At 44.5% G+C, this 576,716-nt stretch overlaps 1 protein-coding gene across 1 annotated transcript; it reads right to left on the bottom strand.

Annotated features, from left to right (window-relative positions):
• Positions 1-206,081: 206,081 nt before the first annotated feature.
• Positions 206,082-472,581, bottom strand: RAB2A (RAB2A, member RAS oncogene family). The gene is made up of 8 exons (XM_069220232.1): positions 472,298-472,581; positions 444,915-444,986; positions 394,107-394,174; positions 331,278-331,360; positions 300,971-301,063; positions 277,106-277,217; positions 238,461-238,529; positions 206,082-207,421 (listed from the first exon to the last, which is right to left on the bottom strand). Exons 1-8 carry the CDS (start codon positions 472,341-472,343, stop codon positions 207,329-207,331), a joined length of 636 nt encoding a protein of 211 aa, XP_069076333.1. The 5' UTR covers positions 472,344-472,581; the 3' UTR covers positions 206,082-207,328.
• Positions 472,582-576,716: the final 104,135 nt, after the last annotated feature.

Here is a 576,716-nt window from a genome sequence, read left to right as displayed (position 1 = left end):
GGAGGACATCGCCTGGTGTTAAATCTAAAAGACTTCAATTCTTGGATAGTGTACAGACACTTCAAGATGGAAGGAATTCACATGTTGAGGGATATCCTTTTAGAGGGAGACTGGATGGTACGTCTAGATCTAAAGGATGCGTATCTCTCCATTCCAATTTTTGCTCCTCACAGGAGATTTCTCCAATTTCAATGGAAGGGTCATTGTTTGGAGTTCGCAGCTCTACCGTTCGGCCTATCCTCGGCCCCCTGGTGCTTCACGAAACTGTTGAGACCAGTGGTAGAATGGCTGAGAACCAAGGGAGTTCGACTAATAATTTACTTGGATGACATCTTATTGATGGCGCAGGAACCTCAGATCTTGTTGACGCATTTGAACTGGGCAATCAGTCTATTACAGGATTTAGGTTTCCTTATCAATGCACAGAAGCCATTGTTGAAACCAACTCAGATGATTTTGCAACATCAAGAGGGATTTGAGATCGGAGTTATCCAGCCCGACTATTTCCCTGCGGAACATTGCCCGATTGGTGGGTCTTTTGGCCTCATCCAGTCAGGCAATTTTTCCTGCCCCCCTGCATTACCGAGCTCTACAGAGGCTGAAGATTCAGTACTTGAGACAGGGCCTGAGTTACTCTGCTTTGATCCCCTTGTCATCAGAAGTCAAGGAGGAGATTCAGTGGTGGCTTCATCACATGGAGGCATGGAATGGCAGAGCCATATTCGGTTCTCACCCAGAGATTGTCATAGAATCAGATGCCAGTCAATGGGGATGGGGAGCCCACTGCGGCTCTGTAGTGACAGGAGGCCGTTGGTCACAGACGGAGCAAGATCTCCATATCAACTGTCTAGAGCTTCTAGCGGGATCATTTGCAATAAAGAGCTTGTCACAAGACAGATTGCTGCATTCTTCCACGAATGGACAACGTCTGAGTAGTGCGTTATGTCAACAAACTGGGAGGAACGAAGTCCAGAGTTCTAGCGGAGATAGCCAAGGAGTTTTGGCATTATTGCTTGAGTCACAGATTAGTGGTCCTGGCAGAGTACCTTCCGGGAGTTCAGAACACCATAGCAGATTGGAACTCCAGATATCTGCCGGATTCCAGCGATTGGAGACTGGATCCAATGATTTTCCAACAGATAGTACAGGAATGGGGGCCTTGCGAGGTAGACCTCTTCGCCTCTCGCCATAATGCTCAGGTCCCGAAGTTCTTCAGTTGGAGACCGGATCCTCTGGCTTTAGCGACAGATGCCTTTTTACAGAATTCGTACCCTTTTCAGGTTTATGCGTTTCCTCCGTTTCTATTGATTCCCAGGGTCCTATCTCAAGTTCGGAGACAGAAATCAGACCTGGTCCTGGTGACCCCGTTGTGGAGGTCTCAGCCCCGGTTCCCTATTGCACTCCAGTTAGCTTGTGCTCCTCCTTGGCTCATCCCTCCTCGCCAGAATCTGTTATTGAGTTCGGAGGGCCTTCAACATCCATTGATTGCATCAGGGAACTTAACACTGATGTCTTGGATGGTTTCAGGTCTAGATGGAAAACCCCAGGCATTTCGCAACAGGCTGAGGACTATATCAAGCAAGCCTGGGCCTCTAGCACTCACAAGAGATATACATCTGCATGGCGCAGATGGGTTAGTTAGTGCAATGGAAGGGGTGTCAATCCCATGGAGTCAAGTATTGAGTTAATAATACATTTTTTAGCTGAATTAGATTCTTCAGGTCTAGCTTATAGGACGGTTAATAATTTTAGATCAGCTTTATCTTCTGGTCATAAACACATTGATGGTAAACCTGTAGGGGAACATCCACTCGTTTGCAAACTTTTGAGAGGAATTTGTTTTTCTAACCCTCCTCAGGCCAAATATTCCGTCTTATGGGATGTTAACATTGTGTTGAAATTCATAAATGCTTGGCCCAGTAACAAATATTTATCCCGCAAACAACTGTCTGCTAAATTAGCCATGTTCTTATGTTTAGTTTCCTGCAAGAGGGTTTCGGATGTCAGAGCCTTAGACTTGTCTGGGAGGATTTACTCCCCCGAGGGTGTTACGTTCAACATTTCTAGAAGAATTAAAACTAATTGCAGGTCAGTATCTTGCCCTTGGTTTCCAGATAATTGAAAGTTGTGTGTTGTACAATGTTTAAAGGATTATGAACTGGCTACCGAAGAATTCAGACAAAACATGAATGGTCAAGTACTAATTTCTTTGCAGAAGCCTTTTAAACCGGTTTCCTCAGCCACTTTGGCAAGATGGATAAGATGGTTAATGAGTGAAGCGGGTATTAATACCAGTCAATTTGGAGCTCATTCTGTTAGAGGGGCTATGGCATCAAAATCATATGCTTTGGGTTCTAGTCCTGAGGAGATTATGAAGACAGCAGACTGGTCTTCTGAAAGTACTTTTCGTAAATTTTATTTTAAACCTCTGATGGATGTAGCCTCTGTTATTGTTAGTCAGCTTTGAACTAGATTAATCTGAGCCACCGGTCCTATTATAGAATAAAAACAATTCTAGCTTACGCGTCAAGAATTTTCAATTCTATTAAGGACACGGAGGCGAGGATTATCCGTCCCTCAAATGAAAAAAGAAATACTGTTAATGTATAGATGTATATAACTTTTCTTCATTTATACCCTCCCTGTATTATGTTGGAGTTTGACTTTGGAAAATAAATGTTGTTGGTTTTGTCTACTGTTTAGTGGTATTACCTGTGTTATTTATTACTTATCCCAGGTTCGGATCAGAAGAATTCCTGAGAAATTTATCCTGATGTCTAGAGGTTGGACTTTTTCTGCCTTAAGAAGTTAGAAGTTTCTTCACGATCCAAGCTGGATGGTTTATTGATAGATGTTGATGCAGATAAGAGGAGTTTTCGAATCTACGGATACAGAAGAAGTTTTTCGTTGGGAAAAGTTAAAAAGTTATTGGTTTGGACAAAGAAAGAGGATGTGACGTCACTGTCGGTGATTGGTACATGTGATGCCTGGTTCTGGGCATCGTGAGAAATGTTGTTTTTTGTTTACTGTATTTTAATTGGCTGCTGTGAGATTCAGTAAAGAAAGAGACAGCATAATCCTCGCCTCCGTGTCCTTAATAGAATTGAAAATTCTTGACGCTTAAGCTAGAATTTATTTTATTGAGAAGTATACAAATGAGTGACAAGGAAAGTCAACCAATGGTAACCAATAGGCAGGCTCTAGCCCCTCTATGTTCTTTGCAAGCCACAATACGCCTCGCAACAGTCAACACATGTATTTTCTAGTAGGCTCAACCTAAAAATGATATGTCCTGTGTAGAAATACCCACACACAGAAGGTTGAAAAAATATCTATGCAAAGATGTTGTGTGCGCCCTGAAGATTTCTGTTTGCTATAATGAATAGTGTAACTACAGCAAAAAGACTGTTGTTTGCTATCCACAATATAGTAGATGTTTGTTGTTTTATTATTTTTACAGGGCTATAGATATAGCAGAAGGACTGTTATCTGCTATATACAGGATAAAGTATCCCCTGCCTACATTAAACGGATATTGCAAGTTACAGAGGAGTTCAGTGACCATATAGAGGATTAATGTGGAAGGCTGAGTTCCTTTATAAAGTCATGGATCACTCGGGTAACTTGCAATGTCCTTTTAATGTACAGCATAGGGTATTTTATTGCTTATAATACCTGGTCTTATCATCATCCTTCCCAGGAACTGCTTAAATCCTTGGTTTTGCTATAGTTATTACATTGGGGGAACTACTTCATTTTGTTATTACCGGTGACTAGAGATATCACAAGTCGTCTTTCAAACAAAATTAGAGGCCACATAATTGACTAGCGTGCGCTATACAAAAAATGCAAACATAATATATCATGTACACAAATCTTTGGTGAAAGGACCGTTATCTGCTATTTTGCAGTGTAGCAGATGCTGTCTTTTCACTATGCCTACAGCCTTCTTCTGGGATGGGGGCAGACAGCTAAAGGATAGTGGTGCTTTTTAAAGAAAATAATATATTTTTTTTAAACAACTTTATTAGCATTCCATTAAAGGGATTTATCTAGATCAGGAGACAATGACAGTAACTGGGAATGGCAGTAGTGACATATGAAATTGAGGAAATTGGCATTGTTACCCAATGGTCTTCACACCAAGAGCTTACCATGTACAATGCTCTTTTCAAATCATAGTGTCTGAGTCCTATTTTGTGACATCTTATTAAGAAGTGATATCAAAATAATCCATGTACTGCCCCCAAATCTTTATGTGGACAATCGCCATCAAAATATATGAGTACCTCAATTTGCATGCATCTATCCATGCACAGGATCTGCTCCCAATCCTGGTGCCTGTTTGTTTCTCCAGTTCTCTGTTATGTCTCTTTTATCCAAGAGCGACCTGAGGTGTATTAAAGATTTCACTCCTCTGACAAGATCCAACTGTTCAAGAATGAAAAGATTGCCACCTTCGAGGTGAGTATGAGTTGCCAACCCAACACAGTTGTGAGTATGTGGACTTGTGCTTTTGAAAAGCACTGGATAGAATTACACCCGAATCGCATATGTTAACATTTGTACTTATGTTCCTAAGGTAATCTGGAGAGTGTTGCATCTTACAAAGCTTCTAAGGAGTATAGTACAGTCTGTAGAGACAGATAAATTGAATTCATCTTAATTTGGCTGATATTACTACTTATCTTGAGGCCACTTTGGCGTGCCACCACTTTTCCTCTATCCATGCTCCTAGCTCCGACTTCCATAATTTTTTCAAATGACCAAAGAGGTCTGGAATATTAAATATTACCATCTTATGTACCTGCGAGAATTGCCTGTCAACTAACTGGTCAGTTTTGAGACTGTCAAGGCATCGTTATATCCTCTGACAAATAGTGGTTACATATTCCTGTTCCAGACTGAGAAGGGTACTTTCCAGTGTTACATTTTACTCTTGCTTATCCTTGTCTTGACACTTAAAGTTTGCCGTAGCTTTACCCCTAATCACTTTTTGATGGTTCCCTTCTAAGTTCTACTGCCCTTCCTTAAGTTGAAAATATATCTAGCCTCTTTCTTGAGAAGCTCAACAAATCAGTCATCAGTCACTCCTAGAGATATTTTGATATTCAGATATACCATAATAACACTGATTTATTTGATGACAATCTAACGCATGCCACGGCAGCTCTACTAAACCAGATAACATTCTGGAAGAGACTGCCACTGACAGTGATGGGAAGGATGACCCTTGTTAAAATGATAATTCTACCTCGCCTGTTGTATTATTTTGTGAATTTGCCACTATATATCCCAGCCCCCTTTTATGCTCCCTGGAGTGAGATATACGCAGCTTCATCTGGAATACTTCCCGCTGTAGAGTGGCCCTTTCTAAAATATATTGCCCAATGAACCTAGGTGGGTTATCGCTGCCGAACCTAGAGCACTATTACTTAGCTGCACAGTTGCTATCATAGGTATTGTTGCCTCACTAGGAACATTATCCCTTATGCACCGGCCATACCACTATTGGGAACACCACGAGGCACAAGTGTTACATCAACTGTAGATTTGGCTCCCTGGCGCGAAGTGGGGATACACACTCTAGGGTCCCTCTATGCCGATGGCGTGCTGTGCACTCATGACACACTGATGGAGAACACTGATCTGCCCCCGGGAACATTTCTGTTATATAACTCCCTTAAGCATGCACTGCAGCATGGATGGGCTGACCCGACAAGGGAGCCCCAGATACATCAGCTTCTGCTGCCCTCCCGGGGTCCTCTGGCTGCTGCTACCTCTGCCTTTACTGGGAACAAACCGAGAGCCTGCCTGACTCTCAGTTCGAGCTCCTCCTCTACCCACAGCCTCCTGCCTGCACCACATCCCTGGTGGTCTAGTGACCATCAATAGTATCTCTCTTTCTCTCTCCTTTACTCTTGCTTCTTTACTTCTGCCTTTTCTTTCACTCATTTTTACTTTTTGGTTTCTTCCCTCTTTTTCTGTCCTTTCCCTGACATTCTCCCTCCCGCACCTCTCCTGTGCCCCCCCCCCTGTGAAGCGCCTTTCCCGCCCTCCCAGCTCCCAGATGACCCACCCCCTCCCCTTCTTAATGGCGGCCGCAGAGCGGTGAGAGGGCAACTACACTGACCTCCTGGTAAGCTTCTGCTGCACTCCACAGCTCATCTGGCTGCTGCTGCCTCTGGCTTGCCTGGGAATGAACTGAGAGCCTGCCTGACTCTCGGTTCGAGGCCCTCCTCCACCCGCAGGCTTCTGCCTGCGCCTCATCCCTGGTGATCCAGTGGCCATCACAAGTAAGTATCTCCCTCTCTCTTTTACTCCTGCTTCTTTACTTCTGCCTTTTTCTTTCACTTGTTTTACTTTTTGGTTTCTTCCCTCTTTTTCTATCCTTTTCCCCCACCCTTGCCCTCCCGCACTGCTCCAGCCCCTGCATCCCTGTCCCCCTCCCCTGTGAAGCACCTTTCCCACCCTCCCGCCTCCCACCTGACCCAACCCCCTTCCCCCTTCCCTTTAATATTGGTGGCCGCACCCATCAGCGCCCGGACCGCACCCAGTGCCAGGAATCCTGGCCAGCATCCATTATGACACTGTGACCCTCCACCGCCTTAACATCGGACGTCTAAGTGACTGCTGCACCACATCCTCCAAGGACACCCACTGACCTTTTTTATGCAGGAGCTGCAACTTCAGTGCCGGCCACAACAAGCAGAAGGCACTCTCCACACCCGGACACTCCAGAGCACCTGGCCGCCGGCCAGCATTCAGCGACGACATTGTAGACATCGCCACCCCCCAGGTCCTGGAATCCGATGACTACCTCCTCCTCAGCAACCTGAACTTCCACCCCGAGGACCGCAACAATCCAAACACCACCGCTCTACTTGACAGCCTCGCCACCCTCGGCCTCAAACAGCTGATCACCGCACCCACGCACATCGTAGGACACACACTGGAACCCATCTTCACCTCCAGCAACTGGATTACCATCAAGACCATCTCCACCCCTGACTGGACCGACCACTGCTGCCTACACTTCACCATCACCGCACCCAGTAGCCGCATCCGGGCCCCCAGGATGCCCCACAGGAAATGGAATCAAATAACCAGCAAGCAACTCACCACAACTCTCGCCAAATCCCTCCGCCAACACCACAGCGCGCAATCTCAATGCGTGGATCACCGAATATGCCGACACTCTAGCCCCCCTCTGTCTGACATCGGCCAAGCGCATACCAAAGAAAGCCAGCTGGTTCACCACCAAACTCCAAGAATCCTGCAGGCGCCTAGAGAAAGAATGGAGGAATAGCCAAACCATTGAAGACCTCGCCTCCTTCAGAGCCGCAACCACCAACCACCACTGACACATCAAGAACGCAAGAAAGAACGCACTCTGGGAATGCATCAACTCCTCCACACACAACACAAAGGAACTTTTCTCAGTCATCAACGAGTTCACAAATCCCGCCTCTGAAGCCATCAGTATCCATCTGTCACAAGACCTCTGCGACTATCTCACCACCACTCTTCCACCGCAAGATCCAAGACATCTACGACAGCTTCCTCCCGGAAAGTCAACCCAGCACCAGAACCTACGACCGACCAACCCCCCCAGAATCCATCCAGACCATCCACAGCTGGTCCACGCTCACCACGGAGCAAAGAGAAAGCATGATGAACAGCACCCACTCTGGAGCCCCCACAGACCAGTTCCTGCACCACTGCTTCAGAGCCAGCAGATCCATCGCCCCGAGCTTCGGAACATTATAAACCGCTCCATCAACACTGGCACCTTCCCCAAGGACTGGAAACACGCCAAAGTACACCCCCTCCTGAAAAAACCCTTGTCCGACCCATCAGAACCAAAGAACTTCCGGCCCATCTCGCTGCTACCCTACCTGGCCAAAGTAATGGAGAAAAGTCTTCAACACACAAATACTAAATTTCATTGACGTCAACAACTCTCTGGACAGCTCCCAGTCCGGTTCCGCAGTAATCACAGCACGGAGACAGCTCTTCTTGCAGCCATCGATGACATCCGATCACTTCTAGACCGCAGCACTCATACTCCTCGACCTCTCAGCGGCCTTCAACACGGTCTTCTACAGCACACTGTGCACCAGACTCCACAACGTAGGACTCTGCGGAACATCCCCGAAATGGATCCACTCCTTCCTCTCCGGAAGGACTCAGAGGGTCAGCCTCCCTCCCTACATATCTAAACTCACAGGAGTCCGCTCCGGAGAACCCCAAGGATCCTCTCTGAGTCCAACTCTTTTCAACATATACCTGACCCACTCACAGCCGTCGTCAGAAGCCAGGGAATGAACATCATTTCATACGCAGATGACATACAACTCATCATTTCTCTCACCGAAGACCCGGACACGGACAAAAAGAATTCCCACTCGGGAATGGAAGTCGTCGCACCTAGATGAGAGAAAGCTGCCTCAAGCTCAACTCTAACAAGACAGAGCTCATCATCTTCATCGGACGACACCTGGTGGCCCACATCTCTCAGCACCCCGCCTTCACTGACTGAGCACGCCCGCAATCTAGGCATCATCCTCAACTCCTCCCTATCTATGATGCAACAGGTAAACTCAGTCACCTCCTCCTGCTGGCACACCGTCCGCCAACTCTGGAAAATGTGCAAATGGATCCCAGTAGACTGCCTCAGGACAGTCACCCACGCCTTAGTCACAAGCAATCTTGACTACAGCAACCGTCATTACACCGGCGCCACGACGAGCAACATCAAAAAGCTGCAACTCATCCAGAACACCACTGCCAGACTTGTCCATAACCTCCCATGCCAAGAGCATATCTCCCAGCAACTGAGGACCCTCCACTGGCTCCCAATAGAAAAACGAATCACCTTCAAGCTACTCACCCACACGTACAAAGCCATACACAGCGTCGGACCGGCATACCTGAACCACTGTGTCTCCTTCCAAACCCCCCGGCAGATCCCTCCGCTCCGCTCAACTTGCTCTGGCCGTTATCCCTCGCATTAAAAAAATCACCGCCGGAGGAGAATCATTCACCTACATCGCTGCAAAGAGCTGGAACAACCTGCCCCTAGACCTCAGACAAAGCCCACTGCTCACCATCTTCAGGAAGAACCTCACGGCATAGCTCTTTAGATGAGGCTCCACCACCCTTCCCCCATTCTTCCTTCCCTCAGTGCCTTGAGACCCTCACAGGTGAGTAGCCGCGCTTTACAAAAACTGATTGATTGATCGGTTGATCTTACCTTGCAATACCTACATGTGTTTGGGGAGGGAAGACACAAGGTGCGCTGGATAGCAGACTCTTTGCAACTCCTCTCGTCGAGTCCACTTTCAGCTCTACGTGGGTGCTGTGAGGACGACAAAAAGGGCCCTTTACTGATAAGGAATGGGCGACTGTATTAGAGACTCCCATACATGTTCAAAGCAATATGCAATTCCGCCTCTTACAATATTATGTTACACAGAGGGCCTATCTCACCCCTGATAAGATTAACAGATACTTTAGTAGCGTTGACGATGCGTGCCCACGCTGCCAGGAGGTGGGAGAGGACCTACTACACATGTTGTGGTTGTGCTCAAACCTGCATGGCTATTGGATTGCAATCCTGAAACCTTTGACCCACTGTGTGAGCCCGCCTATACCACAGACATGGGAAGTTTGCATTTTGGAGTTGTTTCCTAGGGACAAAAAACTAAATGTCACATCCTGTTTTCTGGACTTGTGCTTATTACTGGCTAAATGCCTCAAAGCTATTAAGCATGGGTGCGGTCGCTAACTGTCTGGGCAAGAGCGGAGGACACAGCTCTTTGTCATGAAGGAACACTAGGCCTATGCAAATACCCACTTGCATCTCAATGCTAACAGACATTTGCACTCCACCAATCACTGCACTGCCAGTCCTGACACTCCACTGCAGGTAGTGGCTGCCTGCGATGTAGCGTTTTTCACATAGCAGGGCGCAACTCTATCTGAGCAGGGACACTAAACGGGCAGTATCACCGTCTGCATACTAACTCACCAGTGATAGACCATGCTGAACTTACCTCAACAATTGTCTAGCTGCATTTATTGTGTAATGTCATTGATATGCTTTGCCTACAATCCCTCCCCCCCTTATTTTTGAAATTGTACGTTGGTGCAAACTTTCATGTTACAAGATAACTTTACGCATTTCTACATAAATGTAATAAAAACAAATTTAAACAAAAATCAGTCACCTGCTAGAGGTTTAACACTGGACCATCGTTTGTGCTCCTCTCTAATGACCTACTCTCAGTTCCACCGACTTTTGGCTAAAATGTGTCCACATGACAACCAATGCATAACTGTGACCAGCATTAAAAAAAAATAGAGCAGCACACTGAGAAGTGAGCAGACACAGTCATGTGGGTGCCAGGTACACCAGACAATGTGGAACCATGTCATATTTGGCAAATCAAATAGTACGGTGCCTCTTGGTGGAGCCCAGGCCAGCTGCCTTTCACATTCCAGATCCCTTCCATGATAGCATCGAAGTTACCTCTGATTATTCTTCCAGTTACAGGCATATCGGTCACCATGCCCTTGGTTTACTGATTCTAATGAATAATTCCTACCTCCAATGCCAATCTACCAGCTTTGGGGGCCTGGAATAGTCTAACTTGTCAGACATGTAGGAGTGTAAAGGTTAGTAGTTGTGTTGGTATTGTCATTGGCAGCACTGGCAGGGCCAATAGGTGGTGCAAGCCGCAATGGCCTGCTGACGAGGGCCCTGGCAGTTTATTTCTTTCACAAATTAAGCACTGGTTGTTTTGCATGTATTTACATTTGTTTGCTTATTTTTTGTGCAGTGGGTATTGTTTTGTAGTGCATAAATGTATCTTTTCATTGTAGGGGGCTATCTAGAGCAGTGTTAGGAATGCATCCTGATTCTTCCCAAGTCCTCCCCGTCAGGTGTGGTGGTCTTTGGTGATCTGCATACGTTCTGGCAGGATATTGCTCAAAAAAACAAATGCTCACAGATCGTGGGAAGGGTTTTCAGCAAGGTATGGACCAAAATCAGGCAAATGAGAAACTATAACCATGTAAAACAGTTATTATATACAGATCTATGCAAAGTTGCATATCCTAGTGACTGGCAAGTCTGCATAATTTGTTGTCTTGTTACTCATGCTTAAAAAGAACGGGCACTAAGACTGTGGGTAAACTGGTGTAGCTTGGTGTAGCTTTGCATCCATTCATTCATAACCTGCTGAGAGCACCCCCTCCCACCCCTCAGCCAACAAATTCTGATTAGCCACCCTGAAACCGCCGAAGTATTACCTAGTCAATTGTCCCTTTCACTTGAATGTGATCTGGCCTAGCTCTGGCTTGTTGGCATCTTGACCATTCATGTCCCACTCCTTACACTGACCCAGCTGGCATCTCAGAACATTCCAGTGTTCATTGAAGGGTTCGGCTTCTACATCTCTTTTTCCTGCTGCAGGATTCCCTGTCCAGAGGCATCATGGAGCAGGAAATAGATTTGCGAGGCTGTGAATGCTTAAACATCAAAAGTTGAAAATCTGTGGCTACTACTCACTGGCTGGAATTTTCTGACTTTTCCCAAGTGCTAATACAAGGTTTTCTTGCATACCTTAATTTTTACGGGGCAGCGCCACGTTTCCCTGGTGTCCACTGGCCTTCTATGCATTGCCTATTGACAAGGAGAGTTGAATGGCCCATGTGTCGCTCCCTCTTTGCCAAGGGCAGGTGGGGTAATTTTTTATGTTGTCTTATTCTCCTTCCCCTGCACACGATCTGGGAAGGTGGGTTAGCCTCCCCTTTCCTTGCCCAAGGGTCGGGCTGATGATTTCTGCTTGTATTTTACTCTCCTTTTTGCTAAGTGCCATTCTGTGTTTGTGCTTTGCGTCACCCCCACCTTTCAAAAGGCAGAGGGGAAATTGCCTTTTAGTAGGAAATAAAACTGTCCCCTTTCCCCACCCCCTCACTCGAGCGCGTGGGGAACTAATCTGGAGTATCCTGTTTACAATTATTATCAGTCATCTTCCTCAGTCCTTTTTCTCCCTCATCCTTTTTCAAACAAAAGGATGATTGGTCTAGATGGGGTCGGTGTCCCCGTTCACGTTTGCCAGCCTGGTACAGAGGTACCTGCCCCCGCTCCTCCTTTACTTTCATTTTTCTGATAGCATTGATGGTGACTTTGTAGTTACATATTTTTTTTACTTAAAACAAACAAAGTTTACAGGAACGTTATAGTTAGGCTCGCATTTTAAACGTACCAAATTATAGTCATTCACCTGTTATCATTAGAGTTATCTCAAGTAACTATAACTCGTGCCGTAAGATAACTATTACTCGTACCCCTGCCTGGAGCCGAGTCCCAAGATGGCTGCCAACACTTCCTTGTTGAAGTTGAATATGTCAGTCACAACACTGACATTTCTAACTAAATAAAACACAGAAATCTACTCGTTATAGTTAGCAGCACTAACAGTAACATGCACCCCCACCATGCACTGTTGATGACCTCACATATTACATTACTCATGACATGTTCTGTGCCATTATTTATGACATCAGTGATGATGCCTCAAATGACATAATTGATGACATCACTAATGATATCATCCAAAGACTCTGAGTGTGTTTTATAAGTTACATAGTGGCTGGTAACTGCCATAGTACATATCTTCCTAATATTGTACAGCCTGTGTCCAGCTAATGGGCATAAGTGTTTACAAAATGTATGTGCTCCTAATGCATCAGAGGTGTGTAGAGGTATTGAACACATTATAAATCTTTATATTGAAGAGTAACTCTTTGTGCAGGGGACAGTTGAAAGTTTCCAAGAGGGCAATGATTCTAAGTACTGTAATTAGCCTGGAGTTATTAGACAGAATCGTCTCAACATTCATAATGCAGAAGACTGTATGCATCAGGCACTAACCTATGTACATCCGCTTGTTTTGCTTCAGAAGATGGGTTATCTGTGAAGTTTTTACCATATCAATGCTGCAGGTAGTATGATCTTTAGCACCTTCAGACCCTGGTTATATAAAGTGAGAAGTCTCTTTATGGACAAGTTTTGCATAGAGTTTACACTGTTCTTAGAAGATACTTTTCAATACTCTGGTGTATTTCTCATGAGAGTTTCACTGTCTGAAAACAATGTGGTACAGAGTAAACACTGTTTACAGTGCCCACTTTTCTACGCATATGCACTTCATTTCTCACGTAGGTTCAGTGACTGTGAAGTGTTTGATACAGGTTGCAACTGTCCTTAGTAGAGCATTAGTTATGTAACAGGGCTTCAGTGTCTGGAGGAACTTGGTTGTATACAGATTGAATTCTGTGTGCAGTACAGGTTACCCTTTTATCAGTGGTTGATAGTCAACATAAACTCGGCCACCCATGAAGAGTATGGTATAAGGTCAATGTTGCACATTATATAAGCTCGCTTCATTTATGGGGGTTGTATGCATGATAGCAGTAATGATGCTTCATATTATTCTGAGCTTTTTGGCACTTACTTTCATAGCTCTAATGCCATACTCGTTTATAGAGCAATGTGTACAAAACAAGCTTGGACAATGTCACAGATGATATCATCAATGATGTAATTTGAGTGGTCATCAGTGATGTTTAAATAATGTCACAGATGTCATGAGTTATGTAATATCTGAGGTCATAAGCAGTGCATGCAGTGGCTCAAGTTATAGTTAGTGAATTTCTGTGTTTTTTTTAGCTCAAAATGTTAATGTTGTTACTTACTTACTCACCTAACAATAAATTTACTTTAACCTTTGGTTTTTCAATGAATTTCTAAGTTTAAAAAAAAAACAAAAGCAAAGCTTTTTATCACACTTAACTATAATGTTACTCTAACCTTTGGTTTCAGTGAATTTCTTTATTTTTCTTAACTTACAGTAATATTTTATTGCCATAATTGAAGCCAAACTCCTGCTGTGCACGGCTTTTGGCCTTGCACAGCAGGGGTCTGGCCATAGGACCTGGTTTGCATTCAGGGCCTAAATCAACCCCCCCACAGGCAGCCAACTCCACAGAGCGCACGGCCTTCAACCCTGCGCAGTGGGAAGTTGGCCACAGGGCATGCCTGGCATCCAGGACCTATAGCTAAACCCCCAGCAGGCTGCCAACCCCATGTTCCATGCAGCCTTTGACTGTGCACAGTGGGTGGCTGACCACAGGCCTTGGCCAGCCACCAGGCCATGTGTCCAAACCCCCAGCAGACTTCCAACACCACGACGTGCACAGCCTTTGGCATGCATAGCATAGGTTGGCTTTTGGGTCCCAGGACCCCATCCCTAAGGCCAAAACATTTATGCTATGTGGAGGAAGGCATGCAGCCACACTACCTGGGCCTTAATTGGCCTTTGGGACCCTATCCCCCAGGACCAATTCCCATAAAAAAGAGAGGGGAGCGTGGCCCCCTTCCCAAGCCTTAAGCTGCCCTGGGGACTCCATATCCCGGGCCATATACAATTAAAGGTGGTCATGCAGCACCCCCTCACTGAGCCTTCTTGGGCCCAGGGAATCCCATCCCGGTGCCAAACTCTAAGAAGAGGGGGCTTGCAGCCCCCTTGCCTAAGCCTTAAAAGGACCATGGAACCCCATCACCCAAGGAAAAATACAATTAAAAAGGGAAGTGGGGTTCACCCCCCAGGCCTTTTTGGGCCCTAGGGACCCAAGAAGGATTCTGTGAAAATGCCAAAGGTTAAACCTTTGTTATAGGTAGGAAAACTATACAAACCAAACTTAAGCTGCACAGACATTAAACATACTAAAGATATTCCTTAAATGTAAAATTTTTGCACTACCTTTAAGTTAGTATAACTTTACTTATTCTTTCTATGCAAACAAAATTTAAACTACACAAAATTTAGAAATTCTAAAGTTCTTATACCTTTATTTTATAATTTCCACAAAACCTTCTACCGAGTTGTATACACTGTGTATGAAGGTGTGTGAGCTATAATAATTTGAAGTTTTTTTGTAAATTATAAATAAAGGTATAAGTATAATGTTAGAATTTTTTAAGTATGTGTGGATTAAGTTTCTTTCTGGAAAGTTTAGAGGAGATACGTCAAGCACGGGCCGAAAAAAAAAAGAAAAAGGGAGAGGGGTCTCAAATCTCATTTTTCCCTATTCATTTTTCCATTGGAAAATTTAGACACAGCTACATGCCAAAACGGCTGAACAGAATTATACTAAATTTAGCAGACAGCTAGATCATGGTCCACAGAGCATGCTTTTTATGACTTGGTGTAAAACCTTTCAGTAGTTTTGGAGAAATTAAGGGGCATATTTCCCAATGTGGCACTTTTTTTGCATCCACCTTACCCCCTAAAGACACCATGGTTGCGCCGTATTTACCAGGGCCATCGTTACCACAACAGCATAAAATTTTGGACGCTTTTGTAGTGCTTTGCTGCACTAGGGCTAGTGCAGAAAAACACAGGGAGGCCCGTTGGTTATCAAGGGTGTGTCACTTTAATGCCGGCCCTGAGCAGGTGTTAAAAATGAGTGAAGAATCTTGTAAATTTTACTGCGCCACTTTTTAGGTCCTCTCTGCGTGGGAACGCTCCCTCTCCCGCTTGCATACATTATGCCTGGCACAGGCATAATGTGGCGCAAGGGGTTGCAAAGTGCCACTTTGTAAATATGGGGTGGGGGAATAGCCACCTTAACACCACCATTAGCGTCATAAAAACTACGCTAAGGCAGCGTTAAGGCAGAGCAAAGGGCTGGTAAATCTGCCACTAAGGGTCAAAATATTTGTATATAAGGCGGTGGAGGATCCACAAATTCAACATATCAAAATATTTGATGGGATTGGCTGACACCGCATCCACAAAGATGTGGCAGCATCTATCTTAGGACTCAAGCAGGACGTCAAGCAGCACCCACGTTATTTGTGAAACGCTTTAAATGGGCAAGTCCAGTTCTGAGTACCTGCACTGCTTTCATTTGAAACAGGGAGTACCTCCACTTTTCATCTCTGCTGCAATACATATAATGAAAGAGTACTAGCACTTCTCAACAGCAAATACGCACTCCTTATAGAGTACCAAAATTACTGTGTAAATGTTTGCATGGTAACGTCCAACATCTTATTCCAACTTGTCAGTATTCTTCTCTGCTTTTGTAAATGGAAAACATATCTTCCAGATATGGCTCTTGTTATATTTTGTGGTTTGCAGGTTGGGCCCTGGGTACATGGCTAGATGTTAATAGTAGATAGTAGTTCATAGCAGGTGCTGACATTTGCATTGCCAGGGGGTTATGTTTTGCCCACTCCATCCTGTGTGATGTGGCCCAGATTAATGCTTGTTGTATTCTGTTATATCCTGCATCAATCAATCAATCAACCAGAAGGTAGAGTATGTTTCTGTAGTCGAGACAGCTGGAGATGAGGGCCTGGGTGACTGTCTTCCTGGTAGAGATTGGAATCCAGCAAAAGATCTTGCGGAGCATGCAGAGAGAGTGGAAAATGCTGTGTCCAGGATAATTCTGAGGTTGCATGCGTGGCTGGTTGTGGTGGATGAGGGGCTGAGTGCTGAGGTCAAACAGGTGTCGTTCCAGTGGGAGAGTTTATCACCGAAGATGAGGACCTCTGTTTTGTCTGAGTTGAGTTTACAGCAGTTGATCCTCGTCTAGGTGGTGATGTCAGTCATCGTGCTTTTGGAGTTGGCCTTGGTGGCAACAGCATCAACTGTGAGGGACAGACCGAGCTGAGCGTCGTCGACATAGGAAATTATGTTGTGTCCATGGGTGCGAGCGATGTCTGCTAGTGGTGTCATGTAGGTGTTGAAGAGGGTGGGGCTGAGGGAGGAGCCGTCAGGGGCCTTGCAGATGATGTCCTTGGGAACAGAAGCGTAGGGTGGAAGGTAGATTCTTTTTGTTTGGCCTGAGAGGAAGGAGGAGATCCAATTAAGTGTGTTGCCTTGGATGCCCTTTGTGGTGGAGTCTGGTGACAAGAGTGTGGTGGGAGACCGTGTTGAAGGCAGCCAATAGGCTGAATAGGATCAGAGCAGCTGTTCCTCCTAGTTCGAGGAGGCGTCTGATGTCCTGTGTTGTTATAATCAGGGTGGTCTCGGTGCTGTGATTCAGTCGGAAGTAGTATTGGGAGGGGTCGAGCAGGTTGTTTACTTTGAGATTGTCAGTGAGCTGGCGGTTGATGGCTTTCTCCAAGACTTTGGCAGGGAGGAGGAGGAGGAGGAGGAGGAGTGAGATAGGGTGGTAGTTTTTGGGTTTGTTGGGGTTTGCTGAGGGTTTCTTCAGGAGGTGCTTAACTTCGGCGTGCCTCCATGCATTGGGGACAGTGGCTGTGGTGATGGAGGTATTGAGGATGTTTGTGAGGGAGCTTGCGATTAGTTCTTTTCCTAGGTTGTAGTTGTGGTGTTAGCAGGGGTCCCTGGGGGAGCCAAAGTGGATGGAGCTCATGATGGAGATAGTGTCTTTGGAAGAGAGCAGCTTCCAGTCAGTGATCTGGTGGGGGCTGTTGGTTTGGGTATGGAAGTGGTTGAGGTTGGTGGTTGAAGGTGCTGTAGATATCTGAGATCTTGTGGTGAAAGTAATCTGCTTGAATATCACAGAGGGCTTGGGAGAGACGGATCAGATTCTCTGTGGCAGATGGACAGGCGAATTCTCAGTGATGTTGAACAATTCCTTGGTGTGGTTGGCGCTCACCATATGTGGGAAGTGAGGACTTTTTACTTGGTCTTTCTAACATGGTGGTGGTAGCTGTTGAGGGAAGATCTGTAGACATTGAGGTTGGCAAGGGTTTTTCAGAGCGCCAGTGTCTCAAGTTTCTTGCAGTGGCGTTTGAGTGTCAGGAGCTCTGGGGTGAACCAACTGGCATGCTTGGTGGGTTTGCTGGTGGTGGTGCTTTTCAGGGCAGCAATGCTGTCTGTGGCTGAGAAGATCTAGTTGGCGAAGTTGTGTTTGCTGTTTTCAAGAGTATCTGAGGGGATGGGGTAGCTTCTTTGAGGGCAGTGATCCAGCTGGTTTCCGTGACCTTGCTGTAATTACGGTGAGGGTGGGGGTTGCTGCTTGGCCTTCTGGTTCGCCGTCGATTGTGAAGTGGATGATGCAGTGGTCTGTACAGATCAGCTTGGTTGTGTGTGAGAATATGACTCTGTTGTTAGTGGAACAAATTGGGTCAAGGGTGTGTCCTGTGCTGTGAGTGGGCAGTGACCAGTTGTGCGAGGTCAATGATCCTCAAGTTTTCCAGAAGCGTACTGGAGTTAGTGTCATTATGGTGTTCTAGGTGGAAGTTCAGGTCTCCTAGGAAGATGTAGTGGTTGGGGTCGACTGCCAGGGGTGCGATGAAGTTAGGGATGGAGTTGCAGAAACTGTGGCGGGGGCCCAGGAGTCTGTAGGCGAGGGTTCCTCTGATGTTGGTTTTGGCATCAGGTTTGATCTGATGTTAAGGTGTTCCATGATTGGTGTTCTGTTGTCTTCTGAGGTGGCGCAGCTGGGAGAGTCCTTGTGGATGATAGCAATGTCTCCGCCCTGTCTGTCGGTACGGTCTTGGTGGATCATCTTGTATCCGGGAGTGTTGCTGTGGCAATGTCGGGTGCAGATGCAGGGGTGAGCCAAGGATAATGCCTGTACTATAGTACCATGCAGGCCCCATTCGGTATTGGACCTAATGCAATGTAAGATGAGTGTGATAGCTAACAGCAGAATTTGAATGCTTGGATGTGAATACTGTTTGGTGTGGATGCCAGGTCCTCTGATGTTTCAATTTTGTGTCTCCTTTGGCATTGACAATCTCTGTGGTTCTATTCCTCCAGTGGTGCGACTGGTTCTGTGTCTTTGGTTTACATACTTGTGACCTATTGTACTTGCAAACGTCAGTGTGTTTCATGCTTTCTGAGTGTTCACAAGATCTTCATGTACCAAAGCTTTTGTAAGTTGGGTACAGCAGCTGAGCTGTTTCGATTGACAGTTGACATCCGTACAGCCACTAGCTGTTGTGTCATTTCTAAGGTAGAGGAGTAGGTGAAGGGTGCAGGATGATACTCTAGCACTAAGGTATACTGGGGTCAGTTTTTCTATTCATTGTTTTCTATTCTGTAAAATCACATAGGAGGTAGTGTTTTGTTGTGAACTCTTCCCAATTACAGGTTTGCCATGATAGTGGAAAATAACTAGGAAGTGTATATTGTAAAATATTATTTCATCATGTTTGAATACTTAAAGTCAATTTGTATTTCTCAGCATGAATTAAGTCACATAGTCCTGATAAACACACATAAAGGAACAGACTCAGCTTTCTTAATTTTCTTTCTCACACATCGCCTCTAACTTATCTTTAACACCACTTTAAGTAATTCCCAAAATATGCATTGTGAGCAATTCAAAATGACTCCAAGTGGAAGTTCAAATATTGTTGAATTAATTGAAAAGGGCAATTGTGTTAATTTGATTATCCCTGGTGTAGCGCCAGAGTCACATTTAAGAAAAGACACTTTGGCAAAACCAATAGGTGTCATTTTGAAGACTGGAGTTATTGGTGGTGCCAATACTTTTTGCCAATTGCACAAATGTGCATGCATCGAGATGCATGTGCAACCATGACTGGCAATCTTAGAATACATTTTCTACTATAGAAATCCCTATTCCAAGATGGGCACAGATGTGTCAGGACGTGCGCAGGCATGTTTAGTGATGGATGCATGGACATAAGTGATGACACAGGTGACAATTTTTATTTAGTGTAATAAAGTAGCGGTTGACCATGGTAGAACAGTATATTAAAACATTTAGAAAAGTTGTGTTGGGATGGGCAAGTCCTCTACATTGCTGAAGAAGTGTAACCCTGCCCTGAGTGCCCTACTGTACTGTTGTCTAGATCCCTAATGCAGATTGTTGTGTCAGAGGTAAACACGGATCACATGTGTGTGCCATTTCATAGGCCCCTCTCCCAGATTGCGGCCGTGTTGGACCTGGAGGGACAACCAAATCACTACTTTCCTAGTTGTGGAAGACTACCACCTTCACCAACAGTTAAGTAACATGAACTTGGTGATGGCAGCATACCGTGTAGTGATCAGTAGAAGTGAACAGATCCTTTTAACCCCATGTCACTGGAGTGAGGCCTACAGACTCACTCACCTTTTTAAATGTTCCCCTGCTGTGTGCATAACTCACCCTTGGCCTACATCAGGAAGATAGTGAGTGCTACACAGCTCAGGAGTAGTCACTGTGTGCTGAATGTATATGTGCCTTATAAGGATACAGTACAGGGTAGAACAGTACTGTGCAGCATATGTGTAGTTAGAGCATGAACTCGGTGTATGTATACCAGTGAGGAATACAGTACATGAGAAATGCAGTGCTGTGAAGTGCATGGGCAATGAAAGCATGTGCTTAGGTCTATGTGTGCTTGTACACTACATGATGATGATGATGATGAAGAATGGGATTTGTAGTGTGCACAGATGCTCCAAAGACTGTCTCTGAGCTAGTCTTCACAGCAAAGCACTGAGCAAAAAGCAATTTTTTAAGCTTCTTCTTGAAGATATCTTCTGATTCTGCAAGACAAAGTTCCAAGGGAAGTTTATTCCAGGTAGAGGGACCCGGAAATGAAAAAGAGCGACCACCTGTCCTTGAACAATAGATCTGTGGAATCATAGCCAAAGCCGTATTAGAGGATCAGAGCTTCCTAGCAGGAAGGCAGATGTGAATTGTGGTGGTCAAATATCTAGTGCAAGTCTGCCATAATGCGGCTCTATAAGTAAGAATTAAAGTCTTAAACAAAATAAGTTCCTCAATGGGAGCCAGTGCAAAGAGTGGAGATGGGGTAGTCAAAGAAAGATCGAGAAGCAGCCGTGCCGCTGCATTCTGAACCACCTGCAGACTTTGGTTTGCATAGTGTATCAGGCTAAGGTACAAAGCATTTGTGTAGTCCAAACTAGATGTAATAAGGGCCTGAATCACTGTTTTCCTTGCTGGTACAGAAAGAAAATGCAAAAACGTTTTCAATATGTAGAGGAGCAATTATGAAGGGTGAATTGCTGTCCTGAGTGTATATGTGGGCAGTATGTTTGTAAATAGCTTACCCTGGTACAATAGAGACAAGCTACAGTACAGAGAAGTTCACGCAGACTGTATTGTTTGTGCTGAATGCATGTGTGTCTATAGTGGCAGAATGCATGAAGGACATACTGGAGAGTAAATGAGCTATGAATGTACACTGATTGCAACTGTACCTACAATGGTATATTACATGGAAGACCCTGGGTTCCATTTTGGGAAGCCCAGAGCTGCCTGGTGAAGACATGAGGAGGAGAGGAAAACCCCTAAGACAGATTTGTGTATTGCTGCATTCCTGTGAGCTGGGTGGGACACACAGTAGAGGGAGGGAAGAGGGGACACATCCTTTACACTTAATAGGTTTAATATCTGATTCAGTGTTGGATCACAAGAAAGGGGCCTGGAGACATCTCAGGAAGGAGATGGGGCTGATGAGGGAATCCTAAAAAGTAGGGCTGGTAGCCTGATATTACCCTTTTTGATGCACATATCACTGTGGCTAACATCCAGGTGTGAACTCTCTGTCACTCCTGTGAATTGTGTTGTGGGTCAATCAGCTTTGGAGTCTTGCCTGCTGTGACAGTCATCCTTTCAAGGGGAAAGAAGAAGTGAAGTGAACATTTCGAAAGAAGCAGAAAGAACCCCAACATAAAATCTCAAAGACTCACATCCTAAATTTTATTTTGGTGTCTGGAAATGGACTATAAGAAGGGGAGGTTGAGACCCCAAACTTTGTCAGGGCCACCAGTAAAATTGCTACTGTGGGGGTGCTGAGACTTGTAGTGACAATGGTGGAGGTGTTTGCACTAGAGGAGTCTGCGCCCCCATGCTGTAAAGTACCGTGGCAACCCCATATCCTAGGAGGGGCCACCACTATCAACATTGTAAGAGGTTTTAGGCCGCCATCCAAGAAAAAGATTGAGGCTGCATTTGGCGGGTCAAGCCGCACAATTAATTACCTGCCCCTCATGGTCTCAGAAGGACCGCTGAGGATGCTGTGGACAGTCGCACACTAGCTGGGTTCCTGTCAGGCACTGAAGAAAGGATTTTCCCCTCCCACCGGGGAAGTTCCCCATACAACATTTTCGCGAGCTGGTGTGGACCCTGGGGGCTACGAAGAGCAATGAAAATAAGTGCATGCATGGTGATAAAGGAAATGAGGGGAAAGACTGAGACTACATTCGGTGGATCGAGCCTGCACAGCGAAAGAACTGCCTCTGAGGACTGCAGAGGACGCCACGGATGTAGTTGCACCCTTGCTGGGCTCCAGTGAGGAGCTGAAGAAAGGCTGAAAATAAGTGCATGAAGTGTGATAAAGGAAATGAGGGGAACAACTAATGCTGTGTTTGGCGAGTCAAGCCTGCACAGTGAGTGAACTGCCCCTGATGGACCCCTAAGGATTGAGATGACTGGTAGTACGTGCAGTTGCCAGGCTGTTGTAAAAGATATAAATCAAGTAACACAAAAGTGAACAGGTACATCAAGATGGGTAGGAAGTTACGGAGCACAAGGAAAGGGTATTTGAAAAGATAAAGAAGGGTAAAGATGAAAAAGAGAAAGGGAGGAAAGTAACACATGTACTCCAATGGAGCGCCAGATAGTACATAAAGAGCCCCCTCATGTATTCATTGGAGGGATGGAACTAATCCAATCAGAAAAATGTGAGGCGAAAAAGCTCATTGGTGGAACAAACACAAGAACAGGGAGGAAAGCCATTGAATCAGGAGCAGACACCTGAATTAGAAAACAAAGTGATGGACTGATGAGCAAGTGGCTGACCCAAAGTCCACTATGAGAATAAGTTATGCATTGGAAACAATAGGTATTGCCTTCAGACAGCAAAAGCTCTTTGCAGCTGAGTCCTAATGGATGGAGTTGATTGGCAATATGATTTCACCCCTCTTTGCTATTGTTAAGACCATTTCTTCTTTTTCAGAGACTGAAGTTGCTGATGTTGAGCTTATAACATGTCAGATGTTAAAGTTTGGCTCCTGTTTGTGAATCAGTGCCTCCACGAGGAACAAGACACCTGTAATTATTTGAAAAACGCAACTGTGCAGACATCCTTGGTTTATGAGAACGAAAGTGTGAAGAGGTTGATATTTCACTTGTGAAGGTTGGCAATAAAACTTGATCTGAAGTGTAAAATGAAATCAAAGAAAAACACAACCTACCTGGACAGCTGTGGCAACCAAAACACTAGTCAAGGTATGAGAAGTAACCTACTGCGCTGTGAAACAGAGGAATGTGTCATCCCTGAAGATTAGATAGCTAGCTACAAGAGCATATGTCAGGGGTGGAAGGAAAGTGAGCTCTCAGCTGACGAGCCGCTATTTCATAAACACAGATGTCCGTAGTACGTGTTTATGATGTGCACGGAGTATGTGAGGAATGTATCTGTAAAACAATGGACAGTTAAAGAATCATGCGGTCAGTCGTCATTTGTTAGTCATTGATATCCAGGAGTAAGCGCGAGCGTGGGAAACACTCGTGGGACAAGAGATGGAGCACAGATGGCCGGAAATATGACTTCTGCCGATCCAGAACCTTCTCAAAAGGCCACTGTCAGAATGTTGAAGAAATAGACACAGTTGTTTGTTCATTTGCTGATAATTTGTGGTGTCATTCCAGTTTTAGAGAAAAAGCCTCCAGCGCTCATTGGTGCACTCACACACAGAGCTAATTTATTTCATTCACGTATTTTCAAGATTATTACACAAGCAGGATAGAAAACACGGCCAAACCGACCACATCGTTTTTGTTGTCAGTTTAAAGCAGTACAAATAGTTCAATAATAATACAGAGGTAAGAGAACAACGAATGTTATTAAAACGTACTTCAAGACACACAGGTCGGCGCCTTGCTTCCTAAAAGGGAAGAGAAGATTTCAATTTTGCAGCAAGAGAGGGATTGTTCTAAATTGATAGGACAGCTCGAGGATATCAATGTAAAATTGGAGTTTTAAAATTACTGCGTTCACCACCAAAAACTAGGTGCCCAGTTTACCAAACTTTGCAACTAATTAATTTGTTGTTGGAAATTCTAAATCCTAATCTAACAAATGAGGACTGGTGGATTTTTCACACCCCAAATTCAATTCACGAATGAGGCAATTCTACTACTATGGCATATTTGCCACAGTTGTATGTTGTGCCTGAAAGCGAGGCATCAGGAGTGTTTAAGGACGTGTGACCATGTAAACTTCTGGAACACCCACAATGTCACAAACATTTTGCATAGCTAATCCCAGTCCAAAAACACACACATAAACCTACTCCTAAAGTTAAATGTTTCTTATCATGGTTAGCACCTCACCTAACCACTACTAAATGAATGGTCCATCTGAATGCCCGACATATTATGGAATCATATTCACAGTAGTCACAAGAATGCAGTTGGGAAAGATACACGTTTATAGATGATGCACCACTGTTTTTGCACCCCCCCTACTGACACCTAGCAACACCATGGATGCGCTGCATTTACAATACTTCACACCATGGCGGTCGTTAGCATAATAGCATCAAACTTTTCAACATTCTTGTAGCGCTTTGGTACACTAGTGTCAAAAATTTCTCGTGGTTCAAAACACTTTCTTAGGCATTCTTAAGCCCAAAAGATATAACCCTAAACAGTTACAAACATTTTGGTGTTGAGAATACGGTTTTCTCCTTGGCACTAAGTACTATTGCGATCTGGCAATAACCATTGGTGAGATCAAAGGTACTCAAGTAGGGAGCATCACTTAGCTGGTCCATTAGCTTCTCAGCAGTAGGAATCAAGTGTGGATCGGTCTTGGTTACCTCATTGATAACCCAGTAGTCCAACAAAAGCGTGTCTGTGGTTATTGCATGGGCACCAGTACCACAGGACTGGCCCAGTGACTACGGGAAAGCTCAGTTACACCCAAGTCCTACATCTTGGCAGCCTGTACCTGGATGCATTTTTCTACTCGTCAGCTATTCTGTACACCTTGCTTTTCACTGGCAAGGTATCTCCTATATATATTTCATGTACAAAGATAGGTGTCTTAACATTATATGTGCTAGATGTAAAATAATCCTCCTCCTCTCTACACTCTCTGTGCTACTCAGGCATTAGGTCAATGGCAGGTTGTACCCCATCCACAATGCTATCCTTCACAGTACTGTGCAGCAGATCAGGATGTGAGTCACTGCCTTCCTCCATCTTCCCTGTCATTGCCATGATGTTTGCTGTGAAGTCTTTCTAGATGTATGGCTGAAGGCGGTTCACATGCAACTCCTTCTTTGTTGTAGTTGTGTCCATTATGTAGGAACCTTCTGTACTACACCACCTTCTGAACTTCCTGGAACCCAGTCAGTATCATCTTCTGGTCATACCATTGCTTCATCAGCTTGCAGCTTGCCTGAAGATTTTCTTTGCTAGACTCTTGTATTTCCCCATCAACATTCTGAGAACATTCACATGATTAACCACATCTTTTTGAGGTGACCTTGAAGTTCCTTCCCATCATTCTCTGACTAAGGTGTATGGACTACATACTGGGTGTTCAAGTAGAATTCTCTGGGAATTCGTTTGGAGTTGTGATCCTAAGGCACACCACCTCTGAATACCTAGTGGCATGATCCACCAAAATACTCTTGTTTCCTGATGGTGAAGGGGAAGGCTAAACAGCCATGTAATGCTGACACTCATCCACTCAGAGGGCACATCTTCTACTGGCAGTGGCCTTAAATGAACTTTGGTCTTACATCATTACTTATCACTTAAATGGCAAGTAGGACAGTGTCTACAGAACTTGTTTGTGTCTCAACACATCCCTCTCCAGTAGTGCAAAGAGTCCAACCTTTTTTTAATAACCAAGCATCCTGCTAAGGGGGTAAGTGACAATAGGATGTTGCCCTGCCCTGTGAGAACCACCAGCTCTTTCTTTCAACCCGTCTCTTGTTGTCCCCTTCTTGGACTTCCTTTAGCAAGTGTAGGGCACTCAACTTGTGCTGGTGAAATTCCTCCTGGATAGGTCCTCAAGCAGCTAAAAACCCTCCAGCTCTGGCAGTGCCGACGACTTCAAACATCTGGTTTCTCATTCTCCTCTCCTGTCTGGAGTAAAAGCAGAAGCACAGTTGCCTAAGCCTTCTCATAGCCTGCCCCAATCCATGCACCACCCTCCTTTTGTCCTTTCAAATATGTGATAGTCTGTTCCTGTGACAGAGCCTGAGCTCTAGTCAGCACAGTTGAGAAGGTGCAAAGCATAAAAGCTTCTGCCACCGCTACTAAATCAGGTACAATTAAAGCATTGCCTAAAACAGATCTAGCACCTTGTTTCTCTCTTACCCCTATATCAATCATAATTGCCTTGTCATTGACTTCTTCCCCAGCCTGGCAAGAAAATACTCCATGTGGTCTCAAATGGCTGCCTGTCCTGGTCCATTGGGGTAAGGGGGAATATTTATAGGTTTGAAATCCTTCCTCAACCAGTCTTGTAAGCACCTGTATCTCTAAGGGTAGGAACCTTACTCCCATTGACACTCGCTTTCAACACAGGCCCCTTTCCCATATGCTCATATCCACTAAGTTGAGTGCCACAGGGCTCTCTCAGGTACTCTCTCCCACACACAACATATTTCCTATAATGGGTGCAGCTGTTACAGGGTCTTTCAACTGACAGTCTCTTTTATAATGCCCTCCTCGTGGCACCTATAACAAGTAACTGCTTTGGACACAGAGGAATCATTCCTTTCCTTATTTGTCCTTATGTTCTTGCCTAGGAACCCAATTTATTATATACATATGTCCAACTCTGGTCCCTTGAAATTTGCCCAGGCCCTTATTTTTCAGTATGGAGCCAGTCTGTTGAGAGCCCCTCTTTCCCATTGGCTTAGAGCTATGCTGTTCCATCCCTTTGTTAACCCTTTGTAACACTGCAGGTTTGTCTGGATTCTTCCCTGTTAAGTTAGGGCATCTAAGCCTGGTATAGATGCAGATACACAGAGAACGTGAAAGATCTGGGTGTCAGCTTTCTTCTTTGATGAACAGTTGTGTTGTTTGTAGTATAATCTTTTAGCATTGTCTCATTTTTTATGACAACTGAAGACAATTGGAATTAATAAAATATGATGACGATTTTCGTGTCAAGCTGTGTAGCTGTGATTTTGATTTATCTTATCTGGAAGGCTAAATGAGTAGTATCAGCTGACTGTTTGTGTTAGAACTGATTTTGGTTATGAATGTACCAAATTGTAGTTATATGGATCTCATTGTTGGAGTGGCGAGCCTATATCTTACCACAGAGAGTTTTCCGGGCTATTGGCTGTGGATGGAAAGGTAGGTTCAATTTGCTATGTGCTAAACCTGGCATTTTATCCAAGAGCTGCGGCATTGGCATTGTCAAACAGATGGCATGCCTTGGATCTGCATTTGTTCTTTGTGAGCTTGGCTGGTCATGAAGATCCATATGATTCAGTGATCTGTTTGTATCTCAATGATGAGGCTATTATATTAGTGGACATAGCACTGTGCCACTGATGTGTGCTATAATGAATGGGAATCTGGAAAACCTCTTACATAGAGTATTATTCAACTTTATTTTGACATGGCTGCCTATGGACTGTAAGGTATACTCTAGAGCAGGGTAAAATTCTAGACTTGCAGGGGGGACAGTGGTTGAAATGAAATAAATAAACCCTTCATTGTGTAAGTTTCTAAAAAACAAATACAGTAAAAATAAACAGGTAAAAACATTGTTTGATGGAAATGACAAGAGACCGTGTTGTATAATAAGCAGACTGATTTTACCACTACAGATCCATTGTGGTTTTACTTTCCCACAACAAATTGTCAGTTTTAAATAGCTTATAATACATCCAACATGGTTTTGGATAGCACCCATAAAACAAAATAGCGTTGCCTCAGAATTATTTGTATTCCCCCAGTCTTATAAATCGGTTTTAAGTATTTCCTATGATGCTCCAGCTGCACTGGACGTAGACAGAGGACATGTCTCAGAGATTCCTGTCCAAAGTTACAAATCCGATACAAGTTGGGGATTTCAATGTGCCGTCAAATTGTCTAAAAGGTAAATATAACAGTCTAAAACTGTAAAAATATTTTTTGGTTTTAGGAGTCATGTTAACCCGTTTAGTGCGGGCGTCGGCCAGTCCACACTACCTCCCTGGTGCGGGTCACGACCAGTGGCCGACACCAGGGAGAGAGTTAAAAAAGGCTCTCCCTTTCACACAAGGCCTTCCTGAACATGTTTCCTGGCCCTCGATCGATTTTTTTTTTTTTTTTTTTTTGTTCCCCCCCCAAGGGCTACATTTTCTTTCTTTTTTTAAATAAAGAAATTGACAGGGGGTCGCTCGGGGGCAGGGCCATTTTGGCCCCCAAGGAAACCTTGCAACTAGTAAAAAAATATAGATCAATCTATAGATATATCTATCTACATAGATCTATATATATATAGATATATATATATATATATAGATCTATCTATAGATATATCTATGTAGATAGATATATCTATCTATATAGATAGATATATCTATATAGAGATAGATCTATATATATATATAATAATTACTTTGTCAATGCATGTGTGGTTTCCCTGGGGGCTGCGATCGGCCCCCAGGAAAACCAGACCCACATATAAAAGTTATATCTCTCTCTATATATATATGTATATATATATATATATATTTGCCACCAGTTGTCTTGCAGTTGCTGCTTGCGTCTTCAAAGCAATTCACATACTTCAACTGATGCGTTTCAACAGTAGCTTTTAGGCACTAATAAAAAAGTCAAGTAAGTCTTGTGATTATGTTTCTGCTACAAAAGGATCAGAGCAGTTTTAGTTCCATAAAGAAGCGCAGAAGGTTTATATACCTACTGCAAAGAGCAAATCTGTATTTTATGTAAATAGCTGAGTACATTAGTAAAGTCAGCCATTACCTGCACTATAATACAAGTGAAATGTATTTGCGGGGGTGGGGGGCGGCTATGGAGAGACAAAGGGCTCTTTTGCTGGGTGGTAATAAGGGAATCCGAGGAGGAAGACATGGGAGTGGGAGCACCAATAATGATTGTTGGACTGGGCACAGGAGGTGCTAAAGACTGTGGGTTAGCCCAACCCAGAGGGCAGATGAATGCGGCGGCAAGCACAGAAAGAGAGTGCTCTCTTGGGAGCTCCCCAATTTAGTTCAGCCCCAAATTCCACTGCCCAAGTCGTATTGTGGAGACATCTAAATTATCTATCACAAAACAATCTGCATTTCTGACACACAAACTACAGGAATGTGCTGGGATCCACAAAATTCTTACCACCCAATGATTCCTCACCTGTCCTGATAAAAACACTACCCCACTTGAGTGCCTGTACCTAGTGCCTGCGTCAGGAATGGATCACCCCAGGGTCAACAGTTGCCTCATGTAAGGACCAACATTGACCGTTGTGTGAGATCTATTCCTGTCGCGGGCACTAGGCCTACCCACACAAGTGAGGTACGATTTTTATCGGGAGACTTGGGGGAATGCTGGGTGGAAGGAAATTTGTGGCTCCTCTCAGATTCCAGAGCTTTCTATCACAAAAATGTGAGGAAAAGGTGTTTTTTTTTTTTGGTCAAATTCTGAGGTTTGCAAAGGATTCTGGGTAACAGAACCTGGTGAGAGCCCCACAAGTCAGCCCATCCTGGATTCCCCTAGGTGTCTAGTTTTAAAAAATGTGCAGGTTTGATAGGTTTCCCTAGGTGCCGGCTGAGCTAGAGGCCAAAATCCACAGCTAGGCACTTTGCAAAAAACACTCTGTTTTCTTTGGGAAAATGTGATGTGTCTGCATTTTGATTTGTGGCATTTCCTGTTGCAGGCACTAGGCCTACCCACACAAGTGAGGTACCATTTTTATCGGGAGACTTGGGGGAACGCTGGGTGGAAGGAAATGTGTGGCTCCTCTCAGATTCAAGAACTTTCTGTCACCGAAATGAGAGGAAAAAGTGTTTTTTTTGCCAAATTTTGAGGTTTGCAAAGGATTCTGGGTAACAGAAGCTGGTTAGAGCCCCACAAGTCACCCCATCTTGGATTCCTCTTGGTTTCTAGTTTTCAAAAATGCGCTGGTTTGCTAGGTTTCCCCAGGTGCCGGTTGAGCTAGAGGCCAAAATCTACAGCTAGGCACTTTGCAAAAAACACGTCCGATTTCAATGATTTGTCCATGTTGCCTTTCCTGTCGCGAGCATTAGGCCTACCCACGCAAGTGAGGTACCATTTGTATCGGGAGAAGTGGGGGAACACAGAATAGCACAAGTGTTATTGCCCCTTGCCTGCCTCTACATTTTTTCCTTCCAAATGTAAGACAGTGTGTAAAAAAAGACGTCTATTTGAGAAATGGCCTGTAATTCACATGCTAGTATGGGCACCCCGAGATTCATAGATGTGCAAATAACCACAGCTTCTCAACACCTTAACTTATGCTCATTTTGGAAATACAAAGGTTTTCTTGATACCTATTTTTCACTCTTTAAATGTCACCAAATGAATTGCTGTGTACCCGGTATAGAATGAAAGCCTATTGCAAGATGCAGCTCAGTTATTGGCTCTGGGTACCTAGGGATCTTGATGGACTTCCAAGCCCTAAATATTCCAGCAACCAGAAGAGTCCAGCAAACGTAACGGTATATTGCTTTAAAAAATCTGACATTGCAGGAAAAAGTTACAGAGTAAAACGTGGAGAAAAATGTCTGTTTTTTAGCTCAATTTCAATATTTTGTTATTTCAGCTGTAATTTTCTGTAGAAAAACCTTGTAGGATCTACAGAAATGACCCCTTGCTGAATTCAGAAGTTTGTATACTTTTCATAAATGCTTAGCTTTCTAGGATCCAGTATTGGTTTCACACCCATTCCTGTCACTAACTGGAAGGAGGCCGAAAGCACCAAAAATAGTAAAAATGGGGTATGTCCCAGTAAAATGCCAAAATCGTGTTGAAAAATTTGGTTTTCTGATTCAAGTCTGCCTGTTCCTGAAAGCTGGGAAGATGGTGATTTTAGCACCGCAAACCCTTTGTTTATGCTATTTTCAGGGAAAAAACCCCAAGCCTTCTTCGGCAGCCCTTTTTCCCATTTTTAAAAAAAGAAACAAAGTTTTAGCTGTATTTGGCTAATTTCTTGTCCTCCTCCAGGGGAACCCACAAACTCTGGGTACCTTTAGAATCCCTAGGATGTTGGGAAAAAAGGACGCAAATTTGGCGTGGATAGCTTATGTGGACAAAATGTTATGAAGGCCTAAGCTCGAACTACCCCAAATAGCCAAAAAAGGGCTCAGCACTGAGCTGAGGGGGAAAAGGCCCAGCAGCTAAGAGGTTAAAATCTAAGGGGCATATTTATACTTTGCTTGCGCCGTTTTAGCGTCAATACCTTTCACGCTAAAACGGAGCTGAGCTAACGCCATATTTATATTTTGACATTACACCCTTTTAGCGTCGAAATATTGGGGTTAGTGTCATGTTATGGATGCTGCAAACTATCTTGTGCTAATTAGATGTAAGGTAGGCGTTCCCGTCCACAATATGACGCTAACCCCCTACCGCCTTTTTTTAGCTGTGGTGCAGAAACGAGGAGGACCCGAATAATGGCACTAACCCTATTTAGCGCCATTATTTAAAGTCTGGGTCAGACCAGGCGTTAGGGTACCTGTGGACCCATTTCCATGGCCAAACACTATGGAATGGGCCCACAGATGCCCGCCCCAGCAACACCCCCACCCACACCAGAGGGATACCATAGGATGGGGACCCCATCCTGGGTAATCATAGGTAAGTATATATATATATTTTAATGTGCCATTGGGTGCCTCTTACATGGAGCCCCCTGCCTTGCCCTGTGTCTTATGGCCTTGCCCAGGGGACACTGGTCCCCTGTGGTGGCCATTGGGGTGGTGGGCATGACTCCTGTCTTTAGAAAAACAGGAGTCATTTTTGGGTGCAAGTGCATCAGAAATGACGTTAGGCTGGTTAGCGGCATATGAATTGCTACTACCCAGCCTAGCATCATTTTTGTCCCCCTAGCACCTTTTTCCCTTCTCCCATCCCCCCCGCTAGCATATTTTTCTTAGACGCTAGCCATTCCTTAGCGCCTGTGTGCTCCATTCCATAGATGTGGTGTCCAGCTGTCACTATAGAATGGCGCTAGCAGGCGCTAAGGATTCTGACGCAAAACTGCGTTAACCCAGTTTTGCGTCAAAAAACATAAATATGCATCTGTGTGGTTGACTATGCTGTATGTGATATTTTTATATTTTGTTGATAGCTCAGTGTTGTTTTTGTTTCTTTTTTTAATAACAGTTTCAGAAAATAATTGGTGATTTTAAGCAGTTCATTAATAGCTGACAGTTTATATTTGACCAAAAACGTGAAGGTTTGTCAATTCTTTTCTAATATAACATTTTAGAGGGTTTTTCATCGGCCAGGTGACATTCAATCAAAAAGTTAATTTGATTAATAGTAGCCAAGGCATTGAAAGACGTAAGGCCTGATTCCAGTCTTAGTCCACTTTGCGGCGTTGTGCTCCTTAAATTGAGTAGTTTCCTAAAATAGTTCAGGAACATTGATTCAAAGATAGCTATTATGTTCAGATACTAACACAGTGACCGTGTTGATTTGGGCTACATTTAACGTAGGGCCAATAGCGCCTATGCCATGTTTTGGAGCAATTCTCTTGATTGATCCGGTAATATTATCAGCTTTAAATTGCAGGTGTATTATGTGATGGCTTCAGTTTGGGTTATCTATTTTAACCCCTAGGTATTTTTAGTTTAGAACATACTCCATTTTATTCAGGTCTGTACGCCAGACGATTTTGGGGTTTCAGCATTTAAAGGACAGAACCTTGGTTCTGAGTATGTTAATCTGCAATTTATTGTCGGTAATGTAAGCATGCACTTTAGTCAGTAGGCGCTGGAGACCCATTTGGGAAGTAGACAGAACGACAAGATCATCAGCATATGCCAAGGATTGCACTTTGATATTTGCTAAATTTGGTGCATCCCCGATGCTTTGTTGAAACCTATCGATTGAATAATACTGGGGCCAAGATTTAGCCTTCTTTTAGGCCATTAAGCCTGATAATTTTGCACCAGGCCTTTGCCAACTGTCAGCTTCACCCTTACCCAGTGTGGCTATATAAATCGATTAGTATATTTAGGAGGCCTTTGTCTATGCCTCGTGTGTCCTGTTTGCTTCACAGTTTGGCTCAGGTAACTTTGTCAAATGCATGGAAAAATCAATAAAGCATACAGTGAGTTTACTGGTCTTAGACAGGCGCGATTTCTGTGCAGACATGGTTAGTGCTATGGTGTTATCTGTTGTGTAGCAGTTTGGGAGAAAAGCAGTCCATGAAATAAGACTACTTTATGTGCCCATCTTTACAGATGGTACAACACTTGTTTGGCAAAGGTTTTCTCATCTGCATCTAACAATGCAGTCACCCAATAGCTGTTTGGGGTGTCTCTTGGGCCGTTTTTGTAACAAGACTGGATAATGAACCTCTTTGAAGATGTTAATACTCAGTCTGAATTGATCACTGAGCTGATTATTAGTTATTAGAGTGCACCATTTTGATGAATTCTCCTTCATAAGTGCCAATGGGAGGCCATTCTGGCCCAGAGAATGGGAGTTATTCGATTGTTTAATAAGGAAATACCTTATGAGACCACACTCATTTTCCTTCTGGGATGTATGAGTTATGGAGGGGCCCCTTAAAATAACTTTTCTAGATATTCTTTCCACCTCCCATAGGGGATTTGATAATCTCCCCTGTCTTGTTATATTTTATATGAACTAGCTCCAGTACCCACCATGGTCCATAACTTTGTTACCTTTTTGTAAGAATTACCAACTGAAAATCCATCCATATCTGGTCTCAATATCTGGATATATTCCAGGTAATTTCTTTTTTAAGGCCCGTTTTAAGGTTCTGTGTGATCCGGGCTGTAGCTGAGGTAAAATTTGTCTTAGGGAGTTGTCTAAACCTTTTTCAGAAAGTTCTTCTCGCCATAAACATTTTGAGATGATTGGGCATAGAGGTTTTTGAACATCTCTTTTCCTTGAATGTATGGTAGCCAAAGAGTTAAATATTTCCAACACAAGTTTTTTACAAGTAGGGATGTCCAGAACTACTTTTGCCAACATTTCATTAGGGTCTTTCAAAGTTTTTTGTAGGAAGTTTTGATCCCTGATGTTTTGGAGTTTATTGCTAAGCATAGAGTTCCAGATGATCTTCTTCCCTCTTTTTACAAATGTTTTGTCACCAAAGGGGCTTTATCAGTTATCGTCATCACTTTTTTTTGGTTTAAGATAATATGCTGTGGATTATGATCACTTTCGGATATCAGAGTGATTCAATATAACTTTATTATTTTGAAGTCCTTGAAAAGAATACAAGTTTAGTCAATTATCTATTTCTTACCCTTGATGATGAAGTCGCATGAGAAAGGTGATCATTCATATATCTTCTCATCAAGTGTTGAAAACCAAGGTAAAAAAGTAGAGCTAATTTGTCTTCTTGAACAGGTGGACTTTATGTGAGGAAATACTACACTGGGAACAGAGTAGTCTGCTCAGCTGTGTCCTCATGTTCTTCAGCAGATTATAGCAGTATACTGTTCATGTCCACAGGTGACTTTTTATTCAACTCAATTGCATGTTCTGTTTTATTATTAGTTCTTTTGCCAAAGTGGGAGCAATGCACTTTTTAATTAAGTGGATATGAAACTTAGTACCAAACTTGACTCCTACTGGAATAATATTTTCTTGGCTAGTACATTAATGCTAACTTTAGTGCTAAGTATGTTTTTGAAGTGCTATGACAGTGGTTCAACATAATGGCCAACGTACTTAGAGAGGAAGGTGTAATGTTCTTCCTTAAGGAAAGAATGATGATATATAATGTGAACATGGGTGACGTGTGAGGTTACAAATTAGTCTGGTCAGTGCTTGCACTGATGGCCACTGAGCAGGACCAGAGAGGCTGAGAAGAATGGCTTAAAAATCCTTCATAGCAACAATAGGAGTGATCCAGAAACTTCATGGGCTTGTCTTGGGGGAGTGTCCAAGGAGAGTGAATTCAAATGGGCAGGTGAATAAAGAAACATGTGTGAGTCAATGGTATGTGTTTTTTTTAAACTGCAGCACTCAGCATGTGCTCTTGGGCCCTGAGAAGCCTCTGGGCTGAGGCTGGCTCCATAGGTGTTGAGGCAGGAATGCCCCTTGCATAGTGAATGGATATGATCCTCTACCCTGTTTGCCTGAACGTATCTGAAGCTGGTATCACAACTTTCTATTCTCCCTGACATGACAATAATCTATTGTGTGTGTGCAGAGGTCTACTTTTTACCTGGTAATGTGAGATCCAGAACCCAATCTGTCTAATGTGACAATCAATTTCTGTTGTTCAAGGTGGAAAAGTTTCCAGAGTTCTCAATCTTCACTGTGCCTTTTTTGGATTTTCCTGCCTGGAGCCAGCCCTTATACTGCCTGCTGTGATTCCCATCACTGTGCACAAAGGCGGTGTCTGAGGAGTAGCAAGTAAATTACATTTGAAAAAGAACCGCCCCAAACATGTTCTTAAACATTAGACAATGGATCCACATCCCTGTTTGGAAAATTAGCATAAAAGTGAGATCCAGTCCACCCTATGTTGTTACGGTTCCTGATTCTTGATGACCAAGGACGAGAGTGCTTTGGAATGTTTGTTCATACCATGCATCTTTTTTGTTTAAACCTGCCATGTGTTAGACACAAGCTGCTCCAATATAAAGAGGAAAACGGCATACGATTTTATTCCTTTTGTAAACGATTGTTACTGAAAACAAGAAATACAGAAGTAATCCAAGTAGCACCTGGCGCTTCACAGATGTCTAAGCAGATCGGATATTGTTGTGCTCTATGTCCTACATGATTGCAACCAGAGTTGCTTCTCTGGAAAGTTACATTGGTCCCTCTTGTTCACTCTTTGTAGTGCTCATTAATAATGTAAAGAGTGCCCAAATCAATACAACACTGGTCTCCAGACTATCAATTGCTTCACAGCGGAGACGTCCGAGCTTGAGTTTATTGCATGCCCTAAGGAGCTCCAGATTCTTGAAAAGGAGTACACGTATAAAGTGGGAAAGAAGAAGGGAAAAGTTGAAAGTAGAAAGGGAAAAAGCAGGGTTGAGGGAGGGATAAAGGGAGCAGTCATGTAGCCGAGAGATCATGATATTCTCATTTGGCAATCCTCTGTAACCCAAGGGGGAGAGAGGAGGGAAGGCCAGACAAGTGAAGGTTAGAACCCTGCAAAGCTTTAACTCGCAATTAATAGGTTGACATAGGACCATTTAAACATGCTGCAACCCCCATGACCTGTGTCAATCAAAGTAGGTCCACATATGAAATATCTTTACTGCTCAACCACAGAGGTGCCATCAGAGAAGGTCTAAGAAGAGGAGGCTATGTCCTTCCACAGTATTGCCCAGAAAAGTGCAAGCATCAATTAAGCTCCAGAAGAGGTATTATTTACTGCCCTTTACCATGCTGAATTGTGCTGGATATAGTATCCATGCCTGAGCAGCTTTGAACTCAAACTCGTTTTAAACAGCAAAAATGGTCTCCTCCTTCTCTGAGTTATGGAGAAAGTGTCTCAGAAAATGCAGCTGGAATTACCCTTCAAAGGTATCTTTACCCTTATTCATGCAATCTCTTGACTATAGTCTCATAGTCTTTCTGTAGAAATGTAGACAGGGACGGGTACGTCTGAAAAAAGATTTATTGTAAAAAGTAGAGACTGCTTCTCTGCAGCCTTCTCAGGTAACAGCTTTGTGAAACCTGTTCTAATTCAGCTCAACCTCTCAACCTCTACATTCCCCACTAGAACACAATTGTAGAACTTACTGACATGACTTAGAATACTACATTACTTTTTCCTTCAGCAAATATTTAACACTTAAACAATGTAATAAACTTGCATTATGTACAAAACAAATATAGAGCATTCTTAACTGTCATCTTGATAAATAAAAAGCACAAGCCAACTACAAATACCAAAACACAAATGTGATATTAAACAAAACGAATATCCACAAAGATGTCAGAAAAAATAAATAATGAAACATATCAGCAGACAGATTTTTTTTTAAATATGCTTATTAACATTTTCCGTAACACTGCAAACATTTAGATCAGGTCATTCTGTAAAATACTCTCAACCACCCTGCCTTCCTGGGAGTGGCATCTTACAAGGAAAATAAATCAAGCACCAATTACACACATCTCAAACTGGTTCACATCACAGTATATATACAAGGAGGCTTCGCTCCCCTACTCATCAACGCATCTCAGAATCCTACTAGGGGGAGCCATCAAATGTGCAGTGTAGACAGGATAAAGGGAATAGAAACAATAGAACCATTAACGCAACAGTAAGTACAAACAGTGGGTTCCAGGTGAGAGAACGGCCAAAGATCGGAACAGTAGGATATATATATAGGGGGCAATATGGGATGTGGGGATGTGGGGAGGGGGGAGAGGTGAGGGCTGGCCCACGCCTATCCAGTCTAGGGAACCAACAGATACGGAGTGGAGTCCCACAACACAGCCTTATTAGGATACTCTGGGTGTGGCCACTTGGGTCGGCTGGACCCAGCAGCACTGCACACAAAACACCAGTGCGCTATCACCCTCTCGCATCTACAGCTATAACCTCAAGTACAGTCCAAGGAATTCATTTCACTCACATTCCCGGCCTCTGACCCCTCCGAAGATGTATGGACATGTTCCATGGGGTTTTCAAATGCATCCAGCACGTCTGACCACAGTGGAGCTATCGGCTGTCCCCCATGCCTCCTCCTTACGGAGCGTGGAATCCTCTGCTCGTGCCAAAACCCTAACAGTTGATTTCCATCTAGCTAGCACTGGACCAACCGTCGTAGGAAACGGTTGCTCACCTTCTTGGATATAAGGCAGGAGAATAAACCAAATAGGGACACGTCTGAGGTCCATGGCAATAGCTTGGCCCAACGTCTCACTCATCCTCTGCATCACTGCAGTCCAGAACACCTGCACAGAAGCACAGGACCAAGTCATGTGGCAGAAATCCACGTCTACAAATGCACAGTAGGGACAGCGCTCAGGTTCTCCCCCATATATCACTGTCAATTTCTTTGGGGTGAGGTAAGTCATGTGAAGGTAGTTACATTGAAGTGCCTTAAACCGGGTATTCCGGGACACTTTCTGTGGGTAAGCCAGCATTTTCATCCATGCCTAATCTGTCACTTCCCTGCCCGCAGCGTGGTGCATTGTTTTGCCGCAGAGGACTCAGGTGCTTTGTACCATCCCATTAAGTGCACCATAAAGCCATTTAACCAGATGACTCCCAATCCCCAGGGCTAGCAGCAGGTGAAGGACCCCATACATCTGGGTCAAGTCTCTAAAAGCTCCTCAGAGAGCCGCAAACATTTGGGTCAATGCCTCATGAGTGAGGATTTGTCCAGAAGGTAAGCTATGGTTGTCCACAAGGGCCTCCAGGTTTATCAGCATGGACTCTTCACAACAATCGCCTACCATCACCAAACCCACCTTGTTCCATGCTACAGCTGCGGCTCCATGAAGAAAGTTGGGGTTTTCCATGTGGGAGCCCCACCAGGGTCAGTGAGGGAGTGTATAATGAGCATCCCCTTATCTACCAGATGCAGCATCTCCAGCATCAGAGCACTGTCTCCTAGAACACTCCTCTTCCCCGTTCTAGGTATACGCTTCAGCAATCCGACCAGTGGTGCTCCCTGATTGGGCACGATGCCCAGACAACTTATCTCTGCCAGGTTTGCGCTATCCAGCCAGAGCATAATTCATTGCCGCTGGGCAGCCAGGTAGTGGAGTTCAAAATCTGGTACCCCATCCCTTCTTCTAGGATAGGCCACCAAATTGCGTCACCCCCGTCCCAAATAAGATCTTGTACCAGACAGTCTAGATGTTTGAACCACGAGGCAGTGAGCCAAGCCGGAAGTTATTAAAATAATAAAGCAGCCAGAGTAGCATAATCATCTTAGCTAGGGCTATATGCACTAGGGAGACCGAGTGAACGCCAGAAGGCCACACACCCCTTCAAGGAATGTAAATGTATTCCCACGTTAATGTCCTGTATGTCCTCCGAGGAATCATTAATTTGGATACCCAGATACCGGAACATGGAGGAAGCCCAATTAAGATCCAATGTAAGGACTCCGGACGGACTGTCTCGGCTATTTATGTAAAGATGCAGGTCTTTGCAAAATTCTCCTGTAATGTAGGAACATCGGCTGCCATGTCGGACACATACAGCAGTAAGTTGTCGACATATAACTATATCATGTGTTCAACACCTTCCACCCGTATACCGTATCCCCACCCCACTGCCTGCACAATTCTGCTGGTGCTCGATGGCAAGGGCAAACTGGAGTGGGGACAGTGGGCACCCCTGTCTGGTGCCTCTACATACATCATAAGAATCTGAAACAACCTGACTCGATCAGACACAAGTAGTAGGATAAGTACAGGAGAGACAGACCCACGCCACCTGTGGAGCCCCCATCTGCATTCGGTGCATGACTGCATCCAGGAAGGCCTAGCTGAAGGTGTCCAAACACTTTTCCAGGTCCACTACCAATAGGCCTGTAGAGGAAATATGAATATCATAAAATATATACAATCTATCTACATGTCAAAACATTAATATAAATACCTAGGAAAACCAGTAACACCAACAAACGTTATATAGGATTTGCGAAACTTGATGGACATCACTAGGCTTTGCAGAACTTGATGGGAAAATAACCTTCTGCAAATGCTTCTTCTGGAAAATACATCATCTTCTCTAGCATCCCCCTTTCCTTAGTGCCAATAAAAAATTGATTAACCTTCTTCTCACATAATTTCCTTACTTCATCATTAATTTTCATGACCTTCAAAATCTTCTTAACATTCCACCAATTTTGCCCATTGGCTCTGACTGCATTCCCACACACTTTATAAATAATCATAGGTTCAATAAATGTAATTCCACCTTTCCTTCTGTAAACAAGAACCTTGAGCTGTACATTTCCCACAACAAAATGATGAGAACATACTCTTTTCCTTAGATCAAAAGATACTTTGTTTTAGTCTGTACTTCACTCACATTCCTTCTGACTACATTGACAATATCATACACTAGTCTCTGCTGATCCCACTTGGTCCTTTATCCTGGACAGATTTTAGCAAAAAGGTTTGCATCTCTTCAGTAACTCAAAAGGTGAAACCTTGGTTAAGAATTGAGGAGGTGTGTGATACCACTATAAAACAGAACACACAGCATGATTTACCACACACGTTTAGCTATAGCCCTCTAAACACACTGAACCAATACATGATTCATCCGTTCAACCAACCCATTGGTTTGTGGGTAATAAGGCAAACTTTTGAGATGTTTGATGTCACCTACCTCCAAAAACATTTGGAACTCCTCACTCACAAACTGGACACCAGTGTGTGTTAGCCAAATATGCATAAGAAAGCTTATAACTTGTGAGAGCAATAAATCTTTGATTGGTTCTTCTCTCTCTATTCATTCTCACTAATTACACACATTTTCTAAATTAACAACAACAATGAAAACAACTTTCGTGGTCTTCAACTTCAACAATGTCCAAATCTACTTCATCAGAAATACACCTTAACAAGTAATCAGCTCTAACGTTCTTCTTCCCATGTAAATAAATGTCAAAATCAAACAGCAACAATTTTGTAGAAATGTGAGCAATGTGAAGTATGTGGTCTTTAATATTTTCACCTGATAGAATTGAGACTAATGGATTGTGATCTGTCTTTATCATAAATGTGTTCCCCCAAATATACAGGTGGAATTTACTTGTAGCCCACCATCATGCTACCAAGTGCTTCTCAATACCTGAAAAATGAATCTCAGCACCCCTCAAAATATGGAAGACACAACCTAATGTGTTCTCAACTCCATCCTTGACTTGTGTCAAAACTGCACCAAGACCTAAATTACTTGGGTCCAGTGTGATTGTGCATGGTAAACGTGGATCAAAAGGCTTACGAATTCTTGACCCTACCAACTGTGACTTAATCCACTCAAATGCTCCTTGACATGATTTGTCCCAAACAAAAACAACATTTGTCCTTAGTAACATAAGTAGCATAATAAGCCACAAACCTTAAATAAAACTCATAAAATCAAATGAACGATTTGAGCTCTGTTTATCAGAGAGCAGCATTGCATCAATAAAAGCCTTGGTTAATCTAGGTCTAGGTTCTACACCATGTTCAGAAACCACATGTCCTAGATATTCAACCTTATCCCTTAAGAACTGACACTCTGCTACTTTCAAAATAACACCCTTCTCCTGCATAATGCTCAATGCTTTCCTCTGAATTCTATCATGTTCCTTCCTGGTAGCAGCATATATCAGGACATTATCCTGGAACATTGCCACTCCCGTGATACCTCTGAACATGTGTAGTATGATCTGGAAAACTATGGCTGCTGATGCTACCCTAACGGCATACTGCAGTATTGAAACATACTGATTGGAGATATAAAAGCCATAATGTGTCTAGATATGGGTGTGAGAACCACTTGATGGTAGGCAGCAGCCAATCCAATTTAGAAAAGCACTTTGACCCACCTATCATGGTCAAAATATCTGTAGTCTCTGGAAAAGAATATGAATCAACGCAGTGTTCTTACTCAAACATCAGAGATCCACAGATACCTTATTTCGCCATTATTCTTGCATGCTACTGCCAGAAGTGACTACCACAAAGAAGATTCTGTGGGTTCAACGATTCCCTTTTCACTGATGCTGATGAGTTATTTTTCCAAATCTTCTCTCACACTAAATGGTACATCCCTCAACTTGTGCTTAACTGGTAATGAACCTTCCATTTCTCTGATCTTATGGGTGAAGCCTTCCTTGGTCCTAAATCTGTGGAGAACACTGATGGATACTGGCTGACTTGGTCCTCCATAGAATTGCTACAGTGAACCACCATAACACGGTCCTTGGTGCCTGGTCTCAATACCATTTGAAATAATCCTTGGTGGAACCACCCGAGAATAAATAGTCCTTTTATAGCAACATATACTTTTCCAAAAATGTTCTTGCCCCTGAATTCTAATATGTCTTGAGAATGCCCAGCCAATTACATTTTTTGCCCTTCATATGGAACAGGCGATCTGCCAGGTTATTCAAGAGGCCTGTCATTCCACATGTCTTTCAACAATTCCTTAATGATCATGGTAACCCTAGCCCCAGAATCAACTGGTAATCTAAGCATTTTTATCTCCTACCTCAATATCAATGTATGGATCATCACACTCTGAAGGATCTTTCCTTACAATGTCACCCTCAGTAACTACAATGACCATATCTTTAAATCACCTTTGATTTTGTCTAGTTACCTTCAATACAGTCAGACTCAGATACATTAGCTATACCCACACCACTTCAGGTTAGACAACCCCTACTATGTTTCCCACATTGGCAGACTTATGTGAAATGGCCAATCTTGTTACTCAATCTGCACATATCACTTTTAGCAGGACAATACCTGTTGCATCTGGCATGTGTTTTGTTGCCAGATCTGAAATACCCATTGGCTTGCTTAAAAACTTTTTACTATCACTATGTGCTGGCATTCCTGTTTTGACTTAACTACACCAATGGTTGCTGAAGACTTCTCTTGAAGTTCTTTTACTGACACTTTAGATGTTTTGATACTTTTCGCAGTCCTCATGGTGTCCTCAAGAGACAAATTATCCATGAAGGGCAGCTTCTGTTGTATTGGCTTATGAGTGCACTTACAAAGAAATTGTTACCTAACTAACTGATCAGGAAATGCTTCAAATTCAGCTGTTAACCTTCTCAAAGCCAAAATATAGTTGTCAACATCTTTGTTCTCTTTTAAGAAAATGGGTTGAACATTACATCTTGGCACACGTTTTTGTACAGTCTCTATGAATTCATCTACTTCTTCACCATCATTCACAACCAGAGGTGGTAATACAGCTTTTCCTACAAACCCAAAGAATGAAGGCAGTGACATTTCTTCCTCTGTGGACGAAACTGTGACCAACCAGTGGTACCTAAGTACATTTCTAAAGCATCAAACCAGTTCTTCCATTGACTATAAGGATTGCCTGGTGTTTCCAGAAAAGGTGGAAGAGGAGTAATCAGCTTCATTTAGCAATCAGACCCAAATTTTTCTTAAACTTTACTTGGAAGTGAAGATAAATATTAAAAAAACACTTTTATTCGAATATCTAGTAAGAAAAAATATAAAGTCATCAATCATTATTCTTCTGTTCCTACGCTAAGGTAATTTCATTCCTCAAAAAGATGTGTCACTGATTTAAAGCAAAATCACGATCCTTGGTGTGCACATCACACAACACTCTTGCAATAGTTAAATACTCAGAGAGTGCTTCACTGTGACTTTTACTTCAGAAATTGTGTACATCACTGAGTAAATAGAAGATTAGTTACCCATTCGTGTCTGTATCACCACAATGTACTTGAATTAGATAAAAAGAAAGTGTGTGCATCATTGGTACTCAGAAATAATATAATTCTATACAGGTGCAGGTGTGTCGCATTACACAACATGCTTTAAATTTAGCTAGAAAAGTATTGTAAATAAATGTTGATAAAATCTCAGCTCCTTCAGTAGAGTGTATGTTTCAAAATGGCACCCCAAAAGCGTGCTGAAACATAGATTTCTTCCCAAAAAAGTACTACCAATATGGTGGCACACATGTGCGTAATCACGCGTTAATACCATATGTTTCAGCTTCCTGATGACATGGGCCTGCAAATACTTCCAAGGTGGGGGTATGCACACATGTTCAAACTCCTGTACCCTTTGGGCATTGCAGCTTCACCGTGACGTAGGGACACTCAGCTGTCCTTACAAAATAAATGAGAAAGACCTTTGCTTCACCTCAAAAACTGCTTGTATATTGCAGGAATCCTTTGAGTGACAGGATTCCTCCATGTAGCTATATTCTGCCAAGGACACTTTAAGTTCTGTGGCCACTGGCAACAAAGGAACAACAACAGCAAGGGATGTGGGTTTTTCTTACTATCAGCGTCCAAGAACTTGCTGCCAAATAATTTGTAGAAATTTTGTCAAGAACCAATAAGTCTGAAGAAAGATTTATTGCAAAAGGTAGAGACCACTTCTCAGTCCAGCCTTCTCAGGTAACAGCTTTGTGTCAACTGACTGTTCTACTTAACCTTAACCTCTACATTCCACACTAAAACACAATGGTAGAACCTACTTGCATCACTTATAATACTACACTTTCCTTCTTTGGTTAAAGCATTATTTTTAAGCATGCTCACCTTTCTACTGATGCCACCACAGACCCAAGTCTGAGTAATTACTCTGCCATGCAAGTGCATAAATAGGCAGGAGTACCCTCCTTGCCCTCCAGGATCCCCCAGATCCACTGTCCTGACAGGGTTCTCCAGCAATTTTAGGTGCATATCCATTACACTGGCACTTTGTGTTGCCCCTAGGCCTTCCTGTAGCCCTTTGATATTTCTGTGTCTTTTCCAAAGATTAGGTAAGGTCTGGATGGATTTTTTTCAGTCGTGCAATTGGAACACTTTGCCCTGCCAGTGCTTGTACAGTGCCCTACAGGGCACTGAATGTAGCATTCAGGGATGTGGTGTTTTCTTTCCTTTGATATATCTCAGCCCATTTTAGAGCTAGGGGCTCAATGACCATTATCTTGTAAGGTGCCACTGTGGTCAAGAATTAGCATTCCCATTCATATTCATTAGGTCTACTGGAGGGACTTTATGGTGGAAATAATGTATTTTCTCCTTCTCGTGCTTCTACAGAAGGTTAGGCATGTTACTTTGTGTTTCAGAAGTGCACCTGAGGCCCCCAGAAGGGATCACCAGTACCACTCTAAGACGGCTGCTGCTTCGCAGGCTCTTTCCAATACTCTCTGGTGCATACCAAAGTAGAGCAGGTATTATGCTGAACGTGTTTCCTACTTCTGGAAGAAATTACGTAAAAACAGTAGTGAGAGTGGCACTGTCGTTAGTCAGCATCCCTCGATGAAGGTACCTATAAAGCCCTAGCCGACTTGCCCATCTCAGCTACGAGAAGCCATTGTTAATTGGCCACCATATTGGTTGCCAAATAAGCAAGTATTTGTTTAATTGAAACCTTTGAAACTCGAGTAGTAGTCTTCAAATGAAGACCACTGTAACCATACAGAAACAGCTATACCTATTGGCATGGTTCAAGTGGTCCTCCTTCCCCCTCAAAGAAGGGATGGTGTCTATAGTACCCAGCCTGATTTAGCTCTGTGTCACTGGCCTACAGATTGGAGGAAATAATTCAGTGGGACCTGGTAGGCTGAATGGGGAATTGTAAAGAGAAGGAGACCTAACAAAAAGGGGGCACAAGTGGCATGCTGAAGAAAGTAGGAAAGGCGCAAAGTGGTGGCCTGTGCCTCTAATGGAAAGGATGACAGAAGAAGGCGGTGAAAAAGATGGAGATGTGTGGATGGGCGATGGGGTGTTTCGGTGGTGGGTGTACAGCCATGTATTACTCCTCTAGTCTTTCGAATTATAAATCATAGTTGCCCTTTAAGATCTATCGATTATCTCTAATTCAATAAGTATTTGCACATCTAATTGAACTTCATAGTGTGGTGTTGCATGCGATGAGAAGAGTCTCTAGCATGAGTGTAAACAATATAGGTTAGGTCAGATCATTTCAATCATAAGCATATTCCTGCGGCCCTCTTATAGTTGCTCAGTTTGAAAAAGAGTTGTGCAAGCCCTAATGTTTGGAAGGCACCACAGTGTCACTCCTCAAGCTGTCACATGCTGACGTTTACTTCAGGGTGTTCCCCGCAGGATTTCCTGTACTTCCAGTAGTGTATTCCTCAGGCTGCTTCACTGCTGGACTTCGCTGGGTCACCAAAAAATCATCCTCTTCGTAGGTCAGCATCCATTGCCTCTGGTCATAAGTGACGTCTCTGGACAGTGCCCCTCAATCATACCTTCTTTGCTCTGCAATTCCAGCAAGTGTTTCATTTGAAACATCAGAACTTTTAATTGTAGGAGCCATTTGGATGATACTAGCCTCAGTACAGTTCATAAGGCTGAAGAAATGGCCCAAATTTGCTTACAGCATCTTATCAGGCCCTGATGATTTGCCTTACAGATCTTAAGGTTTACTAATGTCCCCAGGGGCCAATAACACTCAACATCAGATAAGCAGTGATTATGGCCCCAAATCCCTCATTCGCAAATGCCTATGACTTTCTGGATCTTTAGAAATTGTCCTGGGTCACAGCTCAGGCCTCGAACACAAGTACTGCAGATATAACTTGATTTGCTCAGCTTCATGAAATTCTATCACATTCAGAAAGGGTGATTGCTGCCAAGTCATACTCAGTGTGCAGGTTAGGGCTGAGTCCACCCATCATACCCAATGCACAGTGTCCCACTACTGGGCTTGGAAAGTTGTGCAGGATTCCACCTCTATATATCAGGATTTAACCTACCTTCCTCTAGATATGGTGTAAAATGCACATGAACAACACAAAATCACCCCGAGGTAATTAGTATGGTCCGTAAAGATTTGTTATCAATACCACTCCTGTATTTAAGTAACTAACTATAAATATATCACAATTTAATATTTCAAATTCAAGTAAGTTGAGATAGGTTACATATACGTAAAGATGACAAAACAGTAGAAATATACAATATAAACTCTGAATGTTAAAATCATTGTTTGGCTTTTTAGCACATGCCTTAAAAATGTGCACTAGGAAAATGCATAGTTAGAGTCCAATCCATGACAAAGGGCCAACGTTTCTGTACCATTTGCAAATTATCGGGACCATCATTAGGACTTTCGTGGAAACAATTATAATGCAAAAAATATTGCCAAAACATATGCTCCACACATCAGTCATATGTTTTGAAAACCGAATTCAAACAATTTGTTAACATATACATAGCACAGTGATCAAATAATACAATAACAACATATCTACTATCAAATTATAATCAAGAAATGACAGAATAGCAAACCATTTAACCGATTAATAAACCACTAACATATGAAGTCAACATGTCATTGTAGTCTAGCTTATGTGGCTTCCTGGGCGCTCCACCAGCATAGCCTCCATTTCTAGTGTTTGTGAATGAAGGGAGGCAACGGCCTGTGTTGTTTTTATAGATCCACACAAATATAATTTGCGTGTTATATAAATTATAAAGATCCCTTGGGATGAACTACAACTAGTGTGGGCAATGTTGCTCATCCTGTTACTGTATGCAGGGATGGGCACACAGAAACAGAACACAAAGAAATGGTCTCCATCTTGTAAGAAGAGAAATGGCCGTTATAGTGTTATAATCACAATTGTAAACACAAGTAAGCAAAAACAAATACCATAGCCCCATATCTCCAAAACGACATCAGTTTACATTATCAAACAACCACCTTCACAGACCATTTAAGTTCACTCAAGTTCAATAGGCTTGTGATACTGATTATAATGAAGAATGACAAATACAGGCTTGCCCTGATATGGTATGCAACACATAGAAAAGAGGGACACAGGCAGTTGCCAACCTTGCAAGGATGGCCGTCACCATGTAGATCACATTAAAAACTCAATGAAATGGTCCTGTAGTAGAGACGTGCATCAAATTCCTCAACTAAATTTACCACCACAAATGAAAGGGAGAATAAAAATCGGCTAAGGATTCATAAAACTGAAAAAGCTGCCTGAGAAAGAAAAGAAAAATACCAGTGGTGAAAAATGCCATATCACAAAAATGCAGAATATGACTCATCAAATTATAACAAACATAGGGCTTGATTTAGAGTTTGGTTTGATGCAGTTACTCTGTAACAAAAATTATGGATATCCTGTTTGCCGCATTACAATTCCATTATGTCCTATGGGCATTGTAATACAGCAGACGGGACATCAGTCATCTTTATGATGGAGAAACCCGTCCACTAAAACTCAAAAGCAGGCCCATTGTCGCCATCTTATGAGATCATAGTCGACCAGGAGCAAAACACTGGCCACAATATTATTTTGACCATAACCAAAACGAATGTGTTTGAACAATCCACTAGGTTACAAGGTTGGCTCAACATTGCAATAGGAACCCAGTCCTCAACTTCAAAACGTAAAGGGGGCAGGGTGTTGTGGTCACCCTAAATCATCTAGTAGTAAAGGTCAAAACCTGTGATATACACACTCTAGCTCATGGTCCACCCATCCAGCAGTATATCATTGTAAGACTGCCAATGAATACCATTCTACTGCTATATGAACCCATATGCAACAGTATTCAATTTTCAAACCCACTTACTCTCCATTAAAGAGAATACCTTTCCTATGTTTGTTCATCTCTTTGATGAACACACCGCGTCAGTTACAAACCAAAACATTTTGGTTTCTTTTTTTAGTTTTTCAACAAAGTGTTCTACTAATGGTGCATTAATACCCTTGCATCATTTATGGGACTGATGTTGTAAAATCTGAGTCCTCACTCCCTGTGTTATTTTCACCTCATGCCACAATTCACACAGACATTTAACACAGTGAGCTGCATTTAGGATAGCATCATGATTCTCTTGGAATAGTTCATTTTCTATTATTGCCATAAAGTGTTTTAAATTACCAGATGTGCACTCTGGGATGCATCTGATTTTAATGATCAACACCAATAATACCAAACCCAAAAAATCCAAAACAGTAACCACAATCGCATTTGTATCAATTGATCAAAAACCCTTGCAACCTTGATGAGTTGCACATTGAGCTCCAGGACACATCTCAGTTTACCATAATTACCTACTTCCTGTGGTGGGTTCATATCCACATAAACAACACAGAATTACTCCTGAGGGAATCACTATGGTCTGTAAAGATTTTTAATTAATATCACTCATATACATAGAACCAATCACAGTAGGTGTGGTCAGATTTTATAAATATATCAATTTATTATTTCAAATTCAAGCATGTTGTGACGAACTACACATACATGATGACACAACAATACAAATACTCATTATAAGCTCGTAATGTTAAAAATCATTGTTGGGCTTTGTGTTTGCAATAAGCAGTTTCATATTTATAGTCCGAATGAGGGTCGACCCTCAGGGTTTGGCCCTGTTAGCAAATTATCAGAAAAATCGTCAGGACTTTTAAGTTACCCTGAAAACAGTTCATGTCTCACTGGTGAAAGATGATTTTTGCAAAATCATTACAAAATCACTATATTGCACTACCACCAAATTCAATTAAATTACAATAAATATTGCCAAAACATATACATCAGTCATATGTTTTAAAAATCAGATTCAATTTGTATATTTACATAGCACAGTGATCAAAGATTAAACAACAACAACATTGCTACCGTCATATTATAATCAAGAAATGAAAGAATAGCAAAACATTTAAGACATTAATAACTCGGATCTATAGAATTAATTACAATGGACATGCCAGTAATCAATCTACTGGTTCCCACAAAATCCTAATGTTTAAGATATAGGTCCAAATAATTTACACCACAGTTACTTAGGATATGATTCTCACCATCTCATTGTAAAACAGAAAAAAAACATATGTAGACATACATGAGGGCAAAATTCATGAGTGATTCACTAAATGCATTCATAATTATGAAGAAAAGTTCTAAAACCTTACTTGCAAAACAGAGTGGAAGGAATACAAACGAACTCACTGGAATCAGTTGAGAAAGGGGGACCTCTCCAAACTGTATAAAATAAACAGTGTACAACTCCTAACTTTGGGTGTTCTACTTATCATAATATAATTTTCCAGGTAACTAGTTTCTGATCAATCTCACGTTGCCTGTTCTCAAAGTTCCAGTTGTGAGTCCATAACCATTATACAACGTGGCCCCAATCGTGCTAGAAGAAATAGAGGCATGAGTTTGCGAGTGGGCCTACAAACCTTACTCTAATTTTTTTAAACGTTTTTAATTCAGCATTTTACAATACAGTAAGTAAATAGCTTATAGACAGTAGATGGTAACAAAAGCAGTGTTAACGCGTTCCAATCTAGTTATTTTACTCTCTCTGGGACTCGTTTTAGGCCAATGAATCTTTTGACCCTGTTTGAAGACACCTTAGGACGAGATAACTAATCAACATGTCAATCAACAAGTCAATAACGTCATCAATAAGACTCAGAAACCACCATGACCTTTCAGTCATGAATAACCACACGAGTTTAGTACGATTTTATGATGTTTATTCCCTATTGATTACAATTCTACTAGCAAGTTTATTAGTCTCCAAACCATGAAACACATTAGCATTGTCATAATATGGCATCTCGAATAAGATTTAATCAAAGCAAAAATCACAAACATTAGAACATAGCACGACGTCAACATAGGTTATCCTTAGCAAAGTATCATTAGAGCATTATTCAACAAAGCATTGAACCAGTCATTTATTTATTTGCGTCTGTTTTAGTGAACCCCTTAACTAACCTCGAATTAGCATTGGCATGTTGGGCTTCATGCAAAACAATTTGGTAACATGAATTTAGAAAACATCTAACTATAGTCTCTGTCAAAAGAAGCAGTTGGTACCTAGAAAGGAAAGGCAATCAGACAATTACAATTTCATCATCATATAGTTACCCTCCGTAATTGGTCAGCATACAGATTCAGTCTTCATCCTCAGGACATCAGTTGATTTCGCCATCAGCCAGGGAAACACAGCAAGCCGGGTGAGAAGGGACACTTCCCTCATAAGGAGGAAAAGTGTATAACGGGCAAGGCAAGGCAAGGATGGTTTGAAGAACCAAACAGCAAAGTCTCTATGCAGAGTGACAAAGTGTCTGGGTCATAACAAGTTCGCAATGGTATCTCTCCTAATGGTTCCTCGTGTCAAAGGTTTTTATCCCTTTTGTGTTGTACAGTCCCCTAATTCTTGATTGGTCAGGGTTGGCACCCCACAATCTCCATCGAATAGGTTTTCAATGATTTCATCAAAATTGTCACCCCATAACAGTTCTCACGTAGTTAATTGGTTCTTAGGATTGACGTCTCCAGTGGGCAGAATGTCCGGTATGATTTCATACTCTCGTGGTCCTCTCGCATCTTCAGTCAGTAGGTCCATTGTCTGTACCGGTTCAGGGGACCTTGTACCTGTTACTAGTCTACAGTGTTGCATTTAGCAAAAATGTTTCTTCTAGCAAGTCGAATTTCATGAGAACGGCTCTAGTACGGTTACACTCATTCTTTAGCTTTGGAAAAGTACGAGTACATGTCCTTCAGCAAGTCAGCACACTGCACGTTAGAAAAATACATTGAGGCCCATATTTATACTTTTTTAGCGCCTCATTTGTGGCACTTTTTCACGCAAAAGCGGCGCAAACTTACAAAATACGCTTGTATTTTGTAAGTTTGCTCCGCTTTTGCGTCAAAAAGAGGCGCAAATGTGGCGCTAAAAAAGTATAAATGTGGGCCTTAATATGAAAACCGGGCAGCTAGGCCTCGACTCATGCTAACTAAAGCCTAATGATTTATTAGCAAAATCTTAACATATAACTCTTAATATTAGTGTAAAATCATACATTAAACATCTCATTTTCATTATTATTAGTCAATTTCATTAGTCTTTGTATACAATGGTGGCCACTCCCCGTGGGCACATTTCAAGCGCGTTTTTAGCAAAAGCACATTTATACATTTTCTATGCGGCATTATTACGCATTAGTTCATAAACATTTCATGTTAATTATGAGTATAAATGCTACACTCTCTCAGCAGCATAGTTGGGGGCGTGGCCTGAGGCTGATGGAGCAGCACGCGTAAAGCGGAGCTCCTGGCGGCCTCCAACCATCACACATAAATCATGTCTCCCTGGCCCTTACCAGGAAAGACCCGAATCATGCGGCAGAACCCCTGGGGCCCAAACTGAATCGAGCCACAAAGAGCTCGGCCAGCTCTGAACGGGAGGACAGCCCGGACAACGAGGTGGGACCGTCAGCCAAAATGGTGGCGCCGAAGAGACATAGCGGCTGAGACCGGGACACAGGCCGAAGGTGCGGGGATCGCCCGGCTGCCGTGCCTGCAAAGATTTGCTGGTGTATAGGAGGGGCCACCGGGTGCCTACATCCGGTTCTGTGGCGACCCGATGTACAGATGGTGAGGTGCAAGACAGGTGCGCACCTTCTGCGGATGTAGAACGCCGCGCCCGCGACACGTCACTGGGTCTGCGGCGGGACAGAGGGGCCCGGAGGTTCTCCCCCCTGTCTCCTGCCCCACGAGGGGCGGAGAAAAAGAAACTGTCCGGTCCCGAGCTGAGGGAGCAGCGGAGGTCATCGGTCCTGCAGGCGGTGCTGGGGCCCGGGCGCGACGCTCAGGAGAAGTCCGGGGGGCGGTAGCCCCCCTCCCCACCTGAGGCCTGGTGAGGACGACATTGCATCGGAGGGGCGGCCGGGGGCCCGCAGGTGCGGGACATGGACATGGACTGAGCCCCCCTACGAGGAATCCGGATCTGTGGCCTGGGGCCCAGGCCTCAAAACGTGAGGCGGGGCCCGCGGGAGCAGCCCAGCATCGCATTGGTGAAGGTTGGACACTGAGATGCTCCTAGATGACTCCTACGCGAAGATCTGAAGTAAGAGGGGTCCCAATTGCAACAAACTAACCTGATAAGACGAGAGACAGTACAGGCTAGCTCCTAACTGGAGGAAAAGGGGAGTCGGGCCTGATAGAGCAACCGGGGCGGAAGTGGGGTGGATTCTAGCCCTGAATAGAAAGTGCAGCTGCCAAAAATGGGCAAACCCAAAAAGCGAGAAGGCCCAGGAGATGACAATGGTTTCCAGAGAGAGTGGGGAGCTGGCGAATCCAATAAGGGAACCACGCTGGACACCTTGCTACAGGCAATACAGGCATCCAGAGATGCACTAGAACTTAAAATAGACTCTTTATCTGACACTCCTCAGAGACGACCACAGACGATTAACTGCCAGAGTGGTTGCCAACGAAAGGTCATTAGAACAACTCACCCCGGAATGCCTGAAGATCACCAAAACCATGACCTCATTGACGTCGCGGATTAAAACATATGAAACACGAGCGGAAGACGCCGAAGATAGGGCACAGAGAAGTAATTTACGCCAGGTAGGTTTCCCGGAGAAGTCGGAACAAGAGGTGCCAGATATGGAAACCTATTTGGAGCAGTGGATATGCAGAGAAGTGGCTCTGGACGGTCTGTCGCAGTATTTTGTAATAGAACAAGCTCACAGAGTGCCGGTGAGGTCTCCCCCTCCTGGTGCTTGGCCACACCTGATTGTAGCGAAGCTGTTACATTTTAAAGATCGAGACTTCATCCTATCACAAGCAAGGAAAAAAAGGGAGATTATGATGGGCGGCCAGCGAATAATGATCTTCCTGGACTTCACTAGAGACACCCAGAAACAGAGAGCCACATTCATGAAGATCAAGCGGCGACTCAGGGAGCTCGATATCCGATGTGCCATGCTGTTCTTGGCCAAACTAAAGATCATCACAAACAATGATATGCTCTTCTTCACAACGCCGCAACAAGCGCGGGAATGGCTAGACGCGTTGGGGCCGACCGAGAGAGAGAACAAGGACGGCGCTGCCAAGCCGTGTAAGGAACCCCTCCGGCAGAAGGGGAGACGCCTGATGGGCGCAGCCCCACCACGCAACCAGGCACTACAAGAGAGGTGAGACGCGGTGAAGGCTGTGGCGTCCCTCGGACACCCGTCCGAGACTCATTTAGATCAGGAATCAGCACCCAAGGATATCTCCTGCTCATCACAGGATACAACTGACAACCTACCAAGAAATACCCTAGGGACATCCGACAAGATCATTTGAAAGACAGCAGAGTTTCGCTCACACCCAGAAGAAATAAATGAAGAGACATGGTTCAAATGAGTGACATAGTTGGAGGTCTGTGTTGCCAAGGAATTGCAGATCAAGCAGGGCCAAGAAATCGCCCGTGCACAATGACACTGGAGCACATTTTATACGGCCCTGAAATTTCGCTGCCACTCAACCACCGCAAGTAACACTGGGGAGCCAGGGAGAAAGGCACGAAATTAAGCGAATTTGCGTTGGGAGGGGGCTCACGGGTTAAGCACACAGTTTTTGCCTCGCCCCCACACACAATGTTTACTGAGTTCGGGAAGGTTTGGACGGGAAACGTAACACTAACGGTCCTGGGGAGAGGGAGTTTGGACTATAGGAGAATCGTTAAGTTGGTAGTTAATAGGTTTCAAGTAGGGGATTCAGCTCCAAGTCATATGTTTAACTGTCCGAGCTCCTGGTCATTGTCACACACGGAATGGGTGTAGGAGGGCAACGGTCCACACATACACACAGACCATGGATAGCTCACTAGATTACAAGCTCCTCACTTGGAATGTCAGGGGATTGAACAGTTTAAATAAGCGTTATAAAGTTTACAACCAGCTCCAAAGGCGTGGAGTGCAAATAGCAATTTTACAAGAAACACACCTTACAGGAAAGGAGGTTGCAGCGCTGACGAAGAGATGGAGGGGTCAGATATACGCCACAGAATTTTCAGCGTATGCACAAGGGGTTCTGATATGGGTACGACCAGGGGTCCCCTTTCAAAAAATGGAAACATATATAGACAAGGACGGATGCTACGTCTTGGTGAAAGGCCGACTGGGGGGACAGGAGGTCACGCTGGGAGGTATTTATGCACCTAATCAGGACCTGAATTCCTTCCTAAACGCAATCTCCCACAAATGGGGACCACATCTAACCCAAGCAACAGTGGTGGGGGGTGACTTTAACTGTATCGCGAACACCGAGTTAGATAGATCCCACCCACCCCTTGAGTCCTCCCCTGCATTCAGGACAGCCAAAAGTTTCACTGACTGGCAAAGGGACTGGGGACTGATAGACTCCTGGAGGCACCTCCATCCGCGAGAAAGGGACTACTCTTTCTACTCACCCATGCATGATTTACACATCCGAATGGATGTTTTCCTGACCTCCCCTGACGTGAATTGCACGGTACGCAGTGCAGAACACCTCTGCCGCACAATATCTGACCACAATCCGCTACTGCTCACATTGGACTGGCGAAGAGAACGCCCCCTGATACCAGACTGGCGACTTAATGTAGAATCATTAGAAGACAGTACTTTCCGGCAAACCATTCGAGACGCTATTAAAGAATTTTTTACACACAATACGGGCTCTACATCCTCTCGAGCTCAGGAGTGGGAGGCGTTCAAGGTGACTGTCAGGGGCCAATGTATGGCTGGAATAATGGGGGTTAGGAAATCCATTGAGGGAGAACTTGATAATCACGAGATGACATTGAGGACCCTGGAACGCAATGGACCAGACGACCCAGACTTGGCCCCTAGTATATCCAAGACTAAGAATAAAATAGCAGTGGCCCTGGAAAAACTCAGATGTTTTGACTATTAAAAAAAACATTGTTAGACAGCATGCGAAAGGAGACAGAGCGGGGGCCTTATTAGCTTGGCTTGCAGCTCCACCGAGAACAGTCGCTTGTGATGGAGATAGTGGACACGGAGGGAAGGAGAATATACAGTCATGGTGAGATCAATACTAGCTTTGCCGAATACTGTTCAGCACTCTACGCCCGCCCTGCAGTGCCCCTAGAGCCCGGACAGTTGAGATGCCTGGAAAGTATCCGACCCCAGGCCCTAGGAGGGGATGGTCAACAGACACTGGGGGAGGTGATAACCCCTCGGGAGGTGACCGTGGCGGTGGAGACAATGGCCAGAGGGAAGGTACCGGGGCAGATGGTCTGCCTGCAGAATATTTCAATACATACTTAGATATTTTGGCGCCACGAATGAGCGACCTATATAAAGAGGCCCTTGAGACTGGCAGCCTACCCCATTCCACAAGTGAAGCCATTGTAGTCCCACTGCCAAAACAGGGCCGCCCGTCCACAGATGTACGTTCATACCGCCCTTTATCCATGCTTAACATGGATTATAAAATATTAAGTTGCATCCTCGCCATGAGATTTTTGCCCCACATGGAAAAATTGATCCACCCCGATCAGACAGGTTTCATTCCAAACTGCAGTACCGCCATTAACATTAGGAGACTGATTAGGATAATGCAATCAGGCTTCCCAAATCTCAGTACAGCTGCAATTATAGTGGTAGATATAGAAAAAGCATTCAACAGCTTTAGATGGGCTTACCTGAAGGCAGTGATGAAACAGATGGGTTTGAGTTCAGAATTCCTTAGATGGTCAAAGTTGTTATATTCATCCCCCACAGCACGAGTTCGCACAGGCCGAACAATATCGAGTTCATACAGAATTGGAAGGGACACAAGACAAGGATGCACTCTGTCACCATTACTGTTTGCCATTGCAATGGAGCCACTGGCACAGATGGCCAGAACTGGGAGCACTACGAAGGACTAACCATAGGAGATAAGGCACACCAGATCACACTCTACGCGGATGACATGATAATATTCCTGAGAGATCCGAACAAGGATCTACCTGTAGCCATGACCCTGTTGGAGCGGTTTGGTGATATGTCTGGGCTCCACATCAACTGGCAGAAATCCCTCCTCTTCCCATTACAGAAAGGGACCCCCCCAGATCACAAACAACCGAGGTCTGGGATGGTCCTCAACTACCTTTCGCTGTCTGGGTGTCAAGATATACCATGATCGGAGGGACCTTTTAGAGGGCAATGTGAATAGTGCGATACGGAAACTGAGAGCAGATGCCCAATTCTGGAAGACACTGCCGTCATCGGTGATCGGTCGAGTAGCCCTGGTGAAGATGGTAGCTCTGCCGAGACTGCTGTACGGCTTCTCCACCTTGCCCGTACTGGTCCCCCGCTCAACCTTCAAGGAGATTGACTCCATCCTTACCAGCCTTATTTGGGGAGCGGGGCGTCACAGACTGGCCCTGCACAAACTCCATCGACCCACAGCAAAAGGGGGATTGGCAGCCCCAGATATGGAATGGCTAAAGAATGGCATGTGGCGGCCTCAGGGGCACCAGGGGAACCTCCGGAGGAATACCCGGTCACAACCCTTGCAGGGATACTCCTCGCCCCTAAGGGAAAAGGGAGACGAGTTTGCTCGACCTTCAGCGTAGCCGACAGCGCACACAAACCACATCCCCATATTCACCGAATCTCCCATTGGCGTGCCTGACTCTGCTTCCTGGGGGCAACTCCATAGAGGGGATCACAAAGCTAGGGACATATGGCATCACCATGTTGGGGGATCTCTTCAGAGACGGAGAGCTAATGACATATACAGACATGATGACACACTATGGAATGCCATCAGGGATGTTCCTCATGCATAGGTCATTAATAGCACTAATACAGCAACATTGGATGCAAAGGATTGAGGGAACCCCCCACACACGCTGGATGCCTAGTCATCTGCACAATAGAGGGGGACAAGAAGGTGGTATCCACAATTTACAAAACACTACAAAAAGACACACTATCCCCTCTTGAAAAACTAAAGACCCTTTGGCAAGCGGACATTGAGGAACATATAGATGATGCACACTGGGGAAAAATCAAAACCCATGTTTACAAAGTATCTAGAAATGCCCATTTTAAACTGATTAATTTATATATATATATATATATATATATATATATATATATATCACAGAGCATACCTCAGCCCTGCAAAACTTGCATCAATATATAATAACACGAACACTGTATGCCCTAGGTGCGCAGAGCAAGAGGCGGACCTGATACATATGCTATGGAAGTGTAGAGCATTAAAACAATACTGGGACGAGGTCTTACACGACATTACAACAGTCACAAATAGGACGCTCAGGACTACCCCAATGGTGGCATTATTGGGGGGTTTTCCCAGACTTCACCTGAAGAAAATCACAACTAAATATATAGACCTAGCATTGATCCTGGCAAAAAGGGAGATCACAATGCACTGGAAGGATCCCAGAGGCCCACAAGCACCTAGATGGTGGGACACACTAATCAAATGGGCCGAAGCAGAGGGAAACGTACTACACCAGGAAATGGTAAGAGGGGCCGGGAGCGTAGAAGGGGTGCAGCAGTGGGACCGCCTGCTCGATCACTTAAAGGACCCAAAAGCTGACTCTCGGGAACAGAGCGCATCCTCGGAGGAGTCAGATGCAGCTGAGGAACAGTATCACTAATCCATACAGAGACTAGTGCCGAGCCAGGCAATCCCTGGTTGTGACCCGGGATGACAATGTCCAGAAGAGAAGGAGCACTAGGAACAGAACTGACACAGGGGAAAGGTGCTGAGGGACAAGCTGTTTATTGATTGTTTGTTGATAAAATGATAATACAAATATATAATTAAAAAAAGCAGCATAGTTGCAGTGAGGCAGCCATTAAGAGTAACGGTAATACATGGTAGTATTGCAGGCCTCTGCAGTTTTTTGTAAAAATCCTAAACATGTTTAAACATTAATAACTATGGAACTAACAGAACATGAACAGTAGAGGTGGCATGTGAACAACACAAGTGGGATAATGTAGCAAATGCTGAAAGATGGCTGGTCTAAAATTTGCTGCTGTAGGAGGAGTTCCACGAACATGACACCATTCCTGTGTAGCATGTCCAAAGTGGCGTTAAAAGGATACTGGACAAAACCCATACCGTTTTGGACAGCTCCCTACATAGTTACAATGCTGTGGTGTAAGGAAATGCCTCCTTGGCATGGTTACCCCCTGACTTTTTGCCTTTGCTGATGCTATGTTTTGAATTGAAAGTGTGCTGAGGCCTGCTAACCAGGCCCCAGCACCAGTGTTCTTTCCCTAACCTGTACTTTTGATTCCACAATTGGCACACCCTGGCATCCAGATAAGTCCCTTGTAACTGGTACCTCTGGTACCAAGGGCCCTGATGCCAGGGAAGGTCTCTAAGGGCTGCAGCATGTATTATGCCACCCTAGAGACCCCTCACTCAGCACAGACACACTGCTTACCAGCTTGTGTGTGCTAGTGAGAACAAAATGAGTAAGTCGACATGGCACTCCCCTCAGGGTGCCATGCCAGCCTCTCACTGCCTATGCAGTATAGGTAAGACACCCCTCTAGCAGGCCTTACAGCCCTAAGGCAGGGTGCACTATACCATAGGTGAGGGTACCAGTGCATGAGCACTGTGCCCCTACAGTGTCTAAGCAAAACCTTAGACATTGTAAGTGCAGGGTAGCCATAAGAGTATATGGTCTGGGAGTCTGTTTTACACGAACTCCACAGCACCATAATGGCTACACTGAAAACTGGGAAGTTTGGTATCAAACTTCTCAGCACAATAAATGCACACTGATGCCAGTGTACATTTTATTGTAAAATACACCACAGAGGGCACCTTAGAGGTGCCCCCTGAAACTTAACCGACTATCTGTGTAGGCTGACTGGTTCCAGCAGCCTGCCACACTAGAGACATGTTGCTGGCCCCATGGGGAGAGTGACTTTGTCACTCTGAGGCCAGTAACAAAGCCTGCACTGGGTGGAGATGCTAACACCTCCCCCAGGCAGGAGCTGTAACACCTGGCGGTGAGCCTCAAAGGCTCACCCCTTTGTCACAGCACCGCAGGACACTCCAGCTAGTGGAGTTGCCCGCCCCCTCTGGCCCCGGCCCCCACTTTTGGCGGCAAGGCCGGAGAAAATAATGAGAATAACAAGGAGGAGTCACTGGCCAGTCAGGACAGCCCCTAAGGTGTCCTGAGCTGAGGTGACTCTAACTTTTAGAAATCCTCCATCTTGCAGATGGAGGATTCCCCCAATAGGATTAGGGATGTGACCCCCTCCCCTTGGGAGGAGGCACAAAGAGGGTGTACCCACCCTCAGGGCTAGTAGCCATTGGCTACTAACCCCCCAGACCTAAACACGCCCTTAAATTTAGTATTTAAGGGCTTCCCTGAACCTAAAGATTTAGATTCCTGCAACTACAAGAAGAAGGACTGCCGAGCTGACAAACCCCTGCAGAGGAAGAACAGAAGACACCAACTGCCTTGGCCCCAGACTTACCGGCCTGTCTCCTGCCTTCCAAAGAACCTGCTCCAGCTACGCTTTCCAAGGGACCAGCGACCTCTGAATCCTCTGAGGACTGCCCTGCTTCGAAAAAGACAAGAAACTCCCGAGGACAGCGGCCCTGCTCCAAAAGAACTGCAACTTTGTTACAAGGAGCAGATTTAAAGACCCCTGCAACTCCCCGCAAGAAGCGTGAGACTTGCAACACTGCACCCGGCGACCCCGACTCGACTGGTGGAGAACAGCCAACTCAGGGAGGACCCTCCGGCGACTCTACGACTGTGAGTAACCAAAGTTGTCCCCCCTGACCCCCCACAGCGACGCCTGCAGAGGGAATCCCCAGGCTCTCCCTGACCGCGACTGTCCGAACTCCATTTCCCGACGGCTGGAAAAGACCCTGCACCCGCAGCCCCCAGCCCCTAAAGAAACGGAACTTCTGTGCAGGAGTGACCCCCAGGAGGCCCTCTCCCTTGCCCAGGTGGTGGCTACCCCGAGGAGCCCCCCCCTTGCCTGCCTGCATCGCTGAAGAGACCCCTTGGTCTCCCATTGAAACCTGAAGGAAACCCGACGCGTGTTTGCACATTGCACCCGGCCGCCCCCGCGCTGCTGAGGGTGTACTTTCTGTGCTACTTTGTGTCCCCCCCGGTGCCCTACAAAACCCCCCTGGTCTGCCCTCCGAAGACGCAGGTACTTACCTGCTGGCAGACTGGAACCGGGGCACCCCCTTCTCTCCATTATAGCCTATGTGTTTTGGGCACCTCTTTGACCTTTGCACCTGACCGGCCCTGAGCTGCTGGTGTGATAACTTTGGGGTTGCTCTGAACCCCCAACAGGTGGGCTACCTTGGACCAAAAACTCAAACCTGTAAGTGACTTACTTACCTGTGAAAACTAACAATAACTTACCTCCCCCAGGAACCGTGAAAATTGCAGTGTGTCCACTTTTAAAACAGCTTATTGTGTTTTATGTAAAAAGTATACATGCTAAAGTAATGATTCAAAGTTCCTAGAGTACTTACCTGCAATACCTTTCAAATGAGCTATTACATGTAAAATTTTAACCTGTGGTTCTTAAAATAAACTAAGAAAAGATATTTTCCTATAACAAAACCTATTGGCTGGATTTGTCTCTGAGTGTGTGTACCTCATTTATTGTCTATGTGTATGTACAACAAATGCTTAACACTACTCCTTGGATAAGCCTACTGCTCGACCACACTACCACAAAATAGAGCATTAGTACTATCTCTTTTTACCACTATTTTACCTCTAAGGGGAACCCTTGGACTCTGTGCATGCTATTCCTTACTTTGAAATAGCACATACAGAGCCAACTTCCTACATGTGGGCTTTGTTCTCACTGAACTAGATAGTGCAGGTAGGACCAGCTACCTGGCTGATAAAGTTATTTGGTGTGTCCCACGCATGGTCCATTTACCAGACGCAGCGTTCAGCTTCTGGGCTCTGCAATTTAACCCCACTTAACTGTGATTAGAGATAACTCGCATCTGCCAGCAGTCATCCAGGACTTACAGCTCTGGCTGCTGGTTTGACTATTGTGCAGTGGAGCATCCTGCAACCGATGTTTAGAGGCAGGAAAAGGGTCATAGAGAAGAACGAGAGAGCAAGGGGGAATGAAGACATGTCAGACCCTGATCAGTCGTTACTAACACACTGTTCCCTATATTAACCTTGCAGCATGCAAGACTGTCAGGGTAAAAGACTGTGCCTATAGTAGAACTGCAAACTCATGTTCATTACTATTCACCCCAGTAAAAGTACAGCACGCAGAATTAAAATACAAGACCTGTTCTGTATAAAACAAACATTTCCAAAACGGCAAACCTTTCGTGTAAGAATAACTAAAAGATCTGTGCACCTGTTCATGTCTGGTCATCTAAAGGAATGAGGATGAGTGTGGCATTTGAACACGATAATACAATAATATTGCTGTACGCACTAGCAATATGCTACTGGCAACTTGCCATCTGTACTTTTTTACTTAAAAATAGAATTTCACAGCTGTGTCGCTTTGTCCTTGCGAAAACTATACTTCTCCCCTAATCACTTTTTTCTGTAGGACCACCAGGTCATTCTTACATTTTCACCCTCAGGTTTCCTGGTCCTTCCATCTCCCTCTTGTCCCTGTTTTCCCAGCTTTTCCACCCTGAACTCTTTGAAGAGTTTTAGGGTGCTATAATCGTTAAGCAGACAAACTTGATTTAAAACTAGGATACTGACATATAGGCTAACCCTAACCGTGAGGGAGATTTTGGATCACTGTCACTGAAGACCTGACACTGGAATAGTAGCATGGGGCAGTCAAACAGACATGGGGTCCTACTGGCATGGCAACACCGATACAGTGACATTGGGACAGTGCTGCAGTGACAACAGCATTGGCACTCTGTCACTGAGACATTAGCATTAACATGGGGCCACTGGGGCACTGACACAAAACGCTTTGCGTACGTCCTTGGTGTCTCTCTGCAAAATTTACACATGTTCAATCATCCACAAAGGCTTGAAGATCCAGGTTTTCAGAATTAGGAATGACCTAAATTCAGGATAGCACATGTGACTGAAGAGCTCTCTATCCTACTTGGTGAGAAGTACACAGGACCAAACCATTATGCCCAGTACTGTAACCAGGGTGTACCATAGAAAACATACAATGGTTCTATGGGTCTCTTTACACATGCCACCATCAAGTTGGCCGCCTAGTTAGTCTGCAACTCTGAAACAATTTAAGAGCTGCAAACGCTTTAGGCGGTGGCACTTCCTGGATGTACTTAGATTAGGTCGGGACCCAATACTTTTAAGTAAAGCTCCGATTGAGAATCCTTCTATAGGGGCATCATGACGAGATACACCCCAGCATGTGAAGGAGATAAATAGATTGGAAGTTTGTGCCAGATGGCATGTATATGTCCAGAGGAGACCCACATAAACTTGGGGGTGAGTTGAAACATCGACATTGTAATAGTAATTCCCCAATGTACTTGAAAGAGTAATCAGAATACATATTGAACTATGGATCTACATACATTTTGTATGCATCATTTTTAATATTTCATAATTCTGTATCTATGAGCACTGCATCGTCTGCACCACTAAAAATTGTATGTTATATAAAACACCTCTTTGTTGAATAAATACACAGATTCATTGAAGATGTTGAGAGAGAATTTATTTTAGGATTTCTTCATGGTGGTATGTAGAAAAAGACTCACTGAACCATTGTATTGTTTCTATTGTACTTGGTGGGCATTATCAGCTAGGGATAGGCTTGATGATGCTAGGCGCAGGCAACCAAGAAGCTAGGTACCAGGATGGGAGGTTGTGGGCTTTTGCCAGTCATGATGAAGTTCAGGAGCTTTGGGCTCCAGCTCACCCTACAATCACTCCCCACTGCTTGTAGAACATGCCTTAGTAATTTCTATGGAACAGAGGGCTGAGACTCCTTGTCTCCATCATTGGGTAAATAACCCCAAGACTCTAAAGTCTCTGTTATATAGTGTGTTTATCTTAGTTTTGGTTCAGGACTTACTATAGTGGTGTTCCTGCTATTAGCAGGAAGGGTGCATTCTCAGCTGAGATAAATCTTTGATTTGGGACTTGCCTAGTTATCAATGTCTAGACTTCTGGTCATGTGCTTATTCCAGCTTCTGTGTTCTGTGCGTCTTTGTCTCACTTATTTCGCCACAGGTGATTCCCCTCTTGCTGTTTCTCTACCCTAGAGGATTCTCTGTGTCTTTTGACATCAACTCATGGGCTGAGGGTTTATGTCTGCCCAACCCCTGGTGAGGCTCAGCTATCTATCACTTGCATTTGTTCAGTCAGCAACATCACCAGCTCAGCTGCAACAAAGCAGAGACATTCCTTACCTCAACTAACAGTATCTCTGATGAAGTATATCAGGCCCATCTGACAGCGGTAGAAGTAGTCCGTGTCAGTGAGGTCCTGGAGGCCTTGCTATTACCTGGGACCTCTGTAATAGACCCTAGTTCATTGTCACCTTTCTGTGTTTCCTCACGTGTCTTCTATTGCCAGCGATCTGAGAAAACCTGAGACTTCTGTTAGATGCAGACCACTCCCTACAACTGAAAACTTCTTGAAACTGTCCTACATTATGCGTGATTTCTCTTCTGTGCACAAGATCAGATTTTTTAGATGAAATGTAACCTCTTCACATAGGAAAACATTTTCACTAACAACCTCGAAATTCTACCCCAAAAATATCTAGCATTATTTAAAATGCTGACATGAGGCAGGCAGGGATGCTGAACTGAATGTGCAGTACCTTGTATGTCAGGTAAGGTAACTCCATATATAAAGTATAAGGCTATAGCAAATGACAGAGGGGTTCTATGGCCATCTGTATTGAAAATAGGTAGGTTTAACCACTGACTTTGTTTTTGACCACTGCGCATATTAGTTGTTCAGTGTTCACCAGTTGCAGATTACATTTTGTATTCAGTTTAGCTGCCCATTGGCTTTATCGTGGCAATAGACATTGCAAATGAGCTGTGTTTTTCCACATGGTAAACTAAGCTTGTTTCTTCGTATTTCTCTCACCGAACATGAACAGTTCATGATAAGAGAGCAAATTTTTTGTTTTTCTTCAGTGCAGGGAACAGTTCGGCTTTGGAAGGGGAGCCTTGAAAGGTTGGCCAATTTTCAACATTTTAATTTTAACTTTGACCTACAGTAGCTAGCATGTTTGAATATTTCCATCTGAGAGGGGAGGCCTTTCAGAAGGCTCTTTCCATGACTGTTTAAGCTATAAAAGAGGCGGCCCTGCTCAGTAGCGAGTGAATTTCAGAGACCTCGGTCAGGATTGGACATCAAATGCCTGACATTTTCCCGTGAGGGTGAGGATCTCTTTCTTGCAGTTGAACAGGGGTCGTCTTCTTGCTGGCATGAGAAAGATGAAGAGCTTGGCAGGCCCTACGGTGATGAATTTTTACTTTATCCTTTGCTTTGCAATTAAGCTATAATATAATCACATATATTTTCTGTGTACATTGCAGTTGAGAATCATTTTGATATATTTTCCTTTCATTGCTGTGACTATTTTTAAACGTGTGCCTTCAACCTACTAATCTCCTTCATTTATTTTTTAGCAACCTCGTGGTGAAGTAATAATAAATGTCTTCTTTAAACTAAGAAGTACATTCCAGAGATTTTTGTCAGCTCGGTCATTAGTGAAAGCAAATCACCATCTTGTTTTAGTGACCCTAGCTCTAAATACTAGGGCCCTCATTTGCAAGGAGTTTGAGCCCTTGCAGTGTCATTTTTTTTTTGATGCAGCAGCGGCGCAATCAGTGCTCCACACTGCTCCATATTTACAAACCGACGCAATGGGCCCAATGTGTCAGTTTGTAAAGGACTGCGTCACATTATACCTGTGCCAGATATAATGTATGCAGGGTAGGCGTTCCCACGTTAAAAGACATGCAGAGCTTGCAAATGTTTGCTGCATCACTTTACAACATGACTGTGTCACAATTCCTACGCCTTCTCAAACCAGGTGTAAGGATTGACGCAGGGCTTTTAACATAGGACTCGCCTCTGTGTTCTGACGAATTGCTGGAGTTGCATCAGTCTTATGATCAACTCCAACAATGTGTTACTTTAGTGCCAACAGATGCATCAGAATTTCTGATGCATCCGTGCAGTCCTTGCACCATGGAGCCCTGTATTGTAAATAGAGTGCGTCCATGGCGTCGTAAGGGCACTTGCGGCAGGCGCAAGTAATCTGACTCATCGATGCTGATACAGCAGTTCTTGTAAAAGAGGTCCTAGGTTTTATCATACTTTTAAACTTCATATCTGCCTCTTCCTTTTTTCTCCATTTTCTTTCTAAATTAATTTTTTGCCAGTGTTCCTCTTGTCTATGTTGCTTCTTCCAAATATTAGTTTTAACAGTGGCGTGTCCCACCCTCTTTCGTATACCTGGGTGTGCGTTCCTTCCTCTCTTGTTTTTTTGTCACCATATGTTTGTTGTTCCTTCAACTGTGCCTTTTATCCCCCATGGCAATCCCAAATGAACCTCTCTGCTTGCTCTTTATAAATGTGCTTTGGACAGCGATGTTAATTTTTCTTCAGAGCTGAGCACCTATCTTTCCTCAAACATTGGGAAGGAACATACTGTACAGTGTCGTCTATGCAGGTGGGCATATACAGGCCTTTCTGAGGCCTACCAACACATGGGCATTGAGTCACTAACACAAACTCACAGGTGGTGGTGTGTAATAATTACAAGCGGCTAAGGCACCTTTATGCCTTCGTGTTGCGTCCATCCCTCAGGATGCATGCAATATACAATGTATAGTAGTAGCAGGGTGGCTCACTACATCTCTTATAATCTTTCAGAAACACAAACACAAAATAAAACAAGATGGAGTTTGTGTCCAAAAGATCAAACACACTTAGGTAGGCCATTGTTCAAATGGTCTCAGAAATTAGTGCTCAGCAAACAAAGTCTCTGAGTCTCTGACTGGGCCAGGGATTGGCTCTCAGTTGGTACGAGTGGCCATGTATCATTTTCTGTGCAGTGGATTTGCTGGCTATCTTCCTTAGGTAGAGCCACAGGTGATGGGTTGCGCTCAGTCTCAGACTTCCTAGCCTCTGCGTCCTCTGGAGCATGGTTGGCGGCAGTTGTATCCTGCCAATATGTTGGATCTTCTTCAGTGGCATCAGATCTCCTGTACAGAATCCTTCTGAACCAGGATATGTTCCTCGAGATCTCCACATTTCCTTTCCTTGCTGTCACCATGGTCCCCTGTACTTTCACAATCTCCCATGCTTCTTTCTCAAAAGGGGTACGAAATGTCCACCTGGGATGGCGATCTTTGACAACCACTTTGTTTCCCACTCAAAGGTTTGATTCCACAGCTCTGCTATTTTGGCTTGCCTTTTTGTTGTTGGTTATCCTTTTTTTCTGAGCTACTTGTACAACAAGCATAGCTGGCGTTTAGTGAGGCCCTGCTAGCAGTAGATCTCCTCATGAAGCAATTGCTCTGGGCACACTTTGTGGTACTATGTGGAGTTTGCCGATAGGCCCTCAATAATTGAGGCAAACAACACTTCACATCTTCCCCCTTCTCTACTCCTATTGGGAGTGCTCTGTTGAGTGTCCTCATTAATCCTTCCACTTCCCCAATTGCCTGAGGCCATTGGGGAGTTATTTGTTAATGCCAGATTTTAAGTTTGTGCAGGTATTCTTGAAACTCCCGGCCTTGAAAGGGTGGACTGTTATCCGTTTTAATTTCCTCAGGTAGTCCTAACAAAGCAAAAATCTTCTCCTATTCCGGCCCTACACACTCAAATGCTGTAGACTTTACCAGTTCAACTGTAGTAAATTTGGTATAACTCTCTATGACGACCAGCGTGAGCCTGTTATCTAGAAAACTATCTAAGTCCATACTCACGGATGACCAGGACTTGATGCTGGCAGCTTCAGTGATCGCAGGAGCCACAGGTGGATCACCACCCATGATGATGCAGGATTGGCAGTTTTTTACTTTCTCCTCCACCAAACAGTCCATTCCTGAAAAAAACATCTTGCTCCTTAAACGTGCTTTTGTTTTGGCAATGCCCTGATGTCTTTGGTGCACTAGCTTTACCGTTCAGGCCCACAGACCACATGGGATGACAATATGATGACCACGAAGGATGAGCCCTTCCTAGCTCTCACTGAGTTCAGCCTGGCATCTCCACAGCTGTGTCAGCATTTCCTGCTCATCCTTCTTTAAACCGCTAGCCCCATCCAAGAAATTCCACCAGTGATGTCCTTGTAACACTTCTGTTGCTCAACTCAGACAAGCATCTGCCTTGTTTGCTTCAGCAATTTTTTGTAGGGCCAGTGCTTTGGGGCACCCCATCTCCGTGATCAGTCTCACAAATTCCTGGACTCCAGAGTAATCTTCCCGTTGAGTACTCGAATCAGCCATTAGAGGGTAGTGCGACAAATAATCGGCTGGATTGTTTACCCCTGGCAGGTGAACCACTTCGAAAGAGTACTGCTGGAGCTGCATGGCCCACCTCTCAACACTTGGTGGGATGTTTCTAGCAGGGCCTGCAAATAATGGTACAAGTGGTTTGTGATCAGTCACTACGTGAGATCTTTGCCCGAAAATATAGAAGAGAAAATGATTACAGGCCCATTGGCTTGCCAATGCTTCCCATTCCATCTGTGCATATTGAGTCCCTATGGCAGTGAGGGCTCTGCTTGCATACACGATGGGGACCTACTTGCCTTCACCTTTCATTTGCAGCAGCACTGCACCTAGCCCTATGGGGGTGGCATGTAGAAGGGCTTTCTTTGTGTCCTTCAACACCTGAGCAGCTTTACTGTCTCATTCCCAGGGGAAGTCCTTCCTGTTCAGCGCCCACAGTGGGTCTGAAAGTGTGGTTAAGTTGGGAATAAACCTGTTGCAGTAATTAGCCATCCCCAAAAAACTGCAAACTTCAGAGGGACTCAGAGGCATTGCCGCTGTCTGATGGCTTCAACTTTTTTAGTGTCCACTTGCAGGCCATCATTGGGGAATCTGTACACAAAAACATCTACTGCGTTGGGATAGAATAGGATCAGGCCGCACTCCACCAGCCGTTGCAAAGTAGCTCTCAACCTGGCTTGATGTTCTTCAAGAGTGCTTGAGAAGATCAGGATGTCATCACTCACATTGAGTACTCCAACCAGGCCAGATAATGCTTTCTGTATGGCATCTTGAAAGATCTCTGCCGCTGACTATACTATAAAACTGAGATGTTTGAAACCTTGCAATCCTACATGCGTAGAAAAAGTTCTTATACATTTATTGGACTCCTTCAATGTCAGTTGATAATATTCTGAATTCAAGTCGAGTTTTGAAAACTATTTTGCACCATTTAAATCAGCCACTATTTCATCTATGATTGGTTTGATTTGCCTCTCCCTGCAAATGGCCTTGTTTAGAAGTCTCATATAAATGCATTGTCATATTGCACCAGGCTTTGTGGGCTTTGTGGGAAGACTCAAGGCAGTGGGCTCGTCACTTTTTCTATGACACCGGTCTGCTCCAACTACTCCAACTCTTTCTCGACCAGTGGGAGAGGATAGAAGGGCCCCCATCTGTGGTGCAAAGCTACTGGTCGTACAGTGACGTTGTGGAGCTTCACTTGGATGCGTTTCAAACACTCCAACCTCTTGAATAGTTCAGAGAAGTCATTCAGAATTTTGCCAGCATGGGACTGATAAATCTGCCTTGCAAAGAAAACCAAGCCTAAGTCCTCAGCCGTGTGGCAGCCCAGTAGAGTTCTGGTACTTTCCTTAGTCATGTAACACTTGGCTTATGTTTTTGTGTCGCCATTGGCTACTACTACTTTGATGACATCTCCTAACGAAATGGCATTCTTTCCTCCATATGTGTAAATATGGGTTTTTGTTCGAAAGATCTGTGGCTTGGGGTTCTGCTTAAGAAGTTGTGCTGAGTAACATTTACAGAGGCTCCAGTATAGATAAGGGTGATGATTTCCCATCTCCTATATCTATTTGGCACATGGGGAAAGTCCAGTGAAAGATACAGTGAACACTTCCTCATCGTCGTCGTCTTTCCGTTCGCCTACTTCAGCATCATTCATCAGTGTCTGGCCCTCCTCTCCATCTTCCAGTGTTAATTGATGAACGTTCATTCTCCTCTTCCCCTTTGTGTTTGGGTTGAACCTGGCGCTGGAGCTACAACAGACTTTCTCAAAGTGGTCCTGACGGCCACATTTCAGGCATGTTTTTCCTTCTGCTGGGCATCCTCTTGGTGGGTGTCGGGCCATCCCACAGTTTCCACTCACCTTATCACTTGGTCTTGCAATGGCAGCCTCTTGTGAACTTACTGAATGCCATTGTATGACCTCCACCTGCTCCTCTTTGACTTCAACCAAGCTAGATGTCTTTGAAATGGTTGAACTGTGGGCTAGCTAGATTCCATTTGTCTTGCCTGACTGTTTGCTAGTTCATATGACCTGGCTAAAATTAAGATGTCGTCCAGCATGATACCGGGCTGTAGCATGATCAGTTTCCAAAGGTTGGATGATCGGCGCCGTTGAATTAATTTCACTCTGATTTTGTCTTGCTTGTCTAGCCCACTGCATGTGCTTGTCAACTTGCATAGCCTTTCAGAGAATGTGTCTATGGAGTTTCCTTCCGCCTGACGCACGTGTTGAAGTTTAAATCTCTCATAATCCAGGTTTAATTGGGGAGCAAAATACATATTCAGAGCAGCAACAGCCTCATCAAAATCATCATCAGCTCTGGTGTTGAGTATATTGTCAAATAATTTGTACTTTTCATCACCTCCCATGTGTAGCATCATAGAGTGTTTAACAGCTCCATCCATTTCGCATGTAGCAAGGAAGTAATGCTGCAACCGCCCAACACACTGGCGTCATCGCGGTGCCACAGTTAAAGCTGTGACTGGGGCGTGTGAGCAGTGCTGTTGCGCTGGAGGTACGGCTCCCTGATTTGGTGCTGACATGGCACTTCAGTGTATGTATGCATGTGCATGTTTCTCTTTTCTTCCCTTTTTTTTTTAACTTGCAGCTTTCTCACTTCCCTGGTCAGTATGATTTTTTTCCCTCTGAATACTACTTTGTATGTCTTAGTATTAATCTTTTTTCCTTCTATTTTTTTCAGCTTTCCTTCCTCGATGTGTGGCCTTCTCCCCCTATGTGCTGCCTCTCTCCATGTGCACTCAGCAAGGGGGGGTTCAGCAATCACACCACACGCTGCTGATCTGACGAGAGCAGACCACATGTCTTTTCTGTAGAGGAGCCTCGCAACATAACGCCTCTTCACTGCTGTTGTGCTCAGAACTCAGGACTCTTTGTAATCCAGAGTAGTTACTCTCTTGTGCTGAAACTCAACCTCAGTGTGTTAGAAGGCAATGTGTAAAGTATTTGTGCAATAAATCATACTGCAACATGATGAAAACACCACAAAAATACAACACACAGGTTTAGAAAAATATATGATATTTATCTCATTAAATTAAGGTCAAAACGATAAAGATTCAATAAGCACAAGTTGAGGTATCACTTTTGCAAGATTAAAAAGAGTCTTAAATCTAGGAAATCAACAATTGTCTCTTGGTTTCACAAAGTACCTGGTTTGTGTCAGAAATACACACACAGAGACCGCAGAGGAGGAGATGCATGGAAAAATAAGGTGTGCGTCGGAATTTCAGGCGCAGCACAAACATTGCGTCATTTCATTCCAGGCTGCAAGGGGCTTTGCTTTGATTTCTGGTGCAACGTCTTTTCCTCACTGCGATGCAGGGATCTTTTTGACACCGAGGGACAATGTGTGGAAATCCTGATCCTGCAGGACAAAGTCACAGGCGTTGCAATAGGCAATGTGTTAAATTTTCTGCTGCACGGCAGGCACTGAGATGATTCTTCCCATGGGAAGTCAGGCTGCGGCATTCCCGTTCAGCTGTGCATGGATTCGGTAGGCTGTACATTGAATTTCCGGCCTCAAGGCAGGTGCTGTGTCGATTCTTCACTCGGGAAGTTGGGCTGCGTTGTTCCGGTTCAGCTGTGTGGCGATTTTCTCATCGTAAAGCAGGCTGTGCTCGTTTCCGGCAGGCTGTGCATCGGTTTTCAGCGCACAAGGACTTCCTTGAAGAGATGAAGTCTTTTTGGCCCTGAGATTTCAGAGGACTGGAGGCAAGCTCAATCCAAGCCCTTGGAGAGCACTTCTCAGTCAGAGGGCAGCAGGGCAACAGCAGGGCAGCAGTTCTTCTCAGCAAAGCAGTCCAGATGAGTCATTTAGGCAGCCAGGCAGTTCCTCTTGACAGATTGCAGGTTCAGGTCCAGAAGTGTCTGGTTTGGTGGGATCAGGGACCCAATTTATATACCCAAAAATGCCTTTGAAGTGGGAAGACCTCAAAGAGTGGTTTTGAGGTGCACAGGGTCCATTTTCAGTACAGGTCTGTCTGCCAGGGTCCCAGTACGGGGTTTGGCAGTCCATTGTGTGAGGGTAGGCCACTAGCCTTTAAAATGTGTCAGACCCTCCACCCTCCCAGCCCAGGAAAACCCATTCAGTATGCAGATGAGTGCAGGTGTGATTGAGTTTCCTGTGTTTGTGTTTGTCTGGGTGAAATGCACAAGTGAGCTATCAAACAGCCCATCCCAGACGTGGATTGGAGACATGTTGTAAGGTACAGATGGATTTTAATTGCAGAGAAATCTTCACTTTCGAAAAGTGGCATTTCTAAAATAATAATATACAATCCAACCGCACCAATATGCAGGATTTTGTATTACCATTCTGGCCGGACCAAATATGATCTGGTTACCCCTTTCTGATCAGAATCTACCACTCACACAGTATATGAGGGTAGCCCTATTGTTATCCTTTGAAAGGAGCAGGCCTCACAGTAGTGGAAAACCAGTTTAGGAGTTTTTCACTATCAGGACATATAAACCACACATGTACATGTCCTGCCTTTCAACTAAATAGCACCCTGCCCTATGGTTACCTAGGTCCTACCTTAGGGGTGACATATATGTAGAAAAAGGAGAGTTTAGGGCTTTGCAAGTACTTTTAAATGCTAAGTCGACGTGGCAGTGAAGCTGGACGCACAGGCCTTGCAATGGCAGGCCTGAGACATGGTTAAGGGGCTACTTATGTGCGTGGCACAATCAGTGCAGGTGGCCCGCTAGTAGCTTTCAATCTACAGGCCCTGGGCACATGTAGTGCACTTTATCAGGGACTTACAAGTAAATCAAATATGCCAATTGGATATGAACCAATGTTACTATGTTTAAGGGAGAGAGCATATGCACTTTAGCACTGGTTAGCAGTGGTAAAGTGCGCAGAGTCCTAAAACCAGCAAAAACAGTGTCAGAAAAGTGGAGGGAGGCAGGCAAAAAGTTGGGGGATGACCACCCTAAGGCTGTCAGATCTAACACAGGGTGGCTCACTACATCTAGATCCTTGGACACTATCTCTGTTCACCAGAAGTGTGGTGCTGAAAAAAATGGGCATTGCAGCACTATGTGAAATTAGGCAATGCGGCGTTGCAAATAGTGAAGAAAAAAAAAAATGCTGCGTTAATACAATGATAAGCAGCAAACGCAAATGAGTTTGAGCGGAGTGGTGCCTGCAATTTTTACCTGATACACTCCCTTAAGTAAAAATTGAATTGGCCAGACAACAATCCAAGGGTAACACACATAAACTGTACTTCTGCTAAACGTATATATGTTAGACATTATAAATGTTCTACTTGCCCATTGTTTGTGCCTGGTTTCGTTTGCTGCTAGAATTCCACGCAAACCTATGTGGCACTAGTTATCAAATAGAGCTTCAATTGAAATCCGAGGGCTGTTTCAACTGTTGTCACCTGCTACATCCTACTTATATAGATTAGCAGAGGTTTGGAACTTTTGGCAAAAAATGTCATATTGCATATGAAAGTTAATCTACATTGCAATGCATGCTTCTAAGCGCAGCATACTGTTGTGCAAATGCCAACGATAGTCAACAGCAGATATGGACCAGGCGCAATCATTCCTACCAGTTTGCGAGAGAATTTCACTAACTGCTTAGCGCAGTGCTTCCCAAACTTTATAGAACCACAAACCAATTTTTAAGACAACAATATTCTGCAACCCACCTAGCTTTATTGAATATGAGGCAGGCGACTTTTTAATGTTGCTAAAGTATCATGTATTAGAGCACTCTCATTTACAGACTGCACATAAAAATGGCCACTATATTTGCACAGACATAGCTTTCCCTTTAATGTCTATTTTGCACACAAGCAATAATGTGTGAAAATCGGGCTTCACTGAATATTGATCATTTGTGCATCACCAAGTGTCTTGATTTGCTTTGATCCTATTAAAATCTTTATTGTTCTAATCACCCTTCAGAATTACCAAAAGGTGCTTAATTTTCACTTTCTTAATTACTGAATGTATATAGGTCATTCACAGGTATTTATATTTTGTCGTGCGTTAAAAAAAATGATAGCCCTGTACCCCAGAAGGATTGTCACATTATTCACTTTACTTTCCATTCTTTGACTGCAAAATGAGAGTTTGTAAACATCAATTCTCAAGTTAAAAAACGAGTGCACCAATTTGTGAGAAGCTGTCGCCTGACGTTTGATTGCTGTCTATGAAGCACATCAAATGTGACAAGATAAATACAGAATTTAAAGACATCTTTATTGCTTGGACATTTGCGACCCACCAACCAACCAGTGGGTCCCGACTCACAGCTTGGGAATCACTGGTTTAGCACAACAGCACAGAAAGATGCCGAGGTCACAGTCACTTTGTTACTCAACTATAATGAATTGTGAGGCGATTTTCCTATTGTGGGCATAATCTAAGGTCAGAACAGTAACACTATTATATGGGAAAATGTATAATCTACCTTACATGATAAGATATCGGAAGGGACAGAGGAGTTTGTGCTCATGTAGATGCCACAGAAGTCCAAGGTGACTTGCGTTATTCTCGCAACATAAGATGGAGTATCACATAATTCGATTCCTATTTTCTTGTAATGGTTTCCAGCAAAGCATTAAATAAACATAGTGCATTAAATGTTGCCAGTACTAAATTTCAGGGGGAAATATCTCAAAATCTAAAAAGCTAGTTGGACTGCAATCAGAAAATTAGAGGCAGATTTTATACATTTATTAAACGCATACAGATATTCATCTGCTCTGCCATTCCGATTGCAACATTCAACACCTACATACCATATCATCACATTTATAAAATTGCTCAATATTCCTAGAAATAGCCCGTATATCCTCGTTTTCATTTTACGTCAGGTGTTCAATTGTACATAATGTAACAGGTTATGTTGCACTGAGACAAACACATCTTAGCAATGACTGGGATAGTTCTCAAATGATTTTTCTACTGTATTTCACGTTTTCCCATCTGGACAAAAATGTACTCACGTGAGTCATTGTGGTGTTAATGGAAGTGAGGGGCTGACATGATAGGCCCTTCAGAGGCAGCGCGATGGTTTCCCACACGGCACTGATAATACCTCTTGATCTTAACTTGCAACAGCATCCGCGCTATTTCTGTCTTTGACCTTTCTTACTCTAGCAGACTTCCAATCAGGCGGGACCACGTCTGCCAGGAACCAGGATCGCGGCAGCTTTCTCGAGTTCACTTCCGTAGTAAGATATTCCTTTTACAATGTTAAAATTACATCATGTAGGGCAGTTCGTACTTAATACAAAATAATGCAAGCGGTGGAATATATCAGAATATGTCACGAGGCTCTGCTTTCCAGTCTTGAGCAAGAAGTAAAATACATTTTTAGTTTTTGTAAACATTTTTCGCACATTCTCTGGAAAATACATAAATAATTAGGTAATAAATATTACAGTTACCGCAACCAGACCTGCCATTCTTAAAAAAAAATCACCTTGTAAGTGTAGAGAACCAGGAGGGGCAGGGCCTGGGCGGTGGGCTTGACCTTGAGCCTGTTACCTCCCCAACCATATAAGTGCTTTGGAGAGGCGTGGCTTTGTTCAGGTCACTGCCCGTAAGCCACTGTAACTCCCCTGAAAACAAGCATTGGCAAAGCCAGTAGGTGTCGGTAATGGCGGAGCGCCGTGCTTTTGGCGCTGTCAATGTGAATGATTCTTAGCCGTATGTTTGTGAGGGTGCGGGTGTCTTGTGTGCCTGTGTTCAAATATGTGTTTAAATACTTTTGAGGGGGTGCTTGTGTGTTATGTGTGGCAAGGCCAATAGGTCTTGCCTATGCAAGAGCTATTGGCTTTGCCAATATGTTTTAGCCATGTGTAGAGAAGATTTGAGTGGCGTGGCATAGACTGGCCTTGTGTTGAATGGTGTGGCGTGGAGCTGTGTTGCGTGGAGTGGCATCACCTCACCAGTCATAGTATTGCTTCGGATGGGTGAGGCTTTGTTCAGGTCATTGCCCGTAAGCCACTGTAACTCCCCTGAAAACAAGCATTGGCAAAGCCAGTAGGTGTCCGCAATTGCAGTGCTCCATGCTTTTGGCGTTGTCAATGTGAATGTTTTCTAGCCATATGTTTGTGAGGGTGCGGGTGTCCCATATGTGCCTATGTTCAAATCTGTGTTTTATTACTTTTGAGCGAGTGGCTGTGGCTGTGTGCTATGTGTCAATAGGTCTCAGCTATGCAAGAGTTATTGGCCTTGACAATATGTTTTAGCCGTGCGTAGAGTAGAGTGGATTGACGTGACATAGGGAGGCCTTGTGTGGAGTGGTGTGGTGTGGCGTGGAGCGGTGTTGCACGGAGTGGCGTTACCTCACCAATCATAGTATTGCCTTGGAGGGGCGTGGCTTTGTTCAGGTCATTGCCCGTAAGCCACTGTAACTCCCATGAAAAAAAGAATTGGCAAAGCCAATAGGTGTTGGCAATGGCAGAGCTCCACGCCTTTCGCGTTGTCAATGTGAATGTTTTCTAGTTGTATGTTTGTGAGGTTGTGGATGTGTCATGTGTGCCTGTGTTCAAATGTGTGTGTTATTACTTTTGAGGGGGTGCCTGTGTGTTATTTGTGGCAAAACCAAAAGGTTGCACTTTGCTAATATGTTTTAGCCATGCGCAGAATGGAGTGGCATGGCATAGAGTGGCCTTGCGTGGAGTGGTGTGGCATGGAGCGGTGTTGTGCGGAGTGACAAAAAGTGGTGTGGTGTGGCGTAGACTGGAGTACAGAATTGTGGAGTGGTGTTGCATTGTGCAAGCTGGAGGGATGTTGCGTAGAGAGGAGTGGCATTGCTTAGAGTGGAGTGCTGTTGCAGAGTGGAGTGGCCTTGCGTGGAGTGCTGTTGCATAGAGTGGAGTGGCATTGATTAGAGTGGAGTGCATTTGGATGGAGTGGCGTAGCATTGTGTAAAGTGGAGTGGTGTTGCGTAGAGTGGAGTGACATTGTGTAGATGGAGTGGCGTTGCGTGAATCACAGTGGCATTGCATAGAGTTGAATGGCTTAGAGTGGATTGGTATGGCAGAGAGTGGAGTGGCATCGCATAGAGTGGAGTGGCATTGCGTAGAGTGGTGTGGCATTGCGTGGGGTGGCGGTGCGTAGAGTGGAGTGACGTAAAGTCTAGTGACAGAGCAGAGTGACATGGTGTCGAGTGGAGTGGCATACAGTGGATTGCAACTGCATGGAGTGGCATTGCATAGAGTGGAGTGGCATTGCATGAAGTGGTATAGAGTGGAGTGCAGTTGTGTGGAGTGGCATTGCAGAGAGTGGAGTGGCTTTGCGTAGAGTAGAGTGGCATTGCGTAGAGTGGTGTGGCATTGCATGGAGTGATGATGCATAGAGTGGAATGGCATGGCATGGTGTAGAATGGAGTGGTGTGGCATTACTTGGATGGGTGAAGATTGGAGTTCAGTTGCGTGGAGTGGCATTGCATGGCTTAGCATTGCATAGAGTGGTGTGGCATAGAGTGGTATTGCATGAAATGGAGTGACATGGCATGGGGTGGCATAGAGTGGAGTGGCGTGGCATAGAGTGGAGTGCAGTTGCATGGAGTGGCATTGCATTGTGTAAAGTGGAGTGGCACTGCATAGAACGGAGTGTCATTCTGTCGTGTGGAGTGGCATTATGTTTAGCGGAGTGGCGTTGCATAGAGTGGTGTTGCATTGAGTGGAGTGGCATTGCATGATGTTGCATGGAGTGGCATGGCATAGAGGGGCATGGCGTAGAGTGGAGTGCAGTTGCGTGGAATGGCGTGGTGTTGTGGAAAGTGGAGTGGCATTGCATGGAGTGGCATGGCATTGTGCGGAGCAGAGTGGTGTTGTGTAGAGTGCAGTGGTATTGCATAGAGTGTAGTGGCATAGAATGTAGTGGCATAGATTGGAGACGCCGTCGTGTAGAGTGATGTGACGTTGCCTGGAGTGGCAATGCGTAGAGTGGAATGGCATGGTGCAGAATGGAGTGGCATAAAGTGGAGTGCAGTTGCATGGAGTGGCATGCATGGAGTGGCATTGCATAGAGTGGTGTTGCTTGGAGTGGCGTAGACTGGAGTGCAATTGCATAGAGGGCATTGCTTAGAAAGGAGTGGTGTTGAGTAGAGTGCAGTGGCACTGCATAGAGTGGAGTGGCATTGCATAGAGTAGGGCTGCATAGAGTGGAGTGGCATTGTGTAGAGTGGAGTTGCATTGCATGGAGTGGAGTGGCATTGCTTGGAGTGGCATTGTGTAGAGTGGCTTGGTGTAGAGTGGTGTGGCGTGGCGTGGCATACAGTGGAGTGGCGTTGTGTGGAATGGAATGGCGTTGCATAAAGTGGAGTTCAGTTGCGTAGAGTGGAGTGCAGTTGTGTGGAGTGGCATTGTGTAGAGTGGTGAGACAGAGTGGCACTGCATGAAATGGTGTTGTGTGGAGTGGAGTGGAGTGCAGTTGCGTGGAGTGGTGTTGCATTGTGTAGAGTGGAGTGGCGTTGCGTGGAGCAGAGTGGCATTGTGTAGAATGGAGTAGTGTTGTGTACAGTGGAGTGGCATTGCATGGAGTGGTGTTGTGTAAAGTGGAGTGGCATTGCATAGAGTGTCATAGAGTGGTGCAGCATAGAGTTGAGTGCAGTTGAATGGAATGGCGTGGTGTTGTGTAAAGTGGAGTGGCATTGCATAGAGCGAAGTGGCATTGCATGGAGCGTAGTGGTACTGCGTAGAGCACTGTGATGTTGCACAGAGTGGAGTGGCATAGACAGGAGTAGCATGGCGTAGAGTGGAGTGGCATCATGCGGAGTGGAGTGGCATTGCATGATGTTGCATGGCATAGAGGGGCATGGCGTAGAGTGGAGTGCAGTTGCGTGGAATGGCGTGGTGTTGTGGAAAGTGGAGTGGCACTGCATGGAGTGGCATGGCATTGTGCGGAGCAGAGTGGTGTTGTGTAGAGTGCAGTGGTATTGCATAGAGTGGAGTGGCATAGAATGTAGTGGCATAGATTGGAGACGCCGTCGTGTAGAGTGATGTGACGTTGCCTGGAGTGGCAATGCGTAGAGTGGAATGGCATGGTGCAGAATGGAGTGGCATAAAGTGGAGTGCAGTTGCATGGAGTGGCATGCATGGAGTGGCATTGCATAGAGTGGTGTTGCTTGGAGTGGCGTAGACTGGAGTGCAATTGCATAGAGGGCATTGCTTAGAAAGGAGTGGTGTTGAGTAGAGTGCAGTGGCACTGCATAGAGTGGAGTGGCATTGCATAGAGTAGGGCTGCATAGAGTGGAGTGGCATTGTGTAGAGTGGAGTTGCATTGCATGGAGTGGAGTGGCATTGCTTGGAGTGGCATTGTGTAGAGTGGCATGGTATAGAGTGGTGTGGCATGGAGTGGCGTGGCATACAGTGGAGTGGCGTTGTGTGGAATGGAATGGCGTTGCATAAAGTGGAGTTCAGTTGCGTAGAGTGGAGTGCAGTTGTGTGGAGTGGCATTGTGTAGAGTGGTGAGACAGAGTGGCACTGCATGAAATGGTGTTGTGTGGAGTGGAGTGGAGTGGAGTGCAGTTGCGTGGAGTGGTGTTGCATTGTGTAGAGTGGAGTGGCGTTGTGTGGAGCAGAGTGGCATTGTGTAGAATGGAGTAGTGTTGTGTACAGTGGAGTGGCATTGCATGGAGTGGTTTTGTGTAAAGTGGAGTGGCATTGCATAGAGTGTCATAGAGTGGTGCAGCATAGAGTTGAGTGCAGTTGAATGGAATGGCGTGGTGTTGTGTAAAGTGGAGTGGCATTACATAGAGCGAAGTGGCATTGCATGGAGCGCAGTGGTACTGCGTGGAGCACTGTGATGTTGCACAGAGTGGAGTGGCATAGACAGGAGTAGCATGGCGTAGAGTGGAGTGGCATCATGCGGAGTGGAGTGGTGTTGCATAGAGTGGTGTGGCATTGCGTGGAGTGGCGATGCGTAGCATGGAAAAGCGCGGCATAAAGTGGAGTGCAGTTGCGTGGAGTTGTGTTATGTAGAGTGGAGTACAGTTGCTTGGAGTGGCATTGCATGGAGAGGAGTGGAGTTGCATATTTTGGAGTGGTTTTGCGCAGAGTGGAGTTGTGTTTCATAGAGTGGAGTGGCATTGTGTTGTGTGGAGCGGCATTGCACGGAATGAAGTGGCACTGCATAGGGTGGAGTGGCATTACATGGAGTGGCGTTGCATAGAGTGGAGTGGCATTGCACAGTGTAGAGTGGCGTTGTGTGGAGTGGTGTTGGCGTGGAGTGGTGTCTTTAGCACGTATTGTCCTGTACCCCGTATTAGTTGTCATTAGCTCATATTGTCCCATGTCATGTATTTGCTGTCACTGGCTGGGATGGTTCCTGCAGTTCATTTAAATGTTGCTGTGCACCGGAAACAAAACTCTCCATCTTTGATTGCACAGCAAATGTGACCTTACAGAAAGCAACAGACACTGAGGTAACTTTAGGAGAAAGAGGAGGAGGGTTGGTTTCAGTAACAAGACAAGAACAAACATGCAGACTGCTGCTGGGGTTATTGTGGGAATGTAAATGGGCGTGATTAGCACAGAGCCAATAGCCATATATTTTGAACGCATGAGGAAACAAGTGAGGGCGAGGGCCGAGACCAGTGTCCGGGGAGCTGCTGAGCATTCGCTGTGGACATGAGTCTGCTATATTCGTCTCAAAATGTGATATTATCAGGCAGAAAGTGACAGAGGTAACTGCTGTGAGCAAGATTGAATGACTGCCACTTTGAAATGCCTGTAAAACACACACTTCAAAATAGTTTTAGAATGCAAAATTAAAATGTGTCTTTCTAAAAAGGCATAGAAAGTAGACCAATGGATGTTTGATGTTTATGTTAAGCATTGCATGTTGATTAAATGAATGTTTTGTGTTCTTTAGGAACAGCTGGAAAGAACCAGATTATCCCAAACAAAACAAGAAACACCAGGGCATTAAGTTAAAAGGCATCCTTGGGAAAGCAGTGTCTGACATTTGATCTCAGTCTTTGATTGCACAGCAAATGTGACGAGATAAGAACAAGATTTACAGGCCTGCTTACAGAAAGGGAGCGGAACTAGGAGGGAGTGAAAATAGACCAATCATGTAGCTTGCTTTTCAAAAAATAAAAAAGTAGTCTCTGAAACAGAAGCCAAAATGGTGACCAATGCATGGACATAGTACTTAGTCCCCTGCTCTCGGGACAGCTAAACACAGCAAGAGACATGCCAAATGCATGCCATGGATAAATGGGGAGAAAGAATATGGGAGCCACGATGGAGCCAGCAAATGGGAAGGCTATTTCTAGGAGTATAAGAGCAAGCGCTGTCTAGCCAAGTCCTAAACGAGGCTGCAGCTGATGTCCTGGGAGTTTGCAAACCAACGGTGGACATCAGCTGTGCTCAGCCTACACACAATGTGTGTTGAAAGCTCTCTCTATAGAGGTTTCCAACTCTCATTGTCTGTCACTGTGTGATATTGGCTCCTCATCCTAGATCAACACAATTTAGGTTCCACACCATTAAGTCATGATTCATATTTGACATTATACTCATTGTATGGCTTACTTTACCTAACATCTGTGAAGCATTTAAATGTATTAATGAAATATAAACATTGTAGAGGCTCGAGATTTATACACAAATACACTAATGTTTGGATAAACATGTAATCATGACGTTTTATATTTATGTTTGCATTTATTTTGAATTTATGCTTGTGTATGTATAATCATGTACTTCAATTCATGTTCAATGCTTATCTCGCTTAACCTGACAGTAGGCCTCATTTTTACATGAATTTAGGCATGTCAAAGTTTTCTTTATTTCTTTTTCAGGAGCATTATCATGATTCTTGTTAGCTGAAGAAAGGAGTATTGTTTGTATTAGATTGCTGACAGTAAGGCATGAATAGAAGAGCTTGTGAATGAGCGCAGAGACTAAATGGCGAGAAGAAGCCTTCTGTTCATCATGTACCAGGACCGTGGGATGTTCAAGGTTGCAGTTACAATCTCGGTTTTATTGCAAAAAGAAATCTAAGGAATGTCGCAAATGCTCTTCTCGAGTAATGAATTGATTAGTTCTTGGTGGTGTGAAAAAAAGGTAGTATTTTACTGAAACCCTGGTGTTTTAACTGGTGATCACATAGTTTGTTCAAGAGATTCACTTTAGACTTTGAGAGATACAAATCTCTCTGCTTTTCATTATTCTGGGAAGTGTAAAGCTTTATGCCAAACACTTATTCCCTTTTCCAAAGACTTCTACAGATGTCTTTATTATGCTGACACTTTCCTAACTTCCTAAGTAGAAGCCTGATTTGATGATCTTATGGTCACCCTATGTTTAGGAGAGAGAAGGGAAGTTTCTTTATGGAACACTTGTTTACTATACTTTGTTTATATATTGCTGTGGCAGTCACTATTCTGTATCTCATCTTATTATGCCTAGCTCTAAGGAGATATTTCAGCTTGCCAGCTGTACCGCTGTGTCTTCTGAATGTAATGCTACTATGCTTGTATAATGGATGGATTAATATCCTCTTATACACCCCTTTTAATCACAGTTATTGATCCCTGGCTTTCACTGTGCAGTCATATTGTGTTCAGAAGTCTGAAATGTATTGTTAATGCCTAGTTTCTTACAGCGCTTCACGTCAACCAACAAAGGTCCATATGATCAATGGGGAAAAATCTTTGACAACTCTACTAATAGGTTGTGGTGTAAGTCCCTGAACGCTCTCAACCCTATGACCATGTGAAAGGAACTGATATCTTGTGAAACACAATGGCACTGTATGATTTGGTAGGTCTAATCTCTACTGAAAAATTAGATACCAAGTAACCTTATTTTTGTTTTTTAGCAATAGGAGGTGGGTGATAGGGTGTAGGAGTTGCTGTAAAAGAATTGAGACTGAGCACTATGACAGTAGAGTTTTAGGTTTAGAGATTTGCCAGATGACGCAAGGGCATAAAGGAGTGCCACTAGTACCCTATCTTATCCTGGCCAAGTGAAAGGCCTTTTTTAGAGTTTGGCTAATGGGACACTCCATTCCAAATGCAAATGGGGCACTCTATCCTAAACGTGGCAGATATTCCACTCCTGAATTACAGTGCATTATAGCCTATGACACTTATGATATGGCTAACGTTATTTCCTCCACATTCTGACAAAGTATCCCATCTGCCAAACACTAAATAAGGCTCTTTGTTCATGAGGTAAAGAGGAGAAAAGAGATGGTTCGAGGTTCAGTGGGAGGAGTGGGCTTGTGAGAGAAATTCAGGAGCGCTGTATTTGTCATTGGCTATATTTGTCAAGATGCCTATGTGACAGGGGAATAGCCATGATGACCCTGGAGACAGAGTGGGACATTTTGGCTAACATAGTACTAATCCTGTGGGCACATCAGCAAGACTTCTCTGGGGCGATGGTACCAGTAATGCTTTGCTTCTCTTTTAATTTCATCAGGTTGTTGCACCTACTACCTGGTAAACTGAAAGGTAAACAAGACGTCACTTTGTTGAGCTGGTGGCTGTTTTCCCTTACCGTTTTTCAGCAGGGGTTCTTCTCTTCTCCTGTATTCTCTGTCAGATGAAAGGTTAGTTGTCTTGAAAATAGAGCTGTGATGCCATTGTGGTGGACAGTGAGGTTAGCCCTCTGAGCAGGGCCATAACACAAGTCTCCACAGGGCACTGCTGTGTGGGAGTGGGGACCAGTTTCTCCTGTCATGATGGGGTTCCTTTTGCCACATGGCAAACATATATGTATGAAAGAGCTTTCTACAGTCTGCTGCATGAGCTGCACTCTGGCCTACAAAAATGTAACTAGAACATCACAGACCAAGCTCACCATGAGGAAGTGTGGAGGAGTGCAGTTCACTTGACGGAAATCATAATCATAAAATTCTGATCTCCCAAGTGTTGAGAAAAAGTCCATGAGCTACAACTGTCTACAGATCCCCTCTCTGTTTGGCAATGGCATAACAAAACCACAGCCGCCTTCCACAAGGTAAACAGATGGTAATCCCTACTTTGAGGTTATCCCTTTTCTTTAGTTGCTAGTACATCAATTTGATGCTTTGTCACAAGCTGTTGAAGGCATACAAATGAGATTAAAATCGCCAGAGCATAGAGTAAACCAGTTACAAAGTTGAACTTCTCCACCACCTTCTCGTTCTCAGGCTAATCCCTCTGGTATGGTTGTACCACCACAGCCTGGCTCAGTGCACCTTTATAGATCTACTTACTGCTCACCCCCCACAATTTGCATCATCCTTAATACTGCCAGGTAAATACACTGACGATCAAATTCTTTTATCTCTATTGTGGTACAATGCCAATTATATTTTATGGTCTAAGCCACAATACGTCCAAGGTCTCCATCATATAGACTCATTTCACTAAGAACTCTCTCACCTGGGCAACTCTCTTGATGCTACATAATGACCCCTGCCTGCAGTCTTATGTTACTTTTTGTAGCTCAGTTTCATTCTATTCTTTTTAGAGGGAACATACCTTACAACACACACGTAAGATGAATCATGATTTATTCCAATATATATCACACTTTCAGAGATTGTGCTCAGAGACCACATGAGGCAGCTGCTGCCTTTTATCAAGGAATATGTGAAAAGCTGAACGATTCAGTATCTTTGGTAGTATATAGACCAGCCACAATTAAACCATTAATTGATGTAGAACTACAAATTGAGCAGTACCATACCAAGCAGGAAAAGAAAAAGAATGATAAGAAGCATGGAGAATAAAATATCCTCCATAATTCATGCAGAAACCTTGTTAGTAGCTACTTCTGTTGAAGTAGCAATGAAGATACATAGGCGGTCATTCCAACCGCTGCGGGCGGCAGTAGCCGCCCACCTGGCGGGAACCGCCGAATAACCGCACCGCGGTCAAAAGACCACGGCGGCCATTCTGGCTTTCCTGCTGGGCCGGCGGGCAACCGCCAAAAGGCCGCCCGCCGGCCCAGCGGGAAAGACCCAGCAACGATGAAGCCGGCTCCGAATGGAGCCGGCGGAGTTGCTGGGATGCGACGGGTGCAGTGGCACCCGTCGTGATTTTCAGTGTCTGCAGAGCAGACACTGAAAATCATTATGGGGCCCTGTTAGGGGGCCCCTGCACTGCCCATGCCCAGGCCAGGGGCCCCACGGCACCCGTTCCTGCCATCCTGTTCCTGGCGGTAAAAACCGCCAGGACCAGGATGGCGGGAAGGGGGTCGGAATACCCATGGCGGCACTGCAAGCAGCGCCGCCATGGAGAATTCCCTGGGCCAGGGGTAAACCGGCGGGAAACCGCCGGTTCCCCTTTTCTGACCGCGGCTTTACCGCCGCGGTCAGAATGGCCCAGGAAGCACCGCCAGCCTGTTGGCGGTGCTTCCGCGGTCATTGGCCCTGGCGGTCGGTGACCGCCAGGGTCAGAATGACCCCCATAGTGCCAGAAAGAGGTTGATATCTGGCAATAGAGAACATCAGCACAGATAAAACATATGCATTTATTATGGAGGTGCTGGTCATTTTCTCAAGCAATATTCTCATATGGAAGAAAAACACCCACAATCATCCTGAGCAGTAGGTAGGTGCAGAGCACAAAATGTTATGAGCCTATGTTAGACTTTGCCTTTCTTTCATACCCATGTTGTAATCTTTGCCTAGAGGGCCTATGCATACATGTGATTTACTGGATTCCAGAGCCTTGGATACTCTCATGGATGCCTGGTATTGCTCAGACTTGTGGGGTGTCCTTGTCCTTTAAGAAGACAGCAGAATCTATCAGTACTGTGGATCATACTTTCCTAACAGGAGGGGATGTTATGCAAGAGTTGTGCCTGCTTACTCCTTCAACATTCTCCGGTCATGTGTGGTCATTGGTTTGCAACATCATTGATGCGCCTGCTTTTTCAATTCCTTTAGCCACCACATAGCTCCAGCATTATAATTACCATCTCCATCTAGATTGGGCGAACAGTACTATTGCTTTTACTTCTTCTTATTGCCAAGCAATAAGCTTTGTCATATATGCCTTGAAGAACATGTAAGCATTATGTCGTAAAATGACAGCTCCTGTACAGTTCCACCATAATATCACAATTATCTGGATACATTAGAAGAAAAAGGAGCTAATAACTTACCACCCCACAGACCTTATGATTGTTCCATTGATTTGATCCCCTGAAGCTTTCATTGCTCATGACCAAAAACATGCCCACACCATATGTGAAAAAGAAGAGCTGAAGAAGTATGTTAGAGATTATTTGACTAAAAGATTAATTCAGCATGCCACATCCCCTGCTGGGGCACTTATCTTCTTGGTCCCTAAACCTTAGGGAGGATGAAGAACTTACATAGACCATTGTGAATTTAATGCCATCACCAATCTCAATTGGCATCCACAACATCAGGCTTCTATCTTATTTGTTCAACTACAGCAATGAAAATGGTTCACAAAACCTGATCTTCTGGGAATATACAGTTTGGGACTGGTAAAGTTGCTGGGTGAATAGAAAACTGCTTTTACATCAAATATTGCTACTATGAATAGCTCATAATCTCATTTGACTTTGCTGGCACACCAGCAGCATTTCATTATCTAGTGGCATTCCTGGAAGATATTGTGATCAACTCTTGTACACTGACAGAACTGTGAGCACATGTTTGAAATCACACTTTATATGATTAGATGGAGAAATGTGTGTTTTAAGCTCAAACTGTAACATTCTTGGGGCATGTTATCACCCAGGCTGGTACTGAAATGAATCCTGTCAAAGTACAACTGATACAACAATGGCCCATTTCAGCCACCATTAAACCAGTGCAACGATTCTTAGGATTATTGTAAATTTACACAGGATTCTTCTACAGTGATGTCATCTATAGTATGACTTACCTGAAAAGGTGCCCTTCTTTTTGAGGGGTGCAACACAACAAGTAGTCTTTGACTCTGCCTTTACAGTAGCCCTAATTCTGAGACATCAATTTCTTTCTTCACCATTCATTGTAGAGATAGATGTCTCTGCTGGAGTCAATGGAGCCCTACTACTGCAACAAAATGTTCAAAGTCAGCAGCTACATATCACTGTTTATTATTTGCAAACTGTGTTCACAATTGAATAGCATTATACCCTGTAGAACCAAGAATCACTCACCATCAAAACCTCATTTCCACATTAGGGTGATAAGGTTGAAGGGACTCTTCATCAAGTGATTCTATGGCTTGACCATGAGAATTTAGGATTATTACAATCCCTGGGATGTTATGGGATTTGTATTTAAATGTACACTGCATAAGTATAAAACAAATCTCCCGGTAGAATGTTATTTGATGTTATATGGAACCTGTGCCATTAGATGGAATAATTACTCCAGGGGCCTTCTTCTTGCCAGTTGCACATCTGTATCTGAATAAAGAAGTTCAACTTTGCACACCGTCATACACTTAGAATACTTTTCTTTTCATGCTTCAATTTTGCCATTTGTTACCACCTTGGAAATCCTCATGAAAAGGCAGATGCCTTATTTAGTTCTGGAGAAAGACCAGAAACAGAACATCTGACTCCTCTATTATTTCTATAACTGCTCTGCTAAAACATATCTTTCTAGAGTTAGTCAAAATAAACAAACGATCAGTAGTCTCATATGGATATAAGAGCATTGCTCCATGAAAATAGACTATGGGCCTGATCACGACTTTGGCAGAGGGGATTACGCCCGCCGTATTACGAGTTTCATAGGATATAATAGACTCGTAATTCGGCGGGTGGGATATCCATTGCATTTGGGACAGAGTAATACCCTCTGCCGAAGTCGTAATCAGGCCCTATGTCTGCCTAGGAAATCATATAAAAAATTCTCTTTCATTGATATGTCAGGTCATTCTGGAATCAAATAGACCAAAGATCTTGATGCCTGTTTTGCATGGTGGCCTCAGATATGTACACGTCTGTACAATTTGTCAAGCCCATTCACACAAAGCCTGCTGGTCTTTTCCTATCCCGCTTCCTACCTGCCCTCTACCATGGTTGTTTCCTTTAATGCCCTTCATAGTGGACTTACCCAAACGAAATGGGAAATCTGCCATCTTGCTGGTGATAGACTATTTTACTAGCTTGAGTCACTTTATACTTTTGCCTACCCTACTCACTGCTTATCAATTTGCTAGTGTCTTTTCAAAACCGATTGTAAGACTACATGGGCTGCCCTCTGTTATTGTTACAGATAAAAGATCTCCATTTTCCTCTCAATTTTGGTCTTCTCTCCTTATCAGCTTTGGAGTTCTGGGCAACAAGCTCACCAGTTATCATCCTCAATCAGAGGACCAAGTGACTGTGTTAAACAGACATTGGAGAAACCTTTCCACTGTTTTTAACCGAAGATCCTCAGGACTGGGTGGGGCTGGCTCCCTATTCCAGAATGTATGTACAACATTTCTCTATACAGGTCTTTTAACTCTTTTCTCTTTTACTTCTCTTAAGGTTTTCATCCACACAAACTTCCTAAAGATATTGCCACTTCATCTCTATCATCTGTTTCACTTCCCACTTTCTCTCTTCAGTCTATACATAAGGATCTGGCTTCACACTTTATGGATACCAAGGCTATATACAAACACTTTGTAGACGATCAACAAATTCCCGCACCTATCTACTCAGTTGAAGATTCTTTGTGGCTGCCTAAACATTATCTTTAAATTCCCGGGGTTCATATAAAGTTTCACTCATGCTTTGTGGGTTGTTTCCTTGTCTCTGATTTAATCAATGATGTGGTTACCACTGCTGTCTCATTGGTATTTACAGCCTTTCCTTGCCCTGTCTTTAATCTCACATGCCATTACGTGTTGTCTCATCTCTGCTCCTGTACTGGTTGATGATTCACCAGATTATGAGGATTGTGCTATTCTTGACTCCTGTATGTATTGTGGTGAGCTCAATTACCTCATTTATTGTAATGGTTATGGTCCACCTGATCACTCCTGTGAAGTTGCTTCTTTTGTACATTCGGGCCAGCTAGTTTATGCCTTTTGTTGGACATTCCGTTCCAAACTGGGGGAGGTGAGGAAGCCTGGACAGGGGTTTACTGCCAGAACTTGGCAGGGGTTTCTGGGGACTCCAAGGTTGACAGAACGTTTTAGCCTACTTCTCCATCTTCTCTAGAGGTGTTAGGGGTCCCCTTCGCTAGTTTTTGGAGAATAGTGTCTATGGTCATGAGGAAAGCAATGGATATTGCTATCTCATCATGCTCTCTGCTTTGTGCATGGTTAAGGGTTTCCTAAATAAATATAGTTGTCGCCTTTTTACTTTTTATAGTTTGTTCTTCATTAGTGGCTGATTTCACAACCCAAGATGGCCATCAGTCACTTTCAAGTTCATGATTCTTTACCTCCAGGTTAAAAGGGACTCAGAAAGTATCTAAACCAAAGCTTCTTTCTACTCTGTGGTTGGAAATGTCAGTAGTTGGCGGGGACTTCTGCTGCTGACAAGGTTGCTCAACCAGCCCATTACCTTTGTGTGCACATTTATGTGTTTTCAGGTCTCTCTTTGGGGTTTTGTATAACTGCTCTCTACTTAACTCTCTCCAGTTATTCCAGTAGCCTACCAGTAGAGCCAGTTTCCTCAAGTTGCACTCATGTCTTATGGTGATTAGTGTGTCTGATTGTGGGTTACTTTGAATACTGTTAAGTGTTATTGTGATATTAATTAACTTTTTCCTTTACCTCAAATGGTGTGTTCCTGTCTGAACTGCTGGACCAGTGTTGTTTTTTCTGCCTACCCTATCCTGTGTCTTCTGATCCTACTTCCCAATCTTCTGCAGTATAAACAGAGTTGAGGGCATTAGGACATTCTGGCTGATAATCTCCATATTCTTGTACTCGAATCATAGCATGTGTCTGGGAACAATGTGGCAAATACATTCTCACAAAAATGCTATGTTTCTCAAGGTGAGATGCATGACCTGCTATATTAGTAAAAGAGTATATTGGGACCATGCCTGAAGATAAATAGTGCATCATTAATATTTTGCTACAGAGGGAATGTTGCTCCATGAAATGAAAACCGACCCTAGAGGTCCCACTGTTGAGGCCTCAAATCTACTCAATTTTTGGCCCATATCAATCTTTCTAATCACATGGAATGGAGCCTAAAGTGAACGATCAGCTCCAAATCCACCTGGAAAATACTTCTTACTTTTAGACCCGGTCAAATAGCTGTCCTCTAATAGAGGCAGAGAATAGCATTATTGGTATTAGAAAACAAGCTTTGACTTGAGGGACTGTTGTAGGCTGATGACTTCATTTTTGTCATCTTCATTTTACAGCGTGGACTCCTATTTTTCTCCTTGATCTCCTGGACAAGTTAATGGGCTGTTCCCCAGGATTATGTCCTCTTCTGTGTTTTTCAATATTTGTATGCTGCCGTTGGCTTCGGAAATAGACTTGCATGGCCTAAGGTTTTAGATGTATGTTGAGGAAACTCAGATATTGCTGCAAGTGTATGGTAACTGAAATGAGGAGATCTGAAGAGCAACCAATCTGAAAGCAATACATTTCATGTATCTCCATAATCAGAATTCAGTTTCAACCTTAGGTATTCACTAAGGTTCCCAAGGAACTCATGGAAACCCGGAGGAGTCTCAGGTTTCCATGAGAACTTCTGACATTTTTCATTCAAGCTAGCTGGCTGATGAGGGGTGATACTCCGAAACTAGTCCCTGGATGCTTGTTTCCATTTCAGGGAGGACCTGGCTTAGCAGTTTGGCTTGATTGTTCCCATTGGGTGCAGGGTCAAGACTGATTTGCATATTGCTGGGTCCAGACGGGGGTGACGTGGCAAGCAAAATAAGGCTGGATTAAACTCGGATCTGTGTCTGGGGGTTAGTGTTTGAAAAGTTTCAACACTCCATCCATCATTTTATTATGTAGTGTTGCTATGTGCATCTGAAGGGGCTCGGGTATGCCTAGAACAGGGTCCCTTGCTCGCTGCAACACTGGATTCAAGCGAGCCTGGCTGATGAGGGGTGATACCCCGCAACTGGTCCCAGGATGCTTGTTTCTGGTCCAGAGAGGACCTGGCTGATCTGTGACTGGGGGTGAGTGTTTGAAAAGGTTCAACACTCCGTTCATCATTTTATTTTGTGATTTGTTTTTTAATGCCCTTCCTCATGAGCATGTATACAAGTTTATATTTGCTTATGCAAAAATCACCAAGCAAGTACAAATGCACTTGCTATTTTTGTCTACATAGAAAATCTTGTTCCTTCAGGAGAAATGCCTTCATCTAGACCCCAAAAGGTTAGGGGTGTTGTGGGTTCATTTTAGAGCCTTGCTTGGGCACACATATTTGAGCTTAGTCCTGTGCCCTTTTACCTAGTTATATGTTTCATTTAATTTATTCATTTTAAATTCATTTTAGCATAACTGGCTTTTTAGCTGGAATGTTTTATTTTTCTAATCAGCTGCTATTCTGCAAAGGTGTTGTTATTGCTTTCCTTGCACAACATTTCATTGTGTGCCTCTGCCCAAGGCTGCTCAAGGCCGTACATGATAATCTATCTTTTATTGCCGCGACCAGAGTGGGCAGCCAGCCTCAGCACTTAGACACATGATCATGTCAGGCCTGTTTCTCAGAACACAACACGTTTTGTAATAAAAACATTACAGAGGCCAAAGGAGGTTAGAGAGGTCATTCCAACCAGAGGATCCATTTTATGCTGTATGCCATTCAATTATCACGTTGCTGATCTCAGCCCTGTCTCTACAGCCAACCTAGGAGATGGTGGGAAGACCTCTGTTTTTTAGGTATGGGGGCGGGTGTTCCTTCCAATGACTGAGTAAAGGTAGAGAAAGGACTGCTATGCTCTCATTTAGATGATAGAAAGTGTAAGTGGGAAGTTTTAGGGACAGGTTTATTCCGATTTGCTGGGATTGTTTATTTGCTTTCCACTCACTGTAACAATTCTAACTGTGTTTTGTTTCATCTTCCTAATAATTGCAGCTCATATATTTTCTCATAGATTGCAGTCTTTTCAAAAAGTGCATTGAAATCTGTCTTGCACCTATGTGTGCATGAGATGTGTGCTAACGAGGGAAAGGGGCAGGATCTGCCAACCACAACTTCCATGTTGAGTCAGAGAGTGTCATGCATCAGGCTGTCACAAATCACCTTTACTTCTAGGTTTGGGTGAGGTGCTGCTAGTTAGCTGAAAGGGTTAGGCTGACAGCTAGCAGACAATGTGGGATTGACTCAGTCCCCTACATGCGGTGGTGCTGCCAACCAAAACCAGCATTCTTGTCTCCATGACAGGTGTCCTATGACAGGGGGTGTCCCCTTCATTTTCCCTCTCTGGAAAAAGATTAATTTTTCCAGTCACAAGGATAATCCTCAGAGCATTTCCAGAGTTAGAATCAGGAAAAATGTTTGTGATAACCACAAACAGGCACCTTGTTGCTGAGCCCAAACCTTTAGCTCATTCCCATTCACAAACACCACCCCCCTGATTTACTGACTCTTGGAGCACCATCAGCAATTCGAGCTTTGCTCTTGTATCTTTTATGTCAAAAATAACCCCATTATTGATAATTATCCTTCCAGAATTCTCTATATTACGGAGAGCCACTCAGTGCAGCCAGGTCCGAAAGTGCTCAGAACCTCTTTCATCATGCATATGCTAAACTGGCCATCACACAGAAATAGTAAGATAACAATATCACAGCAGAGAGCCAAGGTTATGAAGATATGCATGCATGGTTGTGAAACGAATGGTGGATTTGCGTTCATCAATATGCAGGTGATTTAACACTACTGTAAGCGTTTAAATTTTCACTTTAGGCCAGCACAAAGCAAAAGCTGCAAAAGTTGGAAACATAAAGGAGACGGCCAAATGGAGTTGAGGGCAAATAAAAAAGTGTAATGGTTTTTACACATCAATTCTGTTGTACCACTGTAGTTTTCTGTTTTAATCTTACATACTCTAACCTACTGCTACTCCTCAACATTCCTTTATTCACGCCTGGATTCATACACATGCCTTTTTATCTCCCTGCTCTCTTTTTAATGAACTTGCTTTCCTTTCTCCTTTACTCGTAATTTTGACACCAGTGTGGTTTCTTCCATATCCCCTGACATATTTCCCCCTTCTTCTTTCTATCTCAGTCGCTAGTCGCCATTTTTTGTTTACAACAGTGAGGGAACATAAAAAAAACAACCTCTCCTAGGTTACATTTTGGGCACCATGTTATAATATCACTCAATCGCTCGGTTTTCATAATTTTAATTGATATTAATTACTTTGTGGCATGATTGACAACAAAAATAAAATTGCTTATATATATATATATATATATATATATATATATATATATATATATATATATATATATATATCTTCACTACTGACGAGTGACATTATACATAGTTATTACCACATTAGTCTGCCCCAGTGGGCCCAACTATTTACGTTTACCAATCCATTCTAATCATTCTCCAAATTACAGCCCCAATTGACTTCTTGAGTCCAAGATTCAAACCACCAAGGCAGTAATTCTGAAAAAAATTACTTACAAACTGAAAAAATGTCTGTAGCATTATTATTTTGCCAGCTACTATCTTACACTTTTTTACAAATACATACATTTCCTTATCTACATTGAGACAGCAGAGATTGGCAGACTCAAGGGGTCTGTCTCTGGAGGCACAAGTAAACCGTCACAGACTCAAGGGGCTGAGCTGCGGAGGGACTAGTACTGCCCACCTGATACACCACCACTGAATGCAAGCTTAATGGGTACGCCAGCTCAAAGGCATGGTATAATATGGTACCACTAAGCTATCTCCCATGCTTCAAACCAACTCCGGGGCAAGCTTCACCATCTGGCTGTGCAGAACCCTGCACCTGGTGTTCTGTGTACTGTTGAAGGCGATGAACAGTGGAGATCGGACACCGGTGGGGGTCCAAGGACTGACAGGGTACCAGGTGCTGCAGCTCACCTCTGGACATGGCCGAAGGATGTCTGGAATAGAGGGGTCAAACGGACACAAAAAGTGGACCATGCAGTGCACAAATGTGGGACAATTGGTCTCATCTTCTTTGCAGACAATCAAAAGGTCATCCACTGGGAATGTTAAATAGAGGATGGGCTGCAGGGGCTAGCTAGAGGTCAGACCCTGCACCACACCCTTCTCTGCGCACAAAGGCCGCCTTTTGACATTGGTGCTCAGGGTCTGGCCTGTGAGACCCTGCTGCCAACCCTTTCTGGGTGCAGTTGATGGAAATTCACAGTCCAGATTAGCTGTTGGTGTATGTCTTGGCACCTAAGACCAGCTCATGTGGCCCACAAACTGTGCAGCAGGGTTTACTTCCTGAGCCCAAACCTTTCTGGGTAGCCAATTCCTGTAGTGTATTGTTTTTGCTGCGCACAACTGGAGTTGCTTTACTAGACTAGTTTATGTCCCATCCATGCACTAGTCTCTGAGTAGACAGTAATCTTATAGTGTATATGAACATAGGAACTTTATTATTATTTTCTTTTCTAAAACGTTGTTAGGGTTTGTAGAGTAATGTGAACAGCAGTAGCACTGATGATGTCATCAATTATGTCATGAATGCTGTTATTTAACATGTAACGAGCGATGTAATATGTGAGTTCATAAGTAGTGCATGATGTGATGCAAGTTATATTTAATTTACTGAAACAAAAGTGGTCAAATTCAGTGTTTTTAAGGTTTCATTTTGTAACCGTAACTGCACTTTAACTGTTTTTTTGCGAATGTGTGTGTGCCCCCTATATTATTTTTGATTGCACGGTCCTCTAGTGCCCATGTTTGCGTTATTTAAAACTGCAAAAATACGTACATAATAAATATGAGGAGCTTAATTTACTTGATGCAGGTTTTTGGAAAGTACCCTTAGATGCCATATTTCTGTTGAAAACGGTATTTGACGTTGTCATTCTTTAGTGTAGACAAAATAATAAATAATGTGTCTAAAATAAAGCTGATATTCTTTCCCCCGTTCACATTTTTTGGAATACAGCAGACAAGCCTTTTAAAATGCATTGCCTTCAGTACTGTCTAGCAGGTGCTGGATAAAACTGCAGCTGCTGTCAGTGTAATAGCAGTATTGATCTAGCCCTGGGACCCTTGGGATCCACAGCTTCATGGCCAATTTGTATTGCTAGGTAACATCATTTTATGGTGAATTACATCAAATTGTGTTTATGACAATTTGCGGATGCCTACAATCCTGATGCAGCAGAAATCCAAGAGGGGTTTAGCGGGAAGGGAATTGTGCTGTATCACTTGAGCGTAAGGGGAAGGAGCTCTCCACAAACATCACGTGACTTTCAAAGCTGACACGCACTGATGAGTGCCACTGGGAGAATTGAATTCATTTCAAGATGTTAAAAAGAAGTGGATGTTGTGTGTATAAGAATATTAAAGGTTTGCTATAAGGGTGGCAGAAAAAAAAGCAGGCGCAAAGGCTCTTCATCTTTAGGGTTTTACTGGACTTTATCAGCTTCTATATTCAGGTTAGGCCAGATTCGTAAAAGCCACCTTGAAAAACTCGGAAATCTCCTGTTTCCTCTTCCTGTGCATGTAGTAGATGCCTGAGCTCTTACAGAATCACAGAGAATCAGAAGTATTTCTGGAAACCTAAGACATCTCTGCTTCCGAAGGGAAATAAATATTGGAGTGATGGGCTGCTTGTGAGTAGCAACGAGATGCAGGAGAGAGGGGTGTCAGGATTCAGAGCAACAGCGCTGCAGGGGGTGAGGGTCTTCAGGCCGGAGGACTTCAGCACGGAAGGAAAGAGGTTTTGCAGAGGGAAGGGATTACAGAAGAAAGGGAGGCTTGCCGCTGTAAGACAGAAGAATGAATGACTGAGGCGGCTGGACGAGCGAATGAAGTTAGAAGTGATGAAGCAGGGTGCTGCAAGATGGGGTGACGCTTGAAGTGATAAAACAAATGGGGTCTGCAAGCGCTGACCTAAAATGGCAGATCTGTGTATCCATAAGGATGCCCTTGCAGGTCGAGGCAAGATGGGGTAACGCCTGAAGTGATAAACCAAATGGAGTCTGCGGGCATATTTATACTCTGTCTGCGCCGCATGTGCGTAAAATATTTGACGCACAATCGGCGCAAACCTTGCCCCATATTTAAACTTTGACGCCCACGGACGTCAAAATCCTACCGTGTGCGTCATTTTCTGGATGCGGGAAACCGCCTTGCGTTAATCATATGCAAGGTAGGCGTTCCCGTCCAAAAAATGACTTAAACGCCCTTGCATCGTATTTATGCTTCCGGGCAAAAATCCTGCACGGCCGGGAGGAGGAGGCGGAAAATGACGCACAGCCCGATTTGCGTAAAAAATTAACGCCTGGGTCAGGGCAGGCGTTAAAATGGGGCAAACACACCTGTATTTAATCAGAACACACAGAAGCAACAGCAGACCAGCAAAAGGGAGACATGGAGGTGCTTCTCATCCAGCGTGCACGCAGACGCAGAGCACAGCAACAACAACAGCAGCTACCACAACACCAGCAGGGACCCCAAAGGCAACGCAGAAGGCAGGAGAGGATATTCCGCACCAGGACAACCCTTCATGGCCTCAGGGAACATGACATCCTCCAGAGGTACAGGTTGAACTGGCAAGCCATTCAGCAGCTGCTGCGCAACATTGAGCCACAGTTGGCACCCAGCTTGTTGACACCCCGCACCATCCCAACAGAAACCAAGCTGCTAGCTGTACTACACATGTTGGCAAGTGGCTCCTTTCAAACCACTGGCGCCCTGGTTGCTGGGATATCACAGCCATCATTCTCCGCCTTCTTGCCCAAAGTACTGGATGCCATCATTGGACTCACACCCGCCACATCTGCTTCCCAAACACACAGCAGGAGACAAAACAGGGGGTTTACCTCATTAATGGATTCCCACACGCCCTTGGTGCCATTGACTGCACACATGTACGCCTTGTGCCACCTGCTGCAACTGAACACCTATACCACAACAGGAAGCACACACACTCCATCAATGTGCAGGCCATTGTGGATCACCAAGGATTGATCACCAACATCGTGGCAAAGTATCCTGGGAGTGTCCATGACTCATTTATCTTCCGTCACTGTACCATCAATCAACACTTCCAGGATGGACGATATGGCAATGGACTACTTGTTGGTAAGTACAGAAACCTACTTATATACACACTGCACAGCAACCCTCTAGGACAAATAACACATACATCACGACATCGACATGTGGACAGGAACACACTGAGGTTGTGACACCGCTAGGCATCTTTGATAGGTCTGCAGTGAACGTGTCACACATCTGAAATTAGTGTACAGTCTAATGTCAAGACGTCAATGATCACAACGTATGGAGAGGTTTGGCTCATTGTCACCTTGCAAAATGTAAGCATCTCGCTGATGTTAAAATTAATCCATTGCATATGTATAAAGGTATGGGATGACCAGGGTACATAGATGCTAACGTGTTACCACCACTGTCAAATTGAATCTGTGTATGGAACTATCATCTCACCCCCAGTGAAGACACAGGAACATCTGTATCACAAGTCACAATGCTAGGGAGTGCACACTGTACTGCAAATCCCAAAACATACTGCTGACAACCGGTCAGCAGGCAAACACTCGTCCAGCCAAGGAAACAACCCAATGTTGATGGTACATCCTAGAAGCCTAGGAATCAACACAATAACACAAAAGAGCCACAGACAACACAAGACAACTACTGCCATGAAAGGTGATATGAATGGGGCAAGATACGTCAACATGATCCCAATCATTTTCTCTTTCATCTGATCAGGGGTATGGGATCCAGCCATGGATTATGACACCATTTGGCAACCCATGCACTGCAGCAGAGCGTGCCTACAATGAGGCACATAGGAGGACATGCACCATAGTCGAGAGGACCTTTGGCATCCTCAAGTCGAGATTCAGGTGCCTTGACCTCACTGGTGGCAGCCTCCTATATACACCAGAAATGGTCTGCAAGATCATTTTAACATGTGCCATCCTGCACAACATTTGTGTATGAAGGAACATTCCCCCATTAGAACCAGAGCCACAAATGCCTGAAGAGGAGGAACACAGCTGCTGGATTGCGTAGGCGCCAACATATTGTGAACAATTTCTTTTGAAACAACTCACCATCACCATTGTAGCAACATATGTAAATAAACACCAATAATAATCACCATATCATGGTCTAGCTAATCATTTTTGCTCACCTTTATCTCTAACTATCAGAATAAGAGTGTAGCCTCATGGAGCATTGCTGACATACCGATCAGGACACAGAAAATTCCAAAGCAATTATGATGCGTATTAAACAACAGTCACATACACACACACTGTGAATGACATATATCCTGTACATTTCACCTTTGAAGGGCAATAGCAGAGGACCACACCTATTTCACACATACATGTTGGCAACATGGTTCATCGCAGCATATGGCACACAACTAAGACACCATCAGTCAATAAGGGAAAAAAATGCCTCAAACATGAGGCAGTAGATGTGCTATTGCATTGGTAACAGGAATGTATGACCAGACCCTTGACAGCAGTTATTCTTACTGCACCTATCTTTGCAAGGACTATCTGTGACTAGAGTTCCTTATAAGCAGAAGACAGACAGCAAAAGTGCCACACCTATGACAAGCATTGCGCACATGACATTCCATGTACATGTCAGCCCATGTCCTAACTCCTGACACACCCATGCTCCTGGTCTCACCCCACCTGTCTTAAGAGGTCCCTGGAATGGTAATATGTGTACCCAGATATTCCCTCCTCTACACACACACAGACTAACAATAGTAATCCAGTGTGCTTCACCCTTTCGTATGGTATGCCATAGTCATTGTACATCTGTCTGCATGGACGTCGGGTCAAATAATGCACTGGCTTGTAGTTTCGAAGCCCTGTTATCAGCTGTAGCTTGCTTCCCATGTGAAAGGTACTGTTGGCCATTTGAACTCAAATCTCACCTACAGGACTTGTGAGAAACTGATGCAGCACACACCTGTGAGCACCTCCATGCAGACCACCCATTTGAACATGCACTGCCCTTGCAGATGCTGGGAACAGCATAGAAGCTGCCATTTTGTCAATTACACTGTTATGCATTGCTAGAAAAATAAGCCGTGTAACACAGCCCTTGGGTTTATGTGTCACCTTCCAAAACACAGGACAAACACAGTTTTCCATGTCAACTGTCTTGTTCTTCATCTGACCAGTCTTAGTCAGACCACTGAGTATGTGCCTTGTGAAATTGCTGGATCCTGATTGACCCTGCATCCTGTCAGCCTGACTGGCACCTCTTTGTGCGTTACCCTAAAGGTTCCTTGTGGCTACATATGTAGCATACTTGCTTTCCCAACCCTCACATTCCTCTGGGGGTATTTTGTCAGGTGCTTCCTCAATGCATACTCAAAAACATTGTATTGAATAATCTGCTTTTTTATTGTAGCATAATTGTGAACTTGTCTCCAAATACCCAAATCATGACCTATCCCTTGTCTGGGTCTCATGTATGCATGAGCGACAAAGTGTGACAGTGTACCAGCGCCGTATGCAGGGATTGGGTATGATGCCTCCAGCAGAACCAGCAACCTCTGATAATGTGCATGAAAATTCCACACATGTTAGGACCCTGACAGTTCACATGTGGAATCAGATTGCTCACAACATATTAATGGCCTGTGCGTGCTGAATAGCTGCAAGATTAATCAACACAGAGGCTATGATGTTCCCAGATGCAGTGGGAACTTTACAGGCCAACCTGTGTACAAATGTTGTAATGACACCTGCCGGAACATGACTCCTGAGATGTGATCTCACTCAGCACACCAAGGTTGCCCTGTTGACAGTCTCGTAACACGTCTGCAGTGACAGGGTGGGACCATCCCCATGTAGGTTCTCATGTCCTCATTGGCTTTACTTCCATTGATCTCCGAAGGATACCCAGTAGATACAGTAATAGCCGTCACTGACTCATGATGAGACCTGGACGTAACTGTGACAACATAGACCCCTAAAAATATACAGGATCAACATTGGAGCACACACATGAACCAGACACCTCTGTGCAATTGATCACTGGAAATATGTGGCCACGTGCTGCCTCGTCTGCTGGTCCACCACTGCCATAGGAGAGTTGTGGCTCAGTCATATGACCACAACTGTGGCATGATCATACATTTGTGGGTCACCTTTGGCTTTCCGTGTCAATAACATGGTACCCACTTAGTCTGTACATTAGCCTGACTCACAGTGGGTTCACCAAAAAGTGCCTAGGAAGCAGTATCCAAATTACCAGGACATGTGATGGGCAACTTTTGGACCATTGACATGAACAAGCGTCTGCCATCTATCTGGTGCATGCTTTGTCATTTGTGGTGTCTATGTTACCCAAAAAGTGGAAGTGCACACAACAGATGTTGCTACATGTATGACTAACACATGTCCTCTCTCATTTCCACACTGACTTGCATCTGAGGTTTGGAAACATTGACTGCATACAAGCATATTTTCAATAATGCATCTTGTGATGCACACACACTGGGTCAACAACTACATTAGTAGCCAATGCACACACATTGAGCCATAGGCATTGAGGTATTGTACTTATGTGCGTCACATTGCTATCCTCTCCGGACGCCAAACATGCCCAATTTGTGCAATACATATATGGAGGCCATCTAGTGCGTCAGCCAAGAGTGAAAATCCTGTTAATGAAGTAGCGGATCATGGTCCGCAGTAGTATGATGTCTCACATGTGCCCATACACCGTCAAGACCGAAGTGGGTGCAATCAGCCTATCTCAGTTGTGTCACAAATGTTACTTAACATTAAAATGGTAAAATGACCCAAACCCAGTTAATGCCCTGAAATTTTGACGGTTACGGGTCAAAAAATGATGCTTATGCCCGAAAAACGACACATAATGCCCTGAAAACACCATTGACTCTTCCACACTGTACCTCAGAAAATTGGTTAAGTGTTAGACTATTTCCAAATATATGGTTGCGGGCTCATTTCTACTCCTGTGCGTCAAAAAAAATGACACCCAGACTGTATGCGTCAAAACATTTTGACGCATAACGATTAAAACGGCCGCCATTTTAGGCAGGAAGTGATGTAATAGGATATCCTGTTTACAGATTATGTACAGTGGGTTGACTTTCACTTTCACTTTGCAGTCTGTGATTCTTCTAGACTGTGTGGCTGTGTTGAGAGTTTTGTCTGGTTAAATTGTGCTTTTGTCTCCTGTGTGGTCCATTTCTTGTCATTTTGTGAATAACATATTGTTGTTGTATCCTGTCTGAGTGTTTATTGTGTACAATTGTGTTGTATAGTATTGTCTTCGTTGTTTTTGGGAGTCTGTTGCGGGTAGTGATAGTTTGGGTCTAGTTGGGCTATTTTAGTTGTTTAGTTTAAATTTTTCATATTCTACTTTCCCCCTACTCTCCTTTGTTCCCCTTTATCCCCTATTTATCTTTTGCTGCTAAGATGTTGAGTACACCTCGTCTTGGCAAGATGGATGAAGAGGATATTGGTGGTCTCATATGGCTGGTGTGCCATTTCCTCCCCCTTATGATTGAGGCAGGTGGGCGGGCGATACAGGGGTATCACATTGAGGCACGGAGGCTCCGGTGGGGAAAAGTCTTGCATTACCTGCAACGCATTTATCGGACACCAAGGAATGACCACCAGCTGAAGCACCGCTGGGCTGACCTCATCTCCAGGGAGCAAGATATGCTGGACCACCTGGGCATTGTGATTGGTGGCCCTGTTGGTGAGTACAAATCATGTAAATGTGCACGATTAAATGCTCTGTAGTGACATCAGATGATTTGTACAATATCTGCCGGCAATGTTGTTGAGTGTGTGGAATGCTTTGGAAACATACAGGGTCATTTATGTACTATGTTAAGGACCACAATTGCTAGCTGTTAGGAAGCAAGTGCTCTGCAAACTTACTGGATACTTTTGCTTAATGTAAGTTGGTGCCGCCTTTGTGTCAAACAGCAACACAAATCAGGAGCCAATTATGGATAGATATAGGTCACATTTGACTATGAGGTATAGAAATTTCCAAATCATTACCAACATTTGTTGACGCAACAGCTAGACTGACTTTTGAAACACTACATGAGGCTGAAAATGACTGCAGGCTTCACGTCAATTGATGATAGCAATGTGGCCCAAACATATGCCTCATGTGTGTCTGGTGAGTGTGTAAGGAAAGCGATCACGGAAAATCAAAAAATCTTAGGGATTATTGTGGCCCTTCATTATTTCGGATACATGTCAGATCTGGATTTGGAGACATAGGGAACAAGTTCAAGCTGCCCTCAGCTAACATCTTAGACTGGTATTTGGTGTTTGTTGTTCCACATTTCGTTTAGAGATGGCTGGCCAAAGGTATGCACGTGGGCTCATATCTCTATGGTTGGTGCAACTCATCATAGCTGGGCCACATCAAATGTAGAAACTGTAACAACATGAGGGCTTACAACTGTCCCTGCCCCTCTGTACATTGCACCAGTGTGTCATAAATTTGTCATGGGCACAATGGCTGGTTGACTGGTAATGCACTCCTCAAGGAAAGTGGCTTTGGATGTCTCTCTTGGATACACATGATGAGACAAATACACTCCATTATTATGTCTGCTCACTAATGAAGGAGCATGTTTGCCATCACATAATAGTTAGGGCCACTGCATGTGTGCAGATATGTGTGTAAAACTCACGGGAGACCCATGGTATGTACATGTTAGCCGTGCTATATCGGATGCAGTATCATCCTGTCTGAGTGGCTTTACTTATGTAATCTTACACATAGTATTTGTCTTTGGAATTGTTGGACAGTGCACAGAATTTGAGCACATTTCTCCCTTCCATGCCTTACAGGTGGACCCGCACCCTCCCCTGTTGGCGAGGTGGCTACATTCGAGGACCCAGACAACTCCAGTAAGTGTTGATATGTCTGTTATGTGTTGTGTTGGCTGGTGATGTGTGATGGACTCCTGTGTGTTTAACACATAGCAAGGTGTGATGCGCTGGCCAATCATTTGTTTTGTTCCATGAGTGGGATTTCATTTTATCACCATCTTTGAGTTGGCCAATCCTTATCCTATTGTCTTATTTAGGGATTCTAGGTCAGTCCTGTAGGCCCCGCAATGTGAATGGGGATGAGTCATGTGGATAACACTTGTATCAGCAAGAGTTGCACTGGACCTAATCTGTGATTTTGTCAGCCTGTGAGACCCACATTCTCCCAGAATGGGGCTGCTAAATGCTTACCCACAGACTTCTGCTTCCCAATTCACTAATGTACTTATTAAACTGTAGGTTGAACTTCCTAGCAGCATGTAGCTCCACGTGTAGTGGTACGAGTATGTGGCACTTGAGTGCCATGGCCTAGGTGTGCATGCAACTCATGGCCAGGGGTGTTGCATCTCTGTGTTTGTTGTAAGTCATGGCTTACTGGAAGTATATGATGTGGACAAAGGTCTGCATTTCCAGACATGTGTGCCGCTGGGATTGGTCAAGGATTTGCTGTCACCTATTTGTAGATACTCCTTACCTGTGGTGTGTGTGTTGAGCCAAACACATGTCCAGCTTTCCTAAGCTTCCTGGGTGTCCATGTTGTTTGAAATTGTTAGTTGTTAGTCCACCCCCCCCCTCAAGCACAGGCATGGGTTTGTGAATAGTGTACCTAGGACTGATGATACAAGTTTGGTACACAGACATGTAAATCAGTGAATCTTTTGTCTGAACCTAGTATACACACTCATTTTTCCCACATGAGTACTATACTAGCAAGTCCATTGACAATTTGCAGATCATGTGGCCCTAGATTTCCATCCCGTACAATGACCTTTGTAGCCCTGGCATTGGCGGAGGATGTGCTGCATGATTGTTAGCTGACAACTGGCAGAACTATGATGCCAAAATCATGCCAGTTGTTACCCATCTTGTAGGGTTTGGATGTGCTATGTGTGATAGAACCTTTGTAGGCTGGCCTGCCATGTACTTCCTCAGGGACAATCAATGATCTGTATGATGATATGAGCTGTTACAAGTACAATAGATGTATTGTCTGATTTACTTCTTGTGCCATTTCACACAATGCAGTGTAGGATGTTGGGGTTCTTGTGTGTTAAAAATAAATAAATATATATATATACATTTTAAAAAATAAATAAATATTTTTTTTGTATAGGATAGTATGTGTTTAGGTTAGTGTCTGTTGTCCTCCATGTGTCCCGTCTCATAAGGGGGTTAGGGGGTTGATGTTTAGAATGTTTCGTTAAATGTGATAAGTAAGTTTAGCTTAGGTTAGTTAGGGACAGTTGTGGGTAATGAGTAGTTAGAGTAGATTAGGGTAGGTAAGGCTTTTCCCTGAGTTTTCACTTCTGTTTTTACAGTTTAATAAATATGTAGTAAACCCTTTCCAGTATGTGTGACATGCTTGTAGATCAGAGCCTTGGCCTGAGTGTACAGTATTTCTTTTGTATTACATTTTGTGTCCTATGCTGCAAACAAATCCCAACTGAGCTGTAACATTGGCAGCTACCCCAAAGCTACATTGCAAAGATTAGACCATTCATTGCAACCACCAATCACAGTTACTATGGAGCCCAACGTGTTTTTTTTCATTAAGTATGTTTTCAGTGTCACATACAGGCCCATATTTATACTTTTTGACGCAAAACTGCGCCAACGCAGTTTTGCGTCAAAAAAATTAGCGCCGGCTAACGCCATTCTGAAGCGTCATGCGGGCGCCGTATTTATTGAATGACGTTAGCCGGCGTTAGCCGCCGGCGCTGTCTGGTGTGCGTTAAAAAAAACGACGTACACCAGGCAGCGCCGGCGTAGGGGAAAATGGTGTATGGGCGTCCAGAAATGGTGCAAGTCAGGCTGAGGCAAAAAAATCGCCTCAACCCGATTTGCGCCATTTTTTTACGACGCCCATCCCCCATTGAAATGACTCCTGTCTTAGCAAAGACAGGAGTCATGCCCCCTTGCCCAATGGCCATGCCCAGGGGACCTCTGTCCCCTGGGCATGGTCAGTGGGCATAGTGGCATGTAGGGGGGCACAAATCAGGCCCCCCTATGCCACAAACAAAAAATAAAAAATACCTACCTGGACTTACCTTAATGTCCCTGGGGTGGGTCCCTCCAGCCTTGGGTGTCCTCCTGGGATGGGCAAGGGTGGCAGGGGGTGTCCCTGGGGGCAGGGGAGGGCACCTCTGGGCTCATTCTGAGCCCACAGGTCCCTTAACGCCTGCCCTGACCCAGGCGCAAAAATCCGGCGCAAATGCGGGTTTTTTAGACCCGCCCACTCCCGGGCGTCATTTTTGCCCGGGAGTATAAATCCGACGCAATAGCATCTGAGTCATTTTTTAAGACGGGAACGCCTACCTTGCATATCATTAACGCAAGGAAGGTGTTCACGCAAAAAAATGACCCTAACTCCATGAACTTTGGCGCTAGACGCGTCTAACGCCAAAGTATAAATATGGAGTTAGTTTTGCGTCGAATTTGCGTCGAAAAAAACGGCGCAAATTCGGCGCAAACGGAGTATAAATATGCCCCACAGTGCTTCCAGATTTATGATTGGGGACACTGTGGTATGTCTGACTGCAGTCTGATGTCCAAGGAAACCCTTATAAGGTGAGTGGTAGTAAGCTCTCTTGTAGTATAGTGTACATGACTCACATAGATCATTTGTTACACTGTTCAGCATGATTACTTATTTGGATGTAAACTCATACACCTCCATTCATGCAGTTTGGTGACTGTTTGCTTAGATTTGTGGGCAATGTTACATGTGTTAGTTTTGCATGGAGGCAACATTTTGAAGGCACTATTTTATGGTTTAGATATCCCTTGAGGAAGCATTATTCTGTCCAACACAGCATTATGGTGTATAGTTTCTCTTTTCATCAGATATTACCCTCAGGAAGGGCAGAGTATGGTAGAATCCAGGCCACTGTGCATAGTTATCAGACTACATTATTTCAGGACAGTTGTATTGACAAACTATGTAATTTGACAGGAGGCAAAATTTAGTGGTCTACTTCATGGTTGATGTGTCACATTACACAGAGACAAAGTGGTTGTGTAAGTGCTATTTATTGAAAAGTGCTGTAGTGCCAAATGTACATTGTCCATGACTGTGAGACCATTATAGTGACATATTCCATTGTGATCCTACACAAGTGCTAAAGGACAATTCATTGGACATACTGGGGTGATGTGTTAGACAGTGTAGAGGGACAGGATTTGCCAATGAGTTAGTGAGAGACAATCACAAGGCAGGCTGACAAGATAGACAGTGGTTTGCAGAACAGTACTTGAGTACAGTTGTTGCAAGATTGGCATGTTACGAAGCGCAGGACCTTGGTAATAGGTGGCCATGTGGCAGGGACTAGTGCTTCCGGGTACTTTTACGTGTGAAGGTGATCTGTTCCATGTCTTCATCTTCTGATGTGTGTGTTGCCTCCTCTGTCCTTGGTGGTGGTGGTTGTGAAGGGGCAACACACACCTCAGTGTGTGTAGACGTGGAGTCTGACATCCCGGTAGCTGCTACCTGTGGGGGTCTTAAGGGCAGTACTGCTGCAAGGAGGATCTGCTGGTTCTTAAGAATAGCAGCCACATCACGATGGTAGGCAGCCAGGTCGGCCTTGAGGAGGTCATGATTGCATTCGTGCATGCAGTGGAAGGTTTGGGGTGCGAGGTGTTGTGGCAACTCCCTTACTGCAGTGGTGAATTCCTTTACAGTTTGTTGCAGTCCTTGCAGGATGGATGTTAGCGCTCGCAGGGCTGCTGCCTGATCTGCAGATGACATCATGCACGAACGCATCCCCTCAAGGCTGGCTGCCATATTTTGCATCCCCACCCACACCTCCTTGGTAGGTCTTACAATTGGGGTGGTGGGTGGGTCCTCTGTGATGGCTGCTTGTTCTGTGCTCCTCCTTGTGACTGAAGGTGGGGTCTGGAGGGTTCCAAGGACATCTTGGAGGGTCTGGTGGCTGATGTTTGTCAGCTCGTCATCCATGTCATCAGGGTAGTCCTGGACAGGTATATCCGCAGGAGATCCATCGTCCTCTGCCATGAAATTGGGTACAATTAGTGTGTCTGTGTTGTGGCATTTGTGATGTGACATGCCTGCCTTGTGATGATTTCGCATTGAGATCTTGGTTCCTGTTCATTGTTCCTGTCTTTCATATTAGCATTCTCCCAGGCCCATGCCCCACCTGCATGTCACATGTATTGTGGTCAGTTATCAGACGTGTCGGCATCATCTCCTCTAGGTGTTGCTTTTGGTCAAATAGTGCATTGCCACCTTCTTGTCCTACTCAACCCTCCATCTACTTCCATTCTCATGGTGAGACCTTTCACTGGCTGTGGGTGCTCTGATGGCACTAGCAGCACACTTAACAATCTGGAACTGCCCCAGTCTCTGATCTTTCACATCTACCTATATGTAGTTGAAATGTAGCGTATACAATGTATCGCATTGTTATGGCACGATATGGATGTCAGCATTGGTAATGTGTACAGCTGATGTTGGGGAATGTGTGGTACATTGGATTGCCCTGATAGTCGTAGCAGTGTCCTATTTCCTCCTCTGACTGTGCAGGTGTATTTCAGTGACCAGTTACATGTGTCCTCCCCCTCAATGCTGTTGTCTGAGCAGTATGACATTTGGGATGTTGCATTGTGACCCAGGCACAGGGTGGACCCTGACATATGCAGCATGGGTTGTCTCCTGGTAGTCTGCACTGTCCTGTCCTTGAATCCCTGTAACGATCTCCTCAGGGATGACGGCTGCGACCATCTCCTCCATTTGGTCCAGGGGCTCCTGGTGTGCTGGACTCCCACCTCCAGTCTGCAGTGCTGCCTTCCTGTTCCTGGCCATCTTTTCCTTGGTCCTTCGCTTGCAGTCATGCCATCGTTTCTTGCACTCGATGACTGTTCTGCGTACTTCTGCCACACTGTTAATCTTGTCAACAATTTGTTGCCATATTGCCTCTCTCCTACTGATTGGCAACTTTGAGGTGACAAACAGTTGGTGTTGGTGTTCCGTCACCTCTTTTACCAGAATTTCCTGCTCCTCTGCACTGAAGCGACACTTCCTTTTCTTCTTCTCCCTGGTTCTTGTGTGGGTCCTCCTGGCTGGGTCCTGGTCTGTTGTCATCTTCCTGGGGTGTCTGTACAGGCATCTGGAATCCATTTTGGCTCTCCTCTGCTGAAATGGCTGTGTTTGCGGGGAATTTTGACTCTATTGCGTCAAAAAACACTGCATATCCGGTTTGCGGTGTCGTAAACCGGCTCACAGTCATTACCGCCGCGTTAATGTCGTTTTCCTTTACGAAGACTTACACCTGTGGTTTGCGCCGCCGTGCGGCAAAGTATAAATTTGACGCCCGCAAGGCGCACAGTAATGGCGTTAGCCGGTGGTAATAGTTTTTATGCAAAACTGCGTCAGCGCAGTTTTGCGTCAAAAAGTATAAATATGGCCCTGCATGCGCTGACCTAAAATGGCAGATATGTGTATCCATGGGGATGCCCTTGCAGGTCGAGGCCTAATACCGTGTAAAAGTTTGTGCCGCCTTTTAAAGGCATCAGCTGGCCCATATTTAATAATCTTTTACGCTGGGTTTGTATCACAACAGTAAAGCAAACTGGCACAAAGTGATGAATTGGGATTTCCTTTCCAGCGCAAAGATTGTTTTGCATGGGAAAGTACACTAAAGTAACGGAAACTCACACTATGCTTTTACTTGGACTTCTTTGCTTCAGGCGGTCAGTGTTTGCGTGGTACATGGCATTCCCATGCAACCACCCATGGTTCTTGACAAAGTTCTATCTACTAAAAAAAGGTAGACGGGCTTTGCATCAAAAATCTATATGTAACTTTGGAGGACAGTTTTATTTTCTCAAAACGTTCCCAACTTTGCATGTGTGTTGCACTTTATATCATAATACAAACTTAGGGAAGTTGTAAACTATGTCTAAGGATAGTATTTTGTGCTTGAAGTGTACCCTTCCAGTACAAAACCTATGCTTGAACTCATGCAGACATGGTATGTGGTGGGGTTATTGTACATAGAGCAAACAATAATCACCTCTGCAATACATGAGAAAGATGTAAGCACACAATACAGTAATAATAAGTTAGGAATATGTAGAGTTATATAAAACAGCTAGACACAATTGTGAGAAAGTAGCCTCTTCCTGGCATGGTTACCCCAATTTGTGGCCTGTTTGTCAGTGTGTTGTTACTGTCTCACTGGGATCCTGCTAGCCAGGACCTCAGTGCTCATAGTTTAAAACCTATTTGTCAGTGTGTTTTGCCTATCTCACTGGGATCCTGCTAGGACCCCGATGCTCATAGTTAGTGGCCTATGTGTATTGTCAGTAAGCTTAACTGTGTCACTGAAGTTCTGCTAACCAGAACTCCAGTGCTTATGCTCTCTCTACTTACCAAATTTGTCACTATAGTTTAGTGACTCCAGATTTCAATTCTGATTTGCACACTAGACCCCCCTTATAGGTCCCTAGAATATGGTACCTAGGAACCCAGGGCATTGGGGTTCCAGGAGATCCTTATGGCCTTCAACATTTCTTTTGCCACCCATATGGAGCTCATACAAACCTTTCTTCAGGACTGCCACTGCAGCCTGAGTGAAATAGTGCACACACTATTTCACAGCCATTTCACACTGCACTACGTAACTTATAAGTCACCTATATATCTAACCTTCATTTACTGAAGGCTAGGTGCAAAGTTACTGTGTGTGAGGGCAACCTTGTACTAGCAAAGGTGCCCCCACGTTGTCCAGGGCCAATTCCCCGGACTTCATGAGTGCGGGGACACCAATATAAGTGTGCACTATATATATGTCAATACATATATGTAGCTTCACAATGGTAACTCAGAATATGGCCATGTGAGGTGTCTAAGGACATGGAATTGACCCCCAAATCTAAATCTGGTATTGGCTATGCACCCTGGGAGCTCCACCATGGACCCCCAGTATTGACAAACCAGCTCTCTGTGGTTTCCACTGCAGCTCCAGCTGCTGCCACCTCACAGACAGGTTTCTGCCCGCCTGGGGATTGAGCAGATCAATCCCAGGAAGGCAGAACAATGCATTTCCTTTAGGAGAGGGGTGTCACACCCTTTCCCATTGGAAATAGGTGATACAGGCATGGGAGGGGTAGCCTCCCAGAGCCACTAGAAATGCTTTGAAGGGCACAAACAGTGCCCTCCTTGCATAATCCAGTCTATGCCGGCTCAGGGACCCCAATCCCTGCTCTGGCGTGAAACTGGACAAAGGAAAGGGGAGTGACCACTCCCCTGTCCATCACCACCCCAGGGGTGGTGCCCAGAGCTCCTCCAGAGTGTTCCTGGAGTTAGCCATCTTGGATTCCAAGGTGTGGAGATCCTCTGGAGACCTCTGAGTGGCCAGTGCCAGCAGGTGACGTCAGAGACCCCTCCAGATAAGTGCATACCTAGGTAGGTAACCAATCCCCCTCTCAGGGCTATTTCGGGTCTCTCCTCTGGGTGTTTCCTCAGATTCGGTTTGCAAGATTCCTCCAGGACTCCTCTGGATCCTCTGCTTCAGCTTCTGAATGTCGGATCAACCACAGACTGCTCCAGGACCTGCTGTAACTGCAACAAAGTATCCAGGACAACTCCTGTGACCTGCAACTTCAGCTCCAGCATTTGCAACAGTTTCAAGGTGTGCACGCTCAAAGGACTGCCTGTCTTCACACTGCATCAGAAGAACCAAAGGAATCTCCTGTGGAGTGATGGAGTCACTTTCCTGCTTCTGCAGGCACCCTTCTGTGACGACAACCAGTACTCTGGGACTCCTCTCCTGGCGATGAGCGTGCTCCCTTGAACACTGGTGGGGGACTGAAGTGACCCAGACTGTCCAAAGGTCCTGCTGTCCAAATTTGGTGGAGGTAAGAGCTTGCCTCCCTGTGCGACAGTACCTCTGTGCACTGTCTTCTGCAGATCCTTGGGCTTCTGTGCACTTCTTCCAAGAGTTCTTTGTACACAGCGTAGCCCAGGTCCCCAGCACTCCATCCTGCGACGCACAGCTTTCTGAGTTGTTCTCCAGCGGTGTGGGACCCTCCAGTGTAGTGCTGCGACCACCGCACTTTACATCTTCTTTGTCCCCGTGTTCTGGGACTCTAGTGGGTGCTGCCTGGTCTTCTGAGGGCTCTCTGGAGTGCTGAAAGTCCCCTCTATCTTCTCAATCTGAGTTGGGACCCCCAGGTCCCTCCTGGGTCCAGGCAGCTCCTCTTTGATGCAAACCGCGTACTTACTTGAACCAAGGCTTGTTGCCAGAATCCAACGACAAAAACAGCCTGCATCCAACAACTTGACGTGGGACATGTCCTGCACCAAGCAGGAACCCACAGCCATCTTCTTTGGTGCACTTCCCTACGTTTCTTCTGACTGGAGAATCCACTTTTGCACCTTCTTCTAGGTTGGCAGGGGCTTCTGTCCTTCCCGGACTCTTCTTTGACTTCTGGACTTAGGGGGTCATTCCGACCCTGGCGGTCGGAAGCACCGCCAACAGGCTAGCGGTGCTTCCAGGGCCATTCTGACCGCGGCGGTAAAGCCGCAGTCAGAAAAGGGGATCCGGCGGTTTCCCGCCGGTTTTCCCCTGGCCCAGGGAATCCTCCATGGGGATTCCGACCCCCTTCCCGCCAGCCTGTTTCTGGCGGTTTACACCGCCAGAAACAGGATGGCGGGAACGGGTGTCGTGGGGCCCCTGGGGGCCCCTGCACTGCCCATGCCACTGGTGGAAAACAAGTTGAGGCATTTGGACCGTGCCCACTTCAGATTAGGCTAGGAATCAGGCTGGGGAACAGTTTCCCTCCTCAGAGAGAAGGCTGGGAAAGTCTTATGCAAAAAATGCAGTGCAGTGTGTTCTCTGCCTATGTGCAGAAGGCCATCAAAACATTCAAGGAGGCTGATTTGGTGGGAAAGCTTGTGTATTCCTCCCCCTGAAAGTGATGGGAACAAACAAAAACAGGGAAAGAAAAGTGGTAGTTGCAGTGTTTTCTGTTGATAGCAGCCAACCTCCATCTTGCAACTGGCATTCTTGCAAAAGTTATTAAGTGCAAAAAAATGTTCTTAAACAGCTATGGGTAACCATGAGGAAAGCTGTATCTGTAGTGCTCATGGAACATTCATCATGTAGATATGTTCCATCTCAATCAATGTTGCAGAAATTTGTGAACGTTCCAAACATGTAAAGCCAAATTGCAAAAAGTCACCAGATGTATTTAACAAATTGAAGCCAGTCTGAAGCTTGTGCACCCAAAAAACTAGAATAAACTACAGCTGCCTGGGAAACGTGCAGAGGGAGCTCAAAGGTGGGTATTCCTCTCAGACTAGAGGGTGAGGAAATAAATGCAGGGTTTTCGATTTCAAAGTGCGTCGAAACAGTACCTGACAAGCACCAACTTGCTATTTGAGGGAATCCCTCAAAATCAAGGGGTCCACAAATGATCAGCAGAGCATGCTTATGTTAATATTTCTCTGTGTTTATAGGGTGGATTTTGGTAGTTTGTGTGACAGTGCCATTGATTTATCCAAGCTACGCCAATCATACGGCTATGGATCTTGTGTACTTGATGCTGAGGGAGTGCTGTGCAGTGTGCACTGTTTCACTATGACCACGTGTAGATGGGATTGAAAAGATGATGTGTGATGCTGTGGTTGGCTATAGAGTGCTGTCCGATCTACAATTAAAGACTTTTGTGAGGCAACTCCGGTGCAAAGCATTAGTGAATCTGGTCCTCAGTTTTACCCTGGCTTCCCTCAGTCTCTTGTTACGGTACCTGAGAAGTTGTCCAAGCCGTTAATCATAACCTAAATCACTAATCGATTTCCCATCCAATGTCTGACAGTCTCATCTCTCAGTTGGGAAAAAGGGTGGTCAGTGCTGACCCTGTGAAGGCCCAAACAACCCCTTAGTGGGCTCTCCAAGTGTTTGTGTTTGTTCATTTTTAACAACTGGTGACTGAATAGGTTCAGTAGGGGTCTCGACCTGCAAGTCATGCAAGCAATGGGTTAGTGCTTTGTATCTCTAGAAGCGGAAGTTTGCGAGCCATATTCTGATTGTAGGTAGGCCAACATTTAAAATGTCCATTTGTGAGCATATTATCAATACTCCAGATGTTACCCTCTTTCCAACTGGACTAGAATATGAAAGAGCTGTCAATTAGTATGTCCACATTATTCCATGGTTGGGCCTTAACATGCTAGTTGCAATACTCCCACGTCTGGTGTGAACTATACTCCGAGTATAAAGCAGTACAGAACAGGATTTAGACATTCTCTGGCTTGTGGGACATTGGTATACAAAGGGTCACGTTTATCTCCAAAAACGCAACCGTTTCCATGCTGTTGCAGCCTAGCATTTCTCTACATGAGATGGGGCGAAGCATGAAGTTGACCTGTGATAAATGATGAGATTGCCAGTCTGATTCCAAATTTGGTAGGTAGAAGTTTCCTGATTCTTTTGAGGCATGAAGACCTCTCGTCTTCAATCTCAGTCCAGATCTTCCCCAATTCAAAGCCTTGATTTTTTTCCAGCAAACTCAAGAGTTCTAATGGGGACACGAACAGCACTATTGCAAGGATACAATTAAATCTGGGTGCAACATTCATTTTAACTGTCTGTACCCTATCCCAAGGAAGTCATGCCATCATAAACCATACAAGAAGATCTGTTTGTCCAGAAACAGAGACAGGTGTTCCAAACCTCAGTTAAGCAATATGTCTGAGTATTCAGCCAATAGGTATTTCTTTTAAAGAGGGCAGAGCCCAGGGAAGCCTTGCCCACATGTCTAGTTGCTGGTAATGCCTCTCAGTAGTCCCAATTAATCCTGTAGCCTGAGATCTCAAAAAGGAAGAGATGTGTGAAATAAGAGCATTGATAGACATGCTATGGTTCAATAGAGTCTCCATTATGTCATCCACATACAGCAGAATATTTTCACCTGCAATAGTACAGTTGCAGCTGGGATTATACAATGGATATTTTTAATCTGTCGGCTAGATCTAGCCAGGAGTTCTAATGCTAATAAAAATAAAATGTGAGAAAGTTGACAGAAAGCAGGGAACCTCATCTGGTTTCCTTTGGGACAGGAAATCACTGCAGTTACCTCTGCCGAGACTGTTTATTCAACCACTTCAGCGTGTTCATAAAATCGAGTCCCAATCCCATTTTCTCCATTGTGTTAAACAGATACCTCCATTCCACGCAATCAAAGGCCTTTCTGGTGTTGAGAGAAAGGGCCACTTTTTTGTCATGATCATCCTTTACCTGCCAGAAAACCTGGGCACAAGTCCTCAAAGGTTTTGGACAAACTCTACCCGAGGTGTGTGAGCCAAGAAGAGAATGATGGGTTTTAGCCTATTTCCCAATACATCTGTTAATAGTTCATATCTGTGGGCAACAGTGAAATAGACTGTAGTTGATACAGTCTAAAGGCTCTTTGCCAGGCTTTGCCAGATACATATCCAAGCCTTGATGTACTTTGGGGGGAAGCCCACCCTTCTCAACTGCTTAAATGAACACATCAGAGAGCATGGGAACCATCTAAGGTTAGTTAATTTTGGAAAACTGTCTGAGAAGGGCATCTACCCTAGAGGCCTTTTTCTACTGGCATGTCATCTATGCCTTTAGTTATCGCCTCCTTTGTAGTTTGGTCCTCATGGGTCTGTCTTTGTTCAGCTGATAGTCCATGAATGTTCTGGGAAGAAAGAAATGCTGTTAGCTTGTTAGACCTGTCCCTGCTTTCAGAGGGGCACAGGGTGCTGTAAAATAAGGAAAACTCACGGTGATGATAGCTAAATTGGTCAGCAATTGGTCAGCTCTGCTTTTACTCACTAGGACAGTGCACCTCAAATCTGTCTGCATGAACTTTGGGCCTCTTTTAGTGATTCCTCCAACACACCATCAGCATCAGTTTAAAGGCTCGTGGAAAACAGGTATCTCTGGTCATAAACATACACAAACATTGATAAAGTAGAAGAGCACCTAATCTGGCCATGTGTCAAATATCTTGGTGACATAAACAATCTCTTAAATAATATACTTGATGCATTCAATGTTAATATTGGGGGTTTGCACATAAAACAAATGAAGGCAGCCCAGAACATTCAAAGGAGTAATGTTTTTAGACAGCTTAAATGGACCAAGGTGAAAGCTCTTCCTAGCACTTAAAGAATTTCATGCTCAGACTCACTGCCACCAGAACTATATCCAGAATAGGGGCAGACTTTGGGAAGAAATCAACATGGGAACTCAACCCCTGTAGGAATGAGGTGCAAGTTTAGTCCCTGTCAGTTGGGTGAAGCAGTCTGTATCCGTGAAATGGTTAGCCATGATATTCAAAAGAATGTGTCTGTCACTGCCATGCATTGGTCAAAGTGTTCTTGACTTGTCTAGTATAGGGTTTGACACCAAATTCCAATTTTTGCACACCACATTCCTGGTCTTCCACACCTCAAGCAGAGTTTTGGATACTGCATCTAGATAGCCTCCACTGTTGTCCGTAAGGAGACGCACTAAACCAACCACCAGCATAACATTCTACACCTTTAGCATAATGAACTCAAAGCGGCTGTCGGTGCCCATCTAAGTCTTAATGATGTGTAGGAATTCCCTACTAAATCGCCATTCCTCCTTTCCTGTGTGCCACTTGCGCAAAGTGTTCAGGGTCTACTATTCACATATTGTACTCTTCCCACACAGTCACGCTCATGTTTGCCACCTTTCTTTGGTGAAAGTTCAGGGGCATATTTACTAAGCTTTCACGAAACACAGGGCAGCAAGCAAAGTTGCTGCATTGCATTGCTTTTAAGGTAAAGGGCAAAAATGCTCCATATTTACAAAGACATGGGGGATTTCTGCTCTCTCCTTGTGTTGCCTCACTTCAGACAGCCTAGCGCCAATGCAGACACTCTTGCACCAGTGTGCAAGGGTTCCTACATTGCAAGGAGAATTGTTTTTGTGCAGGAAGGCATATCTTCCTGCACAAAAACAACCTCTCAAGGCATTTTGCTCTTTCTATGTGTGGTGCAAATTGCAGCACACATAGAAAGAGGAAATAACGAGGAGAATCTTTTTTTATCCTTGTTACGCCATCCTCTGGGAGGCGTAGCGATTTCACACAATCCCAGGTTTACAAACCTTTGTAAATATTGAGTTGCATGAAATTCATGGGGAGTTGCTTGAGAACACCTATGTTCCACCCATGGAACACCTCCCAGAATGAAATGTAAAGCAATGCAGCACAAGTCGCTGCATTGCGTTACATTTAGCTTTTTACAAAGCCATGCAAGGTGGCCCAAATCGCCCCTTGAATGGCTTTGTAAATAGTGACTAGCATTTTGTGTCATGGATGTGCCACAAAAGTGGTGCATCCATGACACAACATGTTAGTGATTATGGCACTTAGTTTCTTGAAACAGAGCTATAAAATGAAGAGCAGTGAAGATTTGTTTAAACTTATTTATGCAATTTCCTTAGCCATTTACATTTAGTGAAAACAAGAAAATTGCCTTTTTATTTGCTGAAGACATTGACTAACCATGGCTAGTAAGTATACATAGTGATGAGATGTCAATGCGTTGCGATGCAGTAGGAACAGTACCTAGTGATAGAAGCGGATGCAAACTCGAACACATAGGTATGAAACGCTGAGGTATGGTAGGAACCCAGTGCCAATCAGACAAGCTAGTTTACAGAAGAAGGGAGGAACACGATTGGATTCTGATGGATACTGTAAGTTGCATATTGATGGAACTCCATAGATCAGGAAGAAAACGTGGGTTAGTACAGTGTCGGGATGGAGAATGAATGAAGCCAAAATAAAAACAGAACAAAATAATAGCTTGATGTGATTAGTCGACCAAAAGCAATTTAGGCCAGCTATACATGGAGGAGCAAGGCCAGCAAATCCGCCCCGTATCTCTAGGCATTTTCTAACGTTATTCTTTGGGGAAAGTCAAGCCACTCAGTGGGCCCACATAGGATATTGTCATGGTATCCTCAAAATTAAGCATTCAGTTCGCTTGAACCACGCACAAGAGGAAAGCAAATAAATCATCCTTTTCCAACCTCATCAGGACCCCGAAAAACATGTTATCTCCCCAATTTCTGTCCTCCAATTCAATCAGCTTGTGTATGTCCCAAAAGTCCTGCTCCCCGTCAATTGATTCTACCAATTTCTTTTCAATAGCCAGCCTGCCAGCAGATGCTAGAAAGTGAATGTTAAGTGTGGCTATATCACTTCTATGAGGTAGCAGCTCATTAGTTGTCATCCCAATATTTTTTTCAACCCATCTGACAGATTTATGGACATTATTTTATGCATGTTTGTCTCTAATGTGGTTTCTGGCATCATGGAAAGCGATGGTTCTTTGGTCAGCTTCTGCTGCATACCTGCAGCTGCGTCAGCAAATTTGAGCTACTTATCTGCTTTTGAAGTACTGCTGTGCAAGGCTAAGTTCAAACAGTTTAGCAATCCAGTATACATATCTTTTTGTGTAGCAGCTGCTTCAGGGTACGGCCAACGTTCACCAGCCCCATCACTTCTACAGATGTGCAGTTTAAGGTTCAGCAGTTTGCTTCAAAGTGTATTTGGCTGTACTGTTCTGGACCTAAGAGGAGACAAGACCTGGTACCCACTGCACCTGGAAGCAGAAGCACTAATGTTTCCTCTTCCCCCGCTGGTTCAGCTGCCAGTTTCATACAGTGGGTATCATCCGCTCTGTTGATATTCCAGTATTGGATGCAGATGACATGCTTGCAAATCTCACCTCTGCTCTGTTCTCTTGTAGTTCAACACTCCTTGCTTTGTCTGTACTTTCACAGGCTCCAGGATCCATAATCCAGTGCAAACTTACATATGTTTCTCTCTTCTGTCACAGCCAAAGACAATGGTCACTTCCCAGCTGCAAGCCAGTACTCTAAATCGCCTCATATACCCATTATTGTATGCAGAACGTAGCCAATGCATAGGGTTAGTTGGAGCCCTATCATGACATCACCATCTTCTGTGGGGCCCAGCTCAGCCATAAAATAATATTTTATGGTTGCTTATCGTGTGTAATTTCACTTTGTTGGGATCCTTCACTACTGCTGTGGAGCAGCAGGAATCCAGGTGAGAACATAAAATAGGCAACCCCCACTATATTTACAACTCAGTCCATAGGCAGGTCATCCAAGGATGGATTTTAGCTAAGGGAGATAATCAGGTGGTAGGAAGCCAGGCCTCTAGTTTGCCAGTGTTTCACAGTCTGAGCCTGTCAACTTCACATGTATTACCCAATAGTCAGGAGTGATAGAGAGGACCTTAAGGATTTGCACAGGTTTATACCACAGAACCTTAGCACTGGTTCAGATGCCTTTAGGATGGACTTTACCTTGGTTGGGTTTTTTAATGTGCGGTTCCACAATTCCCTAAGATTCAGACATTACCACAAAATATGTGTTATATCACCTGTATTACTTGTCATGCATCAAGCAGTATTTTGCAAGCTTGTGTGGAATATATCTAGCCCATTATGTCCCCAATTCTTTTCTGATGGAGCCTGATAGTCAGTTTCACTGTGTTTCCATAATGTAAGGTGTACCCTTGTCTCATATTTGTTTCTGAATGGCCAGGGTACGGATCAAGGAAACCGTTTCAGTGTCATGTCTCTATAAAAGGAAGAAACTTCTCTTCTTTATTTATCTCTTTCCACAAAAAAGACACACTTGAAGTACGCTGGAGCTTTTTCCCCTCATCCTTCCCAGTGTTCAAAAAATGATTCCTTTCCCTCAGGTCAGGGACATACGTTCTCCCCACTACTAACCAAATCAGAACAAGCATGTGTGGGAGTGGGAACGCATGCAGGCAAAAGTAAAAAAAAAAAGCCAAAAATTCTTTGAAAAACATCTGTCTGGGGCTAAATTAAACTAACTAAAAAAAAAATAAAGGACTTGTTTCAGCATGCTAACTCTACTCAAGCAAGCAGGTCAGGGAAAAATAACATTTGGATTAAAATATACCTTTCTTAGGTTCAGCATTCAATTCAGTTTTGTCAGCAAAGCATGTAGATCATCAGCAAAATCCTTTAGAAGCACCATCAGGGTGAAAGTCCAGAACAAGGGCTGCACATGAAAATCAGGAAACATTCAAGGGGACAAGTTAACAGAACAATATTCAAGAGGGGACTGTAACTGAAACTTACAAGTCCTTCCCTGATTAGAAATACTCAAAATATTTTGATTGGTCCATTCATTGAGTCGACATTAAGCAAACAGAGTACTATCTAATCAGTTCCCCTTGGCAAAAATCAAGTTTGTAACATCACAGCAGTTTCAAATGTTTGTTCTGGTGCCATCTCCTGTTTCCGTGTGACTCCAGTAAATTTAACAATTTGTACATCACTTGTTGCAATTCATGTTCCTTCCCATAGCACAAGACAATTTTCTCCTTTTTCATGGAAACAGTTCTCTTAAACAATGATATTACTGTCCTTTCTGTCGTCATGTTCTAATATTGAAACAACCAAGGTTACTGCGATGTAAAACTTACATGTAATACAATAGGACTCTTTACTAATCGGGTGAAACAACCTAATGGAAAAATTAATGTTAGAAAGAAAGAAATGATTCAGCCTTTCACTGCTGCTGCAAAATAAGAAAACTTCAGGCCTAGTTATGCTAACACAAGAAATACAATGCATTAATGTTGTCATTAATAAAAGCACATACTGTGCAAACTTATGACTTCAGCATTAATAATATATCATCAAAATATACAAAATCATTTTATAAATAATGACAATCTTTTTTAAACATCACATTAAGTAGGACAGAGAGGTGCATTTATTTTTCTGCATACATATAACTTTAAACGAATGAATCATAAATCATTATAAATCATTTTCATTTCTACTCATAATAATTAATTCTAATGATTAAAATATAAATCAACATTGTTAAGTCATGTTAGCACTTTGTCAGTTCTGGTAGGCATATCGTCTGCCATGTTAGGCACTACAGGGAGTGCAGAATTATTAGGCAAGTTGTATTTTTGAGGATTAATTTTATTATTGAACAACAACCATGTTCTCAATGAACCCAAAAAACTCATTAATATCAAAGCTGAATATTTTTGGAAGTAGTTTTTAGTTTGTTTTTCGTTTTAGCCATGTTAGGGGGATATCTGTGTGTGCAGGTGACTATCACTGTGCATAATTATTAGGCAACTTAACAAAAAAATATATATACCCATTTCAATTATTTATTATTACCAGTGAAACCAATATAACATCTCAACATTCACAAATATACATTTCTGACATTCAAAAACAAAACAAAAACAAATCAGTGACCAATATAGCCACCTTTCTTTGCAAGGACACTCAAAAGCCTGCCATCCATGGATTCTGTCAGTGTTTTGATCTGTTCACCATCAACATTGCGTGCAGCAGCAACCACAGCCTCCCAGACACTGTTCAGAGAGGTGTACTGTTTTCCCTCCTTGTAAATCTCACATTTGATGATGGACCACAGGTTCTCAATGGGGTTCAGATCAGGTGAACAAGGAGGCCATGTCATTAGATTTCCTTCTTTTATACCCTTTCTTGCCAGCCACGCTGTGGAGTACTTGGACGCGTGTGATGGAGCATTGTCCTGCATGAAAATCATGTTTTTCTTGAAGGATGCAGACTTCTTCCTGTACCACTGCTTGAAGAAGGTGTCTTCCAGGAACTGGCAGTAGGACTGGGAGTTGAGCTTGACTCCATCCTCAACCCGAAAAGGCCCCACAAGCTCATCTTTGATGATACCAGCCCAAACCAGTACTCCACCTCCACCTTGCTGGCGTCTGAGTCGGACTGGAGCTCTCTGCCCTTTACCAATCCAGCCACGGGCCCATCCATCTGGCCCATCAAGACTCACTCTCATTTCATCAGTCCATAAAACCTTAGAAAAATCAGTCTTGAGATATTTCTTGGCCCAGTCTTGACGTTTCAGCTTGTGTGTCTTGTTCAGTGGTGGTCGTCTTTCAGCCTTTCTTACCTTGGCCATGTCTCTGAGTATTGCACACCTTGTGCTTTTGGGCACTCCAGTGATGTTGCAGCTCTGAAATATGGCCAAACTGGTGGCAAGTGGCATCGTGGCAGCGTGGCAGCTGCACGCTTGACTTTTCTCAGTTCATGGGCAGTTATTTTGCGCCTTGGTTTTTCCACACGCTTCTTGCGACCCTGTTGACTATTTTGAATGAAACGCTTGATTGTTCGATGATCACGCTTCAGAAGCTTTGCAATTTTAAGAGCGCTGCATCCCTCTGCAAGATATCTCACTATTTTTGACTTTTCTGAGCCTGTCAAGTCCTTCTTTTGACCCATTTTGCCAAAGGAAAGGAAGTTGCCTAATAATTATGCACACCTGATATAGGGTGTTGATGTCATTAGACCACACCCCTTCTCATTACAGAGATGCACATCACCTAATATGCTTAATTGGTAGTAGGCTTTCGAGCCTATACAGCTTGGAGTAAGACAACATGCATAAAGAGGATGATGTGGTCAAAATACTCATTTGCCTAATAATTCTGCACTCCCTGTATGTCCCCCCTAAAACTATAAACGTGAACACAATTAAAATACGCATCAGTGCAGCTCTCTAGGTTAGGCTTTTAAGATGTGAGTCAAATGCTGACTTCTAGTGCACTAAAAGCTTTACTAAATTGTATGTTCCAACAAGTACTACACTTTTGCTTCCATTTCAGATGAATGTATCTGAAACACTGTCATGTACAAAGAATGAACGCTACAATAGATATTCAAAATATGAGTAAATTTCCCTTTCACATCAAGTTTCCTATGGTGACAATTCCTTTACAGATCCCATACTCTGACATTGTGGCCACTTAAAAGAGTGCCCATTAATTTGCAATTTCTTATTTGTGGAGTTATCTAAAATGAGAAGTAGTACTTTTTAACATTTGGCAATATTAAGCACCCAAACATTATGGACCAGTTTACAGAGACTACTCCCTAGGTCTACCATGTTTACATCAACATGTAGAGCCCACCTCCACAAGCCAGCTGCCAAAAAGTCTGTGAAACAATAACAAACCTTCACTGGGAGGCACCGTTAACAAACATAATCAATTGGACTCAAACATTCCTTGTATAAAAAAAAAGTCTTTTATTCATTGCATTGCTTTTCCAAAACAGAAATTGTTTGTTTAGGGGCATATTTATGAGAGGCTTGCACCAGCGTTGGGTCATGAATTGTGATGCAACGGTTGCTCAAGCCCAAATTCATATTAAAACAACGCATTTGCAAAAATGAGTCATTTTTTGTGGAGCAAAAGCTATGCCAAATGCAGCTGGGTCAGTCAATATTTAATATAGCTAATGTAAGCTATTCCAAAATAGCTTACATTTGTTCCAAAACAAATGTAACACAGTGGTACTTTGGGGTTTGCCTCTGCTTCACCCACATATGTGAAGTGCAATGCAAAGCCTGAAATGTACCAGAATTGCTGTACATCGGCAAACAAGGCATAGGAAGTGGCGCAGTGGCTCTGGGATAAAAACCTGAACATCACAAAACACTTTGACAAGCTCAACTATGCCATGAAGGTCAACATTGTGTGACTAGAAGTAGTGAGGAGACCACCACCACCATGTAAACAGCAGAGGAAGAGGGAGCTTATGTTCTGGCAGCACATATCTTTCATTGACCTCAGGCAGGACGAGGTCATAAGAGTCTACAGACTCAGTAGGGAGTTTATCATTAAATTGCTGCAGAAGATTGGGTCAACTGCAAGGCACAATAACATTTCCCCACATGTGAAACCTATGGCTGTGCTCCACATGCTGGCATTCAGTTCCTTCCAGATCACAACAGAAAGGCTGGTAGGAAGTTCACAGGGAGCATTTTCTGTGCTCATCCCCTTTGTCTTAGATGTCATCATCCAACTCACAAACCAGTATCTTCTCTTCCCCAAAATTAAAAACCAACAGGACACTAAGCAAGAATTCTATGCCACAGCTGGATTCCAACATGTCCTTGGTGCAATGGATTGCACCCATGTCCAACTGGTGTCCTAGCTGAAACATTCCACCTCTTCTGTAACTGGAAGCACACATATTCAGTCAATGTCCAGGCCATAGTGGATGATCAGAAGATGTTTATCAATGTGCTGTCCAAGTATCCAGGGATTGCACATGATGCCTTTATCTTCTGCCACATGCAAAAGGAACAGATGATGGATGGAATGCTGAACAATACAAACATTCACCCCCAGTCACAAAGATTTGGGTTTAATCCATCTATTTTTGCCCAGTTTGGACCCAGCCATATGCAGATCTGTCTTGATCCTGCTCCCCATGGGAACAGTCTAGCCTGAACTGCCAGGCCAGGTCCTCCCTGGATCAAAAATAAGCATCCAGGAGCCAGTTTCAGGGTATCACCCCTCATCAGCCAGGCTACCTTGAATCCAGTGGCGCAGTGAGCACAGGATCCATGTCTGGGCATATCCTTACCACTTATGGTGACAAAAGCAAAAAGAACAGATAATGGACAGAATGCTGAAAAATGCAAAAATTCACCCCAAGTCACAAATTCTGGATTTAATCCATCTTTTTTTGCCCACCACACCACCCTAGTCTAGACCCAGCCATATGTAAATCAGTCTTGACCCTGCTTCCCATGGGAACAGTCCAGCCTGAACTGCCAGGCCAGGTCATTCCTGGACTGGAAACAAGCATCCTGGGACCGGTTTCAGGGTATTACCCCTCATCTTCCAGGGTAGCTTGCATCTAGTGGCGCAGTGAGCACGGGACCCATGTCTGGGTATACCCTTACGACTTAGAGTGACAAAAGCAAAAAGAACAGATGATGGACGGAATGCTGAACAATGCAAGCATTCACCCTCAGTCACAGAGATCTGGTTTAATCCATCATTTTGTTTTACCACCATGCCACGCCAGTTTGGACCCAGTCATATGAAAATCTGTCTTGTACCTGTTCCCATGGGAACAAGGTCAGGTCCTCCCTGGACGGGAAACAAACATTCTAGGACCAGTTTCAGGGTATCGCCCCTCATCAGCTAAGCTAGTTTGAATCTAGTAGCATAATGAGCATAGGACCCACGTCTGTGCATACCCTTCCCACTTACGGTGACAAAAGCAGTGGCGCAGTGAGCACGGGACCCATGTCTGGGTATACCCTTACCACTTAGAGTGACAAAAGCAAAAAGAACAGATGATGGACGGAATGCTGAACAATGCAAGCATTCACCCTCAGTCACAAAGATCTGGATTTAATCCATCATTTTTTTGACCGCCACCCCAGTTTGGACCCAGACACATGCAAAACAGTCTTGAACCTGCTCCCCATGGGAACAGTCCAGCCCGAACTGCCAGGCCAGGTTCTCCCTGGACTGGAAGCAAGCATTCTAAGACCAGTTTCAGGGCATCACCCCTCATCAGCCAGGCTAGCGTGAATCCCCTGGCGCAGTGAGCACGGGACCCATGACTGGGCATACCCTTCCCACTTAGGGTGACAAAAGCAAATAGAACAGTGGGAAGTACTGTTGTATTTTTGTACTTTCAGCTGACCAAGGATATGAGTTGCAGCCATGGGTCGTGACCCCATTCACCCAACCCCAGATGGAGGCTGAAAAATGCTAAAACATGGTACACTGTAAGACCAGGAATATTGTGGAGATGACTTTTGGAGATCTAAAGTCCAGTTTCAGATGCCAGGCTATGTCTGGGGAAGACTGTTGTACTATGTACTAAGCTATATTGCAAAATATCTGTGTTGAAACTAATGCCCTGTGGAACTATGAACCAATAGAGACATCCAGCACACATTGGCCAGGCAGCAGAGACGTGACCAGATTGTGGCCCTTTCTTTAGCTAAACAAATCACCTGATGGTAAAATACAGAAATTATGTCAACTTATCAACATATAAATAAATCTTTGAGCTCACATCATTGTGTTGTCTGTATGTGAAAGGCAATGTAAAAAATCAAGTTACTTCTAAATTAGATGCAGACCTCAACATATAACAAGCTGTTGATCAGCATGGGGCCATAACACAGAAAACATGAATCAATCAATGCAGCAGGCCTATGTGATGCAGTGTACTGCATAAAAGGGACAGGGCAGGATTGCCAGATATCTACTAATCTAGTAATAGTCCATTGCTGTCCTCACGCAATTAAGCAGTGCAGTGAAGAACAGCTAGCAGTCATGCTGTGTTCGGCATCAGGAAAGTGTGTTTCATATGGTGCTCTATGATTGATGGAACACAAGTTCCCAAAATGTCAGTACCTGAGGCAAACCTCTCATTGTAGTTCGTCTCACCAATGGAGTAGCAAGCAGAATATCAGCACTTTGCAGGAGCTAATGTCGTCGCAGATACCATCAGAGATCATGAGTGACAGTTCTCATGAAAAATAAGACCTACTTCCAGATGTCAATGTTAAAATATCATATGCAAAGGAGGCATACATTTAGGGTTGAAGATCCACTAATCACTACACACGACACCCTTCCGGAGCAGCTTGATGTCAATACCATATCTTGCCACTGTTGTCAAAATACACATTTACCATGCTTTGCACAGCAATGCAAGCAGCTTCCAAGGCCTCAAACAGAACACAATAACCAGATAAAGTAGCTTCTTCTGGCATTAACTAGAAAAATAAGACAAGGGAGATATTTGGCTAACAATACCTGATGAATAGAAGGATGGCAAATGTGTGAAGTGTCCATGTCAAAAGTCAATCACAAATGTATGTATACATGCACAATCTCACTGAATATGGTGCAATTGAGACCTACGGAATGAAATTACCCCTACATATTGAGGGCCATATTTATACTTTTTGACGCACAACTGCGCCAACGCAGTTGTGCGTCAAAAACTTTAACGCCGGCTAACGCCATTCCAAAGCGCCATGCGGGCGCCTTATTTATTGAATGACGTTAGCCGGCGCAGCTGACTGGTGTGCGTAAAAAAAAATGACACACACTAGGCAGCACCGGCGTAGGGGAAAATGGAGCTTGGGTGTCAAAAAATGGGGCAAGTCAGGTCTGAGGCAAAATATTGGCCTCAACCCGATTTGCGCCATTGTTTTTGACTCCCAACCCCCATTGAAATGACTCCTGTCTTAGCACAGACAGGAGTCATGCCCCCTTGCCCAATGGCCATGCCCAGGGGACTTATGTCCCCTGGGCATGGCCATTGGGCATAGTGGCATGTAGGGGGGCACAAATCAGGCCCCCCTATGCCACAAAAACAAAACAAAAAAATACTTACCTGAACTTACATTAAGTTCCCTGGGATGGGTCCCTCCATCCTTGGGCGTCCTCCTGGGGTGGGCAAGGGTGGCAGGGGGTGTCTCTGGGGGCATGGGAGGGCACCTCTGGGCTCCTTCCGAGCCCACAGGTCCCTTAACGCCTGCCCTGACCAGGCGTTAAAAAATGACGCAAAAGCGGCTGGACGTCATTTTTTAAGGCCTGCCCACTCCAGTGCGTCATTTTTGCATGGGAGTTTAAATAAGGCACACATGCCTTGGAGTCATTTTTTAGAAGGGAACGCCTACCTTGCATATCATTAACGCAAGGTAGGTGTCCACGCTAAAAAATGACGCAAACTCCAAGATCTTTGGCGCTAGACGGGTCTAACGCCAAAGTATAAATATGGAGTTAGCTTTGCGTCGGATTTGCGTAAAAAAAAACGACGCAAATCTAACGCAAACAGAGTATAAATATGCCCCTGAGTATTTTACCCTGCCCTCAAGAGAATAGCTAAATCATTAAAATCCCCCCCACCTGTGAACCAAAGCTCCTATGGCACCAAGCAAAACAAGCATTTGCAATGCAACGGGTCTCGCATTTCTCCAAGTTAGAGCTATTAGCAGTTGTAAACGCCCAACCAGACTTTTCTTGCCACATTCAATGGAGAAAAAAAAGAGCGCAATTGCGCTGCTACAGTTCACTCGTAATGAATCCTATCGGCAAAAGTGCAATTGTCTACGTAACCAACAAAAGTGCAATTAACTATGTATCAGGGTCGATGTTATGCAAAGTGATCGACTTCTGCCAAGCGAGATCATGCTGCGAACAAAGATAAAAAGTAGTCCACAAACCGGACGGAAAACAGCAAGCCTCGTATGTTTTCAGTACTTGGTTGCTGCGCTCGGGGAGGGCTAACCACCAGAAAAGGCATGGCATATTCATGCCTTCCACTAATGAAAGTAAGCAGATTTTAACAGGCAAGCCCACGAACCAATGACAGACACTGAAGTAACATGGACGGGGCTCTGAGCCCTTTTCTAACTCCTAAAGCGTCTCGCAAGCGAAACGCATACGCAAGCACATGCGACGCAGGCTCGACCCTAAAAAGCAAGTCATCACAATCCTCCCCCTTGTCACTTCCATCCAGGTATCTATCCCTTCAAACTATCATACTTCCATCTACCTGCTGATATCCACAATTTCACCTTTAAATTTTGCCATTCATTTATTCTTTCATCTCCTATTTAATCTTTCACTATTCATTCACCCATTCACTCACACATCCATCTATCCATCCTTTCACTCACTCACCCACCCTTTCATGTTACTTATGAGTCTTTGATGAGTTGCAGAAAGACCAGGTCCATCAAGCACTCCACCCCTGCTGTAGCTGCTAAAGCAGCGGGTTGACAACGCCCCAGCCTGCCCTTAAGTTAGTATTGCATAGTTGTGTTGCTTACCAACTCTGGTATATACCCAAAGGGGAACAGTGAATTTGCATGTGTGCCATGACAATAGACCTCTTTTAAGGATTGCAGTCAGATTAGCTCAGGATGGCCACAAAAAACCCTGCCCTCATAATGGATGTACGCTACTGTCTTTACCAGGATTAAGACAAAGTTAAAGTGCCACATACAATAGTAGTGTAAATTAGCATTTAACCCTGGTTTACTGCAGTGAGTCCTGTTGGATCACACTCCTCTTCAAAAGGTTGGGTGCTTTGTTATATTCACCCCTCCACAACAGTAGGGTGCAAAGGAAATGTGAGCATGACATAAAATGTGCAGAATGCATGGGCAAGACATTCATAACACATAGTTTGAACTATAAAACAGTGTGCACATGGGTAATGTGTGTCTGCTGGTACTTTGTGTTCAACATGGCACCTCTACAACAGTGCAAAGCTGTTGTAGAATTAAACAGGGGTGTTAAATAATAAGCATTGCCATGCAGTGCTGCAAGTCACCTTGCTGTGCTGCACTGTGTGACAGAGAAATGGCAGGAATAGTCTATATACAAAATATTATTGTTTTATATAATACTATTATGTCCCCCTGCGCTGGTGCCATCATGGCTGCCTAGTGCCAACTCAAAAAGGTGCTTGTTTTGCATGCAGGAATGCTTTTTGTGCATGAGGGGCCACCTTGAAGAAAATATGGAATCCTAGTGTATTCCTTGAGCTACATGTGCAGCTGAATGCAGCACACATTGAAAAAGAAAGTAACAAGGATATTTACATGTATTACTCCTTCTTACGCCTCTCTAGGAAAAGAGTATCTTTCTTGCGCATTCCCAAATCTACCTGTTCTGGGTAATCTGGGAATGTGTCTAAAACCATGGGAGTTGTGTAGGTATACCCATGCAACACCCATAGAACTCCTTCCCAGGGCAGAGTCAGAGAGTACTGTGGTTTGTGCTGTGTTGTTTTACTCCTGATTTATGTTGCTACTCAGGGCCATGCAAAGTGACCTTATGTGCCTTCATAAATCTCTCTTGCGTTGAAATTGCACCACCATGCATGGTGCAAGAGCAATGCTAAGTCACTTAGAAATATGCCTCTAAGTGTCACAGACACAAAAGAAAAGCAAACCACCCGACTTTGGCACCTGTACACTGACCTCTGTAACTACGACCTGCCAAGTGGGGCCAACCCAGTCCAGGAACTATTAAAGTGGTCCGCAGGTGTATGATCCAGCAGAAGCCATGCTTTTACTGTAGATCAGGCGCCGTCTCCCTGTTGCGCGACTCCCAGCCCACACATCACCCCTGGTACGCAGCTCCAAACCCACGTATCGCCCATCTAGCACAGGTCTGAACCCAAGCATTGCCCCTGTTGCGCAGCTCCAAACCTGCGCATCGCCACCATTGTGTGTACATAACTGTACTGCAGAAATGCTACTGCACAGTGTATCCATCAAGGAATGTCCATTTGCATAGCAATGTGACAGAAATATTGACGCATGTCGGAAACGTGCAGGACACAGCCAGGAAATGATGGAATGAGTGTGGCTGGCTGCATACTAGGAAGTGTGCAAGTTAGCTTCACTTTATTTTACAGTCTGTTAGTTTGTGCTGGGTGTTGGCACTGTTTTGGAGAATGTCTGTTGTTCTGAATGATTTTTGGTCTTATTGATGTCCGATCTAGCTCTGTTTTGTGTGATTTTTATGGCTTTTGTATCTTTTGATATTTTATTGTATAAATATTCGGTTTTGTATTGATAGGTGTAAATCTTATTAGGGGTTTTATAAAAATGGTGTTGGTGTAGTTTTAAGGAGTGTTTTGGGGGGTTTTGTATGCCAGGGAGGGATAGGAGCACGTCGGTAAAGGGTTGAGGGAAGAATGTTTCAGAGAGAGAGTTGGGTGGGCCCTTATGGCTCATCATTCATTATCTGTCTAGGATGTTGGCTCTGGGGGTAGGGTCAGCAAGGGGTACCCACCCAAAGACAAGAAGGATAGGTAGGAGCGTGTGTGCTGCCACTTCAACAAACACTGTGGCCCGGATGGGACCGTTGTCTAAATAAAACATTGTTGGGCTCGTTGGGCTGCTATGGTGGCACGGGAGGCTAATCTTGTGAATTTGCTTGGACAAGATATCGATGGGCCAGCAAGTATGAATGTATGTACCATGTGCATGCAGTAATGTAGCTATTGCAGTCATGTAAAGCATAAACATTTAAGGGACATTATGTGAATTGTTGTATTTTCACATTGCATCATGCAACCTGCAACATGTGCATGAACTTTGTGTGCCTCAGAGTGGCTAGATTAAGCCAACATGAAGCAACGCAATGGCAATAGCTGTGTTGCCACACCCTGGCACAAGAGGCTGATCAATGGGTTATGAGTGGATGTGGAAAATGGAAATGCATGGAATTTTGAGCATTCCTTTACTTAACATACATGGATGACCAGGGAATGCTTCCAAAATGCCAGAGCTCCACCGTTGATGCTATGAAGGAAATATATGTTTAATCTCCATTAATGCTAAACGTTCCATGTGTGCTGCATTGTGCTGCCCACGTACACAGATTAATATGCCTCAGACAAATATGAATGTGCAGAAATGTGGGCCGTACAGGACATTACAAAAAACCTGCTTCCCAGGCATGCATCCTTGCACAAAGTTGCAAGGTACCAAGATTTTCTGCTAATCAGCACTCTGTGCATCAGTGGCATCAAGACTCTGATATGGCTTTTACAATGTCACATATGGTGCCATCACAGCACTACTTTGTGTCACAGTACAATGGGCCCTGATATGATGGTGACCAGCATTACTATAAACATCACATTACCTGAGGTATGCTTCAGGCATGTGATGATAGATACCTCTGACATCATCATCATCCAGCCAGCTCAGTCCTGCAAGCTGACTAGCTGCATCCCATATTAATACAATGCATATATATAGGTGTCAAGAGTGTTGGATATAGCTGAAATACTGGGTTGACATAGTTTTTAACACAGAATGTTGACAATGTGTAACTGCACTACTTACAATCCAATGTTCAATCCTGACAGCTTCAGGGACCCAATGCTACCTGTAAGTGTAATAAGTACATGCTTGTAGCTTTTTGATGTCTGTATGTGAATGGTAACATTGTGATTTGTTTTGGGAGGTATCAATCACGTATAACCAATTTACAGCCATTGTGCCAACACAACAGAACTTGGCCACAGAATCATTTGGAATGAACAAGGAAGTGTGTCATTGGGAATACAGGGTCTATGTACAGGCCCACAGGATATAAACATCTCCACATCTGTGGTGGTTAGCATATCTATAGTCTTGATGCTTTTGGCACAGGAAACATCATCTGGTGCATACTCTGCAGGTGTTCAACACAAACAAATTTGGTTGTACCACAAATGTCATGAACCTAAGAAATCATGTGTCAATATATGTAGCAGCAAAGTCAATTGAATGTTGATAAGCTTGTCTGGGCAGGCTTATGTTGCATATTTCCAAAATTGTGTATGACACGTGCTAATGAGGTATAATAATAATACACAGATGTACCAAGCGTGACTCAGAAGGTATCACACAGAGTAATAAAAAATGTGTGTCAATATGGCACATATAGCCCTTCATCATGCAGCATACTATGCGCATACAAGCTGCATTTCATTTTGCTCTCAGGCAACATAATTTCAGTGTGACTGACCATAGGTGTGGCTAAAGATATCAGGTATGGAACACTGAAAATGTTTGTAGACCCATACCTGTCCCTGTAGATTTGTGTCAAATCAAAATCCTAATTTAAAATCATGTAGGACAGTGTCGGGTAGGGAGCCATCAGCCTCTACTCATTTGGACTATGATAGATGCTGTAAATGCAGGAGTGTCGCCCCACTGGCTAAAAGCCAGCAGCTAAAAAATAAAACAGTATTTCATTTATTTTTTCAGGTGCTGGCTCAGCTGGGCCATGGGAGGTTGAAAGGGGGAGAAAGAGTGGCGTGAGTGCACTAAGTGTGCATGTCAGTTTTGCCGGCAAACTGACATGCGCTTAGTTTTCTCCAACCCAGCTGTGTTGCACAGACTCCAGTGTACTGTCTGAGTGGCAGACCAAGCCCATCAGACCAATCCTAATGCTCTCATGCTAAGGAAAGCATGAGAGCAGCACCAGGATTTCAAGGGGAGCCTGTCCTGTTATCCCAAGGGCTGCTGGGACACCATCAGAAGAGGAGCGCGAGGTGTGCGACGGCATCAGGACAGGTATGTTTATTTTTTTAACAGTATTAATATTCATTTTTTAAATTTTTGTTTATTCTCCCCCATCACCCACTCCCCGTCCGCCCCTCCCCTTGAGATTTGCTGCGGCCGCCACTGTTTTAATGTTCTTCTGATAGGACTACATTTTTAAATCAAGGAATTGACCCTTGGCAGAAAATAAAAAACATGCCAATATATTTCTGTAAGGGTGTTAGTACATTATCCTACGGACCTTAAAAAAATCAAATTCTCAAACTCACCTGTGGTAATCCAGCCTCAATGGTACTTGAGCCTCCCCTAGAGTAGGCCATATAATCACTATGTGAAATGGTTTGACAAAAGGAACATTTACACAGATGCCCTGGAGGCTGTAAGGATAGAGGCCTGCTACTGTAGGTGACCCTGGTGTTGTCTAAATCATTACCAGAATGACTGACTGATGCACATTGTGAGTGTGGATGTACACATGGCAGGGCTTTGGTCATATTGTTTTGTGGTCGTAACTGTATGCACCTTTCAGAGCTTTGTGCATGGTGTATTTGTAAGCACATTCTGCTTTTGCAATTGCTGTAAAACCTATGGAGTGTCAGTAGGCCTCAATGCATTGATTCAGTCAAATTGACATTGTGTAGCCAGCTGGACAAACCTACTAGTCTACACATGGAATGGTATTAAATGCCACACTCATGCCCTAAATATGCCTTATGTCTCAATTCTTGGAGGGATTCATCCAATGCAAGGTATTTGGTAATGCTGCTACACTGTGTAAAAAGTTCACATGTAAGAATTCACAGACTGGCGGGTTACGTTAGACTGGCTAGCACCAACGTAGTCAAACTGCATCACGGTGCAAGGTTCCCTGCATTATGTGCCACAAAGTTCTTGTACAGATGAGTTCTCCAGCATATATATATATATATTCATTTTCTTTTTTTTTTCTCTCTCTCTCTTTTTTTTTCATTTAAAATGTGCACAGATGTATGTGGCACTGGAAGAATGAGGGTACTGAAATATGTATAAGTAAAAGTTAACATGTTTTTGGTACAAGTGTATACCAGAAGCTATATGTCAGATTTTAGTACATTTGCCTGAGGCTAAATTGGTAAAATGTATGCCAGTGATATTTTGTAGGATATAAACCACAAACCCCTATACATGTTTTGGCTTACCAACAAAGAGTAAGGGAAGTCGGCAATGTGTCCAGCCTTGTGTGACTCATGATGAATTATGAAATGAAGAGGCAAAATACCTGGACTGTCTTACCTTGTCAACTTTCACATGTATAGGTGAGCAAATTTCAACCCACTTGCATGATGAAATATCAACATCCAAAGTTTCAATGTGTGTGCCATGTGTCCAATTTCAAATAAGGAAATCATCATGAGAGTGACTCATTGGTCTGAATGATACAATTGTAATAATATTGTGACTATATTTCCATATTGTGCATCTACACTGACTGCACTTGACTTAGTTTGTCTTGCTCAAGTAGGAGATGTCTTTGTAATGAAGATATAGGGGCTCATTATAACATTGGTAGTAAATACCGCCTACGACCACAGCGAGGACCTCCAAAAGACCATTGCCATGGCTATCTATCGTCCACCGTAATATGACTGCAGCCGGAATTCCACCTGAAGGCTGGCGGAATTCCGGCTACAGTCATGGCGGCGGACGGCGGTAAGGTGTCGCTACTGCCAGCAGCAGCGCCACGCCAGTAGAATGCCGCCGACCATATCATGACACCTGATACGGCCTGGTGGTGTTCTGCTGGTGGACGCTGCTGCTGGCAGCAGCGCCGCGTCCCGTCTCCTGCCGGAGGACCCCCTGCAAGCAGGTAAGTCGGGTTCTCCAACAGGGGAGGAGGGTGGAGAGTGGGGTGTGTGTGTGATTGTTTTTGTATGCGTGCATACAGGTGTGAGGCGTGTGTGCATGAATGGGTGTGAGTACATGTATCTTGTGTCGTGTGAATGCGTGTGTGCTTTTATGTATGTTAGTGTTATGTGTGTATGAATGTATGCATGCGTGGGTGGATGTGGGTATGCGTGTGTGTATATGTATGCACGTATAGGTGTGTATGTCGGGGGTCGGGAGAGGGAGGTGGAGGGAGGAATCTGGGGAGAGGGAGCGGGGCGGGGGAGACCCCTATCAGTGCCAGGGGTGGAATTCCCTGGCACTGATAGTGCTTACCGCCATGGTTTGTGTGGCAGTAAAAAAGCCACGGAAACCATGGCGGTGGGCAGGGTCATGTTACCGTGGGCGGCCTAGTAGTTACCGCCAGGCTGTTGGCGGCACTACCGCCACTATAGCACTGACCGCCAAGGTCCTAATGAAGGCCATAGTCTCCATATTTCTCTCATCATTTCCAGTTGGTCTGGACAGACATATGATTGTATAACGTCAGCCTATTTTCACAGACATCATGTACATTTACAGATTGATCTAAACATTTCTTTTAATTTACCTTCCTAGATAATATGACAGCTGACCAGGCGAAAACTTTAGAAATTTATAAGGATCACTACTGCCACATTTCCAAGGCCTTCTGGAAGATGGACAAACTGTATGAGAGAGCCAAGGCTGTGGGGTTCTGGAAGTATGACAGCCAAAGCCAACCTGCAGCACTCAGTGTTTTCCACATTAGTTCAGGTTTGTAGCAGCAGCCACCAGCCCAACCACAGGCCACACAAGGGACATCTGCTGCCTCCCAGCCACCAGCTACACAGCCCAGGAAACTATAAAGTGCCCAAGGATCTGTGTTGTAGTATTTCATACTCAGGGAACTCTGTAAAATAAATAGGAGGATGGATGAGATACAACATTAGATGACCAGCCTGCGAGAACTTATACTCAGCATTCAAGATGTCACGGTGTGGGTTGCTGAACTTGTTTGAACTCTCCCTCTGGACATTACTGTTGCCTTTTTTATTCTTTTTTTTTTAAACCAGATTTTATTAAGTTTTTCAAGTAATCATTTTATACATCCACATTGTAAATCACTATAGGGCTATCCTCAATAACATCTTAATAAGGAGACGTATGCTTGTCAAATATTCTGGTGTACAAATGACTAAATAATCACTTAACATTTCCCCCCTCCCAGTCCCACCCCAAACCCCCCCTCTAGAGAACCCTTGTTCAAATGTTAATAGTGTTCGTGGAGTAACCCATGTCATGTTTATGTGTAGTTTAACAGCTTGGCTAGTTGTGTCCTGTTTCTTTTCGTTTTAGATACCCAAATCCGAGTTCCGGGCTCAGGTTGGGGGCCCAATAGCTATGGGTTCTTGCGCCATGTATGCCTCTCAAATCGAGTGATCATCCGTTGAGAACTCAGGACAGGGTGTTGCCTCTAAGCGTGTCTATTATCACCTCCCAGCCCTCTGCCACTTCGGGAGGTTTAATCCCTCTTTTGGCTTCACGCTGGAGGATTGTCCCTTCAGCGTTTGCCCACTTAAGTAATTCACTTTTCCAATGAGGCGTTCTAGGTCCCCTAGGGTTTTTCCAATTAGATGCGATCTCTCTTTTAGCCAGTGATAAGGCCAAGTCTTGGAATCTATCTGTGACTTTGTGTTTGGCCGAATGAGTAAAACTGTTCAAGAGGCAGTGGGCCATGGAGCAGGGCACATCCCTACTCAGAAGGCGCACCAGAATCTGGCACACCTCTGACCAGAAAGGCTCCAGGAGGGGGCACCCCCAGAACATGTGACTGAACTCCGTGCCAATCAACCCACATCTCGGGCAGCACTCTGTTACCTTCACAAAGTATTTGTTAATGCGTGCTGGAGTCAGGTAAGCTTGGTGCAGCACGTATAAATTTATGAGCTTAAATCTGGCATTTCGAGTCGCCTTGGGGAGGCTCCTCAGAATGCGCCCCATTCTTCCTCTGAGATATCTCCGTTTAGATCCTTCTCCCAAGTTTGTTTAAGGGAGGCTAGGGGCATTATTCTGTCCGCTTGTATCAGTCCATATAGGGTTGAGACTACTTTAGATTTATTGTTTGCGGAAGACAAATAAGTGCAAACCGCCTGAGTGGAAGGCTCCGTCCCTTTCCCCCGCCAGTGCCTACGAATACGGGCCGTTAATGCCCCATATATTAAAAAGTGGCCCGCTGGTAGGCCAAATTCCGTCCTAAGGGTCTCAAAGGACATCAATTTGCTATCCCTAAATAGGGTGCCCACCGTGTTGATCCCAGCCTCCACCCAGTCCCCAAGCTCAACCCGAATGCCCCCATATGGTAGGGCCTGTAAAGACAAGAGGGGTAGCTCCGACGAATAAGGTGTCTCCACCTTGATCCTACGTAGAAAGGTCTTCCAACACTGAGTCAGGATCTTTAATTCAGGAGGATCCTGTTTCCCGTCCCCTGGGGTTCTCAATATTATATCAAACAGTCTACTTTCCTGTGGGGTGAACGCCCTCATGTTCATTCTTGCATTTAATCTATCTGATAACCAATGCGCCATACCTCCATCTGTGGACTGTCGTTGGAGTTTAGCCAGAGCCACACCTCCTCCGTCCCTCCCCCCATATGAATGATATTACCATGGTGTCTAATTCTTTAAAGATGGCCTTAGGAATCCAAATTGGTAGTATTGTGAAATGGTACAGTAGTCTCGGCAGTACAATCATTTTGAGGATAGCTATCCGCCCAGCCACCGATAGCGGCAGTGTCTACCAGAATGCCAGGCAGGCTTTTATTGAGTGCATGGAACTTCCAATGTTACCCTCAAGGATATCTTGGGAATCATGATAAATTTTCATGATAGGGGAGTCCATTCGGCACCCACCTGACCAAACCCAAGTTCGGCGGTGGCGCCCAATGTCCCCCCAATGGGAACAGGCCAGTTTTGTCCCAATTCACTTTTAAGTCCGAATGCCCCTCAAACCTGGAAAGCATCTGCTGTACTCAGGGTAAATCTCTCTGGATATCTTCTAGGAATATTAAAAGATCATCTGCATAGAGGTCTATACGATGTCTCCCACCTCCTGCTAGTATACCCGGACTCTCCTTTCCTGCCCTAGCTGGAGCAGCTAATGGTTCCATTGCTAAGGCAAATCGGAGAGGAGACAATGGGCAACCTTGCCTCGTTCCGCGCTCAACCTTATAGCTATTGGATATTGTGTGTCCTGTGCGCACTCTGGCCATGGGTTTAGTGTATAGTAATTTTACCCATGAGATGTAATCAAATCCAAGTCCGAGTTTGGCCATTACTGTGTATAAAAATTCCCAGTCCCGGCTATCAAAAGCTTTCTCTATGTCTACTGCCAGGACTCCCGAAATTGTAGCAGTAGAGGCCTGGTCTCTCATGATGGCTATTAGTGTACGGATGTTCCCAGCTGTGTTTCGCCCAGGTATGAAACCTGCCTGATCTGGATGTATTAAGGAGGGCATAAGCAGGAGGAGTCTGGTAGCCAGGATCTTACTGAGGATTTTGTAATCTAGGTTCAGCATGGATAAAGGTCTGTAAGCCCCCACCTCTGTTGGGTCTTTGCCAGGTTTGAGAAGAGGGACTATGACCGCCTCGTGGGTGGATTCCAGTAATGTGCCCCGTTCCCTGGAGATTTTATGTAGATTTTCCAAACTTGGGGAAAGTATATCTGTGTAGGTGGTGTAAAATTCAATGGGGAGTCCATCTGTTCCCGGGGATTTCCCCCTAGCTAGACCCCTCATGGCCTCCCCAATTTCAGCTAGTGTGATGCGCCCCTCTAGTTGCTCTGTGAGCTCAGGCAACAGTGGTTTTAGATGTAGTTCAGTTAAGTAGACTTCAGTGGATTCTCCAACGTAATTGGGTCTTTTCTTGTATAAACCTTCGTAGAAGGACATGAAATGAGAGTTAATCTGCTCTTGTTCATATAAATGGTTCCCTTGGTCAGTGGTTAAGTCCATAATAAGAGGTGACCTGATGGATTGAGATACCACCCAAGCGAGTAGACGGCCTGCTTTGTCCCTCTCTCCATGTACCCAGGTGAGGTAATTTTTATAATCAAAGCATTGAAGGCATTCAATGCAGTGGGCCACCTCTGTCCTAAGCTCCTGCACCGTATTCTGTAATTGTGGATTCCCAGGTCTGTTTTTCTCAGCCTCCCGCAGCCTGTCCTCAGCCCATTCCGGGTCTCCTAGCAGGGTCTTACGCACACCCACCGTCCCCGCTATACATCTCGCCCCGCACCACCACCTTAAAGGCGTCCCATTCAACCAAGGGGCTAGTGGTGGAAGCTTCATTATCCTCAAAGTACTGAACAACGCTTTGTCGCAGCTCAGTTCGGAAGAATGCATCCTCAAGAATTTCAGGTTTGAGCCTCCAGGTGGGAACGCGAGGAACAGTGGACCCCATCTTAAGGTCAGCAAAAGAGAATTGTGGTCTGAAATTGTGAGGGACAAATATTCTGCGTCGGGTATTTGTGAGTATACATCTGCCGAGCAGAGGAATGCGTCTAATCTAACATGTAATTCATGTAGGTGGGAGAAGAAAGAGTGATCCCTCATGGCGGGGTGCAATCTACGCCAGGCATCAACTAGTCCCCAATTTGTTTGCCAGGCAGAGAATTGTCGAGCCACTCTCACCAAGGGAGAGTTATGTAGCGGTGGATGCGATCTGTCCATACTGGGATCCCCCACACAATTGAACTCCCCTCCCAGTACCACTGAAAATTGTAGGTAAGGGGCCAGTAAATTGGTTATTCGTGTAAAAAACTCTCCCTGGTCGGTGTTGGGTGCATAGATATTAATCAGTGTTAAGTCTCTGCCCTCTAATCTGCCCCGGACTGCCACAAACCGACCCTCAGGATCAATAAGGTTATCCACCATCTGGAAAGGAACTCCAGCTCGGATCCATATCAGGGCGCCCTTGAGTAGGCGGAATAAGAAGTGTAATATGCCTGGCCTCTCCATCTTTTTTGAAGAGCCCTACCCTCCGCCTGTGTTAAATGGGTTTCTTGGAGCTTAGCTATCTGAATTCCCCTTCGCTATAGGTATGAAAAAAACTTATATCTTTTAATCATCGAGTGCATGCCCCTGATGTTCCACGTGCGGAACTTATAGGATTTTAGCATTGCCATGTTCGAGATTTTCCCCCCAGTTTGGGCAAGCCCCGGAAGGTAGAAGCTCTCACATCTTCCCGCCATGTTAGTAGTTTCAAGGGGTAACACCTTTTTCTCTATAAGGGTTCTTAAGGGCTCAACTAATCCCATATCAATTACCCAACCTGTAATTCCCAAACTCCCCATCCCCAGGACAAAAGTAGGAACGTCTCTCGCCCAAACTAGAACTTTTTTTTAACCAGTCTATCAATATAGGGTGTGCTCTGAGGTCGATCCGAGAGCATATCGTGGCACCATCTTCCCGCCTCTCGGGAAAACATAACACAGGGATTTCGGAGTCCCAGATCTGACATACGCTCAGCCGGATTCAAGATGCTGGGTTAGGTGGCGGTCCTGTCTCCGATCGTTAATGTAACTGTGGTCTCGGCAGATCTCCTTTCCCGGGTTCCCGTGATCCCCATGAGTGTGTCCGTATGATGTTCCATCAGATGATACTGTCCGAGGTACCCGGTGTCACATCAGGTCCTTGTTTGTCGGATGAGTGTGAAAACTCAGGCCCATATTTATACTTTTTGACGCAAAACTGCGCTAACGCAGTTTTGCGTAAAAAAATTTTGTGCCGTCTAACGCCATTTGGATGCGCCGTGCGGGCGTCAAATTTATACTTTGACGTACGGCGGCGCAACCAACAGGTGGGCGTCAGGATATTGTGACGCACACAGCGGCGTCAAGTCGTAAGGAAAAACCACGTAAAGGCGACGCACATCACCGTGGGCCGATTTACGACAGCGCAATCGTGAAAGCGCTGGTTTTTCTCACGCAATTGCGTCAAATTCTAGCGCGAAAACTGCAGTGTTACCAGAGAGCCAACATGGATCCCAGTGGACACAACAGAGCCCAGGATGATGACAGCAGACCAGGAACCAGCCAAGAGGTCCCACAAACAAACCAGGATAACCAAAAAAAGAAAAGAAAGTGTCGCTTCAGTGAAGAGGAGCAGGAAATCCTGGTGAGAGAGGTGACGGAACACCAGCACCAACTTTTCATTACATCCAAATTGCCACTCAGTAGGAGAGAGGCCATATGGAAGCAAATAGTGGACAAGATCAACAGTGTGGCTGAAGAACGCCGCACAGTCACTGAGTGTAAGAAACGCTGGCATGACTGTAAACGCAGGACCAAAGAGAAAATGGCCAGGAACAGGAAGGCAGCAATGCAGACTGGAGGTGGGAGTCCAGCACAACAGGAGGCCCTGGACCACATGGAGGAGATGGTTGCAGCCGCCATCCCCGAGGAGATCGTCACAGGGATTCAAGGGCAGGACAGTGCAGACTACCAAGACACAATGCACATGCAGGGTAAGTCGCATGGGGAATTATAATGCACTAATGTTAACTGCAACCAGGGGGGGAATACCTACTACACAATGCATGTAAGTCAGCATATACATAGAGTGGCATGGGTAAAGGAGCACAGTAGGGGGGCATGCCTAGCACACACTGAAGCTGGGGCACCACCAAACACAGCAACAAGTACAGCCCCATGGGGACATCCTGTAAGTACAACAATAGAGCCAAGGGAAAGCAGCGACAGGTAGGAAGGCCACTACAGCAAACTCACATCCAGGCACTTGTTTTGTAAAATCTATCCTACAGCAACTAGGTCCCTATCAGTAACCCAGTAGGCAAAGCAACAACTGCAATGTAACTGCCACAACACCTTACAATAACGCCTCTCATCTCTGTGCAGCTACAGTACCAAATGGCAGCAACCTCCCCATGGAATATACATACACAAATTAGGGGGTGACATTGACATCCGCAACAAGTCAGTGTAAAAATACAAACGCACCAGTACACTCAAATGCCCAATGTCCATACCTGACACATACATAAGCCAAAGTAAACAGCAATAGGACCCACACAGCACCAACCACACACACATGCTGCATACGTCAGGGTCCCTCACATGCCTGGATAACAAGGCTACATCACTAATGTCATACTGCTCAGACAACACCTGAGGAGGAGACATAGGCAACTGGTCACTCAAACACACCTGCAAAGTCTGACAAACAAATCGGACCTTCATACGATAAACAGGCTTATACAATCAAACACACATGACCCACCTTCATCTTCAAACATCAACAATGTTTACATCCACACCACATCCAAACATGAACATGCATAGGAAATGGCACGGAACATGTACACTGCATGCAATGTGAATCAAAAGTGAATGGGGCAGGTCCTGAGAGGCAAGTGTGTTGGCAGGGCACTCACAACACCCACAGTCAGTCAATGTGTATTCTGGCAAGTGTAATGTATACTTTGCGCATTAGCCTCAGGCTGTAGGCCTTTCTGCACCTTACCCTGAATGTACTCTTACGCATATGCTCACATCTAAGAGCCTCTGAGCACTTTGCACTACATGCTTCTCATTGGCCTTCCTATCAGGAAATATACCAAATAGCCAGTCCTAGGGTGTTGTTAATAAGTCCAATCACACTGTTTTGCCTACATCTGCACTGGAGTGTGCCAGAACAGATACACTCTGTGCCCCAGTCAAGGATACAGTCTGGTACTTTGCGGATAGATGGGGTAGGGGTTCTGATTTGCCATTCCTGCGTAGGGAAACTATCTCATCACCATGACTTATGACTTATAAAATCACTTCCTTGTCCCAAGACACACAAGAGGGAGTCTCCAAACAGAGAAACACCAGACGCTGCCTGCCTTGCTGCAGATGCAAAACCAGATCACAGGCCATTGCTCAGATATGACGGATGAAGTCTCCCCAGTGATTCAGACAGGCAGGCTAGAAGCTTAACATGCTGTGCTATAAATAGAACAAGCAGAGGGAGAGTACAAACTGTTAGGCACCATGATAGCTTTCGACCAATGTCTTACTCTCCTGCTGACTATTTCAAGTCTACCATGTTGAAGTATTTGGGTTATTGTGGCTCACACCTAAATATAGACAAGTCAGTTGTTCAAAGAGATCATCATATGAAACAAATACTGTCTTTGACTTTTGTGTATGAGTTCATACTGGAAAAGAGTGAAGATGTTGGGATCTGAGTGACCACAACTTCCCTGAAAAGTTCCAAAGATGTCATGCGCTCGGATGTATAATCATTCCTTTGCTGTGGGAGACATGAGCCAATGCTAGTTAGCTAGAGCAAAATGAAAGAATCAGGGTGACAGAGTCAATTAAAAGTGGGTCAGACTCAGTCCATCACACCATTAGCTATCCTGCTGCCTCGTAAGCAAGTCAGCTCAGGTCGGATAATGAGAACACACCCTCGAAAATGTCTCTACATAAGAATAGTTAATCACGGAGGGACTAGTAGGACACAAAGATGCCTATTCACAAAATGTTACAAAGCAACACCTAGCGGCAATTAGGCAGACAAGTCTGGTAGCTCCACATCACACATGTGACACACAGGTGGGCCATAGGCCTACAACAATGCCCATATGAAGGACAGCAGATACCCAGAAAAAAACAGACACCAAAGATAAGGCATCCAAACGCCTGTAACTGTTTGCAAACTTGTTACAACACAGACACACTAATTGTACCCTGTTTCATTGCAGAGGAACATGGATCTCCTGCCGATATGCCTGACCCTGATTTCCCTGATGACATCGATGACGACCACATCAACCTCTCCCCACAAACCCTCAACATGGTCTTAGGAAGCCTCCAAACCCCACCTTCAGTCCCAAGGAGGAGCCCAGAAGAAGCAGCCACCCCAGTAGACCCACCTGCCACCCCAAATGTAATACCTGCCAGCTCCAACACAGCTGAGGACTCCGACAACACTGGAACCAGCTTTGAAAGAACCGTCATTGGGGTCCAGCGGGAGCTGGCCAAGGAGGTGCGGGTGGGGATGCAAACTATGGCAGCCAGCCTTGAGGGGGTGCGTTCGTGCATGATCCCTCCTGCTGATCAGACAGCTGTGATGCAAGCACTAACATCGCACATGCAGGAACTTGTAGAAACACAAAAGCAAATCGCCACAGCTGTCATCCAGTTGACGGAACAACTAAGAATGCAAGCCAGTCAACGGGTGCACGAATGCAACATCGAACCCCTCAGGGCTGACCTGGCTGCCTACCATCGGGATGTGGCTGCCATTCTGAGAAACCAGCAGGCCCTCCTTGCTGCAGTATTGCCCTTCCTAAGTCCACAGGGACTAGCCCCCGGGATGTCTGCCTCCATGTCTTCTAACACTGAGGTGTGTGTTGCCCCTTCACAACCAACAACAACAAGGACAGAGGAGGCAACACACACATCAGAAGAAGAAGATGTGGAACAGATAACCTTCACACGGAGGAGTACCCGGAAGCCCTAGTCCCTGCACCATGGCCTACTCTGACCAAGGTCCTGCGTTTAGTCAAAGCCCAGTTTCTGAACACCTACACTCAATGACTGTTTGGCAATCCACTGTTTGACTTGTCCACATTGCCAGTGAATGTCTCTCTCCTACAATTTGGTAATCCTGTCCCTCTGCACTGACACCTTCTATAGGCTCACCAAGAAATGATGCCCCAGAACGGACTCAGCCAAAATGTTGAATGGACAATTTGCACTACAACACCTGTAAATAAATCGCACTTGCTCACCTATTGTGTCTCTGTGTCATTTCACACTTCAACTGTGCAGTACCTAACTCCAAAGTGGCTGTGTGGCAACCCTGTTGAATCTCTATACTACTGTCCTGATGTCATATATTCAGATCCATCTGTGCATTGGCCAGGATTGCATCATAGCCCTACCATACTGAGGGAAATAACTGAGGAAGGAACTAAGCACACACAATCATGCTGTGTTGGTCAGAATGATGCACCATCTATCGCTATTCCAGAGAGCAAATGGTGGCTGGGAAATGTAGGCTCCATGCAAGACTTAAATAAGAATGGATGCCGCTTAATGTAATGAATCGTGTACAAATCACACTGCATTAACTTCCCTTACAGAGTAGGCTTCCATGAAGGAAATTCATGCTGCTTCAGTACACACATGATGTAGCTCAGCAATGAAAGCAGCAATACATGAGTGTGAACAACTCCTCATCTACAAAGATCTCCCTGAGCTTCACACTGCTGTCCGACCTAACAATTAACCCACATTGACATGTAATGAAGCACTCTTTGTGAAGTTGGACACATATCATAACAAAAGCTTGGTGTACAATGCACACTACCAATGGGGAGTCTCCCAATTTGAGGATACTTAACAAGTGAGCACACGGGTAGATGGGATGTTAAACATCCATTCCCAGGGGATGCTGAGCATAGGACACAAATGTCACACTAAATCATTCTGCAACATGGATGTCAAGGCCATGATAAAGTAGCACCTAACGCATCAAGTAAAGGGTTAACAAAATATTTATTTATATCTAGTACTACAAGAGGCAACTAAGGGAAAGGTACACCTACACTAATCTAACCTGACTACTAATAACCCACAACTGTCCCTATCTAACCTAAGCTAAACTTACTCTACACATGTAACGAAACGATCTAAACATCAACCCCCCACCCACCATTATGAGACAGGACACATGCAGGACAAAACATACTAACCTACACACATACTACACTATCCTAAACAAGCAGATATTTTTTTTTAAAAAAAATTTTTGTTTTTTGTTTTGTTTTATTAAACATGAATCCCAACATTGCCTAACACACACCCACCCACACACAAATATTTGAGAAAAATAACAAGGACCCCCCACCCTCTTCCCTAACACTAACTAAGCTACATACCTATCCTAATCCTAATACTAATCCCCAAAGCCCAACTAACAGGAGAAAAAAAGGAAAGAGGTGAGAGGGGAGGGATAAAAGTTTAAGAGGGCAAACGAACTAGACGTTTGCACTCCTTAGTGTGCGCCTGATGTCGCGGACCCGGGTCTTTACATAGTTCATGTCATCAGTCAGGTTGTCCACCTTCCTCAAAAGTTTGTCCACTTTCTGGGACAATGCCTGGAAGGCTGCAGGGTCCACGGGAGGGTCTGTGGGGAGGGTTTGTGTGCCAGCAGAGGTCGAGCTAGTGGCAGCTGTTGGTGGGACATGTGACTGTCCTGCTGCCAGCACACGGCTGGGTCCAGGTCGTGCTGCATGCGGCGGGTCCATGGCAGCCGAAGTAGATGGGACCACTGGGCCAGACCTGGTGGCTGTGTCGTTGGTGGCTGTAGGTGGCACACTTGTTGGAGGCTGTGGTGTGGCCCACCACGCCCCGGAGGCCCTTTCGGAGTGATACCTGCGGCCCATCCACCGATACCCAGACTGCACCTGCAGGATGTGCCTGTAACGGATGGCACGCCGCTCAAAATGGATGCGATCGGCCGCCCTCATGTTAGCAGCTGTGAAGAGAAAAGGCAGATATTTACCTTTGGCTTTGCATTGGGTGGGATAGCACAATGGGTTATTTGTACATTACTAGAAATGTATAGGTTGCAGCAATTGTCACAACATAGTTCACAGAAGGGCTCAGAGGAAGTACATGTGAAGCATGCATACATAAGGGCATATCACACCTAGAATATCCAGGTCTCTACATGATGGATGACATCACCCTACACTACTCATCCTAATCATCCCTACGGTTTTGTACATCATGGCTGCACCTCTTCCGCATACTTACTTCACTACATATGTCACTATATGTGATAACTATCACACTCCTCACTCTAAGCCATCTGGAATTGGTTGTGTGCTAAGATTGAACCAATGGGCTATAACCCAATGTCTACACTAGGGACCAGATGTAGGAAGATGGGAAATGGGACGAACAATCTGCAATGCAGAATGGGGTATCTGACACCGTCTGTGAGTTGCTATGGGGTTGCTAAGAGCCACCTCATTTACATCAATGATGTGGGTTGCAAGTTGCTCCACCTTTGCAACTATGGGCACTCACGGGGATGGAGGCCTGCTGGGAACAGCAGACCTCCATGTCCGTGACCGCTTGGAAATAACGCAGAACATGTTCCCCAAGTGTAGGCCGTTTACCTCAACGGGAAATGAGCAGCACTTAGAAATAAATTACGACAATTTCAATATTGAATAATTTAAGGCACTTAGGCCCGTATTTATATTTGTTGTTGCGCCGCATTTGCGTCACTTGTTGACGCAAAAGCCGCGCAAACTTGCAAATTCTAATTGTAATTTGTAAGTTTGCGCCGTTTTGGCGTCAAAAAGCTGGGCAAATGTGGTGCAAAAAAATTATAAATACGGGCCGCAGTGGTCCCAAGGACCACTGCCTGTTTTGTACAGGATTATTTTGGTACACTCGGAAAGGTGATGGGTTACAATGGGGACCCCTTACAGCTAGCAAGTGGGTTACCATCCACTTAAAGTGGATGATAACTGCGACTCACTTAGCAACCACAAACTCCATTGCAAATGGACTTGCATACCACTGTCAGTTGCAAATAGGACTGGAAAAAGCCTTCATATTTAGGATTAGGAATAAAATCTCCCATATATTTTCATGATCACCTAATACATTTCGGAATAGGAAACAGATGTTTGCAACTCACACACAATAATTATGAGTTTATCAACTTGTACACAGTTTGGCACATCTGGCCCTAGGTTCTGACTCACGACACAAAAGGTGTCAAGTAAGTGTGAGATACTGGTTGCTACAGTCCAAGGTAGCGTGTTTCACATTAACATCCCAGTCGTTGAGGGTGGTGTGGGAAGAACAACCACCAATCCCATGTGAAATGCACACCCAGGAGTGTATTGAACGTTCACCAAGTATGTGCCTTCACACACAAGACCTATGAATGGCTAGCAACACGTTGGACTTAGGCAAACATTGTGACATCCATGGACCACACATGTCACAATGATATGACTTTTGCCAACATGACATACTATCAGTGAGGCATGTTTTACTACACACACAGAGGAGGTGGAACACCCATTCTCATGATTCAACAGAACACATAGGCCATTGCACTCAAGTCACACACACTCCTAGTTCAGCTTGTGTAAGTACATGCCCCCGGAAGATCCAACCTACAGTGTGCACAGTCCATCCTCAACTAGGAAGATGCACTTTTCATCACAGCCATGTGCCTAAGCTATATGGGAGAATGTCAGTCTGATATGCAGACTCAGTTCATGTCAAGTCCCCGACCAAGTCTTACTTTGACCAGTGTATTCTAAGTAACTCATCCCATTCCCCATTGCGGCCCAACTGTAATGTCCTACAGCCCCTCAATCTCAGAGATGGCTAGGTGTTGCTTAACAGAAACATAAGTCCAATTTGATATCACACTAACACGACAATGGCAATGAACGGCCAGCGCATCACATCATGATTTCTCTTGAACACACAGTCGTCCATTTTGCGTCATTGGCAAATAAATATATCAAATAGCACTCAGGCAACACTCACTGTAGGTATCGGGGTCGTCGAAGTGTGCCACCTCTCCCACGGTGTAAGGCTCTGGTCCACCTGTAAAGCATGACAGGAAGAATGTACTCAGACTGGGTGGACTGACAAAATAATTCTGTTACAATGACACTGTGAGAATATGACATGGTAATGATACACTTTCACACATGCTCATACTGCATGGATGAGTTTGTATTCAACATTAACATTGGATGATTCTCCTGCTACAGTTACACACCCTACTACACACATGCAGTGGCCAGGACAGTCAGGTGTCGTCCAAGTTTACTCACAATAATTATGCCCCGACAATATTGTTATCCAAACATCTCAGCATGTGCATTCCAGAGAGACATCCAGACACTTGTTCCATGAGGACTGCATGACCACTCACAGTCAAACAGCCTATGTGGACATGTTCAACACACAGCAACCACACACACATGTGACATATCTGTGGAAAACATATCTGACTTCATGTGACGTGTATAAAACACACATGTATATCATCATCATGGGATTCAAATCAGATTTCGAGCGATGGGGTCTACATATGTAGGTATGTTGTTTCGACATGACTTACTCATTGCCCATTATGACATGTAGAGTACAAATAGAGCCATTAACGTGTTGCTTGTCTGACACAAATGCTACACTACATTTCATACAGCTACAGCCATTTGGTATGTGTAGAACAACTGAGCCATCTGACTGCTAGCATAGGTCTTCATACACATTGTGCAACACGTACACATTAGGGCACATATGTAAACATTAGTAAGGCAGCATTTGCATCATTGCATCACGCAGAGATGGGCCACACCTGCCAAATACAGATATATGTATTAAGTTTCTGCTGTTTGAGGGAGAAAAAGTGTAGCCAATTTGGGGATATCAATATATATTGACAAGGGCCTAGGTTTCCCTAGCATTACACATAGGCAGCTCCTTATCTAGCAGATTGGGTAACATTCATCACATGTTCACACACAGATTACTATCATGTCCATGTAATTGATTGCTACTCACCAACAGGGCCACCAATCCTGACTCCCAGGTGGTCCAGCAGGTCCTGTTCCCTCGTGATCAGATCGGCCCAGCGGTGTTTCAACTGATGGACATTCCGCATGGTCCCATGGACCCGGACCATGTGATGGCGCACCTTCTCCCAGCGAATTTTCCGGGCCTCCGTGTGATACCCCTGTATCACACAGCCCCCAGCCTCCAGCATCAGCGGGAGGAAATGGCACACTAGCCAGATAAATCCCCCCAATTCATCTTCGCCCATCCTGGACAGGCGAGGCCTCCCTGACATTATGACTGATGACTAACAGAAAAAATAAAGTAGGAAATGGGGAAAGGTAGAGGTGTGAAGTTAAGAAAAGGAGAAAATAGCCCAACTAACCCCAATAACTACCCTAGCCACAACAGACTCCCACAGACAATACAAACAAATACAGGAATGGACAAAACTAGACTTAACAGACTGAGACAATGATACACAACAATATTAGACTGAACAAAGTACAAAAGACAAGCTACACAGGACAACAAAGCAGTAATTCACAGGACAACACTCTTCACTGAACCACACAGTCTAGAAAAATCTGAGACTGAAAAGTGAAAGTGAAAGTCAACTTCCAATACAGATTTGGCAAACAGGATATCCTATTACATCACTTCCTGCATAAAATGGCCGCCGTTTTTTAATCGCGGTTTGCGTCGTATTTTCACGCATACATAATTTCGCGTCATTTTTTATGACGCATAATATTGCACATGCTGCTGAGTGTAAAAATATGATATGAATATTAATATTTATTTACTGTACGAGATGTCCAAAAATATGTGCATGTTGCGTCATTTTTTCCGACGCATACATGATGGGCGTCATATTTTATCCACCTACAGGAGTGCTAATGCTGCTGAGTGAAAAAATATGATAAGAATATTAATATTCATTTACTGTACGAGATGTCCGAAAATATGTGCATGTTGCGTCATTTTTTCCGACGCATACATGATGGGCGTCATATTTTATCCACCTACAGGAGTGCTAATGCTGCTGAGTGAAAAAATATGATATGAATATTAAGAATCATTTACTGTACGAGATGTACGAAAATATGTGCATGTTGCGTCATTTTTTCCGACGCATACATGATGGGCGTCATATTTTTGAAACGTACAGGAATGCACATGCTGCTGAGTCAAATCTGAAATATGATGTAACTTATATTTTGCTGTCTAAATCTGTGAAATTTTTGTATACATTCAGATTTGACTCTGCATTCTGTGCACTCATGTACGTGACCAAAATATGACACCCATGCTGTATGCGTAGAATTATGATCAAATCTTTTTGTTACGTCTTCATGTTTTTAACTTGGGGAAGGTGATTTGTCAGGGTCAAACGGGGCAATGTGATACACATTTGTGTTTGGATATGCCACATGTCCATTGTTGTATGTATGGCAGGCATTCACACAGTAATGGTGTGGATACGTTACATAATGTCTTTTCCATATTTGTCAACATATTTGTGGCAATTGCTGATGGCTGTTTGGAAATGATGGATGGGATACCATGATGTATTCCTTCTCCAAATTTGGTCCACACTTATGATGGTGATGCTTTTATCTGGAGTCCTAACAGGGAGTGCAATGGTCACTTACAGTTATTATGGGGCTAACCATGTCCTAGCCTCATTTTGTGTTTGTGCTTTGTGTTCTACTCTTGACATGTAGGCCACACATGTACCTTATGCATGTGTTTGGCTCACAAGTACAGGATTTGTGTATGTTTGTGGGACCGTAGAAGTGGACTTAGGCCCCCAGCACCCTAGGATTTGACCATCCTGATTAGTTACAGTATCCATGGCTTGGCTTAATATTTTATGGGAAACCTGCAGCAGCAGGCTAATGTAAGGCCATATGGTATGTATGACTGTTGACCATTCATTCATCTCATTAGCCCATTAGAAGTTTGCAGTAATGATGATTTTGAGCTGACATGCCTACCATTTCCCAATGACTATGTTTGGAAGACTCTGAGCGTTCCTGATGTTCTGGGGAATATTCTTTAGTGGGTGTCTGTGTCCCTTTCTGCATTAACTGGTTAAGTGGCATGTCACATTCTTCCTGCTAGGTTCAAACTGGGACCCGACTGTGATGGTCTACTTTCAATAATTTGGTTGATTGTATGACATATGTGTACATGTGTGTTGGTATGTGGATCCACTATCACCTGTCTGGGTGTATGTTGTCACTGTGACATCCAGGTCTCCTCCTGAGTTAGTGGCAGCTAATGTTGTCCCAATTGTGTTTTGCTCATATCACCCACTGGAGAGAAGCCATTGATGACATGGTGACGTACACATGGATGGTCCCACCCTGTCTCTGACCACATGTGATGTGACTTTCACATGATCTACTTTTTTTGTCTGGGTGCAAGACTGTCTCAGGTGTTTTGATGTAGCATGTGGATTTGCCACATTTGTACTCATGTGGGCCTCTGTGTATGGCAATGTATCATGTCACATCCTACCCTCTGTGCATACAATTGAAATGTTCTTTTTTGTTGTGATGATTGTTATGGCATTGTTGGTCAAGGAGACCACATTCTTCGTCAGCATTTTATAAGTAAAGGTGCTCAGTAATGCATGGACCAAAGCATGATGTGGTGTTTGATATCTGGGTTTATTTACAATAGTGTAATACAGGTGATTATTATACATTAAGCAAAAAAATTATTTACAAGCTGCTGGCGCCTACGCTGTCCTGCTGCCGTGTTGGGTTGTCCCCCCTCCTGTTGCGGCCCAGCATCCTCCTCTTCGTCATCCTCAGGCATGCCTGGGTCCAGTTCAAGGAGGGGAATGTTCCTCTGGACACATATATTGTGCAATATGGCACAAGTGAGGATGATTTTGCACACCATCTCTGGGGAATAGAGTAGGCTCCCGCCAGTGATGTCAAGGCAGCGGAACCTAGACTTTAGGATCCCAAAGGTCCTCTCCACAATGCTGCGGGTCCTCTTGTGGGCGTCATTGTATGCCCGCTCTGCAGCAGTGATTGGGTTCCCGAATGGTGTCATCACCCAAGGCTGGATGCCATACCCCTGATCAGCTGAAAGAGAAAGAGAATGGATTGAATTAGATGTAGGAGGCAGTGTTGTACGGATCTTTGATGGCTGTAGTTGTCTTGTGTTGTCTGTGACTCTTTTGTGTACTAATGTTCCAACCTATGGTTGTTATTGAAAACTTTGCTTTGATATATTTTCCCTTGGCTGAGCAAGTGTTTGTTGGCTAACCGTTTGTCAGAAGGACTGTTTTTGTTGTTGCAGTAGAGTGTTCCCTCCCTAGCATTGTGACTAGTGATACAGTTGTCTGTGTGTCCTCACTGGGGGTGTGATGTTAGTTCCATGCCGAGTTAAAACGTGAAAGTGTATTTGACACCTTCATGTGTATGAGCCCAGGCCATCCCATACCTTTTGACTTATGCATTGTATTAGTGTACAGGTTATTTTGAGACTTCCAATCTGTAAAGTGACATTTGGCCAACCACACTCATTGATGTCTTCACATTAGGCTGTGGATTAAATTCCAATGTGTGACAGGTTAAATGTTGACTTCTGACACATGGCTAGTGATGTGAGTACCTCAGTGTGTTCCTGGCTAGGTGTTGCTATTGTGGTGTATGTGTTGTTTGTCCTAGAGGGTTTGTGTGCGGTGTGTGTATGGGTTTGTTTTTTGTCCTTACCAACAAGTAGTCCATTGCCATAGCGTCCATCCTGGAAGTGTTGGTTGATGGTGGAGTGACGGAAGATGAATGCGTCATGTACACTCCCAGGATATTTGGCCACGATGTTGGTGATCAGTCCTTGGTGATCGACTATGGCCTGCACGTTGATTGAATGTGTGTGCTTCCTGTTGCGGTAGAGGTGTTCTGAATCAGCAGGTGGCACAAGGCGTACGTGTGTGCAGTCGATTGCACCAAGGACGTGCGGGAAGCCACTGATGGCGTAGAACCCCTGTTTAATTTCCTGCTGCTTCTGCAGTGTGTTAGGGAAGCAGATGTGGCGGGGTGTCAGGCGAATGATGGCATCCAGGACTTTAGGCAGGAATGCAGAGAATGATGGTTGGGATATTCCACCAACCAGGGCACCAGTTGTCTGAAAGGAGCCACTTGCCAGCAGGTGTAGTACGGCAAGCAGCTTTGTTTCAGTTGGGATAGTGCGGGGTGTCACTAAAGTGGGGGCCAACTGTTGTTCGATATTTGCCAGCAGCTGCTGAATGGCCTGCCAGTTCAACCGGTACCTCTGGATGATGTCCCGTTCCCTGAGGCCATGCAGGGTTGTTCTTGGGCGGAATATCCTGTCCTGCCTTCTGCGCTGTCTTTGGGGTCCCTGCTGTTGTTGTTGTAGCTGCTGTTGTTGCTGCAGGGCTCTGCGTCTACGTGCACGTTGAAGAAAAAGCACCTCCATAGCTCCCTGTTGCTGCTCTGTTGTTTGTTCTGTGTGTTCTGCTTAAGTACAGGTGTGTTTGCCCCATTTTAACGCCTGCCCTGACCCAGGCGTTAAAATTTAACGCTATTCGTGCTTTGCATCATTTTTTTGCGCCGCCTACGGCCCGGGAGACATTTTTGCCCGGAAGCATAAATACGACGCACCGCTGTATGCGTGGGTTTTTGGACGGGAACGCCTACCCTGCATGTCATTAACGCAGGGCGGGGTGCCGCTTCCAAAAACTCACGCACATAGCGCCATTCCCCTTGTGCGCCGCATCGGGCGTCAGGGTATAAATATGGGGCATCGTTTGCGCTGAATGTGCGTCAAAATTTTTGACGCACATTCGGCGCAACCGGAGTATAAATATGGCCCTCAGATTCTTGTTCTGACTCTGAATGTTCTAGTTCTTCTTGGGATTGTTTAGCGGAACCATGATCCGAGCCGCTCAGGGAGGCAGCCGCCTCCATTACTTTTTGTCACTCTTTAAAAATTTCCAGCGGAGACGGACTACCCACTCTACTGGCTTTGTTGTGTCTGTTTTTTCCCTTTCGATCTGGGTGAAGATTCTCAGGTCTGTGTTCTCTGTCCTCTGTTGTCTGCGTATCGATCCATCGCCAGGTCTCCTCTGCGGTGCCGAAGAAATGTGTGTCAGATTTGGTCACTACTCTCAACCTGGCCGGGAATATCATCCCGTATTGGACCCCCATCTTGCGAAGTTTTTGTTTGGCATCTCTAAAGGATGCTCTCTGCTTCTGCACTTCTTTAGAGAAGTCGGGAAAGATACGGATCACGTGGTTATCAAGCATGCAGTCTCCTTTCTTCCTGCTTTGGCTTAGTAGGTAGTCCCTGTCTCTATAATGAAGCAGCCTGGCTATTACTGGTCTGGGGGGAGCTCCTGGTGGGGGGGGAATGAGCCGGGACCCTGTGGGCTCTTTCAATAGCAAAGAAAGGGGACAGGCCGTCATCCGCTACGTTCGCTCTTAGCCAGCTCTCAAGAAATTCCGCCAGGTTGGCTCTTTCAGTTCGTTCTGGTAGGCCTATCACGCGGATATTATTTTGCTGCAATCTATTTTCGGCGTCTTCAGCTCGTAGTTCTAGTTCTCTGATCCGCTTTTCCATTTGGTGTGTCAGCTTAGTATTGTCTTTTATTTCAGGCCGCAGTTCCTCTAATTGTTTGTCCGTGGTGGTCACTTTTTCCGCTAGCCGACGGTGGTCGTCCCTAAGCACCGTAAAGTCAGTAGCCAGTGCATCTATTTTCCCTTCCAGGGCTATTCGGGAAGCTGTTATAGCTAGCAGCACATCTTGGAGGGTAGGATCTTCTTTCCCCCCCTCTTGGGTGGAACTCGTGGTGTCCCCCTGTTCGGCCATCTCTTTGGTGGGGGGACCAGTGCTGTGGTTTGGTCACGACGTCGGCCCGTTTTGCCCATTTTGTGGAATTTTAAGTGTGTCTATTATAAGCGACTTCTCTTCAGTTCACTGTGATCTGCTCAGGCAATGGGTTGAGATGGAGAGCTACATTCACAGCTCACAATCCGAAGTTGTGTTCTCAGAGCTGGGGAGGTCACACCAAAGTTCTCAGGCACTCCCGCATCAGCCTTGGTTCCCAGGTCTTGGTGCAAGTTCTTGGCTATGGTCCCTGCAGGGACTGGGTCAGACTCATCTCCCCTTGCGGCTTCCCAGGACCGGGGGTGTATATTTATTGCCGCGGGGCCTCTCACCTTAGTGCTGCAGCGAATCAGGCGCTCCTACAGCTGCCTCCAGAGGCCCTTTCTCCACACTCTAGGCAGAGGTCCCCAGGTCTGATCCTCAAGGGTCCCAAGTCGCGAGGCCCCACCAATTCTGCCCCCAGCCACTGGACAGAAGTTGCTGGCGTTCTGATTTCTCACCCCGCAGTCTCAGGGCCAGATGCGAGTGCGGCTCACCTCAGTGCGGTGAGTTCGATTGAGCCGGGTCTCCAACGGCGATTTGGCTGTACCGCGGGCTCCACAGCACCCGGGCGCCGGTATCTGGAGGCACACCGGGCACCCAGCACCGCACGAGCCTGGAAGGCGTTCCCACCTGTCTCTAGGTTCTGAAGATAAGATGGCGGCCGCCATCTTAGGACCTTCCGCAGGTCAGCGTCGCTCCGATTCGGTGCCCTAGGAGAGGGCCAAGGGACTCCAGGTCGCCTGCCGTCGTGATCGGAAGGGTCCACACACCTTCCGCTCCTCAGCCACTTATTTTTGGGGCTATAGTGACGCAGCAAGCCCGAGGATGGGGAGACTAGGGTGGGAGCCTCACGGAGAGGCTGCAACCGCCATGGCGTCCTGCCACGCCCCCGTTGCATTTTTTATTCTGTTGTTTTTATTGTATAGTTGGTTAGGCATAATGTTAGTTAAGGTTTAATATAGGTATAGTGTAGTAGTTTTTAGATATTTTAGTGGGTAGTTTTTTAAATATCTGTTTTAACAGTTTTAGATTTTTAAGTGTGTGGAAGGTTGATGTTTGGTGTATGAAAAAAAAATATATAAAACAAAAATACCCAAAAAATATATATTTGTTTAGCTTTACATGTATAGTTAGTATATGTTTAGGGGTATCTGTTGTTTGTTTTGTAACAATCTATGTGTATTAAGGGGGTGGGGTGTTGATGTTTAACTTGACATTTGTGTATAGTGCTTAAGATAGTCTAGTGTTAAGGTTAGTTAGTGTAGGATAGGTTAGTGTAGATTTTTTAACATACGTTAAGATAGTGTACGGTAGTGTTAAGGTTAGTTAGTATAGGCTAGGTAGTTTCTATATTGTTTAGATACATTTTATAGTATTACATTTATTTCTACTTTCACAAGTTTTTCATCATTTTATAGTTGAGTTCTTATCACTAATTAAGACTGAGTTGAGTACATGATGTAGCTATTGACCCGCAGTCTTTGAAGGTATATATTGCTTTGTCAGAGGCCTATGGACAACTGTTAGTCTACGTCACATTTTAAACAAGTATGGACCTTTTTATCATTCTTTAGGTACTGTTAGTGGTCCTCTTTGGGTGATTTTACAGACAGCACAACACAGATAGTCACTTACTGTGGCACTCTGTGTGAAAGAGATAGGGCAGGTATAATTGGGATAGTTTTCTCACTATAGATTCCTGGCTGCGCTGGGACACATTCTGGAGCCTGCCACTACTGCGCACACTCTTGCACCATTGTGCAAGTGGGTCATAGTTGTAGGCTGGGGGAAAACCTATGAATATATCCACACCTGCCTGGAAAACCTCCATCATCACTGGCATTGACTACTTGCAAAGTGTGGCAATTCATGCAGCTCACTTTGGTTTACTACTTTCAAAGTTTCTTGCCCAGTCTCCCATGTCCTCTTCCCCTTGGGAGATGTTGCAAAAATATGTGCTTGCAATAGATGTAATGTGTGTTTGCACTCACACTCAACACATATGAGAACTCTCAGCATCAGGGAGACACATTTACCCTACTTACGCTAGTGTAGCATTATTCGCCATTTATCATTTGACACTAGGCCTGACAAGAAGCCCTTCGATTTTTAACTTACTGACATTCAAGGTACTGGATTGTCCCTGTGCAGTGGATGTACTTTTTGGAGGTGCGTTTCCAAAGACAGCATGTGCAAGAGACTTAAGCTCACTCTTCTTGAGTTGCAAAGAAGTGGGTTATGACAATAAACTTCCACCATGTAATATGCAGCTCTCTCAGTAAAACACATACAAATATTATTATACAAGATTGTAGGTCCCACACATTGTTTATTGGGAGTATAAATGTTTTTTTGGAGTAAACACCAACACTGAAAGCTTAGATGACCGGACAGAGTCCATTTGAAAGACATGTCATGCAACATGTTGAGGTGAGGAGTATATCAGTGAGGAGGTAAAAATTGCTATTCGGAAAGGTAGGGTTGTTAGAAAGTCCACAACTGAATAAGATAAATATGTGCACAAACAAACAGCACTGTGTGACAAAGGAGGTGGCATGATGTTTAACACAGGAGCACTGGGAAACTGGCCAGGAGGCACAGACAAATGTTATCTGGCAGTTCGCCAAAGGAAACAGGGGAACTGAACATCTTCCTTTTCTGATGGGAGTTGTGCCTCTCCTGCAGTTAGTGGTGTTTGTATGAGGCACACACACATCAGAGGCAGAAGATGTTAAACTATCATACACAGCAGTGCCTGGCTATTACTCAGCCTACCTTGCAGCACACACATCACCCCTCGCCTCCTTGAGATATGTCTCCACATTCAGAGACACTGCCTGTTCAATCTGTGCCGCCACACCTACAAGACATTACCCTACCTGGGCCCCACCTAGATCACATATCATCTATGCTTCCAAAGGACAATCATGGAACTCTGATATGCATCACTTGCATGAACCCCCACCCAAAGATCCGTCTGAGCAAAACATGAGGTAAGGTGGTATCTTACATGGCAGCCAACACCTGTAAAAACTTCACCCAGCACAACAGGACAGCTCTGTGCAAAATGGTTTGTACACCTGGCTCTCATAGTGATGCTACTTGATGAGCCGGCACAAACTTAGTACCTGCATACCCTCTTGAATGAGAAGTTAGCACTCTGGTAAAGAACATTTGTTTACATTCCACTTTTGGCTGCATAGCTCCAAGACAAGCACACTTGCTTCATGGTGCAAGGGAGCCGGCAATGACACTGACATATCTGCATAGTTTCCAAAATCCATGCATGATGTGGTGCTCCAGTCACAGTTTTTTGCTTTGTATTGTGAGACTTGTAGTACACGTTTATCATGTTGTAGATTAGACTACAGGTCCCAAGATTAATTGGACAACCTGGACTGGTCCAACACATCATGCATAGATCAGAGAAACTTGGCAGGGCTGGAGATAAACGTGTGACAGGGCAATTCATTCACATTTATGTGATGTATGAGTTAATATGTGAGTCATTCCAGCCCTTTTACATGCACAAAGCGAAGTGCAGCAAAGTGTCTTGCTGCACTGCATGACAGTTTCAGCCATATGTTCTTGTGTTTTCACTTACCCTTGAGTTCTTCCTGATCCTCAAATGCAGTACTATGCTGTCCAGCAACTCCTGCCACCAACTCTGTTGGGATGAGTGATGCTACTTGCTTCTCCAATGGGTCCAACTCCTCCTGGACATCAGGTGTTCCCCCCCCGTCCTCAAGGCTACCCTAAGGTTCCTGGCCAATTTCTCTTTGGTCCTGCGTTTATAGTCATTATACCTGTTCTTCAACTCCAGCACTATCCTTTTTGTTTGCCCGACACTGATGAATGTATCCAGTATGGCTTGCCAAATGGCTTCCTTCTTCCCTAATGACAATTTGGAGGTGACAAAGATTAAGAATTAATATTTGGTTCTTTTCACTAAAATTGGTCTTCCTCTTCTTCCTTCCCTGGCCTGCTGTTCGGTCACCTTGGCTATGGTTGGGGTTGTAGCCCTCCTGACATTTGAATGGTGCTCCCTCCATTTTTAAAGTTATGTTTGGTCTGCTGTTCTATTTATTTAAATGCATGATTTTTGTTTTAACACTTTTCACCACACAACGCACTCCTAAGTGATGCAGTGCTGATTTGCGGCACTGACAAGTGCTTTACGACACACAAATCAGTTTTGCGCCACATAGGGGCCAGTTGTCCTACGACACATTGCTTAATTTTTTCAAAGATGTGTCAAAGTTTTTGACGCATCTTCGGACCTTGCAACATTGTGCACTGTTCCATAAATCTGGCGCATCCATGTCACAAGTAAATGGTGCTACACAGCACAAGTTTTTTTAATGCAACGTTGCCTCAGTTTTCAGAAATATGGCCCTTAGTTTCTTCATAAACACCTGATTTTCATAAAAGCATCCTTTATTCCATATTCTGTTACTCCTGACGGAACTTCTTCAGGGCTGAAGACCAAAATAGTACATAATTACAACCTTAAAATCATGTGAAAATGTCCAAATTAGAAAAACCTATGTTCATTTAATGAAGGGTTACAATTTGTCATAGTTTATGGCAACCAGGAATAGTGTGTCAGCACAATGTTGTTTCATCTATTTTGTGTTTGTTTTGTTCAATATAGTAAATATATTATTAAAAGGATTGTGTCCACTTGTCTGCTGTCTTAACAGTTTGCAAATTGGAAGCCTGTTTTATGTTGTTTCAATGATTGAAAATAGAGGGAATCATTTACCAAATGCAATTTTTGTCCTAACTCTCTTCCATACATCAAAAAGAGTCAAAGTTGTGAGCATCTTACAATATTAAGATTAGAAGTATACTGAAGATATGAAAACAGTACTTCAATGGCTAACTGTTGTGAATCATCTACATCATTTCTGTACACTAAGTAGTGAAAATCATCAAGTCAACTATACCACACAAAACAGAAACAATAAAATAAACATTAAAAGAGGTCTGCCTAATTTTAGCAGTATTGCTTATTTAATCAGGCACATATCGGCACAGTAGATGTAACATGGTGCCAATTTCTATCATCCATAATAGAGTGTCTATATTATCTACTGCTCATCATACCTATATTCGGAGACAAGTAGCTGTTAAACTTTTCATCCTTGGTGTGGTCGCCCTTAACTTTTTGCTTCTGTTTCCCATGTTGTTAATGTATGCTGGACTCTGATTTTGCTGTGTTTTTCTACTCTGAGCACTTTACCACTGCTAAGCAGTGCAAACCAGTGCTAAAGTGCAAGCGCTCCTTTACAAAATGTATATGTAATTGGCTTATCCATGATTGGCATATTTGATTTATTAGTAGGTCCCTAGTACAGGGCACCAGAGGTGCCCCGGGCCTGTAACTCAAATGCTACTAGTGGGCCTGCAGCACTGGTTGTGCCACCCACATAATTAACTCTGTAATCATGACTCAGACCTGCCACTGAAGTGTCTGAGTGTGCAGTTTTAACTGTAAATTCGACTTGGCAAGTGTACCCACTTGCCAGGCCTAAACATTCCCTTTTCTTACAATTAAGACACCCCTAAAGTAGGCCCTAGGTAGCCCCAAGGGCAGGGTGCAGTGTATGGTTAAGGTAGGACATATAGTAATGTGTTTTATATATGCTAATAATGAAATATTGCTAAATTAATTTTTCACTTTTGCAAGGCGGGCCCCTCTCATAGGTTAACATGGGGGCTACCTTTAAATCTGATTAAAGTGTAGATTCCCTATGGGAGCAGATGGACATCTGGAGTTTGGGGTCTCTGAGCTCACAATTTAAAAATACATCTTTTAGTAAAGTCGATTTTAAGATTGTGTGTTTGAAAATGCCACTTTTAGAAAGTGAGCATTTTCTTGCTTATACCATTTCTGTGACTCTGCCTGTTTGTGGATTCCCTGTCTGGGTCAGTTTGACAGTTGGGCTGGTTGCACCTCACACTAGACAGTGTCACAAAGGGAGCTGGGGTGTAGCCTGCATATCCTGATGAGCCATCTGTGCTAGAAGGGAGAGGAGGAATGGTCACTCACACCTGAAAGAGCTGTGCCTGCCCTCACACAATGCAGTCTTCAACCCCCTGGTGAGTGTCTGGGGCCTGGCCTGGGCAAGGCAGGATCTCACATTCAAGAGAGACTTTGCTTTGAAGTAGGCCTACTTCAATGGAGAAAATGGGTACAAGAAGGGCACCCAAAACCACAGACTTTAGAACATGTCTAGAAACCAAGAGGAACCTCTGCCCGGAGAAGAGCTGAGGAACTGTGGAAGAAGAGCTGCCCTGCCTGTGACTGTGCGATGTGGAGCTATCCTGCAGTTGCTGCTTGTGCCAGAGTAAGAGGGCATAGACTGAACTTTGTGTGCCTTCTATCTTGTGAAGATCTCCAAGGGCTTGATTTAGAGCTTGCCTACTCTTGTTTGAAGTCTCAGGGACAGCAAAGACCTCTCTCTGACAGCACCACCTGGAGTCTCTGGAGAGACTCCTACTCTGCCCTGTGGTGCCCATCCAGTTCCTGGGACCCTGAAAGGAGAAGCTGGCAGCCTAGGAGGAAGAAATCCATACAAGAAGGCTGTGCAGGGAAAAGATCGACGCAACTCTGATCTGAGTCTGGGAAATCGATGCGCCGCAGGCTTCGCGGCTGAAAAATCGATGCTCGCCTGTAACACGACAGAAGAATCACCGCACGGAGCTGGAGAAACGGCACGCAGCATCGCTGACGGAAGCTGGTGAGATCGCAACCCGCGCTGCGTGGTTTTCAGATCATCGTGCGGCTGGATTTCCAACACAAACTCGCTGGGTGTGTAAAAACAATGCAAGGCCTGCCTGCACCCGAGAGTGCTGTCCGGATCGACGCATCGCTCTCCTGCAGAGAGGAGAAATGGCGTGCCCGACCCCACGATAGGAGAAACGATGCAAGGTCTCGCCCGTGAGTGAAACTGACGCATTGCCAGTCCTTTTTGGCGTACACTCGCCCGTGCTGGGTTATTTTTTGACGCACCCAAGGTACATTTTCACGATAACAGTGTTAGTGTGTGTTTAAAACTACATGACGACTCTTTTCGCTTTTCAATTCATAACTTGACTTGTGTATTGTGGATTTTTGTCGTTTTGGTCTTGTTTTGTTTAGATAAATATTCTCTATTTTTCTAAACCTGTGTTGTGTCATTTTGTAGTGTTTTCTTTAAGTTACTGTGTGTGTTCGTACAAATACTTTACACCTAGCATGCTGAAGTTAAGCCTACTGCTCGTGCCAAGCTACCAAGGGGGGTAAGCAGGGGTTAGCTGAGGGTGATTCTCTTTTACCCTGACTAGAGTGAGGGTGCTTGCTTGGACAGGGGGTAACCTGACTGCCAACCAAAGAACCCATTTCTAAAAGTAGCTATATGAGGAAATATTTCCTATGCTTGTTGAAGTCTTGTAGTGACATATTCAGTGTTCACTTTCTTTTTCCTTAGAGTAAATTAGTTCTAATGGGCACATAGTGTCTATGGGGACATTCTGTAAGAGTAGGCCAATGAAAAGAAAAAGTGAACGCAAAGCGACATTAATGTTGATATTGATCAAATGTTTAGTTTAGTTTTAGTTTTATAGATTTATAGAGCGCTAACAACAACATGAACTACGTGAGGGAAGAGAAGGAGTGAATTAGTTGCAGAAAATAATGTTTTTTTGTTTTTTTCTGAAAAGTCGCTCTGAGGATTCATGGCAGAGCTCAGAGGGAAGAGCATTCCAGAGACGGGCGGCCTTGCTGGAGAAGGAATTACTTCCCCAGGCTCTCTTGCGCCGGGAAATATGAACATTCCGAAGAGAAGATGACCGCAAACTTCTAGATGGAGTATAGAAAAAAATCAGTTTTCTGAAAATGATTGGACCCCTACCATGTAGGGCCCTGTGAACAATGCAGAGTGCTTTAAAGTGGATCTGCTCCTTAATAGGGAGCCAATGAAGAGTCGAGATAGCCGGCTTCGCAGAAGAATGTTTCGGTAAATGAATGAGAAGCCTGGCTGCTGCATTTTGCACTCTCTGCAGCTTCTTTATTACATAAAGCGGGGAGCTAAGAAACAGAGTTCCCGTAGTCAAGCCGGGAGAGAATTAAGGTTTGAATAAGAATTCTTCTGGCCATAAAGGGTAGAAGATTAAGAATCTTCCTTAGAGCTCTTAGGAGACCAAAGCAAACAGAGGAGACTTTGTTAGCTTGAAAATCCATAGTAAGTCGAGGATCCAGCCAAAAGACAAGACTTTTAACATGTGCTTTAGGAGGGGGAAGATTGTTAAATGTTTCTGAGAATGACGAAAGGGGAAGAGCAGGGGGGCCATTGCCTAAGACCATGACTTCCCACTTCCCATCGTTGAATTTAAGTTTGGATTTAATCATCCAGTCGCCAATATCCTTCATGCAACAGGAGAGATTAGCAGCAGATGACTCTCCAAGGCTGGAGAGGGACACCACTAATTGAGTGTCGTCAGCATAAGTGACCAATGAGAGGTTGTGGGGAGCAATCACTTTGGCTAACGGGGACAGATAGACATTAAAAAGAGTTGGGCTGAGAGAAGAGCCCTGGGGAACTCCACAGGTCAGTGGGAGAATTTTAGAGAAAAAGGTACGATCCAGAACTTGAAAGGATTTACCTTTAAGAAAAGAAGAGAGCCAGGACAGGGCAGAGCCTCTTATCCCTATTTCTGAGAGTCTGCAGCAGAGAAGATCGTGATCGACCGTGTCGAAGGCTGCGCTCAAGTCGAGTAAAATAATAGCCACATGAGTCCCTTGATCCAAAAGCTGACGAGCCGACTCAGTTACTGTGAGAAGCGCCGACTCGGTGCTATGTTGGCTAAACATCTAAAGCCCATTTGGGTGGGATGTAGGAACTCATGGCTCTCGAGATAGCAGGTTAGTTGAGAATTAACGTGCTTCTCCAGGATCTTAGCTGCAATGGGGAGGAGGGCAATGGGTCTATAGTTTTCTAATAGAGTAGGGTTTAGTTTAGGCTTTTATAGAAGAGGCTTAATAACAGCATGTTTAAAAGACTGAGGGAGGGAGCCAGAGGATAGAGTGTGATTCCAAATTTTAGTAAGCGGAGGGACAATAATATCCGATACCCGTAGGAGAACAGATGGAGGGGCAGGGTCCAAGGGAGAGCCAGATTTAATTTTAGACAGAAAATCGGCAGTTATCGCATCAGTAAGAGGAGTAAAAGTGGTTAGTGAGATCCCTTCAAAGAGGGGATCCAGGACCTGACAGTTTGGGAGCACCTGCGACGAAATGGGGAACCCAGAGTATATACTGGTGATTTTATCCTGAAAATGTAGTGCCAGTAAATTACTGTGATTGATAGAGGCCTCAATCGTAGAGGCAGACGTGGGAGGTGTTGTGAGTTCTTTAAAAATTTGAAAAATTTATTTCTGGGGACAAGAAGAGTTCTCTATTTTAGCACCATAATAAATGGAACGGGCAATTTTAATATTGTGGTGGTATACTCTGATAGATTGTCTATAAATATCTCTAGCAGAGAGACTGTAGTTTTTCCACCACAGCCTTTCTAACTTTTTGCAATTTTTCCTAAGTTCAAGAAGGGAAGGGGAAAACCAGGGTTTAGGTTTATGAGAAGATTTTTTTGCTCTAAATTTGACAGGCAGAATGGCATCCAGGTAGGACGAAACCCATTTGTCAAATGAGTCTGCAGATTCTGGAACAAGAGGATTGTTTGTCGTACGGAGGACCCAGAGGGCATTACGCCACTCATCCGGGAGCACTGGGTAAAAGCCATGTAAGAATTAAAACTCTGAAAGTGACTATGTATTTCATAAAAAAGGATAGTGCAAACTCCTGCTATAGATATGTGACCTAAATACATCCCAAGACCGACAGGTATAATGTTGGCACCACCATTTTCATCTGGACTCCTAAACATCTGATAGAAGCATATGATGACAATGTCAATAATTAGTGGAATCTTAAAATATCAGAGGCATGAAGGGTCCAACTTAGTATTATTGGTAGTTTTATTGAAAGTATGTTGTTAGAGGCATAAAGGGGCCAACTTGGTATTGTTGAAATGATGATATAGGTGAATTTAGCGAAGGCACCCATGCCCTTTTTACATTATTGAATAGAGCTGGACGTAAAGCAAAATAGTTGATGGATTTATACAAAGACCAGCTGCACATTAATCTGAATAATAAATACAAAACATGAACATGTGTGTACAGTTAAGCCATATAATAGTGGTTATAAATGATGACTAACTGTACATGACAAAAAAGACATGGAACTAGCCATAGTTGCCAAGTCTAATCTGTAAAATATGTCCTGTTTAATTTGTATAGGAAAGAAAGTGAACAAAGTAATCTGAGACTCTAAATGTCAGTGCGAAATAATGTGCACTTCTATAGTCTAAACACTTCCTATGTGCCTAATTCCATTGAACAAGTCAAAGTGCCTAATTCCCATTAGAATGTATTAGGACCTCCCAATAGGAAAATAAAAGGGAGGATAACTTGTTGAGACATGCAACCACTAGGAATAATGCAAAATGATGGCGTAGCATCGTGCTTAACCTGCAGCATCTTTTTGTAACTAATTTAGATCCTGTACTAACAGAAGTATATAATTAAAACAAATTGAAAAACATATGGAAAAAAGCAAAAGCTATAAAGTAAAACGTGGTATCGATGTTGGTGGTATAAAATTAGCAGGTGCCCAATTAACTGAAAACAACTACTCTCTTGCATACAGCAGCATTGGTAAACAGGGTGCTAACAACCACCAATTTTAAATTGTAAAGACGCATCATGAATAGGTACGAAAAAACATTACCATCCAAAACAAATCAATGAAAACATATCTTTAACCCAAAAAAGCAAACTAATTTTTGTGCATATTACTTACCCTCAATGTAAGTTAAAGGTGGTGTGAAATAGAGATGCCTTTTAAATGAAAAATTACTATCATACTTGAAATACTGGAAGTGCCCTCAGATGTTAATAAGCAATGTAAGTTAATGCTCATAAGTGTCATTTTGGAATGATGGTGAGGTTTGGTCTTTAAAGAAAAGTTAAAGTATACAAATTCTATCAGGATATAGATTGACAATAATAAGTCAGAAATATGTATTTTATGATACTCTGAATCCAAAAGTAAGTAGGACTAAACAACCTGATAGCAAACACGCTTGGATACACAACTTGCTTGATTTGCTAGTGCTATGGGGCTTATAGATGAAGGGAGAATGAAACATCGCACTGACATTATTTTCTTCTCCGGAGTACACAAGACCCTCTTCAAGCCTAGATTAGGTCTTTATCCCTCTGGCAGAAACCTCACCAGTACAGAAATTGGAATATTTGGTGCGAGGTATTTCTTGTCATTCCTGCCTACTAGCAACACTGGGAAACAGTAGTGGAAAAGCAATACATACATGGGCCTATTCAAAAAAGTATATGCTACCTCTTGGACAAGAAGCAACCACCTGAGGGCTTGCGTGCTCATTGCACCATAGCAACTGCTGCTCCCACTGTGTTAGCATGCAGAGTTCCTGTCCTGGATATCTGCCAGGCAGCTACGTGGGTGTCCCTGCACATGTTTGCTAAACACTACTGTCTGGACAGTCAGGTCCATCGGGACGGATACTTTGGTCGTTCGGTCCTGCAGGACTTTCTAGTATGATCTTGGTTCTCAGCCCACCACCGAGGATGGCATTGCTTGGGTATCTATTCTAAGATAAGGGATCTGCAACTAGAAGTCTCTATCAGATATACAAGTTACTTACCTTCAGTTACAAAATATCTGGTACAGACATTCTAGTTGCAGATTCCTCACCGACCCACCCATCCTCCCCGCTGGCGAACTGATTTCTAGGGACATGGATTCCCCCCTTCAGGTCCTTAGCTCTAACACACCAATATCAGTGTTCTTAGCGGCTCTGAGCTTTGGCATGGAAAGTCGTTAAAAAAAAAAACTGATGTCACTGTGCTGAGGCAGCGTCTATGTACTACTCCTGACATAATCACGGTGACTACGACGCCTGCGTACTCGACTGATGCCACCTAATGACGCGCAAGGGTATTGCTCGAAGAAAAATCTCTAGAACCAGTCTGACGCCTGGGGGAAATTCTAAGGTAAGGAATCTGCAACTAGAAATCTATATCAGATTGTATACTTACATGGGCGGAGACTCCACACTGGGCAGAAATCTCTGCACAGAAAAGATAGGAGAGGTAGGTTTGTGAGTAGCATTTTGCAGTACTACAAAATGCAGTTTGGGAACCCCCATATGAAGGTTAAATGCCTGGTAATTGAAGGACCCCAAGGTAATGAGGTAAATCCAAGCAGACTCCGAGCTATACTTTGAAGAGAATGAAACCTGTTCAATAGTATTACGTGAAGCTTACAAGGCACTATTAAGAGACAAAGCACAAAATATATTGCACAGAAAAAAATACGTAAAGTAAAGAAAATTTTGAACTAGAAACTAGGGGCCAGATGTATTAAAGGGTTTTACCCATTCTGTGTCTATGGGAAAATGTGTTTGTACATATGGCCCTAAAATTCTTAAGAGGAGAGAAGAACTTAATTAAAAATTATAGCTCTGAGAGGGCAAGAAATCTGGAAATAGTGAAAAGAGAAAAGCAAGAAAAGATGCAAGATGCTGAACGTCTGTACTGCAAAGCAACACAGCAAACGCTGTATGAAACGTGATAAAACAGGACATCTTTTGGCCTGGTTGTGTAAATATGAAGAGTTCGCCAAACAGGTTAGCGGAATTGAAAGATAAGTGTAAGAAAAGTATATCTGATCAAGAGATAACTACAGTTTTCACTATAACAACCTCTTATGGGGCCAGGCAATTCAAGACCGATGATGGCATTAAGAGTTTCCTAGCTGAGATAGATACACGGGCTGTAGGTGAAAAAGATAGAAAAATGCTAGATAGCGATATCACTTGTGAAATATCATAAGCAATCGCATGAAGAATGGGACTACCCCACAGTCTAACGGCATGCCAGTAGAATTATGTAAAAGTCTGTCCTCAATGTTAGCTCCATTTATTGCAAATGCTCAAAGAAGCCTAAAAGCACGGGACCCTCCCACACGATTTGAGATACGCCACAATTGCACTAATTCAAACAGGGGAAACCCAAGAATAAATGTGCCTCATAAATGCTAAAATCTCTGTTGAATATTAAGAATAAAATTCTTGCAATAATATAAGCCACAAGATTGTTGAGAGTAATCATTTTCCTAAACCACTGGGATAAATTGGGTTTTATACCCAAGTAAAACCCTCAGTTGAAATCTCAGAGAGCTAAACAAGTTGAGCTGACATGATTAAAAGCTTCAAGGTACCCTGGCTTAGCCATAACACCTTTAGATGCCAGAAATGCCTTTGATACAGTACCCTGGCCTTATTTATTTGAGGTAATTTGGCTTGTGATCACATTTGTGTAGGTGGCTAACTCAAGTTTATGATTCAACAGCAAGAGTTAAATATTGTGATGTGTCTTGTGAGTTTATATTAGAAAAAAGCGCAGAATAAAGCGGTCTCCTGTCGCTTATCATCTTCACCTTATGTATACAGCCCCTGGCATGCCGGATTAGGGAGAGGCAGGATAATAAAAGAGTTGATATGGGGGATGTAGGAGGTGAGGAGGGGATAATTCTTTAAGCAGATTTGTTACTCCTGTATGTGGCACAACCCAATGGAAATGTCCTGGGTATTTTCTCTACTTTTGAAGAATTGGGAACATATACAGGATACAAAATGAATTGGGTAAAATGAACGTTGTATAAAAATGAAAGGGTGGAACATGGGACTCTGCCTGATGGTATCAGAATCTCTGAAAAGGTGTTCAAATATCTGGGGATTATGGTCACATCCCAGGCAGATATGTTTACTGTTAATAACCTTGAGAGGGTGACTGCTGAATTCCATGCAGAAGCTGATCAGTGGCTATCACTTCCACTGATGTTGATGGGTACGACCACGATTTTTTAAATGATTACACTCCCCAAACTATTGTACATACTACGAAACACACCATTTCCGATACGAGAAACAATTTTCCTTAAAATCGACAAAGAGCTCCTTACCGTACTATGGAATGGAGATGCCACGCACTACACTGAAAATACTATGTAGAACAGTGTATAATGGTGGGATAGCACTGCCATATGTTAAAGCTTATTAATGGGCCACCAGATCCAACTTATAAATGACTGGTACTTTAAGAAAACTGAGGAACCCTCAGTGAGATTGGAAAAACACATTATGGGGTGTCCACAATGAATTACTACGGAATCACTACTAACCACAACACAGTCCTACCACCAAGTGTGGGATAAGGCATCATAAGAGCTTGGGTACAGGGGTAGAATCACAAAGGAGACATCCTTATGGAAGCAAACTATGTTGAAGGATAAATGGAAACTTGATGTATTCAGCCCCTGAGATATGATTGGGTTATTCAAAGTAGATCATCTTCTGGATAGGAGTAAAATTAAATCTTTTGCTCATTTAGGAGAAGAACATGAGCTGTCATCAATGTAGGCCAATAATTATTCACACCTTAGACATGCTGTGGGAGCAGATGAGGTTGAATGGTCAAATGCAGCGTAATATGCTTGGGTGTAAAGGAGGGTGTTGATGGAAGAATTGGACAGAAACATTCTCAGCTATCTACAAGACTATTATCAACAATAAACCATAAATTCATCTCAGCCAATGGCAATAGTTCGGGCCGCATCCCAATACATTGTTTCATGCCAACCATGCCATCTCAGTTTGAACCTAGCCATTTGCAAACCAGCCTTGACCATGCCAAGCCACGTCCTCCCTAAACTGGAACACAAGCACCTCAGGACCAGTTTTGCACTAGTTATGGGCTCATCAGCCGGGTACAGCTTGGTTCCAGTGACACTGGTGCATGGGACCCATGTCTGGAAATACCAGTCACACTTAGGGAGACACAATAAGTATACAAAACCGTGATGGATGCAATGCTTGAATTAATGTCAGCCACTGGTAAGCACTAGGGCAGCAACTGCCAGTGGCCGAGATTAATTCAAGCATCCATCACCTTATTCCATGTGCTGCTTTGAGTGTGCCGGGTATGCCCAGACAGGAGTCTCAGGTTCATTTTGCCACTGGAACCTAAAACAGCTTCTTTTCTTCAATAAACAGGAAATTCTTGTCCAAATGTAGCTCTTTTATTCAGTACGATGTACATACAGCCAGCCCAGAGATCAGTCCATAGCAACTGTCCCTTCGTTTCTCTTCATTCCACTCTTTCATTCTAATTGTCATGGTAACCTTTCATATAACAACATACATTAACAATATGAAATATACAGCAGAACCAAGCCAAACTCGGCTGACGAGCCCATAGCAAGGGCGAAACTGGTCCTAGTTTGCTTGTGTTCCGATTCAGAGAGTGACATTTTGGTCTGGGCAGTTCTGCATATTGCAGGGTCCAAACTGAGGTTGTTGAAGTAAGCCTCAGCAAGGCCTACTAGTGCAAGGGGTTCACCTTTCTCTGCACGAAGTCCTCAGACCATGTAGGAAGAAGTTGGCACAGAAACTGAAATAAAAGACAAAGTTTATTAACCTCATGAGGTGGTACTACAGTTCAAACAGCACCCTTCGGTAATGTTTGAAGTAGCACACTGAACTGAGAGACCATGGTCCTTTCATACCCACGCAGGGGCTAAAAGGAGGTGGTACAATTATAGAAGCAAGACTTGCATACATGTAAGGTCATGTGCAAATGCACAGTCGACAGGTAGGAGGAGCTGACAGTTTTCAAGGACTAACAGCTGCAGACCTTACTGAGCATGTGCGAAAGTGGGAGATGCTAAATATAACTTGTCACTAGGCAGATGTTCAAGAGTAGTTAACAGAAAGGTAGGACAGAGCACATGGTGAGCACATGGCAGCATGTGGCAAATAAAATGGCTGCCATGAATACAAAATGGATTCCGCGAAATGTTCACAATAGTTACTAAATACAAGATGTCTTCTGCTAATGCTTAATCTAATCGCTGCTAAACTACAACAGACGACCCTTTCAGCATTAGCTGAAGACATTCGTCTTTCTAGGATAATCTAAATATTCATCTTGTATATTTATGCTCATCATTTCAGCTATTTCCTTATCTGACATGTTGTGCTTTCATTTCTGTAATATTTCTTTTGGTAGGCAATCAAGCAGTAATACACATGGAGCAGAACATTGGACCACACTGAATACAGATACAGCATGTGAAAAATAGTACAATCATTACACACAGGATAGTCAGTAGTTTCCAGCCCCAGGTGGAAACAAGAGCCCAAAATCATCCAGAAAAAGTCCAAGTACCAGTCTCTGTGTGGATTTCTGCAGCAATTTTATGCAATTTAGATATTGCATCATATACTGAAGGTGAGTGATCGGGAATGAAAACACAGCAACTACTACCGATGATGCGACATGCACCACCTCGGTCAGCTAATATCACATCTAATACCATACGATTTTGGAGCGCTACAATCCTCGCAATTTGGAGCTCCTCAGTAATATTCCCAAGTGCCAGAGCTGCCTGATTGGTAACAGCTTCCACAACCCTAGTCAATCGTCCCACTTTCCAACTGTTTAACGCAGCACCCACAAAGGGAAACAACCCTAAATTAAAATCAACATATTGTTGCAGGCTAGTATCCGTTTGGTCTACCTCATTTGTACTTATTGCCCTTTTATATCTAATGTTAATGATGTCATTGAACAGTTTAAAATCTCGGTGATATGATGCAGGGGCCAAAAACACAGGGGGTAATAGAAAAGATACATAACACACACCTGACCACCTAACAGGTAGTTGGTAATATCCATAGTTACCACAAACAAAATATGTATTATGTGAAGCTGTAAAACTACTATTATTCACACCCTCAATAGTTAAAATCAAGGTACAATCGCTTATCCCTACTGGAATTCGTCCAATGCTTTGTATACATAAATCTGCTTTAGTTTTTGTAACAGAAATCACAAATTGCTCTTTCTTGTCAGAGTCTCTTATATTTGTGAAGACATATTGTATTGAAACATTGTCCGGTTGATACTCTTCCCATTCCCATTTAGTTCCTTTGGCTTGGGGATACCCATCTTTGTCTTGGTATCATACTTTATTAAGGCGAAAAAGAAGTCCGCCCTCTGTACGTTTTCCAGATGCAAACAAAAACGTGTACCAAGCTTGACAAGAACCATTGTGTGAAAAAGGAAGAGGAATGAACGGTGTTCCTCCTTTCTTTTGATGCGCAGGTATCATTCCACATACCCAACAGTTAGTAGTATTTGTAGCATTAGGAGTATGATGCAACATCTGAATGAAAGTATTATTGAAGTACGATTGATGGTGCTTCTGCTCCTGATAGGGAAGCGTAAAGTAATAGTGATCCTCTGGTACTGGAGTAGTGGCAACAAAAAACTCACGAGCAGGAGCCTTCTTTTCAACAAACCAAGTGATTATTGTTATAATCACCAAAACAACAACAAACCCCATAGTACTAATGATCGGTTTGTTATTCATTTTAGCAACAGTGATAATCGACCCTTTCAGAAATGAATTAAAAACAATCGTTGGAGCTCTTATCCCTGGGCAGCCGCTGATTTCTTCACCACGGGCCAAGACGGGTGTCACTACTCTAATGTAGGGCTGATCCCCCCCCCTTGCCACATTGGCTCTCCGTTTCACTAACCCAGGGCGGTAGCTCAACCAGTTTTTTTCAAAACATTTTCAGATTCTTTCCTCAGTCTCAAATTCTCCAGAAGTCGTATGGTCCGGGAAGACCTCTGCAGATTCGTCAGGTGATATAGCACGGCCTTTCTCCATAGTCAAAATCTCTCGATCAGTCAGCACAGCAGGTTCCACCAAGGTAGGTAGCACTCTCTTGCAGTGAGTACTATGGACCCAATTCTTTCGGTTCGTCACTCGAACTGCTGTCCTTGTCGCAAGGAGCACATGTTCTGGGCCTCGCCACCTTGGTTCCAAGCTGCTTGATCTTTCAAAGGACTTAATCATCACCTGGTCACCAGGTCGGAGTTCATGGCCTTCACCTGTAGATCTGTCAGGAAGTGCTTCTCGAACCTGTTGATGAATAGAAACCAAATTGTCGGTTAACTGTGCCAAATAATCATTCATCACGACACAAGGTACATCATATACAGATTTTGGTTTAGGAACTCCCCAAATGTTAATTGGCCTCCCGAAAACCACTTCGTATGGGCTAAGGCTGAGTCGAGAGTGTGGCACTGACCTAATAGACAATAATGCCAACGGTAATGCATCCGGCCAAGTTATGGATGTGGAAGCCTGTATCTTCGCTAACTTCAGCTTCAAAGTAGCATTATACCTTTCCACCAACCCTGCTGATTGTGGGTGGAAAACTGCATGGAACTTCTGTTTGATCCCTAAGCCTTTCAGGACATACTTAATAACTTCCCCAACAAAATGAGGTCCGTTATCACTCCATAAAAGTCTGCAAACACCAAACCTAGGGAAAAATTATTTCAAAAGCACCTTCGCGGTGGTAATGGCAGTATTATCCTTTGTGGGGTACGCCTCTATCCATTTACTGAAGGCACATACCACCACCAACACATGTTTTAAATTGTTGCAGCGTTCAAGCTGAATATAATCCATTTGTAGAACTTCAAAAGGTGCAGTTGGTGTAGCAAACCCTCCCGCAGGAGTACGTATCCCTTTTCCACGATTGTATTGTAAACAGATCAAACAAGACTGTACTACTCTCTTAGCTGTACTGGAAATTTCTGGATGCTCCCAAACTTGTGTAAGCAACTTCGTTATTGTTGAAGCTCCAACATGTGCCAGCCCATGTGCCATCTGAACCATAGGTTGTACAAAAGCTATAGGCAATTTCCATTTAACCATCTGCTTATTCCGCCAACGGCCCTCATCATCCAATTCTCCATCTTCAGACCATTGCTCACGTTCTTTCACAGAAGCAGATTTCTGTATATCTAATACGTCTTGTCTAGCATTATGCCAACGTTCAGCTTGTGACTTCACTGCATACATAGAAGTAGTACTTCGCTGCATCGCAGTCTCACGTGCTACGCGGTCCGCAAGAGCATTACCTTGCCCTATCTTATCGGTCACTTTCTTATGTGCACTACATTTCACAATAGCTCGTTTCTTTGGATATGTCAATGCAGTCAAGAGGTTATGCACTAATTCTCCGTGCATTATCTGTATCCCGTGGGATGTGAGAAAGCCTCTCTCTTTCCAAAGCAAACCAAAATCATGAGCCACTCCAAAAGCATAGCGGCTGTCTGTATAAATGTTCACACATAAGTCAGTACTAAGCTCACATGCTCGTGTCAAAGCTATTAGTTCAGCTGCTTGAGCTGACTTCTGTGGTATACGAGCTGTCTCACTACCATGTGTATTGTGGTGATTGCATATGCAGCTGAGGTCGTACCATCTGGCAACTTCGAACAAGACCCATCAACCCACAATTCCCCGTCTACATCTGGAAGGGGCGTATCTTGTAAATCAATACGACCCTTTGTCTGTTCTTCGGTAAGGAATATACAATCATGTGTTTCTTGTGACTGAGGCTGAGTCACCGGATATGGCAACAAAGTGGCTAGATTTAGTGTTGCACATCTCTTCAGTGTAATGTGAGGAGCCAGCAATGTCAACTCATATCCTGTTATACGAGCACTAGTTAAATGTTGTGTCTTTGTTTGATTTGAAAGAGCATCAACCGCATGGGGGTACTAACACCAACAGCTTATGTGACAAAACTATCCCTTCACTCTGACGTATTGACACAGCTGTTGCGGCAACTGAACGAAAACACCCAGGCAACGCTCGAGTGACAGGATCAAGTACTGCTGAAAAATATGCACAGGGACGCTGCTTATCGCCATGTGTCTGTACTAAAACTGACAATGCACATCCATCTTTCTCATGTACGTAAAGTGCATAAGGCTTCATGTAATCTGGAGTACCTAACACTGGTGCTGAACAAAGGGCTTGTCGCAGCTGCCTGAAAGCAGTCTCACATTCATCTGTCCATGGGAGGGGCATTGGAGTATCTTTAGTCAAAAGTGCTAGCAAAGGTTTGACAATGTGTGAAAACCCTAATATCTAATGCCTACAAAAAGAAGACAGACCAAGGAATGCACAAACATCTTTCTGAGTAGAGGGTACTGGTGTGTCTAAAATTGCTTGAATACGATCTGATGTGAGTGCACGGCCCTCCTTAGACAAAAGGTGACCTAAATAGGTTACCTTTGGTCTACAATATTGCAATTTCTTTCGTGACACTTTATGATGGTGTGAAGCAAGAAAAAAAAGTAAGGACAAAGTGCACTTTTCACATTGCTCAGAGGTATCAGCCGCCAACAAAATATCATCAACATATTGTATGAGAGCCACACCTTCAGGTAAAACAAAATAATCAAGTTGTCGTTTTAACGCTTGACTATAAATACTTGGACTCTCCGTATAGCCTTGAGGAACTCTGCAAAATCTATATGATCGTTTATTCAAAGTAAAACCAAACAAATATCGGCTGTCAGGATGAATAGGGATCGAAAAGAAAGCATTCTTCAAGTCTATCACAGAGAACGTAGTTGCTGTCGGGGGAACCAAAGTAAGAAGTGTTGTGATGTTAGATACCACAGGATATTGTGGTATCACAATCTTATTGACTTCTCGTAAATCAATAATGAATCGGTAAATCCTGGTATCAGTATCCTTTTTCAGAATAGGAAGAATTGGACTGTTACAAACATTATACAGAACTTCCTCAACAACTCCAACTGCAATAAGATCATGCACAATTCGTGTGAGTGCTTCTTCGCCCTCCTGTGAAATTTTGTATTGAGGCAAATGTGGCAATACAGCTCCCTCCTTGACACTAATATGTACCGGTGGAATAATCATTTGTCCCACATCAGTATCTGAAGTAGCCCACAAAGTACTAGGGAGTGAAGCTAATGCAATATCCTCTTTAACAAGACAAACTCTTTCCATCACAGGATGATTATCATTTAAAATAACACGCACCCCTTCAGGAGAGCATCGTATTGTAGCCCTGAAATACTTGAGCATATCAAGACCCACAATATTGTCTGGTGTATTTGGAGAAAGCAAAAATGGACATGGAGTAGTAAATTTATCAACATGGAATGCAAGTGGTTGTGACAATGGGCTAGGGGAAGGTGTTCCATTGAAACCTATCGATGTAATGGTTAAGCCAGACAGGGGAGCCCTTGGAATCAATTGTTTAGACAAGGCGCTACGAGTAGCTCCTGTATCAACCAGAAACTGATCAGTAGAACCCAAAACGTGCTGTAACACAGGGACCCCTCTGATCTACTGGAACTTCAACTGATTCCTTACCCCATCCTAGGCAATCCTATGCATAAGCAGAATCTTGGAAATCAGGCTGCACATGGTTAGACATCTGGTATTGGTTCCGTCTATCAAAAGTGTTAAACCCATCCTGCCCTCGTACATTAGCATCAACCCTAGCATGATCATTCGTGCTTCTGCTAGGTCCTGAATATCCTGAGCGATTTCTCATTTGTCCCCGACCACGTGAACACTGCTGAACACGTAGTGCTGGACAATCGGCAGCCCAATGCCCAAATTTCTTACAATACGCACACTGATCAACAGACAAATTTGAACGAGTGTAAGAAGAACCATAAGATCCACGTCCATCTCTATCACTACCTCTAAAAGGCGGACCATAAGCTTGAGCCAACATAACCTTCGTCTTTAATTCTTTAATCTTTTTATCGTCGCTACCTTTTGCTTCTAATTCCTGACGTTCATAATACTGAGCCATAGTCAAAAGAGAAACCGGAGTAGAGGTAGTCCATGAACTTTCACTAGCTTTTAGACGACTAGCTATTCCTGGTAACAGATTTGCGACATATTTATCGACAAACAAATGTCTGCCCGTATCATCTGACAATAACTGGCCGCTAAAATCATGGAATGCTTCTTCAAAGCGTGTAAAGAAATCAGAGACCGATTCATCTGCCTTTTGCTTACAAGACGCTAAAACAGTCCAATCTATCTTTTTAGGTGGAATAATCGTTTTTAACTTAACCAATATGGCTGCAGGAAGATCTAGAATCAACTGATATGGCTTTTTCACAGGTTCCCTATCCCCATCCATCTGTTCTAATTCTTTCCATGACGCCCCAAAAACTGCACGATCATCAATTTTACGAACAGTTCTCCACATATCTGGCGGTAATATCAATCCGAAAAATAAATCAATGTCAGCCAAAGTCATAGTACAAGAACTAATTGCTCCCTCAACTTCCTCATAAAAGGCGGCTGGATTTTTCCGCGGGTCAGGTAATGCTGTTTTAAATGCCATTACATCTGCCCTATTCCAAGGAGTATACACCCAATTATAAATAAAATAACCCTTAGCATCAACAGAAGTTTTATCATCACTTGTACCCACTCATTTAGGAGGAACATACAACGGTGCGGCCTCCCGCATTGGTTTCGCATGAACTATCATAGTCTTATCTGTTCCGAAGATGGAAGCTTGCACCCCACCGGTCTGAGATGTCCGTGCAACTACGTTCACAGCCCTTTTCTCCTCTTGCAAACGAACGCTACGAATTGTTTTACGCGCAATAGATCTAAGCTCAGACGCACGGTCAGCAGGCAACATAGAGCGACTGTCTCGCATCTTCTGTTGCTCCGAACTGGAGGCCTTAACTAACTCATGAGGGGCAGAAGGAACAACATACGGAGGTGGAGGGCGATCTAGTAACAAAAAATGTTCATGTGGTTTATTAAGGATAGGATAAAGAGGTTGCCTAACAGTGTATTGGCCAGTTACATGTAATTTACGTTCTTTCTCTTCTAGCTCCTTTAAGTCATTTATTTCTTTCTTTCTCATTTCCAATGCTTTCACATATACATTCTTCCGCTGCTCTTTCTCAAGCAAGGCTTGCTCACGCTTCACTCGTCCACGCACTTCTTTCTCCCACATTCGTACACAGTCAAACATATCTTGCCTAGACATTCGCTTACACATACATTGTTCCACATACTCAATCTTTCGCAAATCAAATGACCCATGCATAGGCCAACGTAACTCAGGATCCGCACGAGTGTATTTATTCCATAATGTGCTGTACATTATAGAAGAAAGACCATGTTTAACATACATATCTCTATTGGGCGTCCCCTCTGGGGGTGCCGGTTGCGATTCTTCCAGTCTCAAATTGGTACCATTACAAAAGCAACACATCCTACGAAGTGCGCTAAAAACAGGCATGCCAAAAATAGTGCAGAATATGCAATATTATAATCAAAGTAGCACTTAAGGTGCCGTTCAAATCAAATTTAAATTGGAGAAAATTCTCCTCATTACCTGCCTATATAAATTGCAATTTATATATCAATTCAAAGGACACAAATTGACTAGTCACCCAAAACACGAGAGCCACAGTAAGTAGTGCTAAACTACATTACCAAACAAAGGCATCAAAACCCAAAGCAAGTGCCGTAAAACGGCTCTTACCAATCACAGGGTGTCCAGGTTCCAACTGCCAAGTTCTAAAATCAACCAAATGGTCACTGCATGACGAATTAAGAAAAAGGATCTCAGTCGAGGACCGGCGCCACCTGGATGGTCAAATCAGAAAGAAGGGAAAAACGCCGTGGTTGCCAAGACTCGAGTCTCCTCAGGCATTGATCGTCCGCAGCGAGATCCCAATCCTTCGTTGCGACCAATCCGTTGGGCATCCGAGTCGCCGATGAGCCCCTGTTCGGGCGCCAATTTGTTGAAGTAAGCCTCAGCAAGGCCTACTAGTGCAAGGGGTTCACCTTTCTCTGCACAAAGTCCTCAGACCATGTAGGAAGAAGTTGGCACAGAAACTGAAATAAAAGATAAAGTTTATTAACCTCATGAGGTGGTACTACAGTTCAAACAGCACCCTTCGGTAATGTTTGAAGTAGCACACTGAACTGAGAGAGCATGGTACTTTTATACCCACGCAGGGGCTAAAAGGAGGTGGTACAATTATAGAAGCAAGACTTGCATACATGTAAGGTCATGTGGAAATGCAGTCGACAGGTAGGAGGAGCTGACAGTTTTCAAGGACTAACAGCTGCAGACCTTACTGAGCATGTGCGAAAGTGGGAGATGCTAAATATAACTTGTCACTAGGCAGATTTTCAAGAGTAGTTAACAGAAAGGTAGGACAGAGCACATGGTGAGCACATGGCAGCATGTGGCAAAGAAAATGGCTGCCATGAATACAAAATGGATTCCGCGAAATGTTCACAATAGTTACTAAATACAAGGGCCCATATTTATACTTTTTGACGCTAAACTGCGCTAACGCAGTTTAGCGTCAAAAAGTTTTGCGCCGGCTAACGCCATTCTGAAGCGCCATGCGGGCGCCGTATTTATTGAATGGCGTTAGCCGGCGCAAGCAGACCGGCGCTGCCTGGTGTGCGCGAGAAAAACCACGTACACCAGGCAGCGCCGGCGTAGGGGGAAAATGGCGCATGGGCGTCTTAAAATGGGGCAAGTCAGGTTACGTCGAAAAAATCGTCGTAACCCGACTTGCGCCATTTATTTTCGACGCCCATCCCCCATCAACATGACTCCTATCATTGTAAAGATAGGAGTCATGCCCCCTTGCCCAATGGCCATGCCCAGGGGACTTCTGTCCCCTGGGCATGGTCATTGGGCATAGTGGCATGTAGGGGGGCACAAATCAGGCCCCCCTATGCCAAAAAAAATTATTAAAAAAAAATAAAAAAATACTTACCTGAATGTCCCTGGGGTGGGTCCCTCCAGCCTTGGGTGTCCTCCTGGGGTGGGCAAGGGTGGCAGGGGGGGTCCCTGGGGGCAGGGGAGGGCACTCTGGGCTCATTTTGAGCCCACTTGTCCCTTAACGCCATGCCTGACCCAGGCGTTAAAAAGCGGCGCAAATGCGCCGTTTTTAGCCACGCCCACTCCCGGGCGTCTCTTTTGCCCGGGAGTATAAATACCACGTAAAGGCCTGGGAGTCATTTTTTAGACGGGAACGCCTCCCTTGCATATCATTAACGCAAGGAAGGGGTTCACGCTAAAAAATGACGCACATTCCGGGAACTTTGGCGCTATTCGCCTCTAACGCCATAGTATAAATATGGCGTTAGTTGGCGTTAGTTTAGCGTCGAATTTGCGTCGAAAAAAACGACGCAAATTCGGCGCAAACGGAGTATAAATACGGCCCAAGATGTCTTCTGATAATGCTTAATCTAATCGGTGCTAAACTACAACAAGGTGGCATGGTGGACGAAAACCATGGATTGGGAAGCAGCCCGAGCAATTTACAGTGGATGAGATTATTTCAAGCATGCCATTCATCACCTTATTGTTTTTGCATCTGATGCCCTAAATTAACCGGATATGCCCAGACATGTGTCCAAGTCTCGCTGAGCCTCTGGTTTATTTAGTAGATTTGTTCAGTCATAAATAGTAATCTTTATAAGTGAGGTAGTATGAACTGTCCAACTATGCATACATGAAGAGAAATAGTAGACTTGATGAATTTTACCACTGAATGGACAGAACACTATGAGATAATATTCACAACTGCTACACACAAACATTTTCATATCTTCATTATACTACTTGCAACTTTGATTCGTTTTATTGAATGCTAAAGACTTAATGATGCAGTTGACAATGAGCAGGTTTCCTTGAAACTCCAAATAAAATTTGAAGATGATAGTGGGCAGGATGAGCCCTTGGAAAGTCCACGAGGAGATGTTCTGGGAGCATCAGGACACATAGGTGGTGGTTGTCGAGGGAGAAGGTGGACTAATACAGTAAAGTATCAGAGAAGACCATGCATATTCCCAGGATGTGGGTCAATGCTTTGCCATCTCCTGTACAGAATGCTGTGGAGAGGTCAGGTAGGCCCCGGAGGCAGGTGTCTCTGCTGTCCATGATTAGAAGGGTAATGCTGATTAAATGAAGGGAGGAGGTCTCATTGCAGCAGTATAGAATGACATTGGATTTGTAGTCCTGTAAGAGGTTGTTCTTGTTCATATGAATTTTCTGTTGAATGGCAGCTGCTTTTCCAATTAATTTCTGATCCAATATGGGTGGGTGAAAGGTAGTTGATGAGATTTGTTCAAGTTGGGCTTTTTTAGCAGTGGGGAATCTGTCCTCTAATGAGCTTATTTGGGCAGCTCCTTTGTTGAGGATGGTATTGATGATTTTGAGTAGGGAAGTGAGAGCACCTCCTGTGCGGGATTTCATTACAGATTATGATAAAATGTTACCTTTATAGATGATGGTCTTGAGGACGTCTGTGAATTCAGTTTGTGAGAGGATGTCAAAGCCTGTGTATGTGGGGGTGGAACAGTGGGGAACAAGAACAAAAGAACAAGTTTGGTAACGCTTTTTCTGGTGGATATAATAGCTACCTGTGGATTCCTCACCTTATGAATTCGTCCTTGCGCCACCATCCAACGGAAAGTCTTCTTCCCAGCTCTCCACGTCGACGAAGACGTCACAATTGCACGGCTCCATGTGACTCCGTCTGATGTTACCATGCCAATAAGAGGTCCTCGCCGGCGTGCTGTCAGTTTCACCCATTTTTACGTGCCTTTGAGGTGGACAGGTGAGAACCGACCCACAATAACACCAATAGATGTATACATACAAAAAACCTTGAGGATGCCACATAGTCAAACGCATCATTAACAAATACGAGAAAAACATCAAAATATACATATATATAACATTTATATATACAAATACCACATATCGTAGTGCAATCAGGCAGGCAACGGGGAGGAGGGTGGATCTGTGAGGAATCCACAGGTAGCTATTGTATCCACCAGAAAAAGCGTTACCGAAGGTAAGTAACTTGTTCTTCTGATACAACTACCTATGGATTCCTCACCTTATGAATAGAGTCCCAAAGCAGTACCGCACTCGGAGGAGGATGCCTTCCCGATTACACTAAGAAATCCTGTAATACAGAACGCGCAAAATGGCCGTCCCTCCTAACATCCGAATCCAAACAGTAATGTTTTGCGAAGGTATGGAGGGACGCCCAAGTTGCCACTTTACAAATGTCCACCACAGGAACACCCCTTGCCAGGGCTGAAGTGGTTGACTTAGGCCTGGTGGAATGGGCTCGGATACCCTCTCGGGGAACTTTCTTTGCCAACGAGTAGCAAGCCTTGATACAAAGAATGACCCACCTGGAGATTGTTCTTTTATGGACTGCTCTGCCCTTTCGCTGTCCAACATATCCCACAAACAGCTGATCCTCCAGGTGAAAGTCTTTCGTCCACTCAATATAAAAACTGAGAGCCATTCTGGGGTCCAATCGATGGAGTATCTCTTCCTCCTTTGAGGAGTGTGGAGGGGTGTAGAAAGATGGAAGGGTAATTGTTTGGCCCATATGAAAAGAAGTGACAACTTTTGGCAGGAAAGCCGCCCTGGTTTTCAGAACCACTATCAGGGAAAAACAAGGTAAAGGGGGGGTTCACAGAAAGAGCTGGAAGCTCTCCTACCCGCCTAGCTGAGGTTATTGCAACTAGAAAAACAACCTTAACGAACAAGAGTGCATGGGCTCGAAAGGCAAACCCGTCAAGTAAGTTAAAACGAGATTTAGATCCCACTGAGGCATATGAAAAGGCGTGGGTGGAAACATATTAAGCAAACCCTTTAGAAACCTAATTACAGTAGGTGACTTAAACAGATAGGGCTGATCCGGGAGGAAAAGAAAAGCTGATACGGCAGACAAATAACCCTTAACTGTAGCCACTGTACAACCATTCTTTGCTAGTTTTAAAGCGAATAATAAAACATCAGAAAGGTGGGCCTTCATGGGATCAATCTGTCTCTCTCCACACCAAACCACAAATTTCACCCACCTACCGGCATAAATGGTCTTAGTGGAGTGTCACCTGGCAGATAAAATAACATCCACTACATCCGGTGGGAGAGAAAAGGAACTCAGGTTGCCCCGTTCAATCTCCAGGCATGAAGGTGCAGGCTCTGGAGGTGAGGGTGTAGAACCTGCCCCTGCGACTGCGAGAGGAGGTCTGCCCTGTGAGGGAGACGGAGCAGTGGGCACAGTGAGAGTTGGAGAAGGCCTGTGTACCACACCCTTCTTGGCCAATCCGGAGCTATTAAGATGACTTGGCCCCAGTCTTGGCGAATCTACCTCAGAACCCGAGGAATCAAGGGTATGGGGGGAAACGCGTAAAGCAACTGACCGTACCAGGATATCTGAAACGCGTCCCCCAACGCTCCTTGCACCGGATACTGGAGGCTGAAGAATGTCGGGCAGTGCACGTTCTCCTGAGTGGCAAACAGATCTACCTGAGGAGATCCCCACATCTGAAAGATGTAAAGGACCAGGTCTGGATGGAGACGCCACTCGTGATCGGCCGAGAAGTGCCGACTGAGACTGTCCGCACATACATCCGACTCCGGCCAAATGATTTGCCATCAAGTAAATCTGATGGCCCTGAGCCCAGGACCAGAGCCGCAGAGCCTCTCTGCAGAGAAGGTATGACCCTACTCCTCCGTGCTTGTTGATGTACCACATCGCGGTAGTGTTGTCCGTCAGGACTTGAACTGATCGACCGCGAAGGGAAGGGAGGAAGGCCTTGAGAGCCAGACGTATCGCCCGCAATTCTAACAGATTGATGTAAAACATCTGTTCCGCTGGAGACCAATGAACTTTGATCTCCAGGTCCCCCAGATGAGCTCCCCACCCTAGAGTGGAAGCATCTGTTATAACCGTTGTCACCGGTGGTGGTAGCGAAAACGGCCTTCCTCGAGAAAGATTGCTGTCCACAGCCCACCATTGGAGATCCGCTGCAGCATCCCTGGAGATCTTTACCGATCCCTCGAGATCTCCTCTGTGATGAGACCACTGCCAGCGGAGGCACCACTGAAGAGCCCTCATATGCCAGCGCGCATGAGTGACCAACAGAATGCAAGAAGCAAACAGACCGAGCAGGCGTAATACCTTGAGGACCGGAACAACCGCTCCATTTCAAAACATTGGAATCAACGCCCGAATGTCCTGAATCCGCTGAGGCGGAGGATAGGCTTGATTCAGTGTTGTGTCCAGGTGATGCAGCACGAGCTCTGGAGACTTGGCTTTGATCAACCAATCGTCCAGGTAAGGAAATACCGCTCTTCCCTTCCTCCTGAGACTTGCTGCAACTGCCGCCATCACCTTCGTGAAGACTCGAGGTGCAGAAGTAAGCCCAAACGGAAAGACCGCAAATTGGTAGTGTTGCGATCCCACCACAAACCGGAGATACTTCCTGTGCGACTTGAGTATAGGGATATGAAAGTACGCATCTTGCAAGTCGACAGACACCATCCAATCCTTTTCGCCCAACGCCAGAAACACCTGCGCTAGAGTCAGCATTTTTGAATTTCTCCTGCTTGAGGAACCAATTCAAAATCCTCAGGTCCAGGAATGGTCTCAAACAACAACATCCTTCTTGGGGATCAGGAAATACCTGGAATAACAGCCCTGACCCCTTTCCTGCTCTGGAACCAGCTCCACCACACCTTTTGACAATGGGGTCTGAACCTCCTGTTGCAACAACAGGAGATGGTCTTCTGAACAAAACGAGGGATGGGAGGAGGAAACTCCTGAAAAGGGAGAGCATATCCCTTTCTCACAATATTCAGTACCCATGAGTCAGATGTAATCGACTCCCACATGTGAAGAAAAAGACGTAGCCTTCACCCTACAGGAGAGATTTGGTTGATAAAGTGTGGGAAACTAGGACTGCTTCCCTTGCTATTGTCCTCTAGAGGAAGCGGTTGAGAAAGGGTGCTGCTGGGCGGCCCCTCAAGCTCTTGCCCTCCCTCACCCTATAAGGGATCGATATGGAGGTTTGGCAGGCTGCTGGACTGGAGACTGGGGCCTTCGAAAAGCTGCCTCACGACCGAACCCCCTAAACCTGCGAAAGGATCTAAAAGGGGTAGAAGTGGCTTGTAACCCTAAGGACTTCACCGTGGCCCGGCTGTCCTTAAAACGTTCCAGGGCAGAATCTGCTTTCTCGCCAAACAGCCTTTCTCCATCGAAGGGCAGGTCTAATAATGTGTTCTGAACATCAGCTGAGAAACCCGAAGACCTTAGCCAAACGTGCCGTCTGGTAGCAATAGATGTTCCCATTGCCCTGGGCACAGAGTCTGTGGAGTCCAAACCAGACTGAATAATCTGCTTTGCCGCAGCCTGTGCATCAGAAAGGAGCGCCCCAAATGGTTTTGAACCTCCTGAGGCAGATCTACAACTATAGCCTTTGCCGAATCCATGAGGGCGTGGACATACCTGCCCAGCACACAGGTAGCGTTTGCAGCCTTAAGAACCATGCGGCAAGACGAAAAGGTCTTTTTCGCATATTGCTCATCCGCTTGGATTCCCTGTCAGATGGGTTCACAGGGAAAGACCCAGGAGCAGACTTTGTGGAGCAAGAGGCCTGACCTACCAGACTCTCCGGGGTTGGATGGCTTGACAAAAGCCCTGGATCACCAGGTGCTCCTCTATGCCTCCTAACCACAGCCCTATTAACCGCTGGAGATGAAACCAGCTTTCTCCACAGTTCTAATATGGGTTCTGTTAACGCCTCATTGAAAGGCAGCAAAGGGTCAGCAGAAGTTGTAGAGGGATGCAGCACTTCCGTTAACAAGCTGGTCTTGATCTCTGCTGCAGCCAAAGGCAGTTACAAGACGTCAGCAGCCTTTCTAATCACAGAGTGAAATGTTGACGCCTCTTCTGTGAACTCCCCTGGCGAAGATAAGTCCCATTCCATGGAAGTATCCAGCCCACCGGCCGACTCCAAGCCCTCATACTCTCCCAAGGGCTCAACAAGTTCACCTTCCTCCAGCTGTCTCCAGTATTCCTCCTCTTCAAGGAGACGCAAGGCCCTCCTGCGAGATCTCAAATACGACTCCAACCTCGGCATCGACATTGAATTTGCTGACGCCGAAGACACCACCTTCAAATTCCGACAAGGCACTGGAGAAGAAGGTCAACTCCGAGACCCATCACTCAGACCAGGCGTCGGCACGGACTCCAACGGTGCCTCCACCGGAGCCGGCTGGCAAAGAGATGTCATCGGCACCGGCCGACGCGGCGATGGTAAGGGCCCAGTTGGCGACGCCATAGGCAAAGCACCCCAAGGTGAAATCATCGGTGTTGGCCCGGTACCTTCAGCCGGGCAAAACTGCATAAACGGCACCGTCTTGTACGAAGCTGGGGAGCTCAAACCAAACGCCAATGGCCCCTTGGGACCAGCCGGTGCACCACCACCAGGGGCCATTGTCTGAAAGACCGCATCCATGGCATTTAAAAATGCCGCCGGATCCGCTCCCGGCGCCGGGAAGGCAGGATACCGCTGGTCTTGCTTCTGTCGCTGTCCATTTGACTCCTGTGGAGCCGGAGAGAATAGAGGACTATGAAGAGCCACCTCATAGACGGACGGCGCCGGAGAAGCCTCCGGACTCTGGGGCTCCGGAGTCACTGTCGTGCTCACTTCCCACTTATCATGGCGCTGACAAGATGGGGATCTTGACCTCGAACAAATGGCGCCGAGAGTCGTGATGGCGCTGCATCTTATGCTTCTTCTAAGAAGCGTTGGAAGATGATCTCTTATGGCCTCTATGATTCTTTTTAGCTTTTGTCAAAAAGAGCTTGGCCTCCCTCTCCTTCAATGCCTTAGGGTTCTTGCTCTGGCACGACGCACATGCTCAGAGCTAAGACACCAAAGACAATCTTCATGTGGGTCTGTGACCGACATCCGACCACTGCTCGCTCTGCGTGGCTTAAACCCATATTTCCTCGGGGGAGAGATTGTAACCACAAGAGCTACAGTAGATACATCAACCGAAGCTAGCCAGGAAAAAAAAAGCGTCGAAGGCACGGAAAAAGGAAACTGACGTCAGCACGCCGGCGAGGACCTCTTATTGGCAGGGTGACGTCAGACGGAGTCACGTGGAGCCGCACAATTGTGACGTCCTCGTCGACGTGGAGAGCTGGGAAGAAGACTTTCCATCAGATGCTGGCGCAAGGACTAATTCATAAGGTGAGGAATCCACAGGTAGTTGAATCCATCAGAAATGCAGTTAGTTGGCGTTGTTGATGTAGGTTCTGGTTTTATTCAGTTTCCTCCATAAAGACGTGATTGGCATTGTTCTTGTCCACCGATTCTGAATGGGTGAATCAGGGAGGAGACTGAGACACAATTGTGCATGGCCTTGAGAAGTGCTTTGCTTCCAATGACTGCTTTGTTAATGGTTGTCTAATAAAAGCTGGTTTTGGCTGCAATGGCTAGTCTTTGCACTGCACAGAGTTTTCTGAGTTGGGTGAGAGTGTCTATTGCTTTGCTGTCTCAAAAAACAAATGTTCTCTGGAGCACTGTTACAAAGTGGCATTTGTGGACCCCTTAGGTGGTTAGTGACAGTTAAGACCCTGAGAGAGTTAAGGTGAAAAAGGGTCCAGGTTCTTAGGGTGCAGAGTCCTTTTCTACCCTGCGGTGGCATGCTTGATCGTCACTCATGCTCTAGGCACAGATGTGCTCCAGCTCCAAAATGAGGGTGAACTCATGAAAAGAGTGGTAAACGCAGTGTTTGACGCTACCGCAGACTACAACCTAATTATTGTAAGGGTTTGAGGGAAAAATAACAAAAATTATCGAGAGGTAGGCATGAGTCTTTTATTGTGGGTCCCTCATGGTAAGGGTAAAATTATTTAAAACAAAGGTAACGTTTTTTTCCTATCCTGACATGCCAAGTCAACATGCATCAGCCATAGAATCTGTCCTAATAAAAGATCGGGCTTTCGTCAGGACCAAGGAAATCTCTCTTCTGTTTAATAGGACAATAGTGGCCAAGAGTGCATAGTCCCTATTTGTTGTCAGTGCATAGGCGATGAAAAACATATTGAACCAGAAAAGCACATGGGAGGAAATTTCATTCTTTCATTGTGCAGGTCAGAGCACCAATTTTCACCTCTGTTAGGTAATGGAGCGCAAACTGTTCTAATATGGTGGAACAGAATTTTCATTTAGATTAATATGTTCCAAGTAGACTCTTCTTGTCCATGCAAAGTAATGGAACCACTACTTAGGCAAAAAAACGTATGTGCGATGCATCCAGCTACTCTGCCATACAGCCCATTTATTGAAATATTCTACTTCAACAGTTAGAGTGGCGCAATAATGTCAAAATAGACAGTACGTCATGTCATTTTTTTTTTTTTTTTTTTTTTTTAACTCTAGAGAGACAAATGCAACGACCTAAATGACGAGTTAGAGATTACGTGCAATTGCATCCTAGGCGTTCTTGACTGTCTTCTTGCAAAGCAGAGATTAGTTAAAGGGAAAACCTTTGGAAGGGTTTCCCTAAATACTCAAAAAAGGCCAATTGCTAGGTTGCGGCCTAGCAGGTCTGATGGTGTAACGTTTACATCCTTTTTTGTTAAATGATAATGTTGAGAGCATTCAGACTGCTTTAACAGAGCCTCTAGTCAAGACCCATGCAGTATTAAGCAGGAGTGTGCGCTGACGCTGTGAAAAGGTGACAAAGCCTTGTGTTGGAAGTCAAGAAGGAGACTGCTGAAGCAGAAGGGATACTCTCCAATTACCCCCCTCATTCAAAGTGCTGTAATAGGAAGTTGGTTGTCGAGCAATGTCAAGTTAGAGTTTGTGTTCAGTGACTGACATTATATATTTGCACACCAAGCAATTCACCATGAACGTAGAGCTCAACCATCCTCACAACTAAACCGCACTCAACCCCATTTAACATTTCCTTGTACAAAATGCCCAAATCCAGAATCAATTGAGGGTTAGAGTAAATCACTTTGAGAGCATCTGACTAAGCAGCGCAGCTACGCTTTAGGATATTACAGTGTATGCCCTTCAAGGAGACAACCAGTTCTGTATACAAAGCTCCTAGCTCAGTACTCACTACAACCTTCCAACATTTTGTATTGTTTTATATTGTGTCTGCATTAATATCTTCCGTACATGTGAATTTCTGCACTTGCCAACACTCTGGCACACAGCAGGCATTTAACAATTGCAAGTGAATTCAGGCCTACGGTGCATCTCAGTTTTGGACATTATCTGTAATGACACCTGGTAAGGATGAACTACATTTTACAGAGCTCATGAGATGGTTGTGCTAGGTGTTGTGTATGGCAAGGATTTCATAGTGTATTTCGTACCAGATGCAACACAGGCCTGATTGCACGTAGTGTGTGCTAGGTTAACTTTGACTCTGCAGTTAGAAGCTGTGCGTGCAAAGAGCAAGTGAAAGGCCTGTAAAATGAAAATCTGGACAACTTGTTTTATACTTGTAGCAAATGAGAATGCTTGGATTGCAATATTGCTTTCCAACTCATGGTAACAAGATCAGAGGGAAAAAAACTGTCATCCTATGGTGCATACTTGTTTGTGACTGTGGAAGCCAAACAGATAGCTATGAAGGATAAGACCTTGTGTTTTCCATCCCGCAGTAAAAGAAAGGAATGTAGCAGTAGCTTTCCACGTATAATTTACGCAACAAGCACTGTTCAAATATTAGTTTCAATATCCTGTAAAAGGTACAGGGGTTGAGCATGAGCTGCACCCCCACTTCACTGAATACTATGCCCAGAGACGTTATATATTGGTGAAGGGTAAGGTACACATACAGGTGCTGGAAGGAGAAATGAACCATTGAGTTTTGCCTTCCAGTATGAAATCTCTATTAAGTAGGCAGGGTGACCTTACGTTATCTGGCATATAGGTATAATAAAATCTTAGATTATAATTCAAAGTAACCACAACCATGCCTTTGGAGTAATGATTAAACCAATTTAGATTAAAAGTAGTAAGGTAGGGATGTTATTGTAATGCTATGCGTATTTAACCACTAACTCCAACTTGACCGCTGACTTCATTTTGTGCTGTGCTTAGCTTCAGGTGCTTGCCGGCACATCAGTGGCACAGGAGTTGTCCACACCAAGCTTGTTTTCCACATAGGACATGTTTGTGCTTCTTCCCACCAGCACTGGGTTGCACTGTGCAGGAACATAACATGAGGGATGTGAACAGTAGACGTGATGCACAAGTTACTTACCTTCAGTAATGAATTATCTGGTAGAGACATATTCTAGTTGCAGATTCCTTACCTTAGAAGTTCCTCCAGGCGTCAGACTGGATCTGGAGAATTTTCTTTGAGCAATACCCTTGCGCATCGGTAGGTGGTGTCGGTCGACTGCACGGGTGTCGTCACCGTGATGATGTCAGGACTAGTACATAGACGCCGCCTTCACTCAGTGACGTCATTTTCTTTTAATGACTTTCCATGCCAAAGCGCAGAGCCGCTAAGAACACGGAGATTGGTGCGCCAGAGCTAAGGACGTGAAGGGCGAATCCCTGTCCCTAGAAATCAGTTTGCAAGCGGGGAGAATAGGTGGGCGGTAAGGCATCTGCAACTAGAATATGTCTCGACCAGATATTTTGTTACCAAAGGTAAGTAACTTGTACATCTGATAGAGACTTCTAGTTGCAGATTCCTTACCTTAGAATAGCTACCCAAGCAATGATATCCTTGGAAGTGGTCTGCAAACCAAGATCATAGTAGGAAGTCCTGCAGGACCGAATGACCAAAGTAGCCGTCCCGACAGACCTGACTGTCCAGGCAGTAGTGTTTAGCAAACGTGTGGAGGGACGCCCACGTAGCTGCCTGTCAGATATCCAGGACAGGAAGTCTGCGTGCTAACGCAGCAGAAGCAGCAGTTGCAATGGTGGAATGAGCACGCAAGCCTTCAGGGGGTTGCTTCTTGGCCAAAGCGTAGCACATTTTGATGCAAAGAAGTACCCATCGAGAGACAGTACGTTTTTGCACCGCCTTCCCTTTTTTCGCACCCACATACCCGACAAAGAGTTGATCGTCCACCCGGAAATCTTTAGAACGATTAACATAGAACGCCAATGCTCTTTTGGGGTCCAGACGGTGGAGTCTCTCCTCCTCATGAGAAGGATGTGGGGGTGAGTAGTAATTAGGCAGGGTGATGGATTGGCTTACATGAAAAGGCGTAACCACCTCTAGAAGGAAGGAAGCTTTAGTGCACAACACCACTCTGTCAGGGTGCACAGACAAGTATGGAGGTTTAGACGAAAGGGCTTGAAGCTCACTGACCCTGCCAGCAGAGGTGATTGCAACAAGTGACGGTTTTGAACGTGAGAAGCCATAAGGGACAATTGTGCATCGGCTCAAAGGGAGTACATATTAAATAATTAAGGTAAAGATTGACGTCCCACTGAGGCATGATAAATGGAGTGGGAGGAAATAAATGGGTGAGGTCTTTTAGGCATCTAATCACAATAGGAGATTTAAAAAGTGAGGGTGGATTAGGTAACCAAAGGAAAGCCGAAATGGCAGATAAATACCCTTTAAGGGTGCCCAAAGCAGAGCCCTGCTGGGCCAAAGAAAGAATGAACAAGAGCACCTCAGACAGAGGGGAAGAGAGGGGACCAATAGATTTGTTGGTGCACCATGCCACATATTTATTCCAATGGCAAGCGTATACAGTTTTGGTGGAGCGACGCCTGGCTGTCAAGATAACATCGCAGACTTCAGGTGGAAGATCAAAAGTCGTCAACAGTCGCTTCTCAATCTCCATGCATGAAGGCGGAAGTTGGACAGATTCGGGTGAAGAACCGTCCCTGTTGCTGCAAAAGAAGATCTGCCCAAAGAGGCGGTCTGAGTGGAGGATCGATGGACATGCTCAATAGCTCTGGATACCAGACTCTCCATGCCCAGTCCGAAGCCACCAAGATGACTTGGGCCTGGTCGTTCCTGATCTTCTTGAGAACTCTGGGCAGAAGTGGTATAGGTGGAAACTAGTAAAGGAGGCCAGAGTTCCACTCGAGATGAAAAGCGTCTCCGAGCGAGTGCCGTCTTGGAAACTAAAACGCACAAAACAGCTGACATTCCGCCTTCTCTGCGGAGACGAACAGATCTAACCAAGGCTCTCCCCACTGATTAAAGAGAACTTGCGCCACCTCCGGATGGAGAAGCTATTCGTGATTGGCTGTGCATCGACATCTGAATTTGTCCGTTCTAGCGTTGAGAACCCACCAGATGTTGAACCACCAGGGTAATGGCCTGATGCTCAAGCCATGTCCAGCGACTAAGTGCCTCCTGACAAAGGGTCCAGGACCCTACTCCGCCCTGTTTGTTGCAGTACCACGTCAGTAGTATTGTCCATGAACACCTGCACTACTTTCCCTTTGATAGAGGGAATAAATGCTTTCAATGCAAGCCTGATCGCCCGGAGCTCCAGAAGATTGATATGGAGCCCAGACTCCGCTGGAAACCAGAGGCCTCTGATCTACGCCTCTCCCATGTGGCCGCCCCAACCCGGAAGTGAAGCATCTGTCACTATAGATAGATCTGGTTGGGGAAGGGAGAGCGATCTGCCATGGACTCAATGCAGATTCGAAAGCCACCACTGCAGATCTTTCGCAGTCCCCTCCGAGATCTGGACCATGTTGGAGAGACTCCCCTGATGTTGCGCCCACTGGAACTTCAAGCCCCACTGCATAGCCTGCATATGCCATCTGGCACGTGTCACTAGCAGGATGCAGGAGGCCATGAGGTCCAGCAGCCTCAGAGTCAGTCTCACTGAAACCCAAGATAGAGACTGAAAAATCGGAATCATAGCCTGAGCATCTTGGACTCGATTTTCGGGAGGATAAGCCTGAAACTGCAATGTGTCCATAATAGCTCCGATGAAGGGGAGCAGCTGAGAGGGAGTCAGCTGTGACTTTGGCATGTTTATAGTGAACCCCAGTGTATGCAGGAGGTTCGCCGTAGTCTGAAGGTGGGAGACTACTTTCTGGGGGGAGTCTGCCTTCAACAGCCAGTTGTCGAGGTAGGGGAAGACTGATACCCCTAACCTGCGCAGATGAGCTGCAACCACCGCCATCACTTTCGTGAACACTCAAGGGGCGCTGGTAAGGCCGAAGGGGAGCATGGTAAGCTGAAAGTGCTCGTGACCTACCACGAATCATAGGTAACGTCTGTGGGCAGGCAGGATGGGAAGATGGAAATAACCGTCCTGCAAGTCCAACGCTACCATCCAGTCTCCAGGCAGACAGAACCTGAGCCAGGGTGAGCATCTTGCATTTCTCCTTCTTGAGGAAGTAGTTTAGGTCCTGAAGGTCTAGGATAGGACGTAAGCCCTTGTCCTTTTTGAGCACCAGAAAGTAGCGGGAATCAATCAATCAATCATTTTTAAAGCACGCTACTCACCCGCTAGGGTCTCCAGCACTGGTTGGGGGTGGCGGGGGTTTGCTACTGCTCGAATACCCAGGTCTTGAAGGGTTTCCTGAAGGTCAGGAAGTCCTGGGTCTGTTGTAGGTGGACGGGGAGGGAGTTCCAGGTCTTGGCGGCAAGGTGAGAGAAGGATCTGCCGCCGGCTGTAGTACGATGCATGCGCGGAACGGTGGCGAGGCTGGCGGAGCGGAGTTGGCGGATGGGAGTGTGGAAGGTGAGTCGCTCGTTGAGGTAGGCAGGGCCAGCGCTGTGGAGAGCTTTGTGGGCGTGGATGAGGAGTCTGAAGGTGATCCTCTTGTTGACAGGAAGCCAGTGTAGGTCTCGGAGGTGGGCTGAGATGTGGTTGCAGCTTGGGATGTTGAGGATGAGGCATGCAGAGACATTCTGTATACGTTGCAGTTTCTTCTGGAACTTGGCTGTGGTTCCCACGTAGAGCGCGTTGCCGTAGTCCAGTCTGCTGCTGACAAGGGCGTGGGTGACCGTCCTTCTGGTTTCGGTGGGGATCCATCTGAAGATCTTGCGAAGCACGCAGAGGGTGTTGAAGCAGGAAGATGAGACTGCGTTGACTTGCAGGGTCATGGTGAGCGATGAGTCTAGGATGAAACCTAGATTGCGCGCGTGGTTGGTGGGTGTTGGTGCGGTTGGGAGATGTCCAGCGTGTTATCCTCCAGGAAGCGGGTCAGTTGGCCGTTGACTATTTTCTCGATGACCTTTGCCGGGAAGGGAAGGAGGGAGAAGGGTCGGTAGTTCTGGAGGTCTCCGGGGTAACAACCACGACCTACTTCGGGCACAGGGACCTTCTCTATAGCTCCGTTGGCCAAGAGAACTGTGACTTTATGGCAGAGAAGCGCCAAATGATCCTCTGGGAGGTGGCTGGGGGAATAGCAGTATGGCTGGTGGAGCAGATTCGAAAGGGAGGGAGTAGCCCTTTCGAACGATCTGCAAAATCCACCTGTTCGTAGTGATGGATTTCCAGTGGGGCAGGTGATGGCAAATCTTGCTGCTAACTGGATGGGAGTGAGGGGACAGAGTAGGAGGGTTTGGAGGCTACAGCAGGGGCAGAGGTGGACTGGGCAGACCTCTGGTTCCCTGTCCCACACCCATGTGGGATTCCACATGCCTGGCTATGCAGCGGCTGGACAGCATGGGTGGCACGGTGGCTGGACAGAGGACGCAACAGGGGGCCCCTTTCGTGGCCATGAAAGGGGCAAAAAGTGGATTGCGGTGGGGAGGGGCAGAGAAAAGACCAAGGGACCGAACCGTAGCCCAGGAATCCTTGAATCTCTCCAAGGCAGAGTCCGCTTTGTCTCCAAAGAGACGGGAGCCATCAAAGGGCATGTCCATGAGGGACTGTTGGACATCCCCAGAAAAACCAGAAGTACGCAACCAGGCGTGGCATCTCAAGGCCACCGTCGTAGCAACCGATCTGCCCAGACAGTCGGTCGTGTCCAGCCCACAACAGATTGTGAACTTCGCTGCATCTCTCCCATCGTTGACAGCTTGGGAGACGATAGCACGGGCCTCCTCCAATATCTGCGGCAGGACTTGCACAACCGTATCCCACAAAGAGTGGTTATAGCGGCCCAAAAGTTATGCATGTTCACAGACCGCAGCGAGAGACTGGAGGAAGAAAACAACTTCTTACCAAATTGTTCCAGCCTTTTTGATTTCCTATCCGAGGGTGCAGAAGGGAATGCGCCTGAAGAAGAGGAAGCCTGGATGACAAGACTCTCAGTCGTGGGGTGATGGGACAGGAATTTAGGGTCATTCGGAGCGGGCCGATGGCGGCGTGCAATAGTCCTATTCACAGGAGCCCCTGTGTTGGGTTTGGACCAAGTACCCAAAAGGACATCAGTGAGGGCTTCATTGAACGGCAAAAGGGGTTCAGATGTGGAAGCCCCTGCCTGAAGCACCTCAGTCTGGAGACTGGTCCTGACCTCTACAGTAGGAAGCCCAAGGCCCTCAGCTGCCCTACTGACCAGCATACCATAAGTTGCTCCCTCCGCTCTAGCCACGGTAGGAAGAAACACTATGCCAGCGTCTGGAGAAGTGTCCAGCCCACTGGCCTTGCCCAATTCATGTGCCCAGTCCAAAGATGGGTCATCCTGGTATTCATAAGGGTCCAGGGACCCCTCCAATCCTTCCCTGAACTCGTACCATTGAAAAAAGGGTTTAAATCTGACCTGGGGTGAATAGGCCCTATCGAAGACAAAGGTGGCGTCGGCCGATGCTGCTCCGAATCGTCAGGGATAAGGACTGGGTCAACATCGATAGTGGGCACTACCGACGTCGGGAGCGTCGACAATCGACCTGGTGCCAGGGAAGGTCTCAATGGTGCAACCGGTGCGGACCCGGAAGGGACCTTGGGGGCTGGAACCAAAGCCGACGGCGTGTAACCCGAAGGCCTCTCAACCAAACCCTTTCCCTTTGGGCCCGAAGGCACCGTATTGGGGTCGGTCCACCCAAAGATAAGGCGCATGGCCACATTGATTTCTTTAAGTTGGGCGTGAGCTGCTCCGGAAAACTCAGAAGCGTGGAGCAGACCCAGATGCAGGCTCCGAGAACAGAGGCCTTGAGCCTCAACGCTCCTCCCGCAGTGCGTCAGCCGAGCGATGGGGCGAAGTCGGAGAACGATGGGACCTCTTCGACAACTTCTTTTTCTTACCTGCACCCAAAGATTTTGAAGACGAGGAATGGTGATGGCTCCGCAAACGGTCTCAAGACTTTCCTCTTGACCGAGACTTATGCGGAGTAGAGTGCCAGGCCGCCATGAGTTTGAGGGACTGCTCCCTCAAGGCCTTAGGGTGCATGTTCTGCACTCGGAGCACGAATTTGGGTCCTGGTCACGATCGAGACACCACAAACAAACCTGATGCGGATCCGTCACAGACATCATGCGGTGACAGTCCTCGCACGACTTGAAACCGGTCTTCGGGGACATCCTCGACGTACCAAATATCTCACTAGAAAACTCAACAAAACAGACGATGTCGGTCAAAACAAGACCAGGGTAGCTCTCCCCAGATCAGCACATGGCGCAGAAAGAAAAGAACTGACGTCACTGCGCGAAGGCGGCGTCTATGTACTACTCCTGACGTCATTGAGGCGATTAAGACACCAACTACGCCACATAACGACGTGCAAGGGTACAGCTTGAAGAAAAATCTCCGGATCCAGTCTGACGCCTGGGTGAAATTTTAAGGTAAGGAATCTGCAACTATCTGCAACTAGAAGTCTCTACCAGATAAGACAGTCTCAGCTTGGGAATGTTTTCATTAAGGAAAAGCACTGCTCCTCAGTCTCTGGAATGTGCATTGGGGCAGGGCCCGTTAATTTGCGTGTTTTCGACGCAGACCGAGCACAGCCAGCGTTTGAATTTCATAACTTACACGAAGGAGGGAGGAGGAGGCTGCCAAAACCTTCCTCTTAGGTTTGCTAAAGGTATATAAGGTGGGGAAGCTTGGCACTGAGGCAAAGGGAACTCATTTTTGGGGTGGACGAACTGCCCAAAACAAAATCCCATTGTGGAAGGTTTCTCCTGTCTCAGCTGTCCTGGGTTCCTCAGAGTGACGCTGGCAAGGATGATGTTAGATTCGATCCTCATGATGATGCATGTTTATTCTTAATTCTCGCTGTGCCCACATATAGAAAATGTCACTTACCCAGTGTACATCTGTTTGTGGCATGTAGTGCTGCAGATTCACATGCTGTGCATTATCTCACCATCTAGAGTTGAGCTTGGAGGGTTACAAGTTGTTTTTCTTTGAAGAAGTCTTTTATCGAGTCACAGGAATGTAGTGATAGTGCGCATGTGCATTGACTCCTTTGCTAGATATTTTTTTACCGCAGAAGGGTACAGGAAGGAGTAATAGAGTTAAAGAATGTAAATGTACAACTATATGTAATAATTAAATAAGATGTCCATGCAAATATAAATATATACATACATACAAATAAGTACTGCAACGACTACAGGCTTCCGGGGAGGGCACATGTGAATCTGCAGCACTACATGCCACAAACAGATGTACACTGGGTAAGTGACATTTTCCGTTCGGTGGCATGTGTAGCTACAGATACACATGCTGTGCATAGATTAAAAAGCAGTCCTCTCAATAAAGTGGTGGCTAGCCTGTAGGGGTTAAAGTGGTTTGAAATAGTGTTTTTAGCACTGCTTGTCCAACATTGGCTTGTTTTGATAACACATCCACACAGTAATGCTTTGAGAATGTATGTGGTGTGGACCATGTGGCAGCATTGCATATGTCTGCCATTGGTATGTTCCCTAAAAATGCCATAGAAGCACCTTTTTTCTATTGGAATGTGCTTTAGGAGTTATCAAAAGTTGCCTTTTTGCTTTAATGTAACATGTTTGAATACATCTCACAATCCATCTAGCTAATCCTTGTTTTGAAATGGGATTACCTTTATGTGGTTGTTGGAAAGCAACAAAAATCTGTTTAGTTTTCCTAAAATCTTTTGTTCTGTCAACGTAGTACATTAGAGCTCTTAAGGTCAAGAGTGTGTAGAGCTCTTTCAGCAGTTGAGTCTGGCTGTGGAAAGAAGACTGGCAATTCCACTGACTGATTAATGTGAAAAGGGGAAACTACTTTTGGCAAAAATGTTTGATTTGTCCTAAGTACAACTTTATGTTTGTGTACTTGGAAAAATGGTTCCTCTAGAGTAAATGCTTGTATTTCACTCACTCTTCTTCATTAAGTAATTGCTACTAAGAAAGCGACTTTCCATGTGAGAAATTGAATATCACATGAATGCACGGGCTCGAATGGTGGTCCCATTAGTCTTGAGTACAATATTGAGATTCCATGCAGGAACTGGTGGAGTTCTGGGTGCACCATAAAGGCTTTTATGACAGGAACTCTAAAGAAAGAAGTATGTTGTATGATTTGTAGGTATGCTGATATAGCTGTGAGATTAATTTTAATAGGGGAAAAAGCTAATTTTGCTTTTTGTAAATAAAGCAAGTAACACACAATATCTTGTATTGATGCTTTAAGTGGATCTATATTTTTAGGTTGGCAGTAGTAAACAAACAGTTTCCACTTGTTTGCATAGCATTGTCTGGTTGTTGGTTTGCGTGCTTGTTTTATCACTTCCATATATTCTAATGGAAGGTGTAAATATCCAAACTCTATGACTTCAGGAGCCAATTCGCTAAGTTGAGTACACTGGGACTGGGATGCCTGATTTGACCTTTGTTCTGTGTTAAAAGATCTGGTCTGTTTGGAAGTTTGTGATGGGGCACTACTGACAGCTCCAGAAGTGTTGTGTACCAGTGTTGGCGTGCCCGTGTGGGAGCTATGAGTATCATGGTGAGAGAGGTGTGACGCATTTTGTTGACCAGAAATGGAATTAACGGGAGAGGGGGGAAAATTGTAAGCAAACATCCCTGACCAGTTGATCCATAGAGCATTGCCCTTGGACAGAGGGTGTGGGTGACTGGATGTGAAGTTTTGGCATTTGTCATTGTTTAACTGCTGTGAGTATTTTGGCATTTACACGTGTTTTACTGCATTCAAGTTAAATGCATTTATTTGACATCTGGGAAGTGCCTTAACAAATTAATTACTCAAACTAGGAGTGCTATGTTCCTTGGCACCGTTTTCTTCTTAGTTTGAAGCAGAACACTAATAAATGTAAAATTTCTTAGCTAACGTGAAGGAAAGTTTCAATTCTATTAAGGACACGGAGGCGAGGATTATGCAGATCTTTCTTCACTTTATTATACAGTAAGTTCAAAGTACAGTAACAAAAAACAAACTACAAGTCCCATGAATCCATAGTCATGGCAACCAAGAGCCAATGAACAACCATAGTGTCGACAGTTTAAATGCCTTCAAATAACGTCATCCTCCCTCGACTTCACTGCGAAGGGACATCAGAACATCAAGTAGCCGCCGTCTCAGAACCTAAGAGTGAATGTAAAACAGCATCAGCCAATCCGACAGGCACTTGCAATAACTAGCTAAAAACCAGAAGCAGCATAAGGTATACGATGTAACAAAGCATATAAACCAATCAACTGGTATTCATACCAAAGTCACATCCCCCTTAAGCAATGACTAACATGTAAACAGAAGCCATTAGAAACGGAAACATCCCTCCGAATTAAAACAAGTATACCACCTTGCACTTGAACCAACTGTCCATTCCGGGCGGGAAGGAACTTGTGACGGGTGGGATAATCCTCGCCTCCGTGTCCTTAATAGAATTGAAACTTTCCTTCACGTTAGCTAGGCAATTTTACATTGTATAGCAGGACCGGAGGCGAGGATTATGCAAGTTCAAAGCTTACTCACCACTAACGAGGCCGCCTCATGGATCGGTTTAAAATAAAATCTCTTGAAAACCGACTCAGAGGACCAATCAGCCGCATTCATGATGTCCTCCAGCCTACCGCCAACTTGGACTGCTTTAGAGGCCATAGCACCTCTAGTCGAGTGAGCGCCAAAAACCTGAATGTCCACCCCCGCTTCAGCTAAGATCCACCTTATCCACCTAGCAATAGTAGGCGACGAAATCGCCTTGAACGGTTTCTTCAAGGAAATCAATAGTTGGTTCTCCCCCGGAGGGCGAAGGGAGGCCGTTACTTCTTCGTACGCCTTCAGACAGTGAACCACACATAATTTCGGGGCAAAAGGAAACGCCGGATAAGACACTGATCTAGTATGACACTTCGTCCTCTCTGGGGAAAAAAACTGAGACGATACATCAAGAGCTCGCACATCTGAGACTCTCTTGCAAGATATGAGGCACAACAACATCGCCAATATTGCCGATAACTCTTTCCTCGAGAGGGAAGTATTATCCTGCCAAGAGGACAGTAAACGCAAAACCAGATTAACATCCCACAGCTCAGTGTATCTGGGCTGAGGAGGGCGGGACAGGGGAACACCCTTGAGTAGCCTACACAACCACGGATGGTTCCCCACTGGGTAGCCCTCCAGCGGGGAATGTCCGGCCGAAATAGCGGAACAAAAGGAATTTATTGTGCAATAAGATAAACCTGATGAAGCCAATTCCGCCAGGAAATTTAGAACATCTGTAACGTGGGCCCCCAAGGGATCTGTATGTCTGTCCAGACACCAGCGAGACCATCTAGACCAAGCTGACTTGTATCTTTTGCCAGTCCCTGGAGGCCAGGCGTGAGAAATGAAGGTTTGAGCCTCCTGTGAAAGTCGGCAATCGTGCCAGCGGCTCCGGAAATCTTCCAGGTTACCAGTTGCAGGTGACCCTGGAGCACTAACGGATGGCACTGTCCAGAGGAGTCCTGAAGGATTGATGGGTAAGATGGGAGGCGGAGAGGGAAGTCACACAACAGTTCCAAGAGGGTTGGAAACCACTCCTGAGAGCGCCACCGAGGAGTCACCAGGATAATCGTGGCTTGCTGACGACGGACTAGAGACAGTACCCTCTGAATCATCATAAATGGGGGAAAGGCATAACCCAGGAATGGGCTCCAGGTCTGTTGGAACGCATCCACCGCCTCCGCTCCCGGGTCGCCAACTGAAATAGCGGGGAAGATGCGCATTCCATCGTGAGGCAAACAGGTCCACAGAGCAAGGACCCCAATGGACTGTGATCGCCCGAAAAATCGCCGGATCCAGCTGCCAGTTGCTGGAATCCGTCAGAAACCTGGAATTCCAATCCGCTGTGGCATTCTGGCTGCCCGGTAGATATTCCGCTGTGACCGATATCTGGTGCGCCAGACAGAAATGCCCAAAATCCTTCGTCAGTTCGGCTAATGTTCTGGACCGGGTGCTCCCCAGGCGGTTGATATACTGAACCGCCGATATATTGTCCATCCGAAGAAGGACCACACAAGAGACCCTGTCCCGAGTCATGGACTTGATCGCAAACGAACCCGCCAGGAGTTCTAGACAATTGATATGAAGGTAGAGTTCCTGGGTCGTCCAACGACCCCCGAAGGAGAGGTCTCCGCAACGGGCTCCCCAACCGTGTCTGCTGGCATCAGACTCTATGATTAGATCGGGAGAAGAACCGAAAATGGCCCTCCCGTTCCACGCCTCCATGTGGTCCAACCACCAGAACAACTCCGTCCTGGCCTCCGAGTTGAGAGAAATCCGTTCGGAATAAGTCAGCCCCCGGCGTAAGTGATGTGCTTTGAGGCGTTGGAGAGCCCTGTAGTGAAGAGGGCCTGGAAAAATAGCCTGAATCGACGAGGATAGTAAGCCCACCACTCTGGCTAACTGGCGAAGCGAGATCTTGTCCCGTCTCAGTACGATCCTTAGCTCCTTCTTGATTTTCGCAATCTTCTGAAGCGGAAGACTCGGAGAAGCCGATTGTGAGTCTATCAGGAAACCTCAAAAAGTCATTGATTGCGATGGGGTCAGATCGGACTTCTGGAAGTTGATCACAAACCCCAGGTCCTGCAACAGCACAATAGTCGTGTTCACATGGGAAAGAAGAAGGGTTCTGGACTGATCCATCAAGAGAATATCGTCCAGGCAAATAATGAGACAAATTCCTCTCGAGCGGAGGAATTCCACTACCGGCTTTAGGAGCTTGGTGAAGCACCAAGGGGCTGACGAAAGGCCGAAGGGGAGAGAGGTGAACTCGAACACCTGTTGCCGCCACTGAAATTGCAGAAACCTGCGATGTAGAGGGAAAATGGGGACTGTGAGGTACGCATCTTTGAGGTCTAGATGGACCATCCAATCCCCTTGGAGTAAGATGTCCCTCAGGAGGTGGAGCCCCTCCATCTTGAAGTGGCGATAAACCACCCAATCGTTGAAGGCCTGTAGGTTGATTACCGGGCGAAAACCCTTGTCCTTCTCGACAAGGAAAAGGTTGCTGACAAAACCTCTTGGATGAAGCGACGTGGGACAAATAGCGCCTTTGCGCATTAACTCCTGCACCTCTGCATCTATGAGGCGGGAGTCCACGTCCGAAAAAATCATGGGTTTGGGAACCGAATCCTGAATTGGGGTCCCCCAGAACTCTATGTGAAAACCTGACACTGTCTGTAGAACCCATGCGTCTGAAGTGAGGAGTTCCCAGTTGTGTCTTAACAAACGGAGACGCCCTCCCAAATTTTGAGGGAAAGAAGGGATAATCCTTACCCGAGGGTCCTCCTGGGGCATTGGCTGCACCATAGGCTCCTCTACCCGCTCTTCTACGACCTTTCGCCCTGTTGGGGAAGAACGTTCCCTGGCGACCGTCTTGCCAGCCGAACTGTCGGGAAGCACCAGGGCCTTGCTGGAATTGGCGGCCGGAAGAGCGACCCCTTCCTCGTCCGGCCCCTCCAAAAACCTTCCCAGGAAAAATCTTCTTTATGGAAGACTGTGCCTTTTCTAAGGCCGAAAAAGTGGCCACGAACTTCCCAAGTTCTTTGACGAAGGGGTCACCAAACAGGTTCCCCTGCGCCACCGCCCCTGCTTCCGAAGCTGACAATTCTCCCAGCTTGGGATCGATCTTGATTAGCAAGGAACGGCGCCTCTCCGCTGAAATAGCGCAGTTGGCATTCCCAAGGAGGTATAAAGCCCTCTGGGCCCAACCCGCAATGACTTCAGTCTGAAGCGGTGTACCTGATAATTTGGCCCGCTCGGCCAATTGGATAATTTGTGTGAGTGGTCCAACCACATCCAGGAGCTTATCCTGGCACGCTCGCCAAGACCTATCGATCCCCTTCTTAGGAAACTTAACATACTTTCCGAAGAAAGTACAAAGTTTCGGGTCCAGTTCCGGGGTGGTGGCCACTCTATCCGGGAGAGTGGGACAGGGGCATTCGGCCCTGAGCCGCGCTCGCACGTCCTTATCTAAAGGCTGGCGAAGTTTACCCGCCACGTAGTCCGCCACATTAGGATCCGGGTGCCACTCAGAGGAGCGGGGTGGTATATGCCCTCCGGCTCAAACATGTCAGAATCCGACTCCCCCGGATCCTGGGCTTCCGGACGCCACGGACGACCCGTTTCCGCATCCTCCACTGAGGAGGAATCTCCCTCAGAGTCGTCAACCATGCCCAATGAAGATCCCAAGATGAGATCTGATTTGGGGTGACCCTTGTCACCAATAACTTCGGGTGCAGAACCCTCCCGGGAGGGTAAACGCTGTTGCGTGTGCGCACCCCTATCGGAGAGAGAAGGGAAAACCTCTGACTCCCCGAGGTGCCCCACATCACGCTTGCGTGGTTTCCTGGGAGAAGCCCCATGGGCAACCCCCGTCACCCCCGGTCCCCTGGATACCTGCGCGGCCAATTGCGCCATACTCTCCTTAAAAGGAGCGAGAGCCTGCGCAATGGCCTGCGACAAAACCACCTCCACCCCAGAGGGAAGGGCGCTGAGGGAAGGGGCCTCAGGGGACGTAAGGGGAAAAGAATCCTGTTCCTGGGCAGGTTGCATAGCGCTCAAGGGAAAACAAGAAAGGAGACAATGCCAAATTGCGCCCCAAAGACCTTGTGGGGAAGCCCTTCTTACCCTTGTCCAGTCAAAATGCTATAGGAAACAGTTATCAGCCGAGCACCACGCTCGCCGCGGAACAACCAAATGGTGTTACAGGAGGGGTACAGCACAGGGCAGAAAAAACAGCCCTAACGCGTTAATATAAGCAACACCGCGCGTTAAAAAACACGCGCGTTGCAACGCGGGTGGAAAAATCTTGACGCGTGCCCTCTAGAGGGCCCGACGCCTCACCGCAGTCAGAACGCGCTCGGGCTCAAACGCCTACCGCGCGCGTGTAGTAACAGCGTTGCTACAACAAAGAAACCCTGCAAAGGAAAAGAGAAAATGCTCCGCTTGATGCGCGCGAGCCAAATGAATCAATACACGCCTAGACCAGTCAAAAAACTAGCGTAGAGGCAGAAAGGCACTTATCTGTCACCGCGAGCAGTGAAGAAAGAGGGAGGATGACGTTATTTGAAGGCATTTATACTGTCGACACTATGGTTGTTCATTGGCTCTTGGTTGCCATGACTACAGATTCATGGGACTTGTAGTTTATGTTTTTTGTTACTGTACTTTGAACTTGCTGTATAATAAAAAGTGAAGAAAGATGTGCATAATCCTCGCCTCCGGTCCTGCTATAGAATGGATTGGGCCATAGTTATAAAATGTCCCTAGTGTGCATAATTGTTGTTTAGAATGTCTGCAATCATACTAATGCATATGATTTATAGAGAAATAATGTGTAATGAATAAATAAAATAAATAAAACATGTTGTGTGTATTAATTTTCAGAGGTGCAAGGCTCCATATACACCACTTACTGATGAGAGATTACCTGGCAGATTTGTCTCACTCAACTTGAAGCGAGTTTAGATATGCCTACCAGTTCTCTTTTTTTCCAAAAAAAAGGGTGTCTTCACTTTTTGGGACTTAGAGGATCTACTGGGTGTGACCCCCCCAAGCTGGTCTGATGGTGGAACTACCAGGAGAGGTGGTGTCCAACCGCTGATAGTGGGCTGAACAATGTAATGACACCAGCAAGATAAAAGTGCTTACTACCCGAGAACACTTAGAGCTCATTATAGTCGACATTAGTGCAGCGCAACTTTCCTTTTTGTGATAGTTTATTCTGGTACTGTCTTTGCAGTAACGGCATTTGGTAATTTGAGGGAGTAAAATACCTCTTACATAAATGAAGTCGTTTTACAACTCCCACAATTTCACTTGCTTGTAACCTTTTCTGGATATTACTACTGTAGTGCCCTGTAGAGGCTGCCTGTTTTCTGTGGTGGTGCTTTTAAATGATTTTGTGCTGTGGCAACTACTGCCTTGCTTACTCCTTCTACATGCAGCAAACATGTCCTTTCACTGTCCGAATCTTCTCATCTCCTACAAATTGACTCTCAGCTGAATGTCAATATACTGTTTTTCAGCTGATGTAGTATACGTGGCCCACTTATCACCTACTTCTGGCTCACCTCTAACCCCGCAGTTTGCTCGACTGTCCATATCTCATTGACTATTTAATTCTACATGTCTACAGACATTCTGTAATCTAATGCAGAAGTCAATTAGTCATTCCATGGTGAGGGAAGGCATAAATGCCATGTGTCATCTCAGAGCATGGACTCAACTGGTTTGCAGAGTCAACAAATATGCTGAAAAAGTTATTATATGCAATAGGAAATGGTTCAATTTTCAAATTTCTAAGAAGTTTCACACTAGTTCTCAATGCCCGTTGCTCAAATACTATTTCTTAACTGGGCCACAAAATTACATTTACAGGATCTATTGAATATCTTAAATAAAAGTCACATGGGTTATAAGAATGGTCCCTGGATGGATAACATGTACATTGTGTCTGTACATTTATTTATACCATTTTTGAGACGTGCCTCACTGTAACAAAAACTGATGCATAGTTTTAGAAAGAAATATCTGCAAAACAACCATGTAGGTGAGGGGAGTACATTAAAAATTGAGCTATAGCTTTGTCGCTCCTTTAAAGCCACAAAAATCAAACACAAAAATGTATTTCTAGATGAAGATCTGCACAACTTGTCTTTCAATGGAGGACAAGATGTTAAAGTGTCCTAGTCCTCTCGCTCTACCAAGTGTGTAATAACAGAATGACGTGCACTCAGTCCTTGAGACACCTCGTGCTCTGATGAATCCTGCAAAGATTGTGTGCCAAAAAAAAACACTGTTTAGGTGAAAGGGGAATAAATAAATCAACTGAACTTTATTTTCAACCTTTTAAGTAACCTTACTGATTCATCCAATTTTGCTGGTCTTTTTCAACGCTACCTAATTTACATTTATGGTAATAGGCACAAACTTAAATGGTAAAAAGTATGAAGACACAATCCCAAGTCATTCAGCTTCTAGCGGTTGGTACTAAACAACAAAGGTCAACAGAAGTGTCTGGTTTGTGGTTCTGCGTCGACACACTACCCACAACAAGCACTGCCACTATGTAAGTGCCAGTAACAATAACAAAGGTCCTGCACGTGCGTCATAATCTGCACGCTCATTTCCAAATTCATCACTCGCTCGAGTCATGCGCCTGCAGGATCAGTGCTTCCTGCAACACGTCCCCTTAAAAGTTTTGGAGAACAACAAATAATGAGTGTATACAATATTGTTTTATTGTCCATAGGTTTGTATCGTAATATAGGCTTTGAGTGATTGCACATTATTATAAGGACAGATAAAAAGAACGTTAAACACTGGATTTTATTTCCACTGCTGTCACCATTTCATTGTAAAGCAAAAAAACTAAATAAAATTAAGAATGCACAAGTAAAGTGGCTGTAATAAAGCAGTTCAAGTTTTTTCCTCCACTGGGACATTCGCTCTGACTGTTCCATTAATATGCCACCTTAACATCAAAAGGGCTTACCATACATAGAAAAATTACAAGTATGCCACTAAAAGAAAACCCTTACTTACACTGTCACTGTACATCTAGGTTCAAAAACGGTCCTGCATGAAACATACAGTAGGTACAAAGTAAATGGGCAATACAACAATGCTACCTGATCTGGTGACGAGATTCTTCCATAGTGTGCCATGGTAAACGGATAGTAACCCCCTCATATCTTACTGTGACTAGGTACAGTATTTATTAAGGCAAGCTGCTATTCCATACGTGAACAGGTGCTGTGGAAACCACGGGTGAGGAGCAACATTTGGCATTAAATACATAACACATACTAGCCTCTAGTAATGTACATTAAGCATTTCTTGGAGTGGAAGGGGAAATTAGGGGGAGAATATAAACATGCCAAAAGCTTTAAAATTCAGCATCCAAGCAACTCGTAACAGGTTGATTTTTCAGATCTAAGCATTACAGAAATTGTGGGATTTGTTTTAATATTTGAGCTTGGTAGTTGCCCTCCAAGCATACTAAAGGATATATACAGAAAGTGATAAATACAGAATTAAAAGAGTCCTTCTGTTTTCTTGTTAATAGCCTGGCATTTTTCAGGACAGTTCGACAATATTAAGCATTAGGTAACCACAGAAGCTGGGAAACCTCACAAACTGATAAAAATACTCTGATGACTTTGTAGTGTTTAATACAATTCAGTTTGTAGTCAAGGGCACAAGACAAAACATTTAACAAAAATAATCACAACCGACTTTGAAATCAAATGCAAATAGATATGAATACAATCTCCAAAAATGTCTTTATGTGAACATTAACCATTTATTCAAAGTTATACAAGAATTTGAAGGATAAAGTCTTCTTCAGTAACCCGAAGCCACTTTGCAATGGCTTCGTGTCTCAGTCTCAATTCCGCTGGGGTGTAAGTGGGAGGGCAAGGAACAAAGTAGCAGGCCCCAGTTAGCTAGAAAGTAGAACCAGGTTCAACAGCAGCCTCCGCCAGGCTGCCCTCCTCCGTGTCCTCCGAGAGCCGCATTGGTCGTAGCATGTTGGGGTCCAATCTTAATACCATTTGCCTGAAATAAAGAGGCAGTACGTCACAGATCGCTGGGAAAACGCCATATGCATCAGAAAAGCAAACAGATAATCTCATCTCAACGGCGTCCATCGTGGCCCGTTTTCAGGACAATTACAGACTAAATGATTTCCATTTAATTTCACTGCAAATTAACCTCATGTGGATAGCTAGAAAATATGGCGGGAATCCGGCCCTCCTTGATTGACGTTAAAAAAAATATTTAAAAAACTATTAACGGAAGGTGAATGAACCCATGTTTCTGCTCCTTTAAGAGCAGCCAACCGTACACACAAACCCCAGAACGTTATGGAGGCATACCCTGGGTATCTTACAAGACCTCAAAGGCCAAAAGCTCACACTTGTTGCAGAAGATGCATTTGTGTACCTAGTTCTGTAAGACTCAATCACGTTGGAAGAGGAGTGGTATTTCAATTAATTATATTATGTTTATCAAATGTAGTTTGTTTGCTTTGAGTACGATATAATTGGTGAAGATGGTTATTCCACTCACTGCATGTGTGATCTGATTTAGAAAGAGGGTTAGTGCACTTCCTAAAAGTGTAATACGATTGGTAAAATGGGGTAGGACACTTGTAAGGAGTGTCTTCTAATTGCTGAACAGTAAGGGCATTGGCAAGCAAGTGTGATATGAATAAAAAGGAGTATTGCACAGGGGATGATCCTACTGGTGCGGAGCGGTAGGTAGTGCTATTATGTGTGTGATTTTGCTAGTTCAAAAAGATTTTGTTGGGGACGAGGGGTTGTGCATTCGATTTGAAAGTGCACTTTTTAGTCACACTTAGTTGAAGAGAAGCAGATCACCTTCGGTCAGTGTGGTCCTGTTATGTAAAAGCACAGTTCCTTTGCTGTGAGTGTCACATGGCTGGTGAAAAGGGGTAGTGTACTTGCAGTGAGTGTGATTTGATTGGTGAAGAGGGCTAGTGCACGTTTGAGTCAGGAGAAGGGTAGACTGCTTGCTATGAGAGTGATCGAGTTGGTGAAGACAGGTACTGAACTTGCTACGAGTGTGAATTTAATGGTGAAGAGGGTTGTACACAGGCTAGGAGCATTCTTTTGTTGGCGATGATCACTGAACTGGCTAGGAGTGAAGAACTATGGACCAGATGTACAAAGCTTTTTGTGTCTGCTAAAGGTCAGATTTGTAGATTTGGGCCCTCTGCAACCACAAAAGGCTTTTTGGGATGTAACAAACAGAAATTGTAATTTGGTAACATGTTTGCGACTACATTCCGAATTGGTATTTGAAAGGGACGCGTTTAGGGTGTCCCTTTCAAATACCGATTCAGAATGGGATGTACTCGTGTTTTATGATTGAAATATGGTTACAAAGCATTAATGCTTTACGGACTACTAAAAGGTAGGGGTAACTCATTCACAAACGGGAAGAGGTCACCAAGAGACTTTGTAAATGCTGAAAAAAAAAAATGTTTTAAGAGTAGTCAGAGGTTCTACACACCACTGTCCACTCAATAAACGTTCAACTTTTTTTCCTTCTGTAAACGCATCTAGTTATCTTTTAAGGAAAAACTGGCTGCATTAGAAAAATATGATTGTTTTTTTAAAGCAAGAGTCCACTACCCCCGTGACGACTGAGATTCGTAGTGGGTTGAAATTTATGACCTACTGCATTATTATTTATAAGGTACGTCGAACTGCGACCCACTACGAATTGTGAACCAACCTAATAATACATATGTCAGTTTGCAAAAACAGAATGGATTCGGTGAAAGTCAGTGCACAATTTGCAACCACTTTCACTGAATCAATTCTTAGAATATATGACCCTATGGCTGAGCAAATAAAAACCAATTACATTTAAAATATATTTTTCAAAGACAAGAATTTCACCCCATTTCCCAACTTTACTGCTCCATAAAAGTTAAAAGGCGATGGGTCACAGCTTGTCTATGTTTTCAGATGTTAGTCCTACTTCGAATTTATTAGCACAACTTATTTTCCAGCTTTAAAAACCCATGTCAACTTACAAAGTATTTAATTTTAGAAAAAAAACTTGCATCAACTGGAGAGAGTTAGAGGGCTTAGAGAAGGAAACTTTGCTGTGACAGCTTTTTTTGTATTGCGATCAAAACTGTAAGGCTGAAGTGTCTAAACACTGTAAATAACATGTTACAACTACTCACTTTAATGGTACTAAATTTACCAACCTTGGAAGGATAGAAGGCTAAGTTGACTTCTCGAAATTCGAACTTGTGTCCTGCAGATCTCAAAAACAAGCCATTAAGTCGCTGAACCAGCCTTACCAGTGCGAGATGTAGCATGAAACAGTACAGTTTCCATTTGTAGATATTTCAGCACCTAATTGTTTTTTTTAAGGTAGTACTGCAGCCAGCGCACACAGTAACAATACGACAGGAGCAGGAAAATCTGTATGTCTAGAGTCAGGTGGCACGACTGCTGTCATTCTGTGTCTGTAGCTGGGGACGAATTATAATTAGGGTGTATGGTCTCGGGTTGGGCCGCAGTACACCTTTAATGAGGCGTGCAGTGCACAAACAGGGACAGTGCAACTCATTACATATAAAGCACTGCCCCCAGGGTAGGCGCAAATGCAGCACATTATTGAAAGGCAGAGTGGGTATTTGAAACAGCTGCTCTGTCAAGCTGCAGTTGATACCCGACCTGCACTTTAAAAGGGAGAGATGGGGACACCGATCCTCCTGTAGGAGGGTGCAGTGAGTGCCTGCACCCTCCTGCAGGGGAATGTCTTGGGAGGTCGGGTCGTCCATAGAACCCCTTTCTCCACTTTCACATAGCGCCATCACAGTCAGTGCACCTCCTGACAGCCTCTTTGCCTCATCCATAATATGGCGTCGATGCAGAGGCTGTTTCTGAATCATTTACTTGATGTTAAGTCGCTACGCAAATGACAAAATGACCACTCAAGATAATACCTATGCCATTTGTAGTAGAAGGGGCAGAACAAGAGTCCATGTCCCCTACTGTAATACTGCAGTGCCTTAGGAGCACAGGAAACAGGTGCACACACCTGTTGCACCCCAAGGGTACAGCGTGGTACACAGCCCCAGCTGTGCTAACAGTATGACTGCCTTCATGGGGCGTGCGTACCTTGTACAGGCAGTACTGCTGCCTTCACTCTACATACCTGGCACAGGCAGGCGTTTCGTTTTCAGCAACAAATATATAACCGTCTTCTGCCAAACCCAAAAGTGAGCTGCTTGAACTATTTTATTCTGATCAGTGTTGGTAACGTGGTAAGGCAGAAACATGTTTGTCGATTTGAGGGAAACACTTCTCCTCAAGAAGTGTCCAGGAATTCTTTTTAAGTCAACACTAAGGCTGGCAGCCGCAATGTATAACTAAAATAAGTTGTAAATAACAACGACTAATGTTTCATACCTCTGCACTGTTTAATGACTCAGACCTGCTTCCATCTGAAACCGCGATAACACCGTTCGTAAAAGATTCCTTACTTGCCCTCTCTGTCACAGGCACCAGTGAACAGGCTCAGTCAACCCCATTCAATTCTAGAGCTGCCTTAATTGACGTGTGGAGGCATTAGTAAACTAATAATCACAAAAGAGGAAATTGGATCACACAGCTGGACACCTTTTTAATAAAACTCAAAATTCCAAAAGTGGAAAGTGTAGTCTCAATCTACACTTCAGCATTCGTGAATGTAACTGAACATGTACGACCTTTTCTATTGCTCCTCCCGCTCGCCGTGAATGGCCCCGAGCCACGTTCTGCTAACTGGGAACTGCTGCACATTCAGCAGAATCTGCCAAGCCACAGGCTGGGCCCAGTTCTATGTTTTGACAGGCTTCAAAATAGCTACTGAAAAAAAGCAAAAACGAAAAAGAAATTCTCCGTTTCCTCATTAGCCAATACAAATCTTCGGCTCTCCAGACATATATTTTCCTTGTTGGATCAGCTGCACAGGCCAGACGACGTACAAGTACTCCGTGTCATCCATAATTTCTGTGATCCACAAAGACATGGCAACTTGCCAAAAGCCCACATGCAACATAGTGTAATTCATTCATCAAACTCACTTAAATCTTAAAGCTCACTCCCTCGTGTAGATTTCACCTAGAAATACAGCACTTTGAGAAAAGTAATACAGTAGCTTCAAAAATTAAGCTCTTAAGGAAGCTTTGTGTCACAATAAATCTCAGATTTATAATGCTTGGCAGTTGTTCTGCAACAGTAGCAGCCTTAGGGTTTCTGGCAATGGGTCGGTATTGACAACAGCCGATGTGGTTTCTTTTCATTCTTTGACTGCTTTTTAATAAAAACATGTCCTATGGCTCATTGGGTTTGCCCCCTCTGGACTACTAGCTGCTTCTTAAAGAATCAAGTAGCCAGACTTGGAAGAATGCCAAGCAAGTGGCAAGTCTGCTGGCTCTTAAAAGCGCATGAGAAACGTTCCAGAAGGCACAGTAAGCTCCTCTATGCAACTATGAAACTAGACAGAAACAAGGAAATCACTGTTTAAGTAGAAGCACCAATTACTTACAAATTTATACAACATTGGGCTCGCTGCCATCTGGAATTATCTTTCATCCAGCACACCCTAGTGTTACGACAAGTTTTTTTATTTTTTATGAACGGGAACATTCTCTGAGCAAGGGAATAAATAGACTTTTCATTAGAATCCTCAAAATCTTTACAAATACACGTGCGTTATAAATAGGGTGTGTCAGCCCAGGTTATGCTTTTTGTTTCCTACCCTCTTGGAGTCAAAAGGTGAATAGGCAAGTAAATAACTCCTCCCTTCAACATCAGCCTCTAAACCTCACTTTCAGTTTCTCTAACGTACCCAGACCAATCCTCCTAACAGCCCCGAATTTTCCTCTTATGTGAAATTTCCTCACACAGAACCCTGTTCCCCAGTGCACCACGCACAACCACAAACTAGAGGAACACGGACGACACAGATAGCTGGGATTCCTCATGCATGTCTCCCACACTTTCATGTGAATTCTTAGGGGAGAAGGGCTTGTTATGTAGTACATCCTACTCACCAGACTTGGCAAAATGGCAGTTTACCAGGGAGCAGTTACCAACAATATCGACTTTTTAATATCAATTTGCAACAATACAGACTTCAAGCTACTGGCATGCACTACGCCATCAAAGTATCTTAACGTGGTACGTGGAGTTAGAGAATAAGATACTCATCTTCAGTTTAGCTTTTCCTGTTGGCTACTCTGACCGTAGATCCACTTCCAAGTGAATCTCCTCAGACACAAGACTGGATCTAGAAACTCCTGTAATAGCTTCCAGACATGACAAAACTGCGGGTCTAATTATCAGTTACATCTTACTCTTTTCCAAGGCTTCAGACAGAAAGAGTTTCTACCAAGACTGAGTGTGTATTGGCAGTGTGCAAAAACCAATGTGGGATCTTATTTTTATTTTTGGAAGTCAACTACAAAGAATGGCAAAGTGGGAGGGCAGTGAGTAACCTGCAAATAGAGTACCCACCAGGAAGAGCATCAACAAGAGAGATACTTATTCTTCTGATGGACACTTCCAACTACAGAATCCACACCTTGTAAATCAATAACAAAGCAATACCCCCTTCAAGGAGGTTGATCTGTAGAGTGGACGTTATAGAATGGAGAAAGCAAAATGATCCTCCCTACAGACATAATCTGTGAAGTAGTGTTTGATAAAAGTATGGTTTGATTCCCACGTGGCAGCCTGGCAGATTCCACAGAACAGAACACCCAGAGTTAGGGTCGCTGTGGCAGCTTTCACCTTGGTGGAATGAGCCCTAAGGCCCTCAGGAGGATTCTTTCTTCATGTCCATGGAATAACACAGATTTCTGGGGAGGGCAATCCATCATGGCAAGGTCTGTCTTTGGATCACCTTTCTTTTCCTCACACAAGCAAACCCAACAATCAGTTGATCATCAATATAACACACCTTAGTCCAATCACTGTAAAGATTAAGGGCACACGTGGGTCCAACTGGTTCTGCCTGTTCTTGTTTTCAGATGGATGGAGTGAAAAAAAAATAATGCAGGGAGCATGATGGACTGCCCATGTGAAAAGGTGATGCTACAGTAGGAAAAAAGGATGCACGAGACCTAGATACTAGTTTGTCAATTAGAGTCTAGGATTAGGAGGCTGGACTAACAAGGTCTGCAGCTTGCTGACATGATGCACAGATGTGAGTGTATTGAGAAACAACGTTTTAAAGGTTAGAAGCCTTAAGCCACAGCTCTGAGAGGCTTTGAGGGAGCACACATCAACAACAGTGAAACCTAAGTAAGGTCACACAAAGTTATAATGAATGGAAAAGGGGGAAATATGTGAAAGCCCTTTTGAAAGTGTATCACTATCAGCGAGTTGAATAATGAGGATTCATCAAAGCAAGGAAGAAAGTCTGAAAGGGCCAATGAATAACTTAACTGTTCCCACAGCAAAACTTTGATAGGTCAAAGATAACAAACAATAAAACACCAGAAAGGTTTGCCTTAAGGCTTGGGCATGCTTCTCTTTACATAAGGCAACACATTTAGAAAAATTGCAGAATATTGGCGGTGAGTAGCCCACATGACATCCACTGCATCTGACAGAAGATCAAAACTTCAGCTGGTTCCATTCAATCTCTATGCATGATGGTGTACATTGTAGGTTTAGTGTAAAACTCAGCCTGTGCTGGGACAGCAAATCCTCCTGAAAAGGGAATCAAAGTGGAGGGAATATGCTCAGAGAACAAGAGACAGAAGTAACAAAATCTCTTAAGAGATCTTTAAGAGGGAAACATTAGAATGCAAAAGTTAGGCACTGAGAGTTTTCGTAAGTGGGAAAAAGAAATCTACCAAGCGACTGTCCTACTGTGGGTAGATGTCCTGCAAAAGCTCCAGAAGCAGATGCACTTGTGGTTGGCAAGTTGATACCTGCAATGTTTGTCCGCCCTTAAGTGGAGGGATCCCATCAGATTATACAGATTTAAGAGGAAACCTGTGAATTGCCAGACAATGCCCGAGACAGAAGGCCCATGAACCCAAAGCCGCCTTTGCTTGTTGCAATACCATATTGATAGAAGGTAGAAAGGCCATGAGAGCCATGCAGAAGATGCACAGCTCCAGCAAATGTATGTTGTGGCGCTGCTCCACCAGAGGCCATTGGCCTCTGATCTCCAAATGGTTTAAACGGTCTTCCCAACTGTGGGGTAATACATCCGTTATCACAGTGACTTCCTGAGGGGATAAGGAAAATGACCTACCCCAATTCAGGCGGACATCAGTCATCCACCACTGGAGAGCCTGACCCACCTCGCTGGTGACATTTTCCCAATGCTGGCCTCACTGTAGGGGCAGTGGTTCTATTAAAGGGCCCACATATGTCCCAAGTGTGAGTCATCAGCAGGATCCAATACATTAAAAGGCTCATATGACTTAGAACAATCAGGGCTGAAACAGTAGATCTCACATAAAACATCAGGATCATAGCTTGGATGCTCCAGGCTTTCTGTAGAGATGGAAAGACCTTCAAGGCGAGCTTGTCCAGGATGGCCCTGATAAAGGGCAGCCTCTGTCAAGTTTGAAGATGAGACTTGTACTCGTTGATTGAAAATCCCAGGGTAGAAAACAACAGCGTCCTTCTGTAGGTGATTTGAGACCAGCTGACCTGAACCTACTTTCAATAACCAGTTGTTGAGGTACTGGAATACATGTAGCCCAGATAAGCAAATATGGGTCATGACCACTGACATAACTTTGTAAAGCTCAGAGGAGCAAACCAAAGGTCAAAATGCAGGGTGGTGACCAGCAAATGGTATGACCCCATCATGAAGCAGAGATATTTCAAGTGGGACTGCATGAATGGTACATAAAAAGTATGCATCCTGCAGGTCCAGCGACACCATACAATCCCCGTGGTCCAAAGCTAGAGGAACTTGTGCACGGGTCATCATTTTGACCTCTGCTTCTTGCAAAACATGTTTATTAATCAGAGGTTTAAGATCTGTATCAAGCCTGCATCCCTCATAGGGATTAGAAAGTAGCACTAGTAATAACCCAATCCACCTTAAGTACAAGTTTGACAGTCTCTTTGGAAAGCAACATCAACTGATCTTTGTAAAAGACACTGACATGATCCAACGTGGCCTTGAGTGTGAACAAGTGCATGTAAGGAGTGGTGTCTAGAAAGGAGAGGTCATAACTAACTTGGAATAGATACTCTGGAGAGCACATAGTGACTCAAAGTGATGAAGTGCCCAAAGTGATAAAGTGCCAGTAGGGTAGGCACCAGCACACTTGTTCCCCTTCCGGCCCCAGATGCCTGTTTTAAGGGAAAGAAAAGGGGTTTGGAAGTAACGGCCTGGAAATGAGGAGGAACTGAATTGATGCTGCAGCTGGTGTTCCTGACCTTTGGTACTGCCTCTGTCTCTAGTGCCACAAAAGTCTATGTTGCTTGAGGGCACACAGGTATTGCATAACGGAGGTAGGGTTTCCCCATTTTTTAACTTAGGAGCAAAGTGCACTGGTGGATTGTTCGCAGTAAGGCAAATAGGAACTGCTGAAAATCTGGATAGGTTTGCCACTGGGAATTTGTTAACTCATTGGAAGGAGACACTCCTATTCACCGGCTAGTGCCATCCATAAATGAGGCACCCCAAGGTACCCTCCTCACACCACCTTTGGACGTGTGGAAGAGCAGAAGACGTAATGCACCTGCTGGTTCAGACCTGTTAGGAGACCTGCATGGCTGGCCTTACTCCCAATTGTACTCAGGACAAAGACGCCAACTCCATGGGCCAATTAGCTGACCTCCTGTGTGGCTCCGGGGGACACAGCAAGCTGCAAGAGGCCTTTTTCTTGAAGTGCCCACCTGACGATCTGCAACTGGACCTGGAATGTACCCTGAAGGTAGTCTTAGAGTGAGTGCTGAACGTTAAATCGTATCTCTGAGGTCCCGGGAGTCTTGGCTGTGTCTAACTGGACGTCTCCTATAATCTCTGCATAGCTGTGGAACTTAGAAAAAGTCTGACTAACAGAAGATGGAGGACCGGGAGCAAACAATCCCTCCCCTTCCCCACATCCCTCTTTTACCAATGAGCCAATCCAGCAAAGGAGCGACATTGCTGGGTTGAAGAATCAGATCTCTCTCACTTGGAGCTTCCCCGTAGCAGCAAATTAGCTTTAATGGGCATTCAGCAGGAAGATATTCGGCCTTGTGAACCTCATCGTCAGATATTGCCTGCATCCTTGCCCTGCTGGAGGATTCAGAGCTCTGAATTAGAGACTAAGTCCACGTATAGAGATCTTGACTGGGCGAAGGCACAAAATGTTTCTGTCTGACAGCCTGAGAGTGACATTTTCAACTTTTACTGCTCTGAACTTTCCCAGCCAAAACAAAGGGCTTTAGTGAGACCTTGTCCAACAGCTATTCACTTCAAGACAATGTCCTTGGATACAGCCTACAACTTTACACCACTGAAGGATTTTGATTTCCATTTCAGAGACACGTTCTAAGGTAAAATCTCTGACCAGAACCTGTCTGGCATATCAGATCCACGGTCCATTGCAGTCAGCCTGAAATCATGCCTAGGTCCCAGTCACCCGGAAACTACAACTACTGATTGGTGCTTTACTTTTTCTTGGCTCTTTCTGCTTCAACTTTAAAAATTCATATCACTAGTTCCTGTTATTGAATCATTGTCATTCTGGTGTAGTTTTATTCATTAAATTGTAATTTATTTTTAAAAACTGGAGCAGGAGTTTTATTGTGTTGTGTTTTGAAAGTCCCTCTCAATTATATTTCCTCTAATTTAAGCCGGTCTGTTCTGTACTAGATCTACCAGGGGTTGGGCTCGGGTTTAATTTACTGAAACGTTTGCCTGAACCGAATAGGTTGACAAGTTTATTATTTGTGATGGACTACAATTCACCCCAATAAACAATTCTGTTTCTTACCCTGAAGAAAAACTGGTCTGCCCATAGTATCAATTCTATTAGAACTCTAGAAAGAAGTTAGGGTTCACTTTACTAAGTAGAGGCCTATTGCAGTCTACATTGTTACAGGTTAAAAATTTTGTCTTTAGTATTGTGACATACAACTGAAGGGGGCATTTGTTACCAACTTCCAAGGTTTGATTCTTCCCTGGGCATACCAGAAAAGCCTGACAAAACAGTTTCAAAAGGGTGGGTTGTGGTTGGGGGAGAAGCACCAGAGCAGGTGAATGAATGAGTAGAAGGGCAAGACTCAGGTTAACTTTTAACAAACATTTTCCCTCAAGTAATTTTCAGTGCTGCCTTCCCACTGCAGCCTCTAAACATGTTTTTTGTTACACCTTCTTGACATGGCTTGTTCCAGAACTGTAGATCTTGCATGAAACCATTGGAGGTGGCTCTACTCACTGCAGACACACTAAGTCTGCAAACGGCAGGGTTTGCCTTATCACCAAGGTTGCACCCTATCTTTCCTCAAACACTCAAGAGGAACTTGGTGGCCAGGGATGAGTAGGTTGCTTCCCATCATAAGATGGACGACCAAAACGATTCCAGAATGCCTCACTCCTTGATAAGAAACTGAAAAACACAAGCCATTGAAATATAGTTCAGCAACAATGCTTACCATTACAAAACCCCTGTTATTGAGGGAAGTGTGAGGTTGCACAATGTAGAGGAGTGCTTGAAGCTAACCACTTAAGGTGCTCAGAGATGCAAATGGTTTTGAAACTAAAGTTACCTTTAAAATATAGGAACAATCTAACGAAATGCTGTGTGAGTTGTAAACTTTTTAGGCACAACTATAGGGGGGGCGTTAATTCTCTCCCCTCTATCCCCTACTCCCTACCTCAATTCATTCAATCTGCTGGCGGTGTCTCTTTATGACAAGTTTAAAGAGGGGATATTTGTCTGTAAGTGCACTGCAATTTATATTTGGTGCTCAGGAAACCATCTAACTTTTGGGAAAGTGCTCAAACCAGGCTGTCCAGGCCGTTGTTTAAACTAGCCTTAGTTTCATTTATCAATGTTACTAAGTTAGTTACCAGTGCTGAGTGGTCGCAAGGCATTTTAAGGCTTTAAATGGGCTTAACATAACACAATGCAAAACAAATTTACTCATGAAAGTTTAAGACTTCAATGTCAAAGACTTATTTATCAGTGAATGATAACTTCTTTTGTGCGATGATAGGATACAGCTCTAACTTTATGAGGGGGATTTTTCCCTGATGCACCCCAGATGGGAATTCTACAGGAAAATGTGGTTGTTGAGAGTATCAAAGTCTGATGACAACTTCAACATCATTATCATGTCTAGATCGCTCTTCCCATGATTCTCAAAACTGAAAAATGTACACCCGATAAGGCTATCTTTGTGCCTCAAGCTGGAGGAAAATACAGACTGCCTGTCACCCGGCTTATGAAACTGTTTCCCATGTATGTCTGTAATTGAATTGTTGCAGCTTTTTTCTATCATTTTAAGTAAGAACAATAACTTGGACAGTGGTTGAATTTTTTTTTTTGTTCTGTTGTAATCAAGGAGGTTTTCCTTTAATAGATGTTGCCACAGGCATTTTTTTTAATTTTATTTTTTTAGATTTTCTGGAATCCATTCTCTGTAGAATAATTAATGTACAATTCACACCATTGTTCGAGCTCACACCAGGAAAGGTCTTATTGTTTTTTCAAGTGCTACTAGGAATGAAAATGTGATTCTCCTAAAGCTGAATATATACTTATCTTGAAACCTGGCAATGATGAATTCTCCTTTTCACAAAGTTACTATTGACAAAATTGATAAAATTATAAAAAAGTATGAACCTCGTCAACTGGATGGAGTTCAATGAGACCTTTTCATAAAGATGTTATCTCCCTGATTCTAGGACGTAATTAGAAATTCTATTGTTTGGATGTGAATCCTGCATGGAAATTTCAGGGTCTAATGGGAATGGTTCAATGTATAATGCAATACGTTTTTGTGAGTTGAAGGTCAAATTTGATGTTATACACCTTTTATGCTAATATTTGGGTTTTTGAGATCAGAATAAATGGATATTGTGGCCAATATTTCAAAACTATGACTGCTGATCTTTTTTACGGCAATGTCTTTAATAACTGAAATAGCACGAAGAGATGGGACTATAGCCCAACTGCAAATGTTATATTTTATTTTTAAAGTGTGATTTAAAGAATAATAATTATATTATAAATAATATTTATTTTAAATGCCTGATTTATGGATAAACTATTAGTGGTAAAGTATATATGTCTTAAAGTGTACCTAGGGAACTGTGATATTTGCTCAGAACCCCAGGGTTTACAATGTATTCCACAACCCCATGGCCTGATATCGTATCACCGACTGTGTCAGTGTCAAATCTGAGTGCAAGCTTTGAGGTAGGGTACAATTATGCCAAAAGGTCAGTCTCAAAGGACAGGTCTCCCTTTTGTGGTCTATATCTGAGACAAATTGACAGTCAATGCTATTTGAATGATTATTATTCAGGGAAGATCCATCATATGAACAATTATATCTCCTTCTGTTCTATAACATCTATCAATTCTTATGACACCAAAGGATTCTGGTATTCCTAACAACAAAAAAGAGTCAGAGTAATCATCCAAGTAGGATTCCGCAATCATCAAAAGATCCAGTTATTAAAAAGAAAGAAGGTAATTGATTTCCATGCAATGCCCACTGAGTGGTAGTAAATCTGGTTTTAGGCATAGTTTAAAAAAAAAAAAATTTTTTTTTTTTTTAATCACTTTGTTTTTATGTAACCCTTACAAACGACATCTGACTTGAGTTATCAATCATATCCTCCATCATTTAACTGTAGTACAACATGGGGAAGAGGGAAGGGCAACCAACAGGGGCAAGAATGAGTACCCCAACTGTAGTTAACTATGTTTTGTGTGTAACACTCACTCATTGAAGTGAGACAAAAAGGAGGAATAGCAACCCCACCTTCTAGTTTCCCACTTAGCACCACAGTGGGAGATGCTGACGCCCTTGTAATACCTCTGGAGCGTGCTCAAGGTGTGTGGTAGCTGTCACGTGTCAGCGATCTGTGCTGTGCCGACATCACTATCCTTAGAGCTATATTGATTAATGATACATATGGATGATGAATAAACCCTGTGAGGCATATGGTATCCAGAGTTCGTGGGGGCCTGTAGCGCCCGGTGCACTCACTCATAGCCTGAATGCTGTACGCCCTCCCTGATTTGTGGTTGAGACTATGGTGATAGCACTTATTTGTACTTCCTAATGCTTGCCAAACTAGACGTACAATCTAGATAATTCCCCGAATTGATCTAATAATTGTAAAAGCTCTTTGCGAGACATTTCGTATGTATTTTAAATCTACGCATTATCAGCATAAAGGGATACTATATGTTGTTTGCCACCTTTGGGTATCCCCCATTGTTGCGCCCTTAGTCGTAGCTGGGCTCCAATGGTTCGAATGCTAGTGCAAATAACACCGGTGATAAGGGACACCCCTGCTTAGTTTCACGACAGATGGGTAAACATTCAGAGATAACCTGGCCTGTTTTAACCCGGGCAACGGGGTTGAAATACAATATTTTGATCCAACCCAAGAATCCTTGCCCAAAGCCCATGTTCCGTAAAGCCTCCTTGAGGAAAGGCCACCCGAGGGTGTCAAAGGCGTTCTCAACATCTAGCAATACTGCAACTCTGTTGCGTCCTCCCTCAGGTGTGCCCGACATTAACCACAAAAGTCGTCTAACATTCAAGAAAGTATTTGGTCCTGGTATGAAGCCTGCCTGGTCATCGTGGACCAAATGAGTCAGTAACAGAAGCAACTGGTTTACAAGGATGTTACCCAATATCTTGCAATCCACATCAAGGGGGTCCTGGCCTGGTTTGGGCAATATCACAATCAGTGCTTCACATTGCGAGTCTGTAAGTTGCCCTCACCCTTGCATCTCACATAGTACCTCCCGGAACAGTGTGGTTAATTGTGTGGTGAACGTGGTGTAATATTCCACCGGTAACCCATCCGTACCAGGGGTCTTGTTTCAAGCTAGTTGACGAAGGACCGTTTGGATCTTGTCAATTTCTATTAGTCCGTCCAACACCATGCTCTGTAGCGGAGTGAGATGTAAAAGGGGGAGCGAGTCAAAAAACTCTGCTAGCTGCGTGGCCAGTGGGTCCGGTCTCGCTGCATAAAGCTTGCTGTAATAGCGTTGAAAGGCATCATTCATGGCCAATTGAGTGTTGACCACTATTCCCGAATTTAAACGCCCCAATAGGGGCGCAGTGCTGCTCATCCCGGAGCAACCACGTCAGCAGCCTGCCAGAGCGATCACCATCAGCGTGTGACCTAGATACAATGGTGATAATCATAAATGCGCAGGCGCTCGTCTACCTCTCTATGGCGTGTGCACTGTGTATGGAGAGCTGCTAGGTTAGGTGAGACGGTTGCTACTGCGCATTCCACCCTACACAGGTCTGTTTCTAGTGAGGCTAGTTCCCGTACCAGCATGCGGTGTACTTTCCCTGTGGCCGCGAGGCAATGGCCTCTTATGACCACCTTGTGAGCATCCCATTCTGCTGCTCGTGTCGGGGCTGTATTTCCATTTAATTCAAAGTATTGGGAAATGCAAGCCCTCACTTACTGTCCGAAAGGAGGTTCTGCCATGTCAGGCTGTAGACGCCATGTGGGTACGGAGGTGTGTTGTCTGCCCCAAAACAGGTTGACCCTCAAGGGGCAATGATCTGACAATGTCTTAGCTACGTAGTCCGCCTCAGTAGTACCATGGGCCAGACAAGCAAGGATCAACAGCAAGTCTATACGGGCATGCACTGGGGAATAGAAGGAACATTTATGGTCCTGAGGGTGTAAAAGGTGCCATATGTCATGGATCTCCCTTTCGGACATCCATTGGTGCAGTTCACCTGCCATATTCCTGCTGGGAGCTCCCGTCAATGGAGGAGATCAGATCTATCCAAATCTACACTGGGCACACAGTTGAAATCACCATCCCATATGCAATTGGCCGTGGGTTCCTGGAAAAGTGTGGGCGTGATCAACCTCAGGAAATTCCCTTGCTTTGAGTTCAGGCATATAATCCAGCTATAGATAGGGAATTGCCATCTAGGGAGACGTCAAACAGCTCATATCTACCTTCCTTGTCCACCACAGAGTGCTCAACTACGTAGGGAACCTCCGGAGCTATCCATATTGACACACCCCTAGCAAATGCTGAAGTCACTGTACCATGTGCCTGCCCACACCATAGTTTTAATGCTACACAAGTCTTTTTCTACAAGGTGTGTTCCTTGCAGAATCGCTATGTGGACCCTGTGCTGTTTCAAGTATGCAAGAATCCTATGATGTTTAACTGGATTGGCTATTCCACGCACATTCCAGGTTGCCACTGCAGCTGTCAACCTTCATGTGTGTGTAAGTACGTGGTAACGTGCGTGGACCTCTGTCCCGTAATCACTGGGTATGTCTGCATCAAAGGACTCTAAAACCAGTAGGCCCCGCATCTCCCACCCACTGCACCCCTCCCCTCCACCGCTCAACGTCAGCATTGAAAACCCACATAATAGCAGAAAAACTGTAAACAGTGTTCAACTCTCTGAGGTCCCGGCCAACAGAGCCTAAAGCTCCCAATGACATGTTAGCACAGGTGCAGTTAGTAATCATGGCTTGAAAAAGGTCCATTTGGGAATCCTTTCAAAGTTGGGGGCATTAGCTTAAGAGGTTTTCTTCATGTCTCCGCCAGCCCTTTTCAAGTGCCATGATCACTTCACCCATCCGGACCCCTCCTTTCACTGGCTAAAAGTGTGCACCCCGATCACCAGCCTCATCAGGATGACATCTTTCAGCCGGGCAAGTGTAAGTGCAGGCCGAGTAGCGGAGCCACTCCGAACACACAGTTTATCTTGGACCGGATTCCCGGCATTCCATGCTTCCAAAAGGCGTTGTGTACTGCACTCATGAAGAATGACCTGAATATTGTCAGCCAAAATTAATGTAGAATATTAAAAATCATCAGCCGTGCGTGGAGCCACATTCGGGCCAAACATCAAGAGAACTGTAGATCCACTGGAGCGGCCCAACGACGAGTCAGAGTCCATTGCCTTATCGTCAGAGGGCAGTATATGGATTGGATGTGATTTGGGTCGCTTCTAGTAGTGCCTGTGCTTGGCCCTCGGCTGCCTGTGCCCTGGAGGCTTGCATCTTAATGCCAAATCTCTTTTTGCGTCGGGTTGGGGTGTCAGCCAGGTTCCCTCTAGAGATTCCTCACGGTGTGATTTGACCAATCCTTTGGCATGCAACCACGTCCATGCATCTTTAGGTGAAGGAAAAATGTGAGCCTTTCCTTCATCCACCACCCGGAGACGAGCTAGAAATAGCAGGGAGTAAGTGATGTTGCACTCACAAAGTAATTGTTTGACCTTTATGTCAAAATTTCACTTGCACTGCACCTTCATGGTATAGTCGGGGTAGGCCGTACTATCAGCGTTGTCAAACCTCCAGGGACCCAGCGTGCGGAAGCACTGAAGAATCCAATCACGGTCCCGGTAATTGAGGAGACAGGCTATTAGCACCCTTGGTGGTGCTCCAGGTCTTGGCGGCCTACCCAGGATCTGGTGCGCTCCTTCTATGGAAAAGAAAGGGGGTATATTGTTTGCGAGGACCGTGGTTTTCAACCATGTTTCAAGGAATGATTCAGCATTAGACGCATCCACTGGCTCAGGAAAACTCAAAAAACAAATATTTTTCTTTGTGAGCGTCCCTTCGCATCTTCTGCCCTGCGTTGTAGAGAAGAGACTTCTGCCGTCAGCTGTGTTCCCTGGCTCTGAAGGTCTTTAATCTCCGGTTGTACCACTGCTAATGAGGCCTCGTTTCCAGACACCCTCTGGGCTAGTTTATTGTGGTCAACTCTAAGCAAATTCACCTCCTGCGCCAGAGAGTCTATTTTTACTTCTAAAGTCATTTTGGTGTCCAGTACTGCTAGTAAAAGCTTAACAATTGCACAGAATGAACCTGTAGAGTTTAGTTCATCGGGTGGAGGGTTGCTGTGTTGTCTTTAGCAATGGTGGGCAGGAGTGGCATTGCTCCCTCCGCAAGTGGCAGCATTTGTGCTGCTTTTGGTTTGAGCATGAGTGCTACCGAGTGGGGGAGCTCACTTACTTGTGTACAACTCCCCTAATTTAGTGCTTCCAGCTACCAATTAACCGAGCCAAAGACTAATGGTATTCCACGTACTGAGGGCCGCTGCCTCTTCCCCGTTATGGCACTTTACACACCTCGCAGCGTGATCAAATGGGGTCGCTCAAGAATAAACATTTGTGGTGCTCTAGAGACTGTCAATAAAAGTCCTGTTCCTCTGCGACGTATTTGGCCTACACAGGCTGTCAGTGAAGCCCCACACAGCTGGTCCTATGCACAAGTCCTTCCCGGCCACACCGTTATGTCAATGTGACTGCTATCACTAGTGCCTCCAAAGGGGATAGGAGCTCTTTCTGTGGTCCTCCTACAAGCCATGCTGAAGTGTTCTGGGTTTGGACGGCACCCACTACCCCAACTGGAGGGCCTCACTATGGGTTCAAGTATCTCTGCCAAGGGGCCATACATGATGCCAGAAAAGGGGGAGGTGGGGTGCTTCCCCAACCCCCCAGAAAGGGCCGTTGCTTATGGTGCGCTCTCACCTGAATCCTGGGGGCCTGCATGTCCTGCCCGCTGTCCCAGGGGCTCGACTGCGCTGCACGTCGTCCCTGTGCCTCTCACGCCCCAGAGGCAATGCTGGACTCCGCCTCCGCCGCAGTCTGCTCACCACCTCCTCCTGCGCAGGCAGGGGGAGTCTGCAGTTACAACGGGCATGCCGACAGCCGGGGCAGCGGCGCATCACACCTCCTCTGTCTGTACGCCCACCAAGCAGGCCACGGAAGGGCCCCAACTCTTGCCCCGCAATCTGCCGCGTAGGCCGCCCGGCTCTCTGGCGGACAAGTTCTCACAAGCAGGCACAAACGAGTTTCTTCCCCTCCAACCTCCCCCCTTCACCTGGGGTCAAGGAGCTCACAACTCCGGTGTCTGGAGGAGCCCGGAGAAGGTGTCAAACAGAATTATTTCTGGGCCAGGAGAGGAGCTATTCAACGAGCGTCTGCTCCGGTCGCCATCTTGGCCACCCCCGCGTTTTAGGCATAGTTATAACTTTATGATTGTTAACAGTAAAGTGTCCTATTGTTTAGGAGAAATCTATGATTTTTAGGTTGTAGTTCTTCCTCTCAAGACTTAGCCTTATATTGAGACCCTACAAAATCCGTGAGTTTGTTGCATTTTATATTTCTCTATCAAACATGTTTCCATTCCAGAATCCACACCAGTGGGGAAGTTCTTTTATGTGCTCACCCTATATCTATCCTGTTCCATTTATTCAAAGCTAGCACAAGACTCTGGAGCTGCTCACAGCCACTTTGTATGGAGAATAGAGAGCACCCAGCATACCTCAAATATAACATACATTAAAAATGTTGCTAAGTTAGGGGAAAAACGTTTGTTGATTCTAATGTGGAAAGATGTTAACTGACGAAGTTTACAAACACAGAGCACAAGTGTCATTGACTCCCGTTACAGTAACAAGACTGCTGGATTTTGGGCAGCAGCACCAAAGAGTATGGGAGTCTGAATCTGATCCCATACCGTGTGACAGCTCTCGGACTAACCATTTCGGCTAGCTAGCAGCACCTCACCAGTGCCAAAGGTAAAGGTGGTTTGTGCAGCGTGTCACATGACAGCCAAGACTCCTCAGGGAAGCTGTGGTGGAACAGATCGTACCCCTTTCTCTCAGTGATACAAGTCTCATACAAGCAAAGACAAACAGAAGCAGAACCTTGGTTCAATAGGTTTTATAGAAGCAACTGTGTTCTATGTAAAAAGGCATGAGTTGTTATTATGAGGATAATGAAACACAACACTATAACAGCAGTGACCAGGAAAGTGAAAAACAGGAAGAGTCCCACCATATTGCCACAATAGTGTCTCTAATATCCCTACCTACACTACTAAGTTTCTACATGAGAGCAAATAGCAGTGGTAGCTCTAAATCTCCCTTTTAGTCCCAGGAAGGAAGCTCAATCCCAATACCTGTGTTAGAGGTAACAAAGAGGTCTGTTAGTCTGCTGGGAGTAGATAAAGATGAAGCATGAGGTTTCAGCAGAGACTGCAATGACGTGCAGCACGAGATGGCCAGCTAGCTGAAATTTCCCCTCTAAGTTTGTGGGGGCAGTATATTGTTTTATAATAAAACATTGTGTTGTTCTGACAGCTGCCCACCGTGACAACAACACATCATTCTGTTTAGGGAAGACATTGTACTCTCTAGACCAGCAATACCGGGTAAACTATCACGTACAGCCTTGGAGTGAGCACAGGATGAAATGTTGTGCAGAGAAATGAAAAACAATTCTGCATGGAAGGGCAACTGATATAAAATAATAAGATATTGCCACTAAAATAAACATTGCTTTTTAAAAAACATAAGAGGACTAAAATGACGACTAGGTAAGAGGGCACAGGCCTCAGACCCAAGCTAAAATAAATGTGCCTAAATAAGTGCTAAAATAACCTCATGACAAGTAATGAGCAGTACACACAAAACCACATTGCTGCCTAAAAGGTTCTTCAATTTCCTCATCTACAAGAGAATAAAATGAAAGGTAACTGATTCAAGAGGCCTTACATATTAGAAGAAATGCTGTGTCATTCTAAGTTGCTAAATACATCTACAATCCCAGCATACAGCAAACCTCAGCTCTCTCTATTTACGAACTTGCGATCTAACTTACCAATCCTGCTTCCATTCTTAGGGTTCAACAGCGGAGGAAGGGGTTGTTTATGCTTTTATTGAAGACGCCCGTGATTTATAACTGCATTCCTTCTCTATAAGGAAAATGGTACGTACCATGTAAGCATCTGTTCTGGGCATGTAGTGCTATAGATTCACATGCTGTGCATACTCCTGCCATCTAGTGTAGGGCCTGGATGTGTGCAAGTTGTTGTTCTTCAAAGAAGTGTTGAGTCTTGAGGTTTAGTAACTCCTCCTCTTGCTGGTAATGCGCATGGTCAATCGGCTCCATTGTTATTGTTTATCCGCACAGCAGGTGATCATGTAATGTTGTGAAACAAAGCAATGTATAGAGAGATGGTCATGCGAACAAGGAAAGAAAAGAGACAGTAAAGGATACTGCACTGCCCATAAGCGAAGAGGGTGGGTGCATATGAATCTACAGCACTATGTGCCACTAACAGATGTTTACAGGGTAACATTTTCCGTTCAAGGCATGTGTGACTATAGATACATATGCTGTGCATAGATTATAATGCAGTCCTCCCACAAAGCGGTAGGTAGCCTGTAAGTGCTGCGGCAGATTGAAAGTGTGTACGGAGCACTGCCTGGCCAACATTAGCTTGTTGATGGGCTACAGAGCCACACAGTAATGTTTTGTGAGTGTGTGGTGTGGACCAAGTAGTTGCCTATGTCCGCTATTGGGATGTTCCCCAGAAAGCGCACAGAGGTCCCTTTCTTTCAAGCGGAGGGGGTTTTAGGAGGAGTGGACACAGTCCCCTAAACTTTAGCATGGCATGGGATGGCTGGATGCTTTTAAATATCCATCCGGCAACGCCTGACTTGGATACAGCCTTCCCTGTATGTGATTTGGAAAAAACAATAAAACGTTGCTGTGTCTTCCTAAATGGTTTGTTTCTGGCAATGTAGTACATGAGGGATCATTTTACATTCAAAGTAAGGAGAGCATGTTCCACAACTGAATCAGGTTGTGCGGGGGGGGGGGGGGTGGAAAACAGGAAGTTCAATGGTTAGGTCAAGGTGGAAGTAAGGGACTACCATAGGGAGGAATTTGGGGTTATAGCAAAGGCCAACCTTATCCCTATGAGCTTGAAAGCAGGGTTCTTCCTGGGCTAATATCTGTAGCTCACTCACACGGCTAAGTGAAGTGATAGCAATCAGAAATGGCTCCTTCCAAGCGGTGAACTGAAGCCGGCAGAAGTGGAGGGGGTCAAATGGAGGGCCATCCAGTCTTACGGATACAATGTTGAAATTGGGGCCATTGGAATCCAAAGAGGAATGACCATTCTGAAACCCTCCATCAAAGCTTGAATTCTGGAATCCTGAAGAGAAAGAGGTTTTCTCTATTGTGAAGGTAGGCACCTACGGCAGCCGGGTGTAGTCGTATGGAGATGAAGGTTAGACCAGAAACCTGCAAGTAGCCAACAATGTCCTGGATTGTGGCTTTAAAACTATCAATATCTTTTGAATGACAATAGTATACAAATCTCTTCCACCTGGCTGCATAGCAGGCCCAGGTGGTAGGTCTGCTTGCTTCCTTAAGAATGGTCATGCATTCAAGTGGAAGATTAAGGTATCCAAATTCTATGACCTCAGAATACAGATCGCAAGGTTAAGAGACATGGGGTCTGGGTGCCTGATTTCCCCATGATTCTGTGTGAGAAGGTCTGGCTTTTTGGGGAGCCTTTCCTGCAGAACCGGAGAGAGTTCGAGCAGAGTTGTAAGCTAGGGTTGGCGGGCTTAAGTGGCAGCCACCAGGATGAGAGTGAGGGACATCTGCCAAAGGCCTCCAAACCCCAAACGGAAGGATAGGGTGAGGGGGAAAACGTAGACAAATATTCTTGGCCAGTTCATCCATTGCGCATTGCCGTTGGACTGTTGATGTGGGAACCTTGAGGAGAAGTTTTGATATTTGGAGTTTTCTGCCATCTTTGGAAGTAGCGGAGGAGGACCTGCAGAAGGAGTTTCCACTTGTGGACTTGTTGCTGCATCATGCTGCTCAGGTTGGACCAGCCTTTGTCCATGCCTGGAAGATACTCCACTAGCTAAGGCATTTTGTGGCAGAGAGCCCACCACCAAATGCTACGGGATAGTTGTAAGAGTTTTAGAGAGCGTGTACCACCCTCTTTCTGAAGATAACACATGGCTGTCATTTTGTCCATTTGGACAATAACAACCTTGCCTATTAGGTGAAGTATGAAAGCCTTCAACTTAAGGTGGACACCTAGAAGTTCCAGGAAGTTGATATGGAGGCCCTGGTGTATGGGCTCCCTTTGGCCTTGGAAAGTCAGGTCCATTCAGTGCACACCCCATCTCATAAGGTAGGTGTCCACTATAACTGTCCTCTGCAAAACTGGCTTGAGGAATGGCTGCCCCCACAACTTCTTGTTGGTGTTCCACCACTGCACAGAATGACCAGTGTAGAGGCCGATCAACAAGAGATCGTTCCAATGACCCCCCCAACCCCGCCTTGGACCATTGTTGCACTAGGCATTCCTCTAATGGATGCATCTGTAACCTAGCATGGGGCAATGCGCACCGCCATCATGGCTAGGTGGCGCATAACTGTTCTGACCGGTTGATCTGGTTGGAAGAACTCCCTGGCAGCGCTGTCTGGGCACCTAGGGCACAGTGGATAGTAGTGTTTGGTATCTGCTTGCCCTTACACACTATTTCATATCCCCTCTCAGTACGCTCCTTTGGGAGATATTGGAGGAGCTCCTCGATCTCCTACCAATGAGCATGGTCACATCTTGAAAGAAGGCAGACGGAACTGGTGATACGCCACTGTTTGGCTAATTACACAGCCACCCTTTTGCCCATTTACCCTGACTCCCCTTCTTCGGTGACAGGCATCCCCTCTGGCCTCAGATTTAGCTCGCTTACAAGCAGTAGTGACCACCAGAGTCTAGTGCGGGAGCTGGTCCCAAATGTAAACGGGGTCAGTAGGGGAGGAGTTATATTTTTTATCCATCCTGGATGTAATGACCCTGGCTCAAACAGAGTCCTTCAAGATGTTGGGCGTTTGGCGCAGCATGCCATTAAGAAAGGGAGGTACCGAGTAGAGCAGAGGGCCTCAAAAAGGAAGTCCTCCTCTAGAGGTGCTGTATAAATATCCATCTTATGAAATAAGGTGACCCTACCAATGTGGTCTTAATAGGATGTGGAACTGTCCGAAAGGGAGGGATGAGTAGGATACAGGTCAGGGTCTGTGTCTACCCAGTGGGTCTGTATCACGTGAGCCCCACAGGTCACCCTGCTGAGGGGTGTGACATGCATCATCATCATCATCATCATCCCTATGCCCCGATGTCAGAATGAGGAGACCCCTAAGGTGTGATGTCAAGGGGGTCCCTTTGAAAAGCAGGTGGGGTAGGAAAAGGCTGAGGAACAGGGTGAGGGGATGGTTGTGCACAGGGATAAGGAGCTGGTAAACTTATCCGCCTTCTTGTGCTACTTTGGTGGAACTGGAATGTCCAAGATTCCTCGACAGACAGCTGGCGTTTCAAAGGTGAAACAACAGCAGACCTCGAAGGGCGGGAAAGGATCCGACAAGATTGGGGGATGGATGACCAGGTATTTCTATCTTGCGTCAAACTTCTCCTGCATCAGTTCGACTGCGCCTAGGAGGACCCTGCTGGTCGTTGCTGAAGTCTTCAGCTTTGAGGACAGCTTTGGTTTCGACGATGAGGTTCTGATTGACACCAAGGAAGATGTGATAGGTGCCAAAGATTGGCTTGGTGCCGTTGTCAGAGTAGCCGCAGTGAAGAGGCAGGTCTTGAAGGTTTATTTGGTGCCTAGTCAGAGCCGGGCAGTGCGTCTCAGGTGATTTGTTCGTGCCAACCACGGCCTAAAGGCAGTGGTGTTTCAAAGGCCTATGTCTGGTGCTCCAGACTGGCAGTGAGCCTTTTGGCACAGGGTGCTCAGACAGAGTGGTGTCGAGGGGAGGAGTTATCGTACTCACGGACTGCTGGGCTGGAAGAGGATTCTCAATCTCTAGATCGGAGGCACAGCTTTCCTTGGGGGAGAAAGCCTCTTCATCTGCAGCCAAAGGTTGTGGTGATGTTCCCCCTCAATGTCCTTAGGACCAAAGGGGTCTGTGGTTTCGTAGCAGCTTCTACGTCACATCTCGAGTTGACATGCCTGACTGTTGCAAACTGTGTTCTTGGAACAGAAGGAGTGGCAGGCGTCATAGGCGCTTTGTTGTGTTCAAGTGACAAGCACAAATTGCAGACCTGATTGAAATCGGCCAGACGATATCCTGTGGCAGCAAGGACAATATCGGAACGGCATCTGTTCCATCCCCGTTGAGGCATGGTGGAGAGACATGACTAGGAGACAGTAGTATGCACACAAGGGTGAGGCCCAGGAGAGGCTGTGGCTGACCTGGAACCTGCTTTAACGAAGTAAGCAAGCGTTGACCCTAGATGGAGAGTAAGGGAAACACAATCAGAATACAATACTGACAGAGGGAAGGAACCAGTGTGAACTGAAAAAAGAGCATCGCAATGGTGTCGACCTGGAGCACACGTCCCAATGGTAAAAAGAAAACAATATAACAATGGAGCCGATGACCATGCGCATTACAAGCAATAGGAGGAGTCACTGTACCTCGTGACTCAAAAGACTTCTTTGAAGAAAAACAACTTACACACATCTAGATGGCAGGAGTATGCACAGCATATGTTTCTATAGCCATACATGACAAACCTAATAGCCAAAGCTTTTTGCCATTCTTTATCCTTTCATTTTTTGTCATCCCTGTACGTTTAAACTATGTGTTCAAGTAACAGCAATTCAAAGCCAATAGTACTTTTTGTTTGCTCCAATGAGGATCTTATTTTTCTGTGAAATGCATTAAGGCTAAAAGTAGTTTCTTCACCTGCTGTAAGTACACCTGCCTTCTATGAAGCACCCACTTTGTTCCATTAAAATTAAATGTGAATGGTAACTTTTTTCAATGTAAAATTTTAATTCAAAAATATTGTTGCCACATTTAGGCAACATCACTTTTATCCCCATTTTTATGTTATATGCATGAAATAAAAAAAATAAGCCATTCATCGGCTTGCCAGGGTCAGACCTATTGACTATGTCAACACTCGCTCTTTGTGATTTTTTTTTTTTTTTTTAATAGCAATGTACTTTCATTTTCCCTTCTTTTCCGTGTTAGACCTTGAGTAAAGCAGACAAAGATTTGAAGTATGTTTTTAAGCTTTTTTTTTCTAATCGTGTACACCTTAATTAAAAATAAAACTAAAGAAGATTGCCTTTACGCCTGCACTGTTGCATAGCTTGATATGGAGAGATTTTTTTATGACTGTTTAAAAGCTCTTGAACATGGTTTTCCATATTCAGTTACAAAAGATCCGGCGATAGAGCACTTGCTTTTGAGGGACTGCCTTGGCCAAATTTCTACTTCTCGACATGCAATTGCAACTTGCACAATTGAAAACTGGATGGCCTAGTCTAACTAGGCAGATAAGTGGACTTGGTAGGGTTGACTGGCAAGAATAAAAAAACTGTTCCTAACTTGAGCAATAGCACCGCTTCTGCAGTGAGTAGAGATTGTAAGCTAACATCTACACGTGTAGAGAAAAAAAATAGGCAGAAACGGAGTCCACCACCTTGTTCTCCTGAGCACTGAACAGCAATATTTTTCTTTCACTCATGATAAAAAGTAAAAACAGAACTTAGGAGCGTGACACATAACGCAGCCAGCAGAACATGCACAGTCATTCAAGATCTGTGCAGGCATCAGTTGTCCCACCATACCTACTTTGGCAAATGATGTTGTAAAAGTTGCTAGTTGTGGTCTGGCTTGACAGTGCAGCTGTCGCCAAACTATTACGTGAGCACCACTAGAGGGTTTTTTTTTTTACTCTGACAACATGCTGGGAGCCAGGAGTGCATATTTTGATTGGGCAGAAGTGTGCTTGCACAAGATAACTGAGACCTAACAAAATGACCATAGCTGGTGGAGGGAAAATCAAAGTGACTGTTGTATTCAATCAATCAGAAAGTAACTTTATTCAGCCAAAAAGGCCATGAAAATACACAGATTACAAATCATTTTGTTAAAACACTGAATAATATCTCAAATATTTTTTTTTTAAAGCCCCGAAAAACACCAGTTTATCTATCCATTTCTTTAAAAAAAAAAAAAAAAAAAAAACACACGATCCTAAGAACTTACATTTTCAGAAAAAACAGTAAAACAATTTTTGAGATGCATAAAATGTCCTTATTGACACGGCCGTTATAACAACCCGTGACCCAAGCAATGGGAAACTGAATACCAGACTAATCCAGTTTTTGAGAATATTCACAGCCCTGGCGTCCCAGTAAATCCAGTTTAGTAAAAGACAATTGTTCAGTCCCATAATACTAGAACTCACCCCGTGGATACCAGCTATCGGTGATGTAGGGGCGCGGCCCACCCTGACTGCATCCTCTGGTTAACAGGTGGCACTGTCCAGTGTTAGTTTAGCTAATTTCGTCTACCTGCCCAAAAAATATAGGTTTTTGGGGCCTAATTGCACCTGGGCACCCCTGTGGTTACCAAGAGAGGTTCACTCCAGTTTTATTATTTATTTGTTAATGTTGTCTATATTTAATTTTCACTATTTTAGGTCATTCTTCGGATGCATTTGATGTATCCTTTCAATGCTTCATTTCTTCAGATGACACACTCTACAAATAAAATAGACCTTCATTTTGTGAAGTGAAATGCTGCTTTGCTAATAGAGGGTGTAAAAACCGTGACCTTGGTGACTTATATAAAATGCAAAATAGCATGAAGTGCAAAGTGGATTGGGCTGTGTGCCCAACACATGGGTAAGGGGAAAAGGATAACTGCCACGTACGGGCAACAGGGAAAGTCACCAAATAATGAATTGTGCTCTACCTTAATCTAATCAGATAAAATCTATGTTTAGGCTTTATGATCCATGATAGATATGGTTCCATTCCCTGAGTGGTACGAATTTGCATATATCGTGTGCCCGATGTCATATCCAATATACCCACATGTCTGGATTCCTCTCTATGGGACACGTACCTCTGAGTTAATCTTAGTCTCGAGTCTGGGGTAATCTGCTCAGGGTTGTCAAAATACCGATTAAACCCAAGCCTGCAAAAAGTGTTTTTTATCCAAGATAACCATGGAATTAACGCTGCATTATCCTGGCTAAGGCAATCCAACAAAACCTGCCTGTAAAAGCGTGCTTTGAGGGGGACTCCAAATGTTTAGCCACAAATATAGGGGAGCCAATTTGATATGGTCTTCTATACAGTCAGCTCCTTGTTGTGTGTGTAAAATAAAGCTCGCAGTTGCCCTGCGTATGGCAATAAGTCTACACAGAAATGCATTTTGCACAGTTTGGAGCTTCCCTGTAGCAGTAAAACTCCATGCTCCTACAGCATAAGTGGCTATAGCTATACATTTACTATTATAAATCTGAAGAACCTCCTGTACAGGTTTAAATCCTAGCCTTGAGGCGAACCTAAAAATGGCCTCCGCCATCACCCACATTTTTTGCGCTCCAACAGTTATTAAACTGTCCCATACCTATTTTCACCAAATAGAAATTTTAGGTTATTAAAAAGGTAGAAGTTTTTCCAATTAGTCTGCCTCCTAAATAAAAGGATTTTGATTTAAGTTTTTTTGGCCCACAAAGCATAATTAATTACTTCTGCTGGTTAACTCTGAGCTTGAGGCCCAGCATAAACTCATTACACCCATCTAGATGTTTCTGGTAACTATATGCTGTGCGCACCAGCAAGACTGCGTCATCTGCGTACAGCCAACCTGATACCAATATGGTGGTACCTATTTTTGGGACATCTTTAGTATAGTTTGTTAGAGTAGTGCCTAGGGAATTTACATAGAACAAAAAAACAGGAAAGGGGCCAACATACAGCCCTGTCGTACTCCCTTTGCCACCCTAATTGGAGATGTGCAGTACCCCATTCTGGAAAAACGCACTCTAGTTAATGTGTCCTGATGTAATTGTCTTATGAGGGACAAAGTTGTTTGTCTATACCTGCCTGCCATCATACCCCACACTAGGGCCCTGTCAACCATGTCAAAGACACAGGAGAGGCCCATGAAAGCCATGTGTAAAACCCCTCTCCTAATGCTTTTTTACTTAAAATAAGCATTAGGTTTAGTGCCTGCTCAGATGTCCCCACTCGAGTCGGGGAGAAAACCATATTGCAAAGGGCTGAAAAATGTAGTCTCCTCTGCCCAAGACTCTAGCTTCCCCAAGATGACTCGCCCAGGATTTTCACTGTTAAGTTGATCATTGAAAGAGGGCGATAACAAGGAGGCGAAAGCCTGTCTCCCTTTTTGAAAATTGGAACTATTACTGACTCTTTCCAAGAGGGGACCAGCTCCCCCCCCCCCCCCCCCTCCCAGTAATGCAGCCTGCAGTACGTTGGTGACCATGGGAGCCCAAAGTCCTAAGTTTGATTTATACAAAACAACTGGCACCACCATCCGGCCCCGCTGCCTTGCCACTAGTAATACTCCTAATGGTATTTGTTACTGCTGCTAAGTCAACTAGGTCAGCAACTCAATCTTTAAAAAAAAAATAAGCCCTTTTCCACAGTCCTTCAAACTGGCCTTCGGCTCTGGATTAAAGAACATAGGAAATGGATCGATCCATTCACATTCCTTAATAGTGCACATAATCTCACCAGGAGAACTTTTCCCGAAAAGAGGACGATTGACTATGCTCCAAAAAAAGGGAGGAATCTTAACTGAGAAGCCTTCAGAAGGTCCGGTAATGCTCTTGTCCCAAGTTCATGCTTCCTCCACTTTAGGGCTTGCTTATAATTAGATCTCACCCACCTAATTTTTGATGCATTGCGTGGCTTAATATTGGTGACTGATTTTAGTACCTGGAGAGCGGTTGTACATTCTTTTGAAAACCAAGAGTGACTGTTGTATTCTATATGTGGGCTTCAGCCTGCCCACAGGCTTCCCATTTGCTGGCTCCATCATCTCCCTCCTCCCCCCCAGCATTCGTCAACGGAATGCATGTGTTATGTCTCTTCCTGTGTTTAGCCCCCCACAAGAGCATGAACCAACTACTACTATCCATCCACTATTCCCATTTTAGGAACTGTTTTAGGAGCTACTTTTTTCTCTGTTTAAGAACACTTCACATGAGCACTCGTATTTTCACTCGTTCCATTTCTGTAAACAGGCCTGTAAATTTTGTTCTCATCACGTCACATTTTCTGTATATTTAAAGACCGAGGTCGAACGTCAGACTTGGTTTTCTGAGGGCGCTGCTTTTTTTTCCCCAGACTTCAAAATGAGAGGATTTTTAAAGATAATGACTCTGTTGCTTGCCAGTCTCCCAACCCACTTCTCGTTACTCGAGCTGTCCCTCCACCCTCTGTCATCGCCGCTTATCCCCCCCCCGCTTGCTCCCTTTTTGAACCTCGAGCTGCGTAAGCAGCAGTGGTTTCAATAATTCCAAATGCAGACAACAGGAAATAACTTTGAAGTAATGCTTCTCTGGGATAGGAGGTACTTGCTTGCACCCCCAACCACAAAGCATGAGGATAAATCAAAGATGAGGTCATATCACATTGGTATTATTAAATCTTCGCTAAGCCTTAACAAAAGAGTAAGCAATGCATTCATAAAAAGGTATGAAAAGAGTGATATAAACCCATGCTGTTCAGAAAAACAAGGACATCATTCCTTATCCCACAAAATAGGGATGTACACAGCATGAATGTATTCTTTTTGACAAACTCCAGTTGTCAAGAGTGGAAGGAGGATCCTCCCTCTGCTTCCTGCACTGTGCAGCATTTTTTTTCTAGTTCCACTCGGTGATACCATGATGACCCCTTCTGCTAATGTGTCTGCGCTTCTGATTTTTAGCTAAATGTGAGATGCCCAGTGTCACCCTCACCCTTTTCACTTAGTTCCACACATTACCACGCATCCTTCTTCTGTGCCCACCCCCAGGCACTGTATGAAACCTGAAGCAAATACCTGGCCATGGATCTTACTTTGCTGCTTCATTTAGCCAGGCGTGTTGGTGGCCATGACCAGGATGTTGCCGATTACCACTTTTTCCCACAACTTTTAGCCATGCTGAACAGCAGCTATGCTGCTATGCCACATGGCTAAAAGACACTGACAACACCAATAGCGCTTGCATTGCCAAGACCTACTGGCCTTGCCAGTGATTGTTTATTTATCCAACTGGTGAGCTTGAATTTTCAAGGCCACAAACATAACATTGCAATGCTTTACACATGTCTTAGATCAGTGGCTCCCAACCTGTGGTCCGGGAACCCCTGGGGGTCCGTGAAGCCATCTCATAGGGTCTGCAACTGCTTTGAAAATTAAATAATATTGACAGATTAGGTCCCCAGCTTTCAGTAATAACTCAGTAGGGGGGTCACCAGATTCCAATAATGATTCAGTGGGTGTCCCCAGGTTCCAGTAATGATAAAACGGGGGTCCACAGATGTCGAAAGGTTGGGAACCACTGTCTTATATAATTTATGTTTGTCTGTATCTGGCAGCAGCACAAGTGGAAGGAAGGCGGTCATTACATGGATTTTTAGGTCTGGCTTAGCATTGCTACGATCATCTGACTTTTTAACCTACACCAATATTATTCTACAGTTCTTTACTTCTACACAACTACAAATGCTATTTACTTGTAATGCTTCATCTTATCACACAACATCCCTTTAAAGCCAGACTTACTAGCATGCAAATGCTGGGTTTGGAATGATGAGGCCTAGACATTACACTATGAACGATCTTTTGCAGAAAAAACTGTGGTTTGCCTTTGACAAAGAATGAGTACAGGAAGGGCTAATGCCAGAGAGGTTCCCACTTTCTCTTTGTTCTTCCTCTTTTTCTACTATCTCATTGCATGCTATTAAGACAACATTATTTCGAACACTAGGAATGGAAGGAGGCGAACAAGATAACATTATAATTATAGTGGACACTTGTTTGGTATTAAAATTCTATTACCCAAGGGAATTGAAATAGGAAATTAAGTAAAATATGAATTTGATCGGGTTTTAGTAAGAATGCACAACAGCTTTATAACAAATAGCCAAGCCAATTTACTAGATTAAAGCTCCACATTCTGTGATATTATACTCGATTTTGCTATATCGCTATTAAACAATTAAAGTGACTAAACGAGGACGAAAAACAAATAAAAAAATTACCTCATTATTAATATCAAAGACACCTTCCTGTATTTTCTCAAAGATTTCCTTTGCTGTGTTAATGAATGCCTGGGGGTAAAGAGCACAAGTTAGGCAATAAAACAAATGTAGCATGTGAAAAATCATGAGACATGGCAGGAAGTAAAACTACACAGCTCAAATGGAGAAGGGTACAGCTTCTAATGTTTAAATCATAACGCAGTCAAGCTTTTTTTTAATTTTTTTTTATTATTCCCAGTGGTCAATGTTTTAAGAATACTGCTCAACCACATATTTCTTTTTTCGGCTATCACCAGACAAAGGGTCTGACAATTCAAGTAAGCAATTTTTTCACATCTTGATTAATAAATAGTTGCACAAAAAGGAACATTATGCAGGCAACACAGTTAGGATTTACACTAATATAAAAGCAGAAACCCTAAAAATGTGAATGTTTGTACTTCACTTCCTCTGGGTTGTGTTTCACATAGAGCTGAGGGGGAAGACTGATTGCACCTATACTCAGCATTCCACAGGGGGATTATGCAGGAGCGCCTGGCTCAGTGTTCTCAGGCAGCTCACAATAAAGATGGCTGACAGAGGGAAAGTGCTTTTACATCGGTCACACACTTCGTCTTTGCCATGGTGAACATTTTGTACCATGCCAAAAGCTGGACTGTTGGGACGAAAGAGACCCAAGGAATCCATGGGAGGGAGTATGTGCCATATAAATTCACTGATATCAAGGACAGATAGCAAAAGGAGGAATTCAGGAGTGTGGAAGACCAGCAAAACACAAGTATCTTTAGGGGTGTTTTTGGTGCAATCCCATCTTTAAATGCCTTTGGGCATCCTTTCCTCAGATCCCAGATACTTTCTTACACTGTCCACTCGACGCAGAAGAAATAATTAATCGCGTTAATACAGAAAGGATACTGCAGGACCTGTTAAAGGTACTCGGTCGGTGATCTGCGTTTCTTTATACGGTGAGGGACCATCCAGGTGACTTGCACCATCTTTAGAACTAACTCTTGCAGATATTTTATGCTACATATAATTTTAAGCATTACCTTCATTAAAAATAACTACTTAAAATTACATTTAAAAAAATCCCAGAAATCTTGAGAATAAATACATGGGATACCATCGCTTTTCAATTATAAATTCTATAACGAAATGAAACGCTTAAAAAGCGGTATGATGGACTGTGAGAGCAAGAACTGGGCTTCTGAATGCATGCATTAATTACTTATAATGAAATACAACCTTTGCAAATGTCTACAGCAAGCTGCTGGACTTCAAGAAGGCCTAAGGAGGGCGATCGGGCTGTAGATCAAATCTAGGAATGTAAACAGAGGGCAGAGGGAGGAACAAATCATACCTTTCCTCATTTCCACACTGCGAGCATTTGACTGCTGAACTTGCCACCAGAGCTTTGTTTCCTAATTAACAGGACTGATATGTTTTCACCTTTAAAGGCCTTACAGCTCCCCTGAGTAATCAGTCTACTGCAGCTCAATTACTGCGCCAAGCGCACACCACCGCTATGAAGGGAGGCGTGAATGACTGCGGCAGGCTGCAGAATATATGAATATGCATAAACTCTAAGTGGGTGATCGAATCATCATAGAGGGTCATGAGAATTTGCAGCAAAATAATGAGAAGAATTAATCACTGCAGATTCACAAGGCACTTAGGATGCGAGAGAGGATTTTTTCCCCAAACGTTTGTTAAGAGTTCGGGAAGAGAGGAGGGAGGCGGAACTGGCTTGCAGCCAGCAATGAATTGATTCGCATTCCTCCAAATGAAGATTTCAATTTTACAAAAGGAAAAATTTCATCTCCGTTTTCGATTAACATACCAATTATCGCAACGATCTAACAAACCGCGCTAATTGAAAACCATGGTCACAAGCTTCATAAATTCACCCAGCTGGGTCTCCTTATGGGGTAGTCACTTTCTCACATTAAGTAAAACATTAAACAGAGCCACGCTGCCCTGAAAATATGTTATGATAACTTACTGTAAACAGGCACTTAACAACTTGGCACAGACAAAGGCCTATGAAGTGTTGCCACCTCCTCTCTGTCTTCTTTAATTACACTAAACTCCGTGGATGTACTGAGAAGGCCCACCATCTACATCTAGTACAGTGGCCAGGACAGAAAAAAAATACCAGGCATGTGGTCGCTGGGGGGAGCCTAAAAAGAAAAGGACATGCGGCCTGCAAGCAAATAACATAAGAAAGGCAATCAAGCAAATTACAGCGTGCCAGCACTGATTACCCTGTCATTAATTAAAGGATCTAAACAATCTAAAATTAATGTTTGTTTTTTCAAGTGTTATATTAGAAACTGAAGCACGATATTAAACATGGTTCCTACTTTTAGGTATACACACTGCAAACGTATTTCAATTGTATTTATTGCAGCCAGTTTGGTGACGTCGATTGTTTTTTGCAACAAGCAAAAAGTAGGGAAAAACAGGCCAACAAAGGTTATAAGAATCAAATCGAAATCAGTTGCCAACTGGACAAGTCTTTAACGTGAATTTTAGGCAAGGTAACTTTGGGGTCCGGACACCTTTTCGATTATAGGGATGGGCCTATAACTCACAGTATACAAAGTTCTGTGTTGTTTACCCCCCCCCCCCCAAAAAAAAAAAACCGAAAAAAAAGGAAAAAAAACAGATGCCCGAAGCGGAGCTTGAGTGAAGGGGAACCACTGCTATAAGCACAATGACTCTTGCAAGAAATGACAAGCTTTACGTGTTTTAAGACCCTTTGCAGCCTCATTACCATGTTAATTTAGTGCACGTACAACAATGTACACTGGTTCTAGGAGCACACAGAAGGCCAAGTAAAAGACCCGAAGGTCACACAATTACAGTATCAGAAAGATCGTTAAAATGCAATAACAAACTAGTGCCGGGTGAGCACACTGAAGCAGAGCACTGACTGCTTGTTTTGGGACATACCATACACTTTTCGTTTATGCATACGAGTTTGGGGAAACTGAGGGCCTTTCCTATAAAACTGTTCTCCTCCATTCTCATTGGTTTTGGGACAATGCTATGACAACTACTGGCAAGGCTAATAGGTCTCACCGACGGGAGACTGTCAATATTTTGTTTAGCCATCTTCTATAGCAGCATGGCTGCAGTGCAACATGTCTGAAAGTAAAGAAAAATAACACTATGATGCAGTCGGCGCTGGCCTTGTCATAGTATTTTTGTTCTTTATAATGCATTTGAAATGCCAACAGGTGTTTATTTATTTTGCAATAAAAGTTGCATTCCCGCAAGACTCTCTGGCCAGTGTGTCCCTACCCTGCCACGCTCATATATTTATTTTTAAAATGCACACAGGACAGGGGACTAAGGGCCAGATGTACGTATTTACTGAATTGCGACTCGCAAATTGTGAGTCAGAGAGACTCGCAATTTGCGAGTCTCAATTCAGTATGCAGGACGGTGTCCCTGACACCATCTGCGACTCGCAAGGGGGTCGCAAAGGCCCACCTCATCAATAATAATGAGGTGGGTCGCAATTTGCGACCCCCTTGCGATTCGCAGCACTCACAGGGATGGTGGCCGGCTGGAGACCGCAGACCACCATGTCTGTGACTGCTTTTAAATAAAGCAGTTTTTTTTTTTGTAATGCAGCCAGTTTTCCTTAAAGGAAAACGAGATGCATTACAAAATGAAAAAATGAAACATTTCAGTTTCATTTTTTCAGAGCAGGCAGTGGTCCATAGAAATGTTTTCCAGGCCATTCACAAAGGGGAAGGGGTCGCTTTGGGATCCCTTCCACTTTGTGAATGGGTTACCACCAGTGTGACACTGGTGGTAACTGCGATTGCTTTGCGACAGTGTTCGCGGTCACAATGCAATGCAGCATTGCGATGCGACTCACAAATAGTAAGGGGAACACCCCTTCCTATTTGCGACTTGCAGTCCCGTTTTGCGAGTCGGTAACCAGGTTACCGACTCACAAAACGGGAATTGGGCATCGCAATGTGGGTTTTGCACATCGCAAACAGCGAAATTCGCTGTTTGCAACATTTAAAACCTTTGCTACATCTGGCCCTTAGTTCCCGAGTCCAGTAATGGCTCTCTCCAACATTTTTGCAAATGCAGCAGGCAGTCAAGGGTAAAAAAAAGCCCCGAGTGAAATGGCCCTTTTTGCAGGGTTAGCGCCAAATATTTTGCCTTCTTCCTCCTATTGTTTCAGATGTGTTTTTGCTGGTTTATTGTCTCTGCGCACTTTAGCACTGCAGAGTAGTGCTAAAGTGCAAGTGTTCCCTAAGTAAATTGTATTGGTGATTGGTTTATCCATGATTAGCACTGTGGTGTCAGCAAATGTGTGTCAAGATGATTATACTACTTTCAAGTCCCTAGTAAAGTACACCAGAGGTGCCCAAGGTCTGTAAATCAAATACTACTAATAGGCCTGCAGCAGATTGTGCCAACCACACAAGTAGCCCTGTGAACACGTCTCAGACCTGCCACTGCAGTGTCTGCAGTTTTAAACTGCCAATTCAACCTGTCCAGTGTACCCAGTTACCAGGTCCAAACCTTCCCTTTTTCTACATGTAAGGCACCCCTGAGGTAGGCCCTAGGTAGCCCCATGGGCAGGGTGCAATGTATGTTAAAGGTGGGACATGTACTGATGCATTTTACATGTCCTAACAGTGAAATACTGCCAAATTCGTTTTTCACTGTTGCAAGGTCTAACTCTCTCATAGGTTAACATGGGGGGCTGCCTTTAAATATCCTTAAAGCGCAATTTCCTTTGAGAGCAGATAGAAATATGGAGTTTGGGGTCTCTGAACTCTCTATTTAAAAAGTAGGCATTTTCTTGCTTAAACCATTCTGTGACTCTGCCTGTTTGTGAATTCCCGGTCTGGGTCAGTTTGACAGTTGGGCTGTTTACACCTCTCCTCTAGACAGTGACACAAAGGGAGCTGGGGTGTAGCCTGTATATCCTGATGAGCCATCTGAGCTAGAGTAGAGGGGGGAGTGGTCACTTACACCTGAAAGGACTGTACCTGCCCTCACACAATGCAGTCTCCAACCCCCTGGTGTGTGTCTGGGCCTGGCCTGGCCAAGGAAGGATCTTACAAACAACAGACTTTCCTTTGAAGTTTGCCAACTTCAAGGCAGAAAGGGGTATAAGTAGTGGACCCAAAACCCCAGACTCTTTCTGGATCAAAAGGAACCTCTGCCAAGGAGAAGAGCTGGAGGAGTACTGCCCCTTTGCTGTGTTGATTTTCTGAGATAGCCTGCAGTTGCTGCTTCTGCCTGAAAAGAGAGCAAAGGGTGAACTTTGCTGTGTATCCTGCTTGAGAAAGTTCTCTCAGGGCTTGGAGTAGATCTTGCCTCCTGTTGGAAGTCTCAGGGATGTCAAAGACTTCAGTTTCATCTGTCTACAGCACTTGGGACTGTGTGTTTTGTGGTGTTCAAGAAGAAAAACCACTGCAATGCAGTCAACGAGGTCACTGGACTGCACCGTGACCTGCCGAAGCTGCACAGTCGCACTGCCCGCTTCGCACCGCAACCCTGGTCTCACCGGGCCACCATTTGACATCACCACGAGCAGCTGCTTGCACCGTGACCAGTGGTCCCCCACTTCAGCATTGCCTTGCTCACACATCAGCCTGCCGCTCCTGCTGACACTGGTGCTACTTGCACCGTGGCCTGTGGACACCGCTCATGAGGTACACAAAGCACTGTCCCGTTACACACGGCAGCCCCGTTCCTCCCACACCAGCACCATTGACTCCAGAGTCGTCAACTGACATCCCTGTCTGCACTGCAACCCGTGGATGGTGCACGGAGCCCATCTCGCGCACACTGCCGACTTGGGCCTACCGACAACAGCACTTCAGCAACGACACCGCTGCTTGCACCGTGACCTGATGATACCGCACTGCCCCGCTTTCCACCGCAGCCCTGGCCTCACCGACGTCGCTGGATGACCGTCACCGAGCCGCTGCCTGCACCGTGACCTGTAGGCACCACATGTCACATCGTCCTGCTTAGCACCGCAGCCCTAACGCCATCCACGCATGTGGCTCCTGACTTCATCAGCCTGGAGTTCGATCTGCAACGTGTGTGACTTCAAGGGCCCAACGACTCCAGCACTGACCCCGGAACCGACACCGCAATGCCAGCGACGCTGCTCTCTGGATCTCACCGCGAGGATCACAATGCCCTGCAATTCCTGAGGTACTATTTGTGGGTCTTCCTGACACCGGTGACACCACAGCCACCCTGATCACGACGCCGTGATAGCCCCAGGTGGAGCTATTGACTTCAAGGAACTGTATTTTTAAGTGAATTATTACAAAAGTCATATCTTTATTATTGTATGTTGGATAGTCATATCTTTATTATTGTATGTTGGATTTTTCTCGTTTTGGTCTAGTTTTACATATATTAATATTGGCTATTTTTCAATAACTGGTGTGGTGTCCTTTTGTAGTGTTTTCACTGTGTTACTGTGTGTTATGTGCAAATGCTTCACACACTGCTTCTGAGATAAGCCTGACTGCTCGTGCCAAGCTACCAAGGGAGTGGGCAGGAGGTTATCTGAGCAGGTATCTCCCTTATCCTGACAAGAGTGAGGGTCCCTACTTGGACAGGGTGCAAACTGACTGCTAACTAGAGACCCCCATCACTAACAAGCACCCTGGGCCAATCAGAAGGCCCTATGTCCCTCAAACCCAACCGTCCATATATATAAATATTTTTGGAGAGTAATAGCTTAAAAACTACTAAACTGATTTACACCAAATCACAACACAAAAAAAAACAATACTTTCAGGGCTGCGATCTAGCTTCCTGCCAAATATGGTGTAATTCTGTTGAGCAGTTTTTGTGTTAGTGCATATTAAAAGATTCTATGGAATGTGCATGGTGATTTGTGTTTTGGGACAGTTTTTTCCACCTTGGCCCCTGCTTGATGGATCATCCTAAAACATTCCATGAACAAACTAGGTAAAAAAAAGAGAACGTTTTCTAAAGTTTTGTGGAAATTTGTCAAACAGTGCCAAAGTTATTTGCAAAATGTTATTCGCAAAACAAAATATACACTGACCTACCTATAACTACCCAGTGGATATTATATATTCACAGAAAAAAAATCAAAGGTTACAGGGACCTTAGAGTTAGGTTCTGAATTTACTCGTACAAATCCACAGAAATTCAGCAGTTATAGAGTTCTTTCAAGTAACTTAAACTCGTCCCCTAATGTAACTAACTCGCTCCTTCGCCATGCATAGCTAATTACTCTGCATATTATATCATTGATAACAGTCTATGCTATCTTTCATATTCTCATTGCAACATTTGCAATAAAATTATTGATGAGACAACTGTGCATAATTTGCGGCAAAAAAAAAACAAAAAAAAAAACACCAGTGCTAAGGAGTCAGGGTGTGTCTACTTTTTTTATGGGACTCCGCTCAAGCTTAGCCCCAAGATGTCTGCCAACACTTGCTGGTTTGTGGTTTGAAGTATTGGCAGCCGATCAGAGCTGTGCATTTCCCTGCATGAGCTCGTCTTTGACTGCGGATACTTCACGGGCAGAGATATACAAATATTCATTTCCCTAAATTCCTCAAAAACTATGGAACGGATTTACACCAATTAACAAAAAGACAAATCTGCGTACCGACAGCTAGCTTTCTGCCAAATTTGGTGTAATTCCAGCCAGCAGTTCGGGCTAGAGATGAGTTGACAGATCCGATGGGACCTGAAATGGGAAACATAATGGTATTTGAGTCCCCTTTTTCACGGCACCCACTTGACAAATCACCCCAAAACTTTCCATGCGCACCAAGAATCACTGGGCCACGTTTTTTGTGTGAAAATTTGGTGAAGATTCGTCAAACAGTGCCAAAGATATAGGCAAGACAAAAAATTATTTTTCTATGGAAACATGGTCCTAACTGTAACTACCTACTGGTGACCGCCAACAGGATATGTATATGTCTCCTACTGGCGGTCACCAGTCGGTAGTTACAGATAGGTTTGCTTTTCTACAGACTGAGTGTGTTTAGTGTGCTAATAACTTTGGCTCCATTTGACAAATCTTTACTAAACGTTCCATAAAAAAAAAAAAAAAAAAAAAGTCATTCATCTCAGTTCTTTCGTGCAACCTATCAGTTTGATTCATCAAGTGGGGGACAAGAAACAAGGGGGCCCCAAAACATGAAATCCCCATTCATTTTTCAGAGACTTCGATACAACAACAGCAAAACTGCTGAACAGAACTACACCACATTCAGATAGAAGCTAAAGCCTGGACCGCAGATTTTGCTTTTTACGATTTAGAGAAAGTCTTTTCAGTAGTTTTTGAGAAATTAAGGGTCAAAAATAATTTTCTATTTGGACAGTTGGGGTCATGAGTCCAGCAAGCCTCCTGCGAGAGTGTGAATTTAAAAATGGAGGGTTGTGATTGGCCGAGAGGCCCATTTTTCTTGTGAACCTTCATGCTCTCCTGGGAGCGAGATGCTCCCAGAAGCGCTCTGATTCGCTGGCTGTTGTGATGTTAGAAATTAAATGGCAGCCATTACTCTTTACTGTGAAAAGTTCTAGGTGTTGTGGAAATTAAGCTAAAAAATGTTATAAGGGGGCAGCAGAAAGGCATGCTGTCCTCCTAGATTTAGAGTGGAAGTGTTTAAAGGATAATTACTATGAAGATAATAAAAGTATATATTTTTTTTTAACTCATTTCTATGATTTTGCAGGAGTCTCACAGGATCTGGAATAGTTAAAATGAGTTCACTATACATTTTCTTAGTTGGAATGGATATTGTGGTGCTTGTTTGAGACAGAAAGTGTGTAAGAGATTAGAACTGTGATGGGTGGATGGTTAATTCTTTTTTTTTTTTTTTTTTCAACAAATGTTACTATTTCCCGAGCATGTTGCAAGATACGCATACAAAATTACTGGGCCTGCCACGACAACGTGCTAATGATCCTGTGAGAGCCTCATGAGATTGTATGGGGATAAGTTTTGTAGGTTTTTTTATTTTTTATTTTTATTTTTTTAAATGGGGTCCATGGCTGAACCAATAGTTATCATTCATATTACATGGTTGAAGAAAAGCTGCGATGTGATTGGGTACAGAACCAAGGATAGCTCAGTTTGTCCTTGGTGCTTTGGAGGAGAAGGAAGTCTGTCTGAGCTGTGCTCTGCAGGCATTTATGTGGCGTTGAAAGAGACTGCTGTCTTCATCTACATTTAAGAAAGAACAAATTTCGAATTCAGGTATTTAATAATATTGTTTATAAACTTGTTGTGAAGTGTCAGTGGGTGTACTAATGTTGGTAAACTTATTTTACACCATGTTTACAGAGTGAAAAACTGTTTGGGGGGGTGTAGATGTAGTAATATAGCTTATGAGAGGTACACATTACAATGTACAGAGATGAGAGCAAGGCTTGCAGACTGTGTTAAAAATGAAGTTTTGTAACTTTATATACTTGTAAATAAAGGAAGTACTGTTTCTTAAATTATCCAAAAAGCTCAACTGTTCTTATGAATGTTATTGTAAATATATTCTGAGGATACTAGATGTTTGAGAGGTGATATCGCTATTTATAGAGTGAAGCACTGTGGTGAGTGTTAGCAAAGGTGTGTCAAGATTATGCTACTTTCAACACTGTTACGGATGCAGAGTTCATGTCATGGTATAATTTAATTATGAAAATAGTCTGGTTGAGGATGTGAAATTATTAGGAGAGGGGAATAAGACGTTACTGGTGCACTAGATATAAACAATTGTGGGTGAGAAGTAAAGCTTAGACAATATAGTGATGTATCACTTATCAATTACTGATCAGTATGTACTTTTTAGTTTTTTCATTATTTTGTCAATTTTAGGAGGAAATGGAAACTTGTCTCTGAGGAAATAATTATCTGCTTACACAATTTCAGCAACAAAAAAAAAAGAGCATTGTTAAGACAAGCAGGATTATTGTCTTGATCAGCAGTGAGTGCCTGAGCAGGCACACTGTATTCAGGTTGAAAAGATGTGGAAGCACATCAAGAGCTCTGTAGTTCAGGAGCACAAGTCAACTGAGTGGTAGCTTCTGTCAACTCCTTTTTTTAAGAAAATTGTAAGCATGAGAATCTTTGCAAAGGCTTTTTTGCTAGCTGGCCTAATCAGTATACCAAAGAGACTTTGCCAGGCTGAGACAGCTGAGGTGGTGCGACTACCTCAGGCTGCTCATAATAATCTGATGATGCCATTATAAAGTAGCTTAGTTCATTGTTTTGTTTGGTCGTTGATATAATTTGTTAATGTAGTTGTATTTTTGTAATGTTGTTAAATTGTTCTGTTTTGCTGTAATAAAAAAAGTTTAAAATTATGTTTGATTTCTATTTTATTATATTACCGCAGTAGAGTACAACAGACAGTTGCATCTTCAGGGAATGTAAATATGCTGCTTCATGTACATGTATCTATACTGTACTATGGTCATAGAGAACTGGTACTGGAGAAGTCAATTCAATTATTTTGCTATGCAGATATGGTTACTTGTCATGCAACAGTGAGGTGTTGCTACAGAGATTGGTTGTTGTACATGCTATAATATAAAGACTTCTGATAGAAGAGAGAGGTATTGGAAGAGAGGGCAGTGCATCTTTATACTCTAATACACACTGCTATCAGCTGCTGTGCACACCCTATTACATATGGGTGTTGCTAATTGGGAGGCTTCTCAAACAGAGGCAAGTGTGTCTCCACAATCAAATATGGACACCAGTTGTCCAAGAAAGTTCTTGAAAGAGGGAATACTCCATTTTATACTGTACTATGTAATTTTATCAGTTTGGAGAGAGGTATGTCAAAGTGAACAGTTTCAACCCACAACCTACTTTGCACATGTTAGCATGGGAAATCTCTCATCTGAGAGGGGAGTGGGGTTTCATATAATTCTCTATAGTTGTTATGCAAGACAGAATTTTGAGCATAAAGATTATTTTAACACTATATTTTACTTGTACATCTGTCATACTGGGGAGAGCTGTGACCAGAAAGGTAAGCTACTTTTCACACCCTAATCTGCACACGCATTATCCAAGAGACAGGTCACTGTAGAGAAGCCAGTATCTCCCTACACATTCTATGCCGAGTGACCCTGCAATAGACTTGTGTCAGGAAACAGTGTAGTTTCTCCCCATGTCTACTATACATATCTGTCAGCATGAGAAGAGGTATGAGTAGAGAGATGCATTTTTCTCAAACCCTACCACAGATATCTCTTACCGTTGTACGATGTGTTAGCAGAGGGGTGAGACTCTTCCCAGACAGTACTGTATATTGCTGTTCTAAGGAGAGACATGAGTACAGAGGCCACTGGTACACAACACCGTACTGTACATCAAAGCTGTCCTGGAGATTGGTGTTTGTGCAGAAGACAATGTTGCCCTACTTACTACTGTAAGTATCTGTCATGCTGGGAAGAGCTGCAAGTAGACCAGGAAATGCATTCCCGCACATTAATAAACATGGTTATTTCCCTGTGGAAAGGTGCCAGTGGTAAGGCTAGTACTTGTTATACTTTGAATGAAATAGTGAGGTCTTACATACAAGGTGAGTACCATCTCCACCCTACTATGCATACTACCAAGCCTGGGAAAGGTGTAAATTGAGAGACAGTGTCTTTACACCCTACTTCGCACACTAGTTATCTTCATGCAAGGTCTCAGTGGCGAGGCCAGTCTCTCCCCACAGTTTAGTGGTGTGGGTATAAAGGATAACTATTGTTAAGTAGGAAAAATGTAAAATTTTCTTCTGAAGTGTTTTTACCATCTTGCAAGAGTTTTGCGGGATCACACAAAAAAAAGTGGCAGATATAAATTACATCTATTACCACAGGATATGTTAAGTGAAAATGCAAATTCCATTATGAAAGTACGTTCTCGTGAGACGCTCACTAATATAAAGCACCATACACTGCCCCCTCGCAGTTGATGCAGAGGACTACGCCCATGGCTCTCAAGAGAAATAAAAGGAAAACAGCACAAACAACATATTTAATGAAAGTACAGGGTAGCTCAGAAAAGAGCATTTTTGTATTTTTTTTTTTTAAGGTTACAACAAAAACAATACTTTGGGAGTAAACAAAAGAACAACCTATCTTCAAAACAAAGAAAAGAAAAAACGAGGGGAAAAAACAGTTAAAAAAAAAACACAAACTACTGCCTAAGTGGGCATTTTTGAACCTAGACAAGCCTGTCCTTTGAAGCCTTGCAAAGGCTTTTGTTCAGCTATGCAGGGAAAATAAAGGTTTTTGTTCAGCTATGCAGGGTTATTATCTGCTTGTGCGCGGAGTATCTGGCCAGGCACATTGTTTCCAGGTTGCAAAGATGTGGAAGCCCCTGAGGGGTTATAAAAGTCTGCAGCATGGGCTAACTTGGCCTGAGCAAGGCATTGAGAGAGTATAGCACTCAGATTTCTCCTCATCCCAATGGTATTCAAGCTCTGTTGCTTGTTCTTGCTGCCTTTGCTAAACTCCTTTTTTCATATTTTACACATCACATATTTCGACAATACTTTTTTTGAACCATGCTTTGGGTGGCTCAGGTGGTTGAGTTGCAGGAACAGAATTAGGGTTCTCATCTAAATCAGAGGATGACATTCTGGTCACAGAAAATCATCAAAGTCAGAGAGATAACCAAAAATGTGTAACCACAGGAAAACCCGATTTCCAAATGAAGCAACAAGGAATGACTCTTTTGTTGTTAAATAAAGACATCCATATGAACCAATGACAATCCTTCCTTTGGATGTCTTCCCTCTCCCAGGCTCCTCGTGGGTGTCTTGTGAGCCTCTTGCAAGAGCATAAATAAATTGAGAACTTCTCTATATCTGAAATGGAACCACAGATCAACTGTTTTTGTACTTTAAACAACACTTTTCATGTCTTACTTTCTTCATAACTACAAAAATACCCTCTTCTGAACATAATTCAAAATTTATGATCTTGCGAGTGGATCGTAAGAACTGGACAGTAAGTACAGCCCACTCGTAGTTTACGCAGGGGATTGTGTGTTTGGCTCTTGCAATCATTTTGCAAGAATGAAATGTATAACTATGATCTTGCGTGTCTCCAGTGAGCCACCCACATGCCTTTTGAGAGCGCGATCACACACCTTAAAAATGGATATACATAGTGAAACCACATAGTTTACATATACAAAAAACAGATCAGTGTCCACTGGAAATATAAACGTGATAATTAAGTTAAGACAGATACGACTATGAAAACAATGCTGGGAATATTATTGGATATGTTAGTTACTAAAACTAAAAAGCTGAACATTCTCAGTGCAACCATTGTTTGAGTAGTTAGGTTCTGTGTGTTTATAAATATTTTTATTTAAAAAAACCCATCAAATTCACTGAAGAAAAAAAAAGGTTAAAATAATTTTACAGTTAGGTGTAATAAAAATGTGTTTTTGATTTTGAAAAAAACGTATAACTTCACTAAAAAAAAAAAAACAAAGGTTAAAGTAACTTTAGAGTTAGGTGAATTTCTCTGCGACACCATTAATGTTTTGAACTACCCCCCCCCCCACCCCCACACACAAATTCACCAGGTATAGCTAGTAGCGCTCACATCCCCTGCCATGCACTGCTTATGACCTCACGTGACATATTTCATGACAAGGTCTATGATATAATTTATGAAATCACCTATGGCATCATCCAATGAGTGTGATCTTTGTTTTATAGTTTACACAGTAGCACAAAACTAAGATATTCATTCCAGGTAACAGCTATATTTTAGCTAATGGGTGTAAGTATTAAAAAACAGCTCCTAATGCACATAGCTGTGCAGAGGTGTTGAACATGTTATAAATGTTTAAATTCAAGAGTAACTCTGTGTGCAAGTGACAATTGACTTTTATTCATTATACTCCACATAAAGTTTTGGTTCTGCAGATTACATTTATAACAGGAGAAAGATTCTATGTAGTAGGCACTAACTTCTGCAAGCAATCTTGAGTTATTGGACAGAGTTGAGTCAGCATGATAATTAACACTTAACATGTAAGAGTTAGACCGGGCAACCTTAGGGTAGTAATACCCCAGACTTTTTGTCTTTATCTCCTGTTTTGTTGCTGTATTTTGTTTTGTTGGCCTTAGGACTCTGAACACTTTACCACCGCTAACCATGCTAAAGTGCATGTGCGTCTCCCTTAAAACATGCTAACATTGGTGAATCCACAATTGACATATGTAATTTACATGCAAGTCCCTTGTAAAGAAGTAAGTCATATATTCAGGGCATGTAAATTAAATGCTACTAGTGGGCCTGCAGCACTGATTGTGCCTCTCACTTAAGTAGCTCTGTAAACATGTCTCAGGCCTGCCACTACAAAGCCTGTGTATGCAGTCTCCCTGCCACCCTGACTTGGCACCTATAACCTATTGCCAAGCACTAAAAGTCCCCTTTTCTTGCACATATGTCACCCCTAAGGTAGGCTCTTGGAAGCCCATAGGGAAGGATGCCATGTAAGCAAAAGGCTGGACAGCTACTCTTACGTTTTCATGTCCTGGTAATGAAAAACTCCCACAGTAGTTTTTGATTACTGTGAGGCCTGCCCCTCTCATACCATACACCAGAATTGGGAATTCCTTGTAATACCCGTAACCTGTAATTCCTGATCTAACTGGGTAGATGTATCATGTTTAGGACCATTGGAATGTTAATAATAAATCCTCTTTACTGGTGAAGATGGATTTATTACTACTATTTTAGAAATGCCACTTTTAGAAAGTGGGCATTTCTTTGCACTCACTGCCCTATGTGCTCAGACCCTATCTCCAATACTTGTCTGCCCGGGCTGGGTGACAGCTACACTTGCGCATTTCCTCCAGACACCCACAACACAGGATACTCAACTCCATCTGCATACTGATGGGTCTTCCTGAAGAGGAGGTTGGGAAGGGCTTACACTTCACAGGATAGGGACCAGATTACACACAAAGGGGCCGATTACATCCCTGATAATCTGGAGCGGGGGCTGGGCTGAGCTGGTTATGCATGTCACATAAATTCTTTGTAGTCATCCTCCACAACCAAATCACGTTATAGTGTAACTACTGGGTCCCTGACCTACTCAAAGTAGTACACTTCTGGACTCAAGGAAAACTCGGCTGGAGTATAGACTGCTGTGTGCCTCGATTGCCACTCTGCTAGACCTGACTGTTCCCAGGAACTGCTGTTCTGCCCTGCACCTCAAGGACTAATCATCCCTCCAGAGTACATCCAAGGGCTTGCTTATTTGCCTCTGGTTTAACTGAGGGTCTCTAGGAGATCAAAGACACTGTTGCCCCATCAGGACACCAATGGGGAGCAGAGATCAAGAGAGAGAGAGAGAGATCAAGAGAGAGAGAGAGATCAAGAGAGAGAGACCCTTCCCCCGGGGCCTGACTGACCTGCCCAGACAGCACTGCGTAGCCTGCTCACTCCCATCAGAGGGAATTGTGTGCCAAACAGAGCGATGCAGGCTCGTCAACACAGTTGCAGGGAGAAAGCTGTGTGGGAACGCGGTTCAGTCGAGATGCAATTCAACAAGGTAAGCTGCTAGCATAGGACTGCAAGTAGAAGCGCACCAGCACTTCCAATGGCCCAGTGGACTCCTGGTCCTGAAACCAGCCAAACACACTCAGCGAGGAATGTATTTTACACATTCAGCCCCCCTGTGTCTGCGCATGAGGCGACTGGAGTACAGATCGGAGGGGGAGCACCAGCTCTAATTGAAGTCTTGTTATGTTTTGCTTTCCAACCTGGAATTGTCCAGTTGTACATTGCTTGATTCATTAATCAGATCAGATTATGATAATCTTAATTTGCTAAAATAAAGAACCTCTGTTTTTATATAAACCCGGTGTGATCTTTGGTACTTTCAGACCATGGTTATGTTTAGTAAATTGTGTTTTTTTGACAACTGTTGCATTGAATGGACACTGTTCTTAGTAGACTCTTTTCAATACTCTGGTGTATTTCCTCATGAGTTTTTCAATGTTTGCAAACATTGTGAGACAGACAGAACTCTCTCCATAAAAACTGTTTACACTAATCAGTTTTCTACTGACATCACGTTCTTTTCCTAAATAGGTTCAGTACGTGTCTTGGGTTTGATACAGATAAAAGCTAACCATAGTAGGGCATTTGTTTTGGATTCGGCATTCACTATTTTGGCTTCCTCTGAACAGTTTATACAGATTGAACACCATACTCAATGAAGATTTCCCATATTTCTGTGGCTGACTGAACGTGAGCTACACTATGTAAATCCATAGTAATTTATAAAGCAATATGCCGGAAAACAAAGCCAGGATGATCCCGTCAGTGACAGCATCAGTGATGCTATCAATTATGTCGGAGTCAAAGAACATATCGTGAATGATGTCATGTGAGGACATAAGCACTGCTAACTATAACTGGTGAATTTCTGTGTTTTTTTTGTTGTTTTTTTTAATAGTTCAAAACATGAACTCGTCACTGAGAAATTCACCTAACTAGAATGTTACTTTAATCTTTGGTTTTTCACACACAAATACACATATACCATCAGATGTGTGTGACAATTGGAAGTGATGGACTCCACTGTTTACGGTGTGATGTTTGTGATAAAAGGTGGAGATTGGCTCATTTATGCATACTTTAGTCTGTACCTTCGGGTGGTGACAAATTACATTGTCTGGGGTTTGATGGCTGGGAATCAGTAGTCAGGTGGAGGTGGGTGCTGAATATCTATCTCAATGTTCTCATCTGATCCTGTTTCCCCCACCCCTCCCCCAAAACCCATTTTTCTCTCATTAGGGCCAGGACTACTGCTGCCGCCCCACACAGGACTTTGTGTATTCTGCTAAAAACAAACACCAACTACAGATAAAGGGTGTGAGGCACAGAGAGCTTGCTTGCACTAATGTGTGAAATGGCTCTTTATAAATGTAATTCATTGCCATTTACTTTGATCTCTGGGCAAGTGATAGTGGGTAGTAGATCTTCAATTTGATTATCTGTGCCGCCTGCAGCAAGCTTAATATCAAAATGGGCTATTATCTCTGTGGATCCCCAAAATGTGTTCTAAGAAGTTGCTTTAATGTGGAATTTGAGCAGAATCTTTAAAGTGGACGGCAACAGTATAGTTCTTTCGGTTCAGTGCCTTTTGTGCATGCATTCATAACATGTGCTCTTAGACTAATTAAAAAAAACGGGAATGGGAAATAAAAAATAAAAAAAAGCTTCAAAGAGCTTTTTTCTCTTTATTTCAGGTGAGTGGAGCAACACAGACAATGGGAAGATGGGGAGTGAGAAGGAAGAGGCAACATGGACAGGAAATAAAACAACAAAAACAACAAAAAGAAAGCAATATTACACAGCCAACATCCACAAGGGGGAGGGAAGAAGATATCCAATAGGATGAAGAAAATGAAAAAAGAAGCAACCTGACAGGAAGAAGAAAAAAGGAAAAATAGCACCAGAATCACAGCACCAGCAGTCAAAGGACCTTAAGCAAGATGAATAAATCTGTGCTCATCTATGCCCCCAAGAAAAGAAAAGGAAGTTAGGCTGGCACGTGTGGACCAATTAGGAGACAGAACATAAGAGTGACAGTGATGTTAACAAATGGTAAGTAATGGGTGGACTCCACACCCTGTGTTGTATACAATCTCTTACAGGCAAGAGGAAGCAGCTCATGCGCTGTCACAGCTTTTTTAAAAAAAAAAACATTATTTGCTGTGAAAGTATTAAGGCTTGAAAATGCAATCAATACGAACCATATTATATGGTCCTTTCATGAACAGTAAGTTCATTTGGCTAGGTTTACCAATATTTGAACGTGATTTGCAGGTTTGAACAAAAGACTGTACAGCAGAGAACCATATGACTTCTTTAAAATTATTATATTCGCTGTGATTTATGTGCACATGAAACATAAGTAACATTTGACTTTCAAATGGATTCCAAATAAGGAATAGTAAAGCCTCTTTTAAATACAACTCCTCCAGTTGCGTTTTTTTTTTTTTTTTTTTAAAGAGTAAAAGGACTTGAAGTAAACGCACGAGACAAACAGATGGGTAATAATTTTCTTATATAAAATCATTGGTGGTGAGTCTGGTCTTAAAAAAAGCACAATAAAACACTAACTGTGTTCTACAAGAGAAAGACAGCAAAAGATGAAAGGTTTGGCACTGGTGAGTACCGCGCCAGATGTTAATACTAATGGACGCTGAGCTGACAGAACGCAGTGGGAAACAGACTCAAACATCAGCCGAGTTAAACTAATGCATCCCATATTTCAATAAAGTGCACATTTCATGTAATAGGACATTATTTTCCACAATTCCATGATAAACCGTACGCGTTGTGGTCTACAACATATTAACTGTAAGCTGCACTCACTAAACTTGGAAGCCAGGGACAAGGTGTTTATTAGTGCAGATCTGTGAAATTATTACCGCGTTAACCAAAAGCCGCTGCAAGTTACTCGAATTATTCCAAACGTCCATGAGAATTATATTTAAAAAGCCTTCAGAGGTTGCTTTTTTTCCCCAGTCTTCCATCATCTGGATAAAACGTAAAGTTAAGAATACAGAGTTAAGGAGACACGTGGAAGTAACCTCCAAGGGCCTCGTCAGACTGAGAACTCCTGACCCAGCAACGACTCGCATAAGCGCGGCCTCAAACATGGTATGGAGTTTAGCATGGTGACAATTAACATTCTGCTCCTTGGTTTGATTTCTGGGGAGAATACTTTTACGCTACTGAGATATTCCAAACTCACTTTCAGTTTAAGTATTTTTTTTAAATTTTATTACATAGCACATGCCAGGAATGCAAGGCCGAATTAAAAAGGGGAAGAATGTAAGCGCCTGACATTATTAGACAATAAAAACTACATTTGGCATACTGGCACCTAAGCTGCTGTCCAGCTGGAAACAAAAGATGAAGCATTATCAACGAAACAAGTCAAAGTTTGATTTCTTTATCCAGTGACGAAATAACAACCATTTAACTCCTGTTCTGGGTCTCCGTATTAACTTTCAGGAATGCTTATTAGTACTTGAAATTGTCCTGGACAGTCCGAGATGACCACAAAAACTGGGTTACCTGAAATCAACTGGACATATTTAGAGATCAAAGGGAGGTAGAACAAAGCTGTGAGAAGGTGAAAGTCCCTCCGTGAGGGTAGCATTGCCAGGACTAGAATGCCTGAGAACCAAGGACAGATGTGTGCCACTATACTCATAAAGCACGCCGGAGAAGTACAATTTAATATGTTTCTAAGAAGAGAAAGAACAAAAGTGATACAGAAACTGTCCATCCAGTCCATTAGGAGTACATTCCCAAGGAAAAAAGTGTCCTTGGCCAATAAGGAAGCAAACTGCTTTTCAGCTTGTCTCTTGGTGCGACGAGATGGATTACTGAATGGCTAGGAGACAGTATACTAGTAGTTCTTCCAATCAAATGTCCCTGTTAAAAACATGAACCCGAGTATCAGAGGAACTTGTCAGAGGACCTGCTGATAGATGCTTCCCACCTTACCTTCACAGCAAGAAGGAACAGCTGGTGGAATGTTATGTTGTTATAGTGCAGCTATAGCCAAAGCACCTTAGTGCTAAGAGCAGATTAACAGTCCGAACTGCAGCTGTAAATTCTCAAATGAACAGTCGTCCAGTGGGTTAGTCCATCACAAGCATGACAGATATCCTGTTATATTACAAGTGCCACAGAATATAATGCACTTGTAATATGGCAGATGGGATATTCATCCCATTTGTGAATGAGTAACCCATCTAGAGAACTCAGAATCGGGCCCTAAGTTTTAAGGGCTATCTTAAACTACAAGACAGGATGGCTCCATAGATAAACTTACAGGGAGAGTGTTCCACACCATTGCTTCACTAACAGTGAAGACCCTGTAACCTATTGTGAATGTTTTAATAGCTCTGACAAGAATGAGTACCACACTTAGCCAACCTTCTAATGGGCATATGCGAGCTGAACTTTGCTGTTAACAATTCTCATATAGACTGGCACAAGGCATTGTGGAGTAAGATAGGGGACAGGGAGCGAAAGGAGGGAGCTTATTAAGTTCCACTTACACATCTCTTCTGTTTGTTCACGTAGAACGATGTAATGGTGTTGTCTAAAAAGACTGACGATCTCTACTCTAGTGATTGCAGATACAGGTAAATGGCAGAATGATGGACTTCAGCCATCTTGGAGCGGCTACAGAAGTAGCCCTTATACACTAGTCCAGGAAGTCCATGGAATGGATCAAAGAGCTAATGGGTGTCTGTGTGCTGACAGCCATAGGAGAACTGAAACTGGATCTTGATCATCTTCAGGCCAGCTATGGACACTAGCTGTGCACAATATACTAAAAAGAACAGGGCTTTCTGTAACAACCAAACCATAGTATGAGAACAAGATGAGAAAGAAAGTAAACTCCGCAGCAGCATTAAGATCAGTTCGCATTAACTAAAAACAAAAAACTAGAAGCGAGTAAATATTAGCACAGAGACCTAGAGAAAACAAGATATATAAGACCAAGGGCCTGATTACAACTTTGGAGGAGGGTGTTAATCCCTCCCAAATGTGACGGATATACCACCCGCCGTATTATGAGTCCATTATATCCTATGGAACTCGTAATACGGTGGGCAGGATATCCGTCACATTTGGGACGGATTAACACCATCCTCCAAAGTTGTAATCAGGCCCCAAGTGTTTTACAAATTTGAGGAAAGAGAATGACCACTGTAACACCCGGCAATCCTCCTAATAGGATAATATGTGTATTATTTGGAGACAGAAAACACAATGTACTGTCAGCACAATGATGAAAACCCTAAATCATTAACTAGGAGGATTTTGCACAGGAAATTCATTTTCACTATTAAAACTCTCAATAACATTGTATTTCTATAGTTGATACTGGGGGTGCCCAATGTATTGTGATTTAGTGTTTTTTCAAAGAGGTGCGTCTTCAACTCTTTCCTAAATTGGAGCTGTGTTGGGGCAGTACTGATGAATATGAGGATGTTTCCTGGCTTCTGGGTGCATGGATGGAAAAGGCCTGTTGTGTTTTTTTTTTTCTTTTTTCACAGTTCTTAGTCTGCAGTCTGACCGGTCCTGACTAAGGGTTTGTTGAGATCCACCACAGATAGTTAACTTGTCTGCAAGACAAATAGGGGTGCTACTCATAACAGCTTTCTAAATGATGCAGCTTGTTTTGAAGATGGTGCGGGTCGTTAAGGGAAGATAGAGTTCCATCAAGACGTAGGTGATGTGATTATACTTTTCAGGCCCTAAAAGGCATGCTGCTGTATGTAGGATACCCCTTGGGGGGATGCCTGGGTGGCATCTGAGAGGCCATGGAGCAGGGCATTACCACCATTTAGATGCAAGTATGAGTGCTTGAACAACAATTCTCAAGTTGCTTTCTGGGACAAATAGTTTGACTTACTTTAAAAGAGAGCTGGTACCAGAAATTATTTTTGGCACCGCCTATCTTAGGACGTTTCCTAATGTCCAGCAGAGGCCCTAGTATGATTCAGTGGACATAGGGAGAGAAGGCAGGGGATGGAAGTCTGAATCTTTACCCCTGTGCAGAACTGCAAAACAGGTATAGACCGATGTAACTCTAGGCTCACAGATTATATGCGGGTTAGATTGGTCCTATACAATTTTGCAGAAGTAACCCATTTTCTTCCCATGTTCAAAAGAAGTTCCAGTAAAGAAGAAACTCCTTTGATGATTTTGTTTCCTTACAAGAACACTAGAATATCTCTTTAGAAAATCCTCATGAATGGACCTGAATATATTTTTTTCAGGATGAGAAATTGCTCCTTAAAAAGGCTTTGAGGTGCTGGAAGAATGAGAATAAGGGAGTCCAGCCCCGACCTGAACTTAGCAAGCCCTTATCAGTAAAAGCTATAAACAGGTCTTTCAAGGTGAAATGAGAATGAGGTCTAAACCCTTTCTAGAGAATCCAAAACGGGTAATGAGGAGCCCAGCAGGCCTGCATGTGATCATCTACTCCTAAGATTACGGCCCTAAATATTATACTGTTCGGCCACAGATTTTCTTTACAGTCTACCAACAGAGCATCAATATTACTCTAGCAACCATACAAAGTTCTATTCCCAGAGATGTTTTTCAAACTGGAGTCCAGGAAAGAGGTTCCCTTTTTCCAGAGGGGAAGCTGCTAACAAAGCTGTATTTCTGCTTTAGACATCAGAGACAAAGTAAAGTTATTTGCAGGTGGGTGTGAGGATGAGAGGTCTACCTTTTCGGGAAGAGACTTTCTCAAATCTCTACCTTCTGGCTGAATGGGGATTGCCAGATGGTTTAATTAAGCATGGGATGGAGTAGTGCTTCTAACACTCATGCTACTTGGAGAGTAAGGAAACCCTACATTGAGGTCTATCCAAACCATTACTTCCTCCGAATGGAGAAAAATATGTTTTCTTAGGCAGCTTCCTGCTGTAGGGCATTCTTTGGACCCTGAATGGCAAAAGTAATTTTTATCCAATTTCTATGTGAGGCGTCTCCAACTTGACCACCTGCATGTACAGTCAGGAAATCTGAGATTCACACTAAACCTGTCACTCTCTCGTGCAATACAGAAAATTCATAATACACACATGTTCACAAGGGCCTTTGCCCAGCTCTTAATCCATTGGTATGTTCAACATTCACTTTTTACATAGGGGTGGGCATAACACGTGTAATTTGCTGTACCATAATTATGTAAAATTGCAGCAAAATTACACAAGAACGCAAAATTATACGAGGAGCATAGCCTGTTATCTAGTACTATTTTATTAGCTCAAAATGCACCCTTGTGTCCAAAATGGACACAAGGATGTATTTTGGGCTAATATAATAGTGCTAAAAGCAGCAGAATATGAACAGCAGCAGGTTCTCACTAAGTTCAATGTTCTTGTCCTCCTGTGCTAAGTAAGTGTTATGTGCCAAATTACCTACTATTATGTAAACAGACATAAACCGTATAATTTTCAGTAATCTGGCTTTAAAGAAGTAAGGCAAAATTACTGAAATTACTGCGGCGCAAATAAAATTTCACCATGCCTAATTTTACTTCCACCCACTAAAGCATACAGCAAAAAACTATTGGCCAGCTCACTTCAGCCACTGACTCTCTTCCACTTTGCGTGACGGTATTTTGCGTGGTCACATAGGCATGTTCGCCTTAAAAGAAGGGCACTTTAAAGCCATGAGAGGAAAGTAAATAAAGGAAATCCAAAGTATCTTGAAAAAGGGTGGCTGTAGATAGTAGAAGTAACAAAATACATTATCAAAAATTCTAGGTATTCCCTTTAGTTGTTCTCTATTTAGATCCATAACCAGGAATACCCCTCAAGGAGGGACCAAGGAAAACAACTGACTTATACAGTAGAGTTAGTTATACTTCTAGGCAAAAATAATTGTGGGTTCCGATATAGCCTCAAAACTGTACACAAAAGCTGGACTTAAGGTAAATTTGAAATTTACATGCGATACACAGCAGCCATGATGTTTGTTGGTGGAGGTTGGACTTCTTTCATTAACTATGGAATCAGACAAAATGCCCTGTTCCTGGAACTGTCAACAGGAGATTTCACTGACGAGGTTAGTTTGAGTGCCCCTTTCTCTTCCTGGGCTTCAGTCTAGCACTTCATCAGTTGAGGTGCGTAGTCTTGACGGCCCTATATAACCACCATAAAACAAAACAAAAAACCCTGGCTTCTGCACACTGTGGCAGATGTCTATCAATCCACCCTTGGTTATCCTTTGGCCTGAATTGGGGTCATCTCTACTGCCGAGCAATTTGCAATGTTTGCCATGGGTGAGGTTCTCCATCTCCACCCGGACTGAACAGTAACCCTTGTATGTCAATGCCAAAGACCCCTTAGTCAGCCTGGGGCTTCAATGACTTTGGTAATCCCTGCAGTTCACTTGCTCGGGATAATGGCAAAGGATGCCATTAATTAAAGAGGAAAAGTTGGCTGCTAACAGTGTGTAAAGGTTTATCAAGCCTACTCCGAGCCAAAAAATGCCAACTGGCTTTAAATGTTATTGATGCACAATTCCCAAGTTTTTATTAGTAGTCTACAATCATGGTATTGCAACAGCCAGCTCCCTGTGACTGTAGAAACTGTAATGTATTTTCTTATTTCGGTCTCCTGGTATGCAAGCTTAGAAAAGTCTGACTTAAATATGGCTTTTCTAAATCATTTTAATTAGAATCCTGCTTCCATTTTTTTCAGGCTATGCTTACACTGCTCTGATGTTTTACTCCTAATCATGACCAACAAATGGTCTTGGATCGAAACGGTAGCAAATCTTTCAGCAATCACCCAGGTCAACCACTGTCTAAAGTAGGCAGATAGGACACAATGGTGTTAACGCACCATAAATTTCCTCTGTATCACTGTTTTTTCATTAACTTGAACATACGCTTTCTTGGATAGCTGTCATCGTATCAGTGTCTATCAATTACTAAAATCCATTTGAAAGGTATTATTTTCTGCTGTAATTCAATGTAAGCAACAAGATTAATTTACAAGCCAATTATTAAACAGGCTATACCACAGACATCCATTATTGTATATACATATCGACTACTCTAGATTCCTGGTGGTTTACAGGGTAGCTCATGTACATGTTGCCAATTCTGAACAGTGGCATCTGGAAAATGGTGAACGCTATGCAGTTCTACTTCACAGGCGACACGGTTGCCGTTTCCATTTTCACAGTTTCTCAATTTCACCTTGGCTGTAAAGCAAGAGTTTTAGGAATGGCTAAGCTTAGGTTCAACAGTCTACCTTTCACGTACAATCTTGTGTTTTGATGTCTATTCCATTTGGATGTTAGACACCGCAGTTTAACTGTATCAACGTTTTTTTTTAATGTTGTTCTCATGGTTTTGTATTGCACAGTATATTCTAAATTATATGCCATAAATATTAGGAATGGATTCCTTGAAATGGAATTTACATTATTAACAGTAAATGACAGGTTTCTTCCGGTAATTGGGAGACTTCTGTCAATGCGAACCACCTATATGCTTACCTAATACAATATTTTAATATTCATATCTATATCTTCAGGTATAAAATGGATCGGGCCTCTGTAACAAAGCCTCCCATATTGATATGAAAACAAACCATAAACTTCTCTGCTGCAAAGGAAACGGGGTAGTTGCAATTAAAAATTCACTAGTCGTAATTTATTAATTACTGATCAGCTCTACACGTCAACAACTTACAGCAGGCGATTCCAGATCCATGAAGAAATTCAACGGGCATTGCAAGATGGCCACATGCTTAAGGAGGTAGCCATGAATATGTTCAAATGCATTAGGGCCGCCATAACCACGTGGCCATCTTGCAATACCCACTGTATTTCTTCATGGATCTGGAGTCCTATGCTTTACGTATTTTGCTTGCAAAGTCCCTGAACAGTGGCTAATAAGCATGGCGGCCTTTTGAGGAAAAAACATGACCTATTGGCTTTGTCTGTCATCTGCATTAATGCAAAAGCACTGAGGTGGCAAAGGCAAACATTTATGGGTGCCCTTATACAGATGGAAACCCTCCACCAACAAGCACCAACACAGTTGTTGCACTCGTTTAAAGCAGTTTCTTGCATCTCTTTGCACAAGTAGGCAAAGTCAGAGTCTAAAGTTTTCTATGCATTTAATGATTCAACTACCCTCCATTTTCCATCCCTGTTACCCTGATCTATTTAGTAAACTGATTCTTCACAAGCTGTGTCGTGGTTTTAGCAAACGTAAAACAATGGTCAGAGTGTGCCAATGTTGGGACAGAAGACATTGCTTAGTTCTAACAGCTTTGAAGATTTTTCTGAATTCAAACACTATGCACAAGTCTAATCCACCTGCTTTGCATTATTCTACTATCTAGAGACCCAAACACTCACCTGTCTTTTCTGAAGACCATCCACCATGCCACTGCATAGCTCATCAAAAGATCAATGAAAGTTTGAAAGACAAACCAGTGTTAATGAAGTTAAGTAACCTATCCTTCTGATGGATCCTTCTAACTGCAGATACCTCAACTTTGCCAATCAGTACCTAAGCTGCCTAAATGGAGGTGGGTCTGGGGCAGTGAACTTACACCAAGATGCTCTGCAGTAACGAAGAAGCCAAATGGCCCTCCTAGCGAACTCGTGGAACAATACAGTAATGCCTGGTGAAGGTATACACAGATGTTCATGTTACTGCCTGACAAATGCCTAGAACAGGACAATGAGAAGTAGAGCTGTAGTTGTGGCTTCTGGCCATGTGGAATGAGCCCCAAGATCCTCTGAAAGATTCATTTTGGTCAAGGCACCAAAACGGCACAATTTAATGCAAAGAAAAATCGAATGGGACAATGCCCACATCTGAACCCTTTTTCCTTTATTCACACAAGCGAAGCCTGCAAAAAACGAATCGCTGATACACTACTTCCTAGTCTTAAGGTAATCTAAGGGCAAGATGTTGACTCTACCAGTATAGCATCTCCTTTATATATGGATGTGGTAGGGAAAATAACACAAGGACTAGAGATGGACTGCTTCACACTGAAAGGTGGGACCACTTATAGGAGAAAGGATGCACAGGGCATAAGCACCAGTTTGTCAGAAAAAATAGGTGGCTGTTGAAGGTTCAACGAGCAGGAAAAAAACCGGGAAAAGCAAAACAGAGTCTTCACTGGCAAAAGCCTTAGACAACTGTGAAGATACCCCAAAAAAGCCTAGTTAGAACCTCTTTGGGTGACACTTGCCCCTTGTGTTTGTGGGTTTACTACATATTGAAATCCCCAGGTCTGTAGATTTCCATCTACTGAATATTTAAAATTTTCCAGATTCCTTTTGCAATGTCACTACCGTGGCATTATAACCAGTACTGGTAATAACCTCCTTGCCACAATTTTGACTAACCTAGAATCTCAATCTGCATTGACGTTTCAGAGTCATTGTCTGGGCCCTGAATAATCTTTCTCACCCGAAAAATGACCCAGTAAACACGTAGTAAATCTCAGACACACCACAACAAAGGAGACTGATTCAAATATACCACTACTACTTTTCTTGTAGCAACCATTTAAACTGAAAAAGTGTGCGCTTGGGGCAAGTCTTAAGGCCAGACACTAGAAGCTTGCATGGAATGTGCAATAGTAAAACGGTGAGCGAAACAACTAAAAATATTAAAATAACCTATGAAAAGGTGTTGTTGGGCACTTCTGAAGATAGAATGGGAAACGTCTTAAGAAACTATTGTAGGGTTAAGCTGCAGGGTAATTCCATCTCCTGAGATCCTGGAGCATCAAAAGTGTTATATACACAACATACTTGTTTCTGTCATGAAGAAGGCATGTGATCTTGCCAACCAAATGTTATACAAAAAACTCACTGCATTACCATGTAAACTACAAGCCCTCTTTTTAAACTTCGATCCAAGGATGTGTGCGAGTCAATTAATCAAGATCCTTTCGTCTCTCTCTTGTAATTTTTCCCTTTCGTGTAACCCTTAACATGCTTTTGATTCATGACTCCAAGAAGTCCAACTTGGGAAGTGTCAGGTGTAGTGCCCAACTGACGTGTTGTCAGTAGAAAGGTGGCACACCAAAGCTTACCTTCACTCCTTGATGAGACAATACTATTAAATGTGTAAACCTACATTTATGCTATAGTTCAGCTTTTCTTAAGGTTATGTTATGGAGACCCTTAAGACCAAGAAGTACTGTATCAAGTGAGGGGGAGAATGCACACTTGAGATCTCGGAGGTGATTTACTTTCCTTATCAATTAAAGAACAAAAGTCCAGTGGTACTCTTGCAATGGTAACCGTATGTATTAAATCCACAGTAGCATTAGCATAATGGTAGGTGAAGAAGTATTCACTGAAGCCTCAATTTCCTTCTGTTAGTTATATTCATTGTCTATCATGTTTGTGTAGTTGCATAAAAAGAAGAATTGTGACAATATTGCAGATGACGCAGTGGGAAAATAAGTGAAGATGAAATATATTACGAAGTGGCAATACAGTAGCCTACTATGGGGTCTCCCAACATAAAAAGTCTAATGAGACCTGTTGGTCAATTAATCAATCCCCCTTATAGAAGATAATAATACCGAACAAAGGATTTTATTTTGATGTTTAGGCCCAGTATTTCATCACATATCTTATCAGTCATCTAAGATCGCACCTATCAACAATAAAGGCCCTTATGGCATATGAAAAGACAGTGCATTCATACCTAGTTTCATGTACCTCTGAGTAATCCAGAGCTTCACTACTGAATAATCAATAGTGTGAATCAAATTGGAAGACAACACATTTTTCAAAAATTATCCTGGGAAGGAATGCGCAGATTGTACTATTCATTTAGTATGTTGTGCTGCTTCATACAGATGTACCACATTGTTTAACAGAAGCAGGATTTGTATGGGGGTTCCAGCAGAAAAACAGAATTAAGATTAGCTGTAATTAAAAAAAGCACACATTATCTTTGGCACTGCAGTTTGACTTAAGTTTAGGGCTGGGTAGCAAATAAACATTCTTTAAACTACTTAATTAGGAAAGATTACCGACCACCTAAAAACACACTTCTTTGGGGGAAGTCTAGGAACTCGTTAAGTATACATTCATTCTTCTGTGGTTTGCCCTTATGGACTTGCTGTTATCAAATAGTGAGTGTTTCTGCTAGCGCAGGTGTTTTAATAAAAATTATTGATGAGTGTTCATGTATTCTGAATAATGGATTTGGGTAGAAAATTTAATAACGTAGAAAAATAATGCACACTTTTTAAAATGTGATTACGATGTGTGGCTGCCAATGTTCACAAAGTGTACTTATTAATATTCTAATGCTGTGAAATGTTGAATATATGTTTGACCAATGTAGTAATATGTCATATTAAGGGCTATGCATTATGAATTAGCTTTATTAATTGTAGGCCTTAAATTAGCGAAGGTCTTGGCCTACTACCCAGGCCTCATGTCAAGCTGCATTTCTTAATGTTTTATAAATGGATGCCCTAGAGAGTTAAACTGTGAATTTCCATTGCATTGTTTAAATGTGCTCATAGAGGAGAAGTTTTCTCATGGGATCAGACTGCTAGAAGATGTTCTTCTTGTTAATGTAACGTTTTGTGTCTAAGACTGACTTTCTCAGGAGGAGAAATATGGAGACATTGACTGGAGTAGAAGCTGCAACAATATTGTTACCTGATGAGCCGGATGATAGGGACATTGCAAGATAACCAATCGACATGTGAACGGAGTAATAATAGAATTCATAGATTTGGAGTTTTAGTTTTATTGGACAAAGTGTGAACATGCGATCCCTTGACCAACAGGGATTTGGAAAATAGTTTTTGTAATTGTTATTTAATGAGACTGCACCAGGAGGGGAGAGCTCATTCTTGCCCATTTTGCGTCTTGACAAGAGACGTGCTTGATTTTATTGCTTAAAGACTTTGCGTTTCCTGAACTTTGATACTGAATCTTTATGCCTTGCTGATCGACTGATGTCCTGAGGACGAAGACTGACTCTGCTTGCTGGTCCACGCTAAGAATAGGTATTATGAATTAGACTGCTGATTATTAGGTCTATTTGCTTTTTCTTCCAAGGTACCAACCGCACAGTTTTGATAGTTTCCATAGCTAGATATTTTTCCAAATTTGTGTTACAATTTTTTTTGCATGAAGCCCAACATGCTGATGCTAATCTGGTGTTAGTTAAGGATCCTCACTAATGAAATTTTTGATAATGGGGAATAATGCTTGATTAATTTTTCTGCTGAACTCGAATGTACTAATCACTTTGACGCAGTTGACTGTTATTAATTTGCACTGTAACCTTAGAATGTATCGTAGTTCAAGTTTTGATTAGATTACGTTTCTGCCGCTTTGGACAGCCAGTATTGTTTTTGTATGCATTTCATTTGATTTTGAGGTTAATCTACATGACTTTAGCATTGTAAGTATAGGGAAATGAATATTTTAACTTTTACTAAAAGGTGTGGTTATTCATGACTGAAAGGCCATGGTGCAAGACAATTGCGGACTATTGATTATTATTGTTATTGATTATTGTTGATATAGAATTGGTTATTGATCTGCATGTACTGGAGTTATGGTAAGAACATCTTAATAGCGAGTCAAAAGGGTCATCCACCTATTCGCGTCCCCTTGTGAGTTTACTTATTAAGGTTAGGCACGCTAACATTTCTTTAATATTACACTTGTATTCCGGTCTTATGAATGAAAGAGATTAAGAAGAGTATTAAAGAACCCAATTACTAATTTCGAAACAGGGATAAACTCATATCCAGATTCCCATTTAATAATGACTTCATTTTGCCCCACGCCTCGCCTTCTTCGTTTTTCAGAGTCAGCAGCAAGGCACTGAGCCACTGGTCCATTCGAGCGTTCTCGGTCTTGGAAGCCTTCGAGGCAATCTGTGTTAAAACAATGGGGTACGTTTATAAACCGGGGCAGCATTTGGTGTTGACATTTTCAACTCCGGGCCGATTATAATAACCAGTATATAAATGAAGTGAGCGACGACGGAGCTTCACGCGGAGGGCATTCCCCGCTCTATTAACGACAGCTTGTGAAACTATATACAGGTAACTGGATAACTCCACGATTTTACCTGATTTTAGGCATAATCTAGGCTAAAATAAAGAACACGTAGGAACACACACACGGTGCTCATACGCAAGGAAATGCTTCCGGGTGAAAATGTAATTTCTATCGCATATAAATCAGCCTTTCTCAATAAAAGATTAACACAAAAATAGCCGTTATGAACCAGCGGCAGGAAGTGGAAACAACAAATATGTCAGAACGGCTCTCTCTAGTATGTAAACAAAGGGCGTGCCTCTCCAACAGAGAGGATTCTGCAGTCACGCTACTTGATAGAAGAGATTTCAGCCGGATCATGCCTTTTCTTCAAGGATGCAGAGTAATTCTCCTTTCTTTTGGCTCACACTGCCCTCGTGTGGCCAGAAAAGGTTGCCGTATCCGTGGAATAAACTGAGCAGTAACTTGATTTGACCTCTGGACATAACCTTCTCAGTAATTTCTTTGTTTGGTTTTATTTAGCGCATTTATTACCCAGAGGTAAAGCGCTTTCCAAATGAACTAGACAGTACTAAAATATATATATATAACTAGTATTACAAAGGATTTAGGTAGATGGGTGATGTACGAGGCAAAGTGGATCGTACTAGAAGGTGAACCCAGACACATTCATTCTGCTGGACATGGTCTCTGTTCTGTGGGGGTGGTCTTCCAAAACCAGACATTGAATGAGTGACAAACATGGCACTGAATATACTAATGGCTACTGCAATGTGTCTATATTAATTGCCTTGTTATATTTTTAAGTTAGAGAATGTTTATATTTTTTATAATATATTGTTTATGGTGCATATCATTTGCTTATAGTATAGTATTAAATATGGTCTAGTGGGTATATAAAAAGAGGTTCTTATTTGTCACAGTTTCCTTTTTTTACTGTGAGAAGTATCTTTGAATGAAACTGTTTCATTCAACAGGTTAACATCCACAATTTGCATGCACAAATTCTCAACCTGTTATAACCCTTAAAATCCTGCATGAAAAACTGACCTTCCATCACTTATGATTTTTAAATCGACCTCTGCTTCTTTCTACCTTCCGTCTCCCTCATCTGTATACAAGTTACTCTAAAAATCTTATGCCTATCTGCCTTAAAGCTCTATAGAAACCATAACAACAGTAATTTGAGCTAGTAATTGTGCTTAACGTAGCCCGTTAATAATCACATCAAATGAAACAAGGCCCCACACAGCATGCAAAATGAACCCAAATAACCAATTATCTGACCACTAACCAGGCTCTGGGTAGCGAGCTACTCACCATAAAGCGCTTCAACACCTCATCGGGTAGTAAACGCTACATAAATACAATTTATTATAAATGACAAGGCAGGGCTCAGTGCTGATCTTTCTTTAGCTTGACAGCTAGGTGTCAAGGAATGTATGACTATTTTTAGATGCAAAATAGACAACAAATCTTTACTTATTATTTTGCAAAAAAATGCAAACAAAAATGTTGTGTTTTATAATGTGTTGCCAATTTGTGTGTGTGGTATGGTGAACGTACCAAAGCAGCAAACTTAATGCCAAATATTACAGATATCATGTACTGACAAAGCAAATAAGTTTGCATTTGAAGAAAAAAAAAAAAAAAAGCTGACATACTGGCTTTGCCAGTGCTTGTTTCGGATGATGAACTGTATTGGCAAGCCAAAACCTAACATCAAAATGGCTGGCTTCAGGATAATAACCTGTGCACACGTGTCACTACGCCTGTGGGTGTTTCATTACAATACGGTAGCCTTTGTTTACTTTTAATTGACCATTCCAAAATGGCTAACACCCATATTGGAGTGGATAATATAGCATTATATCCTGATAATGGGGCTTATACCAGTTGTTAAAGGCCATAAGCCCGAGATTTAGGTCCAAGTCAAGCAGCTTTTAACAACCAGTGCAGCACTCGGCAGAAGGGCGGTACAGTTATTAAAACATTCAACCCACTTAGGGTGAAATGTTCTAAATTAAAATGGGAGAAAATAAAAGAAACACCGGAATGTTAGAGCGCAAAGCCCATAGCGCTCAACATCCCAATGTTCTAATTAAAACATTGTTTGCATGAAAGCACATTATACAGAAAGGACCGTGCTGGTAATAAATTAAGTACTAGTTTCTCGAAGTAGCACTATAAGAATACACTTTGAAAAATAGTTCTTCCTGAGACCCAACACAATCATTCACAATCCATTTCATTCATTGAGCGATTTATACACATTGAAAATCTAAAACCTTGACAAAGTGAAGCCACAGATGGTACTCCATAGTTTAGATTCCAGGGCTGTATCATGAAGAGCTGTGCTGGCTCAGCACAGCGCTGCACTCCTGCTGATCTGCATTTGAGGTGTCTAAAGTTAATTCAAATAACTCAGAAGTTCTCGCTGCAAAGGTCGGCAACAACACAATAGGGCTTGCCTCGCTTTGTTTGACTTGTGCTATCTATAATTCATACATTACGTCAGACAATTTCTGACTTGCACGTATATATTTTAGACCTCAATCACCCCCAACATAGGCAAGTGGGCCTGTGCTGAGCTAGCACATCTCTTTATGATACGCTGCCCATCGTGATTACCAAGTTTATTCATTTTAATAAGTACCAATACATTTGCCCCTAATAACAGGAAACATGGAGCGGGAAAGACTACTAAATCGGATGAGACTGCTTATGCATTCCAGGAAGCTTTTTCACTCAATTCAACCTGTATATGCTGTTTGCGTAACATTTCAAACAATACTCTGCCCAAACAATTGTCAATTGGCCAGGATATCAGGATGAACTTCCTCTTATTAGTTTAGTGGAATCAGTACAATATTCTTGAAACATTGAGCTAAAACGGGGTCCTTTTAATGATCACATGTAGTGGATTATTTTCATAAACATACTGCATCTATTCTGGGTAGAAATATCTATAAAAATGTGCTAAATAGCAATTCCATTCCTGAAATTCTACTCAAACCACAGGTTGCTAAAATCCTCTGGTACATTTCAAAATGACTGATGCTTAAATAAGGATGCTAATTTGAACGGAACATGCAAAAATAAGCATGTCGTTGTGTGTGGGCCAATCCCCCTTACCCCAAATATTATACTATTCACGGGGGCGCAGGTATGGTCCTGCTCATAACCTGGAACGCCATAAGGTCTGTCTTACACAACAGTTTCAGAAAAAAATACCTTTATAACTTAGCACAAACGTGACAAAACCGAAACTGAGGAAGACACTGATCATGTCAGATCCACTGAACATTCTCCAGCAAAGGGCCAAAGAATAGAATATACCTTCTCATCAGAAGATGAATTAAAATGAGTGAGCACAAGCAGTGCACATAAATAAACTGATGAAGGTGATCACATATAAAGGTCACTTTGACAAACTAAGCATTCTGTTGCATATGGCATCTTTGCAACCAAAAAAAACATGTTGTCTCTGGGGTAAGGTATGTAAGCATGGGCAGTTCACTAAAAGTCACACTTGATTCAAAGCAGAACATGCCACAACGCCAAACAGAAGGAAATGGTTACACTTTCTAATTTTCAGTTGTAAACCAGATGTTGCTTTGGCATATCTGTTTAATATTTGACAACTTTGACAAGTATTATAAGCAAACGTTTGCTGTTGGTTTGAGTGCACTTATACACTTCAACAACCGGGAAATAATTTAGACTAACTGTAGACTCAGATTAACAACAAAGGAAGTATTACAAACATGTCTTAATGGTTAATTATAATATAATGGAATAGTATAAACATAATAAATTATAACAAAAATATAAATGACGAATAATACAAAAACATACAAAAAATATTGGTAAAATGATTCAACAAATGTTACAGCAAATATAAAAGAATAAGGCAAAAGAGCATACTGGCTATAGCTTTCATTAATAATGTAATACGTAATACAATCTACCTATATCTTTATATTTGTTCATAAACCAGTCTTTGCACACACTGGGCTTGGGACTAAATTGCTGAACTGTATCATACAGTTTGTAGTTGATGTCTCTATTCACAGGCTATTCAACCTAAACTTTTTCATCTGTCATTATGCAGCCAGTTCCAGGTTTGTGCAGAAGGAAATTTTAGTTGCTGACAAAATACTCAAATATAATGACATGCAAATCTCATGATTAACAATGTAAGATGTTAAATGTAAAATTTGTAGTAGGCCACCATACTTAAAGGCATAACACAGAAAATAAAATGTCCTAGGTTTGGTATAACTGATGATGCCCTGTTAAACAGAAAAATATATTAATACTGAAAGGCCTGTTTTCACATTGAATAGCTACTGTGCCAAATGTTTTTTTCTTCTCTTTGCTGCAGATGTTGCAATTTCGGAAGCTTCGGTAGTTAGCGAACAGTTAGTGAATAGAAACTTGTTTTGAATTATATGACTGATAAGATGCAGATGACTAGAAGGATGATTCATGGTGAAAAACAAAAAATATGTAGTGCAACATTCAAGAACTCATGTATGACATATGATTGTATTCTGGTGGGAAGAGGGAGAGTAAACCTATTCCCAGAAGCATGCTGAAATCCTATTGGGCAACACAATGAAGAATGTATCAAAGATTGCAATATAGAATTTGTGCGTTTATATTTGTATGTGTACCTAGAGTAGCAGACTCAGAGACTGACCCAGAGCCAGACCCCTAGTACTTTCCCCGACTCTGCAAGAGGCGACTCTATTGATTTCCTTACAGTTCTCTACATGAGAGGTTGTATCATATTTTTTGTTCTGCTGTCATTTTAGCTGAGAATACTTTCGGGCTTATTAGGCTAAAGTTTCATGCTTCTGCTTCGATTTCTCTCATCAGAGCTCTTCATAATTCAACACTGATTCAATTTAGAATGGGGAGTTTCTTTAGGGAACATGCTTGCTACATTATGATTGAACTGACTGCATTATTGACTAATATATCAATATACATCATTATCAAATATGGATTGTTGGATTATATTAACTCTTAAAGATGATGCTTGGAGAATAATACCTTAATAAAAGATGAATACCTAGAAGTTTTGAAAATATAACCCTTAAACCTGCACAAACTCTCTTTATTGATTGAACAAAAGATTTCATAATTGGCAATGCTCTTATGTTGATTACGGTTCATTACTTCTCAGCTGGCATCTAAGACCCATACGACATGCATGCAGAGTTTGAGTCATGAGTATTCTAGATGACTGAGGTGTAGAGAACGCCCCCGCTCCAGCATTTGTTAGGTCTCATTGTTAAAATAGACAACAGCTGCCCACATGGGTTTGCTTGACCATTCCCTAAAGCCAAACCTTTTCTGGCTTTAAGAGATTGGTCTTCTAAAAAGTGAAGTGAAAGTGAAATAGATATGGTAATGAAGGATATGGTTTACACAGTCAAAATCTGTAAAAGAAATTACAAAGCTTTAAACAATATGCTAATTTCGTCCCCAAGGCACTGCTTATTATGACAACATATCTTGGCAAATGTTAGCAATGAGAATCTCACGCTAGATTATGAAATTGTCACTTGACCATAGAGACACACTTATCTACTGACAAAGTCAACATCATTAGTACTGGTATCATGCCCAACTTGGCAACATTGGCTTACATAGTTTGTTACAGTATCAGGTCTCGAAAAATCTATTCGCCTACTTGCCATGGCGAGTCATATTTTGTCAGGTTGAGCTATTCTTGCGTCCTAGCCCCTTCTGACGAGGTGAGAAAGTCAGAAAGTCAGTTCAGACTCTTCAGTCAGAAAGTCAAGGAGCAATAAAGAAGCCTTTAAATCTTGTTCTTGTCACATTTGCTCTGTGTCCAGAGACAGAGACCAAAAGTCAGTTTGTTTTTTTTCCTTCTCACTACAGAGTTCCAGTATTTCATAAGTGAACTGTCTCATCTGCTGTAAAAAGTGTGAAATGAAAGGCTGTAGGGTCCAGGTTTCTTTCATAACACACAATTTTTAAATAATTAAGTCAACTGTATAAACATTTGAAAATATGTCAGTAGTATTTCTGTGTTTTGCAAAAAATATTTAAATAGAATGAAAACATATCAGAACACTTTACTTGGTGATGTGCAAATGATAAATAGGTTTTCTGAAACACTTTTCACAGATTATTGTTAATACACAGTATAGTTTTATCAGTATAGTTGCAAGTTAGTGGGAAGGTTTTTGGACATTTCGTATAAGTTTACTTTCTGTAAGTGACAGTGTACTACCAACATCATGCGTTAGTATATTTTTAAAAGTGTTTAAACAAACTGAGAAAAAACACTCCTGCCCTGATGGCAATGCTATTAGGAAACTAAGAGACAAGTCACGGATCAGGTGTACCCTATATGAGGGCTAGAATCTCATTATACGTGGAGCAAAAAGTCAAGTTACTCGACCTGCAGGTCTAGTAAAAAATTTATGATTTTTCGAGGCCCGAGTATTTCTTCCTTAGCACACTATGCCACTTTCCCAGTGCTACAATTATTCTGCAGTAGTGGTAAACAGGGAATAAAACTAAGAGCCTCATAGTCCATTAAAACGATACACATTTGCATTTCCTGCATTAGAGTTCAATACTGCTCGTATGCACTGTATTACCCATGCTACTGATTTTTCGTACATAACAGCCCGCATCATCACCGATTAAAAGAGGACGTTAGGAGAGAGATCACAAAAGAAGTGCTTCAAATAGTAAATTATCTTTTTGCAAGCCACAGTTCAACCAGGTGTCATTAGCGCCCTCAAATGACAGATGTAGATTTGTAAAATCAGGATCTACAAGTTTACCAAGAGTTTACATAAATAAACGTTTAGGAAAAAGACGAGGAAATGTACAATTAGAGGGAAAGGAAGATATGGCCAATGGGCATATTCGTAACAACCAAAAAGTCTAAACTGAAAACAGAGTATTATCAATTATGGCCCCATTCAATCTAATGTAGTCTCTACTGAGTTGCGGCCTATCCGGTTCAATTTCACTTTCTTACGTTCTAAAAGTGCTCAAGCTGCTAATTGTTCACCATCAAAAAATTACATTTGAACTGACTAGTTTAAAATGGAAATACACGTGGACTTCAGCAATCACAGCCTTCAAATAAGCTGTACTATTTTTCTACGTTTAAAACATATACTTTGCAACAATTATCTCATTTTGTTACTCAATTCCTGGCTAGAAACAGTAAATGTCTATGACGATCTATGAAGATCCCACAAAGAAGAAACATCCTATGTTAATTATAGTACTGACATGCAGGTACATCATTAATCACGTTGGTGACGTGAACAATCAACTGCACTATATTACATCCTTCTAGAAAACTGCCAGGATCTCTCACCAAGGACACGATGCACATGACAGAGGCTCGGCAGTCTTTGTGCTTAGTCCAAGGACATGGTGTACATAGCCCAATATCTGTCACCCAGCATGAAGTGTTCTTGGCTGGAATTTGCTGCAAGCATCACCCTTATCTTTTGGATTTAGATAGTGGCTGCAAACCTTGTGGTCATCCAACCAAAATAACAGTTGGTTATAAACATAACTCTTACAGGCATAAATACCAACAGCTTTTAAAATTTCAGCCTTGGCAACCCTGCAACTTACAAAAAGTTGTCAACTTTCTGATACAACCAGTCTTGATCAGTTTAACAGAAAAGGTGCACGGCTGCCCACACATCTGTTGGTGCCAATCTTTTTTTTTTTTTTGGTGCAACATAAAAGTTACGAAAAGTCCCAACTAGTAGAATAGTATAAAATACAAAAAAACATCTCGGACGTGGAGAAAATCACATAATATTAGGGGAAAACAAATATAACGAATGAGGCATGCAGAAAGGGAGACTCCTAATTAAGCACAGCACTACCTTTTCATACAGTAAATATAATCAACAATAGACTAAGCCATCTTTTCAGTGAGGTTTGCCATTACAGTGGTGGGAAATCTACACATTTTGGTGCTTACTATTATTAGTTACCTCTTCTACGTTGGAAGCCGTCTTTGCAGATGTTTCCATAAAGATGAGACCATGTTCTCGAGCAAATGCTTCACCTTCTTCTCTTTTCACTTCTCTTCTCGATTCTAAATCACTGAGACATTCAAACAAATTAGGATGTACTGAGAAAAAGGAAGAAAACCCAAAAGGTAAAACCTAACATATTAATGAACAAGTAATACTGGCCCATATACTGGGCAATTACAATGCCCTTGAATAACAGGTGTTACATTTCAAAGCAATGGTGCTCATTTTATCTATCTCAGAAAGATGAAATGCCAAGTCAGACCGTACAAGTTTGAACCTGGGATCTACGGGTTAAACAGTTTTTTCTGCAGAGGCAACATTGGTACCTTAGCTGTTTTAGCAGCCCTTATTTTTCTAATTCATACGAATACATCTCTTCGCTGTCTGGATTTCACTTTAATAAGAGGGACATTAAACTGCAGTGACACTCGGTCAGAATCTTTCCAAAAAATATCAGTCTGTTAGTACAGATCCTAAGTCCCTCTGCCAACTGAGTCTGGCTTTTAATAAACCAGGCCAACGAGCCTCCTGTGCAAAGGCATATAATCTGGGGAATAATTTCTATTGCACTGCTTCTTGTATCAACCATTGAGAGGGGTTGCAGTTCAGGTGGCTCAAGGAGTTAGTCTCAGATTATCTCACTGAAAGTATGCCGGGCTCTATAATACTGATATTTCATAAGTAGAGTCCTTGTTATAGTGTAGTCAGTGTAGGCTTCCCAGGGGTGCTTTTTGCCATTCTGGGGTGGGGGTAGGCGGGTGAGAAATACGCCCAGGGCGCCAATACCTAATCTACCAAAAGCCACAACTGCACCCATATCTTGGCTCGGTGGGATCCATGCGCACCAATCTACCCTCGTACGTGGGGCACACAATAGGGGAAGTGCTTGTCGGGTCATGAGTCTGTGCCGTGCATTTTAGTGTTCAAGGAACCTAAAATACCAAAGTGTTGCTTTGGTGGAAGAAACAGTTGCTGCAGCATTGTGTGCAGGAGCAAGATGCCGCGCTTGATGTAGGTATGGGATGCGTCCTGGGGACCACGGATCTAGCCATGTGCAAGCATGCAGTGAGTGGCCTTGTAGTAAGTCTCGGGCATTTAGTCCTCCCATTTCGTCTGGCAATGTGAGTACATTCCATAGGACCCTATATTGTTTACCCGCCCAGGCAGAGATCTCAATGTCCTAAATGTTGTCTTGGGGAGTAATATTGGAACATTTTGAAATAAGAATAGGAATCTTGTAAGGACCACCATTTTCATGAAGGGGGGAGGGGGGGGGGGGAGGGGGGGAGAGAGAGAGAGAGAGAGAGAGAGAGAGAGAGAGAGAGAGAGAGAGAGAGAGAGAGAGAGAGAGAGAGAGAGAGAGAGAGAGAGAGAGAGAGAGAGAGAGAGAGAGAGAGAGAGAGAAAGAAAGAAAGAGAAAAAGAGAGAGAAAGAGAAAGAAAGAGATCCATCTGTCTAACGCTTCCGATAATTGTAGCATTGCTCTGCCAGGGGAAAATCCAGTGGCATCAGGGTCATGGCTGGAGTGGAGGCAATATAATAGATTTTTTCAAGTTAATCATAAAGCCGGAGTTAGTCTCTGAATCGGACCACCTCACAGAGGAAAGGCAAAAGTTTATTGTAGGAAGTTGGCTCTGTATGTGCTATTTCAAAGTAAGGAATAGCATGCACAGAGTCCAAGGGTTCCCCTTAGAGGTAAGATAGTGGCAAAAAGAGATAATACTAATGCTCTATTTTGTGGTAGTGTGGTCGAGCAGTAGGCTTATCCAAGGAGTAGTGTTAAGCATTTGTTGTACATACACATAGACAATAAATGAGGTACACACACTCAGAGACAAATCCAGCCAATAGGTTTTTATATAGAAAAATATATTTTCTTAGTTTATTTTAAGAACCACAGGTTCAAATTCTACATGTAATATCTCATTCGAAAGGTATTGCAGGTAAGTACTTTAGGAACTTCAAATCATCAAAATTGCATGTATACTTTTCAAGTTATTCACAAATAGCTGTTTTAAAAGTGGACACTTAGTGCAATTTTCACAGTTCCTAGGGGAGGTAAGTATTTGTTAGGTTAACCAGGTAAGTAAGACACTTACAGGGCTTAGTTCTTGGTCCAAGGTAGCCCACCGTTGGGGGTTCAGAGCAACCCCAAAGTCACCACACCAGCAGCTCAGGGCCGGTCAGGTGCAGAGTTCAAAGTGGTGCCCAAAACACATAGGCTAGAATGGAGAGAAGGGGGTGCCCCGGTTCCGGTCTGCTTGCAGGTAAGTACCCGCGTCTTCGGAGGGCAGACCAGGGGGGTTTTGTAGGGCACCGGGGGGGACACAAGCCCACACAGAAATTTCACCCTCAGCAGCGCGGGGGCGGCCGGGTGCAGTGTAGAAACAAGCGTCGGGTTTGTAATGGAAGTCAATGGGAGATCTAGGGATCTCTTCAGCGCTGCAGGCAGGCAAGGGGGGGGGTTCCTCGGGGAAACCTCCACTTGGTCAAGGGAGAGGGACTCCTGGGGGTCACTCCTCCAGTGAAAGTCCGGTCCTTCAGGTCCTGGGGGCTGCGGGTGCAGGGTCTCTCCCAGGCGTCGGGACGTAGGATTCAAAGAGTCGCGGTCAGGGGAAGCCTCGGGATTCCCTCTGCAGGCGGCGCTGTGGGGGCTCAGGGGGGACAGGTTTTTGTACTCACAGTCTTAGATTAGTCCTGGGGTCCCTCCTGAGGTGTTGGATCGCCACCAGCCGAGTCGGGGTCGCCGGGTGCAGTGTTGCAAGTCTCACGCTTCTTGCGGGGAGCTTGCAGGGTTCTTTAAAGCTGCTGGAAACAAAGTTGCAGCTTTTCTTGGAGCAGGTCCGCTGTCCTCGGGAGTTTCTTGTCTTTTCGAAGCCGGGGCAGTCCTCAGAGGATGTCGAGGTCGCTGGTCCCTTTGGAAGGCGTCGCTGGAGCAGGATCTTTGGAAGGCAGGAGACAGGCCGGTGAGTTTCTGGAGCCAAGGCAGTTGTCGTCTTCTGGTCTTCCTCTGCAGGGGTTTTCAGCTAGGCAGTCCTTCTTCTTGTAGTTGCAGGAATCTAATTTTCTAGGGTTCAGGGTAGCCCTTAAATACTAAATTTAAGGGCGTGTTTAGGTCTGGGGGGTTAGTAGCCAATGGCTACTAGCCCTGAGGGTGGGTACACCCTCTTTGTGCCTCCTCCCAAGGGGAGGGGGTCACAATCCTAACCCTATTGGGGGAATCCTCCATCTGCAAGATGGAGGATTTCTAAAAGTTAGTCACCTCAGCTCAGGACACCTTAGGGGCTGTCCTGACTGGCCAGTGACTCCTCCTTGTTTTTCTCATTATTTTCTCCGGCCTTGCCGCCAAAAGTGGGGCCTGGCCGGAGGGGGCAGGCAACTCCACTAGCTGGAGTGTCCTGCTGGGTTGGCACAAAGGAGGTGAGCCTTTGAGGCTCACCGCCAGGTGTGACAATTCCTGCCTGGGGGAGGTGTTAGCATCTCCACCCAGTGCAGGCTTTGTTACTGGCCTCAGAGTGACAAAGGCACTCTCCCCATGGGGCCAGCAACATGTCTCGGTTTGTGGCAGGCTGCTAAAACTAGTCAGCCTACACAGATAGTCGGTTAAGTTTCAGGGGGCACCTCTAAGGTGCCCTCTGTGGTGTATTTTACAATAAAATGTACACTGGCATCAGTGTGCATTTATTGTGCTGAGAAGTTTGATACCAAACTTCCCAGTTTTCAGTGTAGCCATTATGGTGCTGTGGAGTTCGTGTTTGACAGACTCCCAGACCATATACTCTTATGGCTACCCTGCACTTACAATGTCTAAGGTTTTGTTTAGACACTGTAGGGGTACCATGCTCATGCACTGGTACCCTCACCTATGGTATAGTGCACCCTGCCTTAGGGCTGTAAGGCCTGCTAGAGGGGTGTCTTACCTATACTGCATAGGCAGTGAGAGGCTAGCATGGCACCCTGAGGGGAGTGCCATGTCGACTTACTCGTTTTGTCCTCACTAGCACACACAAGCTGGTAAGCAGTGTGTCTGTGCTGAGTGAGAGGTCTCCAGGGTGGCATAAGACATGCTGCAGCCCTTAGAGACCTTCCTTGGCATCAGGGCCCTTGGTACTAGAAGTACCAGTTACAAGGGACTTATCTGGATGCCAGGGTCTGCCAATTGTGGATACAAAAGTACAGGTTAGGGAAAGAACACTGGTGCTGGGGCCTGGTTAGCAGGCCTCAGCACACTTTCAATTGTAAACATAGCATCAGCAAAGGCAAAAAGTCAGGGGGCAACCATGCCAAGGAGGCATTTCCTTACACAACCCCCCCCCAAACGAAAGAGGATGAGACTAACCTTTCCCAAGAGAGTCTTCATTTTCTAAGTGGAAGAACCTGGAAAGGCCATCTGCATTGGCATGGGCAGTCCCAGGTCTGTGTTCCACTATAAAGTCCATTCCCTGTAGGGAGATGGACCACCTCAACAGTTTAGGATTTTCACCTTTCATTTGCATCAGCCATTTGAGAGGTCTGTGGTCAGTTTGAACTAGGAAGTGAGTCCCAAAGAGGTATGGTCTCAGCTTCTTCAGGGACCAAACCACAGCAAAGGCCTCCCTCTCAATGGCACTCCAACGCTGCTCCCTGGGGAGTAACCTCCTGCTAATGAAAGCAACAGGCTGGTCAAGGCCATCATCATTTGTTTGGGACAAAACTGCCCCTATCCCATGTTCAGAGGCATCAGTCTGCACAATGAACTGCTTAGAATAATCTGGAGCTTTGAGAACTGGTGCTGAGCACATTGCTTGTTTCAGGGTGTCAAAGGCCTGTTGGCATTCCACAGTCCAGTTCACTTTCTTGGGCATTTTCTTGGAGGTGAGTTCAGTGAGGGCTGTCACAATGGATCCATATCCCTTCACAAACCTCCTGTAATACCCAGTCAAGCCAAGGAATGCCCTGACTTGAGTCTGGGTTTTTGGAGCTACCCAGTCCAGAATAGTCTGGATCTTGGGTTGGAGTGGCTGAACTTGGCCTCCACCTACAAGGTGTCCCAAGTAAACCACAGTTCCCTGCCCTATCTGGCATTTGGATGCCTTGATAGAGAGGCCTGCAGATTGCAGAGCCTTCAAAACCTTCCTCAGGTGGACCAGGTGATCCTGCCAGGTGGAGCTAAAGACAGCAATATCATCAAGATAAGCTGTGCTAAAGGACTCCAAGCCAGCAAGGACTTGATTCACCAACCTTTGGAAGGTGGCAGGGGCATTCTTTAAACCAAAGGGCATAACAGTAAACTGATAATGCCCATCAGGTGTGGAGAATGCTGTCTTTTCTTTGGCCCCAGGTGCCATTTTTATTTGCCAGTACCCTGCTGTCAAGTCAAAGGTACTTAGAAATTTGGCAGCACCTAATTTATCAATGAGCTCATCAGCTCTTGGAATTGGATGGGCATCTGTTTTGGTGACAGAATTGAGCCCTCGGTAGTCCACACAAAACCTCATCTCTTTCTTTCCATCTTTGGTGTGAGGTTTGGGGACTAAGACCACTGGGCTAGCCCAGGGGTTGTCAGAGCGCTCAATTACTCCCAATTCCAGCATCTTGTGGACTTCCACCTTGATGCTTTCTTTAACATGGTCAGATTGTCTAAAGATTTTGTTCTTGACAGGCATGCTGTCTCCTGTGTCCACATCATGGGTACACAGGTGTGTCTGACCAGGGGTTAAGGAGAAGAGTTCAGGAAACTGTTGTAGGACTCTCCTACAATCAGCTTGCTGTTGGCCAGAGAGGGTGTCTGAGTAGATCACTCCATCTACTGTGCCATCTTTTGGGTCTGATGACAGAAGATCAGGGAGAGGTTCACTCTCTGCCTCCTGATCCTCATCTGTTACCATCAACAGATTCACATCAGCCCTGTCATGGAAGAGCTTAAGGCGGTTCACATGGATCACCCTCTTGGGGCTCCTGCTTGTGCCCAGGTCCACCAGGTAGGTGACCTGACTCTTCCTTTCTAGTACTGGGTAAGGGCCACTCCATTTGTCCTGGAGTGCCCTGGGAGCCACAACCCAGACTTTCTGCCCTGGTTGGAACTCAACCAGTGCAGCCTTTTGGTCATACCAAAACTTCTGGAGCTGTTGGCTGGCCTCAAGGTTTTTGGTTGCCTTTTCCATGTACTCTGCCATTCTAGAGCGAAGGCCAAGTACATAGTCCACTATGTCCTGTTTAGGCTCATGGAGAGGTCTCTCCCAGCCTTCTTTAACAAGGGCAAGTGGTCCCCTTACAGGATGACCAAACAGAAGTTCAAAGGGTGAGAATCCTACTCCCTTCTGTGGCACCTCTCTGTAAGCGAAAAGCAGGCATGGCAAGAGGACATCCCATCTCCTTTTGAGTTTTTCTGGGAGCCCCATGATCATGCCTTTTAATGTCTTGTTGAATCTCTCAACCAAGCCATTAGTTTGTGGATGGTATGGTGTAGTGAATTTATAAGTCACTCCACACTCATTCCACATGTGCTTTAGGTATGCTGACATGAAGTTGGTACCTCTGTCAGACACCACCTCCTTAGGGAAACCCACTCTGGTAAAGATACCAATGAGGGCCTTGGCTACTGCAGGGGCAGTAGTTGACCTAAGGGGAATAGCTTCAGGATACCTGGTAGCATGATCCACTACTACCAGGATATACATATTTCCTAAGGCTGTGGGAGGTTCCAGTGGACCAACTATGTCCACACCCACTCTTTCAAAGGGGACCCCCACCACTGGAAGTGGAATGAGGGGGGCCTTTGGGTGCCCACCTGTCTTACCACTGGCTTGACAGGTGGGGCAGGAGAGGCAAAACTCCTTAACCATGTTGGACATATTGGGCCAGTAGAAGTGGTTGACTAACCTCTCCCACGTCTTGGTTTGTCCCAAATGTCCAGCAAGGGGAATGTCATGGGCCAATGTTAGGATGAACTCTCTGAACAGCTGAGGCACTACCACTCTCCTAGTGGCACCAGGTTTGGGGTCTCTGGCCTCAGTGTACAGGAGTCCATCTTCCCAATAGACCCTATGGGTTCCAGTTTTCTTGCCCTTGGACTCTTCAGCAGCTTGCTGCCTAAGGCCTTCAAGAGAGGGACAGGTTTCTTGTCCCTTACACAGCTCCTCCCTTGAGGGTCCCCCTGGGCCTAAGAGCTCAACCTGATAAGGTTCAAGCTCCAAAGGCTCAGTTCCCTCAGAGGGCAGAACTTCTTCCTGAGAAGAGAGGTTCCCTTTCTTTTGCTGTGTTGCAGTTGGTTTCCCAACTGACTTTCCTGTTCTCTTGGTAGGCTGGGCCATTTTTCCAGACTCCAGCTCTATTTTTTCACCCTGTGCCTTGCATTGTGCTCTTGTTTTCACACACACCAGTTCAGGGATACCCAGCATTGCTGCATGGGTTTTTAGTTCTACCTCAGCCCATGCTGAGGACTCCAGGTCATTTCCAAGCAGACAGTCCACTGGGATATTTGAGGAGACCACCACCTGTTTCAGGCCATTGACCCCTCCCCATTCTAAAGTAACCATTGCCATGGGATGTACTTTTCTCTGATTGTCAGCGTTGGTGACTGTGTAAGTTTTTCCAGTCAGGTATTGGCCAGGGGAAACCAGTTTCTCTGTCACCATGGTGACACTGGCACCTGTATCCCTCAGGCCCTCTATTCTAGTCCCATTAATTAAGAGTTGCTGTCTGTATTTTTGCATGTTAGGCGGCCAGACAGCTAGTGTGGCTAAATCCACCCCACCCTCAGAAACTAGAGTAGCTTCAGTGTGGACCCTGATTTGCTCTGGGCACACTGTTGATCCCACTTGGAGACTAGCCATACCAGTGTTACCTGGATGGGAGTTTGGAGTGGAACCTTTCTTGGGACAGGCCTTGTCTCCAGTTTGGTGTCCATGCTGTTTACAGCTATGACACCAGGCCTTTTTGGGATCAAAGTTTTTACCCTTGTACCCATTGTTTTGTGAAGAGGCTCTGGGCCCACCCTCCTGTGCAGGTTTTTGGGGGCCTGTAGAAGACTCTTTACTATTTTTAGTTTTGGTTGTCTCATCACCCTTCCCCTGGGGAGTCTTTGTGACCCTCTTCTTTTGGTCACCCCCTGTTGAAGTCTTGGACACCCTTGTCTTGACCCAATGGTCCGCCTTCTTTCCCAATTCTTGGGGAGAAATTGGTCCTAGGTCTACCAGATGCTGATGCAGTTTATCATTGAAACAATTACTTAACAGGTGTTCTTTCACAAATAAATTGTACAGCCCATCATAATTACTTACACCACTGCCTTGAATCCAACCATCTAGTGTTTTCACTGAGTAGTCAACAAAGTCAACCCAGGTCTGGCTCGAGGATTTTTGAGCCCCCCTGAACCTAATCCTGTACTCCTCAGTGGAGAATCCAAAGCCCTCAATCAGGGTACCCTTCATGAGGTCATAAGATTCTGCATCTTTTCCAGAGAGTGTGAGGAGTCTATCCCTACACTTTCCAGTGAACATTTCCCAAAGGAGAGCACCCCAGTGAGATTTGTTCACTTTTCTGGTTACACAAGCCCTCTCAAAAGCTGTGAACCACTTGGTGATGTCATCACCATCTTCAAATTTTGTCACAATCCCTTTGGGGATTTTTAACATGTCAGGAGAATCTCTGACCCTATTTATATTGCTGCCACCATTGATGGGTCCTAGGCCCATCTCTTGTCTTTCCCTTTCTATGGCTAGGAGCTGTCTCTCTAAAGCCAATCTTTTGGCCATCCTGGCTAACAGGAGGTCATCTTCACTGAGAGCATCCTCAGTGATTTCAGAAATGTGGGACCCTCCTGTGAGGGACTCACTATTTCTGACTAACACAGTTGGAGACAGGACTTGAGGGGTCCTGTTCTCCCTATTTAGGACTGGAGGAGGGACATTGGCCTCCAAGTCACTAATTTCTTCCTCTGTGATGTCATCATCAGAGGGGTTGGCTTTTTCAAACTCTGCCAACAGCTCCTGGAGCTGAATTTTGGTAGGTCTGGAGCCAATGGTTATTTTTTTGATATTACAGAGAGACCTTAGCTCCCTCATCTTAAGATGGAGGTAAGGTGTGGTGTCGAGTTCCACCACATTCATCTCTGTATCAGACATTATTTTGCTAAAAAGTTGGAAGACTTTTTAAAGAATCTAAAACTGTTTCTAGAATCTAATTTCAAACTTTTAACAAACTTTTAAACTCTAAAAGACAATGCTAAACAGGGACTTAACACACAAGGCCCTAGCAGGACTTTTAAGAAATTAGAAAAATTTCAAATTGCAAAAATGAATTTCTAATGACAATTTTGGAATTTGTCGTGTGATCAGGTATTGGCTGAGTAGTCCAGCAAATGCAAAGTCTTGTACCCCACCGCTGATCCACCAATGTAGGAAGTTGGCTCTGTATGTGCTATTTCAAAGTAAGGAATAGCATGCACAGAGTCCAAGGGTTCCCCTTAGAGGTAAGATAGTGGCAAAAAGAGATAATACTAATGCTCTATTTTGTGGTAGTGTGGTCGAGCAGTAGTGTTAAGCATTTGTTGTACATACACATAGACAATAAATGAGGTACACACACTCAGAGACAAATCCAGCCAATAGGTTTTTATATAGAAAAATATCTTTTCTTAGTTTATTTTAAGAACCACAGGTTCAAATTCTACATGTAATATCTCATTCGAAAGGTATTGCAGGTAAGTACTTTAGGAACTTCAAATCATCAAAATTGCATGTATACTTTTCAAGTTATTCACAAATAGCTGTTTTAAAAGTGGACACTTAGTGCAATTTTCACAGTTCCTAGGGGAGGTAAGTATTTGTTAGGTTAACCAGGTAAGTAAGACACTTACAGGGCTTAGTTCTTGGTCCAAGGTAGCCCACCGTTGGGGGTTCAGAGCAACCCCAAAGTCACCACACCAGCAGCTCAGGGCCGGTCAGGTGCAGAGTTCAAAGTGGTGCCCAAAACACATAGGCTAGAATGGAGAGAAGGGGGTGCCCCGGTTCCGGTCTGCTTGCAGGTAAGTACCCGCGTCTTCGGAGGGCAGACCAGGGGGGTTTTGTAGGGCACCGGGGGGGACACAAGCCCACACAGAAATTTCACCCTCAGCAGCGCGGGGGCGGCCGGGTGCAGTGTAGAAACAAGCGTCGGGTTTGTAATGGAAGTCAATGGGAGATCTAGGGATCTCTTCAGCGCTGCAGGCAGGCAAGGGGGGGGTTCCTCGGGGAAACCTCCACTTGGTCAAGGGAGAGGGACTCCTGGGGGTCACTCCTCCAGTGAAAGTCCGGTCCTTCAGGTCCTGGGGGCTGCGGGTGCAGGGTCTCTCCCAGGCGTCGGGACGTAGGATTCAAAGAGTCGCGGTCAGGGGAAGCCTCGGGATTCCCTCTGCAGGCGGCGCTGTGGGGGCTCAGGGGGGACAGGTTTTTGTACTCACAGTCTTAGATTAGTCCTGGGGTCCCTCCTGAGGTGTTGGATCGCCACCAGCCGAGTCGGGGTCGCCGGGTGCAGTGTTGCAAGTCTCACGCTTCTTGCGGGGAGCTTGCAGGGTTCATTAAAGCTGCTGGAAACAAAGTTGCAGCTTTTCTTGGAGCAGGTCCGCTGTCCTCGGGAGTTTCTTGTCTTTTCGAAGCCGGGGCAGTCCTCAGAGGATGTCGAGGTCGCTGGTCCCTTTGGAAGGCGTCGCTGGAGCAGGATCTTTGGAAGGCAGGAGACAGGCCGGTGAGTTTCTGGAGCCAAGGCAGTTGTCGTCTTCTGGTCTTCCTCTGCAGGGGTTTTCAGCTAGGCAGTCCTTCTTCTTGTAGTTGCAGGAATCTAATTTTCTAGGGTTCAGGGTAGCCCTTAAATACTAAATTTAAGGGCGTGTTTAGGTCTGGGGGGTTAGTAGCCAATGGCTACTAGCCCTGAGGGTGGGTACACCCTCTTTGTGCCTCCTCCCAAGGGGAGGGGGTCACAATCCTAACCCTATTGGGGGAATCCTCCATCTGCAAGATGGAGGATTTCTAAAAGTTAGAGTCACTTCAGCTCAGGACACCTTAGGGGCTGTCCTGACTGGCCAGTGACTCCTCCTTGTTTTTCTCATTATTTTCTCCGGCCTTGCCGCCAAAAGTGGGGCCTGGCCGGAGGGGGCGGGCAACTCCACTAGCTGGAGTGTCCTGCTGGGTTGGCACAAAGGAGGTGAGCCTTTGAGGCTCACCGCCAGGTGTGACAATTCCTGCCTGGGGGAGGTGTTAGCATCTCCACCCAGTGCAGGCTTTGTTACTGGCCTCAGAGTGACAAAGGCACTCTCCCCATGGGGCCAGCAACATGTCTCGGTTTGTGGCAGGCTGCTAAAACTAGTCAGCCTACACAGATAGTCGGTTAAGTTTCAGGGGGCACCTCTAAGGTGCCCTCTGTGGTGTATTTTACAATAAAATGTACACTGGCATCAGTGTGCATTTATTGTGCTGAGAAGTTTGATACCAAACTTCCCAGTTTTCAGTGTAGCCATTATGGTGCTGTGGAGTTCGTGTTTGACAGACTCCCAGACCATATACTCTTATGGCTACCCTGCACTTACAATGTCTAAGGTTTTGTTTAGACACTGTAGGGGTACCATGCTCATGCACTGGTACCCTCACCTATGGTATAGTGCACCCTGCCTTAGGGCTGTAAGGCCTGCTAGAGGGGTGTCTTACCTATACTGCATAGGCAGTGAGAGGCTGGCATGGCACCCTGAGGGGAGTGCCATGTCGACTTACTCGTTTTGTCCTCACTAGCACACACAAGCTGGTAAGCAGTGTGTCTGTGCTGAGTGAGAGGTCTCCAGGGTGGCATAAGACATGCTGCAGCCCTTAGAGACCTTCCTTGGCATCAGGGCCCTTGGTACTAGAAGTACCAGTTACAAGGGACTTATCTGGATGCCAGGGTCTGCCAATTGTGGATACAAAAGTACAGGTTAGGGAAAGAACACTGGTGCTGGGGCCTGGTTAGCAGGCCTCAGCACATTTTCAATTGTAAACATAGCATCAGCAAAGGCAAAAAGTCAGGGGGCAACCATGCCAAGGAGGCATTTCCTTACATTTATGATCTTGGTCACAAACATACAACAAAGTGACGTCCACATAGGCTGATATCATCAAAGTGTACCCCGGGAAGCGAATACCTCTATGGCTGTGGAATTTCCACATGGCGCATGCCAATGGTTCTGCCACCAGAGCGTACAAGAGGGGCGACAATAGGCACCCATGCCTAATACCCCTGGTGATTACTATAGCGTCTGAGACAGTGCCATTAACCCTCACCCACGTCATAGGGCTAGTGTAGAGGGTCCGCACCAGCTGGAGAAATGCATCCCCCACTCTGATATGACGCAGCACCTCAAACAAAGCTCCATTCAACCGAAATGAAGGGTTTTTTTGTGTCAAAAAAAGCCGCTGCAGCCTGTACCGCAGGGTCGATGCCCCTGATCATTCCATAAGAGTGAAATTTACATGCATCATCTGAGCGTGATCACGGCATGTCAAACATAAAAACAGTACAAATGTAAATAAAAATGTTGTCCCTACGGCACAACGTTAAATGACGTAAAGGCCCAAGTCGCTCACTTGGTCTCAAATAAATGTAACTGACCTTCTGTGACAGCTGATAATTAGGTATGTTAAATTCTGGCCCTTGCTCAGGATGTGCTCATGTCTCAAAATTACTTACCTTGTCAGAGAACAAGGTTAACTTAATTGTCCTGATGATGGTTAAAAGTATAAAATGCATCCAAACGGAAACAGCGCGCATGAACAGGAACATAGTTTAATTCTTTGAGTCATTTCTCCACGTGGCATACTATTTCTATAAAAAAAAGCTATTACTAACCTTTTGATGCTAGTCATGATGATTGTTATAGTTGTGTTAAAGGCATCACTCAATTGTATACCTCTCCCCCTTTCCCTGACGGAATGGATCAAACCTTGATTTGATTTCTCTCTGTCACTGGCACTCGGCCCAGCCACACAAGTGGGCCAGCATTTTTAACGTCACAAGTGGGGTACCACTGGGTGGTGGGAATTTTGTGGATTCCTGCAGATTCTTTAAGTTTCCATCACAGACATTTGAGGAAAGTGTGTGATTTCGGGCAATGCTTGAGGTTTGAAGGGCATTGTGGGTAAGAAAACCATGTGGAATTCACGCAGGGCAAACCACCATGGAATTTCCCGCTTGTCTAGTTTTCAAAATATCTGTGGTTTGCAGGTTTCTATGGGTGACTGCTGAGCATGGCCCTAAACCGCTGATCTCTCCAGGTAGTTATTTAGGGCCTTTTGTGTTGTGGTTTTTTGGCCCACCCACACAATTGGGGTACCGTTCTTATTCAGAGACGTGTGGGACCTGGAGAGGGGGTGGGGAGGTCAGAAAATGTGTGGCTCTCCGCAGATTCCACTACTTTCTGTCACAGAAATGTGAGGAAAGTGTGAGTGTGTGTTTTTTTTTTTAACCACAGTTTGATGTTTGCAAGCACTTCTGGGTACAATTACCTAATGAGGGCTCGCAAGTCATGAACCTGTGACTAGTTTTCAAAAATGTGCAAGTTTGCTAGCTTTCCATAGATGCCAGCTGAGCTAGGGCCCGAAACTCGCAGCTACTACCTTTACAAAAGAAGGGTAATTTTGAGGTGGAAAAATGTGATGTGTTCATGTTGCATTTCCTGCTGCGGACACTAGGCCTACCCACACAACGGAGGTACCATTGTCACTGTGAGACTTGGGGGAATGCTGGGTGGAAGGAAGTTTGTGGCTCCCCACATATTCCAGAACTTTCTATCACAGAAATTTGAGGAAAATGTGCTTTTAGTCAAAGTGTGAGGTTTGCAAGTGATTAAGAAGAAAAAAAAAAAAAAAAAAAAAAAAAAACACCTGGACAGAGGCACTCAAGGCACCCCAACCTGGATTTCCCCGGTGTCTAGCTTTCAAAAATATAAAGGTCTGCTATGCTTTCCTTGGTGCAGCCTGAGTTAGTGTGACAAAAACCACAGCTACCCATACTGAAAAAAGGGTAAATTTTCAGTTGAAAAATGTGATGCATCCATGCTGCATTTTGGCCAGTTTCCTGTTACGATCTCTAGGTCTACCCACACAAGTGAGGTAGCATTTTTATTGAAAGGCGTGTGGGAATGTAGAAAGACAGAACAATAGTTCTTACCGATTGGATTAAACTGCATTTGTGCATTTCAAAACATAAGCCAGTGTATAAGAAAGATGATATTCTGAAAAATGTCCTCTGAATCACATGCTAGAATGTGTACCCACAAATTCAGAGATGTACAAATAATCACTGTTCCTAAATTCCATATCGTGTGCCCATTTCAGGAATACAGAGATTTCCTTGATACACATTATTTGCCTTATGAATTGGTTTTAACTCTGTACTCAATGAAAAGTCAGTGTATGGTGCAGCTCAGGGGTTGGCTCTGGGAACCTTGGGTTCTTGGAGAACACCAAAAAGAGGAGGATCCAGCGGACATAATGTTGTATTGCTTTTGTAAACTGGTCATCATGACAAAACTTTACAGATGAAAACGTATCACAAATGGCCATTTTTCCTACTCATTTTCAATATTTCTTTATTTCAACAGTTCGTTTCTCTTGGAAAACAAACCTTGAGGCATCTATACATATGACTCCTTGCTGAATGCAGAATTTTGCCTGCTTTCCAGAAATCCATAGCTTTCCTGGATCACCTAAGGATTTCACACTGATTTCCACCACAAACTGGAAATAGGGCATAAACCCAAAAATGGAAAAATGAGCTATATCTTAGAAAAATGCCAGATCTTTGGTGGAAAAAAAGGATTTTTAGATTCAGCTCTGTATGCTGCTGTAAGCTGGGAGGGTGGTGACTTTAGCTGATGCCACTTTTAGAGAAAAAAATACTTTTTGGGGGGAGTACTTTTACCTTTTCAGACCAAAAACTCACAATTTAGCTTCATTTTGGCTATTGTCTGGGTCCCCTCTAGAGGAATCCACAAACCCTGGTTACTTTCAGAATCCTCTGGAAAAAAGGACACAAATTTGCTGTGTGCACCATATGTGGACTAAAACCTACAGAGCCCTGGCGAAGTACCCCAAATAGCCAAAAAAAGGGCTAAGCACTGGCGAGGGAAAAGCCAGCACAAAAGGGGTTGAAGATGACAGGATCATTTCTGTTGATATTTCTTCTATGGAATAGATTGAATGACGATTATGGACTAATATAGAACTATACACACTAGTAAACCTAACAAATGCTGATGACCGCAGAGGCATGAATATGGAATGTAGTGTTATACTGTACGTGCTACTTTGCCTCTCGGGTAATTTCCCACCCAAAGACAAAACTCATAAAAAAATTAAAAGCAACACAGGCAGATAACCAAAGCACATACCAAGTGGAGATACGCTTTCGGAGCAACTGGGAGGAAAAATGTTCAGCTGCAGCTAAGAAATGTCTTGTAAGAAAATACCTCTTTTTAAATGTTCACCTCCAACTGTTTGGACTGATGTTACTCTGAGAGTGCACTCAGGCCTGCTAACCAGACCTCAGTGCCCGTGTTCCCCACGGGGAACAGAGTCACGATTGTTCTGCATATGGCTGGGTCCAAACTGGGGTGGCATCGTGAGCAAAATAATGATGGATTAACCGCACATCTGTGACTGTGTGGAGGGCAGGGGGAGTGTTTGAAAAGTTTCAGCACTCCATCCATCATCCTTTTGTGTTGCTGAAGTTGCCGTAAGTGGGAAGGGTATGTCCAGACATGGGTCCTGTGCTCACTGTGCCACTGGATTAAAGTTAGCCTGGCTGATGAAGAGTAATACTCTTAAACCTGTCCCAGGATGGCCTGTTCCCATGGGGAACAGGGTCAAGGCTGATTTGCATATGGCTCAGTCCAAGCTGGGGTGGCATGTGAGCAAAAGAATGATGGATTAAACCCAGATCTGTTACTAGGGGGTGAGTGTCTTAAAAGTTTCAGCACACCATCCATCATCTTTTTGTGTTGCTAAAGGTGATTCCTATTGAACAACGTCATACATTTGTATTGAATTGGAATAGTAGAGATCTATGTTATGGATGTTTCTTGTAGGTGAAGTGGTGACAGGAAGTAACAAAAAATCATTCTCCGCCCTCCTCGAGCTCTGGGAGACAAATGTAGCATTGGTACTTGCAGAAGCATTGTTGAGTGCTTGAAGAGGTAAATCCCATTGGGTAGTGAGGGAGGGTAGGGAACTACCCAAGAATCCTTGTAGTATACTGTGCAGGATCGGCCACATGGTGCAATCGGACATTGTCAATTGAAACAAAGTGGTTTTCTATAGAACCAGGCAGTATTGTTATGGTGACAGTTCTCGTACAGTGTATTCCCAGGACTGGAACCGGTGCTCTATATGATGTGCCAACCTCCTTTTTCACAGCAATCTTTTCACATACTAGATCCCCAACTTTAGGAATCCAGCCAGTAGATGTTTTTGGCAAATTCCTCAATCTCAAGGTGGCGACATAGGCAGATGAATTTTCCTCATGGAATTGTTGTAATCCGGAAAAACAGCACCATGTCCAAAGGTGTTTGTCACCACCAAGCCATGGCCATCAAGAGCTGGGACATACACAGGTGTCCCAAAATAGGACCTTGTAAGCGTTGCATTCCCCCTAGGACCTTCTGGGCAGATTATTTAGTGCTCTCTGGACTACAAATAGGTGATGAAGCCAGCTACAACCAGAACCTAGTACCCTTGCTGTTAAGGATTGCTTCAAGTCTTGGTTCTTCCTCCCCACAACCATGTTGCACCCAAGATGGTATAGAGAGTAGTAAGGGAGTTGAACACTCATCGTTGCCATGGTGTCCATGAATGCTCTAGAGGCAAAGGCAGGGCCCTGGTCCAAGTGGAACGCAGCAACTGCATATGCTCTGATGAAGACTTGCAAATCTTTAATAATAGTTCAAACGTCAGCCGATTGTTGTGGCTATACCCACAATATAGAACATGAGTCAACAGTGACTAAGATGTATTTTTATACACCATTAGGTTGTAACGGACTGCAATGGTCCAGGAACGCACATTGTAGTGGTTTATTGGACACTGGGAGGGATGTCTGCAGTGAGTGTTTAATGGTGGACCCCTTCATTTCTTGGCAGATGTCACAACAAAGGACATACTGCTTGGTCTGCTTGTATAGACCTGGCCACTTATAGCATTTTTGTTGCAAAGAGATAGTAGCCGCCACATCCGTATGCGCAGAAGCAACACCCTCATGAGCTGCTTTAATGAAATCAAATCTCTTATCTTGGTTGGGGATCACACAATCACTCACCCGTAGAATAGTTGTAAATGAAATATTTTGGGCACTGAGGTGGTAGGTATATTTTGCAGAGTACGAGTATGGTAAAGGCTTGCCATCAGCTGAAGCTTCCGCAGCAGCCAATGTCTCATTACCCAATCTTGTATAAGAGAGTAATTGCAGCAACAGAAGACATAGGTGCGGCACATTTGGCAGCTTTGTCAGCCAAAGTGTTTCCTGCAACATGTACTCCTACACATTGATGGCCCACTGTATGAACTACATGAGTTTTCGGTAGTCTGTCCTTCAGATCTGCTACCTTCCCCCACAAGTTTTTTGTGTTTGATGATATTGCCCTCAGAGTGTCTGAACCCACTCAGGCGCCAATGATGTAGGTCATCATTGCAAGACTTGACACAGTAGTACGAATCACACAAACGTAGACTGCTCAGGATCTGTGTGTTCCAATTCCAAAATTAGAGCCTTAAGCTCTGCAAGTTGTGCTGTGCAGTCCCTTAGGATCTGCCTGTAGGTATGTTGAGGGTGGAATGTATAATTTCTCATTACCCCGCTGCAAAATCTGCGGAGTATTGATGTTTTGTACCTACAGCTGGTTGTGCTGAACCATTGTGTAAATTATTGTTTTGTACTGATCAAGAGGCATAATGCTAGAGGGCATGGGGTACTTAAGTTCATACTGAAGAAATTCTTGGGTCTGCAGTTTAGTAGGGTTGAAAACATAACCAACATCAGTGGCAGTCAGAGAGGTTGCCCATTGAATCAAACATGGATGTAATGCTTTCCTGTTTGGAATGCTAGCTTTGGTGACTGCCTCAAGGGCTGGTACTGGGGTACTGACAACGATGTGTTTCCCTTGAGCAAGTGCCCTCTCCTTAATGACAGCCATCGTTACCGCAGTCAGTATTTATTCTGTTGGTGCAAATCGTTGTTCTGCATTAAAGTATAGATGTAATTTGTATGCCATGGGTACCATGTCACCCTAATTGAATGTGACATAGGTGAACCTGATGGCGCCAGGAATTATTCTGATGACCAAATCTGTTTTGTCACGTGTGTCAGAGTATTACTTCCAGCATCTCCTGTTGTAAAGCTCATATAGTATGCATGTATGTTCTGGTGTCCAGTGTTTGTGTGAAAAATCTGGACTAATTAAATCAAAGTGGCTTCATGCATTGGCTTTTAGTGCTCTCTTGTGCTTGCTTAGTACTCTCCTTAGTGGAAGTACTCAGTAACTGAGGTTTAGTTGGTCTGGTCACCAAACTTTCCCGACCAATACTAGTAGAAGTTTCATAAATAATCTCTGGCAGCTCGCTCTCCTGATTCTGCTGAGGAACGTCTCGGAGCCATTGGCAAATCACCAGTGCTGCTGCTTTCCCTTTAAAGTTACTCAAAATTGAGGACATTGTGTCGAAATTAGGCATCAGTTTCATCCCCAAGTCCAGGCTGCCCCGTGTTAATTTTGAATTTTTTTAACACTTCCGGTAAGTTCGCAAAGGTCAGTGTACCATACGTAGTGGTATATATTGTGGCAAAGACTGTACCCCAAGTGGGACAATCCTCTATAGAGGGAAACATTCCAAATGACAAGCACATTGTGAGAATTCTAAGAATATCTTGGAGTGATATATGGTGAAACACTGCTTGCAGCTGGGTTGTTTCCTACGCAACCCAGAACGGAATCTTTTCCCGCTCAATGGGCGCTTTTCAAATTATTGAGCGGACGGTTTGTGGATTTATCCCTCTAGCAGCCAAATGATTTATAGTTGAGGCAGCCTTCGCTGGATCAGTGTTTTGAAGTCCGCATTATGATTTATATTAAGCGTCAATATACTGCTTCTAGCTCATTGTATATTGTGTTGTCGCGTAGGCTCTCATTATTCTAATGAGACTACTGGATTTCGAGTGGCAGAATCGCCTGTCGTGTGGGAGACTGAGTCTGACCCCCTACAGGTGACACCTGTCGCTCCAATGCGGGTTCTGCTCCGGCTAACTCGCAGTACCTCATCCCTACCCAAGGGCAGGGATGATTGGGCAGCCGAGCGCATGACATAACTGGTTTCTCAGAGAAGCCGTGGTCACTCAGGTCTCACCCATTTCTCTCAGTTACATTAGTCTCACATACACAATGACTAACAGAGGCAGTATATGTTTCAATAATGCTTTTAATAAAGCAACTGCATCTTAGATAGCAAAGCGTGGGCTGCAATAACCAGGACGATACAGCATGATAAGATTAAAAGAGAGTAAAGCATAGAAATAACGCTTCCCTATTGTCACTACAGTCAATAGACCAATTCCTACCTAGGCTATAATAGAGCACAGTGTGTTAAGCTCTAATTCTGCCCTTCAGGTTCCCCTGGGAAGACATCATCCCCCTTACCTGAGCAAAGGCCTGAAGTCTGCATTAGCAGCTGTAGCGAAGCATTCAGCAATCAGTATATAGTTGTGTTTCTCTGGCTGGAATCTTTCTCTAACGTGTAAGGGACAGGGAAGTGTTTTTATAATAAAACAACTGATGTTCTGAGAAAATGTCCTAATGTAGGAAGTGTATTTTCTATGAATAGCGGAGACCAAACTTATACCACGTTCACCGGCAACCTATCTTACTGCAGCCTTGGAAGAAGCACAGAGTCATCAAGAATGTCTTGTTTGAGAACAGAGTGCTGGCCTAGGCATAAAAAGTCAGAGAGAAAATAAAACAAGACCGTAAAAGTGGCTACTGTAACAATAATAAAGCGAAGCCAAATAAAATATATCTAGGTTAAAGTGCACAGCGGGAGGCCTAGTATGTTAAAATAACGAGCATGGAGCCATAACTAAAATGGCTACACAACAGTGTGTACTTCAGCTACTTGCATAGCTTGCACATTGGGATGTGGATTATAAGTGACCAATGTTGGCCAAGCTGGTTCATTGCGACTAATGTAACAGGTGGTATTACATGTGGGAGGGTAACACTGAATCAATCTTGGTGTTCTTCATAATTTAAATGTATTTCTAAATACTGGTATGCTCTGTATAGTTGTGGTACATTCACTATTCTGTAGTGTGAAATGTATTTGAGTCTGCAATTATTGCTGGAAAGGAGACCCATGAATAAAAGATTTCTGTGCTGTATGAGTTGTGAGCTTCAACAACGAATGTGACATCCCCGCCCTCATTTGTTAATCCATTAACTAAAAGAAACTGGCTGGTTGCCTACAGTTCTTTGCGATATTTACCGGTTGCGCCATATTAAAATAAGGAGTATCAGAGTTGGGAACACCAAAGGGAGAATCCTTTAAAGGTTCAAGCTTGAACAACCTCCAGCCTAGATAGGTGCTCCAGATTCAGCAGAGGATAATTATTTCTCTAAGACCATGGATGTCTTCGTATAACAGTACTTACCTTTAGTGTGTGTGAGACAAAGATACTCAGGGGACCTGTGTATTTAGTGCATTACCAACATGGGTGGCGCCTTGTCGTAAGACTTATTGGAACAAGACTGCTGGATTTGGGGCGGCAGCGTCACCACTTGTGATTTGTAGCAGCCTAACACGTGACACTCATGGAAGTCAGTCGACAAATCTCACCCCTTTCCTCCTGTTAGCAAAATGTCTCATACACAAATGTAGGCCAAAGAAAAAATGAAGGATGATTAACAATACATTTATTGAAAAGAGTGCAATCTATGAAATATATGAGGTGCAATTATTTGGGCAATGAAACATAGCAAGATTAGGACTGCTATGACCAGTGATACGAAAATAAAAAACCCAAGCATATTGGAATGAACATGTACATAGGAATCCTAACTAACCCCCAACTCCTAGGCGAAAGCATAGCTGTGATAGCACAATCTGGAAGTACTTAGTCCATGAGAGGAGCACTCACACCCATTACCTGAAAACATGGATCTGCCTGCCGCCTTCTTAGCTGGTTGTATAGACAGGGATGAGGTCAGCAGTGAAATGGCATCCAGCGTGAATGGATATCCTGGTCAGAATGACCTCCCTGTTTTCCCTTGGTCTGTACAATGTTTTATATTTCTGTTCCACAAACTAGGCCTGATGTAAGTATATGTCTAAGTGTCAGACTGTCTACTGACTCTTGTGGCAACAATACTAACTGGTTTATCATGTACTGTTCTTATCAGCCTTGGGCAGAGGTACATGGTAAAATGTGCACAAAAGTAATAACGCAGAATCACAGCTAATTATGAAAAATAAAACAGCCCAGCTGAAAAGCAAGCTGACAAATGAATACATGCAATTAGAGCACTTATGTAGGTAAAAGGACACAGGCTTCAGCTAAGATATGCCTGCCCAAACAATGTGGAAAATGAACCCACAACAGAAGAGGGCCACAAAGCAGAAATATTAGCTAAAGGAAACAGACTACACATACATTTTACTGGAATATTCGATTGTCCATAAATGATATTTATTGTTTGTAAATTATCAACGTCCATTTTTTTTATTTGTTATGGTCGTGTGCTTACCAAATACAGTAAAAAGACCTGTGTTGGCACGTAGGTACATGATGCATGACAGAAATTAAAAATATCTCTTAAGTTTCCAAAAAGGGGTTGTCTGGCAGCATATAACCTATTATTGTTAAGTCTTTTTCTGCTGTGGCGTTTTTACGATTTATGTAGCTTCAATGTGCACAGCTGTTTCTCTTCCTTTTTGCACCTATTGCACAAACTCTTTGTGGATTTGGGGTGTTATTAGGATCTCGCTTCATCCTTTGCAGTCTGTAATGTCTCTGCTCTAGATGCTAGAAGTCTTCTCCCTGCTTCATGGGTAATTGATATTCAAGAGTAGTGAAATTACAGCACACATGCTGAACTTCAAACATAAGTTTCAGAGTGGGCAGGAAAAGTGAAGGCAGCGTTTTTTGACCGGATTTGGACACTACAGAGCCAAGATTTGGTGGAGGTAAAAGAAGGATGAAAGATATTGTGGGTGGGGAATGGAGAAAGCAGAGGACCACACAACTCCTTTAGTAACACTCTGCAGTAGCCTGCACAACCCTATCTTTTGGTGCTAAACTTGTGGGAAGGTTGGGTGCAATGTTTTATTACAGAGGAGGCCATTTCTCCGCTCCTTGAAGAAGCACAAAAGGATTTTTTTCTGAGACCAGCTGTAGGGACAAAACTGTGCCTTAGGGCCTTATTATACGTTACCTGGAGCAGTATCACTGAGTAGAACAGATATGGGCAATTACAAGTGTCTTGGTGGCCTGGGGTTAAGGCTGTGCAAATATTGGACCCAAGAAATGTGGGCTCAGAAACACACGTATCCAGATCCAGGGGAACCTGAGGCAGGGGCACAGCCAGTCACCACCAACTTCTGTTCTACGCCACATGGAGGGCAGATAACGCTCCCCTTCAGCACCGACTTGCCTTTGTGTACCTTGCTCTGTGATGCAGCACTTCTCCACTGCCACCGACCACCTAACTGAAGCAGTCATTCATCCCAAAAGAGCAAATGTCATGCAGAAAAAAGCCAGCATTCCCGAGTCTGAATGTTATTTCCCATTATTGGTGAAATAACTTGTGAAGTCTGTTATTTGATGTTGAGAAGTCAGCAAGAATGACAGCTTTTGGCTCCACGGTATCCCCAAACTATATACAATATATGTAATAAGGCTCTTGGAAGATAGGTATAAAAGTTATGAAGAAACTCCAATTTCAACCTAGTAATTAGGCAGCTAGTCAGGGCTAGGCTATGAAACAAGGAATAAATAAAACGGGGCCTTATTTTTGTGCCAGATCCTAATATGTGTTTAAGTTCCACTGAGTTTCACTGAGTTGCTTCTCATCCAGGATTGGGCAAGCCTCAACGATAGAGGAAACCATACAGTTTCACTACTTTTATTGACATAAGGCATGGTTACTGGCATGCCATGTGAAGCCCGAAGTTGTGCTGTGGTTTTCGAAGAGATTTGTAGGTGAAAACAGACGTCTACAGAGGCTGGCTTACTAGCTGCAAAGACAATACTTTTTGTAAGGTTATAATTATTAAAGCCTTCCCGTGTTGTAGCTTCACATCTTGTCTTCTATTTTTAGACTGAACAACATGTTGATGAGACAAGGTGAACAAGGATGACTAATTTCCACTAAAATCTAATAGAAAGTGATCCTGGATGAAAAATGTTCTGTGGTGTGACGAGATTTCCATGGAATACTTCACTCTGACTATACAATGTAACTACAAATTAATAATGATTTATTGGCATGCATGGTTTGTAAGTGTTGGTAAAGCTTTACAGATTTAAAGTGCTGCAAGTAGTAATCTGTTATTTTTCGGCCAATGCCAGCTCCTAGATTACTTATCTCACCCCGACCTTTTTATCTATACTCATTTTTAATAAAGCATGTCTTAATTATAGACTCTTACAGTAAATATTGCGATTAAGGTACAGATATTTGAGATGGTCTATGTTCAGTGGTTCGCTTTTACCTCTGTATGGAAGCAGTTCTACGCTTTTTCATTCGCACCATTTGCTTTAGTGATATTATCACAGACTTGGATTGCTTTTTCAGATAGTTACCTTTTATTTCCGATGAGCATAATAACCATGTTGGAATTCGAATGCTGGCGTGCATCTTCTAACCAGGTTGTCAAATGGTTGAACGTGTCTCTCCTACATAAAGAACAGATTGTCACACTTACAAAAGAAAACATTTTATTGGTAAAAATGTGATGTATAAGTTTTTCATCGAAAGTAACATGTTTAACAAGTAACTAAAGAGAAAAACGACTTAAAATTAATTAATTGCTTTGAATTACGTTATACTTATTATTTGTCACAAGGAACAACGTTGACACAAGTATCAGAAGAAAAGAAAAGTTTGGTTACCTACAGTAACAATATTTATGGTGGAGAATATCGTCCCGCAGATTTCTCACATTATGAATTTCCGAGTTACAGCTCTCCAGTGCTGCCAGGTAGCCTGTTAGGACTATGTTCGCCCCTAGTATTACAACATTGACTATTTAAGACACCAAGCAGCAAGATGGCGCCCGTACATGGTATTTTTCTGAACCTACTGAGGCATCCATACAGAAACCGAGTGTAAAAAACAGCAATGAAATATGACATGATATATTTACCCGGGGATCTCATTAATGACGGCACTAATTTACAGTTAAGGAAGGTGAACGATGAGGAATATTCGGGTCATAGTATCCACTAGAAATGTTACTGAAGTTGAGAAACTTTTTGTTCTGATGGATTCTTCTTCCTGCACATTCTTCAATTTATGCCGGAGAGCCAAAGCAATAACCTCTGGGAAGTGGGATTGAGTTGTGTCTAATCTGATGAAGTCAACAAACTCAGCACTGGCAGTGTATCAGCCACTGTACGCGTGAGGCAAACATGTTTAGAAGAAGTATGTAAAGAGCACTACGTAGCCTCTGCAAATGCCATTACTCGGGTGCGTGATGTGGAAGCTGCCATAGCCCAGGTGGAGTGGACAAGAATGCCACGTTATTCTTGGCCATAGCTTTAGAGTTTAATAAAAAGGGTAATCAGCCTGCAATGGTGCACACGGCCAGTTTTGCACGTCGTATTCCCAGTGAAGTCTATAAAGAGCTGTTCATCCTCTCTGTCCTGTCAAGTGCGATGGAAATAGTAAGAAACTGTGTGCTTTGCATCCGGTCTATCCTCTTTGGCGGCGTGGGGAGGAGGGTTGAAGGATGCCGATTGATTGACTGGCTCATGTGAAAGGCAGATACCATTTTCAGCAGATTTCGGAAGTTGCGAAAAACACATTTTATCTCAGAAGAAAACCATAAGTGGTGCATGGACTGAGAGGGGACATGGGGTTCAACTGCTTTATGGGTCAAAATCAATGCCACTAACTAGATTGTTTTCAGTGCCAAAAGTCAAATCAGGCAATCATGCATTGGCGCAAATGGGGTTGTGTAAAGGTAAATTAGAACAAGATTCAAACTTCACTATTGAACGAGTAAAATGAGTGGGACGTAACAAGTAAACTAAACCTTTAAAGAAAGCAAAGGATAGTCATGGAGACACATGAAGGAGGATAGGGCGGCAAGATAACCATTTACTGTTGTCTCTTTTAGGCAAGAGATTGTACAAGTTGAAACATGTCCGAAAAGGCAAGACTGAAGAGGTGCAGATCATTCGATTTACACTATTGAACAAACTTATTTAGGTAACCCATATAAAGCAGGAAGCTGAAGGGCTCTAACTGGCACCACTCAGCCTCTGCATATGCAGAGTTTCGGGACAGGGATGAAGAAAGACCTGGCCACCTCGCCGCAACAGCAGATTCACCATGTTCACAAGAGGAAGATGGTGCGGAGTGTCGAGTTCCAACAGATTGGAGTTGCTGGACTTGGGCCTATCTGCAGGGCCATTCCCAACCTTTTTGTCTTCATCTTCCTGTTTTCTGAAAGCGTTTTTGTTGGCTCTTAGGACTCAACGCACTTTACCACCGCTAACTAGTACTAAAGTGCTTGTGTTCTCTTCTTTAAAAATTGTAAAACTGGGCTACACCCAATTGGCACTTTTAATTTACATGTAAGCCCCTAGTACACTTCCCAGGGCCTGTAAATTAAATGCTACTGGTAAGCCTCCAGCTCTTAATGTGTTACTACTTAAGTAGCTGTGTAAACATGTCACAGGCCTGCCACTGCAGCCTGCGTGTGCAGTTTTAAACTGCCATTTCTACTTGGCAAACTTAATATTTTGCAAGGCTTAAATATTCCTTTGAATACATATAAGTCACTCCTAGGGTAGGCGATCAACAATCCATAGGGCAGGGTGCAGTGTCTACTTTTAACCTTTACATGTCCTGGTAGTGAATAACTCTTAAATTCATTTTTCACTACTGCAAGGCCTACCTCTCCTATAGGATAACATTGGTTTATCATATTACATTAAATAGGTGCACATTTGATTGGGAGCACGTAGTAATGTTGAGTTTGGTGTCTAAAAAAATTTATTTTAAAAACCTCTTCAATGGTAAAGTCGGATTTTAACTTACAATTCTGAAAATGGCACTTTAGAAAGTTGCCATTTTCTTGTGCTAAACACTTGGTACCTGTAGCCTGTATCCTGGGTCACATAAGTAGGTGTAGCTGGCAGCTGGCCTTTGTGCATTGCTCTCAGGCAGCGAGATGAAGGGGAAAACGTTGTTGGCAGGACAGACCATATCTGACTTGGAGAGAGAGGAGCTGTCACCTACCACACAAAGAAATTTTTCTCAGCATACTCGCATAAGGTTTGACTTTAGTCTTTTGTGACTGCAAACTGGGCCAGGGCAGGGAGGCGGGAAACCAGAGACCTTGCATTGCAGCCCGCAGTCTCCTTGAACTGCTGCTGCGTTACGCATAGTTGACGGAGGCCTTAGCATCGACACCCCCTTGACGACAGCATCCTCGATGACGACGCAGGATCACCCATCCCAGCTTCTTTGGGAACCTCTGGTGTGCAACGCATCTTCAACACAGAACCTTGTAATGCTCCGCAATCTGGGTTTCAGGTAATTTGGTTAGCGGGCCTAACTTTTCTGTGTATTCAGCTCGCGCTCCATCGTCGCCGACCTGAACTTGTGACTTTGTACCGGATCGGCACAACCAGGTAACCACAGTTGCCGCTTTGAACTTCTAGGGACTATTTTTACTTAAAATCTTGAAACTGCACTTCTCTGGTTCTACTGAATGAATTTTTTCTTATTTGGGTCTCAAATAGTTTATTAAAGTTTACTCTATTTTTCTAAATTGGTGTGGGATTTTTCTTGTGTTGTATATTCACTTTACTAATGTTTGAAGTGCTGCATGAATACTTCACACTGCCCCTAACTTAAGCTTGACTGCTCTGTGGCAAGCTACTTCAAGGCTGAGCACAGATTAATATGGGTTTCCTTGTGCCCCACTGATGATGAAGAACAGCTTACTCGATCCTTTGGCATTTCCGGAAGATGACAGAAGCAGGGTTGGGGGAAGGTGAAGCCTGTGGACACCTCTTAGTCGGGCTGACAAAAGAAAGACTTTTGAGGCCTTTTACAAACACTTTATTTAGGCCAGAATATACAGTATTGTTCTGGGCTAGGCAGGAAATGAACAGAGTTTCTAACAAACCTGCATGGTTTTCAAGGATGATGTATGAAGAGTTTTTATGAATAGTTTCATTAGGAAGAATGCAGTTTAGTTTTGGTTTCTATGTGTGGGTTAAAGATGAGTTCAGCATTTTAAACAAACGTTTGATTTCTTACTTTGGATTTTTCCAGAACAATTTGGCCATAGAAAGTGGGTGGGGCTGCTTGTTTATGGAGGCAGGGCGAGTTTGAAAATACATTTCTGCTTTTGACTTCTTAAATTTAAGGCTTTCTGAACCATCTAGGATTTCAATTCTGTGGATTTGTTGGTATATTGCAATGCGTATGCACCATGGGGACAGTCTGGGGATTAAGTGGGCGCAGTCCAATTAGGCAGTGGAAAGGAGAAAACAGACAGCCCGAGTCCACCCTTTAGTTAACTGGGCTGGTTGGCAGGAGAGGTCTCAACTCTTACTTTCTGACTGTAGCTGAAAATGGAAAAAAAGCATCACTGTGCTTCTCTAGATACTGATTGTAGTCTGTGCAGTAAGAAAAAGTGATTTACAGTGTTGAACGTAGCCACTATGTTTAGGAGGATGAGTATGCTGAGGGCATCCTGGTGTGCTATTTCTAAGATGTCGGCAGCCCTTTGAAGGGAATATACTCCGTCCTGACTTTCCAACTACTTATTCAACCGTGGAGTATGATATTGTTAGAACCAAACATTTTCAACTACAGATTAAACAATGCCCTTCCCTGCACTAATTTTTGTTTTGTGTGAATTCATTCGGGCAAGATCTGCCCTTTAGGAATTTTGTGTGAAATCTGATGTTTGTATAGCTTTAACATTTTCAGACGTACAAGACTCTTCTTTTGCACTAAGCTCCTCTGCAGTCTGAGGGGAGGACACAGTGGATTGTCTCTCATTATGAGAGGATACTGAATTGAAATTGGTTTATTTCAGGCAGAATAGCAGTAACGGCTGACTCTTTACAGAAAGACTGTAAAAGGCCAATGGATTTATTTTACGCAGTAGATACATTCATCACGATATTTAACAGAGAACACTCTGACTCGATTCAGGGGGAGGAAGGATGGCGATGGAAATGGGTTTTGGAACATCAATTTTAGCAATCTTTTAAATATCACCTTAACAACAACAAGAAATAACAAGCACTAGCAGAGCCAACAGGTCTCGCCTTTGGGACCTTACAAGTATTTAGCAGGTGGAGCATACCAAAGCGGACATTATCAAGAGTGTTCAAAGAGCCATAGTATAATAATAAGGATGTTACGTTGGCATGAATCATGGTCATAACTGCAATACGGAGGGATCAATAAAACATATACAATCATTATGTATACGCAATAAAAAGCTTTATCAGAAATAAACTTTGCGCTTGTGCATTCCTTCATACACTTGGCATTAGACTAATGCTCAGAATAATTCCTAGAGACCACCACAATAAAATAGCATCTGTAAGAAACATGGCTACGTAAAGCATAGCCACATGAAAACAGAATGGCAGAATGCAATGCAGTGTAACCATATATTTAGCCCCTAGAAGGCGTAGTGCATAACACATTTTCAGGCATTCTAGTATTTGATTACAAACAAGGACCTCAAAACACAAACTACTCCCAGCTGTAAAACAAAAGTTCCAGCCATGAGAGAGCTTAAAAGGACACTGAATGGTGGGAAGTGTTATTATTTTGGAGTCCCCCCAACTTAGTGTTGGGGTCCAGAGATGATCCAGACAGAAAAAGTATCCTGCAGAACATTTTGGTGGTGGTTTCGTTGTCCTAGGACAACCACAGGCTGAGTAATGGGCCAACATTTTTTGTAAAAGAAATGCCCGCAAAGCATTATAGGGCGAGTTTCCAGGTTGTAGTGAATATTGTAGTATAGGCTCTACCTCTCTGCTGGGAGAGCCACATTGCGAATTTCTCATTTTCTTCTGTTTAAAATGCGCCAGCTTGTATATTTTTAAACTGCTAAACTTGTACGTAAATGATAGTCATATAAAGCGCTCCTCAAATAGAGTTCGCGCTATTTGAAACTTCAGGAAAAAAAAGAATACCCTCCAGACTGCAGACTTTGGGCACAGACACCACACAGAAACAGGAACATGCCCAAATACAAGTAAATGGAAGAAACATACGGCTGAAAAGCGGAAAAGGCAACAGAAAAAAAGTAGTGTGGCACACTAAGGTATTATGGCTGATCATGCAATAATCCATGTAACAGCCTCAGTCTCCAAGGCAGTAACAAAACAGCCTCAAGGCAGGACATACAAAGCATTTACCTACGAAATCAAGAATTTTGAAAGGTAGGCCAAGGAACGAATGAAAGTGATGGGCGTGAGACGGGCGGGGGGGGGTTGGATGCGGGGTCACGGTGACTGCTTCAGCCCGCAGAAACGGGACCTGGACCTTGCGGGTGCGAGGCCTCAAGACACCGGATCTGTTGGGGGAGCGAACTAGCCCTGGACCTGTGTCGCGGCCACATAGACGAGCAGTGCAGACCCTGGCGGCCCTGCGGGTCCTGGGTGACACCCCGCCACCCACCCGCACAGAAGATCCTGGACCAGAGGTGCAGACAGAGTGGTGGAGTGCGGGGTGAGGTGGGAGCGCAACGACCCCGCGCATCCTGGTCCCGGAGTCCAGCACGGCCCATGGGGCACTGCTGGAGGAAGACGTTGGCCCGAAGTGCTGGAGGTGGTGATTGCCGGTGAGACAAGGGATAAGCGACTGTGAAGCCCAGTGCATGCATGTACGGCGGAGTGGTGTCGACTGAACGGGCTAGAGCCGCTAACCCCCCCCCCTCCAGTCTGAGGAAGACCCCGCTCCCAGACGCCTGCCCTCGACTGTGTGTGTGTCTGTGAGTCTGTGAGTCTGTGAGTCTGTGAGTGTGTGAGTCTGTGAGTGTGTGTGTGTGTGTGTGTGTGTGTGTGTGTGTGTCTCTGTGTCTCTGTGTGTGTGTCTCTGTGTGTGTGTGTGTCTCTGTGTGTGTGTCTCTGTGTGTGTGTGTGTCTCTGTGTGTGTGTCTCTGTGTGTGTGTGTGTCTCTGTGTGTGTGTGTGTGAGTGTGTCTCTGTGTGTGTGTGTGTGTGTGTCTCTGTGTGTGTGTGTGTGTCTGGGTGTCTGTCTGGGTGTGTGTGTGTGTGTGTGTCTCTGAGTCTGTCTGGGTGTCTGTCTCTGAGTCTGTCTGGGTGTCTGTCTGGGTGTCTGTCTGGGTGTCTGTCTGGGTGTCTGTCTGGGTGTCTGTCTGGGTGTCTGTCTGGGTGTCTGTCTGGGTGTCTGTCTGGGTGTCTGTCTCTGAGTCTGTCTCTGAGTCTGTCTGGGTGTCTGTCTGGGTGTCTGTCTGGGTGTCTGTCTGGGTGTCTGTCTCTGAGTCTGTCTCTGAGTCTGTCTCTGAGTCTGTCTCTGAGTCTGTCTCTGAGTCTGTCTCTGAGTCTGTCTCTGAGTCTGTCTCTGAGTCTGTCTCTGAGTCTGTCTCTGAGTCTGTCTCTGAGTCTGTCTCTGAGTCTGTCTCTGAGTCTGTCTCTGAGTCTGTCTCTGAGTCTGTCTCTGAGTCTGTCTCTGAGTCTGTCTCTGAGTCTGTCTCTGAGTCTGTCTCTGAGTCTGTCTCTGAGTCTGTCTCTGAGTCTGTCTCTGAGTCTGTCTCTGAGTCTGTCTGTGTGTGTGTGTGTGTCTGTCTCTGTGTGTGTGTGTGTCTGTCTCTGTGTGTGTGTGTGTCTGTCTCTGTGTGTGTGTGTGTCTGTCTCTGTGTGTGTGTGTGTGTCTGTCTCTGTGTGTGTGTGTGTCTGTCTCTGTGTCTGTGTGTGTGTCTGTGTGTGTGTCTGTGTGTGTGTCTGTGTCTGTGTCTGTGTCTGTGTCTGTGTCTGTGTCTGTGTCTGTGTCTGTGTCTGTGTCTGTGTCTGTGTCTGTGTCTGTGTCTGTGTCTGTGTGTGTGTGTGTGTCTGTGTGTGTGTGTGGCCCCCATGGCTGGACCATGGGATATCCTCTGCGTTGAGTAGAATCTGCCTGAGTCTCCCACCACTGGGGTGACGGGACAGATCTGTGGGGGATTGTGGCGCTCTGGGGTCACAGGGCCAACATGGGAAACCAAAAAAACGGCAGACAACCGCCAGACTCCCAGCAACGCATTGACCAGATCACCACACAAGGATCCTCCCTTGGGACGGGCGGTAAGACACGAGAGACCCCTGCGATGGAGGGAGTGGGTGCGATCTTACAAGCCATTCAATCCTCACAGTTGGCAGTAGAAACTAAAATAGGCCAGGTGAAGGAGGACATAGGCCTACTGCAGCAGGACTTGGTCATTGGTAAGATGCATCAAAGAGGTCGAGGACCGGGTCTCCCAGGCGGAGGACGAGATCACAGATCTTAAAACTAAAGTCGCCCAGCTGCTGACCCACACAGGTGAGCTCCATCACAGAGCTGAAACGCAGAGAATCGCTCCAGGCGCAACAACCTGCGCTTTGTAGGCTTTCCGGAGGGGCATGGAGCAGACATAGGCAATCGAGTTTCTGGAGCGCTGGCTCAGATCCTGGGTCCCAGAACAGCGACTGTCCCCCGGGTTCGCTATCGAGTGAGCCCACAGGGCACTGGTGCCCAGACCCCCACCGGGGGGATCCCTGGCGACCAATGATCGCAAGATTTCTCAACTTCAGGGACCATGACACCATCCTTAGAGAAGCACGGGCACACCCAGATCTTTGCTGGGACAACCATAGGATCCTTATCTTCCCGGACAACACCCGGGAAGTGCAGGCTAAACGTCGCTCCTATGAAGGAGTCAAGCAAAAACTAAAAACAATACAGCTGACCTACATGCTCCTCTTACCTGGATACCTCAAGGTCCTTATGAACAGGAAATCTTTCTTTTATGACTCACCCGAAGTCGCTTGGGACTGGTACACAGACAAGCACCACATTACCCGGAAGGGCCCCTCCTGGCCAAAGGATAACCCCCCCCCCGGGGCCCGGCAGCATTGAGCCGCTGAGACTGCGTTGGCGGGCACAGACGTACCCGGTCCCACCAACGGAAACGGAGTGACTTGAGTTGCTCACCTGAAAGTGAAGAACTGCAGATTCCTGATCGTCCAGGTGGGTGGATCACCCCGGACGGCCTGGGTGAGATGATACCTACGCAAATCCACGAAGACTATCGCCTCAGCCAAACTCCCTCGCTATCATAACAAAAAGATTGCATAGACTCAGGGCGGCTAGAAAGGAGGCAGGAGGACAGCCTCCAGTTCGGAAAAGGATGCGGGCGAGGGACAGCAACACTGCAGACCTCAGACTATATGAACTCCACACCAATGACAGACAATTTGATTTTGAGGTTTTGGTGGGGTTTGTGGGTGACAGATGCTTTAGGATTGAAAGAATGGGGAGGGGGCAGTTGGGGGGATGGGATGATTTATCTTCATGACAATTTATTGTCCTGTTGTGGTTGAATGTTAGTTGTATCAACTCTTTTCTTTCACTAGGTCGCATCGCAGCCCTGGGGCCAGCGCGTCACACATGTCAGTATCGGTGCCCCACAAGCATCAGAAATCTCTAAGCAGGTCCTTTCCTGGAATGTTAATGGGCTCCTAGATAAAATCTAATGCTCTGCGGTCTTTAACACACTCCACCGCTTTGCTCCTACTGTAGTCCTACATCAGGAGACGCACCTGTTTGCCCCCCCCCCCCCCCCCCCCCCCAGGTGCCCCCTGCTCACGCGCGGTGGGTACAATAGGGTCTACCACGCAGGCTTCTCCAGGGGCGTGGCAATTTTGCTGCACCGCTCACTGCCCATGGTGCTCACTTCCTCCCCCATTGGATCCGCAGGGGCATTATGCAGCAGTGTCCGGCACGCTCGGCAGATGTCCGATTAACATACCGAGTATATTTGCCTCCCCTGAAGCACTTGAGCAATTCTTGGTGGCTCTGCAGGAGGTGGTGGTAGCGCTTCCCCCGGGTTTGACCATTCTGGGGGGACTCTTCCACTCCGTTATGAATTCGGAGTCAGATATCACTGGACCCCTATCTGTGAGCAGCTCGGCTAGAGCGTCCAGACTGTGCCGCTGGGCAGAAAGCCTCGGTCTTTGTGATGTGTGGCAGGTTTGGCACCCCAGAGCCCCAGAGCCCAGCAGTGCACACACACACACACACACCACACCCCACACCCATGCAAGAATCGATCTTCTCTTTATGCCGGCCCTGGATGTGTACGGAGTCACAAGGGCAGAGATACTGCCACATGGGGTTTCGCATCATGCGCTACTCCTCGTCCGCATGGATGACATGGGGGCCATCCGACGCCCCTTGTGGCACTTGAACGCCTGGCATCTATAAGATGATGAATATACCCAGGCCCCAAGAGAACAGCTCACTCAATACTCTGCGAATAACTTGGGATCAGTGCCATCCCCCGGCGTTATCTGGGCTGCTTGCAAGGCCACACTCAGGGGGCAAGCCAAGCATATCCTCCGCGTGAGAAAGCGTGCACAGAACGAAAAGATCTCAGACCATGAAGCCCGGGCACTACAACTTGTGTCAGTTCACCACCTCCACACACGAATCCGTAACGAGACAACTTAACCTAGTTAGGGCGGAAATCAGGCACTCCACTTTTGAGACGGCGAGGCACATGTGGCGCGCCTCAATGGCCACATGTATGTCTGGGGGGGGGGGGAACAAGAATGGAAAGCTCTTGCACTGACTCACAACGCGGCCCTTAGCGAACAGAGTCATCCCTGAAGTAATTGACCGATCAGGGGCCGTCTCCTGGACGCCCCCATGAAATCACAAAAAGTTTTGCCACCTACTACGCAGGGCTCTACGAGGAGAGACCCAGACCCCAAGCAGAGAGGGAGCCCCCGCTGGAAAAAGTGTCCTTCCCCAGAATCTCAGAGAGGGAGAGACAAGACCTTGACAAACCTATAGTGCTAGAGGAGATCAAGACCACTATTTCAGCTACATCTGCGGGCAAGACTCCAGGCCCGAGGTGTGTCCGGTGGAGCTTTATAGCAGGTGCAGCGACCTCTTGGCCCCCCACTTGCTAAGTATGTTTGAAGAGGCAGAGCGGGTGGGTGGGTTTCCTCCGGGCCTTGACCAGGCCACTATTGCAGTGATACCCAAGACCAACCCTCCTTCACAATTGTGTTCGGCTTACCACCCCATTTCACTTCTTAATACCGAAATTAAGATAATGTCCACAGTATTGGCCACTAGGTTAAAGAGGGTGATATCCTCACTGATACACTCGGACCAGTGCAGCTTTATGCCAGCCAGAAGTACCAGGCATTGTATTCGTCGTCTGCATGCAATGCTTGCTCACCGTGGCTCCTTGTCCTCTCCTTTGGCAACCCTCCTCCTAGATGTTGAAAGTGATTGACACAGTGGACTGTATGTATCTCCACCGGGTACTCTTGAGTGCCGGGTTTGGTCCTAGATTCCGTGGCCTAGTAAAGCTCCTTTATTCCACCCCAGCAGCGCGAGTGCAGGTGAACGGGGTAGTGTCGGACCCATTTCCTATTTGCCAGGGGACCCGTCAGGGGTGGCCTCTGTCCCCGCTCCACTTCGCACTAGCGATGGAATTGCTCGCGAAAATGATGAGGACCCTTTGATGGATGGTTGGTCCTGCCCTACAGGGCGGGAGGACCGCATAGCGTTGTACGCAGACGATGTCCTCTTGTTCCTGGCCAACCCGGCCAGTAGCAGACCCCGCGTCCTGCATCTACAGCATGAAGCCAGACTAATCCACACTGATGCAAGTCACATCAAACTGAAGCTTATTGTTCATTTCAGTTCTGTTGGGTATAAAACCATCTTAGGAGTTCTTCACAGTACACCAAGAATGTAAATTCACATCAAAAAGTATAATGCAACTGTACATGGTATTCAAACAACCATGAGCAAGCAATCCATAACACATCCTCTCTGCTTTACCCCAAGCTAAGTAATTTAAAACCATGCACAGGTACAATAATAATATTCCAGAACTGAAACTCAAGAAATATATTCCCTCTGATTTGCCTACATTTGACAAAGTTCATCTGGCAAATGCCCTCTCATGATAGACTGGCAAAGGTATCAGGCAACATGTGCTAGGGTTGGGCTTTAAAGTCTTTCTTGGAGATTGGTATAATAATGCTACCCCTTTCATGAACACTCCACTATTCCAGTAGTGAGAATGTTATTATGGAGATGTACAAAGAAAAGTTCCCCTATTCGAAATGATTTTCAAAAGGAAGTTTCAATGCTGTCAGGCTTGAAGCTGTAGAAGGTTTCTCACATTTTGAAGGCATATACTTGCCTTCAAAATCCTTCAAGAGTATCAAGTCATTTTTAGGGTTTGCATCTCTAGACTGCTGTATAACATACATATATTTTGCAAATCCCTTTCATCATTAGTATTCTACTCAGAATCAACTTAAATTTGTGGCTCAGTTTCGAAGGTTTTTAAAGGTCCAAGTTACTCCACTGACATGACTACTATTTGATGCTGCAGTTTATCATAATCATCAAAACTGTTTATATCGGATGCAACAATCCATAAAACACAGAATTCAACAGCATGCAGGATTAAAAAAAAATACAGCACATAAAATATGGTGCATAAAAAGTAAGGTAGTGTGAATCACGGACTAATTGCCGATGCCAGCGCTCCCAAAAAAGGAAAACATGGTCTTTAAGGCATAAGGCAACCAAGTGCAAAATGACTACCACCAAGGCACTGACAGCAAGAACACTTAGCAAGTTCATAAAAGTCATACAAGAGACAACAATGTAGCAGCCACAGCAGATTATAGGAATAAAGTGCGAGTGAAAGAAATCTGTATATTAAAATATCATGTTGATTAACAAATGCTATCACACAGGTCATACGTTGCAAAGGACAGTGCGGTTAAGAATAAGCCAAGCACCATGCAAGTATTTTGCCATTACAATTACAACCACTTCTCCAGCGGCAAGCATAAAATACGTAATGCAAGCACATATCGACTAAGCTGCAAAAGCTTGCACACAGGTTTGAGCCATTTTTGTGTGGTTGAGCGTAGGAGGGGCAGAAAAATGCGAAATGATGTAAAGTTTCATCAACTAGAGTGCATGAGGGGCTTTTCTACCACCCCATTGAACACAATAACTATTAACAGCCAGGACCCCATACCTCCATTTTAAATAAAGTTACAGTGGGATACATCTCTGGACAGTATCAAGAAACAGTTCGTAAGTAGAAGCAATATTGAGGTCTAAGAACAAATCTGTCAAACTCCCTGCCTTTGCACACTTTAGCTCTTGCAACCACAGATGGTCCTTTAAGTGCTCTTTAACCAAGGAGCGCAGGACTGTCTTTGCAGCATCCACGCTGTCCCAGGAAGAGGGCAAACCAATCTCATAGATTTAATACATGCAAACTAAGGGATCTTCTCACAACCGAGGAGCACCTTTGTTGTTATTCTGAATGATTCCAGGTCATCTGTGGTCCAGAGCCAATACCAGTACATGATGGGCAAGATCGTAACACCAAGATTAATTGTATAAATTCCAAAGTCCATGAGTCGGAGGAGACGAGGAGCAATCTGAGGGAGGATAAGGAGACTCCTAACAAATCTATTTTCTGTCGAGGGGAGGTCATCTACCCTCACTTAACGCCAAAGCTGTGCACTACGCATGACTGAGCTTTTTTGCTTTTAGACTGTAAATATCCACTGCTGGAGCAAGGGGCATGCTTGGGCTTTCTTGTGCATTGTAATCACTGCACCCGATTCTTGCTGGAGTTTCAGGGAGCACTTGTCAAAGTGCGTATCTCAACTCAACTTGTGCGTTAAGTGGAACCCCAGATGTACAAATTCTTGCACCTGCTCTGAGGGAACTCCCTGCGTCAAGATATTCACCCTTCCTGATTTGTAGGGGTTGAATACTATGAATTTGGTTTATTGATACTGAGTTCAAGGCTGCAGGTGCTGCAAAAACCTAGGAAGCTAATGCCTGCAGGCCACACAGTGTTTTAGAAATTAGTAGTGTGTCATCTGCAAAAAGCAGTATGGAGATTTTAATGGACCTCATTTAGGTGCATCGCTGCCAGGGAAGTCAACAGCCTTTACTAGACCGTTAATGTAAAGTGTGAACAGTGTTGGTGCCAGCAAACACCCCTGGTGGACACCAGTCTCAAACTTACAGGGGTGTTTGAGCTCACCTTATCTAACGCGAGCAGTATTAGAAGCATCCAGGCTGTTTAAAACTGACAGGTTAGCAGGGAAAGCCAACTGCTTCAAAACTTTCCATAGCTTAGCTCTAGGAAATCAAATCAAAAGCTGATCTTAAATCAACAGACTACATATAAGTAGCCCTTGCCTAGAGTTAATGTTTTCCGGTATGTGTTGCGGAAACACACAAACAACTTGGTCCACTGTGCTGACCCTGTTCACAAATCCCACCTGCATGTCTAGGAGGATGGCACTCTCCTGGATCCACTCTATCAGTTTCCCTAGAATAAGATGGGAGAATACTTTCTGGGATGCATCAATGAGGCTGATAGGCCTCTATTTTCCTGGGTCATCTTTACTGCCTTTTTTGTATATCAGAACAATTTCAGGAGTCTGCCAAGATCCCAGCATCGGGCCCCTTGCAAGAAGGAAAACAAAAAGCAGATAAAAGTAGGAGGCTCAGGTAGGAGGTTCCGATTGAAACAGATCCCCAGGGACGAAATCGGGGCTGGGTGCTTGTGAAAAGGAGTCATCTTTATTACCTCCAAAATATCTTTGAGTTGTAAAGTCAACAAGGTGACCTCTCTTACTGGGGGGATTAAAGACTACTTCACTGTTTGTGCACGTGGGGTTCGGCTTAGATGCAAAACCCTTCAGGAAGTGAGCCATCCATATCTCTGGTTGTAGATTATAATCAACAAGAGTAGTAGTATTGCTGCTACCATGGACCACTATACACCAAAATGTTTATCTCACCCCTGCCCTACTAGCTACTACTAGGTCCTCTCACATTCCTAGGAGGACTTAACCAGTGACAGTGCATCTTTATAATTTGTCCTTGCCCAAATTATGTCAGTTCTATTCCCTGCTTTTAGCATCTGTGTAAGAGTGGTTATGGTAATCCTACAACAGCTATCAAACCATGAACAACACCAATGAAGTTTAATGGCCTTGCTACCATCCTTACTTGGAGACAAATAAACAGTTTTTCATAAGAGTTAAGTACAGATGCAAAGTCAGGTGCTTGCGATTCACTGGGAGTCAGAAGCTCCAAGGTGTCAGCAAACTGACCGTACATCAGAGCCAAATCATTCCAACTTTTGCCGACAGACTCCCATTTTAAGGCCCACTTGTTATTCGAGAGGGCCAATTCGGCCACTAGCTTGGGGGTGCCACCTTGTTGAACTTGAGGAACTAGCCTCATAAGGGTCAAATTAACAGCAATATGATCACTGTTGCGGCAGTCAACCACCATCATATCAATAAGGGAGGTCCACAGTTTGGCAGATGAGAATATTTAATCAATGCAGCTCTCTTGCAGAAGACGCTTGAAAGTATGGACACCTCTGCCATCAGAAATGGACCTGCCATTACATGCACTGGGACCAAGATGAGAGACAGACTCGTCAGCTGATTAGCAGCCACCTTTTACGGATTCCAGCTCTAACTGAGGAACCATGACGCATCTTTCTCTTCTGTTAGACTGCTGTAACTGGAGTCAAAAGCTTTGAATGTTACATTAAAATCGCTGGTGGTGATTAACTGATCATTCTGCAGGAACAAATTGATAACATCCTCTAGAGGAGAGTACTTGATGGCCTATTTGCCCCATTGGACCTATTATAAACCTTGAAGATGTAATAAGAGGATCCACTCTTGGCAAGGGACAACCCCAGAATATCTAAAGAGTTTAATTCCAGCCTAGTGATTATACAATCACAAGCCTAGTGATTATTGACCCACAATTAAAAAAACCTGCTGAGCGACCCCTACACTGAGAAACAGTTGGCCAACAAAGGTTGTACACATGGATCTATGGACTGGCTCTATCTACCACATTTCCTGTAGCATGTATAAATCGAATGGTCAATAAAAATCCCCCAGTCTGGATCAGCCAGTTTAGAGATGAGGCCAGTAATGTTCTAAGATAGTATATTCCAGGGTTCAGGTTGTAGGCTTAGAACGGGGAACAAAAAGGATGGTTCCGCTGGTGGAGTTGTCTGTCATATTTCAGACAAATCAGTGCCCCTGTGCTAGGATGTTATCAGATCGTTCTCAGCTGTGGCCCTAGGCGCCTTGAGTGTCAGGCAAATCTTGGACGGATCAGGATTTGGAAATCACACCTCTGGGCAATAAGATTGTCTGCCATGCTACAGGAAAGTAGAGTGAGGTCAACAAAGTCTAATCCACCCAATGAAGTTGGGATACGCGTCACTCCAGCAATGTTCTGACGAATAACAGACTAACAATTCCATTCCTCACATTATGCAGAAAGTGAATTACTTTGTTAGTCAGTGTCTTGATCTTCTCTTATCCCTTCTGGCAGCCTGGAGACATTATGATTGAAAATGGAGCTGCAACTCTAAGGCTTACGTGCACCTGAAAAAGAAAGCGATGAGCTGGGAGGCCATGAAAACAAATGGGTGCCATTTTTGTTGGTCCAGTACTCAGTGTGGTGTAGAAGAAGCCAGGCCCTACACAATCAAAAGCGCAACTCACATTGTTGGGGGACTGGAGGAAATGGTTACAACAGTGAGGAATCCACAGGTAGCTAATGTATCACCAGAAAAAGCATTACCGAAGGTAAGTAACAGGTTCTTCTGATGGATACAACTACCTGTGGATTCCTCACCTTGTGAATAGAGTCCCAAAGCAGTACCGCACTCGGAGGTGGGTGCCTGACTGGTCAAATCAAGAAATCCTGCAATACAGAACATGCAAAATGGCCATCCCACCTAACCTCCGAATCCCAGCAATAATGCTTCGCAAAGGTGTGGAGGGACGCCCAAGTTGCTGCCTTGCAAAATCCACCACCGGAACCCCTCTAGCCAGGGCCAAAGTGGCAGACTTAGCCCTGGTCGAATGGGTTCTAATCCCCGCTGGGGGAACCTTCTTTGCCAACGAGTAACAGACCTTAATGCAAAGAATGAACCACCTGGATATAGTTCTTTTATGGATCGCTCTGCCCTTCCTCTTTCCTACATATCCAACTAATAGCTGGTCTTCCAACCGAAAGTCCTTTGTCCTCTCAATATAAAAACTGAGAGCCCTTCTGGGGTCCAAACGATGGAGTCTCACTTCCTCCTTTGAAGGATGAGGAGGGGGGTAGAAAGACGGAAGGGTAATGGTCTGCCCCATATGGAAAGCAGTGACAACTTTAGGTAGAAAAGCCGCCCTGGTTTTCAGCACCACTTTGTCAGGAAAAAATAAAGTGAAGGGAGGTTTAACACTAAGGGCCTGAAGCTCATTGACACGCCTAGCCGACGTAACAGCTATCAGGAAAACTGTCCTAAGGTCTAAAAATCTTAACTGACAAGAATGCATGGGCTCAAACGGTGAACCCATTAAAAAAAGTTAAAACCAGATTCAAATCCCACTGAGGCATAAGAAAAGGAGTGGGAGGAAATTTATTCGGTAAACCTTTTAAGAACCTAACAACAATAGGTGATTTAAACAAGGAGGGTTGATCCGGAAGGCAAAGAAAGGCTGACAGTACCGCCAAATAGCATTTAACAGTAGCTACTGCACAACCGTTCTGTGCCAAAGCTAATGCAAACAACAGAACATCAGACAGATGGGCCTTCAAGGGATCAATTTGTTTCTCTCCACCCCAAGCCACAAATTTTGCCCACCTGCCGGCATAAACAGTCTTAGTAGAGTGTCACCAGGCTGATAAAATAACATCCACTACCTCTGGTGGGGGAGAGAAAGCACTCAGATTGCCCCAGTCAATCTCCAGGCATGTAGGTGCAGGCTCTGGAGGTGGGGGTGTAGAACCTGCCCTTGCGACTGCAAGAAGAGATCTACCCTGAGAGGGAGACAGAGCGGAGGGCACAGTGAGAGTTGGAGAAGGTCCGTGTACCACACCCTTCTCGGCCAATACAGAGCTATTAAAATGACCCGAGCCCGATCTTGGCGAATCTTCCTCAGAACCAGAGGAATCAAGGGTATGGGGGGAATTGTGTAAAGCAATTGGTCGCACCAAGAGATCTGAAACGCGTCCTCCAAAGCTCCTTGCACCGGATACTGGAGGCTGCAGAACGACTGCAGTGCGCCTTCTCCCGAGTGGCAAACCGATCTATCCGCGACGCACCCCACACCTGAAAGATATGACGGAACAAATCCAGATGGAGATGCCACTCGTAATCGGCCGAGAAATGTCGACGTGTCCGCACGTACGTTGAGCACTCCGGCCAGATGATTCGCTACCAAGCGAATCAGATGGTCCTGAACCCAGGACTAGAGCCGCAGAGCCTCTCTGCAGAGAAGGTACGACCCCACTCCTCCCTGCTTGTTTATATACCACATCGCAGTAGTGTTGTCCATCAAGACTTGAACTGACTGACTGCAAAGGGATGGGAGGAAGGCCTTGGGAGGCAGACGTATCGCCCGCAATTCTACCAGATTGATATGAAAAGTCTGTTCCACTGGAGACCAACGACCTTTGATCTCCAGGTCCACCAGATGAGCTCCCCACCCTAGAGTGGAAGCATCCATTATGACCGTGGCCACCGGAGGCGGCAGTGAAAACAGCCTTCCTTGAGAAAGGTTGCCGTCCACAGCCCACCATCGTAGATCTGCTGCAGTGTCTCTGGAGATCAATATCGACTCTTTGAGATCCCCTTTGTGTTTAAACCACTGCCTGCGGAGGCATCATTGGAGAGCCCTCATGTGCCAACATGCATGAGTGACCAACAGAATGCAAGAAGCGAACAGACCAAGCAGGCGTAGGACCTTGAGGACTGGAACAAGCGCTCCATTTTGAAACATTGTAACCAACGCCTGGTTGTTCCGAATCAGCTGAGGCGGAGGATAGGCTGGATTCAATGCTGTATCCAGTACTGCCCCTATGAACAGAAGGCGCTGAGAGGGAGAGAATTTGGTATTTTTATAAAAAAAACCAGAATGAACAACAACTGAGTTGTCATTTGCATGTAATGCAGCACAAGCTCCGGAGACTTTGCTTTGATCAACCAATCGTCCAGGTAAGGGAAAACCAATATTCCCTTCCTTCTGAGACTTACTGCAACCACCGCCATCACCTTCGTGAAGGTTCGAGGTGCTGAAGTAAGACCAAACGGAAGGACCGCAAACTGGTAGTGTTGCGACCACACCACAAACCGGAGATACTACCTGTGCGACTTGAGAATAGGGATATGAAAGTAAGCATCCTACAAGACGACAGACACCATCCAATCCTCTTTGTTCAACGCCAGAAGTACCTGCGCTAGAGTCAGCATCTTGAATTTCTCCTGTTTGAGGAACCAATAAAAAATCCTCTGGTCCAGGATTGTTCTCAATCAACCATCCTTCTTGGGAATCAGGAAATATCTTGAATAACAACCCTGACCCCTTTCCTGCTCTGGAACCAACTCCACAGCACCTTTTGATAACAGGATTAGAACCTCCTGCTGCAACAACAGGAGATGGTCTTTGGAACAAAATGAGGGACGGGAGGGCTGGGAGGGGGAACTCCTGAAAAGGAAGAGCATGTCATTGCCTTACAATATTTAGAACCCATGAGTCTGATGTGATTAACTCCCACTCGCAGAGAAAAAGACATAATCTTCCCCCTACAGGAGAAGTACAGCTGAAAATGGGCAGAAAACTAGGGCTGCTTCCCTTGTTGTTGTCCTCCAGAGGAAGAGGATGATGCAGGGTGCTGCTGAGTGGATGCTCTCGTCCGAACCCTTCCCCACCCTACAAAGGATCTATATGGGAGGCTGGTAGGCTGTTGGACTGTGGACTGGGGTCTCTCACGGTAAACGGCTTCACGCCCAAATCCCCTGAACCTTCAAAAGGACCTGAAAGGGGTAGTAGTGAAAGCCTGCAGACCCAAAGACTTTGCTGTGGCCCTACTGTCCTTAAAGCGCTATAAGGCAGAGTCAGCTTTAGCACTAACAAGCTTTTCCCCATCAAAAGGCAAGTCCAAGAGAGTAGACTGGACATCCGAAGAAAAGCCAGAGGACCTCAACTACGCATGCCTCCTGGTAGCGATAGAGGTACCCATCGCCCTGGCCACCGAATCTGTAGAATCCAGACCAGACTGGATAATCTGTTTAGCCGCCACCTGAGCATCTGACAGGAGTTCACCAAATTGTCCTTGCATCTCCTGCAGCAAGTCTGGAACCATGGCTTTAGCTGTGTCCATCAGGGCATTCACATATCTACCTAACACACAGGTAGCGTTTGCTGCTTTGAGGGCCATACTACAGGAAGAAAAAAGTCTTCTCCGCTGACTGCTCCATTTTTTGGGACTCCCTGCCCGAAGGAATCACAGGGAAGGAGCCTGGTGCAGAACATGTGGAACATGAGGCTTGAACTACTAGACTCTCTGGGGTGGGATGTTTCGACAAACATCCTGGATCTAAAGGAGCCACCCTATTCCTCCTTGCCACAGATCTGTTGACAGCTGGGGAAGACACAGGCTTCCTCCATACCTCTAAAATAGGCTCTGTAAGAGCAATGGTTCTGCTGAAGCCAAAGGAGGATGCAGGACTTCGGTTAGACTATTAGTTTTGACCTCCGCAGAAGGCAACGGAAGATCCAAGAAATTTGCCGCCTTCCTGACCATAGTATGGAAAGAGGTCGCTTCCTCTGTAAACTCTCCTGGAGAAGAAAGGTCCCACTCTTTGGAAGTGTCTAGCCCACTGGCTGAGTCAAGTCCTTGATATTGCCCCAAGGGCTCTGCAATCTCTTGTTCTTCCAGCAGTTGTCTTTGGTACTCCTGCTCCTCCAAAAGCCTTAAAGCTTCTCTGTGCGACCTTAGCCTGGCCTCTAACTTTGGCGTGGACATAGAATTAGCAGACGTCAATGACACCGGCTTTAGGACTGAAAGACGCGGACCAGGAGAAGAAGGCTTACTATGGTCCAATCTGGAGCCGTCCGGCGTCGGAGCAGATTCCATATCACCGTGGACACCTGAGGCTCCGTCATCGGCGTCTACTGATAAGGCGATGTCATAGGCGCCGAACCGGCACCCTCAGCCGGATAAAAGGGCATACACGGCGCTGCCTTGTAAGGAGCCGGGGAGCCCAATGTAAATGCCAAAGGACCTGTGGGGCCAGCCAGTGCACCAGCAGGAGCCACAGCATTAAACATACTAAACATGGCATTTAAAAATGCTGCCGGATCCGCTCCCGGAGCCGGAAAGGCAGGATACAGCTGGACTTCATGCAGCACTCGTGCCGGCTGAGCATCGGAATCCTGCGCCGCAGGTGAAAAGCGAGGACTCTCTTGAGGCGCGACCACCTTGAAGACCGACGGCGCCGGAGAAGCCTGAGGGCTTTGGAGTCACCGCAGGACTAACCTCCCACGTCACACGGCGGCGTCTAGGTGGAGACCTGAACAGCTCTGAGCCAAACGACACCGCTTCTTATGGTTTTTCGACAAAGTGTGAGAAGACGATCTATGATGGCTTCTATGTCCTTTCTTCACCTTAGCCAAAAAGAGTTTGGCTTCTCTCTCCTTCAGTGCCTTCGGATTCATGCTCTGGCAGGATACACACTCCTCGACATAATGCTCAGAACTTAAACACCAAAGGCAATCATGAGGGTCAGTAACCGACATGCGACCCCCGCACTCATGACAAGGCTTAAACCCCGACTTCCTAGGAGGAGACATTGTAACCAGAAACAAGATGGAACACCTTCAACAGTAGCAAGAGCTAGGAGAAAACTGTTAGTGTCGAAGGCACAGAAAAAAGGGAACTGAAACAGACGTCAGCATGCCGGCGAGGACCTCTTATTGTCACAGTGACGTCAGACGGAGTCGCGTGGAGCCGTGCAATTGTGACGGCCTCGTTGACGTGGAAAGCTGGGAAGAAGATTTTCTGTTGAATGCTGGCGCATTGGGAGAATTCATAAGGTGAGAAATCCACAGGTAGTTGTATCCATCAGAAATTACCCACCGGCGGTTGATGGAGTAGAGGCAGGGGAGCCTTGTGAAGATCGGTTAGCAAATGCTGCAGTTCATCTACAGCATGTGTTAAGAAGGTAAACGAAGATCAGCTTTGTCTGACTAGCTAGGAGAAATCGAGAAAGGTCACTATTTCAGTACTGCTTTTACGATTTAGGGTGCTCATCTTGACAAGTCTTGTGGATAATATTGTCCACTGGATACATTTCTCCACAGTCAATAAGCGGTGATCATCTTGTTGCCCCACTCCTGGATTATCTAGGATCAAGGCCATGCCTGTCTGTTTTCAGTCATATCTCATATGTACATTTAGAGTTATAAACTTCTTTTAATGTGTTAGTATGTCTGATTAATATTTCACCCAAATCATGTTACCCAGGTTGTTACTTGGTACAACTACAACTGTATCCTTAACATACACATTGTTATAAATTTAAACTGGACAGTTGATTCACCTTGTATCTTGCACCTAATGATGGGCATTTTTCTCACTGTCACATTCTTTGTCCATCTCCCCTTTTGTTAGAGATTCCTATCCGAGTGAAAGGCATATATTGTTCTGGCCTGTCAGCAGTTTTTTTAAACAATTGTGAAGTCCTTTACCTGAAGCATCTAATAACTTAGTTGCACTGTCCTTGTGCAGATTATTTGGACAATTTGATAAAACGTTTAAAAAAAAAAATAAAAAAAAAAATAAAAGCATTAGTAGAAATTAAGTCAGACCAGAGAACTCTCAAACTCTCCTATAATACAGATTGTGCAAAATATGTGAGCACCAAATAAGTGGATTATGGTTGAAGGGGTAGGCTGAAAGATAGCCTGATACAATCAAAAAGAACCTGCAGTAAGAATGAGTTCAAAGAATAGCCTTTCCCCCTTATGAAACACCATCTATGGTTCAAGAATGCACATACCACTATGTGTCATTGCTTCAAAAGCCTAATGAGCCAAAACTGATAAAAAAAAATGAAATGTCAAACTTGATTGGTGGTGGTGGTGGAAGAACAAGATAGTGGTCAGTGCAATGACATAAATGCCAGGATATGAAAACAGGGATTGCATCTAAGCTCTATAACTGGCAGTAGTAAACAACAACCAGACAAAGTATTTATTAAGGAGAACTTATTTGTAAAACAGGTTGCAGAAAGCTGCAGGTCCTGAAGTGAAGCTAATCATGCAGTATTTTGAAGGTTTTGTCTTTCCAGAAACCCTTTCATTTCACAAAACATGAAGTAGAAACCTGAGCTTTAAGATCCCTTATGGGGAGTGGAAAGGAAAGGCTCTCCACTTCGCTGACTTGTATGCAGTCATAAAATTATCAAATGTTGAATTGCTAATAGGATTTCAAAAATGTAGAGGATTTCACAATCCCATAGCTGAAAAAAATTAAGCATGTTAATCTATGAAAGATCCAATGATTGAAAATGAGCCTCTGACAACAAACTACTAGGAAAGAAGTCACTGAATCCATAAGGTTAATGAAGACACAGAAGTTCAACTCAAGCCAAAATGGGAGACTCATATCGAAAATGCACTCACATACCTTCATAAAATAGCTCTGATACATCTTATGAGCAGTGGCCAGAGGTACAAAGTAGAAAGGTGGCTGCTGCTGGATAATGATTCAACAACAAAAAGGAAAGACAGAGATGGAGATGCTGTGGTATTAAGAATGTCTCTATTAAGGATAAATATTAAAGAACAGAGTCTGCTCACTGGGGTGCACAAAACAAAGATATGGGTGTGCAAAGGAGGGCTAATGGTGTGCAGAGCAGCGCTATGTTTGCAAATCAGAGGTAGTGTGCTGTAGAGCAGGGTTAGGAGTATGAAGTGGAGGGCTAGTTGCATGCAATAAGGAAGTACAAGTTACTTACCTTGGCTAGTGCTCTTTGTGGCAGAGACTATTTAACTGCAGATTCCCCACCTTTTCAGTACACCCTCAGGCATTAGACTTGATGCATACCTTCTTCAGTAGTAAGAGAGCTGGCAGCTCCACGTTGATGCCATTGCGCGGTGGATGTGACATCCGCGGGATTGTTTGGGGGCCACCAAAGTACGCTGACATCAGTTGTGGCCTTGATACTTGAATTGAGATACTGTTATGTAAAGAGACCAGTTCACAGAATGGGGCAGTGGGATGGTTGGTAAGGAACCTGTGGTTTGACAGAGCCCCTACCAGAAAAAGGGTAAGCAACTTGTCCTTCTGATAGACTACAAGCCGCAGATTCATCTTCTTTTGTATAGATCCTCAATCAATACCTCCTATAAGGTGGTCTCTGAAGTGACTTAAACCAAAAAGTCCCGAAGGACCGAGTGGGCAAACTGCCTTTCCTGGCAAACCGGATTGTCTAGGCAATAGTGCCTTGTGAATGTATATACAAATGCCATGTAGCAGCCGAAAAATCTGGGGGCACTAGGATGACTTGGGTCTGGTCCGTACTGATCTTCACAACTTAAAGGAGGAGAGCTATGGCCCAACCCTGGCCTGCTTTTTGCAGTAGCACATGGCAGTGGTGTTGTCTGTGAGCACATGCACTAGCTTCCCTTTGATGGAGGACAGGGAGGCATTTTACGCTAAGCGGATGGCTCTTACCTCCAGAAGGCTGATATGTAGCTAAATGCCATCTGAGAGCGGGTGCCACTGATCCCCAAATCCCGTAGATAACCTTCCCAAACCAGAGGCAATGAATAAGTCATCACTGTAAGCTCTAGGTGTGGTAAGGGGAAGGGTTTGCCACCGACCCAATCATAATCCTGCAGCCACAGAATGTTTGTAGTTTACACCAAAATGTGGACCAGGTCACAAAAGTTCCATCCTTATGCTGTGCCCAATGGGACTTCAAATCCCTATGCAGAGGCCACATTATCCATCTGGCGTGTTAGACTAGCAGGGTGGAGGAGGACATCAGTCCCAGTAGCTTTAGATTTATTGTCACTGAGATCCAGGACAGATGGTGAAACATTGGGATCATAGCCAAAATGTCCGGGGTTCTGGGCACAAAACTGCTCTATATCCAGAATGGCACCGATAAAGGGGAGTGACTGCGAAGGAGTCAGATGTGACTTCAGCACATTGACAGTAAACCCAAGGATGGCAGGATGTTTGCCATGGTCTGAAGATGGTTGGCAGCTGCCTGTGGCAAGCTTGCCTTCAACAACCAGCTGTTGAGGTAGGGGAACACTGTGTCCCCCTGACCTCTGATGTGCTGATCCCAACACTGTAAATTTTGTGAACACCTGAAGGATGCTGGTAAGGTCAAAAGGGAGCCCAGCGAACTGAAGATGCTCATGAACTACTGAGAACCATAGGTAACCATGTGGTCCTGCAGGCCCAGCACAACTATCCAGTCTCAAGAGAAAACAAGGCATATGCCAAGGTGAATATCTTGAACCTGTCTTTCCACAGAAAAGCACTGAGAGGGCAAGGGGCCATAAATAGAACAGAGGACATTGTTCATTTTCAGCACAAGGAACTAGCCAGAATAACAACGAAGACCGACTTCTGGCACAAGTACCCTCTATGGCTCCTTTGGCAAAGAGAACCAGCACTTCCAGCTGCAGGAGCGACAGGTGGTCCTTCGTCAGCCAATCTGGGGATGGTGTAGAGTGCAGAAAGGAATCTCAAGAAATGGTAAAGCGTAACCCTGCAGAACAATTAGCAGGAGCCGCTAGCCTGAAGTTATCACCTGTTACACTGGCAACATTTTATGGATACGGCTTCAGAAAAAGGTGGCTGTGCGGTCCATTATGGGCATGCTAAAGAGGCTTGACGGGTGGTGTAGTAGATGGTGTGGGGGGGAGGGGCCAGCAGAAGACTGAGCTGCCCGCTGACCCTGTTGTCCTCTGCTGTGGGGACTCTGGCTGCAGGCACAGAAAGGCTGGTCTGATATTTGCACATGCAATTATGGGAAGTCCCTACCATAACCATGGAGGGGTAAGAACTGCTGGTGAGGCGGGCACAGAGCAGCAGAAAGATTCAGAGAGCATGCTGTGGCCCTGCCTTCTTTGAAGCTCTCCAAAGCCGAGTCTGCTTTATAGTAAAAAAGTGGGGAGCCATCAAATGTCAATAAGACTGTCCTGAACAACTCCGGAGATGCCAGTGGACAACATCCAGGTGTGCCTTCAAATGACCACACTGGTGCCAATAGCCCTGCTGAAGGAATCAATGGTGTCAGGTACCCACAAAGGGTCAACTTAGCTGCATCACAACCATGGCCTGAGGAAGTATGGCCAGAACGTCTTCCAGCACTATGAGCAATACTTGGGCCAGGGAGTCCCACAAGGCTTGACAGTAGCACCATAAGAGATAGCTGCCTTTTATACTGAGCAAACTGCTAAACTTATAGAGGGAAAATCCCCATAGCAAAAGTTTCTATCCTCTTCAATTCCCTGTCAGGGAGAGTAGTGGGAAACTAGTTTGGGGTTTCCCCTGCTGGCCCTAACCTGCACAAGAAGACATGTTGAGGGAGTGACCTCAGGAACAGGACTGGGAATGACTTCTAGTCTTCAACCAATACTAGTGGCAGGTCTTGAAGTGCTCCGGCGCAAAAAGCTTTGCTTCCCAGGCTTGAATGGCCTTGGGTGCATCAAGACACAATTACTGCAGGTCCTGGAATTGTCGTTCAACCCCAGGCACAACAGGCAAACCACATATAGTTTAGTAACAGACAAACATTTGTTTGCAACATTGTTTACAGGGCATTAAGCCTTGTAGAATGGGAGGTGGAATATTTCTCTTGCACACTGTTTTTTAGCTGACATTTTTCAAAGAATTGTCTCAATGGCACAAGAAGTAGCTCCGGATCTGCATATGTTGGCGTGGAAAGAAAGGAACTGATGTCGTCCGCGAGCATGGGAGGTCCCTACATAGGCCCGCACATGTCACATCCGGAGTGGAATACAGTTGATAAGGAGCTGCTGGTGCCATCTGCTGGTGTGCAGGGATACTGCTTTAGATTTTCCAGAACCAGTCTGCCGCCTGGAATAGTATTCAAAGGTGAGGTATCTGCGGATAGACACTTCACGTTAGAATGAATGAGATAGAGTAGAGTGATGGTGCAGGTTGCAGCCAAAATATGACTGAGGTATCAGGGTTCATTTTTACCACTGTAATATTGTGGGCTCCTTGATGTTCCTGTGGACTGTAGTACATGCAGGCCCAAAATTCCAGTGGGCTACCAGGATAAACCATCTTAACTTTCAACATTTTAACACTGTTCTGGGGCAAGAGTTAAAGCACCTCTTGGATGAAGACAGATAAATAATTTTGCAAAACTAAATCACAACTGCAGCAACCTCTATATGTGAGGGGTTGAGACCTTCCAATGTGTATTCCACATCTAGCATCTTCTCAGGACCATTGCTTGCAAAAAGACCTATTGTCACATCTATCTGTGTGTAGCAAATAAACAATATTAAAAGGAGGGAATGTATTAATGTCTGTTAAGATATCAGTAGCTTTCCACAGAGGTATATATGCAAACTAGTTGAATTTTAATTTTAATTTGGTCCTCCTATCTGTGCAAGAGTTCTTAGACCTCTGCTTTAGTGTTGAAGTTGACATTGCAAGGTGGAACAGGAAAAGGACTCGGGCTCAATATCGACTCTTGTTTGAAGAATCAACCTCACTATGGAAGTGAAAATAGGAACCGTCCGAGCCTCATGGGTAAACCCAGATACCAATCATACCACATGTTTAACGCGAATGCTAGGGATATGTTTTAGTGGAACAGCTTGTGAAGAAAGTTTAGGGTCCGTGCTGAATCTCCATTTTAGAATGCACATTTCAGTTTGACTTTTTTTTTATGACTTTCTATATGTTTTTACACTTACACGATCATGTACTATAAATACACTGAACATGCAGCTTATTCCTGGCAAGCGTTGCTGTCATGCAATCCGTACACTCTGTCCAAGGCTAACACAGAACACAATACCATTGTATTCCGAATGTCTGTTGGATACAACTCTATTCAGGACAGTACGATATGAACAGGGTTTTAATTATACAAACTGCCTCTGTGCTGCATTTGGCAGAGGAGCATTTCTATTGGGATTATCCTGGAATGCGGTCCACTGTTAATGAGATGCATCCCCTGCTGACTCTGATCTCCATCCTGCAAAGTACCATAGCCTGTTCTACATCCGACTGGCTCCTGGCATATCATACCCATGTATGAGGGTGGGATGGGATTTAGGCTACCTCAGTCTGACAGAGGGTATTCCCACTACGCTTTTGATAGTGTAGCTAGCTATAGGTAGGAGTATAATCATATAGTAACATTACCATGGCTGAACTGTATCTTTTCTACTGTTCTTATAATGATGGTTACAATGCTTTGTTTCATCTACCTAATAATCGCAGCTCATGCTTTCTTTACAAGAATACCATAGTTTTAATAAATGTCTGAAAAGCCATTTCCCGTATATTTTTTGTATCTACCTTGGACAAGCTAAGCAACAATGAAAGGGTAGATCTATTTTAACAACTTGCTTGGGAGCCAGAGTGGTCATGTTCAAGGATGCTGATATTGTCTGGTAGCCTGGTAAGGTTACGAGGTCAGATGGGGCACTATGATGTAGCTAGGAATTGTGTCAGCATGTAATGATGTTTTATGTGGAATAGGTCCCTATATTCTGAAGTCCGTACTGACCAAATGGGCAGTCCTGCTTGATTTGTAGAAACCGTTTAACAGGCTCCACTTTAAGCCCAAGAGGTAGTGTAAGAGTGCATGGTAAGCCTAAGGGTTTGCTTAGCCTTTTATAACTTACGTTTGTTTCCCAACTCAATGGTACCCCTTTTATTGACCCTGGGACAAAGAAGAACTGAGTGGATCTGTTGGGATTCGAATCTCTGACCACGGGGTCAAACACAGATCCCTACAGTGGGTGCGTTACTCCATCTGACCCAACTCAAAGATCTCAACAACAACCGATATCAAAAAGGCAATGTGCAACTGCTGTGCACAAAGAGGAGTTAAACCTCCAGCTAAGGCACACTGCTGTCATTCTACTTAACTCTGTCTGAGGAGGCTAATATGCAAGCTAGGCTACAGTTGAGAAGAGGTGTCCTACAATATTAGCTACAGAGTTATAAGCCAGCACTCTGACCTGTAGACATAACATGCAGATGCTAAAATACGATGTTACATCCAAAGTAGCGTACACATATCCCCCAAACAAAAGGGACTCAATACCATTCTGCTCATTGGAAAAATAACGGCCTACAGCACAATTCCACTATGTGTGTGTTTTGGAAAAAGGGGGTAAAGATGGGAAGGACAGAGTCATATGGGATGAACACATACACCATTTTGCTTTACTATACTTAAACTTTGGCGTATTAACAGCCAAAACACAGAATATCTGCGTGTTATTGTCAACGAAGCTAAGAAAGAAGTCAAAACCAGGAAAAACTTGAAAGAGAAGGATAAATAGCCCCTGAACACACCTCTGAGAAAAGAGATCGAAGTGAGAAGGCCATTCGATGTGAGACTAGCCCTCCAATGCAGAAACCAGACTGCATTTAGTAACAAGAGGACAGTGCAACACAACCAACAATATCAAGCTTCAACCCATAATTAACAGCTGGCCTACAGACTGCAGATGTTCCAAGCACCCTGGGTGCCGCAAGCTCCTAGAGTAGATGGTGGGTAGAAACAAAGTAGCAGGCATTTGTGCTACTGCCGAGAAAGGTAAAAGAAGGAAAATAGTGCTGCAGTAAACGAATTCGGCCTTTAACTGCTAAGGCTATGTTTGTTTCTAGGACAATTCGAAAAAACAGGAAAGTGGGACTGCTCTAGTCCTATTAAAATGTCATGCAAATTTACTCAGCATGGGACGGATCAGTGGCTTATGGAAAGCGCAGCTCTCAATGATCACTTGGCACGTGCTGGGCAGTTTCCCGTACTGTCACTAGGTGGCAGAACTGTCCCAAGAATATGAAATGGAAGCGAGAATGACATGAATACATCATTAAAACACTGGGGTGACTGGACGTGCCGGATTTCCCCGGAGAGAACCGGTTTTCAGAGAGGACTGTCCCGGTGTCCCGACACTTTTGTTAATTTTAACTAAATGTCGGGGTTTTTGGGACAAAGGTCGGGGCAACCTGCTGATCAGAAGTGAACTTAATGCTCTCCTTTCATGTGCACCTTTAAAGTCTTAATTGTAGTCATTTATTGGTTTCTGCCCGATATAACAAGTGAGACTAAAGGCTGTCCCGGTATTTGCTTCTAAAAAATCTGGTCACCCTAAGAAAACACCATCCAACGAAAGGAGCTTCAACCTTTCTAATGTCAACGCCAGATAGAACTTGTAAACGAGCGTTTCTAGAATCAGAATCTGTCCCATAATTATGTAACACATTTGAAAATAGTTCATGGACTGAATAAAGTGCAGAGTCTACTTTAGAGATACAGGCACCAACAAGTGTTACATCGGTAATTCGTTAAAAAGGTGTATTAAATGTGCGTACTGCGTTTTAATAAAGACGTAAAGCTGGCAGTGTTTGTGTGATGTAGATGCCGTGTTCTCCGAAGGTAAAAGATGAGGCTGTTCCGCACCAGGTCTCCCTAATTACATGAGGGTAGGTAAGTAGATGTTTTATTTAAATTAAAAAAAAAATAATAATAAAAAAAAAAAAAGGCTGAGGTGTCTGAAGTACTCACCTTGTAATGTCATACACTAGTAACGCACCAGCTGCCCCTCTGTAGTACGACCTTGTGATGGAACGAAAAGATTCCTGCCCGGCCTAGACAAACAAGAAAGAAGGTGTTTTACGCACACGTACAGGTTTCAATGCAGAAAAACACAATAAGCACGTGATTTTTCAACTTGCCTTTACAGAGTGGACAAAACGGTTAGAAGCAAGAAGACAACGAAATCGTGCTGTCGTCGGGAAGGAGTGTAGCAGCCCCAAAAAGCTTCAGACACGAGTCCTTCAAACCCTTTTGGCACTGCCCGACAACCCAATTCACTGAAGGCCTTCGCAATACATGAATCGCTATTGGAGAACAAGGGGACTCCTAGCAACTAAGTACCGGAGACAAATGAGAAAGGAAGCAAATAAGCCGGCCCTGCACATTTGAATTCAATAAACTGCTCCCGGGGACAGCTGTGGACACCAGAATAAAAAAAGCCCATTGTAAATAAAATGACGAGTGACATCTTTACGCCCACCATCTGCTGGTGTAAAAGTTGTCGCAGAGCCAGGGACGCAGATTTTATCAGTCACATCACTTCTGTAGCCTTCTTTCTAATGTCTTACGAGGGGACTCGTTCTGTGATTTTAACACAAAAAACAAGCATTTGCACGTGCAAGAGGTCTCGCATTTACTTGATTTCGACTACCATTGTAAATTCATAACTGGACTTTTCTTGCCACATAAACTAGTCAACCCTGCCTCATAATTTAGACTTTTCTTGCCATATAAATCCAGTGGCCCAGCATTTAACTAAAGCACTTCCATTTATCTTCTTCCTTTTTCTTAAAACATATAACATGATCATATAAAGCTTTATTAGAAATAAACTTTTGTCTCTAGAGTGTAATGCTCAGATTGGAGGGTGAAAGGAAAGAGGGAGTCAGGAGTAAAGAGGGAGAGGACAAGTGGCGTAGTAACAGTGTCATGGGTCCTGGTGTAAGAAAGGAAAATGGTTGACTGGAATTTCAGTAGGAAAATAGAGCAGTCATTTGAGTTGAGTGAGGTCTGTAAGTCTCTGAACCCCGGTGCCACTACACCTGTTGCTCCATTGATAACTAGGGCTCAGGACAGAAAGCGGATGGGGCAGAAAAAGAGAAGCGAAAGAAATACAACAGACAAAAAGAAGAAAGAAGGTGTCACAAAGAAATAAAAGAAAGCAGGGAAAGAACGAGCAAGAAAATGAAAACACAACTAAGAGAAGAAATAGAGCAAAAGTGGGAGACAACAAAAAAAAAGGAAGGAAGCTAGAGAATGAAAGATAGAGGAAAAAATTATGAGAAAAGTGTGGAAAGAAAGAGAAGATCGAACATTAGAGAAAAAAAGAGAGATGGTGAGAGAGACCAGCAGCGAAAGAACCAGGGCATGTATGTACTCACATTTCCCACAGAAACACAAAGGGAAAACCACTTTGATACTTCGGTCCCGGGATGTAACTTGTGGCTTCCACATAGAGACGGGATAAAGAGAGATTTATAGTAAAACGGGAATTGACAGATAAAGATAAGAAAAACACCAGAGAAAGGAAGGAAGACAGATAAAAAGAAGTGAAAGGACTTATACAGAGGAAAGAGCAAATAAAGATAAAGAATGAAGGAAAGAGAAAAAAATAGTGAAAGAATGAACACCTGATGAAGAAAAGAGAGGAACGAAACAAGGAAGTAAATAATCAGGTTTTGCAAGCTTGAAAGAGGGGGTAGGAAGAGGGAATTATTTAAAAAAAAAAGGGAGAGTAGCAGGAATAAACAGTTGAAAGAAAGAGCAAAACTTAACATGTGGATTTTAGGAGCTGGAAAGAAAAGTGGGGAGAAAGAAAACATTGGGAGTAAACAGATTAAAGGGAAGAACAGTAAGATAGGAGAAACAGACCCTTCCAAATAAAGATGGCAGCTAAGAATAGATTTAATTGCCCCCCCCCCCCCCACATACTCAAACGTAAGTCAGAGTGTGGAAGAGTAGGGGGCACTGCAGAACATCAAGAGGTGCATTAGGAGAGTCGTATGTGAACCCCAATACAGCAATATTGGGGTGCTTCAGAACAGGATTGGGGTTATAGACAGAGCTGTTTCACGACCCAGTGGTGGAATAACAGAAAGGCAGCAGGTGTGGAATGAGAAACGGAGCGTTGTGTAATTCCAAGTATTGGAATAAGAGGGCGCTGCAGGTTAGCGATGAGGTGCACTAAAAGTTGTATGTGGGCTGCAGTAATTGAATAGTAACGGGCACACAAGGTCAGAAGTGAGGTATGTTATTGGAGCTATGTGTAGAACCTAGTATTGGTGTGCCAGTGTTACAGAGTGTTAGCCTGGAGGTGCCCTGGTGAAGCTGCAAGTGGGGCCAAGCATGGGAGTGGTTTTGCCTCTGAACCACAGAAGCGACGAGGGGAGTGTGTGTGAGCCTTATTACTGAGAAGAAATGTGCACTGAATGTTAGAATTGATGGATTCTGGCAGAACTGTGGTGGCTCCCAACAACAGTGGTGTTGGATGTTAAGACTTGAGGTGCACTGGCTGAGCTGTGTTTTGCTCTTTTGGGTCCAGTATTGGCTTGGCAGTGGGACTGAATATTAGAATTGAGCTGCTTTAATGGAACTCTATGTGAGAGAGGTCCCAGTATAGGAAAGGAGGTTGCCTCACCGGGATAGAACTCGGGTGCACTGATGGAGCCGCGCCAGAGGTCCCAGGACTGAAACAGCAGAGTGTACTGACTGTAAGAACTGAGGTGCTGTGTCAGCTAGTGTGTGTGTGTGTGTGTGTGTGTGTGTGTGTGTGTGTGTGTGGGGGGGGTTCTGGCACAGATGAGGGGCTTGGAGTGTGTGAACTGAGGTGCACTGATGGAGCTGCACCCGAGGTCCCAGGACTGGAACAGCAGTGTGTACTGACTGAGAACTGAGGTGCTCTGGCTGACAGCCTGTTTGGAGTTCTGGCACAGGCACACCTGAGGGGCTTGTAGTGTGTGAACTGAGGTGCACTGATGGAGCTGCAAGTGTGATCCTAGTATGGAGCAGAAGTAGGCACTGTCTCCAAGGATTGCAGAGCCTTGGTATAGCTGGGTGCATTGCCTAAAAGCAATTACTAGCGATTGCCTGCCTGTGGTCCCCAGGGCAGAGACACTTGGTAAAGAAAATCCAAGCCAAGGAAGGGTAGGAGCCATGCAGCTGAGATAGTGTGCAGTGAGCCCACAAGATCAAATGTGACCAAGATAACAGCCCGATTTATAGCCTTGTTTACATATCAGCTCGGAGCAAGAATGCTCTGAAAATGAAAAGGGAATCTTCCCTAGCCAGGAGCAGGAAACAAAGTTAAAAAAGTCTCCTACAGACCAGAAAACAGGACAAAGCGAAAGTATATAGTAGTTGGTCCCTGCTCCCAAATAGAAGGAGGGACAAAGAGGCGTGACTGACCACTAGCAAGCAAGGATTATTAAATGACACTGAAACTAACAAATAAAATATCTGGAAGCCCACAGAAGAAGTATACTTAAAAGTATACAAGAGGTCGTATGCTTACGCTCAACCTAAGAAGGCGTTCCAATTTATATTCAGTGTCATACAGCAGGAGGCATGCCTGGCCAAACTGGTTTCCCTTTCGAACGATTATTATGGTCAGAAAGCACCAAAACATCTAACAACTAACTCACCTTTACATTCATAGTGAAATAGAGGGAAACATGTCCTTCATCTATGAAGCAGGATCTCTCTTCTTGGTTATTTAGTTTGTAGATCTGGCTGTTTTATTCAGCTGTGGGTGGATGTGATAGCAATTCTCTAAAACAGAATTACCTGCACTGGTTTGCGACTTTTTGCAGGTCGAATTGCACCTTCCACTACACAAGAGTAGTCTAAGGAGATTTCAGTTCTGATAAACTGATAAAATCTTACTTTTTTAAAAATTTGGATTAAACGCCCTTGTGCAGATTTCAATTAGACCTGAAATCATACATAAGTAACCATATGATGAATCCAAATTAATACTTTTGTTCCTGTATTTACTCCTCTGTTGCCAGCAGCGAGACACTGCAAAAGAGTGGGCTCTAGACATACTTCTGCAGGCACTAGACTTATGATTCACATGCCGTGTCAAAGGCCTTTCTCACTCTGAGCACGGTGATGGTTCCAGCAGTTGAAAACTATGCTCCAATGTTGGTTTAAAGAGAGTGCTCCACTTCACTCTCTAGGGTGGGAGGGGTTATGAACACAGAGGGTAGGAGCAGTGTAGTGCACACTGAAGCAGGGGACAATAATGGTGGGGAAGGAGTGTTAGTGACCAGAGTAACTTATCTTAGTTAAGGGTTAGAATATGAGATTTTCCTCCAATCACACCAATTTCAACAACTTATGTGTGCCTATGTGTAATGATGTGACATGTTTAGGCAAGTGGCTGGTGGGAGGATGATGGGTCGTGGTAGGAGACTGGAATGTTACAGGTAAAGGAGGAGGATGGCAAGACTTATTTATTTGAATTTTTATACAACATGGACATTACCCAAAAGTATCAGAGCACATTACAGTAGACATATATGTTGGTACATAGTTTGTTACAGAGGAATCAAGAATGACCAAATAGTTACATAAGCTATAGAATTACAAAATGGTAATTCATAACAGAAAAAGGAAACAAATTATATAGTAGGTATATGCAGCAGTGACGCATTTGTGGACACCTTATGAAGTGGTGACAGTGTATATATGTGCCAAGAGAGGGGAGAACATGTTCTTAATGGACTGAAATTTGCTGCAATGTTTTAGATTATTGAAGGAGGAGGGTTTTCAGTTCCTTTTAAAGGTCATCAGTGAGGTGGTAGTGGGAAGATCTGTAAGTAGTGAATTCCAAGTTCTGGTTGCGCTATCCAACAAGGATTGTGGCAAGAGTCGTTCTTTTTTTAAAAGTCAGATGTTCAAGAAGAAATGATACTTCAGCTTTCCGTGATGGCCAAGAAACACCTGAAAGCTTGAGTTTGTCTGCCAGGTAACAGGGAAAGGATGTGTGTTGGGCCTTATGGGTGATGCAATCAGTGTTGACTGAAGCTCTGGCTTTAATGGGCAACCTGTGGAGAGAGACCAGTATAGGCGTGATGTGGTAATTCCTTTTGGTCATGTAGATGAGACATGCTGCCAAATGTAGAATCAATTTAGTGTGTGTGGGGAAGGGGGTTTAGGAGTGAGATGGGGTTAGGGAAAAGCAGTCAAGAGAGTTACAATAGTTGATTCAGAAGAACACTATTGTATGTAGAAGCGATTTCAGATTTTGCTGTAGTATGTAGTGGCATATTCCTCTGAGAAGACGCAGTTGACAGCGCATGTTTCTAGCCCTGGTGCTGATTTGAGGCTGCAAGTTGAGTTTCTTATCCATCAACAATGGTGGGTTTACTGTTGAGGGTGTGGAGTGTGTGTCAAAGATTGTAAAGCTGATTCTGTGCTGTTTAATGCTTGAAACTGAATTGGTATTGGTCTAAGAGGTTGTTATCTATGATATGTTGGATGAGCTGCCCTGCTACACACCTTGCAATGATTTGTTCAAGGTAAGGCAGGTTGGAGATCAGCCCATAGTTGTAAAGATCATTAGTATCTGCGAAGGGTTTTTTGAGGAGAAGGTGGACGTGTCCAGTTTTGAGGCAATCAGGATATGTTCCCTGACTGAGGGAGAGATTGACCAATATTGTAGAGTAGGGGAGCATATGACTACCCGGGATGGGTTCCACAAAGTGGCCTGGTTTTCATGATGATTTTTTGTAAGTCTTCCTCTGTTAAATATTTGTCAAATGTCTTTGGATTTGCATGTCAGGGGAGGCAGAGGGTGGATGTCTTGAGGTAGACACAATTTTACTTTGGGGTTGAAGAAATGTAGAAACTCTTCAGCTTTTGTTAGTGGGTCATCAAGTCCAAAAGAGATCTAAAGTGATGGGATTTCTCACAAAATACATGACTTTTGAACAGAGACCTAGATTTTCAGACACAATTCAGGTTAGTGGTGAAGGGCAGCTGTCTTAATTTCTTCTCTAGAATTCTTAAGGCTTTCTTGTCCTGATACAGGACCTTGGCGAACCATAGGGATGATGGTTTAGGAGGTTTCTTTTTGTTACGAAGTGCAGCAACATTATCAAGCAGATAAGAGAAACATCAGAACCTGTGGGAACTCAAGTCATTGACATCTGTGATGGGGCCGATGGAGGGAAGTACTTTCTTGGCAATGTTGCTTAGTACAATGATATCCAAGTTCCTGGTATCTCTAAACCAGGTAATAGCTCTTTTTGGTTGGCCCACTGGCACAGCATGAGAGAATCAAAGGTGAATGGAATAACAAAAAGATTGGACCAGTTTACTGTTATGATTTCATCCACTAGGAGTAGGTCTTCCTTGGAGATAACTAAGATATGTAAGGAAACTATTTTATGTGTTGGTCTTAGGTTATGTGAGATCAGATCTCTGTCAGAGAGAATAGAGGCTAAGCAGATCACTGCAAAGTCTTCTGTGGTGCCCGGGTGAAGATTAAAGTCTCCCAGAAAGATCACTGTGTGTTTGGCCATTAACAACATCTATGCATTCCTCAACAAAGGCTGCATTATCACTTGGTAGATTGCGTTTATGTGAAAGGGGGATTGTGCAGTACGTGAAAATCCAGAGTGAGGCATTCCACTGGAATGTGGAAGGGCCGCTGGGTATCTCCATGCTGTGCTGTGAGTCTCTGAAGATGGTTGGAATACCATCCCTATCTCAGCCGATTCAGTATTCTCTCACAATGGAGCAATTTTAAGAAAGAAGAAAATCAGAAGTGTTATGTGATGCGTCCTGAGCCAGGTCTCTGTAAGAAATAAGAGATCGAGGTTGCAGTGTGTAATGGGTGTTTGAAATTTCCAGTTTGAGCTTCATTTCAAATCAACAGTTGTGGAGCACGCAGTGTAAAGCTGAGGTAACTGATTTGGTGTGAGGAGTGTCAGTTTTTTTTGTATGATAAGAATAAAGTTCTACTTAGCAGGGGATTACTTTGGGTGGATTTAGCGCTCTGGACAAACCAAGGAAATAGTCGCAATTCTGTGTTGGATGAAGCTAGTGGTTGTGAGAACAAAGGAGACTGAGGTGAAACTGTGCTGTAACTTGCAAGTAAGTCGACAATGTCAGCTTGGTAGACCGTGGGTGTGAATCTTTTGGGGCAAGATAGCCAACTACTGCTCGGTCCTCAACACCAGGGAAAGTGAGGCTTCTGGGAGAGTGGAGTGTCTAAGAAAGAGGACAGTCTAAAGCTTAGATAGGATACAGTGTCATCTAGCTGGGAGAAATTTGAATTGAGGAAATCTAGATTGAGTTCCAGGAGCACATTTTCAATAACATTTTATAGATTTTTTTTTATACATGAATAAAACAGTCCAGAGAAATCAACGCAATACTGATCTTTACCTTTCCCAGACACCACAGTAAATACAACAGAAGTAATGTAAAGCCTCTCCAAAGATCACATCTCAGGTGCCCTCCTCCCCACAGATCCTGTTTTTCCCCAGGCCCCCTACATCACCCGGGCAGCTTATGTGTTGGACCCCCCTTTTGAAGGGTTTCGGCCACGCTCCACCGGTGAGGCAAGGCAGAATTTGGAGGAAATATATTTTCCCCATAGCAGGCCCAGTCTCTTCATATTCTCATTTGTTTGGATAGCTCCTGACTACACAGACCTTTTGCTGTAGGTCCACACAATTGTCTAGTCCAACCTACCATTCCGTTAGAGATGGGGTTTTCGTGGCCTTCCAGTGTCTGGCTATGATGCATTTCCTACCATGAGTCCAGGCTATAGTAGGGTTCTTTTGTATAGATTGCCCTCTAGGGAGTCTGAGATTTGTGATATGTGGGAGAGTGAGTTTACGGTCGTGTGTGGGGTCCATCCCAGGAGTGTTCTGAGCCAAGCTGTGACCACCTGCTAGTATGGGGTCAGGACTGGGCAGCTCCAGGTCATGTGTAGGAGATCCCTGTGCTACATGGAACAGTGTAGGCAGAGTGGAGAGGTGACTGCTCCCATTCGCCACAACCTGATGGGAGTGAGATAGTCCCTGTGGAGATATTTGAACTGTATAAGTCTATATTGTGCTGTAATCGCAGAGTATCTAGGAGAGCTCAGGGATTCCCACCAGTCGTCATCTAGCTGACCCCGGTCACATGTGCATCTCTGTGGACCAGTGTTTTATACATAAATGACAGTCTGTGTCTTAGGGGTGAGGTTAGCAACAACTGGGCTTCCAAGGCGCTGCATTCTGACAGCTCCTTCAAGTTGGAGACATGAGATGTTATGCGTGTTGGATCTGCAGAAAGCGGTAGAACTAGGTATTTTACCACCCATATTCCTCTTGTAAGTTGGCAAAGGATCAGGTGATTGTCTCCTTCACTATGTCTCTCAGTGAGGATGTGCGAATAAGGTCCCACTTGCCAAAACACTCCAACACAGTCACCAGTGGGAGCCAACGCCCAGGCCCCAAGCTGTGTTTCCTTAGCGATGTGTGTAGCCCAGTCTAGTGCCAAAAGAGTATCATGCCACACCTAGCACACCACCTTTGTCGATGGAGGGAGTGTAGAACGGAGTGGTCCTACATACAGGCTGTGGGTAATCAGGTTTGTCCCCATCGACCAAAGGTCTGAGGTTATGCAGGTGAGGTTGCTCCCCCCAAACCACTTCTCTGTAATAAGAGAGGGTATCAGGCATAGCAACGTTACCTCAGAGGTGCTCTTAAAGCATTAGACTAGCGATAACCTAGGCTGCTGTCGGTTCCAGAGGAATTGTTGCAGGGCCACACTGACGCAAGTAAATAAGAACCTAAGTATAGGATAAAGTAAGTTTTGTAGTCGATAAAGACTGCAGATCTACTCATTTAGGAAAAGGGAAGCATAGACCAGAAATCAAGGTCTTTGTATAATTTAGTGATGTGGAGTTGTAGGTTTTCCTCCCAGGCTCTTTGGCTGCCCCTTGTAATGTAGACCATAAAGTACAGGAAACCTGTAGCACTTATCCTAAGGTCATTTGCCAACAGTACAGTTGAGTCTTCGTTTCTAGCAGGCATAATGCGGATCTGGATAGGTTGATGTGTACCGAGAGATCCACAGAATTTGGAGGGGCTGACCTTTGTGGGTTCGCGTGGAAAATGACTATGTAATCAGCGTATAGTGCAATCTCCTCCGATACGCCAGGGCACCACTAGAAATCCTGAACTAATGGGTCTATTGAAACCCATTCTGCCAAGGGCTGAATAGCAAGAGCTAGGGTAACAGGGGGCATCCCTGTTGCATGTCCTGCCATATTGGGAATTAATTTATGCAACAACGATCCTTTGACGCAGGCCATAAGGCCATAATAGAGTAGCTTGAAAAAGCCTATGTAGCAGAAGCCAAAATTCATTTTTGTAAGGAGTTCAAAGAGGTACGTCCAGTCCACTGAGATGAATGCCTTGTGAAAGTCAACTAGAAGCAACACCTTTTCTCTGGGTATTCAGAGTGTGAGGACCAGGGTATTCTATACACTGCGAAAGTTGTGCCTTGAAGCTGTGCCTGCCATAAATCAGGATTTGTCTGGTTGGACCAGCGTATCCCACAACCGTTAAACGGTTGGCCAAGGCTTTTGATCATATTGTTACTTCTATATTAAGAAGGGAAATGGTGCAGTAAGAAGAACAACGAGTTGTGGGTTGAATGGGTTTAGGGATGACAACTATGTCTGCTAATCTGAGGTTTAGTGAAAGTTTTTTCAGTGAATTTTTAAAGTTTTTAAAACTCCATTTCCCAACTATAATGTCCTTGTAAGCTTTGATTTTATTTTTTGTGGAGGGGCCATTGTCTGCCACTGCCCTTTCTGCCTGCCTTGAGCTGTTAACTTGCTTCTGCGTCCACCTCCTCCCTACCCTCTGTTGTCCGAGTTCATGTACAAGCCTCCTACCTCCAGCCCTACATGGTCCAATGTGCTGCCACTGCCCCCTCCCCTCCGGCCCTTCATGGGCTGTTATGCTGCCACTTTTCCTCCTGTCTGGCCAGCTTGCTGCCCTTGCCTCTTTCCCCTCTGCTCTCGGTTGTCCATGGCCCTGTCCCCTTCCTATTGCTTTCCAAGGTCTGTTGCGCTGCACTGCCATCCAGCTTGCCCTGTGTGGGGTGTGTTGGCGTCTTTACAACTCGGTAGCGTTATCACGCGCTGTTAGCTCGTGCACAGTTTCCCTGACTCTCGGGACTTTGGAGGGGTCAGGTGTGGGCTTATTTGGGCCCTTTGCAAGTGCCATCCCTCATTACGGATGCATTCAATCTGTACAGTCCTTTTATTCATTGAAGACCACTACTTCCCTACACTTTAAGGGACGGCTCTGGACACTGCTGGATTATTCATCCTTTTGCCTTGAAAAAGTCCGTGTGGACGAAACACGTGTTGGATGTTTCTGAACATTGATGTGCTTTCTTTCCAACATGTGGACATGACTATCCTTGAGCATTGATTGGATCTTTCCCATCATAAAGGATTAAAGTATTTTTGCAACTTTACTCACCGTGGACTTATTATTTGGAGTGCCCTGGTTGTGCTTTTGTCTTCCACTGCCCTGTGCGGCGTATTGTGCTGCTGCAACCCCTAACACTGGGCCTGTAAAGTCAGTTTGGTGCCCCTGCCCATCTCCCTCCTGCCCTCTTATATGGCTCCATTGCCCTACCCCATTACTCCTGCCCACCGTGATCCAATGTGCCGTACTTGCCAACTATCTGAACTTAGCAAGAGGGAGATTTTGAAAAAACAAACCCAGGGAATTGATTTTCTCCACTGACTTACTTTGTAAATGAGGAGATTTTAGGCAGGAGGCAGATAAAATAAAGCTCTTTTGGGCTGAAAAACATCAGATTTCTCCATCCTGAATTGGGTCTATTGGTATGTATGGCTGTACTGCCATTGCTTCTTCCTTCTGCCCTCAATGGTCTGTTATATTGCCAGAGCACCCCTCTTGCCTGTCATGCATTATTAGTTTGCTGCCCCTGCCCATTTCCCCCCCTGCTCTCCATAGTCCATTGTGCTGCCATTGTCCCTCTCGCCTGCCCAGCGTGGTCAACTTGTTGCGCCTGACCCTCCTCCCTGCCGTCAATTATCCAAGTCTGTCTGCCTTCCCACAGTATTCTAATGAAAAACTAGTTTGCCAACTTCTATATGAATTACAAAGGTGTGTGGTGGCATGTCTGATGTCATCCTGATGTAACCAAAACTGTAATACCTAAAGCATTTCCTTTAGAAATTATAAAAATAAGGGGGTCTTATTCCCAAAAAATTATGGTTAGTGCGTAAAAAACTAAAATGAGGGCATATTTTATGAGTTCTCAAATGGCAACAGAGAAGTTTTAACTGATTTGCTAACTTTATGCTTTTTAGCCAGTTGATCACTTGATTATTTGTTACACTTAAGGGGGAGGACGTGGCATTACAACCAGAGGTATAGACGTTGCAGCTGGGGAACCAGCTTCAAGTTTCAGTGTTAGCGCGGCATCCTGTGATTTTGGGCAAATCACTTAGGGCCTGACTTAGATCCTGGCAGAGTGGAATACTCTGTCACAAATGCAACAGATAACCTTTTCGACTTATTACGATCCCAGGATATCCTATGTAGATAGTAATAAGGCAGAAGGGATATTCATCATGTTTGTGACAGATATTCCCTCCGCCAAGATCTAAATTAGGCACTTAATCTATCCATGCCTAAAACCAAAATGAAGGTGTTCTTGTGTAATGTAACCGATGCTCATGTAAAGCACACTAATACCTTCAGGTCAAGTCTGCTCTATATAAAACTGCAAAAACATGAAAAAAAGAACCGAAAAAGACTTAAGGCCCTCATTTGGACTTTGGCGGTCTTTTTCCAAGACCGCCAAACCCGCGGGCACCAGAAGACCACCGGTGGTCTTCCACCCACCAGATCATGAGTACTGAAGGATTTCCACAACATTTTGGGCGTAAATCCTCCAGAAGTCAGTGCTGGTGGTCAGAGGCGCATGGGCAGTTCCACCACCAGCCCCGCCATGCCAAAAGGACTCTACCAGCCGTATTATGAGCAGTGATATAGCCTGGCAGTTTCCTGATGGTGGGGCGCTGCCAGCGGTGGAAGCGCCCGTTCCCTGCCAAACAACCTCCTTGCCGGACAAGGTAAGTTGGGCGTCTGACAGGGCATAGGGGTGGGAGGGTGTTGTGTGTGTGTGTGTGTGTGTGTGTGTGTGTATGTATGTGCATATGCATGTGTGCATGCAGGCGAGTGTATGCGTGGTTGAATGAGTGTATGAATGTGGAGGTAGGTACATTTCGGAATGTTGAGGTGAGTGTGTATGGATGCTTGTGAGTATGTGTGGATGTCAGTGTTGGTGTATGAGAAGTGCGTGAATGAGTATGCGTGTGGGTGTCTGTGTGCATACATGTGGAGGGTGGGGGTTCTGGTAGGGTGTGTGTGTGTGCATGGGGGAAAGTTCTGGTTTGGAGGGGGGAGTCTGCCGATGGCAGGAAAGAAATTTCCTGTCACCAGTAGCCTTTCCACCAGGGTTTTCGTGGTGGTGCTACCGCCGTGGAAACCCTGGTGGAAAGCCAGCTTCAAATATCGCCTTCGGTCTCCATTGGACTGCTGGATCGGAAATGCTGATCTTCAGCCTGACTGGTCCCACCGCTCCGGCGATACAGGCTGGGATGTGGCAGGGTGGCAGAGACCAACCTGCCAGACTCATTATGTGTCAGTCTTCACTGCCAGCCCATCGGCTGTGAAACAGCAACCGTGACCCTGGTGGTAAGAAGACCGCCAGGGTCATAATGAGGGCCTAAGTGTTTTCCACACTTCTGTCATTGGGCTCCATCTGGGTGATGTTTGTGCTACATTTGGGATCTTTTTCCCCTCGTGGCCATCTTGGGAGACTTATCTGTTATGAAGCTCCCTAATTTCCTCATTTACTGCGGTATCCTCAGTAGAAAATGTGTTCAGTTTTTCACTTCAATTCCATCATGATGGCGTTCAGACATGCCACACTTTTGACATAAATTCAGAATGTTACACTGTAGTTTCACATAAGAACCAGGCCTCGAAAAGTCTACTTGCCCACTCTATATTTTATTAGGTCGAGCAATTTTTAGCACCTACTCGCTCCTTCTAGAGTGTTGACAAATGACTGTACAGAACACCTGTTAAAGTGGAGGAGCATTAAAGGCACTTTTTAAATTTGTTCTTGTCACATTTGCTCTGTGGGCAGTTTGTCTTCCTACAATTATTTTTCCTTCTGACTGCAGATTTCTACGATTGTGTAAAATGAACTGTATGACCTGCTGTACAAAGTGTGTGAAATGAAAGGCTATAGGGTGGTGTTAAGTTTTCACTAACACAACATTTAAATAACCAAGTCAACATTTAAATATATATATATATATATATATATATATTATAGTGAAAGCTCATTTTTTGTACTTCTGTGTGATCAAAAAATATTTAACAGATCACTTTACTTTGTGATGTGTAAATGATAAATCTATTTTCTGAAACCCAATTTTCAAAACTCAATTGTTCATACACAATATAATGTAAAGCTCCAAGCTAGTGGGATGGGTTTTGGACATTTCTTGGAAATTTACTGTCTGTAAATGACAGTGCGCTACCACATTATGCTTTAGTAACAAATCTATTAAAAGTGAGTGTTTAAACATGAACAGAGAAACGCTTCTGCCCTTATGGAAATGCTATTAGTAAGCTGAGAGGCAAGTCAATGATCATGTGTACCCTTGTATGTGGGTTAGATTCTTACTGTACCTGGGTCTAGTTAATCGAACAAAATGATTTTTTTGTACAGCAGAAAGTCTGAACTCACATACTTGATGGTGCACTCAATCTGAGAATGTAGAAAACGGTTACTCTGTTACTCTGTTAAAATAAAAAATATATACAGGGAGTGCAGAATTATTAGGCAAATGAGTATTTTGACCACATCATCCTCTTTATGCATGTTGTCTTACTCCAAGCTGTATAGGCTCGAAAGCCTACTACCAATTAAGCATATTAGGTGATGTGCATCTCTGAAATGAGAAGGGGTGTGGTCTAATGACATCAACACCCTATATCAGGTGTGCATAATTATTAGGCAACTTCCTTTCCTTTGGCAAAATGGGTCAAAAGAAGGACTTGACAGGCTCAGAAAAGTCAAAAATAGTGAGATATCTTGCAGAGGGATGCAGCACTCTTAAAATTGCAAAGCTTCTGAAGCGTGATCATCGAACAATCAAGCGTTTCATTCAAAATAGTCAACAGGGTCGCAAGAAGCGTGTGGAAAAACCAAGGCGCAAAATAACTGCCCATGAACTGAGAAAAGTCAAGCGTGCAGCTGCCACAATGCCACTTGCCACCAGTTTGGCCATATTTCAGAGCTGCAACATCACTGGAGTGCCCAAAAGCACAAGGTGTGCAATACTCAGAGACATGGCCAAGGTAAGAAAGGCTGAAAGACGACCACCACGGAACAAGACACACAAGCTGAAACGTCAAGACTGGGCCAAGAAATATCTCAAGACTGATTTTTCTAAGGTTTTATGGACTGATGAAATGAGAGCGAGTCTTGATGGGCCAGATGGATGGGCCCGTGGCTGGATTGGTAAAGGGCAGAGAGCTCCAGTCCGACTCAGACGCCAGCAAGGTGGAGGTGGAGTACTGGTTTGGGCTGGTATCATCAAAGATGAGCTTGTGGGGCCTTTTCGGGTTGAGGATGGAGTCAAGCTCAACTCCCAGTCCTACTGCCAGTTCCTGGAAGACACCTTCTTCAAGCAGTGGTACAGGAAGAAGTCTGCATCCTTCAAGAAAAACATGATTTTCATGCAGGACAATGCTCCATCACACGCGTCCAAGTACTCCACAGCGTGGCTGGCAAGAAAGGGTATAAAAGAAGGAAATCTAATGACATGGCCTCCTTGTTCACCTGATCTGAACCCCATTGAGAACCTGTGGTCCATCATCAAATGTGAGATTTACAAGGAGGGAAAACAGTACACCTCTCTGAACAGTGTCTGGGAGGCTGTGGTTGCTGCTGCACGCAATGTTGATGGTGAACAGATCAAAACACTGACAGAATCCATGGATGGCAGGCTTTTGAGTGTCCTTGCAAAGAAAGGTGGCTATATTGGTCACTGATTTGTTTTTGTTTTGTTTTTGAATGTCAGAAATGTATATTTGTGAATGTTGAGATGTTATATTGGTTTCACTGGTAATAATAAATAACTGAAATGGGTATATATTTGTTTTTTTTTAAGTTGCCTAATAATTATGAACAGTAATAGTCACCTGCACACACAGATATCCCCCTAACATAGCTAAAACTAAAAACAAACTAAAAACTACTTCCAAAAATATTCAGCTTTGATATTAATGAGTTTTTTGGGTTCATTGAGAACATGGTTGTTGTTCAATAATAAAATTAATCCTCAAAAATACAACTTGCCTAATAATTCTGCACTCCCTGTATATGTGCCTAGGATCACACACTTTGAAACCCGTTTATGGATCAAGTAGATTACAGTGAGGTCGAGTAGATTATTCAAGTTATGCGACCTGTAGGTTAGGTAACATTTTCATGATTTTTCAAGGCCTGAGAACTCTGCACCTGTTCATCACAAGGAAGTTTACTGGCTGTCTCCTGCTGATGTTGAAAGTGCATGTTTCAGTCTGCATGTCAGAATGTTTAATGAAATAAAAATGTTTGAGAACTCGCTAAAAACATCCTAATTTTTTTTTCCACAGCACTAACCATAATTTCTATGAGAAAATGAATCCCTTCAATTTGTTCCTTTCTAAGTTAAATGTTTTAAGTTTTAGCAGTTTGATTTAATCAAGATGACTTCTGGTGTGCCACACTTTTGTCAGAATTAAGAACGTTTGCTCTCTAGTTGTTCTTTAGAACACTTTGGGAGCCTGCAGTAGAACACAAAGGAATCAACTGGCGGCTGCTCCTGCCGGAAGTACGTTTTACTAAGAATGTCAGACTTCATTCTCATATGGCTGAGAAAGATAGTGTGAATTTATAGAAAATATGCTCTCATTTTAGCATCTGAGCACCTTCCATAACCTCTATGGGAAAATCATGAGAGAACAGTTTTCTAACAAACATGATTCATGAAATCCCAGCAGAAGGCCTTTTCACAGAGTAAAATCACCTTAGAACAAAAACAACAAATTATTTATATAGTAACTAAAATCTGTTATCACCCTTTATGCGTTTTCCTTTTTGTGACCCTCAAAACCGGCCATTCACGACAAAGCATTTCAAAGGAGTGCTATCATATATATTGGTCCCAAGATGGCTGCCAGCACTTCCTGGTTGAAGCCCTGACAGCCAATCAGATCTCATCATGAGATCTGTGCTTAGACTCAGCTCAGATATCTATATGTGTTTTTCCTTTAATAACTCCAAAACTACTAAATATCTCCAGATAAAAAGCTGAGTGAGGAATCTGAATGAGGAAGTGGCGGGTACTAATAATTTGGAGCATCAGATGCATTTGGAAACTCCATTGAAGAAGAAAGTGGCTAGATGGTACTGGCTGATTATGGATATTGTGGACGGTGAAGTTACCCTTCCGGAAGAGTTATGGAAAGAGTGCTTGCCGGAGTTTCTGCGAAAAAAAAACAAGAAAAAAAAAAAAACACAACTTATAGATAGCATCTATTACACTTTTATGTAACACAGTTAAACCTGCTGCGTTAAGAATAAATCATTTATTTTCAATCCATAGATTCTTTTGGACACCTGAAAAGCTCTACAGACTGGACCAGGGCAACACAGTCAGGTGCAAAAAGTGTGGGTCGGCGTCTGTAGATGATCTACATATGTTTGTGGAATGTCCACAGCTTAGTTAGTTTTGGGAAGAGGCTGGTGAAGCAATCAGTGAAATATTCCCCATAAGCTCTAAAGTAAGCATCCCATTAGCGATTTTTGGATGTTTGCATGAATCACCGATGATTAATAGGGATGGCTCCAAATTGCTTTTTTATATGATGCTTGTGGCGAGAGGGGAGATTTGTGAAAAAAAAAAAAAATGGATTAGGGTTTTCCTTCCTACTTTTTCAGACTGGAAAGACTCCTTGATGTACAATTTGAAGTTAGATACAGGTAAGGACACTAAGAAAAATAGATTTTAGAACCCACTGAAAGAATGGTTGGGTATGGATGTGCACTAAGCTTGGTACGGTCCTTTGATTATATACACTTCCAAATACCACCATAAGCCGACAATATGTTGGCAAGTGGTTATGGCAAGGTTATATTTCCAGACAGGTGTGGTCTGGCGGAGATGGGCTACGAGCAAAATCGGTAAAATCTGCACTGAAGGACCCCCCACCCTTCTCTTTGAGAGGAATGATGGAAGATAAAATGAAGACCAAAAAAAAAAGTACTTATTACCTTGTCTAGTTTACTATTATTGTAATAGTTCTCAGATTCACTTTTTGGTAAACACGGCACCGTGCAGCCATCTGGTTTGCGTGCCTCCCATACAATGTTCTTCATTGACCTGAGAACGGCATGTCAGTTTATTTATAGCTACTGACCCAAAAGAAACAATCTGTGATTTTGGGCAAATACACGAGTGGCTCCTGGGGCACGGAAGGGGCGGGAAGGGGTGTGGCAGGAGGGGGTGTTAAATAAACATTCAATTAAAAAAAAAAAACACAAAAATTCAAACATTTACCTTAGCCACCGCACCGCTCCTCTGATGCAGGCAGGCACAGGCTCCCAGCCTGCTCTGCGGCCAATCCTGGTGCTGCAAATGTGTTGCGGGGCTGGAGAGAGCCTACTGCGCATGTGTGTTTGGCCGGCCCACTCACTAATAAAGTTTATTATTGTTTTCTTTTAAAGGTTTTGCAGCTGCCACTGCTGGAGGGAGGCCAACGCTCCTTCGCACTAATGGAGGAGCTGCCCCTGGGAAAAAAAAATCACAAAAAATGAATGTGACCTTTTGTAATATAACAGGTGCTCATCAGCTTATGTAAAGTGTTCCAATGCCTTTGGGTTGAGTTTGTGCTATAAAAACAAACTCTCCAAAACAAATACATAAAAAAAAAACAAGAACAAAAAGGGAATACAGGCCAAAAACAAATGTGTAGCAACTAGACAAGTGCACTATAAGTGTTTTCTTGGAAATGCCAACTTAATTTTCAGGTGACCCGTTTTGAGTCCCTCCTTTCAGAAAATCAGGCATGAGGTGCAACGCATGTTGTTAACAGCGGCACAGAGACCGTGGGACACGGAGCTGGGAGTGTACAGTACGCCGAAACAACAACAGCAGAGTGGAGATATTACACACAATTCCCACTGCCTGGATTACAGGAAGCCTCTGGTATGCATGGCGGCTTCTCACATAGCAGAGCAACACCCATGCTCCTCTCAATGTGAGAGACTTGTGTTAGGAAGCAGTGGCAGCGCTTCCTGTGGGCTAGGTCGCTGAGGCTGGGCCAAAGGAGGGATGAATCTGCTTAATTTAAGCAATACATACCTCTGAATCTCTGGCTCTTCGGAGCAACATTTCTAAAAATTAGTACTCTCATCTCCAACCTAATTGAAAAAATACGTATTATGCGCATATCTACGAGAACTATCCTGGCAAGTCTGACAGATGTAGCTGGGCGGGGCACACAGTCCAAAGATGGCTCGCAGGAGGTCTGTGGGTGACCTGGAAGCAGGCAGTAGTGCGACCGGAGTAGCTAGTTGGATCCTCATCTGCTGCATGAGTTATTACCCTAGTGTGCATCTCCATGTGAATCTTTGTACGGGGTATTCAGACAGGGAGATGGGGATGATATAACTTTCACTGCTTTTGCACAGGGTAAAGAAGCCTGTCATCTTGGGCTTTCAGTAAGCTGTTACATGCCTTGGAGGGTGGAGGCAGGCTTATTAACTTTCACACAGACCCGGCTCACTGTAATGGCTGGCGCCGTATTATAGCGTAGAACTCAACAATGTAATGGAAAGGTGTGTAGCACTATTTGGTACCTGCAGAATTTGTATGCATGACACTATTGTACACCTGCTATCTTTGGCCAGCATATGCATGCGCAGGTATAATTTTACAAAACACCCTCTGATGTCTTTTCTGGTCTTGCGGCTCCCAAATTGTAAACACTGTACACAGTTTGTGTGCACGCTTACTGCACTAGTGAATGTGATGTGAACACATCCGAGGGTGCAGCAAATTTTTTGCATGCTTCCATGGTGCATCCCGTACCATTTGCTATAATGCGTACACATTCATGGCTCAAGAATTGGGTTCACAAACCACCAGACATCCTGCACCACTAGACATAAAGTTGCACCCTGAGTGTGTCATACAGCACTGGCCTGCACCAAGATACGTGAGGAGAACACATAAGAGAGCACTGTACCAGTGCAGACCCATGGGTGCGCCATCACCCACAAATATGGCACCACACACGGATGAGATGCTGTGCATAAAGATGCACTATTGATTAAAATAATAGAATCATTACTTTGATCAAAGCTTGTGGATAACCAAAAGGGATGGCTAGTGCTGCATCAGGGCAAAAGCAATTAAAAACAAGCATCATAGTGCGATGGCTTGGAGGACGAAACAGGCATCCTCAGAAAACAGCGTCTGATATTTGATCCCGGTCTTTGAATGTGAATGCACAGCAAATGTGATGAGATAAGAATAAGATTTACAGGCCTGTTTACAGACACAGAACGGAGTTCGAAGGGAATGAAAACAGGACCGATCGTGTGAACTGCTTTTCAACAAAGTAATAGTAATTCCTAAAACAGATGCTAAAATGGTGACCAGTGGACTGATATATTACTTGGTCTCTGCTCTCGGGGTGGGCTAAACACAGGAAGAGGCATGACAAATGCATGCCTTTGGGGAGAAAGAATAGGAGAGCGATGATAAGAGTCAATAAATGAGAAGTTTATGAGAGGGCTGAATCCCACAAAGTATATATACACACCATGTCTCAAAGAGACCTAAAAAGGTGCCTAACAAATGGCAGACATAACATTTCATGAATATATACACATGTATATGTGTGTGTGTGTATATATATATATATATATATATATATATATATATATATATACACACACACGTGTGGGGGTACATACATACACACACCTTAACGGCCTCAGAGAGCCTCAATACTTCCCTTCAAGCCTGTACTCAGCATGCAGAGGGGCACTACGTTACAATACCTGTATTCCTCATGCACAGAATTGACAGCACTGGGACTTGCAGCATTTGCCAAACTATTCTCTGCAATGAAAATCAATGCATCAACATTCTCATCTTACAGGTGTCAGCACTCTTCTCTTCTATGCACCAGGAATATAAACCACTGTTTATATATTTATTTTACAGTGGCGGTGATAGCACCAGTGTAGTTATAGCTGGGTCTGAGCTGCCACAGGAAAGGCACTTTTTCCTTGTCTTAACTTTTTGCCAAACCTGAACTAAACCCCCCCCCCCCCCCCCCCCAAACCCACCAAATAAAAAAAAATAAAAAAAATCATCCATTATGGGCCCTCATGAAGTTTTTTTGCTGATTTGTGGGGGGTGGGGAGGAGTGAACGGGTGAAGAGAGTAGGAGGCGGTGGTTCTCAAAATGCTGAATTCCTATTTTGATTCCCATTAGAAACAATTCTTACCGATCCATAAAAAAGGCTGAAAGGAATGACACCAAAGTTGGCACAAAGATGTAACTTTACTCAGGAAATATGCCTTTAATACTTTGGTGTAAAACCATTCAGTAGTTTCAGAAATGAACATTTAAACAGGTGCTTAGGTTGGACATTTTTTATATCTTGACTGTACCGTTAATTTGCCTATAACTTTAGTGCTGCTTGACAAATGTGCACAAAATTTAGCAAATGCTTAGCTTATTCTTTGTTTTTTGTGCTTTTATTTTAAAATTTGTACAGATTCATAAAGGGAGGCTTTTAAAAACTAGGTAAAAATATGTTACTACTGTAATAACTAAAGCACTATTTGATAAATTCATGTGAGATTTGGCAACTATATTAAGTTTTGCGGGTATGGCAATTTTTATGCCGCTCTATAGAAATATTTTGACTTTCAAGCAAACCCATTGGGAAGGAACACTTAATGGGGTGGTAAAAAAAAGGAGCAGCCCCCACAGACATCCTTTAGGGGTCGCAGTTATGACCCCTGGCATGCCTCTTGCGACGCATGGGACTACCTTTGCCTCCGCTGGCCCTAGAGGCTGCAAAATCAATTTAAGGAACACAGTGGCAACTCATACTTATGGATGTCAGCAGGGGCTCCACTCTTTGTTTTCTGTCAATTTTTTTATTACATGCATTGCATGAACATAAGGGCCTGCCAAATTTCATACAGGTCCAAGATGGCATCAAAGATATTACCATATGAAAACATTTGCGGCCAACCCATGAAATGTGCTTCCTTTTTATTGATCTGCATAAAACCTGACATACCAAAAGGAAAACACGTTAGCCTAGTTTCATGCCAATTCATGAAATGGTATCCTCAGTAAATTAACACTTTCAGGAGCCCCCTAGTAAATGTGCCAGCCCCTTGATGAATCAGCACAAATTTGAATACACTAATAGTGAAAGAAAAATGCTAAATGTGTGCCAATTTTCCTGCAGATTCGCTAAACAGTATAAAAATAAAAATAAAAAAAAAAGTGTTAAGCATATATATTAAATTATACTGGCAGGGATGTGGTCAGTGTATTTACAGTTCGGTTTAAGTTTCCATAGGGAAGATATTTTTTGTTTTCCTAATGTTTGCGCCATTTGACAAATCTGCACGAAACATTGCAAAAAAAAAAAAAAACTTCGTCTAAATTGGTTTCTTCATAGAAAGGTTTGACCTAGTCAGTCAAGCAGGTCCCAGGAATGTGATATCCCATTTTAATAGCCTTTCAAAATATTGCTCATTGATGCAGAAAAAAAAAAAATGACTGAACGGACTTACAACAGCTTGGCACAAAGTAAAACTTTACTCAAGGATTGTGCTTTTATTGGGTTGGTGTAAATCCAGTCAGCAGTTTGCAAAATGAATGCTTAAAGGGTTGCTTAGAGTAGGCAGACGGAGGTTAACCCTCAGAAAAAAACAGAAATATCTGAACTGTTATATTACCGGAGAAAGTGTTACCGAAGGTAAGTAACTTGTTCATCTGTTAAAGACGTCTAGCTGCAGATTCCTTACCTTCGACTAGATACCCAAGCAATAACTAACAGAGGGTGGGTTTCCAAAACAGTTTCACACTAAAAGGTCCTGCAAGACAGAACGGTCAAAGTGCCCATCCAGACGGACCAGACTGTCCAGGCAGTAGCACTTGGTAAATGTGCGCAGAGAGCCCATGTTGCTGCCATGTAGATGTCCAGGACCGGCACTCTGCATGCTAACCAGTGTTCGCAGCATTAGCTCTGGTGGGATAAGCACTCAAACCCTCAGGGTGTTGCTTCTTGGCCAGTGCGTAGCAGATTTAAATATAGAGCATGAACCGAAGGAGATGGTGTGTTTCTACAAATCCTTCTCAGTCTTGACTCCGACATACCCTACAAAGAGTTGGTCGTCCAACTGGAACATTTCTGAGCGTCAAGGTAGAATGACAATACTCTTTCTGGGTCTAGTCAATGGAGTCTCTCTTTCTTAGAGGAATGAGGTGGAGCATTAAAGGTATGCAGGGTGATGGACTGGCATATATGAAAGGGTGTGACAACTTTCCGCAGAAAGGAAGCTCTAGTGCAAAGAGCAAGCTTGTCTGCAAAGAGAGAGAGGTACGGAGGCTTAGATGAGAAAGCCTGGAGCTCACGGACCCTCTGGACAGCAGTAATCACTACTAGGAAGGCCGTCCTGATGGTAAGGAGCCTGAAAGAACAGTTGTAGTGGCTTAAAAGGAACACACATCAGAAATGTGAGGGCTAGATTGAGGTCCCCATGAGGCATGATGAAGGGGGAAGGTTGAAACATATGTTGAAGAGCTTTCAAAAACCTATTTACAACAGAGGGATGGCTGATTTGGCAACAGCAGAAAAAATGAGATGGCAGAAAGATGACTCTTTAAGGTGCCCAAAGCAGAGCCCTGCTGGGCGAAAGATAGAATAAATAGGACTTGAGAAAGGGGAGCAGAAAGAGGCTCAATTTGCTTTTCTATGCACTAATCCACAAACTTACCCCAGTGACAGGAGCACACCATATTGGTGGAGGGACACCTGGCTGCCAAGAGAACACTACAGACTTCAGGCACAAGGTCGAAAACTGTAAACTGTTGCCGCTCAATCTCCAAGCATGAAGGCAGAGCGTTGACATGTTCGGGTGGAGAATCCTCCCCTGCTGCTTCAACAGAAGATCTTGCTGAAGAGGCAGCTTGATCGGAGGACCGATGGTCATGCTCAACAGCGCAAGATACCAAACTGTCCAAGCTCAGACAGCAGCCACAAGGATGACTTGGGCCGGGTCATTCTGGATCTTCTTCAGAACTCTGGGCTAGAGTGGTATGGGAGGAAAGGCATACAGGAGGCCTGAGCTTCACCTGAGACAAAAAGTGCCCCTGAGTGAGAGAAACCTTGGAAACGCCAGCACACAAAAGTGGTAACATTGTGCGTTCTCTGTGGAGGTGAACAGATCTAACCAAGTCTTTCCCCACTGCTGAAAGAGACCTTGCACCATCTCCGAATTGAGACGCCATTTGTGATCCACAAGACATCTTCAGCTGAGTTTGTCTGCCCTTGCGTTAAGATTCCGAGAGCCCGCCAGGTGTTCCAGCCATGTCCAGAGGTGCAGGGCCTCTTGACAAAGGGTCTAAGACCCCACCCTGCCCTGTTTGTTGAAGTATCACATGGGGGTGGTGGTGTTCATGAATACCTGCAACAGTCTTCTTTTAATAGGGGTTCGAAAGGCTTTCAATGCCAGCAGGATTGCCAGGAGCTTTAGTAAGTTGATGTGGAGTCCTTACTCCCTGGGGACCAGAGTCCTCTGATCTCCATCTCTCTCAGATGGCCGACCCATCTCAGGAGTGGCGCATCTGTCACTAGCCAGATCTGGTTGGGGAAGGAAGAGGGGTTTGCAGCTGACCCAAATGCGGTTTGTTAACTAGCAGTGCAGATCTTCTGCATTTCCCTCCAAGATCTGGATCAGGTTGAAGAAATTCCCCTGATGCTGCACCCACTGGAACTTAAGGTCCCAATGCAGAGCCCACATATGCCAGTGGGCATGTGTCACAAGCAGGAGCCCATGAGGCCCAGCAGCCTCAAAGGCTGTCTCATCAAAACAGAGGATAGAGGCTGAAATATCAGTATCATACATAGCCTATGTCTACTGGACTCTTCGTTCAGTAGGATAAACCTGAAACAGAACAGCTCCAATGAATGGGAGTATCTGAGATGGAGTCAGGTGTGACTTTGGGACGTTGATAGTTAACCTCAGCTAGTGCATGAGGTCCACCACAGTCTGGTCTTGGGAGAAGACTGCCTGGGGCGAGCCCACCTTTAACAGCCAGTCATCTAAACAGAGGGAGACTGGTACCCCTGATCTCCGCAAATGAGATGCAACCACTACCAACATCTTGGTGAACACCTGAGGTAAGGCCAAAACGGAACATGGCGAATTTAAAGAGCTTGTGGCCCACCAAGTACCGCATATAACTCTTTGGGCAGGCAAGACGGGAATATCGAAATATGCATCATGCAAGTCCAAGGCTACCAACCAGTTCCCTGGGTCGAGGCCAGCCAGAGCTAGGGCAAGTGTGAGCATTTTGAATTTCTCCTTTTTCAGAAATAAATTGAGGGTGCAGATCTAGGATAGGAGTAAGGCCTCCGGCCTTTTCGGGCACCAGAAAGTAGTAGGAATCATAACCACAACCCACTTCTGGCATCAGCACCATCTCTATGGCTCCCTCGGCTAAGAGAGCTGCCATATCTTGTGGGAGTAAGGAGAGATGGTCCTAAGTCAGCATGTCACAAGAGGGTAGTATAGGTAGAGAAGTAGTCACGGAGGGAAGGGCCAGTCCAGCCGAACTGATTATTTTTAAGTTGATTTAGAACTTTGGACCTGATTGCCTTGGATAGGCTGGACAGTGAATATAGGGCCAGATGTAGCAAGGCCTTAGCCCTCGCAAACAGCGAAAAAGGACGTTTGCGAGGCGCTAATGCCTGCACGCGGTGCAGAAACACATTTTGCGAGTCGGAACCGACTCGCAAAATGTGTTTCCGACTCGCAAATAGGAAGGGGTGTTCCCTTCCTATTCGCGACTCGCACTGCGATGTAAGCTGATTTGCAGTTACCATCCACTTGAAGTGGATGGTAACTCATTCGCAAACGGGAAGGGGTCCCCATGGGACCCCTTCCCCTTTGTGAATGATCAGAATTTTTTTTTTTCAGAGCAAGCAGTGGTCCTATGGACCACTGCCTACTCTGAAAAAAAACAAAACAAAAGGTTTCGGTATTTTTTTCCTATGTGCAGCTCGTTTTCCTTTAAGGAAAACGGGCTGCAGATAGAAAAAAAAAACTGCTTTATTTAAAAGCAGTCACGGACTTGGTGGTCTGCTGTCTCCAGCAGGCCACCATCCCCGTGAGTGCCTAGACTCGCTATGGAGTCGTAACCTGCGACCCACCTCATTAATATTCATGAGGTGGGTCTTTGCGACCCCATAGCGAGTCGCAGAAGGTGTCTGAGACACCTTTCTGCATAGCAAATTGCGAGTTGCAAATTGCGAGTCGGAAGGACTCGCAATTTGCGGTCTACCATAATGCCTTAAGTCTGACTATAGTGGGTAGCCTAGCAGAGAAACCTCAGGCCAGAGATAGTATTGATATTGGGGATATTTACTAAATTAACAATGGAAAAACCATTCAGAAGGGTTGGGTAGTCAAGCACCCGGAGGCACTGAAAACAGTTGTCAGGAGGGTCAAGGAAGTAGTAGAGAATTTAATAGCCCCCCCCTCTCCACTAGAGGAGGACCATGAAGAACGTTTTTCACAGATCTTTTAGGTCAGGCCAAAAGGGCTGATAACAATGTAAAGCAGGTGGCATGTTACAACAAAGCATGCAGGACCGCAAAAGTGGATTTAATAGTGACAGTGAATGATTTGGTGAGGTGTAAAACAGCATAAAGGAGGGAGTTAGCCAAGGCCATGGGAGAGTGAGAGAATACCTTATGGGAAAATCTGCACAAAGCAATGTTATCTAAGGATAACAAGTCCTTTTAGAAAATAGCCACAGTGAGTCCTAATTGTACCCAGCGAGACCTCGCATCCTTTGTCCAACCCCAAGATTGGGTAGTCCATTTTAATAATTTGCATACGAGTAGTGAGGAACTATGCTGGGACGGTGAAGATTTACTGGTGACTTCTAACTCAGTAAATAGAAATGATCTTGAATCGGAGTTAAGCGAAACCATGGTGGCCTTTAAATCTAGTCTTGCATCCAGAGCTCCTGTGCCCCACAAGATCCCTAATGACCTCTATCTGGCCCACCCGGAAGTCTGTGGCCCCAATATCAACTCCCTATCAAACGAAACTCTCAAGGGTATGGAGATTCCTCAATCCTGGAAAATTGCAGAGATCATACTAATATATAAGAAGGAACCATGAAATGCTCCAAGCAACTACAGGCCAATTAGCTTGGTAGATGCCTTGAAAAAGATCTTTTGTTAACAGGTGTTGGCTCAGCTCGATAATTATGTACTAACGGATCTTCCAGAGGACTTTAGAAGCGGCATTAGTACCACAGACCGACAACACTCAGGTCGTCCTATTGCTCTCTGCCGATGTTACTTTAACAAAGACGAATTTCCACAACTGCTTGAAACGCATCTCATCGTGGCTGAAGGACAACTGCCTAAAGTGGAACAGAGACAAGACGGAAGTTCTCATCTTCAGCAAACACTCGGCCATCTGGAATGATTCCTGGTGGCCGACAGAACTCTGCCCCACCCCTGCGCTGAAAGAGCATGCCCACTACCTTGGCATTATCCTCCACAGCAAACTCTTCATTAGATATCAGGTCAACTCCGTTGCCTCAGCCTGCTCCAAATGCTTCACATGCTCAGAATTATTTTTAAGTGGCTCCCAATCAACACAAGAAAGACAGTTACTCTGGCTCTAATTACCAGCCGGCTTGACTACGGCAATGCACTCTATGCAGGCATCACCACCGAACACATGCAAAGACTCCAATCAATACAAAACACTGCTGCCAGACTGGTTCTCGACCTGCCCACTAGAGCCCAAAGCTCCAGCACCTAAAAGACCTTCACTGGCTGCCGGTGCAGAAGAGATGCCACTTCAAGCACCTCACTCACTCCTACAAAGCCCTCTATCACCAAGGACCCACCTACCTGAACCACTGGCTGCACTTCTACCACCCCAGTAGGAACCTCCACTTCGCACGCATGGCCCTCGCAGAGATCCCTTGCATACACCACTGCTGTGCTGGAGAACGCTCCTTCTCCCATCTCGCGGCCAAGGCCTGGAACACCCTCCCCCTTCTCCTCTGTACAGCCCCTTTCCTGACCGATTTCAGGAAAGGCCTCAAAACATGGATTTTCAAATGAGACCTATTTCAAGCACCTGGATACCCTCGGGGTGACAATCCACGCTCTACAAATACTTGATTGACTGATAAGGATACCAGATTTTTCGTTTTAATTGGGTTTACTGGAAGTCTTCAGTAATCAATAGTGGCAAACTATAAGATGCCTTCATTGACTTGCTTGCAGCGTTTGATCTGGTACCTAGGGGCAAGTTTTGGAGGCTTTCTGAGCCTTTGATCTGGTCCCTAGGGATAAGCTGTAGAGGGTTTAGGATGCAACAGGCACTCCTCCAAACCTGCTGGCCATCCCAGTGCGACTCAAAGTTTTGCCACAGATAGGCGGGGGAGCATGGTCAACTAAATGACCCAATCAGTGTTAATCATGGAGTAAGACAGGGTTGCACTCATGCCCCTACTCTGTTTTCCTTGTATATAAATGGTGTTTGGATAGGAATGGGTGTAACTCACCAAAAATGGGTGGACCCTACTGTTTTCAAGATTACCCCAATGTTTACAACACTTCCTAACTAATTTTAATGCTTTTTGTGCAATTTCGGGAGTTAGAGATGAATAGCTCAAAAAACAAATTTATTATATTCACCCCTCCAAAGCAAAAATATTGTAGGAGTAAGTAATAGATATGTGAGCAAAGATCTAATTGAACATGTTTCAAATTTTGATTACTTGGGGAATAAGATTAACACCAAATCTTAACTGGACTTTCCACCTACAAAAATCACAACTGCTATTAATCTACCACACAGAAAACATTCTAAAGATTAATAAAAGAACTGAATCTAAGAAGTTTGCGCCAGCCATAGAGATATATAATGTTAAGGCTTTAGGGCCAGCCTTGTATGGTTTGGAAATTTGGGAGTGTGCTAACAATAATATTTTGTCAGTCGCTGAAAATACGTTTTTAATAAAATGGGAAGACGCTTTGTGTAGGAGCATCTTGCCAGAGCTCTGCTGCCTGCCTGTAGTATTGGGGCGGATCCAGTCGGCCCCAGGACGTTTTACACCTAGATCGCTGTGCACTAAATTCCCTCTTTGCAGACCACGCAATGAAGAGCCTGCCCTCCGTTGGAGGTGCCAAATGATTCTCAGGGCCTGGTGGTGAATGGATACGCCGCTTCCAAGATGGCAGGTGCTCCAGACCCGATCTCCCGCAGCTCTAATGCGGGTCCCCTAAACTAGAGAGACTGGCTGTGGTGCCTGGGGTCGGCTGTGATTGCTGGTACTCCCTGACGGTCTGGCGGCCTCTTTCTGCTGCCACGGAGAATCACCGGAGACCCGGCCCGATCTGTGATTCCTGACCAACCGCATGCAGGTGAAGGTAGGTGGGAGCGTGGCCTGAAGTGGACTACCGGATGATTGGAGTTGCCCTGTCACCCCCTCCGTCCCCGCATAGCTGAGGTATTTGTGACCTACATCGGAGGGCGGGGGAGTGAGGACTGGAACTGCAGGTGGGAGGCCAGTCTGGTGACTGAATGTGAGCCCGGTGAGGGGCCTGTTGTCGGCAAGGTCCTGGGCTACCCTTCCCACCTGGCTGGTCGCAGTGGGGGAGGTGCTGGGGAGCTACAACAGTGGCCGCCATCTACATTGCCACATACTACCTGAAAATCGGGAGGCACATTGTGCTGCTTAAGGAGCTCTGAGGCATCATAGAACCTGCTGGAGAAAAGGATTCATTGTAGGGGACCTGTATAGCCCAGTCTGGGACCTATCCTAGTACGGTGGGAGTCTCGCCAAGTTTCCCCTGAGACTTTTTCCCCACAAACGCACCTGGCTGCCTGGGTTCTTCTGCTACCACCATTGTGCCACCTTGGCCCACTGATAGAAGGGGCCAAGCTGATGTGTGGAGATTTCCCTCGACCATACGCCGTGGAGTGAATTAAGTGGTGGGACCTTCATCTGGCCCCTGAACCTCATCCTCTGATGATTTACCATGTGCTCCTCATTTTCACTGCATACGCAATAGCAGGGATACACTCCTGTGCCTCCCCAGCCCTGACCTGGAGCTTGCTGCTGAGATAGAGAGCCCAACTCTTGCATTACAATGCCTCCCAAGGCAACGCTAAGAAAGAGACAACTCCCATAGCGACCCATTAGCCAAAATCTCTGTGAATAAGACAGAATTGTCTCACGAAGCGCCTCCTACACCAAACGGATGAAGTGACAGCAACGGTGGAAGACGGTGCACCAGTGATGCAGTCCTTTTTGGAGCAACTGTTTGGGGTCCTTAGGGAAGATTTTGCAACAATCAAATTAGACACAGGGTCAGAAGTAAAGGATCTTAAAAGGGAAGTTGGAGACCTAGGCCAGAGTGAATTCCCTTGAACCAACTTATGACTCCAGCAAAGAGGAATTGGATAACCATAGTCGAGAACTTCTTGAACTGAGGGATACAAATCTTAAATCTGTACTACCAGCTGGAGGACATACAAAAAAGATCACGCAGCTCCACTATCTGGATTAAAGGGGTCCTTCTACAAGCGGTACAGGGAAACCTGGAAGCCTTTGCCGTCCGCCTCTTTCGCTATGTGGTGCTGGCAGATCAAGACATTGTCCTTGAACGCATTCACAGAGAAGGCCACCCTCTTACTCCCCAGGTCAGGTACAGGACAGCCTCATTTGTCTGCTCTGCTATAGACAAAAAAGGTCATACTGTCTGCGGTACATGACAAAAATACCAATGACTTGGGTCTCAAGATAGGGCTGTATCAGGACCACTCCCCCCTCACATTACGCCGCCGACGATCCCTTAGACCCCTGATGGACTTCCTCCGCGAGAAGGGGGATCAAGTACAAATGGGGGCATCCCTTCTGCCTCCAATATGTGTGGAAAAATGAGACAATCCTTTTGAGCACTCCTGGGGGCCCCATCGTTGATGGACATGCTCTTGGTTCTCATCTTCAAGGGATCTGACATTCCTCTCATTGAGCTCACGCCGTTCAACAAGTCCAAAGAAAGGTAAGCTGTGCATGCCCCCGGAAACGGAGACTCACGAAGAACAAGCTGTGCTGCTACAGCAACTGCGGTGTCCTGAAGATCCCAATCTCTCCTCTGCTGACGGGTATTGAGTCTTGGGCTGCGACCCTGCCACAGTACATGATGCCTTTGCTGCAGGGCCCCCCCAGCTATTCTCCGACAGTGATGGGTGGACTCCAGATACTCGACTCAAAGTTTCCCTGCATGGGTTACCATGCGGGCAACCACTTTGTGTCTATGTTCTTTCTTATTCCCCTTTCCTTGTGACAACTTGTGTATGCTTACCTCCTCTGCAGACATCTACCGCTGACAACACAGCTGGGGATCCCATACGTACAGAGACGTTTATTCAATATTTACCAGGTCCTCTCTTCTACCAGTTCAATGGTTAATATAATCAGTCTTAATGTTAGAGGCCTCAACGCTCCTTTGAAATGGTTGGCACTCCTCTCTCTCTCTCTCATCAGCGTGGCCAAGTGTGATATCCGCCTTCTACAGGAAACACATTTGATTAAAGCCGATTATAAGTCACTACGTTCCCAGTGGTTTGACCACCGATATCACTCATCGGGCTTGGGGAAAAAAGCTGTATGGTACTTCTGGCAACACACTTTCCTGGGAGGATGGCAAATGCACACTGAAATACCTGGCAGACTTCTCTTGCTGCGTATTGACTTAAAAGGGCATAGGTTTAAGCTGGCTAACCTCTACGGTTACAATGACTACCAAGAACCATTCCTTAGGTTGGCGTCCTCAGTACCCCTGACATGGATATCAATATAGGTGGGGGCTTCAACACTGCTGTTGACTCACAGTTAGGTAGGTTTATTCAAGGACAAGGACAGTGGCACATTGTCCACTGCCTTTATGCACTGGTTGACCAATATATGGCGACAGACACACCAGGCAGCCAGAGACTACACCTTTTTCCTCCATGGCTCACCAAACCTATGCACGCAGAGACTTTTTTCTTACCTCTCTGCATATCACTAGACATAGGGGTAGCGACCCTGTTGGACAACCCTGTTACTTTAAGTTTTGCACTGCTTAATTCCACTCCATCCCCTCTGCACATGGCATCTTAACACAACACTCTGCACCTATGGCAGCATGCTCACAGATATTAAAATCACTATTGAAACCTTTCTAGCTACGAATGACACACCGTCCACATACATTATTCCGCTATGGGACACTCTAAAAGGCAGGGCCAGCTGATCACTACAGCAACACGCCTTAATGCAGACAGACATAATAAACTAGTGCAGCTAGAGACTACGATTAGGGACCTTGAAGCCACATACAAATGTACGGGATCGTTGGCAATTCGGAGGCAACTCAACTGCAAGCAACTAAAAACCATAGATATGGTCATGGCAGAGTATGTGTTGTTGGGCATAAAGCAAAAATATTACACGGGAGGAAACAGGGTGGGACGCCTATTAGTTCATCGTCTTCGCTCCCAGGCCGTACACCAAGGAGTGGATGAACTACTGCAGTCAGGCGGTGCTCCGACTCATCAAGATGAGATGATTCTCTGTGAGTTTGAATCTTTTATGCCGACCTCAGGTCTGTGTAGAATCTTGATGATGGCAGTACTGAGGTGTTTTTGGACTAACACCCTGCCTTGTATCCCGCAAGCAAACGTCATCAGTTTAGATAAGAACAGTACTTCCAAAGACCTTTTAGCAATACAGCACCTCCAGACTGGTAAAGCCCCAGGAGTGTGATGTGATATATATATATATATATATATGGAAAATGTCACTTACCCAGTGTACATCTGTTCGTGGCATGAGACGCTGCAGATTCACATGCTGTGCACATCCCGCCATCTAGTGTTGGGCTCGGAGTGTTACAAGTTGTTTTTCTTCGAAGAAGTCTTTGAGTCACGAGATCGAGGGACTCCTCCCCTTTCGGCTCCATTGCGCATGTGCGTCGACTCCATCTTAGATTGTTTTCCCCGCAGAGGGTGAGGTCGGAGTTGTGTATATAGTAATAGTGCCCATGCAATGGAGTAAGTATGTATGTACATAATGTGGTTAAAAGTGATATATTTACAAATTTACAAATGTACAAGTTTAATTTTTGTCAACTTAAAACGGCTACAGGCTCCCGGGGAGGTGGGAGGGCGCATGTGAATCTGCAGCGTCTCATGCCACAAACAGATGTACACTGGGTAAGTGACATTTTCCGTTCGATGGCATATGTAGCTGCAGATACACATGCTGTGCATAGACTAGTAAGCAGTTATCTCCCCAAAAGCGGTGGTTCAGCCTGCAGGAGTTGAAGTTGTTTGAAATAATGTCCGTAATACTGCTTGTCCTACTGTGGCTTGCTGTGTTGTTAACACATCCACGCAGTAATGCTTGGTAAATGTATGAGGCGTAGACCATGTGGCTGCCTTACAGGTTTCAGTCATTGGTATGTTTCCTAGAAAGGCCATGGTAGCACCTTTCTTTCTAGTGGAGTGTGCCTTTGGTGTAATAGGCAGTTCTCTTTTTGCTTTTATAGAACAGGTTTGAACACATTTAACTATCCATCTGGCAATGTCTTGTTTGGACATTGGATTCCCTGTATGAGGCTTTTGGAAAGCAACAAACAATTGTTTTGCGAATTTGTTTTGCTCTATCAATGTAGTACATTAGTGCCGTTTTGATGTCTAATGTATGTAATGCTCTCTCAGCTACAGAATCTGGTTCTGGAAAGAACACTGGGAGTTCCACTGTTTGATTTAAGTGGAACGGTGATATGACTTTAGGTAAGAATTTAGGATTTGTGCGTAGAACTACTTTATGTTTGTGTATTTGTATAAAGGGTTCTTGTATGGTAAAGGCTTGTCTTTCACTTACTCTTCTGAGAGATGTGATAGCTATTAGAAAGGCTACTTTCCATGTTAAATACTGTATCTCACATGAGTGCATGGGTTCAAATGGTGGACCCATGAGTCGTGTTAATACGATGTTGAGGTTCCACGAAGGAACTGGTGGTGTTCTTGGTGGTATAATCCTTTTCAGACCCTCCATAAATGCTTTTATGACTGGGATTCTGAATAAAGAAGTTGAGTGCGTAATTTGCAGATAAGCTGAAATTGCAGTCAGATGTATTTTAATGGATGAAAAAGCTAACTTGGACTTTTGTAAGTGTAGTAGGTAGCTTACGATGTTTTTAGCAGATGCATGTAATGGTTGAATTTGATTATTATGGCAGTAATAAACAAATCTTTTCCACTTATTTGCATAGCAAGGTCTTGTGGTTGGTTTCCTAGCTTGTTTTATGACCTCCATGCATTCTTGTGTAAGGTCTAGGTGTCCGAATTCTAAGATTTCAGTAGCCAAATTGCTAGATTGAGCGATGCTGGATTCGGGTGTCTGATCTGTTGTTTGTGTTGAGTTAACAGATCTGGTCTGTTTGGCAGTTTGATATGAGGCACTACTGAGAGGTCTAGTAGTGTTGTGTACCAAGGTTGTCGTGCCCAAGTTGGTGCTATCAGTATGAGTTTGAGTTTGTTTTGACTCAATTTGTTTACTACATACGGAAGGAGTGGGAGGGGGGAAAAGCGTATGCAAATATCCCTGACCAACTCATCCATAACGCATTGCCTTGAGAGTGAGCCTGTGGGTACCTGGATGCGAAGTTTTGGCATTTTGCGTTTTCTTTTGTTGCAAATAGGTCTATTTGCGGTGTTCCCCATCTTTGGAAGTAAGTTTTTAGTATTTGGGGATGAATTTCCCATTCGTGGATCTGTTGGTGATCCCGAGAGAGATTGTCGGCTAACTGATTTTGAATTCCTGGTATGAACTGCGCTATTAGGCGAATGTGGTTGTGAATCGCCCAATGCCATATCTTTTGAGCTAAGAGAAACAATTGTGTCGAGTGTGTCCCTCCCTGTTTGTTCAGATAATACATTGTTGTCATGTTGTCTGTTTTGACAAGAATGTGTTTGTGGGTTATTATAGGTTGAAATGCTTTCAACGCTAGAAATACTGCTAGTAGTTCTAAGTAATTTATATGAAGCTGTCTCTGCTGAGTGTCCCATTGTCCTTGGATGCTGTGTTGGTTGAGGTGTGCTCCCCACCCTACCATGGAAGCATCCGTTGTAATTACGTATTGAGGCACTGGGTCTTGGAAAGGACGCCCTTTGTTTAAATTTATAGTATTCCACCATTGAAGCGAGGTGTATGTTTGGCGGTCTATCAACACTAGATCTTGAAGTTGACCCTGTGCTTGTGACCATTGTGATGCTAGGCACTGTTGTAAGGGCCGCATGTGTAATCTTGCGTTTGGGACAATGGCTATGCATGAGGACATCATGCCTAGTAGTTTCATTACTAATTTTACCTGGAACCTTTGGTTTGGGTGCATGGCGTGTATTACGTTTTGGAATGCCTGTACCCTTTGTGGACTTGGAGTGGCAATCCCTTTTTTTGTGTTGATTGTTGCTCTTAAGTACTGTTGTATTTGACACGGCTGTAGGTGTGATTTGTTGTAGTTGAGTGAGAACCCTAGCTTGTGAAGGGTTTCTATTACATACTTTGTGTGTTGTGAACACCGTTCTTGCGTATTGGTTTTGATTAACCAATCGTCTAGGTACGGGAACACATGTATTTGCTGCCTTCTGATATGGGCTGCCACTACGGCAAGGCATTTTGTAAAAACTCTTGGCGCTGTTGTTATTCCGAATGGCAACACTTTGAACTGGTAATGTACTCCTTGGATTACAAACCTTAATTACTTTCTGTGGGAAGGATGTATGGGTATCTGGAAATACGCATCCTTGAGGTCTAGTGTTGTCATGTAGTCTTGTTGTTTGAGCAATGGGATCACGTCCTGCAGTGTCACCATGTGAAAGTGATCTGATTTGATGTAAATGTTTAATGTTCTGAGTTCTAGGATGGGTCTTAGAGTTTTGTCTTTTTTGGGTATGAGAAAGTACAGGGAGTAAACCCCTGTCCCTTTCTGATGAATTGGTACTAGTTCTATTGCATCTTTTTGCAACAACGCTTGGAACTCCAGTTGTAATAGATCCATGTGTTGTTTGGACATGTTGTGTGTTTTCGGTGGGACATTTGGAGGGAATTGTAGGAATTCTATGCAATAACCATGTTGGATAATGGCTAGGACCCATGAGTCTGTTGTTATTTCCTCCCAGTTTCTGTAAAAATTGGTTAGTCTCCCCCCCCACTGGTATTGTGTTGGGGATTTGTGACGCTGAAGTCACTGTTTATTTTGCGGTGTCTTGGGACTTTGGAACTTCCCTCTAGTTTTAGGGAACTGTCCCCCTCTGTATTGTCCCCGAAAACTTCCCCTCTGATACTGATTCTGGTATGTAGGCCATGTTTGTGAGGTTGAGGGTTCTGTGCTCTGTCCTCGAAACCCCCCTCTAAACTGTGTTTTACGAAATGTGCCTCTGCTCCGTGGGGAGTAGAGTGCGCCCATGGCTTTGGCCGTGTCAGTGTCTTTCTTAAGTTTCTCAATAGCAGTGTCCACCTCCGGCCCAAACAACTGCTGTCCGTTAAAAGGCATATTCAGCACCGCTTGTTGAATTTCCGGCTTGAATCCTGAGGTGCGTAGCCATGCGTGTCTCCGTATGGTGACCGCTGTATTTACAGTCCTAGCAGCTGTGTCTGCTGCATCCATTGCCGACCGTATCTGGTTGTTAGGGATACTTTGGCCTTCTTCCACCACTTGTTGTGCCCTCCTTTGGAACTCTTTGGGTAGATGTTCTATGAAATGTTGCATTTCGTCCCAATGAGCCCTATCATATCTAGCCAGCAAGGCCTGTGAATTTGCAATGCGCCATTGGTTGGCTGCTTGTGCCGCGACCCTTTTCCCTGCTGCGTCGAACTTGCGACTTTCCTTGTCGGGTGGTGGTGCATCTCCCGAGGTGTGCGAGTTCGCCCTTTTGCGAGCTACCCCTACTACCACTGAGGCTGGTGTCAATTGCTGCGTGATGTACACAGGGTCTGTTGGTGGAGGTTTGTACTTTTTCTCCACTCTTGGAGTGATGGCCCTGCCTTTCACAGGCTCTTGAAACACTTGCTTTGAGTGCTTCAGCATTCCCGGTAACATAGGGAGACTCTGGTACTGGCTATGTGTGGACGACAGAGTATTAAACAAAAAGTCATCTTCAATTGGTTCTGCGTGCAGGGTGACATTGTGAAACGCGGCTGCTCTTGACACCACCTGTGTGTAGGCAGTACTGTCCTCAGGTGGTAACTGTCTCGCTGGATAACAGTCGGGACTGTTATCTGATACTGGCGCATCATTAAGATCCCATGCATCAGGATCATCTTGACTCATTCCTGTATGAGTTGGAGACTGCATCATTGGTGGAGTGGCTACCGGTGATGGTTGTGGTGAGCGTTGTGGTGATGGTGGCGGAGTTATTGGTTTTGACACTTTTGCTTGTGGTTGCTTGTCTTTCTCTTGGAAGGCAAGTTTCCTTTTAATTCGGATTGGAGGGAGAGTACTGATTTTTCCTGTGTCCTTCTGAATGTGGAGCCGTCTTTGAGTGTAATCTGGCTCCCCTGCCTCTAGATCCTGTCAGAATCTGTGTCCTTGCATCTGCGAGGACAGGCCCTGTTCCTCGGTGTAGGAACTTGGTTTCGGCTCAGAGACCGGATGTTTCGGTATCGAAACCTTTTCGACCTTCTTTTTCGGCTCCGAAGACACTTTTTTGCCTTTCGGTGTTCCGATATCTTGGTGACGACTCGTTTCGGTGCCGCTCTCTCGATGTCAAGATTGCTCTGACCCAGTGCCTCGGGGTCGAGTCTGTTCTGCGCCGGAATCTCGACCGGAGTCGGATGCCTTCGACACATGTGTGCCCTTTTTCAGTGCCGATGGCCGGTCACCTAATTTTCGGGTTAAGCCATGGCCTGCTGTCGGTGGCGTCCCCTGGGCTTTTATGTATTTTCCGTGAGTTTTGGTCTGGGGTGTTTTACTCACGGTTTTCGGCGTCTGTTCGGTTTCTGCCTCGTCCAAGTCCGAATCCGCGATGGAGAAGGTTTCTTCTTCCTCCAAGTGTTGGTGTCCTGCCGGCGCCGACGCCATTTGAAGTCTTCTTGCTCTCCGGTCTCTTAGCGTTTTCCTCGACCGAAACGCTAGACAGGCCTCGCAGGTATCCTCTGTGTTCGGGAGACAAACACAAATTACAGACCAGATGCTGATCTGTGTAAGGATACTTGTTGTGGCATTCGGGGCAGAAGCGGAATGGGGTCCGTTCCATTAGCCTTGAAGACGCACAAGGTAGGGCCGACCAGGACCCGCCGGGGAATTGAAAACCCCGAAGGGCCATCAGAGCTCTTCAAAATTCGGTGTCTATCTGTTTTAACTAACCCGATACCAAACGCAAACAATACCGTCGAATTTTCCGAGGTTTAACTAACTTTCCGAACCGAAACACAGAGCGAAGAGGAACATGTCCGAACCCGATGGCGGAAAGAAAACAATCTAAGATGGAGTCGACGCCCATGCGCAATGGAGCCGAAAGGGGAGGAGTCCCTCGATCTCGTGACTCGAAAAAGACTTCTTCGAAGAAAAACAACTTGTAACACTCCGAGCCCAACACTAGATGGCGGGATGTGCACAGCATGTGTATCTGCAGCTACACATGCCATTGAACATATATATATATATATACACATACATACATACATATACACACATACACACATACACACACACACACACACACACATACAAAAAAAGATTAGAGAACTCTGGGTAGTTCCCAAGTTTAGGTGGAGAGCAGCTCTAGAAAGGAGCACTCTGCAACACCAGCGACACTATAGATTTGCTCACCTCAAATGTCTGTTTATCTAGCAAAGTATTTAAGCATAGGATCAGCACAGTGCTATCCCCGCCGAGCTAGATAGTGACAAAGTCTTTTGCATTTTACACAGCAAAGTCTATAAGCATAGGTTTGACACAGTGTCAACCTTGCCGAGCTGTAAAATGACAAAAGCCATTTACCACTACAGGCACAGTATTACAACTTTGGACTGGTAAAATACCACCCAAGCCAACCTGGAATGAGTAAAAGCAACCCCTGACACGTGTCTCGCTCTTATTAGAGCTCAGAGAGGTTTAGCTTCGTCCAGACACAAGGGAGCACCCAGTATAAGTCAACACAAATTATATATATATATATATATATATATATATATATATATTTTAAAAAAATAAAAAATCGGGGCATGAGGCTCTATAGCACCTTTAGCTCCACTAACTCCCTGAATTACACAATGCAACGGGCTACAATAACTTATTTCTAAATCGGGGAAGGACCCTAAGTATTGCTCCTCGAACCGCCCAATATCATTACTAAGTGTAGATGCAATGATCTTCACAGGTATTCTGGTAACCAAACTAAATCCCTATATGCAGGGGCTAGGGGACCCTAGTGACAATACCAGACTGCTCTGCCACCTTCTAGATAAGACACAGCGCTCCAGCACACCTGCCATTCTCCGGTCTATAGACGCATTTGACTGAGTTCACTTGCCATATCTCTGTGCGGTGCTGAAGTGCTTTGGTCTGGGCCCGTGGTTTCATCAATAGATCCAATGCTGCTATACCTACCCCTAAGGCGATTGTGTGAGTTAATGGACTACTGTCTTGGGTGTTTCCTAGTGCTAAAGGCACACGAGAGGGACGCCCCCTATCATCTCTATTATTTGCTTTATGTATGCAACCCTTTGCTGAATGGATATGTAGTCACTCGCAGATTACAGGCCTTACTATGGGAGGCAGACAGCATAAAATTGGGCTCTAAGCGGACGACATTCTATTTCTTTTGTCGAATCCATGTACCTCTCTGGCGGCGGTTGTGAAAGAGCCGACGACTTTTGGGGGAATCTCGGACTTTAAAACTAACCTTCACAAACCTTCCATAGTGAAACTCACCATTTACGTACCAGAAAGGACAGTTTCCCGTTCATCTGGGTCATACAGATAGATCCTACTCCGATGGCGGCGAACAATTATGATGCACTTCTGTCAACTGCTCACTCAGACTTGTCTAAATGGAAAGGACATGGCCTTTCTTGGCTCTTCCACTTAGTAGCGACAAGATGACACTCCTACTGAAAGTGCTGTATGTCTGCTCCAAACTCCCCCACAGACAATAGTTAAATTACAGAGTATTATTTCGGAATTCCTCTGGGACAGAAGTAAGGCGAGGATGGCACAGGCTTACCTGCCCAGGCGGAGGGGAGGATCTAGGGGTCCCTCACTTAGTGAGCTATTATCAGGCAGCACAATTGCGCTATATTGTGGAGGGGTCCCATCCTAGCACTGAAAGACATGGTGCTTTATTAATCAAACAGTAGAGGGCATACATATCTGGAAGGTCCCGTGGCTATTAAAGGCTCATTGACCACCCAGGCTTTACATCTCCCCAGTACTGCGTGCTACTATGGGGGTGTGGGATGAGGAAAATGCACGGAAAGGTCTAGCCACTCCCATCTACCCTCAGACACCAATAATGGGAACCCGGACTTCCCTCCCGAGTTGTCTGACCTCTCCCCCCCTACTATGGTGCATGGCATGAGGCAAATTGTAAAAGGAAAGGTGACCTTTTTGACACTAACGGCTTTACGGATTTTTCCCAGTTTCAGACTGCTTACAGTCTCCCATTAGCAGCCCACTAGCAGCGCACACTCATCCGCATTTGGGTGTCCCAACCCGCGATCCGTCCCCAAGCTGGTACAACTCTCACCCTGTTTGAGAAGTGTCGCTCCTCTGACAAATGTCTTCTTTCTGACATACACTCTCCTCATTACTCCATAGAAGCCACCCAAAACTCCTGCACAACGTAGATGGGAAGCAGAGTGCTACACACACTTTTACAGACAGTAAATGTCTAGCTATATTCCACCGTGCCTGTGCCTCCGTATGCAGCACATCTAGCAAAGAGATGTTTCTCAAAATAGCCCATTAGTGGTATTACACCACAGAATGAATTGCCTGTTGGAAGGCAAGCAGGGACAAAACATGTTGACAATGTTGCAGACAGATAAGTACTCTTACCCATACTCTAAGGCAGTGTCCTAAAATAAGTTTTTTTTGGCAGGACATTTTGGCTGCGATAGATTGAAATTACAAAAAAGACACGCCCAGATTTCCCTTTTATGTCTTATTGGAATTATCAAACCCACTGCCATACCCTCTAAACTCAACTTAGCGATGGGCCATCATCCTCGCAATGGGAGTTGCAAAGCAACTCTTGCTCACTCAACGAGTTTCGGAACCAATACCTACTTTCACTGATTGGCTTTATAAACTATGGGATTTTGCTGGAGCTTCAAAAACTCATAACAGTTGCCACTCATACGTTGGCCTTATTTGACAAAACATGGGGGACCTTGCATTTGTTATCTCTCGGATGCATTTCGAGAACTGACATGCCCAATGTACTTATGAACACCCAAGACCAAGCTTATTCGAGGTGTGAGGCGATAGATAGTCCATGACCTGACTCTACCTGCCCTCAGCACCCTTTTCAGTTTTCTTCTTTCCAGCATACTTTGGATGTTTTACCATTCTCGCTAGTCGTCACTAGACTTTCCCCTCCCTTATTCTTCCATGATACCCACCCTTCTCACTCCCCTGTTACTTATCTGCCACATCGGCCACTGGATATAGGTTGGAGGAACGTTGTAGTCATTATCTGAATTTCTAATAAAAGAGATCTTAAACCTAAGATCTCTTGGGACTTCCACTGAACACACCAATGACTCCTGTGTTTTTTGAGTTGGCAATAAGGAGAATTATTCATAAAGTTGAGCTTAGATTGTTGATCTATTAGTATCTATTTTCCACCTCAACAGCTTTAGAAACATATTGAGATTGCTTGTGCGATCTTATGTCTCCCTGCTTGCGTCTGGGAAATACCCCTACTGAGACATGTTAAAGAATAACTGGGGAAAGTGGGTCTGGGAAGAATTTTGTTATGTCCAGAGGATTTAAGCTCAGAATCTAAAGAAGGCTTAAAAGAATTGTATTGGGAATTTATGGTTGCTCACATATTTTAACTGTGATGGAGCAAGGACAATGGAATTTATACATTTTAAGCCATACCCACAGTATGAGTCTACTATTGATGAAATAACACCTTCCCTTGCACAAAACCTTATTTACAAATCCCTACCCACAATATTGCTCTATAGTAAGTGGGACGATGCTGTACCCAAGGGAGATCTTCGCCCTGCTGCAAAGGGGCTTCTGAATTTATTAACAAACAGTGTTCTTCTGTCCGGCCTATGGCTATCAAAGTGCAAACTGAATAGTACCCCTTTGTAGGAAATTTGGAACCAGCCAGTGTATGGAGGCTTTTAGGATCCTTAGTACAGATACTTATAGATTAGTGGTATATTGCATTGCAAAATGTCTTACCTCAGTCTGTATCTGGTGAAGTAAAGTGCATTCAAGCCAGAGAATAGACGTTGATTTTTTGCTCCATCTTGAAGATGGTACATCTATTGCTCCTTTTGTATTTGCCCCTCTGGCGATATAGGCTTGGGCTTAGCTTCAATAAATGGGGAGAAGAGCTTCTGATGGGGGTCACTCCAGGATGAAGCACCTCTGTCAAGATGTTAGCTTTTACTGTCAATGAGGGCAGGTTAAGGTCCAGGACCTCAGCCGCACTTCTCACCACCACAGCAAAAGAGGCTCCCTCCTCCATAGCCACGTTAGGAGGAAAGACCATGGCAGTACCCGAGAAGGTGTCCAATCCACTGGAGTCTGCCAATTCCCTCCACCAGTCCATATTGAGGCTTAGGGGCTGGTATTCTTCAGGATCTATTGGCCCTCCCAATCTTACTTAAGTCCTAGCCTGTAGGAAAAGGGCTCAGGTTTCGGTCTGGAGGGCAAGGCTCCAGTTGTTGTCGGGCGATGTCCCTCCAGCTCTGTGTCGGATTCAGGGATGAGAATGGGGACAGTGTTGACGGAGGGCGCCAGTAGCGTCAATATCAGGACTGGCGTCAGGGAAGGTCTGGTGGTGTGACCAGGTAAGTCCGGATCTATTTGTGGATCCAATGTCTTCAACTATCATGGGGGGGGGGGGGGGGGGGGGGGGAGGTATACAGGGAACCATTTGGACCCCGGTTGAATCCATGGGGCCTGAAGGTACACCAGCAGGGTTGGGTCACCTAAATATGAGGTGTATGGCCTCATAAAATTTGCAGAGTTGGGCAGGGTCACTCTGTCTTCCTGAAACATGGGGAGGCGCAAAGCATGCCCAGGCGCAGACTCAAATGCAGAGGCAGGTCTCAAATGATGCTGCTGCTTCGTTTTGTCAAATGACTTTGATGGACAGGGGGAAAAGTCCAAGACCTCTTCGACTTTTATTCTTTTTCTGGCACATGCCTGGACCACTTCGACTGCAACAGATTGATGGCTCCATGACCAATCCTTGAACCTTCCTCTCGACCAGAATTGAGACGGCCGCACATCCAGCAGCAAGGAGCTTGAGAAACTGCACCCTCAAAGCGTTGGGGTGCATGGTGTGGCATGGTGTGGCAGTCAGTGCAGGTATTTGTGTCACAGTCACGCTGCAGACACCAGAGGCAGACAAGATGCGGGGTCTGTCACCGACATATGCCAGAGACAGGCATCGCAGGGCTTGAAGTTAGCTTTCCTAGTAGACATCCCTGCCACACCAGGAGGAAGCTCTCAAAATACTTCCACAAAAAGTTGAAAAAAGGTCAGTCAAAAATGACTGGGGGAAGCTCTCTTCAATCCACACTTCCTGGCACTGAAAATAAATGATATCAGCACGCTGGAGGTGGCACCGCAAATGCCACATCTGACAAAGATGACGATGCCACGTGGAGTCGAATGACGCTACCTACCGGTGTACAGTGGAACTGTTCACAAAACAGTTACGGGTCGAGTCTGACACCAACAGATAATTCTAAGGTAAGGAATCTGCAACTAAAAAACTGTCAAGTTGGGTGAGCACACACCCACATGGCTTAGTGTGGGGGGGGGGGGGCAGAGAGTCCCAACGTTTAAAAAGAAAAGTCACATTTTGTCACAGGAAATCCACGGTGCCATTGCTAACTATCATGCAACACACCAAGACCCCAATATGTGTTCAGGGTACTACTGCATGCTCCTGGGAGCAACCCTGTTGGAGGCAGCACACTCTGGCTGGCTGAGGCAAGGCCATAGCCAGTCCACGCCTGTCAAGGATGGGTGATTACACTAATGGTATAATCTGTGCTCACCCTTGGGAAGCTTGGTACCGAGCAGCCAGGCTTATCACAGAGGCAATGTCTAAAGCAAAGACACAGCACTTCCCTGCCACAACCACACTGCGCAGCACAAAAGAGACTCCACAAACACAGTTGTATAAAAAGATTGTACTCAACACACACATACTGTCAACACAGTATGGTTTTAATGTAACATTGGGCCAATACCCCAATTAGCAATGGAAATTACGATATAAGGCCCAACTGTGTTCAACACTAACTACTGTATGTACAGAAGAGGAAAACAGTACATTCCCTCCCACACCTATATAAGGTGCCAAACTTTGTAAGCACAAGGCCCACCCCTAGAATTCCCTACAATCAGTGGAACATATAAATTAAGTGTGCACCCCAGTTCACAACGGTAGCAGCAAAATGTACATATAAGGTTTACAACACTTTCACGTAGCACTGCAGCCGAAGCCACACTAGTAAGACATAATGGCAACTGTAAGAACTCCCTGACAGGAAAAACGTTACCAGCGGCACTACAGTACTACCCGCACTCACTCTAACACACACACCAACTCTGCACTATTGTGTGGTGCCACAAGTATCAGTTGTTACGTGCACACACTCACTCGTACATAGTCACTCTCATCACCCTAATGCCGTACCAGTCTTGTGGATGCCACTGTTTTTGCAAGCACAGTGGGCCCCAAACTGCCCTCCACTCACCAACCAGCTGAGGCTTTCCCACCCCCCCAACGAACCAAAGATAGCATCAACCTTTCCCTGGTTACTAGGCAGCTTATGGCGAAGTCCCAATTCTCAGGGTTCTGGAGTCAAGGAGGGGGGGGGGGGGGGGGGGGGGGGGGGGGGGGGGGGGGGGGGGGCAGGGGGGTGGAGGGGGGAGGAAAGACAACAGCCGGTAAACAATTAAGGAGACTACGTTCGGGCTCCCCACAGGAGGTTCACTCACAGGTCTGTAAAACACAGGTGGAGGGTCACTGGGGGTCGATGTTAGGCACAGAGGCACCCAGCCCAGCCAGACAGTTCACTTTTATCAAACAGTTACCAATTTCAGCACCTCCGAAACACAGTGATGCCTTCGAGGCTTGTGAATTGAGTCGCCCTTGACACTTCCAGTTGTACACAATGAGTTACTAGGCCCACACCTCCTGTACCAAGAGATTCTGCATCTAGGGAATGAAGACTTCGGTTACCCCAGACAGTTATAAACCCATGTGAAAAGTGCTCAGTGCCGTACATCCACAAAAAGGAGGCACAACATCAGTGGTTTGATGATCAGAGTTGCCCTGAATGTATGTTCATTCACAAGCTAATTCCCAAGACGGTAACCCTCCTCAAACAGAGGCACCAGTCTGGTGCGTGAAGACTTGAACCGCACCAGACAATACCGGACTCTCCCACGAAGGATGTAAATCCTGCATCCCTCTGGGAGGTACAAGGACTAGCACCCGATGACTTGAGTCACACTAGACAATCTTGTCAAACTCAGAACTTGGTTTCTGTACCTCTCTGGAATGAGGCACACTGTCTAGTCCACAATGAATTAGAGTTGCACTAGACTCCCGGGTCACACACTTCGACACAAGTTCAGCCATGCCATATGAGACCAAGTACATCACAACTAAGGTTACACCCCAACCTCCAAGGGTTGCAACCAATGAACCGCACACAATGAACATGTAGCCGAGGATCACACAAGAGAAATGCAACACACTCGACAACAGTGGGCCCTGTGGGGTCCCGTACTGGGTGATCCTGTTCACACCAACAACACGTTTTGGTGAGCTGTGGTCCCCTCAATGAAGGTTCACTCACCTGAAGCAAGTTCCGCACTAGGCAATTCTGGTCTTCAGACACAATACTTGGGCCATGCTAACGCCTCTGCTGCCAGGTGAAGTCGAGCATACAATGTAGTCACAGCAGAGGGCACCACTCTCCAGATATTACCGGCTGTTGATGTAAGTCCCTCACAGGAGGTCTTTGATGTCTGTGAGAACGCCTCAGAGAATAGGGAGCAAGCCAACCTATCCTTGGAGAGTTACAGTTCAGGATGCTACACAGCAGCAGGCAATTAGTCCCAGGCCAGTTTGTAAGTGAGAAGGGGAACGCGGATCCCCTCCTCAGACAGTTATCCTTATGGGCACAACAGGTTCCTCTGGCAGTGTGCTAATGCAGTCCAGACGCCTCGGTCCTGCATCCCCTTAAAGGTTACTCTGCCTTGTAGACGGTGAGTACCCCTAGTTATAATAGATGGTTCTTTTGAAGCTGATGTGGTTCAAAGGGTTCTCCTTTGAACCACAGATGTCTCCCCTAAATTTCCTCCCTGCCCACCCAGAGGCTCAGGAATGCAGATCGTTATCTTTAGTGGTCCATGCTCTGGCTCGGAGAGACCATGTGTCAAAAACCTCACCCCCGGCCCTATCTATCTATCTATCTATCTATCTATCTATCTATCTATCTATCTATCTATCTATCTATCTATCTATTCATTCATGACCTGAGTGGCAGGGATTTGTTGTTCTGGATGCCCAAGTTTTATAGTGGTCGCCCAGGGGAATGCACAGATGTGCTCTACCTCCGTGACCTGTGACATGACGACAAATTCACGAGACACAAGAACCACTTCAGAACACAGAAATGTCCAATTCCCAGATGTGGAATTTCTAGGGCATCAATGGCAAAACCACCTTTATGATCAGAAGTGGTTTGTCATTCTGAATCCAACAATACTAAGCATCATGAGGATGCTCCCCTCCAATCCACTATTGCAGCCAGACTTATTCTCCCATGTTAGTATGGGCAGGGCAGCTCTCATAGGTAGTGCGAACACACATGGGTATTCTGCACTCCCTGGGGGACATATGCTCTAGTGCCCTGCCAGGGCATGTGGGACACTTTCGTTAAAGCCACTGCAAAGGTGCAAATGAGCCAATACTGGCCCGCTCTATCGGACTCAGTTCCTATATTAGAATACCCAGGAGAAAATGGGCACACCCTGGCAAGTGACACTCTCAAAGGGGGTGCTCCTCTGCCCGGATAGGGTACACCCTTACCCGCCCTGCCCTCCGCCTACCTCCAGCCCTGCTGTCGGGCCCCCTGGGGATTGAGTAAGGCAGCTCAGGGTTAAGCCCCCGCAGAGGGACTGCCACCCTGAGTGCAGGACTATTCCATAGACATAGAACATGGTAAACTGAGTCTTCTAGGGATTGGCACTCCCAGTGCACATGCCCCTAGCAGCCAGGGCCGTAACCGCCCCGGGTATGTGCTTTACTAGTTTGACTGGGCCCTACTGAGTAGAGCATTTTAACCATGTCCCTACCCGTCCCATATAGGTAGGACGGGCTCCTACTTTCCCACTGATAGACAGTGGAAAGTGCCCAGAGTCCTAAGGTCACGCAAAGACTCAGAGAGGCAAAATGTTTCAGGAAAATTCTCCCAGCAGAGCCATGTCCAACAAACCCCCACCATGGGATTGCGGTTGTGTCTAAGTAAGCTTACATGGGACCGTGGTGCCATGGTAGTGAAGCATGACAGTGGATACAATGGTGTTTGATGTTGCATGCGCTGCCTGATGGCTATGATGGCTTTTTTTCCACTTGATTTCCTGTAGTTCTGTAAAAGCTGTAGCCACAAACCTGCATAAATTCTCTGGCACTCTCCAGTGTCCATTGTTTGATCAGCAATTTATTCTTGAAAGGTAAACCTAAACATTCTATTAGTAATCAGTGCCAATTGTTAGCTGCAATTTGAATAAAGCAGGTTTTTCTAAGATACTATTGCAAATTAAACAAGCAACATAAAAAAATACATAACGAGTATTGTGCAGAATGGTCCGACTGGGCTCTAGTGAAATTTACAAACCACCCGACCTTCCATCTCATGATTTATTCGGTGACTAAAACTCCTCAACCACAACGCTGGACTATATTACACAGTAACCCATAACGTATACTGAATGCACAGTAGACGGCTACCGAAAAACCCAAAGGTTAAAGTGGCATTATAGTTAGGTCTAGTAGTATCATACTTTATAAGGAAAAACCTTGGAAGTTGACTGAAAATAGGTTGTAGGTAGGTGACAATAGCAGTTAAAAAAAGTACAATTTTAAACTCCCGAAAAACAGTGAAATTAGAGTTTACCAAGCTAACTGTAGCAGGTGGCCATTAACAGTTTTATTCACGTTGCAGCCGCCAAACATGTTCTTCAGTTCTGTGTGGCCCTGCCAATCAGATTTCTTTTTTGTCTTTTTTTTTTCCAATCTGCAGGTCTCCTGCAGTAACCGATATCTATACATTTTTAAACGTAATGTCTCTGAAACAGCTGAAAGGATTTATACCAAATCACAAAACGCAGGCTTTCTGGGTAAAGATCTAGCTTTTTGCTCAATTTGGTAGAATTCTGTTCAGCTGACATCAGATATTGTATCATCATGTAAATTTACCTACAGAAATTGCATGGAGAAAGTGTTTTGGGACCCCCTTCTTTCTCAGCCCACGCTCAAAAGATCACCGTGAAGCTTTACAGGAAGCAGCTGAGGTGACTACACTTTTTGTCTGGAAAGGTTTGTGAAGATTCATCAAAAAAGCACCAAAGTTATTAGTGAAACAAAAAACGTTCTTTCTATGAAAAGCCTGACCTAACTACCTATAGATTAGCGACCGCCACTGTGCCATATACATTCTTTCTGTAACGAAGAATAAGCTGTTTGGTTAACCCCTTCTGTGCCGCGGACGTAATGGTTACGTCCTGCGGCACAGTGCTGCTGTGCCCAGGACGTAACCATTACGTCCTAGGCACACAGCCCAGAGGGAGCGCAAGCGCTCCCTATGTGGGGTTGCCCCCCACCCCACCCCCCCAAGTCAGGGATGGAAGGGGAAGCCCTTCCCCTTCCACCCCCGACCCCCCCCCCATCCCCCCTGTGACGTCGGCGCGTGAGCGCGCGCTGATTGTCACAGAGCCTCCTCCCGCAATGATCAGAAGGGAAATGCTTTGCATTTCTCTTCCGATCACGTGGAGGAGGCAGAGGGGATTCAAAGGGAAGGAAATGTATTTCCTTCCCTTTGAAGTCTCTCTCTGCGTTTTGGCAGCCGGATTGAAAGCATTTTTTTAAGGCCTTTTCTGCCCCCCCCACCCCCGATCGCACCAGGGATATAAAAAAAAAAAAAAATGTTTTTGTTTATTTTTTTGTTTTAGGTGTGGGGAGCGACCCCTTAGGCAAGGGTCACTCCCATAGGGGGGAAATTATATTTAGGCCATTTCTGCCCCCCTTGGGGACAGATTGGCCTATTTTTATGAGGCCAATCTGCCCCCAAGGGGGGCAGAAACCACTAGACACCAGGGAGTTTTTTTTTGTTTGTGAATTTCACGTAAGGAGAGCGACCCCTTAGGCAAGGGTCGTTCCCCTGGGGGGCAAATTTATTTTAGGCCATTTCTGCCCCCCAGGGGGGCAGATCAGCCTATTTTAATTAGGCCGATCTACCCCCAAGGGGGGGCAGAAACCACTAGGCACCGGGGATTTTTGTTGTTGGTGTTTTACAGATGGGGAGCGACCCCTTAGGCAAGGGTCGCTCCCCTGGAGGGGCAAATTGTATTTAGGCCATTTCTGCCCACTTTGGGGGCAGATCGGCCGATTTTAGGTCAATCTGCCCCCAAGGGGGGCAGAAACCACTAGGCACCAGGGATCTTTTTTTTTGCGCCGTCAGGCGAGGGGGGGGGGGGGGCACATATATTTTAGGTCATTTCTGCCCCCCTCGGGGGCAGATCGGCCTATTGTTATTAGGTGATCTGCCCCCGGGGGGGGGGGCAGAAACCTCTAGGCGCCAGGGCTAATTTTTGTGGTTTTATTTTTGTTTGTTTGTTTTTTTAGAGATGGGGAGCGACCCCTTAGGCAAGGGTCGCTCCCCTGGAGGGGCAAATTGTATTTAGACCATTTCTGCCCCCCCCTGGGGCCGGCTGAGCTAGAGGCCAAAATCCACAGGTAGGCACTTTGCAAAAAACACCTCTGTTTTCTGTGAAAAAATGTGATGTGTCCACGTTGTGTTTTGGGCCATTTCCTTTCATGGGCGCTAGGCCCACACAAGTGAGGTACCATTTGTATCGGGAGACTTGGGGGAACGCTGGGTGGAAGGACATTTGAGGCTCCTCTCAGATTCCAGAACTTTCTGTCACCGAAATGTGAGGAAAATGTGCTTTTTTTAGCCAAATTTTGAGGTTTGCAAAGGATTCTGTGTAACAGAACCTGGTCAGAGCCCCACAAGTCACCCCATCTTGGATTCCCCTAGGTCTCTAGTTTTCAAAAATGCACTGGTGTGGTAGGTTTCCCTAGGTGACGGCTGAGCTAGAGGCCAAAATCTACAGGTAGGCACTTTGCAAAAAACACCTCAGTTTTCTGTCAAAAAATGGGATGTGTCCACGTTGTGTTTTGGGGCATTTCCTGTCACGGGCGCTAGGCCTACCCACACAAGTGAGGTACCATTTTTATCGGGAGACTTGGGGGAACATAGAATAGCAAAACAAGTGTTATTGCCCCTTGTCTTTCTCTACATTTTTTCCTTCCAAATATAAGAGAGTGTGTAAAGACGACTATTTGAGAAATGCCCTGTAATTCACATGCTAGTATGGGCACCCCGGAATTCAGAGATGTGCAAATAACCACTGCTCCTCAACACCTTATCTTGTGCCCATTTTGGAAATACAAAGGTTTTCTTGATAGCTATTTTTTTACTCTTTATATTTCAGCAAATGAATTGCTGTATACCCGGTATAGAATGAAAACCTAAGGCAGGGTGCAGGTCATTTATTGGCTCTGGGTACCTAGAGTTGTTGATGAACCTACAAGCCCTATATATCCCCGCAACCAGAAGAGTCCAGCAGACGTAACGTTATATTGCTTTAAAAAAATCTGACATTGCAGGAAAAAGTTAGAGTAAAACGTAGAGAAAAATAGCAGATTTTTTCACCTAAATTTCAATATTTTATTTTTTTCAGTTGTTATTTTCTGTAGGAAACCCTTGTAGGATCTACACAAATTACCCCTTGCTGAATTCAGAATTTTGTCTACTTTTCAGAAATGTTTCGGTTTCTGGGATCCAGCATTGGTTTCATGCCCATTTCTGTCACTGACTGGAAGAAGGCTGAAAGCACAAAACTTTCCAAAACACGTTCTTCCATGTGCTATGCTTTCTGTTACCTTTCAAGGTGATCTGTCAAGCAGAAGAAGAGAACAGATGGGGAAGGCTAAAGGTCTGAATACGATTACAACAGATTTGGCAAAAAAACAGATCTTGGTTCAGAAAGTGTGCTTTTTGTGATTTTGTTTAAGTCTGTTCAATAGTTTTTGAAAAATTAAGGTTAAAAACCTTTGTATATTTCACACCACGGAGTTATCAGTGGAACCAACTGATCTTGAGATAAGATCTAAATGGCAGCCAACACATCAGTCATTTTAGGACTCAGACAAAACAGTAAAAGAAAAAACATATGGGGGCAAGCTAGAAATACCCTGCCCCTTAAAAGCCTGGTTGGGGAGGGGGGGGGGGGGGCGCGGATCGGGGGGGTGTAAGTCTCATTTATTTATTTATTACAAATAATCAGTGCCTGGATCTGTGGAGGATTTGCAGCACCGATTAAACACAGCAGTTTCCTGCTCTCCCCTATTTTGTTTTTTAACCCTCCATGGTGGGCCAGGGCGCATTTTGAATTTTCCGGCTAGGGTGTATGCAGCCCCATTCCTGAGCCTTCATGAGGCACCAGAGACCAGATTCCCCAGGGTGGAAACTTCATAATGGGGAGGGAGATGGGCCCCTCCCCCCAAAAGCCTTGAAGAGGCCCTGAAGATCTCATCCCTGGGGCCAATATTTTTAAAATGGGGAGGGGCCCCATCCCCAAGCCATGAGGAGACCCCCAGGAACCCCACCCCATGGGATCAAGCAAATATTAAGGGGAGTGGCATGCGGATCGGCCCCCTAAGCTGATCATCGCAAGGGAACCCATACCATGGGGCCTTGGAGCAGGGTATGCCCACAGTCTCCTGGGCAGGGAACAGAATTTTGCTTCCATCTAGGCGGGAGCAGTGAAAAATACAATCCACAACCTAACTTTCTGTGCTTAGTACAAACATTGACAAGGGTTTGCTGAAACAAATAAACGCATTTATACCAATCGCAAAACATGTCAGGCAGCATGAGCTATGATGTGTACTTTAGTATTCGTACACACACACACACACACACCTGCTATGAACAAACACAAGTTTTTTTTAACATAAAAAAGTGCACATGTATTGTAACAGGTCTCTTGCCAAGTGCACACATATGGGTCTAACTTGCGCTATAGAACTGCAAAATAACTATATTGGGTGTCCCAAGAAGAATAAACACATAAAAATATAAGTAGTGTTGTGTATTATGCTCTCCTCCTCCACTACTCCAACAACCTCTAAAATAAAGTACAGCTTTTGAATAGAAGACAACTAATATTTCACCTTCTCACCCTCTCCTCTTAAGGGCAGGAGCACGAAAATCACATTTTTGAAACTTTAAGGCTTTTTTTCTGAATCAAGTCTTTAAATAGCCATTAGGTGTCAATTTGTTCTAATAGTCCCTTTGTTTTATCGTGTCCTGTTGGGTGGGTGAGGTTAGGGTCAGTCCAAATGAACACTTAAAGACTCACAGGTTCATGCACATGTTCCTCGACAATTGATGATCTCAAGTCAAACCTACCAAAGAGACACCTGAATGGTAGTCTGGAGTGGTAGTCAATCTCAGAAAGCATTTGTTAGGTGAGGGAAAGGGGAAAGGAGGAAAAGCAACATTACACATCTTATCTCCCAACATCCTTTGAGGGAAGGAGTAACTTTAAGACATGATTCAGTTTAAGCTCAGATGAATATGAAGTTTGAAGATAGTCCAGAATGATTGAAATTAGCTAGATCAAGTACAAAATTCTTGGAACATGATTCAATTGCTGAATACAATGCAGGGAAGAAAAACAAGAACGCTATTTTTTTGGGGTCAAGACTACCTACAGACGTACGTAATCTGGTAGATATGTGTGATTTATTTGAAGATCTAGTAATCCCTTATAGATTCAGCAGATTTAAGTAAAGATTCAGGTGCGAGGGAACAGAAATGAAGGAAGAAAAATAAATTATTTGCGTCATGCAGCTTGGGATGTGTTGGGTGCCTAAGGAGAGGTGTTTAGCAGGAGAAATATAGGTATTTGCTAAACAGTCATCTGTACTGAGCCTTAAAGGAGGATTACTAATACAAGGAGATAGGTTTGCACCTACTGCAAAAGTGAGATTTATATTTAGTTGATCTTGTACATAAGAGGCAATTAGGAATTACTTTTTGGAAAGACAGACCTCAGGAGTCATATTGAGGGTCCCAAATGGACAAGGAGATGGAATGTAAGCTGCAGGAGTCCAATGTATGTTACATAATTTATGAGAAATTACAAGACAGCCATGATATCCAGCCAGTTAATTGCCTTAGTGTAAAGTTAGGTATATAATTTTTGGTGTCATTAGTTGTTAGTTGGACAATTTGTATCAGAGAAATGAAATAATTGTTTAATACAACATACACTGTATAAAGAGATCTAGTCTTTATTATCCTCAAGGCAATGTCACGACAGAGTGCTGACAGAGTGGTAGAGACTGTATATGCTTAGCTCATACGAGTGGCAGGTCTTTGATGGACTTGTTCAGAGATCTGGTGTGGGCAAACATGGGTCCACCCAGGATGTAGGGGGTAACACTGTTTGAGGCCTGAAGGGGGTTTAAAGCATATTCTAATGTGAATCCCTGCTGGTTTTCAAGGTGTTGCTGTGTTAGGGAGTGTGCTGTGCGCAGAGGTCAAAATATGGATGGTGGAGAACCAGTTTAAGAGTAAGGGCAGATAAAATTAAAAAAAGTGCTGTGTCAGTGTACAGGATATCAGGGTAGGTGATGTTATGAGGACCAAGCTTGGCAGGAAAGGTAAGAAAAGCAAGCCAAAATGTGCTTCACAACAGGTGGTTAAAGAAGTTTCAAATTCTGTAGTCATAGTGAGGGCAGACAAATGGTGATCACAAGAAAGGGTGGTGAGGGTGAATCCAGTAAAGAAAAGTGAAGTATTGGTGGTGAAAACAGTGGCTTTGAAGATGACGGAGGAACTATCAACGAGAGCAAGAAAGAGGGCAAAGAAGAGGAATAGTTGTGATGTAAATCATTTGAGGATATATTTTGCATACAATCTGTGTTTAGGTCTTCATGCCCAAAGTCTGTACCTTTTTGGTGTAAAGCCTTTTACGTGTAAGTCATTTACTGTTTGTAGCTGTAGCATTATGTTTCTTTCTCGATATTTTTTATTTTTGTGTCAATTATATATTTTTTGTTTCTGGAAATTAAGAGGTGAGGTGTGTCTTCACATATCTGTAAGACACAACCTTTATATAAAATGTGGATTATGGAGGAATCGTAACTGAGAGTGGACTTCAAGACAGTTAGTAGGAAGAAGGCAGCTGGAGTCTGAAGTGATTGTACGACTTGTGGGTTGTAGTAAAGAGATATTAACAAGTACTACAGATTAATTCACTGCAATACTCTCCTATTGTGTAACTGTCCGGGATGAGACTAACCAGCCTTTAAAAGGTACTGCTCTCACGTGTGATTAAATCTATCTAGTTGCTTCATTTCTTTCATGTCTTGGGCTCACAAGCCTCCAAACGATGCCACCAACACACAAAGGGCATGTCAGATTTGGTGTTCTGGCATCTGTGAGTGCAAACAGGAGTCTTTCATCTTCAAGTGGACTTGGGTGCATGCCCCTTATTTACCAGCAACAGGGCACGCCTGCAGGCAAGCTTTAATAGATGGGCATGTGGCGTGTTTCAGCACGTGTGAGAAGCAGATGTTCGAAGTACAGCACCTCATGCTTCAAATGCTAGATGTTCTCTGTAAAAGTCTCCCAATCTTCTTAGGAGCTCCATCAAATTGTATGGTATACTAAAAAGGCACCTCACAAGTCTGACATGCAAAAAGAAGGGGACACAAGCGTGACTATTTGTCAAGGGTATGGCCATATTTGTCTGATGTCCGTGTCAAAAACAGGAGGCTGACAAGTAGCAGAAAGACCCTCAGATCATGCTTCAGATTGTAGATCATGAACCCACTGAGAGGTTCTAAAAAAAAGCTCCATAACTAGCCCCCGCGAGTCTCCAGAAGGATGTATGACGTTACAACGCATACCTTTACCATGCATGTACTACTAACATGCATATGTCTTTACCACCCTTGTCAACCACAAACATGGATAGGGTTATATTATAAGAACCATTACCCTGCATAGCGTAACCATTCATACTTTCACCATATTTAACTTATTAATAATTGAATTCAAAATTAATACTAAGATTACAGTTGATACCTAAGTATTAATACACTTCCCCGCCCACTACCCCATCACTTCTATCTTGCACATACATTCATATATTTAACATAAAAAGATTTATATATAAAACATTTTGTATATGTATATATTTAATATCTTGCAATAAGCACCAAAAATGTAGGACTTAAAACCGACCATACTTGCATATACTTACCAACATACTAACCCAATAATACGTGGTAAAGGGATGAGTGGTAATGGCATTTGTGGTAAAGGTATAGGCATAGTAAAGGCATTGACAGTGAAAGCATATACATAAAAGGCTTGTAGTAAGTGTAATGGGTAGGTAAGACTGAGTGGTAAAGGTTGTTTCCCCATCAGACACTTCTCCTTCCAGCACCAGCAGGATGAAGGCTTTGTCTCAAGACTACGAGCCAGCACTCTGACATAACTGGGAGATGCCTAAGATTATGTTAGCTAGTGCCACAGAGAGTAACAGCTCTTAAACAGAATTTGGTTGCAGCATCTTAGGTGGAGATTACTCATAGAACTGTGCATATCATCCTACATTTCCATACAACTTCTTCAAAGACAAACATCTGTCCATCTGAAAGAAATTTTAAACTTTCTAGTCAGCCTCTCGCCAAGGCATCATTTTATCCCACATTATTTTTCTTGCTTGACTGATTGAGCTCTAAAGGAACATTTACATGGGTTAGCAACTGTGGCCTTTGCCAAACAGACTCTGCAATTCTTATAAAGCAATCGTAAACCAGGATTGGACAGGCATGGAGGGCAATGTACTGTAGTGGTGTTTCAAGAAGTGGGCCCTGGTAACGCAGTGGCAATCCTGATCACATACTTTTACTTGCCGTTTTCTGCCAGGTGCAGGTGAATGCTGCGGTTACATTGCTGCGTATGATGTAGCAGTGGTCAATTCTGCAAGCAATAGCCACTGAGAAAGTATGTAATTCGACGCATACAATGAACAGCATCACTTATTGATGCTTCGCCGTCCTGGAAGAGGAGCGCCAGCCCCTATATCAGTGTCTTATTTGAATCTTCCATCCGGCTTCCTTTCGCACTTTACCCTACACATCTTAGTTTAGTGTGACCATGCAATAAAACATTTAATTAAAAAAAAAGTCGACTAATCTGGCCCAACATCAACTGTATAATATACAAAGGGTTTAACAAAAATAGGGTTGTCAGTGAATTTAACATGGTTTCCCATCTGCGTAGGTTGTGGCTGTTTGAGCAGCAGATTACTTGCACATTTCTAGTAAGTCTCATCCCCGACTCCAACCCTTCTTGTGTCCGATAGAATCAAGAGCGGCGTTACTGTGTTGCTCAATGAGCTCACTGGTATAACTATGGCAGCTTCGGGAGTTGCTTTGGAACATAGACACAAGAGGGGAATTTCTCTTTCAGTGCTGTATCAACCAAGTGAACCGCGGACTATGAGTGATGAGAAATGCAAGTGCTGATATCTGACTCAGACAGTCAGGGAAAGGTCAGTACTAGACAACAGTGTAAAGGAATAATAAGAGTAAATTGAGTTAATGGAGAAAATGAACACTTTGATACAACAAACTGATTTTTATTAAAACATGCAGAATATAAGCTAGCCTTAGCAGCCCCATACCCATGTTGGTAAAATGTATGCCACTCAGGCACCTCATGACGGCAAAATGAGAAGCAGGATGACCCAGTTTCATCAATATTAACAGATATTACTAGTTAGATCACTTTTCTGCATTGCTAGAATGCTTCACGGCTTCAGTGAAATGTTAGCTAAAAGCACTCCATTTTTGAACTTGTAGTTTTATGTTTTCTATCAGGTGTATAATCTTAAAGTATGCAAATGCAATTCTTATGCTTGATTATTTCCAAAATGATTATTTGCTCAGACGCAGATTGAACGTGCCCATTTGAGTGCTGATTGCACTCAAAGTAGCTCCATTCCCATAGCAAAGGCAAATATCATGTGTTCTGGAACCACCCCATAATACCCCAAAAAAAACGACCTTAACCTTCAACGCATGACAAATTATTCTTCTGCACAGTTCGCCCTTATGGCCTCATGGTGGATTCCAGCTAAAGGTTTATGATGCAGTTTATGTATAAAAAGTATGTAGACCATGTACTGTTTCCTTAAATAATATAATCTCATTTAAAATAGTGGTGGCTTGCCGGATTAAATGGAAGCTTCAGGTTAATCAGATCAAAAGTCTCATCAGGTCCTAGCATCTAACTTACACCATACTTACAGTTAATAATTGTGCGTCTTACTACAGGCAGATGCCACTTACATGAGTCTAGTTTCAAAACTCTACAACAGTGTATCTTGGCCAGAATGCGTGTTGGAGAAGAGCACAGCTTAGGGTGGCCTTTAATTCATTCAAGGGTGTGTTCTGCATTTGACAGGTCCTTGGCAGTGAGTTAGACTTCGCCACAGAGTGAGAGGACAGTCAATAAGTTAGTAAGTGCATTGTGGCTCAGACTCTACCATGACAGGTAGAAGTATGCATCTCTGCTTCACCTCAATTGTCAAGAAAGAGTCCAGCCACAGCCAGAGCACATACATTCTTCAAGCTTTGGATGGCCAACAACCACACAGCCTACTACGTCAACCAGAGGTAAGGATTCACATGGACATCACCAGGAATTTCATGTAAGAATGTCTAAATTCTTTTTATCTTTATTCAAGCAGGATATTAGCCCTTGCTAAACAACCCATAGGCCAGCTGGAAAGTTAGAGTGCTAAGAATGTTTGCGAGTTTCTGGAACAATGTAGGAGGCCTCACCCCTTTTATATTTTCACCTTTCAACTCAACGTAACATTTTTTTTTATGTACACAGTGCAACAAATTGGTCTAGCGTGACTTTTCAAATGTTTGAGTGGTAGTTGAATCAGGAGACAGAAGAAGTTTCTAATTCCTTTATGGATTTACTAGCCACCTAAGGACAGCGGTTACGTAAGTATTCTCCAGATCTTCGTAAGCTACTGTCTTGTATTCTATTCTAAATTAAGGTGTAGACAAAATTCACAAAGCTATCCTCTCCAAACATATGTTGCCATGGTGCAGTAGGTTTCATGGCTGCACCTAGATTTTGCAAGATAGTCCCGTTTTACATAGGATTCTTCAGTCTTCTCATTTTGCTTACCAAAAAATGTGAAGTGTGACATTTTTGGATAAGCTGTACCATGCTGGAAATTTCCATCTTTACCTTCTTCTACATTTGTGATTTTAGCATGCCCATGTGGCAATTAATGTAGGAACCACCTGTGCCCAAATTGCAGCGTTTCCAGGCAGCATTTCCTGTGTTGCTTCAGTGAAAGGGGTTGAACTTGCACCCTTAAAAATACAGCGCCCTCCACAATAATCTACGAGGGAGGATTCATACCTTGACTCTTAGTTACTGTCAATGTTTCTTGTAAATGAGTTTGGTTCTGCCCATGCAAATTCACAGGAGGATTATATACAAAATATGTATTATTTTTATAAAGCGAACCAAATCAGGAAGGTGCTAGCATGCTTTAAAGAGTAAAAACTCAGGGATACATAATAAGATGGTAAAAAGGGAGGGCTATAAGTAGTCTCATTAATGGGAGGGATTAGACATGAAATGAGGAACAGGGTAGGGAGAGAAGGGTAAAAACTACATTACAATACGAAAAAATTAATTAAAACCTAAAGGCGCAAGAGGCTGAGCTAGGAATGGAAGAAGAGCTGAAACAGAAAACCCTTTAAGTCTCTTTTGAAGGCTTTAAGCGAGGTAAAAAGTATGACTTAAGGTGGTAAAAAGTTTAAAATTTCAAGGGTGCTTCCTGAGAAAGACCGTTTTTTAGTTTGTTCTGTCTTAAATTCAGGGGCTTCCAAACACAGAGAATCTGAGCTTCGGGGCATCCTCTTGAGATAAGTCGCTTTAGAGCCATATAGTTTAAAGCACCACTGTGGAGATCTTTGTGAGTGAAGCACGCTGGTCTGAACTGGTTCCTGGCTTTGAACTTTAGCCAGTTTAGTTAAGTTGTAGAGGCGTTATGTGACTGAATTGCCTCACTCCCAAAATGATCAGGCCAGTGCGTGGTAAGTCTTTTCAGAAGAAGTAGGTTGGAATTTGGTATACCCCAGAGTAGTTGCCAATGTCCAGCCTTGAAAGGGCGAAAGATTGGGTCACCTGTTTGAGGTCTTTGTCTGGGATGAGGTGTTTAATACCTCTCAGTAGCCTTATTTTGTGCTGTGTTGCCTTGGATAAAGCATTTATGTGAGATTAAAGGTTGCCATTTTTGTCAAGGAGAAAAATCAAGGGATTTTGCGCATTCTGTGAATACCAGGTTGACATCTAGAAGGGTGCAGCTGTTGACCAATTATTGGACTGGAATGGTGTAGTTGAAAAGGAAGAGTATAAGGACTCTGTTTTAAGAGGGTTGAGCTTGGGGTGGTTTAATTTCTAGGGTTTAATTTCTTTCTGAGTTTCAGCCAGGAATTTGAAGGCCTTTGGAGAAGAACTGCTTGTGTAGCTCTGGGTGTTATCCGTGGAGTGAGATGAGATTTTAGAGTTTCTCAGTAAGTTTGCTAAAGAGTCTATGCAAACACTGAGGACTGCGGAAGGCAGGTGCAGCCTCAGGGCAGCTCTTGTCCGATTTGTGATAGCAAGTTGGAAATCATTGGCCTCTGTTTTCATTGAACAAAGAGAATCAATTGAACACAACATATTAATGCCCATTATCTCTTCAAGGATGTTTAAGAGGGTGGAGTGGCTAATCATGTCAAATGAAGCAGACAGAACATGAAGGATAAGGAGTTACGTGTGAAGGAGGTTAAGAGCATAGCTGAATATGTGCAGCCTGGCGTATTCTGTGGTGTAGCCTTCACTGCTTTGGAATGATAATCATCAAGTAGTTTGTTGTACTTGATGAACAGGTTCAGCTGTGTGGCTATGTAATCTCTGAAGAAAAAAAAAGGTTAAAGTGACATTATAGCTAGGAGTTGAAATGAGACAAGAACTAAAAAGTTTAAAAAACCCAAAACGGCTGAAATGTGCCAGTTATAGTTCAGCCAATGAACTACGACATGCGCCGACTTGATGCAATGCTTAGCACCACACGTTAATGTTTAACGTTAGTTCCAGTCTCATTTCAACATCTATTACTTCATTATTTCTTTAACCTGCAGTTTTTCAGTGAAGAGTTGTTAATATTCTAAATTTGCCCAGCTCCCAACCCTTTGACAGCACCCAACCCCCGCAGCGCAAGGCCTTTGGTTGTGACACAGTGGAGTTGGGTCACAGGGCTTGGCCTTGTCTAGGGCCTGCACCCAACCCTCAGCTGGAGGTTAAACTCGGCTGAGTACAACGTCTGGTCCATGCATAGCAGGGGTTGCCCACTCGGCCTGCATCTAATCCTCTGTGGGCGTCCCTCTGTGAGTACTTAATCACAGCATGCACAACCTCTCTCTACCACATATTTATTATTTTAACATTAGTGTACTGTTCGGCAAATAAGAAGATGGGAAGGGCGAGTAAACAGATGTAGAAAGGCAATGCTGTACTTATGCAGGTTGAATTATACAAAAAAAGTAATGGATGGAATACTTGAATTAATCTCAGTCACTGGTAATGAGGGCTGCATCGCAGTCTATTTTTACTTAGCACATCATGCCACCTCAGTTTGGTTCCAGCCATATGCAAATCAGTTTGACCCCGCGGCAACAGGAACAGTCCGAACTGACAGGCCATCTCCTCCCTGAACAGGAACACACGCAACCCAGGGCTGTTTAGCCCTTTTAAGGCTAATCAGCCAGGTAGGACTGCTAAAATGTATTACAGGCGTTGGGAAGAAATAAAGGTCAACTATTTTCCTTCGGTATTTCCCTGCTGAGTTACAACATACGTCAAGAAATGATCCATCTAGTGTGATATTAAGTTTCATGTTTCAAACTGTACAACCTATGGAAGTGGTAACAAAAAAATGCAGCCAAACATGTGTTGGCTGTTCTATGCTCTCAAATCCAACAATTCCTAGTTGTATTAATCTCTCTAAATACATTCTTTCAGATGGACTAATAAAAGCCCATAAGAGATCAATGAAACGGATTTTCAATACAACTTTTTAATTCTTGGATTAGGTATTGTATTAATCAATTCAATACTGATTTTCTTTCAGGTTGTTGTAATTCAAGCTTATATAATGTGTTGTGCAATGAGTGCTGCAGTTTTAGTACTTTATGTGCTATGCATAATCAAGAGTTTAATGCAACTGATGTCTGACAATACTTAAATGATTTGCCCTTTTGCTACATGATTGCTAACAAAAAGGTTACAAATAGTCTCAACAATTTGAATGTGAAATTTTTAACACATCTGTATGACTCCCCACCAGTTGTAACATATACTGTTATAGTGGAATTTCGGTTAAGTTAAGGTAGGTAACATGGTAAGAGCACTCAAAAGAAATGATGGGTGACCTGCCTGATGACCAATTCAAGACTCTTCTACAGTGCTGCCTGTTAAGCTCACAGTGGTGATCAAACCATGATCACTGTAAGTTAGCTCCCAAAGTTGTATGTAGTCTCAAATCTAGGGTTCTTTTCATTCTCACAGATCTAAAATGGAAACAAGCATTTTCAATGCAATGCATCTCGCGTTTGCTCGAGTTAGAGCTATTAGCGGTGTAAACTCCTAACCGGACATACTTTTCTTTTCACATAGGGGAGCTGATTTAAAGCACAATGTCACAAGCATGTAGGTGACTAATCAGAACAAAAAGACTGGTCCGGTTTTGCCTTTACATGGTAAGAAAAAAAAAAAAAAAAAAAAAAAAGTGTGATCGCACTGTGTAAAACCTTGAATTTGCGAAGGAGCACTAGGATAAATAATAGAATGAAACTGGTAGTCATTAAAAGCACTCGATTACTGCCCAGCGAGATTGCACTGCCTATGAAATAAAGAGAAAAAAAAAAGTAGTCCAGAAACCATACGGAAGACATGGAGCCGCATAGGTTTTCAGTAGTTGGCCGGTGCTCTTGAGGAGGGCTAAACACCGAAAAAGGCACGACGTACGCATGCCTTTCACTAATGAAAAATCAAGCTAATTTTAAAAGGGAAGCCCATGAATCAACTAAAGTGACCGGAGTGACCCTGGTGAGGTTAAAAGCCCACAGGGAGATTACAACGGGGACAGAGTGCTTGCGCACTCAACCCTAAAAAGCAGCTATTATAGCTGCGAGTCCTTGTAAATCCAACTCAAAGGAAATCTTTATGAAATGTATACATTTTAACACCCCGTTAGAAAAAAAATATGGAGCTACAGATAACTAACAAAAACAACTTAATGCGTTAAGCGTAGGAGATGCCACACTATCTTTTTGGTTGATTTTAACACCTTTTAAACACATGGCAAAAACTTGGAGAAGGAGAGAGTGCATTCTCAAATGAAAAATGCTATTTTGACTATAAAAGTAACATCTTGTGTACTTCATTTATTCATTAAGAATAGCAGACAGCAGAACCGAAAACAGAAGTAGTCAGTTCAATTGGTAAGTTCTTAGTATGACATTCCCAAAGCTGAAATAAAGCTCTTGCATATCAGAATTGCAGAAACAATGTGCACTTTTAATTGCCAACACTACAGTACAAAAGAATAAGAAATTACTTTTGTAAATTAGGTACTTACTGTGTCCCATATTTGAAGTTTAATCTGTTTTGAATCAATCGTTATCATTCGAGCACCAAATTCTACACCTGGAAAAAAAGTGATTTGTAATGTTACGCTTAAGCAACTGAAAGTGAAGAGGCTGCAGGATTAGGTGTACTGTGGAATTATATAAAAATGACAGGGAACTTAGGGATGTAATTTTAGTTTCAATTCTGAAATGTTCAGCCAGAAAAGGTCTAGGATTCAAATTAAAAAACAAAAAACGTATGACTTTTTAATCAAACCCAATTCCTTTATAGGTTGAAGGAGGTTAAAGGGACCTTGAAAGCACGTGAACATGACCAATAATGATGAGTAAACCGCAGCAGCTAAAAGAAAGACTGAAAACTACCCTACATCATATGTGTGAATGGGCTGTGCATGTGAGAGAGATAGAGGAGAAAGATGAAAAAATAAAACGAGAATGAGCAAGAGAGACAGAAGCGAGAAAAGATGAGCAAATGACAGAGAACAATGGTAAAGCTAAAGACAAATTTTATGGGTGCAATTATTTTGGTACCTGGGTGTCTTTACAGGAATCAAGCCAGGTACCTATGCATATAAAAAAAAAGAACTTAAAGTATGAAGGTAGTTATACTTAGGACCATGCTTCCAGAGAAAAAACGTTTATTAACTTGCCCCTATCTTTGGCACCGTTTAACAAATCTTCACAACATTTTCCAAACAAAGTGTTGCAGTGATTCTTATGCGCACTGAAAGTTGCGGGTTAATCCGTCAAGCGGGAGAAGACAAAAAAAAAAAAAGGGGGGTGGAGGGGAGGTTGAAAAAAGTTGCGTTTATCATGTTAATTCCAATATGACCTTAACACACGTCTACAGCCCAAACTGCTGGACATAATTACACCAAATTTGGTAGAAAACTATCTTTTGGTACACAGATCACGATTTTGCTTATTTGGTGTAAATCTGTTCAGTAGTTTCTGAGATATTAAAGGGAAAATAAATTGGTATATCTCTGGCCGCGATGACTTTGCGAATATTTCGCAAATACGCATGTGAAGAGAAGAATTGTAATTGGCGGACAGCAACCGGACTAGAAAGTTGCGCCGGGGAGGGGGTTGGGTATGGGGGGGTTGAAAATCCAAATTGAAAGTGGCATAAGGGGTCAGGGTGGAGGTACCCTGACCACAGGGGTATGCTACAGGTGTGTTTCAGGGGCAAATTATGGGTTTAACATAGTTTTGCGTCACCATGTGTGATAATCGAGAAAATTCATGAATTATTCGCAAATATGGAAAAAGTTGAGAAAAAAAAAACACATACTTATTCATACACTAATTGATTCACTCATACATGCACTCAGAGACTCATGCGCCCACACCTACTCAGACACTCATGAACCCCCCCCCACACACACACACACACTTTCAGATCCACTCAAACACTTACGCACCCACTTACCCACTCACAGATCCACTGACAGAGACAGAGACAGGTCCTGTGGCCAACTTGCACTGCCTATAGCCAAAGGACGTGTGTGGTTGGGTGGTTATAAGGGCTTAGCTGCACAGCCTGGCACCAACCCCGCCGCTGCAAGGGTTGTAATAACGTATAATAATTAAAATTGCTTTATGTTCAAATTTTAAAAAAAACATACAAATTCACTGAAAAAATAAAAAAACAAAGGTTACAAGAACGTTAGTTCTGAATTTACTCATACAAAATCATAGAAATTCAGCAGTTCGAGTTATACCAAGCAACTATAACTCATGCCGTAAGGTAACTATAAATCACGCCTTTGCCATGCACAGCTAATTACTTCCCATATTATATCATTGATGAGATCTTGTATGCATCTTCGATATTATCACTGCAACATTTGCAATAATACTATTGATAAGAAAACTGTGCATGGTCAGGGCATGAGGGGAGGGACATAACTGTTTGCTGTGGACTGGCTGCAGCCAAGCCACAGCAAAAACGTCGGATTTTGGTTGCGGGACCCGTCAAGCAGGCCCGCTGTCAAAATCTGAAGCTTTCATCTAAAGATGAAATGCTTCAGCAACAATAGAGCTGCTGTTAAAGCAGCTCCATGCTTGCTGAAGCAATGACATTGGAGGGAAGCCTTAAGGCTTTCCCCGCAGTGCCAGAGAGTCCATAAAGGGCCTTTTATAAAATTAAAAAAATTATAAAAATAGGGAGGGACCAGCTGTCCCTGAAAGCCCATAAAGGGCTAAAAAAAAATAATAATAAATTTTAAAAAAATGAAACCTATAGCTCAGTGTGAAGGTCAGAGACCTTCATACTGAGCCCAGAGGGTTTGAGTCCAGCCGAACTCGCATCCTCCTTTTTGTAAAATAAAAAAATAAAAATAAAAAGGAGTCAAATTATTTTAATTTAAAATTGTAAGAAAATATCTAATTCTGAGTATATCATACAACAAAGCCAAAAAAAAAAAACCTAGGACTCCCTCTTACTTTTTTTCTCTTTCAATTTCACCCACTCAAACACACCCACAGACCCACTCAGACACTCACCCACCCACTCACTCACAGATACACTTTGGCCCTCATTACAACTTTGGCAGAGGGTGTTAATCCGTCCCAAATGTGACAGATATTCCACCCACCGTATTACGAATTCCATAGGATATAATGGACTTGTAATACAGTGGGTGGTATATCAGTCACATTTGGAACGGATTAACACCCTCCACCAAAGTTGTAATCAGGCCCTTAGTCTTGTGCACCCACTCACAGCCCACGTTCGACCCTCACACACCAAGAGGCCCACTGACAGCATCATGCACCCACTCACAGACCTGCGCACATACTGACGTACCACTAATACAATAATGTACACACTCAAAGCCACTTTTACACCCAGATACACCCTCTAACACCAACTCTGACACTCAGAGAGGCCGCGGCCAACTTCCGCAGCGCAAGGCCAAAGGGCCTTGGGTTGGGTGGTTAGCGGGCTGGCCGCAGGGTCTAGCTGTAGGCCCGGTCTTGCGGACAGCCTCTGCTGCGCATGGCCTAATGCAGCACACGTGCAAGGTTGGGTGCTTATAAGGGGTTGACAGGGTCAAACCGCCGCAGCGCATGGCCTAATATGTAGTAATAAAGGTTAATATGTGTTTAAGAAAACTATAGAAATTCACTAAAAAAAAAAAAAGAAGGTTACAGGGGCATTTAGGAAATAGAACAAAAAAAAAGAAAAAAACATAGAAATTCACTTTTAAAAAAAACCCAAAGGTTACGGTGACGTTCTAGTTAGGCTCACATTTTTAACAAACAAACCCATAGAAATTCGCCAGTTATAGTTGAGTTACCTCAAGTAACTAACTCGTGCCCTAAGGTGACTATAACTGGCGCCCTCGCCATACACTGCTAATGACCCCACAAATTACAGCACTTATGACATCTTTGATAATGTCAATGAAATATTTGCAGTAAACTTTTTCTCACGAAAAAATTTGCATGGTGGGAAGCAAGTTATAGTTATGTTAGGGCACAAGTTATGTTACTTGAGGTAACCAACTATAACTGGTGAATTTCTATGGTTTCGTACGTTTAAAATGTGAGCCAACTATAATGCCCCTGTAAACTTTGTTAAAAAAGAATAACTAGTTTCCATAGGAAAAGTGTTTTTTGGTTTGCTAATAACTTTGGCGCCATTTGACGAATCTTCAAGAAATTTTCAAAATTACTACGCTACTCACTTCAGATGCAGTCTCGAAAGTCTCGGGGTGATTCATCAACCTGGGGGCGAGAAAATGGGGGATCCAAAATGCGTTTTCCTCATGCAATTTCCCACAGAGATTTTGAACACGACCACAGCTTGAGACTCCACAGGTCCCAGAGATCGCATCGGCTGCAAACCAGGATGTGCTAACAGTCAATTTGAGACTCAGATGAGTCTCAAAAAGGAAATAGTTTAAAAAAAAAAAAAAAATGGGGCAGGGTAGGAATACCCTGACCACCTACACCAAAGGTGTTAGGACCCCCTGGGGACCTTACCAGGACAAAAAGGCATTTAAAAAAAAAAAAAAAACAATTGTCACTAAAACTCAAGGAGGAGGTCTCCCTCCCTGGTTTATAATATGGGCCGGGTAGGGAAGGTCCCAGAGGCATATTAAAAAAAAAAAAAAAAAAAAAAAAAAGGGGAGGAGGAGTGGGGCACACGAGGCCTCACTTCTAAGACTCTTTGGAGTAGCCTTAGGGACCACTACGTCCCAGGGGCTTTATCAACATAAAGGGGGGGGGGGGAATATGCAGACACCCCCCCTCCATTGGGCTCTTATGAGTCCCAGGGACCACCACCTACCCGGGGCTTGATTTATTATTGGGGGAGGGGGGAAAAAGCAGGGGGGGGGGGAACAAACTGCTGTGGCTCTTTGAAGCTCTGGGGACCACTACCTCTCTGGGGCAAAATTAAATGGTTTGCAGGGGGCCGCACTGACCCGCCCCCCCCCTTGCCCCAAGGACAACAACCCTCCACTGTGACCGCCCGTGCAAAGTAAGAGGCGGGGGGCCGTGTAGCCCCCATTCTAGAGCCATTAATGGCTCTGGGGACCACCACCCAGGGCCGGCTCCTGCTATCTCCTGAGGAGCCAACCCTTGGGAGGCATCAGTTTGCTTTTGCTTGCCGAGAGCAAACACTAACTTTGTTCCCAATAAGCGGGGGCTGGAAAACTGCTCCTGCTCGCTGGGAGTTAAGTTTATCAGTTTCCCTGCCCGCTTTCAAGTTCTGCAATAAGTAGACTGTTAATTCTTATTTTCAAAAAGACTCTTGCAGGATCGGGAACAGTAGAAAGGGGTTGGTGATCTATGAATACACTGTAGTATGCACACTTGCTACTGTGGAAAAGGAGATGATGTTTACCAGAGTATACTATTTACCCCCATCTGCTTTGTTAGAGCTTTGATTAGAAAATAGTCTCTTCCCACATCATACAATGCACACCCATTATCAGAGAGGGGTGTTCGTAGGGAGGACAGTCCCTGGACACAGCATACTATGCACAACTGTTATTCAAGATAGAGGTCTCAGCAGGGAGGTCAGTCTCTCTCCACACAGCCTAGAACGCACATCAGTCATCTGAGAGAGCAGTCTGACAGAAGAGGCCAGCCCGTGTACACAGCCTAGTACATACACCTGTAATCAGAGAGATGGGTCTGACAGGAGAAGTTAATCCATGTACACACCCTACTATTCTCAGTCATCACCTGGGACAGACGTCTGACTGAGGCCAGCCCATGAACACACCCTAATACCCACACCTGTCATCTGAGACAGAGGTCTCAGTGGAGAGACCAGTCTCTCGCCACACACCGTACTATGTATTACGTACACCCATCATCTGTGACAGGTCTGACAGAAGAGGCTAGTCCATATACAGACCCTAATACTCAGAGCAGGCATCTGAAAAAGAGGTGTGACAGGAAAGAGTTGTTCCTCTCCAATTACTAATACACACACCCGTCATCTGAGCGAGCTGTCTCGGCGCAGAGGGCAGTATCTCTCCACACACCCAACTACGCATACCTGTCATCTTAGAGAGTGGTGTGGAAGGAGAAAGTAGTCCTTGTACACACCTTACTACACACACCCATCATCTGAGAGAGGTTTGATAGGAGAGGTCAGTCCATGTATACACCCCAATATGCACACCTGTTATATCAGATAGCAGTCTGAGAAGAAAGAGCTGTCCCACTCCACTCACTACTATGCACACTCACCATCTGCGAGAGAGAGCGAGATCTGACAGAAGAGACCTCAATACACACACCCGTCATGTCAGAGGTCTGAGAGGAAAGGGCAACCACTCTCCTCTCACTACTACTCGCACCCGTAATCTAAGAGAGAGGTAGGACAGGAGAAGCCAGTCTATGTATACACCCTAATATGCTCACCCGTCATATCAGAGAAAGGTCTGAGAGGAAAGGGAGGTCCCTGTCCACTCATTACTATGTACACAAGTCATCTCAGAGCGAGATCTTAGTGGAGCCCATGAAGAAATATTTCCTTTATATCTTATATTGGACAGTACACAAATCATTGTTCTACCTTAAACAATATGTTCAATGTTCTATTGTATTCAAAATTACAATATAACACTGTAATTTACATATTTTAATTGCACAATGTTGTGAGCGGTTCGTAAGAGCCAAACAGGAAGTACAGCCCCTCGGAGCACACGCAGAGAACTGTGCATCCAGCTCCCACAAGCTTCTCATTGGAGAGTCATCACTTAAAAAAAAAAAAAAAAAAAAATCAAACAAATAAATATCCAACCATCTTTAATTCACTACTCTATTATAGATCAGCATTAAATTGTACATTAATTTACTTTTAAAAATTAGAAATTTTCTGAAAAAAAAAAAAAGGTTAAAGTAACATTATAGTGGTGAATTACTGACGTTAGTGCCTTGAACAAAAAAAAATTAAAAAAATTCTGCAGTTATAGTTAGCAGCACTAACTACAACTTGCACTTCCACCATGCACTGCTTATTTTATCATATATAAGGTTAGAAATCGAGTTTCTGTTTAACAAAGGTATCCAGCAGGAACCATAATTCTAGTCAGGTTAAGTCACATACACACCCTAAATTGCTTGGCACAGAGCAGTCAGGCTTAACTTAAGGGGCAATGTGTAAAGTAAGTGTAAAGAGAATAAAGTATTTGTATAACAATTCAAACAGCAAGACACCACACAAAAAGATACCACAACTAACTAGAAAAATAGAATGTAATTTTAAAAAATGAAACAAGACCAAATCGACAAAAATCGAATAAGGAGAACTTGAGTTATGAATTTTTTAAAGCAATAAACTGTTAAATAAAAAAAAAAAAAAAAAAAAAAAAGCCCTTTGAAGCAAAATTTGCCAACAGGGGCCATCTGGTCGTGTCGGACTGGGACAAAGCCAAAAGTTCAGGCTGACAGCAATGGAGCACAGGCCGGCTACAGGCACCCTGTTGGACACACTGCACCAAAATACCTTAAATTCTAGCAAGGGAGCATTGTGTGGGTTCAGAACCACGCTCTAAAGGAGATGCGTCAAAAAACTCCACTGCAGCAGGCCAGCACAGCCAGGCAGTACTTCTTCCAGAACAGCAGTCCTTGTAGCAGTACAACAGTCCTTATCCACAGGTCCAGAAGTGTACTGAAGGGGTAGGGTATGAGGTCCAGTTCTTAAACCCAACAGTGCCTTTGAAGTGAGAGAGACTTCAAAGCGGTCTTTGAATTGCACAGAGGTCCTCCCTTCTGCCCTGGCTCCAAACTCACTACAGGGGTTATACAGTCCTTTGTGTGGGCACAGCCTAGTCAGGTTTAAGTGTGAGGCTGTAGCCAGCTCCTCCCTCCTGTCCTGTCAGGATGGCCTATTGGGGGCCCATCAAGTCACACCCAAGCTCCCATTGTGTGTGGCTGTCTGGAGGGAATACACAAAGCCCAGCTGGTACCCACCCCAGACAAGTGGTCAGACACAGGTTGCAGGCACACAGGGTAGAGAGCAGAAAAGAACGAGTTACTTACCTTCGGTAACGACTTTTCTGGTGGATACATTAGCTACCTGTGGATTCCTCACCTAATGAATACTCCCATGGCGCCAGCATTCGACGGAAATCTTCTTCCTAGTCTCTGCACGTCGACGAGGACGTCACTCTAGCCCACGCGACGCCGTCTGACGTCATACAGGCAATAAGAGGTCCTCGCCGACGTGCAGACGTCAGTACCAACATTTTTTACGTGCATGAGAAGAACAACCCAATGCAATGAAAGAGCAAGGCAACATCCCATAACATTGTAAAATACACAACATTGCAATAAAATGGCTGTAGATTTAATATAACTCATTTTTTTTTTTTTTAAACAAACAAATATATGCAAATCATGTATACACACAAAGATATATACATATATATATATACACATATAAATATATACAAGTATCCATAATTACAACATCTATTGCAACCTTGAAGACCAAGAGGAGCGCACTCAAGGATTACTTGGTAAGACCAGAAAGGCAACGGGGAGGCTGGTGGTACCGTGAGGAATCCACAGGTAGCTTATGTATCCACCAGAAAAGTCGTTACCGAAGGTAAGTAACTCGTTCTTCTGATGGATACAACTACCTGTGGATTCCTCACCTAATGAATAGAGTCCCAAAGCAGTAAAACTCCCGGTGGTGGGTGCCGAAATGGTCAAACCAAGAAATCCTGCAGCACTGACCGTGCAAAATGGCCGTCCCTTCTGACCTCAGAGTCCAAACAGCAATGTTTCGCAAAAGTGTGAAGGGACGACCAAGTTGCGGCCTTGCAGATGTCGACCACAGGAACACCCCTGGCCAAGGCCGAAGTGGCCGACTTAACTCTGGTGGAATGAGCTCTAATGCCATCAGGAGGATCCTTCTTTGCCAAAGAGTAACAGATTTTAATGCAAAGAACAACCCACCTGGAGAGTGTTCTCTTGTGGACTGCCTTTCCTCTCCTCTTGCCCACGTATCCGATGAACAGCTGATCCTCCAGCCTGAAGTCCTTCGTTCTATCAATGTAGAAGCTTAACGCCCTCTTTGGGTCCAAGCGATGTAGTCTCTCTTCCTCCTTTGAAGGATGAGGCGGAGGATAGAACGTGGACAAAGTAATTGTCTGGGCCAAATGGAAGGGTGAAACAACCTTCGGGAGGAAAGCAACCTTGGTCCTCAACACCACCTTATCCCCATAAATAGCTGTATAAGGGGGTTTTACTGATAAGGCTTGCAACTCACTCACTCTCCTTGCAGATGTTATAGCCACAAGGAAGACTGTTTTAATAACCAAATACCTTAAGGGGCAAGAATGCATAGGCTCATAAGGGGACCCCATAAGGAAAGTGAGAACCAATGACAAATCCCATTGAGGCATAACGAATGGTTTTGGAGGATATTTATTTAAAAGACCTTTCAAGAATCTGAGAACAATAGGGGATTTAAATAACGATGGTTGGTCTGGAAGACAAATGAAGGCTGACAAAGCCGACAAATAACCCTTAATGGTAGCCACTGCACAACCTTTCTGCGCTAGAGACAGAGCAAAAGACAAAACGTCCGACAGAGGAGCATGTAAGGGATCAATCGGTCTCTCTCCACACCACATAACACATTTAGACCACCTATTAGCGTAGATAGATTTAGTGGAGTGTCGCCTGGCCGCTAATATAACATCCACTACATCAGGCGGGAGAGAGAAGGAACTCAGGTTGCCCCGTTCAATCTCCAGGCATGTAGGTGTAGACTCTGGAGGTTGGGGTGTAAAACCTGCCCCTGCGACTGCGAGAGGAGGTCTGCCCTGAGAGGGAGACGGAGCGGAGGGCACAGCGAGAGTTGGAGAAGGTCGGAGTACCACACCCTCCTTGGCCAATCCGGAGCTATTAAGATGACTTGGGCCCGGTCTTGGTGAATCTTCCTCAACACTCGAGGAATCAAGGGTATGGGGGGGGGGGGGGGGGGGAAACGCGTAAAGCAACTGGTCGCACCAGGTTATCAGAAACGCGTCCCCCAATGCTCCCTGCACCGGATACTGGAGGCTGCAGAATAACGGACAATGCGCGTTCTCCCGAGTGGCAAACAGATCTATCCGAGGAAACCCCCACATCTGAAAGATTAAACTGACTTGATCTGGATGGAGACGCCACTCGTGGTCGGCCGAGAATTGGGGACTCAGACTGTCCGCACGTACATTCAAGACCCCGGCCAAATGATTTGCTACCAAGCAAATCTGATGGTCCTTTGCCTAGGACCATAGTCGAAGAGCTTCTCTGCAGAGAAGGTACGACCCTACTCCTCCCTGTTTGTTTATGTACCACATCGTGGTAGCATTGTCCGTCAGGACCTGTACCGACTGACCACGAAGGGAAGGGAGGAAGGCCTTGAGAGCCAGACGTACAGCCCGTAACTCTAACAGATTGATATGAAACATCTGTTCCTCTGGAGACCAAAGTCCTTTGATCTCCAGATTCCCCCAGATGAGCTCCCCACCCTAGAGTGGAAGCATCTGTTATGACCGTGGCCACTGGTGGCGACTGCGCGAACGGCTTTCCTTGTGAAAGATTGTTGCTCGCAATCCACCACTTCAAGTCCACAGCAGCATCTCTGGAGATCTTGACCGCACCTCCTAGATCTCCCTTGTGTTGAGACCACTGCCTTCGGAGGCACCACTGAAGAGCCCTCATGTGCCAGCGAGCATGCGTGACCAACAGTATGCAGGAGGCAAACAGACCGAGCAGACGAAGGACCTTGAGGACTGGAACTACTGCTCCATTTCGAAACATTGGAACCAATTTCTGAATATCTTGAACCCGCTGAGGCGGAGGAAAGGCTCGATTCAATGTTGTATCCAGTACTGCCCCTATGAACAGGAGGCGCTGAGATGGCTCCAGGTGAGATTTGGGCACGTTCACCGAAAAGCCCAGGTCGAACAACAACTGGGTTGTTGACTGCAGATGATACGACACAAGCTCTGGGGACTTGGCTTTGATCAACCAGTCGTCCAAGTAAGGGAATACTGCTATCCCCTTCCTTCTGAGCTCTGCCGCAACCACTGACATCACCTTCGTGAAGACTCGAGGTGCTGAAGTAAGACCAAACGGAAGGACCGCAAACTGATAGTGCTGCGACCCTACCACAAACCGGAGATACTTCCTGTGTGACTTGAGTATCGGAATATGAAAATAAGCATCCTGCAAGTCGACAGACACCATCCAATCTTCTTTGTTCAACGCCAAAAGCACCTGTGCTAGGGTCAGCATCTTGAACTTTTCCTGATTGAGGAACCAATTCAAGATCCTCAGATCCAGGATCGGTCTCAACCGACCATCCTTCTTGGGAATCAGGAAGTACCTTGAGTAACAACCTCGACCCCTTTCCTGCTCTGGGACCAACTCCACTGCGCCCTTTGAAAGGAGGACTTGAACCTCCTGTTCTAGCAACAGGAGGTGTTCTTCTGAACAATAAGATGGGCGGGGCGGGAGGGGGGGAGGAAACTCCCGAAAGGGAAGGGTGTAGCCTTTTTCCACAATACTGATAACCCAAGTGTCCGTTGTAATAGTCCCCCACTTGTGGAGAAAATGCCGTAATCTTCACCCTACAGGAGAGGAGTGAGTGGGAAATGGTGGAAGCCTAAGGCTGCTTTCCCTGCTGCACCCCTCCAGAGGACGAGGAAGAGGCAGAGTGCTGTTGAGAGGCTCCTCTGGTGCGGGCCCTACCTCTCCCTCTAAATGATCTATAGGGGTGGGAAGAGGCGGGTTGCTGGAACCTCCCCCGAAAGGAAGAGGAGGAAGAGCCACGCCCAAATCCACGAAACCTCCTGAAAAACCTGGAAGAGGCAGAGGAAGAAGGAGCTTGCAGCCCTAACGATTTGGCTGTGGCCCTGCTCTCTTTAAATCGCTCCAAGGCCGAATCTGCCTTTGCTCCAAACAGTTTGTGCCCATCAAACGGGAGGTCTAATAGGGTCGACTGCACGTCTGCAGAAAACCCTGAATTACGGAGCCAGGCCTGTCTCCTCGCCACCACAGCCGTGCCCATCGCCCTAGCCACCGAGTCGGTCGTGTCCAGCCCAGACTGGATAATCTGGGTTGCGGCAGCCTGGGCGTCCGAGACAACATCCAAGAGTCCCTGGGGAAGCTCCGTAAAAGAAGATGAAATATCATCCATAAGAGCAGGGATATATCTCCCCAGAATGCAAGTTGCGTTGGTGGCCTTCAACGCCAAACTGCATGATGAAAATATTTTCTTGGATTGCGCATCCAGTTTTTTGGAGTCCCTGTCTCCAGGTACCGTCGGGAAAGATCCAGGCGCTGATTTCGATGAACAGGAGGCTTGCACCACCAAGCTCTCCGGCGTAGGGTGTCTTGAAAGAAAGCCAGGGTCAGATGGTGCAGCCCGATATCTTCTGGCCACAGCCCTATGAACTGCCGAGGAAGATACAGGCTTCTTCCACACCTCCAACACCGGATCAAGCAAAGCCTCATTAAACGGCAAAAGAGGCTCCGCTGCAGCAGAGGCCGGATGCAGCACCTCCGTCAATAAATTCTGCTTCGCCTCTGCCACCGGCAAAGGCAGGTCCAGAAAGTTAGCTGCCTTCCTCACCACCGCGTGAAAGGTAGCAGCCTCCTCCGTATACTCCCCTGGAGATGAAAGGTCCCACTCAGGGGAAGTATCCAGCCCACTGGCCGTATCCAGACCATGCAGTCCATCGCCAGAGTCCTCAACCTCTCCTTCCTCCAGGACTCGCTGGTACTCCTGCTCTTCCAAAAGACGGAGAGCACGCCTCCTCGAATGTAGTCTCTGCTCAATACGCGGAGTCGACATGGCCTCTGCCGAAGTCGAAGATCGGCGCCGATCTCCAGAAGCATCCAACGCCGCATACGGTGCCACAGGCAGCTTCGGCGCCGATGAAGGAGCAGGACGAAGAGATCTTGGAGCCGATGGACCCTCCGGAGTCACAGGACGAAATCCCGACGTCGACGGGATGGAAACCTCTGGAGCCAATCCCTCTGAAGCCACCGGAGCCGACACCGGCACCGAGCCCACATTCCCAAAAGGGAGAAAGGGCATAAAGGGTGCCGGCCGAAGAGGCGCAGGATCACCCAATGAAAAGGCCAAAGGCCCCGAAGGACCAGCCGGAGCACCTCCTGGAGCCATCTGCTGAAAAATGGTATACATCGCATTCAGAAATGCAGTACTATCGGCTCCAGGGGTGGGAAAAGCCAGATACTGAGGTGCCTGAATCAAAGGCGACCCCGACGCCAGCCTCGACGTCCGCGATGCCGGAGACATCACAAGAGGCTGCATCACCTCAACCAGACGCTTGTCCAGGCGAAGTCGGTGACGCCGGAGAGGGCAACGGTGTCGATGGATGCGGCGTGACCGTGGGACTGACCTCCCAAGTCCTCCGACGCCGAGCCGAAGGCGACCTCGAACGAGTCTCCTTGCTGGAATGACGCCGTGAATCTCTACGGCGCCGGGAGTCTCGATGACGCCGATGAGACCTTGGCGAGGAAGACTTTTTGTGATGTTTTTCCTCTCTCTTCGACTTCGCCAGTAATAGTTTAGCCTCACGTTCTTTGAGGGCCTTCGGATTCATGTGCTGACATGAATCGCAAGTCACGACGTCGTGGTCGGAGCTCAAACACCAGAGACAGTCGGAGTGAGGATCTGTAACGGACATCTTGCCCCCACACTCTCGACAGGGCTTGAAACCCGACTTTCTCCGAGACATTGTTACCGCAGAGAACTACTACGCAGCAAAAAATACACTGTAACTACTAAAGTAACAGTAGCTCCCTCAAAGATAACCATTTCGAATGCACGGAAAAAAGGGAACTGACGTCGGCACGTCGGCGAGGACCTCTTATTGCCTGTATGACGTCAGACGGCGTCGCGTGGGCTAGAGTGACGTCCTCGTTGACGTGCAGAGACTAGGAAGAAGATTTCCGGCGAATGCTGGCGCCATGGGAGTATTCATTAGGTGAGGAATCCACAGGTAGTTGTATCCATCAGAAATGCCAACTTTCTAGAAATGGCATTTCAAAATTGTAACAATAAATCAGGCTTTACCGTTAAAGCTGATTTATCGTAACAATTCCATAGGTGGTAAAAATGACAGATCTACCTCCTTTCAATCAGGAATTCCAGCTTATTAAATATAAAAAGCAATCCCTATAAGGTGTGAAAAACGAATGTGAGATTTTGTCACTACCAGGACATTTAAAACTGAAAGGCACAAGAACTACTAATGAAAGGGGAGTTTAAAGCCTGGCAAGGGGTTTTAAATGCCAGCTCGACATGACAGTGTGAAACTGCATTCAGGCTGCAATGGCAGGCCTGGGACATTCAGGACTACTTAAATGGGAGGCACAACCAGTGTTGCAGGCCCACTAGAAGCATTTCATTTACAGACCCCGAGACATGTAGTGCACTTCACTATGGACTTGTAAGTAAATTATGTAGACCAATATGGTCTTTACCCATCAAACCATGTTTAGGGGCGTGCGCACAAGCACTTTAGCACCGGTTAGCAGTGGTAAAGTGCACAACAAAAAATAATTTGGAAACTATAACTTTCCTGTAACCTTTGGTTCTTTTAGTGAAACTATAATGTCATTGTAAGCTTTGGTTTTGCAGTGAATTACTATATATTTTATTTATTTTTTTAAGGTGGTGGGAGATTAGCCACAAGGCCTGGCACACAGCCACCACCCCGCCCCTGCTCCCCCCCTCCCTGGGCTGATTTCTGTCCCAGGGACCCGATTTCCGTGGGCTCGGCCATATTAAGAAGGGGAAAGGGGGCATGCATCCCTCATCCCTAACCCGATTTTGGCTCCGGGGACCCCAATGTCTAGGGCCTAGCCTTATTATGAAGAGGAGGCATGCAGCCCCTTCTCCAGACTAATATTGGCCCGAGGACCCCATTCCTCATGGCCTTGGCAGTAAATGGTGGGTGCCCAGGAGCCCATCCAGGGCACCCACTGCATGTTTGTTGAGGGCTTCCAGCGGGAGCCGACATTGCTCCTGCCCACAGGGAGAAGCTAAAAATGCTGCTCACTGCGAGCGGAAGCATTTTTTTCATCTGTTTCCCTGCCCACTTCACTGCGGGCATTGAAACAGATGAAGTCAATTTCCAGCGGGTGGGAGCATTTTCCATTCTCCCGACTGCTGTGAGCGGACTCAGTGTTTACTCTAGCTTGGCGGGAGCAATTTAAGAGCAAAAACAGGTTTCTCTGCGCAAACCAGTTCGGGCAGGGAAATCAAACTGTCCGGGGGGTGGGCACCCCAGCACATTGATGGAGCGGGCCCTGGGTAATGGGATCCCAAGGGCCATTAATGTACCAGGAGGGGGGTTGCATGTCCCTCCCCCCCCCCCCCTTAGCATAGCGGCACTGCTGGGCAATGAGAGATGGGGTCCACAGGGATGAATGAAGCCTGGGGGAAGGGGCCGCGCAGCACTCTTCCGTGTTTTTTGCTGAAGCCGGTCCCAGGGGGATGGGGTCCTAAAGCTGAAATGGGTGCAAGAGGGGAGCCAGACGGCATCCCTCCCCGTTAAAAAATACACAGCCAGGTAAACGAGGTGGAGGTCCCTGGGGCCGAATGTGGCCAGGGAGGGGGGCTGAGTGCCCCCTCCTACAATTATCTAGGACTGGGCCCTGGGGGATGAGGTCTCAGAGGCTGAAATCAGCCCAGTGGGCAAGTGGCCCCATTAAATATAGAGTACATACCCCCTTACCCAGGACCCGGCCCACCAAGGGGCAGGAGAGAAAAAAAAAAAAAAGAAAAAGAAGAAGCCATGTGCCGGAAACCGTGCCTTTTTTTCACGATTACACACCAATCAAAGGGACCTAAAATTATGCCCAACACCACAGAAACATGTGATTCTAAGAACTTGATTCATCTTTTCAAATGTCCATGTGGCTTGGCTTAAGTAGGCAAAGCAGAACATAAAATAAAACTTTGCATAACTGAACACAAAAGTAACATTCAAACTAAAAATGAAAAATCATGCATAGCTTGCCATTTTTTTGTAAACATGGCCACAACATCAGATAATAACGCTTTACAATATTGGAGACGGTTCCCACCAGGGAACATTTCAACAACAATACAAACTTATTTCTGAGGGAGATCTTCTGGATAAAAAAAAAACTTGATAGGCTGATACCAAGGGGTCTTAACGACCGCATGGAATACAGTTGCTTCTTATTAACATTCAGTTATTCCGGAACAGAACATATTAGATACATTTCCATTTGATTGGTGTTTTTACAATTTTAGCACTCATTTTTGATACCAAAGACATTGATTTTTAATCTTAGGTATTATGTTACACAATTTGACATAATTATCATTTTTGATTGAGAGTAAGTTCTCTTTATTTCAACATGATTTAATTCGTTTTGATCTTTTTGTTTGCTTGCTCGACATTTCAAAATGGTACCAATTCTTCTCAAACACAAAGGGGCATATTTATACTTTTTCACGCACAACTGCGCCAACGCAGTTGTGCGTCAAAAATTTCACCGCCGGCTAGCGCCATTCCAATGCACTATGCGGGCGCCTTATTTATGGAATGACATTAGCCGGCACTGCGGACTGGTCTGAGTAAAAAAAAAACAAAAAAATGACTCACACCAGGCAGTGCCGGCGTATGGGAAAATGGGGGTTGTGCGTCAAAAAATGGCACAAGTCAGGTCTGAGGCAAAAATCAGGCCTCAAACCGGACTTGCGCCATTTTTTTTGATGCACAATCCCCATTGACATGACTCCTGTCTTAGCAAAGACAGGAGTCATGCCCCCTTGCCCAATGGCCATGCCCAGGGGACTACTGTCCCCTGGGCATGGTCATTTGGCACAGTGGCATGTAGGGGGGGGGGGGGCAAATCAGGCCCCCCTATGCCACTTAAAAGAAATGTTAAAAAATACGTACCTGAACTTAACTTTAGTTCCCTGGGATGGGTCCCCCCATCCATGGGTGTCCTCAAGGGGTGGGCGAGGGTGGCAGTGGGTGTCCCTGGGGGCAGGGGAGGGCACCTCTGGACTCCTTCCGAGCCCACAGATCCCTTAACGCCTGCCCTGACTGAGGCGTTAAAAAACGGCGCACATCAGGCTGTGCGCCGTTTTTTAAGGCTCACCCCCTCCTGTGCATCAAAATGACGCTGGGGTATAAATAAGGCGCACAGGCCTTAAAGTAATTTTTTGGAAGGGAACGCCTACCTTGCATATCATTAACGCAAGGCAGTTTCCCTGCTTCCAAAAAATGACGCACATGGTGGAATTGTGACGTCTGCGGGGGTCGGGCGTCAAAGTTTAAATATGGGGCAGTGTTTGCACCGAATGTGCGTCAAATATCTTTGACGCACATTCGGCGCAAACAGAGTATAAATATGCCCCCAAGTGATTATCATTTAGTCTTTAATCCCTCATAATTTAGGCATTTAGCCACTGAATATCATCTTTTGCAGACTGATATGGAAAATGGCCCGCAAGTGTTTTTGCTTCAGTTATTAGAATGTATTCTATTTCACAGCTATGTCATATAGAATGACAAGTATTATGTACAAAGAAATGGTACATCTATGGGCAATTGTGCAGCTCCTGGATGTGCAAACCTGTTTTTGGACAAATTTGAACAAGGTAATATTTTATCTAAGCAGATATGGCAAGAGTCTTGTCATATGCTGGAGATACACTGACCACATCTTTCTCAGATTGAGAGACCAAGAAGAGAATGTAACTAATGCCCTTGAGACACTGAACACTATCAATGACAGAATCACATTTACCTATACTATTAGCAATGAAAGCATTGCATTCTTAGATGTTGAAATGACCATAATGAATAACGATCTAGAAACCAACATTTACACAAAACCCACAGATCTAAATAATCTTTTACATTATGATAGCTTTCATCAATTTCCATTAAAAGGCATTTACCACACTCTCAATTGCTAAGCATAAAACACATTGTTTTGACCCCGAAAAATAAAAAGAAGGGAAAACATGTATGGTGCAGAAATTAATTCCACCAGGCTACCCCAGCACAGTCATGCAAAAATCTATTGATAGAGTGAACCTGACAGAGATCATAACTCCTAGCACCCGTCAACCACATTAGGGGACTGAAAGACTAGTATATGTGCCCGAATAGTCTCCTAGAAGCAAGAAACTGAAGAATATTATATTAAAATACTGGCCGATGTTGATAATGAAAAATGTGTTTCATGGTAGCTGCAACTAACCACCCTTATTTGCAGATGGAGGGTCTAAAAACTTGAAATACCAACTCAACCAGAAGGAGGGGCCCAAAAATACACTTCTGTATAATTTTACCTCCTACCCCCCCCCCCCCCCCCCCCCCCCAGTGGTGTCCATGTGTCTACCCTGACCCTTTCCTTTTGTTTTTTTCTCCATTTTTTGGGGATTCGGGCCTCAGAGTCCCAAGATGGCTGCCAGCACTGGTTGAAGTGCTGGCAGCCGATCAGATCTCGCCATGATATCGGTAAGATTCGCAGCCTTAGATATACATAAAATGTTTTCCTTTAATAACTCCAAAACTACTAAACTGATTTGCACCAAATTACAAAAAAAACATTATTTCTGGTGTAATTCCATTCAGTGGTTCGGGCTGTAGTCGTGTCTAAAATCTCCATAGGAAACTGCATAGCAGGAAAAAAAAACGTATTTTGGCATTTCTCCCCCCAACCCCTTTTTCTTGACATCTGCTTGACAAATTACCCCGAAATGGTCAAGCCAGCAACTTAAGTGAGTGGCAAACTAGTTTTGAAAAGTTCGTGAAGATTTGTCAAACGGCACCAAAGTCATTGGCAAAACAAAAACTGATTTCCCTATAGAAACTAGGTCCTAACTATAACTACCTACTGGCGACGGAGATATATATATATATATATATATATATATATATATACACGGAAAATGTCACTTACCCAGTGTACATCTGTTCGTGGCATGTTCTGCTGCAGATTCACATGCTATGCACAGGTCCTGCCATCTAGTGTTGGGCTCGGAGTGTTACAAGTTGTTTTTCTTCGAAGAAGTCTTTTCAAGTCACGGGATCGAGTGACTCCTCCTCTTCGATCCATTGCACATGGGCATCAACTCCATCTTAGATTGTTTTCCCGCAGAGAGTAAGGTAGGAGTGATAGAGTGTAAAGAAAGAGATGTCCATGCAATGGACTAGAGATATATATACACATATGTACAAATTGAAGTGTAACTTAAATGGCTACATGCTCCCGGGGAGGAGGGAGGGCGCATGTGAATCTGCAGCGGAACATGCCACGAACAGATGTACACTGGGTAAGTGACATTTTCCATTCAATGGCATGTGTAGCTGCAGATACACATACTATGCATAGACTACAAAGCAGTTCTCCTCCCATAAGCGGTGGTTAGCCTGTAGGAGTTGAAGTTGTTTGAAATAGTGTTCTTAGTACAGCCTGTCCTACTGTGGCTTGTTGTGTTGCTAACACATCTACACAGTAATGCTTGGTAAATGTAAGGGGTGTTGACCAAGTGGCTGCTTTACAGATTTAGGTCATTGGTATATTCCCTAGAAATGCCATTGTTGCTCCTTTCTTCTTGGTGGAGTGTGCCTTTGGTGTTACTAATAGCTGTCTTTTAGCTTTTAGGTAACAGGTTTGGATGAACTTTACTATCCATCTGGCTAGTTCTTGTTTTGTGATAGGATTACCAGTATGGGTTTTTTGGAATGCAACAAATAACTGCTTAGTTTTCCTAAATGATTTTGTTCTGTCAATGTAATACATTAAAGCTCTTTTAATGTCTAATGTATGGAGTGCTCTTTCTGCTACTGAGTCTGGCTGTGGGAAGAAGACTGGAAGTTCCACTGTTTGATTTATATGAAACGGTGAGATGACTTTAGGTAGGAATTTTGGGTTTGTACGAAGAACGACTGTTTGTGTACTTGTATAAAGGGATTTTCAATAGTGAATACTTGCATTTCACTAACTCTTCGTAATGAAGTGATTGCTACTTTCCATGTTAGATATTGAATCTGACACGAGTGCATGGGTTCAAACGGTGGACCCATGAGCCGTGTGAGTACAATATTGAGATTTCATGAAGGCACCGGTGGTGTTCTTGGAGGTATGATACGTTTTAGTCCTTCCATGAAGGCTTTGATGACAGGGACTCTAAATAGAGAATTGTTTTGTATATTTTCTAAATAGGCTGAAATAGCTGTGAAACGTATTTTAATGGATGGAAAAGCTAAATTTGCTTTTTGTAGATGAAGTAAATAGCCTACAATGTCTTATATGGATGCGGAAAGAGGTGTTATGTGTTTGGATTGGCAGTAAAAGACAAACCTTTTCCATTTGGTTGCATAGCACTGCCTGGTAGTGGGTTTTCTTGCTTGTTTAATCACTTCCATACATTCTGGTGGAAGGTGTAGATATCCAAACTTTAAGACTTCAGGAGCCAGATTGCTGTATTGAGTATTGCTGGATTTGGGTGCCTGATCAGTTGTTTGTTTTGTGTCAACAGATACGGCCAGTTTGGTAGCTTGATGTGTGGTACTGGTGATAGGTCTAACAATGTTGTGTACCATGGTTGACGTGCCCACGATTGCGCTATAGGTATGAGTTGGTTTTGATGCAGTTTGTTGACCAGAAATGGAATGAGCGGGAGAGGCGGAAAAGCATAAGCAAAATATCCCTGACCAGTTGATCCATAGAGCATTGCCCTTGGATAGAGTGTGTGGGAACCTGGATGCGAAGTTTTGGCATTTTGCGTTCTGGCTGGTGGCGAATAGATCTATGTCTGGTATTCCCCATTGGCTAAAGTACTTGTGAAGTACCTGGGGTGAATTTCCCACTTGTGTGTTTGCTGATGATCCCGGCTAAGAACATCTGATAATTGATTGTGAATCCCTAGAATGTACTGTGCTACAGGGTGAATGTTGTTGTGAATTGCCCAATGCCAAATTTTTTGTGCTAGAAGACAAAGTTGTGATGAGTGGGTTCCTCCCTGTTTATTTAGGTAGTACATTGTCGTCAGATTGTCTGTTTTGATGAGAATGTGTTTGTGAACGAGAAGAGGTTGAAAGGCTTTTAGTGCTAGGAATACAGCTAGCAATTCTAACTGATTTATGTGAAGTTGTCTGTGTTTGTGGTCTCATTCTCCCTGAATATTGTGATTGTTGAGGTGTGCTCCCCATCCAATCATTGATGCATCTGTTGTAAGTGTGGCTTGAGGCACAGGGTCCTGAAATGGCCGCCCTTTGTTTAAATTTGTGGAATTCGACCACTGAAGCGAGATGTGTGTTTGGCGGTCTATCAACACTAGATCTTGAAGTTGACCATGTGCCTGTGACCATTGTTTTGCAAGGCACTGTTGTAAGGGCTGCATGTTTAGTCTTGCATTGGGGACAATGGCGATGCATGATGCCATCATGCCCAACAGTTTCATGACAAATTTGACTGTGTACTGTTGGTTTGGCTGGATTCGTGGTAATATGTTGTGGAAATATTGTACCCTTTGTGGACTTGGGCTTGCAAGTGCTGTTTGGGTATTTAATGTGGCTCCTAAATACTGTTGAACCTGCGCTGGTTGTAAGTGAGATTTTTGGTAGTTTATTGAGAACCCTAGTTTGTGTAGGGTCTTTATTACATAATGTGTATGGTGTTAACACTGTGTTTGACTGTTGGCTTTTATTAGCCAGTCGTCGAGATATGGAAAGACATGGATATGTTGTCTTCTTAAGTAGGCTGCGACTACAGCAAGGCATTTTGTAAATACTCTGGGAGCAACTGTTATCCCGAAAGGTAACACTTTGAACTAGTAATGTTTTCCTTGTATTACAAAACCTGAGATATTTTCTGTGCGCTGGATGGATGGGTATGTGAAAATACCCATTTCTTTGAGATCCAGCATTGCCATAAAATCTTGTTGTAACAGTGGGACTACATCCTGTAGTGTTACCATGTGAAAGTGTTCCGATAGGATGTAAAGATTGAGAGTTCTGAGATCTAGTATTGGTCTCAATGTTCCGTCTTCTCTGGGAATGAGGAAATACAGGGAGTAAATCCCTATTCCTTTTTGATGATGTGGTACAAGCTCTATGGCTTGTTTGAGTAATAATGATTGTAACTGTGCTTGCAACATTGAAATGTGTTGGGACGAGAGTTTGTGTGGTTTTGGAGGTATATCTGGAGGAATTTGTGTGAACTCTATGCAGTAACCATGTTGGATAATCGATAAGACCCAATTGTCTGTTGTGATGGGTAACCAGTGTGTGTGGAACTTTTGCAGTCTTCCTCCCACAGGGGAAGTGTGGTGAGGTAAGATGTAGAGCAAGTCACTGCTTGGTGTGTGTGGTTTGCTTTGAGGGCTGATATTTTCCCCTAGTTCTGGGAAATTGTCCCCTGTAGGTTCCTCGAAACCCCCTTCTTTGGTACTGGGGCAGGTAAGAGGGTTTGGATTGTGAGGTAGATGCCTCAGATGTTTGGGCTCTAAAACCTCCATTATATTGAGGCTTTCGAAATGAGCCTCTGTATTGTGTTGAGTAAAGCACCCCCATAGCTTTAGCAGTGTCAGCGTCCTTTTTCATTTTTTCAATGGCTGTATCAACCTGTGTGCCAAACAGCTGTTTTTCATTAAATGGCATGTTACGAACAGCTTGCTGGATTTCGGGTCTAAAGCCGGACGACCGAAGCCATGAGTGTTGTCTAATGGTGACTGCTGTATTAATAGTTCTTGTGGCTGTGTCTGCGGAGTCTAAAGCTGACCTGATTTGATTAGTGGTAACGGCCTGCCCTTCCTCGACTATTTGCTGGGCTCTTTTCTGTAAATCCTTGGGGAGATGCTGGATGATGTCTTTCATCTCGTCCCAATGGGCCCTGTCGTATCTAGCCATTATCGCTTGGGAATTGGCTATATGCCATTGATTAGCCGCTTGTGATGCTACTCTTACCAGCAGCATCAGATTTTTTTGCTTTCTTTATCTGGTGGCAGTGCGTCACCAGACGACTGGGGGTAAGCCCTTTTTCTTGCTGCGCTGACCACTATGGAATCTGGGGGTAACTGTTGGGTAATAAAAGTTGGGTCAGAAGGAGGTGGCTTTTATTTCTTTTCTACCCTAGGAGTGATTGCTCTTGCCTTAACTGGTTCCTGAAAGATTTGATGTGCATGTTTTAGCATGCCAGGAAGCATGGGTAGACTCTGGTAGGTGGCGTGAGTTGAGGACAACGTATTAAATAAAAAATCATCCTCAAGAGGTTCTGTGTGCATGGCTACGTTATGGTAGGACGCTGCCCTAGCTAGAACCTGAGTGTTTGAGGTGCTATCCTCTGGGGGTGATGGCTTTGACGGATAGCACTCTGGACTATTGTCAGAAATGGGATCATCATAAAGGTCCCATGGGTCAACATCATCCTGGTGTGACACTGCAGAGTGTACTGGAGACTGTGCAGTGGGGGTAATAGGTGGAGAGACAGTTAGTTGAGGAGAATGAGGAGGAGACTGGTGAGGTGAGAACTGAGGAGGTGGAGATTTTTGTCTAGGTTTTGGCACTTTAACTGGTGGCTGGTCAGTGTCCAAATGTCCTTGAAAGGCCAGCTTCCTCTTTGTTTTCAGAGGAGGTGCAGTGAGGATCTTGCCAGTGTCTTTATGAATTCTGTCCTCTTTTACATCAAATTCCTCCATTTGCGTAAGTTCTTCCGCAAATCTATGGCTTTCTTTCAATTGTTTGGAAAGTCCATGCTCCTCTGTATATATGGGTCTTTTCGGCTCCGAAGCCGGTTTCCTCGGGATCGAAGGGCCTGGAGTAGACGTTGGCCTCGGCTCCGAGAGGGATTTTTGGGCTTCGACTTAATGGGTCAGTGCTGGACTATTTCGGAGCCTGTGCTTCGGCTCGAGTCCGAAGGCTTCGGTGGCGTGGCCTCTCTAGGCGCCAAAGTTGTTTGGTCACCGGCAGTCTTTTTACGGGTGGAGCCATGGCCTTCCGCCAGTGGCGCCCCCGCGGCCTTGTGTTTCGGCTTGGACTGGGTAGGGGCAGGTGTACTCACGTGCTGGCCCGCTGTAATTGGTTTGTCGGACTCATGCTCTGAGTCGGACCCCCGAACGGAGACTGCGGTATGGATCATCTCCTCTTCTGCGTCGAGGCGTTCAGTGCTTCTCGATGCCATTTCCAACCTTTGCACTCTTCGGTCTCGTAGAGTCTTCTTCGAGCGGAAAGGATCTGCAGGCCTCGCAAGTATCCTCTCGGTGGTCTGGAGATAGACACAGGTTACAGACTAGATGTTGGTCTGTATACGGGAACTTGGCGTGGCACGGAGGGCAGAATCGAAACGGGTCCGATCCATGAGGCTTAGACGACTCTTTGGTCGGGCTGACCAGGCCCGAGTTGGGCGTGGGTGCCCCGATGGGTAAGTAGAGAGGTGTATCCACCGGTACCGAAGTGTTGATGATAGATAGTACGCGATCGAAAACAATACCGACGAATTTAGAGAGTTTGTAGTACTTTTCCGACTCGAACTACTGGAGCGAAAAGAAACCCGTCCGAACCCGATGGCGGAAAGAAAACAATCTAAGATAGAGTCGATGCCAATGCGCAATGGAGCCAAAGAGGAGGAGTCACTCGATCCCGTGACTCGAAAAGACTTCTTCGAAGAAAAACAAACAACTTGTAACACTCTAAGCCCAACACTGTATCTGCAGCTACACGTGCCATTGAATATATATATATATATATATATATATATATATATATATATATACACACACACACACACACACACACACACACTTTAGCCAACTCGTTTGTTTTTCAAATAACATTTAAAAACATCCCCCTCAAGAGTGAGACTCAAGTTACAAGAAGTAACATTATCAAAGAGATATAAAAATTTTCTGCACGCTTTATTAATTACAAAATTTAAAAAAGTCTACGCAGCTTAAGTCGTAACTTGAAAAAACAAACATACTGAAGCAACACTTGTGCAATGCTCACGCACAGAAACAGTCCTCTTATTTTTCCCTTGCATGCCTCACCCTTAATTTCCAGAACAATCCCCATTAAGCATGTTGGACTCTCAGTCTTACTCCTGTCGTGATGATAGAAAAGTGGGTCCTCACGACTGGAGGAATAGCTGTGGGCACAGAACTAAGTGAAGTGAAGTTGGTACACTAATTGCCCCACGACTTGCTGCATTTTCAACATCCTTTATTTTTAACTTGTGGGAGGACTGAACAGAAGGCAGCCGCAAAATGGCCAGCAAGAACAATGGCTGGATTACTTACCAGTGACCTTTAATACTCCGTTTCTCCCTATACCATTCCAGTACTTAATGCTACGAGGAGGACTCACCCTTCCTAAAAAGACCCATTTTCAATGCGTTTTCCAAAATGATCGAGAGTTTTACAATTGCCTCTTACTCACTACTAAGTGCAGCATTGGTGCAAGGTAAAAAAATGCAGGAAGCACAGCATTGAGAAAGGCAGTGAAGTAACAAATACCAGATTGTAAATTGATGACCTCTACAACAATGCTACTTACTATTAGAAGGCCTCCTGTAATACAGTTGACAGTTGAGGATAAAGGTTTAGGAAATTGAGCCCAGAAACAAGAAAAGCTTACTGTTTTGAAGCTCTTAGGCAAATTTAAAAATTATATCAAAGGGCACTTAGCCCTTACATCCCAGGGCCGTATCTTTGATTCCCTCATGCATAATTCACAGAACACTGCTTATTGTGTTACAACCACCATAGATTCTTATAGGAAAGAACACAACAGTCAGTAACATGATCAGATGCAAAAACGAGCAGAAGGTAACAGTAGCACATAGTCATGGTATTTTCCTGGGGAGGCTTTTACCAGAATTGGAGTGCCTGAATAAGAATGGGGAATAACACTCAGTCCTACTATTTGCGGCGAGTAAAATTGCATGAACTGCACTTTTCACACTTTTGGGTGTGTAAATTCTATCAGGTAAACAAATATAGTAATCTCTCTCACCAAAACCATGGAACTGTGCACAATGAGCGCTACACTCAATGTGAAATCAGGCACATTCTTTGCCTTAATTAGATTTAACATGCTCCTCAGAGCGTTGTGCTCAGATACTACTATGAAAGACAGAGACACTTCAGAAAGAACAGTCAGAGGAGTTTTTCATGAACGCAGACACATCATGAAATAAACCATAGCGACATCACAATATCAGTTGTCTGCCGTGTGTAACCAGACATAAGACAAAAAGAATGACACAGCATACACTGTGGGAATGAAGGCTGCAATTCACAGTCGTCATACTCCATCCGGGTTTCACGCCATATGGATTATGAAGGACAAATACAGTCTCTGTGGCAAGAAAAGCCAGCCAGAGGCACTAGGCCTTTAGGCAGATGGTAAAGTCAGTGGAAAAAAGCAGAAGGAGGGAAAAGGAAAGAGACTGAAAGACTGCAGCTAGAAACAAAAGAAACAAGTACTGGCAAAGCCAATAGTTGTCGCCAATGCTCAAGCTACTGGTTTTGTCAATGTGACTGTCTTTTAGCCATGTTGTGTATAGGAGCACATCTGCTGTTCAGCATGGCTGAAAGTCACAGAAATAAAGGCTATGACACGGCTAAGTCAGTGCTTTTTTGTGTGTCAGGAGGGGTGGGACAATTACTCAACGGGGGAAGGTGGGGCGGGGAAAACAGCGAATGCTATCTCTACCCAAGACCTAAAACTGAATGAGAGTGTAATGTACATTATGATTTTTGTTTGCTGTTTCATAAAGCAAAACTCGACCTGAAACTACTAGAGCACTATACCTGAGCATCAGTTTCATTACACAGAGACACTTTCATTTTACATTCCGAAGCCAAGGCTCGAACCTGGTTCCTCAGCTCCAAAGACGGTAGCTTTGGCCGGTACGCCACATCCTCTTTGCGTTAATGCTATCAGGCGCGAGTGAGGGGAATTGAAGCAACATGGACGGGGTGGGCGGGAGGGTCTCAAGAAGCAACAAGGACGTAGGTCGGAGGGGACAAAGGAAGTGAAAACATGAGCACTCATATGGAGTGCTTAAACACAAATAAAAAAGTACCTCTAAAAAAAATATAGCAAAGGATGGATATACTATTTGGTACATACTCTGGGGGAGGGTCAAATACAAGAATAGCAGGGATGTGGAATTCCTATAGCCCGACGCCCGGGACATCTTGTTTGGGGTCAAGGGCAACAAGTTTTTATGTTTACTTTGTCCTTGGGACAAGTAGGCCCAACCCCCTGCAGCACAAACCCTTTGGTTGCTTGTTTACAGAGAGTGGAATTCTCTGCAGTTGAGGTAATGTGTTTCCAAAAGATAATGCTGTTCGAACTTGTATATATGGTTCATTATTTGAAAGCCTTCATTATTAGGATGAGTGCTGTAAATAAATGTTTTAAGGTCACACTTCACTACTGACGTTGGTTCCAGTACAAAAAAAAATAAAACGTGTACACACATGTTTGAAAAGTTTAGGCTAAGTATAATGCTCCCAGAATGCTCTCTGATTATATGCAAATGAAGTGTCATTTAGTAAAATGTGTTGATGCATGCTAGTATTTCCCAAAAATATTTCTAATGGAAAATCAGTGTAAACATTTTCAACACAATTATGGGAAGCATGAAAATAAACAAACACTGACAAAGCCAACTGATCTGACATATTTTTATAAGTCTTTTAGTTTCATCAATGCGTGTCTTGTTTTGACATGGCTTTTGTAACACCTTATTCTTGTGGGAGCTACCAGGCCCTCAACATTGTAACAAACATTGGCAAAACCCCCCCAAAAAGTTTTTGAACTCTTAAAGCACACGTTGCCACCAGCGGCATAACAAAGGCCCCGCAGCCGCCCTCCAGGGGGCCCCTCCAGCACAGCACCTGCCCTGAGTGAGTCTGGAGAGGGGGCTCCTCCATGTTCTTTGCAAAGGGGCACCATCCAGTTTTGTTACGTCACTGATTGCCACTGTAGTTCCTGACACTGAACAAAACTACTTTGTGTGGCAATATGCTCCTTGTGGAAGAGCAGAATGCGATCGCTCACAGTTAAGCCAGCCGAAAGAGAGAGAAATAGAAGTTTAATAAAAACAAAATGTCTTTGTTAACACCAGACCTAATTAGGGACCAAGACCCACTTGTAGGTAGCTTTTTGCATGTCGCAAACAGCGACTTTCGCTGTTTGCGACATGCAAAAAGCACATTGCGATACACAAACCCAGTTTTGCGATTCAGTAACCTGGTTACCGAATCACAAAACGGGTTTGCGACTCGCAATTGGTAAGGGGTATTCCCTTCCTAATTGCAACTCGCAGTGCAATGTAGGATTGTTTTGTGACCGCGAACGCGGGCGCAAACCAATCGCAGTTTGCACCCATTTCAAATGGGTGCTAACACTTTCGCAAAAGGGAAGGGATCCCCATGGGACCCCTTCCCCATTGTGAATGTCACTGTAAAAAAAATTTCAGAGCAGGCAGTGGTCCTGCGGACCACTGCCTGCTCTGAAAAAATGAAACGAAAACGTTTCATTTTTCGTTTTTGTTATGCATCTCGTTTTCCTTTAAGGAAAACGGGCTGCATTACAAAAACAAACAAAAAAAAATGCTTTATTGAAAAGCAGTCACAGACATGGTGGTCTGCTGTCTCCAGCAGGCCACCATTCGCGAGGGGGTCGCAAATTGCGACCCACCTCATGATTATTCATGAGGTGGGCATTTGTGAAGCCCTTGCGAATCACAGATGGTGTCAAGGACACCATCCTACATTCGGATTTGCGACTCGCAATTTGCAGGTCACAAATCTGAACCTACCTACATGTGGCCCCAAATTCTTAAAGAAAGTCACAAAAGTGCACCCATGGTATATGTCGTACCCCTATAAAATATTTGTGAACTGTATTTTAGCATGGGTAAATACGATGTGTAGATTTGCTCATGTGAAAATCTATTGAGCATTTGCAAGTTCATTTTCCCTCCAGCCACTTTCTTCCCAACCCTGGAAGAAGTTCTAATTCTGCCATTGTCAGGAGTAAATGTCCAACCTTTCTTATTATGGGAAAATATTAGAGAGAAGCTGGTAAAAATCTTTAAAACATGCAGGTTAGTAGGTTTGCAGACTCAAAGGCATTCCAGCCCTGAAACTATTGCTTACTGCTTCCTCCAGCCCCAGTATGCAGATCTGCAGAAAGGTGGCAAAATAAGGAAATTGCTACAGTAGCGATTGAAACTCCAAGTATTCAAGCCCTACTATGGTAGTAGCCCTGGCATAATCAGAGAGGCTATTAATTGCTGCCATAATTTGTCGCCACACTACATGGCACCAAAGGGACAAGTAGATCTTTTTACAGGACAAGTAGATTTGAGAAGCAACCTGTCCCCTGGACAAGTAGATATTTTAATAAATTCCACACCCCTGAATAGGCATGACACATGCATGCCATGGACAAACGGAAATGAAGGATATGAACGCAACGTTAACCCCCTTGGTGCCCTGGACAAGATGGTCTCGCCCTCGGCCATGGTTGCTGTGTGCTGAGGATGAGACCCGCTCACCCTGCAATTGCCATGGGGGAGCGCTAGCGCCCCCGTGGGCCTCCCACCCCCCTCCCCTGGGCAGGGATGGAAGGGGAATTGCTTCCATTTCCCCTTCCACTCTGCTCCCCCCCCTCCCCACTCACCAGTGACTGATGGTATCAGCGCACCAACCTCAGAGGCCACCCCATCATGATCGGAAGAGAAATCAAAGCATTTCTATTCCATTCGGGGGTGGGGCGGGCAGTGACATGAAAGGAAAGGAAAGGCTTATCCTTTCCTTTGATGTCTTTCTGAGCATTATTGCTGCCCAACCGTAAAGCGATCGGGCTCCAGGAATGCCCACTAGACACCAGGCAGTTTGTTTATTTATTTATGTATAAGGGAAGCAACCCCTGGGCGGCATTTTTTACTAGGCCTTTTCTGCCCACAAAAGCAGAAGCCACTAGACACCAGGGATTTTTTTTTTTTTTTTTTTTTTTTTAAACACGGGGAGCAAACTTGTTTAAAGGCCATTTCTGCCCCCCTTGGGGTAAGATCGGCCTATTTTAATTAGGCCAATCTTCTTCCAAGGGGGGCAGAAACCACTAGACACCAGGGACTTTTTTTCACGACAACTTCACGAAAAGGGGGGAGACCCATTAGGCAAGTGTCGCTGCCCTGGGGGGCAAATTTATTTTAGGCATTTTCTGCCCCTCTTGGTGGTCGATCGGCCTATTTCTATTAGGCGATCTGCCCTCAAGGGGGGCCGAAACCACATGTATTTTTTTTATTTTATTTTTAATAGATGGGGAGCGATCCATTAGGTATGGGTCGGTCCCCTGGGGGCAATTTTATTTAAGGCCATTTCATGGCCACCTTGGGGGCACAACGGCCTATTTTTCTTTGGCCAATCTGCCCCCAAGCGGGGCAGAAACCACTAGACACCAGGGATTTTTCTTTGCGCCAACTTCACACAAGGGGAGCGACCCCTTAGGTAAGGGTCGCTCCCTTGGGGGAGGCAGGGAGCGTGAACTTGGACAGGGACTCTAAGTTCAGTTATGCAACCCAGTCCACTTTCAAAATTCACTAGCACCCTTGGCCTCTTGGGGCTGAGGAGGCGTGCACACGCTACTAATAAAAGATACTCCTACTTCTCTGGAGCCCAAAGAGTGTCCTCTCTTCTAGACCATATATTTGCCCCAGCTGGGGAGGTGGGAACCGTGCAGCAGCCAGATTACCTAGCCCGGAGCCTCTCTAAATCACTTGTCTCTGCTGGTGAAGCTGGGAAGCAGATGTCTGGAAGCGCAATGCATGGGAGCTACGTGACTGGGAGGTGGAGGTAGGGCTAAGGATTTACTCTGAGTTTTACTCCGAGCTTTACTCCACGGACAATGAACACTCAGTGACGCCCAAAATAGTGCTCTGCAAGGCATATCTAACAGTCCTCCGGGACAGCGTCCAGGACTTGTTTGTGCAAAAAAGAAAGATGGCGGTGGGAAACCAGGAGAGGCTTGAGGGTTAACTTCTAGAGCTCGAGGGAGGCCTGGGACCAAAGCCAGACACCCCTAAAGCCTTAGGATATTCGAAATCCTTAGAAAGTAATATGTAGCCTTGGCACAGGCGGGAGCGAAGAGCCAAATGTTAAATACACTACACAGGCTGTATTATACCAGAGATAAGGCTGGGAAGCTACTGGCATGGTTGGGAAGGAAGGAAGCAGAGGCCAGATAGGTACACCAGATAGTTGAACCGGGGGGGGGGGGGGGGCGACTGTGCTGACATTAATGAGGCCACTGCACGCTACTATGAGGACGTCCACAGGGCTAGGCCACTGCCAGAGCTGCCCAAAACTGAATATCTGAAATCCATAACCACTCCTATGGAGGGATTGCTGAGCTTGATGCGGAAATCACACTGGGAATCCTTCAAGCCACCAATGTGAAGCTCAACTCCAATAGAACCCCGGGATTCCCGCTGAATTCGATTAATGCCATATAGGATTATTGGGACCCCTACCTCTTAAAAATGTTCTTAGAAGTTGCCCAGCAGGGTATTCACCCACCAGATCTTAAGAAGGCGGTTATAGTTGTAATCCATAAAGAAGGCAGACTTAAGGAACGTCTCAATTCAGAATGCCCATTCTCGCTTAACATCGAGGTCAACATTTTGGCCTCGGTGCTGGCCACTAGACTCCAAGTCATCATGCTCCTGATCCATAAAGGTGGCCAGGCTTCATGGCTGGAAGGTCAACATTGAACAATCTCAGGCACACACATAATTGGCTGAATGAGATAAAAGACCTGCCAGAACCTCACTTCTTTCTAGTGCTTGACACAGAAAAGGCATTCGATGCAGCGCACCGGCCCTTCCGTGAACACACCATGGTGAAGTCCCGGTTTTCAGAAGTGGGTCAAATTGTTATACTGGGCCCCAGTGGCTGCAGTCAGGGAAAATGGAGTGGTGTCTTAGAGTTCCCAATCGGCAAAGGCACAGGACAGGGGTGTCCGCTGTCCCCTCTCCTGTTTGCCCTCACTATAGAGCAAAAAAGTGTTTTTTCCAATGTCAATTCCCAGAGATTTTGGCATGACTACAGCCTGAACCGCTGAATGGAATTACGCCAAATTTTGCAGAAAACTAGAATGGACCCAGAAAGATCTCTTTTTTTATTTTGTGCAATCAGTAGATTTTGAAACATTAAAGGAAAGAGAAATCTAGATATCTACGAACGCAGATCCTCCGTGGATCCAACAGATCCCGTGCTGAGATCGCATTGGCTGCCAACACTTCAACCAGGAAGTGTGGGCAGCCATTTTGGAACTCAGCAGAGTCCCCAAAAAACAAAAAACTAAAAAAAAGTGAGAGAGAGAAGAGGGCAGTGTAGGAATACCCTGTCCCCTTAGTCCTGGTGGTAGGGTCTCCCAGGGCCAAAAGGCATTTCTTTAAAAAAAAATTGCCGCAAAAATCATGGAGGATGCGAGAATACAGACAAAAAAAAAGAAACAAAAAAAAAAAAAACAAGCTCTGTCTCCCGCGCTCATTTAAACACAATCTCCAGGTGGGCCAGGTCCCAGGGGAAAATTCTAATAATTATGTTGGGCAGGAGGGGCATGCTGACCCTTCCCCATCACCGATTCCCTCATGGCAGGACCAAGGAGAGTTTAAAAAAAACAGATCTGAAATCCATGGGAGAGGAAAGTGCACGAGAAAGAACAGCAGTCATTAGCAAACCAAATGCAGCAGCAGGGGAGCAAACAGTCTAAGAAAGAACACTGACGATCCAGAATTCCAAGCCATCACTAGTTTGTATCTAGGATAAGGGAAGAATAGAGTGGGGGTGCAGGTGCGGGGGGAGAAAGGGGATAATAAAGTGTTGTCAGGGAGAGAACTGGGATCCACCAAAACCAAGATTCATTCCTAGAGGGTTGAGGCAGGGAGTTGATGATGAGGCAACACTACACTATTGATGGAGGCAAATATCTCAAGGAGGTGGGAGTGGTGAAAGCTGAAACAGTAGGTTTTTCCAATTGGGAAAACTACGGGTAGTGGGGCAGTTAAAGGGAGATACTATTTTGTAGTTCTATAGGGTGAGGTAGTGTCGCAATCACGGAGGCAAGCACCATTAACAATCCGTTAGACTCTGACATGCAAAGGACATCAACTGACCGGGCAGGAAAAGATCTCCCAGTTCACCAGGTAACCATAAATAGAAAGTCATGCTTGTTCTAAGTTTGAAAGTTAGAGGCCATAATGCCCCAACTAAGACAGTAACAGTACTAAACATGTTATGAGACTCTGTAAGTCTTCTGCTCACTCTAAGAAAAACACTTTCATAAGAAGGACTGGCTGGATTTTGATCGAAATGGTACCCCCCCCCCAGACAACACGGTTCCTCTGGTCGCAATAAGAAAGTTGATGGCAACTATACTAGTCACACATTCAAGGGTGAAGTGTTGGGAACAACAGCAGAACCTGGACGGAGGTCACGCGCAACATAATTAGACGTTCACCCGAGCCACAGTCCATCCCATCTAAGAAGGTCCAGAAAGAATCATAAAAGAGACCATCATAGCCATCATGCATTCACTAGATAAAGACACAATAATAGAATACACTCTAAATTTCATTATAGACCGAGTGCAAGACTGATCTGCTTAAAGGATAGGCCAAACAGGAACAATCTCAAAAGAGGGGCAAACACGGTTGAAAGAAATGGGTTTGTTGGATATTTAGCACTCATATAACCCAGGAACAAAAGACTAAACATATTTCTCCACCTCACATCGAACATATGCCTGGATAGACTATTTCGTAGGGTCCCCAGAGATACTCTGCAAGCGGGACCACAGTATAACCCGCGCATACACCAATTTTCATTAAGCTACGCACCCCAACAACAAATGTAAACTTAATAATCTGCTTCAATGTGAATACAACAAGGTTGAAATACAAGGTGTCATCAAACAATTCATCCAAGAAAACGATAAAGAGGACATTAACATTGCCACACTGTGGGATACATTTAATGCACAGGGGATGGGGTCCCATGAAGCAATAGACGCTAAGATCAAAAAGGGAAGGCGAGAGAAGGGGGTGGAGCTGGAGAGGCACATGAAAAAATTAGAAGAAACAGAACAGATGAGAAAGGCTGAGCAGATATGACACATCTTAACAGTTACAAGTGCATACCTTCATCACTGGATAATCTGACATGTGTCAGTCTGCACGCAATAAAAAAAAAAATCATTTCAAAGGATGAAAGAACGTGGGTAAAATACTGGCTTGTAACCATAGAACAGTAATTCCCAGCCTGTGGTCCTAGGACCCCTGGGGTCCGCGAAGCTTCCTCAGGGGGTCCGCGACTGCTTAGAAAATTAAATAACATTAACAGATTAGGTCCCCAGCTTTCAGTAATGACTTAGTGGGGGAGTTGCCAGATTCCAATACTGATTCAGTGGGAGTCCTTTGGTTCCAGTAATGATAAAGTGGGGGTCCACAGAAGTCAAAAGGTTGGGAACCACTGCCATAGAACAAAGCTCAACAAAGACAGGGTCTTAATCAACAAAGCAGGGCAACAGTAAGGGCGGATAAAGATATAACACAGGCATTTGGAGAACTCTACAGCAATCGCTATATGGCTGAAGACTTCCCTTGGGAGGCAACTGAGACATCACAAAAAGGCAGCAACACGACAACCCTAAAGCATCAGACAGACACATATGCAGCTACATCTGCATAAGGTGATATTGGGCATTGCCAGACTGCAAATCGTGGAGGCTTTACGCTACCATCGAAACAAATATTCTGTTAGTACACTGCATTGTTACTAACATGTCTCCTTACTTATTTTTGTCAAAATAAGATCCCTAACTGATATGACTAAAGAGGCAGTGATAACTGTATTTTCCAAGCCAGGGAAGGACCCTACTAAATGTGCCTTGGAAAAGTCTGTTTCTCTATTATAAGATGGTATTAAACTATTTATGGGGATCTTCGCAATAAGACTAGGCCCACATATGCATATGATAATCTCACCAAACCGGGTGTATACCAGAAAGAGAAGACAGACAGAACACTTTACAAATCCCTATTTACCATCAAGAGAACTTGGGGAATAGCCATAGTAGTGCTCATGGACAAAGAAAACTTTGAGAGAGTGTACACTGGCCTTTCTTTGAAAAAATCCTGCACAAAATGGGAATGGACCACAAATTTAAAGGGTTGGTCCTGTAAGGTTATTGAAAACCAATTGTTAAAGTCATCACAGATCTTTGATGAAATGAGGGGCACGCAGGGTTGCCTTTGCTTCCCATACTTTCGACCTCTACATGAAGCGCATGGCGGACAGAGTGCGAGGCAATGCAGATATAAAGAGAGTGGCAACTGACACATTCAATCAGAAAATAGCATTAAATACTGACAACACCCTGCTGAAGCTCACATACCCATTCTGATCAATCCCTGTCCTTTTAGGAGAGCTTATACATTCGGACTAGCCGGGGCTTTTAAAATAAATATGCAAAGCTCTCAAATACTGAATATCACCACACATCAACAATAAATATTTGCTAAAATCTCACTACATGTGGCCATGAATCACATTAAATAGCTGGGTATGAAAATATTAGTGTTCTCAGACAAAGCTGCTGCCAAAAACTACTCAAACTTCCTGAGTTAAAGAGAAAGACTTAAAATCATGGTATACGGTGGGCCTCTCCTGGCCAGGTAGGCAGGCAGACAACAGTTAAGATAGCCCTCCTACCTACAATATATGGGATGCAAGTACTCCCACTGCCACCCTATCACACACACAAGGTACAAAACTTAACAGAAAGCTTTTGTATGGATGGGTAAGAAGCCAATGGCGAAGAAGCACACTCGTAAATCACCTGAGAAGGTCAGACTAGGCATTTCCGACCTAACCAACTACTACAGAGAAGCACAAATCCAGTATATGGTTGAACAGCACAAAGGAGAATCAGAAATTTTTTTTTTTTTTTTTTTTTTTTACTGACCGGTTAACATTATGCATACTTAATTGGAAGATAGCTTGGAATGATATACCTTCGCATTAAGGTACTGGATTGCGCATGACTCCATTAAGCCTCATGCAAGTAGACTATTCACACTGTTCAAATATTGGATTGACCCGGAAAAAAAAAAGAAGAAAACATATGTTATCAGAAATATATAAACCTCTTACTCAAACCCCACATAAAGACAAATACTCAGCCAAGAAAAGATAGGAAGTGGAACTAGGTCGCACTCTTAAAAACAAAGAAGTGAAGGTCATATTACAGAACATGGTGAACAGCCACTCTTATCACAGGTACAGAAACACTGGCAAAAGTAACTGCATACTGGTATTAAACACAAAGGGTACACACATGGAATCCTTCAAAATCAGAAGGGTGTTGGAGGTGGTTAGGGTACAGGTACATTACTTCACCTCATGTAGTAGTGCCCTAAGCTAAAAAGGTATTGTGGAGAGGTTGTGGCAGACCATGACACAATGTTTAACACCGCAAACCCCAAATTCCCAGCATGTATTATCCTAAGCCTTCGTAATAAACAAACAGGTCCCTGCAGAAAGCAATAACACTTATACTATTTGCAGCCAAGCAAACCATCACAGCATTGTGAGGTCAGGCAGGGCAGCAATACACCAGTGCTGGCTATATAGTGTGGGATTTATCACTGGGCACGGTATTGGACCTAAAGGAAGATCATGATGAAGATATACAGGCCCCATTCATATCACAAGAATACAGTATTGACATGCCCAAAATGTTTTGAGGTCTCAGGATAACCACTCAGCATCTTACAGAGGGAGTAAAAAAAAACAATGAGAACCTGCGGAATCCTAGGGCATTGATCCTAGAAACAGAAAGGGTTGAGGCAATTATTGTATGATTGGAGAACCATTAAGACTGAATGGAGAAAAATATGTGCATAAGCTACAGGTCACGGGGAGAGGGGAATTTATTTACTGCTGAAGTGGTTCACCCTGCCGGGCAGTAGATGCCAGCAGGCACTTAGGTTCTATGAGGAGAACTAACAAAACAAAATTGGGCAAAAACAAATATGTTTAAAACAGTGTATACCCAAAAAGTTTTTTGCCTTTGGTTTTCTTTTGCAAAATGAGGGGTGCCTAGGTTGCAAGAAATCAACTGTCCAATTTCCTCTTCTAACCACAGGTCCACTGAAGAACCACATTTTAGCAGTTATCGAGTACACAAAACACACACACACACACACACACACACACACACACACACAACAAGGATAGTCTAGGGAGGACCAATGTACAGTGATGCAAAAACGAAATATGAGCAGGGTCATTTCGAATTCAATTAAATACTGAATCACCAAGCTTAATTTTAAAACTAGAACATCCCAGATAAAGTTCCTCTCACCAAGATCATCAAAAGAGTTATTAGCCCTAAATGCATACAAGAATGAAGGCAAATATTTTATTTTTACAAGGGTTTGCTGGGATCTTGCATTAAAAAATGTTTATGCATCTATTTCTAATATAAGGCAATGTCCTATGGTAACCAGATAAAGTTATCAGTTTGAGCTCTCTGTAACAGAAGGTGATAGGTGTGGCAAGAGGGAGTTCAATCCTTTGTAGCAAGGCCAGTAAAAGTTGCCTATAAGAACGTTGCAGTGTCTCAACCCAGAAAGAGCACACACATAAGAAACTGGTTGTAGGCTAGCAGACTTAGAAAATGTGATACAAGGTTCAGATGAGCTGGAGTTGAATCACTATCATCAATTAACTATTGATACAACCTGTACTATCTAGAGAAAAAGCAGTACTAATAGAGGCACAGTCTTAAGAACGTTGCGGCAGCCAGAGTCCAGGCTATTATATAAGAGTTACCTGTGTCCACTGAGTAGAACAGAAAAAGCCATGCAAGTCAGGCTTGGCCCTCAAATCTTCCAGGACTGGTTCCAGACTTGTGAATATATTGCAAATGTATGCAGCTCAAAAACCAAGCATGCATGAAACAGGCACATAAACACAGCAAGGGAGTAGTATCTCCACATAGGCTGAGAGAATGTAAAGGCTAGGTTACCTATGAACTTTTCTAGTGTTTGAAAGGATGGTTTGGGTAGGTGTAACCTGTTTGCTCACTGCCATACATTGTTCTGGTTCGGTTTTTAGCATGGATATGGTTTGGAAGATAACTTTTCACCTAGTGATATCCAGAAAGTCACAGTTAATCATGCATGTTTTCCGTTCTCTGGAAGACCAGCCTTTTACAGAAACTAATTCTTCTCCAGAGGAATGCTTCATAGTTGGTTGTAAAGCAGAATCAAACAGATGGCAGACTGAGACCACGAGGCCTACTACTGGAAAGTGGTCTCTGATCAGGCTGAGAAGACCAGATGTGCCTGGTTTGTCAGCTTTATCTTGTCTTCCCCCAAAACACGAAGACAAAATGTATTTGTGATTCAAATGAAAAGTTACCTCAGTCTGTTCCTGTGCAATATTTGTAGTGCAAAAAGATAGGTCATCCATCCAGCTCCCTCAGAAAACGTTTCTGCCTTGGCTGGCTAGGCTTCCCGAGTCTATGCTTACCTAGGCACACCTTTCATCACATTTCATTCATTAACTGTCCACTTGATAAAAGAAAGTGAAAGGAGATGTGTTGTGACCAGTGTACCTTATATATGTACCTTATATATCTTTACTGAAAAGAAAAACAAGAACCAAAAGTTGCTCACTGATGGAAAAAAGGCAAATGCATTAAAACAAATGGCAATTATGTGTCGGGTTTTGATTCCACTCCTGCACAGCAAGAGTTCAAGACCAAATGTTGGAAAAGTACTGCATGTCTCACAAGAAAACAGCGTGCACCTTAAAGTTCTGAAATATGAATGACTTAGTACAAATTAAAGAGTGGAATAAGTGGGTTTAACCTACTGGACTAAAACTAAGATTTGACACGTGAACAACACTGCACACAGAATATACCAAAGGCACAGACGAAATGGGAAGACACAATGGAAGGCGTGCTGACTGCACAGTAATGGCAGAAGGTTCATGAGGGGGCTAAAATGGTGCGTTCTAATGCACATTTTAAACTCATACAATATAATTTCGCACACAGACTATACTTGGCTCCAGAGACCTTACATTACATCTATCCCACCAGATCAGGCAATTGTCCTTGTCAGAAAACCCAGAAGCAGATTTTACACATATGGTCTGGCAATGCCCATCCCTAACCCAGTTCTGGAGTGATATAGTAAACACTGATAAAGCCACTGGTTGGACAATAATGGCTACGCCTCAAATTCTCTTGTTGGGACGGTCCCAGCACCTAAGGGAAAGAAACTAAGTTGTAAATTTCTTTTATTAGGGGTCTTATTGGCAAAATGTCGTATCACCATTAAATGACTGAGTAAAGGGCCATCTAAGTATGAAGAATGGCTCTGCGATATACTGAAATGGGCAGTGGCAGAAGAGGTGAGGATGAAGCATGGGCAGAGGGATGAAAAACGTGTGGCTCACTTGGCTGCGTGGGAGCAAGTGTTGACAGATCTGAAAAAGGCACAGAGAGGACGGGTATGAGGGATAATGAAAATGTCACTTACCCAGTGTACATCTGTTCGTGGCATCAGTCGCTGAGATTCACATGGTATGCATGAGCTCGCCATCTGGTGTTGGGTCGGAGTGTTACAAGTTGTTTTTCTTCGAAGAAGTGTTTTCGAGTCACGGGACCGAGTGACTCCTCCTTCTGTGCTCATTGCGCATGGGCGTCGACTCCATCTTCGATTGTTTTCCCCGCAGAGGGTGAGGTAGGAGTTGTACTATAGTAATAGTGCCCGCGCAATGAAAAATGTAAGTATGTACCTATTAAAGGATTAAATAATATATATACAAATGTACAAAATTGAAGGTAACTTCTGAACTGCTACAGGCTTCCAGGGAGGTGGGTGGGTCCATGTGAATCTCAGCGACTGATGCCACGAACAGATGTACACTGGGTAAGTGACATTTTCAGTTCGATGGCATCTGTCGCTGTAGATACACATGGTATGCATAGACTAGTAAGCAGTTAGTTCCCCATAAGCGGTGGTTTAGCCTGTAGGAGTAGAAGTTGTCTGAAATAGAGTTCTTAAAACAGCTTGACCTACTGTAGCTTGTTGTGCGGATAGCACATCTATACAGTAGTGTTTGGTGAATGTGTGAGGCGTAGACCAAGTGGCTGCCTTACATATTTCCTGCATTGGGATGTTTCCTAAAAAGGCCATTGAAGCACCTTTTTTCCTTGTTGAATGTGCCCTGGGAGTAATGGGCAGTTGTCTTTTTGCTTTAAGGTAGCAGATTTGGATGCATTTAACTATCCATCTGGCTATACCTTGTTTTGATATTGGGTTACCTGCATGAGGTTTTTGGAATGCAATAAATAGCTGTTTAGTTTTTCTGATGTTTTTTGTTCTGTCAATGTAGTACATTAATGCTCTTTTGACATCTAATGTATGTAGTGCTCTTTCAGCCACAGAATGTGGCTGTGGGAAAAAAACTGGTAGTTCTACCGTTTGATTTAGATGGAATGGTGAAATAACTTTGGGTAAAAATTTTGGATTAGGTCGTAGGACGACCTTATTTTTATGTATTTGTATAAAAGGCTCTTGTGTTGTGAACGCTTGAATTTCACTTACTCTTCTTAGAGATGTAATGGCGATGAGAAAGGCAACTTTCCAGGTTAGGAATTGTATTCCGCAAGAGTGCATGGGTTCGAAAGGTGGGCCCATGAGTCTTGTTAGAACCACGTTTAGGTTCCATGAAGGAACAGGTGGTGTTCTTGGTGGTATAATTCTTTTAAGCCCTTCTATGAATGCTTTGATAACTGGTATCCTATACAAGGAAGTTGAATATGTAGTTTGCAGGTATGCATATATTGCTGCAAGGTGTATTTTAATAGAAGAGAAGGCTAGCTTTGCTTTTTGTAAATGGAGCAAGTAATTTACTATATGTTTTGGAGTTGCGTCTAGTGGTTGTATCTGATTATGATGGCAGTACCAAACAAATCTTTTCCACTTACTTGCGTAGCAGTGTCTAGTGGATGGCCTTCTGGCCTGCTTTATGACTTCCATACACTCTTGGCTAAGTTGTAAGTGTCCGAATTCTAGGATTTCAGGAGCCAGATTGCTAGATTCAGCGATGCTGGGTCCGGGTGTCTGATCTGTTGGTTGTGTTGCGTTAACAGATCTGGTTTGTTGGGCAGTTTGATGTGTGGTACTACAGACAGATCTAGCAGTGTTGTGTACCAGGGTTGTCTTGCCCACGTTGGTGCTATTAAAATGAGTTTGAGTTTGTTTTGACTCAATTTGTTTACTAGGTAAGGAAGGAGAGGGAGAGGAGGAAAAGCGTAAGCAAATATTCCTGACCAGTTCATCCATAGGGCATTGCCTTGGGATTGCTTGTGTGGGTATCTGGACGCGAAGTTTTGGCATTTTGCGTTCTCTTTTGTTGCAAATAAGTCTATTTGTGGTGTTCCCCAGAGTGTGAAGTAGGTGTTCAGAATCTGTGGGTGGATTTCCCATTCGTGGACTTGCTGGTGATCGAGAGAGATTGTCTGCCAGCTGATTCTGGATCCCCGGAATAAACTGTGCTATTAGACCAATTTGATGGTGGATTGCCCACTTCCATATTTTTTGAGCTAACAAGCTTAACTGCGTTGAATGTGTTCCTCCTTGTTTGTTTAGATAATACATCGTTGTCATGTTGTCTGTTTTGACAAGGATGTATTTGTGGGTTATGATTGGTTGGAAAGCTTTTAGTGCTTGAAAAACTGCTAATAATTCTAGATGATTTATATGCAGTTTTGTTTGATGTATGTTCCATTGTCCTCTTATGTTGTGTTGATTGAGATGTGCTCCCCACCCTGTCATGGAAGCATCTGTTGTTATTACGTACTGTGGCACTGGGTCTTGGAAAGGCCGCCCTATGTTTAAATTTATACTGTTCCACCATAGAAGCGAGAGGTAAGTTTGGCGGTCTAGCAACACCAGATCTAGAAGGTGACCCTGTGCTTGAGACCACTGTGAGGCTAGGCACTGTTGTAAGGGCCTCATGTGCAGTCTTGCGTTTGGGACAATGGCTATGCATGAGGACATCATGCCTAGGAGCTGTAGTATTGTTCTTGCTTGTATTGTTTGGTTTGGAGACATGTGTTGAATGACCCTGTTGAAATTGTGGATCCTTTGTGGAGTTGGCGTTGCTACTCCTTTTGTCGTGTCTATTATGGCTCCTAGATATTGCTGTACTTTGCTTGGCAGAATGTTTGATTTTGCAAAGTTGACGGTGAACCCTAGTTTGTAGAGGGTTTGTATGACTTGATTTGTGTGGTTTGAGCATTGTGTGAGCGAACTGGTTTTGATTAGCCAGTCGTCTAGATACGGGAACACATGTATTTGCTGCCTTCTGATGTGTGCAGCGACTACTGCTAGGCATTTTGTGAATACTCTTGGAGCGGTTGTTAAACCAAAAGGCAATACTTTGAATTGGTAATGTATTCCTTTGAATACAAACCTTAGATATTTCCTGTGTGATTGATGTATTGGTATATGGAAATATGCGTCCTTGAGGTCTAGGGTTGTCATGTAGTCGTGTTTTTTGAGCAATGGTAACACTTCTTGTAGTGTGACCATGTGAAAGTGGTCTGATTTGATGAATGTGTTTACTACCCTGAGGTCTAGAATTGGTCTCAGTGTTTCGTCCTTTTTTGGTATCAAGAAGTACAGTGAATAAACTCCTGTGTTTATTTGTGTGCTTGGTACTAATTCTATTGCATTTTTTTGCAGTAGTGCTTGAACTTCTATCTCTAGAAGCTGTGAATGGTATTTTGATAAATTTTGTGATTTTGGTGGTATGTCTGGAGGGAATTGCATGAATTCTATGCAATAACCATGTTGGATAATTGCTAGGACCCATGTGTCTGTAGTTATTTTGTCCCATGCTTCGTAATATTGACGTATCCTCCCCCCCCACTGGTGTTGTGTGGGAGGGGTGAGTGACGTGTGAGTCACTGCTTGTTGGTAGTGGTTTTGGGGCTTTGAAATCTTCCTCTATTCCTAGGGAATTGCCCCCCTTTATACTGGCCCCGAAAACCTCCCCTGTACTGTCCCTGGTAGGTGGGCGGTGCGGACTGTGAGGTGCTAGCTTGTGTGGCCTGACCCCGAAACCCTCCTCTAAAAGGTGTTTTGCGGAAGGTGTTATAAGATCCTCTGCTCTGCGGGGAGTAGAGTGCGCCCATGGCCTTGGCAGTGTCAGTGTCCTTCTTGAGCTTTTCTATGGCTGAGTCGACCTCCGGACCGAACAGAAGTTTCTCGTTTACTGGCATGTTAAGCACTGCCTGCTGAATTTCTGGCTTGAATCCAGACGTTCTGAGCCATGCGTGCCTACGGATGGTAACCGACGTATTAATGGTCCTTGCGGCCGTGTCCGCTGCATCCATGGAGGAGCGTATTTGATTGTTGGAAATGTTTTGACCCTCCTCAACAACCTGTTTTGCTCTTTTTTGCAGATCTTTTGGGAGATGTTCAATGAGATGCTGCATCTCATCCCAGTGGGCTCTGTCGTATCGCGCTAGCAGCGCTTGTGAATTTGCGATGCGCCACTGGTTTGCTGCTTGGACAGCAACCCTCTTCCCGGCTGCATCGAACTTCCTGCTTTCTTTATCTGGGGGAGGTGCATCCCCAGAAGTGTGTGAATTTGCCCGTTTTCTGGCAGCCCCTACCACCACAGAATCTGGTGGCAGCTGAGAGGTGATGAATACAGGGTCCGTAGGAGGCGCCTTATACTTTTTGTCCACCCTAGGCGTCACTGCCCTACTTTTAACTGGCTCCTTGAAAATGTCCTTTGCATGGCGTAGCATGCCTGGGAGCATCGGCAGGCTTTGGTAGGAGCTGTGGGTTGAAGAGAGGGTGTTAAATAAAAAATCATCCTCTACTTGTTCCGAGTGTAGTTCCACATTATGGAATAGTGCTGCTCTAGCCACCACTTGTGAGTAGGCTGTGCTGTCTTCCGGTGGTGATGGCCTAGTTGGGTATGTGTCTGGGCTGTTATCAGACACTGGTGCGTCGTACAAGTCCCACGCATCCTGATCTTGGTCATCGTGGCTCATGGCGGTGTGAGCTGGCGAATGTGACGGGGTGTAAGTTGGCGAAGCCGGAGTTACAGGTGGAGGCGAGGGAGGAGGTGTTACCTTTTGTGCTGTTTGTTGCTGAGGAGTAAACTGAAGCGTTCTCTTTCGTTTGACAGGTGGAAGGGTACTGATCTTCCCAGTCCCCTGCTGGATAAAGATACGCTTTTGCGTGTGATCCACGTCAGTGGATTGCAGTTCTTGTTCAAATCTATGTTTCTTCATTTGTGAAGACATAGAATGCTCTTCAGTATAGGAGCCTGAAACAGGGTCTGATGTCGCTTTTTTCGGCTCCGAAAACCCTGTTGATTGTTTTTTCGGCTCCGAGGTAACCTTCCTCTTTTTCTGTGCCGAAAATTCTTGGCCTCTATGGTCTTCGGCGCCACTGTCTCGGCGTCGATCCGTGTCGACACCGAACTCTCGGTGTCGATGCTTCTGTTTAGCACTCTCTCGGTCCCGAGGAGGCTGCGTGCCGGTGTCTCGACCGAAGTCGGACGATCTCGACACTGAATGGGCCTTTTTCGGTGCCGATTGTTGGTCACCGAGAATTTGGGTGGAGCCATGGCCGGTTGGCAGTGGCGTCCCCTGGGCCTTCTTTCCTTTTTTAAGTTCTGATCTCGACGTCTTACTCACAGTTTTTGTAGAGTCTAGCTCGTCGGAGTCTGAATCCTGGATGGAAAAGGATTCCTCCTGTTCCTCTTCTGTCTCGAACTGTCGACGCTCCTTTGGCGTGGACGCCATCTGCAGTCTTCTCGCTCGACGGTCGCGCAGAGTTTTTCGGGACCGGAACGCCTCACAGGCCTCACAGGATTCTTCGCTGTGCTCGGGTGACAGGCACAGGTTACATACCAAGTGTAGGTCCGTATAGGGATATTTGTTGTGGCATTCGGGGCAGAATCGAAACGGGGTCCGTTCCATCGGCGTTGTTCTCCACGCGGTCGGGCCGACTAGGCCCCGACGGGGTGCCGAAATCTACCCCGAAGGGCACCGAAGCGCTTCGATGTTCAACGCGTCGTCGTATGTGTCTATCTCGAACCGGATCGCAACGATACCGTCGAAAATCTTCTGGTTTCAGCTATCTTTCCGTTCCGAAACTCGGAGCGACAGGAACACGTCCGAACCCGATGGCGGAAAGAAAACAATCGAAGATGGAGTCGACGCCCATGCGCAATGAGCACAGAAGGAGGAGTCACTCGGTCCCGTGACTCGAAAACACTTCTTCGAAGAAAAACAACTTGTAACACTCCGACCCAACACCAGATGGCGAGCTCATGCATACCATGAGTATCTACAGCGACAGATGCCATCGAACATGAAGATATTATGCTGTACTGGGCCTCCTCTAACAACAATAATAGGGTATTAGCATTAATAGGTAGGAGAAGTTGGGTAGGTGCGACAGGTTCCACATGCATGTGCACGGATGCGTAAGGTGTCACGTGTGAATGAGCAGCTCCTCGACTGCGTGGGGTCTGGTGGGCCACTAGTCCAGATGTAAACTGTTCTAACAGATCTCGATCTGGGTATTGAGCACGGCATGGTCTGTACATTCAGGACAGAAAAACACGATGGAAAGAGCAGGACAGGGGGTTGGGTGGCTGTTTGGGGACAGTTTATGGTGATAATGTCATTATGCCGTTTGATCTTTTTGTGATGTATTGATAATGGTGAGCTGTTGACCTGTAAACCTTTGAATGTTGACTTATAATAATAAAAAAAAAAAACTTTATTAAAAATACTGAACCCAGAAATCTTGGAAGACATCTTCAAGTCTAATGAGGTAAATAACTATTTACCATCGACAGGTAACAGTCTTTATGATTATAACTTATGTAATCTCTAGTCAGTATGGCCATATAAATCTGGTCTGACAAAGGTAAACCAAGAACTACTGCTAGAACTCTTAACTGAAAAAAGGTTTAAACAAGCTACTGCTAGATTTGTTAACTGAAAAAAGGTTTACACTAGACAAACAGAAAAAAATAATAATAATAAAGTGTAAAGACATTACAAGCTATCACCCGACAATGGGAATGCTTAAGTATGTTCAAACAGTTAGGATCTGCCAGTTCTATGTTTAGTTGCATGCCTGTATCTGGTACCTTTCAGAAACTCTAAAACTCAGTCCACCGCTTCAGAAAGGCTAAATGCCTGTCTCACTGGGTAGACAAATTCTGTGGAATAGACTGGTAATGTTGGGCTGTGACAAAGCAAATCAAGTAATGAATGCAATGACTGCTGCAAAAATTTTTACCCAGTTTCATTTTCTGTTCCCTCACATACAACTACAAGCTTTGAGGAATGTAACATGAAAGTTTATGTTTAGTCAGAAGTTCAATTCTTCATCAATGCTTTTGCCTTTCACACGATACAAAGTTAATACAAAAAAATAACTAGGAAAAAGATTTTTTTTTAAATACTAAAACTGGAAACAAAAACAGGACAATGAAACATCAGTTTTAAAACATAGTGGCAGTTCTTGTCATCTGGGCACTTCGTGAAAGGCACAGGAAGTGCTGTGTAGGGTGTAGCCAGGTCAAAGTTATGTTTGAGCCCAATGTGTTTGCTACTTTGGTAGTGAAACCTTACCTCTCATGTTAGGGTCGAACTCTAGGGTCAACATGGATTGGCAAGAAGTATTTGAATATGGTCTCTCTAAAGTATTAACCCTAAATTTGCAGCTGCAAACAGTGATTGTAGGTGTCCTCCCCCTCAGTCTAGCTCCCCACTTTTATTGTTATTTCTTGGAGGGTGATTTGACCTTGGGTTGTTTGCAACTTCCATGAGTCTTGTAGGAAATAAATGACTTTCTCTGTGATGCAAGAATTGTAATCTGATGGGTAAATAAATATGGTTTCTTGCGGTATTCTGATGCAGAGTTTCTCACTAGCTGCAACAGTTTGCGCTTAACGATTTCCTTATTAAGTACCAAACAATAAATAATGTGCTCTTGGGATACACTTCATCTCCATCTGAAGTTGCATCTGTCACTCACAACTGAGCCCCATTTTTTGTTTCCTACCATCTGATGGTTTTGCTGGTTCTGGAGAAACACAGATAACGTTCCTGGGAGCTTAGTATCAGCACAAATGGGTCTGCAGTGCCATTGTAGTTAAAGATCTAGTAAGAGAGGATCCCTCTGAGTTTGCACAGAACATCCTGGGTCTTTTCTGGATGTAACCGCGTACTATGTCTTCAATGCTAGCTTATGTGAGTCAGTTGGGTAGCTCAGGTTAAGTTCTGGGATGCACAAGTAATTTGTTTCCACACCTTTCTTTTGGCCATTTCTATTTGGTCTGATATAGGTCCTGAAGACAATATCTTACCCCACTTAATGATTATTTAGTCCCACTTTGGCACTCATGGAAATGTCCAGGAAAGTTACATTATTTGTGGCACGGACGATTTGTAAAACCCCTTAGGGCCCTGGGTGATTACATGTGTCATATAATTACTTCCTCTAGATTTTCAAGCCACATCCAGTTTTTGGTAATTTCCTATGCCAAGATGAATACAGGATGAGCTGTTGTCCAACTATTTCTAGATCTTTAATTATTTTCTTTGACAAAGTCACCAATGTGGTCTTATTCTTCTTGATAATCAGTTAATTATGTGTAAAATATTTATCTGCAGTTTTAGGAGGTCCTTCGTTGGTTTTTGTACTGGGGCCAAGAGTAGCCAGCCAACTGCCTACATCAGTAAAGGGTTTTTGGCTTGCCAAATAACGTTGTGTTATACAATTTTTCCACCTTTCACTGCGCAACATCTCACGGTTCAGACCACAGCTGACGTGAGCTGGGTTGTTCATGTACATCTTCAAATCTGTTGATCTGATGTCTGGATCCAGATCAGTCCACAAGACTTTGCTGTTGATGATGCTGTAAGCTCTGCCCCAGTCTGTGAATACCAGATACAGTGGTAAAGCTTCCTTTATTTTTTCTTCCTGTGCCTGCCATCAGCACCAGCAGACCTTGGCTTGCCCCCAAGCTCCTCAGCCCTCTACCAGCGCTCTCCTTTTCCCGCCTCCTTCCCGCCTCCCCAAGGCCTATTTTATGAAGGCCGCAGCACGATCCTAGTTGATCAGGCCTCCTGCTCTCCCGCAGACACCTGCCCGACCTGCTCAGGCTCCTGTCCTGAGAGAGGCCAAGGAGCAAGTAACAGCCAGCAGCCTGTAGACCCTGGTAGCAGGCCCCTGTGCCTGCCACCAGCAGGCCTCCCCCAGGTTTGTCGGCTCTCTACCCGGGCCCTCCTTTTCCCACCTCCCGCTTCGCCCTTTTCCGGTCTGCCTGGCTCCCGCCTCCCCAGCAGCGCCCCTCCATGAGGCCTATTTAATTAAGGCTGCCGTGTAGCAGACGAGCGCACCGAGCGTGCCGCTTGGGCTCTGAAGGCATGGTAAAGACCTCCCACCATCTGTTGTTACTCCGCAGATGAGCTCCTGGTCCTCGACACCGGACGCAGAGACTCCCATTGCTGCATGTCATCCACACGCTCCTCCGAAGTACCTTTCGCCTGGCGCCACTGCCACTTCTCCCACCTCACAGGACTACCTACCCACACAGGCCCTAACACCGCTACCTCCCATAAGACCACCATCAACCCAGAACCGCTACACTGCATCCTGCTTAAAGCCCACCCCCTCAGCAAACATGCCACAAAATTCTGGGACACCATCACAACCCTCACCCCAGACGTCTCGATCAACAAAGCATGGCTCAACCCAGACATCACCACCGCCACCCCCGACGGATACAAGAGGATTCACTGGGACAGCCCCAACAAGCACAGCAGAGAAATCACCATAATATTCAAGGACACCATGCAATGCTCCGCCAGAGCGATGACCCAACACCGGTTATGGATCACCTCAACTTCCTACTTCGCACTGACGCCAAGACAGCCATAAGAGGTACCCTCACATAAAAGCCACCAGGACCCAGGCAAGCATTCTGTGACGCCATCAGCAACATCACTGCCCCCCTCGACTCCCTCCACTACATGCTGCTCGGTGACCTCAACTTCCACATCAAGGACCACAAGGACGTCAACTTCACATCCCTACTGGAGAACCTCAACATCGGACTCACACAACTAGTCTCCAAACTCACCCACAGACCCGGACCCGCCCTCAACACCATCTTCTCCTCCAGTGACAGAATCAAATTCACCCACACTACAGAACTCTCCTGGACCAACCACTCTATCGTCCATTTCACCACCTCGGAGACCCAGCACACAATCAGTAAGCACCAAAGAACCACCCACCGCTGCTGGGGAAAAGTAACAGAGAGGCAATGGATACAGGCTCTCAGCACCACAGCATTAGACATGTCAGCCAACCTTGACCAGGCTCCCCACCACTATGACCAAGGGGAAACAGCAGCACTGATTCTCATCGACAGGCTCCACAACATTGGCATCCAAGAACACGCCATCAAGTGGATCATCTCATTCCGCTCAAGACGCACCCAGAGCATCAGTCTTCATCCCTTCACCTCCGCTCCCAAGAAAATCACATGCACTGTCCCCCAAGGATCATCCCTCAGCCCCACCCTGTTCAACATCTACATGACCTCCCTATCGGACATAGTCAGTTCCCACAGACTCAAAACCATCTCCTACACAGACGACACATAGCTCGTCTTCTCGCTCAGCCAGGAAACCCTGTAACTTCAAAACCAACTTACACAACACCATGATCGACACAGCCGACAGGATGGGAGGCAGCTGCCTCAAGCTGAAATCCTACAAAACCGAGGTACTGATCTTTGGAAGGAACACATTTGCTTGGGACCACAGCTGGTGGCCAGAAAAACTCGGACCCGCTCCCACTCCGGCCAAACATGCTTGCAATCTCAGCATAATCTAGAACAGCCAACTGACCATGAAACAACAAGTGAACGCAGTTGCCTCCTTCTGGTTCCACATGCTCTGAAAGATCTTTAGATGTATCCCAGAAAACACCAGAAAGATCATCGCACAAGCCCTCGTCACCAGCCACCTTGACTACGGCAATGCACTCTACATTGGTATCTCCTCAGAAGACTCCAGACGATACATAATGCAGCAGCCAGACTCATCCGGATCTCCCCAAGCATTCCCACATCACTCTGCACCTCAGGAAACTCCACAACACCCTGTGCAGAAAAGATGTCAGTTCAAGATGCTCACACACGCCTACAAGGCCTCCCACAAACAACAAGGACCTTCCTACATAAACCAACGGCTGTGCTTTCATCTTCCCTCGAGACACCTGCGCTCCATATCACTCACCCTTGCGCATGTCCCCCTCATCCATCGCTCCTGAAGCGGCAGGCATGCTTTCTCCTACATCGCCTCCAGGGCCTGGAATGACCTGCACCTCCCAACGGCACCTTCACTGGCAGTCTTCAGAAAGCAACTCAAGACCTCGCTTTTCAACGCAGACACAGCAACCTCCAGAGCCCAGATACCCCTAGGGGTGATAGTGATGCGCTTCAAAAAAGACTGATTGATTTCTTCTTGAATTTCTATACTTTATGAAGCAGGATGAACACTTGGTCATGACCGGTTGGAGCAGGATGGGCATATGGACAAGCCTTTTTTTCTTTCAAACAGCTTTCACAGGATTATACAAGTTTTGTGCTACAATACGGTTTAAGCTGGGACAAGATGCATTTAGTATATATTTGTGAGTTACATTCAGCGGTACCAACTTCGGTTTGATTTGCTCCTCTTTTTTTGGACTGGTGTGATTGTGCTCTCATGTCATGAGTTTAGTAATTCGTGTGCACAGGTAAATCCACTGAATGTGGTCCTAACGACTGGGTTACATTAGTCTGACAGCAGACAAACACGGAGGTGGAACCATGTTTCATGTTGGAGCTTAGTTGCTGATCTATTTGGCAACAGTTCAAGTAATATTAATAAAGTTGACCCATGCCTCTGCAGTTACCAACTTTCCTCTAATGCTGTAAACTTTACATGCAAGATCATATGATAAGTCTAATAGGAAGATTTTATTCAGTTAAATAACTGCAAAAGGGCTAAATGTGTTTAGTGTAGTACTGTGTGACAGACATTAGCGGTTAACAAAAAATAGTGAACTGAATGGACAACCAAGAAACTTACCAATCGTAAGATCATGGACTGGCTGAAACCGCTTGTCTGTGAACTGTAACAATAAGCATGATTTCCCAACACCTGGAAGACAAAATACATTTCTAACTAATAATGATAATCAATTGAAAACAGTACCATAACGTACATTGAAACAGACCAGTTCATAAAACATGCTCAAAACAACATCACATATCTGAAATCAAAAATGCTTTGAAAATTTAGTTTAAAATAAAATAGCCTTTTCAGTGTCTTAATGCTACAACTTAAATGCATCAAGAAGAAAATAAGACAAAAATGAGCTTAAGTGTTGTGTCCCTCATTTCTAATAAAACAAGGATGCTAACCTATTAAGGGACAATGAGAACATTGGAAGTTGAGAATGTTTTGTGGGTTTGAGAGTCAACATTTGCCTTAGGAAATATTTCTGACATGTATGTATCATTATCTAGAGTTATCTCGCATCCACCACAATCCTGCCCAAAAGCTGATGAACAATGCTAAAAAATAATATCAAAATAAGACATTCAAATGTTTAGGATACAGAGAAATGTGTTTGATTGAATTAAGTGATCTGGCTTTGGCACTTCCACAAAATAGTGGTGTTTCACAAATGTAATGGGTTCTAGTTATGATTTCAGAGCTGCAAACAAGAACAATGTTAGGAGTAGTACAAATAAAGTATTACAGAACAAGATTTATTCATGTGCAAGAAAGCTGGAACATTCACAAACATCCTTGTAAAATTAAAGTCAAATTTGCAACCACCTTATTTTGAGCAGAAATATGGCATACCTCCACTTAGTTCAAGTGCTGTATTGCGTGTTATCTGAAAAAATGTAAGTTACTTTTATAAAAAACTATTCAGCAGTCACAAAGCCTGCAATTCACAAACACACAGGTTTTTGAGACCTCAAAATAGTGTGCTGCAATTTCCAATAAACACCTTGTGAGCCATAAAGAATCACAAAGGCCAGAGAGTATGAATTGGGTGTCTGTCATTTACGAATAGTTGATACACTGAAACTGATTGATTTCCAACCAATCCCAAATCCTTGACCTGTTACTGAGGCCTGAAAGGAGTAGCAACACATTCATAAAGTGCAAGTTGACCCTGAGGCACAGCTTCCATACTGTGAATGGTGTCTGTTGGCATTCATAGGCACCTTACGTTACGCAGCCTCTCAGATGGGCCATCCTTGTTCCTTGTCAGACAAGTTGTTAGCAGATATATTGTGCTATGAAAGAAAGGGTGTTAGGCCCAGAGTCCACAACTGACGCCATGGTAGAAAATACCGTAAACTGTTTGTCCTGTGAAAACGTCAATCCACTCTCTACCAACAGCAGGTTTTTAGTAGTAAACGTGCTCTATTTAGTTAGTGAACAATCTGTGATTACACCTGGATATCCCCCAAAACTATGATTCTAGATTTCACTTACTCGCTTCCTCCATCTACTCTCACACCCTCAACCCGACCTCTTCTGCAGATCTCCAAAATATTCCCACTCTTTTCAAACTCAAGAAAAGAAATCAGGAGTTGCCGTTTTCACCAAATGAAAGTATGAGGTTTTTATATTGTTTTCTGATGCCCGGTTGATTGCTGAGAAGTTACAGAACTGAACCAGTCTATACATATTAGACAACTGGTCAGGGTGATCCAGAGGCAGCAAAAGCTGCACCGGTAATCACATCTTTACTGCTGCTTCATATGCCAGTCCATTTCTGCGTGCCTTCCAATCTGCACTTTCAATGTTACATTTTTTTATTTTTTTATTAATAATTGTTACTTTTTGGAAGACACAACATTAGCTGGTTTTGTCAGCAAAGAGGACCACTACTCAGAACAGCTTTTTCCCTATAAGGGTGCTCCTGTCTGCTTGAAGCATGACAGTTTCACCTTTGCTAAAGAAACCATCATTAGATGCTGGAAATCCCACAAATTGTAACCTACTTCATTACACCCATTTGTTATCAAGGTCTTGAAGGCTCATGCCACGATTTAACAAACAGACTATCTGCAGTTCAATAACTTTCTAGAAAAAACGGAATGCCGGTTTTTAGAGGCACTGAGAAACAAAACAATCTCCTTGCAGAATTTTAAGATTTGTGCATAGCTTCTGATGGCAGCAGTGTGCCTGTGTCCTGGTTCTCTTGGATCGTTCAGCAGCATGTTAAACTAACTACTATGCGGTTTTGCAGAACCATTGTTGATCAACTCAATTGGGTCTTCCGATTGTGGCAGCATTTTCCATCTATTCTACCAGTCTCGTCTTTTATGGAGAATCCGGTCTTGTTTTACTAAATCCCAGCAGAATTTCTGCAACAGGAGTACTTACTGGTCCATGCTGGAATATGGAGAATCCATTTACTGTGGTATTACTCAGGGAATAATTCCTACAAGACCCGGTACTCTGAAACTTGTGAAGTAAATGGTGCTTACAGATTTAGCTCTGCTTTGACTCAACCTCATGTTCTGCACCGTTTTGCAGTCTCTCCTTGGGATAATTGTACGTACAATTACATTGCTCCTAAAACAGTATATAGTATGGACCATCATCAAGGGCAACCCTTGCCCTTATATTCTCTCTCTCACACACACACACACACTCCTTGCATTCTCTCACACATTCACATGACCAACTTTTGCACAGAGAATTCAAAGGTGGTTTGAGTATCTATGTGCTGCTTTGGGTCGTAGAAGAGGCACTGTATCCATCTTCATTATGCTAATGATAACCTGCGATTCAAAAAGCAATTTAAAAACTTGACTTCTCTACAAATATTTCGCTTAACTACCTAGTAACTTGTAACCTGGCAAATGGTAAGGAACTAATTTGGGGGTAAGGGTATGAAAGTTCCACAGAATTTAAAAATCAAATGTACACGTACACAAACAAGTTTGAGTCTTCAAGAGGAACCTCGTCATCTTAACAGGTCTAAACCTAGGATACAGGCTATGAAAGCAGGAGTCATATAATTAACAATCTTGGAATACCAAGGAACAGAAAGGCAGAAAGTTTTTCCAGATGGGTGAAGGATCCAAACCAGTAACTACTTGGTATAACGTTTAAGGGACAAGCTTCGCACTTTAACATTTTCATGCACTAATACATTAAAGAAAGTCCATACAACTGGTAAACAGTAGAATCGGCAGAGGTTTCAGGGGCTTTTAAAATGATAATTTCCTCACGAATGACAGGGTCCAAAAAAATGTAAACAAAAAGAAAAGCAAAAAAAAAACACACATCAGGTATAGATTACTTCCGCATGGGTAAGTGGGACTCCACACCAAAAATATAAATATCTAGATAGCCTATATCCACTAAAATTCTATAGACAGTACTTTTTTAATTTAGTTAGAATTATCAGACTCATATTGAAAAGAAGCAAATATGCGATGGACTTTATTGGATAGGTTATTTAAGTGAATTATTTCTGCACAACCTTTTTTTTCCTTCGAGAGATTACAGCTTAATTAATTAATCAATAGAAGCTCAGTAGCTAAGAATACTTTCAAGTTGTGAAAAGATGCTGATATGGTGGCTTAATTCTTAAAGTCAGATATATATATGATCAAATTATTTTTTGTTCCTGTTCAGGGTGCCAGTATTATTTAAAGTCAAAGTTAATTGTTCAAGAAATCAAACGGAGTAGCAGGCCATCTGCCGTAAATAGCAAAATATTGCACCTTTTACCACTGCATCTAATTTATCGATGGAAAGAAATCAAGCAATATTTTCTTTAAAAAAAAAAAAAAAAAAAAAAAAACACTTTGGCTTCAGCTTACTTAGTGTAGCAATGGCAGTTTAAATGGGATTCGTTCTCAAGATGTATGTGTGGGAGGAATCTCTACCAAATTGGTGTTTATGTGGCTAAACCTGTGATTTTGTGCATACAGGCACGTAAACAAATCATACATTTTGCTTTCCTGAAGCAAAAAACAGCTAATGTAAAAGAAACCTTAACAGTAGTCAGTTATTTTCAATAGATGTGCCAAAGGCAGTACAGAGATTTGAGAAAGGATTGCCAAATATAGTGATGACCCATTTGTGAATCAAGTGTAAGCTTTTACCTCCTATCTTAAGTAAGAACGCCATATGTTTGCATGAGTGAACAAGGTCCTGATCAGGAAACTACTTGCACAAGGGTGGTTGAACAAATCATTAAATGGCAAAGCTCCTTCTCATCTAGGAGTGGTCACAAGATTTGGAAAACTGTTAATCAACTGCAACCAGAAAAGAGCACGAGTTTCACCAAAGTTTAGCCCCAGTGAGGTCCACGAAAAGAAAGTGCAATTTCATTATTTTGTATTTATTATTTTTGTACACCATTAACCCTTTAATACTGAGCATGAGCAATACCCCTAACGATCTTCTAACAACTCCCTTCATGCCTGGTTAGCTCACATCCGGTTTTCAGACAAACCACTGCTCTTAGAAAAAAAAACATATTAGGGGTTCTTTGGCAATTATTTCGAGGGTAAAGGGTTTCCTAGTTATGGAGTCGAGTGTTTCAAACAATTCAATCCCCTTTGATCACCTGCACAAAGCCAGTCTTTAATTCCAGCAATTAAACTCATGAACACGTACCACAAAGCTGCAACACCATACATAAAAACAGGAAGAATAGGAGAGGTTCAAATAGTGTTCGATATTATGACAATCCAACATACCCAGAGAGTAAAGATAACCTGTACACGAGCCAAATGTATTGCTCAGTGAAGCCCAGCTCCTCTTTCCCTACAGCAGTGCTCTATGTGACTTCTGGACAACAGTAATTTTTGGATGTAACTTTCGAGCAAACATTTCAGTGATAACCCTTCGTCAAGAAAACTGATGGCAGGGAACTTCAATCTATTTGTGGATTCAAGCGAATACTTCAATGACAAACTAATGGGGAATTTGGGGGAAGGGGAGGGGAAGAGGGGGAGGTAACTTTAAGAACCTCAATTAGATTACGCCACTACAAATCATTCATAATATCGAAGCTCTTAACCGAGAAGTGCAATCCCTACTCATCTCACATCTGCTGATTGTATTCCACCTTTTTAACATCAGCTGTAACCCGTAGCTTAGTTAAAAATCCAACCTTATTACACGCAGGTGACCAGGGCTGGCATTAGAGTTGTTGGCGCCCAGTGCAACAGTCTTTTTTGGCACCTCTTTCCCCAACCCCCCCATGACCTCCTTCCAGCCTCGGATTGGCAAGGCAAGTAATCGGTCAAGGGCCGACAGGCCTGTCTGTGGTTGAGGTCCCTTGGTAGGCCGGTTTTCTGGTGGCCCTCTCAGTCTCCGCCGCAACATACATATATCTGACCATGCACATTAAGGTCAAGCAGCCACATTGTCACAGGCAGAATGGCAATGGGTTCCTCCACCTGAGCCCAGCACGAGGAGTGCCAGCCCCCCCGGCTCCCTCCAGGAGCTGCTGCTTTGTACCCAACCAGGGATTGTATTGGGAAAGGTTGCAATCTGCCTCCTCCCTCGGGCCCAATTGTAGCCCCAATCCAACCCTGCCTCCTTCTCCATGAATTCACTACCACTCACCAACAGTGCACCTCAACTCTCCATAGCGTCTCCCTAAAATCAATTTCATTTTTTTATGGAGCTACTCAGTTTAACTCACACTCAGTTCTGTGATCTGCATGGTGCACGTTCTTTGCAGTAGACATACTAACCCTACACGCTACTTTATGATGACTCAAAATTGCTACTAGACAAAATTCGATCTCTCACCAGTAGGAACTTTAAAACACCAGAGTTATCTTGACATTGTTAATGCTGAAGACTGCTGGGCACACAAGGAAGTTAATGTGCTTTTAAACCAATAGTTATTTTTAAACACAGCAGCAAAGTCAGCCCCAGGTCCAACTGCACTGGTCGCACCACCCAAACGCCGGCCCTGCAGGCGACAGATTGATAAAATGAAAGGACCTGAATTCCAACAGACTTCTGGGACAGCTTGGATAGGACCAGGGGATGAATAAAACGAATAAGTCCGAGGATGCATCATCCCTTACGGAGATAAGGGTAGTGTTAGATTTTTAGGGTAGGTAGTGAAAAAGAGAGGAAAGTATTATTTTAAAACATGAGGGGTCCACAACATGAAGAAAAACAAAAAAAATATATATATATATATATATATATATTATAAATTAAGTTATTTTAAAAAATAATTATATCATCTTATTGTGCAAGGGAAAGGCAAGGGCAATAAAGACATGCGCACAAAAGGCATACAATTAATTAGGAGTAATGATTTAGCATTTTCATGAGGATGGGTGGTATTGCAATATGTGCACAAAACCGAATAAATCAACAAAAGTTTTTTCTGAACTTTTGTTGCAAGAAAAACGCTGCCACTTGAAAACTAACAGCGGGAAGAAAATGCAGCACACAGATAGCACAAAAATAATAATATATTGATACAACAATAGTCCCTTGAAGGGAGAGTCGAGCCCCCACCAGCAACAAGCTTCAAGCATTACTTTTAAATCAGAGAAACCAAATCACCCAGGACCATTGGCTTTAACGCTACCTTGATGAAAAAAATTGTGTTTTCCTATGTATTCCACTTTTAGTTTTACAGGAGAAAGCAAGTGAAGTAAGAAGGCACTTGGCGATGAGTTCACTTTTCTTTATTAACAACTCACATCTCCTTCATAAAGTATTGGGGTGCTAATAAGAGAAAAAAAGCACATAACTCTCCGACAAACACCTTTCCACAACTCAACATTCAAAGAACTCTCTAAGTTGTGAAGATCAGAGGACCACCAATGCCAAGCTTTCAGCTGCTGTGCTCCTCGCAGAGTCGTTCTTCTTTAAGGGGATTTAGACCTGTAATCAGTGAATGCTCTCTCAGACTACACACCTAGAGTTTCAAAACAGACTAAAGACTGCTAGAATTATTTTTAAAAGAAACACGTCTACCTCAATTTAGCTAAAAAGGTAACAAAATGGCCAACGCATCAAGCATATTAACAGATTACTTATTCAGGAAGGAGCAAATCAAAACGTTCTAAAATTAGTTAACTTTAAATTTGTAATGCAGGCCCTTTTCCCATGTTTAAAAATCTTCTGGGGAAAGGTTGGTGCAAAATGGAACTTAATTAGAAGGGGGGGGAGTAATGCTCAACGAAGGAGAATCGTAATTTCTCCACTTCTTTATCTCAAAAAAAAAAAAAAAAAAAAAAAAATTCTACCTCCTACCATTCTCTACCACCACTGCATGTTCAACGGGTGGTCTTTAGGTTGTTACCTGCCATAGCAAGAACTTTTTTCAAAAACTCAAGCGACCAACTGAAAAAATATCGAGGATAGGGGACTTTAGTTTTAACAGCAACCCTTTCAGCATAATGCTGGTTCCGAAAAGGTGGGAGCCCGTTTCCTTCAAGACTAATTTTAAAAAGGTTATTGATACACACATATCCTTTGATAGAAATGTGGTAGTGTGAACGCTGAATTTATTAGTAATGATGTTTATGTATTTTGGATTATGAATCTGCATAGAATTTGACTAACATAGAAAGTAATGTGACATGAAATATGTGCCCACTTGAGTGGGTGATATTAAAGTACGAAACTTCATTATTAAATGTTTATTAATAAAAGTGCCTACGTTTAGGTTATTGTAGTAATGTATTATATTAATGATTTTGCATTATGTATTTGCTTTAATAATTATAGGCCTTAAGTTAGTGAGGTTTTGGGCCTAGTTTGCATGGCCTCATGTTAAACTGCCCTGTTTAAATAATACTCTGGGAATGTACAGGGAGTGCAGAATTATTAGGCAAATGAGTATTTTGACCACATCATCCTCTTTATGCATGTTGTCTTACTCCAAGCTGTATAGGCTCGAAAGCCTACTACCAATTAAGCATATTAGGTGATGTGCATCTCTGTAATGAGAAGGGGTGTGGTCTAATGACATCAACACCCTATATCAGGTGTGCATAATTATTAGGCAACTTCCTTTCCTTTGGCAAAATGGGTCAGAAGAAGGACTTGACAGGCTCAGAAAAGTAAAAAATAGTGAGATATCTTGCAGAGGGATGCAGCACTCTTAAAATTGCAAAGCTTCTGAAGCGTGATCATCGAACAATCAAGCGTTTCATTCAAAATAGTCAACAGGGTCGCAAGAAGCGTGTGGAAAAACCAAGGCGCAAAATAACTGCCCATGAACTGAGAAAAGTCAAGCGTGCAGCTGCCACGATGCCACTTGCCACCAGTTTGGCCATATTTCAGAGCTGCAACATCACTGGAGTGCCCAAAAGCACAAGGTGTGCAATACTCAGAGACATGGCCAAGGTAAGAAAGGCTGAAAGACGACCACCACTGAACAAGACACACAAGCTGAAACGTCAAGACTGGGCCAAGAAATATCTCAAGACTGATTTTCTAAGGTTTTATGGACTGATGAAATGAGAGTGAGTCTTGATGGGCCAGATGGATGGGCCCGTGGCTGGATTGGTAAAGGGCAGAGAGCTCCAGTCCGACTCAGACGCCAGCAAGGTCGAGGTGGAGTACTGGTTTGGGCTGGTATCATCAAAGATGAGCTTGTGGGGCCTTTTCGGGTTGAGGATGGAGTCAAGCTCAACTCCCAGTCCTACTGCCAGTTCCTGGTAGACACCTTCTTCAAGCAGTGGTACAGGAAGAAGTCTGCATCCTTCAAGAAAAACATGATTTTCATGCAGGAAAATGCTCCATCACACGCGTCCAAGTACTCCACAGCGTGGCTGGCAAGAAAGGGTATAAAAGAAGGAAATCTAATGACATGGCCTCCTTGTTCACCTGATCTGAACCCCATTGAGAACCTGTGGTCCATCATCAAATGTGAGATTTACAAGGAGGGAAAACAGTACACCTCTCTGAACAGTGTCTGGGAGGCTGTGGTTGCTGCTGCACGCAATGTTGATGGTGAACAGATCAAAACACTGACAGAATCCATGGATGGCAGGCTTTTGAGTGTCCTTGCAAAGAAAGGTGGCTATATTGGTCACTGATTTGTTTTTGTTTTGTTTTTGAATGTCAGAAATGTATATTTGTGAATGTTGAGATGTTATATTGGTTTCACTGGTAATAATAAATAATTGAAATGGGTATATATTTGTTTTTTGTTAAGTTGCCTAATAATTATGCACAGTAATAGTCACCTGCACACACAGATATCCCCCTAACATAGCTAAAACTAAAAACAAACTAAAAACTACTTCCAAAAATATTCAGCTTTGATATTAATGAGTTTTTTGGGTTCATTGAGAACATGGTTGTTGTTCAATAATAAAATTAATCCTCAAAAATACAACTTGCCTAATAATTCTGCACTCCCTGTATGTCTAAAGAAATCAACTCATGTATTATTTTCAGTGCGTTGACCAAACATTAGCAGATGTCTAACTTTCTCATGAGAACTGCTTGCTAGAATGTCTTGTTTTAGACGTCGATCATTGTATAGTTTGATGCGTGAGACAGCGATGTTCCCAGGAGCTAACAATGGATGCACTGACTGGAGCACGGATGGATACTAAAATGTTACCAGACTAGCATGACGGTGGGAACGGGAGAAGAGGAGCCAAACATCGACAAGTGAAAGACAGTTTAGTTATATCCTTATTGGACTAATAGTAAACGTACGATTGATTGACCAGTGGCAACGTGGGAAGTCTGTTAGACGATTTTAACTTAGCCCAACTACCCAGAGAGAAGAGATAATTTCTACTTTGATTTCCTCCGTAAGGGATTCTATCTAACTTTATTGCTTACAATTCTGATACTGAATGCTGATTACACACTGCTTTAAATGGTTCAAATAGCTTAGAGTCCCGGTGGCTGAACCATTCCCTTCCATGGTCTGTTGCGGTTGCTGACCGAACTAATGTCCAACTGACGAAGATAATCGCAGCTTGCTGATCCATGAGGATAGGTATAACAAAATGCTATAGTGCTTGTTATAGATTATGTCTTTTGTTTCTAGGTACCAACCGCTATTTTGATAGAGCCTAGTTAGAGCTTTTCCAAATTTATGTTGACTAAATTGTTCTGCATGAAGTCCAACATGCCATTCTAATCAGTAGGTTAGTTAGGGAGACCCTGAAATGTTAACAGATTGCTATTAATAGATGATCGATGTTGCTCAGTATTTCTATTGTGCAGTTATTTTTGCTATTGATTTGTACTATGTCTCTCAAATGTTTAGTGATCAATGCATTAGCTAAATTGAGATTCTTTAGAAGATTTGGTCAACCAGTGTTGTTCTTGTATGTCTACTAGTTGGATTTGAGATTAATTAGAGGTTGTTTATTGATGTTGTTGAAAATAATGTGTTGTAATTGAGATTTGTGGTGGAATCACTATAAGCTTAGACAAAAGGTCCATTGAAACTCTGAGTCCCCTTATAAATTAACAATAAATAAAAAAAATAAGGACAGAAGCGCTAACAGAATCAAGGCAGGGCAGAGTTTCCACAGTCCTTGCGCTCAACAGTTGAGCTCCCACAACGTCCACATCCATGACTTAGATTATCGCATTACTAAGGCTCATTCATTGACAAAACAGACCACACTTTTAAATGTCAAATAACAATTAGCAGTAACCTTGCAAGTCTCTGGTACTGTGAAAATGAGCAGACACAAAATACTAATGAAGCAGAGCGTGCGGATGTCAGCATCAGCCCTTCACAGATGTTCCCAATAAAATTAGCTACTTGTGGGGAGGGGAAGATTAAGACGTAGGCAGTGAAAATTAGAACAGACTGCTAACTGTGCAACAAGATGCTCCCCAATAACACACCTGAAACCATCATAAGGAATGCCCTTAGGCGAGCAAGACACGCAGCGAGAACTACACCAAAATCACAGCACACCATAATGCAGAAGGACAGAGAGCAACTCCGCCATCAAGGCCCAATTTAGAAACTAGCTAAGTTTGGTATTCCGAATACTGGCTATCCTTTGTACACACTCGGTAATTAGTGGGAAGCGACATGACAATTATCGGCAATATTTGTTGTTGTTTGTAACCTGTAGAAATGGCCATTGGTAATGATGTTAACACAAGTGATTTCCCTATATCTACTGGTTTCCTTTGATACACATCAATACTGCCTTGTACGTGAATTGCTTGAATTAGAATGTTAACATGAAATGTTGTGTATGTAATTTAAAACTCTGTGAGGATTTCGGGACAGCTTAGCCTAAATGTGCGTTGAACATGAATAAATCTCACTTTGTTGAAAGGAAAGGTGAGAACTTCATTCCTGCTCTTGAGAAACGTTTCCACTTCTTATACTGTGCGACTCCTGCCATTGGTGTCACAACTGACAAATAAAACGGCAAGCTCCTAATGAAACCCTTGGGACGTTTTAGGTCCGTACTGTCTCTATAGGCCATTTAAATAAATATGTTAATCTAAAGCTCTCAGTCTACACTAGATCAATTCAGCATCCACAGCAACTTCTACTACATTTAACCGTTTAGGTTTCGGGGAAAGAAACGACTCTGATAAAATAAAGGAAGAAGTACAATGTCTGAAAATCTGTTCGCTTCTATTAAGGATGTTAGGAGGTGGAGCAGAAGATTAAGTCAGTGGCCTCTATATTGCCATGCGTTTTTTTCGTAAAGTGCGAAAATAGCTCAAAATAGTTCATGCTCAATCCTGTGTGAAAACGTGCATACAGTGCGATAAAATGAAGACATAGCGCTTCACGATAAATTGTGTGCCATTTGAACCTCAAGGACTCCTAGTCAAAACCGCATCTGTTTATTATGAAATGGACTGCCGACAGGACAGCACTGGAAATCGGCCCTGGTAAAAAAATATTCAAACCAGTCCCTGTAAACGAGCCTCTATACTGGGACAGGGGCTTTTAACCCGACCCTACAATGGGACAGGGGCTTTTAATGTTTGAGCATGGAAGTCCATTACATGTGAAAATAGCTCTTTAACCGGCAGACTCCCTGGAAAATACTCGAGTAACAAAATGTCGTCCAGTCAGGTCCAGACTGCTGAGCTTTTGAATATTAAATTAAGCAAGATTTATAGTCATCACTGCATATTCGAGCTCTTGAGACATAAAAATATCATTCAATATAAAAATGCTGAGTATGGGCTCCTACATTGAAGCCTACCTTCCTCAAATTTCAGTGCTCAAGCTGCAGTGCACAACAAGCAGGAATGATTTGCCCGCCACGCTTTGGTTTCACTACTAGCAGCAGCTTATATGCTACTTTATTGTTCGGGGTACAATTTCTACCCTGGCCTCACATACTAGTGAGCATCATGCGTTCTCCTTCAGCTATAGACAGGGCCACAGGAATTATGCGGCAAGAGAGGAACAAGCTATGCGGCAGGACTGGCTCATTTATGCAGAAAGAAAAAGCAAATTATACAGCATAATGCGGTACTTTTCGAAGCATTATTTCTTCACTGTTTTGTCACTGTTACACATGCTAACACTGTAAGAGTAAAAGTTTATATGTATTAACATCAGTTGAACACTAAATATAGTAATCAGCAACTGACAGCTGATCTGCCACTGCCCAACACATGCAGTACCGTTTTTAGTAATTTGATGCGTTTGAGCTAGAAACGCTTTTTTGTTAAAATCGGCAAATTCTGCAAAAGATAATGGAATATGTGGCAAGTGTGGTACATCCATAATTATGAGAAAAACGTTAGAGGCGCAGAATCACATAATTCCAATGGCCCCGTTTACAGCCAATAAGACGATGGCATGAGTCTCTTTTGTAAACACACTTAAAGGTTGCCTAATACAACTTTGCAATGTCCTCTTTGAAAATACCTAAATGTGATTCGAAGACACCTGTCGTTTGGGCACTACAAAATATTACCCAAAAAGTAATTAAAGAAAAGCCTGAACGTTTTGGTTTCACCAACCTTAGTTTTTTTTTTTTTTTTTTAAAGAAAAGTGTCTCCCAGTTTCAGAGGTAAAGGTTACTATTACTTAGGTTAAAACTTACAAAAGTTTAGTTAAGCAATTACAGTCAAAGCAGGTTATGGGTACTCTTAAATTTTAACAATCGTATCAAATCTTTAATCATGGTCTTGAAAGATACTGCTAAATTAAACCAGAGAATTACCCCAAAAAGTAATAGACGCAAGGTTTAAAAAAAAAAAAAAAATATATATATATATATATATATATATATACACACACACATACATACACACACACACACACACACCATTGCTAATTCCAAAAGAAGACTTATTTCTAATGCTGCATAGCACTCCTGATACCCATATCAAAAACGTGTTTTGTTCACAAATCAAACATACAACAGACGTTATGGAGATGGGTCAACAAAAGAGTGGATATAACCCAAAAGAGCGTTATTCAATTGTGAGGGCTTTTTAAATTTTAATTCAAGAATATCACTGGACACAGGAGAGCAAGAGAGAAAAGCCAATCACTACTTGTTCACAGCGGACTTGCATTGACCATTGTTGCTCAGCATAACTGCTTAGCGAGACTATTTAACAAACGTTAGATAGGGGTCACTGAGCCTTTCTTCCAACTTGAGTCCTGCGAGTAGCAGAACTAACATTCAAAAAGTGCACAAACTTCACACAGATTGGGATGGTGAGAAAACAGCCACATTTTCTTCAGTAACCTGACGGACAGTCATAATTCAATTCATGGAGCTACAGAAGAACTCTGTCCTGGGACACAAATGAGTACCATAACACACGTGACAGGATTCGATCTCAAACCAGAGGGTTTGTTAAGAGGATCTTCCTACTGGTGCCAGTTGGCCATTTGCCAAGTGTCCTCACAGTATTTGATTTTCCACATTCTGCCCCCTTGTGGTGCCTCTAATGATTGGGCCTCAGAATTCCACTCTGCATCTACTGCCCATTTTCATTAAAAGCTTTCTGTCTAGGAATCGTCCCTTGTTCATCTCACTATCCTTAATTTGGTGCACTACCTTGCTTGTTCCCCTCAGGTGGTGCTGTTCCAGCCATCACTGATGCCAGAGACAACTGTCTTACCTCTGCTACTCAGTGCATCTTGCAGATGTTGAAATGAATCAATTTTGGTGTTGTCGCTGGCATTTGAACAACCCTTCGCTATCCAATCCTCCTTCCTCAAAATTTTAATCTTAACTTGCTTTCCATAGTCCCCAAACAGTCAAACTTTGTGGTTACTTGAAAGGTGTCTGCCTTTATTTTCTGTACATTTTCTAGAAATTAATCTGTCCATGTTCCATGTACACAGATTCATTGTCAAATCATCAAAGGAAGCAGTGTCCTCTACCAGTCGCAATAATAACTTTTGACAAGTACTTCCAATATGTCTTTATTCCTCTACGTAAGTTTTCTTCTCTTCACTGTAGGTTGAACAGCACAAGACCAATCAAAAGATTGAGTATGTAAAGCGGTGGGTTTGGTCTTTGTGCATCAGACCTAATGCTGCCAGCTGCTCTGGGGCAGGGTGCGTATTACTGTCATGACCAGTGAACATATTTCATGCCATCTATTTCCCCGATGATTGTTGACCCAGGTGGGTCAGGGGTGTGAAATCCTTTTACTGGGTCACATCTCAACCAAGGATGCAACAAGGATCCACTATTGCTTTCTACATCCTGGGTCTGTATGGAGCCATCATCTGACTGCTGGGCTATGTTGCATTGGGGATTAAGAGGGGGGAGAAGGAGCGCAGGGTCGCACTGGTCTAATGGGAAATCAGGCAGTGCCCGACAGGCTGGTCTGACAGGTCAGTGTGTGGGACCTTTTTTTGGCTGTTTTGTGAGCCTGTTTTATGGTATTCTGGGCCGGTTTTAAGTGTTGATTTCTCCGAAATTAAAACAAAAACTGTCTGAGCAAGGCAGATCTATAGTCTTCCATTCTTTGCAAAGTGGTTATACAGTGTGTCTTTTTACAAGTTAAAAGCAGTCCCAATTTGCATACATGGGCCACTTTTGTAGTTAGCTAAGTCACTGATTGAGAACACTTTTATTATGGTGCATGGGCCTATTTTTTGTCCCAGTCCAACCCTGGATGGAAGCAAAATGTGCTTCTCTTTCATCACAGCAGATCCAGTTTGTGTAGTCTTTAATGGAGGCAAAATTGTATTCAACTTTGTCTGCAACATCAGTTCCGAACCATCATTCCTATAAAAGACTTATTCCCAGGAAATGAATGCATCCAGGAAAAGCATGCATGGGAGGCATCTACAATGTTTGGAGCTTGGCCATGCTCCAATTGTGATGATTTCACTCAAACTTGCATTACACCAAAATAGCTGGCTTTGCAAAATTAAGGTTAATATGGTCAAATGGTCCATATATCGTAGGAGAACAAGATTTAGGGCCCGATTACGACCTTGGCGATTGGAATACTCCGTCACAAACATGACAGATATCCCACCTGCCATTTTACAAGTTCCATAGGATATAATGGAACTTGTAATATAGCGGGCAGGATATCCGTCACGTTTGTGACGGAGTATCCCATCTGCCAAGGTCATAATCGGGCTCCTAGTGATATTCCTAATGTCTAAAGACCCTACAAATACAGAGAGAATGACTATCAATTTTCTCAAGCTAGAAAGGGACAGAAAGTCTAATGAAACCACTTCATAAGTATCAAAAATTACTATATAAAAACATTATAAATTTAAATAAATATTATTTATTGACCCTTTAAATTCAGCACTTACCTACCAAAATTAAATTATGGCTCTGCACTTCAAAAAACATAAGCAAATATATCAATATCTTTGTTGTGCCCACAGGATTAGGAATTTCTCCCGGATAGCATTTTTATACAGAATAATGTACGCCTTAACAATTACAACATGTTTTTCTATTATTTTCTTTAGTAGTCACCAAAATGCAAGCACAGCACTACATTTCTTTCACTTACATGGGGTTAGCAAATTTTCACAGAAAAGAAAATAGTTAATAGTACTTAAGATAGACCGTGCGCTTGAAAACTAATAAACTAGAAACGGACGTTATTTTCTTTGCTCACAGACATTTGCAAAAAAGGTTCTTTTTTTTTTCCCCAGTGACAAACACAAAGAAATGCAAAGCTGGCTATTTTGTCTCTTTCACTGTATGTTCATCACGCAACTGATCAATTATTTGCAGTAGTAGATTATGTGCATATTTTTCAAAATAATCATAGTCAAGAAGGTGCAAATGTCTCCACCCAAACAGCAAGCACACGATTTCTTAATCCCAGCTATAATTTTCAGTGATCCACTCAGATTTAAAGGAAGACTGGCTTTTTATCCCCGCCCAAGAGCACCTCTATTTGGTAGCAAATTGGTGATGGGTAGTTAATAGTAGCAAATTCCTCCACAAGAGACCAGCGTTATGGGATGTATTAAAGATCTGGGCAAAAACATCACGAAACAGGTGGTTAAATAGTAAAGCAATGGAAGAAACAACTAGCACCCCTTTTAATCGTTCTAGTCAAACGTTAGAGGGCCACTTTTAGTTTGTTCAATTAGCAAACTCTTTGCTTGCTATATTTGTCACAGTAACTACAATGATGGCCGTGATGTTTAGCTAATTCTACTGAAAGGAATGCATGTCAAAGAACAAGAAATAACTCGCCTCCTGCTGCTATGAATTCAGTATAGTAATTGGTAGTCAACAGGAGTTACAGAGTTTATTGTTTCAATGTTGCATTGTAAAATGAAAGGCTCAATATTCAGAATCCAACAGTATTTTAGGAAAAACTAGACTACAGTGAGCTTGTGTAAGCAACTGCTAACTAAGTAATTATTTTCTGCCAGGCACACTATCCTTAGCAACAAACTGTGTGCATAGTGATATAACCTCTCTGCAATTCGTTCCAGAATATTTTACTGTGTGTCCTGGCACTAAACTCCTTGATCTGATAATGGAATAATTCTCCCCAAGTGAGGGATAATTAATTTGTCTGCACTGCGAAAGATATCTGGGAGGGAAGACTACAGCCAAAACTAATCAAAACATACCCTTAGGCATGCACTTTCAATTATCTGTGCTATTATTTACGACCTTTTGAAAAAGAAACATGGTATACAGATTATTTTATGGACTAAAAAGATATGCAGAACAAGATGGGCTTGTCCCCTAAGCAAGTCATCAGGAATCTTTCATTAAACTCTGTGGCGTTACTGGAGTTCTCGAGTGAGTCTATTCACTTGGGTTCAATTGCCAGCTTCAGGAACAACGTTATGCATCCAATCTTTTAATGTGTACAACTCCAACTTGGCCACGCTACAAAACGGGGACCAAGATAGGCTTTGGCTCATCAATATCACTATAGCAGAGTACAGGCAGTGAAAGTACAGGGACATCACATTTAGCTTTTAACCTCCTTTCCATAATTAAGAGGGCAGTAACTGCCTTACAGTCAGTCTCATCACCTCCACAAACTACCCTTGCCTTCAGGGGAACAGTAAGGGTAAGTCACCTACAAACAAGCAGCTGTCCTTTACTAGATTCTACCGTTTTCAGCACTTGTTACATTCTAAGAACCAGTGTACGGGTTAAGGAATTTGGCACTACTGCTGGTGTTTCAATGAAAAACATAATGAAGCCCAGTACAGACTGCATATGGCGCTTTAGCAGCCATTCAAAAGCACATGCGCACTTAATGCACACATTTCTTCATCCCCCCCTCCCACCTCCCGTGGCCCAGCCCCACCCGTCCCTGCACTTGTTGCTGGTTCTTAGCCGGTGGGGCGATGCTCCTCCGCCATTGCAGAGGAGCTCCCACGTTTAAATGTTCGCTTTATCCACTACTTTTGTGAAGGCCATCCCGAATTCCGTTGAGTTTTCTTGGGGCTCAAGCCCTCCAAATATTTTTTTTTAGACATCTTGGATGTGCAAAACAAATGTATTGAAAATACTCACATACGCAAAATATTATAAAGACACATTTTTAGGAATAAAAGTTGAAAAGGGACGCCGCTCGCACAGCTGACTCATAAACAAACGCAACATCGTGTCATTAAATTGCAATCGATTCTGACTGTCGAAGAAATAAACAATTAAAGATCAGTGGCTACTTGTCATGCTGTCCTAAAGTCTGCTTTGCGGAAAACGAACTTTTATCAAATATGCTCAATCACAGTTGTCATAACTAGCCTCATTTAAAAACTGTATCAATTTCTGTTCCCGAAATTCGTACCCGTTACAGCTCCCTAGCACGGGACATGGCGTGCAGCCAATCAAAAGTACAACAAATGAAGACCATACAATTCATTTGCCCGACTTCTCTAAAACACCCAGCAGTCTATACATTTGCACAGAACAACTAAAAAGATTGAATTGTATATTAGATTGTTCAATCCCGGTGCTTGTGACATCTTTCAGTCGCAGAATTTTGCTAGTGTGGATGGAGTGCTTACTTCGCAAAACAAAAAAGTGCAGGGACCCAAAATTCCCTTACAAAACCACTGCGAGCGCTGCTGAATGGGGTCTGCCGAATACCTAAAGCTGCCTAGTCTCAATATCTTTTCATCACTCTTCCTGACTCTTTAACTGGACTTTGCAGGTTCTTTTTAATTCCTTTCTTCTTTTGGACTTGTTCCCCCATCATTCTCTTTCTTCTTATTTGTATGCCTTTCTCTTTCTTCAAATACTTGTATCTGCATCCACACAAACCGGTACACATTAAGCAAGGTTTTCTCATCAACCAGTGATCAACTTCACCAGTTGGTGGTTTCACTGGTAGTTCAACCTGCTCTTCCCTGTCGAACATCTTGTCATACACATGACAAAGACAGCGCCCAGGCACTGCATGTAGCACTAGTTTAGGCACACATGGCCATAACAACTTCATGCAACCACGATGTTGTGACCCTTACACTACCTTTTTCAGAACGAATTCAATGTTTTTATGTTATTTTTTGTAAAACAATTTAACTCCCCGTTTTCCATAAGCACGCCGCACATAATGCCATGCATGGCCTCCAGCCTTACCATTCTACCAGTTACTCGTGAAAACAAAAAGGCATTTCTAGAATGGCGTGCATAAGAGAAATGCGGCAGACCTTGAAGTCGTGGATTAGAGAAGTAGGAGGGGAGAGGCGTTCTGTTACTACTAACAATACTCACTGGAATATAATAGTACGTTATAACCAGAACTCAAACATGGCACAGAGCGCGGACTATACGGAAGGAGAGAAGTTAAGACTGGCTGGGTGCGGCGCTTCTGGCAGACATGCAAAAGAAAAGAAAGACTGGGCAGTGCAGGAAGCAATTTCAAACAACGAGTGGGAAGAAATGTAGGGAGTGTACGTCGATGTGCCTCTGCAGCTCTGTGTAAACGGGTGAACATGTCACATCACATGCGCTTCTCCCAAACAAAGTATGAAATGACTTATCTGCACTAAAACCGTGCCAGTATCGTCATTTCTGAAAAGTAAAGAGCACGGCCTTAAAAAAAAAAAAAAATGTATATATATATATATATATATATATATATATATATATATATATATATATATATATATATATCTATCTCATAGGTTAACAAACCGAAATTCACGTCAAAATGAGCAAAAAAACCACACATCCTGCCTCTGCTCTACAGCATGCTCTGGAGGAGCTGGGCTTGCACTATGTAAACCTGCTTTTAAAATAGATCAGATAGATTAGCACATGCCGACACCGTTCTATAGCTCATATTGACGCAAATGGTTCACGCAGTATTGAAACACAATCTATAGTATCACTCGGATATTAGTAGGATCGCAATAAGAAGCAGGTGTAACGTTCGAGGTGCGACCCTGGAAATGTTGGTAGATCACTGCCCACTGCTATTTAAACCTCTAATTTTCAAAAACGCACAATCTCATTGAACATTTTCTCCCACCATCACACTGCCAGGCTGTTTTCCACAATATACTCTCACCTCTTCGGAATTTCCTCTGCCTGCTGAATCCTCGGTGCCAGAGGCAAGATGAGCTTTGCTGTAGATCGATCCTCCTTGCGATACAGACAATAAGGATCAGCACAACAGCCCCAAACTAGCAGTACCTTCGGCCAGTGCGTCATACTATGGTTTCTCACGCACTTGAACGAAAATTATTCCATAATTATCAAAACGTATCAAGGGTCTTGCTGGCTTTTTGTTAGGCTTCTTCGTGCCCTTGCCTAATAGAAGACAGCTAAAGGTAGCAGGCTTGAATGACCGTGCCCTAAGCAATCCCATATACACACAAGGGACCATATTGCATTGATAACTTGCCCTTTTTCTAAGGCTGCTAAGTATGGACCCACACAGCTGAATTTCAATACTATGGGCAGAAACCATTCCATATGCTATTATACAAGGAGATTAACCTCTTTCTACACTTCCATCGTTCAAACTCCCTCTACAAAGCAAAGCAATCAAGCTACATCCGAGAACGAAGTCAAAACACCAAGAATGGGGCAATCAAAGGCAACCTGCATGCATCTAGCCAAAAATATAGACGAAAGTCACATTTTTATAGGCTATATACACTCGAGCCACCCTTGTCTCCTGAAGATGAAGAGCTATACATGCTTTGATGCCATAAGGTCACTGGTCTCCAGGTTTTTAACCCAATAAGTGTCCGATGTCTTCTCTCTGATCTAATTATCTTTATGAAGTATGCAATACGTTAGCTATTATTCACTTTTGTCATTCTCCCTTTCTATTGTATGTTGAACTTGCGGAGGAGTCCGAAAGTAACTCTTACGAACAAATCAAAACACACAAAACGATTACACTGAGCTGCTGGTTATTCAATAATTTTAGATTCATATCCCCTGAAACAGGTTTCGTTTTAGTGAAGGTCATGAAATATCCCCCCCCCCCAAAAAAAAAAAACACACTACCACACAATTTTATTTGACAAATGCCCTTTGGGATGCTGAAGAAGCTTCATGTTTTTTACAAGTATCCTAATAAAAGCAGCATCAACTGTACAGAAACTAAGGTAATGTCCTGTGGGGAAGTAATAAACGCTGGGTGAAAGTTGTCCAAATATGCTGGAGTTTGCGTCCTCGGATTCCGTCATTTGACTAATTCTTAACAAAATCGTAGACTAGGGCCATCGACTGAAAAACAGTCTAAAAAGGAGAAAGTGGGTTGGACTCTAAGATACAATTTGTAGTTCGTATGCTCAGTATTTAAGAGAACGACAATAGAGCACTAAATGCTTCACTGGACAGAGGAGTGGGCATAAGAGAGAGAATGATGTGCTACATGGCCCTGAGACTGGAATTGGGAGACCAGGTTTTGGTAATTACGGCAGCACTTGGCAAGACGTCCATCTCTTGAAAGGATGTGGCACACAACTATCAAACTGTCTCAATGAAATGTTCAGTCAAATGCCCACGAGAAAAAAATACTATAGCACAAGAAACCATTTTTACTACAAATAAACGTGCAGATATTAGATCTTTGACCTAAACGAAACAGGTAAATTAATTTTAAAACATTATAGCAAATGTATTCACAAATAATAAGACAAGAGTAGTGTATGAAGAGCAGAGTCAAACTAGAGGCTTACCTTACCTCAGTTTCTGCCAAAATTATACATGGCAACCGAAATGGAGTCAGTTAAAATATCCCAAACAATAAGGGAGTTGAGAGGCCACAGCACAGGGGCACGGGAACTCAAACACTACTGTCTTGTAAGAGATTTCTCAAGATGTTTTTAGGGTTTCTCTATCTCTTAGTGTTTTTTTTTTTTTAGATACTCTGTTCATCATAGACATATTCTGTATTTTTTGTAGTGGGTTAGTCCAGGTGAGCCAAGCACGGTGTTAAATTATTATATTTTAACAACTGTTTATGTATGCATCAAACTGGTGATTAGTCAGAAATTCCAAACCTGTTCGGGGTGAGTCCTCTGCAATTGATCCAGTTTGTAATCAGTACCTAGAATTTACATTCACAAAGTGCCTTTTTGCTTTCTAGGCAGAAATCAGGATCTCACTTTTTGTAAGCACAAGGGCCCAGACTTACAAAGATGTCACGAACACAGCACACCAAGTTGCTGTTCTGTGTGATAGGGTGAAAGCAGGAAAGCGCCATATCTGCAGATATGGCACTATCATGCTCTCTCCACAGTGCCAGCGCTCAATCAAGCAGGCGAGCACCACACATACCTTTGCACCATGGTGCAAAGGTGTGTGTGAGTCTAGTATGGGGTTTGTATTGAAAGCGTACCCCTCCAGTAATGCTTAAACTAATGTTAAAAAGCTCTCAATTCAGACGTGTGCTGAATGCTTAAACTAATGTTAAAAAAAAAAATCAATTCAGAAATGTGCTGCACATGCAAAGTGGGAAAAGTATTTCTCCTTTTAATGCCTGTTTCTAAGTGGCGCTATTTTTGCTGCAAAACCCGATTATTGTTAGTAAAGAAGGTTGTGTGTCAACAACTATAGTGCCACCCGCGGAACACCCACTTGAGGCAGAGTACCGCAAACCAGCGTTCATGAGGGCAACTGTGTGCAGGTCTGGACTGGGACAGACACGCTGAGGGTTTTCAGCTGTTGTGAATCAAAACACCACTGGTCACTCATGTCCATCTGTAGGGCAATGGAAGCCCACTTATTCTCTTGACATTGCACTGGTGCTTATTCTTTTGTTGGTCAAGGTTGCTACTAGTCTGTTCCTCGTTAAGTATAAGGGGTCGAAATGTTGACTTTTCAGTCAGCCACATTTGCATTGGCTGCTGGACTCTGACAAACGTATATCATTTATATTTATGGGCCTCTATGTTGTAATTGCTGTTCGATGGTTAAGACAGTGTTGATTACACAACCGCTATGTTTGTTATTTGCACATTGTACACTGGGTTCATACTCTCACTGGGCTGGCACTTGTAGCACCTTTTCACACATCAGAATTGTCTATTAACTCATGATGGTATAGAGTAATTTAAAAATCTTTTGAAACATTGATTGTGATAGCAGGGTCATTGTATAATTCCTGCAAAAGTACTACATACTCTTTCGGGCTTCCCTCTGGAACATTGTACTTTCAGGCAGCTTCCCAGTGCAAAACGAGTTCTGTACTGGATTTAAAAAAAAAAAAAAACATTTTGCACCGGTTTGCGTCACTTTTGTGCCACAAACCCATTGGAAGGTGTTTGTAAATCTGAGCCTAGCTACGTAAGACCTATTTTTAGTATGGCTTTCATGAGAGAGAAAAAGCACCACTAAAGTGGGAACCAAATACTTTTACTAGATTGTGCTATAGAGTAAATTTTCTTACAAGAAAGGGACTGCCACTGGCCTACCTAACTTTGTATTTTCCTTAAATAATTTTAAGGCTCCGAGTCTGGATCCTGATTAACCTGCTTTTCAGCACTTCAAGCTTAGACAGCTTGTCTACAATTGTCTTAAAGCTGTTTTAAACACATGTTCAAATGCACGTTTTAAATAGTTTTCATTACCCTTAGGAAAAATGATTCAGAAATGCATTAGCATCTGAGCCGGCCAAACAGATGGGAAACTACAGGAAAATGTGCTTAGGGCTGCAGCAATCCACTTATCTACAAGCATGCTTATATTTACTAGGACAACACTTAACAGGCTTGTGAGTATGGCGGCACCACATTACAGATTTTATCACAATAATGGCAACGCTAAACCAACATTGTTCTAGACATGCATACAGAGTCAGGATAAAATTGTTGACGACTAAGCAAAGGTCCTACATCTTCTCTTTTCTTCATTCAGAATGTTCAAGCTACTGGTGGTGTTCAACTGGATTCGACGATGAACCTTGAGTTTGTCAGATAACCTGTGCATTGTGTTTACCTTCACCTTTCAATACGTTCATGAGTAGGATTTCTGGAGTTGCTAAGGCAAGAATCAATATGCAGACATCTACTAGCATTTTTCATAAATAATGCAATGCAATATCACTATTGATTGAGCATACTGCAGAAGGATGCCCATAACGTTAGGAAAGTTTGCTCATGCACTACCCAGCAGTTATCATATTTACTAAAAGGTAATGGGCTAGTACATTACCACAGCTTATCTTTTGCAGAAAAATCACAACTTATATACAATTAACATGACATTCACCAAAATACCACCTTCATTTCATCTTACTGTTTGAACATATGCCTATGAATAACTAGTTATGCTACCAGACACCTGGCAATATGTATGGCTTGGTTGTCAAGTTCGCAAAATCCCAGACTTGATGGTACATATAATAATATACCCATAACTCCCTGTCCGTGTTTTGTGTGTATTTCGAGCAAGGTCAAGAGAGAAGAAACGTAGACTAAACCATTATTTTTGACTAGTCAAACAGTGGCAGCTGCTTAACCCAAACAAGGCACGATAGACAGCTGGCAAGCAGAGGGGCCTTAGAGATAGGAGGAGCACCCACTCTGAGAATTGAAATTCTTCAAGTTCTTCCAGCAACCCCAACATCTACACCACGTAAAATGAGGTGGGTATCTGGAGCCATTGGTTCAGGGATACCACCTGAAGTAAAACCAAGTTAGGAACATCCTTTTAGCCCTCTCCAGGTCCCACTGACATTAAATGTTGTTAGCAATTAGAAGGATACCATAACCATAAGGAACACTTTCACAAAGTTATGTTTCTATTTTGATATCATGATTTTGAAACCTAGGCCTAAACATTGGTCAACGTTTAAAGTAACATATTATGTTGTCTCAGAGAATTTACAAAGTCAAGGTGGGCTTAACAAAATGTGAGAAGTTTTTTTTTAGGAATCTAGGTGGCCAGGGGGGAGTTCTGTGCTCAGATTGTAGCACCCACAGCTTACCACTGGTGTGCAGGGGGTTAAATGTACTACTGGACCCAAAATTGATCACCAAGTTCACTATTTTAGCACTTCACTCACAGGGTAGCGAAGTCTAGTAGTCAAAGGTTTACTCAGGGAGGTGGTGTGGGTTTAGAATTTCCACAAGTCATAAATTCCAGTCAATAACAGAATGTTTTGTCAATGCGATGTCGTTATAAGAAATACTTTACATTAAGAAATTGAGGCTTTTCGCACACCAAACAAACTTCTTCAACCCGCGCAACTATGTTCACACGTGACACCCATGTCCTGCATGGATGAGTACAATAAACTGCTTTAAGGGGACTGGCATACAATGTAAAGGCATGGGAGAGGCCAGTAGGCCTCTAACTGTATAAGGCAATAACTAAAAAGTCCTGCCCTGTTACAATAATCACTTTGCTGCCATCACTGTCAGTCCAACACTGCCCAGTGAGATGACAGTAGTCAATATCCTTAAAAGGAAAGTGCACAGAGTGCGGCCTCACTACAGACACACGATAGTTGTGCGTACTAAGGTGGGGATAAAAAGGTACAGCTTGCAGTGGGGGGTGGGGGGGGGGGGCTCAAGACAGGGTGCATGAGCTTCAGAACAACAAACATTTAACTCTTTTTTTCGGAGCAGTGCATTGGACCTTTCTCTGACCCAACAGAAATAGAGTCAGATGCTGGTTATTATCTAGGCAGGACACAGTGCAAACTTAAAGAACTTAAGTGATATTGCACCTCTTTCTCTGTAAATATCTATTTTCTACTTCATGCTTTTCTTGTTGCTTATTCATCTTTCTTCCTTTATATGTCCATTTATTTGGTTTTATATTTTAACAATGATTTGTCTTGCATAATTCAGTTTGTTATGCCAATGTATGATGTATATGATATATACTGGTTTCCTAGGCATTCTACTGCAATCATTATCGATTTGCTTTATTTTAGTTTTACTGGCATTTGTTCTTTATTACCCGTTTGTTCCTCCAATAAAAAAAGTTAAACTGACAGTGAAATTGCAGTGGTCATTATGCAGGACACAAATCCTTTACCAGGAATCACACTTGGAAGATACTGCGACTTTAACATTTTCTAGGCCCAAGTATAATAGATTTGAATTCTCGGAATTAATAAGGCACAACTTCACCGATGTTTGTGGCACTATGTTGCATAATAAATAATTTATGTTAGAGAAGTACCTACTAAGAGAGGAAAGCCGTATGTGAAGCTGTTTCATACCCTGGTATAACATTGTTAGTAATCTATAAAATATGTGGCAATAGCATTGGAGGCTAGTAAACGTCTTTGTTGGACACGTATGGTGCTCTTAGTTCCAATCAGTCATTTAGTTTTATATTCACCCATGTACTGAAAACAAGCCTATGGGAGACAGCTAACGTCCAGCTATCGATTTTAGATTTAAAAATATTATAACGTTTTAACCGAGAAGCAAGAAAGGGAATCAACATGATTATTAAGAATCTTGGAATCATTTGTACTTACACTGGTTCGTGTAAAAATTAATTGGTTGCAACGTACATATAGTACTATATCTCTGTAAAGGTTTTATGAATACATATTAAAATGTTTGGAGCTAATACTTTTGCGCAGATGTAGTTCGATCTCAAATCTGGTTATAATACCATAGAAAAGTCAGTATCCTTTTAGTTCTTTATTGCACTGCCTTCACTTTAAAATAAAACAAATCTGTATTTCCTCACTACTGCCAATCAATACATAAAAGCTACATGTTGAAATCGAAAGTGTTACTGTAACTGGGCCTGGTCATTGCCACTATCTTACCCTAGATTATAATAAACTCCCGATTAAAAACACAACCAACTTCATGATAATGCTAAATGCGCTTCGACTTACCACCAATTAATAAAAGATTCCATTGTAGATAAACAATTACTGGCCTCAAAACAGAATGTAAGGCTTGTCAAACGTAATATTCTCATGCTTATTCACAGCGGACTTGCGTCATAACTCTAGTGCTCTCCGTCGCCACTAATGGTCCAACCCCTTCCAAGGCGACCAGTGCTCTATGACTCAGTAGCACTACCTGTGATGTTAGGCACTCATGTTCGTGTGACCTGCGGCTGGAAGCACTGCTACTCAGTCATTCTGGTGCGCTTATCCTGGGCACCTCGATCTGAAACAGAGCATGTATACACCACCTGTATCCTGGTACGAACCACTTTACCGAAGCCCGACTCCTCAAGGAAGTCATAGTTAAAATGTATAAATGATTTCAATACATGCAGAGGAACAAGCACCCTGGGATATCTGTGCAGTGCTATATGCACTCAAGGGTACCATGCAGCACCCATCACTCGCATCCTTGATGCCCTGCAGGCGCCCATGGACACCTGCGCTAGGGAAGCGTGCAGAGGGGTGACTACCCGCCCCCGGAACTGTAATATGGGCTCTTGTTGGGTGGACCTGCCTGGGAAATGGGTACGCTACACCGAAAAGGTGATCCCCTCCCGCACTGTCACGCAGGCCTGGGTGTGGGAGGCGGCCGGGGGCCGCTCTCACACCACGTCATCATCTCCAACACTACGGAAATGCATGCACTGCCCACAAGGCCACCCCACGCCTCTCTCACCCGAGGGCTGGGCGTCGCTCACCTGTGTCCCCGATGATGATATACTTGAAAAGGTACGCGTATGCCATGGTACCGCCGCCCTCTGGCTGCTGTTGGTGGGGGCTGCGGGACGCTTTCCTGGTGTGTCCCTCAGAGCGGGGGGTTGCGATCCTTACTTCGGTATCTGCGCGCAGGTACGAGTGAGGGGGCAGGCCAGTCCCGGGCGGTGGGGGAAGAACAATGACAGCCGGGCCCGCAGCAGCTCCTGGGAACGTCACGCAGCCTCGCTCTGAAACTCTCCCTTTCCCGGAAGTGCTGACAGCTCGGCGCTAGGAAGTGCGCGTGCGCCCGAGGACCGTCGATGTGGCTGCTTCTACTGCTGGTCCCGCCCTACACCCTGGAACATATAAGTGGGCATGGACTGTGCTGCGCTAGCTGCGCGTGCGCGATAGTGTACTAGGTGTAGTCCTTAGAGGCAGACATGCTGATGTCAGGCACGACCCTTTATGCACTCTAGGCCATAAGACTTCAAACAGCATGTTTGTCTATAAAGCACCTTCCTTTACGACCCATCCCTAATGTATCAAGGAATGTTATGGAGAGGAACGGTAGATCCATAACGTTTGACCTTGGTAAAGATCTTTAAGGAAACGTGTTAAATTCCCAGATACTTTTAAATGACTTATTTCTCCTTCGTCCCCTTACCATTATCCCCGATGGAGCGTTTGGACCGGCTTCCATAAATCCTTAGGTGACGGGTCTTTTAATTCGTGGAAGGGAAAAGTGTTAGTAGTTATCTCTGATGTAATCTCAATTTTAGCTCAGCCCATCATGTCACAGAAATCATACATATGTGACAGTTGATGCATTGTTAACTTATGTATTAATAGTTTGTAGAGTGATGCACTCAGAAGTCATTTTAAATGTGCATTTGTTTAGACTAATGTTAGTAGTTCTTAATTTGTGCTTGTTGTTTCCGGTGTGGGGAACCAGCACTCATTTTTGAGGGCTGGCACTTATTTTTCTGCCTCAAACATTTACTATGAGCAAAAGACACATATGGGAAAGACGGAGGAAGAGAAAAACGAAAAAGCGTCACAACTGGAAAAAGCTGCACGAGTGAGCTGAAGGGGCAGGGAGTGGCTGTAAATGGATTGAAGAGGCTCCAGATAGCTTCAGGATTACGCTGCCTCAGTATATGTTTGTGCATTTAATTGCAGCAGCCGCATGTTTAAGAGGAGGGTTTTGGGCACCAGCACCTTTTTATTTACAAATTAAGAACTGAATGTTTGAAACCTTGCTGGTATCAAGGATTAACTAAATGCTTGAAGGATTTAATTGATATTATGTTATAATTTGGACGGTAGACTAATTGTGTGTATTGAAACAATATTTTACTTTTAATGATTAATGATTTAAATATGTGTACAAAAATAGAGAAATGCAGCTCTATGTTATATTCACTGACATGTTAACAGTGATTTCATTTAAAGTTATTTTAACATGAATATTAATGAAGAATTATTCATGCAGAATTTTTAAATTTGCATATTAAAATGTGTTTATTGTAGCATGTTAATGTGTTGTATTAACTCACTTGCATTAGCCTAAGTGAGGCCTGCTAGGCCCTGTATGTCGTGACCGTGCAGAGAATACTGAATCATTCTGTCAACGTGAATTTTCCTTTCAGACTTTGTTCCCATGCGTAGATTAGTTTGCTAATAAACCTCTGTTGTTTTACACATAGAGAGATGTAGGTATTTGGCCATCGATGTGAAACATCCTGGACTGTGGACTGAACATTTGCAAACTGAACATTTGTTGCAATCTCATATCAAGCCACATGGATAGATGCAGTTCTCATGACAGACTTGGGAATAAATGTGATTGTTTTTAACTTTGAGTCATGTGATTGATTGCTATTGGATGATGCCCCTTCAACGTCAAATGAACTGTTGTCCTGAACGAATCAGACTGTCCTATGAACTTTAATATAGTTGATGACTAGTTGGACTTTGGACTCTGCAGAGATCCAAAGATTCCCAAAGATAAGAAGCTACACCCCTTTTGCCCTGTATTCTCAAAGCTTAACCCCTTGGAGAGGTATCTCTCTCTGCCTTGCCCCTTTGAAATGCCTTGTTGAGACTTAGAGATTTCCTTCTAAACCCTCTGCAAAACACTCTGGACCAAGCTTCTGATATGCTGACACTTTTCCTATTAACTTACTTTTTGCCCACCTTGGTTCGTATCCTGTTGTCCCAGATTACCTTTTTCTAAATTCTTTTTGCCCTTTTTGTCCTTTACATATATTTCCCGCATTTGTTCGGCCACTAACAGGTCTACCCTTATTTTGGCTAATAGTAGAGTTATCCTGTGCCCAGAAAAATTGAACTTTGATGATTTGAATTTCATCAATGCTTGCTAAAACTGAACTGACTTACTTATATTCTGTATCTCAGATTTTCTTGTTAATGTTTTGCATTGTCCTTGTAGAATGCTTAATTTTATTAATGATGTGAGGAAACTGGGATGATTGCAGAAAACCCCTATCTTTTGCCCCAGTTTTTCATTTTTGCTGGTGTTTTCCTGACTGATGGTGCCCTGGGTACTGCTAACCAGTCCCAGGGCCTGTACTCTGATTAAAATGAGTATGCAAATTAGGTTAATTATAATTGGCAGTATCAACCTACCTATAGGTCCCTAGTACATTGTAGGGCATGAAGGTTTAGGGTTCCAGCAAGGTAGTGCCCGCATAGGTGCACTTCTGAGGTGCCCAGGGTCATTTTAAAGGCAGGTCTGTCTTGCAGGCTGCTTTTAAATTAAAGTTACATGCAAATTCGACTTTGGAATTAAAAGTCGTTCCAAAGTCTTAAGCTACCTTATTTGTATGTATAAGTCACCCTTAAGGTGTGCCCTAGGTGCCCCCAGGGTTGGGTGCAGTGTAACTATAAGCAGGGACCTTTTAAAGTATGTTTTATAAGCCCTGGTGAGGAAAAATATCCAAATACGTTTTCCATCATTGTAGTGAATAGGCTCCATAGGCTAAAATGGGGAGACTTTATTTTAATTAATAAAGCCTCCAAAGGAGCTAGATATGGCAAGTTTGGTCTCAAACTGATTGTTATAATAAATGCAACAACTTGCCATTGTTGGGTTTAATATAACTAGTTCAGGGAAAGAGTTTTAGAACTCTTCCTAAAAGTTACCAGCCAAACTGGTCTTCAAAGGAGGGAAGGACATTTGGAGCAGCTCAGGACCTCCCCCATTTCCTGCAAACCCAGACAACCAGATGCTCTCTTGATTAGATTAGGAAAGGGCAGGAGAGCGGTGTGTTAAGGATTTTTAGCCATACCAGTGGGTGGCCCAGCCAGACCTAACCTCCAAAATTCAGTTTCTGCCATTTTGGATTTTTAAGAAATGTTGCTCCCTGGGATCGATTTTTGCCATACGTTCTAGGATGTGGGCATCCAAGAGGGTAGTAGCCTGCATGTGATTGGACAGTTGGCTCGCCGTGCTTGTCACCCCAGGAGCAAGGATACATTTGGCAGAGCTGCACCCACACCTCAGATCCCTACAAGGAACAAGACAAAGAAGAAGAAGACGGACTGCTCTGCTGGAGCCCTGACCTGCACCTGGACAATGTACTCTGAAGGACTGCACCAGCTGCACACTTGGGCTTCACCACTAAAAGGACTTTGCCTGTTTTCAACTGCTCCAAGAAGGGACTCCCTGCAAGCCACACGTACAAAGGAGTTGCCCAGAGACCCCTGCATCATGTCCTGCAAGAAGAGCCCAGCTGACCAGTGTCCAGTGGCCATTTGAGGATTCTAACTAGGTGTATTCTGGGAATTGTAGTCACAGTTCCCAAGGAGAAACTCAGAGCTTCTGGAACCTTGGATCAAGTTGTGGACACTTCAAAGACCTAAATGAGATTTCTGAAAGAAGATCCAGGAGTCTGGAGATTTTTGGAGCAACTGTTGTAAACAGCTCCAGAAGTTAAAGAGGTGCATTGTGGGAGTTGTAGTCCCAGACCCCAAGAGGCAAACCGGAGCCTCTGAAACCTTGGCTGGTGCTTTGGGCCACTTTTCTGTATCAAGAAATACTTCTGAAAGTAAGTGTAACATTGTTACATCGTGGGTGGCCGGAACTCTGGACTTTGTTCCTGTCCATTGTGACCTTTTTTAACCATTTCAGTGCTATTTGCTTCTAAGCGCTAGAATCACTTTTAATCTTTAAAAATTCAAATCTCCGGTTCCCTACATTGGAGTTTTGTTGCTTTAGTGTCATTTTAAAGATAAAAATAGAATCTATTTTTCTAAATTGGTGTTCGATTTATTGTGTTTAGCGTTTTACTTATTTATTGTCTTGTTATTTTTAAATGCTTTACACGCATGTCTCCTAAATTAAGCCTAACTGCTCGTTGCCAAGCTACCAAGGATTGAGCTGGGATTAAATTATTGAGACCTAACTTGGCCTAGTGGGGGTTAGTGGCCTAATGCTAAGTGTAGGCACTTACCTGCCCTTATCAGTAATCCACTTTCTAACAAATGCTAATTTGTTTGAATTTATTTAAACGCCTGGGTAGCCCTTGGTGATTTTGTATTGTTATAACTTTGTTTTGCAAATTATGTACGTGACACTAAGCTTGAGTTTGTTATAAATCCCTTAACTTTATTCCTGACTGGAGTTTTCCTTGTATGACCACATTGATCATACCGTTTAACTTAATTGGTTGGTTTTCGAAATTGTGCTGTATGGTTCTACCACATCCTATGCAGGGCCCAAAGATCCATTGACCTTGTCGAGCATTGATTCGTGCAAAGGATGAAAATGCTTCCGCGTCTCTCAGTCAGATCAACATTATTTACAGTGCAACCAATTTAGCCACACAGTAAAGACCCAAATCGGAAATGAAGTTAAGGATTTCAATACAAGTTAACAGTCAGGTTAATAATATTACAAGTTAACAGTCAGGTTCATCTCAACAAATCTCAAAAATATGCTGTAGAGATACTGAACAACAACAGGATAAACAAACCTCCTGAAGAAGTTTAGGTGAACTAGCATAAGGCAAACCAAGAGTTCAGTTATAGAAATAGAGAATGACAGCAAAAGAATTTGATTTTCTGGGAAAAGTCTTAGGTATGCTCTCCTATACATGGGTACAATCTAGGATCATCTACCTAAATTAATCTATAAAAATTGATGGGGGAAAAATCTCAATAAGTTGGGATGCTATGGGAAAAAGAGGATGCGTAGGCATATAGGAAAATTGGAGGTGTTAGCAATTTAGACGCTCAATTAAGAGTCTTCTAGAGAGAGTTAAGTGTTAGCCTACAATCCAAGAGGAGGCATTGCCATCATCCACAAGAATACCCTCAGTATCACGATCAGCACCAAAGACACCCTCAACACCGCCGAACACTTGCACTTCTAGATCCACACTGACCCAAATACCACCCTCCGAGGGACTCTCATCTACAGTCCCCCGACCCCCGGCAGCAGTTCAGCGACTCCATCACTGACGTCATCAGCACGCATGCACTGACTACATACTCCTTGGGGACTTAAACTTCCACCTCGAGAACACCAACGACAACAACACCACTACCCTGCTCGACAACCTCTCCAACCTCGGTCTCAAACAGCTCGTCACAACACTGTCCCACTCCGCAGGGCACATACTCGACCCCATTTCTCCACCAGCAATCACGTCTCCTTCAGCCACACCACCGAACTCCACTGGACAGATCACCGCTGCATCCACTTCTCCTGCAAGAAAGCCACAACATACCACCAACCACAACGGATCCCCCACCACAGTTGGAACAAGGTCACTGAAGACCAACTTATTGCGACTCTCTCCTGGAACCCACCCATCGATACCACTGACACTGATGCAGCTGCCCGCATATTCAGTCAATGGGTCGATACCTGTGCGAATACTCTTGCCCCAATCAAGAATCCAACCAACAGACGCACCGACAGAAAGGCCTTCTGGTTTACCGCAGACCTCCACGAATCTAAGCAAACCTGATGAAGACTTGAATGAAAGTGGCGCCAAGATCAGACTCTGTACAACCACCCAGAATTCGAAAACACTATCCACAGAGACCACCAACTCATCTGAGCCACCAAGAGAACCGCATTCAAAGACCGAATCAGCAACAGCGCACACAGCCACAAGGAGCTCTTCAACGTCGTGAAGGAACTCTCCAACCCCAGCTCCAATGCCATCCCGCCAACTTAAGACCTCTGCGACTCCCTAGCCTCCTACTTCCACCGCAAGATTGCAGACTTCCACAACAGCTTCAGCACTGAGACCCCCCCGGCAACCACCAACACCACAGATTCACCTCCAACCAACCACCTGCTCTCCTAGGCCCCCGTCAACAACAACCACACCACCGTAATCATGAACACCATCCACTCCAGCTCTCCATCTTTCCCCTTCCCTCACCACATCCTCAACAAAGCAAGCTCCATCATCGCATCCCAACTACGGAAGATCATCAACAGCTCCTTCAAGTCCGCCACCTTCCCGGAGAGCTAGAAACACACCGAGATCAACGCCCTCCTCAAAAAACCCAAGGCAGACCCAAAGGACCTCAAGAACCTCTGGCCTATCTCCCTGATCCCCTACCCAGCAAAAGTCATCGAGAAGACTGTCAACAGACAATTAACCCACTTCCTTGAGGAGAACTGCACCCTAGACCATTCCTAATCCGGATTCTCCAGCAACCACAGCACAGAAACCGCCCTCATCGCTGCCACCAACGACATCAAAACCATACTGGACAACGGCGAAACCGCGGCCCTCGTCCCCCTCTCGGCCGCGTACAACAACGTCTGCCACCACACCCTACGCTCACATCTCAACAATGCAGGAATCCACAACAGAGCCCTGGACTGGGTCACCTCCTATCTCACCAGCAGAACCCAGAGAGTCTGCCTCCCCCATTCCGCTCGGAGGCCACCGAAATCATCTGCGGCGTACCCCAGGGTTCTTCCCTAAGCCCGACCCTCTTCAACGTCTACATGGCCCTGCTCGCTAACATCGCCCGATCCCACAACATCAACATCATCTCATACGCCGACGACACCCAGCTGATCCTCTCCCTCACCAAGGACTCCGCCAAGACCAACCTCCGCGAAGGAATGAAGGCCATCTCCGAATGGATGAAGAGCAGCTGCCTCAAACTCAATTCTGACAAGACAAAAGTCCTCATCTTCGGCTCCACCCCTTCCGCATGGCATGACTCCTTGTGGCCTGCCACTCTCAGAGCCGCTCTGACTCCCACCGACCATGCACGCAACCTAGGATTCATCTTGGACTCCTCATTATCCATGACCCAGCAAGTCAACGCCATCTCCTCCTCCTGCTCCAACACCCTCCGCATGCTCCGAAAGATCTACAAATGGATACCCACCGAAACCAGAAAAACAGTCACCCAAGCTCTTGTAAGCAGCAAACTGGACTACGGCAATGCCCTCTGTGCAGGAACCATGGCCAAACTCCAGAAGAGGCTGCAAAGCATCCAGAACACCTCCACACGCCTCATCCTGGACATCCCCCGCCACATCACAGACCACCTCAGAAACCTGCACTGGCTCCTAGTCAACAAGAGAATCGCCTTCAGACTTTTCACCCACGCTCACAAAGCACTGCACAATACCGGACCAGAATACCTCAACAGACGGCTCTCCTTCTACACCCCGACTCGGCATCTCCGCCGCCCTCGCAACCATCCCACGCATCTGCAGAACTACAACCAGTGGTAGATCATTCTCGCACCTCTCCGCCAAAACATGTAACACCCTTCCCACCCACCCTCTTCCTATCCACCTGCGCCAGACCAAAGACCTCCTTACCGTCAGGAAACCTCTCAAGACCTGGTTGTTCGAGCAGTAGCAGAACTTGCCCACCCCCCCCCTCCCCCAGCACCTTGAGACCCTCATGGGTGAGTAGTGTGCTTTACAAATTCCTGATTGATTGATTGATTGAGTAACCCTGATTACTCAACTGGATTCGATGATATTTGGAGAGGAAGTGTTAGTACTTTCTGGATATCGATGGGATAATGCATCAACTACTAAGTTCTGTGATCCAGGAATGTAGGTTACAATGAAGTCATATTGGCTGAAAAAGAAAGCCCATCTTGCCTGACGGCTGTTTCGACATTGGAAATTCCGGAGACTTTGTAAATTACGATGATCAGTTCTTGCTTCAAACGGTTCTTTGGTACCCATTAGGAAATGTCTCCATTCTTTACAGGCAGCCTTGAGAGCAGTAATTCCCGTTCTAACACCTAATAATTGCATTCGGCTTCTGTCAGTATGTGGGATAAGTAAAAGATAGGATGTTTCAAACCATTGTCTTCTTCTTTCTGAAGCAAGACTGCACCATTTGGTCTCTCAGATGCAACAGTAACTATGATAAACATCTTAGTAGTATCCGGGTGTCGTAATACAGGAGCTTGGGTAAGGGCCCATTTCAGATTTTGGAAAGCCCTTTCAGCACTGTCAGTCCAGACAAACCCTTCTTCAGATTTTCTCCCTTGATGGTCTGGGTGATAAAACTTTGTTGATGGGCAAAGTCTTGTATAAATTGTCGATATAAGTTGGAGAGACCTAAGAAGCATTGGGTTTCCTTGACAGGAGAGGGAGAGGGCCAATCCAAAATGGCTTATACTTTGTCTGGATCCATAGCTATTCCAGTCTGAATGATGCAGAACCCAAGATATTGTACTTCAGTCTTGTTAAATTCACATTTTTCTGGTTTACAGTATAACTGATTCTGTCTGAGTCTTTCCAAGACCTGAAGTACATGCTCTGTATGCTGTTCAGGGGTACGGGAATATACTAGGATGTCATCTAGAACAATCACCACACTATGATTTAATAAGTCAGAAAACCCGGAATCCATGAATCGTTGAAAGGGTGCATTGGTTAAACCAAAAGGCATGACACAGTATTCATAATGGCCGAATGGAGTACAAAAGGCTGTTTTCCATTCATCTCCTTCCTTGACACGGAAGAGGTGAAAGAAACGCCTCAAATCCAATTTTGTAAACCTCTTGGCACCTTGGACGGCATCCAAAATATCCCCAATAAGGGGTAAAGGATAACCATCCTTAATGGTTATCTTGTTAAATCAGCGGAAGTCAACACAGGGACGCAGATCTTTCGTTTTCTTTGGAACAAAGAAAAGAGGAGCCCCTTCAGGAAATGAAGATGGGGCGATTAAGCCATTCTGTAGATTTTCATCTAGGTATTCTTTCAGTACCTTCTTTTCTTGTTCAGTCAACTAATACATCTGACCAGAGGGAACCACTTCTCCCGGAATCAAAGGAATAATGCAGTCATAGACACGAAGAGGAGGTAAAACAGGTTTGCAAGGCTTCTGGAATACATCATAGAATTCTTGGTAACAACTTGGTACTCCCTGTATCATGTTGATAGAGCAGTTGGTGTCTTTGGGAGAAAGACTTAACCGTTATGGAGACCAATAAGAGTTCGTGGAGTAGCAGTTCTGTTGGCAAAACTGTGATGATAACGATATTGTTCTTGTCTCCCAATTGACATAGGAGTTATGCTGAGTTAACCAGGGAATTCCTAATATCATGGTATGATTTGGAGAGGATATGAGATCAAAGGTAATGTGTTCCTAGTGCCTTCCAAAACGCAGACAGAGGGGAGGTGTAGATTCAACCACATTGGTCCTGAGATTAAAGGAGAACCATCAACTGTGTGAACTTTTTCCAGTGTTTTTTTAGGGAGCTTGTGGGATTTCTCTTTCTTTGGCCCAGGTCTCATCCAAATATGTACCTCTGGCTCTGCAATCCAACAAGGCAAAAACCTGCTCTTCTTGATTTTGTGAACACTGTACTGTAACAGATAGCATAAACAGTGCGGAGATAGTCTCTCTGGAGGAACATATTGAGGGTAACTCTACTCCTCCCATCCCCTTCCTCCTTACAGGGCTGGGAGCTGGCGTTTCCCGAGGGTCTGGAAGGACAGACAGGACACATCCGGATCAAGTGGTCAGCTTTGCCACAGTATAGACACAGACCCTTTCGCTGCCTTTCCTCTCTTTCTGAGTCAGATAAAGGACCACGGACTAGATCAATCTGCATAGGTTCTTCTTCTGTAGACTTGGTTGCTTCAAGATGGACTTCGTCAGAACGTCGGTTTGTAGTATGGGGCACTCCGGACTGGTACTGTAAAGTCTTTCGCTGTCCCATCTTACGTTCTCACAATCTATACTCTATATTCAACGCTTGATCCATCAGGTCTTTCAGAGATCTATATTGAGTAGAATGTACCAACTCATCTTTTATTTCTTCTCGAAGTCCTCAGCGAAACAGACTTAAAAAAGTGCGTTCTACCCAAGTGGTCACAGATGCTAGCTGTTTAAACCGGGTTGTAATACATCCTGATTGCCTTACTGTATATCACATAATGCCTCTTCAGCAGCTGCCTTCAACCCCGGTCGCTCGAACATCTGCTTAAAGAGTTTAAGAAAGGTAGGATAATTATCGAAGACAGGATCTCCAGCAGAGACCAAGGGTGTCGCCAAAGCTAGTGTGGGGCCAGACAAGGCACTGATCAAATAACCCACCTTGGCCTTGTCAGATGAGAATTGTAAGGGTGAAAACGTAAAAAAGACTGTCAAAGATTACAGAAATTCCTTTATCTTATGCTGATCTCCGGAATAAGGAGGTGTCGAGGTAGACACAGGGCGTATATCCACAGGTCGGAAAGACAAGGCTTGTCGTAGTGCGGCATTCTCTGCCCGCAGTTATTGTAATTCTTGAGCTTGTTGTTGCACAGTATGGAGCATGGATTGTGCATTTTCTACAACATCATCCTGTGGTCCTTCCATGATCGACACACAGTGCAGATTCTTTTGGCGTTGCAATCTGTGACGGTCTGCACGTCTCTTACCACCGTTGGCTGAAGGACTTGAAGGAACACCTGGTCTTCTACTGGTTCTGGATTGGCCAAGATAGGGGCGACCCTTTCTAGTAGCCATGGTGCTGCTGACTGGAAAAGACGTCAAGGCAGACCGTACCCTCCAGAAGGAGTCCCAGAGGAAAAACCCCAAAAGTTGGGAAAAAACCTCTATCACAGGAACTCCTGAAAAAGAGGAAAAAGAAGCAATGAAAAAAGGAAAAATAGAATAAATCTTGCTGGAAAAAAACAGAAACGCAGAAAATATGGAAAAAACAGGAGCTTATATACCAGAAAACAGGAAATGACACAACAGGAAGAGAGTGCGACACCATCTTGGATTGGAAAAGACCATATAGGAAAGAATAGGAAAAAAGACCAAGTAGAAAAGGAAAAGGAAAAGGAAAAGGCATGCTGGGAAGAAGAATACCAAGGAGGAAGACACCAAGAAAAAAGAAGAAACAAAGATAGAAGAAAAAAACAAGAAAAAGGAGGAAAGAGAAAGGAAAAAACTTAAGGAGGTAAGTATAGGTGAATTCATTAAGGGTGGCAGGGGCTGTGGCGCGACCCAGAGCACGAAATGTGCCTCCTGGGTCGCACTGCGAAAACAGGTAGGAAAAACAATGGGCCGCGGCGGTGCCGGCGTCCCGAAATTTGGACCGCTGGCCCGACCGCAGCTCGAGAAAGTCGCCGCGGTAGTGCGCTGCGACACACAAAAATCCAATATACACAAGCAAAGATATCAAATTTTGAAGTAAAACGAGTATTAATCCATAAGAATCAATGGATGCGTTGTTTTAGCACAAAGTGCCTGGGAGGCACAATATAAAGCTACAGAGGGGAGCATGGGTCGAAAAGCAAGCAATGCGTCGAGTCTTTCCTCACAGGGAAGGGAAGATTTTGAGTACGATGCGTTGAAAATCCAGACGCACAGCAGCGATGAATCCACGCTGAGCTGGCGATGCGTTGATTTCACTGGTGCTGCGTCGATTGTTCTGCTGCTCGGCTCCGGTGCGTGGATTTTCTCTCTGGTTCTGCCAGCTTATCCTCCCAGGGGCCCAGGGACTGAATGCGGTACCACTTGGCAAATCAGAGGGTCTCAGCAATAGAGCCCAGGTGCTGGCAGATGAAGTCTTAAATGTCCCTGAGACTTCTTAACAGGAGGCAAGGTCAGTCCAAGCCCTTGGAGAATCTTCACAAGCAGGATACTCAGCAAAGTTTAGTCTTTGTCCTCTCTAAGGCAGAATCAGCAACTGCAGGCCAACTCAGCAAAGCACACACAGCAAAGGAACAGCACTCCTCCTCACAGCTCTTCAGCTCTTCCCCTTGGCAGAGGTTCCTCTTGATACACAAGTAATCTAAAGTTGTGGGGTCAACAGTCCAATACTTCTACTAATTTCTGCCTTTTAAGTAGGCAAATTCAAAGGAAAGTCTTTGTAGTGCTCAAGACCCTGCTGCTTCCTTGTCCTGCCCCAGCCACACTCTAGGGGTTTTGAGACTGTATTGTGAGGGGGCACACACAGCCCTTTTAAGTACAGGTGAGAGCTCCTCCTTCCTACTCCAGCCCAGGAAGACTCACCAGGATATGCAGGACACACCTCAGCTCCCTTTGTGTTTCGGTCTAGAGTGAATTCACAAACAGCCCAACTGTCAGTGTGATTCACATGTGGATTCAGCAGCCAAGCCCAGACGTGGATTAGGCAGCCACGCAGAGGCACAGAATGGTTAAGTAAAAAAATGCCCACTTTCTAAAAGTGTCATTTTCAAACAGACAATCTGAAAAACAACTTTACCAAAGTATTTATTTTTAAATTGTGATTTCAGAGACCCCAAACACCAAATCTCTATCTGCTCACAATGGGAAACTGTACTTAAAAGATATTTAAAGGCACTCCCCATGTTAATCTATGAGAGGGATAGGCTTTGAAATAGTAAAAAACGAATTCAGCAGTATTTCACTACCAGGATATGTAAAACGCACCAGTGCATATCCTACCTTTTAAATACTTTGCACCCTATCCATGGGGCTGCCTTTGGCCTTCTTCAGGGGTAACTTACACATAGAATAGGGAAGGTTTGGGCCTGGCAAGTGGGTGCACTTGCCAGGTCGACATGGCAGTGCAAAACAGCACACACAGACACTGCAGTGGCAGATCTGAGACATATTTACAGGACTACCTATGTGGGTGGCACAATCAGTGCTGCGGGCCTACTGGTAGCATTTGATTTACAGTCCCTGGGCACCTCTAGTGCACTTTTACCAGGGTCTTACTAGTAAATCAAATATGCCAATCAGGGATAACCAATCATAATCACAATTTACCCATAGTACACTTGCACTTTAGCACTGGTGAGCAGTGGTAAAGTACCCAGAGTACCAAAACCAGTAAAAATGTAGTCAGGAATCCAGCACACAGTCAAAAATACAGGAAGCAGATGCAAAAAGAAAGGGGAAGCCATGCCAAGGATGCCAGGTCTAACACATTGTTGGTCCTGACAGCATTGGGTGGTCATCCCCCAACTTTTTGCCTGCCTCCCTCCGCTTTTCTGAAACTGTTTTAGCTGGTTTTAGGACTCTGCACACTTTACCACTGTTAATCAGTGCTAAAGTACATATGCTCTTTCCATTAAACATGGTAACATTGGTTTATACCCAATTGGCATATGTGATTTACTTGTAAGTCCCTAGTACAGTGCACTACATGTGCCCAGGGCCTGTAAATTGAATGCTACTAGTGGGCCTGCAGCACTGGTTGTGCCACCCACATAAGAAGGCCCTTAACCATGTCTCAGGCCTGCCATTGCAAGGTCTGTGTTTGCAGTTCAATGCCACTTCCACTTGGCATGTAAAAGTACATGCCAAGACCTAAACTCCCCTTTTTCTACATATAAGTCACCCCTAGGGTAGGCTGTAGGTAACCCATAGGGCAGGGTGCTATGTAGTTAAAAGGCAGGACTTGTATATGTGTGGTTTATATGTCCTGGTAGTGGAAATCTCCTAAATTTGTTTTCCACTACTGTGAGGCCTGCTCCTTTCATAGGATAGCGTTAGGGCTGCCCTCATATACCGTTTGAATGGTGGATTGTGATCAGCCATCAGTCTAAATCTGGGATTCAACCATGACTGCAAAACAATTTCACCATTGCATCCCTTCCTACATGAGCTGGACCGTGATAATGCCAAGCTATCTGGTAACACAGGTCTTCCATCACCTGAAACCAATTATCATCATCATCATCATCATCTCTTTTGACACATCATGCTCTAATCCAACCTTGCTGTTCTGTTGCTGACACTTCCTCTTGCAGTTTCTTAACTTCCTCCCAAGTATCTACTGCAGTTAGCAAGAGGTGCCTTACCTGTTCCCTCATTTTGATATTCCTCATTGAAAGCACAAGCATTTAAGGCATAATATCTGGCGATCTCATCAGGATACCTATTTCCAACAGTCATGTAGTCATTGCCTTTGCGGTGTGCAGACCACTTCACAGCCGTAATTTGGACAGGTAGCTGTAATGCTTTTAACAATTATGCACTCTTTCCCTGTACAGATCGGAGATCCAAGAGGTCATAAATCTCCGTTGTGACCAGAGTCATGGACGACACCAAAGCCAGACTGGCTATCGGTGAAAATGTTCATCTTCAGCTGGTCTGAGATACAGCATGCTCTCGTAAGGGCAATTAAACTCAGCCACTTGTGTAGAAAAGCCAGGAAGCTTCAATCACACCAGAGACAGTACAGACTGCCTAGGCAGCTCTCAGGTTTCCTTCATGGCCTGATAAGCAGGAGCCATCAACAAACATTACATCATTTGATTCAGGAAATGGCACATCTTGTATGTCAGATCTTGACTTGGTGCATAGTCCAGTGACATCAAGACAGTCATGTTCAACTTTTTTTTCAACATCATCATCATTGACAGGCAGAGGCAGTAAATGTGCAGGATTCAATGTTGTACATCTCTTAAGGGTTACATTGGGTGCGGCAATTATGACCTCCTCATACTGTGTCAATCAACTGTTTGTGAGATATTGCGTCTAAGTATGAGTCAACAAAATTTCCACAGAGTGGGGGACAAAAACTTTCAGACAATGACCCATTACAATGCTATTGCACTGTTAAATGCTGCCACCTGTTATTACTACGGCTTTAAGACAGCAGGGCACCGCAGCAGCTACTTGGTCAAGTGTAGCTGAAAAATATGCTATGGGTATATGAGCATTCCCATGTAATTGAGTAGCACTGAAAGGGCATAGCCCTCCCTCTCACTGCAAAACAAAGTAAAACATTTGTTGTAATCAGGCATTCACAGTTTTGGGGCACAACAAAGACTTTCTCTCCGCTCTTAGAAGGAATGCATGCAAGTGTCATCCAATAGCACCGGATCTGACACATCCTTGTGTGCCAGCCTCTGCAAAGGCTTGACCAACAGGGAGAAGTTGGGAATCAACTGATAACAGTAGCCTGCCATTCCCAAGACATCGTGACTTATTTCTGAGTAGCTGGCAGATTCATTTTTAGAATCACTGAAATTCTCTCTTGTGACACCTTTCTTGCACCTTTCTCAATGTGATGTCCAAGGTATAAAACGCCTCTCTTACACTACTGCAATTTGGTCGGGGATATTTTATGTCCATTTTCAGCTAAGTTGTTCAACAGGGCAGTATTATCCTGTCTGCAAGCTTCTCATGTATTTGATGCCACCAATAGGTCGTCAATGTACTTGATTAGGGCTGAATGATAGGACATTACTAGTGTCTCCAGATTCTTTTTAAGGATCTGGTTAAAAAAGGAGGGACTCTCCTTGTGGGACTCAGCACCATGCCAAAACACCACTGCCAAACTGAAATGCAAAGAGGAGCTGACTGTCCTCATGCAATGTTATGAAGAAAAATGTTTGGCAAAGGTCAATCACATTGAACCACTTGGCCTCACATGGGATCTGACACAAAATCACAGAGTCGGTACAATGGGACAATCAAGGAACCACAATAGCATTGATCTTTCTCAGGTCCTGTACAATGTGGTACTTGCCATAAGGCCTCCACAGGCCCCTAACTCATGAGTTACATGGACTCCCCATAATATCCTTCAGTATCCCTTGTTGAATCATTGAGTCAATCACTGGAGTAATCCCAACAATGGTTTCAGGGTTGAGATTATATTGTGGGATTCTTGGATACTCAGCATTTGGCTTCACAGGTAGACCGATGTCCTTTCCTGAAAAGTCCCAGACTTCAGGTAATACTGTGTCTCTTTGGTTTGCAGGGAGTACAATCCTATATCTGGGGTGTGATTCACAATTTTAAATGCAACATCCTCATCATGAGTCTGAAATTCTATGCCTCTTGGAGTACAATAGATGGAACAATTAAGTTCACAGAAGTGGTCACGTCCAAGCAGACTCACAGGACTCGAATTACACACCACAAATCGATGATTCTCTTCAAAGGACCATATTTTGATAGGCACAACTTCTGTGACAGGACTAGTCAATTGCTTATTTGCAACTCCTAAAACTTGGATTATTTTTCCTGGGAGGGGTAGGTTGGGAACCTCTGCTGTTCTCACAGTTGAGCAGATAGCAGCAGTATCGATCAAGAATGACAGGGTAGCCTCTCAGGATACTCCAAGTATGCAATCCTCCTCCCCTCTCAGGCACCGTCATTGTAACAGATCGAAATTGTAATCCTCATCTGTTGGTACCATAGGGTACTGTTAGGACTTTCCCTGATTCCCAAAGGGATTACCATTTGCATTAGGAACCTGATTAATATTAGATCTGGGAGCATTTGCCTTTTGTTGGGGCATCGGAGCTTGTGGAACCTGCATTGCTTGGATTTGAGGCACATTTAAATTTTGAGTTCTCTGTCTCTGTATATTCTGGGACTGAACAGGATTATTAACCTGGAGCTGTACAAATCCAACATTCTGTAATTGGTTCCCATATGCTATATTTTTCTGACTAAACAATATTCCATCTTTTAATGGCCCATTCTGCTGCAAACATGACAAGGGTTAGTCCTTTTCAATCCCTGTATTCAAATCTATTGGGACACCGCATCTTTTATTCTGCTGTTGGAAACAATTACCTCCTTGCACCAATGGAAGTCCTGCTGATGCACCCCCTGCATGGTACCAATATTCCCTACAAACTGTCAATTATGACTCTGTTGTCAGCTTTCATCTGCGCCAATATCAACTTTTCTTTCAATTTCTTCTGTTTCATCTCCAATTCTGAGATATTGCATATCTCAGAATTTCATCAATTGACTTACTCTGCCAAAACATCAAATAGTGCTGAATCATCATACTAATCTCAGGTTTTAATCCATGCACAAATCTGAACACAAAATGTCTCATGTCTTTAGTCTCAATTGTCTCTGTGCCACTATACTGTTTTAACACTTTGAGCAACCTCTCGTAATAAGACCGTATCGACTCTTTAGACTCTTGAGTCGTTCTGTCAATCTTAACCCAATCAACGTCTTTAGGAGACACCTTTGATTTCAAGAATAGAATCACCTGATGAAACTTTGGCATCACTATCGGAGGCAGAGCTTTTGTCCTTGAATGTCTCATTGGTTCTTTTTCAGGCCATTCCACAGCTATTTTTAATTCAACCCATAGATCACTTACAACAACAATCTCAAACATGGTATTCAAATCTACCCATAGGACCTTTGATATTTTCACAAATCAATTGACCTGTCTGTACCATTCCACTACATTCTCTCTCAACTTTGGGAAGTCATTAGTGAATGTCGCAAAATCACTCCTACTCTAGGGCACATAAACATAGCTTTTACCAGGAACTTCCCTTATTGGGAGCATTTGGATATCTTACTCCTATGCTCCAGCCAGAGGTAGATCTAACCTTACTTTCTTTGGTTCCTTCTTCTTCACCCATCTTCCTTCCCATCTATCTAAATTGTTCCACTTTCAAGTTTAGCCAATTAATTCTCTAATCTGTAATATCATTCCTGACGGCCTCATGTTAGAGAGGTCTCCATCATTAAAGCTTAGGTGATAGAATCTCTGTAACACCTTGGATTTATTGAAATCAACTCCATATTTCTGGGCTAATTCAGCCAATCTCTCATGAGCTTGCCCTTCATGTCTTGTGATGTCTATACACATAAACAAGAGCTCATCCTTTTTGTAGGTGTCTAATAGAGACATGTCAAGAGTTCCAAGTATCATTTAGTTTAACTCTAATTTCCATTTAGCCACATCTATTTCCTTTTCTCTCCCTGGGTTTTTCAATATCTTTCCACTGGAACCCAAGCCTTCAGCCTCATTTGTAATGTCTGTTCCCTGGAGCCAATCATCTGACTCTTGGGCATTAACAAGTGCTTGTTCTGCTGGGATATTAATCTCTCCTCTAGATGTACTAGGATTCACATTATTTGGTGTATTCACAATGAACATTGCAGAATTTGAGGAATTCAAAGGTATTCTTGTTGTAAGAGTACTGCAGTTGGAATTTGGAACAGTATTTGGTTTAGGTATGAAAAAGGGTAGGGATCCCTGAGGAAACCTTGTATTGGGAGAAAATCCTGTTTGACTTGTTGTCACATCTGTATTTGTGGTGCTTGTAGTGTTCCTTTGTGTTGGGACTGAAGGAAGCTTTTTCATTGTCGAGCTCCCAGAATTGCTGTTACTTGAGACACCCCTTTCTATAGGAACAGTCAGTGTATGTGTAGCACAACCTGTCATTCCCGGTCCATACAATTGGGCCACAGGACCAATTGTGACAGGAACAGTCAGTGCATGTGGGGTAGCTCAGACAGTTGGACTTTGGGGAACTGTTGATCCTAAACTCTCTCCTGTCTGATTTTAATTTAGATCCACTGGTGTTGTAGGTACATCAAAATGTTAATTCACAGTTACATTACTTGTTCCTCCCATGAAAAGATGCTCCTAAGGCAGTGCAAAGTAATATGTTTTATTTAGAGACCAGTAAACAAATGTCTCCAGCCTTGCCAACTGCTGTAGAGCCTCGCCACTGACGGGATCCCAACATTCTAAATACACTCTACCTGAAGCTTCTAAGGTTAATAAAAACAGGGAAGAGATGGGGGGGATAGAGGTAAGCTCAACTGGCAGAATTCAGTAGCATTATAACACATCTTTCCTCTATAATAAAAAAAGAAAGATATATGTTTTTTCACAGTTCACTGAAGATTACAAATGTCCATGCTATAGAGCAAATGATAAACTGTAACAATATAAGTAATACAATTAATAAAGGGAGTTCATTACCTGTAAGGGAAAACAAGAAAAACATATACAGCAGGCAAGAGTTTGAACTTAGTTACACAATAGTCTTTGTGCTATGGAAGCTGAACAAATCTACTCTGTCTTCTGTTGGTTATGTCATTTTTTGTTTCCTCCTCTTTTTCTCTAATACAATCTTTGGCGTATAGCATGGTTCTCAGACATGGTGTTAATATGTATATAGTCCACATATTTCCATTTTCTAGTATTACTATGTTGTTTTTAATTACTTGATTTTCTCTGGTTTATGGTATTTAGCAATCTTTTTCTGACTACTACTGGAAGGGTGGCACCTAGTCCTTTGTAACTTGCATCTTTGGTCAACATGCTTTTGAAGTTCACATTGAAATTCCCTATGTGTGGGGCATTGACAATGGCTCTTTTTAAGTTGCTAACAAACAAAATGATGGACCGAATGCAGAACCAATTAAACATTCACCCCCAGTCACACATCTTGGTTTAATCCATCAGTTTTTTGCTCACCATGCCACCCCAGTTTGGACCCAGCCATGTGCAAATCAGTCTTGACCCTGTTCCCCACGCTGAAAGTAATAGTTTGTGCCTCCTTCCAAATGAAGGGTGCACCTTTTTTTTTTTTTTAATTCTCTGATGGGGTGGACTAAATCTGCAACGTTTCTTATAAATTAAGACATGTACTCTGCCAAACCCAAAAAGTTATTTGAATTGGTCAGAGTGAGTACCTTGCAAAATGATTCCACAAGACCAGTCTTTAGCTTTATGCCTTCATTTAAAATTGGTTGCCCAAGATAGACCAATGTTGTGAATCCAATTTGACATTTACTTTTCTTTATGGTGAAACCTGCTTTTCTCAGTTTACCTAAAACCACCTTGGCATTGTTATTATATTCTTCTTTATTATAATGAAAGATGAGAATGTTGTCTTGAAAAAATAGAGTTTTCTTGGAATCTTTCAGGATGTGTTGCATAATCCTTTGAAATGCTGTAGCTGGCAAAGCTAAGCTAAATGGCATTCTGAGAAATTTTAAATTTCCGAACGGTGTTGTAAAGGCAGTTTGTACTTATGAATCGGGATGGACAGCAACATGGTGGTATGCTTAGGAAAGATCTAGGACACTGAAATACTTATCTTCCTGTATAGTACTACTTAACATTTTGTGTATCCTGGGCAGGGGATAACTATGTGCACATATGTTTGCACTTACATTTACTAAATCCGTAAAAAGGTGAATATTTTTCTCACTATCTTTTGCTGCGATGGCTATTGGAGTCAATTATTCAGAACTTTCTATTTCTTCGATGATCCCATGCTTTACTAACTTCTGTAACTCCAGTTTCAATGGTTCTCTCATCAATAACTTTACTGACCTTGTTTTATGCACTACCGGAATTTAATTGCCTTTAAGTGTTATTTTGTGAATGCAATTGTTTTGTACCAAACCCAAATTGTCTGCGGAAACCTCAGGATATTCTTCAAATATGTTCTTCCTCACTAAGGATCGGTCGACTATAAGTATTTGCTTGCTCTTCATTGTTGGGATCAAGAGCTATCCCTAAATCCTTCTGATGGTTCCATCCCAATACGTTTGACTCTTGAGTTATGTATATTTTTCCTACAGTATGCCTGTCTTTGAATAAAATGCACATCTTTACAATTCCCTCTAGCGGAACAGGTTCCTTGTTATATCCTCCGGGATGAATATCAGGGACCTCTAATTTGTGTTCATCTCTGGGAATTTTGTTTTGAAGTGTATCCTTATCAGAACATGAATCTGCATAGGCTTTGATGTATATCCCATCTAGTTGAATATCACAAGTCATATAAGGAAGTTTCTCTCCGTTTTCTGAATTGTTAATCTGGAATATGATTTTTTTTTTCTTTTAGGTTGCTTTCTGCATCAGTAACCACATGCATATTTACACCAGGTGATTTATATACTTTAGCAAAATGCCCCCTTTTGTTTCATTTTGTACATATAACACCCCGTATGGGACACTTTGTACTACTGGCTATGTGACTGTGGTTACCTCATCAAAAACATCTCAGACTCCCATTTTTTATTTTGGGTCTCACATTCGTTTTGTCAATAATTTTACATACAATTTCATCATCAGTGATAGTTTTTACTTCCGATAGCTTTGGACCCCAATACCCTCCTAGCCCACCAACAACCCTCCAGCTCAGATCCTATGAACCTTTACAGATCCTGCACTGCTGGGCCACCCTCACCATGGACGAAACCCACTCCATCATGAGCAGCATCCACTCCGGAGCCCCTACTGATCCCTGTCCTCACCATATTTTCAACAAAGCCAACACATCCATCACACCCGAGCTCCGCCACACTCTCAACTGCTCAATGGAGACAACTACTCTGCCGGAGGACTGGAAGCACGCCAAAATCCACCCGCTCCTGAAGAAACCCACAGCCGACCCCTTGGATCTCAAAAACTACCGCCCCATCTCTCTCCTGCCTTTCCCAGCCAAGGTCATTGAAAAGGCCATCAACGCACAGCTCTGCAAACACATTGAGGATAACAAAATCCTGGACATCTCCCAATCAGGTTTCAGGAGTAACCACTGCACTGAGACTGCCCTCCTCACCACCACAGATGACATCCACTTGCTCTTCGACTGCGGCCAAACAGCAGCCCTCATCCTAATTGACCTATCGGCCACCTTCAACGCAGTCTCCAATCACACCCACTGCTCCAGACTCCATGCTGCTGGCCCTACAGTGGATACGCTCCTTCCTGACCGGTAGAACTCAGAGTCAGACTCCCGCCCTACCTGTCAGAGCCTACAGAGATCAGATGTAGGTTGCCCCCGGGCTCCTCTCTGAACCCCACCCTTTTCAACATCTACATGGCCCTGCTCGCGTCCATCGTCAGTAGCCATGAACTGAACATTGTCTCCTATGCCGACGACACCCAGCTGATAATCTCACTGACCAAAAACCCTACAATTGCCAAGAAGAACTTCCACAAAGGGATGGGAGCCGTCACCGCCTGGATGAAGGAGAGCCGCTTCAAGCTCAACTCAGACAAAACCAAGATCCTCATCCTGGGACCCTCCACATCCAACTGGGACGACTCCTGGTAGCCTGTGACACTCACCCCACCACCCCAATGAACCACACATGCAAACTCAGCTTCATCCTGGATTCATCTCTTGCCATGATCCGCCAGGTCAGCTCTGTCTCATCCTCCTGTTTTCACATACGCTGACTTCTCCAGAAAATCTTCAAATGGATCCCATATGATTGCCGCTAGACCATAACCCACGCCCTGGTCACCAGCAGGCTCAACTATGGCAATGCCCTCTATGCCGGCATCACCCAGAAGAATCTGAGGAAACTACAGAACATCCGGAATGCCTCTGCCAGACTCATCCTGAACATCCCCCTCTGCGAACACATCACCAAACACCTGAGAGAACACCACTGGCTCCCCGTCAAGAAAAGAATCAACTTAATACTCCTTGTCCATGCATTCAAGGCTCTCCACAACCTAGTACTTACCTACCTCAACCACAGATCACCTTTTACTCCCCCTGCCAGACCCCTCCGCTCCGCTGAACAGGCACTAGCCACTATATCCCACATATGGAAGACCTCGGCTGGAGGAAGATCCTACGCCTACCTCGTGGCAAAAAGCTGGAACACCTTGCCTTTTCACCCCAGGCAGTCACCATTGTTACCTCAATTCAGGAAGGACTTTAAGACCTGGCTCTTCGACTGAAGCACAGAGGACCAATCCTCCTCAGCACCTTGAGACCCTTACGGGTGAGTGATGCACTTCACAAATTCTGATTGATTGATTGTAGTACGCAGTGCAAAAATGAATACATTCTCTGCCTATGTGCTGTAAATGATGCAATTCACCCTTCTCAACAGATCTAAATAAGCTTTCCACTGTAAATGCAGTAAGTACACTTCCTCACAGTGCGGTTTAAATATGTCTCCTCATCCATGCAGTATTTACACTTTCTGAAATGCAGTACTGCTTTTGTCCATTTTCTGTAAATACTGCTTGGAAATGTGCAAATCATACAGTTAGTCCTCTTTCTATATCCATACTTGGGAAAGGGAGAGAGACTACCTTCCTAAGGATGAAATTAACAAGGCTGCGGGGTTTGTGGAAAAACTGCTTATGAGGTAATAGTGGGTCGCCAGAATATTATGGTAAAGAAGCTATTAAGCTCCTGCAAATGTTTGATTCCCCTGATGAAAAAATACTGACACCACCCCGTTCCTCACCTCTCTCTGACCATGAAATGGGGACAGAGTAGTAATCACCAGTGCTGTAACATGCCCCTGCCACCAACAGGCGCCCAAGGAGCAGCAGTAACAGGTACAGTAGAGCGCCGCACAGCCAGCTGTAAATAAAACAATCCCAGCAAGGGAGCTCCTGCACTGTGGTTGATATTTGACTGAGATGAGCAGAGGCACATTTTAAACACTGCAAAACCAGTGCACGATTTCTCACAAAATGCAGCGAAGAGCAGATAATGATTACAATGTGGCAGGAGGGGTGTAGATTTAACCATAAGACGTTTCCTGCGTCAGCGCTAAAAATAGACTGGGATTAACCAAAAGCACTGAACAGTCATCCTCGACACATAACAGTCTTCCTCCTTTTTCAACCACATTCCAAATTATACATGTGGAAAACCAACAGTGGCCTCAAAACAGGGATTTCCCAAGGTTGCTGCAAAACAGGGACTTCCCAAAGATAAATCTGGTGTCACATGTACATAAGAAACACAAATCCTGTCCTTATGATAGCTATCAGCAGTAAAGTGGGCGGTTAGCCAACAGTCATAAACAAAAACAGATCCCGACACAGTCTCACACTATGTAGTGGGGAAGAGTTATCCTCAGGCAGGATGGGTGTCCTCACAGGGCAGAATAGAAGTTGGTAAGAATAAATTCACAGGGGTAGAGACATCTTGCTGTCCCCTGCACAGCATCCCATCGTCATCGCCTTTTAAAGGATGCTCCTGAGGCATTGTAAAGTAATATCTTTTATTTGGATACCAGTAAACAAACATACTCACTCTTGCTACCTGCTGCAGAGCTTTACTGCTGAAGGTCTTAAGGTAGGTACCAACAGGGAGAAGATGAAAGGGGAGGGGACACAGGTAAGACCAACTGGCAGAATTATGTAGCATTATAACATCCTAGTTTGGTCATATTATATGGAGGTGGATGATTCCTGTTTCTCACTCAAGGCAGGATATAATCTAGTTATCTCAATCACATCTGTCCTCCAGATCTTTTGATATTCATCCCATCTAGCAACTGCACATGTACGTATTGCTTTCTTAACCTTTCCCTCGTATCTCTTCGTATGTTTTTGCTGAGCTATCTGTTCCCAATCATTAAGTGCTTCATGTTTTGTGGGTCTTGGAGGTGGTTTCATGTCATGCAACATGCATCTCAAATGTTCAGTGATTCTCAACTTATGTGTTCCATAGCGAGGAATACCAATGCACCCTCTTTCTTAGTGATCTTGTGCCATTGTTCAAGCCAAATACACGTATGAAGCTATTTATTGCCATAAAATGACATGGGAAGGCACCTCTTCTCCTACTGTAACAGGTATAGTCACATCTCCCTTTATCAAACTTCGCAATGCTATAAAGAATAAAAAAAAGTATAGCTTACGCGTCAAGAATTTTCAATTTTATTTTGGACACGGAGGCGAGGATTATGCTTTCTCTTTCTTTTACTGTTCCAAACAGCAGCCAATGAAATAACAGTAAAACAAAAACATCAATATCCATGACGCTAGATAATAAAGTCACATGGTCCAATCATAGCACAGGACCTCAACCCGTAAAAGCTATGACCCCTAAAAGTCACTTCCTCTTTCTTTGTAATATTCAGATAAGAACTAGAAGGCAGAGGAAACAAAACTCCTTACAGATTAACAGTCCATGAACAACCATTCTGAAGTCCAGAACATCCCAATCTGAGCTCAACAGGTGCCAGGACAAGATGTAACACCAGCAGCTTCAGCAGAATAACTGATACTCAAAGAGATGTCCTCTTCAAACACAGGAATCAAGAGATCCAAACAATCACGGTGTCTTCTGATCCGATCCTAAAGATAAAAAAAAATTGAAGGTAATACGTTCGCCAAAATAACGGATACTCAGAATGAAACATCTGTATAGAATTCATTCAACAAATTTAATCACAAAATCCTCATAAATAAGAATCAAATACGGTTCATACAATATTAAGGGAGGGATAATCCTCGCCTCCGTGTCCTTAATAGAATTGAAAATTCTTGACGCGTAAGCTAGAATGTTTTTAAATCTATGTCAGGACCGGAGGCTCAGATTATGCTCGTTTAAAGCTGCCCAACAACCACAGTCGCAACATCAAGTACCGGTTTGTGACAGAATTCCCTAAAAGTAGATTCTGAGGACCAATCCACTGCTCTCATAATGTCTTCTAGACAAAAACCTAACGCATATGTCTTGGAAGCCATTGCTCCCCTAGCTGAATGAGCCCCATATTTAGTAGTGTCTATTCCCGCTTCATTCATCAACCATCTCATCCATCTGGATAAAGTAGCAGATGACACTGGTTTAGACAGTTTCTGCAATGATATTAACAATTGACTCCTAGAATCTTGTCTCTGTAGCAGTTTCATAATCCTTCAAACATTGAACTACACACAACTGTGGATTTTCAGGAAACATAGGATACGTTACCAACCTGCAATTAGTTTTCGTTCTTCTAGTGACGTTAAATGTGACTCCCTCCGGAGAATATACTCTCCCTGCCCAATCTAAAGCTCTAGGGTCCGACTCACGTTTACAAGAAATAAGACAAAGTAACATAGTTAACTTCGCTGAGATTTGTTTTCTGGAAAGGTAACGATTAGATGGCCATTTGTCTAAAAACCTTAAAACTATATCAACATTCCAAAGGGAAGAATACTTAGGTTGAGGAGGAGATGACATGCGAATCCCTTTCATTACTTTACAAGCTAGTGGATATTCCCCAACCGGCTTACCTTCAATCTGTGTATGACCAGCAGAAATGGCTGACCTGAAATTATTGACCGTACGATAAGCTAGACCAGAACCCGCAGGTTCTGCTACAAAATTCACAATCATGTCAACATTTGACCCCATGGGATCGATAGTCTGATCCTGATCTAACCTTGGATCGCTGGCATCCCTCAAGTACCTGAAGTTCCAGTCTGCTATGGCATTCTGAGCCCCCGGGAGATAAACCGCAGTGACACTCAGACGGTGGAGGAGACAATAGTGCCAAAATTCTTTGGCTGTCTCCGCTAAAATTCTGGATTTGGTCCCCCCAGCTTGTTGACATATCTCAGTGCTGAGATATTGTCCATCCTCAATAAAATACAACAATCTGACTTCTAAGGGGAAAGACTCTTTATGCAAATGAGCCCGCTAGAAGCTCCAAACACTTTATGTGAAGAAGCATTTCCGACTGGGACCAATGGCCCCTCGTCGCAATCGATCCGCAATGGGCCCCCCAGCCCCACTGACTGGCATCCAATTAGATTTCTATGTCTGGGTAAGATCCGAAAATGGCTCTTCGGTTACAGGCTTCCATATGATTCAACCACCAATGAATTTCCGTCTTCACTTCCTTGGATAATGGAATCTGTTCCAAGTATGCCAGACCCTTCCGAAGGTGCTTAATTTTTAACCTCTGGAGAGCACGATAGTGAAGGGGGCAGGAAATATGGCCTGAATGGACAAGGACAGAAGTCCCACTATCCTGGCAATCACTTTCAATGACACGGTCTGGTTGGTTAATGCAGATTTCAACTCCCTCTTGATATTGCAAATCTTTTGAGAAGGGAGAATCAGCTGGGCTCGGACATAATTTATCAGGAAATCCAGAAAATCTATCACCTGGGAAGGGTTCAAGAATGACTTCTGTACATTGATGATGAATCCCAGATCCTGTAAAAGTAAAAGCTGAACAGTCCACGATAAATGACTCCGGAGAGTCTGGGAATCCTGTGCCATCAGCAAAATGTTGTCAAGATAAATTAGCAAACAAACCCCTTTCGCTCGAAGGGGCTCACCACTGGTCTCATCAGCTTGGTGGAGCACCAAGGAGCTGATGACAGGCCGAAAGGGAGAGCCTTGAATTCTAGACATGGAACTCTCCACAAAAATTGGAGGTATAGCCCGTAATGGAGCAGATATGCTAATTTAAGAAACTCTAATGATTAAAATGTGTTCATTTATAAGAAAACTGCGTAGAGAAATTAACATTAGAAAAATAAACGTGTATAATCGAAAATGTGCCCACGGGGAGTGGTCACCATGTGTATTAACAAATGCTAAATAATGAGAAAATCTATGTAAAATGTAGTAATATATCATAACTGTCTGTGTAACCTACGTTTTGTGTTAATTTGCATTCTTAACTTAGCCAAACTAAACGCCTGGTTTCACTGGGCCTTGCCTGCTTACAACGTGAAGACTCAACAAAGCCTGCGAGGACTGGTAACCGGAGTAAAGGACCTTGAACTGTGCAGAGTTCAATGGCTCTGCTAGAACATTCTGCAATATACCAGCGGATAGGCGATGATGAAGACAATTTGATACAATTATGTGTAGTGTAGGCTGAATGCACTTTCCCAGGACTTGAACAATAGAGTCACTGACTAAAGACTTGTATGCAACAATTTTGTTACCTGAAGAGCCGGATGATGTTCTCATTACAAGAGAGACCAATCAAATTTATGGAATAGGATGCCTATGCAGAAATAGAGATTTGGTAAATAAAAACTATAGGTTAGAGTCATAACCTCTGACAAGAGTAACCAATTAGCAATTAGGGGGACGGACTGGGAGACCCTAATAAAAAGTCATGACAAGGGGAGCAAAATCAGAACTGCGAGGAGAAAGCTGATGACGTCAGAAGACGCTGTCTAAAGTACGGAGAATTGGGCTTATACTTGCAAGCCTGATACTTAGCTGACAAGCTGATGACCTTAGGACAAAGACTGACTTGTTGCTGATTCCATCCTGGACAGGTAGCTATGAAAATGTGACGGACTAATTCTGTGCCTTTTCTTCTAGATACCAACTGCGCTGTTCTATATAGATTCTCTCTTAGATGGATTTGTTTCCAAATTAGTGTTTTTCTCTAAATTGTTTTTGCATGAAGACCCACATGCTGATGCTAATCTTGGTTAGGTAGGCTGACAGGGGCGACGTTAACGGTGACAATTGACTGACGAATTTTGCATTGCTGAATTACTCCATTAATGTTGATAATCACTGACTTATGATCTACATTGTTGCTTATGATTCTTTTTGGAGAATAATGTTTTCTTGTTGATTAATAAAGATTGTATTAATGAAAGGCAAAATTAACATTTGATTAGAATTGTAATCAATAGGGAATAAAAATTGTTAACCTATTTTCATGAGTGACGGTTATTTCTGATTAGTATGGTTTTCTTTGTGGTTTCTTAAAGTGTTTTATGTTGTTCTATTGATGTTGATTATTGGTTCAGTGATCACTGCATGACTAGGATACTCCATCCGATTGAAAAGGTTAATCAACCTATATGCGTCCCCTTGTAAGTTTACTTACTAAGGACCGGGTGCGCTAACACCTGTGAGGAGGAAATATGGGAATTGAGAGGTAGGTGTCTTTTAGATCCAGACGGACCATCCAGTCGCCCTCTAACACATTGTCCCTCAGCATGTGAATTCCTTCCATTTTGGAAATATCTGTACGTGCCCCCTTGTAAGTATACTTACTAAGGACCGGGCGCACTAGCAGTTTTTGGTAGCAGCTTGATGATTAGTTTCCTTGGAGAGGTAGTTATGTGGTGATTTTTGGTTATGGTACTAGTTTAAGTTAGGATTACTTGTTGTATTTTTATGAGGTTTTAATTTGTTTTTTCTGAAATGGCAATGGTAGCAAAGATGATGTCCCCTTAAGCCCAGAAATGACTTTCCCAGATCCTGGACCGTGCTAGTAAAGTTGGGTATGTTCTCTGTGTCTTTTGAGATAGTGTAAAAGCAGTAGGTTGCGCTTACGCAGCCTAAAGCAAATTGCAGGTGAATTGTGATGTACGTGAGGTATAGTAGGGAGTCTGCGTACTCCAGTTGAGGTTAGTAGGAGTGTGCATACTCCGTAGTATGAGAGTAGGGAAGTCGCCGAACTTCACATGTGTGTGGCGCTTTGTGCTAAAAAATTGTCCACGTGGTTGTTGGTGATGTACGGACCCTGCGTGGTCTAAGACTCCGGAGTATATTGACAAGTGTAGGAGACACTTGGTTATATGTTGTAATCTGTCTGGTTTAGTAGGTTGATCGGGCGTGGTCAGCAAGTCGGTGAGTGTGATAAAAAGGTGGAAGAAAATTTTGACTGAGATTTAGCAAGTTCTATGTGCACCAGAATAGTCCCATTGATCAGTTGAGAGTAAAATTTGCGGTCGAATTTTGCTTGCGAATGTGGGGGACTGAGAAAGAGGAATAGCTATATGAGCCAAAACAGCCATTTTCGAAAATCCGTAAGGTCTCTGAAGCGATTGTGTTCCCTTCTGTAGTAAACCAGCAGGTTTGTTTTAGTTATTGGGTTCTTGATAAGTGCTCGCAATAAATTGCATTAGTTGCGTGAATCGAGTTAAGGAGGACAAGCCACAAGACTTTGGGGGTCATTTTGACCTTGGCGGACGGCAGAGGCCGTCCGCCAAGGTACCGCCGCTGAATGACCGCACCGCGGTCAAAAGACCGCGGCGGCCATTCAGACATTTCCTCTGGGCCGGCGGGCGCTCTCCAAAAGAGCGCCCGCCGGCCCAGAGGAAATGCCCCTGCAACGAGGACGCCGGCTCAGAATTGAGCCGGCGTAGTTGCAGGGGTGCGACGGGTGCAGTTGCACCCGTCGCGTATTTCAGTGTCTGCTTAGCAGACACTGAAATACTTTGCGGGGCCCTCTTACGGGGGCCCCTGCAGTGCCCATGCCATGGGCATGGGCACTGCACGGGCCCCCAGGGGCCCCGCGGCACCCCCTACCGCCATCCTGTTCCTGGCGGGAGACCCGCCAGGAACAGGATGGCGGTAGGGGGTGTCAGAATCCCCATGGCTGCGGAGCGCGCTCCGCAGCCATGGAGGATTCACAAGGGCAGTGGTAAACCGGCGGGAGACCGCCGGTTTACCCTTTCTGGCCGCGGCTGAACCGCCGCGGTCAGAATGCCCTCGGGAGCACCGCCAGCCTGTTGGCGGTGCTCCCGTGGTCGGTGACCCTGGCGGTCACCGGCCGCCAGGGTCAGAATGACCCCCTTTGTCTGCGCTGTATATGAGTGTGATGTCAGAGTGTGGCGAACTGGGAAAGGTTGGCCAGTGAGGAGAGCCACGATCGGATTGGCAGCCATCTGTAAGAAGCAATTGGTTGAGTAAGCAGGCGAAGGGAATCTTGGGAGTAAAAGTCATTTCATTATTGATTGAAAAGTAACAGAATAGACAAAAATGAAGTTTTTCAAGGCATTCAGAAGTGCGATGAGGGGTGATACTTACATTAAAGCGTCAGTAGGGGAACCGGCCCCACCAGAGGATTCTCCAGCTTATTTTGTGATGATGGAGCGAGGTGTAGCACCGTGCCTATGGCTGAATCAATGGAGCAAGTTAACAAAAAATCAAGGGTCTTTAGCATTTCCGGAGCATGGGACGGTTAATTTGAGGATTTTGGATCAATTGCAAATGTCATTGTATGACATGAAGCCATTACCGAGACCAGCACAGTTCAGAGCATTAGCTATTTGGGAGTTAGTGGCCAGACAGCAACAGGAGATGAATTTCAAGAGAAAGATGAAGAAGGTGGAAAAGTCTTTAGCTGAGGCTAGATTGGATTGGGAACAAAAGAGACGGAGAATGGCGATGTTACAGGAAATTAAATTGCTCCCTGCTATAGCGGAGGAAGATGAGGCAGGGAAGGAAGATAGTGCTAAAGACGATGAGAGTGGATGAAGAAAGAAAAAGAGAAAGTCCTATGTAGATGATGATGATTCTGATGTTGAGGATCTCATTACGCAGTTGTTGGGAGATAGACCTCCACCTTCAACAACCTATGCGGGGGGTCCAGGCACTAATGCTACTGCCCATACAGCCGCTCCTGCACAAGCTCAGGGAGCCGAGGAGACTGTACAAGCAGAAAACGGATAATTATCAGGGGTAGTACAGAGTACACCTAATGCGGGAACTAGTGCTGTAGTTCAGGCGCAGATACATCCACCTTCAGTGCAGAGAATTTATCCAGATGTACCAGTTCTTGAGACAGTCTTGAATATCATGGTGCAAAGGGAGCAGGTGCTTCTGAAGCCAATGCTGATTCAGACAGACCCGACACCAATGTTGTTGCCGTCAGCTCAAGCACAGGGTCTACCGAAGTTTACCACACTGACAGGAATGCAGTCAGATGTCACACCAGTCATGCTCCAGGCAAAGGGGGTAACACTCACACAAGGTGCAGGTGCTAGAGCAGCTCCAGATGCAATATCGCTACCAATCAATGTTGGTCCAGCGGTACCTTTGTTTGCACAAAAGAAAACAGACACAGGAGAAAATAATTAGATGTCACAGAGTCTTGTGAGGAGGGGCGTGAGTGATCCTGCGCAATTAATGTCGTCTGCAGGTCAATGGGTCTAGACCGCTAATGGATCTGAGTCCACTTATGGCACTTCCAGATGCAGTGAATGGCCCAAATGCGAGTCAGAGTCTGAGACTACTGCCTCCACAAGCCTCAGGTGCAGTGGTACAACAGATACCAGTGCTGAATGCACATAATATTTAATTGCAGGGATTATCAGCTCAGCAATTAAGTGAATGGTTAGACAGTCTACATACCTCTCAGAATGCATCTAGGGGTGAGGATCAGATAAATCGGGTGAGGTTGAACATAGAAGACACCGAATTAGGTGAGGGAACATTAGGAGTGAACAGATTAGAGTCCTACGCAGAAGAAGAGCTGAGCTACTTATACCCAAAGATTACAAAAGAAGTGAGTAAAATACATCAGAAGCTAGCAGAGTTGGCAGAGAAACATGACATTGACATCAAGAAGATGAAGCATTTGAAACACAGTTACAGATTAGATTTCGAGGCAAAGGATTTTGAACACATGAGATCAGCAGGAATGAAAGCACACCTAAGAGAACTGCTGCAGAGTGCGCAAATTTGGGGAGCATTAGAGAAATGGGAAGGTACGTGGACAAAGAAAAACATGAACAAAAACGGGATTCTCAAGAAGGGGCGGAAGGTGTTGATAAAGAGGAATCAGTTAAGATGCTTCCAATGAGAGAGATTCCAGGAGGGCAGTTTGTTTATGTCCTGTGGCACAGGAGTGACATATTGTCCTTTACAAATGATTACCCAAAATTGAGAGAGAAGCCGGTTGAGTGGTATCAACAGACAGAAAGATTTGTGAAACTTTCCAAGTGTTTGTGGGAGGACTTGAACACGTTATTGGAAATAGTGGTGCCGGCAGACTTGTGGGTTGAGTGTAAGAGAGCAGTAGATTGGCCAGCATGTGAACCGGAAAGGGATAAGGTAACAGGTGCGCCTTCACCCGAGGTAATGAAGAATTATTATAAGGTGATTGAGTTCTTGAAGACAAAGATCTCTCCCAAAAATATTGATTGGCAGCGGATTGATAGAACGGTCCAAGAGTCTAAAGAATCAATACATACATACTATGAAAGATTGTTGAAAGCATTCAAAGAGTACAGTGGCAAAGAAGCGATCGAGCCGAAAGAGATGTTGCATTTTGTGTTCAGGTTTGTCGAAGGTTTGAGACCAGAGGTAGGACAGATGATTAAGAATCACTTGATTTGCTGGCAGTCAAAGCCGATTGATGAGGTGTTGCAACATGCAAAATATTGTAGTGATGAGATTGAATTGAAACAAAAGAAATTGAAAGAAAAGGTGATGGTGATGCAATCAAAGCAAACTGTGAAAGTCCAGAGAATGAAGGGATTTGTTCCCAATACTTAGAACAGAGGACAAAATTTCCTACCGGTGCAGCAAATGCAGGTGCCACATGCACAATTTGCTCCATTACCACCAGTAAAGAAGCAGGTCCCTATGGTACCTAGACAGCAAATGCAAATACCTCAACCCCCGATGGAACAGCAACAGGTAATGCTTACTAAGCAGGTCACAGGGCAAAGACAAGACAAGTAATAACACCAGTTTCCATTTGACAGTGAGGATGAAATAAATGAAGAATGGATGAGTGACAGTTCAGATGAGGGAGCCTGTATGCTTGCTGCATCCCTCGAAGTAGATCACAGAGGGCCTTTTGTGAAAGGAAAAGTGATGGGTTACAAGGTCTCATTCTTGGTAGATACAGGAGCCATGCGCTCTACAGTAAGAAGCATAGAAGTCCCAAATTTACCTCTTTTGGGCAGGACAGTTCAAGTTGTGGGAGTGGAAAATAGACAGCTGACAAATCCAATCACAGGACCAGTGCAGGTCAAAATTGGAAACTATTTGGGAATGCATAGATTTGTGGTGTGCGATTCAAGTCCTGTATCCTTATTAGGTAGAGATTTGTTGTGCAAGACTAAGGGCCTCATTCCGACCCTGGCGGTCTGAGGGCAGCGGAAGCACCGCCAACAGGCTGGCGGTGCTTCCTGGGCTATTCTGACCGCGGCGGTAAAGCCGCGGTCAGAAAAGGGGAACCGGCGGTTTCCCGCCGGTTTTCCCCTGGCCCAGGGAATCCTCCATGGAGGCGGTGCTTGCAGCGCCGCCATGGGGATTCCGACCCCCTTCCCGCCAGCCTGTTTCTGGCGGTTTTCACCGCCAGAACCAGGGTGGCGGGAACGGGTGGCGTGGGGCCCCTGGGGGCCCCTGCACTGCCCATGCCACTGGCATGGGCAGCGGAGGGGCCCCCTAACAGGGCCCCATACAGATTTTCACTGTCTGCTTTGCAGACAGTGAAAATCGTGACGGGTGCCACTGCACCCGTCGCACCCCTGCAACTCCGCTGGCTCCATTCGGAGCCGGCTTCCTCGTTGCAGGGGCTTTCCCGCTGGGCCGGCGGGCGGCCTTTTGGCGGTCGCCTGCCCGCCGGCCCAGCGGGAAAGTTGGAATGGCCGCCGCGGTCTTTTGACCGCGGGGCGGTCATTCGGCGGTAACCGCATGGCGGGCGGCGACTGCCGCCCGCCGCGGTCAGAATGACCACCTAAATGTTCCATTAACTGTTTAGGCACAGGGATAAAAGTTCAGACAAATAGTGATGATGAAGAAGAACAGGCATCTGTAATGATGGTTAACAATGCCTATGAATAATACCCATTGATTGAATTTGTCCCAGCGTTTACGGTAAAAGAGTTGCATGCAGATTTACAGGGAACTGTAAAGGAGGAAGTCTGGGATTTGACAGGAAAGGAAGTAGGTTTGATTAAGGGAGTGGAGCTGATTAAAATTACTTTGAAGCCGAATGTAGTCTTTCCACAGCTGCCACAGTATAACATGGCACAGGATGTTTTGATGAAAGTGGCACAAATAATTGGAGACTTTTTAAAACAAGGAGTTTTGAAAGAAGTGCTGAGCAGCCCATGTAATTCACCGATAATGGGTTTGAAAAAGCCATGTGGGAAAGTACGAGTTGTACAGGACTTGCGAAAAGTGAATGATATGGTGGTTAAATGCTGTCCTATTGTGCCCAATCCAGCAGCGATACTGTTTTAGATTCCTTGTGATGCAGAGTGGTTCACAGTGGTAGATCTATCACAAGCTTTCTTTTCTGTGCCTCTTCATGAAGATAGCCAGTTTCCTTTCAGTTTCAAATTCCTAGACAGAGTCTACAGCTGGCGCAGGCTTCCACAAGGGTATACGGAGTCACCATCATTGTTTAATCAGATCCTGAAAAAGAACCTGGAGTCGTTGGAATTGCCATGCCAATCGACTCTTGTACAGTACATTGATGATTTGCTGATTGCATCCAGAACAAGGGACGAGTGTAAACATGACTCGATTGCCCTGTTGAACCATTTGGGAGAATTTGGACATAAAGTCTCACCAGTGAAATTGCAGTATTGTCAGAAGTCAGTGAAATATTTGAGACATCAGATTGAGAAAGGGTTGAGAAGAATTTCCAGAGAAGGGATTACTAGGATTTTTCAGAGGAGCCCTCCGACTTCACAGAGAGATGTTTCTGGGAATGGTGGGGTACTGTAGACAGTGGATTCCAAATTTTGCAGAGATAGCCAAACCTTTGCAACAACTGACCCATAAGGAAGTTACTGACCCTATTACCCTAGATGAGGACCAGAATTGAGAGAGAGTTTGTGCAGAGCTCCAGTGTTGGGAATGCCTGATTATACAAAGCATTTCACATTGTTTTGTCATGAACGTGATGCTTGTTCTTTGTATGTCTTGACACAGGTCCATGGAGGTACTTATCGCCCAATAGCTTATTTTTCAGCTACCTTGGACCCAGTTGCCGCAGCTTTACCAGGTTGTCTGCGTGCCGTAGCCGCAGTTGGTCAGAGTCTTTCCCAATTTGAGGGGGTAGTCATGGGATACCCTTTGATGGTAATGGTACCACATTCTGTTGAGATTTTACTGACAAGGACAAAAACACAATATTTGACGGGAGCAAGACTGACAAGGTATGAGACAAGCATATTGGGTGCTCCAAATGTAACATTAAAAAGATGTACAGTGTTGAATCCAGCAACATTGCTTCCAAGTGATACTGTCGAAATTGAAAAGGAAGACGATATTGAACATGATTGTCTTGAGGTAACTGAGCTGTGTACAAAACCGAGGCCTGACATTAGAGACACACGTTTAGAAGAAAATGACCAAATTGTCTTTGTTGATGGTTCGTGTCTCAGAGATGGAACAGGCACACTGAGAGCAGAATATGCTGTGTGCACAATTACAGGCACACTAGAGGCCTCCAGGCTTCCAGGTGTGTATTCTGCACAGGTGACAGAATTAGTAGCTCTTACTAGAGCTTGCTATGTCTCTCCAAGGTTAAGAGTCACAATCTACACTGTCAATATGGATTTGGAATTGTTCATTATTTTGGCAAATTGTGGTTGCAACAAGGTTTTATGACCTTGATTGGAACTCCTGTAAGAAATGGTGACCGGATAAAAGAGTTGTTGTACACAATTCAGTTACCTGAAGAAATTGCTGTGGTAAAAATGCAGCGCTCACAAAAAGACACAGGATTACATATCTTTGGGAAATGGATGTGAGGATCAAGTCACAAGGTTTTGCGCATTGAACTGTATATCATTTAAAGATAAGTGGGAACTAATGCCTGAAGAAGAAACAAATTGTGCAAATTTTGCCTTAACCTTAATCGACACATTAGAGGAACTGAAAACGTTGCAGGAAAACGCAGACAAAGAAGAGAAAAGGTTGTGGTTGAAGTTCAAGTGTGTTCAAAGACCGGATGAGATTTGGGTTTCTGATGAGGGCTAGATGGTGCTGCCAAATAGTTGGTGGAATCAGATGGCCAGGTACTACCATGGCCAAGCACATATTGGAAGGGATGCCATGGTTAGATTGTTCAAAGTTGATTGGTTTAACCCGAAATTCCGACAAGCAGTAGAGGCAGTATGTCAGAGATGTGTAATATGTCAGCAACTAAATGTGGGAAAAGGGACAGTGCTGAATATGAACCACATTGGAAGAGCAGGAAGACCATTCAGCAGGATGCAATTGGATTTCATTGAAATGCCTGCATGTGGTGGACTGAGGTACATGTTGGTGATTGTGTGTGTGTTTAGTCATTGGATTGAAGCATACCCTACACCTAGGAATGATAGTCTCACGGTTGCAAAGCTGTTGCTTAGAGAATTGATACCAAGGTTCAGATTTCCAATCTTTTTAGAATCAGATAGGAAAACACACTTCAATAACGAAGTGATCAAACTCTTATGTGCAGCACTAAACATTGAGCAGAAACTGCATTGCAGCTACCGTCCGGAAGCATCAGGACTTGTAGAACAAATGAATGGTACACTGAAATCAAGAATTGCTGAAAATGTGCGCCGCAACAAATCTGAAATGGCCAGGTGCATTACCCTTGGTGTTGATGTCAATGCGAAATATACCCGACAGAAAAACTGGACTGTCACCCCATGAGCTTCTCATGGGCAGAGCAATGAGACTGCCAGCAATTCCAGCAAATGCTCTTGTCAATATTACAGATGATATGGTGTTGGACTACTGCAAAGGTCTGGCTGATGTGGTTCGATCTTTCTCTCAGCAGGTGCAGGCTGTTACTCTGCCACCCATCCATGACCCAGGTCACAATCTGAGAGCTGGAGATTGGGTCGTCATCAAAAACATGTTTGGAAGACTTGCCTAGAGCCACGTTGGAAGGGTCCATATTAGGTGGTGTTGACAACTACGACAGCTGTGAAGTGTGCTGGACTACCTAACTGGATACATGCGAGCCATACCAAGAGAGTGGTGAGTCCACAAGAACATGAAGAAGTGTTATTGAGAGCACCAACAGCAGCGAAACAAGTGGCACTTCCTGAGCCAGAGCAAGTGTAGCCTGAAGTTGACCAAGAGCTGGTGGAAGATGGGTCAATTACACCAGTAAGAGACGAAGGTGCAGGACCACAAGAAGCGGGGCAAGAGCCTAACCCAACAGACACGGTTGGAGAACCAAGCACAGGGGGAATTCTCCCAGAAGAAGATGGTGCCGAAGCACAAGCTGATCAACTGCCAGACCAGGAGGGGGAAAGAGTCGAGACGGATCAAAGCCAAAGCGATCCACCTCCTCCTGAACCCGTTGCAGGTCCAGCAAGAGAAAACACCATAGATAGAGGGAAAGAGAAGAGTCTGATCTAAAAAAGATTACCGGCAGAAGGAACAAGGAAAGGAGACAATTGGCCTGGATCTAAAATAGGCAAGAAGAAGGAATTGGTTATAAATGAACCAATAGAGGAAGAAATAGACACTACGAGAAAAGATGATGAAAAGATTAATTGAGTGAAGGAGAACTAGCAGGTCGAAAAGAAAGAGAGTAGTAAGTCGAAGATACACAGGTCCTGAGTGGGCATATGCAGCGACAAGTGAATGGCAAAATGATTTCATGTCCTTTTGCTTTGACAGAGAAGTTCCGAATCAGAACTTTGATGCAACCTGAAGGGAATCAATAGACTGAGTTGTTGAGCTAATCTGAAGGAGAAACTAAGGAAAAGACTGTTGAAATAAACCGGGGAAAGACATTGATAACCTGATATGACATTTGAAATCTGAATGTGACAACTGCTAACCGATTTTGACAAAGGAGGAAAGGGGTTCCCGTGTGTGAGATTGAATTGCCAGAAAGAAGTATATTTTTTATTTTTTTATTTTTTATTTTTCTTGTTGTACCTTATATGAGAGTTAATATTGCTTTCTGATTCTTTACAGATCATGGCTGAATTAAATAATAGTGTTAGAAATATTAGGTATTGTAGATATTTGAGTGTTGGAGTTGCAATTATGTGTGGAATAATGTTCGTAATAATGATTGTGGGTATGTCTATTCATGAGATAAAAGAAGCTGCTATTATTCCTGTTCGTGAGACTACTACGCTAACAGCTTAAGAGAGGTTCAAGTTAGATGAAAAATATTTGCATGATTATACTAATGCCCGAGGAGAGCTTTCTTCTAATGTTTTCTATTGGTTATTGAATGAGTATGTGGAGACGATGGATGCAAGGAATTGTCTTGTGTGTACGCAAATTCCTTCCTCTGTCGAAGAAGGGGTTACGTACCATAGTTTGCCCCTAACCTATGGCATAACATGTAGTCTGCTATTAACCAGATTCTATAACCAGGAGTATATTCAATATTTCTACTCAAATTATGATGTTGTGTTTTCCTTTGTTCCTATTATTAGATATTTGAGAACAATAGCTAAAGACCATGATATAGTGTTCGTTAGAGGATTCTTTGAGCCAACACTAACTTTTGGAACCGCTTGTGCTCTCTGTAATAATTTGACTTGCTTATTAACCCCGATGGAAAAGAGCTTTATAGGGCATACTGATGATAGAGGGAAAGCATTAAAGTAGAAATTAGAGAAAGGGCTAGAGAAAAGAACTTATAGAAATGATTATGCTTACACTGCCATTAAAACACAAGGGAGATTATCTTTAGATAAATTACATGTAGGGAAGCTTTGTATATATAGGCCAAAATCACACACTGACATTTTATTTGTGGGAACGAGTGAATGTAGGCATGTGTTTTTGTTTCAGAGTAAATGGACTTTTATGCTGAATGGTGTGGACCCTGTGATTCCTGGGATTTATTATATTTGTGGACTTAATGCTTATTACCGTCTTCCTAGAGAATGGTATGGGACATGCTATTTAGGGATAGTTTCCCCTAAGATTTATCAGATAGATGATTTAAAGAAAATACAGAAGGAGAATGAATTACATCAAGTACGACAAAAGAGAGAAACCGCTTCTGCAATTGTAGGAAATATTTTTGGGGCAATAATTTCTTCTGTAGGAGTTATTTTGAATGCTAACAAGATACGAAAATGTTCTACTATTGTGAATAATATGCTGACAAACTTTACAGGGGCAATACCCTTGTTAATTACTGAGGGGCATATTTATACTCTCTTTGCGCCGGATTTGCGTCGTTTTTTTTTACGCAAATCCGTCGCTAAGCTAACTCCATATTTACACTTTGGCGTTAGACCCGTCTAGCACCAAAGATCTTGGAGTTTGCGTAATTTTTTTGCGTGGACACCTACCTTGCGTTAATGATATGCAAGGTAGGCGTTCCCTTCTAAAAAATGACTCTAAGGCATGTGCGCCTTATTTAAACTCCCGTGCAAAAATGACGCACGGGAGTGGGCGGACCTTAAAAAATGACGTCCAGCCGCTTTTGCATCATTTTTTAACGCCTGGTCAGGGCAGGCGTTAAGGGACCTGTGGGCTCGGAAGGAGCCCAGAGGTGCCCTCCCATGCCCCCAGGGACACCCCCTGCCACCCTTGCCCACCCTAGGAGGACGCCCAAGGATGGAGGGACCCATCCCAGGGAACTTACGGTAAGTTCAGGTAAGTATTTTTTTCGTTATTTTTTTGTGGCATAGGGGGGCCTGATTTGTGCCCCCCGACATGCCACTATGCCCAATGACCATGCCCAGGGGACAGAAGTCCCTTGGGCATGGCCATTGGGCAAGGGGGCATGACTCCTGTCTGTGCTAAGACAGGAGTCATTTCAATGGGGGTTGGGCGTCAAAATAAATGGTGCTAATCGGGTTGAGGCCAAAATTTTGCCTCAGACCTGACTTGCCCCATTTTTTTACGCCCAAGCTCCATTTTCCCCTACGCCGGCGCTGCCTGGTGTGAGTCATTTTTTTTGACGCACACCAGTCAGCTGCGCCGGCTAACGTCATTCAATAAATAAGGCGCCCGCATGGCGCTTTGGAATGGCGTTAGCCGGCGTTAAATTTTTTTACGCACAACTGCGTTGGCGCAGTTGTGCGTCAAAAAGTATAAATATGGCCCTGAATTGGCTGAGGATAGAGCTATGATGCTTTAAAATAGGCTTGCTTTAGACATAATTTTAGCAAAAGACGGCGGAGTCTGTAAAAAGATTAATGCCTGGCACTACTGCTCATTTATTCCTGAGAACGATAAGGAGATAAAAGACTTAGGGCCAGATGTAGTAAGCTGTTTGCATGGTGCAAACTGCAAAAATCGCAGTTTGCGCCATGCAAACAGCCTTCTGCGATGCACATTCACAATTTGCGAGTTGGAACCGACTCACAAATTTTGAATGCGACTCGCAAATAGGAAGGGGTGTTCCCTTCCTATTTGCGACTCACATCGCAATGCAGAATTGCTTTGTGACCGCGAATGCGGTCGCAAAGCAATTCGCAGTTACCACCAGTGTCACACTGGTGGTAACTCATTCGCAAAAGGGGAGGGGTCCCCAGGGGACCCCTTCCTCTTTGTGAATGTTGCCCAAAACGTTTTTTCAGAGCAGGCCGTGGTCCAATGGACCACTGCCTACTCTGAAAAAACAAAAACAAATGGTTTCGGTATTTTTTTTATTTTGCGACTCATTTACCTTTAAGGAAAACGGGCTGCAAAATAAAAAAAAAACTGCTTTATTTAAAAAGCAGTCACAGACATGGAGGTCTGCTGACTTCAGCAGGCCACCATCCCTGTGAGTGCAGGGACTCGCTATGGGGTCGCAAAATGTGACTCACCTCATTAATATTTATGAGGTGGGTCTTTGCGACCCCATAGCGAGTCGCAGACGGTGTCTAAGACACCGTTCTGCATCCTCATTTCCGAATCGCAAACACGGAAGTTGTTACATCTGGCCCTTACTTACTAATTTAACTAATTCAAGCAAGGATTTGAAAGAATTGAAGGAACCAGGGGTTTGGGAGAAGGCTGGAAATGGATTTGCTTCTGTGTGGAATTGGTTTAGTCAAATTTGGAATGGGGTATTGTGGAAAATTGTCCAGGGAATAATAATTGTGATTGTTTCTATATTAGGATTATGGGGAACATGCAAAATATGGCAAAGAGTAAAATTTAGGAAATGTAGAAATGATCAGAGGAGGGAAGAACTACCTAGGAGACAAGTTTATAGGGAAAATTCCAGAAGAAGACAAAATCAATCTGAAACTAATCTGTGAAATGTTAATAAGAAAGGTGTGATGACATATTTTGTCATCAGAGGAGGGACTGATGGAGCAGATATGCTAATTTAAGAAACTCTAATGATTAAAATGTGTTAATTTATGAGAAAACTGCATAGAGAAATTAAAATTTGAAAAATAAATGTGTATAATCGAAAATGTGCCCACGGGGAATGGTCACTGTAAGGAAATGGCTCCATGTTGCAGTTACCCCCCACTTTTTGCCTGATACTGATGCTGACTTGACTGAGAAGTGTGCTGGGACCCTGCTAACCAGGCCCCAGCACCAGTGTTTTTTCACTAAAAATGTACCATTGTTTCCACAATTGGCACACCCCTGGCACACAGATAAGTCCCTTGTAAAAGGTACCAGTGGTACCAAGGGCCCTGTGACCAGGGAAGGTCTCTAAGGACTGCAGCATGTGTTGTGCCACCCTTAAGGACCCCTCACCTAACATATGCACACTGCCATTGCAGATTGTGTGTGTTGGTGGGGAGAAAAAGGCAAAGTCGACATGGCATCCCCCTCAGGGTGCCATACACACAAAATACTGCCTGTGGCATAGGTAAGTCACCCCTCTAGCAGGCCTTACAGCCCGAAGGCAGGGTGCACTATACCACAGGTGAGGGCATAGCTGCATGAGCAATATGCCCCTACAGTGTCTATTCTTAGACATTGTAAGTACAGTGTGGCCATATTAAGTATATGGTATGGGAGTTTGGTATCAAACTTCTCAGAATAATAAACCCACACTGATGCCAGTGTTGGATTTGTTAAACAATGCACACAGAGGGCATCTTAGAGATGCCCCCTGTATTTTACCCAATCCTTCAGTGCAGGACTGACTGGTTTATGCCAGCCTGCTGCTGAAAGACACATTTCTGACCCCCTGGGGTGAGAGTCTTTGTGCTCTCTGAGGCCAGAAACAAAGCCTGCACTGGATGGAGATGCTTAACACCTGCCCCCTGCAGGAACAGTAATACCTAGCAGTAAGCCTCAAAGGCTCAAGCTTCGTGTTACAATGCCCCAGGGCACTCCAGCTAGTGGAGATGCCCTCCTCCTGGACACAGCCCCCACTTTTGGTGGCAAGTCCAGGGGAGATAATGAAAAAAACAAGGAGGAGTCACCCACCAGTCAGGACAGCCCCTAAGGTGTCCTGAGCTGAGGTGACCCTTGCCTTTAGAAATCCTCCATCTTGGTTTTGGAGGATTCCCCCAATAGGATTAGGGATGTGCCCCCTCCCCACAGGGAGGAGGCACAAAGAGGGTGTAGCCACCCTCAAGGACAGTAGCCATTGGATACTGCCCTCCCAGACCTAAACACACCCCTAAATTCAGTATTTAGGGGCACCCCAGAACCTGGGAAATCAGATTTCTGCAACCTTAACCAGAAGAAGGACTGCTGACCTGAAGCCCTGCAGTGAAGACGGAGGCGACAACTGCTCTGGCCCCAGCCCTACCGGCCTGTCTCCCAACTTCAAAGAAAACTGCAACAGCGACGCATCCAACAGGGACCAGCGACCTCTGAAGCCTCAGAGGACTGCCCTGCAACCAAGGACCAAGAAACTCCTGTGAACTGCGGCCCTGTTCAACAATCTGCAACTTTCTTGCAACAAAGAAACAACTCTAAGGACTTCACGTTTCCCGCCAGAAGCGTGAGACTTTCCACTCTGTGCTCGACGCCCCCGGCTCGACCTGCGGAAAACCAACACTACAGGGAGGACTCCTCGGCGACTGCGAGCCCGTGAGTAGCCAGAGACGACCCCCCTGAGCCTCCACGGTGATGCCTGCAGAGGAAATCCAGAGGCTCCCCCTGACCACGACTGCCTGTAACAAGGGACCCGACGCCTGGAACCAACACTGCACCCGCAGCCCCCAGGACCTGAAGGAACCGAACTCCAGTGCAGGAGTGACCCCCAGGCGACCCTCTGCCTAGCCCAGGTGGTGGCTACCCTGAGGAGCCCCCCCTGTGCCTGCCTGCATTGTTGAAGAGACCCCTGGGTCTCCCCATTGCTTTCAATACAAAACCCGTCACCTGTTTGCACTCTGCACCCGCCTGCCCCTGTGCCGCCGAGGGTGTACTTTCTGTGCCTGCTTGTGTCCCCCCCAGTGCCCTACAAAACCCCCCTGGTCTGCCCCCCGAGGACGCGGGTACTTACCTGCTGGCAGATTGGAACCAGGCGCCCCTGTTCTCCGTTGAAGCCTATGTTTTTTAGGCACCTCTTTGACCTCTGCACCTGACCGACCCTGAGCTGCTGGTGTGGTAACTTTGGGGTTGCATTGAACCCCCAACGGCGGGCTACCTTGGACCCAACTTTGAATCCTGTAAGTGTTTTACTTACCTGTGAACTTAACATTTACTTACCTCCCCCAGGAACTGTTGATTTTTGCACTGTCCACTTTTAAAATAGCTTATTGCCATTTTTGCCACAACTGTACATGCCATTATGATTATTCAAAGTTCCTAAAGTACCTAAGTGAAATACCTTTCATTTGAAGTATTACTTGTAAATCTTGAACCTGTGGTTCTTAAAATAAACTAAGAAAATATATTTTTCTATATCAAAACCTATTGGCCTGGAGTAGTCTGATACTTAGCTGACAAGCTGATGACCTGGGGAGGACGACTGACTTGTTGCTGATTCCATCCTTGATAGGTAGCTATGAAAATGTGACTGACTAATTCTGTGCCTTTTCTTCTAGATTCCAACTGCGCTGCTCTATATAGATTCTCTCTTAGATAGATTATTTTTTCCAAATTAATGTTTTTCTATAAATTGTTTTTGCATGAAGACCCACGTGCTGATGCTAATCTTGGTTAGGTAGGCTGACAGGGGAGACGTTAACGGTGACAATTGACTTATGATTTGCATTGTTGCTTATGATTCTTTTTGGAGAATAATGTTTTCTTGATGATTAATAAAGATTGAATTAATGAAAGGCAAAATTAACATTTGATTATACTTGTAATCAACAGGGAATACAAATTATTAACCTATTTTCATGAGTGATGGGTATTTCTGATTAGTATGGTTTTCTTTGTGGTTTCTTAAAGTGTTTTATGTTGTTCTATTGTTGTTGATTATTGGTTCAGTGATCACTGCATGACTAGGACACTCCATGCGATTCAAAAGGTTCATCGACCTATATGCGTCCCCTTGTAAGTTTACTTACTAAGGACCGGGTGCGCTAACACCTGTGAGGAGGAAATATGGGAATTGAGAGGTAGGTGTCTTTTAGATCCAGACGGACCATCCAGTCGCCCTCTAACAAAATGTCCCTCAGCATGTGAATTCCTTCCATTTTGGAAATGTCTGTATAATATCCAGCAATTGAACTCTTTGAGGTTTAATACTAGACAATGACCGCCACACTTTTTGTCTACTAAGAAAATAGGGCTAATGAAACCGTAAGGATGAGGGGAGGAAAAACCCACTGCTCCTTTGTTGAGAAGGGAATGCACCTCTAGATCTGTAATAGACAGATCTGCTAGGGAAAAATACATTAAGGTAGGAGGCCGAGTTTGCTTCGGGGTACTGAAAACCTCCAGCCTGAAGCCTTCACTGTCTGAAGAACCCAAGGATCCCATAAAATCAGTTTCCAATTGTGTAGGAATGAACCCACTCTGCCCCCCAACGTCATCTGGGAAGAAGGTATGACACTTACCAGAACATCCAGCATCTTGGATTGCTCCTTGTTGTCCCTGTCTGGGACCACTGCGGAATCTGGCGCGCCTACCACAGGAGAGGGTGGGGTGGAAGGTGGCCTCCACAGGTTCTCCGTACCAGCCTCCTCTACCTCTGGGGTAGTAGGCTTGAGGGCTCGTAAATAATCCTCGGCCGGGCATACGCCCTCCATAACGACTGGCCCTGAGAAAAAGGCCACGTTTGAAAACCTTTTTAAGGGACATCTATGCCTTGTCGAGGGAGGAGCAGAATTTAGATAGTTCTTTCACAAACGATGCACCAAAGAGCATTCCATCTGCCACAGGATCTGCTTCTGACATTGCTAAATCATTTAGTTTGGGATCAATACGTATCAGGAAGGTCCATCTGCATTCGGAAGAAATAGTACAATTAGTATTGCCAAGTTGACAGATGGCTCTCTGTGCCCATCCAATCAGAATATCAGTGTCCACTGCTGCTCCAGATTCTTTGGAGTGGAAAGCCAATTCTAGAATTTTGGTAACGGACCTGACATGTCCAAAAGTTTGTCCTGGCAGTTACGCCATGCCCTGTCTAAGCCCTTCTTCGGGTCTTTAGAGAATTTCTTCATGAACATCACCATAGTGGGATCCGCTTCTGGGGTATCCGCAACTTCACCCTCTAAATCTGGCCTGTGACATTCAGCCCGAAGGCGGGAACGAACCTCCTTATCAAAACTCTTGCGTAAGTGAGAGTGTACATACTTAGCCATTTCCGGAGAGGGGGCCCAGTTGGATGCCCTGGGGTCAAAATCAAGATCTTTAGGAGGTGAGGCATGTTTCTTAGGCCTTTTGCTGGGCCCAGGAATACCCAGGTCATCCGAATCAGAGCAGGAGTCATTGTCAGAAGATGATGACGAAGAACCTGCATCTTTTTACTACTATAATTATGTTTGCTGGCCCTTTTGCGGCGAAGTCTATCAAGGGCGTCAGCCTGGGCATCCGGGGATGTAGACTCAGTATTTTTCCCTTTGTCCTTGTACTTAGAGCTTTCACCAGGAGCCGTAATCTCTGGCATCCAACCTTGATTACAAGCGTAATCAATCAACTGACTGGAAAAAGGTCCCAATGCCCTCACAAGGGCGTCGTTGACCGATTGTTGAATCCTAGAATCAAGTGCCTCTACCAGATACATTTCAAGCTGGTCAGAATTATCTTCAGGATAGTATCCTGATTCATCCCCATGCCATTGAGCCATTCTCCTGTCCTAATATTTTCCTTTTTATTTGATCAGATATGAATGTGCAGGAGAGGCCAGAACCCCTGCCAGGCTATTTTTGGAAATGCCTATCAAACGTGGAGGGAGCAGCCTGGAATATTCACTCTAGCCAGTGTCTATTCAATTTTACAACCCCACGCTCTAGCAGTAGGGCGCCCAGAGAGCACAGAAGACCAAAATATTAGGGAACTAATCGTCTGTTGTGTCGCTGAAACGAGCCGGCTTCTTCAAGAATTGAGGAAAAAACGCTGGCTCGCACACGCAACACGACGCGAGTGATAGAAATTGAAATACGACTACGTGGAGGCCTCATAGACCCCTCCCGCTCTACAGGCAATAACACGGCCGATGGCCAATGATGAAATTCAGTGCTAGACACGCGCTGTACAGTATAAAATAAACAAGCTAATATAACGCTGTAAGGTACAAGATATACGGTATAAAAACATGGAAAAGTCCAGAGTAACAATGCTGTATGTTAGACTTGCCATCCTTGGCGTGGTCTTCCCTAACTTTTTGCCTCTGTTTCTCGGGTTGTTGATGTGTGCTGGACTCTGTTTTTGCTGTTTTTGTTACTCTGGGCACTTTACCACTGCTCTCCAGTGCTAAAGTGCAAGTGCTCCTTTGTAAAATGTATGTGTAATTGGATTTCCATGATTGGCATATTTGATTTACTGGTAAGTCCCTAGTACAGTGCACTAGAGATGCCCAGGGCCTGTAAATCAAGTGCTACTAGTGGGCCTGCAGCACTGGTTGTGCCACCCACATTAGTAGTCCTGTAAACATGGCTCAGACCTGCCACTGCAGTGTCTGTGTGTGCAGTTTAAAAATGCCAATTCGACTTGACAAGTGTACCCACTTGCCAGGCCTAAACCTTCCCTTTTCTTATATGTAAGACACCCCTAAGGTAGGCCCTAGGTAGCCCCAAGGGCAGGGTGCAGTGTATGTTTAAGGTAGGACATTTACTAATGTGTTTTATATGTCCTGACAGTGAAATACTGCCAGATTCGGTTTTCACTGTGCAGGGCCTATCTGTCTCATAGGTTAACATGGGTTCTATCTTTACATGTGATTAAAGTGTAGATTCCCTTTGGGAGTAGATGGACATGTGGAGTTTGAACTCACAATTTAGAAATACATCTTTTAGTAAAGTTGGTTTTGCGATTGTGTGTTTGTAAATGACAGTTTTAGAAGGTAGGTATTTTCTTGCTTAAACCATTCTGTGACTCTGCCTGTTTGTGGATTCCCTGTCTGGGTTAGTTTGACAGTTGGGCTGTTTGTACCTCTCTATAGACAGTGACACAAAGGGAGCTGGATATCCTGATGAGCCATCTGCGCTAAGAGGGAGTTGAGGAGTGGTCACTCACACCTGAAAGGGCTGTGCCTGCCTTCACACAATGCAGTCTCCAACCACCTAGTGTGTGTCTGGGGACTGGCTTGGGCAAGGCAGGATCTCACATACAAGAGAGACTTTCCTTTGACGTAGGCCTACTTCAAAGGCAGAAAGGAGTATAAGAAGGGCACAAATTAGAACACTTCTGGAACCAAGAGGAACCTCTGCCAAGGAGAAGGGCTGAGGAGAAGTGCTGCCCGGCCTGTGACTGTGCTTTGTGGAGCTATCCTGCAGTTGCTGCTCCTGCTTGAGAAAGGGGACAAAGACTGGACTTTTTTGTGCATTCCTGCTTGTGAAGAAATCTCCAAGGACTTCACCTGAGCTTGCCTCCTGTTGTTGAAGTCTCAGGGCCATCAAAGACTTTCCCTGCCAGCACCTGGACTCTCTGCTGAGACTCCTGCCCTGTTACAACTCTGTCGTCCCATATCTAGGGGGCGCTGTAAAGGGACTGTCAGTAGCCTGGGAATCACCTTGAACACTTATCTAAAGCCCCTTGCTGACTCCCGTTTGTTTCTCTTTTCGCTATGGTATGCTTTTGTAGAATTACATTTGCTTCCAGGGACTGCAAATTCCATAATGCACAGCCTGGTAGTCAGGAAAGCCTGGATTCTGTTATACATTGTTTTCTATGGGAGAAGTCCAGTTGCTCCTTATCACCGGATCCTTTCCTCCAGGACTTGCGAGTGTTTGAAAGTACACACACCTAAGACCTTTCCTGTGCAGCCCAGTCATGTGATTCCACCTGGAGTTTTCTGTAGCTTGGAACTGCTTTTAAGCAGCCATTTCCTCAAGATCCTTGTTGTGCATTGAAGTTCGATTCCTTTGTGTTACAGACCCCTTATCGGATGGTATTCCAGTCTTGTTCCTATTCTGTTCCAGCTTGAACCTGTTTCCTGTTTCTCTGTCCTGCTCATGATTGTCCCAGCCAGAGTCTGCTCCCTAACTCTTAGTCTTGTACCTGTTTATTTCTTCCAGAGCCTGCTCCCTGTTTCTCTGTTCTGTTCCTGCCTTGTTTCAACCTGAACCCGCTCTCTGTATCCCAGTCCTGTTTACTGCTTATTCCTTCTCCCTGTATTCCAGCCCTATCCTTGCTTGTTCCAGCCTGAGCCTGCTCTCTGTTTCCCATTCTTGCCTCTGTTTGTTCCAGCCAGAAGTTTGCGCACTGTTTTCCAGTCCTATTCCTACCTTTGCTTCAGCCTGAGCCTGTTCCCAGTTCTTGACTCTGTCTCTTAGTTTGATTTCTTCTGTTTCCTTTTCCTCTCGGGTATTTGTGTCTGGTAAGTGTTCTATCAGTCTTCACCAGTGTAAAAGTGTCTTCCTTTGTACTGGGGTTGGCTCACAGTGACAGTACTCCATTGCTGTTTCTCCAGGAATTTCCACTGTGTTTCCAGCTGGACCCACAAGAGCTTGTCTTGTGTATGTAAATACTATCCTTGTTTGTACTCTAAGGGTCCAGAGGCAGAATCACTTTTGCTGCCTCCTTTCTATGGGGCTTGCAGGGCGACTATCTGTAAGAGCAAACTGCACAGAGACATTGACATTCCTTGTTGCTGTGGAAGGTTCTGCTCACTAACATGTTTACAACTCCAGTGTGTTTATCCATTAGTAATCTGTTTCCTGTTTGTTCACACAAGGGTTGCTCTGTTTTTACTTTCCTGTTTCCTGTTTCCTGTGCCTGTCCATAGCTGTCCTTTTCCATGTATTCCTTTAGCTGCCTTTCTGCCCCAGTATACTACCTCTTTGGGATATTCTGTGACCTCAAGGGGTGCCCCTACCAGAGTCCTGATCAGACCCAGCCAAAACCGTGACCTGCCCTGCCAAGTGGTGCCCTATCCAGTTCCCAGGCCCCTGATAGGTGAAGTTGGCAGAGAAAGACTGAAAATCCATGCACAGACCGCCGTGCGGGGAAATGTTCGACGCACCTTCCGAGACACGGCTGAGAAACAACACGCTGCCGGCTTTGCGGCTGAAATCTATGCTCCTCCTGCATTGCAGCTGGAGGACCGACGCAACGCGGCTGGAGAAACGACACACAACACCCGCTGACGGAGGCTATTAACGTCGCAATCCCACATAGTGCGGGTTTCGGATACAGTGCGACTGGATTTTCGACGCAAACTTTGCTGGGCGCGGAAAACCAATGCAAAGCCTTCACGGACCCGAGGTGCCTGTCCGGATCGACACATCACTCTCTTGTGGAAAGGAAAAATTACGCACACCAACTCAACCGGAAGAGGACCGACGCACGGTCTCGCTTGCGAGTGAGAAATTGACGCATCAATGACCTTTTCCGATGCACACTCGCCCGTGCAGTGTTATTTTGACACTACCCAGGTACTTTTGCACGCTAACAGTGTTAGCACTGTTTTCTAAAGGATTTAAGACTCTTTTTGCTTTTTAATTTATAACTTGACTTGTGTATGGTGGATTTTTGTTGTTTTGGTCTTGTTTAGTTTAGATAAATATTACCTATTTTTCTAAACCTGTGTTGTGTCATTTTGTAGTGTTTCCACTGAATTACTTTGTGTGTTGGTACAAATACTTTACACCTAGACTCTGAAGTTAAGCCTGCCTGCTGATGCCAAGCTACCAAACAGGTGAGCGGGGGTTAGCTAAGGGTGATTCTCCTTTACCCTGACTAGAGTGACGGTCCTTATTTGGACAGGGGTTAACCTGACTGCCAACCAAAGACCCCATTTCTAACATTGTACTTATCTGGCTGCGGAGCAGCAAAGAAATAGGAAGTGACTTTTGGGGTCATAGCTTTTATGGGTTGAGGTCCTGTTCTATGATTGGACCATGTGACATTATTATCTAGCATCATGGGTATTGATGTTTTTGTTTTACTGTTATTTCATTGGCTGCTGTTTAGAACAGTAAAAGAAAGAGAAAGCATAATCTGAGCCTCAGGTCCTGACATAGAATTTAATTTTCAATCAAATATGCAGTTTTCACAATGTCTTTTGTTTACAACCAGTAAATGATTCTTCGTCCACAATCCTCAGTTCGGCATTCACAGCCAATAACAGTGTGTCTTTCTATGATGTAGCCCACCAATACCAGTGTGGCTCTACACCAACTGTCTAATATCAGCATGGCACTCTATGACATCAACCTCACTGCTTCCCGCTGCTCACCCTCCTTTACAATTTTTCCTTGAACATTCTCTCAACTATTTACGAGCAAAAATATGTGCAAGCAATTTCAACAACTAACTTTTTCTGCTCCTCTAAAGGGTTTAGGATATTCAGTCACTCAAAATATAGTTCGGAGTAATGCTTTCCGACCTTCTCTCACACACACTTGAATGAAGCATCAACCAGCGAGGTATCACTCGGATTGATACAGTTCCTCCCTGTGCACTGAGATTCACTATACCAACCTCACAATCGCCCAAAGAAAATGCCCCTATCCAATAGTACTGTTGACGGCATCTCATGACTAGTACCATAACACAGCAGACAAGAACAACACAGTGCATTCTACACTTTTTGGTCCCATCCCGAGTTCTTAGGCCGCATTGACAATAACTTAAATTGTTCCAGAAAAGCTCTTCATAATCACCTCAAAACACCGCAAGCTAAGCATAATCAATCGCAACCTGCAACCCTCAGTGGCTATGTTATGCCCAGACGTGGGTTCCTCGCTTGCTGTGCCACTGAATTCAAGCTAGCCTGGCTGATGAGAAGTGATACCCCCAAACTGCTCCCAGGATGCTTGATTCTGTTCCATTTCAAATGAGTACATTTCATTTAATAAGGTTAAAGCACACAGTATACATATGATTCCCTAATTCTACAGTGAATGCACTTCATTACTGAACTCACGTGCAACACTTTACATTAATAACGTGAGAAGACACATTATATGAAATGTTACGTGTACATATAGGCTGAAGTCCTGACATCAGGGATGGAGCCAAAAGTTATGCTGCACCATCCCCCCTGTTCTTTGTTCTTATATAAGAGGTTGGACATTGGCACAAACAAGGAAAGAAGAGGAGGTTAGAAGATGAAGGGAAGGGAACAAGAGCATAATAAACCATTTAAGTAGATCTGGAAATATGACCTGCAGTCGAAGGGCATTAAAAAAAAGTATGGGAACTCTGATGCTGCAAGCAAATTGAGTGAGCATGGGTGCAGGGTAAAAGGCATGGCTAAATGTTGGACTTGGCACTTTCTGCAAGGTCATCCCCAAACTTTTTGTCTTCACCTGCCTGTTTTCTGAACTCTTTTTTATTGGCTTCTAGGACTCTGTGCACTTTCCACTGGTACCAAGTGCTAAAGTGTTCCATTCTTAAAACATGGTAGAATTGAATTATACCCAATTTGCATATTTAATTTACTTGCAAGTGCACGGTAAAATGACAAAGCTGTACACAAGGTCTGTAGATTAAATACTACTAGTGGTCTGCAGCACTGACTGTACCAACCACTTAAGTAGCACTTTAAACATCTCAGGTCTGCCATTGCAGCCTGTGTGTGCAGTTTCAAATTGCCATTTTGACCTGGCAAAATAAACCTTTTGACAGGCCCAAACCTTCCTTTTGAAAACTTATGTCACCCTTAGGGCAGACGCTGGACAGCCCAGGGGGCAGGGTGCCGTGTACTTAATATGTTGGACATGTATGGTTTAGTTTTTAGATGTCCTCATAATGAAAAACTCTTAAATTTGTTTTTCACTACTGCAAGGCCCACCTCTCCCATAGGATAACATTGGGTTACCTTACTACTTTTACTAAGTAATTACGTTCAATTTTGAGAAGATAGATAGGTCAAGTTTGTTGTCTAGAGTATTGTAATTAAACGCCATCTTTAATGGTAAAAAGCCTGATTTTTAATCACAATTCTGAAAAACCCACATTGAGAAAGTTGCCATTTTCCTGTCCTAACCATTTGGTGGCAGCAGCCTGTTCCTGAGTCACATGACTAGGTGTAGCTGGCAGTTGTTCTTTGTGTATTGCTCCGAGACAGTGAGACAAAGGGAAGGTAGGTGCTGACAGGAAGGGCCCCTCAGAGTTAATGAGGTGGGCGAACTGTTACCTACCATACTTGCTCATCACAAAGGCTCTGCCTGAGCACTCTCACAAAGAGCTTAACACTATTGTGACCCCAGACACTCTGGGGCCAGGGCAGGGAGGAAGGGAATGCCTGACATCTCAGGGGTGTGGAAACCTCTAGAAACGCCCTCCACAGAAAGGCCCAGGTATAAGTCTTGGATCCCAGACACCAACTCTTCAGTACACTTCCTGACCTGTGAACTCTACGAGGAAGAAGGACTGCTGTGCTGCTGAAAGGACTGCCACTCTGCTGGACTGTTGCTCTGAAGGACTGCTGCCTTATTGTGCTGCCATGCTGCCCTCTTGTCTAGGTGAGAGGGACTGAACCTGCATCTTTGAACCCAAGACCGCAGAAGACTCCAAGGGCTAATGGGCTGACCTCCTGATCAGAAGCCTCAGGGACATAACTGGCTTCCAGCAAGCTTGAACGCAGTACCTGAACTTGACCATTTGTAAGTCCTGCCATCCCAAGACCTGGACCCTTGGAAGTGGGCTTGAATGTTGTCTGACAAGCCTAGCTGTGGTCCCAATTGGAACCAACATGGAGCTCATCGAGCCCTTGCTGCACAGCTGCCACCCTCATCAGACTTGGTGCAGAGCGAAAAAGGCTGTCAGACTCTTAGTGAATGGACATGGCAATTTTCCCACTTCCTGGCAAGCCAAGGAGACCTTCAAAGAAGGTCTGACTTGACCCACCAGGATGAAAGGCTAATCAGCCGGCAGATGTGGACACCAGACCTCAGCTTGATGACCTCAAGTATGTTGAGTTCAGTTTCTACATTTAAAAATGTTCAGTTTTCACAGATTCCAAAGTAAAATACCCTTTTAACCATACAGTGTGACTAAAGGCTAATTACCTAGTGTCCCTTCCTCTTTTGTGGATGTTGGAAATTGTTCTGAGTGAGGATTCGCCGCTATCTGCAAAATAAGCTGCATATGCAAATTTTGTTACTCAACAATAAATGTGAAGTACATATGAGAATACAGCTGTTGTGTCACCTAATTTCTCTATCACTTACCTAAATTTGTCAGCAAAGTATCCACTATTTGTTCCTTTTATCTATATAACATGTATTAGTGAAAGAATTCATATCCTTTTAGAATTAATGATGCAGCTTTAACAAGTAAATAGAAACATAGGGCCATATGTACTAAAGCATTTTCCCTTTGATACATCTGGCCCATATTTCTCTAGAAACACTTGTCAGTCGTTCACCATTATTCATCAAGAGTAAAGCATTTATACTTAACACATATTGGTGGTTGAGAATGATGGCGCACCCGCTATTATGTCATGACTGTAGCATGATAGTTTGAGACAAGGCTCTCTAGTATCTGGTGCTCAAGAAGAGAGGAAGAACCACCCTTACTTCCTCAATCGGAAAAGGTCCATACAATTGTTCATCAGCTTCGAGCACACTCCAAATAAAACAACTGGTAGACAAGTATCACTTTATTTTCTTTGTAGATCAAATCATCAATGCTCACATATTGCCACAATGCCAGTGCCACAATGCCAACACGTGTTTTGTCAAAGCTACTTTAGTTCTTGCTGCCTTAGTAAGATTAGAACCAAATTCAGAAAGATTGTCTGTCAATTCGGGGAGATGTCTGTAACTCTAGTAACCCGAGGTGTAGCCAAGTCACTTGTGCACCAGAAAATATAGGTGTGATAGTAAAGTATTATAAGGAAACTGAAAAATATATTGGTGCGTACAGAAATGCAGGTGAAAACAGATGACAAAAAGATTAATCCTCTAAGTGAGCATTCATCTCACATTCTCCAATGTGTGTAAATATACTTCAGTCTTGTGAACAGTGAATATCTCCATATCTCGTAGATCTGTACTGTGTTCATAATATGTGTCCATGTATCACTGTTATAAGTATACAACAACATAGAAATACACTGTCTCACTATTTTGGTAAAACCCTAATCTGTTTAAAGTAAAGTTCACCATATCCATGTCTTACCTTATGTTGATGTCACAAGTAGACACCTATATGTTTTTTGGGTCAAATATTTATGTTCCTGTACAGATCGGTAAAATCAAGTGTAACCATTTATATCCAGATAATCTTATCACAGTATCTACATGGATGCTGTAATATACAGCATACATCTAACCAAAATGCTAGGGTGCTAAGTAAAGCCAATCCCAAGATACCTATAAAACAAACCAAGCATATTTTACCATTTCTTGCACTGCTTAGACACGTAAGCAAGGTACATATTATGCCACATAATCTAGTTCCTGATAAAACTCAGTAAATGAGCTATTATCATTACACGGCACCCATAATGAATGACACCCCTAGTAGAATTACTCCCAAATCTGCATTGCATCCATATACTGAGCTATAGCGTGGAACTAACATGCCATGATGAATTTACAAAAGTACATGCATGTACGCAACACGTCCACAAAATGTGTGCCACCAATCCAAAAATCTATGATGCAAACTTCCATGTCTATTGGCACATATACAAAGCCTGGAATTTAACTCCAACGGCCGCCATCTTATATTTGAAAAAATAAAGATGCTTACTACCTCTGCAATTATTAGTAAGAGTCCCATGACATAAAATTATACACAATCCTCGTGCTCTCCTGGTATCATTATCAGTAAAGAAATCCCAATTGTAATATTTCTAAGGACAACAAATCACCCGAATTCCAAACATACCTGTGAGAGTACTCCCATAGTAGCGTAGCGTGTCGATATGAATACGATGGCGTGGAGCTTGGGCGCCATCTTAGAATCACCTTAAATACACAGTACGCCACCATGAAAGCATGATGTGATTGACTGAAACAAAACTGTAGTCCAATGTTTTCAAAATCAAAAAAGGACTCTAAGGCTATCATGAATACACCGCCATCTTGTAGTGTATACAGATCCCTAACAAACACACCTAAGTCTGGGTCCTCACAAAGTATAAGTGTTCACAGTGAGCAGTGAGTGGCCTGTATTCTCGCTACAATTAGCTGTAAAATATAAGTGCTCACAGTGAGCAGTTCATAGCCTGAATGGCAGTCCCAATCAGTAAATAAACTGTACTAGCCAAGGATACATTGAGTATTAGGAAAAGGTAATATCACCCTTGAGTCCGTCGTCAGCTCTACATACAAAGTGACATTTAGAAAGTTTGCGATAGCTAGAAGCTATATCCAATTTGAGTATCAATATTACATGCCAGAGTAAGTAGCAGATAGTAATGCCCATACAGATCCTAAATTCTAAAGGAGTGTGGACCAATCATGCCTGGAGGAAGATCATGAAGATATAAAAAAATTATTAGTAGTATTGGGAACCCATGTATGGAAAGAAGGACCTAGAACTGTGCATCTTCAGTATTATAGACACCACCACCACCAAAGCATACTTATTGGTCATAGGCTAGTATTGTTCTGTCCCTGAAGGGACCGAGGCATATTGTCTAATCATCAAACCCAATCTTACTACAGTGTTTCATTTGGGATTGTCAAGTGAGAGAGACAAATCCCAAACCCCTACATAATTCATAGAATACATATTCCCATAAATTGTGTGTACATATTTCCTAATCATTTAGTTCAAAGTACAAATGCAATGTTTATTAAAATCAAATTACATTTAACTTCTTCCTTTGCCCATCTCAAAGGTGCAGTGTCTCTGCTTCATGCCCATACTGTATACAGATTGAGTGTTAATCAAATCTCAGTCATCCAAAAAATAGTGTAATTGATGATCAGCATTTAAACCCTCTTCAACTGCCCCAAATCTCATGATCCATAACGCCTCCTGTTGGTGAAGTTGTAACTCACGATTACTAACCTTTGTGCCTGGATGGATGATGTTAATCCCATAAAATATGAAGCCCTTATGTGGACCCTATCTAGCATAGTACGAGTGTGTAAAGCAAATGGCTACCTCTCATCCTCCTGTTTTACCACTCTGAAGTGTTCAGCAGTTCTCTCCTTTACTGGCCTATTAGTGCTGCCCACATATATTCTCTCACATCTGCAGATCAAGACATACACTACATATCGTGATCTGCAGCTAAGGTTTTCGCTTAGATAGTATATTAGACTGTTGTTGTAGGTAAATTAAGTGAGTTCCCTGGCAATTCTACACAATGAGCATCCTCCACATTTATGGAAGCCCTTCCCACTCAATTGTAGCCAATTATCCTGTTGTGTATCCATAGGGTAACTAGGACTTATGAGATTTCTAATGGCCTTTCCCTTACAGAAAGTTATGTTGGGTTATTTTGTAATATAAGGTTACATTTTAGCATCCTCTCGTAAAATGTGCCAATGTCTGTTAAGTACTTTACTGATGTCCTTGGTATTTCCATCATATGTATATATTAGCCTAATATTGTCTGGGAACCCCCTAGTCTTAATTTTGTGATCTGTGAGTGTATCCTCCTTTTTAAGTCTGAGGGCTCTGTTATACATTTCTTTAACTGTGTTAATGTCATATCCCCTCATGAAATATCTCTTATCAAAATATATATATTAAATTGTCCCGGAAATCCTCATCTTAGCTGCAGTTTCTCCTTCCTCAAACCATCTCACCGACTGGATAGCCATTATTTGATGTCTGGGGTGGGCACTATTTGCGTGTAGGATTGAATTGCAAGAAGTCCCTTTACAATACATACGACTCCCTAGTTTATGCCTACATACATATAGCAAATCCACAAACTGAATTTTCTTTGTTTCATAATTAACAGTAAATGACATATAAAATGTGGTTGTCATTCAACTTGGTAGTAAAGACAAGCAATTCACTCTCAGTCCCTGTCCAGATAACCTGAACATCATCAATATATCGCCCCCAATAGTGGATGCACTGAGCCCATTTAGCACCCTCTGGACCTCAGCCACACTCCCCCTCAAGCCATCCCATAAAAAGGTTGGCATAAGAGGGAGCAAATATGGAGCCCATCGCCATCTCACACGTTTGATGGTACCATTTTCCCTCAAATAAAAAAAACATTATTCTGCAGGATCAGCAGTATCATCTCTAAGAGCATCTCAGTATGTGAGAGGAATTCAATTGGTCTTTTGTTTAGAAAGTGAGTTACAGCTATCATTCCAAATTCATGCATAATGTTGGTGTACAAAGACACCATATCTAATGTCACCAACAACATATCATCCTCCCATGTAATGCCACTGAGTATATTCAACACATGTTTGGTATCCCAGATGTAGAATGGTAATTTAGTCATAAAGGGTTGTAAGTAACCATCTATACTTTGCAAGAGCCTTTTGGTAGGGTCCTTAATACCCCACAACATCCGTCTACCTGGTGCAATGGGGCATTTTTTTGGACTTTGGGGAGTGTGTATAGACATGGATATCTGCGCTTTTCAATCTTTAAGTAGAAGTATTCTTCAAGAGTTAAAAGACCTTCATTGTGCCATGTTTTGATCCTCTTATTGATCTTATCCATGTTCTCCAAAGTAGGACTCTTATTAAGTGGGGTGTAGCACAGGGTATTATTGAGTTGATTGAGCATCTTTTTGTAGTAATATTTTTTATTCATCGCTACCACACAACCCCCCTTGTCTGCCTCCTTAATAATTATCTTATTGTTTTCCTGGAGGGCTCTACATGGGGGTCGAAAGCATTTCTTGTGCAATTAACTGATCTGTGTACAGGTTGTTTAGAGATATTACAATTTGTCTTTCTTTACTGATAATGTTCTAACAGGAGAGCACAAGGATTGTAAAAATGTTATGTGGTAGAACTCTTACTAATAGTTAGAGAGGTAGAGAGCATCTTTATTTTTACAAATTTAAGATGACAGCCATTGGCGTTAAATTCCGGCTTTGTATATGTGCCGATAGACAAGATGTTTGCATTATAAATATTTGGATTGGTGGCATGAATTATGTGGACATGCTGCATATATGGATGTACATTAGTAAGTTCATTATGGCATGTTAGTTCCACGCTATAGATTCAGGGATAGATGCAATGCAGATTTGGGAGTAATTCTACCAGATGTGCCATTCACTACGGGCACCGTGTATTAACAATAGCACATTTACTGGGCTTAATCAAGGACTAGATAATGTGGTATGATATGTACCATGAGTATGGCCCTCATTCTGACCTTGGCGGTCGGCGGAGAGGCGGCGGTCGGACCGCGAACAGACCGGCGGTCAAAAAAATGGCATTCTGACCGCGGCAGTCACCGCCGCGATCGACCGCCACTTCCCCACTCCGACAGCCACGGCGGTCATGACCGACGGGCTGGAGTCTGCGCACTCCGGTCCGGCGGTCGACCCAAGACCGCCAACGGTATCATGACCCTGCTTACCGCCGCGGTTTCTGGCGGTCGGGAACCGCCATGCGAACCATGGCGGTAGCCACTATCGGGGCCAGGGAATTCCTTCCCTGGCACTGATAGGGGTCTCCCCCACCCCCCACTGCCCCCGAGTCCTCCCCCCACACCCTCCACCCCCCTGCCACCCCCCAGAGGTGGTACGAACCCCCTCCCCACCCCCACCCTGACATGCACATACACGCACCCCGACATGCACACACCCCCAACATGCACATATACACACCCCCTACACACACACATACACAACGGGGACACATACCCGCACACATACATGCCGACATGCGCACCCGCCGAACTACACACATTGCCCATAGGCACAACAGCACTCCCCGCCCGCATGCACGCACTCACACACCCCCTCTACACACTCACACGCACACCCCCATGCACGCACACATCACACAACACCCCCCCACCCCCTCCCCTCACGGACGATCAACTTACCTTGTGCGTTGGTCCTCCGGGAGGCGACAGGAGCCATGGGGAGGTGACCGCCAACAGAAGACCGCCAACAGAAGACCGCCACACAGAAATGTGGGTCGTAATTCTGTGGGCGGTGTTCTGCTGGCGTGGCGGTGGAGGTTGACCAGTCTCCACCTTCCCGCCGACCGCCAGTGTGGCTGCTGGCGGTTTTCCGGCGGAACGCTCCCAGCGGTCGGAATGCGCACAGCGGCATACCGCCGCGGTCGGCGGTCTTCACCGCGGCGGTAACTCGGCGGTCTTGCGAAAAGACCGCCAAGGTCAGAATGACCCCCTATGTGTCTAAGGAGTGCATAAACTGATAAAATATACTTGGTTTGTTCTATAGGTATCCTGGCAATGGCTTTACTTAGCATCCCACCATTTTGGTTAGATGTATGCTGTATATTACAACATCTATGTATATACTGTGATAAGATTACCTGGATATTAACGGTTATACTTGATTGTACTGATCTGTACAGGAACATAAATACTTGACCAATAAACATATGGGTGTCTACTTGCAACACTGCCATAAGATAAGACATGAATGTGGTGGTACTTTACATTAAACAGATTAGGGTTTTACGAACATAGTGAGACAGTGTATTTCTGTGTTGTAGGTTACTTATAACAGTGATACATGGACACGTGTTATGAACACAATACAGAACCACACGGAATGGAGATATTCACTGTTAACAAGACTGTTGTATATTTACACACACTGGGGGAATGTGAGATGAATGCTCGCTTGGAGGATGAATCTTTTTTCATCTGGTTTCACCTGCACTTGTGTACGCACCAATATCTTTTTCAGTACCCTTATAATACCTTACTATAAAACCAATATTTTCAGGTTCACGAGTGGCTTGGCTACGCCTCAGGTGATGGGATCTATTACAAGATTTATGGGCTCCTCCCTGAATTGATGTACAACCTTTCTGAATTTGGTTCTAGTCCAGACAAAGTCAGCTACAACTCAAGTAGCTCTAACAAAACACTTGCTGGCATTGTGGCATTGGCATTGTGCCAATATATGAGCATTTGATGATTCGATCCACAAAGAAAATAAAGTGATACTTGTCTACCAGTGGATTTACTTGGAGTGTGCTCGAAGCTGATGAATAACGCATTAATTTCATGTTCTTTCAGGCTCAATGACAACCCTCTTTTATCAAGTTCAAGCACCAGCGGAAAATAAGTCACAGCGGGCTACCAAGGTTCATTATCCACACATCAGATAAGTAATTCCAAACAAATAATAGTTCTAAGCGCGTTACCACAAGTGAGGCGATTACTGCTGAGAAATACTTTTGTTGTCCGTATAGGAAGCCTTGAGAATCTGAGAGGAAACCATGTACAAGAGCCCGATGCAACCGAAAAATTCCTAGAGTCCGCAGGAGGCTGAGGGTGCCACATGTCAGAAAAGCAGGACATTTAGGAACCAGAAGCACAGTCAGGAGAAGTGAGGCATGATAAATCTGGGCACTCAGCTGGAGCAGAAAGCAGAACGCTGACAGATAAGGACCCAAGTAGAAGCAGGAGACCGAGCGCACCTCCGTGGAACACCAGAACAGGAACAGAAAACGGGTAAGGACACAGGAAGACTCGTTATAGGCTATGCACTCCACCCATCAAAGGAGTTGCTGTGGTCAGGCCGTCGTCTCTGCAGCATGCCTGACAAAGATCCCTACAAGGCCTTGCCGCACAGCTGCTAGTTCCAACGCAAAGCCCCACAAGCTACACTGCACCACTCAACGGAACCAGTGACTAACGATGCAAAGCCCTGCAAATCCTCACCACTCAGCCTCATCGGAACTGATGCCGGGCACCGCAAAGTCGTGCAAAGCAATGCTGCTGCGACAACGTACCAGGATTATGGTAGTGTGTGTTTAGCAGACCTCAGTGGGTCCTTGTAACCAGCCCGTGCTCCATTACGGTCAGCCTGAACTTGTGATTTTGGGCCAGATGTACGAAATTCCGGCATTGCGACTCGCAAATTGCGAGTCGCAATGCCGGATTCAGGATGGTGCCCCTGACACCATCTGTGAGTCGCAAGGGGGTCGCAAAGGCCCACCTCATTAATATTAATGAGGTCGGTCGCAATTTGCGACCCCCTTGCAAGACGCAGCACTCACAGGGATGGTGGCCTGCTGGAGACAGCAGACCACCATATCTGTGACTGTTTTTTAAATAAAGCAGTTTTTTTGTGTAATGCAGCCCGTTTTCCGTAAAGGAAAACGAGATGCATTACAAAATAATACGTTTCAGTTTAATTTTTTCAGAGCAGGCAGTGGTCCAAAGGACTGCTCTGACCATGGGGACCCTTCCCTTTTGCGAATGGGTTACCACCAGTGTGACACTGGTGGTAACTGCGATTGCTTTACAACCGGTCACAAAGCAATCCTACATTGCGATGCTACTCACAAATAGGAAGGGGAACACCCCTTCCTATTTGCGACTCGCAGTCCCATTTTGCGAGTCGGTAACCAGGTTACCGACTCGCAAAATGGGAATGGGCACCGCGATGTGGGTTTTGCGCCTCGCAAACAGCGATTTTCGCTGTTTGTGACGCGTAAAAGCCTTTGTACATCTGGCCCTTTGTCCCAGTCCGTCACAATCAAATATTCATAGTTGCTGCTTTGTACTTTTTGGCACTATTTTTACTCAAATCTTTATAATTACATATCTCCAGTTCTACTGATAGGATTTTTGTAGTTTTGGTCTTCCTTTATTTATTTAAATTGACTCTATTATTCTAAATTGGTGTGAGATTTTCCTTATGTTGTGTTTTAACTTTATTATAATTTGACTTGTTCCCTAAATACTTCACATTGCCTCTAGGTTAAGTTTGACTGTTCTGTGCCAAGCTACCAGGGGGTTGAGCACAGGTTAATTTGGGATTTGCTTGTGCCTCACATTGACAAGGATTGTAGTTGCTGCTTGAGCAGGCTTTCATCCCCTTCAACCAGTAACCACATTTCTTAAACTAAAAAAAATATGCTGCAACCTTTTTAGGCCTTTTGCCCTTCAGGTATCTACACATAAAGTAGCTCACAGCTTAAATGAAAAATACATGCAAGTTGAGTAAAGCTGTGTGAAATAACTATCTGCACTGCAGAGGTTGGTGTCTGTAACATTCGAATCCTGGTTGGTGCAGTGGAGAATAGTGACTTGTATATCTTTACTGCTCCAAGGTCCCATTCTGAGACAGAAAGCACTGTAAATATCTAAGTCATTACTCGAAAATTGCATTTCAGACAGTAGGAAATAGGCTGCTGTAAAAAGCACAAAAAATAAAAAAGGGCTTCCAAAATATAGATTTTAGTAATACCCAAACTGTACATGGTGCAATTTTTTATAACTGTCTTTTAAATGCACAAACGTCATAGCTCAGCTGGTAACTCCCTTGCAATACCACTCAAAAACAATAACTCTGTATTTTCAGGAAGCTGCAAGTGATTGCATCAATAAAAGCCAATACAGCTTCCAAGCATCCTTTACTATTGTGGATTAACCAGTTGGCACATTTACATTTTCTTGCAGGCAAGCAGGCACCCTGGCAAGGAGGCTTGTTTAGCTGTTTGCCCCTCCCTTGGTTTCACAGCACAGGAGAATCCCTGCCTTAAGCTTCAATAGAAGCATTTCAGCTGTCAGGAGTAACCATACTGAGAAGGTTACCTTTTCACAAAAAGTAAGAAAATTATTTTTCTTAAATTAAAGAGATGTAAGGACAGGTTGTGGCCCTCAAATCATGCCCACTTCGACCACTAAATATGACACATCTTCCTTCCTAGAGAAAACAAAGTAAAAAAACTTACATCAGTTTCCGATGACAATACTCTGGGTCTGGGACAATTTCTAATGTGTTGGTCTTTCCCCTTGAGGTATCTACATATAAAATAGCTCACAGCTTAAATGAAAAATACATGCAAGTTGAGTAAATGAGTTTGAAATGACTATCTGCACTGCAGAGGTTGGTGTCTGTAACAATTGAATCCTGGTTGGTGCAGTGGAGAATAGTGACTTGTGCATCTTTACTGCTCTGAGGCCCCATTCTGAGACAGAAAGCACTGTGACTATGTAAGTCATTATTCCAAAATTACACTTCACACAGTAGGAAATAGGCTGCTTTAAAAAGCGCAGAAAAATAAAAAAGGGCTTCCAACATATAGATTTTAGTAATACACAAACTGTACATGGTGCAATTTGTTTATAACTGTCTTTTAAAAACACACAGGTCACATCTCATCTGGTAACTCCTTTGCAATACTACTCAAAAATAATAAATCTGTGTTATCAGGAAGCTGCAATTGATTGCATCAATTAAAGGCAATAAAACTTCCAAGCATTCTTTACAATTGTAGGTTAACTAGTTGCCACATTTACATTTTCTTGCAGGCACCCTGGCAAAAAGACTTGTTTCCCTGTTTGCCCCTCCCTCGGATTCACAGCACAGGAAACTCCCTGCCTTAAGCTTCAATTGAAGCATTTCAACTGTCAGGAGTAACTATCCCGAGGCAGTTGCCTTTTCACAAAAAGTAACAGAACTTTTTTTCTTAAATTAAAGATGTAATGGCAGGCTGTGCCCCTAAAATCGTGCCCACTTCGACCACTAAATATGACGCATCCTCCTTCCCAGAGGACACAAAGCAAAAAAACTTGCATCAGTTTCGGAGATGATACACTGGGTCGGTGGCAATTTCTAACGTGTTCAGCAATAGAATCAAAATGTTCCAATGAAGCTTCTGCAGTAGTTTGAGTCGTGGATTGTGGAAACTGGGTTTCGGGATAAGGTTCAGATACAGGAGACAGGTGCTCTACATGCTAGGTGTGTGTTCTCTCGGAAGTGGGGTATGAACAATAAAACACTCAGAGCAATAATCATAATCATATTTTTTGGGTAGATATGACAAGCATTCAGAGTTACATTTAGACACACGTTTCATACTCTAACACCATCCTGAGTTTAAGTTTAAGCTAGTGGTTCCCAAACGTTTTAGAACCACAACCCACTTTTTACAACAACAAACCTTTGCAGCCAACCTAGCTTAAATAGACATGAGGCTAGTGATTTTTTGATGTAACTAAAGCATCACGTGGTAGCGTACTGTCAGTTGCAGACAGCACATTTTCCATTGAAATGGCCACTAAATTTGCACAGACATACAGTTTTACTGATAAAACTATATATAACACTCAAATGATAATGTATGGAAATCGGGTTTCTGTGAATATGTATCATTTTTGCATCATCAAGTAAGTGTCTTCATTTGTTTACATTCTATTAAAATCTCTGTTTCCAGCACACTTCAGAATTACCAAACAATTGCCTAATGATACTGTTCATTTACAGGTTTTGTTACACATTGTAAAAAACAACATCCTACATTGCCACATAATTCACTTTAAAAACTCCTCTCTCTTTGCAGTCAGAGAAAGAAAATCGCCATGTTAATACAATAATGCACCCTGACATTTGACCTCTGTCTTTGAATCACATGCAAATGTACCAAGATTAACACAGAATTTAAAGGCATCTTTTTTTATTGCTCTGACTTCCATGATGGACTAAAAATGCTCATGACCCACTAGTGGGTCGTGACCCACAGTTTGGGAAACACTAGTCTAAGCCATCAGCTTTTCCTTATCATTTGCATCTGGGGTGCATATCCTGACCATATCACCAATTTTGATCTTAGACTCTTCTACTTTATGCAAAACGTATGACTTTAGTTGCTGTTGCCTAACTTTGATGCATGTTTTGTTTGTGGAAGCAGCAATGTTGTTAGATCAGGAAAATTGCAATTTGGTCTAAAGCCCCACACAGGTATATGGCAGACATAGGCTGTCTTCCCTTTAACAATAGAAAATATGACATCCCTGTGACTGAGGGCCTGATTTAGAACTTGGCGGTATCAATGGTGAACCCATAAAGACTGTCAAGCCAACTGTTTTCTGCCCGCTGTATTTAGATGTTACAGCTCTGTAAGCAGATTGACTGGCAACGGATTGCTGAAGGATGGACATGGAGGTGGTACTCAAGCAACTTCGTACAAAGCAAGGGACTATGGAAGAGAGGTAAGTGACACACACACAGTGTCCCTTAGCCATATGTGTACCCCTGCACTACACACCATTCACACATAACCCATTGCCATTCCAACACAACACAACCCATACATGCTGAAAACACACACTGCCATGTATCCATGACCCAACATACACACACCATTGACACTGCCCCCACACTTGACGCAACAACCAACACAACTACACGATCAGACAACTACACACATCACAACAACCCCTGCCACACACACACAACTACACACATCACAACAACACCTTCCACACAATAACAACACTCACCTGAATGTGTCACACTGCAACACAACATACACAACAACGGTGGTCTTACATGCAAGTGACACACCTACAGACACATCCACACAACCCACTCCAGCTCCCTCCGTCCCAAACAGCCAATACATTCATACATTGACTGACTCACATACACAATGGATAGCACAAACCTACCCCTACACGTCCCCTCGCAATGCTCACACATGGACACCGTTGTCCAGTGTAGGTGTACCATCATTGTGGTGCCAGCATTCATTTTGCAATGAAGGATGACACCACAATGACAGTTGTGTATGTGTGTGATATGTGTGTTGTGCCAGTGTTTCCCTAGCCATGAGTGACACCATTGTGTAACCCACATATGCATGTCACAGTAATTAAAAAAAAATACTCTGACATGTGTTTGCCTGCAGTGGTCCTGACCTCCCTTGCAGTGCCCACCCAACATACCCTGGCAATGCGGCCTCCCTACCTTCGAGTCTGGCAACAGGGGAGGGTGTTTTTTCTGTGGGCCAGTCACTTTTTTCTTGGCAGTAAGGCACATCCAAATCTGCCAGCGAAAAGTGTGTCTGGGGATCTGCCATCCGCCACTTTTTCCTCTCCTGCAGTTGGCACAGGTGGTGTTTCTTTGTGAAGATGGCAGATTGAATGCAGGCTTTCATCTATGGGACTGCCAGCATCCTAATACGGCAGGCGGGACATCATGGCGATGGGTGGTGTTTTTGTCAGTTGCAGAACATATTACACATTCTGTCACACAACATTCACTTTCTGAGTCCATAGACAGCAACCAAAAATGTTGCCTTAACAAAGTTTTCAACAAGGACATTCCCATGTGGCCTTGGTGACCCTGGCAAATCAAAGTTTTACAAATGCCCTGTGAAAGAACACAGTTGTCTTTACGGAAAACTAAATCCCTGACCACATACAATTCTGATGATACTTGGAAAAATTATAGGAGGAATCTGTAAAACATTTTGGCTCTAGCCACCCTTCTACAAACTATTTCTTCACCAAACTGAGTTCATTATCTCTCTGGCTTTCAGAAAGCCACTTGTCTTCACTCACCTCTTCTCCTTTTACAGCACTTACATCCAACACACACAAGAACATAGACCTCATCATGTCCAACTTCCCCATTTGGCTCAGAACTACGGGACGACCTGGACAAGTAGGCAGCTGAAATATACACAATGTTAAAATTGTATTTCTGCAGTCTAGAACTCAGTCTTGCTGCTCAAGCAGAAGCTGCTGCGACCCCAGAGACAGTATTGTCACAATAGGTTTGTGGTCAGTGTGACAAGCGGACGCTCAGGCCATCAGCTCTCTTTCAATTACTGAGTAGCAACATCCCACCTTGCTTAAAATCTTGGATGCAAAAGTGACTGTCCAAAATTATTGCCTGAGTTTGGACACAGCACTGCTCTTAGCCCATAGGCCCTGGCATCAAACAGTGGTGGTGCTGGGCTTATGACTGGAAAAAGGTTGGAGAGTTGGGATATTGATAATATGGTACTCCACCTGTTGTTCTTTCCCCCACACTGATTTGCATCTTTCCTCAACATTTTGGATAAGGATTCCATTTGAGAGGCAACAATTTTCACAAACTCCTAGGAATATTGACAGAGTCTAGAAAGTATCTCAGTTTTTCATGATCATGAGGAGAAAAAGCCAAGTGGATCCCTTTCCCAAGGGATTCCTTCTGGGTGACCCCCTCAGCAGAGATTGTGTACCCAGGATAGTTCACATTGAAACTTAACAGTTTACACATTAGTCTGCACTTAAGACCAATCCACTCTTTGATAAACGATTACAGACTTCACACAACACTTGGTCATATCTGGTGAATGCAAAAACATCATTGTGGAAACATCTTACATTACTCTGTGTCTCTAAACAAATGGAACATCATCCTCTAAAATTCAGACAGTGCTGATGCTAGTCTGAATGGCATCAGCTTGTAGTGAAAAATGCCAAACAGTGTTCCAAAGGCAGTGAGTGGTCTTGAGACTTTTACTGGTCCCCCAGGGTGGTAAGTGCTGCATAAGTAAAGTGTAAACAGGATTGTGGCATTATCTAGCTGTCCTCCAAACGTTTTGCCTTCTTCCCTCCTGTGTTTCTGCTTTTTGTTTTTGTTGGCTTTAGGACTGTGCACTTCACCAAAGCTAACCAATGTGAAGATGTTTGTGCTCATTCTCTAAAAGATGGGAAGATTAGATTGGATTGCACCTGATTGGCATATTTAGTTTACTAGTAAAACCCTAGTAAAGTGGTATAAGTGGACATAAAGTGGACATGCAGCACACATTGTGCCACCCTCTTAAGTAGCCCCTTAAGAGATGACCCAGGCCTGTCATTGAGGTGTGTGTGCAGTTTCAACCTGGCAAAATAAACCCCTTCACTGGATTAAAACTCCCTTTTTAATACATATGTCACCCCCTAGGTAGACCATAGACAGTCCTTAGGGCAGGGTGCAATGTACTCAAAAAGTTGGACATGTACTTTTAAGTTTTGCATGTCCTGGGAGTGAAAAACTCACACATTTCTTCTGAGCTATTGTGAACTCTATCTCTCCCGTAAGATAATATTGGGTTACCTTGTTACAATAATAATATCTCTCCTTTAAACAATTACATTTACAGTAAGTGATAACGTTTGTTTTTTAGCAGGTAGAAGTGTCATGTTTGGTGAAAAGGAATTGTAACTTAAAACCCTCCTTATTGATAAAGTCAGATTATAAGGCACAATTCTTAGAACTTTAGACTAGCCTATCGGGACTACTGACAACCCGGGATGATAGCAGGGAGACAGAAAATGACAGACACTTCTGTGGGGTGAAAACGCCAGAATTTTCTTCCACGTCAAAGCTGGCACCAGGTATAAAACTAGGATTCAGATCCACTCTTCAGTTCACTTCTGGACATTCGGAAAGACTCTGAGAGGAATGCCCTACTACCTGAGGCCTGCTGTGTATTTCAGAGGACTGCCCTGTTGCACCAATACCATCTCTTTTCAGTAGGGAGGAAAGAGGATTATGACAGTCCCCTGTCAATAAAGTCAAGAGTGTGTCAGAGGTCAAGATGACCATCATTGATTGTAAAAAGTGCTGTCACAATTGCAAGCAGAGGACAAAGGAGAAACTGGGCAGCAACCACAAGGCAGCTAGAAGAATGCAGCTGGAAGTCCAGCATCCCAGGAGGGGCTAGATGACCTGGAAGAGATAGTGGCAGCCGTCATCCTTGAGGAGTTGGTGGCAGGAGTCCAGGGACAGGACAGTGCGGCATACGACGAACAACAACCATAGGGTAAGTTGCAGCGAAGGGCAATTTGGTAACTAACAAATACCATAAGGGGGAGGCACCTAGGTTCCAGGGATAAAATGCACTGTATGCATGCCATAGGGTTGCATATGGGCACGCTAATGGCCAAACACATATAATGCGCACTGACCCCCCTGCCCCCACTATATGGACAGACCAGTCGACAACCATTCCCCGACTCCCTTCTCTGTGTCAACTGTGCAGTCAGGCTTAACTTAGAAGGAAATGTGTAAAGTATTTGTGCAAGAAATCATGCAATAGCACATTGAAAACACCACAAAAATACACCACATAGCTTTTGAAAAATATAAGATATTTATCTGATTAAATTAAGGTCAAAACTATAAACATTCGATAAGCACAAGTTGAAATATCACTTTTGCAATGTTAAGAAGAGTCTTAAGTCTTAAAAATCAACAATTGTCTCTTGTGTGCACAAAGTACCTGGTTTGCGTCAAAATTACACGCACTGAGACAGCAGAGGAGGAGATGCGTGGAAAAAGGAAGGTGTGCATTGGATTTCCCGACACAGCACAGACGACCCGTTGTTTCTTCCCATGCTGCAAGGGCTTTGCGTTGATTTCCGGCACGCAGTCTTGGGTCCTCACTGCGATGCGGGGTTCTTTTGACATCCAGGATGATGCGTGGAAATCCTGGGTGTGCGGGACGAAGTCACAGATGCAGCATTGATCCGGTGGGAGATGCGTCAGAGTTTCTGCCGCATGGCAGGCACAACGTCGATTCTTCTCTCAGGAAGTCAGGCTACTTTGTTTCGGCTCAGCTGTGTGTCGATCCGGTATAGCTGTGCGTCAAGGTTCTGGTTGCAACTCAGAAAGTCAGGCTTCGTCGTTCCAGTTTGGCGATGCAGTGTTTTTCTTGTTGCAGGGCAGGCTGTGCATCGTTTCTGGCATGGCTGAGCATCGATTTTTGGCGCACAAGGAGTTTCCTTGAAGAGAGGAAGTCTTTTTGGCCATGTGACTTCAGAAACAGCAGCCAAGCTCAATCCAAGCCCTTGGAGAGCACTTCTCAGCAAAGTCAGAGGACAGCAAGGCAGCAGGGCAACAACAAGGCAGCAGTCCTTCACAGCAAAAGCAGTCCAGCTGAGTCCTTTGGGCAGCCAGGCAACTCCTCTTGACAGGTTGCAGGATCTGTTCCAGAAGTGCCTGATTTGGTGGGGTCAGGGACCCAGTTTGTATACCCAGTGCACAAGGCCCCCTTTCAGTACAGGTCTGAATGCCAGGGTCCCAGGATTGGCCAGGGTTTGGCAGTCCATTGTGTTAGGGCAGGCCCCTAGCCTTTGAAATGTAAGTGTCAGGCCCCTCCACCCTTCCAGCCCAGGAAGACCTATTCAGTATGTAGATGAGTGCAGGTGTGACTGAGTATACTGTGTTTGTGGTTGTCTGGGTGAAATGCACAAGGAAGCTGTTAACCAGCCTAGCCCAGTCGTAGACTGGAGACAGGCTGTAAGGTACAAATGGATTTTAAGTGCAGAGAAATGCTCACTTTCTAAAAGTGGCATTTCTAAAATAATAATATAAAAATCCAACCCCAGCAATAAGCAGGATTTTCTATTACAATTCTGGCCATACTAAACATGAACTATTTACCCCTTTCTGATCAGAATCTACCATTCTAACAATATATGAGGGTAGCCCTAATGCTAGCCTATGAAAGGAGCAGGCCTCCCAGGAGTGGAAAATGACTTTAGGAGTTTTCCACTACCAAGACATAAAGAACACACATGTATATGTCCTGCCTTTTACCTACATTGCACCCTGCCCTATGGGTTACCTAGGACCTACCTTAAGGGTAACTTATATGTAGAACAGGGGGAGATTAAGGCTTGGCAAGTACTTTTAAATGCCAAACCAAAGTGGCAGTAAAACTGCACACACAGGCCTTCCAATGGCAGGCCTGGGACATGGTTAAGGAGCTACTTAAGTGGGTGGCACAACTGGTACTGCAGGCCCACTAGTAGTATTCAATTTACAGGCCCTGGGCACATGTAGTGCACTTTACTAGGGAGTTAGAAGTAAATTAAATATGCCAATTGGGTATGAGCCAATGTTACCCTGTTTTTAGGGAGAGAGCACATGCACTTTAGCACTGGTTAGCAGTGGTAAAGTGTCCAGAGTCCTAAAGCCAGCAAAAATGAGATCAGAAAAAGTGGGGGAGGAAGGCAAAATTTGTGGGTGACTCTGCAGAGAGGCCATTTCCAACACCTCCCTGCATCACTTCCTGCAGAAAATCACTCGTCTCTGCAAAGCAGGCACCCTTGCACCCACGGTGCAAGGATGCCTGTACTGGGGGGGATGACACCTTCATGCATAGACACAAACACAAAATGTGTTTCCAGCTATCTATGTGTGCTGCATGATACGAGACACATAGCAAGAATAGACAAGGAGGAGGAATGTGAACAGTTCTACCCCTTGCATCACACTCACACCACACGTGAGGTGGCATAGGAATCTGACATAATCCCCAAATTGAAAATCGGGCAATGTGACAGTTTCCGTACTCTTCCATTAGTGTTGTGTGGGAACAGCTCAAGTAACACCCATGGAATGCCACAAAAGGGGGCCATATTGATAAGGTTATGAAAAGCCACACAAGCTGGCTTTGCATGGACTTGTAAATGTGGCCTGGCATACTGAGCCACCAGAGCATTCCAAAAATTGACACTCGGTGGCGCAGTGTGCCGCTAAGGGCTCATAAATGAGGGCCCTGATGCTCTGCTCTGCACTATGCAAAATGTACATCAGGCACCATGATTGTCAACCTGATGACTCATGTCAACAGCTAGCACAGATCAACATTAACATATCTCCAGCTCATTGCAGAGGATGATCCCATACCTCCTTGCCAGATGCCCGTCCTGGACTTTTCCGATGATGTGGAGGACCAGCTGTGAACCATACATCCGGATACCTTTCAGGAAATCTTAGGTGCCATATATGCACCATTTCCGGTCATGGGGAGGACAGACAGCATTGCGGGGTCTTGAGATGCATCACTTGCCAGCTTGACCACAGCCCTGGACTCCCAGGACCCACAACTTACATTACAAAAAAGTGCAGTAGGAGTCCAGTATGAGCTGGCTAAGAAGGCGCGGGTGGAGATGGAGACTGTGGCGGGTACCATAGAGACAGTATTAAGGCGCCTCACTACTAATGAGGACAAGTTGTCTTCCATACGAGGCACGATTCGTCACTCCCTGGCCTCCAGCTGTCCCTGGCTGACATTACTGGTGTCATGAGGCTGAGGCATGAGCAAATGCCCAGGCCAAGTGCCACCAACAAAACTGCCAACAGGCTGGGGGCAATTCAAAATGTCCATGGAGCGGAAGCAGGACTCCCTCATCGCTGCCTTGGGTACCCCTTTGCTGTGACATTGCTGCAGTGTTGTAAACTCCTTGCTGCTATGCTGCCTCATGTGTTCCTGTGGACACAACATCCATATCTTTAGCCTCTGATGTGTGTGTGTCTCCATCTACTTCAGCACCTATAACACCCCATCACAGCAGGCACCACATACATCATAGGATGAAGATTTTGAAGGAACATCTTTCACCAGGAAAACTGCCTGGTAGATTTTCTCTGTGGGAGATGGCCCCTTTCTCCTTTGGTTTGTGCCAAAGATCATGCCAGTGCAAAAACACCTGGCATTATCCTCAATTGGAAGCTCCCACTGTTGACCTCTCACATATGTGGACTGTTATTGTGGCCAATCTTCCCTAATGCAATGTGGTCACCTCCTCACTGAAGCACTCCTCTCCCACACATGTCCCATGAAATGTCATCTCCCTCTCCAGACTCTGTCTGGACATCCAGTAGTGTGATATATCTAATGGGGTCATTGCCCTGTGAAAATGTACATCAGTACATCACAAACATTTGCACATGTAAATAAAATCATGTACTGCACCCTTTGTGTTCAATGTGAAACTGGGCAAGTAACACCTGGAACTTGTTCCATTGTGTGAAGCCAATGCACTGAGTACTTGACAGGCACAAAGCCACACACACTGACTGAAATATAAGTGAGGTGACTGATATCTATGTTGACAAGCAAGCAGTTCCTGAGGCTCCAAAGCATGTCATGCAGAAGGTAGCATGCATGAATTGTGGCAGCTTCTAAAATCACAACACAAGTGGCTGAGCTAAGTTAGGATGGTAGCAACAATTCAACATCCACGTGACAAACAAATGATGCATGTGTAAGACTGAGGGGCAGCCACAAGTATATCAGTAACAAATCCTAGATTTATGGTGAGTGCACTTACAACAACATCCCAACAATGCATGTCCCATGACTTACCAACACAGAGCAACTACGTATGAATACCTGTTTTGGGATGTGTATCCATGCACATCCAGATTGTCACTTACATTGCTGAACGCTGTCTGGAGATAGCTGACGTGAGACCATTGCCAACCTGACAGGTACTTGACCATAGGGAATACACATAGTCATACAAGTTTCAAAGTACTGCTTGCAAAGCCAAAGGCATCAGCCTAAAATTCCCTAAACTAACTAACCTACCTATAATAACCTAACCTACTCTACCTTAGCCTAACTTCTACCTTTGTATAACTTAGCCTATCTTAACTTATCCTGTTCATTTAACGCCACATGACAAACATCAAACCTCCATACCCCTTAAAATACATCTGTAGACAAGAACAACAGTAACCACAGCTACAAATTAACTAACTAAACATATAGCCCAAACAAATATATTTTTTTTGTGTATTTTCATTTTTTTTTTATAACAGCACATATCCAAAACATCACCCACCTTCCTAGAAACACCAAAGAAAAAGAGAAACCCAAAAGGTCACCCCCTAAAAAAAAACACTGTGTACTAAAAATAATCTATACTACGCTTACTAATCTAATCCTAGCTATCTAAATAACCCAACTGTGAATAAAACTATATACAAGGGGAAGGGAAGTATTGTCCATTATGCCCATTATTATCCGCAGCACCTGGTCACTGATGACTTAGGCCCTCATTACGAGTTTGGCAGTCTCAGGACCACCATGTTGGTTGCAGCGTTTGTACCGCTGACAGCCTGGCGGTGAACACCGCCAAATTATGGCCATGGCAGTCTGCACAACAGAACACAGCCAAACTTCTGCCAGTACCGGCAGTGCGGTTAGGTCGGCGCGGACGGCGGTAGGGGACCATGTTTCAGCCACACACATTACAAGGCTGCACACCGCCAGGGTTTCCGCTGCGGTTGCACCGCCACCAAAACCCTCGCAGAAACCAACTCTATAAAAGGAAACACCCACCTTCAGGAACACAGACGTGGCCAAACCTGCCATGGAGCCAGAACTAGAAGTCCTCCCACTGCTCCTGCTCGCACAACAACTCCAGAACCAGTAATGGCAGCGAAGACAACAACCGTAAGTACACACACTGGAGGGAAAAGCATTAGTACAAACCCACACACAACACACACATTCGGTACGGCTTGCGATAGACACACACACATGTAACCACACAGCCATACGAGCACACATACATGTGTTACCATCCTTGTGAGGACTATGGCGGTCATTACAACATTGGCGGTAAAAGCCGCTTACCGCCGTGCAGAAGACCGCCAACACACCGCCGCGGAATTCCGCAACGGTCATTATGACCCACAGCTCGGAATCTGCCAAAATCCAGACACCCACACAAGTCCGCCACACCAAAGGTCAGTGATAAACTGGCGATAACAAAACCTCCACCGTCACGCCAACAGGAATACGCCCACACTATCACGACCCACGAATCCACGCAGCGGTCTTTCAACCGTGGTACTCCATTGGCGGTACACACCGCCGCGCTCAAAATACACACACATTTACAAAACACTACCACATTGGACAATTCCAAATACACACACCTGATACACATACACACACCACTCCCACACATCCAATACATTATAAAACACAAATCCACATCACCCACAAACCCTTACGTCAACAATTGCGACTGAAGGCCAGAGAGAGACACCACCATCTACAAACTAGTATCCACAGCACTACTACCAATCCTTTCAAAGAAGGCCAGAGAGAGACACCACCAGAGACACCACCAGCATCCACAGACACACAACACCATCACTTACACAACATCCACGCACCTCACACAACACACCTCTAAATATCACCCCACACATCACAACACACACCACCCCACACATCACCCACACCACCCCATGGCACCGCAAAGACACCCCAGGTTCTCTGAGGAGGACCTCAGGGTTATGGCGAAATCATCCGGGTAGAACCACAGCTATTCGGATCACAGGTGCAGCACACCACCGTAGCTAGGAAGATGGAGCTATGGCGAAGAATCGTGGACAGGGTCAACGCAGTGGGACAGCACCCAAGAACTAGGGATGACATCAGGAAGAGGTGGAACGACCTACCGGGGAAGGTGCGTTCCGTGGTCTCAAGACACCACCTTGCGGTTCAGAGGACTGGCGGCGGACCCCCACCTCCTCCCCCACAACTAACAACATGGGAGGAGCAGGTCTTAGCTATACTGCATCCTGAGGGCCTTTCAGGAGTAGCAGGAGGAATGGACTCTGGTAAGTCAAACCTTTAACTACTTCATCCCCCACCCACCTGCATGCTATCACATACCCCCACCCTCGCCCTCACCCCCATCACTCCAACTCCTCACGTATATCCCAATATCACAAACCACACATCCCAAACCCAAGTCCTGCATGTAACACCAAAGCATGGACACCCATCACCAAAGCATGGCCACTGCACATACCCAAACACCCCCCTAAACCATTATCACACAAGGTCCTACACAGGAATGCAAGCACTGGGGTACAGGGTCACCCACCCATTGCACACCATGGCACACACAGATGCAATAATCATGCCTTTACACCCCTACAGGACCCCTACCCAGCGTCACCGGACAGGAGGGTCCAGGTATGTCCACTCCACCCACAGAAGAGGCCCACAGTGATGACAGCAGCTCTGTCCAACTGGATCAAGATGACCAGCCTAGCCCATCTGGGACCTCGGAACAGTCGGTTCCTCTCACACTGGCACAGGCCACTACAGAGCTTCCCCCCTCTGGAAACACCAGCGGGCCCATACCTCTGTCCCCAGGACACGTCAATCAGCAGTGTGTCCACCACTACAGGGAACCCAGGCTAACCCACCACCCCAACAACACCAGGGTCCTGGGGGCAGTGGTAGTGGGCACACAGTTCAGGGGACTGAGGCACAGGAACACAGGGGAACTGGGAGGGCTGCTGTGCGACAGGGGGAGGACAGGCCCAGGGAACCCACTCTCCACAAGGCCCTCTCCAACATCATGGGAGCCTACCACCATTCCCAGGAGACGATGGCAACGGTACTGGCCAAGTTTCGGGAGACCCAGTGGCTGCAGGAGGAACAGTATTTGGGCTTCAGGGAGGAACTCAAATCCATCAATTCCACCCTGGGCACCATTGTAGGGGTGCTGAAGGAACTCGTGAACACCAGGAGGGACACTGTGGCACAACAAGGGGCCCCTGACACTAGCATGGACGATGAACTGCCCACCACCTCCGCCGGCGCTAGTGGACAGGAGGCACTGCCACAGGACCACCACACCAGCACCCCACCCCCTGCAGATGGAGAACCACCCCGCAAACGGTCCCTGAGGTCCAGGACAAAGACAAAGAACAATGCCAAGACCCCTATCAAGAAATTAGACCACCCTGATTGTCATCCTTCTGTCCCACTTTGCCACCCTGTCCATCCTTAAACTGCCCCAGCTCCACTTCCTATGCCCCTTTGGACAATGCACCTGTGAGACTAATAGACTGGACTCTGCCATGGACATTACTCCACCATCACCCCTGACCATTTTACAACCCCCTCCACTATTTAGCACTTAAATAAACACCCTTAAATCACAAAACAATCAGGAGTCTGTCTGTGCTTTCGAAAATGTGTATTAGCAATAACAGTGGCAAAATGGTATATCAAATGTAATGTCAACATACCTATGTCACACAGCTCTAGTCCATGTGGAAACAAAGCAGATGTCACACAGTGGGACCCACATCTGTGAAATCGTAAGGGAAAGTGACAACTCAGTGACCATACACTGGGTGAAAATGACAGACAGATGAGAGGTAGTAGAATTAAATCAGATGTAGCAGCCAGTGTTGTCTTCTTACCTATGTCTCTCTGGAAGTATTGCAGGATCACCGTGTTCCTGTTGTCTATGTCCTCTTCTTCTGTTTCCTCGTCTTCACTGTCCACAGGCTCCAAGGCTGCCACAACACCTCCATCTGGACCATCCTCCTGCAGAAAAGGCACCTGTCGTCGCAAAGCCAAGTTGTGAAGCATACAGCAGGCCATGATGATCTGGCACACCTTCTTTGGTGAGTAGAATAGGGAACCACCTGTCATGTGGAGGCACCGGAACCTGGGCTTCAGGCGGCCGAAGGTCCGATCTATAATCCTCCTAGTTGGCCCATAGGCCTCATTGTAGTGTTCCTCTGCCCTTGTCCTGGGATTCCTCACTGGGGTCAGTAGCCATGACAGGCTGGGGCAACCAGAGTCACCTGCAAATGTCGAGGGACAACTGTTAGACATACACTAACTCATAAGGAAATCCCCAGGCCCAGACACCTAGTCACACTGTATTGGGTCCATGTCCTCACCTAATAGCCACACACGGTGCCTCTGGAGATGCCCCATCACATAAGGGATGCTGCTATTCCGTAGAATATAAGCGTCATGCACTGAGCCAGGAAATTTGCCATTCACATGGGAGATGTACTGGTCTGCCAAACACACCATCTGCACATTCATTGAATGGTAACTCTTCTGGTTTCTGTACACCTGTTCACTCCTGCGTGGGGGGACCAAGGCCACCTCCTGCGTGGGGGGACCAAGGCCACATGTGTCCCATCAATGGCACCTATGATGTTGGGGATATGTCCCAGGGCATAGAAATCACCTTTCACTGTCGGCAAATCCTCCACCTGAGGAAAAACGATGTAGCTCTGCATGTGTTTCAGCAGGGCAGACAACATTCTGGACAACACGTTGGAAAACATAGGCTGGGACATCCCTGATGCTATGGCCACTGTAGTTTGAAAAGACCCACTTGCTAGGAAATGGAGTACTGACAGCACCTGCACTTGAGGGGGGATTCCTGTGGGATGGCGGGTAGCTGACATCAGGTCTGGCTCCAACTGGGCACACAGTTCCAGGATTGTGGTACGATCAAGTCTATAGCTGATGATCACATGTCGCTCCTCCATTGTCGACAGGTCCACCAGCGGTCTGTACACCGGAGGATGCCGCCATCTCCTCACATGCCCCAGCGGACAGTGCCTATGGAGGAGAACAGCGAGCAGAGAGTCAACCAACTCTAAAGTACGTAAACACAGCTTAATTGGAAAATATTAGCAAATCGACATATGACTGTATTAGTGTTTAAGCAAGGCCTTGTGTGACGCAGTCCAAAATAATGCCATGTGGCCCCCTGAAATGGCGGCTGCCTGACCTGTAAAGTGGGACAAGGGGATATGAGGTAACTGCGCTGGCGTTGTACACCGTCGCGGTAGGTGGTCGAAGACCGCAGCGCAATCCTGCATTGGTTAACATTGGACCCTATGGGTCCCAGGAGCCAATGACGATGTACGCCGGTGGTGATGGTACGCACTGCCGCGGACGTGACTGCCATTTTCTCTCTGTTCAATCACTTGATACCTGATCTTTGACAGGAGAGGACCTACACTGCAAGTGCTGCTGTGACCTCAGACTGGAAGAGACCATGGCTCGTGTGTCTGGGGAAAGGGCCCCTGCCTTCAGCACGGAGGAGTTGGACAAACTAGTGGATGGGATCCTCCCCCAGTACACGCTACTCTACGGTCCTCCAGACAAACAGGTAAGTACACTGTGAGCATGCTCTATGGGCAATGCCTGTGTGGAGTGGTGTGGATGAAAGATAGGGGGGGTGAGAATGAGGCATGCATGAAATGACGGTGAGTGCATGTGCGTCATGGCAAGGGTAGTGATGCCGGCCAATGACTGTGATGGTGCGGACGGTAATATCTTCTCCTTTTCCCCTGTACTATTCCTGTCGGTCAGCGCCCACCAGAAGAAGGACATTTCGCGTGCCATCGCCAAGGAAGTCCGGACCCTGGGGGTCTACCATAGATAGAGCACCTACTGCCGGAAAAGATGGGAGGACATTCGCCGCTGGAGCAAGAAGACAGGGGAGGCCCAGCTGGGGATGGCTTCCCAACGTGGGAGGGGTGCCCATCGCACCATGACCCCCCTGATGTTCAGGATCCTGGCAGTGGTGTACCCGGATTTGGATGGGCGCTTGAGGGCATGACAGCAGCCACAAGGGGGTGAGTACACTCTCACTCTGCTGATTCAGCGCGCATTGGAGGTGTCTGGGTGGGGGAGGTGGGCTGTGGGTTCCGCTAGGCCAGGCCGAGTTTAGTAGGCAAGGTCCCTTCTGAAGGCAGGCCCTGTGGCACCCCACTCCACCTGTGTACAGTGCCAACTACACCAAGTCAGGCTCCTGTGACATCCATGTGTGCAGCAATTGAGCATAGCCTTGTAACCCATGTCCCTGGGATTGATTAGGGAACTCCAAGTGAACGGCGTGGTGCAGGGGTCTTCTGTGTCTGTAGTGTCCGCCAACAGTAGTGGTAATGCATGCACTCAACATGTCTTTCTTCTGTCTCCCCCCCCTTTTTGTGGTCTCCCTGTTCTTGTGTGCATTAGCATCATCAGGCGGAGGTGCAGTGGCACCGGAGCAGGAGGGAGCTGCATCCCACATGGCCCTGGAGGGCGACACAACGGAGTTTGAATTCACCAGTGGGACGGAGGACAAGGGGAGCTCCACGGCGGGGACAGGAGCTGAGACCAGTGATACAGACTCCTCCTCTGATGGGAGCTCCCTTGCGGTGGTGGGCCCACCTGTGCCCCCCGCATCTACAGGTACAGCCGCCACCCCCCACCAGCACCGCCCTCCCAGCAGCCCCTCAGCGTGTGTCCCGTTCCCGATCACCCAGGAGGGTGGGCATCTCCTACGCCCCAGGCACCTCAGCCCCTGCCCCGGTCACCCCTGCTGTCCTCAATGAGGAGGCCATTGACCTCCTCAGGTCCCTCACTGTTGGGCAGTCTACCATTTTGAATACCATCCAGGGTGTAGAGAGGCAGTTGCAACAAACCAATGCATACCTGGAGGGCATTCATTCTGGTCAGGCAGCCCATCAGCAAGCTTTTCAGACTCTGGCCTCAGCACTGATGGCAGCCATTGTCCCTGTCTCTAGCCTCCCCCTTCCAACTTCCTCCACCCAGACCCAAACCCCTGTACCTCAGCCTATCCCAAGCACACCATCAGACCAGCATGCACACACCTCAACACACAAGGGAAGCTCTGGCAAACATAAGCACCACACATCCCACAGGCACTCACACAAGCATCATACACATGCAGACACACCAACATCCACTGCCTCCACTGTGTCCCCCTCCTCCACGTCTCCCTCCTCCCTCCCTGTCTCGTCTCCACTCACACCTGCATGCACTACATCCTCAGCCACTACGTCCATCACCAGCACACTCACCACCACACCCCGCTCACGTGCACTCACCACCCCCACTACCATTCACACATCCCCTGTGTCCTCTACCAGTGTGTCTGTGAGCCCTCCTCCCAAACTACACAAACGCAGCCACACACCCACCCAACAGCCATCCATCTCACAACAGCCTCCAGCCCATGCACCTTCACCCAAAGTCAGCAAACGTACACCTCCTACAACCACTACCTCTTCCTCCACTCCCAAACCCCCTCCATCTACCCGTCCCAGTGTTCCCAAAAAACTTTTCCTGTCCAACCTTGACCTCTTCCCCTCACCTCCCCCACCCCTTCAGTCTCCTAAGGCCCGCCTCTCCAGGTCCCAACCCAGTACCTCAGCCACAACATCTGTGGGACCAGTGGTGCCAGTAGTAACCAGCTTCTGGAGTGCACCAGGCAGCAGGGCAGCCAGTGTGGCAAGGAGCCAGAGCACGGACAGTCCCCCACCTGTAAAGCACAAAAAGTTGCCCAGTGCCCGGCGGGAGAGAGGAAAGAAATCAGCCACCAAAGCTGCTCCCAGGGGTACAGTTGGGAGTGTGGAGACAGCTGCGCCACCATCCAAGGTGGGGAAGGGGCACAGTAAAACCGTCAAGTCTGGGAAAATCTGCACGGCGAACAACACCGCCACCAGCACCGCAGGCCAGTGAGCGCCAAAGATTCCGACGCTACTGAGGCCGCCACGAGCTGGATGAAGCACTCTGGGCACAAAGCCCCCTCCAGAACCAGTGGAGTATCACATCCACTCACACAGTCCTTGGCAGGATGAAGCACTCTGGGCACAAAGCCCCCTCCAGAAACCAGCCAGTGGAGAATGTTATCCACTTGAGAGACTGTGGCTTTGCACTCCCCAGGATGCAGCAGTGGGCAACCCATCCACTGAAAAGACTTGTGAGACTGTGGCTGTGCACTCCCCAGGATTGAACAGTGGGCAAACCACCCACTGGAGAGACTTGAGAGACTGTGGCTTTGCACTCCCCGGGAATGAACAGTGGGCAAACCACCCAGTGTAGAGACTTGAGAGACTGTGGCTTTGCACTCCCAAGGATTGAACAGTGGGCAAACCACCCACTGTAGAGACTTGAGAGACTGTCTTGTTTGGGTATTGAGTGTGGGCCTCGCCCATGCCTTTTGGGCCCAGTGGTCCACGGACTATGGGGGTCATTCTGACCCTGGCGGTAATTACCGCCATGGCGGAGGTCGGCGGTAGCACCGCCAACAGGCTGGCGGTGCACCGCTGGGCATTCTGACCGCGGCGGTTCAGCCGCGGCCAGAAACGGAAAGTCGGCGGTGTACCGCCGACTTCCCGCTGCCCTTGAGAATCCTCCATGGCGGCGGAGCGTGCTCCGCCGCCATGGGGATTCTGACACCCCCTACCGCCATCTGGTTCCTGGCGGGTCTCCCGCCAGGAACAGGATGGCGGTAGGGGGTGCCGCGGGCCCCCTGGGGGCCCCTGCAGTGCCCATGCCAATGGCATGGGCACTGCAGGGGCCCCCGTAAGAGGGCCCCACGAAGAATTTCAGTGTCTGCTTTGCAGACACTGAAATTCGCGACGGGTGCAACTGCACCCGTCGCACCTTCCCACTCCGCCGGCTCCATTCTGAGCCGGCGTCCTCGTGGGAAGGGTGTTTCCCGCTGGGCTGGCGGGCGGACTTTCGGCGGTCGCCCGCCAGCCCAGTGGGAAAGCCAGAATGACCGCCGCGATCTTTTGACCGCGGAGCGGTCTTTCGGCGGGAACCGCTTGGCGGGCGGCGACCGCCGTCCGCCGCGGTCAGAATCACCCCCTATGATAGTGGAATACCTTGGATTTGTATTCTTGGTATATATATTTGTTTATAGTGTGAATATCTTTATATATGTATATATTTTTGATTACTGTCTTTGGATATATTTCAATCATTCGACTTATTTGCTTTTGTCCTTGCATTCTTCCAGAGGGGGTTGGGGGGGGTGTAACTGTAATGTATCATCATGTATTAGTGTGTGTGTTGTCGTGGGTGAGGGTAGGGGTGGGAGTGTTGCGTGTTGCGTGTGTGTGTCACTGATTTTTCCCTCCCCCCTCCCCTGTGTCGTAGGTGCAGTACTCACGTGGTCTTCGCCGCCGGCGTTCATGCTCCTGGTAGAGGAGCAGGAAGATAAAGGCTGGGAGAATCTGAAGTTCCGGTTCCATGGCGTCCTGGTTCCTCGTGGGATGTGTAGAGGTGAGCGTTTCCCCTTCCAAGTCCTGTTTCCGCCGTGTTTTTATTCGCGGTGAATCCGCCCCGGAAAAGGTGGCAGATTGGCCTGTTGTAATTCTGTGGGCGGTACATTGTCCTCTGCCTGTCTGTTGGCGGTTACCGCCGCGGTGTTTGTTTGTACCGCCTTGGCGGTCGGAGTGTTAAAGTGGCTGTCTATGTTGGCGGTTTCCGCCACGGTCGTAATTCCATTTTTTGCCGCCGGCCTGTTGGTGGTTTTACCGCCGCTTTAACACCAACCGCCAGGGTTGTAATGACCACCTATGTGTGGATACTTGCCTTGTGGGGACTAACCTTTGCCAATGTTTTACAAATATACCAATAACAGAAATTTGTTAAGAACAAATTCATAATACAGGATTCTGCTTCAAATCTGCAAATATGTTGATATTTAATTGTGCTCACAGAACCCTCATTGCGGGGACTTAAACGCGTGTTACCATCCTTGTGGGGTCTTACTCAATAATGATAGTTTGTGATTTAATACATTCATAAATAAGTGGCTAGGTGTTATTTTTGAGTCCTGTGCCTAAATTACATGATAGTTTGGTCATATATGAATGGCTCATTGTGTCTGAGAAGCACACAGAAAACGGACTTTCCTGATAATACATTTCTCAGAAGAAAACTATAGCATATCAATTCCATGGAAAGGGATTCACATATATCTAGCCTGCTGCTGAGTGCTCACAAACGTTAAGGGATAAGAAAACACATAGTTCAAGCAATTTAGATGTCAAAGATCATGTTATGTGGTCAAATGGGAAAGCCAAGTTAAGATTACCTAGTTCTTTTTCATCACTAGTCATCACCTTCTTCGTATTCTGTGCAACAATAGGCCCCAAAAATATGGCATGTGGTTATAGTAATATTCTAGAGCTCACAGAGAGAGTGGCTGATGATAGTCATTTTCAAGACCCTGCAGAGATATTGCACAAATATCTTGATGCCCAGGTCACAGCAGATACAGCATTTAATATAGTCATGGCCAGGTCACCACATATATAGGTGGTCATTACGAACATGGTGGTGTGGCCCACCATGCCGGCGGTGGCGGGAAAACCCACCAGCCGGCATGGCAGGCCACACCGCCACATAATGAACACCATGCCCTCACTCACCGCCAGGCTGCCTCCGTCAGGCAGCCTGGCGGCAGTCGGAATCATTATCCGACAGGGCAGCGATGCTGCCCCTCGGATAATGATTCCTCAGCCTCCAGCCTTTCCCTGGTGGGTTTCCCCACCAGGGAAAGGCTGGCAAAAGGGGTGCTGGCAAAAGGGCTGCACGGGGCACCCCTGGGGGCCCCTGCACTGCCCATGCACTTGCAGGGGCCCCTGTGCAGTGCCCTGATTTTTGCCCGATTTTGCCTCTGTGCAGCTGCACCCGCCGCACAGAGGCATTGGCGGTGGCTCCATGGAGCCGCTGTCAATGTCCCGGCCAGGCATTCCTGTGAGCCGGCGGGTGGAAACAATGTTTCCGCTCACAGGCCCACAGGAATGTACATTATATAGCCAGCGGGGATCCGGGGACGCTGGCGGTCAGTGGTTTGACCGCCAGCATGAACACGGCGGTTTCGACTGCTGTGTTCATAATGAGGGCCATAATGTTTGTTTATAGTCATGTTCAAGTCTGTCCTGTGATAGTAGGATAGTGATGGTAATGTTGCAGCTCATGCAAACATAGGTGGTCATTACAACCCTGGCGGTCGGTGACCGCCAGGGTTAAAGTGGCGTTCGTACCGCCAACAGGCTGGCGGTACAAAAACCAATATTTTGACCGCGGCGGTACCGCCGGGGCCGGCGGTATTCCGCCATTTTAGCCCCGGCGGTGATAATCCGCCAGGGCAGCGCTGCAAGCAGCGCTGCCCTGGGGATTATGACTCCCCTACCGCCAGCCTGTTTCTGGCGGTTTGCACCGCCAGGAAGAGGCTGGCGGTAAGGGGACTCAGGGGGCCCCTGGGGGCCCCTGCACTGCCCATGCACTTGGCATGGGCAGTGAAGGGGCCCCCAGGCAGCGCCCCGTCGCGCATTTCACTGCCCGAATTTCGGGCAGTGAAATGCGTGACGGGTGCTACTGCACCCGCTGCACATCAGCATTGCCGCCGGCTCAATTACGAGCCGGCGGCAATGTTGATGTGACTTTTCCGCTGGGCCAGCGGAAAAGTCAAAATATGGAGCCAGCCATACCACCAGCACTGGCGGTATTCTGGCTCCCGCAACCTCGGCGGTCTGCAAGCCAGACCACAGAGGTTGTAATGACCCCCATAGTGTGTTATTACAGTAACACCGAGGTCCCCACAGAGAGAGTGTCTGATTATAGTCATGTCCAAGTCCCACAGAGATAGTGGGTGATTACTATTATATTCAAGTCGCAAAAGATGTAGGCCCTCATTACAACCCTGGCGGTCGGTGTTAAAGAAGCAGTAATACCGCAAACAGGCCGGCGGAAAAAAAAATGAGATTGCGACCGTGGTGGAAACCGCCAACATAGACAGCCACTACAACACTCCGACCGCCACGGCGGTACAAACAAACAGCACGGCGGACACCGGCAAAAGACAGGCGGAAGACAATGTACCGCCCACCCTATCACAACACGGCTATCCGCCACCTTTTCCGGGGCGAAACCAACGCAAATAAAAACACGGTGGAAACAGTACACAGAAGGGAAAACACTCACCTCTCCGCACCCCACGAGGAACCAGGACGCCATGGAACCCGAACTGCAGATCCTGCCGGTGATGGTCTTCCTGCCTCTCTATCAGGAGCTTCAACGAGAACAGCGACAACCACGGTGAGTACTGCACCTACAACACAGGGGAGGGGGGAGGGAAAAGAGAGTGACACACACACGCAGCACGCAACACCCCCACCCCCACCCTCACCCACAACACCATACACACAAACACATGCTGCAACATTACACATACACCCCCCACCCCCTTCAAATAATGCAAGGACAAAAGGAAATGATTTGAACGATTGTAATAAAAAAAAATCCATCAGTCAAAACTTCAAATCCAGTATATACAATTATGTACACCAACTACACAAATCCGGATAGTGCACCAATCATTATCCGTGGACCACTGGGTCCAAAATGCATGGGCGAGGCCCACACTAGATACCGGACTCCAAACGGAGAGAACACTGGAGGGGCATCACATAGAAAATATACAGGCACCTCAGGGGGAGAGGGGTACCTCAGCCAGATGAACGCACTACGCCACTGCTCCACGAGGGGGCTCCATGCCCATTGATGTATCCTGGGGAGTGCAAAGCCACAGTCTCTCAAGTCTCTCAAGTGGGTGGTTTGCCCACTGCTGCATCCTGGGGAGTGCAAAGCCACAGTCTCTCAAGTCTTTTCAGTGGGTGGGTTACCCACTGCTGCATCCTGGGGAGTGCAAAGCCACAGTCTCTCAAGTCTTTTCGGTGGGTGGTTTGCCCACTGCTGCATCCGGGGGAGTGCAAAGCCACAGTCTCTCAAGTCTTTTCAGTGGGTGGTTTGCCCACTGCTTTATCCTGGGGAGTGCAAAGCCACAGTCTCTCAAGTCTCTCCAGTGGGTGGTTTGCCCACTGCTTTATCCTGGGGAGTGCTAAGCCACAGTCTCTCAAGTCTTTTCAGTGGGTGGGTTGCCCACTGCTGCATCCTGGGGAGTGCAAAGCCACAGTCTCTCAAGTCTCTACAGTGGGTGGGTTGCCCACTACTTTATCCTGGGGAGTGCAAAGCCACAGTCTCTCAAGTCTTTTCAGTGGGTGGGTTGCCCACTGCTGCATCCTGGGGAGTGGAAAGCCACAGTCTCTCAAGCCTTTTCAGTGGGTGGGTTGCCCACTGCTGCATCCTGGGGAGTGCAAAGCCACAGTCTCTCAAGTCTCTACAGTGGATGGGTTGCCCACTGCTTTATCCTGGGGAGTGCAAAGCCACAGTCTCTCAAGTGCATAACAGTCTCCACTGGTTCTGGAGCGGGCTTTGTGCCCAGAGTGCTTTATCCTGCTAAGGACTGAGGTAGTGGATGCCTTTCTCCACTGGTTCAGGAGGGGGCTTTGTGCCCAGAGTGCTTCATCCTGCCAAGGACTGAGGTATTGGATGCCTTTCTCCACCGGTTCTGGAGGGGGCTTTGTGCCCAGAGTGCTTTATCCTGCCAAGGACTGAGGTAGTGGATGTGATACTCCACTGGTTCTGGAGGGGGCTCTGTGCCCAGAGTGCTTCACCCTGCCAAGGACTAAGGTAGTGGATGTGATACTCCACTGGTTCTTGAGGGAGCTTTGTGCCCAGAGTGCTCCACGTGCATTGTGGCCGCAACAATACACTCGCCTGGGTGTGTGCGCCACGAAATCGCCGAGGTACATGTAGGTTGATATGCCATGGAGGCAGAGACATACCCCACACTGTTGCGGCTTCGCATTCCATATGCAGGTGACAACTGTGATGACAGTGATGCTTCATGGAAGCTGCCCAGGCTCCTGGAACTCACCACCAGCCTCGGACGACTGACCACTGGGGATGGCAGCCATGTCTGCGGTGGTGCCACTGGCTCATGATGTCGCGGCAAGCTCTGTGGCAGCGGTGCTGGCTGCGGGCTCTGTGGCGGCGGTGCTGGCGGCGGTGCTGGTGGCAATGCTGGCGGCGGGGTCTGTGGCGGTGGTGCTTGCGGCGGGCTCTGTGGCAGCGGTGCTGGCTGCGGACTCTGTGGCGGCGGTGCTGGCGGCGAGGTCTGTGGCAGTGCAGGTGGCGGTTTTCTCCGCTGTACAGGTTGGCGTCGACGTGGACAGAAGGTGTGACACTGGTCCATGAGTCGGTGCCACCATGCCCTCTCCTGACCTGCCCTTCAGTTTCTGGCCCTTCCCCACCTTTGATGGTGGCACAAATGTCTTGCCACTATCCCTTTCATTTTCCTTGACCCCTTGGTGGCAGGTGTTTTTGGCATCTCCCTCTGGGACGTGGGCACCCTTTCACCTTGGCAGGTGGCGGAATGTCCTTGCCCTCGCTCCGTGGCACGCTGACAGCCCTGATGGTTGGTGCCCTCCATGTCCCTGCAGATGCTACCACCACTGTGCCTGGGGATGTGGTGGCGAGGTGCTGGGCTGGGACCCAGAAAGCCTGGCCCTAGGAGAAGGACGGGGGCGGAGGTGTAGGGAAGAGTTCAATACTAGCCAGGAAAAGGTTTTTAGACACACTGGGATGGGTAGATGGAGGGGGTTTGGGAGTGGAGGTAGAGGTAGTGGTTGCAGGAGGTGTACGTCTGCTGAATTTGGGTGAAGGTGCATGGGCTGGAGGCTGTTGTGAGGTGGATGGCTGTTGGGTGGGTGTGTGCCTGCGTTTGTGTACTTTGGGAGGAGGGCTCACAGACACACTGGGAGAGGACACAGGGGATGTGTGAATGGTAATGGGGTGGTGAGTGCACATGAGCGGTGTGTGGTGATGGGTGTGCTGGTGATGGAGGTAGTGGCTGAGGATGTAGTGCATGCAGGTGTGAGTGGAGATGAGACTGGGAGAGAGGAGGGAGACGTGGAGGAGGGGGACACAGTGGAGGCAGTGGATGTTGTTATGTGTGCATGGGTATGATGCTTGTGTGAGTGCCTGTGGGATGTGTGGTGCTTATGTTTGCCTGAGCCACCCTTGTGTGTTGAGGTGTGTGCATGCTGGTCTGATGGTGTGCTTGGGATAGGCTGAGGTACAGGAGATTGGGTCTGGGTAGATGAAGTTGGAGGGGGGAGCCTGGACACAGGGACAATGGCTGCCATCAGTGCTGAGGCCAGAGCCTGAAATGCTCTCTGTTGGGCTGCCTGCCCAGAATGAATGCCATCCAGGTATGCATTTGTTTGTTGCAAATGCCTCTCTACACCCTGGATGGCATTCATAATGGTAGATTGCCCAACAGTGAGGGATCTCAGGAGGTCAATAGCCTTCTCACTGAGGGCAGCAGGGCTTACTGGGGCAGGGCCTGAGGTGCCTGGGGCGAAGGAGATGCTCACCCTCCTGAGTGAGCGGGCACGGGACACACACTGAGGGGCTGCTGGGAAGGCGGTGCTGGTGGGGGGGTGGCAGCTGTACCTGTTGATGCGGGGGGCACAGAGGGGCCCACCACCGCAAGGGAGCTCACATCAGAGGAGAAGTCGCTGTCACTGCCGTCTGCTCCTGTCCCTGCCGTGGAGCTCCCCTCGCCCTCTGTCCCACTGGTGGCATCAGACTCCGTTGTTTCGCCCTCCAGGGCCAAGTGGGATGCAGCTCCCTCCTGCTCCGGTGCCACTGCTCCTCCGCCTGATGATGTTAATGCACACAAGAACAGGGAGACCACAAAAAGGGGGGGGAGACAGAAGAAAGACATGTTCAGTGCATGCAACACCACTACCGTTGATGGACACAACAGACACAGCAGCCCTCTGCACTACGCCATGCACTTATAGTTCCTAGATTTATCACATGCCCATGGGGTACAAGGCCTAAGCCCGATTGCTGCACACCTGGAAGTCACAGGAGCCTGACTATGTGTAGATGGCACTAACCACTAGTGAGGTTGGGGTGCCACAGAGCCTGCCTCACAAGGGACCTTGCCTACAAAGCTCGCCCTGGCCCAGGGGAACGCACTGCCCACCTCCCCGCCCAGACACCTTGTAATGCGCGCAAAGTCAGCAGAATGATAGTGTACTCACCCCCTTGTGGCTGCTGTGATGCCCATCCAAATCCGGACACACCATCGCCAGGATCCGGAACATCAGGGGGGTCATGGTGTGACGGGCACCCCTCCCACGTTGGGAGGCTATCCCCAGCTGGGCCTCCGCCGTCTTCTTGCTCCAGCGGCGAAGGTCCTCCCATCTTTCCCGGCAGTGGGTGCTCCGTCTGTGGTGGACCCACAGGGTCCGAACGTCCATGGCAAAGGCACCCCAAATATCCTTCTTCTGGTGGGCGCTGACCTAGAGGAATAGTACAGGCTAAAAGGAAAATGTTTACCCGTCCGGACCGTCACCCTCTTTGGCCTACGTTTCCACCCTTGCCCTGACGCACATACACTCACCGTCCGCACATGCAGGCCTCAGCCCCCCCACCCCCTTTTTCTTCCATCCACACCACCCCGAACAGGCATTGCCCATGCAGCATTCTCACAGTGTACTCACCTGTTTGTCTGGTGACCGTACAGTTGTGTGTACTGGGGGAGGACGCCATCCACTAGTTTCTCCAACTCCTCTGAAGTGAAGGCAGGGGCCCTTTCCCCAGACACATGAGCCATTGTCGCTTCCAGACTGAGGTCATAGCAGCACTTGCAGTGTAGGTCCTCTCCTGTTGAAGGTCAGGTATCAAGTGAGTGAACAGACAGAAAATGGCGGTCACGTCCGCGGCGGTGCGTACCGTCACTGCCGGCATATATCGTCATTGGCTCCTGGGACCCATAGGGTCCAATGTTAACCAATTCAGGATTGCGCCCCGGTCTTTGACCGCCTACCGCAACGGTGTACAACGCCAGCGCAGTTACCTCATATCCCCTTGTCCCACCTTACAGGTCAGGCAGCCGCCATTTCAGGGGGCCACATGGCATTAATTTTAACTGCGTCACACCAATGCAGGCCTTGCATATACACAGTAACAGGCACATTGCGGATTAATAAATGTGTGCAAATGACAATTTGTGATACCTCAGTGTTGGCTGACTCTCTGCTCGCTGTTCTCGTCCATAGGGCACATCCGCTGGGGCAGGTGATGAGACGGCGGCATCCTCAGGTGTACAGACCGCTGGTGAACCTGTCGACAATGGAAGAGAGACACGTAATAGTCACCTACAGACTTGATCGTGGAACAATCCAGGAACTGTGTGCATAGTTGGAGCCAGACCTGATGTCAGCTATCCGTCATCCCACAGGGATCCCCCCTCTAGTGCAGGTCCTGTCAGTACTCCATTTCCTGGCAAGTGGTTCCTTTTAGACAACAGTGGCCATTGCATCAGGGAAGTCCCAGCCAATGTTCTCTAACGTGTTGTCCAGAGTGTTGTCTGCCCTGCTGAAACACATGCGCAGCTACATCGTGTTCCCTCAGGTGGAGGATTTTCCGACAGTGAAAGGTGACTTCTGTGCCCTGGGACATATCCCCAACATCATAGGTGCCATTGATGGGACACATGTGGCCTTGGTACCCCCGCAGGAGTGAACAGGTGTACAGAAACCGGAAGAGCTACCATTCGATGAATGTGCAGATGGTGTGTTTGGCCAACCAGTACATCTCCCATGTGAGTGCCAAGTTTCCTGGCTCAGTGCATGACGCTTACATTCTGAGGAATAGCAGCATCCCTTATGTGATGGGGCAACTCCAGAGGCACCGTGTGTGGCTAATAGGTGAGGACACGGACCCTATACAGTGTGAATAGTTGTCTGGGTCTGGGGTTGTCCCTACGGGTTAGTGTGTGTCTAACAGTTGTGCCTCGACATTTGCAGGTGACTCTGGTTACCCCAACCTGTCATGGCTACTGACCCCAGTGAGAAATCCCAGGACAAGGGCAGAGGAACGCTACAATGAGGCACATGGGCGAACTAGGAGGGTGATAGAACGGACCTTCGGCCTCCTGAAGGCCAGGTTCCGGTGACTCCACATTCTCTCTACTACTCACCAAAGAAGGTGTATCAGATCATCGTGGCCTGCTGTATGCTGCACAACCTGGCTTTGCGATGGCAGGTGCCTTTCTGCAGGCGGATGGTCCAGCTGGTGGTCTTGTGGCAGCTGTGGAGCCTGTGGACAGTGAAGAGGAGGAAACAGAAACAACATTATCCAGCAATACTTCCAGTGAGACACAGGTAAGAAGATGTCACTGCCTCACACATCTCATACTATTGTTGGAGCTAGCATAAGTCTGTCATTTTCACTCAGTGTATCGACCCTGACTTGTCACTTTGCCTTTCCATTTCACAGAAGTGGGTCCCACTTTGTGCCCTCTGCTATATTTCCTCCAGCCCTACAGCTGTGTTCCATCAGTATGTGAACAATTAAATTGACATTGCTATATTCCATAGTTACTGCAATTACACATTTGTGAAAGCACAGACTGACTCCAGATTGTTTTGTGATTGAAGTGTGTTTATTTCTGTGCAAATAAGTTGAGGCGGTTGTAAAATGGGCAGGGGTGATGGTGGGGGAATGTCCATGGCAGACTCCAGTCTATTTGTTTCACAGGTGCATTGTCCAAAGGGGCATAGGAAGTGGAGCAAGGGCAGTTGATGGATGGACAGGGTGACAAAGTAGGACAGAAGGGTGACATTCAGGGTGGTCTCATTTCCTGGCGGGGGTCTTGGCAATGTTCTCTGTCTTGTTCCTGGATCTAAGGGACTGTTTGCGGGGTGGTTCTCCAACTGCAGGGGGTGGGGTGCTGGTGTTGTGTTCCTGTGGCGGTGCCTCCTGTCCACTAGCGCCGGCGGAGGTGGCGGGTTGTTCACCATCCAGGCTAGTGTCAGGGGCCCCTGGTTGTGCCACAGTGTCCCTCCTGGTGTTGACAAGGTCTTGCAGCTTCCCTGCAATGGTGACCAGGGTGGTGTTAATGGACTTCAGTTCCTCCCTGATCCCCAGAAAGTGTTCCTCCTGCAGCCGCTGGGTCTCCTGAAACTTGGCCAGTACTGTTGCCATCGTCTCCTGCGAATGATGGTACGCTCCCATGATGTTGGAGAGTGCCTCGTGGAGAGTGGGTTCCTGGGGCCTGTCCTCCCCCTGTCGCACAGCAGTCCTCCCAGTTCCCCTGTTTTCCTGTTCCTCTGTCCCCTGAACCGTGTGCCCACTGCCCCCAGGTCCCTGATTTTCTTGGGGTGGTGGGTTTGCCTGGGTTCCCTGTAGTGGTGGACACACTGCTGATTGATGGGTTCTGGGGACGGAGGGTTGGGCCCGTTGGGTGGGTGCTGTGGTGGTGTTTCCTGTGGGGGGAGGCTCTGTGGTGGCTTGTGGCTGTGCCAGGGGAACCGACTGTCCTGAGGTCCCAGATGGGCCGGGCTGGTCATCTTGATCCAGTTGTGCAGAGATGCTGTCATCACAGTGGGTCTCTTCTGTGGGGGGACTGGATATATCTGGCACCTCCTGTCCAGTGACGTTGTGTAGGGGTCCTGCAGGGGTGTAAAGGCATGTTTATTGCATCTGTGTGTGCCATTGTGTGCAATGGGTGAGTGACCCTGTACTCCATTCTTGTCCAGGTCCTTGTGTGATAGTTGGTTTGGGGTCTGTGTGGGTATCTGTACTGGACATGCTTTGGTGATGGGTGTCCATGCTTTGGTGTTGCATGCAGGGCTTGGTGTTGGGATGGGTGGGTTCTGATAGCGGGACATATGTGAGGTGTTGGGTGATGGGGGTGAGGGTGGGAGTATGTGATGGCATGCAGGTAGGGTGGGGGATATCATAGTTAAGAGTTGACTTACCAGAGGCCATTCCTCCTGCTACTCCTGCAAGGCCCTCAGGATGCAGTATTGCCAAGACTTGCTCCTCCCATGTTGTTAGTTGTGGGGAAGGAGGTTGGGGTCCACCGCTGGTCCTCTGTACAGCAATCTGGTGTCTGGAGACCATGGAATGCACCTTCCCCCGTAGGTCGTTCCACCTCTTCCGGATGTCATCCCTAGTTCTTGGATGCTGTCCCACTACGTTGACCCTGTCGACGATTCTTCGCCATAGCTCCATCTTCCTTGCAATGGAGGTGTGCTGCACCTGTGATCCGAATAGCTGTGGCTCTACCCGGACGATTTCCTCCACCATGACCCTGAGCTCCTCCTCAGAGAACCTGGGGTGTCGTTGAGGTGCCATGATGTGGTGTGGGTGATGTGTGAGGTGGTGTGTGTTGTGATGTGTGAGGGGATGTGTTGGTGTGTGTTGTTTGAGGTGCGTGGATGTTGTGTAAGTGATGGTGTTGTGTGTCTGTGGATGCTGGTGGTGTCTCTGGTGGTGTCTCTCTCTGGCCTTCTTTGAAAGGATTGGTAGTAAGGGCTTGTGGGTGATGTGGGTGTGTGTTTTATATTGGATTGGGTGTGTGGGAGTGGTGTGTGTAAGTGTATCAGGTGTGTGTATTTCGAATTGTCCAATGTGGTTGTGTTTTATAAATGTGTGTGTATTTTGAGCGCGGCGGTGTGTACTGCCAATAGAATACCGCGGTTGAAAGACCACCGCGTGGATTCGTGGGTCGTGATAGTGTGGGTGTATTCCTGCTGGCGTGATGGTGAAGGTTTTGTTATCGCCAGTTTATCACTGACCTTTGGTGTGGCGGACTTGTGTGGGTGTCTGGATTATGGCGGATTCTGAGCTGTGGGTCGTAATAGCTGTAGTGGAATTCCAACGCCGTAACGGTGTGTTGGCGGTCTTCTGCACGGCGGTAAGCAGGATTTACCACCAGGGTTGTAATGAGGGCCATAGTGTATGCTTATAGTCATGTTCAAGTTCCCAAAGGGATAGTGTGTGATTATAGTCATGTTCAAGTCCCTGCAAAGATAGTGTGTGACTACAATGATGTTCAAGTCCCTGCAAAGATAGTGTGTGATTATAGTCATGTTCAAGTCCCCACAGAGATAGTGTCTGATTATAGCCATGTTAAAGTACCCACAGAGATAGTGTGTGATTACAGTGTTGTTCAAGTACCCACAGTGATAGTGTGTGATTATAGCCATGTTCAAGTCCCCACAGAGATAGTGTGCGATTATAGTCATGTTCAAGTCCCCACAGAGATAGTGTATGAATATAATCATATTCACGTCCCCACATATAGAATGTTATAATAGTCATGTCCACGTCCATTAGGCCCTGATCTACTAAACCATTGCACAGAGCAATGCAGCAAGAGAACTTGCTGCACTGCATTCAGTGAAAGAAAGACAGACAAATTACACCATATTTCCAAGGATATGGCACACTTCTGGTCTCTCGTTGTGCTGGTGCACTTGTGGTAGCCAGCACCAACACAGGCACCCTTGCGCTTCAAAGTAAGATGCCTTCCTTCACAGCAATTTTTCTTATAGGCTATTCTTAGAATGTGGCACACATGAAAAGAGGTAATAATGAGGAAAAATAATATTTCTCAGTGTTACACCAGCCTCAGGTAGGGGCACCATTATGGAGCAAAACCAGGCTTACAGACTTTAGTAAATCTGAGTTTCAGTCAAAATTCATGTGTGGATGCTCAGGAATGCCCATGCTCCACCCATGGAATGGCTCCCCTATGCACGGTAATGCTAGGCAGCACTATGCTCTTCCGTGTGTTACTTTTTTTTTATTTACAGAGCCATGCAAGACTACTTAAATTGTGTTTTGTGTGGCTTAGTAAATCCCAATATAGATTTTGCATCAGAGTTGGGTCACAAAATGTGGCACAAGCCAGACAGAAAATGTTAATAAAAGAGTGCCCCTCTTTTTGGACCGGTCTTAATACTTTGGCCAAGATTTCTGTTAAAGTGGGGCAGCGCGGTGCTGCACAAAAAGTAGCAGCACTGCGCCATTTTAGAAATGCAGGGGTGCGCCATATTTAGAGGAATTCGGCACACCCCTGCACTGGCACTGAATTAACCTGCCTAGCACCAACAGGCCTCCTTGCACCATAGTACAAGGGTAGCTGCGTTGAGGGAATAGATTGTTTAAGTGCGGGAAGGTGTCCCTTCCTGCATGTAAAGAATCTATAATGGTGATTTGGCACTTCCAGGTAAGCTGCAAAATGCAGCACACATAAAAGTACCAATGTTTAATTTTGAATGATTGTTTATGTGCAGGAAGGTACACCTTCCTGTACATAAACAATCATCCATGGCATTTTGCTTCTTCTATGTGTGCTGCACAATGCTGCACACTTAGAAAAAGCAAAAAAAAACAGAGGAGGGATAAAAACACTCCTCGTTTTGCCATGCTAACACCACCCAAAAGCAACCTCAAAAGCAACACCCATTGCATGCCCCTCTGATGCAGAAACCTGCGTCAGAGGGGCCCATATTTATAAGGAGTGTGTAAAGCCACAAAAAGTGGCATTACACCTCATTGTAAATATGGAGCAGTGACAAGCGCTACTGGGGCATCACGAAAAGTGACGCTCCAGTGGTGCCAGGGACTCTTAAATGGGCCCCTTTATGTTTATTGAATATTAAATGCAGATTGTGCTTGCTAGGTATTTGCACTTAAGTTTCTCTGTGAACCCAACTTATTACCTGTGAAAAGAACCAGCCTTTGCACTGCAGAGCTTTACCACCCAATTTAGACCTTGAAATAGAACTCTCCTTGAAATACTGCAGAAGGGGAAAACATGTTTTCAATATTTTTTAAATATTTTTTAGGAAACTATGGGCCAGATGTATCAAAGGTTTTTTCCCATTCTGTGTCAATGGGAAAATGTGTTTGTACATATGGCCCTATATCACTAACAAATCATTTCCACTGGTTATTGTTGGAAGACTCCCCTTGCAGCAGCAGTCTACTGGAGTCATCAGAGTTTATTTCACAAATTAAGAGCAGGTGGGTAAGAGTAGGAGCAGCCTGCTTTGCACCATTATTTAACGCCTGGGTCTGACCTGTGGATTCATTTCCATGGCTAAACACCCTGGAATGGGCCCACAAATGCCTACCCCAAGCCCCAGGAACACCCCCACCCACACCAGAGGGATGCCTTAGGATGGGGACCCCATCCTGGGTAAGTAGAGGTAAGTACATTGTTTTCCAGTGCCATTAGGGGCCCCTTACACTGGGCCCCTTGCCTGGCACTGTGTATGATGGCCAGGCCCAGGGGACACTAGCCCCCTGTGCTGGCCATTGGGGTGGTGGGCATGACTTCTGTCTTTATTTAGACAGGACTCATGTTTGGGTGGTAGTGCATCAGGAAATGACGCTAGGCTGGTTAGCAGCATATTTATGGTCGCTAACCAGCCTAGCGTCATTCCTGGCCCACTAGCGCCTTTTCCCCCAGCTAGCTTTTTTCTGTAGACACTAGCCTGTCCTTAGCTCCACCATGTGCCATTCCATTAATATGGTGCCTGGCTGTCGCTCTGGAATGGTGCTAGCAGGCGCTATGGATTTTGATGTAAGACTATGCTAATGCAGTTGTGCGTCAAAATCCATAAATATGGGCCAGTGTATGATGATAATCATGTTGAAATCACTGCTGAGATTGTGGTTGATTGCAGCAATGCCGAAGTCTCCACAGGGATAGTGTGTGATTATAGTGATGTCCAGGTCCCCACGGAGATAGTGTGTGATTATAGTCGATTTGAAATCCTTGCAGAGGTAGTGTGTATTTATACTAATTCCCATGGGCCCACAGAGCTAGTGTGTAGTTATAGTGATTCTGAAGTCCACACTAAGGCAAAATATGATAATAGAGATACCAAGGTCCCCACAGAGATAGTGGTGATAATAGTGACACTCAAGTCAATGTTATGACAGCCCTGCTTAAGTCCTTGCAGAGATAGTGTTACAGTAGTTGTGTTCAAGTCCCCACAGAGATAGCATGTGAGTATAATAATGTCATATTCAACTGGGAAGATGAAAGTGTTGGGCTGCCCAAAAAATGTATCAGCCCCTATGCTACTAACAAGCTCATCAAAAATATTTCAGACTTATAAATTAGTGCCAAAGTTGAAAACTTCATAAAGTAGGACAGACTATCTCCATTATACCCAGATCTTTGTGACTGGGGGTAATGTTTGCATTGTTTAGCATTCCGTCCATCATCTGTTCTTTTTGCTTTTGTTGTCCTAAGTGGGAAGGGTATGCCAGGACATGGGTCCCGGGCTCACAGTACCACTGGATTCAAGCTAGCCTGGCTTATGAAGGATGATACCCTGAAACCGGTCCCAGGATGCTTGTTTCCGGTCCAGGGAGGACATGGCTTGGCAGTTCGGGCTGAACTATTACCATGGAGAACAGGGTCAAGACTGATTTGCATATGGCTGGGTCCAAACTGGGGTGGCGTAGTGGGCAAAAAAATGATGGATTAAACCCAGATCTTTGTGACTGGGGTGAATGTTTGCATGGTTCAGCATTCCATCCATCATCTGTTCTTTCTGCTTTTATCTCCGTTAACCAACTATTTTTCCTTAAAAAATAAAATAAAAAAAATGCACAAGCTCTGACCTGCCAAACTAGATGGCATGCTTCATTATTGGGTTGTTCCTCTACAGGACCCTGATGCTGGTTGTGTGGCTGAGCTTGACATCTTTGGAGCTGTTTGAAAGAGATCTTTTTAAAAACTACGGGCAAGATTTACAAGGCCCTTGCGCCACTTAGTGCCACATTTGTGGCAAAATTTTTGCCGCAAATGTGATGCTAACAGGCCATTACCATAGCGCCATATTTACAAGGTGGCAAAAACTAGTTTTGCGCCACCTTATAAACCCTTTGCACCACATCATGCATAATATATGCATGATGTATGCAAAGGGGGCGTTCCCTCGTTAGAGGGTCACTATAAGTGGCACAATGGAATCTACAAGATTCCATTGCACCATTTCTAGCGTCATTTTTAATACCTGTTTGAAGCAGGCATTAAAATGAGGATCCATTGATTTCAATGGGCCTCTTAACACTATGCTGAATTAGCATCATTTCTTTTTCCCTAATCCAGTATAGCGTTACAATAGCGTAAAAAAAATGATGCTATTTCCCTAACATGTGCTATGGTGCACCGTATTGTAAATACAGCACTACCATGGTGGCGTTAGGTGATGCAAGGGGCTCGCAAGAAAAGTGGCGCATCACCAGTGATGCACCACTTACTTGTAAATATGGCCCGTAGGGCCTTATTGATGAGGCCCATGGAGTAGGGCGGAGCAGCAAGTGCCTTGCTGCGGAACACTGCACCACTAGGAAAAGGCAGAAGTTTTACATATCTACAAGATACCTTCCTGCACAAAAACAATCACAAGAGATGTTTTCCTCTCTGTTTGTGTGCTGCAGAATGTAGCACACATAGAAAGAGGAAAAATAAAGATATTTCTCCCCGTTGTGTCACTCCTATGCCACCCCTGAGGTGGCGTAGGAATCCGACATATTCCCAGAGTTGTAAATCTGGGAATGCATCATATTCTTTCGGGGTCCACAGGTGCTGCTTGGGAACACCGTAAGCAACACCCATGGAACGTGCCTTTCACACAGTGTTATGCATGAAAGGGGTCTATATTTACAAGGCCATAAAAAGCTATGCAAGGTGGCTTTGTGTGGCCTTATAAATATGGGCTGGTCCACTGCACCATCGGAGCATCAAAAAACATGATGCTCTGGCGTCAGAGTGTTCAACTAGGGCCTCCTAAATGAAGCCCTAAGTGTCAAAGGGATCCACAATAAAAAAATACATAAAATGACCTGTAAATCACCCAAAGGTAATTTATTGTTGTAATCTATTGTAATGTTAAAAAATGGAGGATAATCAGTGATGCTCCATCCCTCTGGGGCAGCAATTATCATCTCTGATTCTTGTGGGTGGTTTGTTGGTTAGGTTTGAAAGATTGATAGAATGGTTGGACAATACTTGTGGTTACACTGTCATGTTAGCAGTTTCTTGATTTTGTGTTAAAATTAGCATAACATTAAACCTGCTGATTCTGTTGACCATGCGCCATCTGTTCGAACTCAAGGACCTGCATGTTATAAATTCAGCCAATAATAGTTTGGCATCTCATCTTTTGGCCCAGAGACTAAAGTCTGCTTGATCATACTTTTGCTAGCTCTGGTCTTTAGGAAGAGTGTGAGTTAAAGGAACTCATCCCGAAAGGTTGGTTGTATCCTTGTGGGTCGTGTACTAATGCTCAATTGAAGGAGCTGTTGGGATTGATGGTGCAAAAGGCCACTAGGTACTCAATTGGATTGTGGTGTTGGGGTTATGGAGAAGGTAGGTTCTGACATATAGGCAGCACTCCTCTGTCCCCATGCTTACCCTATCTATTTTAGGACAACATTTTGTGGGTATGAAGGAGGGGTCCTGAAAGAAGGGACTGTCACCAAAGTCAATAAGTCATGGCTGTTGTTAGAGAGCCTTCGCACTGATAAAATGTCACTTAGGTCAGTTTTGAGCATCCTCTCTCAAATCTGGGCTTCATTCTCAGTGTGTCCTAGATCATGGGTACTCACACACAATTACCCAGGGCAAAAAACATTTAGGCCCTGATTTAAGAAGCTCTAGTGCCTCATTAGTATCATTTTTTTAATGCTAATGTGGCATTAGGCTTCAAAACTCACTGCACCAGATGTACAAAGTGGTGCAATGCATGCACTACGCCTCTTTGTAACCCTTTGCACCACATTATGCATGCCCCATGCATAATATATGCAAAAGTGGCATTCCCCCGTTAGGGGGACCACAAAAATGGTGCAGTGAAATCTAAGAGATTGCAGCTACTTTTAACGCCTCCTCAGAGCAATAATTAAAAGGGGGTACGCCATTGGTTATAATGGGCCCCTATGTACTATTCAGGGTTACAGCCAAAAATTTGGCGCTAACCCTGAACAGTACATTAATAGTGTAAAAAATGTTAATGCTATTGCCTTCTACCCTACGCGATGGTGCGCCATATTTTAAATATGACGCACATGTGGTGGTGGTATGAGGGTGCTAAGGGGCACAGGAAAAGTGGAGCTGCACTGGGTGCAGTGCCACTTTTCTTAAATCTGTCCCTTAGTCTGTGATGTGGCCAATGGCCGCATTGGTGGCAGTTGAGGTGTGGGTGTGTGGGTTATGGGGAGGGGGAAGAGGAGTTGGTGGTAGGGTAAGTCTAAGGGAAGCACAGCATGTTCATCTATTGGCTGAATTGCATAATGTGAAACCAGAAAACCTGGGACTAATTCCAGCTTCCCCACGTTACCAAATTGTGTGATCCTAGGCAATTGTTTTATTTCACTTTCCCTCTTTTGTCTTCATTATCACATATCACAGGAACTTTAAAGACACGATTTAAGGTTGTGCACTCTACAAAATCTTGTCTTGTGTTTGATTTATTCAACTATAATATTGTTCATGTACAGGTCACCCAAAGAGTGCACATAACAACTGACTTGTGTCATAGTTCACTACTGACATTGTTGTCAGGGTAGGGGGAAGGACTGATGTTTCTATATTCATGTTTGAAAACTAACACTTTCAAAAAAATACTTCTCAATGTGCTTATATAATCCAACGTACTTAGGTGAAACAGTCTGCATGTTAATGAAATACACTTTTTGAATTTTGAAGAGACTTTATCATATTTTTACACTTTTGCTGCAAGATATCTTTAAAAATAAAGGTGTTCCCTGAGTTAAGTGGTGCAGATCTCCCTAGTTACTCTTTTTCTTTAACTTCAATTAACCTTTAAATAAATGTATGCTTGTTTATTTAATATCTTAATAATGTTAGTACTGAGTCGATTAAACAACAGCCCAGTGCTGCTGTTGGCCACATGTAAAAGTCAGGAGAGCCACATGCGGCCTCTGGTCCATACATGGAGAATCACTGCCTTATCTCATGGGCCTGGAGTTTCCTACAGGTTTTAGGTAAGGTGTTGAACAGGTATTTTATTCAGTGGATGATGCAAGGGAGCATCCTTGCCACAGAGTCACTACTTCATGGCTTACATGCCTGTCACTGAGAACCGAGGGCCTCATTTACAATGTTTTGCTGTAGGACAGAGCAGCAAGCCTTCTTGCTGTGCAGCCCTGCATCTAAACAAAAAGACATGAAAGCACCATATCTACAAGACATAGCACATTCCTGCCCTTTTCTCCTGCACTGGCTCACAGATTGCTGCCATGCAGGCACTCTTGTACCATGGTGCAAGGGTGCTTGTGTTGCGGGGATTATTGTTTTTGTTCAGGAAGGGACACCTTCCTGCACAAAAACAATCACAAGAGGCATTTTCATCTTTCTATGTGTGCTGCAAAATGCAGCACACATAGAAAGAAGAAAATCACTTTTTGTGCCGGTGCGGCACAAAAAGTGATGCACCGGCGGTGCAGGCCACTCGTAAATAAGCCCCAGAGTTCATAAGGAGAGATCCTGCCGGGCATAAATGTGGCACCCACAGAACTTTTCTCCTGTCTGCGAGCTTAGAAAACGAAAGTCAATTAAACCCTCTTTAATGCGTGATGCATTCCTAGATCAGTGGGAGTGCAAGGAATAGTGACATGCATTATGGTCTGGGCCACGAGAATTAGGCAATTTTAAAGTTATGGCATTTTCTGCATACTCATGGATTTGTCACATTTATCACATAACCACCTTGCATAATCTGCAGATTTTAGGGAAAAAATGTTTTTAGCTCAAAAGGACCAAAAGTTATTAAAATAAAACTGGTACTAATGAGGTGAAACCTTTCCCCAGATAGTGTTAACATGTGAAATTGCCAAAATAATTTTGTACTACAATTGCAAAATGTACCCCATAATGCTGCATGAGTTGCCTTTTCTTGCCACATAATTTAGACAACCATGGTGCATAATTCGGTCCTCCGCTGCAGTTTAAGTCCAGAGGTCTTGGTTATAATGTACTGGAACAGATACTCCAAGCTCACCACGGGGAACTCTTTCCCAGTGACAAATGCAGCTTTACATTTGCGATGCTTACTACAAGCCGAGAGCCCATGATTTAGCTGAGTGAGCATGTTAGTTTCGCAGATCAATTTACCAATATTGATAGGGTAACCAAACATCTTGATGTGTTAGGATTGTCCTGGTTTTAAATTTCAGTTAATTTAGGACCTGTCTCGGTTTTCAGAGAAGGTCCTGAACACAGAGGAAGGCAAGTTGTCATGTGTTATATTGCAGAATTAGTAAGGTGCCACAGTCACTGACTATTTTGTTAACACAGACTGTACTGTGTAAAAGTTATATTGGTTTCTCTTACTGCATCCTTGTCTGTGTTTTCTACTTTGGTGAGTGCTGCCATTTAAGCCATTCCATTGCCCTGGGTTGGTGCAAAGGTATAGTTCTAGGCCTGTCCTTTAGGAATTTTATGCTTCTGTTAAAAAATGATTACCAGGAATATCGGACATTACACCCAGTCTTTTCTATTTTTGTAGTTAACAGTTATCATTCTCATATATAATGATGAAAAATTAAGTTCCAAAATGGAAAGTTTACAAGGCTAATTTGATTAACTACTCTTTGAGAGAGCTCAGTTTTTATATGCTAATATTCCTAATTAATCAAGAAGGGGCTTGGGAGTACTTACTGCTAGGAAGTCATACTGCACACAATGGAACACTTGTATACAAAGTCAGCCATTTTACCTATGCAATTCAACTAAGGGAACAATCACAAGCTTGCTCAGGTTCTTTATAAGAGGAGCTAGATCTCCCAGGTATAAACTTCACACCTAAAAAAGGTATGGGTTTGTAATTATATTCTGGATTAAATTCAGTGTATGCACACATCATCTCCTCCACAAAGCATGTTACTGAAGCTGTTTAGATCATTGTTAACAATGCTTGCATCTGTGAGATGGCACAGTCTACAGGCCTCATGAAAGCCGTTCTTAATAAATACAGTACAATTTTATGATCAGAAACACTTTATTTTCCCATTAGGTACCACTTGTTCTTGCACAGTGTTGCTTAAGTTTGACATTGTTGATAATCATTCTTAGTAGATTTTACTGGTTGTTGCCAAAATTAAACATGAATTCAGAAAAGAAGGATGCATGCAAAGTACACAACTTCTCTACCATCTATCACCTATTAATTGATATTTTTGGCCTTAGAAAAGGGGTGGACTTTTCCCACCATGAGTGAGCAGTCCTGTTTAGCTCCAGGTGATTGTGGAGCAGAGGGCTTTGTTGAAACATCTATTGTAAAGCATTTTTGCATATTTCTAATGCTCTGATTGGCCAGAGAAGTAAGGCAATAGAATGTCCAATTTGTAAAACCATTATATGTTCAACTAAAACGTATTTAATTT

This window comes from Pleurodeles waltl, chromosome 2_2 (assembly GCF_031143425.1).
Source record: "Pleurodeles waltl isolate 20211129_DDA chromosome 2_2, aPleWal1.hap1.20221129, whole genome shotgun sequence".
NCBI classification, from domain to species: domain Eukaryota; kingdom Metazoa; phylum Chordata; class Amphibia; order Caudata; family Salamandridae; genus Pleurodeles; species Pleurodeles waltl.
Note: the sequence above shows the minus strand (reverse complement) of the source record. Positions and strands in the feature narration are given on the sequence as shown.

Coding starts and splice junctions, on each gene's coding strand:
- RAB2A (XM_069220232.1), bottom strand. CDS start 472,343: ATGGCATACGCGTACCTTTTCAAGTATATCATCATCGGGGACACAG. Junction 444,987..472,297: donor TATCATCATCGGGGACACAG/GTGAGCGACGCC, acceptor TTTGTCTTCCAG/GTGTTGGGAAATCATGCTTA. Junction 238,530..277,105: donor CGGCTTCCAACGTAGAAGAG/GTAACTAATAAT, acceptor CTTTACCCCCAG/GCATTCATTAACACAGCAAA.